A 576,716-nucleotide genomic window follows, 5' to 3' on the forward strand; every position below is an offset into this window, starting at 1 on the left:
ATTCCTGTGATCAAAGCTGAATTTTCAGCACCATTACTCCAGTCTTCAGTGTCACATGATCCTTCAGAAATCATTCTGATATGCTGATTTGCTGCTCAAGAAACATTTCTTATCAATGTTGAAAACAGTTGCTTAATTCTTTTTTCAGGATTCTTTGATGAATAAAAAGTTTAAAAGAACATTTTGCTCTGAAGTCATCTATAAGCTAGTATACAACCTAAATGTTGACAAAAGTGAACTTTTAGAGCATAACATGTCTTCTGGTAAAAAAAAAAAGAGACAAAAATAACTGTTGGCTTATCTTGCACTCAAGAGATACACATTTTTGTCCAATCAAATACTGTCTAGAATGAAAATGTCCCTAGCTAGTTCTGAATAGCATTTGCAAGTAATGAATCAAGATGTGAATGAAAAACTATTGGCCTTAAATACCCACCCTTCAGTGTTCATTAAATCATCTCTCTTTAAGCAGAGAAGCACATTTATCATGCACTAACAGACTGTAGTGAATGGTAAGTCACTCTGGGCTGATTTTGTTGTTCAATGGTGACACGACGGTCTGAACCTCGGATGCATCGTCCTCTGAAGGCCAGGGATCCTTTCCACACATCAGAAGTGGTATTGCATACCTCTGGAACTAGAAAAAAACGTTATCATTTTTAAACAGACCGTACTACTTAAAACTGATAAACAACACTAGCTGTGTGGCATTGTAGAACCTTATTACAACAAAAAAAAATTAAATATCCAAACTTGAAGCCTTTTTTGAAGTCCAATTAATTTTTTATTTTTATTTTCTCATAATAAACATTACAGCATCACCTCTTCTCTCACAGTGTCTGAAACGGTTTGAATAAGGATTCACTCTCTCTAATCTATGGAAGCTTGTTTCCGCCACAGAATGAAAAATAAAAAAGGTAATTGCGACTTTTTATCTCACAATTCTGACTTTTTTTCTCACAATTGCGATTTTACATCTCGCAACTCTGACTTTATTTCTCAGAATTGCGAGATATAAAGTCAGAATTGCGTGATATAAAATCGCAATTGCGTGTTATAAAGTCAGAATTGCGTGATATAAAATCGCAATTGCGTGTTGTAAAGTCAGAATTGCATGAAATAAAGTCAGAATTGCGTGTTATAAAGTCAGAATTGCATGAAATAAAGTCACAATTGCGTGTTATAAAGTCAGAATTGCAAGATATAAAGTCCGAATTGATATAAAGTCGCAATTGCGTGTTATAAAGTCAGAATTGCGTGATATAAAGTCGAAATTGCGTGTTGTAAACTCAAAATTGTGAGATATAAACTATTCTGAGGGGGAAAAAGTTAGTCTTTTTCCCCCCTTAGAATTGGCCTGATAACTCGCAATTGCGAGTTTATATCTCACAATTCTGAGAAAAAAAGTCGCAATTCTGTCTTTTTTTCTCGCAATTGCGACTATTTCTCATAATTGCGACTTTATATCTCGCAATTGCGACTTTATTTCTCAGAATTGCGACTTTATATCTCGCAATTGCGACTTTATTTCTCACAATTCTGACTTCATATCTCGCAATTGTGAGATAAAAAGTCGCAATTATTTATTTTTTATTTTTTTATTCAGTGGCGGAAACAAGCTTCCATACTAAACCCCTCCTTTCTGAAAGCCTATACACTACTCTGATTGGTCAGATGGCCCAGTCTGTTGTGATTGGTCGGCGGAGGCTTCCTCTGGGCTTGTTACACAGTGTTACGAACAGTAACGATGGTTTTACCGTATTAATTCGACCCGGAGTCCTCATTCTTTGGATCATTCTCATTCTTTTGGTTCCTCATTATTTGCTTCTATAGCGCTGAAAACGGCATCATCTTAACATGTCGACAACACAAACTAAACTCTTCCAGTCTCAGCTTCAACTACAATGTTTGAGGGCAGGACAAAGTCGACATTGTATCGCAGGCAGCCAATGAGGGCCGGCATAGACTGATATTATGTAAATTTGTAACAAACTACATAGGCTTGTGCATCGGTTCTTTCTTTTGGGAGACAATAACTCCATTAATGTCTTTTGTGTTAGGCAAATCAGACTGATGAACATGATCGATCTGCATCTGGTTCACTCACCTGTTTGTTCATGTATATGTAGATCATAGGGTTGTATACAGTGCTGCTCTTAGCCATGTATATGGGTACCACCTTCACCAGCACAGGCAACTGGACATCAGGGTTGAAGATAACCATTAGAGCCAGAGTAGCATACGGTAGCCAGCTCACAAGGAACGCCAACACCATCATCACCACCATCCGCGCCACCTTAGCCTCTGCCCTCGCAGCCGCACCTCCACCTACCTTAGCTACCTGTCAAACAAACAGGACCAAACACACAAATGAAATACTTGAATAAAAGTACAGATACCCTAATAAAATATCACTCCAGTAAAAGTTTGTCACTTTAATTTTACTGAGAGTTAAAGTACAAAAACACTTGTTTTTTGAATGTACTTAAAGTCAGCATGAAAATAAAGTTGTGATGTATATCTGAGTAAAAAGGGTTCTTGAACAAAAAAGAATATTAGGCGGGGCTTGATTTGGTCCATGAGGAATTAATTGTATGGTTGTCGTTTGCTATTGCTGTGATGTCATGTGAGTGACAGGTTGCCCTTGTGCCGGTAAACAGCATCAGAGAAGAGAAAAGATGTCACTGCAAGAGGGGAAAATAAAGATTACAAGAACATGAATTTTAAAAAAAATTGTCAGTTTTGATTTCATGGTAACTTTAAGTACTAAAATGTAAAGGTACTGATCGAAGAACCATGTTTATTATTTATTCTAGCCACCACTAGTCAATAAGAAAGATTAGTGCAGACATTTAATATGTATTAATCTGCAAATAAGGAAACATTAAAAAAATACCAAAACTTATTATAGCCTACAATATCAAAACATTAAACTTCGATATACTAAAATATCAATTCAAGTTACTGATAATTCAAGTATGCAAACAAGTGAAAGAAATATACCATGATGAAAATGATGGAAAAATACAATATGTACAGACGTCACATGGAGCAAAATGTCATAAAGTATGTCATAATTTCATTATTCTCATCATTTTTTATGTCTTAATTATAATTTACTAAACATAAATTATGACTTAATTAATGATTTACATTTTTTCTTATGTGACGGGTAGGCTTCCATAAACAAACTTGATGTTATTATGAAATGTATAGTGCAAACAACAAACTTAACATCACCGGCTCAGTGAAGATAACATAAAAAAAGCAAAAATGTCAAAAGGACAAAGTTATACTTGTCTTAGCGTGTAGAGCAGCCATGAATATGACACCACAATGATGACAAATGGCACAGCGAAGCAGAGTGAGAAGTAACAGATGATGTAAGACATGTTTTTGAAATCTCGACTCTGCCAGTCGGGTCCACATGAGGTGCCGACTCCCTCCAGCTGGTAGCTTCCCCAGCCAAAGAGAGGAGGAGTATTCCAGATGAGAGACCAGAGCCAGGATAACGCCAGCCCCCCGGCAGCGTGCTTGCTCTGGAATGTGATGGTACCCAGAGGCTTGCACACTACAAACAGCCGTTCCACAGCTATCAGGGCCACTGTGCACAGCGCTGTTATACCTGTGCAGTCAACACAGGAACAAGACGGCATTAGAGTTGAGATAAAGTTCACATTTTAAAGGTTAACATCTGTGGCTGTCGGCTGATCATGCTCAGTGTTGGGTGTAATTAATGACTAAGTAATCTAATTACTGTAATTTAATTACTTTTCCCTTGAAAAGTAAAGTAAGGGATTACTCTTCATTTTTCTGTAATTGAATTACAGTGAATTCTGATGTAATTGTATTAAATACTGTATAGACTAACAATATAAAACAATAGTAACATTTTATGTTAAAATGTTTTTTCTGAATGTAAACACTTTGTAAACTCCCTTTACACACTTTGGTCAGTTCAAGGATTATTTATGCAATTGTATTGTTTATTTGAAAGAATCAAAAGTGCAGTTCTGTGTCTGTCCTTGTATTGTTCAACTCGAGGTTGATCTGGGATTTAGAAAGTAATTAGTAATAAGTAATCCAATACTCTTTAGAGAGAGTAATTAGTACATTAATCTAATCACACTGTTGATGATTAGTATAATTCATTACTTTTTTACAATAACTTACCCAACACTGATCATGCTCATGATGTTTACACAATATTTTGAGAAATAGAGCAGCTTCATTCAAATAGATAGAGGCCAAAATTCACTAATATGAGCAAATTCCCAAAATTCAAATGCGCAAAAATATAAGCCTAATAATAGAGATCCTTGCTTTCTCAACACTAAATATAAAATATTTGACAGAATAATAATATTTGGGTTTTGAGGCTAAATCAGGACATATCTAATTGAATTTGAATAAAGTCATATTTTCACTCTAAAAATGCTGGGTTGTTTCAACCCAAATTTGGGTAAAATATGGACAAACCCAAATGTTGGGTTAAAAATGTAATTTAACATTTTAACCCAACTTCAACTTTCACTTTCAACTGTACATTTTTTAATTAGATTTTTAACCCAACATTTGGGTTTGTCCATATTTGACCTAACTTTGGGTTGAAACAACCCAGCATTTTTTTGTGTTCTTTTAATGTTGCTTTTTCAGTGTCTGGAAGCCCATCAGGGGTGCAGTTTACATTATACAGTTTAAAATAATTATTTAGTGTTTGAATGAACTCAACAGACTTACCAAATAATGCGACACAAAATCCCTCCAATACACAACCGACCCGTCCCATGATGTAGTAGCCCACAGCGTTGGTCACCACATATGGCACACTTCCTGTTAGTGTGATGCCCAGGTCGGCCACAGCGAGGTTGACCAGGGCAAAATTCAGTGGCTGTCGCAGCTGTTTGTGCCGGAGGGTGACGACTATCACTGTAGCGTTCAACACGACAGATGTGATGGAGAACACGGCCATGAGGAGGGACAGCGTGAGGAATCCGGCCCACGGCAGGGGCACCTTTGCACCAGAGCCATCATGGATAGATGAGCCATTCAGGAATTCTGGGAAAGAGTCCATCTCCCCAAGTCTGATAAAAATACAGACAAAAAGTAGTTTTTCAGTCAGTTTCAAGCTATATTCTTCTCTGCTGGTTCATTCACGTACATCAGACATGCACCATTGCATCACACGTCTTCTGTCTGCACCTTCAAGTCGGCGACACACACACACAAAAAAAGTTCTTATTCAGATTAGGTGCTGTAAGAAGAAAAATCCCAAAGATCCTTAAGACACAATAAGTCCTCCTGGGTGTGTGATCCCTGATCCAGCTCTTCCCTTGATTACAGTAGGAGTGTCACAAAAAAATACTACATTTTCTGTTTTTCCTTTTAGAATAACGAAAATGCAAAGATTCAGAATCACAGCTTTGTGGCTGTTTGCTATATACAGTGTATATTTAAAATATAGGCGTTAAATTAAACAAAATATATTTATAGTATATGCAGAGTATAGAATGAACAGCTATACTCGAGGTGTCGTTCCAGTATCTACCAGCAGGGGCAAACAGCGTCATGTTATTAAAGGGTTAAAATTTCTCCCCAAAATAGAATTTTTTTCATTAATTGTTCACCCTCATGTGTTCCAAACCCGTAAGACCTTCGTTCATCTTCGAAACACAAATTAAGATATTTTTGATGAAATCCGAGAGCTTTCTGATCCCTCCATACACTGTAAAAAATAAAATGCCATTTTTACGGTAAAATACCGGCAGCTGTGGTTGCCAGAACTTTACCGTCAAAAATATGGTACAGACGTTATTGGTTTTACAGACTTAACTTAAAATTTACAGTAATAAACCGTATTTCATTATCTGATATAATGTTAATTTTCCAACCTATTTCTGTATTAATATCTGTTTTGTACCATTGTAATACACTGACAACCAACAATCATCACAGCAGTGATGAAAGTCACATGATCAATCAAAGCTCATCACAAGCAACTCTTCCACGAGAAAGTTAGTGCTAATATATAGAAGCTGCACAGTGTCATTCACACAAACACTAAACAGCATCATGGTAACACATGAAATTTTAAAAATGCAATAAACATTAATTTAACAACATTAAATGTAACATAAAACTCTAATGTATATAACTGATAAGAACTAAGAGAACTAAGAAGAAACATAGTTATTTCAACAAAAATACATCAAATGTGAAGTGTCACGCAAGGAATTGTGGTAATGTAAATTTACGTTTTTTCACTGTAAATTATACAATGAGTTGTTCTTTTTCACTTTCAAAAACTGTCAATTTAACGGTATTTTACAGTAAAATTACATTAAATGTACCGTTAGATCTATCACAGTTATTTACCGTATATAGTAAGGAAACTTTCTATTAACCAATTAACGGTTTTTCACTGTAGCATTTTTACGTCTTTTACCGTTAAAATCACGATCATTTTTTACAGTAGACATCAACGTCATTGCAACTTTCAAGGCCCAGAAAGGTAGTAAAGACATCGCTATAATATGTGACTACAGTGGTTCAAATGTAATGTTATGAAGCGACGAGAATACTTTTTGTGCGCAAAACAAACCCTAAAATAACGACTTTATTCAACAATTTCTTCTCTTCTGCATGTGTCAGGTCTCCTCTATTCGAGTAGTAACCGCAGTGCAGCGCTTCAGCGTTCTACGCCAATGCCGGCTAATTATTGGCTGACGCTGAGCACCACTACACATGCGTGTGATGCTGATGCAGGAGCTGGCCAATAATAAGCGTTGACGTAGAACCCGGAAGTGCTGTACTGTGTTTTTGGGTGAATTATCCCTTTAATATGTGCAGTTTTGTAGGCTACTTTTCTGGACTGAAATTATGAAGTGAACTGCTCAAAATATGCTAAAGGTTAATGTTTGCATTGAATTTGAGATATTAAAACAGTAAAGTGTTGAAATGAATGGCAAAAGTCGTCTAATTTACAAGAATTCACCATGTGTCAATGCGTTGAGGCCTTATCAGTTTTTTTGTTTTGCTTTTGCTCCTAGGCATCTCTATCCATGTATACAGTGTTGTATATTCTGTGATAAGCTGAGAAGTGTGATTCCCAGCACCTTCAGTGCCAGATGTCACATTTACCCAGTACTATATTTGACCTGCTAAGAGTTTTAACTTCCATTAAGACGAGACAGAGATTACTGTGTGTTTGGTGCCGTGCATTAAAATAGACAAGAGTGAACTCCAGCACAGACTAACCGGATTTGCTTCAAGAGTTGTTAAAACTATTGCTTCTGTCCCTGAAAGACCTACAACTTCTTAATCTTATTGTTTTTGTCGTTCTGATTAAAGAAGGACCCTGTAAGACTTATATCTCTGGATGTGCATTTTAATATACATGAAGGCAGGGTAGGCGATTTGTTCCAGAATTCCTTTTTTGTAAAAGTTTATGAATGTCATTTAGAGTTTTGCGCGGTGTAACAGCATTGCAGTAGTACAGTATGGCTTGTGTTCTTCAGCTTCAGTCGCCGCTGTTTAGCCGAGTCTGTGATGTATGATGCATTTACCAGCTAATCATGACTGCACAGAGACGCAGGCCGTGTGAAGACATCCATCAGAACCCTTACCACACACACACGCAAATGCACCTCATCGTTTATGTGCTCATGATAATTAGAGGAAGAAAAAAACAGATGAGAGAATAGCAATTAACTCCTGGATGCCATTGTTAAGCATCAGACTGGAGAGGTCAGTGCTATAGTAGTGGCTGGTCATAAATCTAACTCACTTACTTTCTTTGACGACTATCTGCTCTTTTATGGCATCTTTTGATGAGGAGCCGTCATAATACATCTAGCTGAATCTGTATATCAATGAGCGTATTGATGTTTTTATTAAATGTGTATATAAATGAAAACAGCAAAATACAGAATTATATTGTCAGTAAATGAAAATACTCAAATGCATTTTGAGGACAGAAATAGGCTAATTCTCCTAATGGAACTAGTTGTTTGAAACCAAAAACTATTATTTATAGAACTGGACTCAAATCACAGTTACGGAGATATAGCAGCTTGTGACAACTTGCCTGGGTGAAATACACAAAATAGTTAAAAACCGCAATATGCAAATCATACAGTGCTGTTATGTAAATTAGTATTCTATGTGAATATGAAATATGAATATAAAAAACTCTAATATGATACTGATTCACGTAATCTCTATCACCGCTTGACACCAGAGCAAAAGCATCCCCAAAACGGAGGAATGCGCGTTGCCGAGGGGAAGTTTCGCATCAGCTTCTCTCGTGAGCGCGCTCGCGTGGGGGAAACCGCACTGGATCTCCTTCCCTAGATTTACACGAGCCTCACTTACTGTCTTGATGACTTTCTGCTCGCTTCTCGTCTCCCTAAACTTCTGCCTTTAGTACATGCACTGACCCGAAAGTGTCGTTCATCATATATCAGCAGCGCCAGTAGTGAGAGCGCGCGAGTTCATTTGGTCTTAATCAGCTATAAGAGAAAGGCTCGTGCACAAGAATAAGCATTTAAATATCTATTTAGTTCTCTATGCCATCAATGCAGGGATAAAAAGCAAAGGATCGATGTCAAAGAGCACGAGCAGGAGGTCTTGGGGTGTGTGACAGCTGGGCGGAGAGACTGAAGCTCCGGAGGCAGCTCGCGCGCTGAGGCGGGCAGATGTGCTGCTGAATTGGCGCGCGGTGCTGTTTTTGTATCCGGGGGAGAGAGACCGAGGGGAGGGGGAGTTCTAAAGGCTGCCCGAGCCGCCGGTTCTTTTGCAGCGTAAGAAATTTTGGAGGAAGGATGCAGCAGGACCGGAGAATTCCTCGGAAGCACGCGCACTGCCTCCTCTTGTGTGTGATGAGCGCGTTCTGGACGGCGCCGGGGGTGCGGGGGTCCCAACCGGAGATCCCCTTATCAGTGTGAGTAGAAGAGCATGCATGCACACGCCAGAACAATTGCATTTAATTTATATGCATGTATATAGAAACCAAGAGAGGTTAAAACTATCCTGTGTGAGGGCTTTAGTGGTGTTTCAAGAAAGGGTCAAGAAATTTCTATAAGATGCTTTTAGAATACATACACCTAGTATTGTTCATGAATGCATGCAAAATATAGAGAAGTAAATCCATATGTAAATTCGCAGAGAGCCATCATTTCGGTATTTCAAAGAGTCTGAATTTAAGACTTAATTTGTAAGCCGTAATAATGACATTTAATCTATAATAAGAGCACATACTAGAGGTTTAAACTATGCTTTGTGATGGTTATTGTGAGGGTCTAGTTATCTCTAGAGTCCAAATATGAGACTTTAATTGGAAAGAAGCCCTAATAATTGCTGTTATATGATGTAAAAAAAAAAACTGTAAAGTGTGCAGAAATGTGCTTCATGTTATAACAGCTAAGTCAACTGATTTTATTTAAACCCCAAATAATTTACAGTAATATGATATTATCAAGCTCGCAACATTACATTACACCAATGAAAGCCATTTAGAAGAGTCAGATCAGGTAAATACTATAGCTCCTTAAGATAGTGTAGAGTGAAATACAGTATGCGAAGCTTTTATGACATAGAAACTTTTTTGACATACAGAAAATGAGAAACATAATGGAGAACAATGTGAATTTAACAAACATATGCTCCCGTATGGCCACATATAATACATTATAATGATTACAAACAGTTCTTGCATTAACTTTTGTTAACTTTTATTTCTAATCTATCATTGCTAATACTGTAATTGTGGCGTAATGTGTTGTAAGTGATTACATGGGTTCTTCTTTCCCCAACAGGGTGAAACTCTGGGCTTCAGCGTTTGGTGGTGAAATAAAATCAATAGCTTCAAAATACTCAGGATCTCAGCTCTTACAGAAGGTATTTCCCCTTCTCTCTCTCTCTCTCTCTCTCTCTCTCTCTCTCTCTCTCTCTCTCTCTCTCTCTCTCTCTCTCTCTCACACACACACACACACACACACTTGCATTGACACACACACCTCTTCTTGAATATGAATACAGATGGGTTTGCCTTACAACATCCAGGTGTATAATCTGAGACGTGTGTGTGTGTGTGTGTGTGTGTGTGTGTGTGTGTGAGAGAGAGAGAGAGAGAGAGAGAGAGAGAGAGAGAGAGAGAGAGAGAGAGAGAGAGAGAGAGAGAGAGAGAGAGAGAGAGAGAGAGAGAGAGAGAGAGAGAGAGAGAGAGAGAGAGAGAGAGAGAGAGAGAGAGAGAGAGAGAGAGAGTTTTTGGATAAGGCTCATTACACTGAGTTTCTTTCCCCCCGATCTGTCTTTCGCATCTAAACACCTGTGTAGGACTAGTTGGACAAATAGAATAACTGAATAAATGTGTCTCTTTATAAATGAAAACGGAGCATCTGATGATGTGCTAAACACTTTAGCCACACGGTGGCAGCTGATATTATGAACTGTGCTTTTTGGTCACAGGGTTAACATTTTTTTTTAATTCAAGCATATGGAGACAAATGTATGTTTTAAAAATGATTAAATAAATCATGATGTTCTTCAAAAAATATACAAAGTAGTAAAATCAAGGGAAATTAGACAGGGCAATAAAGCATACATTTGACGGCCCTCGTCTAATTTTTTTATTTATTATTTATCTATTTCCTCATTCATATCCGTTCATGTTGTGTACATTATGTAGTCTTTTTGGTGTGACGTAGATGGTTTATATTTACATATAAACAATTCAATATTGATAACTATATCAAAAGAGGAAAAAAGGCTCAGACGCATTACAATATTAATATTTTATTATTAAAGTTCACATCTATGTGACTGCCGATATTTTGCGGATGAAGGTCTCCACCTGGTTTCTTTGTTCCAGTATACCGCGTGTTATAGCCAATCCTGCTGTTTGAACGCACTATGCGGTGGCGTTGTATACTACAGAACACACTTCATTTCCTCTCGGATCCTATTGAAGGAAAAACAGTGATGGATGTTTTGAGATAACCCCGTCTCTCTCTCTCTCTGAAGTATTAATAAGTCTCTCAGTGTTGGTGTGAGATAAGAGCCCAGCTCTCACCATCAGTGCACATATTATCGTTGTAATTACCTCCTCACAGAATGTGTACGTGATTCTTTAACTGAACTAGCCCGGGTCTGTTTATAAAATAGCGGAAATGAAACAGAAATTGAAACTGAGGCTTTGAGATTTACAGCTGAGAATGATGGGAGTTTTCATGTATGTTAGTGAGGTAGATAAATCTGTCTTTGTGAAGGATACATGTGTCCACAAACACTGATTGTTTAACTAAAACTGAGATTCAGGGTCTATCTTTAGCTATTGGGCCCTTACTTGCAGAAAAATCTATAGTGTAGTCAGAGCCATTACCGGTGTTGTATTTATCCACTGATCCGAGACCAATGTGGCTGATTTACCTTGTGTAATTGTTAACAGAATAATTCACCCAAAAAGGACAATTCTGTCTGTTTACACACCTTCATGTTGTTCCAAAACATTTTTTTTTCCTGTTCAGTTCATAGTAACCATGTCTGCCAAGCTCCAAAACGTACAGCATAAACTAGTCCATGACCCATACGCTAAACTCTGAGTCTTCTAAAGTCGGACAGTAGCTTAGTGTGAGAAACAGACTAAAATATTAAGGGATACTCCAAAAATTAAAATCATATACTTACCCTTCCAAACTGTATGACTTTGTTTCTTCTCTGGAACATAAAAAGATATTTTGAAAAATGTCCCAAATGATGCACTATGCACTTATACTATACATCATGTACTCAACCTGAGTCCGATAGCCCCTCCCCCTTTGCAATGTAAGGAAAGCTGGGACAATAATTGAGTGCATGAAGTGTCCAACATTCAACACTTCATTTTTTTACATCAATGCAAACACACTACTCACACTATTCACAAAACTGCATCGAATAGTGCACATGTACGTGAATTGGGACACACCTTTAGTGTTTTTTGTTCATAGAATGGACTCAATGGAAGTCAATGGACTCGAGTGCTACTGTTGTTCGATTACCAACGTTCTTCAAAATATCTTTTTTTTGTGTTTTGCAGAAGAAATAAAGTCATACTGGTTTGGAACAACATGAGGTTGAATAAATGATGACAATATTCATGTTTGGGTTATTATTTACTGAAAAATCTAATTTCCCATTGTGCATATTTAAACAAGCACACCATATTTATTACAAAAAACACAAAAACCAATGAAACTTCATGACAATGACGCCAAATATGGCCTTGTGCATCAATATTTTTGATACATCAAGATATTTTTTTATATCTGAAGGCGAATGCAAATGAAATTTCAGAGCTTCAGAGTGGAAGATTATGATCGACTTAAATTTCCATTTGTTATTTGCTATAAAATTGTATGATCCAGAAAGCTGAAATATAGTGCATTAATCATATTGCCAACTTGTGTGGTGCTTTTTGTCCATTTAGGACAGATGTGGTCACTATGAAATATTAATGCACCAATGTATTGGCAGCTGATATTTATCGGCCGATTTTTGATCAATGTAAAAACATCGGCATACAATAGTTAATTAACTGCGGTGAACAAAATGAAATCTGTACAAAATATAGTTTGTCAGCATATAGTTTGATAGCAATAATAACCTTTGAAGGTTGTCAAGTTTTCGTATTTGTATTTTATTTAGGTTTTTTTACATCTTACTCTGTGCCTCTCTTATAATGTTGGCCTGTTGAGTGTTAAATGGATCCAATCCATGTTCAAAGAAAATAATTTGACGATGCAGCAATAAACTAGCTAGTAGCTATACCTTAAAGCAGCACTAAGTAGGAATTCCGTTTTTGTCAAACAGCGACCCCTAGAGTCGCTGTGGAGTACTTGTACTGTCGTGAATAGCACTCACGCAGAGATGGCTCTGCACTCACGGCCGGATCCCCTCCCCCTGTACACCGGTACCTGTTCAGTAGGATGGACGCTGTAACGAGTTTAAATAAGGTGTGGCCCCTTTAAGAGCTGTGCGCCCTGTTTAACTGTCGGCAGTCTGTATTGTATGTGCGCCTCGAACACCACATGTATACGGCGCCGGGTTGTTTCTGTTTGATGCTCATTTTATCAGATCTGTTTTTTGCCGTAAAGCAATTCGTTACATCGCGAGACCTGATATCACGCGACACTTCCTGATGCTGCGGCCCGCCGGCTCAAAGTTGCAAGTGTGATTTTTCCGCTCACATGTGATAGGGGGGTGCGAAACGACCACCATTCAACCCGAAAAGAGTAATATAACCATTCCAATGACTCCGAAGCTGATCGGTTGAGGTAAAAAACCTGCATAGTTCACCTTTAATACATGCGTTTTTGAACTTTGCTAATTTAAAACTATCAATTTTAATGACAAAATTATGCAAGTAACAAATATTGGTAGGCTATCTAAATTGGCCAATAGTTATTTGTTAAAAATGTTGTATATCGGCCCAAAAAGATTTTGGTACATCCCTACTATGAACTGTATTAAAAAGAAATGAGGGAAGATTGTTTATTATCTATCCTTCAGTTATCAATGAAAAAAAAACGACATAATAAAATACAACAAATGGGTTTGGAATGAAATAAGGGTGAGTAAAAAATGACACATTTTTGCGTGAACTATCGCTTTAAGGTGAGAGTTAAGATGGAAATCTATTCCTGATTCAGCCAAAAGCATCAATAATGAACATGTTCCATCATCCCACCCAGAATGATCTTCATCATCAGCCTAAACGCGCACACACACACACACACACACAGTAAAATGTCCCAGCCAGTTGTGTTCTCTCTTCATTGCCATTTCTGCGTATGTTTGCACTTTTTCCCATCATCCTGCTCAGTGGGCGTGACCGATGGGTGGGGCTCAGGGCCAATAAACTGCCTGTCTGAAGAGCTGGAAGCAGAAAGGGAGGGATGAGGCAGCAGGCCGGTTCATTAAGGAGGATCGTTAAGAGTGATCATTAAGCTTGTTATGCAAAATTACCTGATTTTTACACAAGGGGGTGGGGGGGGGGGGTATGGTGGGAGGGGTAGCCATTCAAATGTCACCCTTTGTTGCTTTCAATCGCAGAAATTTCCACCTCGCCCCAACAAAATAACAGATTGTACAAATACTTTACCATTAGGCATCTTTACATTGAATAATTTTGTAGCATCTTGAGAATATGATGGCAAAAACCTGTTTTGTCCAGGAGCATCTGGTAGTTTGGGACACCCCCTGGGACTATTTCTCTACTGTGTTTTGAATCAGTGGGGTGATCATCACTATTGACAAACGCAGCATTAATGGCTTTGATTATGGCTTTTTTTGGGGCTGGGGAGGGTGCCGGGACAGAGGGTGAGGGGTGGGGAGGCAGGACAGGCGTGAAATGAACTGTTCCGCCTCAATAACTCTCCATGGTCTCTCTCTTAAAGGGGTAATTTGCCGCGTGGTGCTACGATCTGTGTGTGTGGAGGGGGGTGTTGGTGTTAGAAACATGTTGGGGGTCTGATATGAGCCAGAGTGTGTGTTTTCATGCTATTTGATGTCCTGTTGTCTTGTAAAAAAAAAAAAAAAAAAGTGTTTTGCTTACAGAAAACATATTTTTTATCACAAGACATTTTGTAAGTTACAAGGACTGTGGAACTAGTGATGTGTTTGTGTGTGTGTGTGTGTGTGTGTGTGGTCCTGGTAAATCCTACGTTATATGGACAAAACGTCCTCACAAAGATGGCAATATCCGAAATCCTTGTCTTTGTGGGGACCTTTTTTTTTTTTACCCCATTAGGAAAACAGCTTATAATTTTGTCTATGGAAGGTCCCTATAAACCATGGGAACCCAACGTGTGTGTGTGTGTGTGTGTGTGTGTGTGTGTGTGTGTGTGTGTGTGTGTGTGTGTGTGTGTGTATCCTGTTGACTTTACAAAACTGAGACAGACATGTATGCATACTGTTTACATGATGTAATGTATGTCCTGTTTTTGGATTCACATTCTGTTTTGCTTTTTTAGATTCAGGGAAATGTTCTATGTGTTTTCATGTGATTTATGTCCTGTTGTGCTTAAAAAAACGGAGAAAGACATGCATTCATATTTTTCTCATACTGGAAACGGGAGACTTCTTGTCCTGTCACATTTTTTATCCACACATTTTTTCATGAAATGCATGTCCATGTCTCACTTAACACTAACCAAAATGCTTTTTTATGTTTAAAGGAGTGTGTTGAACACTTATTGGGATTTGAGATGTGCAAGAGTGTTTTGATGCAATTTATATAATGTTGCCTTAAAAAACTGGAAACGAATTTTTATAAGCCTTTTTTGAAGTTAAGATTTTAATGTGTGTGTGTGTGTGTTGATGCCATTTATGTCCATTTGTCTTCAAGAAATCAGAAAGGCTGTGGGGCACACGGTTTGGTATTTGAGTGTATTTTTTTTATTTTTTTTTATTAAATCTGTCCATGTTTCACTAAACATGAACTTATTTTAATCAGAAAGGCTTTTTTTTATAGTGGAGTGGTGTAAGCCTGCAGGCGTCGATGCCTGAGTGTGTTTGAATAGTCTAATATCACAATGCCCATTGAGTGCTGTTGCTTCAGGTGTCGCTTGTATTGCAGACTCAGCGTTGTCTGAAGTGTAGTTCATTATCCAGACTCGCCCAGGCTTGACAACTTATTATCTTTCTACTGAATTCTGACTCCATTTCAATTACCCTCCAACAATGCGTGGCCCTTTCGACAAGCCACGCCCACCCTCCTCAAATCAGCCCACTCACAACGCTCTTCCTCCACCAATAATAGACACTGCAGCAGCAGTTCCACCAATTACAGGGACAAGATTGAGCTCGTTATCTGGAGAGGATTGGTCTTATCGGCCAATCAGAGAGGCCGCTGTCAGAGAGGGGCGCATGACGACACGCTTATCTGAAGACTTGTGGCACTAACTCAAATGGGAATGACAGCTGTATTAACAAAGAGACAATGCAAAGCGTAGGTCATAGAGACTTGTAAAGGCCTCTTCTTACTGTCCCCTGTCTCTCCATCACTGTCTCTCGTCATTTAAAAAAGCTGCCACACATATTAGCCTCCCTCGCTCAGATTTGCATATGCAAATGCCCCTATCTATACCATCACAGAACATTTTACTTGTCATGCTGGACATTGATCACTTAAACTCATGTTTTAAGGTATCAAACTATCCATTAGACTTAAAGAAAAGATGATTGGGTTACCCACATCTAATTTACTTTGTACACATTTTTACCACTAAAAGCTCTTGAGCTAAACATGTTGTTTTAGTTAAGTTTATATTTTTCTATCTGTTTTATGTCTGGTGGAGTTTTATGTCTGAATTTGCTGATTTTTTATATGGAGATTTTCTTTAGATATATTAATAAACAAAGACCTTCTAATAAGATTTCCATTGAGATTGTTTGATAATTGAAATGTGAACACACACATATTGGGGTTTCATGTTTTATGAGAATATTCCATAGACAAATAGATTTTTATACTGTACAACCTGTAAATTCTATAACCCTAAACCTACCCATCACAGAAAAATTTCTGCATTTTTACATTTTCAAAAAACATCATTCTGTTTGATTAATAAACTGTTTTTCTCATGGAGACCAAAAAATGTCCCCACAAGGTCAAAACATTACTGGTAATACTAACTTTGTGGGGACATTTGGTCACCACAACCTAGGGTTTACCAGGATCACACACACACACACACACACACACACACACACACACACACACACACACACACACACACACACACACACACACACACACACACACACACACACACACAGCAAAGAAAGAATAAAGGGATCTGCTGTATTAAAGTGTGCAAATATGAATGCAGTTAAATAAAATGTATTTTATTTTATTTTATTTGCGATCTGATGTACTTTTTTTGTTATAGCCTATGTTAATGTGCTTTTTAAAGAGTTGAATACATTTATTTTTGTATTAATAAATTGCTGTTAATACATGCAACATAGTTTCACTATTGCCAGAAAAGCTGCATTCAACATGAATATTTTAGGTATTTGATTCGATTGAATTACAGAAAACAACTGGTGCTTTAGTTTTATTTAAAAGTATTTTTAATGCTGCTCACAATATATTTTTTTTTATTAACATGTCATTCAGATTCAGCCTTGACCACACTGACACAACAAGTAGTACAATGTCTGTCGTGTATTCATTGCGTAACAAGACCCATTTATTTCTCTTTAGAAATACAAGGAACATGAGAAATCGGTGCGAATAGAAGAGATCGACGGCGCAAAAGTGGTGAAAAATGTGGCGCAGAATATGGAGGAAATATTTCGGAAAAAAGCTGAGGCTACACGAGTAAGTAATTAAGAGGAAGAGAATTTCAAATGTTCTGCATGCGTTTTTTTTTTATGAACAGCCTTCAATAACATCGTCTATAGTTTTTCGTTGTTGTTAATATAGATTGGAATTATTATTAGGCTATCTATTGCCTTTTTAAAATTATTTTACGATTTGCGCATGAATTCTTATTGTTTCAGCATTTTCCATCAATCATTTTATTGTCTTGGATGCAGCAGCCGCAACAGCTTTAATTATTGCTAACGTATAGAAAGCATCTCGGTTGAAGCTTCTCTTCTATACAGAAGAACATATAGATTTTCAACCGGCTCGTGCCGTTATTCTTCAGAGGCACACACACACGGTCCAGGGTTTAATTGCCTGTGTGTGTGGAGGAGATAGGCTTATCTAACTCCTGCAGATACACACAGTCACTTTATGATGCAATGGAGTCGGTTTGCCATGAAAGGTAAAACCCATGAAATACACCTCATGCAATTGTAGCTACTGCATACCGATTTTATAAAATGCATGCGCGTATTTAGGCTACGGAATAAATTTACACGTTCGCCGGATTTGAAGTGAGTTTGATACAATTTATACCACAAAAATCCAAGTGTGTTGCAGCACATTTTATTCTATTGGAAAATAATTCTACAAATAGCCAACAAATGAAAAAAAAATATATATTTAAATGTTTTATCCAGAATGATGTTAGGCCTATTTTTAAATGATTTTCTACTGATAATGTTCGTGTTTATTCATTTTAAATTATTTTAAAACGTTTTTTTTTGTTAGGCTATATAGGCCTACTTGTGATATGTTAAATCTAACGTTATAATAAAATGACAAATGATTAGGCTACTCACGCGAACGCGACTTTTGTTCACGAGCAAGCATATTGTGAGATGAAATCTGGGCGCTGACAAACTTATTTTACTGAAATAGCCTATTGTTTGAAAGCTGTAAAAAGTTCCAACTTAACCTCTGGGGTTAGTAACTAGGTGAGTCAGAACAATAAACTGTCTTTCGGGGTTGTCTTAAAGGAATTTGTAGGCTAATAGGTAAGTTAACTAGGCTATTTTTCGGCGTGTAATCTTTTGGGGTTCAGCAGCTAACAACTAACGTTACCGTCAAATTGACGGTAAACAAAATGTTTTTTTTTTTTTTTAGGATATAACGTTAGGCCTATCTGTGATGTAAATCTCGGCTGAAGTTATAAATGCCAATTTGTCATGTTAGTTAACTTACCGTAATCGTTTGTAGACCTATATTTGCTGTGGTTGTTCCTCCTCAGGTAAACGCGCTATTCAGTTCTCTAGCGCCACCTGTTTGGCAACAGGTGAAAATCCGCGGTCTATCTAACTGTTTTTTTGTTGTTGTTTTTTTTACCTCTCTACCTCTTTAGCTTTTGTGGTTAATAAAACGTTTAAAACACGTGCTACTTGCGTGTAAAAGAATAAACGCCCCCTCCGGCCTTATGTTTTGACGGTCATAATTCGTATCCTGTTTGTAGGCCTATAAAACATTTAGAACATGTTATTTTTTTATTTTATTTTTTTTCAGTGACATAGCCTTATAGTATTATATTTTACAGAGCATGTATTTATAAAATTGGCACAAAGCCTCTTTTTTTTGGTTCTGTTGCTATAATTTCCACCAAATGCGACAAGTATTAATTATTTTTCCTAAAGCGTGTTGTGGATTGGAAGCAATTATACCGCCATGTAACTAAAAAAAAAATGCATGCCAGCATTTTTCAATGACGACAAAACATAAACTGTCCTTCGCGCTCACACACACACACACACACATACACGTGTTTGCCGCAAGGGAACAAGTCACCATGTGAAATGCAACCTGTTTGCAAGCAGCAGGTAAACTAAACATTATATTATTGCTTTAAAGAGGTCACCTTATGCAATTATTTTCATAAATAAATCATTATGACTATTTAACTTGAATAAATCTGTCTTTATGACGGGGCTAATTGTCAAGTTTTACATCTGTGAATCATGTTTCTCAGGGTCAGTTTGTTATTGAAAGTCAACCCCCACCCCCCTCCATATGAACCAAAGGCATTCTAAAAGTACATTAACTTATGATCTGATAAGCATTATAAAATGTAATACATTTGTTAATGATGTTATGAAATTATCAAATGAAGTTATAAAATGCCTTTACATGTAGCTAGAGGCTATTTTCACAAATGTCTGCATCTTTGAAATCTAGCTCATGTTGCTCATCAAGAACAAGTGTGTGTATTTTGCCATCAGTCATCTCTTCTAAGTTTCTGCTGTTCTCTGTGTCATGTCACTCATATGTAGAGGCTTGTAGAAGCTGCGGAGGAAGCTCATCTTCAGCATGAGGAGAACCCTGACCTACAGGTGAGAGAGTTTGTACACTTGTATGGTTTTGCTGTATTACATGGGAAGATTTCAGAACCATGAACAGTTCTTAAAAAAACCAATCACTCTAATGCTCTTATACATTTTGTTTAACACAAAATTGCATATTAATTTTTAAAATGCTCCTATTTTCATGAATATTTCATAGATTCTATTGTGTTCTTTAGAATAGAATCTTAAGGGATATTTTAATAAAGCCCCTGCTCTCCTTGCCATAATCTTGTAGCCCTGCTTTATGCAAATATCCTGTACATGACCTCCAGCTTAGTTCTTGAAGTGAATTATATTTATATATATATTTATGTGCCGGAAAGCCCTCCCCTCGCTCCGGCCTCCGCACTCCGACTAAGATAAATGACTCCACGTTGGCTGCGCTATTCAGGGACAAATGGAAAATTCACTGAAGCAAAATACGTTTAAAATAATGGTATCCCCCCTCAGTAATGAATTCGTGCATTCACTCTCTTGTAAGTAGAAATACATTTCCAGTAATTCATAAACTGTGTCTTTTTTTTTATTCACACAACTAATTGTAGTGAAAGAGTCGGTTTTGTACCCTCTATATTTCTGTATATTGTTTTTTATAACAAAAACCTTTTGGTTGAATTGAAGGATGTTTATTTTAGAGCTACACACTCTTTATTCTAACACATTAATCCATTTTATACTCTCATTAACTCACTCGGTTTAATTTGTGTTTTTTTTGTGGTGTATATAACAATGTAAATTGATTAGTAATTGTAAGAATAATCTATTAAAAGAATACATTTTTAGTGCATTTTTTTTTTCAGGAAATAAATATAATTATAAAAAGAGCAATGCAATTAATTACAAATGAATATATATATATGATTTATTAAAATAATACATTTTTCTGAGTGTTTTATTGGTTATATTGATGTCGATCGAAGACATCAGGACATAAAAAATGTAATGGAGATTTACTACAGGAATAAATGTAAAAATAAAAAGAGTGATAAATTGCAAATAAAAATGCACCAAAATAAAAAAAAAGTCATGAAAATAATGTTAAGTTATTTAAGCGTTTTAATCTAATTATTTTAGTGCCTCAGTGTGAGTATATAAAAACTCAGCTTTCAATAAATGGTCTGGCCGAGAGTGAACGTTTATAAAGGTCTGGATGAAACGGTTCTGACCGTGTCTCTTTGAATGAGGAGTTCTGATTCACTCACTGGGACCCACTGGGACCGGGACTCGTTGGGGTGTGCAGCACCTGCTCCTGCTGTTTGTTGATAACCCTCAAAAGCTTGTCGCAGTGCTGTCAGAAACGCTGAGTGTGGAGCGTTTCTCCTCTGCCTCGCTACGCTCCTCTCGACTCTGCTCCCCCTCCGCCCCTCCTGGGGTGTATCACCGGAGCGCCCAGCCGTGGTATGAGCTGTCATTGCTGAGCTCTGAAGTGATGCCCCCCCCCCAAACAGGAACTGAACCCAAGTGCACACACACATACACAAACTGCTTAATAGTAAACACAAAGGTGTTATCAAGTACCCTCACCTAACAGATAGATAGCCTCTTTTCACAGAATGACCTCTGGTCCAGTAAAGTGAGAGGTAGTTTAATCACGCATGCCCTCTGGACACAAACTAAATGTTCTTTGCCCGATATCCTTTATAGTTCGTCTGGGATGCAAGCGTGAAATGTTGTATCTATAGAGTGTGTGTGTGTGCGTGCAGTTCGTAAACTAACATTTATACCCCCGGTTTCACAGACAAGGCTTAAGCCTAGTCCCAGACTAAAATGCATGTTTGAGCTGTCTTAACTGAAAGCAACTCGCACTGACATATCTTAATATATGTCTCTGCCATTGTTTTGTCTCAAGATGCACAGCAGTAATGTTTTTTTTTTCATAGGCACGTTTATAAAAGCTATTTAAATGCCCTAATTGAATTAAGGCCTAATCCTGGCTTAGTCTAAGCCCTGTCTGTGAAACTGGGCCTTAATGGTTTAGTCTAAATGGTTAAGCATACCTGACTGTTTTCATGTAGGAAAGAGAAATCAGGAATGTTTAATGTCTCCATTAAACAGAGACTTTTGCTGAACATTCTGTAGTTTTATGTCTGAGTGAAAGACCCTGTTAATCTCACATGTACACTCACACTCCTCTAGAGTTTCAGATCTCAGATCTCGCAAAGTCTGCATCTAAAAACTCAGAAATTATTATTAACTTTTCTGGAAAAACATCTGAGGCAAAGTTGATACTTAAATTAAACATAACTGAGTTCTCAGTTAAGTGTTTGATCAATCTTATAGGTTGTTTAAAAAATTATAATTTGACTTACTATTGTTCAAAAGTCTTTTATGCTCACCATTTATTTGATCTAAAATGCAGTAAAAACAGCAATATTGTGAAACATTACTAAAATTTTAACTAATTGTTTAGTGTTTTAATGAATTTTAAAATGTAATTTATTACTGTAATGGCAAAGCTGAATTTTACTCCAGTCTTTAGTGTCACATGATCCTTCAGAAATCATCCTAATATGCTGATTTGGTGCTGAAGAAACATTTCTTATTATTATCAATGTTGAAAACAAATTTTTTCAGTATACTTTGATGAATAGAAAGTTCAAGAGAACAGCATTTATTTGAAATTGAAATCTTTGGTAACATTATAAATGTCTTTCCTGACATTTTTTTTTTATCAGTTTATTGTGTCCTTGATGAATGAAAGTTCTTTAAAAAAATCTTACTGACTGCAAACTTTTGAACGTTCAAGTGCTGTTACACCAATGAATATCGGTAATACTGCAGTATTATCAACTAAAATAAAATAGTTACTTTTTCATTCACATTTTCTTTATTCAAGCCTGACACCTCTATATAGAATTGTTTTGCTCATTTTTCTTCCTGCAGTATGAGTATTTCAACGCAGTGCTGATAAACGAGGTGGATGAAGATGGGAACAGCGTGGAGCTGGGAGGAGAGTTCCTCCTGGAACCCAACGATCATTTTAGTAACCTATCCGTCAACCTCAGCCTCAGCGTGGTGCAGGTGCCAACCAACATGTACAATAAAGGTAATGCAACCTGTTTTTACCTGGGCATACAGGATACGGGTTATGATTCAACCAACATGACCCACTGATTGGTTGATGGCAGTACAAGAACACGCACAGTCCCAAAACTGTTTACTATCCTGAGCAGCAGGATGGGAAAATGTCATTCCATTTGATTCTTTTAAGAGTTATTAAGACTTGAAAACATCTGCTATAATAGAATGAAATATTGTTGATTTATACTGTATGTTGCTTGCAAAAAATGAGTTTTGTCAGCACAAGTGGCTATTTCTTTAATGCTTTGTGCTACAAAATGCTGCAGTTCAGCCATCTACCAGCAGGAGCAAAGTGCTTAAAGGGTAACTAAACCCCTGGTCAGAGCCTGACTCCACCCACTGGCAATATTTGAAAAATGCTGGAAAAGTGGGCGGAGCCCAGCGGAGATAGAGGGGACGAACGGATACTGTATCCTGATCGTTTTCAATACTCGCAATTCCAACTCCTGACTCGCTACAGTGGTTTTGACGAAACAAAATGGTTTTTATACTGCCATGGGCGTGGTAGCTCGTACCAAGGGCGTGGTAAGCTGAAACCTGCTTACGTCAGCTCTCACCGCTACCGTCACGAACTACCGCAAACATCCAATAGGAAAATTCAAGTGCAGTAGTCACCGTTCAACCTGAAGAGGGCAGCCAGCACTCAGACGTTTTTACACCATATATTGTAGAATTAAAACACTTTATACCCAAATGTCAAAAAAGTTACTCGAATCAATGAACAGCATTAATAAAGCCCCAGTTACAGATCATTAACTAAAAAAAGTTGGTTTAGTGTTTAGTTGCCCTTTAAAAGTACTCTATGTAACTTTTTGTCTTACACTGATTCACTATATTAAGCCTATTATAAGTGTTTTTATTTTGATGGTTTTCACAGGAAATCATGTCTCGTCATATCCATAAATAGAGAAAAGTTGCTCCGGCTACTTTGATGTGTTTTGGAGTGGCATAGGTTAGTTTTCACAATGAGCAAGAAAGGTTGACTTTGAGCACACTTAAGGGTGTATTCACACCAGGAAAGTCCGATAGTTCACTTGCTTTGGTCCGGACCAAATAATTTTTTATTTTTTTTTGGTACGGTTCGCTTTCACACTGCTCTTTTTGCAAGTGAACCAAAATTTGTAAACAAAACCACACGTGTGCTAAGGTCGTCCATTCATTGGACAAGGATTCTCAAGTAGGGAAATCAGGAAGTGCAAAAAAGGCTCAGCATGGAGATATTTCGCACTGCAATATTTGTTATTTTACTAATTTTGTGTTATTCTGTACAAACGCAATATGAAGAAACTGTGCAGAAGACGGGTAAGGTATAAAGTTTTCATTCATAGAGAGGGGCTATGTTCACACATTCAAATAATGAGATTCTTATTGTATATACTGCTAACAAGTGCTGTCAATGTTAACGCTTGCGATTAAGTTGGTCCAGTTTAACGCAGCATCATCCTTGTATTGTAACTATCGTTACATTATATGAACTGCAAAAGCTTTTTTTGCATCTATGCGTGATTAGACTGAAGAGAACGCTCTGTATGTGAATGTCCTGATGCACACACTCATTCATTCATTCCATTCCAATGACTCGCACAGAAAGACGCGCAACAGTATCGTGTGGCCAGACAGCGCGCTGGAATGGAATTCTCTTTCGCACTTGAACAACAATAACACAAACCATTATGCCAAAATCTCCGACTACGGAAGCCTGTTAACTCAAAGGCGCAGTGCTTTCTTGCAATTGGGTCGGTTCATGTTCACACCGTAAACGAACCGTACCAGAGTTCGTTTGGAACCGTACCGAGACCACCTCTTCAGCTGGGTCTCGGTTCGGTTGTTTGGTCCGCACCCGAGTTCGATTGCTGTATTCACACCTGCCCAAAAGGTCCGCACCACGGGGGGAAACGAACTAGAGTTCGATTCAATCGAACCAAACAAGGCAGGTGTGAATACACCCTAAGTTTCAAAATCACCCGTTTTAATAAAATGCCGAACAGAGTCTGCTGGCAAAAACAGAACCCAACAGAGCTCGTAATAAAATGATGGCTTGGCTTTTCGGTGATGTTGAGAACTGAGACATTTGAAATGTTTTTATGGTGTATTTATTACTCAACAGGTGAGTAAGGTATTTTATTGAACAGATAAATCGCCATATGTAGCTCTCTGAGTTTATTGTAAAGCATTATTATCTATTGTGAAGGGTCATTTCATTATGGTTGTTGTGCTGGAATTTATTTTCAAGGAGGTACCGTATCTATTAATGATCCTTTCCGTATCCATTAATGATCCTAGTAGTGAATATTTTATGAGCAGTTGGATAACCATGTTCACCCGCACAGTCACGCAGAGCTGAAACAATGTTCTTCTGCAAAATGCATGCAGTTTTGTTTTTTAACTGCTAGCTAGAGGGTCAAAAGTTTCATAGTGTACCTTTAAAGTTGCGATGTAATGGATGTAGTGGCAGATATGTTCCTCCTTATTTTGACATACATGCGAGGGAAACAGATTAACAGAAATTAAAAATATGTAGGGTGGGAACTTCTATCCATCAGTTTTTGATTAGATGGAGGCAGATCTGAATGTGACCTTCAGTCGATTGTAAGAAAGTGGCAAGGTTAAGCAGACTAAATGATTGGAGAAGTCCGTCATACGTAACCAATTTTTGGATCAAATATTATGAGGTCAAAACTAATAAAAAATAAATAAACATATGCTAAACATAAGTGTGGAATCGATAAATGTTTTTATGTTTTTGAAAGAAGTATTTTCTGCTCATCAAGGCTGCATTTATTTGATGAAAAATGAACATTTCAGTAATATTGTGAAATGTTATTAAAATGTAAAATAACTGTTTTCTATTTGAATAGATTTTAAATGTAATTTACTTCTGTGACGCAAAGCTGAATTTTCAGCATCATGACTCCAGTCTTCAAGTGTCACATGATCAGAAATATGCTGATTTGCTTCTTAGTTATTATGAATTATTATTGGTGGTCAATAATGGTTTTTACTATTATCAATGCTGAAAACAGTTCACTGTTACTTTTAAATTCTAATAATATTTTACAATATTACTGTTTTTACTATATTTTTGATCAAATAAATACAAACGTTCCTTCTTTCAAGAACAATAAAAGGCTTTTACCGGTAGCAAAAAAATTAATTTTCATTTCATGCCAACTAAGTCAGTCATTTAAGGGCATACATGTAGTCATTCATGATTTGTTTTTGCAGATTAACAAAGAAACAGACAGAGCAACTTCATTAACAGTTTAAAAGCTTTGAATGCGCCACTGATAAACAGCTCTCGGTGTCCTGACATTGCGGAGTGAAAAATAGAGAGAGGTAAGTTAGTATGTCATAGAGCAGTGATAATAGCCAACCACCTCAGGTCATTCTGAAGTTACTGATCCAAGAACAAACCCCTCGGTGTCACTGCAGCACTACGGGTCAATAACTACCTGGGGACGGCGCAATGAACAAAGCCAAGGGCTCAATGCCCCAGCGAAGAACGCACTGAGAACAGAGTAATCACTCTTAAAGTAGCTGTTCTCTTTGTGATCTGTGGATGCTGCAGTGGGCGCTCACGCGCGGTGGATGCACCGCGTCCCTTTGTGTGCGCCCGTAATGGCCTTTCAATGGCTTCGCTTTGTTTGCTTGAGGACAAAGGCAAGAGGTTTTTTATGGAGTCAGGTTGGACTCGGAGCAGAAGGAGGGGTGGAACTGGGATGAGGTGATTTAACTGCACCACTTTGGGCTTTTACGACTAACGAAATTAGGGTTAAAGTTCAAATCAGAACTGTTTTTTGCCTATGATTGCAAATTATGCTTCAAATAAACTTCAAACTCATTTTCTCTATCTTTATCCTTTTAGACCCTGACATTGTTAACGGAGTCTATTGGTCAGAAGCCTTGAACAAAGTTTTCGTGGATAACTTCAGAAGAGACCCGACCCTTATTTGGCAGTACTTTGGAAGCGCTAAAGGTTTTTTCCGACAATACCCAGGTGCGTAATGTTGCATTATGTCAGCGCAGAAATTGATGAAGATCAAACTGGCTGATTTCACTAATGTTTTAATTTTACAGACCATCAGAGAGGACATAGAGAAAATGCGTTCCATTAATCAAAGCCTGTGGCGGACTAAATCACATCTTACATCTTATAGCATTATGCCAAATTTACATAAATTAGCTATTTGTGCTAAACAGATGTGGTTAAAGAGTCAAAGAGATATACATTTGATTTCTAACTAAAGAGTCTGCAAACTATAAAATGATAAATGTGAAACATGATTTTAATATAAACGGTTCTGAGACACTAGGATGTGTGTGAGGGGGAAAAACACCATATACCAAATACAATATCAACAATATCCATATACAATACAATGTCAAATTCTTTCATGTCAGCCTGTGAATTAAATTATTTACACTATGTGTATTTTCAGGTGTGAAATGGCATCCTGATGAACATGGTGTCATTGCTTTTGACTGCAGGAACAGAAAATGGTATCTACTTTTTTCTGCTTTAAATAATTCTTGAAATGTCTCTTTTGTGCTTTGTATTTGTTTTGTGGTGCTGAGCATGATCAGTAAGGTTTGGTTTGGTTTTCAAGAATAGATTCCAGTATAACCTAACTTTTTAGATTATTTTTAAATAATTTATGCGTGAATTCATGCATTAACATTTCTGTCTGATGCTTGTTGTCTCAGGTATATCCAGGCGGCCACCTCTCCTAAAGATGTTGTGATTCTGGTGGATGTCAGTGGCAGTATGAAGGGTTTAAGATTGACTATAGCCAGACAGACGGTCGCTTCCATACTGGACACGCTCGGGGACGATGACTTCTTCAACATTATTGCTGTGAGTCGAACAGAGAAAGTGTCCTCTCTTGTGTAAGGCTTGGGAAAGCGTAGTCTTCTCCGAGCTTTATCCTTCTTCTCCAAAGGCATGATGTGTTTTTATGAATATAGATATCATTCCGATATCATGCTGCTCCAGGATAATGCAGCTGGTCTAGGATCAGTTTCTAAACCTTAAAAAAGGTAAAAATTGATTCTAGATGAGTGGCTGCGAGAAACTTCAGTAAAGCCTTTAAGGTTTAAAAAAAAAAATCAATATATTACTGTTTTTACTGTATTTCTGATCAAATAAATGCAGCCTTGGTAAGCAGAAGAGACTTCTTTCAAATTTAAAAAAAAAAAACCTGACTCAAAAATCAAACTTTTATAAAGTAATTAATGTAATGAATCATGTTAGCATTAAAATTAAAATATTTTTTAGACTGTGATGTTTTTTTGCAGTATGTTCATACACTTTCATAACAAAAATGCAATGATATTTTGATTTAATATCCATGAGTGGAATAATTAGTACCCTTTAGGATATCAATTAATTTGAAAGCTTTGTTTAATTAATGCCCACTGTGTCTAATATATCTTGTGTTTCCAGTACAACCAAGAGATCCGTTATGTGGAGTCCTGTCTAAACGGCACTCTCGTTCAAGCTGACAGTACTAATAAGGATGTATGTCTTTCTTTTATTAAACAATGGCACACACTTGCTGGCTGTAATTACTTAATTTTCAGTGAAATTAGGACTCCTAAACCATATCTGAAAGCCATTTCTCTTGTTCTTATTCATCAGCACTTTAAAGAGCATCTGGACAAGTTATTCGCCAAAGGAATCGGACTCCTGGGCAATGCACTGAGTGAGGCTTTCACTATCTTAAATGAGGTGGGTGAAGATTACCAAAACCCTGAGATTCCAGAGGTCCGGTATCATGACAACCCTTCGTTCTGCTCCTACACAAGTGTGTGTGTGTGTGTGTGTGTGTGTGTGTGTGTTTGCGTGCGTGAGCCTGCATTTTGTCTCGCTGTTCCGGCCCCTTCTCGAGACACCTCTATCTCTCCCTGTGATTAATTGTGGTAATTGGCAGCGCTGATTAATAAGCTGATGAAAGAGAAGGCAATTGCAGACGAGATAGCACTCAAAGTCGGTCCAGTTGCACCCTTTATCTCTCTTTTCTCAGACCACTAGTCTTGCGGAAAGAGCAGAGAGGGGAGAAACAGAGAGACAGAAAGGAGGAACAGGGTTGTATCTGTATTTGTCACATTCATTAGAGCCAGTCCATTAATATGGTAATCGTAGAACCCAGAGTCCGGCCCCTTTAAACGACCACATGCTGTGTTTGTGCCTGATTTGTTGAAAGTAAAATAAAAAAAATAAAAATAATAGATTCAGCAGTCTTTGAATTTTGGAATGACATCATGCACTGCACCGCAGTAAAGTTCGCTTGGTGTAAAGACTACATTAGAGAAGACAAAGCCTGATTATCACCCATAATGCAGGTTGTATAAGGAGCAAAATGTCTCCATCTAAGAGATATTATGTAGTATTCTGCTTAGTTCCTCAGTCAAGTCACCTTGATTTGTACAGCGCTTTATACAATACATTTTGTTTCAAAGCAGCTTTACAATGTTAAACGGGTAAATAATGATCAATGATGCAAACAGAATTTAATTCTGCTGTAAAGCAGCTCTAGAACGATAATTAGTTTAATCGATCAGCTGAAACTCCAAAAGTCCGAAAATTTAGGAATTAAAATCCCTTTTTAATCTGGAAATAAACTCAAATCATGCTGGAGAAATAATAATAAATGTTATAATAAATAATAATAAATGTAATTGGTAATAATAATAAATGTTTCTTGTGATCACATGTCACGGAAGACTGGAGTAATACGTTTTATATAACAAAACATTACAATAGAAAACAGCTATTTTAAATAGTGTAATAAAATAATGTAATTAAAAAAAATGCTTTTGGACCTGACTGCATGCATGCATGTGACTAAGACTGATATTATGTTTATTTTTATGTCTCGCTTACTGCAAAGATTTGATCAAAACATGCAATGCTTCCCTAATAAGGTTGATGCATTGTAGCCTTTACAGTGATCACAAAAATACTGTATACAAACAATATAATCATAGCATAATTAAACAATAAAGTATGAGAGGCTGTGCTATTTTGTGTCCACAGTTAAACTGCTGTTACTATTATGCTGAAAAAGGTAGTTAACTATTTATATGTAGTAGCTATTTACTCTTGAGATCGACCAATCAGCATCCAGGACCGGAACCATTTTATCATACAGCATAAACACAGTATGATCTACAAAGCATTATACATGAGCAATCTGTCAGAGCCTGGTAATGTAGATGCAGAAACCACTCTGAAGACAATTTCCTGTTTGCTTCTCTTGTTTTTTGTTTTTTTCTCCCCACTATTAAATTTTGGTTTTATATGTGAATCTTATTAAGGCAAATTGATCGTGTTTATTCTGAATTCTCATTCTCAAAGTGAAAAGTGTCTCTCTCTCTCATGTCTCTTTATCTCTCCCTCTCACTGTGCAGATTAATCAGACCGGCCGTGGAAGTTCATGTAGTCAGGCGATCATGCTGATAACGGATGGAGCCACTGAAATGTATGATGATGTTTTTGCCAAATATAACTGGCCTGAGCGAAAGGTAAGATAAAGGATTATTAAAAAGGAGGGTTTTAATGCATAGCAACTCCATTTTTCAGTTTAAAAGCATCAAACAAGCATAAAAGCATGAATATTTAATTTATAATTAAATCCTAAATAAGATGCATTATCAAATTTCTTTAAAGTATATTGGTTCTTTTCCTGCCTAAGTACAGTGTGTTTTCCCTTACTTTTATAGATTTAGTTATGATTGCTTTTTTCACCCCAGCACAAGTGTAAAATTCCCTTTTGAGAGCGTTTTGACATTTTGAGGAATTGTGTTTGGCTGCGGTGGTTGTCTGAAAAAGTGTGTTAATGTATATTGAATTGCTGACAGCACCAGCTTATTTGACACACTCTTCAAACATGGGGGAATGTGTTGAATAAACAAAATTTGAAGGGTTTGCACATGTACCTGCCCTTTAGCGGTGCTGAATCAGTCGCCCGATTGACCCTGCGAACCAGTGTTTGCCGACTGCGGCACGATTTGCACTACCAGACGTGTACATAAACATTCGGCATTCAGGTGAACATGTTAAGCGTACATTCCTGGCCTGGATTGGTTGCGTGTGTAAGTCTGCATCTCATGTCCTAATCGGCAGGAGGAGAAATGCGTTTTTACAATCTGCAGAAGGTGTGTGTGTGTGTGTGTGTGTGTGTGTGTGTGTGCGTGTGCGTGTAAGGGTGTGCATGTGAGTGTGTGCGCGTATGTGTGCTCGTGTGTGTGAGTGTGTGTGTGTGAGTGTGAGTGTGTGCGTGTGAGGGTGTGCATGTGAGTGTGTGCGCGTGTGTGTGTGTGTGAATTGTCGCTGGCCCACTGCGGTGTAACCGCTCAGTATTGGTTGGAGTCAAAAACCATTTATACATGGGAGACAGGAGCAATGTACTGAGAAATAGAGGGATGGAGGGTAAAAGAAGGGAGGGAGAGGGAGAAAAAATTAGTGAGCGAGGAAGGAACATCGAGAGGAATGGTTGAGTTTGCACATCTGTATTTTGAAACCAGTCTCATGTGCAAAAATTAATAAATAAAATAAATGTATATAAACATTAAACGATGTGCATTTTGGTCAATCTGTCTTCTTAATTTAAATAGATCAATCTATTTATTTTATCACCATCAGATGTGTAAAGTTGTTGCTTTTGGCTGTTTTTTTTAGCATCTTGCAGCAAGGGCATCTTGAAATATGCTTATAAAAGAGTTTTCAAGGAAACTACTAACATGAAAACATGTCAACTAAAACTATTAAAAATCGTTGTTGATAGCTGAAATAAAGCTAAAATGAAAAATAAATAAATATTAGATGAAACACTGAATGAAAAAAATAATAATAATCAAAAACTGAATGTAATGGAAATGAGAAATGTTGCCTAAAACTGAAATAAAAAAATAAAAAAAATAAAAATGACAAAAGCACATAATAAAATTGCTAAAACTGAAAATATAAAAATAAATTCTAATTCAAAATATTTATAAAGACTATAATAGCATATAAATAATACTACAATAACACTGGTTGTAAGGCACTTGCAATTCAAACAGTGTGAAATGTTTTTAAGTTTTTAAAATCGTACAGTAATGTTTTCATGATTGATCATCGCTGTCACTCTGAGTACTCATGCACATCTCTGGTGGAAACTTAAAACTAAATCTTAAAATATATGGTGAACAATTTTCCTGTCTGATTTGTCACACCAGTTGTGTAATTAAGTAAATGCGCCAAGGCGGTTGTTTTCCAACGAGTAATCAAGTAATCAGATTTTACCCTGACATTGGGAAATTGCATTGTGGGAAACAAGGAGATTCTTTGATTTAAATTCAGAGATCTGCTGCATGTGTGTTTTCAGTGTGGAGAAACAAAGAGAGACTGGAATGAAAAGAAACAGACACCAATGTGATTGCATTAGTATTTGTACATAAAATGTTGAATCTGTAGCTTGCCAAGCTTAAAGCTACTCATGTGTAAAGTTTACATTCTAGGAGCTGTCCATCTGCTATTTTGTGTGTATCAGTAGTATTTAATAATACAAAAAAAGTACAAAAATGTTTACTAATCACATACAAATACTGAAACATTTATTGCACAAATAAAACTCTTTTCTTTTTCTCCATAGGTTCGTATATTTCCCTACCTGATTGGCCGGGAATCTGCGTTTGCTGATAACCTGAAATGGATGGCGTGTGCCAATAAAGGTTTGTGATTTTTTGGGGGGGATGACGAGCTGAATTTGATTTACATTCCATTTTAAGTTTTGCTAATTAGTTAATTAATTATCCTGGCTGGGTTTTCCTGGAGCTTCCATTCAGCTTCCGTTCAGCTTCCGAGCGCAATGAGGAGTTAGCGTGCCAGCGCTGTGGGTTTATTGGTTTGAAGGCAGGAGGAAATCACGCGGGTGTTGAGTGCTTGATGGGAGTGCGACAGCAACTGGCTCAACTCGCGGAGCTGACATGCAGAGGTCAAGGGTCAACTGAGCCTAAATCACTCTTCCTGTCAGCTCGGCTCCCGTGGCTGCACAGCGTTGATCACTCCCATGTGCCCGTGCCACGGATGACTGGCCGCGGGATGAGGAGAGCTTTCACACACACACACCATACTGAGAATTTCTCGCTCTGCACCTGGAGCCTCTGCAGTAGCACATGCACATTTTCAACACAGCTAAACGGATGGAAAGGCATCTGATGATCAGCTTGCATCTTGTAAATCATTACTCCTTATTAATTTAATAAAGTATGTATGATTATGTTCTGTTTCTATTATAATTTCTAAATATTCAAGGCTATATATTTAAATAAATAGTGTAATGTATTATAGGACTAACATCATTGTTATTCAAAAGCCCAGAATTTTTATGGGAAAGCTAATGAAATTCTGTATATATATATATATATATATATATATATATATATATATATATATATATATATATATAATGGGCATTAGAATGACTTCTGAATAGGAACAACATATTATAACATTGTATTTTAAATCATTATGAATACATGTACCTTTAAAAAGAATGTATTACAGTTAGAAAATCTGTAAAAATGCACTACATTTACAGGCTTTATAGAAAGTGATTCCAAAATGCATTTAGACAAAATATACATGTATACGTTTTTGAAACAAGTCTCTGTTGCTCACCAAGGCTTCATTTATTTGATAAAAAATATTGTGACATTTTATTACAATTTATTTTAAGTTTCCTAATGTAATATATTTTTAAATGTAATTTATTCCTGTGACGGAAAATCAAATATTTAATATATATATATATATATATATATATATATTAAAATCTGCTGTGGATTGTGTGTTGTGCAGGTTATTTCAGTCAGATCTCCACTCTGGCTGATGTTCAGGAAAACGTGATGCGGTATTTGCATGTGATGAGCAGACCTAAGGTTATCGACCATGAACATGACACAGTGTGGACTGAAGCCTATGTGGACAGCGCAGTAAGTATAATTAATCACAGTGTTGGTGTACAGCAACTGTATCCCTTACAAAAATGTACAATGTGAACTACAGCTTCTGCAAAAATAAAACTTCAAATACAATAAAGACTCTGAGGAAATGTCACATTGTTGTAGGAACATCCCATATTATTATTTATTTAAAAAACAACTCTAGTAACTATGGAATTTTGGCAGGAACAAAAGTCACTATGGTACATTTTTGTAAAGGGTTTGCTGTCTAAAAAATCTAATATTTTCTCTACTAAATGTATGTGTTTTCTACAATCATTCTCCCTCATAAAATGCAACTCAGTTGCTCATTAGTAGCTCCGTTAACTCCCTGAAGGTCTCATCAAGACACTCTTCCATTCAGTGAGCACTACGAGAACGAGATCAGGTCACACACCGTGCAGTGTGTCTCTTGTATGTGTGTAGACGTGAGCACATGTCAATGACACGTATTATTTTTCTCCCTGTGTCCCTATAGCTCGCGCAGGCGCACAAGGTAACAGTCGTAACCGGTGTCTCTGTGGCTCTGTTCCGAAACCTAGCGAGCTCCCTACGGAGGCAGCATTTTAAGGGCGCGCACAACATGAAGTACCTAAATATTTCATATTAATATCTAAATTGTACGTATTAATACCTAAAGTTACATATTAATATCTAAATGTATATTAGTTCCTAAATGGTACATATTAATATCTAAAGGTACATATTAGTACCTAAACTGTACATATTAGTACCTAAATGTACTTCATTAGTATGTAAAGTATCTGTATTAGTACCTAAATGTAAATATAAAGACCTAAATGGTAAATATTAGTTCCTAAATTGTACATATTAGTACTTTTTGAAAGAGTTCCATCCCAGTGACAGCTTTTGTATATATATACAGTATATATATATATGTGTGTGTGCGTGTTATTCATTCAATACTGAAAAGCATCACTAAAATAGTTCAAACTGTTTAAAATGGGACTGTTTTATCCAATATTAATTTTATGCAATATTGTTTTATATTTATGCTTATTAGAGTTTGTGCTTGCGCTTTTTAGCACTATTTGTTTGACATATGGCGTAGAATGTTCCAAATCGGTCACTCAGTTAGAATGCTGCCTATGTAGACTGTAGTCAGCAAGGCAGCTGACTAGGTTTTGGAACAGAGCCTGTTTGTGTCCATTCTGTCACTGGTGTCTTGCAGCATTTCCTCATTGTAATTTGCTTTCAGTATTCCGTTTCTGGAATCTGAAACGTTTATTAGTTCTTGAACATGGATGTGGTACAGGGGAACGCAGCGTCAGAGAGCGTAAGATAAAAGCGAGTGAGGGCGAGATGTGGTCAGAGATAGGGTTTGGCTTCACTCGAGAACCGCAACATCGACCGCTGTGCCATTCCATTTCTGATAAGAGACTCACACACATACACACACGCACACACACACACACACACACACACACACAAGTGCAAGTGTTCGTACCCACCCGATGTCTTTGACACCCTCCTCTGTCACACACACAGGCATTGGCGTAGGGTGTTGGCAATTGTTCTCCGGAGTGTGTGTTGCTGTATCTTGGCCACTGAGACACCCCATTCATCATTTTGTGGATCATTGGCTTTTATCTCCTAAAGCCGTAATAAAACTGACATTGGAGTAGAGGGGGTGAGAGAGGCAGAGACTGGGAGAAAGAGAGAAGGGAAGAGGGGGGAAGGAGAGGAAGGGGGAAGCACAAGGTTAATTCACAGATTTCAATTTGGCTCCTGCAGGATACACCTTCAGTGTTCTGCACGGCGCCAACCAGACTGAACAAATGTTGGACAAAACTCAAACTGAGGGGATTTTTTTTTTTTAGCTCCCGAATGTGAGACAGAATAAGAGACTTTAAAGACCTCTTCAGTGGGACTGAGGGAGATTTTTGTTGTTTTAGAAACAAACCTGCCAGTGGAACAAGACCAATGATGATTAAAGTTACATTCTGGAAACACTATTTAAAGGAATAGTTCACCCAAAAAGGAAATTGTTCACTTAAAAAAATGTCATCATTTACCCTCTGAATTCATTCCAAGCCCATATGAATTTCTTTATTTTGTTGTAGTTGAACTGAAAAGGAATTATTTTACAGAATGTCCTCACATATCTTTTCCTTACAATGAAAGTGAAAGGGGACTGGGGCTGTCGAGCACCAAAAAAACAAAATCACTATAAAAGTGGTCCATACAACTTTATTCCAAGTCTTCTGTCATGTGATAGCTTTTTATATAAATGTGTATATAATTTACTTTTCTGTTCCAAAGTTTGGGGTCAGTAAGATTTGGAAAAAAAAAAAAAATATATATATATATATATATATATATATATATAAATTCATCATACTTTTATTCAGCAAGGATTAATTAAATTGATCAAAAGTAACAGTAAAGACTTTAAATTGTAATAATTATTCACAATATTACTGTTTTTATTGTATTTTTAATCAAATGAATGCAGCCTTAGTGAGCACAAGACACTTCCTTCATCTTACCAACCCTAAACTTTTGAACAGAAGTCTAAATATAATTTTTGAAATATTTTCATTGTTATTCACTGGGAATCTTTCGCTTCTGACATATCTCTCAAAACTCATTTGCACTCGCATCATATTTAAATAAGTCACATCAAAACATGTCACACCAGGTTTGATGTCATGGATTTGATTGGTTACAAGACACATGAGACCCAAAGACGAGATTGACATTTCACGTCAACCATGTCAAACCCGACGAGATGTTTTGACGCACATTTGAATGTACACAAACAGAAATGAGATTTAAGACATATGACAGAAGAAAATATTTTCGGTGAAAAAGTATTAAAATTTCAGATGTCAGAAGACTTTTAATATAGCCGTATAGACCACTTTTATGATCCCTTAATAATGCTGTTTTTTGCAATTTTTGGAGCTCAAAAGTTCAAGTCCCCATTCGCTTTCATTAGTTTCATCGTATTTCATTGTTCCCCTTACAGTCATACAGGTTTGGAATGACATGAGGGTGAGAAAATGAATTTATTATTTATTTATTTATTTTTTACTGGAAAACAAAACAAAGATGCCAACTAAGAATGGGATATTTACAGTTTTTCTTTCTTTTTCTTTTTCTTTTCTGTCTGTTTTCCTCTTTCACAAACAACTGCCTTCACGTATCCTCTCAAGGGCCACTGTAAAACATGCATAATGGACACACACACATAAGGGTGAGGTGGGGGAATAGCAGACCTAGTTTCAGCCAGCTCATGCGTTAAATCATGTCAGCCCTCATCGTGCCCGCAGCTGAGCTTACAGTTCAGCTACAGAGATGAACCATCTTCACCAGATCACCCTTCACTTGTCTACACCTCGCACGGCCATTTATCAAAACGTTGGTTTGAATATTTCATGTCGCAGCAACTTCCTTGATCTGAAGGCCGGTAGGACAGCACAATGTGAGCTTATGAACCGGCTGTGGCGATCAATGTCCATTCAAAATCTTTATTGGATGCATTTTTCTCAGATGTTTATGTAATTTAAATCTGAAAGTCTTCTGTTGGTCTGTCAGCAGCTTGGGGAGACCAAAGGTCCAAACCCGATAACCACAGTGGCCATGCCTGTGTTTAGCACCAAGAATGAAACGGTAGGGAGAATGTCTGTGTGTTTATGTGTGATATCTGTTGATCTAGCACATATTTTGAGTTTCAATATATACATATATATGTATGTAGTATGTGTGTATAAAATATAAATATAATAATATATATACACACATATAATATAAACAAGCTTTTATGTTAGATGCGATTAATCACGATTAATCGATTTGACAGCACTAAAAATTAATATTTTTTCATACATATCTATTTGTTTAATCAAACTCGTCGGAACACAATTAATATTATGCTGTAACATTGATGGTGTGTTTCACTTATAGTTCATATTCATTGAGCTTTGACATAATTAATATCCACCATACAACAGCTTCAAATGGTTTATTTTTTTCTTTACTTTAAACACACTTTACAAACGAATACCTATTAATATCAATGAGAAGTGAACAAATGCATACGAAAATGTGTGTGAAAATAAAATTGTCTCTCTGCAGAAAAACCAAGGCATCCTGCTAGGCGTTGTGGGCACTGACATCCCCATTCAAGAGTTAATGAAAACCATCCCAAAACACAAGGTAGGATGTTACCACCAACAAATAGCCATGCATTCCAAAATCAATTTTAATCTGTTCAATTTCACACTCTCTATATCTTAAAGTGGGCTGAAGTGTGATAATGCTATCATTTTTTAAATCTTATCTTCTTTTCTCCAGCTAGGAATACATGGATACGCATTTGCCATTACCAATAACGGATATATCCTGACACATCCAGACCTGAGGCCCCTGGTAAGGACTAATATGTTGTTCTGGGCCCATAAACAGCCTTATATTAGAACTATATTAGGAATATGATGCAATTACATCCATGCCCAAAAAAAAAAAGCTGGCTCAGGTAAAATCTACCCACACATGCAGTGTGTGCTTGTGAGAGCGCTGGTGGGACGCTGAAGTGCATCATGGGAGATGTAGTTTTTGTAATCCCAACCCTTTTCCTCTGATATATTGCATGCAGGAATAAAAGCCCATTCATGTGCCTGCCAGGGCTGATCAGAGCACTGAGGTAACTCACCCTTCGCAGGGACACCCCTCACCCCGCTCTCAGTCACCATGCGTGACTGTGCGTCTCTGTGTGTCGTGAACGTGTTGGTGTTCTCGTCGTAGTGTGGCTCCAGTGCTGCTGTGTATCAGTTTGTGTTTGCGTAGCGGTGGTGTGCATCAGTCAAGGCTTCTGAGTGTGTGTATTTACAGACCACACTGACTCTGTGTTGCTGAACAGGGACAGTGTTTACTGTTGTTGAATGTGGTAAATGCTAAAATGAGTATTATTAGTGAGTAACATTGGTTATGACGGTTTACTATGAACTGGACTGGATTCAAGTAACATTCTTATGAATTTTTTTTGCCATTTTTAGGCTCTGTTCCAAACCCTAGTTAGCTAACAATCTAGGCAACATTTTAAAGATTAAAGGCAACCTCTCACCTTGGGAGCAAATTTATGCTGGATTTTAATATTAATATTGGACATTATATAAGTGATGTATAGTTCATGCGAATCCCAGGTTGCATCCCAGGGATTTTTTACATAAATGTAAAATAAAGTATAGAAAATAGCTAGTATTGTTATTGTTAGCTTATACTAAAACTGTTAAAACAAAGTTTGAAAAATTAATAAACTGTTGAAAATAAAGATTAAATTCAACTAAATGTAAATATTTTATTTCAATAAGTTGCAAGGCAAAATTTCACATTTTTGTTTCATTAAAAAATATCAAATAAGTTAAGTACTAAAATTAGTAAAATGAAAACTGAAATAAATAAATAAACTATTTTTAAAAATGCTAAACTAATAAAAAATATAGCTGCGAGCAGCAATTAAGGGGCCAAGCACAAAAAAAGACATGATGAGTCATGCACGCATTGCTGGGAGCATCAGAAACACTGCAACAATGAGTAATTAAAGACATTTTTAGATTATTTTAGGCAAAACTGCTGAAAAATCGTAAACACAATCACTAGACTCATGGAGATACAGCCTCGCATCCTTTTTGACGTGTTCTTTGTCAAATTCATATGCGAGTTATTTGAGAACGGTTTGGTTTTTTGAAAAGCTTTTAATAACTTTTTGCCAGCATTGTCTGATAATGATGTGAGCTAATTTTGGTGAAAATCAAACAAACCACGAGTTCAAACGTAGGTTTTTCAGAAAATTTACATTTTCTTAATGTTTCTAGCCCTTATTTTTCAAAAGTTCTTAGCAAACATTAGTGTAAATTTGGACAGTTGGTGGCTCTAACTCAGAGATTGAGTAAGAGATTACAAAATTACTGTGGTAATGTTTAGATTGTCATTTATCTGTGTTCCAAATTTCACAACTTTTTACCATCCGGTTCTATGGGCTGCCAGAGACTCAAGAGCGAAAGAATAATAATAATAATCAGAAAACTAACAGATACAATAAGTACCTTCACACCTAACAAAATTAATCAAACTTAAACCAAAATTAAAATAAAACTGAAAATATAAAAATTAAAGCTTATTCAAAATATAAATAATACAACAATAACACTACATCCTAAAGTGAAGCATTCTGGAACTCTGGCCCTGCTTGTCTTAAAACAAGTTGGCAACTCAGTATAGGGATTGGAACAGTGCCATTGACTGACTAAAACCAATCTGAGCAAAAAAGATTAGACAGATTATTTTGACACAGATCTCTATAAGCCTAAAATTGGCTGGTCTGATAGTGTGTAAACAAAACTCATTTCCTTACACCACAGTTTCTCGATCCTCCTCCTGGACTCCCTCAGCACTGCACATGTTGGATGTTTCCCTTATGTAAAGGTGCTATAAGCTATTTTTTGGAATACCACACATAAAATGTCCCGACTACTGTCAGATATCACTAAAATAGCACCAGACTCCGACTCTAAATGAAAGAGTCAAGGAAGAGATCCATGCTTTTCCAATCAGAAAACCAGTCAATCAGAAATGTTTTGTGCCTGTCTAAATTTACTATGTCTGGGATTGCTTTGATCCTTTTAGAGAGATGCTGTGTTATTGAAGATTACAAAATGGTGAAACTGAGCAAATTGTTTACAGCACCTTTACCACACTTCATCATCTGATTAGACACCATAAATGCGCAGTGCTAGTGGGAAAGTCATGGAGTAGGAGTGAAAAACACTAGACTAATGGCCTCTTTCACCATGTACTGTACGTTTCTGTCTCCATTATGTTACTAATCATGTCATCCAGTTCCTAACTGTAACTGCACTGCCGTCCTCTAAAGCACTTCTTGTCCTCTGTGTGTCTCTTCCTGCAGTACCAGGAGGGCCAGAAGAGGAAGAAACCCAGTTACAGCAGCGTAGACCTGTCCGAGGTGGAATGGGAGGACACAGAGGATGTTGTATGGATTAGTTTCTGTGTTCTTACACAATGAGTGCAGACAATGCAATACACTGACTTACACAAGGCCCGTTCTTCACACCAAGAGCAATAACTATAACGATAACTATATTAGCGTCCACACCAGCGGACGACATCTTTCTATTTATTTTAAACATGCGCTGCAGTTTTGTCATCTGCTGCTTTAAATGCTCGATCTCTTTAAAGCAGGATCGATTCTGATTGGCTGTCACTGTTTTTATCATTCATCAGCTGGAAAAAAAGGTTCTGAAAGCGATTCCAATGATATTGTTTCTCTGTGTCGTTATTGTTATAGTTGTGGTGTGGATATTCTGCTATTCTTTTATATTTAGACTGATTTTTAGACCTATATCTTTATCTTTATCATTATTGTTATCATTCTTGGTGTGAATGGGACTTTAGACCAGCAACATACATTATACAAATACTCAGATGCAAATGCTTTGCAGTTACTCAGAGCTGTTATACATTAGGTTCACGTACTTGCATGAAGTGTTTTGCATCTTAGAAGTGTTGACATACAGTATTAAAATGAATAAGTGCTGCTTCAATGCTTCATAAATGTGTTTATTTGTAGTTGCGCACAGCAATGGTGAACAGGCGAACTGGCACTTTTTCAATGGAAGTAAAAAGAACAGTGGACAAAGGGGTAACGTTTTATAATTGCATGCTCAATCTTTTACTATTCCAGATTAATGATATATGATGTTAGTGTCATATAATTAAAAAAACATTAGTTTAATAGCAAAATATCAAAAATACTCCTCTCATGAGTGCTTACATAACTTCATAATCTTACCTTTAAATTTGTCCCCCACCAGAAACGTGTTTTGACGATGCACAATGATTATTACTACACTGATATTAAAGGAACTCCATTTAGGTAGGTCATGTCTCGTATATATGTAAATGTTTCTCAAATGTTTGCTTATAAAAGTATTACATTTGAACAAATGTTGATTGAAAGGACGTTACATTGTGATGATAAAAATATGACTTTTGAAATTGTGTTTTCTGCGTTTTGTAGTGTAGGTGTGGCGCTCTCGAGAGGGCACGGGAAATACTTCTTCAAGGGAAATGTTTCACTAGAAGCTGGTGAGGATTTGTTCTATTAGCAATACTTTATTTTTATGGTTAAAATGCTTGAATATATATTCTTGTCATAGCTTTGGATCACATATATTTTTATTTGTTTTCTTTCTATTAATTATTTAATTACTTTTTAGTCCTATTAAAGGTCTGATATATTGAGTTTGTTTCACCATTGTTATACAGTATGTTGATTTTTCATTTTGTGGGAATTTGAAATATGTAACCCAGAGAAATGTTAAAAATCCATAATTATGAACAATTCAAATACTTTAGACTTTTATTGGTGTATTTATACAGTATTGCTCAGTGTTATTTTCCTTTCATTGAGATACTATTTTAGTTTTCATTAATATTTTGAATTAGTTTTATTTGTATCTTTCCAGTTTTCCTTTTAATTTTAATTCAAAGTTTTAGTTATTTTGTTGTATGTTTTTTTTTTACATTTTTATTAGTTTTTTAAATTAGTGTAGTGTTTGTTAATTCTTATTTCAGTTTTAGTTATTTTAGTACATTAAGTTAGACTAAATTAAAATAATAAATATTGCCTTGGCAACTAGCTGAAATAAAATAAATTAATTTTTTTATATATTTCATTTTATTTAAAGTATTGATTTTTTTTAAGGTTTTGGTTTTAGTTTTAACTAACTATAATAACCCTGATTTGCTGAATCATTTATTCCTTTTATATAATGTCTTATGAACCCTTTATATTATCTATATAACCCTTTATACACACAACCAGAATAAATCTCTCAGAATTTATTTAAGAGTCCAGTGAATAATAAATAATTTTTTCATACCTCTTTCTCTGATTTATCTATAAGTATCCAGGAGTGTTCCTGATACCGCCAGTTCATCTGTAATCCTCTATAATATAATATATTTTTTTTTAGGTCTACATGATCTGGAGCAACCAGATGTTGCCCTTGCTGATGAATGGTAAAGACTTTTATTGACACTCAATGTATAACACTCTATTACTGTTATTAATCACACAAGTATCAAATATTGTGCGTTTTTACGTTTTTGTTTCAGGACGTACTGTAATACAGATGAGCATCACGATCATCGTCACCTGACTCAAGTTCAGGCCATCAAACTGTACATGACCAGCCGTAAACCACACCTCAAATGTGAGCATCATTAATAGACGATTCCTAACGTCAACATGAAATCAAAATTGACCCCGTTTACTTTCTTAATACATGTTCCTGGTCTTATTGTGATCGATTCATCAGTGCATGTTGTTCTAAGGAGACATGTTTGTCTTCATAATCTTTCATCAAGTGGTTCTGCTTCTGAAATGATTTTACTTTCAGCTCAGTTTTCAGTTAAATGAGCTCAATTGATTGGTTTTTCAGTATGAACTTCTGTGGAATCGTCATACTGCAGTATATGCAGTAGCAGATTCTCCTGCAACGTTTTTGCCACATTGTCCTTCTTCTAGATCTTACACCTTGCTTACAAAATTTTATGAATTAACAAAAAAAGCTTACAAAATTATTATGGAGTGTGTAAATGTCCTCTCTTGTGTTGTAGGTGACAGAGAGCTGATTCAGCAGGTTCTGTTTGATGCTGTGGTAACCGCTCCCTTAGAAGCATACTGGACTGGACTGGCCCTCAATAAGTCTGAGTGAGTTTGGACTTTTACCCTTTACTCGTTCTATTTACTAAATGAATTTTAAAAGAGCCATATTTCATACGTTAAGTTTATTAGACCAACCATGTTCCACCCTCTGTTTGTCTCTTGAATCTAAAAAGGCTGTTTTTGTAGTTTATACTGTAGTTTTTGGTAAATTGTGTTGGTTGACTGGGTAGGAAAGCTTTGTTCATGTTAGAGGCAGTCTTGTCTAAAACTGTTTTATGTTTGTTTTTATCAACAGGAATTCTGATAAAGGGGTTGAGATCGCTTTCCTCGGCACCCGCACTGGTCTTTCCAGAACCAACCTGTTTGTGGTTCCCGAACAGCTGACCAATCAGTGAGTCAATCAGTGAACGCCTAATGACTGATTCTAAACTCAACACACTAGCCTATTAAAAAGCCTCAATAAGTGTAAATGACGAATGGTGAAGTAAAATATCCTCTATGGTTGAACGTGTTTTCAGAGATTTCCTCACCGCTGAAGACAGAGAGGGTGTCTTTAATGCAGATCACTTCCCTCTGTGGTATAAAAGAGCCGCAGAGCAGGTGCCCGGCACATTTGTGTACTCCATTCCCTTCAGTTCAGGTATGATGCTCAAGTACATAACACACATACAAAGTTTTCATGTCATGCAACATACGGATTTAAGGATGGCGTCATGCAGGAAAAAAGCAGTTGATGAGTATTAACATTTTTTCGAATTTAGCTAACATTAATTTCATTATAATTCTTTTATAATGGTTTTGTCCATTGCATAGTCATGTTTTCAAGAAAATTAAGAAAAATAATCCATAAAAAATTATGTGTGGTTGTATATATATATATATATGGTATTGTTCTGAATATAAGACAATGTTTTTTTCTTGGAAATACATCTGAAAAACTGGGGTCATCTTATATTCAGGGTCTAGACTTTCATGTGTCAATAATACAACCGCAACAATTGGTAGCGCCAAATACGTGTAAAATGAGTGTGCCCCCCAGGACTGAAGTGACCCACCCCTATAAACTATTGGTAGTTTACAGTTCCAGGGGACCATATGATGGCGAGTGACCGTCCAGAACAGAGCGGTTAAAAAGTCGGGCAAGTGAACCAGTAACTGAGGAGAGGTTATGATGCAAACTTTAAGCTCATGGAGATAAACACAGCAGAGTCATCTAACAACTCTCAAGCAGCCAAGAAATACGGCGTGTCAGAGTGTAGTGTTAGAAGATGGCGAGCCCAAAAAGACAGTCTTAAAAATGCTAACAGTCAAAGAAAAGCTTGCCACGGTCCTAAAAGCGACCATTTTTTTGAAGACATTGACAGCAAAGGCTGTCACTTTACGTTCGAAAACCGATTGCACAATCGATCGGACCAACCAACACAAGTATCGAAAACGAAAATAAGGAATCGATTTTAACGGCCTTCTCTCAGAGTGCGTCCAGCTCGTCACGACACGCCCGCAGCGAACGCGCGTCACACAGCAACTGCAGGCTCTGACAAACACACATACAAACTATACTATACTTCTGCATAATGTGTCTCTTTTTACAACAAAAATGTGAATTCTATGTGTATTCAGACAGTCTCATGCATACAGATACAGATTCGGCCAACAATCGCCTATGTAGGGCAAAATTTGTTTGACATTTCTAATCGTAAACACAGCCATGTTGAAGCCTGCAGTAATGTTTTTCATTGATGTTATGGCAGTCCACTCTGCTTATTGTTTTTCGAGAATGTTGCACTCCTGTTTGTCATTGTGCACGAAACTTCATGCCAATAAATCATCAGAAATATTGCTGACTTGTGCGCGTCTCAAGCGCCCTCTTTACGTTCTTCCTAATGCCTGTTAACTGCTGTCTTTTTAGCGCTATGTGATCGGAAACAACACTCATATCCCTGAATCAGATAGGTAATGCCGATCAAACACCTGTGTTTTTGACATGCCAACAACTGTCACTGTACATGAAAAAGGTGAGAAATCAGTCATTGTGAAATCTTCTGGACATGAGAAGAGCCTCGTGACTGTCATGTTAGCGGGTCTCGCTGACGGGACCAAACTTCCCCCTGTACGTGATTTTAAAATGTAAGATGGTACCCAAGGAGACAATACCAGCTGGTAATACCAATGGTATTATCGTTCGTGCTCAGGAGAAGAGCTGGATGAAGACTGCGCTTGTGGTGAACTGGCTTAAGGTGGTGTGGGGCAAAATAAGAGAAAGTTGCTAGTTTTAGATGCTTTCTGTGGACACGTGACTGCGCCTGTCAAAACTGCGGGCAATGAACTGTGGCGGGGGGGTGACAAGTTAGCTACAGGTGTTGGATGTAGTGGTAAACAAGCCATTCAAAGATAAACTGTGCAAGAGATAAACAGAGTGGCTGCTGTCTGGCAATCACACACTCACACCATCTGGAAAGATTCAGAAGCCTGTGGTGAGTCTGCTCTGTGATGGGATCCTCCAGGCATGGGCTGCAGTGCCCCCGGAGAGCATCATCAACGGCTTCAAAACATGCTGTATCTCAAATTCTTTGGAAGGGTTCGAGGATGCCCTTCTGTGGGAGGAGCTGGTGGAGCCAGAGCAGAAGATTAATGATAGTGAGAGTGAACCCTGTGAGGCAGAGGACCTCTGTGAGGAATACACTAATGACACATGAATGACATGATGATCTGAGAGGCCAAGTTAGGCCAGTCATCTTATATTTGGAACAATGCGGTATATATACATTTAACATTTATGTAATTGTTAAATATATTATTTTTAACATTTAAATATGTTTACTAAGTATATTTATTTAGATTTAAATATTAAATATGGTACATAATACTCACCCATTGCTTCACCGCACATATTTAGCAGATCATACAGCTAATTAGTTTTGTAAAGATCATCATTTAACTCTAACATATTTCAGGTGGATCTTCAAAATGACAGTTTAATGGCAAAACTGCCATGATTATGTCCGTTTAATGAAAGCTGGATACTGTTGATGTAATAGCGCATCAGTGCGGTTTGTTACTCTAGCTGCACTGTACTGCTTTCCTCACGCAGACTGTCTGCTTATCTCTCTTTCCTTCGCCTGTAATTAATGTGCCCTACTTTTATGTTCACGCAATGTGTGTGTGTGACAGATCAGGATCATTACATCCCACTCAACAGCTCTTGGGCCCCTTATCACACAGACAACGCTGATCTTCCAACTCTCTCTGATCAAACACTCTCTCTCAATTGCCTGTGCCACTGTAAATGAGCTCTGTTTTATCATCTAACTGAGTTTTTGTTTCAATCCATGCTGCTTTTGATCTGAATATGCAAAGGAAGGAGTTGCTCTTAATAGATTTATGCATATAAATATTTATGTAAATAAATGCTGCACTCTAGTGGTTATGACATGTCTTTCAGAGCAATGGATAGAGCTTCAGGATCCAGATTTTATATCGGATATCCCAGCACATTTTTTTGTGTAAACATACAAAAAAATGTCCAAACAAAACATTCAACATTGGAATTTTATTATGAACCAGTATTGTAATCAGTCTGTGTCATATTTTCCTGTACTTTCTGTAGTTTTGTTAGTATTTTGAATATTGGGGAGGTCATTTGACCTGTCTATGTTGGGATCAGTCTAATTTAACTAGTTTTTACCAAGTGACAGATGAATTTGCACCTAATAGAAAATTTTGATTGGACACGTAACCTTTGACGTCAGCAATAATAGATATGTGTGGCGAGCAGGACGAGGTCGAGGGCCGTGGGAGGATGGCGCAAGGCAGGTGTCGCTCGTTAGTAATCACCCCACCGGCCCTCGACCTCGTCCTGCTCGCCACAATATGGAAACAAGTTTTTAAGCCTGATTTTTTTGTTTTCATAATTACATATGATTATATGGTTAGTTGCATTTTATTATTTGTATTTAGCATTGCTTTTCCCCTTAAAAAAGACCTGCAAGCCATGTTTGAGCAGTTAAGAACCATTTCTTTAGTGGATTCTTCCAGATTTCATGATCATTGATGATGCTGCTGTAAATACTATAAGTGTTAATTTGTTATATTTCTTTTGAAGGGGGTGAAAATAAGAGTGTGGTTTTGGCAAGCACTGCTATCCAACTACTCGATGACAGAAAGTCTCCTATAGTGGCAGGTAAATGTTTTCATATTTCAAAGCAATATGATTATATTATAATATATTGTTTTTTAAATGTATTGTTGGCTAAAATGCAACTGACTTACACCGAGCACTGCTAAACATCATAATATTAAATGTGTTTTTATGACACCCAAAGCTGTGGGAATTCAAATGAAGCTGGAATTCTTTCAGAGGAAATTTTGGACGGCCAGTCGGCAGGTAAGCACAGAAATGTATGCTCATGAAAATATAAAAATATATATTTATCACACCAGACCTTCTACTGATGTGTTTAACGTGTATAATTACCTGCTGCATAACAGCTCTGTTTATGAGAAAAAATGTACAAGACCATGCTAGATAACTCTAAAGCAAGTATCTGTATATAAATAGCATTAATGTATATATTTGCTTCATGTCTTTGCCATTGCATTTGTTCACGCAGTGTAATGCTCTGGATGGCAAATGTACCATCAGCTGTGATAATGAGGTAAATGTGACTCTTTCTCTCCCTTTGGCCATATTTTCAATGATGGCACTCATAAAATGGCCTGTATTCTCTACATACTCATTATACAATAGGCATTTCTGGAACATGACAGACTTACTAGATCAGTCTGCACTTATGATATATGACACATGACAATGCCTTATAGCGTTTCTCATTTTAAATTCTATGTCTTTTAGTAATGGCTTTGGTATAAAAAGCTATGAAATGCATATTATTTTACTGTCTCGTTGCATTTGGCCTGAAAATACATTTCAAAATGTAACTGAAAATACGCTACGAAAAGTTCAGTGGAGGTTTATCAGAATTTTCTACCTTTCTCATATTAGGACATTAAATGCTATCTCATAGACAACAATGGCTTCATCCTGGTCTCTGAAGACACTTCTCAGGTATTGCATATGGACAATTGTATCACAAGAGCTGTACATAAAACCATTCAGTATCAATATTGTTATGCAATGGAGACTAACTGTCCATAATGTTTCCCACAGACAAACCTCTTCTTTGGAGCAGTGGAGGGAGCTGTCATGAACAAACTGCTTCTGATGGGCTCATTTAAAAAGTGAGAGATGACAACACAAATAGTACACAAATATGCACTGTTCATATTTTAACCTTGGTTTACTAATTAATCTGTTAAATTAATTAACCTGCATAGACAGGCTTCAAGTTTTTTTTCACTGTACATCTATAAACACTCTTATTTGCATATTTATGAGGTTAATTCGACTGGTTGGACAAGTACAACATGCAACGAGTATGCAACCTGTTTTAATTAACTATAAACAATATTCATATTTATGATCTCTTCATCAATCCAGAACACTTAAAAAAGTCTTTTTGTTGTTAAAATATCTAAACATCCTTAAACAAGATAAATTGAGTCAGTTGTTTTTTAGAGAATATGTCCTGATTTTCTCTCTAAATTGAGTTATATTTAGATCAAAAAGCAAGCTTATAGAGTTCTATGATGTTTTACTTCATGAATATTTAATGAGGCCTGCATTGTTTAGCGTAAGATTGTCTGACCTCATTCTTTAAAATTTATACTTTTAGCACTGAAATGTGGCGCAAACTCAGGGTCGAAAGTGGCATTAAAACAGTCTTGATTTTGTTTTTGAGCTCTACTAGAATAGGGTTTCATGCTTGATTGTTAAAAAAAAAATTGTTTTCATATTTGGCATTGTTGCAGCACCTCTCTTCCCAGTTTGCCTGTAATACTCTGTTTAGCTCCTGTCTCTATGAAGCCCCTCCTTCTGAAAAGCACTGTGTGCTCTGATTGGTCAGCTGGACTAGCGTGCTGGGATTGGTCAAACGCTTCGAGCATATTTCAGAAATGTCACAACACTTACCATAACTCAACTTTACCAGGCCTCGCTCCCATTATATTTGCATACATGTATGCCTTTGGCGGGAATTATTTAAATGAGGAATATTGTGTACATTCCTGAAAGAAAACTGTTCAGGGTGTTTCAGGGAGTTAAGAAACAGTGCCTTTTTCAGACCTTTTTTCATGCTCAAACAGCATTACACACTAAAGCATAATAGGTCCTTTTTTAAACATTCCTTAACCCTGGGTGGCTTTAACCTGGGATTAAATAAGAAATAAACTCAGGGTTGAGTTTAGTAGTAAATCTGCTTCTGCTTTTGTTCCTGCTAGGATTAATTTGTATGACTATCAGGCTCTCTGTAAAGAGTTCGCAGGCAGCAGTGACAGTGCACGCACTTTACTGGATGTGAGTACGCTATCATCTGTGCTGTAGTGTTTGACTTCAGTGCCTCTGGATTCTATTTCCTGTCTCCACTGACATGCTGCGCTCTTCCTTTCAGCCCTTCACCACTGTGAAATGGCTCTTGACAGAACTTGTCATGTGAGATAAAAGCCTTTTGCTTTATAATTATTATTGTCAGCTTGGGTTCTTCAGTCTGTGTTTCTGAATGAGAATGTGTCTTTATCACAGATTTCTGCTGGAGTTTAACCTGTATAGCTGGTGGAACTGGGACTCGACAGTCAAAGGTATCAGTCCATATATGACATGTTAATGGGTTTACATGCTCCTGTGAGCATGCCCTTGTTATATTCTATTTCATCCTCATGATATATAATAGATATTACATTTTAATCTAATAAAGGACTAAAAAGATTATAAATCTCAATTAGGTCGATGACATATTAATCACACATAGCAGAAAATGTAGTTTATATAAACTGTCATGTTGGCTATCATGACCATAATGCAAACCAAAAACAATATAATATATATTAATAATGATATATTGTTTCAGCTGGGGAAGGTAGGAGGTAACGCTGATAGTGCGCTGCAGGACTAACTTACAGCAAAAAATGAACCAGACTATTTAAATGTTGAGCAAGCAATTTCATTGGCTGCAGGATCAGCAGAGGCCAATCAGCTTGTGCCATGTGTTAATGATGTGTTTGCTTGCAGATTGCATGTAAAGGATCTCTAGAGTTTCATGACTGAACTATATATATACATACACAATTGAGTGTGTTTTAAGAGCATGATAATATACACTGAGATGTGCATTAAAGTAGATGGTTGGGTTGAACTGAGTGTGATGAGTATTTTTTCATCTGTGCAGCCCAGAGAGCTCAGAGGACAATGATGGTGCCATGTGACACAGAATACCCAGCCTTTGTCTCTGAGCGCACCATCAAAGAGACCACAGGGAACATTGACTGTAATGGCTGTATTCGGTGAGAACATCTGTCTATGAGTGTGCATGCTTATTTAAAATGCACAACATAATTGAGTGGAAAGTTGCATTTTTTAAAACACAAATGACTTTGAAATGATTCTGATGTGAGTTGAAGTTGCAACACTAATGCATTTGAATGTTCTGATGACACATTGTGTTGTCTTTAAAGTGATATGGATTTAAAAAGGCTACTATGCTAGCATTTGCTTTGTGAAAATGCACTTTTATATTTAACTAGCACCACTCACTTTTTGGGTTAAAGGGTTTTCAGCCAAGCCACAGCTGAAGTGCCATAAAACCACACCTGCTAGCACTTTATAATAACTTTAAATGATACTATATGCATTTATATTATATATAACTCTCACAGTCACCTTCATTCTTCTAATTAAAAAGCGTCTGGTTAGAACTGTGTGCATGTGGCAAATGTCTGCCACATATAACTGACTGACTGTGGTTATTTTGCCCTCGATGGGTGCAGCCCACCTACATCTGAGAGTTGACAACATTAAACAGAGCTGCGCTTCACCTTCTCATATCTTTATTTTCAACTTATAGTGCTGTGTGTTGCTAAATGTCATGCAGACAATAATGATTGTTATCGGAGATGAGCTGAAATCCACAGTATTATGGAATTATCACATGCTTATTTATAAAGAATATCACAAAAGATGTATTTTATAGATAAGATATTATTTGGATAAAAAATATACAGATTTAATAAATATCGTATATTTAGAGTTAATACTGTATATTTAGAGATTTTTAATTGAATCATTTTGTTAAAGTTGGCATGAAACAGAAGTTGCAATAGTCTTTTCTTCCCTATTGTGAATCGTATATCCCAGGGAAAATGCTTCTCGAACAGCAAAAAAATGTAGGATGGGACTTGATTTCATGGTGATTTTAACAATATAGTCATGTTTTAGTTTTTTTTTTTAAGTGTACTTTTTAATTTTGATGTGCAGAAATGTTTTGTACATTTATATGTGGTTTCCAGACTTAATCAAAATAGGACAGACTTGATTTGTCATCAGGTAAATAAGAAATACTTTTAGAGTTACTGTGACCTCACTTCTTATTTTCTGTGTTTTCCCACTCAGGACGTTTGTGATTCAGCAGATTCCCAGCAGTAACCTGTTCATGGTGGTTGTTGAGAATAAATGTGACTGTGGTTCCGCCCCTCCAGTTACCATGCAGCCCATTGAGATCATTTATATCCTTTCATAAACTAAAAAAAACTGCTTGTTTAGAATGTGGAGGTTTAACATGAGTATTTGTATAAATATCAGCCTTGACCTCTGAGCACATAATGAGTCTCTGAAGTGCGACAGACTGAAGTTTCAAAAGGATCGCAGACGGCCAAAGTCATGTCATCCATTTCATCCAGAGGTACGGAGAGAGGGTTTTTGTTTGTGTGTATTATATATAATTACCATATCATAGACGCACTTCATCATCACCATCATTTATTTTAAATATAATAAATAAAAGTAGCCCTAGTAGGTCTGCCCCTTAATAGTAGACCAAACGTTAGAATTTAACTGATGGGATGGTCGCAGAAAAACAAATCTCCACAGGAAGTGGTGAAGACAGATCATTAACATGGCTGGTCCATGTGCTAATTATCTCAGGCAGAAAATCTTAAGTGTGGGATCATTTCTTGAGGGTAATGTATGACCCCAAAAAGGTGATGTGCAAACTCTGCAGGCAAACTTTCGCCTATCATTCATCGACCTCAAACATGGCGTATCATTTGAAAGATATAAGTAGTAGCCTAACGTTAGTAGTAGCCTAAGTATTAGCCTAACGTTGGCCGTTAACATACTGTATATAAATGTATGTCTAAATTTATAGTATTCATAAAACAGTAGGCGAAAAATACATGGAGGACCAAATACTTCTTGCGAGATTCTGAAGTGCGCCTCCAATGGACACTTTAATATCCCATGAGGCCACAGGAGAGCATTTGTGAATGGCAGTCAACTGACGCTGAAGATCACATGACACTGATAACATGGCAGATGTATGATTTCTCTTTTTGCGCATTGTCGAGTCAGTGTCGTCAACTTCATATTTGCAGTCAACACTGACTCAGAAAACACTAGTTATTATTATAAAAGTGCAACTAGTCGACTAATGGCTTAAATGATCGACTACCATTCGACTAGGAAATGTTGTAATAGCAACGTTTCAATTGTGTTTATGTTGGTAGAACCCCATTCAATCTACATGTAAAATGCTCATCCATATCACGAGAGAAAGTACACTCAAAAAATGTTTGTGGGCCATTCACTCTTTAATTTTACACCTCTTGCCACTGGCAATTTACACAATAGTATTTCAACACCCCGGGTTGCCAGTTGACAGACAACACAGCGTATCACAGCCATGGACGCCATGTAAATGGTTATCCATTAAAAAAGCTATATGACCTGAGGCATATTAAACCAGGAATAAATATGAGAGATGGAGACGTCTTAAAGCGCAGAAAGACTTTTTCCACTTTCTGTTGTCAATTGCTCAATCTAGCAACCCGTGTGAGTGTGGAGTCTGGGGAGGAGGGATGGGGGAAACAACTCTCCCGAATATTTAAAATTTGAACTGAAGGTCCCATTTCAACCGCTAGCTGTCAATATTACATAGTGCACAAGACTCTACCATAGAGTTTTTCTCTATGGACTTGCTAACCCTAACTATATATTTTCTCAACAGGAGAACGCCATGGAATGTGGATCAGCAAATTCTTTGAGTTTTCCAATGGTGGCTATTTTATTCCCAGTTTTGTCATTCCTGGTCAGCAGGTGACCTCTGACCCCTGCCTTGACCCATTAGGCTTACTATACACTCCAATCAGAGCCTTGCTTCCGCCAAACATGAAGTCTCAGTCCACAGAGACAAAATCATCTTTGTGATGTCTGGATTACTGAAGATAGATGATATTTATTACCGTCAAAGACAGTGTTAGAATGTGCTGAGTGTTTTATTCTTACATATGGATCAGTGAACATACCTGGATATGAGTGGCCGTCACAGCTAACCGCAGTCCATGTAGCTGTTCTTCAAGGTTCTTTCATACTCCTCGACTTTAGGCTTAATCTGCTGTTAAGCACAGACAAAACTGAGCAGAAATGTTATTTATATAATTATTATTTGCCTGCTTCTCTGATTTATTCGGCATTTAATTTGAAGTCTTAAGATGCATGACGTAACAAAATAGGAATATTTCACAGTGCTGTTTGTAAGAATAGCATACATTGTCATCCAAAGATGAGATGTGGATTCTTCACAAACTTTATAAGTTTTGCCTGCCTAAAAAAAGTACTTGGAAAATAACTTTTAATTGCCTAAGCCCTTTACATCAAAGGAAAGCCATGTAATGTAAATAAAAACATATTTTCCATCAGTTTTCTATCATTTATTTAGATTCTCTGAATGCACTATTTGTAATCTTTGGGTTATAATAAGAGATCTCTCATTTCTCTTAGGGGACCAGCAACTTGAATTTTAGCACTAGTCATGAAAGCAATAAAATCGGACAACATTGATATCATAGCTTTTTCAGAAAACTTACATTTATGGTAAATGGTTGCCAGAAATTCAGTGTAAATAATATTGTGAGAGTGTTTGTGGTGTTTACAGTATGGCATATTGGTGCCTGTATTTTGTAAAATGTATAACTGTATATTCAATTAATGATATAGTGTTAGTATACCAATTGACTTGAATTCCAAAATCTGATTTTATTTTGTAATGATAAATGTGATAATCAGATGGTAAATCAGAAAGTCACATGATGAATCAGAGTGGCCTGTACATACAATTCAGCCAATACTTATGTTTAAACAGTGCACAGGGTCATACACACAAATACACTAAAACAATGCAAACACAAAACATCATAATGTACGTTATTCAAACCAAACATAATAAACAAATCTATATAAAATATAATTGTAAGTGATGTCACACAGGGACTTCAGGGAATGTCCTTTTACTGTTTTTCACCATAAACATATACACAATTCATGATAATATGCAACAATTCATTGTTTCTACTAAAATCTACCAAAATCCATAAATATGACAGTATTTTACAGTTAAAAGGGTCAAGATGACATGAGTAATACATTTTTACTTGATCTTTTGACATAAACGGTCTTTGTGTCATGAAAACATCCTGCAAGTGTCATGGCTTAAAACATCCTCAGTATAAACAAAACATTTATTTAATTAAGCTCCAAAAATGGTTCATTTGAATATTGTGGCATCTGGAGTCACACTGGCAAATATATTTGCATATGACCGCCTCTAGTGAAAGACATCAACGACGCCCACTCATTTGCTTATCGACTGACACCTGTCTTCACCAGACACAAGCGTTGTGTCGTGCCAAAAGCAAATAGACGGCATTTATAATAACTGACGCTGTCTACACTGGATACAATATACAGAATACAAATACCTGTTCAATTTAAGATGTACTCCATGCATTTAAGTCAACAGGACAAATGAATAGTAAAAGAACGTTCGCTTAGATGCGTTCTATTTAAACAGAGTTTGCGTCTCTTTACAGACTTTAAAAGGACACCTTCCACAGGAACGAGTGGATGGTTTATTTTCAGACTGATCTCATGAAATGGCGTATGTATGACACGCCAATTCGTATTTTCATTTTTGGCGTGCTATCAACACGCATAATCGCTTTTCAGCGTGTTTATCAACGCCTTTGACTTAACGTTATATTACTGTATTATGTATATATAAATATATGACCTACCCCAACCCCGTCCCTAAACCTACCCGTCACTGGGGTTAATACCATTTATGAGTCTTCTCCTACCATCCTAGGAAAAGAAATATCGCTCCACAGATGTAGATATAGATTTTGCTTCGTTTCGCTCGGACATTTAACGGCGTACACATACACGCGGAATCACTCGGACATTTAATGGCGTAGACATACACGCAAAAGATTTCGGCGTGGACATACACGCGGATAGCTCAAAATGCGTATAGATAACACGCCACTTGAATTGAAAGTGGCGTGTATGTTTACGCAAAGTCATGATGTCATGTTGTTATTTTTATTATCGTCCTGGATCACGTCTGAGAATTATGTTTGTTTAGAGCATTTTACTGCATTTTTTAAACGAAGGCGCAGTATCTGTTTATGGTGGTTTTATATGGATAATGTTTTCATTCGCATATTCGTTACTGAAGCTGCAGTTAATACTTTTTTTCTATGGAATGACTTTAGCTAAACATAATGGTGACAGTTTACTGACAAGCCTTAAAGGAGCCACCCATTAAAAACAGATCATTTCAGACAGAGGGATGGTTCAAAATAAATTGTATTCATATTATAATATATTTAATATTTTAAGTTCAATATTACAAGTGGTTCCACACCAAACACTGAATAATGAAAGTAAACACTTTCTGCAAGTAAAGATACTTTATAATGGATATACTGTACATAATGAAACAACAGATTCATCAGTGATTCACCAAACTGTAGACATGATCATTGGCGTTTGAATGAACTGGTTCGTCAGGAATCGTGCAGTACAGGTGGTAAGCATTCTTAAGGAATAAAACACAAAGATAGAAAAGACAATAAAAATCTTGGCATTCAGTTCATGATGGACAACTCTGTTTTTTATGTGGTTTCGGTGTGTGTAGGTGTGTTTACACATACGTCATATTCCTCTGTATTTCCCTCTTTCTTTACCAAAACACCTGTAATGCAATGCAGAAGAGTCGAATCACTTTAAAGAACATGCTGACCTTCATGAACAAGCTCTTTGTCATAAAGCTTTAATGTATTTTAAGCTCTGACATTTTGCACAGCAGAATCATCTCTTCTCTGACTCATTCTTTGCAACACTTTGTTCTTTGTTGTGTTGAATTTAATATTTGTCCCTCTTCCTCCGTATGATTGTGGGATCTGGTGTGCTGTCCTGATGGGACTCTGGGTGTTCGAGGTCTTTGGAAGAACAGCATGATGAAGAGGGTCAAATAGAGTCAATAGAAAACCATCCAAAACAAGAGGACAAATGTCAAATGGCTTCTCCTAAAGCTTTATACGTGGTGTGTGAAGATACATCGGGATTTGACGTCAGTGACACCAAACACAATCAATGCATGTCTTGATACCAAACATGATGCACCAAGATGGAATTAATGCATTTACAAAATAGCTGTGAGAGCTATACAGCTTATTGTATAGACAGTGTAAACATTCTGCAAAAATAGTTTTGAACAGCAAGAAAGTGAGTAAATGACTTTCATTTTGTCATGACCTGTTTCTTTAAGAGAAGATATGGCTTATAATACTGATCTGCTGAAGACTTGAAAGAGGAAACAGTACCGGTTTCAGAAGCTGTGGTCACGTTTTTAACTAAGCAGGTTTATTTTTCTTTCTTGGTTACTAATCCTTATGTTATCTGAGATCATTTACTGAGAATGATGTTCTCTCACCTACAGAGATGGGCTGAGATGTGGCTGGTACAGAAGTGATCAGAGAATATGTCTCTGCAGGTCCAGAACAACTCTAAAAAAACAATGAATAATTAAAGTCATGTCCCTTTCAGCTATTCTTAATCATCATGGTATTATAAATATTTATTACCTTGTGATTTTAATGATTGTAAATGCAGTTAATGCACAGATACTCACCATACCAATTCCTTGATCTGATGTTATTGATCTAATTTTTTTCCTAAGAATCAAATATTGATCTTTATGGCATCTTTTCATACATGCATATATCAGATAAGGTGCTAAACATTTACACTCATAGTTCTTATAGATTACAAAAAATATACAACATGACATTGTATCACAGACTACTGAAAAAGATTGCATGCAACGCAGAAGTAGTCTGCATTAAATAGTCATATCACTTTAAAGGGTAACTAAACCCTAAAACAACTTTTTTTTAGTTAATGATCTGTAAGACTGGGGCTTTATTAATGCTGTTCATTGATTCAAGTAATTTTTTTGACATTTGGGTATTAAATGTTTTAATTCTACAATATATGGTGTAAAAACGTCTGAGTGCTGCCCTCTTCAGGTTGAACGGTGGCTACTGCAGTTGAATTTTCCTATTGGAAGTTGTGGTGCCCTGTGACGTAAGAGGGTACCAGCCATAGACTGTAAAAAAATATGGACGTAGTGTCTGTGACGTCACCCGTAGGTTTCTGAAGAGCGTTTTTGAAGCCTAAAGTGGGCGGGGCCGGCCGTCACCATCTTGGCAGCGCGTCCCCTCTCGTCACTCCCGGATAAAATAAAATCATAGACAGTAAAAGAAATGGACACAGCGACCCCATAGACTTCAACGGAGAAAAGTGAAGTCAATTAGAAGCACTCACTTCCTGATGGCTGAGCGCACTGCTAAGGCTCACACTGAGCTTGACGACGTAGATGTGACGTGAGCAACCTGTCTGACAGTTGTAAGTAGTCTAGTAGCTGTACCAAGAGGAATCTGAATATTATATGTTCATAAGCTAGCAGCAGGAGCAACTTTATGACTCTGTATGGGCTTCCTTGACTTTATGCCTCCACGTCCCCCCGATTGCACGCAAGCTTCTCCTCCTGTTTACACGGTAATTTCTCTTCTATGCGACAGAGAGTCGCGTGTTATGGCGCAATCGTTAGCCTATTTTTACAAAAACTGCTTTTACGGGGCCATAACGTATAAGATACAAGGTAATGGAGCCTTTTATACATTGTCGTGTTTCTTTAGAAATAAACAATGGACAAATGGAGTCTTTAAACGCCTCAGATGTAAAGTTAATCGCTGTCAAAGTGACGCAAAAATGAATGGGAGTCAACGGAATGCTAACAGCAGGTGAAGGCTTGTTAGCCAATGGCGGCCCCCAGGGTAGCTTCAGTTTACGGCTGATGGATTACCCCCTTGAATAAAATGGGCAAAGAGGCGGGACGTGGGTGGAGCTGAGGTGCTAATGCTATATGCTACTGGCCTCGCGCTAAAGTGACAGCTGATTGAAGAAGTAAAGCCAATAATTAAAGTTCATGTTTTTGCCCTTCGAAATACTATAATAGTTAAAAGACGTAACTAAAAGTGAGACTATGTGTATCGTGATGCATTATTATTCTGTTAGTTAAACTTCTTAACCCGCATCGGCCCGCGAGCGGGCCGTCGAGGGCGTGGCTATACTTTTATTACCTTTTTTAAGCTTTGTTTTATAACAAATATTCATCTGACTATCATAAACTATGCATCATTTGAAAGCTAAAACACTCAAGAACCATGTTCTAGACTTGTTTTTGCAATCAATACACCAGAGAGGAAAGGGTTAAATAAAATGCAAAAGGACTGCTCATTTGAAAATGAGCAAAATGAACCGCTATACTCATCTTTCATCTCGTATGGTTCAGATCAGTTCGGAAGAATCCAAGAAACAACAGCATACATTTCAATGTAAGGGTCCACTCTTCAAAATGCATCCCACTTTTTAATCCAAAACAACGAAAAATAGGGGAAAAAAATGAAATATCCTCCTTTGTTTTCATGAGCGTTTTCGAGATAGAGTTCGCATCATGTTCATTTTCAAAGAAATATCGATTCTAATCCATATTCCAACACTCAAAAGCCATCTCACCCCCGCAGTTTAGACTCTTCCGGATCGAATGATACATCCTACTTCTCTCTCCTTCAATCACAGGCTCTGTTACAGACCAAAACAGTAAGAGAGTCCCTGACAGGCTGAGCGCGCTGTCCATCGCGCAGCTGGGCTTTCGACTGGATAAAAGCCAGGATAATGCTATCCAATGTCTTTTGAGCTACGTTTTGATTGATGGGAGTATTATGGGCCTTTCACACAGGACGCGGAAAGCGCTGCGCTGCGCTATGAAACCCATTCATTTCAATGGCTTGCGCCGCGCGAAGACGTTTTGTTGCTGCGTCGAGCAAAGCGCAAGCACAGCGGTGCGCACCATTGACTTGCTCGCGCGCACGCCGCGGTCAAAGTTCAAAATAGTTTAACTTTTGCCGCTGCGCTCTGTGACGATTATCAGCGCGGCCAATAGAAACGGGACATCCAAACAAACACGGAAATCAAAATGGATGAACGGCTAGTACTGTGTGTATCGGAATTTCCTGAGCTCTATGATACAAGTTTGACATCGGCAGAAAAGCGGTGTCATGGAGACATATCTCCATTCAAGTTGGCATGTCAGGTGTGTTTTAATATATATATAATTTGTTCTTTTGTGTCAGCTTTAATGTTTGAATAAATGTTTTATTCTAAAAAAGAACTGAGCTCATGATTCGTGTGTTGATTTCGATGTTATATGTGTGTGTGTGTGTGTGTGTGTATATATATATAATAAATAGAACTCCCGCTTAAAAGGTTTTTGAAAACTCCGCCTACTTTGCTCTGGCATAGCGCAGCGCAAATCGCGTTGTATCTGAAGGGCAACGCTGAACCCAGCGGCCAGCGCAGCGCAGCGCAGCCCATTCCGCGTCCTGTGTGAAAGCCCCTTTAGCCAACTAAAATCGATTGCAGTGATAGACAGTTCATGCAAGCACATTCGTCAAATTCAACTGCGCAAAGTTTTCATTCACATGTGCGCTTTCGCCACGCGCGCAGCACGCACACACATAGTTAGCCGACCAGAATGTAAACAGACACATAAACGCGATGTTTTGACACATGGAGCTTGCATAAATGCACGGATTTACTCTAAAGCTTATATCTGAGCATCTGTATCATGGATCGTCGACTACAGAAGAGATTTGAAGGTTTTTTTGCAGAAAATGACGAAGAGCAACAGGAAGTAATATGATATTCATTATAAGTATCAGTTTATTGCAATTTATTTGAGTAAAAACCACGTTTGTAATTACAAATGTTCTAAAACATTTATGTTTTTCTTTTTATATATTTTATACATTAGTTGGAAAATGAACACTTCTGCAATGTCTATACATGTAGTGAGAAATCACTGTTTTTGCTATTAGAATTGTTCAAAATAAAGATAATTTTGGTAAAATGTTCAAATGTTGTGCTGAAATCGTTTTTTTCTTGTGTGGTTTGAAGGGCATAACAGTTCTGAATTGTTGTTGCAGACCTATAGTGTTTACTCCCTATGTAAAGTGTTTGGGTGCCAGGTGTCCATTTGGAGTCTCCAAATTGCATTTTGGAAAGGACGCCTATACTTTTCTTGAATAAAAGCTTACAGAAACTACATTTTTGGGAGTATCATCCTCAAATTTGAATCTAAACATGGTCAGACATTCAATTTTATCTTTATGGTGTTTTCAGGCCCTTAACATAAAAGTCTGATCATTTTTTCCCTAAGTGAAGTTAATTAAAAGAAATCGTGAGTCACATTCATGTAAATTTTACCTTGTTTTACTCTGTTCCTATGCTACTTTGAGTTATAATGACTCTTGGGTAACAAAGTTTCAAGTGTCTAGTTTAAAAAAAGATCAGAGTTATGAATGTGGACCATAGGGTTTAAGAGCTACAGACATTTGTATTTGGGTATGTCATTTTCAGAAAATTCTCAAAAAATGGGGCGCTGGTTAAGAGGTTAAAAATGTATTATCATGCAGTAACTCACAATATTGCTCTGAGCTTGTGCGTGTGACAGTGATTCATGCGCATACATGTCAGTCAGCATGGCATCGCACGTCAAGTTCGTAAAAAGCTTTATTCAGTCCATTTTAAAATCTGATTTTGGCCGCCTCTCAATTTCTCAAATGGGTTAAACCACAGATATTACCTCAGAAGTTCAAGACAAGTAAATGCACTAGAAATCCACGCTCATTCAAGAGTGTGCATCTACTGCATGGACGGAGAGAAAGCACTGTCACTTGCAGGATTTCATCTGACGGTACTTTTTATTTAAAGGGATACTCCACAGTTTTTCAATATTAAACTGTTATTCCCTTTAACTAAGACGAGTTGATACATACCTCTCGTCTCAGTGCGTGCACTCAATCGCTCTGGCGCGCGAGACACTTTGATAGCACAGTTCATTCAATATGGGCCAAGCAGAGAAGCGAGTAAACACCTCCACGTTTTCCCTATTTAAATACAGTTACACGAGTAGTGTAACTCGACCAAGAATGGTGACACAAAATAAAGCGTTTAAAGTGGATAACTATATTGTATGGCGGAATACCACAGCAAGTGCTTGGGAGCACTTCGACTCGGCGCAGTAATATCATCACTCGTGAAAAATCCTCTCCCTCTCCGGAGTGATGATATTACTGCACCGAGTCCATTAGCCGAGTCGAAGTGCTCCCCCCCCCTCCCCCCCTCCGTTGGGCTCTGCCCACTTTTCTAGCATTTTTCAAATATTGTCAGTGGGTGGAGTCAGGCTCTGACCAGGGGTTTAGTTACCCTTTAAATAACAAATGTTTTAACCTTCATGAACAAGCTCTGTCATAATTCAAACTACTGAATTGAATGCATGAAACAACTTACTGTCGTCTTCTTTTTTTACCTATAAACAATGGGCATTATTTGTTCAGTTTTCGTTTGCATGATAAATTCTATATTGAACAACATATAACCCAGTACATACAGAACAAACAAAGAACACGTTTGAAATCTTTACTTACATGCAAACCAGCATGGGTAGATGAGTCCAGAAAAAATGACACCAACACCAGTGGAAACCAGAACTATAACCAAGAAGCCTGTGTCAAAACAAAACCAACACTTTAATAAATATTTCTGTGCATATGGTAAAGTTTAATTTGGTTGTTTTATATGTCAGTCTTCCTGACAATTGAAGTGACAAAAAAGATTGAGAAAATTGTTTTTTGTTGTGTGCATCTAAATGTTTTACAGAGATTTGAAAGAGAACATGCCTAGTTCACACTACACAACTTTACACGTCGGCAGATCGCTGTGCTGTTTAGTCTATTTGGAAATGGACGCCGAAACAAAATTGGCGGTGAAAAAAAAAAGTTGTTTGTCCAATGATCTGTTTAGAACCCCGAAAAAAAAGAATATGGGTGAAAAGATGAATTAGCACACGCGGGCAGCAGGGATTGTCTGTGCTACAGATTGAGTTGCAGGTGAGTAAAACAAGTGAAAAAGCAGCTGCCTGCTCGTGTTGTAGTTTGGCAACGGTTACAAAATACAAAAGTCTTGTGAATGTGATAAGCTGATCATTCATTGGCTGTTGCTCGTCGCGACACGTGACACCAACAGCTCCAGATTAGGTAATAGTAAAGCCCGTCTACGGAAAGCCTTGGCACTTCCTATTAGCCCCATTGTGTGTCATCTTGGTTGCAGTTCCATTAGAATTCCACTGGAGGTGATCGCGGGCGAGTGCAGAATGAATGGGAGTCTATGGGGCTAGACGGCTAAATGTATCTCTTTCTCCTGCTTGTCGTTGAATCAACATAGATTTTATTGTTGATTCCACAAGTTCAATATAGATTATAGACCAAAAGTCGAATAAATGAGTACTTATGTCCTTTCGATTTCTTACAGGTTAGGCCGTTGTTGGCCGGAACACGCTAGCATTCTGCTATTATGTGACGTCATCACATTTTTGAACGGATTTTTAGAACAGATAAGTGATCTTAAAAATGCAGTTTTCAGCTGAGTGTATTATCTTAGTCTCCCCTTTTGAATGCAACTTTCAGATTACTTGACAAAAAATTACATCCTGAGAAAAGTGGATTTCTGGGGGTGAAACTCCATAGACTCCCATTCATTCCCCCGCATGGACAGAGACGTGTTACTGCAGCCAGTCCAGAACCCGGAAGTAACCAGAGAGTGCCAGTTCTCTCCTATTAGACATTCTCTGGTAATAGGCTCTATGCACGAACGCTGCTGACGTATTTCCGGTAGAATCTCAGCCAGTAGGTGTGTTCGACTTCATGCAGCTCTGCGCAGACCGATCGGCGGCTGACTTGAAACAGTGCATGCCGGTTAGAAATTTTGTCCGACTTGATGCAGCGCCGACGCCACATGACTGTGACGTATGCAATCGAAGTACCGCGAGAGCGTTTCGAGAGTAGCCGGAGGACTCAGCCAGCGCAGCTTCTCAAGAGCAGCTGCACAAGCTCTGATGACGACAGCTGTTCCACGATTCGCCGGATTCACCGCATGACAACGATCACGTGCGTTTCGTGTTTATTCTCACACCTTTAGTTCTACTAAAGCTCACAAATCAGTTTTTTATAACAGTAAACAGTCTTTCCATGTAGTCGCGATGTTATATTGTCATTATTGTGTCATTTATCAAAATAAAACTGATTAAAAAACGTTTACTCCACTTCATTGATATAGGCTGATTTTGAACTTTATTCTTGTTCAAACAGATGCTGTATGAAGGATTAAAGTATTGAATGAAAATGTGTCTAAAATATCTGTGTATGTGGCAAATATTGCATTTATTTCACTTCAGCTGTGGTAAAGTATGCAAACACTACGTGAGCGGTCACTACGGGAACCAGAAAGTGTCCGACTTCACGTCTCCGTTTGCAGCTCCTCCCCGCCTGCACGCGGCAACTCTCGCCGATCGGTTACATCCAGCCGTAGCCGATGTCGAACACACCTAGTGTCTTTACCTCCACATAGCACGTTCTATAGCGAAGTGTACTATAGGCCAAACTTTAATAAAATTCATTTTCTCAGAAACGAGACAACAATTTTAGAAACTGATTCGCTAGTCGGATTTCGCATGATATGAGAGATTACTCACCCTCAAAGTTGTCGATGTAGCTCGAATTATGTTATTTAATGCCCTTAAAGTCCCCGTGAACCGGAAGTTGCAAACGACTTTTCTCCAGTGTTGTGACGTATTTCCGAGAGAAACGGAATACTAAATGAGGCAAAATAGTGGGCGTGGCTTTTTTCCAACTAGCACCTGACTGGATCTAGAAAAGTAGGTGTTTTCATTCAGCCTGTCTACTGTCAGTTGGAGGGGCGTGGTTATGGATGTTAAGCAGACACCCAAACCGTAAAGCCTACGTCATCGGGCAAGGTCCTGCAATGCAGAGGGGAGGGGCATTTTCAAAATTTGATTAAAGATTACGAAGCCAAAATTTTTATTTTTTTGGATTGACTTGCATGGATGAATTGTTCACCACAAAACGATCAATTTAGGCAAACAAAGTAAGTATGGTCAATTTTGATTTCATGGGGACTTTAAAATAGCTACTTGCTACGGATGTGGAAAAACGCAGAAAGTAGGCCTACCCGATCTGATTTTTTTATGACGGACGAAAGTTTCGGAGGCAGTGTGTAAACAAACGTGATCGACACAAAGTGAGTCATATATTTTTTTTTATCTGACTATGAATCCAACATACTGTATAGTGATTTTACAAGTGAGGAAGAGTGGATGAACTTACACGTGGTTTTCTTTTTTGTGCTGGTTGGCAGGTTTGACTTGGAAAGTAAGTCTACAAATATAACAATCACTTTTGAGAAGGGAATCATTTTCACTTTAATTCAGAATAACCAGAAAAAGTGTTATCAGTAGCCAGCTTATCAGCAGCAAATATACCAATTATCACATCATTCAAGGTGTAATAAGAATAATTTATTTTGATTTTACAAACTAAATTACTTACAGGTTTTCATGGTTGTTGTAAAATGTGCAGTGGTAGCTGATGTTGAAACTGTAAAGACAGTTTACCAGTATTAAAGCAAACGTCAAGACAGTATTGTTGTTTACAGAGCCTTATATACAAAAATACCTTTTTTCTTACTAATATGTACAGGTTTACAGGTACAGGTTTCAATGAGGACATTACTGAACCAAATGAGATGAGTTGATTAGTTGTATATAAACCATACTGTCAACACTCCCGTTTTCCCCGGGAGTCTCCCGTATTTCACACCCATCTCCCGCCCCCCTCCCGTTTTGTTATTTCTCCTGTGAAACTCACGGTATTTGACCGGAGTAAAGATAGTTTGCGGTTTGATATTCTGATTTATTTTAGCTGTGGTCCCGCAGTGCGGTGTCGTAGACATGCAAATAATATCTCATTTCGTTATTCGTGATTTGTGAATTCGTGTTAAGGGTTACTCCTGTCCGAAATCAGTGTTTTTTTTTCTGAATTTTAATTTTAAATTGGGTATAGCTCCAAAAGTAGGTCACTTAGAAACCTGAACCCAGTGTCATCTTGACATTCTAGATTTGTGAATTTTTTCACAGCAAAGCTTTTGTCTGTAAACAGTTCGCTAAGTCCGCTAGACCGGAATGTGGAAAATTGGCGTTTTTCATGTTTAACAATGTATAATACCAAATTATATAAAAAAAAACACACACCGCTGGTTTACAAACACACTTGTTTTAGATTAGGCTTGATTTGTGAAAACTTTCACAAGTCAGTTTGGGTCAGTTAACCCTTCCCTGAGTGGTTAACTTGGTCATTCTGATTTGTGAAAACTTTCACAAGTCAGTTTGGGTCAGTTAACCCTTCCCTGAGTGGTTAACTTGGTCATTCTGATTTGTGAAAACTTTCACAAGTCAGTTTGGGTCAGTTAACCCTTCCCTGAGTGGTTAACTTTGTCTTTCTGATTTGTGAAAACTTTCACAAGTCAGTTTGGGTCAGTTAACCCTTCCCTGAGTGGTTAACTTGGTCTTTCTGATTTGTGAAAACTTTCACAGGGCAGTTTGTTATATTTTTTAAATCTGACTTTTAAATCCAACATATTAATTCTACAGTCACTTTTACCATTGAGGAAGAGTGTATGAACTTACACATGGTTTCCTCTGATGTGCTGGATGGCAAGTTTGACTGGAGGTCTAATTAATAATATAAAAATAATTTATTGCAAGATGAATCAGTTATAATCCAGAATAACAACAAAAAGTGTTATCAGTAACTTAACCTACCAGCTGTGTTGATGTAACACATCAATACATTTTTAAACATTATCAATATATAAATCTCAAGACTCACTCTGGATTGTTACTGTCACTGGATCGGAGTGAGGAGATGGTGTTTGAACTTGTGACTTCTTCACAATGTAGAAGCAGGTTATTCTCACAGATGAACTCTGACCTTCTGACCAAATACTGATCTGAGATCCAGTGAGTGAGAGCTGACATGATGAGCTCAGTTCTGAGAAACTTTCTCTTCCATTTATGTTAAAGACACACATCTCCATCTTTAGATCTTCAGTATTCTCACAGCTCAGCTGAACGGTGTCTGTTTCCTTAATAACTGATGCAGATGTTGTTAAGTTGGCCTGAGGAAGACCTAATGAGCAAAAACGGGGAAAAAAATAATGTATTCATCTAGAAATAGAAGCAGGTGACTCTTCTGAAAAAAAAGAAAAGAAGTGCAGTTAGGGCGTAGGGCCTATCCGAATTCACTTTTGCTAGTTTAATGACGGAAAATGGTCTAAAAGGGTTGTCCCTATTCTCTTAATGAGTAATGGGTGTGTTTTGGGCTTTACGTGCAATAAACCAATCAGAGTCTCATCTCCCATTCCCTTTAAATGCCAGTTGCGCTTGCGACCAGGCAGATTTGCAGTTCACATGATGGAATTTGATATGGAAAGAAAGAATGCGTCTCCAGAGCGAAAAAGGTATGCTCGTGCGCGAGGTTAAAGCGTGCAAGCAGACCATCTACGGGACAAGCCGGATTCCACCATCTTATGTGCACAATAATAATCTTTTACATTATAATCCTTTTATTTGTAATATTTGCATGTTTGTGTGCTGCTGCGCATCCATGTGTGTGTAATAAGCAGAGTGTACGTGCGTTGTGGACCCACCTATAGGCGCACATTACTAACGCGCTCTTAAAAAAAATTTCCACCATTGACTTTAGACCAGGTTTTTGTTGGTCTGTTTCAGTTGCCTCAAAATAGCAATGTGCCAACAATGCGCCTGCCCTGAACACACATCGTTTTCAGATCAGCAGCCCATGGGCGCACATGCATTTGCTATTTAAACAACAGGACGTGAAAATGATAACTGCGTCAGGCGGAAACTAGCAGAAAACACTTGTGTCGCTCCATTGTGCCGGGTGTATGATAGGGCCCTCTGTATTGTAAAAAGAGCTATATAAATAAATGTGACTTGACTTGACTTGACTTAACCAGATCAGAGCATATTTCTGAAAGATATTAAATTGAGATACTTCTACTTCAATACAAGTGTATTCATTTGTGTATTGATAAAAAAAAGTTCAAGAAGTGCTGCAGAACAGGAATGGCCCAATAAAAATGTGCAAAGAAACTTTTAAAATATTAAATAATTTGCTTGCCGTTTCTCCTCTCACCTTCATATTAGATGTGCAGAAACAAGCTTCTTTCTATAGATGTGTCGGACATTGTCTAGCTCTCTGACATGATCAGCTGAAGCGACTCTTCCTTCCTGCCTAAATATATCAGATAGTTCTCTTGCTGAAGTCACACTGGTAAAGCGTTTGTCTGAGAAGAACCTACAATTTCAAGGTTATTTTATTTATATAGCACATATACAACAGCCACTGACCAAAGTGCTTTAGAGAACAACCATATAAATAATAAGAAAATAATACCTGCATAACACATAAAACACAAATAAAAGCAGCAAAGCTAAGAGCAACCTTAAAACACGAGTAGCAAAACATTATCAGACTCAAATATAGTAAAACCAACCTGAGAAAAGAGATCAATATGCTAAAGAAAACAGGTTGGACCACTTTACCAAGTATATATAAATGTATTGCAATTATAGCATACAGTTAGTGTTGGCAGTATGGTTCTGTTCTGGGCAAAAACTCCTACGCCTGTCCATGCTGCTATGCCTGGACAGAGCGGGGAGAGCAAGTCAAACAAACCCCCCTGGGGTACAGAACAGAACCAGTAAATGCATGCATATTGAAATACTCAATTACATGAGTTGTAAAAATACAAATACATGATAAAGCTTGCAATGTATGACTGTACAGGAAAAACAAAAACAAAACTGTTCGTGGGAGGAGTTGGGGTTGGAGGAGGGAGTTTAATGCAAGCAGCGATGCTATGGAGGAAATGCTAAAGAAATGGGAGTTTATATGTGCCGCTGTGATAGATGTCGACATTGATTGGAACACGTCATGAACAGCTGGCTATCAGCTGATGCGAACTTGGCTGACGTGGCCTGCCTGAACTAACGCATGCTTGATTTTTAACAGATTTGGCAGACAGGGTAGGGGCCGTTCTAATCTCTAGAGGCAAGGTGTTCCTTTTTCTTTTATTGATCAAACTTTCATGTTCTAATGACCCACATAAATCCTATTGGCTTAAGAACTATACATTTGTCTCTGATTAAAAGTGCTCATATGTTAAAAAATGTTTACAGTAAAAAGTCCTCACCTCTGATGGTGTGTGTGTCACTGCGCGGTGATCTGATCTCAGGTTCAGTGTTGATGTAATAATCACAGCTCAGATTTCTGCTGTTCACTGATCGTGTGAAGAGTTCATTTTGAGTTAAATAAAACATACAATGATTCTCTCCAGACGGACTCTTCTGAATCTGAGAGATGCGTGTGTGCAGAAGAACATCCTCAGTATAGAGACTACAGGGGAAATAAGCTCTGACTGAAAGTGGTATTTCACAGGTTATGTTGATCTGGAAATCATCAACATTAACACTGATGTTGGGTTTCTGAAGTGAACCTAAAGTGAAATAATCCAGAGTTATTAAAAACATTGCAATAACAGTTTGTAAGGCAAAAGAACAGCAGTGAAATCTCTTACCTAGAACCGTCACTGTAGCAGCAGGAGAATGAGGTGATGGTTTATTAATCCCGTTCTCAGTTATTATGTAGAAGCAGTAAATGTCGACTGATGCAGGTGATTTTACATCTGCCCATCTGAGCACTTCAGCACCAGTGAGCTCGAGTTTACATGATGGACTGACTTTATTATTCTCCTGTTCACGGTTTCTGTAGAAATGACACTGTTTCACTGTAACATCTGCTGGCGTCTCACAGATCATCTTCACTGAGCTGGACTCTCTTAGCACATCTGGAAAAACTTTTACAGCAGGAGATTCTGAAATAACAAAAACAGATCAATCCCTACATTACATCTTACTGACCACTTTTCCATGCATACTTTTCCAATCATGGTCCATGTTTTGGTTAAACTTTTAAACAAATTTAAACTCATAAATCAAGGATCGGTGTTAGGCCCTCTGCTATTCTCAATATATATGCTGCCACTTGGTAATATTATAAGAAAACATGGAATTAATTTCCACTGCTATGCTGATGACACTCAATTATATATTTCATCACGACCAGATGAATACACTAACTTATCTAAATTGACAGAATGTCTTAAAGATATAAAATGCTGGATGACGTGTAATTTCCTGCTACTAAATCCAGATAAAACTGAGGTATTACTTATTGGTCCAAAAAACTACCCACAAAATCTCCTACAATACAACTTTAATTTAGAAGGATGTCCTGTTACCTTATCGACTACAGTAAAAGACCTGGGTGTTATACTAGACCGCAACTTGTCTTTCGAAAATCATATTTCGTATGTTACAAGAACAGCCTTTTTCCACCTTAGAAACATTGCTAAATTACGTAACATGCTATCTGTTTCTGATGCAGAAAAGTTAGTTCATGCATTCATGACCTCGAGACTAGATTACTGTAATGCTTTATTAGCTGGTTGTCCTGCATCTTCAATAAACAAGCTACAGTTAGTCCAAAATGCAGCCGCTAGAGTTCTTACTAGGTCAAGAAAATATGATCATATAACACCGATTCTATCATCTCTGCACTGGTTACCTATTAAGTTCCGTATCAATTACAAAGTACTACTACTGACCTATAAAGCCCTAAATGGTTTAGCTCCTGTGTATTTAATGGACCTTCTATCGCCCTACAATCCATCGCGTTCTTTAAGATCCCGAAATTCGAGGCTTCTGGTCATTCCTAGGATATCTAAGTCCACTAAAGGAGGGAGGGCGTTCTCACATTTAGCTCCTAAACTCTGGAATAGCCTTCCTGATACTGTTCGTGGCTCAGACTCGCTCTCCCAGTTCAAAACTAGATTAAAGACGCATCTCTTCAGCCAAGCATTCACATAATGCTTACCTTTTATAACACTGTTGAATCAGATCGACTGCATTAATATTATGAACAGCAGCTACGCTAATTATTTCCCATCTGCTTTTCTGCTGTTATCTCGGGACGCTAGTCCCGAGGTAAATAGCGTTCGTCAGCTCCAGTTTTGTATCCAGCCTCTCACGGAGACTTCAGATGCTCCAACACCTGCGATGAGACGACTCGACGCCTGTGAAGAGACGACTCAACGCCGGCGATATGTTATGCCCTAAATTAATACATGATGATTAACTAACTATATTCTTCCATGTACATTTCTGAAATGCACTTTCTGTAAAGCTGCTTTGAAACAATATGTATTGTGAAAAGCGCTATACAAATAAATTTGAATTGAATTGAATTGAATAAATGTCTTTGCAGCAGCACCCAAATTAATGGAACATTTGGGGCAAGAGGTTAACTGATTTTAAGTTAATAATTTCATCCCTTAAGAGACGAGTGAGATTTGTTGACTGGGGGGGGGGGACGGGGTCTCGCTCGCGCAAGGTCTCTCGCGTCTCTCGCTCGCTCTACGCGGTTTGGAGCACAATCTCTGTCACGCATGCACGCTCGCTCTAGATAACGGGAGATTTTTAGCGAATTTGCGGTATAACTAGTCGATCACGAGTGGCTCAACAGGTAGATATATAGATAAACTCATCTTCCAGGCATTTGACCGCCCGGGTTGACACTTCAGCGTGAGAAATCGGGAGTGTGGCGTGTGAGCGTGTGAAACCAATCTAATGCGGGTGTCTCACGGCCAATGCGTGAGAGTTGGCAGCTATGGATTTATTTTGTTCTCACGGTGTAAAATGCCCACAGAGTTATAGAATAGGAAAAGCCGCGCACTGCACGTTTACAGGATTCATTACGTTTGTGAAGGTAGAAAATGGGTGGTTTCTAATTGTGTTTTTGAGACTGTCTTCTTTGGTTCACTGCAGTTTTAAGGACAAAATACTGTTGGCTGGTGAATTTGCACATGGTTTGTCTTAAAATTATAAACCCCAGATAGACATAAACAACATTAAAAACGTCATTTTCACCAAAGGGGGTCTTTAATCATATTTGTCACTTTTTCATGCTCTTCAAAAATGTCATTCCCCTGATTCTAGCTTTTTATCACCATATATACAGTAGTACCAAAGAATAACTTTTATATAAACGTGCAGATGTAAATGAATTCTCTTGTGCAGTGGATATTCCAAATATGGTTTTTACGTGACTCAAAATTCCAATTAATGAATTAATGAGGTTACTGCAATCAGTTAAATAAATTTTCTTGGCTAAAGTAAAACTTCCTAAAAGCAGAGGTTCATGTGTCTGCTGTGTTCTACTAAAACATAAACATACTGATCACACATGCTGAAATATTTTAGAAAAACGTTGTTTCACTACAAATGTGGACATTCAGTGTTAAATTAACATTAATTTTTGGGAATATTGGGGCGCGGCACGGCTGCTGACCCTGTGCTTCTCCGTTCGTTTGTTTGTTGTTGGTGAATTTTCGGCGTTAATCGTGTTGTAAACTTTTGTTTTGTTCACGTCCTTGAGTTAAGCAACATGGAAATGGATTACTTGCGCGCAGTGGTGATCTTTTTTATCCTATATGCTGTCGTTAGAGAGAACTTTGCCCTAGCCGGGAACAATGAAGGAAGTGAACGAACGTCGCCACTGATTACATACTCGAGGGATTTTCTTCTTGCCCTACGGAATAAAGCTGTGTCTGTGGACTTAAATCACGTATCATCAACCCCTCATGGAAAAGCCCAAGGTAGGAAAAGGAAAAAAAGAGGCTCGAGGGGGGGCGTTCGTAACAGGTTGAGAAGGCGAGGAAACAGACACCCGCTTCCCATCATAACTCTGTCAAACGGCAGATCATTAAATAATAAACTGGATGAGATCACAACACGTCTCCGGTTTGATGAGGATTTTCGGAGGAGTAATTTGCTCTGCTTCACAGAGACATGGCTTCACGAGGACAGCACTTGCATTGATATGGAGGGATTTACAGTTATAAGAGCAGATCGTGATAAGGTGTCATCTCAAAAATCCATCGGGGGAGGACTCTGTATGTTTATTGACAGCGCTTGGGCTTCACAATTCAAAGTACTCAAGAGAGTGTGCACTAGAGACTATGAGCTGCTGTCTGTATCTATCAGGCCGTTTTACCTTCCGCGGGAGTTTGGGCAAATCACCATTATTCTTGTTTATGTCCCAGGGCCTAATAACAAAGAAGCTGATTGGCAAGTCACAAAGGCAGCTTGGGGATATGTATGATAGGGCGGTACTCAGGAAGGCCAGACAGATATCAGCAGACACCCTACACCCACTCAACTCAGAGTTTGAGTTGCTCCCATCTGGCCGTAGATTCAGGGTCCCAAGGGCGAGCCGGAACATTTATAAGAGATCCTTTATTCCCCATGCCATACAGGAACTTAATTTAAACTGAAAGCGTCTTTGTGTTTTATATAACTTCTAATCGGCTGCGCTGCTTTCCATTTTCTGTTGTTGTATGTTGACGGTGGTAGTGTCATTCTTTTAAACTGTGTGTATTTTGTCATTTTAACTGTTGTGTCACTGATGCATATATGTTTGGAGAAGTCGAAGACAAATTTCCACCAAGGTGGACAATAAAGTCTAATAATAATAATAATAATAATTAAATGACAAAGATCACTTACTGTAAGTCTGAACCTCCATAAGAAGCTGAAAAGCAATGAAGATGAACAACTCCATTACAGCGAGAGTGAGAAAAGAAACGAGACTCACACAGGTGAATTAGGAAGTAACACATTAGACCACAACCATTTAATGCTTGTGCAGTCAGAACTATAAAGATGAACGTGTAAGACCACATGTTCAGCTGTATTCACGCAGTATTGGAGGGCAGTTCTGGGCCACAGGCATTAGAACAGCGGAAGGAAACAGTGTTCTGTTGGCGCTCGTGCACACTGCGTAGTCTTCAAACGATTCAATCTATCGTGTAAAGGGACCGTTCACCCAAAAATGTCAATTCTGTCATCCTTTACTCAACCTCATGTTGTTCCAAACCTGTATGAATTTCTTTCTTCTGTTGAACACAAAATAAGATATTCTGAAGATTGTCAGTAACCAGACAGTTGACAGTAGCCATTGACTTCCATTTTTTTTCCATTCTATGGAAGTCAATTGGGAACGTTTGGTTGTTTTGTGCACGAGGCTTTAGTTTTGCCACCACAAGAAGCGCAAGTAATCCCCGTCATTTTCTTGGACATGGAACTGGTGGAACATTTTTTCGATGTCACTTATTACAGCTATAGGATATCTTCTGAACCTCACAAGGACACCTGTGATATTGTTTATCATGTCTGGTCCTGATAACAAAAAATGTTCATTAATACTTGTACCTTTCAATTTCTTGGAACAATCAAAAACGACCCATAGCTTGTCTGGCTTTTTTTGGATGGTAGATGCTATGATGAGGTATGTACCACTTTTCACCATCAGTTCCATCATCATTCACTGTTTCTACATCACCTCTCTCAATGACGTCGTTCATGCACAGTAAGTAATGTAGTCTGTCTTGTATTTCGCGTTTCTACAGAACTTCTTGTTCAAATGATTGAGTCTGACTTTGGCAAGCTCTCTGTTGTCAGGTAAGAATTGTCGTTGTTTGAACGGAAGAGGCATTTCATAATGTCCTTGAGCATTTTTCTTTATGCCTTCTTTGAGATTGTCTAGAAACGTGATATCATCTTGAGAGATTGTCTTGTCATCTGCTGTGACATTCTTAAAGTCTGACTCAAGTACACGGATTGCCTCCACAGGTGTCAAAGCTGGTATCTCCTTTGTGGCTATTCTGTGGCAAAAACTGACTTCTGTTGACTCATTGATGCCTGGTGTAGAGCAGCCCACAATACTCTATCCTAAATGTGTTAGAATAGCATAAGATTCAGCATCTTTACCTAGAATGGCTTGCCTGTGAGCTAGCACTCTGGTGCCTTTAAGATATTTGTGTGCTGAGCCACTCACATTTTTTGAATAATAGATTTCATCAGCTGCTGAGATGCCCTCTCTATAAGAGACAGAAATGTGGCTTTCCAGTCCACAAACTAAATTGGGTCTGCTGAACGTGGGCTCAGGTATGGGTGACCTGTTGATGGCTATGCTGTCCTGAACTGCTTGAGCAAGGTGAGACTCACTGAGAGGTGTTGACTGGACAACATTGTATTGCTGATGTGTTGTAGGGGAGATTTCGTTTCTCTGACTTTCATGTTCATTCTGTTGACTGACTATTTGTCTCTTCTTTTATTTCTTCATATGATTTTACTAGAGCGACCTCTAAATCAGTGGTTCTCAAACCTATCACTATGTGATAATGAGCTGATGAGTTGAATCATGTGTGTTTGATTAGGGAGACAAAGAAAACGTGCAGTGTTGGGGGTCCTCCAGGACAGGTTTGAGAACCACTGCTCTAAATCACTGGTTCCTGGAGGGCCACAGCTACACATTTTGGCTCCAGACCTAATTAAACCATAGACAGTATAAGAAGTGGACAGAGCCATCTCATTGGAACTCAGTTGAGACAGTTGAAGCCCATTTTTAGCGATTTTTCAGCACTTCCGTTCCTGACGCGCAGACTCAAACCGACTCAAACTAAGCTTGATGACGTGAGCAACCTGGCTGACAGACGTTAATCTTCTAGTAGCTGTGCGTGAAAATTGCCAACGTTAATCTTGCAGAGACGGGGAACTTGAGCAAAGAGTTCTTTGGCGTGAGTGAGCAGGAGTAAGAATTCCGTTGCTTTTATGGACTCATTATCTATGGGCTTCTCCCTTGACGGGGCGTCCCCCCGATTGCCTGCGAGCTTCTCCTCCTGTCTGTACGGTAATTTCTGTACAGCGCGACAGAGAGTCGAGTGGTAATGACGCAATCGTTAGCCTATTTTTACTAAAACTGTTTCTACGGGGCCAAAATGTAACATAGAAGGTAATGGAGCCCATTATACATTGTCGTGTTTCTTTAGAAATAAATAATGGACAAATGGAGTCTTTAAACGCCTCAGATGTAAAGTTATTCGCTGTCAAAGTGACGCCAAAATGAATGGGAGTCAATGGAAATGCTAACGCAAGTGAAGTTCTGCTACAACATGGCGGCACCCGGCCGGCTTCAACTTCCGGTCGATGGATTACCCCCTTGAATTAAACACACCTGATCCAGCTAATCAAGGTTTTCAGGATTACTAGAAGCATCCAACAAGATTAGTTGGAGTTAAACTCTGTAGAGCTATATATAAATCATTCAATGGGTTATATATTGGAGATATGCTTACTGAATATAAACCTAACAGATTACTCAGATCATTAGGATTTACTGAATGAGCACTGTGCCACTGTTCGTCCGACTGTTTTGCTTTACTGCTTTTTATTCTTTTTATATACTTTTTTATAATCTCTGGAAGAGATTTTGAAGGAGAGCGGGAGAGTCTTCACTCCGATGAGGCGAATGAAGGAGTAAGTTAATTATACTGCTGAGAGTATAAGTCGCTGAGAGCGTCGTTAAGGGTAACGCCAGCAGACGGGGCCCCCGCTGGGCATTACTGGTGTAGCACCACCCCAGCAGAGTACGTCCCTGGGCTAGAGGTCCAGTGGCACCGTAAACCGGCTCAATCTCTTCCATCTCAGATAGGGGATCCCCGAATTTAGTGAATCAGGCAGTTAGGGATACTAACAAAAAATAGGGTTGTTTGCCAGGGATGCATCAGGAACGATTCCGAGAGAAAAATAAAAGAAGTTGTGACCCAAATTGGCGTGGACCAGTATTACTTTATTTTATTTTTTATTCTAAACTGTTTTAATTATTCTTATTTGTTTTGATTATTTTAATTTCTTCTATGTAAAGCACTTTGAATTACCATTGTGTATGAAATGTGCTATATAAATAAACTTGCCTTGCCTTGCCTAGAGCTGTGACACTCCAGGAACTGAGTTTGAAAGCACCACTCTAGATCCTTTTTTTATATCTGCAGCCGTTCTAATTCAAACCTTTGAGTTTCAAGCTCTTTTCTGAGTTCTTTTTTTTTTCTTTTCTTGTCTTTCCATTTGCATAATCTTGTATGCAGCCTCTTTTGCTGCATCTGCTTGTAGAGAAGATCCAGAATGGCTGCTGAGCTTAACTATGAGCTAAAAATTCATAGTCGGCCCTTTCCTTTCTGCATCAAACTCGCCATCTACTGTTGACAACCTTTTCAGCACAAATTTGACGATGTCATTGGTCACAGCTTCACATGCATGAATTTTACGCCTTGCTTAAACCAGCGGTGGGTGTGATATGTTCCCTTATTTCTATATTAGATCCACAGATTCTGCCTTGGCTTTGCTGATCAATATATTTATTTAATAGCTATACAGCAGCCAACATATTGTATCATTATTTCTGTACATATTAAAAAAAAATCTGCAACAAGAGGTGCAACAAGTGAAGAAAAGCATAAAAGAGATGTTTCCACCTGGCAGGAGCTGTAGATTCTGTGGCTGTTTTCAGAGTTTCACCAGTAGAGGTCGCCACTGAATCGGCAAAGAGAATTCAATAACGTCACAGAGTCCATTTAGTTTGGAAATACCACCTTAATTATAGCAGGCTACTGGTATCAATACTACAGCATATCGTAAAACGTTGTACATATCAGAAACGCTTTACTTTATTAATGTTTCACAAATACTTTGCAGTTCAAAAGTTTGGGAACGACAGGACTTTTTAATGTTTTTAGAAGTCTCTTATTATGCTCACCAAGGTTACAATTATCTGATTAAAAATAGAACAACAACAACAAAACGGTAATATTGTGAAATATTACAATTTAATATAACTGTTTTCTATTTGAATATAGCTACTTTAAAATTAAATGTATTCCTGTGATCAAAGCTGAATTTTCAGCATCATTAGCAGTCTTCAGTGACAAAATCATCTTTGTGATGTCTGGATTAGGATGATAGATGATATTTATAACAGTCAACAACAGTTTTAGAATGTGTTTTGCCTTATCTCTTTACATCAAAGTAAAGCCATCTTATGTAAATAAAATCACTTTAACTAATACTGTGAGAGTATTTGTTTACAGTATGGCATATTGGTGCTTATATTTTGTAAAATGTATAATATTCAATTAATGGTATACCAATTTACTTGAATTACCAAAATCAGCTTTTATTTTGTAATGATAAATGTAGGCCTACTGATAACAACAATGATATTACAGGTGGTAAAACAGAAAGTCACATGATGAATCAGAGTGACCTGTCCATAAAATACAGCCAATACTCATGTTTAAACGGTGCACAGGGTCATACACACAAATACACTAAAACAATGCAATAAACATTAACTAAATAACTTAAAATGTAACACAAAACATCTTAAATGTACATTATTCATAGCAAAAATTAATAAGCAAATCTATATAAAATAAAAGCCAGGCCTAATCGTAAGAGATGTCACTCAGGGACTTGTCCTTTTACTGTTTTTCACCATAAATACATATAATTCATGATAATCTATGATAATTCATTGTTTTTACTTCCAAGACCCATATATTTGACAGTATTTTACAGTTAAAGGGTCAAGATGACATGACAAGATTATATCAAATTTGATTTTTGTTTCATAGCCTAAAACGTCCTCAGTATAAACAAAGCATTTATTAATTTAATTATGATATTGTGTGATCTGGCGTCACATGGGCGAATATATTTGCATTATGACTGCAAGACATCAACGAATCGGTTTACATCATCGGACCATAGGCCCCGCCCAGGGCCGGATTAAGAGTTCAGAGGCCCCTGGGCACAATGTCTTGTAGGGCCCCCCTTAGGCAAGCCAAATGTATATTTTGTCCATTTTAATATTGCATTTACAGTTTTACTGACTTAAAAGGAACTTTGTTGTACTATGCTAGATTAAAGTTCATAAATGGTCGTTCTTTCCCATGGGAATTTGTAAAACTATGTTGGGTGGACCTCTGTGCCTCTAGGGGGGTTCGGGGGCATGCTCCCCCTCAAGAAAATTTTGTACATTTTAAGGTTAAATGCATCAATCTCGTGCTCTTTGAGAGATCAAAATTAGCTTCAACCCATGAACTGCTCATTGAACATAGAAAAAGCATTGATTTGTACCAGGACAATAAAGAGGGCTCAAACATCTTTTTAGTTATGATATATAGAGTCTTAAGTCTACATTACATCATCACTGGTGTTTTAGGATGCCAAACAATTATTATAATAATGTAATACTGATTTATATAATTATTCCTATGACGTAAAATCCATATAGCCTATAAAATGTACTATATAAATGAAAATGAATATTTCAAAAGTATATTTTAGGCTACATTACACTATAATACAGGAAAATTAAAATACTTTTGTCCTAATTTCTTCACTTGCAAGAAATAAACCCTTGAGCTTTTATTTAGGAGAAAACACCAGATAACCATGCTGATCGCATGAGCAAAGAGCGCACTTTTCTTTTAATCACGCAGCACAAACAGGATGTCTATTCTTAAAGTCTTATGCTGTTTTATAAAGGCACAAAGCCATATCATGGTTTCGATTTTAGTTCGTTGGCAAAATATAACGCTTGAGACCTTTATGTTAGGTTATAGATTTTACATCTCATATGTGTTGGGAAAAGGGAGAGAGAGTTCGGCAAAAGGCGGATTCGAACTCGGGTCGAGCACATCAAAAGCTGCATTCAAGCACTCCACGCGTTACGACCTAAGCCACTGCAGCTATTCCGTGACGGGCGTCTTTTTGGTAAAAACACAGGCACTTAGTGCAAATATACGCACCGTTCTCTAAAATACATTTTATCAGACCGGCCCTTGCAGCCTCGAAACACTACCGGCCCACCGGGGAAACTCCCGACTCTCCCGATTGCCACTCCGCCCAGGGCCCCTTAGATGTCGTGGGCCCCTGGGCAAGTGCCCAGTTGCCCTAATGGTTAATCCGGCCCTGGCCCCGCCCACAGCTGGCGCTTAAAGGCCAATTTATACTTCTGCGTCGGGTGCGCGCAGTAGGTACGGCGTAGCATACGCACAGACGCCTACCATACGCCGTACCCTTCGCCGTAACCTGACGCGCACCTCCTCAAAAATGTAACTACACGTCGCGACGACGCAGACCGCAAGATCTGTGATTGGTCGGCTTGGTAGCATCGCGTTTCCTCCTATGCATTTCCGGCGTGTTCTTCTGCACCGCCCGCCATTTTTAAATTCTAAGTACAGCGAAACTGTTAAAAAAACTAAAAATTTACCTTTTCCACCTCGATAAGCTCCAACTCCAACATGATCTGCTCTCTTTCAGTCGCCATTGCTTGTAGTAACCTAAACTCAAAACAGCCGCGAGGAATCTTCTTCTTCTTGCCGCGAGGAATCTAAACACAGTGGAACATTAAAACCCTCCGCCGCCAACTAGCGTTTCGGCGCTGTACTGCAGAGCAACGCAGACCTAAACGCAGAAGTATAAATGCTCATGACGGCGTTGCCTACGTGCGTACACTCGACGCAGAAGTATAAATTGGCCTTTACTCTCTCGGCTGACACCTGTCTTCACGAGACACAAACGTCGCGACTCGCGTCGTGTCAAAAGCAAATGGAAGCCATTTATAATAGCTCACGCTGTCTACAGTAGATAGATACAATATACAGATAGCCTACCCTTTAAATTTAGGATGTAGCCTACTCCATGCGCTACTGACAAGGACGAGTAAAAGAACATTGCTTAGAATGTTTAAACAGCATTTTCGTTTCTGTACAGACTTCAGAAGGACACCTTCCACAGGAACAAGTGGATGGTTTATTTTTATTGGCTACCTGGATCGGGTCGAAGAATTATGTTTGTTCAGAGCATTTTACTGCGTTTTTTTAAAGGAAGGCACCGTGTGGAGAGTTAGCACTAAAACTTTTGTTGAAATATGAACTTTCAACTGTAGCCTATTGGATGCATAGATTGATGACACCGGATTGGATCTGACAGCAGCTACAACCCAAACTGTAAGTAAACAATGTCTTGTGTATAACGGTTTTATATGGATATTTTTTTGGCAAAGTTGATACTTTTGTTGATACTTTTTTCTTTTCTTTTAATGCTTAACACAATACACAAATAATAACAGATAACAGAATACAAAAACAACACCAAAAGAATAAAAAATGAAAGGACGTTAGTGGTGACAAGCCTTAAAGGAGCCACCAATTAAAATTAGATCAGACAGGGATGGTTAAAAATAAATTGTAATAATATTTTTAATATTTTAAGTTCAATATTATAAGTGGCTCCACACTAACACTGAATGACGAAAGTAAGCACCATTTGTTTTCTGCAATTAAAGATAACTTGCTTTATAATGGATATAATACTGTAACATTACATAATGAAACAACAGAGGCTCATCAGTGATTCCCCCAACTGTAGACTTGATCTCATCCTGCCTTTGAGTGAACTGGTTCGTCAGGAATTGTGCAGTACAGGTGGTAAACATTCTTAAGGAATAAAACAGAAAAGTAGAAAAGACACACAGGATAAATGTCTTGGCATTCGGTTCATGATGGACGTCTCATTCGATTATGTGGGTTTGTGGTGTGACGTGTTCACACATACCTCATTTTCCGTTGTATTTTCCTCTTTCTGTTGTTTATTGACTAAAACACCTGTAATGCAATGCAGAAGCGTCATATCCCTTGTTGACCTTCATGAACAAGCTCTTTGTCATAAAACTTGAATGTATTTTAAGCTTTGACACTTTGCACATGCAGCAGAATGATCTCTTCTCAGACTCATTCTGTGCAACAGTGTTGTGATGAATTTAATATTTGTCCCACTTCCTCCGTATGAGCTCATTGTGATTGAGTGGGCAAAGTTTCTCAATGCTTACATGTGAGCATCAAAAATGCTGTTTTTGGACTAGTGAGGAAATGTTGAGTTGTGAATTTTTGTATTTTTGTCGCCAAAACCCGGAAATGAAAATCAAATGTTTTTTAAATGGGTTTTTGGTTAAATGCCTGAAATAAGGTCTTTGGTTTACACAAGCCCAAGATTTTTTTCACATTTTATTTATGACATTATATGTCAGTAAACCCCCTTGGATTTTTTTTAACTTTTGAAGATTTTTCTTGTCTTGAAAAAGGGCAGTTGCTAACAAGTGACTAAATGGGACTACAGAGGTTTTTGGGGCACTTTAAGGAGCCGTTTAAACACATTTTGGCTGTTCATTTACATAACATGTTTTGGGGGCCTGAAAAAGCAAACTTTTGAAATGGATTATGGATTAAATGGATTTCAAAGTTCAAGTTTTTGAAAATGATACCGTTACTGTCTATGTGTAAAAATGCTAATTTGTGACAACGGTGACGTCGTTCAGTCTATAGGCGCATACTGTTTCTTTACAAAGTAACCTTTACAACTACTGGCCTGGCAGCATAATACAGCGTTTTTAGATGTTTTCTCGGATCCGTGTGAACGGGGATCTTTTTGACATTGTTGTCATCTCTACACGAAAAACTTTTAGCACATTGTTGTATTGTAGGCTAAATGTACCCTTAAACCGTAAGGGAATATGTTCTTTAAATTAAGACTGAAAGAGTTATAGAAGCTCGACAGCCCTTTAAAAGTGCTGATTTTACTGTATAGGCAGTGTAAAAAAAATAGCTCATTTTGTGTTCCACAGAAGAAAGAAAGACTCTATGGGTTTGAAACAGCAGGAAAGTGAATAAATTATGTTAATTTTGTCATGAAACTGTTCTTTTAAACTGCAGTCCTCAACTTTTTTTGTGTTCAAAATGTACTAAATTTATATAATAAGCGAGTACATCATGAATCAATTTTCCAAACCGTGTTTTTGTCTTATCCTGAATCACTACGGTACACCTATAGTAAGTGTTTGTTACTATTTTAGACTATTTTAGACTGGTATGGGTCTTACCGCTGCGGAGTAGCCCAGGCCTGCGTGACTCTAAACTGAGAAGTAGCTCCAGCTACAATGTTCCTCCACGAGACGCATGCGGTTCTGTTTATTAACCGCTAGAACTGCAGCTTTAAGAAAAGATGTGGCTAATAATGCTGAAGACTTGAAAGAGGAAATGGTTCTAGTTTCTGAGAAGCTGTGGTCACTATATCGTGTTTTTGTTTAACTGATATAATTTACTGAGAATGATGTTCTCTCACCTACAGAGATGGGCTGAGATGTGGCTGGTACAGAAGTGATCAGAGAATATGTCTCTGCAGGTCCAGAACAACTCTAAAAAAAATTAATGAATTATATAGCTGTCCCTTTCAGCCATTCTTACTCATTATGGTATTATAAATATTGATTACCTTGTTATTTTAAAGATTGTAATTGCACAAATACTCACCATACCAATTCCTTGATTGGGTACATCTGATGTTATTGATCTCGTTTTATTGCTAAGAATCAAATATTGATCTTTTCATACATTTATCAGATAAGGTGCTAAACATTTACACTCATAGTTCCTAGGTTACAAAAATATACAACAGGATATTGTATCACAGACTACTGAGAATGTTTTCATGCAATGCAGAAGTAGTCTGCATTAAACAGTCATATCACTTTATATAAAAAGAATATTTAACCTTCATGAACAAGCTCTTTGTCATAATTCAGACTACTGAGTTGAATGCATGAAACAACTTACCGATGTCTTCTTTTGTTACCTACAAAACAATGAATGAGCATTATATGTTCCGTTTTAGCTTGCATGATAAATTCTATATTGAACAACATATAACCCAGTACATACAGAACAAACAAAGAACACGTTTGAAATCTTTACTTACATGCAAACCAGCATGGGTAGATGAGTCCAGAACAAATGACACCAACACCAGTGGAAACCAGAACTATAATCAATAAGCCTGTGTCAAAACAAAACCAACACTTTGATACATTATGTATGTGCATTATGGTAAAGTTTAATTTGGTTGTTTTATATATGTCAGTCTTCCTGACAATTGAAGTGATACGCAAAAGATTGAGAAAATGTATATAGATTTAATTTTTGTTGTGTGCATGTAAATGTTTTACAGAGATTAGAAAGAGAACATCTAATTCATGCAACAGTTAAATCAAATAAATTAAAATGGAAGCACAACAGGAAAAGGAAAAAACATTGTTTTGTGGATGCTGTGGTGTGATTGGACGGTCAGTTTGATCTGTTGAAGTGTGAACATTAGGAGCATCTGCATCAGAAAAGACCTCAAATGAAATCACATTTGACCAAAGCATGATGATTATACACAGCAGTGTTAAGGCCAATTCACACCGCACAGAAAGACGGCGACCAATGCCAACAATCACCAGATTAAAGACTTCACTTCTCAGACATTTCACTATACGACAAACACTCAACATGTTAAATCGGCAAAAACAAGAGCTGACCAATGGCAGAGGCGACAGGCGCCAACAGGAGTAACACACTGATCCAACAAAACCCAACAAAGTGTCTGTTGCCATTTTTTGGGCGTTTGTCAGTGCAGTGTGAATGGGCCTTTACAGTGTTTAATGAAGTCACAAAAAACTTCTTTTTTTTAAATGTAGTTCTACTGATATTCAGTAAAGTTACCAGTTCTGGTGGATGTTGGGGTTTCAGTAGTGGAAATAGCAGCTATTACTGCTGTAAATACATTACAAAAGAATTAGTTAGTATATGAGTTATAATAAACACACTATGAAAGAATTTCAATTTTTGGTACGTATTTTAATTTAACACTAAACTTTACTTGCCTGTTTTTGTCTCCATTGGTGAAGCTCTTTGAGTGGACGTTGCTGTTAAAACTTCAGTGAGAACATTATAGGGTGTATTTAAAATGATTTTTTTAACAAAGACTGCCATAAATCTTTAAAGTTATAGCTGTAACTATGATAAACAAACAATTGGAATGTGGAAGACCAATCCAAAATGAACTCAAATGTTTTCGAATGAAATTATGATGCTACAGAAGAGAGCGTTCAGCTCATAAGCAATACAGTCTCATCTTGAGTCATGTGACTTCCCATTAGCTTACTAATTTGGCATCTAAGTACTAGGTAACTTATGACATTCTTCTGTTAACCGGCAGAGTCAATGCGAGCCACAAAATGTAGATGCATTAGCCTATTGAACTTTAATGTTTGGCGAATGCAATTTATAAACAGTAAAACATTAAGAAAAGCAGTGTAATCATAGTTAAGTTGAGACCTTTCATGCTGCTCAACGTTTGGAAACTTTACATGTGTAGAGTTGAGCCTTGGTTGAGTAAATGGATCCCACATATATATTTTTTAATTCAACATAGGCCTAGTGATTTTACCAATGAGGAAGAGTGGATGAACTTACGTGTGGTTTTCTTTGTTTTGCTCTTTGGCAGTTTTGACTTGGAAACTAAGTATACAAATATAAAAATAAATTACAAATTGCAAGGAGAATCACCTTTGAATCACGTTTTCAATTTTAATTCAGAATAACCAGAAAAGGTGTTATCAGTAACTTACCAGCTGTACTGGACGTTTCAGAAGTGGACATTAAAGGTAAAGCTGTAAAAAAAAATAAACATTGTAAAATGTGCAGTGAGGCCATCCTTAAAAATATTTTGGTTTGCAGTAACAGCAAAAAAAAAAAAAAGGGTCGGTAGGTAGGTCTATATTTTTTTTCTTCAAAATTCAATGAAAAAAAAAAAGGACAATTTTGGTCATGGTGATTACGTCGGTATGAATTTAAACAAATTTGCATATCGTGACGCCACTGACAGTGTCTTCAACCCATGCCTTTGGGCGCACCATTGCGAATCTGATTCTGATACAGGTTATAGACAACAAACAATTTGAAATCTTTGTCAAAAAACATGTTTATTGCATTAATTCCAGCTGCATTCATTTGGGGAAAAAGAGTGGATTTTCAGAGGGAAACAAATAAATGAATGACTAATCTCTCCAGCGCCGCGCCGACCAATAAAACAGCGCATTTGGCACTATTCGTTTAAATTGGACCCATAAACATCTGCTATTATTAACGGAAATCAGTGAGGTCAAATGGCTAGGCGCATATTATGGAATGTTCGATTTTCTTTAGTGTAATTTAGTACATTTCGGTATGGGATGTGCTGTTTTATTGGTCAGCGCGGCGCTGGTGAGATTAGGTCGCGCAAGCAAACACTTCCTCCCTGCGCTGTCGAGTCTGTCGCGCTCGCGCGTCTCGGTCCATTGAGCCACGCAGATTAGCTACATGTCCGCGCTGCGCGAACTCTGTAACACCCCGCCGTTTCGTCCCACTTTGGGTGTGCTTTGCTTCCCATACTTATGTGTGTTTGTCAGAGCCTGCCGTTGCTGTGTGTTGCGCGTTCGCGGCGGCCATATCGTGACGAGCTGCTGGACGCGCTCCGAGAAAAGGCCGTTAACATCTATTGCCTATTTGACGATTAAGAATTTCGAATAATGAGCGACTAAATGTAGGCTCATACAGACGTATTTCACAAGCAGCCGCGCCGCAGCCATCATCACCGAGCGCGAACCATTGACAGTGAATGAAATGAATCGAACGCACAGACCATAGTGTGACATGCGTAAACCAATGGTGTAAACATAATCATCATAGATGACGCCACGGGTTTTTATTTAAAAGAAAGAACGTAGCCTGCTTACTATAATATAATTAATATTTTATTGCATTTGTATTAGTTGTTTGAAGAGTAAAAAAAAATCGATCGGTCTTAATGCAAATTTACAACCGGCAAGTCGGTCGGACTAAAAGGGAAAAAAAATAAAAAATTGGGTCGGTCCTAAATTGACAGGGTCGGTCGGGTTACGGCAAACAAGAATATTTTTAAGGATGGCCTGATATATAATAAAATGTTCAACCGCAACAGAAAATAATGAGCCTGAAAGAACTATTGCCACATCATTAAAGGTGGAATAAGAATGTCTTTTTGATTTTACAAACTCAATTACTCACAGGTTTTCATGGTTGTTGTAACATGTGCAGCTGGTGTTGAAACTGTAAAGGCAGTTTACAGTATTACAGGGAGCAATTGCAATATTTAAAGGTGCAATGTGTAAAAATTTTGAGTATATATTAACAGAAATGCAATATGACATCCATAACTATGTGTTCAGTGGTGTATAAAGAACTTGCTTAATAAACCGTAATGTTTTTATTACCTTAGAATGAGGCATTTATATCTCCATAACCGCGGGACCCCCTTCTATAAAGGTCGACATAATGTGACGTCATGTTTCTACCGTAGCCGACAGCGAACAAACAGCGTTACAGAGCGCGTTTCGTCACTACATTGAAAGAGAAGCCGCAGAAAGCTAGAAGCTAGCCATAGACACAGTGAGTAGTGACTTTTCCCTTGTCAGTGGTGTAATCCAACTAAAATATGTAGTTGGATTGTTTCATGTAACTTAGTTCTTCTCCCTCGCTGTGTTATAGCTTTGCTATGTGGGGATAAATGTGCTGGTTACGTTCGTGAGACAGCGTAAGTGATGAATATAACTATGGATCTGTGAGACCGAAGGATGACTGTCACTACGGTCTAATAGGATGATAACCTTCGTTCCGCCTTCTCTCGAGACCTTATGTAAACAAAGTCATGCCCATGACCCCGTAAGCGGAACGTCGCGCACTATAAAAGGCGAGTTAAACTTCCGGCTCGTTCTCTTACCTTGAACGCCCTAGTGTTCCGAGCGACAAGGATAGTGACGGTCATCCTTCGGTCTCACAGATCCATAGTTATATTCATAACTTACGATCTGTTTCGACCTCACTCTGACCGTCACTACGGTCTAATAGGATGACTCATGTCAACAGGGTCGCGAGGAACTACAGACTCTGAACTATTCAACCCTCGCTGGGCTACAGACATCAAAACTGCAGTGCTGACAGGCGTTGTGCTAGTTACGTCAACTCTGTAAAATTTAGCAAATGTACATGGTGTAGACCATGATGCTGCAGCTCAAATCTCCCCCACTGAAACCCCTTTTAGTGCAGCCCAAGAAGTAGCTACACTTCTAGTTGAGTCGGCCCGTATTCCCATTGGAACTGGCAACCCACTTCCTGTATAAGCCTGGGAAATAACCTCAACCAACCAATGTGACAAACGTTGCTTAGAAAGTGGCCACCCTAGTCTGGCCTTCCCATAGCAAACAAAAAGCTGAGAATGAGACTTCCTCAAGGTCTGAGTAAAATTAACATAAGTGCGTAAAGCCCTTACTGGACAAAGGGTGAGCAAATTCTGCTGATCTGCCTGTGAAGGGGGTTGAAATTGAACTACCTCCAGAACTTGATTCCTGAACTGAGAATTAAGTACTTTTGGTAAAAAGGCAGGGTTGGGCCAGAGCGTCACCCCTGTGCCATCCGGCCTCCAACGTAAACAATCCTCACTAACAGATAGCGCACATAATTCTCCTACCCTTTTAGCAGAGCATATAGCCAAGAGAAAAGCTGTCTTGAGAGACAAAGATTTAAAATCTGCATCTGCCATAGGCTCATACGGATGCTTAGTGAGAGAGTCTAGTACAAAAGGCAAATCCCAATTGGGTACCCGGAAAGTGCGATTTGGACATAAGCGACCAGCTCCCTTCAGGAACTGACCTACCAAGGGATGTCAGCCTAATGGCTGGCCATCCACTCCCCGATGAGATGCTGAAATAGATGAAGCATAAACCCTGATTGTACTGGCTGCTTTGCCCTGATCCAGTTGAGCCTGCAGGAATCTAAGGACAAGTGGCACAGAGCAGGTTATTGGATCAACATTCAAGCCTAAACACCACTCTGAAAAAATTCTCCACTTTATGGCGTAATTAGCCCGAGTAGATGGAGCTCTGGCATTATTCAGTGTCTCGCGTACCGTTTCATCTAGCTGTTGAGGGACGGACTCTGCAGAGGCCATACCCACAATCGTAGTGCCATTGGGTTTGGATGCCAAATCTGCCCGTCTATTTGGGATAGGAGATCTGCCCGTGATGGAAGTTGCCACGGAGGACCCTGAACCAGCTGAACTAGGTCCGGGAACCATGGTCTTCGCGGCCAGCGTGGAGCAACTAGCAGAACTGTGCAATGACCCTCCCTGATCCTCTGGAGGACCTGGGAAATCAGAGGAAAGGGGGGAAAAGCATATAATAAGCCTCTCGGCCACTCTTGTGACAGAGCATCCAGGTCTAAACTGCCCTCTTGTACCGTGAGGAAGTACCACCCCAGGCAATGGGTTGTCTCCCTGGAAGCAAAGAGATCGACACAAGCTGTCCCGTATTGGGTCCAAATTTGGGCTATTACCTCCGTGTGCAACCGCCATTCCCCTGGGAGAGGCCCTGTTCTGGACAAAATGTCGGCTGCTCTGTTTGTCACACCCGGGATGTGGATTGCTCTCAGTGAGGACAGCCAAGGCCATGTCCACGTCAGCAGGTTCATTGCCACCTGGAGACAGCGTGGTGATTTCGTCCCTCCTTGGTGATTTATGTGGTAAACTGCTGAGGTACTGTCCGTTCTCACTAGCACATGCTTGTGGTGAAAAAATGGTAACAGACCCTTGAGAGCAAGATGAACAGCCCTCAGTTCGAGCACATTTATGTGCTCTGATGACCAAGGGGGATCCCATTTGCCCCTTACTGATCTGCCTTCCCAAACAGCTCCCCAAACTGTCAGTGATGCGTCTGTTGTTATCACTGATCTTCTGTGAGGAAGATTGCCCAGTGGAGTTCCCCTGCGGAGAAAGTCCTTGTCCCTCCAATGGAGTAAGGCCCGCATGCAGGCCTTTGTCACCAACAGCCTCGTTCTTCTGTCCTTTTTTGGATGAAGGCTCGATGAAGAATTGAACCATCTCTGTATCGGCCGTGTCCTCAGTAGGCCTAAGGGAATCACCATTGATGCTGCCGCCATCAGTCCTACCAGCTTCTAAACCCTGTGGGCTGTCACAAGCTTCCCCTTCTGGAAGTGACTCAACGCCTTCTCCAGGCTGTCTATTCTCTGGGGAGTGAGACATGCTTCCATTGTTATGGAGTTGAAATATAGCCCCAGGAATTTCACCTGCTGTTGAGGTTGGAGACTGCTCTTCTTTCAGTTCACCGTGAACCCCAGGGACTGAATGTGAGCTAGTACCTCCTCTGTGTTCCTGATCACCTGCTCTTGAGAGGGAGTACAAATTAACCAATCGTCCAGATATGGCAGGATTTTGATAACGCGCAGCTGAAGGGGAGCTAGGGTGGCTGAGACCACCCGAGTAAAAACTCTCGGTGCCAAAGACAGGCCGAACGGTAGAACCTGGAACTGAAAGGCCTGGCCTTGAAAAGCAAAGTGGAGAAAAGGCCTGTGCTCTGGACAAATTGGAACATGGAAATATGCGTCCTTTAAATCCAGGGACGTGAACCATTCCCCTGCACGTATGGATTGCATTACCATCTTTGTATGGATCATTTTGAATGGAAGAATTTTTAAGTACTGGTTGAGGTGCCTGAGATCTAGAATGGGACGATGACCACCATCTTTTTTTGGAATTATGAAATAGGTTGAATAAAACCCAGTTTGCTGTGCGTTGAAGGGCACCTTTGTGATTGCTCCTTTTTGTAAAAGAGCCTGCACCTCTTCCCTCAATACGGGCTCCAATAGTGGGTCCTTGACAATAGTCATTCTGACCCTTGAAAACGTGGGGGGGGGGGGGGCGCCGTCGAAACTGTAGCCGATACCCGTGAGTTATTGTGGATAAAACCCACTGGTCTGAGATCACTCTCTCCCAACTGGCCCGTGAAAGTTGAGAGGAACAGTCGACGGTCAGCCCCTGACCCCTATGCAGGTCCGCCATCACGTCCTGCACCCTTTCGTGAACCTCTCTGTTGGGCTCCCCCACGGGACTGAAATATCCTCTGGGGATAAGTGGCAGGATTTTGTCTTTGGGCACGAAAGCTCTGCCCTTGAACACTAACAAGATTGCCACTCGTGTGTCTAGACCAGGCAGGTTGCTGCGGCCTTTGTGTTTCTCGAGCCCTTGGTCTGAAGACTGGAGCTGGTTTATGACAAGCCCGCTGGACAGCTTCTCTTGTTGCAATGGAGCGCTCCGCCTTATCCAGCACCTCCTGAGAATTTGAATTAAAAACGTGACCGGGAATTACTGGCAAATTCATAAGTTCGCTTCGTATGGTCTCTGGCAAAGAGGTTTGTGCCAGCTATATCTGTCAACGACATAAAACAGCCGAAGACATAGCGTCCCCCACATCACGGGTCAATTGTGAGTGGGCTGCCAGAGCAGAATCAACAAGGTTCCTAGAATCCTGGTCATCCGCACTTACTGTTTTCCGTAAGGCTGCTAAGAGGATAGCCAAAGCATTGCCTGTACGAGCTGCACGTGCAGTGGCATTAAAGGATCTTGAGATCAGACGGTCAGTCTTCGCACACTCCTTCTTGGGACAGCGAGGGTTAGCAGATGCATAAGCTGGTCCCAGAGTTGTCCATGATGCCATTTCTTGCTCTACTGGTGGCATGTCCCCCAGTCCAGTTTCTTTTGGGTAACGGGCATTGGCCAACCGTCTGCAGCCTGCATTGAATTGAGGCTTCTGTGATGGTTTCTTCCATGTTGTCCTCAACATTGAGGTATAATCATCTGCCACTGGAATGCAAGATGGAGAATTAGTCTGAGGTATGCCTTCCCAGACACCCCCGACAGGAGCTGGGTCAGGCACAGAAGGCTGCAAACAAATAATTTTTGCTGCACTAAATACTCTAGCAACCAGAGTATTTGCTGGAAAATCATCCCTCCCTGTTGATTCGCCATCCACTTCGGCAGAATCTGAATGGGGTCCCTCTCCTTGGCTCCCTCCTTCTGCCTGCTGCGCATTATCAACTAGCGAGTGGGGAGCACGAAGAGACAATACATCAGCATCTTCTGTGTCAGTGTCAGGATTACCCTGCTGTGCAGGTGGAGGAACGCCTTCCTGACCAGGAGGTAGTGATGGTGAAAAATGAGTGACGGGCTTCAACTCTGTCCATCCTCTTTGCTAAACTTTGAATAGCAGCCAGGATCTGTAGTTGAGTGTCTGTGTTGCCACCCTCCGCTGGTGGAGCAGGAGTTGGGGGTTTAGCCACTTCCACCACCTTCTCATGGCTTGATCTGTGTGGTTCATGGCCATCGTGTGAGTGTTTGCGAGAACGCTTATGACTATGCCTGTCCGATGAGCGTTCCCTCTCCCTACCACGCTTAGGTACAGAACTGTGTACTCTATTAGCGCGGTGAAGTCGTTCCCCTCTGGGCAGGTCACAAGCCGCACTGCTGGGATTATCCACATCCTCTCTTAAATGAGCCATCCCCAGGCATAAAGGGCATTCCCTATGCCCATCACGAGGGTCCATTGGTGACTGGCAATATCGGCAGCAATGAGAGGCCATGCCACACACAATCCCACTGACTGCGCACAGTAGAGAAGGATATATCAAGCCCACTCAAAGCAAAAAAGGCCTGCACTAGTACGCAAACGTATTAAGCAGGCCTATATCAAACCCCAACAGCTGCGAACAGTGATATAGGGCTCCAAAGGCAACAATACTCACCAAAATTTTGTAATGAAGTATATTCACCAGTTTATTGATGGATACTCTGAAAAAAAAAAACAGAAATAACCCATAATATTGAATGGCTAGTATGTTTAGAACTAGTCTCAGGATATCTGAATAGTACAATAAAATAATTCTCAATTCATAAGCACAAGGCTATAGCATGAATTGAGTGTTTGCATTGAAATATTGAATGGCTAGTATGTATAAACTAGCCTCAAATATCAATAATAAACTAATCACAATTCAAGCACATACAGCAAGAAATAAGTGATTGCACAGATAATACAAAAATTATACAAAATAAAACACCACAATTCACAGGGGCACAAGGCACCTGCACCACTTGGGTGATGAATTGAACGGTGAATAATAATATTAATTCGGTTTCCTACCTGTACCGGGTCTCTATAGGCGAGAAAGGTAAAGAGAACGAGCCGGAAGTTTAACTCGCCTTTTATAGTGCGTGACGTTCCGCTTCCAGGGTCATGGGCATGACTTTGTTTACATAAGGTCTCGAGAGAAGGCGGAACGAAGGTTATCATCCTACTAGACCGTAGTGACGGTCAGAGTGAGGTCGAAACAGATCTGATTAGTAGGCTACTCTTGTCATTGACCGTAAAACAGTAACAGGAATCACCAACCCGTCAAACGCGGTCGACAAGTCGATCTTGGAAGCATTTTAAGTCAATCGAGTTTCCAAAATCAGAGAAAAAAAGCCTATTGTGTGTAGTAAATGGTGTCTAGGGGATGCGGAGGCGCGCGCGCTGTTACAATCACGTCACCCTCGCTGTATTATGGGTTTGCTATGTGGGGAGAAATGTGCTGGTTACGTTCGTGAGACAATCAGTTGATTACTATTATTATATTATGTATTAAGACCCTCCTCACCTGACTATGGCTTTGTAAACTTTATCCATGATGTGGTTTATAATGGACTGTGGTACAGAAACTTGGTTTACTCTGGCTATTCTCTGCTGTCTCAGACGACGATATGTTTGTCCCGTTTTAGCCACCGTAGCTTCTTCAAAAGGGAGGGGTGAGCAGTGGGCTGAGCCCTTAGTGCAAACTCGTAACCGAACCGCTAGATGTCGCTAAAAATCACACACTGCACCTTTAAAGGGCACCTATTATTAGGGATGCACCGAATCCAGGATTCGGATTCGGATTCGGCCGAATATTGGGCTTTTTAACGAGGTTCGGTTTCTGCCGAACCTCAGAATTTTTTTCCACCGAACCGAACCCTAGGCTTGCACTACGCGCGCTACGTCGATTAAGTCACCGATCAGTGAATGACATCAAAGTACCGCGTGAACGAATAGAGAGCAGACGGCTCCTTATGCTTTTGAATTGCTCTCGCGGTACTTTGATGTCATAAACTGATCTGTCTGTGCAGCGCCGGTTTAAGTCAAACAAGCCTGTAGTGTAACGCGTTGTGTCAGGAAGAAAAATATGGATAGCTCACAGCTAAAGTTATTGCAGAGGCCAGACAGACTCACGGAGGCGATTGGCATCTCACAACTCACACTTTATTCCACAATCAAACTTGTGTAACTGTCTGTCACACGTTCTACCGTCCACAGCGTTACTTAACAAAATAAGATAAAAATGAGCATCAAACAGAAATAACCCGCATACATGGGCATGTGTTCGAGGCGCACGGCACATACAATACGGACTGCAGACAGTTTAACAGGGAGCGCGCAGTTCTTAAAGGGGCCACACCTTATTTCCACTCGTTACAGTAGGTGGACCGTTCGAATGCAGTAGGCTGTGAGAAAGTGAAAATAGAACTCGTGAGCAGAAAAAGTGTTGTTTGGCAGTACTTTCAGTCAAAAGAAGGCAATTCAAGTCGAGCTACATGTTCAATTTGCAATGCCGATTTGTCTCATGGTGGCAAGGACTCTAAACAATAGGCTACACAATATCGCCGCTGTTTAAATGCATAATGTTGCTTATTCTTTTCTTTTCTTTTTTTTTACAGTTATAAAAGTAAAAGTAGTGTTTATTATTTACAGTAATAAAATAAAATGAAAAATCCACTTTGTTTACTTCATTAATGTGTTTACTGTGTTAATGGACTGAGGATGAGAGTAGGATTCGGTATTCGGTTTCGGATTCGGCAGAATCTTAACCAGTGGATTCGGTATTCGGCCGAACCCCACAAATCTGGATTCGGTGCATCCCTACCTATTATGGAATTTTGAAAATGTCCTTTCATGTAGTGTGTAACATAGATCTAAGTGAACAAAAACATCCTGCAAAGTTTTATATATAAAAGTTCACCGTAAAAAAAGTTATTGTCTCTCAAAAGTAAGAGTCGACTCTGAGTCGCTGATATGAATCGATAGACGAACGATGCTTTTTCTCTATCTAGATGACGTCAACTTGACAAGTTATTTGAATAAGATACGCCCACTCATTGCGCGCGCAGCCGCAGACACCAGTGAAACTTGAAAACATCATGTCGACAACAAGACGCTGTGTTCTGAAGTGCGAATCAAAAGCGAACTTTTTTTCACTGCCCAGGGACGAGCATGAGAAGAATCAGTGGCTAGAGTTTATATTACAACTATACCACACAAGTATAGCCGACCCTTGTGCTGTGTTCTTTTATTTTAATGAAGATTGCTTTATAAACATAAATGCTTTCAAGTGTGGATTCGCGAGCCGGTTGATACTGAAGGAAGGTTCAGTACCTGTTTTATTTGGATCAGCTTCCTCCTCAGAATCACAACCTTTAAGTATTATTAATAATTGTTGCTTGTATGTGTTTTGTAGCATGCTCAATAAGTATTTGTGTGTGTTGTGTAAGTTACACTCAGCGCAGCTTCTAGATTTAGGTCTCCAAAGTCAATTTTTTTTAAATATGTGAAATATTTGTTGTTATTGGAGTTGTCATAAAGAATAGAGTGTCTTGTAGTACTGCAGTGCTTTATCAATATGTTTATGCGTTGGGCTAACGCAAACAATAACTGATTGGGTCATCTGACCAATCACCGCAGATTAGCGTCACGCAAAGGAGGGGTTTGGAAAAATGAGTCGTTGAATGAATCATTTGGGAGTCGTGAGCAAATCAGGTAAAAATAAATGCATATTATAAGACAACAAAAGTGTTTTTTTGTCGTTGCATGCATGTAAAACTGTTGTTGGGGACTCCCAAACCAATATTAGGAACATTTTAAATGCCATAATAGGTGCCCTTTAACTTTAAAGCAAATGTCAATACAGTCTGTTGTCAAAGGTACAGAGCCTTCAAATACAACTTTTCCCCACATTATGCCGTATGATGTAATTCCGGCCTGTACTGGTTTATATCCAATAAGGATAATACAGAACCAAAGAACCAGCACTATAACATTTAAGAATGAGACAATGAGTTACTTTGTACAGTTGTATATAAACTGACACTAATTTTGTTTTCAATAATCCTGCTGTACAGAGAAACATTACAAGAGTGAACAGCCCATATCATAGATTCATAAAGTAAATCTCAGTGGATAGATGTATGTAAAGGACTTTGTGTTTGTTTTTTTGACAGAAATAACTTTTTAAACAGATTTTCAATACATAAATATCTCAAGACTCACTCTGGATTGTTACTGTCACTGGATCAGAGTTAGATGGTGTTTGAACATGTGACTTATTCTCAGTGTAGAAGCAGGTTATTCTCACAGATGAACTCTGACCTTCTGACCAAATACTGATCTGAGATCCAGTGAGTGAGAGCTGACATGATGAGCTCGGTTTTTAGTTACTTTCTCTTCCATTTATGTCAAAGACACATCTGTTACATGTTAAATCGGCAAAAACAAGAGCTGACCAATGGCAGAGGCGACAGGTGCCAACAGGAGTAACACACTGATCCAACAAAACCCAACAAAGTGTCTGTTGCCATTTTTTGGGCGTTTGTCAGTGCAGTGTAAATGGGCATTTACAGTGTTTAATGAAGTCACAAAAAACTTCATATTCAGTAAAGTTACCAGTTCTGGTGGATGTTGGGGTTTCAGTAGTGGAAATAGCAGCTATTACTGCTGTAAATACATTGCAAAATAATTAGGTAGTATATGAGTTATAATAAACACACTATGAAAGAATTTCAATTTTTGGTACGTATTTTAATTTAACACTAAACTTTACTTGCCTGTTTTTGTGTCCATTGGTGAAGCTCTTTGAGTGGACGTTGCTGTTAAAACTGCAGTGAGAACATTATAGGGTGTATTTAAAATGATTTTTTTTTAACAAAGACTGGCATAAATCTTTAAATTAAGTTATAGCTGTAACTATGATAAACAAACAATTGGAATGTGGAAGACCAATCCAAAATGAACTCAAATGTTTTCGAATGAAATTATGATGCTACAGAAGAGAGTGTTCAGCTCATAAGCAATACAGTCTCTATCACGATCCACACTCAAGGAAACAGAAGATCCAATAATGCAGTATAATTTATTAGGGAAATCCGTTACTCACACAACAGTCCAGGCAGGGGTCAAAATCCATATAAGCAATCCGAAACACAATGAACAAAGAACAGACAAAACTCGAGCATGAACAGACCTCAGAACGTGGTGTGATGAAAGACAAGGACTCCGTAACAAACACTAAAACAGACAGGGTATAAATACACAGAACTAACAACCATGATGGGGAACAGCTGGGTACAATGAACAGTGATGAGTGCAGACAAGGATTGTGGGAAATGCAGTTCTGAAAGTGACTGACACCTGGTGAACAGAGGACCTCTAGTGGACACCAGGGAACATAAACCAACACTGTGACATAACCCCCCCTCTACGGAGCGGCTACCAGACGCTCCACGACAACAAAAAAAACACAGAAAACACAACACAAGAGGTTCAGGAGGGAGGTGGAACGGTGGAGGATCAGGGGGAGGGAAGGTGGGCCAGGTCCATGAAGGGAGACAGGAACAAGGGGTGAGGGTTTAACCGGGGACCAGGGCAAAACAAAAAGTCTATCGGGCATCCAGAAGGAAACAGAAAGTCCATCGGGCGGCCAGGTCGGTGAAGACCCCTCGGGCGGCCAGGGCGGTGAAGACCCCTCGGGCGGCCCCGGCTCGGGAACAGGCGACACTGGCTCCGGCTCGGGAACAGGCGACACTGGCTCCGGCTCGGGAACAGGCGACACTGGCTCCGGCTCGGGAACAGGCGACACTGGCTCCGGCTCGGGAACAGGCGACACTGGCTCCGGCTCGGGAACAGGCGACACTGGCTCCGGCTCGGGAACAGGCGACACTGGCTCCGGCTCGGGAACAGGCGACACTGGCTCCGGCTCGGGAACAGGCGACACTGGCTCCGGCTCGGGAACAGGCGACACTGGCTCCGGCTCGGGAACAGGCGACACTGGCTCCGGCTCGGGAACAGGCGACACTGGCTCCGGCTCGGGAACAGGCGACACTGGCTCCGGCTCGGGAACAGGCGACACTGGCTCCGGCTCGGGAACAGGCGACACTGGCTCCGGCTCGGGAACAGGCGACACTGGCTCCGGCTCAGCGGCGGCCATCTTGTCCGGAGACACAGGCTCGGCGGCGGCCGGCAGGGGGACGGCCTCCTGGACGACATCGGGCTGTTCGGGCACGACCTCCGTGACGATAGTCCGGCGGAACGAGACTCTGGCCTGGGGAATTGATACCCACTGAGATCCGTGAAATTACCAGGCTATCGGCTGTTCGGACAGATGACAGCAACTGATCGGCCAGCTTGGACACCAGTCCACTCCACCCTCGGACGTGTCCAAAGGAGGCAGCCGTGCTGGCTGATGGTGCGGTCCGCGGAGGGTCTCGCTTTGCGGCCGACGGAGACACTGGCTCGATGGTGCCCATCCTCTCCGGAGACACAGGTGCCGGGTCCGCCCTCCCGTCAGGAAACGCTGATGTGGACTCAGTCATCCTGTCAGAAAAACCAAACCGGTCTAACATAATCCTCCGGCTACGTCTCTGCAGATAATTAGTGAACCCCCAGAAGTCCAGAGTCTCCAGCCCCATCATCTCACATCGAGGTAATGGGTTATCAAGGCAATTATTAAAAAGGTCTTTTAGTGCCGCCTCATTGTAACCCATACCTCTTGAGAGAGTCCAAAAGAATTGAGCTAGTCCACCCACCGACTGTCCCTGTTGGCGTAAAGCCATTAAATTACTGAGTCGTCCCCTCCTTTCTTCCTTGGTGGTAGGGGGACGGATTCGGAAACCCGTACTGCTGGATCCTTGCATGACGGAGTCCTTCTGTCACGATCCACACTCAAGGAAACAGAAGATCCAATAATGCAGTATAATTTATTAGGGAAATCCGTTACTCACACAACAGTCCAGGCAGGGGTCAAAATCCATATAAGCAATCCAAAACACAATGAACAGACAAAACTCGAGCATGAACAGACAAAACTCGAGCATGAACAGACCTCAGAACGTGGTGTGATGAAAGACAAGGACTCCGTAACAAACACCAAAACAGACAGGGTATAAATACACAGAACTAACAACCATGATGGGGAACAGCTAGGTACAATGAACAGTGATGAGTGCAGACAAGGATTGTGGGAAATGCAGTTCTGAAATCGACTGACACCTGGTGAACAGAGGACCTCTAGTGGACACCAGGGAACATAAACCAACACTGTGACAGTCTCATCTTGAGTCATGTGACTTCCCATTAGCTTACTAATTTGGCATCTAAGTAGGTAACTTATGACATTCTTCTGTTAACCGGCAGAGTCAATGCGAGCCACAAAATTTAGATGCATTAGCCTATTGAACTTTAATGTTTGTCGAATGCAATTCATAAACAGTAAAACATTAAGAAAAGCAGACCTTTCTGCTCAACGTTTGGAAACTTTACATGTGTAGAGTTGAGCCTTGGTTGAGTAAATGGATCCCACATATATATTTTTTAATTCAACTTAGGCCTAGTGATTTTACCAATGAGGAAGAGTGGATGAACTTATGTGTGGTTTTCTTTGTTTTGCTCTTTGGCAGTTTTGACTTGGAAACTAAGTATACAAATATAAAAATAAATTACAAATTGCAAGGAGAATCACCTTTGTATGACGTTTTCAATTTTAATTCAGAATAACCAGAAAATGTGTTATCAGTAACTTACCAGCTGTACTGGACGTTTCAGAAGTGGACATTAAAGGTAAAGCTGTAAAAAAAATAAACATTGTAAAATTTGCAGTGATATATAATCAAATGTTCAACCGCAACAGAAAATAATGAGCCTGAAAGAACAATTGCCACATCATTAAAGGTGGAATAAGAATGATGTCTTTTTGATTTTACAAACTCAATTACTCACAGGTTTTCATGGTGGTTGTAAAATGTGCAGCTGGTGTTGAAACTGTAAAGACAGTTTACAGTATTACGGGGAGCAATTGCAATATTTAACTTTAAAGCAAATGTCAATACAGTCTGTTGTCAAAGGTACAGAGCCTTCAAATACAACTTTTCCCCACATTATGCCGTATGATGTAATTCCGGCCTGTACTGGTTTATATCCAATAAGGATAATACAGAACCAAAGAACCAGCACTATAACATTTAAGAATGAAACAATGAGTTACTTTGTACAGTTGTATATAAACTGACACTAATTTTGTTTTCAATAATCCTGCTGTACAGAGAAACATTACAAGAGTGAACAGCCCATATCATAGATTCATAAAGTAAATCTCAGTGGATAGATGTATGTAAAGGACTTTGTGTTTTTTTTTTGACAGAAATAACTTTTTAAACAGATTTTCAATATATAAATAAAATATCTCAAGACTCACTCTGGATTGTTATTGTCACTGGATCGGAGTGAGGAGATGGTGTTTGAACTTGTGACTTCTTCTCAGTGTAGAAGCAGGTTATTCTCACAGATGAACTCTGACCTTCTGACCAAATACTGATCTGAGATCCAGTGAGTGAGAGCTGACATGATGAGCTCAGTTTTGAGTTAGTTTCTCTTTCATTTATGTTAAAGTAACACATCTCCATCTTCAGATCTTTAGTATTCTCACAGCTCAGCTGAACTGTGTCTGTTTCCATTATAACTGAAGCAGATGCTGTTAACCTGGCCTGAGGAAGATCTAATGAAGAAGAAAGGAAAATTTAAATGTATTCATCTCTCAGGTAAGGTTAGAAGTAGGTGACTCTTCTGAAAGATGCAAAAACTGAAAGAAAAAAACAGTGTCCTTAACTTTCATCATGTTAGTCTTTTGTCATTTTAAACTATTAAAACTATTCAAATGCAGTTCTCTAATGAAATCATCCTTCAGGAAGTTCATCATTTTGGAGGGAAAACTACAGCACCAACATCAGCATTAGCATTTGACTTATTTTCTGTGATGGTTTCTGGTAGTAGTTGGTTTGACAAAATACAAAAATGGGTAATATTTTATTTTGATGGTTCCTTTTGCATGATAATATCAACACTTCAAAAGTTGTTTTAAACTGACTGTCAATCACTCACTGTGCAATGGTTCTTTATTTGCACGTGTAATCATAATCCAGTCATAATGTCAAAATGTCATATGATGAGCTTAACCAGAGCATATTTCTGAAAGATACTTAAATTGAAATTCTACTGACTTCAACACAAGTGTATTAATAAAAAGAGTTCAAGAAGTGCTGCAGAACAGGAATAGCCCAATAAGAACATGTAAAGAAACTTTTAAAATATTCAATAAATTGCTTGCCGTTTTTCCTCTCACCCTCATATTAGATGTGCAGAAACAAGCTTCTTTCTATAGATGTGTCAGACATTGTCTAGCTCTCTGACATGATCAGCTGAAGCGACTCTTCCTTCCTGCCTAAATATATCAGATAGTTCACTTGCTAAGGTCACACTGGTTAAGCGTTTGTCTGAGAAGAACCTACAAGTTTTTCAGTGTAAGAAGATTTCACAGATCACTGTCTACTGACTCACTGTCTCACCGCATTCCACAACTGCTAGAATCAGCTTCAATATGTTGTTTCTGACTTCATAGACACCGATCAATACATTTAGTGTATTTGACCTTGCAGTGTTGTATTATACAGCCTGTTGAAAGGGTCGTTATCATTATCAATAGTATCCGTCAAGAAGTGCCCTAGATGTATGCACAGTATCATTCAACTTTTCTCGTTTTTATCAAGGGGGTGGACATGGACATGGGTCATAAAGGGATGGACATGGTCAGAAACAATGCTCAGGTAGGCCGTGGCATTTAAACGATGCCCAATTGGCACTAAGGGGCCTAAAGTGTGCCAAGAAAACATCCCCCACACCATTACACCACCACCACCAGCCTGCACAGTGGTAACAAGGCATGATGGATCCATGTTCTCATTCTGTTTACGCCAAATTCTGACTCCATCTGAATGTCTCAACAGAAATCGAGACTCATCAGACCAGTCAACATTTATCCAGTCTTCAACTGTCCAATTTTGGTGAGCTCTTGCAAATTGTAGCCTCTTTTTCCTATTTGTAGTGGAGATGAGTGGTACCCGGTGGGGTCTTCTGCTATTGTAGCCCATCCGCCTCAAGGTTGTGCGTGTTGTGGCTTCACAAATGCTTTGCTGCATACCTCGGTTGTAACGAGTGGTTATTTCAGTCAGTTGCTCTTCTATCAGCTTGAATCAGTCGGCCCATTCTCCTCTGACCTCTAGCATCAACAAGGCATTTTCGCCCACAGGACTGCCGCATACTGGATGTTTTTCCCTTTTCACACCATTCTTTGTAAACCCTAGAAATGGTTGTGCTTGAAAATCCCAGTAACTGAGCAGATTGTGAAATACTCAGACCGGCCCGTCTGGCACCAACAACCATGCCACGCTCAAAATTGCTTAAATCACCTTTTTTTCCCATTCTGACATTCAGTTTGGAGTTCAGGAGATTGTCTTGACCAGGACCACACCCCTAAATGCATTGAAGCAACTGCCATGTGATTGGTTGATTAGATAATTGCATTAATGAGAAATTGAACATGTGTTACTAATAATCCTTTAGGTGAGTGTATGTTAAAAATGTTTACAGTAAAAAGTCCTCACCTCTGAAGGTGTGTGTGTCACTGCGCGGTGATCTGATCTCAGGTTCAGTGTTGATGATGTAATAATCACAGCTCAGATGTCTGCTGTTCACTGATCGTGTCAAGAGCTCACTGTTTTTTAAATAAAACATACAAAGATGATATTCTCCAAACTGACTCTTCTGAGAGATGTGTGTGTGCAGAAGAACATCCTCAGTGTAGAGACTACAGATGAAATCAGCTCTGACTGAAAGTGGTATTTCACAGGCTATGTTGATCTGGACATCATCGTCACTAACACTGATGAAGGGTTTCTGAAGCGAACCTGTTTAAGTCAAATAATTCATAATTAATGGAAAAAAAACATTGCACAAAAAAAAAAAACAGCAGTGAAATCTCTTACCTAGAACCGTCACTGTAGCAGCAGGAGAATAAGATGATGGTTTATTAATCCCGTGCTCAGTTATTATGTAGAAGCAATAAATGTCGACTGATGCAGGTGATTTTACATCTGCCCATCTGAGCACTTCAACACCAGTGAGCTCGAGTTCACATGATGGTCTGACTTTTATATTCTCCTGTTCACTGTTTCTGTAGAAATGACACTGTTTCACTGTAACATCTGCTGGCGTCTCACAGATCATCTTCACTGATCTGGACTCTCTTAGCACATCTGGAGATACTCTTACAGCAGGAGATTCTGAAATAACAAAAACAGATCAATCACTACATTACATCTTACTGACCACTTTACGATGCATACTTTTCTAATCATGGTCCATGTTTTGGTGAAACTTTTAAACATATTTAAATTCATAAATGTCCTTTCAGCAGCACCCAACTACACAATGAATGGAAAATGTAGGCCAGCCAATGAAGGTATTTGTTTACTAATTTAAAGTCATACAGTCAATAATCGTATCCCTTAAAACTAATCAAAATGACATAATTTCTTCAAACCCTTAAAATGTAACTTTACACCCTTGCTTAATTTAATTTTCGCATATTTTTTTTGCCCTGCCTTCACTCAATCACACCAGCTCAGACTACCCGATCCACTCTGTCAACTTAAACGCGACACAATGGCAAGTGGAAATATTGGTTTAATTCAGACATGTTTGAAACAGAAACTTCAGAAGATTCAGAAGAAGAAGAATTTACAGGGTTGTCTACAAGATAATAAATCAGAATGGTAATGCGTTTTATTTATCGCTCTCTACAATGTTGGACACATAACAGTAGGCTAATTGAAATCCCTAGTAAAAAAAAAAACCTCTTCCAAAATGTATTTAAAATAGATTTATTCATACTAAGTATACTACAAATTCATTAACATATTTACTGACATATCGCTTGAGACTTACTGAAATAAATATTGTGATTAAACTTTATTTGGAGTGTTTTTTTTAACAACGCACATTTCTTAATATTAAGCCTAAAATGTGTTTTAATATCATTATTAGTAAGGCAAGTACTATCTCTGTATAATATCAGTTTTTAGATGCAAGATATTTAAAGTGTACCTAAAGTACATTTGCAATAGTTCCATTTTAGCACAATCAAATATAAGTATCTTTATTTGAACCTCAGTTCTATTTCAGGATAACTAAAGTGCATTAAGTACAGAATTAGTTGCACCAATTTAGCAGACTTTAACTATACCAATTTAGTATATAAAAAGTTGAATTGCAGGATATGCAGCGTATTATATAAATATGTAAATGTATTTGTACTTGGCATGAAATAAGTGTATTTCAAATAAATTTTTATATATATATTTTTTCACTAGATATGATTAGCCTTTGGTTAATCATAAACGTTATTGAACAGCTAATAATGTGATGCTAAATTTGTGCTCACTGTGTTAAAATGCCAACAGAGTGTGATAGAAATGATAAAGCCCCGCACTGCACATTGACATGATTCATTACGTTTTTGACGGTAGGAAACGGGTGGTTTCTAACCGCGTATTTGAGGCTGTCTTTGAAACTGCAGTTTTAAGGAGGAAATACTCAGCAATGGTGTTGACTGATGAATTTCCACATGGTTTGGCTTTGGGTATTAAAAACACCACAGACATGAACAACATTATAAAAACTTGATTTTCATCAAAGGGGGTCTTTAAGTCCTTTTAAGTCCATTTTAATTTCTTTTAATGTTTGGCACAAAAAAAAGAGGAAAAGAAAGTCTCTTTCTCATGCACTTCAAAAATGCATTTGATTCTGATAGCTTTTATCAGCATATATACAGTAGCTCCCAGAACTTTTATATGTGCAGATGTAAATGAATTTTCTTGTACACCAAATAAAGTGTTTCCGTGACTCCTAATTCTAATCAATGGATTAATTAGGTTATTGCAATCATTTTCATGAATTTTAATGACATAGCTAAAGTAAAACTGCTTCAAGGTTGGTTTATGTGTCTCTGTTCTACTAAAACACAAACGTACTGATCACACATGCTTAAATTCTGTATTTTAGACCAATGTTTTTTCAGTACAAATGTGGACATACAGTGTTGAATTAATATTAAACGACAAAGATCACTTACTGTAAGACTGAACCTCCATAAGAAGCTGAAAAGCAATGAAGATGAACAACTCCATTACAGCGAGAGTGAGAAAAGAGACGAGACTCACACAATAGTTGAATTAGGAAGTAACACATCAGACCACAGGAAACCATATAATGCAGTCAGTGCTATGAAGATGAACGTACATCATGAGATTCACTGTAACAGAGGGCAGTTCTGGGCCACAGGCATTGGCATATTTACATGTGGGCCACGATGTCCCCACCACTTTTTGCCAGCGTCAATATTGTCCCCACCACTTTTTGAAACATCTCGCTGCATGGATGTACCTAATACAAAATAAACATTTCCAGTTGATAGCAAACCTGTATGAATTTCTTTCTTCTGCTGAACACAAAAGAAGATATTTTGGGGGGTATATGAATCGAATAGCTGTACAATAGCCAACATATTCTATCATTATTTCTGTACATATATATTTTTTTCTCTTTAAAGGTACAACAAGTGAAGAAAAATGGTTCATCCATGTTTTGAGGAGCATGAAAGAGATGTTTGCACCTGGCAGGAGCTGTAGATTCTGTGGCTGTTTTCAGAGTTTCACCAGTAGAGGTCGCCACTGAATCAGCAAAGAGAATTCAACAATGTCCATTAAGTTTGGAAATATCACTTTAATTAGCAGGCTTCTGTTGGTATTAATATTGCAGCGTACAAATATCAGAAACGCTCCACATGAATGTTGGAGGAGGAGGGATTGGAGGAGCTACTCCACGCAATGTTTCTGTGACTGTGAATATGACAAGTGCAATTTACTGCAAATGACATCTAGCTCCCCCTCTCTGGACGTAATATGGGTGGAGCTTGCCCCAGTTATGTTTAGGGGTAGGGGTGTGGGTAGGGTTAGGGTTAGGCTGGACGTCCATTGTCTCTGCAGTGAATCCCAAGCACTTTTTGTGTATTGGGCTAGAGAGTCTTGCCAGAGAAAGTCTTCTGCTTGGTCACAGAGGTCATAATGCATTTCACGCCAAACACTAAATGATGAAAACAAAAACCTATTTGTCAGCAAGTAAAGTAGATAGTTTATTTATAATGAATGTACATAATGAAACAAGACTTGAGACTCATCAGTGCATCTTCACCAAACTGTAGACTTGATCTCCTGCGTTTGAGTGAACTGGTTTGTCAGGGATCGTGCAGTACAGGTGGTAAACATTCTTAAGGACGACAACAGAAAGATTGACAAGACAGACAAAATAAATGTTTGTAATCTGTTCATGATGGACTTCTCATTTGTGTATGTGGGTTTGTGGTGTGACTGTTCACATATTACCTCATTTTCCTCTGTATTGCCCTCTCTCTGTTGAGTATTGACCAAAACTTCTGTAAAGCAGAAGCGTCATTTCACTTTAGATAACATGTTTTGACCACCATGAACAAGCTCTCTGTTATAAAACTTGAATGTATTTTTGCACAGCAGAATCATCTCTTCTCTCACAATGCTTATATGTGAGCGTCAACAATGCTGTTTTTGGACTAGTGAGGAAGTTTTGAGTTGTGAAACCACAGTGTGTTTTTATAGTAAATACGAGAACAATTTGATTCATTCTTGAAATGACCACTTTAATGAAAGAAACATTTTATTACATGAGGGCTGGTAAATTGAATTCTCAGATTAGATTGAAAGATCACCATACCAATTCCTTGATTGGGCTCATCTGATCTTATTAATCTTATTTTATTGCTATAAGAATCAAATTATTGATCTTTGTGGCATCTTTTCATACATGCATGGATAATAATAATATGTTTATTTTATATAGCAATTTATCTTGCAAATTCAAGGTCGCTTTACAGTATGATACAAATAAAACATGACAGAAGACAAAGAAACAAAATGGATAAACTGAATAGGTAACAGTTAAACTGAAAAAGATAAACATGACAATATTATATATAATCCGATATATCCTCAATATATCAGAAAATGTGATAAACATTTGCACACACAGCTCCTAGACTACAAAAAACTATATTAGCATATCAATGATACTAAAATAACACTGCCTCCAATACATATCACAGACTATGAAATTGAGTGCATGAAATAAAACGTACTGTTTTCTTCGTTCTTTACCTAGAAAACGTCCTCGGGTTAGGACTGTAACCCTTGTTCCCTCAGAAAGGGAACGAGAACTGCGTCGAATGACACTTTGGGGGAACGCCCCTCAGCGTAGCGCCTCTGAAGCATGAATGAAACTGAGCCGATCTCCGATTGGTGCAACGTCATGACGTAATGTGTGACGACACATAGGCGGAACTATAAAGGGACGCCGGCAAAACAAAATGTCAGCCTCTGTGATGAGGCAAGCGCTCCCAGGCAGGGGAAGGCGTGGCCAAGGGATGCAGTTCTTGTTCCCTTCTCAGGGAACAAGGGTTACAGTCGTAACCCGAGGAACGAGTACCCACTACGCCACAACGCGCCCTGCCTGCCCTAGTGTGAAGCTGCTCACAGGCACACTTAGGACGAGAGCACAAGAGAGCCGGGTGTTGACGGAATGTCCAGACTATAAAACCTAATAAAGGTATGAGGGGTGGCCCATCCTGCTGCATCGCAGACCTCCTGGATGGGAGCCCCCGCGAGAAGGGCTCTAGAGGACGCCATGCCTCTGTTGGAATGAGCCCTCACGGCCAAAGGTGAAGGCATACCGCGCACCTGGTGGGCCGTGGAAATCGCTTGGACAATCCAGTTGCTGATGGTCTGTTTTGAAGCAGGAAGCCCCTTCCTGGGCGACCCGAAACACACCAGCAACTGGTCCGACTTCCACCATGAAGAGGACCTCTGAATGTAAATACTTAGTGCTCTGACAGGGCAGAGCATGTGAAGTCTCTCTTCATCCGCCGTCACGTGAGGTGGAGGATGAAAAGCCTGCAGAACCGTAGGCCGTGCCGCACTGGACGGCACCTTAGGCAGATAGCCGGGCCTAGGGTGAAGAATGGCCTTAATGTTGCCTGGAGCAAACTCCAGGCACTCGTTAGATATGGAGAGCGCCTGGAGATCTCCTACCCTCATCAGAGAAGTAATGGCCAACAGAAAAGCGACCTTCAGCGACAGGTTCTTGGCCTCAGCCGACTCCAGCGGTTCGAAGGGGGCCTCAGCCAACCCTTCAAGAACCACTGCCAGGTCCCATGTGGGAACCCTCGTACGAGCTGCAGGTCTCATCCTCCATGCCCCACGGAGGAAACGTACGACCAACTGGTGTCTCCCCAGAGGCCCATCACTCAGAGGAGCGTGGAAAGCCGCAATGGCAGCCACGTACACCTTGAGTGTGGACGGGGTAAGACCAGTGGAGAAGCGATCTTGGAGGAACTCCAGCACTGAAGCCACTGGGGAGTTAACTGGGTCCACCTCACGCTCCCTACACCAAACGGTGAAGACGTTCCACTTTAAGCTGTACAATTTCCTCGTGGAGGGAGCTCTAGAGCTGAGTATGTTCTCCACTACTCCAGCTGATAGGCCGGCCTCTAGGTACTGTGCCCCCTCAGGGGCCAGACCCACAGTTTCCATAACTCGGGCCGAGGGTGAAATATTGAGCCCTCTGCCTGTGTCAGCAGGTCCCTCCTGATGGGAATCTCCCATGGAGGGCCGTCCAGGAGCAAGATTATATCGGAGAACCACACTCGGGCCGGCCACAACGGGGCTACCAGTAGTAGACTGATCCCGTCGTGACGGACCCTCTCTAGAACTCCCGGGAGCAGAGCGATCGGGGGAAATGCGTACAGACGTAGCCTCGGCCACGTCTGCACCATGGCATCCAACCCCAGCGGGGCTGGATGGGAGAGGGAATACCACAGTGGACAGTGGGTCATCTCTCGAGACGCGAACAGGTCCACTTCCACTGGGCTGAACCTCTGAGATATTGACTCCACCACCTCCGGGTGGAGTCTCCATTCCCCGGGCCTCAGCCCCTGTCTCGACAGGATGTCTGCTCCCTGATTTTGACTCCCCGGGATGTATGTTGCTCTTAGAGACAACAGTTTTCCATGGGACCACAGGAGGATCTGATGCGCCAGTCTGCATAGAGGGCGAGACCTCAGACCCCCCTGATGGTTTATATAGGCCACTACCGACATGTTGTCTGACCTCACAAGGACATGATGACCTTTGAGGTCCGGCAGGAAGCTCCTCAGAGCTCGGAACACCGCCAACATCTCCAGGCAGTTTATGTGCCAGGAGGCATGATGGTCCTGCCATAGGCCTGTCATAAAGCGGCCGTCCATGACCGCGCCCCAGCCCGTGAGGGAGGCGTCTGTCGAAACGGTTCTCCGGCGACATGATGCTCCCAACACTGGACCTTGGGACAGAAACCAAGCTTCCTTCCACATAGATAGGGAACGAAGGCATCTGCGCGTAACCCTGATCATGCGGAACGGGTTTCCCCTCGGGGAGAACCCCTTGGTTTTTAACCACCACTGAAGGGCCCTCATGTGCAGCAGGCCGAATGGAATAATATTGGACGCTGCTGCCATGAGCCCCAACACTCTCTGGAAGTGCTTTACGGTGATGGCTTGGCCTAGCTTTATCCCGGACACTGTGGTCAGGATGGACTCGATCCGTGCAGGAGACAATTGTGCCCGCATCGTGACCGAGTCCCACACCACTCCCAGGAACGTGGTTCTCTGGGCTGGTGTCAACACGCTCTTTTTCGTGTTGAGTCTCAACCCCAGGCTCTGGATGTGGGCGAGGACGACATCTCGATGCCGAACCGCCAGCTCCTGTGACTGTGCTAAAATCAGCCAGTCGTCGATATAATTGAGCACCCTGATGTCCTGAAGCCTCAGCGGTGCCAGAGCTGCATCCATACATTTGGTAAATGTGCGAGGGGAGAGAGCTAGGCCGAACGGAAGAACCCGATATTGGTACGCTTCGCCCCCGAAAGCGAACCTCAGGAACTTCCTTTGAGATGGAAGGATGGATATGTAGAAGTATGCGTCCTTTAGATCTATCGTGACAAACCAATCCTCGGACTGAATTTGACTCACGATAATGGGAATAGTGAACATCTTGAACCTGAATCTCATCAGAGAACGGTTCAGGTGCCTGAGATCTATTATTGGACGCAACCCCCCATCCTTCTTGGGAACTATGAAGTAGCGGCTGTAAAACCCGGACCCCCTGTCCGGTGGAGGAATACGATCTATAGCCTCCTTTGCCAGCAGGGAGTTTACTTCCTGTTCCAATACCCGACCCTGCACTGGGTCGACTACAGTCCAGACCACCCCGTTGAATCTGGGTGAGCGGGAACTGAACTGCAGCCTGTACCCATTTTGAATGGTGCGCAGGGCCCAAGGAGAAATATTCGTCAGATTTTTCCATGCCTCGAAATATTTTACCAAGGGAACCAGGCTCTCGAGCCTGGTTTCGGGTAGTAATCAGGATTCGTTCTCGGCCCCCTGAAGCGGATTCCCGGCAGGGCTGAACCGACAACGATTCTCGATGGGCGGACGCGAATGCTGCCTGACCGCAAGCCTGTGGGGCGGACAGTGCAGCCTGCGTTCGCTGGATACCGATGTGTCCCGAAGCGTGTTTAACGGCGCGAGAGCAACATCGATTTCCTGCGGGCTCCATGAAGGAGACGACCTCGGTCGTTCCACCACGGGTGGGGCCGCCCGCAGAGATCCTAGACCAGCTAGGACCTCTTTGACGAAGCCTTTTTAGCCTGCAGGACGGCCTTCAGGTCGCCCTGCTTCTGCTGAGGCTTCGCCTGAGAGCGCTGTCTATGCCCCCAGGCTCCTTGAGGGGGGGCTCTAGACGCAACACTCTGTTTTTGAGCCTGTCTATAGGCGGAGGAGCTGGTTGATGGCTGTGGCAGCGGCTGCCCACTGGGGGCAGACTTCTTGGACACTGAGCGGCGAGGGAGATATTGTTTGAAGGCCACTGATTGTCTTTTCGCCTCCTGAAACCTGTCGACGACGGTATTAACGGCGTCGCCGAACAGGCCAGAAGGCGAAATCGGGGCATCAAGGAGGAAAGCCCTGTCTTTCTCCTTGATGCCCGTAAGATTTAACCATAAATGTCTCTCCGAGACCACCATTGCCGCCATGGAGCGACCGACAGAGCGGGCCGTCTCCTTGGTGACTCGGAGAGACAAATCAGCGACCTTCCTCAACTCCGCAATGTCTTCCGGAGTTGGGCCCTCGCCCTCATCAATGTCTTTAAGAAGGTCGGCCTGGTACGCTTGGAGCATAGCCGTGGTGTGAAGACTCGCACCAGCCCGACCCGCAGCCATATAAGCCCTCCCCACTAGCGATGATGTGTCTCTACACGGCTTAGTGGGCAGCACCGGGGCTTTAAGGGATGATGCCGATTCAGGGGATAAATAATTCGCTAAAGGCTGTTCAACCCGCGGCATCATCCCATAACCGTTCTCTCGTGCCCCCATGATGTTACTATAATTCAGGACAGGGGGATTGGAAACACGAGAAGAATGAGGTTTTTTCCACGATTTACACAACTCGTTATGCAAATCGGGAAAAAACGGCAAGCCCCGGTGATGAGGTTGTTCCCTGTGCTGCAGGAAGCGCTCATCCAGTTTACTCTTAGATTGCGCTTCCTGCCTCTCTTGTGGCCAGCTGATATTTAAATGAGCCACTGCACCGGAAACAACCTCCACCAGCTCCTCATACGCGGGGACACGGGGGCGGCGAGTCGTCCCCGAAATCCCCGCCCTCGATGCTGAGCACGTCCACCTCGTCACAGGCAGACAGCTCAAGCATCGGATCCTCGACTCGCGCAGAAGAAGCCGCGAGGCGGGCTTCTGCGCGAGGCTCGAGGACATCAGAACTGCCCGATGAATCCCGAGAAGGTGCCTCAGCAGCCTCGGGATCCCCGGACAGATCCATTTGCGAGCCCCATGAAGAGCGTCGCCGCGCCGCCTCAGCGGACGCGGGTCCTGCACCATGGGGCTCGCGAGGCTGGCCATCTTCGTCAAAGATAGCCAGCCGGGAACGCAGCACACGGATTGTCATTTTCTCACAATCCTCGCAAGCAGCCCCCTCGAGAGCTGCCTGCGCGTGCTGCATTCCCAAACAATGTGTGCACAGTCGGTGTGTGTCCCCGCCCGTGATGTAGCGAGGGCAAGGATGCACATACTTCCTGAAGCTCACACTCGCCATTTCACTTTCACTCAGTTTGACAGACAACAATAAATAAGACACACAGTCACAGATAGCGCTTGCTGAAGAACAGAAAGCTGACATTTTGTTTTGCCGGCGTCCCTTTATAGTTCCGCCTATGTGTCGTCACACATTACGTCTTGACGTTGCACCGATCGGAGATCGGCTCAGTTTCATTCATGCTTCAGAGGCGCTACGCTGAGGGGCGTTCCCCCAAAGTGTCATTCGACGCAGTTGGAGTTCCCTCGAAAGGGAACAATGAGCTCCTGCATTATGTTCAGTTTTTACTCCTGTACAGCATTTTGGTCAAAATTCACCTGATAAATGATCTCACATGATAATTTCTATTGAACAGCGTTGAGTGTGTACAATTATAAACTTGACTTACTTGCAAACCGACATAGACAGATGAATCCAGTCAAAATGACACCAACACCAGTGGAAACCAGCACTATAAACCATGTGCCTGTGTCAAACAAAACCCTTTTATTTATTGACCACTTTTATATTGAAGTGTTCAATATAAATAATTTGAACACTTTAATACATGTTTATGTGCATTATGATGATTAATATAAGTGCTTTAGATACATCAGTCCACCTGACAACTGAAGTGATACATGTAGATTTGTTTTACATTTGTTGTGTGCATGGAAAGAAGTAAATGTTCTATAGAGATCTGAAAATTGAAATATGGAAAAGGATTTATAATAAAACCTGTGTATTTTGGTGCCAGTGGATCTTTAGGATCAGCTGTTGAAATGTGAACACTAGAAACCTCTGCAACAGAAAGAACTCAAATGACATGTGAACATGCACTCGAATATGCATATTAAGTCACTGTAAAAATAATAATTTTTCTTAAATGGCGTTCTACAGATATTTATAAAAGTTACCAGCTCTGGTGGATGCTGGGGTTTCAGTGGAAATGGCAGCCATTGTTGCTGAAATTAAAATGGTAAAATAATGAACTACATGAATTACAATAGACACTATGAAAGAATTTTTTATTGTTAGGTACACTAAACTTTACTCACGTGTTTCTGTGTTCGTTTGTGAAGTTTTTTGAGTGGATGTTGCTGTTGAAACTGCAGTGAGAACATCTTAAATTGTATATAAAATAAAAATTGTCTTTAGCATAAATCTTAATGTTGTACTGAACTAATCATTGTAGTAATAACCATGATAGCAGATCTTCTCTTTGTGTGTGTTTGTGTGCAAATTAAAATACACTAAAGTAACCTAACATATTGTGTGAGACTTGCAATGTTCATCCATGACTTCATTTTGAGCAGACATAATTTTGGAGCAAAGTTTTTTCCATTTGCTTGAAACTGCAGAGACAAATTACCAGTGTTATAGGGCAAGCTTTAAAGCAAAGTTTGTTTGTTGAATATACGGGTCCTTCAAATACAATGAAGAAGCAGGTGACTCTTCCTAAAGTTGCTAAAACTTTGTTAACTTTAATCCTGTTAGTCCTTTTGTAATGTGTAATTTTGGAGGGAAAACAACTCCATAAACATGTATTAGCAGTAATTGATTTTACGATTTCTGTGATGTTTTCTGGTATTGATTCAACAAAATACAACACAAATACAAAATACAAATAAATCTGTATGATAACATTAATGCTTCAGCGGTTAGCTGAGTCTCATGTAAACTGTAAATCACTCACTGAGCAATTGCTCTTTATTTTGAAGAACAGCAGTGAAATCTCTTGCCTAGAACGGTCACTGTGGCAGCAGGAGAATGAGATGATGTTTAACTTTTACTATTGTCCTCCTCATAGAAGCAGTAAATGTCGACTGATGCAGGTGATTTTACATCTACCCATCTGAGCACTTCAACACCAGTGAGCTCGAGTTTACAACTCCAACTGGCTTTTATATTCTTCTCTTCTCTGATGTAGAAATAACACAGATTTACTGGTACACCTGCTGGCGTCTCACACATTATCTCCACTGATCTGGACTCTCTTCGGACATACTTTAGGAGATACATTTAAAGGAGATTCTGAAACAACCCAAAACATATAAATTAATCATTATATCTTCTTCTTGACCGCATTTACATGCATCATTTTCCAACTACGGTCCATGTTTTGGTTTAACCTTTAAATAAATAATGCCTAGTTTCAAAGACACGGCTTAAACCCCAGACTAAAATGCATGTTTGAGCTGTTTTAACTGAAAGCAACTTTGTTGAGACAAAACCATTGTTTTGTCTCAAGATGCACACCAGTAATGTTTTTTTTCTAAGGCACGTTTATAAAAGATACTTAAATGTCGTTATGTAATTAAAGCCTACTCCTGGCTTAATCTAAACCGGTGGCCGAGAGAGCTCAACGCGCTCAACGTTTTCTCAAAAGAAAACGCATGCAAATAGAAGAAAACACATGCAAATAGAAAACAACGCGTGCAAATAGAAAAAAACACATGCAAATAAAATAAAACGCATGCAAATAGAAAAAACGCATGCAAATTAAGAAAACATCTTCATCAGTTTCACAACACCTGTGCTCCAAATACTCACAACACCACCAAATACATAAACGCGCTGCAAATAACACAGAGCACAACGGAAATGTTTCCAGGGGAACCAAATAAGTGACGAACCCGGCTGGGACGTGCTGGCATAGATATCCATAAATCTATGCGTGCTGGTGCTTACAGCTTAAAATTATACTTTATTTATTTGTTTATTTATTTATTTGTTTGTGCAAAACATACAGAGATTACATTTTTTATGACATATAACTTGTATACAATGTACAAAATGTATTACCAATATGTTCAATGTCATCAGAATACAAATGAGAAAAGAACAATGAGCTGGAAACTAAAATAAATAAATAAAAAAGATAAAGAAGAAAAACATGAAGGAAAGACATTTATCTATAAGTTACATCAGTTACACTGTACAAATTGTTTCATGTTATTACATTTTCATAAAGAAAGTTTCGTAAGAAATGTTAGGTAATGTAGGGTCCAAAATTTTAAAGTTGAGACAGATATATAACGCATATTTTAAAAGCTTTTTTTGTATGTTATGTTAACAGCATCATATTTCTGTCGTAAGACCAGCTGATGGACACCGTGCTGCGTTGTCATGGGAACATCCCACGTTGTCTTTAGTTGCTCCCTTCATCAAGTGCGTTCCACACGGCTGCCTAACAGCCCACTAGAGCCTTGCTCACTCCAAAAGGGCTCTGCAATCTGCCCTTCGAAGGGAGTATGGCATAGGGAACCTCACGAGCAATAAGCACGTCTCAGCCGGGTTCGTCACTTATTTGGTTCCCCTGGAAACATTTCCGTTGTGGTCTGTGTTATTTGCAGCGTGTTTTCTGTATTTGGTTGTGTTGTGAACTTTTGCAGCGCGTTTCCTTATTTGGAGCACACGTGTGTTGTGAAACTGATGAAGATGTTTTTTTTTATTTGCTGGTGTTTTTTTTTTTAATTTGCAGCGTGTTTTTCTATTTGCATGTGTTTTTTTCTATTTGCATGCGTTTTTTTCTATTTGCATGTGTTTGCTTCAGTTGCAGCGCGTTGAGCTGTCTCGGCCACCGTAAAACCCTGTCTGTGGAACCAAGCCTCATTAATGTCTTTACAACAGCTTTTCCTAAAATGTATATTTTCGATAGCTGCACTTTTCTCAATTTCTGGTAACACCCAGAATTACTTTCATATGAACATCTGCAGATGTAAATAAACATTACAGTGGATTTTCCAAATAACTCATTTCCAAATAACTCATAACACATGAACATGTCCAATTAATATATATTCTTATTTTTAGTCACCCAAATATTAGCTTAACCCTCTGGGGTCTGAGGTGTTTTCGGGGTCCTTGAGATGTTTTGGTATGCTCTGACATTTCTGCTTTTTTCAGTTGCTTATAAACATATTAATGGCACAGGTGAAATTATACTCTATATAGCACACACAGGGCTACCATAATATGTGAGCAACATGTATGTACATGTTTTTATTTTTGAGAGAATATTGTTTATGCGTGGTTATTGAAAAAACTAAAAAATAAAGTTTCTAATATAAGGCCACATATAACATACCACAAGACTTTTGACTAGTGGATGTTGTCGCCTAGAGTTTTTGCTTCAAATTGATCTGAAAATCATTCTGCCTAATCATTCACATAAAACAATAGATTGTTTTAAATTGTGAAAAACATTTTTTTGTTTGCAAAGGCAATATGCGGATGGGCGGAACGGCCCAACCCCCTCATGAATAATTAGGCAGTTCTCACCTGAGCAGACTGCATACTAATGAGCCTTTCATTCAGGGGTGTCACACAAGAAAGAATGCAAGGACAATATATATATATAAATAAATAAATATTTATACACACACACACATATATATATATATATATATATATACAGGGATGTAGTGGAGGCTAAACGCACGTAAACGCCGTTTACGCACCTCCCAATATTCGGAAATAGCGTTTACCCACCTCCAAAGTGCGTTTATCCACCTCTAAATTGCGTTTATCCTCCTCTAAATAGCTATAAATTAAGCTTATGTCGTTTTAGTTTTATATTGTTCATTACTAGTTTCATAGGTTGTTAAACCTAAGACGAACTCTTTCATATTGCGCTGCATTACTGTCAGTGTTGTTGACTATTACTGACGGTAAGGTTGCGCTGTTGACGCTCGCGCAGCCTCTCGAGGAGAAATCTACACAAATGAGCGCACACACACACTCAGTTAACAATATACTGCCTATAAAAAATCTAAATGTGGAGTTTTTATATTTTTTACATATGTTAAGCAACCTCAATTATTTTTCCTGAACACCATCACGATTGAAAATGTGACATTGATTTCCTACAACAGTTCAATAAACAGTTAAAATTAAGTCACTTACATTTTAGATGCAATATTGGCTGTTTTTGTTCTATTTCAGCAGCGAAAATAGTTCCAAACAAAAATCACAGCAGAACCACGGCGCATCTCACAGGAACACTCGACCTGTTTTCATTACTGAATGATTCAGCATTTTGAAGGAATCGATTGAGTCAAAGATTCAATGACCCATTCGTAAACATCTGTCTCATTCTTGAATGAATCAACCGTTTGAACAAATCGTTTGAATGAATGAATCAATGACTCGCTCATTAAGACGGTCGCCTGCCGCCACCTACTGGCGGTTTCGTGTTATGTTTAAAAGTAGATCATTCTGTCCAACGCATCTTATTTGTAAATTTAAATCAATTTCATAACATTATTTTATGCAATTGGAATTTTTCAGTGTAAATGATTTAATTTGATCAGCCCTATAGTGTCTTATTAATCGAAATAATTGAATTTATTGATCAAATTTAGGAATTTAAAATGAAAGATGAAGCATAAATTTAATAAGATTGGGGGAGGGGATGCCCTTTAAAGGTGCAGATATTATAATATGCCGATTTAAATATCAAAGGTGATTGAACACTGATGAGAATATATTGTTTCAGAATAAAAAAAAAATATAAAAAAAATCCGGACGAGAAACTTTTTTACTCGGACAAGTGAATGACAGATTAAGCGTATGAAAAGGCTTAATGTCGAGCCCTCCCTATATAGCAATGTCATCAGGATACACATACACCGGTAGGCAGTGGCCCACCTTACCGGGTGACCACGTCGTGGTCCACCAGAATTTATAGTTTACCCACCTCTTTTTTTACCACTACACCTCTGTATATATATATATATATATACAAACAATCAAAATATAAATGAAAGCCAAAAGCACATTTTTAGTCACACCTTTTAGCCATCCACATACCATTTTTAGCCATCCACCGCGGTAAAAATAAACCAGTCGCAGTCTGTAGCCTAAGGATGAAATACTACAAGTTATGGAATTTCCAAATAAGCCTACAACAAACATTTATAGCCTACTCCGTAATTGTTGGTCATACAGATAAGATACAATCTTTTAAAACTTTAAAAGGCTAAAGTATTGGCCTACACTCACAGGCTAAAGACAAAACGTTTTCTCGCTCATGTGAGAAACAGACGTTTGGGTATTTCTCAGTGAGAAAATTCATAGCCGAGCGGTAGAACTTACGGTTCATGATCAAGGTGACATGGGTTCAAATCCCGCAACAAACATGGTCTGCTCTAAATTTTATATTTATTTAGATTTGTCTAGCTCTAAAACTCTGTTACACCATACAGTTTTTTTTGCTTATATTTATAAAATACAAATATCATGCATTTCCATTTTACACTAAGGAACAAAAAATAGTATCCAACAGAACGACTTTGCATCTGTATAATAGGCTACCAATCGTAATTTCAAAAGCAGTTCTGTAAAAAAATTAATTATATATAGCCTATATATATATATATTATTATTTTTATTTTTTTTCAGGGCTGCCAACTCTCATGCATTGAGCGTAAGAGTAGGCCTACTCACGCAATTGACCCAAATCTCACACTCTCACGCCACACCCCCGATTTCTCACACTGAAGTGTCAACCCGGTCGGTCAAATTCCTAAAAGATATAGTTTATCTATAGATCTACCTGTTGAGCCACTCGTGATCGACTAGTTATACCGCAAATTAGTTAAAATATCCCGTAATCTAGAGCGAGCGTGCATGCGAGACAGATATTGTGCTCCAAACCATGCACGCGCATGGCAGAGAGGTCTGTTCCCTACAACCTAGAGTTTTTAAAAACATGGTTTTAAGTAAAGTGTGATTTGCCAGGGGGACTGGGATTTCCTTCTGGTCTAAACATCCCTGCTTCTGCTGAATTATTTTAATCCCCCCCCCGTAATTTTTTGGTCATACAGATAAGAGTAGAGTAGCTTACATCGTTCAAAACTGTAAACTTGTATTCATATATGCTAACGACAAAAACAGTATATCTGTCGTCTCTGTCTCCGGAAACTGCGCGTCACAAAAATGAACCGAAAGCCACTTCAGCTCAGTCACGATAAGAAATCGGCTATGTCTAAAGCATTTAAATGTGTAAATATTTAGGCTAATAAATGTTATCTGATTGTGTAGGCTAATCCATATGAAAACGAGAGGTACAGAGGATCTACTCAAACATGTAGGCTAATGTAAGCGCTTCCCAATGAGAAAATGACAAGACAAGGGTGAAAATCTCGCTCTAATTAAATGTAGGCTAAATCGCCCTGAATTAAAATGTAAAAACAGATCAAATTATGTATTTGTCGAAATGTTGCAATATTGTTTCATTTAAGTTCATAATTATTCTATAAATGTTATTTAATTTAGCAGCATTACCACGAAGCACCGTGTTTCGATATTTATTTGAATAATACAAATAAAATAAAAACTTAATACACAAATTGCATGCCTGGTTGTAAGGATCCAAAGATCCATGTAGACTTTAATATTGAGTTGAATATTTTGTTCATGACAACAAATTAACATGCGTTTTTTCAGATTATATTTAGTTTTGCTTGGAAAAAGCTGGCCCAAACCAGTTTTATTTCATCAATTATTGAAATAATGAAATATTTAGTAATAAACTTTTATGACAGAAATATCACTAGGCTACATGTAACTTAAATCACTTAATTCCTTCATTATCAACACTGTCTAGAATAGCGATTTAAGTGTGAATTGCGACTTCTCTTTGTGTTAAGTCAGCCTCAGACTCCGATAGCCTGTGGGGGGGTTGGAGGGACAGTTGCTGGACAAAGGTGTTAATGTTCCTCTTTCATATGGAGAGTGTCGGATAGCCAGCCTGATGAGCAGGCAAAATTATTGTAAGGATAAATCTGTGTCCAAATGTAGGCCCCATATCTTATTAAATTATAAATATTGTAGTTTATTTATTGTAGCCTATTTAAAGTTTTTTTCACACAAAATTTCAATTGAAGTTATTGTAAGGTGAATTCAACAAGGCATGCTGTCTTTGAAGCAACAATTAAAGGCTAAATATTTTTTTCGTGATTTGTATGGCTGACACGCAGCGACATATACAGTATTATCAGCTGTATGATGTGTTTTTACCCTGAAATGTTTAATTTCGAGAGAGACCCGGCGCGCGCAGCGAGGGAGACTAAATAAACTTGTTAAAAAGAGATCCAGCGCGAGAGAGGCAAAGAAAAACGCATGTTTTTAATTTAATTATGTTTCTTTGGACAATTTTCGTTTTGTACTGTTTTAATTGTTTAATTTAGCTGTAATTTCTTTGGCAATACAAATTTAAAATGTCGCAAGAATAAGATTCTTAAACATTTTAACAGGGTTGCATCGGGTTTAGAGTTTATTTTTTATTTTTTTTTATTTTTTATTTTTTTTTAAACAGGGTTGCATGGGGTTTAGAGTTTATTTCTTTTTTTTCAAAAAAAAAAAAAAAAAAAAAAAAAACTCTAAACCCGATGCAACCCTGTTTTAAATTTAAAAATGTAAACCTTGAAATGTTTGAACTTGGTTTCAAACTTAAGTAATTTTATTGTTCTTTTACATTACACAATAATTTAGCAGACTAAAGACGAGCTTCTTCATTTTAATTTTCTGATGCAATCGGCTGACAATCTTCCTTCATCAGTTTTTGTCGTTTGTGCAGCGGCTGCGGTTCTACAGGAATGTAGCAAATTTATGTTGTAATGATAATCAAACAAAACTCTTGACTTTAAATAAGTAAACAGATATAATCAGTTACCTATTTAAGCATCAAGGTGGGAAAATATAAAAGCTGTAGGACAACATCGGTGTTACGACCTGTGTCTGTGTAGCTAATTATTTTCTTTATTGCTCTGTTCCTTTTCTCTCTCTCTTGTTTTTTTGTTTGTTTTTTTCTGATTTCTAATAGGTTGCCCAATGATTGGGGTGAACGAACGCCATTGGTTGTCCAGTCAGGGCGTGGTCTTTATAAGGACACTGCTGGCACTCGTCTGGAGCTCATTCTTGGTTCGGTCGCACGTGGGTTGAGAGCTCCGGAATCCCTCCTCCGGCCGATGATCAAATTGTGTATTAGAAACTTTGATTAGTTCAAGTGAACGTGCATTTTGTGATAATCTCTGAACCGTTCTCCTAATGTCTAAACCATCTTAACAGTGTGGAGCGTAGGGGTGTCCTGCCTTGTTTATTTTGTAATTGTTTGATCTCTGTTTTTGGGCAGGGAGTTAGGTAAGATAAATGTATTTTCTTTTGTTATTTGAGTAAGTTATTAATTTCCCCTTTTACTTTTTATATTCGTTTTGTTTGTTATTTTGGCCTTTTGGACACCCTGAAGATTTGCTCTTTATTTCACTTGTTATTCTTTAATAAATTTCTTACTTTTGCTTTAATTTTGTGCATGAGTTTTTTTGATTATCGACCGGAGTGATTCGTTGCTGGGGTTCCATACCACAACCCAATAGTTATTTATTACGCCTCTTTAGTGATTTATATTCCCCTAGAGTCGGGGCGTAATAATTGGGGGCTCGTCCGGGATTTTCTATTTTTGATTTGGAAATTTGCCCGATCCAAATTGAGAAGTTTGAAACCTTGCTGGTGAGTACACATTTTATATTTTTGATTGGCAGTTTGTTCATGCGTGTTGGGGTAGTGGTAGGTTGATAAATGGAATTTAGTCTTGAGGCGTTTAAACAGGCTCCCTCGTGTGAAGTTTTGGAGTCCTGTCGGAAAGTTGATTTAGTCTTAATTGCTGATTGCTATGATATTGCGATTTTAAGAACTGCTAAAAAGAAGCAACTGCGAAACGTAATTCAAGCTGCGTTAATTAAGCAGGGTATTTTGCAGTCTAGTTCTAACGTTGAGTTAGGTGATGAAGATAGCGTTGATGTTGCGAGTTCCGATCCCGTTTTGCGCTCACTTAGTGGTGTAAACTCGGGGGATTTAAAACTGGCTATTCAGTTAAAGGGATACTCCACCAGTTTTTCTTATTAAACTATGTTATTCCCTTAACTAAGACGAGTTGATACATACCTCTCTCGTCTCAGTGCGTGCACTATATCGCTCTGTATTGCCGCAAAACTATGTTAGCACTTAGCTTAGCCCATGCATTAAATATGGGCCAAGCAGAGAAGCGACCAAACACTTCCACGTTTTCCCTATGTAAACACAGTTACTCGAGTAGTGTAACTTGACCTGGGCTGGTGACACAAAATAAACCGTTGCGCTTTTCTAAGCGTTTAAAATTGATGACTATATTGTATGGCGGAATACCATAACAAGTGCTTTTGAGCACTTCGACTTGGCGCAATAATATCTTCACTCGTGAAAAGTCCTCTTACCGGCTCCCGCTTCCTCTCCCCCTCCCTCTGACATTTCCGTCAATACAACCAACGTGACATGCGCCGGTAGTAGTAGTTCGAGTGGAGTTGACGAAGTAACAGGTTGTTGGAAGCTAGTTAGCATTCTAAACAGCACAGGCTCTCAATTTCGGTCGGCATCTGTTCGCAACAGTCACACTTGCACCACCAATTGCTGTTTGCCCGTGCTCTTTCGCCAGCTCCGGTCTGTTCTGGATCATATCTTTCTTGCCTCTCACGGTCCATAAGAGCTAATTCCTCCTCCGTGTACTCGGGTTCAAACAGATATGGCTCTGGGTCTTCTACAAAGAAGTCATAATCATCTACAAAGTCCGCCATTGCAAATGATATGCAGTTTGCTAATAGCACAGGTAGTAAAAGTCACGTTGGTTGTATTGACGGAAATGTCAGAGGGAGGGGGAGAGGAAGCGGGAGCCGGTAAGAGGACTTTTCACGAGTGAAGATATTATTGCGCCAAGTCGAAGTGCTCAAAAGCACTTGTTATGGTATTCCGCCATACAATATAGTCATCAATTTTAAACGCTTAGAAAAGCGCAACGGTTTATTTTGTGTCACCAGCCCAGGTCAAGTTACACTACTCGAGTAACTGTGTTTACATTGGGAAAACGTGGAAGTGTTTGGTCGCTTCTCTGCTTGGCCCATATTTAATGCATGGGCTAAGCTAAGTGCTAACATAGTTTTGCGGCAATACAGAGCGATATAGTGCACGCACTGAGACGAGAGAGGTATGTATCAACTCGTCTTAGTTAAGGGAATAACATAGTTTAATAAGAAAAACTGGTGGAGTATCCCTTTAAAGCAATTAGATCTCGAAATAAAACGTCAAGAGCACACTACTCAATTGTTACGTTTTAGGCAGTGTGAACTGGAAACGCAGACTGATGATCGTCGTTTCAGTTCAGTTAAGACTAAATTTGACGCACCCTCCACTAGTGTTGATTATCACTTGCCCTCTGTGCCTTCGCCTGTGGCGTCTGATCAGCTTGCTGATTTCGATGTTAGTCGTCATCTAACCCTGGTGCCTGCATTTAGGGATAATGAGGTAGATTCCTATTTTGGCGCATTTGAGCGTATAGCTGCTGCGTTGCGCTGGCCGAGAGAAGTTTGGTCTCTTTTGATACAGTGTAAGTTAACTGGGAAAGCCCAGGAGGTTTGCTCCACCTTGTCTGTGGGTGACAGTTTGGACTATGATAAACTGAAAAGTGCGGTACTAAGGGCGTACGAATTAGTGCCAGAGGCGTATAGGCAGAAGTTTCGTGCACATGTTAAAACTGCCTCTCAAACTTATGTAGAATATGCGCGGGAGAAGACTGTGCTTTTTGATAGATGGTGTCACTCCAGCAAGGTCGTTGATTTTGAGAATCTCCGTGAGTTAATGTTGATTGAAGATTTTAAAAATTCGTTGCCAGACCGAGTTGTCGTTTATTTGAACGAAAAGAGAGTTGGTACTCTTGCTGAGGCTGCTGTCTGTGCAGATGAGTTTACCTTGACTCACAAGAATGCGTTTGCTGTGCGTCGTGAATTCTATTCTCCGTCTTTGGATAAAAATGCTAAACCTCCGAAAATGGGTTCAACTAAGCCAGCAATACCCGTTGAAGCCCGTGAATGTTTTTACTGTCACGGACTTGGGCATTTGATTGCGAATTGTCCTTCGTTGAAAAGTAAAAATAAAGGGAAAACAGCCAAAAGTGTTGGTTTCGTTAAGAAAATTTGCAGTCAACGTTCGAATATTGATGCCGCGTATGATCCTTTTGTGTGTCAGGGGATGATTTCCCTTGGCGAATCCGAACGTGATTTGGTTCCTGTGACTATGTTGCGGGATACAGGGGCCAATCAGTCGTTTGTATTGGCTAGTGTGTTGCCATTTTCGGAGAAGAGTTATTGTGGGTCTGATGTTCTTATTCAAGGGATTGAGTTGGGGGTGTTGAAAGTACCGCTACATCATGTGTACATTCAATCCGGTTTAGTAACAGGCTGTGTAAAATTGGCAGTGAGGCATAAGTTACCTGTGAGTGGCGTGGCTTTAATTGTAGGTAACGATCTCGCTGCAGGGAAAGTACTTCCATTTCCCGAGGTCGTTGAAAATCCCGTGTTTGACTCTGTTGCTTCCGGTGAGTTGGCATCAGAGTTTCCTTCAGTGTTTGCTGCGTGTGTAGTGACGCGGGCTCAAGCGCGTAAGTTTGGCGATTCGATTGATATTTCGAATACCTTTTTGGCAGCTGAGGAGCAAGTTCAAAGCGAAGTTTGCAAGGGACAACCTGAGCTGTCTGATCCTGAGTCGCTGTCCGCGACTAGTGGTGCTGAACTAGAACCGGCTGATCTGTTATCCATTGATAAAGACGCGATTTCTGCTGAACAGAGAAAAGACACTACTCTGTCGCGTTGCAGGAAGGTAGCGTTCAAATTAAATGAGATTGAGAATACATCAATAGGTTACTTTTGGGATAATGAGGTGTTAAAGAGAAAGTGGACTCCGACCGGCTCTGATGGGTTAGGTTGGGATACGGTTTTTCAACTGGTTGTGCCTAAGTGTTTTCGAAAACAGGTTCTTAGCGTGGCTCATGATGATGTAGCAGGACACCTGGGTATTAGAAAAACCTATAATCGCATTTTGCGTTATTTTTTCTGGCCTGGCATTAAATCTGATGTGGCGCAGTACTGTCGCTCGTGCCATGTGTGTCAGGTCGTAGGAAAACCTAACCAGATTATACATCCTGCTCCACTTAAACCTATCCCTGTCATGGGAGAACCTTTTTCACGAGTAATCTTGGATTGTGTTGGACCGTTACCGCGAACAAGATCTGGACATGTCTACCTGCTTACGCTTATGTGTGCGACAACTCGCTATCCGGAGGCAGTACCGTTGCGTTCATTAAAAACGAAGGCTGTGGTGAAAGCCCTAATCACGTTTTTTTCTACCTTCGGCTTTCCACAGGTGATCCAAACGGATCAGGGAACCAATTTTATGTCACGATTATTTAAACAGGTACTGTCCCAACTGAAAATTAAGCACATTACATCTAGTGCTTATCATCCAGAGTCTCAAGGTGTTCTCGAAAGGTTCCACCAAACCTTGAAGTCTATGCTGGGTAAATATTGTGCTGAGTCAGGGAAAGACTGGGACGAGGGGTTGCCTCTTCTTATGTTTGCTGTCCGTGAGAGTGTTCAAGAGTCGCTGGGTCCAGCAGAATTGGTTTTTGGACACACAGTAAGGGGCCCACTGAGGATGTTGAGAGAGAACTGGCTGGCTGAGTAGAGATTGGACTGTAATCTGCTGGATTATGTCAGTTCCTTTAGAGAGCGATTGCATAATGCTTGTAAATTAGCACAGATTGCACTGGAAAGAACGCAAGTGAAAATGAAAACACGTTTTGATAAGAGTGCTGTTTTTCGTTCGTTCTCTGAGGGGGACAAGGTCTTGGTTTTATTGCCAATTCAGGGTGCTGCATTGCAGGCTAGATTCTCTGGACCATATTTCATTGATAAGAAGCTGAATGAAACGAATTATGTTGTTCGGACTCCTGATCGGCAAAGAAAAACTCGCGTGTGTCATGTAAACATGCTGAAGCTGTATGTGAGTCGTGGGGAAGATATGGAGTTAAAAAGCTCTTTTATCACTCCAGTAACTTCGATCGTGGTTGCTTCTGACAGTGATATTGATGAAGATGGGCTGAATCTGCAGAGTACCCTGGTGTTGGGTGGGAGATTGAATAATTCCACGATTTTGGAGAATTTAGACCTTCATCTGACACATTTATCTGACTCACAGCGTACTGACATAGTAAAGTTGATAAATTCGTCCTTGGGGTTGTTTTCAGATGTTCCTACCTGCACTCAAGTACTGAAGCATGATATTGATGTGGGTGATCATTCACCGATTAAGCAACGTGCTTATAAAGTGAACCCTGCTAAACGTAAAGTAATGGAGGCCGAGGTAAAATATCTAGTGGCGAATGGATTCGCAGTTCCGAGTTTCAGCGCCTGGAGTTCACCTTGTTTGTTAGTTCCGAAATCGGACGGAACACAACGGTTCTGTACGGATTATACAAGAGTAAATGCCGTGGCAAAACCAGATTCGTTTACCCTCCCGCTCATGGAGGATTGCATTGATAAAGTCGGCTCGGCGCGCTTTGTCACGAAACTTGATATGCTAAAGGGGTACTGGCAAGTTCCCTTGACGGAGCGCGCGGCCGAAATATCCGCCTTCGTTACTCCAGATGATTTCCTAAATTATAGGGTGATGGCGTTTGGACTACGTAACGCTCCGGCTACGTTCCAGCGCTTGATGAGTCGAGTGCTGGGCGGTGTTTCCAACTGTAAAGCCTACCTCGATGATATCGTTGTTTATTCGAATACGTGGGATGAGCACTTGACAACCTTGAGCACTGTTTTTATGCGTTTATTGGATGCATCCCTCACTCTTAACTTGGCGAAGTGCGAGTTTGGCAAAGCGACAATTACCTACCTAGGGAAACAGGTGGGGCAAGGGCAGGTTCGACCTGTTGCTCTGAAAGTGCAAGCTATTGCAGACTTTGCAGTGCCTCAAACGAAACGTGACATCAGGAGATTCCTAGGAATGTCTGGTTATTACCGGGGATTTTGTAAAAATTTCTCAGATGTTGTGTTGCCTCTAACAAATATGCTTTGTGTGTCACAAATCTTTGAGTGGACTACTAAATGCCAGACTGCATTTGATTCTGTTAAAACCCTGTTTTAATGGCTCCAAACTATTCATGTGCATTTCAGTTGGATGTCGATGGAAGTGCCACGGGTGGTGGTGCTGTCCTTCTGTAGGATGATGAAAATGGGATTGAACACCCTGTTGGGTACTTTTCAAAGAAATTCCTGAAACATCAGTTAAACTACAGTACTATTGAGAAGGAGGCGTTAGCCTTTTTAATGGCTTTACAACACTTTGAGGTGTATATTGGCTCTAGTTCTCTTCCGGTGGTTGTATATACAGACCACAACCCATTAGTTTTTTTGTCTAGGATGAAAAACTCAAATCAACGAATCATGCGCTGGTCTCTCTTTGTCCAAGATTTTAATCTGGAAATTTGCTTTAAGAAAGGCAAGGATAATGTGTTGGCCGATGCCCTATCACGGTTGTTTAACTCTGAGTAAATCTATATTCTATGTAGATTCTTTGTATGTGAGGGTGTTACGACCTGTGTCTGTGTAGCTAATTATTTTCTTTATTGCTCTGTTCCTTTTCTCTCTCTCTTGTTTTTTTGTTTGTTTTTTCTGATTTCTAATAGGTTGCCCAATGATTGGGGTGAACGAACGCCATTGGTTGTCCAGTCAGGGCGTGGTCTTTATAAGGACGCTGCTGGCACACGTCTGGGAGCTCATTCTTGGTTCGGTCGCACGTGGGTTGAGAGCTCCGGAATCCCTCCTCCGGCCGATGATCAAATTGTGTATTAGAAACTTTGATTAGTTCAAGTGAACGTGCATTTTGTGATAATCTCTGAACCGTTCTCCTAATGTCTAAACCATCTTAACAGTGTGGAGCGTAGGGGTGTCCTGCCTTGTTTATTTTGTAATTGTTTGATCTCTGTTTTTGGGCAGGGAGTTAGGTAAGATAAATGTATTTTCTTTTGTTATTTGAGTAAGTTATTAATTTCCCCTTTTACTTTTTATATTCGTTTTGTTTGTTATTTTGGCCTTTTGGACACCCTGAAGATTTGCTCTTTATTTCACTTGTTATTCTTTAATAAATTTCTTACTTTTGCTTTAATTTTGTGCATGAGTTTTTTTGATTATCGACCGGAGTGATTCGTTGCTGGGGTTCCATACCACAACCCAATAGTTATTTATTACGCCTCTTTAGTGATTTATATTCCCTAGAGTCGGGGCGTAATAATCGGTTAACAACATGTAGGCCTATGCTACATTGAGATTCGATCTCGGGTTTATTGAAGCTCCTCGAAGTTCGTGAAGTTGCGTTGATCACTGAGCTACCGTCTGTAGGCTACGCTGTTAAAGTTGTAAAGCCTCATTGATGTAGCCTAAATGTTTTTATTGCAATGTTTTATGTTGAAATGTTTTCATTATTTATTCAATTACATTTCAGTAGCCTAATTTCAGTATTGTGATTATGAATTATTTTAACTACGTTTCACTTGTTGAATTCATCTGATCTGCTACCAGCTTTCAATCGCTCTGAATCAGCCGTGGCGCGGTAGCAGATTACGCATTAGAGAGAATAAACCGGAATAAACAAACACTTTTCAGAGCCTATGATTATAGCGCCTCTTAGCGGTAAAAGGCAGCAAATACACCACACATTTTACCGCCGCGGTGGAATGGCTGATGTGGGCATTGTCATGGCTTGCCTCGACATTTGCGTTTGAATAGCGCGCGTCCTCCGTGGGCGTGTCAGATTAACGCGTAATGAAGTGTAATGAGCTGGGGAAAAAATACTGACAGCACTCTCTTTTCATACAGATTGCATAAACTGAGAATATTTGTTTTTTTATATAAATTACTTCATTTAAAAGAAGAGAATTCAAGCTTCATAAAGAAAAATCTCTCGTGCCTGAGTGACAAGTAATCGCGGAGTTACAGTTAAGCCCCGTTCACACTACACGCGACTTTGTCGCTGCAAGTCGCCAGGCGCTGGCGATGAGGTCGCTAGTGGGCGTTCCCACCACTGGTTGACTAGTATGACATCCAAAAGACAGCGAATCAGCTTTCTTGCCATCCATCACTGCAGGCCCAGGGGCTGAGGAGAAGGATCACGTGCGCTCCACTCCTATTGGTTGTCCCTCGCGAAAATCGCTCTTTATTTGCATAAAGTAAAACATTTCTCAACTTTGTCCGTCGCTAGACACGCCCCATCTAGTCGCCAACGGTCGCTGTCGAGCGTGTCGCCGGAAGTCGCCCGCTAACCATTGAAATGAATGGTATGGCGTCGCTTGGTCGCGTGTAGTGTGAACGGGGCTTTAATCTTAGGACGCGTTTCAGAATGGACTTCACTGACAGAGAGAACGCAGAACTCGCATCATGTTTGTTTTTCTTTATTTGGTGAAAAGCACAACACTTTGTTTTTATTGTGAGTATCCACAAAAAAAAAATAGAAACTTAACAGGATCTAATGATGTATAACACTTAAATGTAAGATCAAAATCAACCGAGTATTTTGAGTCTCTTTTGCACTGATAAGAAAAAAAGCGAGCAGATCACGCCGGCGTGATTGCCGAACCCAGAGAGTTTTAATTGGGTAATTGCAATCAGTTTAATCAATTTTAATAAAATTTTAATTTCCAAAGAAAAACAAATATGCCTTAAAGCAGAGAGTGTGTCATGTTGTTTGTCTACTGAAACACAAACATACTGATCACACATGCTGAAATATTTTTGAAAAATTAAACTTTTTTTAATTGCAAATGTGGACATTTAATCAACATTAAATATCAGGGATCATTTACTGTAAGACTGAACCTCCATAAACAGCTGAAGAGCAATACATATGATCAACTCCATTACAGCGAGAGTGAGAAAAGAGACGAGACTCACACAATAGGTGAAATAGGAAGTAACACAGACCACAGGAAACCATTTAATGCTTGTGCAGTCAGAACTATGAAAATGATCATACATTATGAGAACACATGTACAGCAGATTTGGGTCACAGGTAACATAGGCTCACAGACTACAGGCACATGATGTCTGTCACGCTCTGTTTTACTTTGGTTTTCATAAACTTTTTGTTTGTTTCTCTTATTAACCTGTTTCCTGTGTTCCTTTGTTCCCGCCAGTCTTTAGTTGCGTGGATATTCATTTAATTAGCACACCTGTTTGAGTTCACACCCTGTATTTAAACCCTCCAGTTTCCTCAGTTCATTATCTGGTATTTGTGCATTGCACGCTGTTTGTGGATTGCCTGAGTTTTGTGTAACACAGGTTAAATAAAAGTAATTATTTAATTTATACACAATTTAGTGATATCCTGTTCCCTTAATAAAAGTCGATAAGAGATGTAAAAGTTAAGAATATAAAATAAATAAATTTGCGAATTCATTTTAGATAAAAGCTTAGTGATCAACCAATGAGAGCTCTTTGTCATTTGCGCCATTGGCGTCAACCAGCATGCGCGATGACAGAAGAGACGAGCTTGATTGAGAAGAGCAGACGCAATCTGATCGTCTGATCCGTTTTTATAAATCTTTGATTGAAAATCTTTGAAATAATACGAGAAACCTTGAGAATTAATTAGTTTGATTCATTCTGAATAAGAAGCCGACTGAATTGAGGAATACATTCTACTTGGTGAGTTAGTATCAAATAATTAATGATAAAAAGACTGTATTACCTCATAATAAGATAGAATTACTGCTACTAAACCGTAAATTAGTTGCTGTGGACTGGTTTTTTCTCGTAAAGATTGTATTTTGATCCGAGTAGTCATAAATGTCTAAAGTGAACCGCGTGCTCATTATACATTGCAGTTCGACGCCATTTTCTGATCGCGCACTGTAGATCTCGCGTCTGTAGTTGAGGTGCGCTGTGTGAGAGCAAACGAAAAAGATCGATCACAAAGGTAAATAATTAATCAATCAATTCTGTGAAAAAAGATATTTGTATGTTACTGGTTATGTGATTACTTCAGTTTGAGCGGTTATAGTGAACCGCGGGGTTATTATTTGTTCATTTCAGAGTTCACATCGCCATTGTTGGCCACGTGTCTGTATAAGAAAAAGAGCTATTGATTCAGAGGTAAACGAATGTGATTATATTATTTCATGAAGAAATGGTGATTGTAACTGTGTATTAGATATTATTCTGTATCTTTAATGTGGAACTTATTTTGAAATGTACTAAATGAATGTTCTGGTCTGTGATCAGGCCAGGTTTTTTCTCTCTCCTTTGTTTTTTCTTTTCATTTCTTTTCTTCTTGATTTCGTGGAGACATGATGACTGCACAACCTTCTGTGACATCCTGTAACGTAGACGGACACTTTGCACAGTAAAACGTCCAGTAAGATATCAATCTGCAGAAAGATAAACCTGATTGGCTCGTCTGTCTCTGGGGACATGCCTTCCACATGTTCCAAAGTTTGATTGACACATTTTGGACTAATCATTTTGGAGAAATCTTAAAAAAACTGCCGGGAGACGCAGTGTCCGGATTACCGTGAGAACTCGCGGTGTTCCGGACGGCTGAAAATTTCTACTCACTGTGTTTCGGACAGTTAAGGACGAGTCATTTCTAATGTAAAACACATACGTTTTTACCAACTATAAGTTGGTAAAGTAATCATATTAATCTTCATAACTTTGTTGTACAAGTGTCTATACACTCTTTTAATCGACGATTGCTCATGTGAGCATTATATTCTAACGTTAACGTTATATTTAAGAGTTTTAAATATTAAAAAAATTTAAATCCCTTAAAAAAAGTACAAATATTCGCAAATTGTAACTCATAATTATTTTAAAAGACCATAAGAATGTTTTTTTTTTTTGTCATTTTCTGGTGGGTGAACATGTTTTAAGAGCCGTTTTCTACGGAGGTATTCTCCCCTCTTCCTTTTGTCCTGCCAGAAAACCTTCCCCCCGCAATTTTCTGAACAGTCATTGGTGTACGTTAGAAACTCACGTTGATTTCTTTGAAACGACTGGCTCTGGAAACATAGAATTGGTCGGAATCGAAAGAGGAGGAGGCAAAGATGACACGGATATATATATATATATATGCCGTGACCTGAAAGTTTTTATTTATAGAATTTGCGAGAAAAGGTCAAGTGTCCGGAATACCGTGATGTCCGGAATACAGTGAGTCTACGTTAGATTCTGTGTTTGATGGCGAGCCAACCAAGTTTAGAGAAAGGCAGAAGACATCACTTCGTGGAGAGGAGGCCGATATCCTTTCCTTGAGTTTCCAGTGCTACTCATTGAAGCACGACAAATTTGACATTTAAGAACTATTTTCTTTTTGAAGGTTTATGGTCAACCACAACCCAGATTTGAGAGACATTGGAACTTTTACGAGAGATACTCGAAGGTCTTGAGAGAGAGATTATTCTCTCTTTTGTTGTGTCCTATTTGTTTATTCTCTGTTTACTACTTATGTGGGTATATATTTGAGAACACCGACAAGAGTGCACTCGTGGTGGATATTTCCATTATCTGTTTTATTGTCTATTGTATGTGATCTTGTAATTTACTTTATTTTATTAACTTTCTATCTTTTTTCCCTGCGAAGGAAAAAATCAATTATATTTCCATTTCTAAATCAATCTTGTGTCTGTCTGTTACTACTCATGATAACCCGCTGTCTCCTTAGCGATCCCTGATTCTTCTGACGGAATTCAAATTTTATCTGTATTATAACAGTAATATAAAAAAGTCTACTAAATTACTGCAGACGAGTGCTACATTTGCTTTAGTTAATAAAAAAGCTGTTATCCTTCTTAATTCTTCATCTTCCGACTAAAATGTTACACAAAGTTAAGCAGTTCAGTTGAATTTGTGCTGAATTTTCTGCTGAATTATCAAGGTCACTCTGATACTAAAATCTGTTTTGTACGTTGAACATACTGACAATACCGTAATAACAGTAGGAGTAAAGAGAAAGTCACATAAATTAAAGTTCATCACAAGTAGCTTTTCCATAAGCTGATGTAAATACTAATGTAGAAGGTGAACACAGTGTCAGGCACACATGACACTAAATTTATGCAATAAACATTAAACAACATAAGATTTAACATAAAACCCTTATGTACTTCACTAATAACAAAAAACTAAGAAGAAACATAATTGTTAAAATAAAAAAACATCAAATGTGAAGCATCACAATTAATTATAAGATGATCTTCTCCCAAAATCTAAATGTGGGAAAAAACCTCCAAGATGCCTTGGCCTGCTGATCAGTATGAATTCAGTGGCTATATTCTGAACTATCATTCTTTCTGTACATAATTGTTGTCTGTAAATTTGCAAGAAGTGAAGAAATGAAACTGTTCATCCATGTTTTGAGGAGCATAAAAGAGATGCTGTTTCCACATGGCAGGAGCTGTAGATCACCTCTGTGAGAACGTCATCAGAACCTGCACGACACAGACTTTATTATATGTTTCTACATCGTGGAGCTCAGCTTATGAATATGTAAACTTACTGTCAAAGGGGCAGAGACAGATGAATCCCATGAGTCCAGACAGAAATAAACCAATACCAGTGAAAACCAGCACTACTAAAAGCCATGAGCCTGTCAAAAGAAAGAATAAGGCTTTAATCCATGTTTATATCTTTATCAGATTTATGTGCAGATTTGTTATTAAACTCATTTTAAAGTAACATGCCACATCATATGATCATGAAAGGAGGAAATGTCAATGTTTTAGTTTTTACAGATATTTAGATGATCAGTTTTGTATTGTGTTGTGAGTGAATGAACCTTCAGAGTGAATGTGATCAGTATGAGGAACAGCTGCAACAGAAAAGATCTCAGATCAAATCATATTACAATAATAAAAAACTAAACTAGTTCAGAACTACTGAATCATGATTACAGACATCAGTGTTTCTAGATGATGATTCACTGCCAGGAAAATGATTCTTCATATTTAACAAAGATTCAATATTCTCTTATCAACAAAGCAAAAACACATTACGTGTTTCTGGCTCTCTGGTGGTTTCAGGCAGAGCAGAAGCTGGTATGAACACAGCTGATAAAAACAGTGTCAGAGTGGGATGAGATATTAAAACAATAGCCTAAAATCAGTTGTCAGGGACAGTGATCAATAATACAGTTTAGCTGTAATTTTACTGTATAACAATATTTGACTGCTAAATCCTGCAACTGACTAATAGTAATATGAAAGCTGTGCAATAAACTAAAAATATTAGGCAATTTAAAGTGAAATGAGCAAAATGCCTCTGTGTGCTTGTCAAGTGTTTTATTTTCAAATAAAATAAAATAAAATTCTGGCTGTCAAAGTTTCACCAGTAGAGGTCACTGTTGAAGATCCAAAGAGAATTTTTCTTAGACGGCATTTTACTGATAATTTAGTAAAGTTACCAGTTCTGGTGGATGTTGGGGTTTCAGTAGTGGAAATAGCAGCTATTACTGCTGTAAATACATTGCAAAAGAATTAGCTATATGAGTTATAATAAACACACTATGAAAGAATTGTAATGTTTGGTACGTGTTTTTTTTTTTTAACACTAAACTTTACTTGCCTGTTTTTGTCTCCATTGGTGAAGCTCTTTGAGTGGACGTTGCTGTTAAGACTGCAGTGAGAACATTATAGGGTGTATTTAAAATGATTTTTTAAACAAAGACTGGCATAAACCTTTAAATTAAGTTATAGCTGTAACTATGATAAACAAACAATTGGAATGTGGAAGACCAATCCAAAATGAACTCAAATGTTTTCGAATGAAATTATGATGCTACAGAAGAGAGCGTTCAGCTCATAAGCAATACAGTCTCATCTTGAGTCATGTGACTTCCCATTAGCTTACTAATTTGGCATCTAAGTACTAGGTAACTTATGACATTCTTCTGTTAACCGGCAGAGTCAATGCGAGCCACAAAATGTAGATGCCTATTGAACTATATATTTTTTTTAATTCAACATAGGCCAAGTGATTTTACCAATGAGGAAGAGTGGATGAACTTACGTGTGGTTTTCTTTGTTTTGCTCTTTGGCAGTTTTGACTTGGAAACTAAGTCTACAAATATAAAAATAAATAACAAATTGCAAGGAGAATCACGTTTTCAATTTTAATTCAGAATAACCAAAAAAGGTGTTATCAGTAACTTACCAGCTGTACTGGACGTTTCAGAAGTGGACATTAAAGGTAAAGCTGTAAAATTTGCAGTGATATATAATAAAATGTTCAACCGCAACAGAAAATAATGAGACTGAAAGAACAATTGCCACATCATTAAAGGTGGAATAAGAATGATGTCTTTTTGATTTTACAAACTCAATTACTCACAGGTTTTCATGGTTGTTGTAACATGTGCAGCTGGTGTTGAAACTGTCAAGACAGTTTACAGTATTACAGGGAGCAATTGCGATATTTAACTTTAAAGCAAATGTCAATACAGTCTGTTGTTAAAGGTACAGAGCCTTCAAATACAACTTTTCCCCACATTATGCCGTATGATGTAATTCTGGCCTTATAGCCAATAAGGATATTACAGAACCAAAGAACCAGCACTGTAACATTTAAGAATGAAACAATGAGTTACTTTGTACAGTTGTATATTATAAACTAACACTCATTTTGGTTTCAATAATCCTGCTGTACAGAGAAACATTACAAGAGTGAACAGCCCATATCATAGATTCATAAAGTAAATCTCAGTGGATAGATGCAAGTAAAGGACTTTGTGTTTGTTTTTTTGACAGAAATAACTTTTAAACAGATTTTTTAATACATAAATAAAATATCTCAAGACTCACTCTGGATTGTTATTGTCACTGGATCAGAGTTAGATGGTGTTTGAACTTGTGACTTCTTCACAGTGTAGAAGCAGGTTATTCTCACAGATGAACTCTGACCTTCTGACCAAATACTGATCTGAGATCCAGTGAGTGAGAGCTGACATGATGAGCTCGGTTTTGAGTTACTTTCTCTTTCATTTATGTTAAAGTAACACATCTCCATCTTCAGATCTTCAGTATTCTCACAGCTCAGCTGAACTGTGTCTGTTTCCATTATAACTGAAGCAGATGCTGTTAACTTGGCCTGAGGAAGATCTAATGAAGAAGAAAGGAAAATTTAAATGTATTCATCTCTCAGGTAAGGTTAGAAGTAGGTGACTCTTCTGAAAGATGCAAAAACTGAAAGAAAAAAAAACTGTGTCCTTAACTTTCATCATGTTAGTCTTTTGTCATTTTAAACTATTAAACTATTAAAAAGCAGTTCTCTAATGACATCATCCTTCAGGAAGTTCATCATTTTGGAGGGAAAACTACAGCACCAACATCAGCATTAGCATTTGACTTATTTTCTGTGATGGTTTGTGGTAGTAGTTGGTTTGACAAAATACAAAAATCGATAATATTTTTATTTTGATGGTTCCTTTTGCATGATAATATCAACACTTCAAAAGTTGTTTTAAACTGACTGTCAATCACTCACTGTGCAATGGTTCTTTATTTGCACGTGTAATCATAATCCAGTCATAATGTCAAAATGTCATATGATCTTAGAGCATATTTCTGAAATATACTTATATTGAAATTCTTCTGACTTCAACACAAGTTTATTAATTTGTGTATTAATAAAAAGAGTTCAAGAAGTGCTGCAGAACAGGAATGATCCAATAAGAACTTGCAAAGAAACTTTTAAAATATTAAATGATTTGCTTGCCGTTTCTCCTCTCACCCTCATATTAGATGTGCAGAAACAAGCTTCTTTCTATAGATGTGTCGGACATTGTCTAGCTCTCTGACATGATCTCAGCTGAAGCGACTCTTCCTTCCTGCCTAAATATATCAGATAGTTCACTTGCTGAGGTCACACTGGTTAAGCGTTTGTCTGAGAAGAACCTACAAGTTATTCAGTGTAAGAAGATTTCACAGATCACTGTCTACTGACTCACTGTCTCACCGCATTCCACAACTGCTAGAATCAGCTTCAATATGTTGTTTCTGCCTTCATAGACACGATCAATACATTCAGTGTATTTGACCTTGCAGTGTTGTATTATACAGCCTGAAAGGGTCGTTATAATTATCAATAGTATCCGTCAAGAAGTGCCCTAGATGTAATACACAGTCTCATTCAACTTATCTTGTTTTTATTTGTTGTAAATACTGACTTTTTCTTTTATTGATCAAACTTCATGTTCTAACGACCTTCATAAATCCTATTGGCTTAAGAATTATAGAGTTGTCTCTGATTAAAAGTGCTCATATGTTAAAAATGTTTACAGTAAAAAGTCCTCACCTCTGAAGGTGTGTGTGTCACTGCGCGGTGATCTGATCTCAGGTTCAGTGTTGATGATGTAATAATCACAGCTCAGATTTCTGCTGTTCACTGATCGTGTGAAGAGTTCATTATGAGTTAAATAAAACATGCAAAGATGATATCCTCCAGACCAACGCTTCTGAGAGATGTGTGTGTGCAGAAGAACATCCTCAGTGTAGAGACTACAGTTGAAATCAGCTCTGACTGAAAGTGGTATTTCACAGGCTATGTTGATCTGGACATCATCGTCACTAACACTGATGAAGGGTTTCTGAAGTGAACCTGTTTAAGTCAAATAATTCATAATTAATGAAAAAAAAACATTGCACAAAAAAAAACCCAGCAGTGAAATCTCTCACCTAGAACCGTCACTGTAGCAGCAGGAGAATAAGATGATGGTTTATTAATCCCGTGCTCAGTTATTATGTAGAAGCAGTAAATGTCGACTGATGCAGGTGATTTTACATCTGCCCATCTGAGCACTTCAACACCAGTGAGCTCGAGTTCACATGATGGTCTGACTTTTATATTCTCTTGTTCACTGTTTCTGTAGAAATGACACTGTTTCACTGTAACATCTGCTGGCGTCTCACAGATCATCTTCACTGATCTGGTCTCTCTTAGCACATCTGGAGATACTCTTACAACAGGAGATTCTGAAATAACAAAAACAGATCAATCACTTCATTACATCTTCTTACTGACCACTTTACCATGCATACTTTTCTAATCATGGTCCATGTTTTGATGAAACTTTTAAACATATTTAAATTCATAAATGTCCTTGCAGCAGCACCCAACTACACAATGAATGGAAAATGTAGGCCAGCCAATGAAGGTATTTGTTTACTAATTTAAAGTCAAACAGTCAATAATTGTATCCCTTAAAATTCATCTTAGATAATCAAAATGACATCATTTCTTCAAACCCATAAAATGTAACTTTACACCCTTGCTTAATTTAATTTACGCAAATCCATAAATATGGAAAAAAAATTGCCCCGCCTCCACTCAATCACACCAGCTCAGGCCAGAGCCATAGAGAGAAAGAGTTGCGACACGCTTTGATGTCACCGCGACGGCTGTCATGTGGTTCATGTAAGCCCCAATAGTTCCAAAACATACGCGGGCTGTCATGTTCTTCTATGGACAGACAGCAGCGATTGCAATATTAAACGGTAGATATAAAATAAAACACAACCCAAGTACTTTTTAAGCTGTTATTGCATTTTGTCAATGTCAGTTTTGCATTTGGAGAGGCAGGGTGACAACTTAGATAAGTTTTAGGCTATATTTTTGGAGGGAAAAGCTTAGTGTTCATGTTCGCATGGGTAGTAGCACTGGCTTTAGCGGCTCTAACCTAACTTTTCCATGTCATTCATCTGATGATGGACGTCTCATGATATTTATTTTAGCACAACTGGGCTGTATTAGGCTATTGATTCCCGTGATCTTGCTTATAAATTCCGATTCAGCCATTAGCCTACCTTCGTGATCACGCAAAGAGGTCTGCAGTCCGTTCAGAACTCCAACCAAAATAAAATATAAATAATTACGCTGTGCATGTACAAATGAATGATTTAGGAGGTAAATAGACTGCTCCCATAACGTAGAAAGCAACGACTATATACAGCAATGTTCGGTAAATATTCAACCGAAAAATATTCTTCATAAAATTAAACCGGAGAGATAGTTAATGAGTGAATTAACTATGTTCCTAAATACATATAAGCACATGCATAACCCTAACCCATTTAAATAAATGAATTGTGTGTGTGTGTATGTATATAATATTATATATAGGCTATATATATATATATACATATAAAATATTATAAAAAATATTAGATATATACATCAGATTGTTGAACATTCCCCTATATAAATGCTGTAGCTAACGTTAGTGAAGTGTTGGTCACGTAAGCTATCGCTGCAATTAACCTATTATCTTCCAATAAACATTTACTAAAACTGGCTACATAAAATATATCTACAGATTAGATTCACGAGAGGTCGGCTAATGTGTGTAAAGGTAAAAAAATACAGTAATTTCATTCATTTACCAGCGAGTGTACTTCGGAAGCACTGAAAATGAATGGGGTTGAATGGAGAAACTATCAGTGTTTGGAACTATTGGCCGCTCCACGACACGCGTTACTTCCGCATTCCAAAGTTCCTATGGCGGTCTATGGGAGTGTCGCAACTCTTTCTCTCTATGGCTCTGGCTCAGGCTACCCGATCCACTGTCAACTTAAACGCGACACAATGGCAAGTGGAAATATTGGTTTAATTCAGACATATATGTTTGAAACAGAAACTTCAGAAGATTCAGAAGAAGAAGAATTTACAGGGTTGTCTACAAGACAATAAATCAGAATGGTAATGCGTTTTATTTATCGCTCTCTACAATGTTGGACATATAACAGTAGGCTAATTGAAATCCCTAGTAAAATAAAAACTTGTTCCAAAATGTATTTAAAGGGGGGGGTGAAATGCTATTTCATGCATAGTGAGTTTTTTACACTGTTAAAGAGTTGGATTCCCATGCTAAACATGGACAAAGTTTCAAAAATTAAGTAGTACGTTTGATTGAGTATTTCTGTTCTCAAAATACTCCTTCCTGGTTGTCACAAGTTTCGGAAAGTTTTTTTCGAGTATGGGCGCGTATGACGTCAGATGCGCCGGAATATGGACTAGTATGGAGGAGTGATCCAGCTCTCAGATTTCATCAAAAATATCTTAATTCGTGTTCCGAAGATGAACGAAGGTCTTACGGGGTTGGAACAACATGAGGGTGAGCAATTACTGACAGAATTTTCATTTTTGGGTGAACTAACCCTTTAATGTATCTGAGCATGCGATGTATGGTGTGTGTTTGTTTAAATACATTTGTTTAGGTGGCTACTCTAGGTGTCTGTTTGTTTATTGTAAACCCAAATCATGTCTTCATAAACCACGAGTAGACACACACAAATGTTCTAAAACTTAGCGCGCTCGTGATTATTTAGCTCCGCCCACACGGCACGCCTCCACCCGCTCGGCTTTTTCCGGAAAGACTCGGTACAGCCTATCTTTCTTTTATAAATATAATAAAACTAAAGACTTTTTGGAGATATGATGGATGCAATACTACTCTATAGGTACTCAAGATTAACATGAGATTGACTGAAACTGAGTGTTTCACCCCCCCTTTAAAATAGATTTATTCATACTACAAATTGATTAACATATTTCTTTACATATCGCTTGAGACTTACTGATATAAATATTGTGATTAAACTTTATTTGGAGTGTTTTTTTTAACAACACACATTTCTTAATATTAAGCCTAAAATGTGTTTTAATATCATTATTAGTAAGGCAAGTACCATCTGTGTATAATATCAGTTTTTAAAGTGTACCTAAAGTACATTTGCAATATTTCCATTTTAGCACAATCAAATATAAGTATCTTTATTTGAACCTCAGTTCTATTTCAGGATAACTAAAGTGCATTAAGTACAGAATTAGTTTTACCAATTTAGCAGACTTTAAATATACCAATTTAGTATATAAAAAGTTGAATTGCAGGATATGCAGCGTATTATATTAAGTACATAAATATGTATTTGTACTTGGCATAAAATTAGTGTATTTCAAATAAATTTTTATATATATATTTTTTCACTAGAGATGATTAGCCTTTGGTTAATCATAAACGTTATTTAACAGCTAATAATGTGATGCTAAATTTGTGCTCACTGTGTTAAAATGCCAACAGAGCGTGATAGAAATGATAAAGCCCCGCACTGCACATTGACATGATTCATTACGTTTTTGACGGTAGGAAACAGGGTGGTTTCTAAACTCCAGTTTTAAAGGCACACTATGCAGGAATTCCGTTTTTGTCAAACATCGACCCCTAGAGTCGCTGTGGAGTACTTTTAACGTTATTGTCGTAAATACCACTCACACAGAGCGTGACATGGCGTGATGTGTTACATATTATACAATAGTACATTGTGTTTAATTTGTTGTTTAATGAGATCTAATATATGTTGTTAGTGGTGAGAATTTTCACGTGATTAAATACATAGATCCGACTATTATCCTCTTATACTTAAATGGTCCAGTGGCAGAACTTTTGCCAAGCGTGCCAGAGGTTCTTCTAATCCGCACTAAGTAGTATAGTTTTTTTTCCTCATCAAAACCGATTGTTTATTAGTGGTTGTATATCAAGCAGGGACACGTTTTTGTGCATTGGGTTTTGTGATTTCACCGTAACAAATATAGAGTCTCTCCGCAACGGATTGAAGCGCGCGTCTGTGTGAAGTGCGCGTCACAAAAGAACACTGTATCCGCGCCAATGATCGCAGCGGCAACGAGCACTTTGGTCACTTGATTTTAAAAACAACACATTTCAGATCGCCTCTTATTTAAACGAACTAAATGAATGCTACAGTTAACTGGAGATGTTTTATTTGTTTGTATTGGTACATCCGTGCCGCGAGATGTTTCAATGGACATATCACACCCATAAATTACGCCTATGCTCGTGTCTGACTCCTCGCTCAGTCAGTCTGCCGTTTCCTCTTTCTCTGTTTCTCCGACAATGCTTCTTCTTCTTCTTTCAGTTTAATGGCGGATCGCAAACCAGTATTTATAGGTGCATACCGCCACCTACTGTACAGGAGTGTGTAATATCAGGGCTTTACATCAGGTCTTAATAAAAAATAAAAAAAATAAAAAAAAACTTATATATATATATATAAAATTAATAATAATAATACTTATTAAACACACACGACACTTACACATATACACCCATATACTTACATACACATACATGTATACATACATACTCACACAAATATGCAAAAGAAACTAACTCAACTATATCTAACCTATATAATATTATCTAATCCTGTATTTCTTAGAAAACGAAAGAGAGCCTCCCAGCACTCCCTCATCTTCTCATTCCTTCCTAAAATCCCTTCCAAATTCCATCCACGTTCTAATCCGTACATTTTTCCCACGTAAAATGATCCTCTCAGCACTATACTTATTACACCACAAAATAACATGCTCAACATTTTCTGGTACATTACAACTGTCACATTTATCAGAAATGCATTTTGCCATTAAAAACAAAGTTGACTTTAATCCAGTATGTCCAAGTCTTAGTCTTGCAAGAGCCACTTCCTCTTTTCTACACTTTCCTTTATATGTTTTCACTGTGATTGATTTTTGTATATTATAATAGTGTCTTCCTTTGTTATCTGAGTCCCACTTCTTCTGCCACAAATCCCTCACTACCTTATTAATTAATGATTTGGCCTCACCTTTTCCAAATGGAACTTTCATAATTTCATTCTTGTTTAAATTCAACGCTCTCTTAGCAATCTCATCTGCCTTCTCATTTCCCTCTACACCACCTTGAGCAGGAACCCAACAAAACTGTACATCAGTTCCAACTCTTTGTATTCTTAATAATGTTGTAAATATTTCCAACAATAAATCATCTCTAGAGGTTTCTTTTGAGTTTAAACTACTAAGAGCTGCAGCAGAGTCTGAACAAATTACAACTCTCTCCGGCCTCACCTCTTCTATCCATTGTAATCCTAGGATTATAGCAGTAATTTCAGCTGTAAATACTGATACTCCATCATTAATTCTTTTGCAAATTACAACATTAAACTCTGGAATGTCCGACAATGCTTTCCTAGCTTTCTGCTTCTTATATAGGGTGACCATATTTTGATTATCGAAAACCAGGACACTCGGCACAATTTAGTTTTCTTCTTCCTCTTTATCCTGTTTTTCATTCTTAATGGCCCAATGAAAAATAATAAAAAACCAGGACATTTTCATCACTTTATAAAAAACAGCCAGGACAGCACGTGAAAACAGCACATGTCCTTATTATATGCTGGCTCAGCCATGACGATAGTGTGACAAACTCCATTCCTCTCTACCTTGTTCCTGGATGGTGGCGTGTATGTGTGCAGTGCCGTAAAGGAATATGTTACATCGCGAGAGCTGATATCACGCGATACTTCCTGACGCTGAGGCCGACGGCCCCATAGATATCCATAATACGCTAATTTCACGCAGCCGCCATTTTGAAATCGAAACCGAGGCTCCGGTTGGAAGAACCCCGGAAGTACAGATAGACAACAATGCCTTGGACTACCAACCTGAAGCTGCTGCCGCGATTTACACTATTGGATGTTAATATCCAATATAGGATAGGCTATGTATATAGTTCCTTCCTGCTTCTTTTTTTAAGTTCTGAATTATATATAAAAAAAATACTTTTATTTATAAATGAATTTCACTGTATATAGTCTAAAGTATGAAAGAAATTGTAGCAACAATGACTTGCTTTGGGGAAATTATTAACTCAGATGGGGAATATTATTCATAAGCTAATGAATATGTATTATCACGTCCAACAAATTAGATTATCCCAAAATAGGGAATGGGCTAAACCTCACGTATATGAATAATCAACACGATTGCTCGTAGTGATTTTTAATATAGGTCAGTAAAACCAGATCAATTATCAGGGTAAATTTACATGTGTTTCGAATTTAGTTTATCCCTCCAGCGGACTGGAGCCGAAAACTAAATTCTCTCACAACATTACCTGCCTGTAAACAGCGACAATACTTTCCTGTGGCCACCAGGAAGCGTGTTATCGAGTACGGCACTTTCAGATATTTTAGATAGTTAAAGGTTCTCTAAGCGATCCTGGGTTACGTCACTTCTTGTTGACGTTCGAACTATTGTCAAACAAAACGGAGGCTAGCTAGACCCTCCCTCCTCCTCATCCGCACACTAACCCCCCAAACCCCGCCCCCAAACCCTTCTTGTCGGTCATTGGCTGGAACAGTTTGTTATGTTTTGGGGAGCGGGTCGCCGCAGTTTGCTTTTGTTGCTGTTTGTGAAGTCTGGGTTGTCTACAGAGATCGCGTTTCTTTACAGTGTGTTCAGGGGACAGGCAGCCAGCGGTTAGTGAGGAGATGTTTGCTGTATGTGACAAAAAATGTTTTGGCCTAAAAAACGCGTGACATCGCTTAGAGCACCTTTAAACAAAGTAGAGCTGGTAGCTTATTAACTCGACACTTTCAGGGACTTCAAAATTATGGACAATAAGACAGATTCACTTCAAAATGAATATGGAATTTAATAAAACAAACTAAAGATTACATAGGCTACTCGAGTAAATATACATATCAAAGCAAACAATTACACAAAATGATTACAAAACGAAGTATTGGAGAGAGAAAGTTAGAGAGAGAGAGAGAGAGAGTGTGTGTGTGTGTGAGAGAGAGAGAGAGAGAGAGAGAGAGAGAGAGAGAGAGAGAGAGAGAGAGTGTGTGTGTGAGAGAGAGAGAGAGAGAGAGAGTGAGAGAGTGTGTGTGTGTGTGAGAGAGAGAGAGAGAGAGAGAGAGTGAGAGAGAGAGAGAACAGTTCAAAACAGTTCAAAACAGTTCAACACAAGACCCAAAGGCTTCTAACATTAACCTAAACAACCTTAAAGCAGCATTTATCTTTAGATTTGTACTTGCTTTTACGGCCCCTTTGTGTGCAGCTGTGTTACAAAGGCAGTGTGGTTGGAGTGTCTGGAGCGTCTTCCGGTAGGAGGGAGATGTTGCGATCGCGGAATATGATTATTCTTAAATTCGTTTCGTTCGTGAATACACTGAACGAAGTCAAACTCTCAACTGAGATAGAGCAATAGAAAGGAAAACTTCGATAAAAACGAAGAAAATAAAAGAAGAACTCCGGTTGGAGTTCTTATTCAAGAATCGACCTCTCTCTGGCGTAGGAAACTGCACAGAAGAGCCGTGGCGCTCCGGGTTTTGAAGGCGCTCGAGACACGCCTTTCTTACGTGTCTGATCCAATCGTTTGGGAGGAGGCGTGTCGGCAAACCTTGTGGTTCGCGAAGTACACGCCTTCCGGGTCATGTGCATAGCAGATAAAAATTTTGTAACAATACACTTCTAAACTAGGATTAATAAAAATATGCCTCATATTGAATTTTGGGTTAGTGATTCGATCTTATTCGATTTCTCTGATTCCAATCATACCAAGCGCGGCATTCCTGCGGTCTAGTGAGATAAAGCTATCTGATACTTCGTGATTAAACGAATATCAAATTGGTCACATATCATAAAAGCTTACAGTTATACCGATTTGGTCACAAGGAAATCATGAACACAACAGGAAGACATTTTGTACATTTGAAACGTTACTTTTAGTCCGGCATGATTGTCTCTTTGTGTGTGTATGTGTGTGATGGCCCCGATGCAGCCACACATCAGTGAACGGTGATGTCGCACACATATATGCAAACACTCATAACTCAGATTTTCTTGGAAATTATCCTGCACATTCTTAGGTTTTACTCATTCCCTCAATGGTTTCTGTTCATATATTTATTTAGCAATAAGATGCAGACATTGTTTATTTATCATTAAGATTTATTTGAGTTACAGTACACACATTTATTAATATTGCTTTCTTTGAGTTTAAGTTACCGCTGTGTTGCTGAGGAGTGGATGGTTGGAGGGTTCAGATGGTGATCGCGTTCGGATGGTGATCACCAGTTTCGTTTGTGGTCCGTGCGAATTAAGGGCCGGCATACCGCTTCATCTGCTATTTTTAGTTCCACTTGCCGCTACCAACCAGCAGATTGACTGTGGGGGGGAGTCGAAGGGTTTGTGTTGGTATTGTCTTTTCTGATTGCTTGTACTTTTCCTTAGATTTATTATTGGTGTTAAGATATGCACTTAATTTGTAGGATAATTGGAGATCAGTTTAGTTTGTCTTCTCACGTACTCAGTTGTTTGAGTTTAGTTTGTTTTGTTGATCTCTTTTATAGGCCTAAACATTTGATTTGATTATTTGGACTTTGTTTTCCTGTTGAATCCTTTGTATATGATTTCTTTGATTTAGTAAAATATGTTTTTGGGAAATATTTCTATGTCCCTCATTCTTTGACTGCTTGGTCCCTCACAAGTGGTGGCAGCGGTGGGATCAGCCAGTAGGGGGCATAGTTTCCCAATATATATAATTATTATTATTATTTTTTTATTTTATTTTTTTTTCTCTTCCCTGAGATCAAGATACTCTATATGCCATGAACCGGGGAGGAAGGAAAACCGTCTCAAAGCCTGCTCTAGCAGAGCAGAGTGAGGAAGTGTTCCAGGAGTTGGTGGAAGATGGAGCAATGCAGGAAGTAAGAGAGGTGGAGGAGCTGGAGCCTGGAAGCAGAGAACCCACACTGGCAGACTTGACAAGCCTGTTCCGAGCACACATGGCAAAGATGGATGCTCAAGAAAGCCACAGGAGTCAAGAGTATGTCCAGCAGGAGCGTCGCTTTAAAGGTCTTCAACACCAGTTTAGTCTGTTGCAGCTGGAGGTGCAGGCTCGCACAATTCCAACTCCTAATCCTCTGCTGACTGCTGGGGACCCCTTGGAAGTTTCTGATAACGGGGAAGCTGTCTCAGGCCGTCCATTGTCCCAGTCCAGTACCCGTCGGAAGGATCTCTCAGAAACCCGTGATGTAGGTCAGTTTAAAGAGCCAAGACTTGAGAAGTTATCTGAGTCAGATGACATTGAACACTTCCTAATCACTTTTGAGAGAATCGCAGCTGTTTGCCGGTGGCCGAAGGAGGATTGGGCCTTCCATTTAATTCCTCTTTTGACGGGTAAGGCCAGAGCTGCTTACGTGCATATGGAAGTTGAGGATTCTCTTGAGTATGAGGAGGTTAAATCGGCCATCTTAAGGAAATATGACATCAACCAAGAAACGTACAGACAACAGTTTCGTTCGTTGGACGTTGAACCCCTTGAGAGCCCCAAAGAATTATATGTGCGGTTAAAGGAACTTTATGGGAAGTGGATCCAGCCAAAGGGTAGATCAGTGGAAGAAGTTGGTGAAATTTTGATTCTTGAACAATATTTGAGGATGCTTTCTCCTGAGCTCCAGGTTTGGATCCGGGAGCATGATCCCAAGACCGCTGCACATGCAGCAACACTGGCGGATGTGTTCGTGGCTGCACGGAGGAGTCAGTCGTGGGTCTGGAAAGCCAGCAGGGATGATCGCCGACTAACCCTTCCCCAGCAAAGCCAGGGAAATTTTCCCAGTGCCAGTCAGTCTCTTGGAGGACCTGCATTTGCGACTCCTCTGAAGAATCCTCGAAAAGTGCCAATCTGTTATCTGTGTGGTCAGGAGGGCCATACAAAACCAATGTGCCCTAAAAATACAGCCAAAACTACTCACTTATGTTATGTGCCCAGGGGTCGTCAGGGTTCACAAGTAAAAACTGAGTGGGCACCACAGATGGTAACAGTGGAGGTGAATGGAAGGGAATTGCAGGCCCTGGTGGACACTGGGAGTGATCAGACTCTAGTGCATCACAAGTATGTCCCACCTGCCCTACTTAACTTCAGTGAAAGGAAATCTATTCGCTGTGTCCACGGTGATGAAAAACTACTTCCTACCTCCAATGTATATATCAAGGTGAAAGGACAAACTTACCTTTTGGACGTGGGCGTAGCAGATAACTTACCCTTTCCTGTGGTTTTGGGCCACGACCTGCCAGTGCTCTGGGACTTGTTGCAGCCGGTACCCTCATGTAATATGGTTGTCACCCGAGCTAAAGCGATCAAAGGGGAAGAAGAACAGTTGCTTAGGGCCCTCCCTTTCTTTGACCATGCGGTAGACCCTGTTGACTCGGCAAAACCTAGAAAATCTCGTCGACAGAGACGGTTGGGAAAAATTCAATATAATGCCTCTAAGATGCCAGTTGACTCTTTCTCTGATTTTTCCCCAGACTTTAAATTGCCTACTAACATTGCTCAGTTACAACAGGAGGATGCCAGTCTGGTTCCTTATCTGGAGCGGGCAGAGCAAGAGGATGCAGAGAATATTGAAGGTGACCTCACAAGGGAAAGCTATTATCTTCAACAGGGGATACTCTATCGTCGGGTAGGGTTGGCGATACAGCTGGTGGTGCCACAAAGTGTCCGTAAAGTTATTCTGATCCTGGGCCATTCGATTCCCTGGGCTGGCCACCTGGGGAAAGGTAAGACTCTTGCTCGGATTAGAAGACACTTTTACTGGCCTGGCCTGAAAACAGAGGTGACCCAATATTGCAGAAGTTGTCCCGAATGTCAAAAGGTCTCTGCCCGTGGCCCATGTCGGGTGCCTCTTCAACCACTTCCGATCATAGGCACTCCATTTGAAAGACTGGGAATGGATGTAGTCGGACCTGTTGAAAGAAGTCGCTCAGGTAACCGCTTTATGCTTGTTGTAACTGACTACGCTACCCGATATCCAGAAGTGTTCCCCTTGAGGTCCATCAAAGCCAAGTATGTGGCGACCTGTCTGGTGCAATTGTTCTCTAGAGTTGGGTTTCCTTGTGAGATCTTGACTGATCAAGGAACTAACTTTATGTCTACCCTCTTGAAACAGGCATATAAACTACTGGGCATCAAGAGTCTAAGAACAACCCCTTACCATCCTCAGACAGATGGGCTAACCGTAAGGTTTAACCAGACCCTTAAACAGATGCTTCGCAAGTTTGTTTCGGATTCCGGGAAAGACTGGGACCAATGGCTCCCCTATCTTCTGTTTGCCTATAGAGAGGTACCACAATCGTCTACTGGTTTTGCCCCATTTGAACTTCTTTATGGGCATGAGGTGAGAGGTCCTCTTGCTTTGCTTCGAGAAATATGGGAGGGAGACCAGAAAAGGGATGAGCCGATGAATGTGGTGTCCTATGTGGTGCAGATGCGAGAGCGCTTGGCGAGGATGACTGAATTGGCCCAATCTCACCTGGCTGAGGCGCAAACCCGCCAGAAAACCTGGTATGATAAGTCTGCACGTGAGCAAAGTTTTGACCCAGGTCAGAAGGTACTGGTTATGCTGCCCAGTACTGAAAGTAAACTGCTGGCGAGATGGCAAGGCCCATTTGACGTCAGAAGGAAACTTGGGCCAACCACCTATGAAATTTCCATGTCAGGCCAAGACGGTCCGGCAAGAATTCTGCACATTAATCTCCTTAAGCAATGGGTTCCTCGTCCTGATCAGACCGCACAGAGCCTGATGATTAGGCAGGTGGAGGAAGAAGAGGAACTGGATGACCAATACTTACCCCAGCCAGTTGTAGGAGATGTTAGTTTGGATCACTTGTCACCCCAACGGCAACTTGAAGTGAGGGCCCTTTGCTTACCTGAGGTTTTCTCGGAATATCCTGGGTTCACAACTGTAATTGAACACGACATCGAGTTGAAGCCTGATGCGGTTGTGAGAAGAATGAGCTATAGGGTCCCAGAGCGTCTCCAAGAATCACTAAAGGAGGAGGTGGAGTTGATGCTGAGGCTGGGGATCATAGAGCCATCCAAGAGTGAGTGGTGCCATCCGGTGGTCCTTGTTCCAAAAAAAGATGGCACAATAAGATTTTGTATAGATTTCCGTTACCTCAATTCTGTGACAAAATTTGATGCCTACCCCACTCCACGGATAGGTGACCTTACAGATCGCCTGGGTAACTCCAAATTCCTGACTACCATCGACCTTTCAAAGGGTTACTGGCAGATTCCATTGACTCGCCGGTCCAGAGAGCTCACCGCGTTCAAGTCCCCATTGGGTTTATTTCATTTTAAGGTCCTTCCTTTCGGATTGCACGGGGCACCTGCCAGTTTCCAAAGACTCATGGACCAGGTATTACGGGGGTTAACCTTTACAGCTGCTTATTTGGATGACATTGTGATTTACAGCGACATGTGGGAGCAACATCTGCAACACATCCAGGAGGTTATGCAGCGTCTTCAGAGAGCTGGGTTGACCGTTAACCCACACAAATGTGCTGTGGCAAAGACTGAGACTCAATACCTGGGATTTGTCATTGGTGGTGGGGTGATCAGGCCACAGGTGGAAAAAGTCCGGGCCATTGAGATGTGTCCACGGCCACAGACTCGCAAGGAGTTGCGATCATTCCTGGGCATGGCTGGGTTCTATAACAAATTTATCACCAATTTCTCTGGCAGAGCTGCAGCTTTGACTGATATGGTCGGTTCAAAATGTCCAAATCAGGTCAGATGGACGCAAGAAGCGGAAGCAGCATTTCAGGACATCCGAACCGCCTTAAGCAGGAATTCTTCCTTGCATAATCCTGACTTTAACCAGCCTTTCATTCTCCAGACGGATGCTTCGGATAGAGGCCTGGGCGCGGTATTGTTGCAAGGGGCTCCTGATGCTCGGCGGCCCGTTGCGTTCCTCAGTCGCAAACTCTTCCCTAGGGAAGTCCGTTATTCCATCGTGGAGAAGGAATGTTTGGCTGTGAAATGGGCGTTGGACTCCCTGAAATATTACCTCATGGGAAGGGAATTTGTCCTGGAGACGGACCACAAGGCTCTGCAGTGGCTTCAACAAATGAAAGACACCAACAGTCGAATAACCCGTTGGTACCTGGCCATGCAGCCCTTTCGATTCTCTATTCAACATGTCCCTGGCAGAGAGAACTTGACGGCGGACTACCTTTCCCGCTGTGCCAGTGACATTGGTGAAGGGGAGGAGTATGTGATGGCCCCGATGCAGCCACACATCAGTGAACGGTGATGTCGCACACATATATGCAAACACTCATAACTCAGATTTTCTTGGAAATTATCCTGCACATTCTTAGGTTTTACTCATTCCCTCAATGGTTTCTGTTCATATATTTATTTAGCAATAAGATGCAGACATTGTTTATTTATCATTAAGATTTATTTGAGTTACAGTACACACATTTATTAATATTGCTTTCTTTGAGTTTAAGTTACCGCTGTGTTGCTGAGGAGTGGATGGTTGGAGGGTTCGGATGGTGATCGCGTTCGGATGGTGATCACCAGTTTCGTTTGTGGTCCGTGCGAATTAAGGGCCGGCATACCGCTTCATCTGCTATTTTTAGTTCCACTTGCCGCTACCAACCAGCAGATTGACTGTGGGGGGGAGTCGAAGGGTTTGTGTTGGTATTGTCTTTTCTGATTTCTTGTACTTTTCCTTAGATTTATTATTGGTGTTAAGATATGCACTTAATTTGTAGGATAATTATGTAACCGGCCTCGGTATTGATTTTGTTATTGTATTGTGAAGTTTGTTGTTTTTGTCTTCCCTTATGTGTTAATATGGACTAGTCCGTTTGTATAAATGTGTCCCTGCTGTTTAACTTGGAGATCAGTTTAGTTTGTCTTCTCACGTATTCAGTTGTTTGAGTTTAGTTTGTTTTGTTGATCTCTTTTATAGGCCTAAACATTTGATTTGATTATTTGGACTTTGTTTTCCTGTTGAATCCTTTGTATATGATTTCTTTGATTTAGTAAAATATGTTTTGGGGAAATATTTCTATGTCCCTCATTCTTTGACTGCTTGGTCCCTCACAATGTGTATCGAGAGTTCATTGAACGGTGGTCATGCGGTGAACTTGTGACCATCTTCAGTTCCGTGTATGTGTGTGCGTTCTTTGAATTTGATGAGTTTAAGTCTGGATTACAATGGCCAATGGTCTGATTACACAATGTTCCTCTGTATGCAGTGGCGTCATGCCCATTCAAAGTGAGGGGGCACGTGCCCCCTCAGATTTTTCCTCCCTAGGGTGACCAGAAGTCCCGAAAAATTCGGGACAGTCCGAAATTTAAGCTGTTGTCCCGAATCCCGAAACCGGCCTTAATTGTCCCGAAAATTATACTAAAGCAAAATCTTGATATAAAATATTAAAAACTGTCCGTGGAAGTTGAGTCGTCCTGCAGCCAGCCCCTTCCAATTGCAGCAGCCGCAGCCGCAGCCGCGAGGACAGTGAATGTGCAGGCAGCCAGTCTAAACTTTATTTTTTTTACGCGCGTCATTTGCTCTTGACGCGCGAATGGATTCAAAGTGTTCACGCGTAGGCTATAACTAGACGCGGTAGGCGCGAATTTGACGCGCTATCGCGTCTGGTGTGAACGCAGCATTAAAGGAGTGATTGGAGTGGTTTGCACTGTGTGCAAAAAAAAACTTCGTCCGGGCCTTATAATGTCTGATGTCGGGTTAGGCCTACACAAAGCAAATCATCTACAAAATTATTTAGTTTTCCTATTTAATGACCGACAATTTAGTTGTAATAATAATTTTGCCATAAGGCTGATTAGCGTTAGGCTATTGCCTGAAAGGTCTGATTTAGCCTACACACTGTTACAACAGTAACACATTTTTTTTTCACAATGACATTTGAGTTCATAATTTTAATGTTTTTTTTTTTTTTTGGCAGACTAAAGACTAATGACAGACTTTGATCTTTGAATTAAAAAATATGTTTGGTTCAGGTTTGAAATTCATTATCTTTTAATGTAGTCTAATATCATAGTAGGACTACCCCCCAAATCCCTACAGCATAGTTATACAGATCGCTATATTGATTTCCATTACACGAGAGTAGATGTTAAAACTTCATGCTGATTTGTACTCGGCTTTCGCCAAGATAAGCAAAACTAAGACGTAGCTTTACAGTAAATTATGCTTCTCCATCCATTTACGCTTCTTTCCATAAGGTGGTGTGACTCCCCTTCTGTCCGGCGTTAACGGCAGCAGTGTACTTGGCGCGTCAGCGCACGCGACGGCTGCAACTACAGGACCATTACGACAACCGTCTGGATTGAGCCGAGTAGGGGACATCTCTAGGGTCTTCAAGTGGGCACCTTCCGTCCTCAGTGTTTCGTCGACTAGCCCACGACACCTCAAGAGGGCTCGACAGTGACTCTGGCGTCCCAGTTGCATTTGATTTGATTACTTTTTTACATTTCTGTCAAATATTAACCATTTTCAAAAAAAACGGGGTAGTGTTAACCTTATTCAGCACTGAAATCTGTCAAACTTCTTTCAAAGTCCTTCATCACATATTAATATTAAAATAACTTAATTTCAGAGCACCACAAAGTCAGACCTCAGCACCTTTATGTAGGCTACCTTTAATGTAAGATCGTTCTTAGGTCACATACCAATTTAAAATCATAACATAAAAACTGCAATGGTACTGTTTTTAAAATCATGTGTAGTAGGCCTAAGTGTACAGTAAGTGTGTGTGTAAACATGCTTTAATGAAGTAGACTTCAAAAGCTTTTGAATTTGAGCTTACAGTTCTTTCATCAACCTGTCTTTTACATAAACTTACAAAATATATATTTTAACTTAGTCCTCAGAATCAGATAGAGGAGTGTTGCTGCTAGCTCCGTTAAGGTATTTCTGTCCCTCCCAAACTGCATTGAAATGGTATGTTTAGCAGCCAGAATTTAAAAAATTTCTGGGGGAGAAACCCCCTGACCCCTCCTAACATGATCCATATCACCCGTCAGAAAACAATTGCAACGTCTCAGATTGTGCCCCCCCAGAATTTTGGCTTGCATGACGCCCCTGTCTGTATGTATGAGGTATCCTGCAAAGGGGGAGCCACGGGATCTTTAGCTTAATGGTCAATGAGTCACATGCGCAATAGTAGTTCTTTGCTTACTTATCAGAGAAAAACACCGCGTGGGCACATCAGTATCGGTAATTCAATTAAGTCCAAGCACCATTTGCTTCGTGTCGCAGTTCATGAAGATAGAGAAGCTTTGTGGGTGAATCAGTAACTTAATTAACAGTCACATGACATCTGCTTTTTGTCACAGTCTCTGAATTGAAAGAATGCAAAACCAGCAATTTAGGCAAATGGCAGACCTGATCATCTGCCTGTTGCTACAAAATGTATGTAAATTTTTAGAATAACTAATTTCTACATTAAACACAACAATACGCCATCGCATTCGTGACTCTCCTATGATTAAAGGCGACACTTCCGGTTTTCTTCCCACCAGAGCCATTTCAAAATGGCGGCTGCGTGAAATCAGCGTATAAAGGCTAGATGTCTCGTCCGCGCTGCTGGCCAATGGAGGTCGACGTCCGCAACAGGGTTTCCGTTGTCCGGAAATTACCGAACATTGGCCGGGAAAAAAATGAAATGTCCGACAAAATTAAATCTCTCCGGTCAAATTGTCCGATTAAAATTGTGTAATAATCCCGCCCCCCTAACAGAATATGAATTTGAGAATAAGCCTAAAATGTATAAAGCAAAAATACACCGACTTTTGGCTATGTTATAAAGGAACAGGCTCTACCGTTTGAAAGTTATTAAACAACATCGCATGCTGCATTTCAAATAAAGCGCATGCCTAGAACGGCTGTAATATAGACCTAAACAACGAACGATTGAGTGAGACGTTTCAAATATGGCCAGGCCCAGGCAGGCTAGCCTTAAAAGAACACTCCGCCATTTAAAAAAAAATTGGGGTTATTCACGGTCTCCCCTACATTTAGATAGGTGGGCAAATGCATGTTTGGAAGCACAGGCGAAGCACTGGTACTTGGGGGCAGAGATATCACGCAACACCTGAAATAAAGCTTGCCACAAATAACCGGCGAAAGTAATGATTATGCATGAAACATCTGAATTGTTGATAAATCGATAAAGTTGACGATGCAGACTCACCATCTTCGCAGTAGTGAACGCGCCTAGAGAGAGAAATGCACACTTCATAGTGTGCACGTGCCGGCGCCTCCGTGTCCTGCTATATTGTCCACTATATTTGCTTCTTATTTATTAATCCAGGCAAATTTGTTGATGAAACATTGATTAAAATTAAGATACAATTTATACAAAATGACATTTTCAAGCAAAAATAATACTCGAAGATCGCTGGGTTGATTATTATTCGAAAATCGCACCCCTCCACCACATGCACGCACACATGCATTAGGCTACACACCAGAGCATGTGAGCAAAGCGGAGCGGTGTGACGCTTATTATTAAAAAACTTAAACATACGTTTCATATTTATAAAATAATATAATGTTATTATTTTTTTATTTCATCTATGTTGATTATATGAAAAGGGAACCGCATGAGATGAGTAAGATAGGATCATAAGATGACCGGAATATATCGGAAAACATATGGAATGGGTCAGATTTTGACCACTTATTTAGTTTTGTTTTGTAGAAAGCCTTTCTTTAAAGTTTATTTCGTTTTGTATAAGTTGTATCTTCATTTTAATCAATGTTTCATCAACAAATTTGCCTGGATTAATAAATAATACAGTGTAGAGTCTCCGCAATGGCGATAGATTGAAACGTGCAACTCGCGCAGCGCGTCGTCCATGCAATTGATAGCAGCGGACACGAGCGCTCAGCTTGATTTCAAAAACAACTGATTTTAGCGCTAGATCTCTTATTTAATAGCGAACTAAATGAATGATCTGATAGTTAACTGGAGATGTTTTATTTATTTGTATTAGGTACATCGTGCCTCAATGTTTCAAAAAGTGAATGTGTGTGAAACCATAGTAAAAAACAATTGGTGTTGATTGACGCCAATCGGACGTTCATGTTTTTTTCCGTCTATTTGAAAGTTAGGCTAATAATAACATGTTGCATTCTATATGGCCTGATTATGTCATTTTTTAAGTTACATAGCCTGCCTCCAGTTTTCCTTAACTTGACTAATTAAGAGGCGATATTTGACCGGCATATCATCAAAATGTCCGTTAAACGAAACCTCTGCCGGTCACTTTGACCGGCACCATTTTTTTCTAGCAGAAACTCTGGTCCGCACCTGGCGGCCATCTTGTCACAGGCATTGTCTTTTAATGGTGCATGTACTTTTTAAATAACCATAACTTGCTACATTTTCAACGGATTTTTAAACGGTTTGGTTTGTTATAAACGTCAGAGATGTAGTTATGACACTGCATACTTTTGAATAACAAGTGTATAAATAAATAATCATCCAGAATAGTGGTGATTAACATGCGATATAATATCGGCCGATATGGTCAATTTTTTACACATCGGTATCCTTCCGATGTCAAAATAGGGCCGATATGAACAGGCCGATAATCATTCCTGTGTATTTGACGTGTGTGTAGATGTGAGTCTGGGGGCGGGGTTGTTTTTGCAGGAGCGCATACATTACCAGCGGAAGTCCTGTCAGTTTAAACATCAAGCGCAAGAAGAATGGAACTTGCGCGCTGTTTTCTGTCAGCCTTACTAAGGCGTATTTTTGTCACGCCGAAGCCTTATTTGACCGGTGTAGATGAGTGACTGCTGCGGTTGTTTAACTGGCGCGCGCGTCTTGCACTCTCTCCCTCCCTCGCGCATATTAAAGCTCCTGTAGGTAACTTTTGAAAACATGTATTTGCTAAAACTGTCATTATGTCCTGACAGTAGAATAAAGACAGATGATCTGTGTAAAAATCAAGCTCCTCTGGCTCCTCCCAGTGGTCCTATTGCCATTTGCATGAAATACACGCTCCCGGTCAGAAACAACCAATCAGAGCCAGGAGGCATGTCTTAGCACTGTCAATCACGCTCGTGTACGCGCTGATCACACCCCTCTCTTGCACAGCGCGAGCGCCGGAGCGCGAGCCGTCGTTCAAACTCAAGATTGCCGGCGAGCTGCAGCTGTGCTTATGACGGAGAAACAACCTAAACTGCCAATTCTCGAGTGACACCTGCTCATAAAACAAAGAGGTAAAAGGAAAAAGACCGATGACGATAAACAAGCGAAAAAGAAAGAATTACACAGAGCCCATTGACTCGGTGTCAAAACTCTAGCCGCATAACATTTAGATAAAATGTCACGCACTCTGCTAAGCAACAATTGAAACCTGCTAATTCACTGGCTTGTCATGTTGCTGAAATAATGTACTAGCACACCTTATCTAGCATTATATATCGCTAGAATAATTACTTACATACTGTAACGTTAGTTACCGTTATATTAACGTTATCTTACTAGCTATTTATTACTTATAGAAAGAGTGCAACGTGATAAAGTTACATGTAGGCTATTGGAAAATACATAATGATTTGAGGACCAGGTTTGTAGTCAAAGTATGGGCAGGCCATAGTCAATGTAAAGCATATTATTGACGTTTAGTCCCTATTAGTGAATGTGCCATATAACTTTTTATCCGCCGTCATCGGTGGCCCTGTTTCCTAGCCTGCGCGTTCACGACAGGCTCCGCTGTGGAGGACGAGCTGTGGAGGGAGGGCTGTAGCGCAGCAGAGAGCAAGGGGGTGGGACCTGCAAGTTGTGCTTGTTCAAATTTTCAGGCTAAGTCAACGTTTTCTTAAAACTCCCTACTGCAGCTTTAAAGAATTGAGTTGACTGGATATCTTTGAGAATACACGATGGTAAAGGCTCGGAAGACCTTTTTTTTTTTTTTTGAACTGAATTGTGCTAAAATAACGTTGCCTTATCTTCCCTGAAAAGCTTTCCACACATTCAGATGACATAAACCACACTTTCAACAAACAAAACAAAAAATCTATCTAGTGATGAAATGTTTTCTGTGTTGAGACAAATCTTGTGCGATATCCTAAACTGCCTGGATAATAATAACACAACGTGTGCCGTGGTCCGTTAATGACACGTCCGATTCGCGAACTACTGAAGTCTGAACCGGATCACTTTAATGAATGGTTAAAACAACTGATCTGTCCAACACTGAACTCAAGAGACATAAATCGGAAACACTTTACAATAATATTCTATTAATATTAGTTTCTATGTGGATTTACTCCATGACAAAACCACCCCAGTCATTCTAGAATGATTCATTCATTCCAAATAGAGCTATTCAAGTCATCTGGTGAAATTGTTTTTTATATAGCAATATATATTGCAGAAAAATAAAATATCGCAATGTCATTTTTTACCAATATCGTGCGGCCCTAATCCTCGCTATGTGTTTTCTATACAGAGATGTCGACATCTGTAAATATCGGTATCAGCCATAACAGCAATATTAATATCGTTATCGGCCACAATTTTCACATCGGTGCATCACTAATCCAGAATTAACGTTTGTAAGAAACCAAACCGTTTGTAAATCCGTCAAGATTTCAACGAGATAAGAGTATTTGTGTTCGTGCTGATCACTCATCTTACATCAGGTACCACAGAGCCCGCCAGAAAGCTTGCCTGTGACAAGATGGCCGACGATGATGATGATAGAGACTCCGCCATAAGACATCTAGCCTTTATTATGGACATGATGAACAACATTAAAAACTTGATTTTCCTCAAAGGTTTTTTAAAGTCCTTTTAAGTCCATTTTAATTTCTTTTAATGTTTGGCACAAACAAAAAGAAGAAAAGAAAGTCTCTTTCTTATGCACTTCAAAAATGCATTTGATTCTGATAGCTTTTATCAGCATACAGTAGCTCCCAGAATAACGTTTATATGTGCAGATGTATTAATGCATTTTCTTGTACACCAAATAAGGTGTTTACGTGACTCATAATTCTAATTAATGGATTAATTAGGTTATTGCAATCATTTTCATAAATTTTAATGACATAGCTAAAGTAAAACTGCTTCAAGGTTGGTTCATGTGTCTGCTCTGTTCTACTAAAACACAAACGTACTGATCACGCATGCTTAAATTCTGTATTTTAGACAAATGTTTTTTCACTACAAATGTGGACATTCATTGTTGAATTAACATTAAACGACAAAGATCACTTACTGTAAGACTGAACCTCCATAAGAAGCTGAAAAGCAATAAAGATGAATAACTCCATTACAGCGAGAGTGAGAAAAGAGACGAGACTCACACAATAGTTGAATTAGGAAGTAACATATTAGACCACAGGAAACCATATAATGCAGTCAGTGCTATGAAGATGAACGTACATCATGAGACCACATGTTCAGCTGTATTCACTGTAACAGAGGGCACTACAGGCATTGGCGTAATTTACGTGTGGGACATGATGTCCCCACCACTTTTTGAAACATCTCGCTGCATGGATGTACCTAATACAAAATAAACATTTCCAGTTGATTAGCAAACCTGTATGAATTTCTTTCTTCTGCTTTACACAAAAGAAGATATTTGGGGGGGTATATGAATTGAATAGCTATACAATAGCCAACATATTCTATCATTATTTCTGTACATACTGTATATATTTTTTTCTCTTTAGAGGTGCAACAAGTGAAGAAATTAAATGGTTCATCCATGTTTTGAGGAGCATGAAAGAGATGTTTGCACCTGCAGGAGCTGTAGATTCTGTGGCTGTTTTCAGAGTTTCGCCAGTAGAGGTCGCCACTGAATCAGCAAAGAGAATTCAACAATGTCCATTTAGTTTGGAAATATCACTTTAATTAGCAGGCTACTGTTGGTATTAATATTGCAGCGTACAAATATCAGAAACGCTCCTCATGAATGTTGGAGGAGGAGGGGTTGGGGGAGCTATTATACACCACACAATGTTTCTGTGACTGTCTCAGCATGTGAATATGCAAGTGCAATTTACTGCAAATGACATCTAGCTCCCCCTCTCTGGACGTAATATGGGTGGAGCTTGCCCCAGTTATGTTTAGGGGTAGGGGTGTGGGTAGGTTTTAGGCTGGACGTCCATTGTCTCTGCAGTGAATCCCAAGCACTTTTTGTGTATTGGGCTAGAGAGCCTTGCCAGAGAAAGTCTTCTGCTTGGTCACAGAGGTCATAATGCATTTCACGCCAAACACTAAATGATGAAAATAAAAACTTTTGTCAGCAAGTAAAGATAGTTTATTTATAATAAATGTACATAATGAAACACGACTTGAGACTCATCAGTGCATCTTCACCAAACTGTAGACTTGATCTCCTGCGTTTGAGTGAACTGGTTTGTCAGGGATCGTGCAGTACAGGTGGTAAACATTCTTAAGGACGACCACAGAAAGATTGACAAGACAGACAAAATAAATGTTTGTAATCTGTTCATGATGGACTTCTCATTTGTGTATGTGGGTTTGTGGTGTGACTGTTCACATATTACCTCATTTTCCTCTGTATTGTCCTCTTTCTGTTGAGTATTGACCAAAACTTCTGTAGAGCAGAAGCGTCATTTCACTTTAGATAACATGTTTTGACCACCATGAACAAGCTCTCTGTTATAAAACTTGAATGTATTTTTGCACAGCAGAATCATCTCTTCTCTCACAATGCTTATATGCGAGCATCAAAAATGCTGTTTTTGGACTAGTGAGGATGTTTTTATAGTAAAGAACGAGAACAATTTGATTCATTCTTGAAATGACCACTTTAATGAAAGAAACATTTTATTACCTGAGGGCTGGTAAATTGAATTCTCAGACGTAATGGAAGAGTAAGTCGCTGTGGGATCTGGTGTGCTGTCCTGATGGGACTCTGGGTGTTCGAGGTCTTTGGAAGAACAGCATGATGAAGAGGGTCAAACAGAGTCAATAGAAAACCACCCAAAAAAAGAGGACAAATGTGAAATGGCTTCTCCTAAAGATAGAAACTTGTCATTTTAGAAGCTTTTCGGCCCCTCATCACGGCTTCTTTTAATGTATTGGCAGTGCAAACATTCTGCATTTTGTGTTCCACAGAAGAACAAGTTTCGAAACAGCAAGAAAGTGAGTAAATGATTTTCATTTTGGCGTGAGCTGTTCCTATAAGAAAAGATGTGTCTAATAATGCTGATCTGCTGAAGACTTGAAAGAGGAAATGGTACCAGGCAGTTACTGAGAAGCTGTGGTCACTGTGGTGTTTTTAACTTAGCAGGTTTATTTTTCTTGGTGACATCTGTTACTAAGCTTCACGTTGTCTGAGATCATTTACTGAGAATGATGTTCTCTCACCTACAGAGATGGGCTGAGATGTGGCTGGTACAGAAGTGATCAGAGAATATGCCTCTGCAGGTCCAGAACAACTCTAAAAGGCATAAAGAATAAATAAGGTCATGTCCATTTCAGCCATTCTTATTCATTATGTTATTAATATAAATATTTATTACTTTGTGATTTAAAAAAATAATTTCAAAGATACTCACCATACCAAATCTTTGACTGGGCTCATCTGATCTTACTAATCTTATTTTATTGCTATAAGAATCAAATTATTGATCTTTATGGCATATTTTTATGCATGCATGCATAATAATAATAATAATATGTTTATTTTATATAGCAATTTATCTTGCAAATTCAAGGTCGCTTTACATTATGATACAAATAAAACATGACAGTAGACAAAGAAACAAAATGGATAAACTGAATAGGTAACAGTTAAACTGAAAAAGATAAACATGACAATATTATAGATAATCCGATATCATCAATATATCAGATAATGTGATAAACATTTGCACACACAGCTCCTAGACTACAAAAAACTATATTAGCATATCAATGAAACTAAAATAACGCTGTCTGCCTCCAATACATATCACAGACTATGAAATTGAGTGCATGAAATAAAACTTACTGTTTTCTTCGTTCTTTACCTAGAAAACAATGAGCTACTGCATTATGTTCAGTTTTTACTCCTGTACAGCATTTTGGTCAAAATTCACTTGATAAATGATCTCACATGATAATTTCTATTGAACAGCGTGTGTACAATTATAAATTTGACTTACTTGCAAACCGACATAGACAGATGAATCCAGTCAAAATGACAGCAACACCAGTGGAAACCAGCACTATAAACCATGTGCCTGTGTCAAACAAAACCAACACTTTAATACATGTTTATGTGCAGTATGATGATTAATATAAGTGCTTTATATACATCAGTCCACCTGACAACTGAAGTGATACATGTAGATTTGTTTTACATTTGTTGTGTGCTTGGAAAGAAGTAAATGTTCTACAGAGATCTGGAAGAGAATGCCATGGTCAAATCATTTCAAATATGGAAAAGGATTTATAATAAAAACCTGTATATTGTGGTGTGTGTGGATCTTTAGGATCAGCTGTTGGAGTGTGAACACTAGAAACCTCTGCGACAGAAAGAACTCGAATGATACATGATGAATATACACACCAATGTTTCAGTGTTTAATGAAGTCACTGTAAAAAATATTTTTTTCTTAAATGGAATATATTTATATAATATAAATGTAATATACAGATATTTATAAAAATTACCAGTTCTGGTGGATGCTGGGGTTTTAGTGGAAATGGCAGCCATTGTTGCTGAAATTAAAATGGTAAAATAATTAACTATATGAATTACAATAAACACTATGAAAGAATATTTTTATTGTCAGGTACACTAAACTTTACTCACATGTTTCTGTGTTCGTTTGTGAAGTTCTTTGAGTGGATATTGCTGTTGAAACTCCAGTGAGAACATCTTAAGTTGTACATAAAATAAAATGTGTCTTTACAAAGACTGGCATAAATCTTAATGTGGTACTGAACTAATCATTGTAGAAATAACCATGATAGCAGATCTAAAATTATCTTTTAGTTTGTGTGTGTGTGTGTGTGTGTGTGTGTGTATGTGTGGCCTGGTAAACCCTACGTCATGGGGACAAAATGTCCCCACAAGGATGGCAATATCCGAAATCCTTGTTCGTGTGGGGACATTTTTTGGTCCCCATGAGGAAATCAGCTTATAAATCATACTAAGTGATGTTGTTTGAAAATGTAAAAATGCAGAATGTTTCCTGTGATGGGTAGGTTTAGGGATAGGGTTAGTGTAAGGGAATAGAATATACAGTCTGTACAGTATAAAAATCATTATGTCTATGGAAAGTCCCCATAAAACATGAAAACACAACATGTGTGTGTGTGTGTGTGTGTGTGTGTGTGTGTGTGTGTGTGTGTGTGTGTGTGTGTGTGTGTGTGTGTGTGTGTGTGTGTGTGTGTGTGTGTGTGTGTGTGTGTGTGTGTGTGTGTGTGTGTGTGTGTGTGTGTGTGTGTGTGTGTGTGTGTGTGTGTGTGTGTGTGTGTGTGTGTGTGTGTGTGTGTGTGTGTGTGTGTGTGTGTGTGTGTGTGTGTAAAAAATAGATTTTGGAGCAAAACAATTTTAACATTTCCGTGGCAATTTGCCATCTAAATACGTACCATGTTCTGACATATTTCTGTTACCACGTAGAGTAGAGGTTGCCAAGAAAACTGCAGAAAAAAACAGTGCCACAGCGTGTATAGTATTAAAATAGAATGTTTAAAAAAATATTCACATAATTCATTAGCAATTATTAACCATGTTGAAAAAGCAGCACAATCATGAGCCTTGTGTTTGTTGAATTCTCTGTACTTCCCACTTACCTTCAAGCACTTCCTCTTAGAGTTACAGATGTATGAATAAACTTTAAATGAATCCCAGATATATTTTTGAACCTGACATTTGAATCCAACATATTCTACAGTCACTTTAAGGGAAGGGAGATCAACTAATATAACCAAAAAAAAAAAAAAAAACATAGTTTCTGAAATTTGATCTAACCTAACAATGTTATCAGTACTTACCAGTTTTACTGTATGTTGTGGTTTCAGAAGTGGACCTTACAGTTAATGCTGTTGAAAAGACATTGTGAAATTTGCTGTCTTGTACAGTAGTAAATGTTCAACAAGTAATCATATACAAGGAATAAAGTTTTTCGTTCCAAAGACATTTAAGGTGGAGTAATAATAATGCTTTTTTGATTTACAAACTCAGTTACTCACAGGTTGTCATGGCTGTTGTAGTCGGATGTGCAGTGGAGGCTGTTGTTGAAACTGCAGAGACAAATTACCAGCGTTATTGGCAAGCTTTAAAGCCAAATTTGCTTGTTGAAGATACAGGTCCTTCAAATACAATGAAGAAGCAGGTGACTCTTATAAAGTTGCAAAAACTCTCTTAACTTTAATCCTGTTGGTCCTTTTGTAATGTGTAATTTTGGAGGGAAAACAACTCCATAAACATATGTAGCAGCAATTGATTTAATAATTTCTGTGATGTTTTGTTAGCCTGGAAATCCAGACCCAAATCCAAAAGATTAAGGGTCTGGCATTGAGTAATGAAAATCGCCCAACTCGAGGGGCGGCACCAAGTATGCAATTGAAAATCTCACTGCACGCAATTGGATAACACTACGGCCCCTGGCCCGCCTATATCAGATACACCGATGTGATTGGTGCAGCTCGGCTACAAGGGCACAGTTAATGAGCATCATTACTCAATGCCAGAATGACTCGCTGAGCAAATTCAAATTGTGCTCCCGCGAGAACTGTATTTCCTGGGTAAAGTTTTGTGGTATTGATTCAACAAAATACAAACATCTGTATGATAATATTAACGCTTCAACGGTTAGCTGACACTCATGTAAGCTGTCAATCACTCACTGAGCAATTGCTCTTTATTTTAATCCTGTCCCACAATTAATCAATTTAGAATAAATAAGCATGTTTCTGAAAGAAATTTTAATTTAAATATTTCTGACTTCAACATTTATTTATTTATTTAACATTAACATGTATTAATTTTTGTCACAGAGTTCAAAAGTAGCTGTAGAAAAGAATGACCCAATTACCTTCTATAGATTTGTCAGAAATAGTCTGGCTCTCTGACATCTGGACTTGATCACATGATCAGCTTGTGACTTCCTTCCTGCCTAAATATATCAAATTGTTCACTTGCCAAAGTCTCACTGTAGTTAAGCGTCTGTCTGTCATCACAGATTACTGTCTACTGATTCACACTGTCCACAACTGCTGTAGAATCAGCTTTAACATGTTTCTGATTTCATAGTCTGACCCCGACCCACAATGAGTCTCAACACACCTCAGGGATTATAATTAACCATATTCAACTCTTTCTTATATTTAGTGTATTTGTCCTTTCAGTGTTGCATTATACAGCCGGTTGAAAGGGTCTTTATAAATAGTATTTGTCTAGAAGTGTCCTATGTGTAGCATCAGTCACTAATACTGATGGTGGGTTTCTCAAGTCAATCTGTCTAAAGTGAAATAATCCATAGTTACTAAACACATTAAAATCAACACACCTCAGGGATTATAATTAACCATATTCAACTCTTTCTTATATTTAGTGTATTTGTCCTTTCAGTGTTGCATTATACAGCCGGTTGAAAGGGTCTTTATAAATAGTATTTGTCTAGAAGTGTCCTATGTGTAGCATCAGTCACTAATACTGATGGTGGGTTTCTCAAGTCAATCTGTCTAAAGTGAAATAATCCATAGTTACTAAACACATTACAGTAACGTTTTCTAACCCAGAAGAACAGCAGTGAAATCTCTCACCTCGAACCGTCACTGTGGCAGCAGGAGAATGAGGTGATTTATTATTGCCCCACTCATAGAAGCAGTAAATGTCGACTGATGCAGGTGATTTTACATCTGCCCATCTGAGCACTTCAACACCAGTGAGCTCGAGTTCACACTTCCAACTGACTTTTATTTTCTTCTCTTCTCTGTTTGGGTAATAATTACACTGTTTCACTGTAACATTTCCTGGCGGCTCACAGATCATCGTCACTGAGCTGGACTCACTTAGCTCATCTGAAAATACTCTTACAGCAGGAGATTCTGAAACAACCAAAAACAGACAAATCAATCATTACATCTCCTTAATGATCATATTTACATGCATCATTTTCCAACTACGGTCAAATTAATGCCTAGTTTCACAGACAAGGCCTAAACCTAGTCTTAACCTAGACAAAAATGTGTTTGAGCTCTTAACTGAAAGCAACTTGCACTTAAAATATGTCAGTGCCATTGTTTTGTCTCAAGATGCACACCAGTAATGTTTTTTTTTTCTTGCTAAGGTTTATAAAAGCTACTCACTGTGTCATAATTTAACTAAAGCTTATACTCATGGCTTAATCAAACCCCTGTCTCTGAAACCGGCCTTAAACTCATTAATATCTTTACAACAGCCCAAACTATAAAATCTATGGGAAAATTTTTAATTGTTTTCTACTTTTCCTAAAATGTATATTTTCGATAGCTGCACTTTTCTCAATTTCTGGTAACATCCAGAATTACTTTCATACGAACATGTGTGCATGTTAATAAATAGTGGATTTTCCAAATAACTCATTTACATGTCCAATTAATTTAGATATACTTATTACTAGTTACCCAAATATTTGTTTAATCGGGTAATAACAGACAGTTTAATACATTTTAATGGCATTGCTAATGTAAAACAAATATGCCTTAAAGCAGAGAGATTTGTACAGTAGGTTCATGTTGTTGGTCTACTGAAACACAAACATATCACACATGCTGAAATATTTTAGAAAATTTTACTTTTTTAACTATTTTTTTTTTTTTTACATTTAGTATTTAATCGAGATTAAACGATCACTTACTGTAAGTCTGAACCTCCATAAGAAGCTGAACAACTATGAAGATGAACAACTCCATTACAGCGAGAGTGAGAAAAGAGACGAGACTCACACAATAGTTGAATTAGGAAGTAACACATCAGACCGCAACAATGTAATGCTTGTGCAGTCAGTTTTATGAAGATGAACGTACATCATGAGACCACGTTCAACAGATCTGGGGCAAATGTAAAAAAAAATTGTAGGCTCACCAGAGGGAAGTTATTTTGTAAAAGTAACAATGTGCCAAAAATAATGGACTTTAAGGCTTTAAGAAAGACTCATAATATTAAAATTAATAATGTGGATTGTGGAATATATTATTCACTCAGTGGTCACTTTATTAGGTACATGTTTACTCTTTGATGCATGAAAGCAACAGACCGTCACATTCTGCCTTTGTTTTACTTTCGTTTTTATGGACTTTTAGTTTGTTTCTCTTATTAACCTGTTCCCTGTGTTCCTTTGTTCCCACCAGTCTTTAGTTGTTCATCACCCTGTGTATTTAAACCCTTCAGCTTCCTGTTCATTTTCTGGTATTTGTGCATTGCACATTGTTTTGTTTGTGTTATTATATCGGATAGTTTTGCTTTTGTTAATAAGTTATTTTGATTTACCTTGTCTATCTACTTCATCTTTGGACTAAAACGAAAAGTCAAATGGTTCAGTTACTCATTGAATGGACAGTTGTTTAACAGAAAATAACACTGCAAAAAAAAATCCTGTCATTATTACAAAGCTGTGGTTGCGATTATTCTGTAAAAATGCAGTAAAACAACAACAACACACATTTCAAACAGTAAATCTAACAGCTCTTTTCTCCTGAATTAGCAAGGTCACACTGCTATTAAAATCTTGTAATTTTTAATTTTGTACTTTTAACATATACCGACATCCACCATAACACAAGCAGTAAAGAGAAAGTCACATGAATTAAAGTTCATTCCAAGTAGCTTTTCCATAAGCTGAAGTAAATACTAATATATAGAAGGTGAATGCAGTGTCAGGCACATGACACTAAATAAATTACAATAATCATTAAACAACATAAGATGTAACATAAAACCCTGATGTACTTAACTAATAACAAAAAACTAAGAAACATAATTATTAAAATAAAAAAATAAAAAAAACATCAAACGTGAAGCGTCACAGAGATTTATGGCTATTCACTGTAAATTATAAGATGATCTTCTCCCAAAATCTAATGTGGGAAAAAACCTCCAAGATGCCTTGGCCTGCTGATCAGTATATGAATTCAGTGGCTATATTCTGAACTATCATTCTTTCTGTACATAATTGTTGTCTGTAAATTTGCAAGAAGTGAAGAAATGAAACGGTTCATCCATGTTTTGAGGAGCATAAAAGAGATGTTGTTTCCACATGGCAGGAGCTGTAGATCACCTCTGTGAGAACGTCATCAGAACCTGCACAGACACACTTTATTATAAGTTTCTATATCTTATATAGATGGAGCTCAGCTTATGCATATGTAAACTTACTGTCAAAGGGGCAGAGACAGAAGAATCCCATGAGTCCAGACAGAAATAAACCAATACCAGTGAAAACCAGCACTACTAAAAGCCATGAGCCTGTCAAAAGAAAGAATAAGGCTATTTAATCCATGTTTATATCTATATCAGATTTATGTTTTATTAAATTAATTTTAAATTAACATGCCACATCATATGATCATGAAAGGAGGAAATGTCAATGTTTGTTTTAGTTTTTACAGATATTTAGATGATCAGTTTTGTATTGTGTTGTGAGTGAATGAACCTTCAGAGTGAATGTGATCAGTATGAGGAACAGCTGCAACAGAAAAGATCTCAGATCAAATCATATTACAATAAAAAACTGAACTACTGCATCATGATAACAGACATCAGTGTTTCTAGATGATCTCACTGTCAGGAAAATCATTCTTCTTATTTAACATTTAACACAGATTTAATATTCTCTTATTAACAAAGCAAAAATACATTACATGTTTCTGACACTCTGGTGGTTTTCTCTGAAGCCCTCTCTCATCTGCCTCAGAGCAACTAGCATACCACAGTATGATACAATAGCTCATCACACTCTTAATGGAAGAGCGATAGAAATTCACCAGCAGCTTTTCACCCATGTTGTTTTTCCTGAGAAGTCTCAGGAAGTAGTTGATGCTGGATGACCGCCGTAGTATTTGCAGTCCAGGAGAGGTCAGCAGAGATAAAAGTGCCCAGAAATAAAAAATGTTGGACCATCTCAACTCAGTCCTCGTCGATGTTAAGGGGAAACAGATCCACCTTCTGGTTGTTGACTGAACTCCATGATGTTATTTTCTGGACCTCGTCTCTATAAGCTGTCTCATCACCACCTTCGATAAGTCCAATCACTGTTGTGTCGTCTGCAAATTTAACTAATATGGTATTACTGTGGTGGGCTCTGCTGCAGTCATACTGTAGGTGTAGAGGGAGTACAGTAAAGGGCTCAGCACACACCCTTGTGGAGAACCGGTACTACTAAGTGGTGGATGACACGTAAGGGCCCATTTTCACAGTCTGGGAGCGACTGGTGAGGAAATTCTTTATCCAGGAACATTGTAACAGTCTTGTTACCATTGTATTGTTACTATGAATTATAGTACGTTGTACTACTACTACCGTCCTCTGGGGGCTCTAAGCTGCTCTCCTCCTCTAGATTAAATCCAGGTGAAGTAGTAGAGGAAGGGGGATTGTCTGAATAGGAGGAAGCATGGCATTCTACACAGGTAATCAGCAATACTTGTGCTGCGTCCCAATTCGCCTACTTATACTATGCCCTAAAAGTATGTACTCTTTTTGTGAAGAAAAAGTACATACTTTTGAGTGTGTAGCAAAAGAGTAGGCAAGCTTTGGGACATACTACTTCGTCATCTTTAACGGACAGATCTGTTGCGTGCATCCTATCACCGTAAACTGCCCTGTCAATCATCTTGTCACAGTTAAAATCCTCTATTCAATCTAATTTAATTTCCTACCGTTTCGGAGAGAAATGTAGTAGCACGTTCATCTGCCAGTCGTGGGTCTTTCATGCAGAGACTTTCCTCATGTTTGCAATTCAAATGATGCATTTAAAAGTTGAATAAAAGGCTAAACGTATCTTTACAAAAGTTCACAATGCTGCAGATGCAATATAATGTAGACAACATTGAATAAATACATTTTCGTCAGGTTAGATATTGATTATTGATAATCACTCAAACCCCTTTATCTAAACCTCTCAACATAACCGACTGACTTGCGCATCCTCCATATCTGTAGTTTTTTGACACTTTTCACTCGTGTCTGTAGTTCTAATCGAATCCTCGTCCAACGCGCGATAGGTTGTGGGCAATATCAGCCGTTAGAGTGCGCATCGATCTGCACTTCGGATTCTGACCGGATATAGTAGACTATCCGGGTATCTTTGGAACACCTATTTCAATAGAGTGCCGAAGTGATGACGTTCCCTCGATCGAAAAGCTATGCATTTTCCCCATAGACTTTTGGAAAATCGCAAAAAATAAGATCTGTGTTTAACAAAGAGTTGTGACCCTTACACGTTTTGTCTATCAAGATAATCTTTACAAGTTAATCCAATATGTATACATTTTGAAGCCTAAAGTTTTAAAAAAACACAAGCAGACACAATAAAGTTTAAAAAACCACAAGCAGGTTATAACTGTGTGTTCTATGTCATAGATCAAAACGTGAAAATATTTAGAGGCTTTGTTCACCACAGACCTTATTTCAGGCGATTTAGCAAAAACCCATTCAAAAATCCCATAGACTTTAGAGTGAGGGAACCGGGAGTGCTAAAACTCACTTCCGCGTTTTGGCCTACAGAGTGACGTCGTAACTTCGGCACTCTATATACTATGATTTGGGACATACTAATTCTATTTTCGAATACTATTCGGATAGTATCCGAATTGGGACCCAGCATTGGATTGAGAACATTTGTGTTTCAAGCTCAATCTGTGTAAGTGTTTTGTTTATTTTTTTTCTCACAGTTGGTTTAAAAGTTGAAATTTGATTCACATGTTTACCTTATGTTGTACGTGATGGTTAGCAAGCTAACGATCAGTTTTATATCTCATTTTAAAAGGACTCTTTTAGTCTTTTGTGTTAGTAGTTTGAATACTACCAAAACTCTCATTGAAGGGACATCACATAAAATGGATATGGGACTGAGCACTCAGGAATAAAGTGTTTGTGTGGGAGCACATAGTGGATGGTTATCATTTGGACTGTCATTTGTCATTTACGGAACTGTATATCATCATCATCATCATCATCACCGTCTACACAAAGTACGACACATTTTCCAAAGGACACATTTGCACTTCTCAATAGACAATGGTCAGATAAGGTTTTTCTTTTCATCCATTATTCTCATCTGAAACTATGCTGTTTGCTTTTATATCAGGGGGATTCATTCATACGGGTTTATAAGGCTGTTGATTGTTATGGCTGTTTTCTTCATTATCCCTCATCAGTCTATATTGTTGATTGTGTACAAACTGTTTATGTTCTCTTGGCAGATTTTTCTCAATATTTCAATCATGATTGAGGTGCATATATTTAGAGTGGTTGGTGGGTCCCTCCCTTAAAATTATCATTAGCTCTGCCTTTTTAATAGAGGACGACGGGTAAAATGTGGGTGTGGGGAGTCCTAAGTTGACCAGTTTGCTAACTAGAATGTCTGGGACTATAGTATTAAAAGCTGAACTGTAGTCAATGAACAGCATCCTGACGTAAGTCCCCCAGCTCTAGATGGCTCAAAACAGTGTGAAGAGCTAGGGCTATGGGGTCTTCAGTAGACCTGTTCGCTCTGTAGGCAAACTGATGCTGGTCAAAGGTAAGAGGGAGACTGGTTTTAATGTGATGCAAGACCAGTCTCTCGAAGCACTTCATAATCACCGGTGCGAGTGCCACCGGACGGTAAGACTGCCTGAAACAGAAGTTTTGGGAATTGGTATGATGGTGGCTGACTTCAGGCAGGGTGGTATGATGGCTCATATCAGGGACTGATTGAAGATGTTGGTGCAGACCTGTGAACGCTGGTCAGCACATGCTCTGAGTACAGCAGGTACCCCGTCTGGGCCGGTTGCCTTTCTCGGATTCACTGACCTGAGCACCCTTCTCACCTCAAACTCCTGTAAGATGAGTGTGTGCGTGTTAGAGGCGGATACAGGCTGAGGTAGTGACGCTGTGTTCTCCTGGGTTACCTCAAAACGAGCAAAGAAGCAGGTCAGCTCCTCTGCCAGTTGGGTGGAGTAAATATTCACCGCAGTGGTACTGCAGCCCCTGAAGTTTGTGATAGTCTGTATGCCCTGCCACATCAGCCTTGGGTCATTTCCTGAGAGATGATCTTCTATTCTCTTCTTGTAGACCCCCTTTGCTTCTCTGATTCCTCTCTTCAGTTTAGCTCTTGCAATACTGTACAGAGCTCTGTCGCCTGACCTGAAGGCAGTGTTGCGATCTCTGAGGAGTGTGTGGACCTGGCTGGTCAAACAGGGCTTCTGGTTAGGGAAGATCCGTATGCATTTGTCCACAGTGACATTATCAGCACAGAACTTAATGTAGGACAAAACAGTCTCAGTGTATACATCAGTGTGTCCTGATGTTGAAATAAGCCCCACTCAGTGTCTGCAAACCAGTCCTGAAGCTGAAAAAATGCATCCTCAGGCCAAGTTTTAATGGTCACCTTATGCGGCCTAGTCTTCCTCCTGAGAGGGGTATGTAGCGACTGACCGAATCCTGTTTTCCTTTCACTACTGAACAAATATGAACACATATATGTTTAATTCACAAAACCTTGAATCATGTGATACGGTGCCCCAATGTCTGCCAGCAGGTCATTGATTAACTTCATTTATGACGCATTGCGCAATCAAAAAACAGGTCCCCGTTGTTCTCAAATCCTTACACTGCTTGCAATTTGTGTTCAGTCACAAAGAATAAGAACTGATCCATTCAGGGTCTCAAGCTAGTTTCCCCCCCCTCATCAATTATTATGCCTCTTTAGACTGATAAGTGGATTTACACACAAAACTACCCTTTGTCTTGAAGACAACCATTTGCGAACTAAACCCTCACGTGGTACACACCACGAATGGACAGATGCTGACCATAAGGATACCCACACACACACACACCACATACCCGCACACAGACGTCCTTTGTGGGTAACTTAGGATAGAAATGTCCTTAATGTATATAACACAGAATTGTATCTGACCTTCCTGTATGCATGCATATCTAATTAGTTTTGTCTTATTCTATAGATGTAATTTGAGACTGTTCTGTAACTTCGAATCTTAAAGGGGTCATATAATGGTACATGCACTTTTACAAGTTGATTGTACTGAAATGTGTGTTGGCAGTGCCTGTACACAACCATCATAAAATGATACAAATCCATCCAGTGTTTTTGTTTTAATCTCCTTATATGTTTTCCCCTGCCTCAAATTGAGCCGTTCGTTTTTGTGACGTCAATAAAACGGACGCCCCTCCCGCGATTGTTGATTGACAGCTTGTGATTCAACACAGACCCGCCCTCGCTCGTCCTGTCAATCATAGTCTGCGCGGACCGGCGCGGTCATTGTTGATATGCTGGAGCACTGTCTATGAGCAGAATGGCGTCTAAGCGATTGTGGTGTTCTGTTCTTGGGTGCAATAAGGAACCCAGCAGTCATTTTAATGTTCCTAAATCCGAACCGCTGAAGACGCAGTGGCTGAGTTTGTTTTCGAAGGGAATATTCCCCACGAGCAACGCTCTCATGTTTGCCGAATCATTTCTCAGTGGACTGCTTTATAAACGAGGATCAGTGTAAAGCTGGTTTTGCTGAGAAGCTGCACCTGAATAAAGGATCGGAACCTATTCGTCTTCCTGCTGAACCTTCAGAAGAACTAAAGTGAATGTAACGTTTTATTAATCTTTATATTAATATTTATATAATCTTTGCAAATCGCCAGCTGCACGCTTCACGATGAATGCGTCGGTTTACACTCAGGGTACATTACAGCATGTTTTCTATGTACAAACGTTCTCAATATAATTCATAATCCCACGTTTATAATGAACAACGCGTGGTTATTGTGTTATTGTGTTACAAACGGTGTATGCGCAGAACAGAGAGGCGGGGTGAGCAAAGCTCATTATCATTTAAAGTCATATGCACTGAAACGGCGTGCTGAAAACAGAGCTGTTTTTGACCAGGTAAAATAAGTGTTTTCTTACAATACTAATGAGAATTTTTAATTAAAGAATATTACAAACTTTTAATTTAGACCCTAAAGAATCATATTAGCTTGTACAAAAATGGCATTATATGACCCCTTTAAGTATACTTCCAAAGAAAGATTCCCTAACAGGATCACCTTCTTTAACTCTCCCTCTTGCTAGGTCATAAACTTTATGACCCCCAAAAGGAATTCCAAGGGAGTCACAGCTCCCACTTGAATTCTGATAAAGAAAGAGGAATAGACTCTGCAATCTTATATTTTCTATAAGTATAACCACTTAAGAAATGTATAAACATGAATTTGATCTTTCCTAGGTCATGGTAGCCGGTATTATGGCTTTATAGTCGTGTGAGTAAACATTAAATGTGTGTAATTCTGCATATGAATGTAACTTTATGTTTCTTCTACTCTTTCCGGCCATTCTTGGTACCTGTTTGACCGTCTTGTTTTGACTAAACAAGTCAAACATAGGATATTACAGTAAAATGGTATTGTTCTGTGTGTACAATCTTTCTGGGTAGAAATGACAAAATTTCATACCATCATAAATTATCCTGACATGACAAAGAAGAACTTTTCCCGCTCGAGATACTCTAAGATAATTGGTTCACGTACGCGAAGCAGGCGTGAACCCCTCCTCTCCATAAGAGACTGACACAGAAGTTTCTTTCTGAGCACTAGAGAGCTTTTTCCCTGTGAGAGGTTTCCGGTTCCATGGCTTCTTAGGGAGCTTTACACCGTGTTTCTTCTTTTTCTTTAGTCTTTCTTTATTTTCGTCTTCGGACTTTTCTTACGTTCAGTTTCAGTGAAATGAACGTAATCGGCAACTTCAACTTTAAAGAGACTCTCTGAACCTTCAGCGACCGCGCTCGACCGGAAGAGACGAGAAAGCACGCACCCGCTCGTAAGGACACACACGCAAGATTTGGTTCTCCTCGGCAACACAAAGAGAACCATTGTGCAACTCTCACTCTCCTATCCCTTCGACGCTTCATCAGTGCCTGTTTCATTTCTTCTTGCGAGGAAAATGAACACAGCTGAACTCAACCGGCAACTGCACCTCAAAGGACATTCAAACTAATGCGCTTGCCCGCTCTGAAAGACCACGTGAACGCATGACGCAAGGACAGAGACACACACACATGCTTTCGTTCTCAGCCACGAGAAAGAATCATGCAATTATCGTAATTCCTATCGATCTAAATGCTTTAAGATCTGTTTGCCCCATTCAGGGGATTTGATCTTTGCGTGTCTCAAGGTGATGTTTGTGACTTTTGCCACAAGAAGATCTCTCCAGATCTTCTTACTCTCAATCTCTCTCTCCCTCAATCTCTCTCTCTCTCTCTCAATTCAATTCAATTCAATTCAAATTGCTTTATTGGCATGACTGTATATATTACAATATTGCCAAAGCTTGGAATACATAGGAAAATTATAAAGACATCAAAATACTTGAATATTATAACATAAATTAAATTTAAATGTACAAATTAAATTAATTGTACAAGTGAACAGTGTAACAGATTAGAATATCTGTGAACATTTTGATACCACAGTGTTTTAACATACATAAACACACACACATTACTGAAGTCACTGTGGTGGGCAGTAGGGAAACACCCTGAGGTCACACACACACACACACACACACACACACACACACACACACACACACACATTCACCTGCTGTCTCTCAGGCTGTGGCACACACACACGTATCTGGCAGCCAGTGTTGCGGTCTGTCCCTCTCCTAGTAAGATCTTTATCTGTTCTACTTCAGTCATGGCTGTAAAGCCCTGTATTACGTTATTAAGTTTATTGAAGTAGAGGTCTCTGACTGAGCTGTATCTGTGACAGTGAAGGAGGAAGTGTGTCTCTGTCTCGGTCTCTCCTGTCCTACACTGAACACACACCCTTTGCTCTCGGGGTAACCAGCTCTTTCTGTGTCTGCCGGTCTCGATGGCGAGACTGTGTTCACTCAGCCTGTACTTGCTCAGGATCCGTCTCTGCTTTGTGTCTCTCACACTCTGGAGATATTCTTCCATTTCATAATTTGATTTCAGATTTCGATAGAATTGTAATTTACTTTGTGTTTTGGTTTCCTGATCCCAATGTTCCAGATATGTATTTTTAGACTGTTTGATAATTTGGTTTATTCTGATGTGTGTGTGAGGAGCAGAGCTGGTCTGAGACTGGTTAGTGTTAGTAGGGTTAGTCGGGTTAGTAAGTCTCAGGACCAGCTGACTGAGGAGACTCTTTTCGGGGTTCAGTTCTTGGGTTTGCAGTGCTTTAAAATGTAGCGATTCTGTGGGACTTGATTTTAGATGCATCCAGAATTTGAGGGATCTTTTTTGCATATCAATCATCAATGGGAATCGGCCTAATTCTGCCCTACATGCATTATTGGGTGTTTTTCTTTGTAGTTTTAGTATTGTTGTGGCAAAAATTCATCTCAAACAAACATCACTGCGTAAGAGACACTCAGAGTCAAATTATAAAATAGAAGTATTTATTCTTGCAAGAATAGGAGCAGTCTAATACACAGTTGTTACCCTGTGCAGAAGAGTGACACACCCCCAGACAGACTGAACTAGCTTTTATCTTAGTTTCAAGGCCTTCTTCCCCCCAGAGCCTTCCTCCCAGTAGTTTTCCATAGACTAAGCCCCCCTGCACCAAATGGCCTTCCGACATCTAGGTCAGAGGTCCCTGTTCGTCTGCTCTCTGGAGTGTCTCCCCCTTCTGCTTCCCCAGGTACATAAACAGAATCTTCTCTCACTACAAGTGAGAGACACACATGTGACATTCTTTGAATCATCTATATTTTACACATTTAATAGGTTCTCTCTCTTATGATATCTGTTAGGGATCAATGACTATTAAAATTTCCACAACAAATTCCCGCTTTTTATCATTCTGATTACCCATAATCATAACAATAAACAATAAGACAAATTTTAAGTCATATCATCACACTTATACTCTTCATCTCTGATTTTTGCATAAATGATCACTCTCCTTGAACCTGTGAAGAAAAGTTTAGAATGAAGAAGCATAAGGCTGTTTTTGTGGGGGAAAGGCCCCGTAATATTTTAGCTAGCAAGTAAACATTTTTACTACGCCGGGCTAAGCGAGAAATCTCTGTTCCTGCGCTCCTGTAAACAGACCCTCAGTCACGCCAGTAAGGAAAAAGGTAGTTATAACATAGTAAGGAAACAAACAGATAAAAGTATAAAAAAAATCACTCAGTTTCAAACCCTATCTTTGTACGCCATCTCGTAACACGGATGACCGCTGCTTGTAACCTTCTTTAAATCTTTTGCCCTTAATCTTTCTCAGAAAATAAACAAATAGAAGAAAAACAAACAGAACATACATTTAACACATATCTCACTGTAGCTCCCGCTACATGTATCGTCACATAATTTTGTTCATCCTTGGGATAGACTGTCATTTTCACCAATTGAACAGACAGCATGTTTCACCTGTCACTGTAATCATATTCACCCATGAATAACAAAATTATTAGAATAACAATCCTAACTCCTATCATTAAGCCTTTTCCATTAATCTACGCCCATCTCCATATTTCACCTCGGTTTTCCTAACCATATTGTGTTCACTTCTAATTCAATTTAGTAAGCTCTATTTAATGCCATATTTAACAAAATCTAACCAGAGAAGTCTTATAATTTTATCCATTCTTCTAACCAATGCAGTTGTTCAATATTAACTCTAATATTTCCATTACAGACACAATCAATATATTTTCTACATTTACAATAAAATCAATACCTGGTTTGATTCAATCAAACAAAATCATCACAAAAACAGATTCTTCTGTTAAACTTAAACCATCAGTTGTGTTGATCATCTCGTTCGCCCCACGGACGTTCCGTTTCTTTTACCTCTAACTTTTAATTCAAACATGCTGTGGTTCTACTTAATAAGCTTCAACAATTATCCCTATAATTTACATTAATTAATAGATCTTCTCTTCCCAAAAACATTTTCCTTAAATATTTCCTAATGAATAAGTAACCAATCAAATCTTTTGATCTAGTGTATATCAATACTAAGCCCTATTTTGATTTAATCAAATAAAATCCACAAAATAATCACAAAACCACATTCTTAAACCATTAGTTGGTTCACATCCTCCTCCAGGCGTGTTGATCATCTCGTTCGCCCCATGGACTATGGGATGGTTGTGGCCTGTCGGTGTTGTCTAAGGTGAGAGGCTTGGACCCAGGTGTCACACTCTCCAACCATTTTCTGATCCTTATAAGGTTTTCCCTTATATCACGACCGCACCCCCACTGGAGTGAACTGTCACCTGTGAATGGAGACCTTAAGTATTTTGTTAGTGACCGCTTGTCTTGCCGCTCGTCCCCTTTGGTGTGACCTGTGGATTCAACAATCTGAAACATTATCACCGGATAATTTCTTGCTCACTTAATAGCACTCAGTCCTTTTCCCCTGAAAAACACATATCCACTTTGCTTACGTTAACAAGTCAATATTCATACATTTGGAAACACAATCAGTTCAGCTTGATGCAATCCATCCTGACATTCTGTAAAAGGAAAATTTTAAGTTATGCGCTGCGCAGGTGTAGCACCTTTCTTCCACAATAATAACCCAGGCCAGGACAGTTAGCCAAATTCATCCATAATCCATAAATTCATCCTGTCTCCCAATCCTGCATGCTCTCTGTAAAGAGAAACAAATTTCGAGGTTATTGTCAGATAGTAAAGTACGTAGTTTCTTTTGTCTACTGTTCTCCCGTGTCCTTCGATGCCCTGGCGTTTCCTGTTGAAACAATCTTTGTTATTGGTGTGTGCAGCACACTCACAGACATAAATTTTGTTAGGCAGAAAAATGGCTTCTTTCAGGGCTTTTATCTATTATCTTTTAACTCTATCCCAGCTTAAGGCATCTTTGCCAGAAATTACATACGGTTTCAAATAAACATATTATTTATATTTGTCTTTTGCCCACCTCAGGGAATTTAGACATTACAAATTTCCACTCAGATTGAGTCTCTGTCGCACTGGCAGTTTCAGGCACAGCACACATCAGATTTTAGATAAGCGAACTGTTTCATTACAGCCAATAACAAACTTATCTTTTGAAAGCAAAACATCAGCTCTGTTCTTTTCATGGTCAACACTTCAAGCTGTTTGTTTAAGCAGATGCCTTTCAACACATTTTACTTTTAGCAACTGTTAATTCAGTAGCCTACTGCTTCTGCTTATTTGTTCTTACATAATGGTAATTATTCTAGTTCTCAATTACGTTTCACATTTCTCAATCTCAATTTTAGTTGTCAAGTTCTCAATTACCATAACTTAATATCTGACCTCAAAGTTTTCTCTTCTAGGAGTTTATCAGTCTCCAATCAGGATTCACACTAACTTTTACAAGGCTACTCTGCATCTTTTGCAGTTATTATAAATCATCTTTGAGATCTGTCTCTCTATATTACCTGAACCCTTTTAAAAATGCTTAATTAAAACACAATTCTCCTTCTAGTTACCTTTACTATATTTTGCAACTCACATTTGTTGCAGTCATTCATTTTGCATCAACCTGTATTCAATTCACTTATAGAAATTACTATTATAGATCTTTTCTTCAAAAGGATTCACTTTAAGATCAATCTTTTGACCTTTTTTTTTTTTATCTCTTATTTCTCAGACCAAAAAATTGTCACTGTCGTCATTTAAACACTGATCTATTCTCAACCCTACATTATTATCAGAAATGTGTCACGTGTTAAATGGTCCTACTGACCACAGTCAAGACAATCTCTGTCATCTGGTTGGTTCGTGTGTCAGCCTCAACTACAGCATCAGACACCTTGCAGTTTGATCACTGTGAGCTTCCAAAAGGGCTTCAACTTAACACGCCCTTGAAGCAGTGTGTGTCCCATTCAGGAATGTAAACAGACCCACTGATAAGCAGTTCTCTGTATTCCTTTGACCATCCACCAATGGCGGATTCAATCACAATAGCCAAATCATACTCTTCATCATTATTATTGGCAGAACATAATTTCATGAGCAGCACAGAAAATGCTCAAAATATTCTAATTTGTTTTCTGTCTTTACCTTACTGTTGCTGTTATCCCAGCTTATCTTTTACAAAACATCATCTGCAAATCTCTTCAAAGTGAGATCTTCAGAGCAGAGCTGTTTACAGCATTTGCTCTCTTCTGTCTCACTATTTATTTACTTATTTATTTTCCCGGACTGTTCTGTTACTCTTCATAAAGTGTAACAATTTGTACATCATTATTTTCATTACAACTGGTTTGAAGCCTTTTTCTTCCATCACATTATTGTCTCAGTTTTATCTCTACTGTTTCTCCAAAACAGATTATATTACTCAGTCCGTAAATTACACAGACAACCATTATAGCTACTTGCTTCAATACCCTTATTTTCTTAACATTAATAAAATAAAGCAGATATATCATCATTTCAATCATTATTTTATCAAAATCTAGAATTGTTCCCCATTCTGCTTAAAACATTCTTCATATCATGTTAATCCCTGTCAATCATACAATGCCTTATTTTATTCTAAAACTTTTCATATCATTTAAACAGTTAATTTGACTTCCATAAATTCTATCAGACCATTTCTATTTTCATCACATATAGTTTTCTACTATATTTCTCCTTTCTTTTCCCTACATGCCAGTTCCTTCATTATCCTCTCCTTTCTTTTCTCAAACATGCCAGTTCCTTCATTATCTAACCAGTACATGATTGTTTGAACAATCCCCACACACACATATCTCACACACCAACCTTTTTGTTTTTTTTTACTTCCCTCTTCCACCAAGTCTCACTTACAGTTACCTCTATTTCACACAGACAGCCTTATTGCTTCTTGCTACTTCAATCCTTGTCATATAAATTTAAGTTCTATAGACATCTAATGTCATGCATCCATTTACTGGATGAAGAAGTAAAAAAACATTTTTCTCCTGGCAGTTCGACATTTTTATCTTCAAGCCAATAATCCATTATCTGTTCACATTTTTTACACACATGTTGAATGCAGCCACAACAACCTTTTGTCCCGCTGCCCTGTTCCACTGATTCTCGCACACTCTTAGTCTATTTGTGCTCAGTGTTCCCTCCCTGGGAAAATCATGGTATTTTCTCAGTTTTTTCAATATCTAAAACATACATTTTTTCCCCCATACTTTCCTAGTTCTACAGAAAACCGGTGTATCAAATTTCGCAAGCTTGCTTTTGAGACATCCCCATACTGGCTGTTTTCTGTTCTCTGTGGATTTCTCTTCAACGCGCGTTCTCTTGGTCTGAAAGGCGTCCCTCCCAGACCCGATTTTTCTTTTAACCCAAATCGGTCGGGTTGCACTATTAGTGCCCTCCTAATTATGGTTTACCAAAAAATCTTTTCTGGTTCCCCCTAATTAGCCTCAGCACCTAAAAACAATTTGCTCCGTGGTGGAACAACTGATTTTCAGGTTACCTATCTGTTTGAAATCTCTTGGTCTGCTACAGTTCTCACTTAATCCCAGATTATTTATCTGCTTGAAATTTCTTGTTCTGTCACAGACCTCAATTAATCTCAGATAATTTTCTCTCGTATCTGTTTGAAACCTCTTGATCTATATATAGATCTCAATTAATCTCAGATTACGTACCACAGAAACAGCCTTCAGCCAATATGGTTCAATTTCACTCTTCTCCCCAATTAAACTGAATTTAATTAACTTACCCAAAAGAAAATAAATTGAACTGTCTCTTACCAGAGATGCTTCTGTTGCCACCTGCGGGTTCTTTAGGTTCCAGTGGTCGATTCTCCCGGCCCTGATATCGGTCGGCCCCTCTCTCTCAAGTTTACGAGGTAGAGCTGGAACTTACTTAGCCCAGGTGGCCAAACACCGTCCGATCTCAGGTCCAGGAGGCACGTCCAAGGAATATCACTTCTGACACCAAAACTGTTGTGGCAAAAATTCATCTCAAACAAACATCACTGCGTAAGAGACACTCAGAGTCAAATTATAAAATAGAAGTATTTATTCTTGCAAGAATAGGAGCAGTCTAATACACAGTTGTTACCCTGTGCAGAAGAGTGACACACCCCCAGACAGACTGAACTAGCTTTTATCTTAGTTTCAAGGCCTTCTTCCCCCCAGAGCCTTCCTCCCAGTAGTTTTCCATAGACTAAGCCCCCCTGCACCAAATGGCCTTCCGACATCTAGGTCAGAGGTCCCTGTTCGTCTGCTCTCTGGAGTGTCTCCCCCTTCTGCTTCCCCAGGTACATAAACAGAATCTTCTCTCACTACAAGTGAGAGACACACATGTGACATTCTTTGAATCATCTATATTTTACACATTTAATAGGTTCTCTCTCTTATGATATCTGTTAGGGATCAATGACTATTAAAATTTCCACAACAGTATCATTTTGCAGAATTCTGTGTGTAGGGCTTCTGTTGGATGTCTGTCCCATCTAGTGTAGCTCTGATCACTGAGTGGACCCCAAACCTCACTTCCATACAGCGCAATGGGCTGGATTACACTATCAAAGATTTTACACCAGATTGGAATCGGTAATTCAGTGTTTTGGAATTTCTTCTTTATTGCATATAGAGCTCTTCGAGCTTTATCTTTAAGAGCATTCACTGCCATACTGAAACTCCCCGATGCAGTGATGACCAGGCCGAGGTAAGTGTACTGCATCGTGTGCTCTAGGCCGGTGCTGCCTAGACTGAACTGGTATCTGTGTTCCTGACATCTGGGCTTCTTCTGAAAGACCATAATGTTGGTCTTTGTGAGGTTGACTGCCAGGGCCCAGTTCTGGCAGTAGTTGTGCAGCAGGTCCAGGTGCTGCTGTAGTCCCTGTGCAGTGGGTGACAGCAGCACCAGGTCGTCTGCGTACAGCAAGAGCTTGATGCTCCTGTCCTGTAGAGTGAGTCCAGGGCCTGTAGACTGCTCCAACTGCACCGCTAGCTCATTAATGTAGATGTTGAACAGCGTTGAAATCAGGCTACAGCCCTGCCGCACTCCTCTTTTCTGGGTGAAGAATTCTGTATGTTTGTTGCCAATTCGTATTGCACATTTGTTGTTCGAATACATTGATTTTATGATGTCATAGACTTTACCCCCTACACCACTTTGTAAAAGTTTAAAATATAATCCGTTGTGCCAAATAGAATCAAATGCTTTTTTAAAATCGACAAAGCATGCAAATATTTTTCCATTTTTGGTCTGTTTTACGTGTTTATCGATTAGGGTGTGTAGGGTGTAAATGTGGTCGGTAGTTCTGTGATTTGGAACGAAGCCAATCTGACTCGAGCTCAGGACATTGTGTTCGTTAAGGAAGCTTACAATTCTATCGTTTAAAATACTGCTAAATAACTTCCCCAGATTACTGCTCACACAAATGCCTCTGAAATTATTAGGGTCCAATTTATTTCCACTCTTATGGATTGGGGTAATGAGTCCTTGGCTCCAGATGTCAGGAAAACAGCCTGAACTGAGTACGGTGTTGAATAGTTTGAGCAGCGCCGCCTGCAGCTCCGGTGTGCTGTGTTTCAGCATCTTACCTAGAATGCTGTCAGGACCACAAGATTTATTACCTTTTTGGCTTTTGAGTTTGTTTGCCAATTCTTCATGTGTAATTGGGAAGTCAAGTGGATTTTGATTATTTTTAATTGTCTCTTCATAAGTTTGTAGATTTTGTTTGGTCAGATTATAATTATCATTGAGTTGGTTTGATGGGATTTCTTTATATAAGTTTTCAAAATGATTTGTCCAAATTTCTCCGTCTTGTATAGGTAGGTCTTGTGGTTTTGCCGTGCTCAGATTATTCCACATATCCCAGAACTGATTATGATTTATTGAATTTTCTAATTCTTGTATACTTTTGGTCAGATGGTGTTGCTTCTTTGCTCTAATTTTGTCTTTATATATTTTTTGTTTTGAAAAGTATTCAGTTCTTATGTCAGTGTTGTTTGGTTCTTTATGTTTCAGATTTGATAATTTTCTAAGTTGTTTTCTTAATGTTTTGCAGTCTGAGTCAAACCATTTTGCATCTTTTGAAGTATTGTTAGTGTATCTTTTGCCTTTCTTTTTCAATTCACTTTTCTGTGCTGCTTTTTTAAATATGTTATTGATTTCATTTGTAGCCGAATTAACACCATCTTTAGTTGTTTCGAATTTCTTATTAATAAATGTATTTATTAGATTTTTTATTTCTTCAGAACTGAGGGCTTGGACAAACTTGTCTGCGCTGTCCGGAGCCCATCTGTACCTCGGCTGGACCTGATACATTCGACAGGTTTCCAGTCGGTTTTGTTCTGGTGTGTGATGTGTTTTGATATAGATGTTAGTTTGGTTATGGTCAGAAAGCGGAGTTTGCTGTTTGACAGTGAATGCATTGAAGGAGGATGGGTCCATGTCAGTGATGGCATAGTCAACTACACTAGCTCCAAGACCTGAACAACACGTGAACCTCCCTAAAGAGTCCCCTCGGATCCGGCCGTTCAGGATGTACAGGCCTGAGGCCCGGCAGAGCTGCACTAACTCTCTACCGGTTTAATTTACTGTCTGGTCAAGGTTGTTTCTCGGTGGAAGTTTTCTTGTGATACTTGGGGGGTTTTGGCCAAAGACATATTCATTACCCTTTGGATCTATGTCATCGGGTTCAGATCCAGTTCTTGCATTAAAGTCTCCACACAGCAGCACGTTTCCCTGGGCCTGGAAATGGCTGATTTCTGTGTGGATGTTGTTGAGGTATTCCTCCTCATGGTAAGGGGATTCCGCTGGGGGAATGTAGATGGCACAGAGATATGTGTCTCTAGTAGAAATGCCAATTTGGTTTATTTTTAACCAGCAATGAAATTTTCCAACAGAGATAGTTGAAATGTGTTTGGCCAGATGCTCCCTGTACCACACTAGAATTCCTCCCGAGTCTCGTCCACGGTGGACTGTACTTATTTTGACTGAGGGCACAATCACTTCATAGTAGCCTGAGGGACAGTAGGTGAGCGCATCATTCCGACACCAGGTTTCAGTGAGGATTATGATGTCAACATCTTCGATATGTTTTAGAAATTCTGGGTCTGTACTTTTAGAACCAAACGTTGAAGAGTGAAGACCCTGAATATTCCAGCAACTTATTTGAAATGAACGCATTCGAATTCTAAAAGATAAACCTATTTGGTGAGACAGATAGAAGATAATGTGAAGTACATGTGGAAATGTACATGGCAAACAATTTACATTAGTGCAAAATTACATATATATATATATATAAATGCATACATACACATACAGTATATAGTTTTTTTTTTTTTTTTTTTTTTTTTTTTTCAGTAGAGCACTGTGTGTGTTCTTATCTGTTCAGGAGCTGGTTGCACAGTGTGTGCAGCATCTCTCTGATCTGGCTCAGTTCGCTGGCAGGTGTGGAGGTGGAGGTGGAGCGGGAGGCCGGGCTAAAGCTTCAGCGTAGCTCTGTGCTCTCGGGTGGGGGGATTTCTCTGGGTGTGTGTGGGGGGGGTTTGGTTTCTTCTTCCTGACGGGGGCTTGATGGCCGGCAGGTGAACGTGGAGTTGGTGACTGCAGGTTTGCAGGTGTGTAGTGAGCCATAGGTGGGTGTGGACGTGGTGGATGATGTGGGATGCTTGTCCAGCTGATGTCTCTCCTCATCGGGGTCGGGGGGTGTGTCTGGGCATGTAGGGGTGATTCCTCATCGGGGGCGGGGGGGTGTGTCTGGGCATGTAGGGGTGAATGAGCCGGTAGTGTTCTGGAGTCGGTAGCAGATGTCTCGGTGACGACGGGGTGCGGCCCAGGGCTGCATCTTTAAGGGCCCTTGCAAAAGTGCGCACTGCATCTCTGTGCAGGTGGAGCCCATCGTACAGGTGGTGGAGGCCGATGTGGTGGTGGTGGACCAGGTGCACGTTTGGAAGTGTAGAACATCTACGGGAAATTTCAGTGTTGATGTTGTGGATGATGTGTGGTGGTGTGTCATGTCGTGGGAGAAGTGTGGAGATTATAATTCGGGATTCTGGGAACTTTTTGCTGGTGATTTCGGCCATTTTCCTGACAGCATCCGCAGTGTTGTTCCGCAGCGAGTGAAGGTCATTGGTCCCAGTGTGGATTATGACACATGAAGGCTGTCCTGTGAAGTCTCTGATGATCTGGTGGGCGTGGCCAGTTGTGCTGCATCGTTTTGCAGAGACTTTCTGATGTGGGAAGAGTTTCTGTGGGTCCAAGAACTTCCCATTAGAGTCCATGAGGAGGAGAATATCTGGATCAGGTTCTGGAGGGGGGGCAGGGGGGGGGGGGGGGGTTGTGTGTCTGCAGGTGTCTGTGTGTTTGTGGCAGGCTCGCTGTCTGTGTTTGGGTAGTCTGTAGTAGGGGCTGTACTGTAGTGATGTGTGTTGTCTTCTGTGTTTTTCTGTAACTGCTCTCTCATTTCTTGCAGCTGTCTGGAGAAGCTCTCTTCTTTTCTCTCGTTGTCCTCCTTTAGCTTGCGCATCTGTACGCGGAGAGTTTGGTTTTCTCCGTGCAGTTCTCCAAGAGCTCTGTTGAGTTCAGTGATGGAGGAGTTGGTGTCTTTCTTTAGCTGTTTGAGCTCATCTTTGAGCTCTTGGATGTAAATGTCTGTGTTGCGTGTGTCTGAGAGTTTGACTTGAGTGTGTTCTCTAAATTCAGTGAAGTCCAGTTCCAGCAGAGCTAAACTGTCTCTCAGTCGCCGGTCTGATGGTGCAGGTGAAAGAATCGCTGGGCCTTCCTCCTCAGAGTCTGTGCTGTTTGCATGAGGTTCGTCTCTCTCCTCCTCTACTCTGGCCTTCAGCTGGGGGAAGATCTCCTCGAATGAGTTCAAGCTTGCCTCATTGCCTTGCAGAAGGAAGGTGCCTTTAGTGTAGTAGGTTATGGTGAGAATTGGGTTGTCTGTGTCAAGCATTTCATCTTTACAAATGGTTAGTCTTCCACCTCGACCGATTCCTTCTTTAAAAATGTTCTTGAATTCCTCACAGATGGCTGATTTCCATGCTGTTATCAAACTGGTGTAGAAGATAAGGTTGTTCTTGATTCTTCTCCCATTAAGTTGAATGTAGTCCGCATACAGAAGATCAGGGTTGTCTCTGAGAGTTTTCTCTTTGTGTTTTTTTTCTGGCCTGTACACTTCTGCACTTCTCTGGGTAAAGCACCTCCCCCCTGCACTCTGTGTGCGCCAGGGTTGCCATGGTGATCGGGCTGGGCACTGAGCCAAGACTGCAGCTAACTTAGCTTTTAGCTTGTAATAATGAGAGATTTTACTAGAATAATTCAGAATATACAGATTTTGTTTAAGATTTTTGCCAGATAAAGCTCATCTCTCTGTTTAGTAACTTAATATCAGAAGTTTTGTGAAGTTTTTCAGCTGTAGTTCCTTTAAGAAAGCCTTTCACGTTTTGGAGGGGAAACTCCAGTTAGCTGTTAGAGTGGAGACTCAGTAGCCAGATGCTAGTCCACAGGTTCAAGTCTTCTTTCTTGTATTAAAATGTATTTTCTAGTAAAAAAATTGGTCTTTACCCGAGTCCAAGTTGTTCTTCTGTTGTTTTTTCTTGTTTGTTGTCGTTATCTCACTCTCTGTCTCATTCTTTGGTTCATTCTTTTATAATTTTTCAGGAGCTCATCTTTAGAGTGGCTGATCAGTAAACTCTCTCTCTCTCTCTCTCTCTCTCTCTCTCTCTCTCTCTCTCTCCTTCATTTTTATCTTCCTCTCTCATCCAATTTATTTCATGTTTGTAATGTTTTTCGTTTTGTTTGTGGGTGTATACATATATATTCTGTGTGAAATTGTTATTCAATGTATTATTAGTCCAATTATTAAAGCCATTATATTCTTGATTGTTTCTGTCTAAAAAGCTCATATTTCAATGAAATGATTGGTCTAGCTACAAAAGCTTTATTATTGACTACTTTGAGTAGTTTAATTTTATAAACACAGGAAAATTAAAGGCACACTGCGGAACTTTTCGGCCACTAGTGGCGCTCGACCTGTAACTTTCACGTCTAGCGTCCCTAGAGGCCACAAGCTCCGCAGCACTGTCGCAAAAGTCAACAAACAGTCAACCGGTCCGCCTATAGACAGTGGGTCAGCTTCCCGTGTCTTTAGATTATGTGTGCTTGCAGTGTTTGAGGCGGGCAGCCTTGCCGCGCTCGATTCCCTTATAGCAGTCTGCTGAGAGAGAGCGAGCGGGGCGAGCCCCGTGGGGCTTAGTGCTAACATGTCTGTGAGTGAATGTGGGCGCGGGACGGCGGGCCGGGCACATTTAACTTACTGCACTAAAAACACCGTCGGCCTGAGCTGACTGTAAGTTATGTGTGTTGGTTTCGTTTTACAGAAACCGTGGGACATGTTGTCTGTAGTGTTTGTGGGCACTGAGTCGTGGGAACGTTCACTACATTTGACATGAGTCGATTTTATTTGTTCGAGCCCTGCACTGTGGCGGGCTGTGTTTGTGTGTAGAAATGAACAATGGGCTGTGGGCATTTTATTACACTCATAACCCCATCGGCTGTGGCCGGAATACCAGACAATACTACACTGCTTATATGATTTATCTGTGTCACCTTGGAAACGGCATTTGTGTGCAGGCAAGCGTTAGCATCGGTCGGGCACCCATCCTCCTCCTGTAGCTCACGCCAGCGAGCGAACGCTGGACCAATGGTGATCCTCGTCCTGGCTTTTCATTTGTCACTATGCCTTTTTCTTTTTTTTAGTGTCCTCTGACAAAACCTTTGCCTTCTTCCTTGTAGCTGGTTCGGCCATGACGAAAACATACAGACGGCAATCAAACGCGAGTTCAGCACTCACGTCAGAATCTGAGGAAGTTGTGGGTGGTGGGGGAAGTGACGTATGCCGTAAAGCGGTCGAATTTTGTAGTTCTTTTTGTGCTCGGGTTCCTACCCGAAACCCCGAAGTTACATAGTGCTAGGAAAAGCGATACAGACACCTTCAGGCTTCGGCAGACGTGTCATTCAACCTATTGTAAGTCGATGTACCATCTCAATGGGTTTTGGTAATATATTATAAAGGTTGAAAAGTTCCACAGTGTGCCTTTAATGTTCACGGCCAGAAAATTGATATTTCTTGGAGTTTGTTCAATGTATTATTAGTCCAATTATTAAAGCCATTATATTCTTGATTGTTTCTGTCTAAAAAGCTCATATTTCAATGAAATGATTGGTCTAGTTACAAAAGCTTTATTATTGACTACTTTGAGTAGTTTAATTTTATAAACACAGGAAAATTAATGTTCACGGCCAGATAATTGATATTTCTTGGAGTTTATATAAAGGGATAACTTTGTTGAGAAGTTGATAAGTTAATCTTACGGCCGTTTGCTGGACAAACTGATTGTTTGATAACTAGATTAATTCCCTTAAAGTTATCTCATATAATCGATCTGTAATGAAACCATTGATATATGAATGAGGAATTATAATTCGTTGTGATTGATCATTCATATATACAATCGATCTATTTTCAATTTCGATAATTTAACTGTAACATGCAATATATTAATCATATTCATGATTAATTATTAAAATTCCCTATATATATTTTGAGCTAATTAATGCAATACCCAATGTTGCTACAGGTATATGCTGGAGTAAAAAGTGGAGAAAGGTGGTCTGACTGGCCTAGGTGAGGAAGAGGTATAGCTCTATATGCGTGCTTAATGTTAGTGTTTGAGTTTTGCCTGAATAAAATCCTCAGCTATAATATGATATATAGTTAACTATTTATATATTATTTGTGCACTACTGTGTTCATTTTTAGGTATTCATTTTTTTATACTTGAAATATAGGCCTAACATTATAACAATATCAGAAATGCTCTATGAGAATCCTCTACAAGTGTATTGAGACATAAGGTTACTCACTTGTTTTTGTGGCAGTTGTAAAAGTTTGGCCAGTAGAGACTATCGCACATTGGACAAATGAAAGTAGATGTAAAGTAATTCATTTGTTTTTAAGAAAAGTGATTAAGTTTTACTGTTGTATATAAATCAGTTATTTCAACATGTGCATTAAAAAAAACGTACACTGGATTGTTATTGACTAGGACTGCACGATTTGGGGAAAATGTCATATTGCGTTTATTGAGGTCAATATTGCGATATGCGATTGCGATATGCGATTGCGATATAATAAACAACTGGTTTCAATGAGTCAAGTTGCTTGGTTCTAAAGCAAAATGCTACACAGATTAGTGATAATTCTGAAATGTGTATTTCTCAACTCAAACTAGCAACAACAACTAAATGATTGATAACACCTATAATGATCAAAAAGCCATTGATGTCTGGATAAAAATGACCCCTCCCCCCATTTTAAACATTAATTATAGTCATCCAACATTACAGTGATTCCGTCATTAAAATTGAAAGCTATCTTTTTTTTAAAAAAACATTTATTAGGCTTCAAAAAATATAACAGCTTTTAATTTAAGTGAACTTAAAACAATCCTCATATAAACCCATAATAAATGTCATATTTACCTGTGCCCTTCCTATCTAACAGGTAGGACATATACAAAAATTGAATAAAGTTATCAAACAGTCTGCGCTGCATAAAATATAAATTATATATAGACTAATCCTTATTAAACACAAGTTCTTTAGTCAAGAGCAGTGAGTAATTTTCTCTGTTCCCTTTGTTCTTTGATTAACTTTACTGACAACGTTTTATTGGCTGCTTGACCTTTAAGAGCAGCCACTGCTGACAGAGACGCGGATCTCACACGCGCCTCATTCTCTCACAACTCTTTACGTCCATTATAAGACTGCTCTTATGTTATGAAGATACTCGACAAATTACCTTTAACCATGGAGGAAAAGTAGATGAACTTACACATGGTTTCCTTTGTTGTGTTTGTTGGCAGGTTTGTCTTGGAAGGGAGATCAACTAATATAACAAAAAAACATATAGCGATCGTGTCTGAAATTTGATCTAACCAGAAACAATGTTATCAGTACTTACCAGTTTTACTGTATGTTGTGGTTTCAGAAGTGGACCTTACAGTTAATGCTGTTGAAAAGACATTGTGAAATTTGATGTCATGTACAGTAGTAAATGTTCAACAAGTAATCATAAACAAGGAATAATGTTTTTCGTTCCAAAGACATTTAAGGTGGAGTAATAATAATGCTTTTTTTCATTTACAAGCTCAGTTACTCACAGGTTGTCATGGCTGTTGTAGTCGTATGTGCAGAGGCTGTTCTTGAAACTGCAGAGACAAATGACCAGCGTTATAGGCAAGCTTTAAAGCAAAGTTTGCTTGTTGAAGATGCAGGTCCTTCAAATACAATGAAGAAGCAGGTGACTCTTATATAGTTGCAAAAACTCTGTTAACTTTAATCCTGTTAGTCCTTTTGTAATGTGTAATTTTGGAGTGAAAACAACCCCATAAACATATGTAGCAGCAATTGATTTTACGATTTCTGTGATGTTTTGTGGTATTGATTCAACAAAATACAAATATGTATGATAATATTAATACTTTAAAGGTTACCTGACACTCATGTAAGCTGTCAATCACTCACTGAGCAATTGCTCTTTAATTTCATCCATTGTTTAAAAATCACAATCAATTCAGAATAAATAAGCATGTTTCTGAAAGAAATTTTAACTGAAATATTTCTGACTTCAACATTTATTTATTTATTTAACATTGACATGTATTAATTTTTGTCACAGAGTTCAAAAGTAGCTGTAGAAAAGAATGACCCAATTACCTTCTATAGATTTGTCAGAAATAGTCTGGCTCTCTGACATCTGGACTTGATCACATGATCAGCTTGTGACTTCCTTCCTGCCTAAATATATCAAATTGTTCACTTGCCAAAGTCTCACTGTAGTTAAGCGTTTGTCTGTCATCACAGATTACTGTCTACTGATTCACACTGTCCACAACTCCTGTAGAATCAGCTTTAACATGTTTCTGAGTTCATAGTCTGACGCCGACCCACAATGAGTCTCAACACACCTCAGGGATTATAATGAACCATATTCAACTCTTTCTTATATTTAGTGTATTTGTCCTTTCAGTGTTGCATTATACAGCCGGTTGAAAGGGTCTTTATAAATAGTATTTGTCTAGAAGTGTCCTATAGGTGTAGCATCAGTCACTAACACTGATGGTGGGTTTCTCAAGTGAATCTGTTTGAAGTGAAATAATCCATAGTTCCTAAACACATTACAGTAACGGTTTCTAACCCAGAAGAAGAGCAGTGAAATTTCTCACCTCGAACCGTCACTGTAGCAGCAGGAGAATGAGGTGATCGTTTCTCAATTCCATTCTCAGTTATTGTGTAGAAGCAGTAAATGTCGACTGATGCAGGTGATTTTACATCTGCCCATCTGAGCACTTCAACACCAGTGAGCTCGAGATCACAATTCCAATTACTGGCTTTTATATTCTTCTCTTCTCTATTTATGTAGAAATAACACCGATTTACTGTAACATCTGCTGGCATCTCACAGATCATCTTCACTGATCTGGACTCTTTTAGCACATCTGGAGATACATTTACAGCAGGAGCTTCTGAAACAACCCAAAACAGACAAATCAATCATTACATCTCCTTATTGACCATATTTACATGCATCATTCATTTTCCAACTACGGTCCATGTTTTGGTTTAACATTTAAACAAATGAATGCCTGGTTTCACAGACAAGGCTTAAACCTAGTCTTAACCTATAGACAAAAGTTTGAGCTCTTAACTGAAAGCAACTTGCACTTAAAATATGTCGTTTTGTCTCAAGAGTTTTTATTTTTTTTTATTTTTTTTACTAAGGCATGTTTATAAAAGCAACTTACTGTAAATGTCCTAATTTAACTAAAGCTTATACTCATGGCTTAATCAAACCCCTGGCTCTGAAACCGGGCCTTAAACTCATTAATATCTTTACAACAGCCCCAAACTATAAAATCTATGGGAAAAATTTTAATTGTTTTCTACTTTTCCTAAAATGTATATTTTCGATGGCTGTACTTTTCTCAATTTCTGGTAACATCCAGAATTACTTATGAACATGTATGTGCGCATCATGTTAATAAATACTACAGTGGATTTTCCAAATAACTAATTTACATGGAAATGTTCAATTAATATAGATATACTTATTACTAGTTACCCAAATATTAGTTTTATCGGGTAATTCTAGACAGTTTAAAATTTCTAAAAAATTCTAAAATTTAATACATTTTAATGACATTGCTAATGTAAAACAAATATGCCTTAAAGCAGAGAGTGTGTCATGTTGTTGGTCTACTGAAACACAAACGTACTGATCACACATGCTGAAATATTTTACAAATGTTGACATTTAGTATTTAAGTAAGGAATAATTGACGACGGGCCGTTGAATTATGTAAGGAATAATTGACGACGGGCCGTTGAATTATTAGAAAAATAATGCACACCCGAGGTGGTAATGCGGTCACGACGCGAAGCCGAGGAGTGCACCTCGGGTGTGCATTATTTTTCTAATAATTCAACGGCCCGGAGTCAATTATTCCGCTTATACTACAGTTACCACACCTCGAAACATTGTTCAGATGATGTAATTCTAGACGTTTGTCAAGTTTTTGTCATTAAAACGCTCTTGTTAGTAACGGAGGTCTGAGCCACAGACAGCAGACTAATGATGGGGACACACTTACGACTTGCTGAAACATCCGAAGACTGACTGTTTCCATCGACTGCAGCAGGTTCAGGTTCAAACACCGACTGTGAACACCGACTGAACGCGCTGACTTCCTGCTCTGCTACTGTTCGGACGCTCTTGCTTACCGCTCCGCGCTTTGCTCTATCGCTTTTATATTTTTATATTTTATCTCCTTTTATCACCTAATTTTAACTTCAGCTAATCAGCACAGTGCTCAAACGCTTGGATTACTACAAAAAAGCAGAATTCTTTTATTCAACCAGCCTCCCACTGCTTACATTCCGGGGAAGAAAACACAACTGCCTACATTCTAAAGGATAAGAGAAAATGCCTCTTCTGGAATCTACTTGCTGCACTAACTGCCAGAGACTTTTACAAAGGATTGCAGTTCTTGAAACAAAGTTACTTGTGGGACCACCAAACCAGACGGAACACACAACAGAGCTTCATCATGGACGCCCTCAGCATACAGCCGGTGAGTCCCATGAATCTAGTCCTCCTCGACAGGCCATACTGAGTGTAGAGAAACAAGCCGATCGACTTACAAATCGATGGCACAAACAGGGAGCGAGACCCAAAGGCACTCGAGACATCAGATTGTCACGAGCATCACATATTGCCTCGGTAGCATCCTCTACCCCAGATACGGCTCTGACAAGGATTGCAAACACTGGTCTCCTACCACCGCCTATACATCTTGAGAACAGATTTGAAGTATTAATGAATGAGGAATCCCTGAATGTGATCGAACACAGACTGAACCAGCCAGTAGCTAACACTGCTAACTGGCGCTCAAGGTCGAGCAGACAGCGGCACTCAGCTCAGAGCGCAGCCGAGCCCAGGACTCTGATAGTGGGTGACTCCATAATCAGAAACATTATTAGCAGGGACACAACTACGTGCTGCCTTCCACAAGCAACGACTTCTGATGTAAACAGGGAACTTGAGAACATTCTGACGAAACATAAGACTGCAAATCGACTCATCATTCATGTGGGGAAAAATGATATTCATAAAGAGCAGTCAGAATTCCTTAAGAAGGATTTCAATGAACTTTTTGAAACACTTAAAAGACTGAAAGTACAAACATTCATCAGTGGACCACTACCAGCAAGAGGAACAAACAGGTTTTCACGGCTGCTTGGGCTCAACACATGGCTGCAAAAAACCTGCAATATAAAAGGAGTAAACTTCATTGACAACTTCAATCTTTTCTGGAGTCAGAGGCAACTGTTTCAACAGGATGGCCACCACCCAAACAAACTTGGTTCAAGAGTGCTAAAGGACAATATCTACTTCTCCCTCAATCATCCTTCTGCAGTGTGTGCCAATCCACTCAACCTGAATGGCACACACACACCTGGACACAGTATGAATGACCACAGGACTTCATTTCAGCACGTGGATGGACATGCGGTTGACATATCACACAAGGACAATGATAACACCACTCAGCCAAAACAGCCTGTGCTCACGGACACAATCTCAGCTGAGCCCTGCCCACAGAGCTCACCACAGACAGACTGTGACATACTAGAACTGCTCCAAGTTTCAGCTCCCAAGGACGACTTGTTAGAAAACCAGGACAGCATTTTACAGCCTCCAATAACACCAGAGAAACAGCCCCCTCCAGCCTCTACCCTCTCACCAGACACGTTATCCCTATCTCCAGCATCTCCACAGCATCTTCTGTGCTTCTCAGAGAAAATGGAAAAACTGGTGTTTGCTGGAACCAAACTATTTGCAAGCCCCCAGACATCAACCAAAATACGGCAGGCCCCAAAACCACGAAAGCCTGCGGGCCCAGCTCGCTCTCCGCTTGTGAGAGCTCTTCGGCCTCTGCAAAAACGCCAGGGCTCACACCCTCCTCTATCGGCTCGAGGTGAACCAAAAACAACTGATACCAGCTCTCAGTGATATGTGCCGGGTGCCCGCTATGATAACAGTAACTTTCTCAAATGTTTACAGAACAAGCGGGAACCCAGTGTGCCTGTATCTTTCTCTATTGCTGTTCGATTACATGATAGAAAGTCTAAGGCCTTCAAAAGCCGTACAGCAAACCCATCTAATCTGGTGCCTATTACACGCCAAACTAAGACAAAAGTAACAAAAAGTAAGACTGTTAAGTTAGCACTATTAAACATCCGCTCACTTAAAAATAAATCACTTCTAGTCAATGACTTAATAACCACATACAACCTGGATTTTATGCTTCTAAATGAAACTTGGCTAGAAGACAGCTGCAGTTCAACAGTCCTCAATGAAACAGCCCCTCCAAACTTTACTTTTATGAGTGTCTGCAGAGCGGGTAAGAGAGGTGGAGGAGTAGCTGCTCTTTTTAAAGATGTCTATCAATGTAAGCAAACATCATTTGGTAACTACCCCTCTTTTGAATATCTGGGTATTGTATTAAAAGGTGCCCCACGCATTTTACTTATCATTATTTACAGCCCTCCAAAATACTCTCCAGCCTTTGCTGAGGACTTTACAGAACTGTTATCAACAATTTCCTCAGAGTTTGACTGTTTTGCTATTACTGGAGATTTTAACATTCACATAGATAAGATATCGGGTTCTTCCGTTCGGCCTAGCTCTCTCCCCTCGCACATTTACCAAATGTATGGATGCAGCTCTGGCACTGCTGAGGCTTCAGGGCATCAGGGTGCTCAATTATATCGACGACTGGCTGATTTTAGCGCAGTCACAGGAGCTGGCGGTTCGGCATCGAGATGTCGTCCTCGCCCACATCCAGAGCCTGGGGTTGAGACTCAACACGAAAAAGAGCGTGTTGACACCAGCCCAGAGAACTACGTTCCTGGGAGTGGTGTGGGACTCGGTCACGATGCGGGCACAATTGTCTCCCGCGCTGATCGAGTCCATCCTGACCACAGTGTCCAGGATAAGGCTAGGCCAAGCCATCACTGTGAAGCACTTCCAGAGAGTGTTGGGGCTCATGGCAGCAGCGTCCAGTGTCATTCCATTCGGCCTGCTGCACATGAGGGCCCTTCAGTGGTGGTTAAAAACCAAGGGGTTCTCCCCGAGGGGAAACCCGTTCCGCATGATCAGGGTTACGCGCAGATGCCTTCGTTCCCTATCTATGTGGAAGAAAGCTTGGTTTCTGTCCCAAGGGCCAGTGTTGGGAGCGTCATGTCGCCGGAGAACCGTTTCGACAGACGCCTCCCTCACGGGCTGGGGCGCGGTCATGGACGGCCGCTTTACGACAGGCCTATGGCAGGACCATCATGCCTCCTGGCACATAAACTGCCTGGAGATGTTGGCGGTGTTCCGAGCTCTGAGGAGCTTCCTGCCGGACCTCAAAGGTCATCATGTCCTTGTGAGGTCAGACAATATGTCGGTAGTGGCCTATATAAACCATCAGGGGGGTCTGAGGTCTCGCCCTCTATGCAGACTGGCGCATCAGATCCTCCTGTGGTCCCAGGGGAAGTTGTTGTCTCTAAAAGCAACATTCATCCCGGGGAGTCAAAATCAGGGAGCAGACATCCTGTCGAGACAGGGGCTGAGGCCCGGGGAGTGGAGACTCCATCCCGAGGTGGTGGAGTCAATATCTCAGAGGTTCGGCCCAGTGGAAGTGGACTTGTTCGCGTCTCGAGAGACGACCCACTGTCCACTGTGGTTTTCCCTCACCCATCCAGCCCCGCTGGGGTTGGATGCCATGGTGCAGACGTGGCCGAGGCTACGTCTGTACGCATTTCCCCCGATCGCTCTGCTCCCGGGAGTTCTAGAGAGAGTCCGTCGCGACGGGATCAGTCTACTGTTGGTAGCCCCGTTGTGGCCGGCCCGAGTATGGTTCTCCGACATAATTTTGCTCCTGGACGGCCCTCCATGGGAGATTCCCATCAGGAGGGACCTGCTGACACAGGCAGAGGGCTCAATATTTCACCCTCGGCCCGAGTTATGGAAACTGTGGGTCTGGCCCCTGAGGGGGCACAGTACCTAGAGGCCGGCCTATCAGCTGGAGTAGTGGAGACCATACTCAGCTCTAGAGCTCCATCCACGAGGAAATTGTACGGCTTAAAGTGGAACGTCTTCACCGTTTGGTGTAGGGAGCGTGAGGTGGACCCAGTTAACTGCCCAGTGGCTTCAGTGCTGGAGTTCCTCCAAGATCGCTTCTCCACTGGTCTTACCCCGTCCACACTCAAGGTGTACGTGGCTGCCATTGCGGCTTTCCACGCTCCTCTGAGTGATGGGCCTCTGGGGAGACACCAATTGGTCGTACGTTTCCTCCGTGGGGCTTGGAGGATGAGACCTGCGGCTCGTACCAGGGTTCCCACTTGGGACCTGGCAGTGGTTCTCGAAGGGCTGGCCGAGGCCCCCTTCGAGCCGCTGGAGTCGGCTGAGGCCAAGAACCTTTCGTTGAAGGTGGTCTTTTTGTTGGCCATTACTTCTCTGAGGAGGGTAGGAGATCTCCAGGCGCTCTCCATATCTAACGAGTGCCTGGAGTTTGCTCCAGGCAACATTAAGGCCATTCTTCACCCTAGGCCCGGCTATTTGCCTAAGGTGCCGTCCAGTGCGGCACGGCCTACGGTTCTGCAGGCTTTTCATCCTCCACCTCACGTGACGGCGAATGAAGAGAGACTTCACATGCTCTGCCCTGTCAGAGCACTGAGTATTTACATTCAGAGGTCCTCTTCATGGCGGAAGTCGGACCAGTTGCTGGTGTGTTTCGGGTCGCCCAGAAAGGGGCTTCCCGCCTCAAAGCAGACCATCAGCAACTGGATTGTCCAAGCGATTTCCACGGCCTATCAGGTGCGCGGTATGCCTTCACCTTTGGCCGTGAGGGCTCATTCTACCAGAGGCATGGCGTCCTCTAGAGCCCTTCTCGCGGGGGCCCCCATCCAGGAGGTCTGCGATGCAGCAGGATGGGCTACCCCGCATACCTTTATTAGGTTTTATAGTTTGGACATTCCGTCTTCACCCGGCTCTCTTGTGCTCGCGTCCTAAGTGTGCATGTGAGCAGCTTCACACTAGGGCAGGCAGGGCGCGTTGTGGCGTAGTGGGTACTCGTTCCCCCAAAGTGTCATTCGACGCAGTTGGAGTTCCCTCGAAAGGGAACGTCCTCGGGTTACGACTGTAACCCTTGTTCCCTGAGAAGGGAACGAGAACTGCGTCCCTTGGCCACGCCTTCCCCTGCCTGGGAGCGCTTGCTTCATCACAGAAGCTGACATCTTATGTGTGCCGGCTGCTTTTATAGCTTCCGCCTATGTGCCGTCACACATCACGTCATGACGTTGCACCAATCAGAGATCGGCTCAGTTTCATTCATACTTCAGAGGCGCTACGCTGAGGGGCGTTCCCCCAAAGTGTCATTCGACGCAGTTCTCGTTCCCTTCTCAGGGAACAAGGGTTACAGTCGTAACCCGAGGACGTTTTTCCTGAGATGTCTCAGGAAGTGTAGTTGATACTGGATGACCGCCGTAGTATTTGCAGTCCAGGAGAGGTCAGCAGAGATAAAAGTGCCCAGAAATTAAAAATGTTGGACCATCTCAACACAGTCCTCGTCGATGTTAAGGGGAAACAGATCCACCTTCAGTTGTTGACTGAACTCCATGTTATTTTCTGGACCTCGTTCGATAAGTCCAATCACCGTTGTGTCGTCCGCAAATTTAACTATGGTATTACTGTGGTGGGCTCTGCTGCAGTCATACTGTAGGTGTAGAGGGAGTACAGTAAAGGGCTCAGCACACACCCTTGTGGAGAACCGGTACTACTAAGTGGTGGATGTCACGTAAGGGCCCATTTTCACAGTCTGGGAGCGACTGGTGAGGAAATTCTGTATCCAGGAACATTGTAACAGTCTTGTTACCATTGTCTTGTTACTATGAATTATAGTATGTTGTACTACTACTACCGTCCTCTGGGGGCTCTAAGCTGCTCTCCTCCTCTAGATTAAATCCAGGTGAAGTAGTAGAGGAAGGGGGATTGTCTGAATAGGAGGAAGCATGGCATTCTACACAGGTAATCAGCAATACTTGTGCTGCGTCCCAATTTGCTTACTTATACTACGCCCTAAAAGTATGTACTCTTTTTGTGAAGAAAAAGTACATACTTTTGAGTGTGTAGCAAAAGAGTAGGCAAGCTTTGGGACATACTACTTTGTCATCTTTAACGGACAGATCTGTTGCGTGCATCCTATCACCGTAAACTGCCCTGTCAATCATCTTGTCACAGTCACAATCCTCCATTCAATCTAATTTAATTTCCTACCGTTTCGGAGAGAAATGTAGTAGCACGTTCATCTGCCAGTCGTGGGTCTTTCATGCAGAGACTCTCCTCATGTGTTTGCAATTCAAATGATGCATTTAAAGGGATAGTTCGGCCAAATATGATATTTAAACCATGCATTACTCACCCTCAAGCCGTTCGAGATGCATATGTCAATCTTGTTTCAGACGAACACATTTTCAGTTATTTTAGAAAATGTCTTAGACCCTTCAGTGGATATAATGTGAAGCAATGGGGTCCACCTCCTTCAAGTCCCAAAATGTGCATATATCCTTCACAGAAGTAATCCATCCGGCTCCAGGGGGATAAACGAAGGGCTTATGAGGGTAATCCGTGCGGTTTTGTCATAAAAATATACATATTTAAAACTTTATAAATGAAAATATCTGACTTCCGGCAACGATCGACGCACGTTCACGGGTGATGTTTTGCTCTGCTCTCTGGCTGCGCGGGCGCGTTCGTTCTACGTCACGACGCTACGTCCTACCTCGTACGCCGACTTCCATCACCCGTGGACGCGCGTCGATCGTTGCCGGAAGTCAGATATTTTCATTTATAAAGTTTTAAATATGTATATTTTTACGACAAAACCGCACGGATTACCCTCATAAGGCCTTCGTTTAGCGTTGGGAGTGCACGTCTCAAGGATAGTGTCGGGAAATATCGCTCGGGCAGAATAAGCTCTAGTTCACTCTTCCTACGCTAAGGAACCGAGAGTTGTCATCCAGTCTCTTTGCTAGAGAGAGAGAGAGAGAGAGAGAGAGAGAGAGAGAGAGAGAGAGAGAGAGAGAGAGAGAGTTGACAGAGAGAGAGAGAGAGAGAGAGAGAGAGAGAGAGACGAGGAAAACAAACACGCATGCAAATGGAAATTATCGCGGCCGGAAAAATATCGAGCTAATTTTTTTTATCGTGCGATTAATTAATTTATTGACTATCGCGACAGGCCTACTAAATAGTCTGTCACTAAAAAATGCTCACTACAGACTCGAAATCCAGGGGCTGTCGGAGGGCTAGACAGTTAAAGGCAGCTAGCCTTGACTTGAGGGCTGGTTTCCTTGTCAAAGGTAGCCTGTGAAAATGTATCGTAACCCCAGCTGCCTTAGCCCTATGCAATTCATTACTACAGCCAGGGGCAATACAGTATGAACCCCCCCTAGACCTGTTGGTTTCTGTTTCCCCAGCCATGTCAGCTAGCCTCAGACTATTTACATCATAGACATAATAAATACATAATGTATTTATTATGTCTATGATTTACATGCTATGGCTGCTCTGCTGGTGTTGGTTGGCAATGGAGTAGCCTACCATGCCAGTGACGTAGCCGAATGTTAAAATCCAACATGGCGGCGCCCGTGTAACAAAAACAACATTTTCAACGTACAGTTTTATCCCTTTTAACAAATTCTGCCATTTTAATAATTGTACCAATGATAATAAATAAAATAGATCTGTTATATCACCGTTTTTCAAATTTCAGTTCAGTTCATATTTAAAGGTGCAGATATTACAATATGCCGATTTAAATATCAAAGCTGATTGAACACTGATGAAAATATTGTTTCAGAATAAAACAAAATAAATAATAAATAAAAAAAATCCGGACGAGAAACTTTTTTACTCGGACAAGTGGATGACAGATTAAGCGTATGAAAAGGCTTAATGTCGAGCCCTCCCTATATAGCAATGTCATCAGGATATACACATACACCTGTAGGCAGTGGCCCACCTTACCGGGTGACCACGTCGTGGTCCACCAGAATTTATAGTTTACCCACCTCTTTTTTTACCACTACACCTCTGGACATAAGGTTACTCACTTGTTTTTGTGGCAGTTGTAAAAGTTTGGCCAGTAGAGACTATCGCACATTGGACAAATGAAAGTAGATGTAAAGTAATTCATTTGTTTTTAAGAAAAGTGATTAAGTTTTACTGTTGTATATAAATCAGTTATTTCAAAATATGCATTTAAAAAACTTACTCTGGATTGAAATTGTCACTGGATCGGAGTGAGGAGATGGTACGAGAACTTGTGACTTCTTCACAGTGTAGAAGCAGGATATTCTCACAGATGAACTCTGACCTTCTGACCAAATACTGATCTGAGATCCAGTGAGTGAGAGCTGACATGATGAGCTCGGTTCTGAGAAACTTTCTCTTCCATTTATGTTAAAGACACACATCTCCATCTTCAGATCTTCAGTATTCTCACAGCTCAGCTGAACTGTGTCTGTGTCCTCAATAACTGAAGCAGATGCTGTTAACTTGGCCTGAGGAAGATCTAAAAAGAAAAAGACTGAGATATGACCAAAAAGCAATGGGACATTTTGATTGCTTGGTTTCGGTTTTAAAAATAGCTGGGCAGAGAAACCTCATTGATCCAAACAGTCTCATTGGTATTTTCAGGGTTCACAAATGTTTGACTAGTGAATTTCCATGACTTGTCCATGATATTCCCAGTCATTCATGATTGTTAGATTATTGGATAATTACATAAATATTTGGACAGATTTATAAATGACTTTCACATTTGACTTTGAAAGTAAATTTCTCTCTACATTCTCTCTCATAGAAGAATATCCAGTTGATTAAATTTCTTTTTTAGAATCTATATTCTATACATGCATTTTTACTCATCTGCTTTAAATTTTGCAGGCCTGAATATTGCGATTTAAAAATGTATTCATTAATATATTAAATCTAAAAATGTACAGTTTTATCATTATCTAATATTAACCACATTTGGACATAAATTGTTTTGTTTACTAATTTATTTACTATTATAATATAAATATAGCTTGTAATGTATGAAGTCCTCACCTCTGATGGTGTGTGTGACACTGTGCGGTGATCTGATCTCAGGTTCAGTGTTGATGATGTAATAATCACAGCTCAGATTTCTGCTGTTCACTGATCGTGTCAAGAGTTCACTGTGAGTTAAATAAAACATACAATGATTCTCTCCAGACGGACTCTTCTGAATCTGAGAGACTTGTGTGTGCAGAAGAACATCCTCAGTGTAGAGACTACAGATGAAATCAGCTCTGACTGAAAGTGGTATTTCACAGGCTATGTTGATCTGGACATCATCATCACTAACACTGATGAAGGGTTTCTGAAGCGAACCTGTTTAAGTCAAATAATCCATAATTAATAAAAAGAAAACATTGCAATAGCAGTTTCCAAACTAGAACAGCAGTAAAATCTCTCACCTCGAACCGTCACTGTAGCAGCAGGAGAATGAGGTGATGGTTTCTCAATCCCATGCTCAGTTATTATGTAGAAGCAGTAAATGTCGACTGATGCAGGTGATTTTACATCTGCCCATCTGAGCACTTCAACACCAGTGAGCTCGAGTTTACATGATGGACTGACTTTATTATTCTCCTGTTCACTGTTTCTGTAGAAATTACACTGTTTCACTGTAACATCTGCTGGCGTCTCACAGATCATCTTCACTGATCTGGACTCTCTTAGCACATCTGGAGATACTCTTACAGCAGGAGATTCTGAAATAACCCAAAACAGACAAATCAATCATTACATCTCATTGACAATGTTTATTAATATTTACAATTGCAATGTACAATAATATTCCGAAATTATTCACATATTTTCGGTTCAAAAATAAAAAGGACAGCTACTGATTATTGCTGATGTATACAGTAATACTCTAGTAAAACAAAAATATCAGGTAGGTTGCAGTTCACATGTTTGTATGTTCATATTAAAACTTCCCACATATCATATCACACATGCTGAAATATTTTATCCAATAAAACTTTGTTCACTCTAAATGTGGACTTATTTTAAAAGACATTAAACAGCATAAATCACTTACTGTAAGACTGAACCTCCATTAGAAGCTGAAAAGAAATGAAGATGAACAACTCCATTACAGCGAGAGTGAGAAAAGAGACGAGACTGGAAGTAACACATCAGACCACAGGAGTTTATTGTACTGAGCAGTTTGAAGTAGATGAAAGTATATAAAAAATACTATAACTATATAGCCATGTGCAATTTAACATGCATCATAGTGTGTGCATGTTTAATAATGTCCAATGAATACTGACAGTGAGTTATATAGTTAAGTAGAGTAGTCTAATGCTATCCATTCTCTGACTACTAAATCCTAATATTAGTGTTCTGCAAATTATATATAATAGAACTTAGCATTTTTGTAAACCCCCTGAATAGAAAACATGCACAGATCTTATTGTCCTTATTGTAATGTACAGCAGTGACGATCAGTATGAAACAGAAGCTAAAATGTTCATGCATGTTATAGACAAACAATATCTGACATCACTTTGAATCTAAATTAATTGAAAGATTAAGAAAAATATATCAAATTAAAAGATATCAGATCTTCCTGAAGTGATGATACGTTTAAAGGGATATGTAGCAAATTAGCTCAAAATGGAAATATGTATTAATTATAACCAATTATAAATATTTGGATTAGTTTTTAGAATTGACTGTAGCATAATTAGTACAATCATTTAATCAGTTTGTTCAACGAACAGACAGCATAATCAATTCTAGGAAATAAATGATCTTCCTGGCCAAGAAAGAATAACATTTTCTTAATGTATAAAGTACTTGCAGGGTAATAGCATATAGCTAGATCAAGATGTTTAAGTGACTTTGATTTTGTAAGTGGCAAACAGAGACAATAAAGCATGGATATAATGGTTTCAATAAACTAAACTACGGGTAGGCTACACACAAATAAACTAAGCAAAGTTTATATACAGAATAAAAAAGTAAAGAAAAGTAAAGAAAGAGAGAAGAGAAGAAGTGGCAAGATTACAATCAGTTAACCACACGTACGAGAAACTTCAAGAATCAGGCCAGGGTCACCTTAAAAGGGGCACAACAACTTAGAAACGCACCTAAAGGCTGCGAACGGGTGCTTGCATTGACTTTGGTTGCTGAACAAGTCCAGATGGCGTAGATTCTGGAGATTCTTGATGATCTTGCCAGGGGTCACAGGGGCCCCTTTTAAGGTGACCCTGGCCTGATTCTTGAAGTTTCTCGTACGTGTGGTTAACTGATTGTAATCTTGTTTAACCACTCGTCATCAGATAAAATTATGTTCGATTCCTTCTCCCATTTATCTTTCACATATAATGTAGTGATTTTTAGAAGATTGTATACCTGAATATATTCTAATAGTTTCTTGTGAGTCCCACCGCTATATGCATCAATAAACATATGATGATATTCATTTTTAATTTTTTCATTATTTTTAATATTTTTATTATAATGGTTCCTAAACTGTAAATATCTAAAGAAATCTTGTTTTTCTAAAATACAGGAGTCAGTAAGATGTTGGAAGCTCTTTAAACCTGTATTGGATGAGATTGTACAATATGATGTATTGCCTTTCAACATCCATTGTTTAAACCTTGAATCTAGCTGTGCTAACCTGACTCCGCCAGATGGATTTGCTCCGCATATCCATCTGGAAACCTTCCGTTGAAGTAGTTTTGGTAAGGGCGAAAATACTGGTTAGCTGATTGGCCTATGTTGGTGATAGACGGGCCAAATCAACCAATCAGATCAACAAAATATATGACGTACTAACAGAGCGTATCTTTTCCTCTGAGAAAAGCCTCCAGAGCAGTGTTTTGCTCTTCTTTCAGTGAAGAAATACTCTGTAATTCCGATAAAACTTGCTCGATAGCCACGCTGATGCTAGTTTCATCCGCTGAAGCCGACATGTTCTTTAGACTGAACTGACGCGCTTCTCGTTGCGTCACACCTCAACCCGCCTCAAAGCCAACGCTGATTGGACGTTCGTTTGGTGAACTGCTCCCAAATTTTCTTTAACGGAAAGTATCCAGACTGATCTGCGAGTGAAACCTTGAAAGCTCGCGAGATCAGGATGGTCTCACGAGGCTATAGCTGTGCAGGTTTAAAATCATTGTCATAGGCCACCCATCTTAACACCGTGTGTAGCAAATTAGCTCTAAAAAATATGATTAATAAATAATAACTTGTTATAATTGATTATGAGTATTTGGATCAGTTAATAGAATTAACTCAATGTAGTAAAATTAATATTACAATCAATTAACCTGTTTGTGCCGACAGTGCCGTGAACACTCAGTGCTAATTGTTTATTAATTCTAAGAAATGTACATTTCTGGGGCATGGGAAATGTCTTTCTTACAGTACAGTGTACAGTACTGTTCAGAGCCTGTACCTACGGTGAACGAGACAGCTCAACGCGTTGCAACTGAAGCAAACACATGCAAATAGAAAAACACGCGTGCAAATAGAAAAACACGCGTGCAAATAGAAAAAAAAACACCTGCAAAAAAATACATCTTCATCAGTTTCACAACACACGTGTGCTTCAAATCCAGAAACGCGCTGCAAAAGTTCACAACACAACCAAATACAGAAAACGCGCTGCAAATAACACAGACCACAACGGAAATGTTTCCAGGGGAACCAAATAAGTGACGAACCCGGCTGGGACGTGCTTATTGCTCGTGTGCTTCCCTATGCCCTACTCCCTTCGAAGGGTAGATTGCAGAGCCCTTAAAGTGGGACTTTGGAGTGAGCAAGGCTCTAGTGTGCTGTTAGGCAGCCGTGTGGAACGCACTTGATGAAGGTAGCCACGAAAGACAACGTAATTTCCTCATTATTTTCACCTGGGATGTTCCCATGACAACGCAGCACGGTGTCCAACTATGGAATGCCAAAGCTGACTTAATTAAAAATAAATAAATACATAAATAAATATACGAATAAATGTAAAAAAGCAAAAATACATAAATAAATACATAAATAAATATACAAAGAAATGTAAAAAAAAAAAGTACAAATAAATGAGTATTTATACTTTTATTTCCTTATTTATGTATAATTGTATTTTTTCACACATTTTTTTTATATATACATTTATTCATTTATTTATTTCCACTTTTATTTATTTCCACATTCATTTATGTAGGCCTATATATGTTTTTATGTCTACATTTATTTATTTTCACATTTATTTATTTATACATTTATTTATTTCCACAATTATTTATTTCCACATTTATTTATTTCGACATTTCTTTGTCCGTATGCTAACGAGGGGGGCGTGTTTTACCTCAGACATCAGCAATCGAGCTCAGAGTCAGAGTGGCAGTGCTGAAGCTTTGAGGCCACAGTTACACCTTGTGGTGTGTGACCAAACGAAACGCAAGAGGTGTGCGGACAATATCACATTTTAAGTCATGTATATCACCCTAACTGTATGTAGGGTAGGCTATATAGGGTTAACACACATAGCACACATGAACAGAAACTGCACTTCAACGGGTCTGATAGCAGACACTTGGACATGGAAGCGCATGAAAGTATCCACTATTAATAACAATGTAAACGCGGTGGATAGGGCTGATAAGAGCTTGCGTTTACTGTCGATGATGAGACTCGCACACCAGCGCAGAACGCGGAGAGAAACCAGCGCACATTTCACTGACTTCTACGCAAGCATATTGATCAATGAGTTTGAAACGCGACTCAATACACGGTTTACATTCGCGTTTCATAATTTCGTATGCATAACAGGTGACAATTCAAATGCTTAAAACACAACCCATATTTCATAGATGCTGCTCTGAATTTGGAATTGTTCTTAAATCAAACAAAAGGGGCTCATGTAAACGCAGCTAGTGAGCCACGCATCTCAGCCCATGCAGTGGAGGACAGAAGCAAGCATCATCATGCCCATTCAAACAGCACCTGCCGTGCCCATGGTCGTGCTGATATTGCCCCCTATAAATTGATGTTATATCTACCAAACAGGGGCGGAGTGGGACCAAAAAATCTACCGGGAAATTTCGTAGACCACCGGCCCTCGTCGCCGGCAGGGCCGGATTAAGAGCCCCCTGGGCACAATGTCTTGTAGGTCCCCTCTTTGGCAGGCCAAATGTATATTTTGTCCAGGGACATTTTAATATGGCATTTACAGTTTTACTGATTTAAAAGTAACTTTGTTGTACTATGCTGGAGTAAAGTTCATAAATGGTCGTTCTTTCCCATAGGAATTTTTAAAACTATGTTGGGTGGACCTCTGTGCCTCTAGGGGGGTTCGGGGGCATGCTCCCCCGCAAGAATTTTTTTTACATTTTAAGGTTAAATGCATCAATCTCGTGCTCTTTGAGAGATCAAAATTAAGAGCTTCAACCCATGAACTGCTCGTTGAACAAAGAAAAAGCATTGATTTGTACCAGGATAATAAAGAGGGCATCTTTTTAGTTATGAGAGTCTCAGTCTGCATTACATTCAAGGCCGGACTTACCATTGGGCTTGACTGGGCTGCAGCCCATGGGCCCCGCCCAGTAGGGGGCCCCCTCCCTTACCCGTTTTCGTTCGTTTGTTTTGTTCAGTTAAACTTGTATATGCCAGATATCCCGAAATTATTAGCCGTATTTCCACTGTCTGGCCATGTGCAAGCGAGGGCTATAATCAGCCCAAAGTAGTGACTTGAGCGCTTGAAAACAAAATCCAATACACTATAGTGCGCGCGTACGCGCCGAACGCGTCTTTTCGCACTCATGGAGTAGAAAGGCTATAGTTTGAAAGACGGAGGGGAGCACGGAATAAAATACCCGGGCCTTAATATCCCCCGACTGAGAGCTTCGAGGCTATAATCAAACGGCGCAACCTGATATTTATCACAAAGAATAACACGCGTGTTGATCTGCATCTGCTCCATTGCGGTCGGCTACTTTAAACAGCTTCAATTGGGCTTTTAGTCCAAAAGAGCGCACATTTAGAAAAATCTTGATAAATTCTCATGTTCACGTCTCGTTGCTTTAAAGAGAATGATAATTTCTATTTATTTTTTTCACAAAATTATGTGCTCTGGAGAATTTTGAGCGCTCTCTCCACTGCCATCACAATATAGGAATGTGTCATCAAAATGATAAAAAAAAAAAAAAAAAAAAAAAACATTTAGGCCTAACGAGTTCCCGTTTAATATATTTAAAACACGAGCCTATGATATGTGAGTTATCACACCAGCAAGAGCGCTGATTTTCCGAACATCTGCACAATCGCAAATGTGACATCAGTTCAATCAAAGAAAACAGAGCAAACAGCTGAACCGCTGCGCCTCCGAGTAACACGTGTTTTGTTCCTCAAAAAATCTTAATTTTTGATAGAATCAGACAAGTAAATGGTTCAATTAGGCTACCCATTCATACATACAGTCGTTTGCTAGATTAAACGAATTAGGATTTTTGAACGAATCGGTTGAATAAAGGATCCAACTCCCTCATTAAGATGGAGACTTGCCGCCACCTACTGGCGGTGTTAGTTTGATAGTTAAAATGGTTTCATAGTTAATTTTTCTCAATCATTTCATATTTCTACATTAAAATTTTTACATTTAAAACATTAATCTCTTAACATAATTTATGCAATTATAAATCCATACATGCCATGTCTAAACAGAAATGGATCAGACCAGAAATGGTCAATCCAAAAATGGATTTTATTGATACCGACTTCCTTTTATTTGGTCATAATAAGGCATACACCGTGTCTTTGTATTCTGATTGAATTTGTTGACTAAATTTAAGAATCTGACAGATAGCTATGACAATGAATTAAAAAAAATACTGTTTTCTCTTGGCTTTATTATTAGAGTTTTGATCTTATCTCAACCTAGAGAGCACATCCTGCATTCTATTGTATTATAATGACTATTTAAAATTAGCCTACCACTACACTTTGACTATAGGCATGTTGCATATTAATTGTTGTAGGAACCTCAAAGCATATTTAAATTTTTGTGTAATTTGTGCTTCTCCATGATGTTTGTATACCATATAGGGCCCAAACATAAACTCAAGCCCAGGGGCCCCCAGCCCCCTAAGTCCTGCCCTGATTACATTATCAATGATGTTTTAGGATGCCAAACAATTATTATTATAATGTAATAATGATTTATATAATTATTCCTATGACGTAAAATCCATTTAGCCTATAAATGTACTATAGCCTATAAATGAAAATGAATATTTCAAAAGTATATTTTAGCCTACATTACACTATAATATAGGACAATTAAAATATTTTTGTCCTAATTTCTTCATTTGCAAGAAATAAACCCTTGAGCTTTTAGGAGAAAACACCAGATAACCATGCTGATCGCGTGAGCAAAGTAATCACCCAGCACAGACAGGATGCCTTTTCTTAAAGTCTTGTGCTGTTTTATAAAGACACAAAGCCATATCATGGTTTCAATTTTAGTTCGTTGGCAAAATATAACGCTAGAGACCTTAATGTTAGGTTATACATTTTACATCTTTACATATGTGCTGGGAAAAGGGAGAAGAGAGAGTTCGGAAAAAGGCGGATTCGAACTCGGGTCGAGCGCATCAAAAGCTGCTTTCAAGCACTTCACGCCCTACGACCTACGCCACTGTAGCTGTTTCAAAACGAGTGTCTTTTTGCTTTAAAGACAGGCACTTAGTGCAAATATACGCTCTGTTATAGAAAATGTTTAAAAAAATGTTTTCTTCCCCTCGCTTGGGCCCCAAGTGCGCATGGCGAATTTGCAATGAATATATTTTATCAGACCGGCCCTCGCGGCCTCGAAACAATACCGGCCCACCGGGAAAACTCCCGACTCTCCCGATTGCCACTCCGCTACTGCTACCAAACCTTATTAAATAGGTAGGCTATACATCATCATATATGTCAAGTTCTTAATATTAATCGATAAACTACTCAGTTATAATTATAATAAGGCACTATGGCTGTTATCAGTAAAATAAAATTAACAAAAGTCATTAAAAGTCAAAATCTTAATACAGAGGAGAATGCTTTTACACTGCAAATACAATTGCATAAAAGTCGTTATGAGATTAATGTCCTCCATTGGCCAACAGCGCGGACAAGACATCTAGCCTTTATTATATGATATCTATGGTTGTGAGTATTTGGAGCACACCTGTGTTGTGAAACTGATGAAGATGTTTTCTTAATTTGTGGGTGTGTTTTTTTTCTTTGCACGCGTTTTTCCATTTGCATGCGTTTTATTTTATTTGCATGTGTTTTTTTCTATTTGCACGCGTTTTTTTCTATTTGCATGTGTTTTCTTCAGTTGCAGCGCGTTGAGCTCTCTCGCCCACCGTATGTACCCTTACAAAAAACAAGTTTATTCAAGTGTGCCATTAGTAGCCTATACATCTTTTTAACTAAAAATAAGAAAGTATACTTTCAGTCTACATTGTATGTACTTCTTAGAAATATACTTCAAATTGCACTTAAGTATACTTCATAAAATTAACTTGAAGTATACTTCTTTTTCGTAAGGGTAGTCAAAATCTATGATTGATTAGTGACTCCAGATATGAGCTTGAGACACGGACAACTTTACGTGTGACATGAACAAGATTTTATTAACTAGACAAAACATTTAAACTACTAACATACACATACATAGGCCTACAGTTTACTTAGGGAAAGAGAGTTGAAGTAGAATACAGGAATGCAAGAATTTATAGCATTGTATTTTTTTCAGCAGATCAACAGCCTTGAGCAAACCATCAGTTTAGTTCTAACACACCCTTCTTTAAAAGTGGTAAGAATACTAAATGTATCAAATAATGAGACTAAGTTTGGTACTTGCATGTCTCGCCCATTTAAATTAAACTGTCCTGATGCTATTTGTTGAGGCTCCAGTTGATCTTTGCTGGTGTTGTCTTGATGAGAGATAATTAGTTTTATTCCGTATGTTCTCCTCTGGTGAATAATACAATTTTTACAGTCTTTTAAAGTTAAAATTACAATAATTTTTACAGTGACTATAAACCCAACAAGTAGGGCACTATATGCCAATTTTGCTAAATTGATTGCTAACAGTAAAGTTCAATTTTAACCGTAGCATGTTATAATCAATAGTTGATTAAAAAAGTGGAACAACTTTTCTGTTTCTGATACTTCAAATCTATCATTGAATGACACTGAATCTGCATCACTAAAGTCTAGATGACTTGAAGATGCCTTCAGAAACATTTAACATACATTTTACCAATATAACATCATTTTTTTCTCAAAATCAAAATGTTTGAAAAAGCTCCACAGATTCTGCCCTGGCCTGCTGATCAGTATATGAATTCAGTAGCTACATACTGCAAATAAAGGCTACTATCATTCTTTCTGTACAAACAATTTTTCTTTTTATAAAGAGGTGCAAGAAGTAAAGAAATAAAACGGTTCATCCATGTTTTGAGGAGCACACAGAGGAAGTTAACAGAGATGTTGTTTCCACATGGCAGGAGCTGTAGATCACCTCTGTGAGAACGTCATCAGAACCTGCAGATACACTTTATTATCATATGTTTCTATCATGGAGCTCAGTTTATGCATAACTAAACTTGTACATTGTACTTACTGGCAGAGTGGCAGAGACAGATGAATCCCATGAATCCAGACAGAAATAAACCAATACCAGTGAAAACCAGCACTACTAAAAGCCATGAGCCTGTCAAAAGAAAGAATAAGGCTTTAATCCATGTTTAATCTTTATCAGATTTATTATGTTTTATTAAATACATTTTAAATTAACATGCCACATCATATGATCATGAAAGGAGGAAATGTCAATGTTTGTTTTAGTTTTTACAGATATTTAGATGATTAGTTTTGTATTGTGTTGTGAGTGAATGAACCTTCAGAGTGAATGTGATCAGTATGAGGAACAGCTGCAACAGAAAAGATCTCAGATCAAATCATATTACAATAAAAAAACTGATTACTGAATCATGATTACAGACATCAGTGTTTCTAGATGATCTCACTGTCAGGAAAATGATTCTTCTTATTTAACATTTAAAACAGATTTAATATTCTATTATAAACAAAGCAAAAATACACTTACATGTTTCTGTCTCTCTGGTTTCAGGCCGAGCAGAAGCTGGTATGAACACAGCTGATAGAGCTGATAGAAACAGTGTGTCAGAGTGGGATGAGATATGAGAGATATGAAACTATTAGCCTAAAATCAGTTGGCAGAGACAGTGATCAATAATACAGTTTAGCTGTAATTTTACTGTATAGCAATATTTGACTGCTAAATCCTGCAACTGACTAATCGTGGTATTTTAAGAAAGCAATAAACTAAGAAATAATCATTTTCAAATTTAAAGTCATTTAAAGATAAATGAGCAAAATGCCTCATTGTTATGTTTTATATTCAAAATAAACATAACTCACAAGTTTTTTTGGCATTCAAAGTTTCACCAGTAGAGGTCGCTGTTGAAGCTGCAAAGAGAATTAAACGATGTCAAAGGAAGCATTTAGTTTGGAAATAAAACTATATTTGGTTCTGGCATTGATACAGTAAAACATACAAGAATACAATATAAATATATAAAAAACTGAAAAGTGAGCTGTGCAGAATCATTTAATGTGATAAACATTACAGACATGTGTGATCATCATCAGCTAAAGACATAGGTGTCATTTACACTGGGGACGCTGGGGACATGTCCCCACCACTTTTTGAAATGGCTGATTTTGTCCCCACCACTTTTTGAAAGCATTTGGTTAAAATGTTCTGAAAAATCAAGCGAACCAAGAAATGTGGTTTATTTGCACAAAATAAAACATGCAATGCAGTTTAGATACAGAAAGAAACAATGTACATTGTCCAAAAAAGTAACTTAATCAAAATAAACTATTACTGATTCTAAAATGACCCAAAAACATGCATGCGCCGATCAGTAAAGCCTGGTTCACACGGCAGGATAATTAGGCCGATTTTAGCCCCGATTTACCCCTTCCGACAATCTTAAAGGGTCACTTCACCCATTTGCATTAAGGTTTGTATTGTTAGAAACCCAGTCATATATTATAATGATGGTGGAATTTTGCTTGTTTTTTTTTTCTGAGATGGGAGAAAAAAGGATTTAAGTGTTTTACTTCCATCCTATCGTGACGTAAATATCGTCATTTTGCGTCACGATAGGACGGAAGATAAATTTCATTGCATATTAAGAAAACTACAGCCTTTAGCTCATTATTATTCAAGGGCGTGGGACCCACTCACCCCACCGGCCTATTACAGATCAGTGGGTGGGACTAAACCTGAAGAAACTAAACTATTAATCCGCCATCTTGCTTGGAAGACAGCAAGCTAAGCTAACAAGCGCTCAAGGAGTTAGATTTACCATAATGCCTGAATTTACGACACACGATATGGAAGACGAGGATTTTGAAAATCTTTTGCTCGAAACTGATGTTCGTGGCTATTTATACGAGCCACAATATAGCGAAGAGCAGCTGAGGCTGATGGAGGAACAAGAGGCGGCGGCGTCGGGTTCGTTGTTGTGGGAAGAATGAGACGGGAATCGACGAACATTTAAACATTTTAATAGTAAAATAAACAAATACAAAACAAAAGTATAAGCCAGCAGCCCCGCACTGCTGGCCACACACAACAGAAACAAAACACACCATAAAATCAGGCCTGTTCCTCTCTCGATCTGCCCTATCGCTCCTCGTTTTATGCGTCCGCTCCTCGGTGTGAGACGCGAGAGAGACCAGTGCGTCTCACAGGTGTCGTTCATTATCACTCACGCCACCGGCCGCGCGCCGCTCTCACGTCCCTCGTCCTGCTCGCCACAGCCAACTAACTATACATTTTGTGTGAAATGAATTTCTAACTCTGGTGGCAGCTAACGTTAGCCCTGTAGAGTAGACGGAAGAGTGATTTCTCTGATGTTTGCGACTTTGCGCTGTTCTGGATTAGTGGGAGTGGCTTGCGGAGCTGTGCAACGTGGTGCATTCTGGGAGTTGTGGTCTTACACACAAATGCGCCCTAAAGTTATTTTCTGTCTTTTCTCGGTCAAGAGGGCACCAAATTCAATATTTCTTTTACATTTCGACTACATATATGACCCACTTTCAATAAAGATTAATGTTGAAATGGGTGAAGTGCTCCTTTAAGGATGCTCCGATTATCATAAAATAATCTGATTAGATATTCCTGCCATGTGTGGTGTGTTAAGACTCCTCTCGTCTGCTCGGAAGGACGCCGGCACCGCTCAGATCTTTAATCGGGGATGTCCAACATGTTGGATTTTTTTGGCCCCATTTCTCCTTGTGTGTGGTGTCCCCCGGGGACAAACGAGCACGCAGCCTGTGGAGGCTACTTGTCCGGTTGGGCAAGTAAAATTCTCTTTTACTTCTCCCTTCAAAAAATCCACTTGTCCCGGACAAGCGTTAATGTCGAGGCCTGTAGTATGGTGCTTTGGCACTGTTCGGTTGAGCTGGTGTTGCAGGGACTGTTACATGTGCAGTCGACATTGTTGAGGGTTTTAAGGCCTGTTCACTCTGGGACGAATTTCGTGCGCGATATTCGCCGACATTTAACGCCTTGTGACTGAACAAAGGGCGCCAATGTGAGTGTGCACACCGATGCGAAAAACGCCACACATAAAAGCGTCGTTTTTACAAAACGCATCGGGTTCGTTTTTTTAGTTTGACGCGCCGCGTCAAAAACTATCCGACCAATGAGATTGGCGCTTTTGCTCACGTGTCTGGAGCTTCTGAAGTTACAGTAAAACACAACTTGGGGGCGCTCAAACACAAAACGGTCTTGCCGAGCACACAAACGTAACGGCGAAGAAGATATACGCCAAGTAGCGTCTACACTGCCGGGAAGAAATAAGACGAGGAAGATGCAAGGCCAGATGAATGTAGAGCCGCTGGTCTCGTTGGTGTCGGAACATGAAGAACTATATGACAAACGCGACAGCGACTACAACACTCTTGATAAAAGAGAATGTTATTGAGTGATATTGCAGAGCAAATGGGCGCCATCTAATGTCAGGGAATGAATTTGCATGTTCACTCGGCTCACCGTCAGCGAAAATCGCTTGGGTGTGAACACAAAAAAACGCGTTGAAAAACGCTGACGAATAACGCGCGCCGATATTGTTTTTTTTTTTATATTGTTGTATGTTTTTTTTCATCTGATCTTTTGTCCCCACCACTTTTCAACACAAACTGACGCCCCTGGCTAAAGACAATAGGTGTGTTCGACTTGAAGCGGCGCTGCACAGATCGATTGATGTATGACATCATAGTACTGGGAGAGTGATTCGAAAGCATGCGGAGCCGTCTAATCTCTAATCACTCTCAGTCTCACGGTTCTCTGATGTCATTCACCGATCGGTTTGGGCAGCGCCTCTTCATGCCGAACAGCAAACACACCTAAAAAGGAAGGGAAAACCTAACCACGCCCCTAACCCACTGCAATTATCATTATTTAAAAAAAAATATTTTATCAAATTAAAAAAGGTAGGCCTATAAATTATGTGCAGATTTTTAAATACTGCTTGGGACTAAATTGGCCCACTTTTTAGTAGAAGCTATACGTTTAAGTGTACTTTAAGTGTAACAATAGTAAACTTTAAACTTTCCCCTGTGGTGAAAATAAAGTTTTTAATGTTGTTTATATATATGGTCTTTTTAAATGCTTTAAGACAAACCATGTGCAATGCAGAAGTCAACACCATTGCTGAGTATTTTCTCTTTAAAACTGCAGTGAACCAAAGACAGTCTCAAAAAAGCAGTTTGAAATCGCTGGTTTCTGATGTCACAAACTTGTGACCAATCACATCAACGTGTGATCATCAACGAGTGGATCTCTGAGCTGGTGCGAGTGAGTAGAGGCGGGGCTAATTTACATATTCACAGAACCATGTATATACTACCTTTCTAAATACTAAATTTCAAGGAAAAAACATTTAAATATGTAATTTTGGTGATCAAAGTTGAGTTTTAAGGGATGAAATGATTGACTACAGGGGGACTTTAAGTGCACAACTACTTTTCTAATTTGTACTGCATCTGTAGCCTATTAAAAATCAGGTATTAAAAATCCAATAATTTATTTATCCACCCCCGCATTGTGTTCATATTATAATAGTTTTAAATATTAACACTCAGATTAAATTGCATAACTATAAAAAAGTAAACACTGCTGTAAATCTGTGCAATACAACATTCATTACTTCAAACAAAACATTCATACTTCAAAAATTTACAAAAATACCCAGCAGAGAAGTGATATGAACATTTATTGCTTAAATACGCTCTTGAGCACAAAATAATAATATTTGCTATAGATCGACATAACATCTGTTTTACTTTTTTTTTTTTTTTTTACTTTTCAGCACTGCAAGGTTTTTATAGCCTGTATAAAAGGCTATAAAAATTGTATATCCACAAGAAAATATCTCTCCTTTGCAATGCCAGTAATTTCATGCAGTCATGCTCATTGTTCACTAAAAATGCCACTGACTTATCTGCTGAGTAAATTAATAAATACAATATAGCTAACTCTGGAACAGTGTATCATTTACATCAGCAACATATTTCGTGAAATCACCCAGCCCTAAAACTGCTCAATATTAAAGCTCATACAATACGACTTTGTAAAGCTGCTTTGAAACAATTTGAATTGAGCACTATACAAATAAATTTGTCTTCACTTCACTTGATATAGTCCTATATAGCCTATATTAAGTAGGCTATTCGTTCCCCAGATTTAGCAGACATGTATATTACAAGCCGTTCTGCCTGAAGCATTTGTTTGTACAGAAACTTAATCTAACTTCATTCATAAAGTGCTACATGAAGGAATGCGCATGCTCATGCCTCAAGCATCTATTACTCCAATAAGATTTCTGTATTATAAACCAATGAAAATTCAAAAAGAGTAAAGACTTGAAGTACACTATCAGTGGACTAGCCAACACAACAAACAATGTAAGTTTAAAAGATTGTATGTAAAACTATGTGGGGGAAAAAGCTACTCAATCAAAAGAAGGTTAGATTTAGATTAAAAATACTTAATTGTACTTTTAAGTATATCTTGATCAAAAGATTGAGGACAAGTATATGGCAAATACCTTTCTGTCAGTCAAGTATACTTAAGTGCAATATCAAGTATATTTCTGAGAAGTAGGCTACCACATAACCTATATTTCTGAGAAAAATAGACTGAAAGGTCTATACTTAATTGAAGTTCAAAAGATTTAGTTAAATTTTTTACATTGAAGCAATTTAAAGTGAAATGAGCAAAATACCTCTGTAATTGTCAAGTATGTTCTCTTACGAGAGTATCTCTCGTACTGCGTAATAGCTTACGCTAGGGGGAAAACCTCTTTTCCACGAGATATTGAAGCCAAAAATTATCCTTAATTTTTTATTAATGTAAAACGCTTTGCAGCAGCAAGCAGACATAGGCGAAACAGCTGGCGCGCCTATTGGCTGCTCTTGCGGCAAATGCAGCAGCCTATCGAGAGAGACTCTGCGTGACGTAATGACCAATGGGGGCAACTCGCGCCCATATCGTCACGTCCCGCCAGAAAGGGCATGGTCTCACTCTATAAATATGCTCGTTAGGCTGGTACAAGCTGATTTTCATCTCTTCAGCGAAGCACACACATCGCTGGATCCGGAGTGAGAAGCCGCGCCGTCGAAGCAAGCTTTTCAGCGGGACGAGCTCTGGAGTCGCTGGCCTCGCCGCCTTCAACTGCCGTACCTGCTGCGCTTTCCGGCGTTATATATCCTTTTATATCACTTTGTATCCTTACTCTGCTGAGAGTGTTTGCTCGCTTACTTGACGCGACTCACACTTCTCATCACAAAAGAGCTGCGTCTTTTTAAAGATGCCATCCTGTGGCTCGTGCCACGCCCCACTCAGCGACGGGGGCCGTCACGTCATCTGTGTGTCCTGCCTAGGTGAGGATCACGCGGACATCGCGCTCGCTGACGGCGGATGTCCTCATTGCGAGCTTTTGCCTATGGTGACTCTGAGGACTCGCCTGGCATCATTCTCCGAGCCTTCACCACAGCCCGCCGTGGTGCCGCGCCGCAAGAAGCGCCGCGCCCAGCGCGCTCCCGAGCTCTCTCCAGCCCGCCAAAGCTCGCCGGTTCGCCCGCCAGCTTCGCCGGCTTCGCTCGAGTCGCTCACTGACGGACAACGGCCGCCGCCTGCCGCCGCGTCCGTCCACGAGTTCGACAAACCCACCGAGGCGTGTTCTCTTCTGGCATCTGATAGCGAGGATTGGGCGAGCTCCTTGGACCTCCCCTCCGCTAGCGTTTCCCGCCAAACCACTGGTAAGAGAGCCGGCATTGAGACTGAGCTGATGCGTCTGCTCTCTCAGGCCGTGGAAAGCATCGGCCTCGACTGGGAGGCGCCCGCGCAACCGCCGCGCGAGTCGTCAGGGAAACGGGCCAGCATCAAGACCGCGGGCCCTAAGACCGCGGCTAGCTTTCTTTACGTTATAAGAAATCTACCCCGCCCCCCCATGGGCGTGCGTCACCGGCAAATGAGAAAAGAGTGTGTTTTAGTCCCCGCCGAGGCCGGGCTAATCTCCATTTCTCAAACATTTCTCAGCTCCTAGTTTGAGCGGCTGAAAATGTCATTATTGCAGCAATGAGCCTGTTGTATAACACGCACACCTGCATACAAACGCAGACACACACAAAACTGTGATGATACTCTCTTATCTGCTTGTGCTAATGTAGTTCTCCCTGTGGCCCAGTGGCGGAACCCGAAGCCTTCGCGCGAGAGACCCGTGTTCGATCCCGGCTCTCGCAGCAGATAAAAATTTAGTCTCGCCGCGGCCAGACTTCCACCGAAACTTTTCGCTCGTTCAGTTCCAGAAAATGCGACTGTTCCAGTGTATTTTGCAGTAAACAAGCTGGTACCACGGCCCGCTTGCCTGCACATAAAGGCCGTTTCCACGGCGACCCAGAAAAATAATGTAATCATTGTATTTCTGGTTTTCCGGCCACAGCCGATGGTGTTATAAGTGTAATAAAATGCTCACAGCCCAGTGTTCATTTCTACACACAAACACAGCCCGCCACGGTACAGGGCTCGCACAAATGAAATCGACGCATGTCAATTGTGCATTAAATGTTGTGAATGTGCCCACAACCCAGTGCCCACAAACACTACCACGGTTTCTGTAAAACGAAACCAACACAAGTCTTCCTAGCCTCCTAGGAAATCGACGGTGTTTCAGTATCGCCGTGGCCAGACTTCCACTGAAATTTTCGCTCGTTCAGTTCCTGAAAATGTGACTGTTCCAGTGTATTTTGCAGTAAGCAAGCCAGTACCATGCCCGCTTGCCTGCACACAAATGCTGTTCCCACGGCGACCCAGATAAATCACATAAACGGTGTATTTTCTGGTATTCCGGCCACAGCCGATGGTGTTATGAGTGTATTGAAAATGCCCACAACCCAGGGCTGATTTCTACACACAAACACAGCCTGCAAAAATGCAGGGCTCGCACAAACAAAATCGCCTCATGTCGATTGTGCACTAAATGTAGTGAATGTGCCTACGTCTCAGTGCCCACAAACACTACACACCACATGTCCCACGGGTTCTGTAAAAACGAAACCAACACGCATTCAGTCAGCTCAGGCCGACGGTGTTTTTCAGTGCAGTAAATGTGCCCGCTGTCCTGCGCCCACATTCACTCACAGACATGTTAAGCCCCACGGGGCTCGCCCCGCTCTCTCTCCCTCAGCAAACTGCTATAAGGGTTTTGAGCGCGGCCAGGCTGCCCGCCGCGATCGGCGCGCCCCCCGCCTCACACACTGTAAACACAGTGTCTGCGTTACAGCACGCCGGAGCTCCCTTCCCGTCACTATGTCTCAGCCAGAGCCCAGATCTCATTCTACCCCTAGCTATTCACGCGAAAGTGTGGGCACAGCTTCCTGGGGTATCAGAATGGGTGCTGAACACTATAAAAAGAGGCTATTCGCTACAGTTCGCTCGACATCCCCGCCGTTATACGGCGCGCGTCGAGACGACGGTGAAAAACGAAGTATCTCATCTACTTCGAGCCGAGAGAGCGAAACTACTGAGCAAAGGTGCTATAGAACCTTTATCTCAAGCTCAGAGCAAAGGGGGCCTACACAGCAGATATTTTCTGGTACCGAAAAAAGATGGAGGTCTCAGACCCATTTTAGATCTGCGACAGCTGAACAGAGCGCTTGTGAACGCCAGTTCAGAATGCTTACGACCAGGAAAATCCTCGCGCAAGTGCGCCACGGGGACTGGTTTACGTCAATAGATCTGAAAGACGCCTATTTCCAAATACAAATAGCGTCCCATCACAGACGATTCTTGAGATTCGCTTTCGAGGGCCAGGCATATCAATACACAGTCCTGCCGTTCGGCCTGTCCCTAGCACCTCGTACATTCACAAAGTGCATGGACGCGGCGCTCGCACCCCTGAGACTTCAGGGCATGCGAGTCCTGAACTACTTGGACGATTGGCTGATTCTAGCTCGATCACGATCGGAGCTCATAGAACACAGGGCCGCATTACTCGAGTACCTCGAGGAGCTGGGCCTCACAGTCAATTGGGCGAGGAGCTCACTGTCTCCCAGTCAGAAAATGTCCTTTCTGGGAACAGTGTTAGACTCGCTATCCATGACGGCGCGCCTGTCACCAGAGCGCGGACTAAATATTCAGCGTGTCGCGAAATCCTTCCGCCACGGCTCGATAGTTCCGCTTAAAAGGTTTCAGAAAATGCTGGGGCTGATGGCCTCAGCAGCCTCTGTACTCCAGTTGGGCTTGCTTCGCGTGCCCCCACTGCAGATGTGGCTGAAAGCGCGGGTTCCACCCAGGGCATGGACAGCGGGTCTGTTTCGCCTCAGGGTCGACCTACAGTTTGTTTCAGCTCTGGAAAATAACCGACTGGTATCAGTCAGGTGTGAGTCTGGGGACCGCTTCGAGTGTGGAGGTGGTGTCTACGGACGCCTCCACCTCGGGGTGGGGAGCGCTGCTCGAGGGCAGACCGCTAGCTGGCCTGTGGTCAGAACGGGAAAAGCTCCTTCACATAAACTGCTTGGAGATGATAGCAGTCGACAAAGCACTACGGCGTTTTAGTCCCCAGGTAACAGGCCACCACGTCTTGGTCCGGTCGGACAACATGTCAGTGGTGGCATACATAAATTGCCAGGGCGGCGTCAGGTCACGAAACCTTCACAGGCTGACGGAACGCCTCCTGGTCTGGGCTCAGCACAACCTGCTCTCACTGAGAGCAGCGCACGTGCCTGGTCACCTGAATGTGGGACCAGACAGACTGTCCAGGAACAATGTTCCAGCAGGGGAGTGGTCGCTAGACACGCAGACGGTCCAGCTGCTGTGGAAAACGTTCGGCAGAGCACAGGTGGACCTATTCGCGTCCCACGAAAACGCTCATTGCCCGAAGTTTTTCTCGAAAAGCAAGGACGCGCTGGCTCATGTTTGGCCCCGCTGCCCCCTATATGCTTTTCCTCCTGTCTCGCTCCTGCCTCAGGTGTTGGAATGAATCAGGGAAAATGGATGCCCAGTGCTGCTCGTAGCTCCGCTCTGGACAAACCAGACGTGGTTCCCTGCCCTGATGCAGCTGACCAGCACTGCCCCATGGCCTGTACCATTGAGGAGAGACCTCCTCTCTCAGGCGGAGGGCTCGATTTGGCACCCTCGCCCGGAGCTGTGGTCCTTGCACGCATGGGCCATCAACGGGTACCCTCTAGCCTCCCAGAAGGAGTGTTAAACACGATCGCGCAGGCTAGAGCTCCGTCTACCCTCGAAATGGTCTGATTTCTCTGCATGGTGTCAAGCCCAGAGCTTTTCACCTGTGGAATGCGGGGTTTCGGAAGTGCTTTCCTTCCTTCAAGAGCTACTGGATAAGGGCAGGACCCCATCCACGCTCAAAGTATATGTGGCGGCCATAGCAACGTTTGCAAAACCGGTGTCCGGCCAGTCGCTGGGGAAGAACGACTTAGTCGTGCGTTTCCTTAGGGGAGCTCGGAGGCTAAACCCTCCCAGGCCCCCTTCAGTCCCGACGCGGGACCTTTCCACGGTCCTGGAGGCCATGAAAGGCGCCCCGTTCGAGCCAATCCAGCTGGTGGACATGAAACACCTGTCGTTCAAAACAGTGTTTCTCATGGCTCTCGCTTTAGTGAAGCGCATAGGGGACTTGCAGGCGCTTTCAGTAAGCGCGTCATGTATGGAGTTTGGGCCTAATGACTCGAAGGTCATTCTCAAACCTAAGCACGGGTATGTGCCGAAATCCCTCAATACACCGTTTAGGGCCCAGGTAATTTCCCTGTCCGCCCTTCCGATTCTCAATGAGGACGAGAGTCTCCTTTGCCCCGTCAGGGCATTAAGAGCTTATGTGTCGCGCACGTCTGTTTTCAGACAGACTGAGCAGCTTTTCGTTTTGTTTGGCGGGCGCTCCAAGGGACTTGCCGCCTCAAAACAGAGCCTATCCAGATGGATAGTGGATGCCATTGCGCTCGCTTACACTGCAAAGGGCCTGCAGTGCCCCTTGGGTGTCAGAGCGCACTCCACGAGAGGCGTGGCCTCTTCGTGGGCATGGTCTAGCGGGGTTTCCTTGCAAGATATCTGTACGGCCGCGGGCTGGGCCTCGCCGTCTACATTTATAAAATACTATAACCTGGAGGTACCCGCCTTACAAGCTAAGCTTTTGGCGGTCTAAAATTCAGTGCTATCTGCCCCGCTGAGCGGCCCAGATACTGAGTTTACTGCAGCCCCATGAGTGTTGACACACGTACGGCCACCCAGATCAGGCTGAAAGCTTTCACCCTGGCTGCGCGTTTTATTGTCATATGATAGCCCCGCTGGGTGCTATTTTATAAGGAATGACGCTTCCAGCCTCTCTTCCTCCACTCTATGTGAGTTTATGGTGATTATGCACTATATGAGCCCTGGGCTTCGGCCCCTGGGACTTTGGTGTTGGATCCCTGTACGCACGGCGTGTTGCATTGTGTTCCCCTAGCGTAAGCTATTACGCAGTACGAGAGATACTCTCGTAAGAGAACGTACTCGGTTACTAACGTAACCTCGGTTCTCTCTAGAGAGGGAACGAGTACTGCGCATCTTGCCGTGCTTGGAATACGCTCTGGTTCGCTTCGGCGATGAAAACCAGCTTGTATCAGCCTAACGAGCATTTTATAGAGTGAGACCATGCCCTTTCTGGCGGGACGTGACGATATGGGCGCGAGTTGCCCCCATTGGTCATTACGTCACGCAGAGTCTCTCTCGATAGGCTGCTGCATTTGCCGCAAGAGCAGCCAATAGGCGCGCGAGCTGTATCGCCTGTGTCTGCTTGCTGCTGCAAAGCGTTTTACATTAAAAAAAATTAAGGATAATTTTTGGCTTCAATATCTCGTGGAAAAGAGGTTTTCCCCCTAGCATAAGCTATTACGCACTCGTTCCCTCTCTAGAGAGAACCGAGGTTACGTTAGTAACCGAGTACGTTTTATTTTCAAAATAAACATAACTCACAAGTTGTTTTGGCTGTCAAAGTTTCACCAGTAGAAGTCGCTGTTGAAGCTGCAAAGAGAATTCAAATTATGCATTTAGTTTGGAAATAAAACTCTAGTTGAAGTAGTACTGGTATTATAGTATGACATAAAATATAACATATTAGAAATGCTCTATGAGAATCCTCTACATGTGTATTGCTCACTTGTTGTTGTGGGAGTTTGATCCGTAGTTTGACCAGTAGAGACTATCACACATTGGACAAATAAAAGTAGATGTAAAGTAATTCATTTGTTTTTAAGAAAAGTGATTACATTTTACTGTTGTATATAAATCAGTTATTTCAAAATATGCATTTAAAAAACTTACTCTGGATTGATATTGTCACTGGATCGGAGTGAGGAGATGGTACGAGAACTTGTGACTTCTTCACAGTGTAGAAGCAGGTTATTCTCACAGATGAACTCTGACCTTCTGACCAAATATTGATCTGAGATCCAGTGAGTGAGAGCTGACATGATGAGCTCAGTTTTGAGAAACTTTCTCTTCCATGTATGTTAAAGACACACATCTCCATCTTTAGATCTTCAGTATTCTCACAGCTCAGCTGAACTGTGTCTGTGTCCTCAATAACTGAAGCAGATGCTGTTAACTTGGCCTGAGGAAGACCTAATGAATAAAAAAGAAAAAGACTGAGAAATGACCAAAAAGCAATGGGACATTTTGAATGCTTGGTTTCTGTTTTTAAAAATGGCTGGCAGAGAAACCTCATTGTGTCACAGTGTCTGGTTGTGTTTCCCTGGGTTGTCACTAGAGGTCCTCGTTCTCACGGTGTCTTTCACATTTGACTTCAATTCCCAGCATTCTGTCTGTCACTCATCAGTTAATTGCACTCAGCTGTTTCCCATCACCTTGTTAGAACTGTGTGTATATATACCCTGGCTGTTTCTGTGTTAGTTGTCGAGTCCTTGTTAGATGTCCTCACACTTCCTGGTTGGTTTATTGCCTGTTCCTGTATTTTGTTAATCTTGTTGGATTGCTTACATGGTATTTGACCCTTGCCTGGACTGGATTACGTTTTATGGATTACCCCAAATAAATATATCTAACTGCATTTGGATCTGCTGTCTCTCTCTCGTGTGTGTCGTGACAGAAGGACTCGACCACTACTAGATACAGCAGTACGGGTACGATCCGGTCGGTATGTGGATCGTGCTATTTAGAGCGTTTAGCTCGGATCCTGGAGACGCCCTTCAGACTTTTAGTGTCTGCTGTTCCAGAGCCGGAGCCAGTGTCTGCTGTTCCAGAGCCGGAGCCAGTGTCTGCTGTTCCAGAGCCGGAGCCAGTGTCTGCTGTTCCAGAGCCGGAGCCAGTGTCTGCTGTTCCAGAGCCGGAGCCAGTGTCGTCTGTTCCAGAGCCGGAGCCAGTGTCGTCTGTTCCAGAGCCGGAGCCAGTTTCTGCTGTTCCAGAGCCGGAGCCAGTGTCGTCTGTTCCAGAGCCGGAGCCAGTTTCTGCTGTTCCAGAGCCGGAGCCAGATTCTGCTGTTCCAGAGCCGGAGCCAGATTCTGCTGTTCCAGAGCCGGAGCCAGTGTCGTCTGTTCCAGAGCCGGAGCCAGTGTCGTCTGTTCCAGAGCCGGAGCCAGTGTCGTCTGTTCCAGAGCCGGAGCCAGTGTCGTCTGTTCCAGTGTCCACAGACAAAATGGCCGCCGGGCCGGTGTCTGTTCCTTAGCCGGTGTCTGCTGTTCCTGAGCGGGTGTCTGCTGTTCCTGAGCGGGTGTCTGCTGTTCCTGAGCGGGTGTCTGCTGTTCCTGAGCGGGTGTCTGCTGTTCCTGAGCGGGTGTCTGCTGTTCCTGAGCGGGTGTCTGCTGTTCCTGAGCGGGTGTCTGCTGTTCCTGAGCGGGTGTCTGCTGTTCCTGAGCGGGTGTCTGCTGTTCCTGAGCGGGTGTCTGCTGTTCCTGAGCGGGTGTCTGCTGTTCCTGAGCGGGTGTCTGCTGTTCCTGAGCGGGTGTCTGCTGTTCCTGAGCGGGTGTCTGCTGTTCCTGAGCGGGTGTCTGCTGTTCCTGAGCGGGTGTCTGCTGTTCCTGAGCGGGTGTCTGTTCCTGTTCCTGAGCGGGTGTCTGTTCCTGTTCCTGAGCCGGTGTCTGTTGTTGTTTCTGAGCCGGTGTCTGTTCCTAAGCCTCTGCCCTGGCCACCCTAGGTGACGTCGCCGCCCTGGCCGCCTGCACGACCTGCTTCCCCCTGCCTGCCCAAAGGGTCTTCACCGCCCTGGCCGCCCGAAGGGTCTTCACCGCCCTGGCCGCCCGAAGGGTCTTCACCGTCCTGGCCGCCCGAAGGGTCTTCACCGCCCTGGCCACCCGAAGGGTCATCACCGCCCTGGCTGCTTGCACGACCTGCGTTCCCCTGGTCGCCCGAAGGGTCTTCACCGCCCTCTGGCTGCCCGAAGGGTCTTCACCGCCCTGGCCGCCCGAAGGGTCTTCACCGCCCTGGCCGCCCGAAGGGTCTTCACCGCCCTGGCCGCCCGAAGGGTCTTCACCGCCCTGGCTGCTTGCACGACCTGCATTCCCCTGGTTGCCAGAAGGGTCTTCACCGCCCTGGCCGCCCGATAGACTGTCTTCTCCGCCCTGGCCACCCGATGGACTGTCTTCTCCGCCCTGGCCAGCCGATGGACTCTCGGTTTTGCCCTGGCTGTCGGTTAAGCCGTCACCCCTTGTTCCTGTTTCCCTTCATGGACCTGGCCCACCATCCCTACCCCTGATCCTCCACCGTTCCACCTCCCTCCTGAACTCTTGTGTTGTAGTTACGTTATGGAGCGTCTGGTAGCCGCTCCGTAGAGAGGGGGTACTGTCACAGTGTCTGGTTGTGTTTCCCTGGGTTGTCACTAGAGGTCCTCGTTCTCACGGTGTCTTTCACATTTGACTTCAATTCCCAGCATTCTGTCTGTCACTCATCAGTTCATTGCACTCAGCTGTTTCCCATCACCTTGTTAGATCTGTGTGTATATATACCCTGGCTGTTTCTGTGTTAGTTGTCGAGTCCTTGTTAGATGTCCTCACACTTCCTGGTTGGTTTCTTGCCTGTTCCTGTATTTTGTTAATCTTGTTGGATTGCTTACATGGTATTTGACCCTTGCCTGGACTGGATTACGCTTTACGGATTACCTCAAATAAATATATCTAACTGCATTTGGATCTGCTGTCTCTCTCTCGTGTGTGTGTCGTGACACATTGATCCAAACAGTCTCATTGGTATTTTCAGGATTCACAAATGTTTGACTAGTGAATTTCCATGACTTGTCCATGTTCTTCCCAGTCATTCATGATTGTTAGATTATTGGATAATTACATAAATATTTGGACAGATTTATAAATGACTTTCACATTTGACTTTGAAAGTAAGTTCCACTATACACAAGCTCTTGAATTTCCAGTTGATTAAAAAAAAAATTGAATCTATATTCGATACATATTACATACATTTTTACTCGTCTGCATGGCTTTTTGCAGGCCTGAATTTTGTGATTTAAAAATGTATTTATAAATGTATATTAAATAAAAAAATGTATTTACAGTTTTATCATTGTCTAATGTTAACCACATTTGGACATGTTTTACATCTACATTTTACAAATACAGTGACAAAATTAAATAGTTTTGTTTACTAATTTATTTACTATTATAATATAAATATAGCTTGTAATGTATGAAGTCCTCACCTCTGATGGTGTGTGTGTCACTGCGTGGTGATCTGATCTCAGGTTCAGTGTTGATGTAATAATCACAGCTCAGATTTCTGCTGTTCACTGATCGTGTGAAGAGTTCATTATGAGTTAAATAAAACATACAATGATTCTCTCCAGACAGACTCTTCTGAATCTGAGAGACTTGTGTGTGCAGAAGAACATCCTCAGTGTAGAGACTACAGGTGAAATCAGCTCTGACTGAAAGTGGTATTTCACAGTTGACCAGGACTCCACTGTCACTAACACTGATGAAGGGTTTCTGAAGTGAACCTGTTTAAGTCAATTAATCCATAATTAATAAAAAGAAAATATTGCAATAGCAGTTTCCAGACTAGAACAGCAGTGAAATCTCTCACCTAGAACCGTCACTGTAGCAGCAGGAGAATGAGGTGATGTTTTCTCAGTCCCGTTCTCAGTTATTATGTAGAAGCAGTAAATGTCGACTGATGCAGGTGATTTTACATCTGCCCATCTGAGCACTTCAACACCAGTGAGCTCGAGTTTACATGATGGACTGACTTTATTATTCTCCTGTTCACTGTTTCTGTAGAAATAACACTGTTTCACTGTAACATCTGCTGGCGTCTCACAGATCATCTTCACTGATCTGGACTCTCTTAGCACATCTGGAGATACTTTTACAGCAGGAGATTCTGAAACAACCAAAAACGGACAAGTCAATCATTACATCTCATTGACAATGTTTATTAATATTTACAATGTACAATAATATTCCAAAATTAATCACATATTTTCAGTACAAAAATGTGAAAAAGACAGCTGCTGATTATTGCTGATGTATAATTATCTAGTAAAACAAATATATCAGGTATGTTGCAGTTGCAGTTCACATGTTTGTATGTTCATATTAAAACGTCACACACATCACACGTCCTGACATATTTTATCCAATACATTTTTGTTCACTCTAAATGTGGACTTATTTTAAAAAACATTAAACTGCAGAGATCCCTTACTGTAAGTCTGAACCTCCATAAGAAGCTGAAAAGCAATGAAGATGAACAACTCCATTATAGCGCGAGTGAGAAAAAAGACGAGACTCACACAATAGGTGAATTAGGAAGCAACACATTAGACCACAGGAAACCATATAATGCACTTAGCAGTTTGAAGTAGAGGAAAGTATAGATAAAAATACTACACTTAGAGCCATGTGCAATGTAACATGTATCATAGCATAATCATTTCTCATATAATAGTTTTATGGTACTGTAACACTTTACAATAAGGTTCATTAGTTAACATGAACTAAGAATGAACAATACTTCTCTTAGTTAATATTAATTTCAAAATGTACTAATACATTATAAAAATCAAAGATTGTATTTGTTAACATTATAATGCACTGTGAACTAATATGAACACACAATGAACAGCTGTAACTGACATTAACAAAGATTAACTAATATAGTAACAAATGTAATGCTCATTGTTAGTTCAAATAAAACCATTAAACCTTTCGGCAAATTGACAAGTGACCTGACCTCTGACCTTGGCAGAATCATTTGACGTGACGAAGATCAAAACATCATCTACCTTTGGTTTGCTAACCCCATTCAAAATAAACAGCAAACATATACAGGAAAAATATAATATCCAAAGTTGTTTTAAATAAAATCTGTGACAGTGCACAAAGTATAACAAAATGATCTACAAGTAGAGATGCAAGTTATAATTTACATTTTATAATTAAAAAATACAATGAACTACTTTTTATCAACTTAGGCCTATGTAAATCCTGCATATTAAACAAGATAGTTGAGCTACAGGAACCAGTAGATGCAGACGTGGTCACAGGTACAGTTTTATCTCCAAGCTAATTATGACACACAAACTGATCCTCTCTCTCATTTTGTAGAGTTGCAAAGCCAGATTGCATCTAGTGAATCAGTTTGTTCCGATGGTTCTTGTAAATCAACAGTCTAAAAACATTCACAACCTAATTGTGATGTTAGTTATTATACAGTTAACTGTGCAATTATTAACATTATGTGTTCACACATGGCAGCTTTTGTTCGATTAAAATGTGCGATTGCTCTGTTAGAACAGTTCTGTGCATCCGAACCCTGGTGCGCATCAAACAAGTGGACTGAGACACCTCACAAATGGGTCTCCAAAGAAGAACTTTTAATATCCATGGAACCTTTGCATTGCACAAAAGGTTGTTTATAGTGGAAAATGATTCTTTAGATTATTAAAAGGTTTTCATTGGAAACCCATTTTTTCAGGGTTCTCCGTCCACTTGTTTGGTGCGCACCCACCAGGATTGGATGGCTTTATGTATACTTAATGTTATGGAGGACATGTATTAGAGCAGGGGTTCCCAACCACGTTCCTCGAGCCACCCAAAACTGCACATTGTCTGACACACAGATTTCAGGTTTTTGAGTCTCCGAGCAGATGACCTGAATCAGGTGTGTTTGATCGAGGAGACATGGAAAACATGCAGTGTTGGGGCGCTCCAGGAACGTAGTTGGGAACCCCTGAACTAGAGTATTACATGCTTGTTCAATTTAATCAAGGGTGTACTCAATAAAATAAAAAAGTAAACAAAATCAATTTTGTAACTCTTTATTTTAGAGGGCTACTTTACTTATTTTACAGATATTAATGACTTAGGCCTATTTTCATTGTCAATCTTAGATTTTTTTCATCGTTCCATTTGTCATCATTTAAAAATAGAAATAGAGAAAAATATCTTTATGTTCAGAGGGGGTGTACTCATTCATATGTGTGTGTGTGTACACATTTACAATCTCTTTAAATGACAGTTTATTTAATTATAATGATAAAATAAAAGAGAAATTAAATTAGCAGAGAATGATCTGGCATCTGTGCCAGACTGTATAATATATGAGTGTCTACAGAATCATCCGGGATGGTGCAGTACACATGGTATAATTTTTCCTATAGAGAACAAAGAAAATAAATATATGAAAATGAGAAGTATATATGGTAAAAGTTAGAAGAAACAGGTCTCTATACTCACCTCATGTTCTTCCGAATGTTTCTCATTGTCTTCAATATCATCTTCATCTGCCACATTACAAATACAATACCTTCATTTCAACCATTCTGAAATTTGTAACTTTTAACTTCTGTACTGTATGAAAATTATAAAACATACTTTGCACAAAAGAAATACTTATAATATGCAGCACATCATCATTTGTATATAGGATCATTTGTATTTACCTGGGCTCTGGGAAACAGCTGCTACCGTATTCATAGGACTAAACATAATAAAAGTACACATTTATTTTAATGTTCTAAACAAATAAGCACCTATATAAAGTACACTAGATATTTCTTACCTCTTCTTTCTTGGTTTTTGTCCTGGTAAAATATACCATACCGATGCATTAATGTGTTGTCATAGCAATTTTGTGATTATTAAAACCTGTTTATTAGTGCACTGCACTTACATATTTTCTTATAAATTAGGTATCATTCAAAAGCATAAACAGTCAAAATTCATCCTGTCAACCCCGTTTTGATGTTGGACATTGTGTTACCATGGAAATGATAAATTAAATCTAAATTAAAGGGTTGTGGCCACTGATCTATATAATGACATCAATATATAGATCAGTGTGTAAAAGCTGGCTTCTCCCCCTGGGCGTTGTAATGTTCCAAATTTACTGCACTATTTTATAATCAAATCCATTTCTAATCTTTACAAAACACATTTTGTGAGAAGAGTGATTGGTGACCGAAATGTATTCATGATTTGCGACAGGAGAATATATATATAAAAAAGTGGCATCCTGTGGCTATTTTTGGTATAGCGCCTAAACGACAGGAACCTCAATTTTTGAGATATCAACTTCAAATTTGGAGCACAACTTTATTAGACATATGGCTTTGATTTTTACTTTTTTTTTTTTTTTGAGCAATTTTAGACCAAATGATAAAAAAAAAAAAACATATTTAAAGGCAGGGTAGGTAAGTTTGAGAAACTAGCAGAAAACTGCTGGATTTTTAAAGTATCCAACAGAGAAACTCCCACCCAATCCCTTCTGGGCTCCTTCCAAAGCCACGCCCCCAAAACACATGAACGCGTGATGCCGACCGCTCAGCTGGAGGACGCGTTTACCAGCGCCGAGTGAAGAGGAGCGCAGTGCATGGAGTGACATCACCTTTTTTTGCCTTGTTTGCCTGCGCTGACTGTATATGCAGGTACAGGTGGTACTGGGAATTTTGATCCTAGCTTCCGGCAGGTACGTGCCTCTCCTCTTTCAAAATGAGCGAGTCAACCGGGCGCGCGCATGTGGGCCGCTCCTGTAGCAGCAGGGGTGGTTGCCATAGTAGCGAGGGAGAGACAGTCGCCCAGCCAATCATTGCATTCGTTCCGAAATAAATGCCCTGAGAGGACTACAGACACTCGATTTTTATACTCTCCTTATCAGAGTACTTACATTTTAGACATGTACTGGTATATAAAGACAGTTTAAATTTGGAGTTTTAGAAACAAACTGCCTACCCTGCCTTTAATATAAAATAAAATAAAAACTGATTAGTACCAGTATACTTGCTTTACAGTGAATCTAAATTTCTTTTGCAATAATCCGCTGAGTGTTTTCTTTAAAAAGAAGTTCAGAAAGAATTCATGAATTACACCAATTTAAGTGCATTTTCACATCAATACTCAAAACGGGGTGACAGGCTAACATGTTTTAAAGCTGTTACAAATAAATGTCAGTTTACTGTTAGTTAACTTACTGATGCAGAAGAGACATAAGCCCATGAGTCCGGTCAGGAAAATCCCCCCGCTGGTGGCCGCCAGTGCCATGATCAGCCATGTTTCTTTGTGTCAAAAGAAAGATCGGTTGATCACCATGTGCAACATTTTCAGTTGCAGTGATTAATCGATTGTTAATACGTACTTGTTTTTGGTATCCTCGGATGGCCATCGGTTTCACCAGGATGTGAAGCTTTGACAGCTAAATGGTGAAAAAAGGAAGATAGACAAAAACAGCATCTGTCAGCGAGATTTTAGTCCTAACCCTTACCCTATTTCTAAACCTTAACCCTACCCATAACGTATCCCTAAAATCAGAGGGAAGAATGGTGAATAACACTGTTGTGGAAGCATTGAACTTAACATAAACTGTAAACTTGTCCCTCAAATCTGATTGGCTGATTGGAATGTTGTTCCAAGGTCTTCAAATGTTGATGCAGAAATTATATTCACCGAAGCATGTATTCATTTAGCCTTATTTTGTGTATAGCCTAATCTTGGAAAAGGGTTCAATGGGGTTATATGGTTCTCTTTAAAATATAATTGTTTTTTTTTGTTTTTTTTTGTGTTTTTTTCAGCGATGCCAGAAGAACCATTTTGGATTCCCCAAAACAACTTGTTTGAAAAACATTTTAAGAAAGTTCTTCCACTATAAAGATAATTTTAAGTTTGAAAAGAGAATTTTAATTTTAAGAGAGTATGGCAAAAGGTCTATATAAGGAAAAAGGTCTTAAATAATTGCATAATACTTTCATGTTTAATGGGTTATTGGGATATTTTTCTACTGATAAAGTGTTGACAAGCTGCTTAATTCCTAAATTTTATTTAAAATAAAAGGTCCCGCTTTAATTTTTAAGGTTTAATAATTTGGTATGATGCACTTTTTGTGTACATAGCCTATGTTTTTACATTGTACTTTATTATTATTATTCTATTTTTAAAAATATCTGCATGTAATTAATGTCTGTAATTACATATATAATTACACTGTAGAGCCTTACCTTACACCCATCCTTAAACCCATACCACAAACCTGTCCCTAACCTTACCTGTATCCCACCTCAATATCAGCAAAAGTGTTTCACAATTCAATATGAAAACAAAAGCACATAGTAGCCTACTTACTTTTTAATGTAAGTACATTAAGGACACCTAATATAAAGTTCGACCAAAGTGTCTATAAAGCGCCTGACAGAACACTTTTAGTTTCTAACCGAATAGTGAATACAAATTCTGAAGAAAATATTATAATTCCATAGCTTTTATATTTATGTTTAAACGCTATAATGGTGTCTTTATAATCAGGTCTGTGGTTGAATCTAGTAGATTCTACACACTGTTCCTCAATTTTTGAGGCAATACAGAAAGAAACGTAGTGTTTCAGATCCTCATGAACACAGAGGTGGTGTAGGGAAAAAAACATCTCATCAGATCAGATCAGAACTCCACCACGTGTGTCCCGAAAGCTAGATTTGACCTTACCGTTTTGTCATAATCCCTTTAAATGCTATCAGTGTTACTGCAAAACATAGATATTTTTCGTACATTTTCATAAAATTATATTTTAAAGGAGCTCACCAGCCGTAGGGTTTATTGTGGTCTCGTACCAAGTAGTGTATTCTGTAGTCAGGGTTTCTGAAATATTAAAAATGTACTATTCAAAGTTAATGGTAAAAAAATTAATTATAATCACAATATCGGTTTATAGACTCAATAGAGTCACATTTAGTCTATACTTGTTGTTGTTTCACTTGTAGAGAATGTTGGTGTTGAATCTGCAGAAAACAATAAGCAAGGTTAATCATCAAAATAGTCAGCACAAAAATGATTATAAATTGATTTCGAATGAACTTACATACGGTTGATGCTTTTGTTGTGCTTGGTGACTGATTTTGCACAGGAAGAAAAACTATAGCGACAAAAACATACATTAAGAAAAATGTAAAATGGTTGAATTAAATGTAAATGTGTAGATTCATATACATTAAAAGACATACCTGTCAAGTTGAATTTGTCACTATATGGTGAATGTGTGGATGATGCAGGTTCTGGAGAATAACTGCAGCTCATCACTTTACTCTTTACTAACTTTAGATTATTAAATAACAAATATTCGGCGAGTGTAGAAATACACTGTGTTCCTCCAGATGGTTTTTGAGATTTTAGAATTTGCCGATTTTCATCTCCAATGTAAATAATACAAACATAACCAGCGTTATGTGATCCTGGTATATGACAGTTAATTCTAAATGCACCATTTTGATAGTCATGGGTTACTGTAATGCCAGGCTTCTCTTCTGAAAAACAACATCAGAGATGAGAACATTAGTGTGGAAGAACCAAAGGATTATGACAATACTAGAAGAGAACAACACTGTTCATAGAGGATGCTAAACAGTTGTGACACATTAATGTACTAAATGAAACATCTTACTCGGATTAAAAACTGTATTATTGTGAGAGTTATCAGCATCTGTCGGTCTGTCATATCTCAGCTGCGTTGTGTTTGAGTCTTTCTGCACTGACGCTGGAGACGCTGTCAGCCAAACCTGATCAGAGAGTCCTGTAGGAGAAACACAGGAAACCTTTAGATAACAGTACATCAAATATAAGTTACAGCTGCTGAACACAAGGGTCCCATCACCTCTTGCAAGAAAGCAAGCTATTTATTGGTCGAAATAAAATAGTAAAATATGTAACAAGATGCCCATTGACAACACTGAACTAAAGTGAGGTCTAACCATAATAGAGAAGTGATTCTCAACCAGGGGCCCACTGGGGGCCTCCGCAAACTTTACACGAGATGACTTGAAATGATTTAATTATATGAAAAAATAAATCTAACGTAATTCAAATACTAAAAATACAAATAAATCAAGATGTATTTATTGAACAACACACCAAGTCAGAATCTTTAATCTTATGGAATCACAAAATTATAGTTAATTATATTTAATATCAATACACTCAGTTTCTGTTATTAAAAAAATTGAAAACATTTTGCAAGGTATTTCTGACAACATGCACCTAATTCATGCATGAAACTAAGAAAACTAATTCTTCAACTTGCAAAGTGAATCATTCACCTAAAAATAAACCTGTGAGTGACTGTGAAGTGTTTATAGCATAGGCCTAGCTCTGTGTGATGATGATGATGATGATGATGATGATGATGATGATGATGATGATGATGATGATGATGATGATTATAAAAACAATCATTTATATTTATATCGTTACTTTTTCTTTTGCTCGCAACATAAACACAGAACAAATAACTAAAAACACCAGAGGAACATGCAGCACACGGTACTTAGACATCAGTATTTATACTTACACAAGTATGCATTTTAAAATGAAATATACTGAAATATAATTGTTTTCCTCTCATCTCACTTTATTCCATCATCAGGACAGCTCTACATATTTTAACAGTAATTGTCGCATTTCTTGCAGTTCTTATTTTAGCTGACAATGTTTATTGTAAATGTAGGTTATGCCTAAATTAAATCAAAAACAATATGCATAGTATACTAAAACAAAGGAGAGCAGAAAAATAATATGAGAAAAAAACTTGATTTCTTTTTTTTAAATGATCACTTACTTTGAGGTTGAATCTCCAGCAAGAGTGTAAAGATGAGGAGGATGAGAAGAACCATGTCAGCGTCACATGAAAGACTGATAAACTGACACACAGACGTCCTATACACACGAGGAAGTAGGAAGTAAGAAAAACGATAAACCAAATGACACGATACGACACAGGCATAAATGAGAACACAAACAAACAAAAAATTCTGATGCTGAGGGGAAAGTCAGAATGTGATGCATTTTAAAGTCTCAATGTATTTTCTCACAACAGTTTGTGTTTATCTGAAGTGATAGGTCTTTCAAAGCCACAGAACAGCATGTGTGGTTGAAGAAAAGCGTAGAGGGTTGAGTATCTACAAAAAGCAGATATCTGCTGCCTGATATATTTCACTTTTAGAACAGCGCTGTTTTAGTCATTGTAGGGCTGAGCGGATATGTGTAGAACTCTTCACCTAGTACTTCAGAAATCCTTTTATATCCTTTTATAATCCTGTATATGCTCCCAATGAGCCAAATAATGAGAAAGAACCAAATCTCTTACCACAGCTATGCAGACGACACACAGATCTACTTATCCCTATCGCCTAACGATTACAGCCCCATTGACTCCCTGTACCAATGCATTGAGGAAGTAAACAATTGGATGTGCCAAAACTTTCTTCAGTTAAACAAAGACAAAACTGAAGTCATTGCGTTTGGCAACAAAGATGAAGTTCTCAAGGTGAATGCATACCTTGACGCTAGGGGTCTAACAACTAAAAATCAAGTGAGGAATCTGGGTGTGTCTCTAGAGTCAGACCTTAGTTTCAGTAGTCATATCAAATCAATAACTAAATCAGCATACTATCATCTGAAAAATATTGCAAGAATTAGATGCTTTGTTTCCAGTCAAGACTTAGAGAAACTTGTGCATGCTTTCATCACCAGCAGGGTGGATTATTGTAATGGACTCCTCACTGGCCTTCCCAAAAAGACCATAAGACAGTTGCAGCTCATACAGAACGCTGCTGCCAGGATTCTGAGCAGAACCAGAAAATATGAACATATCACACCAGTCCTCAGGTCTCTACACTGGCTCCCAGTTACATTTAGGATTGATTTTAAAGTATTATTACTGGTATATAAATCATTTAATGGCCTAGGACCTAAATACATTGCAGATATGCTCACTGAATATAAACCCAACAGATCACTCAGATCATTAGGATCACATCAGCTAGAAATACCAAGGGTTCGCTCTAAGCATGGTGAGTCTGCTTTTAGCTACTATGCCAGCCGCCGCTGGAACCAGCTTCCAGAGGAGATCAGATGTGCTCCTACAGTAGTCACATTCAAATCCAGACTCAAGACACTTCTGTTTAGCTATGCATTTACTGAATGAGCACTGTGCCACTGTGTCCGACTGTTTGTACTGTATTTTATTTTATTTTTTATTCTAAACTGCTTTAATTATTCTTATTTCTTTTGATTATTTTAATCTCTTTATTCTTAACTGTTTTAATTATTCCTATTTCTTTTGATTTTTTTTTTTATGTAAAGCACTTTGAATTGCCATTGTGTATGAAATGTGCTATATAAATAAACTTGCCTTGCCTTGCCTTTTAAAGGCATATGTGAATTAAATGTGGCACAATGGCCTTCATCATCACAGTATGCTAATGCATATCTAGAGCAAGGGGATTTCATCAGTATGCTGATTGAGGACTGTTTGTACACTTAATAAACTTAATAAATAACTTTGCATGTTTTAAAGACTTTGAGAATCTTTCCATTTACCACTGATGAAGTTGAACGCTTAATTATATATTTTGTTGTCTAAACATTCAGGATAAATTCTACGTTTTCCTATCAGTTCTAGAAAGACTTTACCTTTAAGGAATAAGAGGTTAAAAAAAAAACTTCAGATTAATTATATTGGAGTCATGAAAATATTTGAATTAGACGCCATCCTTCAACTGCCTTTTGTTCCGATTATTGTCTCACAGTCCTGTATGTCGGCAGTAAGATGTTAATTGTATAGCTGCTTTTTTTATTTAAACAAAATAAACTGGAAAAAAATGAAGGTATCATGAAAACATAAGGGGACTCGTTTTATACCTTGTGGTTGAGAGGTGAATTGTATGGGCCTTTAATCATCAACCTTACCATTTGCAGGACCTGTTAGGCAGTTGTTGTGGCCTAATGATATTCCCTGTTGTGGCCTAATGATATTCCCAGTTGTGGCCTAATGGTTAGAGAGTGGGACTTGTAACCCAAAGGTCGTGGGTTTGAGTCTATCCTCCACTACCCACAACTGAGGTGCCGTTGACCAAGGCACCTAACCCCCAATCGCTCCCTGTGTGTGTGCACTTGGATGGGTGAAATGCAGAGCATATATTCAGAGTATGGGTCACCTATACGCTGATTTCACGCAGCCGCCATTTTGAAATCGAAAGCGAGGTTTCCGGTGGGAAGAACCCCGGAAGTACAGATAAACAACAATGCCTTGGACTACCAACCTGAAGCTGCTGGCGCGATTTACACTATTGGATGTTAATATCCAATATGTATATAGTTCGTTCCTGCTTCTTTTTTTTACGTTCTGAATTATATATAAAAAATAATTGTATTTATAAATGAATTTCACTGTATATAGTCTAAAGTATGAAAGAAATGTATGTACATTTTTAGAATAACTAATTTCTACATTAAACACAACAATACGCCATCGCATCCACAACTATGATTAAAGGCGACACTTCCGGTTTTCTTCCCACCGGAGCCATTTCAAAATGGCGGCTGCGTGAAATCAGCGTATAGGCTTCTTGGCTACATGTCACTTTCACGTTAAACGATGGCTGTGATGGGTAATTAATTAGACTTGACAAACTCCAAATGAAAGTGTAGATCATAAGACCACACTTACATCCATTTGCACTGTGACATAGGGCAGATCGGGGCACATGTCTCCCATTTGGACTTTTATGTTTAGTTTGCCCTGTTCTGTTCCTTTTTCCTGTTTCAAGTTTTGTAGTCCTTTTGTGGTTCCCCTCATTTCTCCCTGATCCTTCCTTGTTACAATAACCGTTTTTGTACCCAGAGGTTCAAAATGGCATTCTGGCATACTCATACTAAGTTCTGCCTTATAAAGATACAGTATGTAAAGAGTAAGATTTGTTTTTTTTTTTAATTTAGCATAAATAACTGTACTAATAATAGATGTGTAATGAGAAACAAACACACCTGAACAAGCATTGTCAGTCTGTCATATCATATCATATCATACAGAAAACCTTTAGATAACAGTACATCAAATATAAGTTACAGCTGCTGAACACAAGGGTCCCATCACCTGCAAGAAATCAAGCTATTTATTGGTCAAAGTAAAATACTATGTTATAAAAGCTCATATTTTAGAACAAGATGCCCATTCACAGCAAAAGTGAACAAAAGCAACTTGCTCTGACCATAACAGAGAAGTGGTTCTCCACCAGGGGCCCTCCGGGGCCTCAGCAAACTTCCAAGGAAGCCACAGGATGAAAACCACTGTAATGATGAGATGTAGTGATGAGAACAAATGGAGACTTAAAGTTCAGGGGAAACCCAGAATCGTTGTCGGGATAATTCCGGTTCACGTGGCTACGCGGAAGCGATAAAAAATTCTGTATTATAAAATTTTCAAGGCCTTTTTTTTTAAAAACCTATTTCATGGTTTGCGTTCTACACACAGAAATATTGTTCTGATGCTAAACGGAAGGTCAGAATATGATGCATCTTAAAGTCTCATTATCATTTTCTTTTAAGTGTTGATGTCTTTCAAATCCACAGGACAGCAGTGTGATTGAGCAGAGAGGGAGCAAAGACAACTACAAGCACAGCTCTGTCACTCATTGATTTAAAAACTGTATAATAAAGAAAATAGAACACAAAGAGAACAATTTTAATATGTTATGAAGTCTATTGTTATTGTGAGCCCGTTCAAAAGAACCTGGGCCTAAGACTTTTCCTTACCTGTGATGCTCTTAATTGATTACTATTGCATTATGGGACCTTGTGTTTAATGAGAAGACTGCCATCATGTCTGGTACATCTCTAAGTCCCCGTGTTAGGCAGCAGAGGTCCCCTCTGACTCATATCCACAGTGATCAGATGCCTGTCTCACAGTCCTGTATGTCTGTACTTCTTTAGGTTACCCTTGTTGGGTTTGGTTTTCATGAGACGTCTTAAAAAAAACTATCGTTAACAAGGTTTGTGGTTGGTAAGATTATTTTTCGAAATTTCTTATGCTCACCATGGCTGTATTTATTTATGGTAATCAAAAATACAGTAATATTGTGAAATTGTATTACAACTTAAAATGTACTGTTTTCTATTTGAATATATGTATAAAAAAAATAAAAAAGACTCCTGTGATGGTAAAGATGAATTTTCAGTCTTCAGTGTTAAATTATCCTTCAGAAATCTGCTAATATGCTGATGCTTTTCAAGAAACATTTCTTTTTATTATCAATGTTGGAAACAGTTGTGCTGATTAATATTTTTTGAGCAAACGGTGGAAACGTATGAGCTATTACTTTATTAATTACTTAACCAACAGCAAACAATAGAACAATACAACTTTTTGTACAAATTTGTATAATTTTTTTTTGTATTTTAAATCCCATGTGATCCTATGAACAGAAAACTTGTTTATATGATTATTCAGCAATTAAAAGGAGACTAATTTATCTGACAAATAATTTTTATGAGACCATTTGAACAAAACAAATGTGGATATTTTAGATATTACTTTGAAGAACAGAAAAAAGGACAAAAACGCAAAAATATCTCACTCTTAGAACAAAGGTTCGTGACTCAATCCTATAGAACCGGCAAAAAGGTCTTACATGATTGCATAAAACTTTCATGTTTAACGGTTTGTTTAATTCATAAAATTGAATCAAAATCAAAAGGGAATTCAAACAAAACTGGGAAGCCCTAAAAAGTTCTATATATGAAACTCTTTAAGATTCTATAAACATTTTCTTTTAAGAGTAAAAGTAAAAATTAGGTGCTAAAATTATGAACATTATGTGAAAATATTCATAGAGTCAAGCAAAAGAACAAAAAGTGAGTGTATTTGTCATGTATAATAATTATGCAATTATTATTGCGTAAAGGGATGCATATTCATGCAGTATTTTTTGATTGATAGAAGTTTGTGACCTATGACAGTTTTGAAAGGCTAACAGGTTGTATTGTTTAGAAAGCAGAAGTTTAAAATGCATTTGCTATGGAGTATTAAATCCTGTTTAAAATTAAGACGGATCAATTGTGCCCTGAGTTAAAATAGTGGGCAGAGTTGGATTCTCAGAGGACCGTCAGCAGACTGTAAACATCATTGCTGTCACTGGCGACGGACGGTTGAGTGAGGATGGTGACATACAAATGATTCAGTTCAACCTGGAGGAAAAGTGAGTCTTAAAATGAGGATAAATAATTGCATACACATGTGCATCTGATTTACTCACCTCGGTTTGCTTTGATTCTTCACTGTTTCCTGCTTAACAAAACACATCAGATATCAAATAATGACCATGATAGTGTATAATTAAAATGGTGAGATGCAACATTTTTATTATTATTATTTGGTAGCACTTTATTTCAATAGTCCACTTTAGACATTCTAGCTATAACTACATGTCAACTAACTCTCATTAGAGTCTGTCTGCTTAATATCTACCGCAAGTAACTTTGCAAGTACATGTCAACTTATTCAACTAAAAGTCTAATACTCTAATGAAAGTTAGTTCACATGGTTGCAAAGTTACTTATAGTTAGTAGAACTTGAATGTCTAAAGTGGACCATCGAAATAAAGTGTAACCTAATATTTGTGTCAATTGTAGCAAAAAAATATTTGGGAGCTTGACAAGCATTCATGTTGAACACATTTTATATCAGAACAAGTGCAGATCAGAAGGTGTTATTGTACAATAAAGTAAGCATCATGAATATTATCCAGTTGAAATAGTTTGGAAATGTTCATGATTCTGGTTGGAGCTTATATTTATTAAGCAAATAATATGAAAACACAGTGCCAGCTAAAGCAAAGGCTAGCAAATCACTATAACCGGTTTGCTATGATTTATGTAAGTAGCCTATAATGAATCAAAATGCTATTTACATCAAATAATACGCAAAATACAATATATAATATGGAGGTGATTCATTTTACTCTTTACCTGGTGGTTGAGAGGTGGATTCTACGGAGTGGATGGTTGAGTATAATGCGGTATCTTCCTCACCAGACTAAATAACAAAGATTGATCTATTAAATAATGTCAAATATTAAAATGATCCCATAAATGGTTGTTAATGATAGTAACACTTACTGAGTCTGAACCGGCGATTGGTAAAGAAACTCCTACAAAACAGATGAAGATTTCAGCAAACCTTGACATTAAACTGTATTTGACTTTTATTTGGATTATGGCTTACGTTTTGAGGAGAAAAGTAAAAACTTACCCTGCTTTTTACCTTTTTTTTCAATCCAAATCCTAGTAAATTTTACAAATATATTTTGTGCACCCTTACTTTCTTATAATTTCACAAATGATTTCATACATGCACAAAATAAACTCAGAAACATCTCTACCTCTCGTCCTTTGGCCTTCCTGCGATGAAGGAAACATCAAATCAAAGTGTCTACTTGACTAACTTTTTCATAATATCTATAAGCCACATTAAAGACATGGCAAACTTTTTTTTACACTTACGTGTACATCCGTATAAACAGATGCCCATGAGTCCAGTCAGTACAATTCCTCCAGCAGTTGCAACCACAGCAATAGAGAAAAACATTTCTGTGTCAGACAAAAATATAAAAGATTAGCAAGTAATACACTGTTGCATTACTGTATTAAGCGTAAAAAAAAATTATGCTGCCATTGGGTTTCTAATGAATGTGCTTCTTCATGGAAAAATTAGTAAAGTTACTTACTTTTATTTGAGTACTTTTTGTTTTCAAGGCCTTCAACCATCAAGAAGAAATTTATAAAGGAGAAATTGACCATTAGCATATGTGTATTGTATTCAATGTTTATATAACATAGTCAACCCTATACATATCAAAATGGACATTTGAGCTATTTCCCAGTAATTTTCCCATAGTATTTAGTAATTTCCCAGCCAACAAGGAACGTTCTTATAGAACTTTGACTATAACGTTCTGGCAAGGTTCTCTCAAAGAACTTATGATCAAACATTTGTCCAGTAACGTTAATAGAATGTTTGTTCAAATTTATCTGGTCTTTAATAATGTTCTCAAAACATTAGCACAAAAAATACATCACTTATAAATTACATCATTCATGGAGCATTTTTTCCCCCTGAAATGTTTTAGTTGGATGGTCTTCTAATGTTTTTTAGATATTACTAGTTGTTTCAGAATGTTGTTTCAAACAATGCTTGAAGATTCAATGGAATTCCTTAATGTTCGCAAAACCATGAAAAAACATACAGAAAACGGGATCCAAGATCCGGTTACCTGACGCAGGTTCTGTAGTTTCAGCAAGTGTAGTCGATTCCAGGGATGCTGAAGATTTGTAAATAAATCAATCAAATGTGTTTTGGTTACTGTAATATTACACATTAAAAGAGAAGACCTGAGGACTTACCATTTGCGGGATCTGTTAAACTGCTGTCATGGGTAGTTAGACTGGACATATCTGTAGTAACAAGACAAATGTAGATGAGTAGAATTAAAGCCAACCAATCAAAATCTTTGATAAATAATTATGAGAAAGAAAGAAGCACCTACTGGTTATCGGATCTGTTGTGATTTCAGCACTGGTTGTTACAACCAATGCTATTGAAACCACAGAACAAGTTAAACATTATTAAGACGAAAAAGAGTTATGTCGGTTTTAAGGATTGTACAATCAAGGCAACTCACATGTTGTGTCCGTTGTCGATGCGGTCGACAAATTTGCTGAAATTAATGTTTATATATGAAATCGCAATGATCAGTTTAGAAAGTGTTAGAATAAGAAAGACTTTAAAAAGCCTTTAAAAACATTATTTTAGCATTTAGTCTATTGTAGGTGTATGAATATGAATTATTACAAGTTAAATCAGCTATTAAATTCAATAAAAAATTCCACCTTCAGAGGTTCCACTGGAGATCAATGTTGGGCTGTCATGGACTGTGATCGGTGACAAAGACGTGGCAGCTAAACCTTATGAGATTAAACAAACAACAAATTTAAGGCAACCAGGTAAGTAACTTACTTTGTTTAAAATATATATATTGTTATAAATATTGTTAGTGTATTCACTCTTGAATATGATTAAGACAAGTAAAGGTTTATATAAAAATGTAAAGTCAACTGTAGAGTTCAAAAAAATATATACTTCATAAAAAATTGTGCAAGGGGGAAAATTAACGGAAATCGGTATTAATATATGTATTCTTACAGGGAACAATAAGTCTATATGCCATTGTACTCCTAAAAGGTCAGATAATTATCTGTTAGCAGATATATATATTCAATTTTACAGTCTTTCTCTTCCATCTTGACTGTCAAGGGTGTATACATGTTTTTGTACAATGCAAATACAAGGTTCACGACAATGACTTCAACTAAAGCCTATTGGCTGTTTAAAAAAGGGGGAGGTGACAACTTCCTCTATGCCCCACCCAACTTCCTGTTTCAGTTGGAAATACGTCAACACAGGAATCAAAAGGGTTTAATGGGGTTTTTAACTGGAGTAAAGCAACTGAAATGCTCCTTAAGTGTTTTCTTTTGGGACCCGAATACGAATTATTACAAGTTAAATCAGAAAAGCTGGAAATTCAATTAAAAATTCCACCTTCAGAGTTTCCATTGGAGATCAGTGTAGTTGGGCTGTCCTCTGTGATCGGTGACAAAGATGACATGGCAGCCAAACCTTATGAGATAAAAAAACATCTGCTTGGAAAAAAAATAAACTACATTATCTATCTTTCTATTAAAAATAGACTGTGATTAAACAGCTTACCTCTGACCTTTACTGAGACTTTGTCAGAATGAGGTGAGGTTGCGTTTTCTCCTAAGCCATACACAGTATAGTAGCAGGATATGTTGACATGTGAACTCTCTGGATCTTGTGACCACGTGATCAGTTCGATGCTGGTAAGGGTGATGTTACACAATGCACTTGGTTTTATATAGTTCTCCTGGCCTGCAGGATAGAACATGCATTCAGAGACATGCTGACTCTCATGACCTCCACAGAACATCTGCACCTTTTCTCCATAGGTGGCAAATGTTGGAAATATTGTCAGGTTGGCCTGCGGCAAACCTATAAAAAAAAGATGAGATACGTAAATTCACCTTTGCAATAAAATATCACAATTAATTATTAATTCAAACTTCTTTAAATTCATTTTAAATTTAAATAATTAATTTAAAAAAAACATATAAATTGTCTGTGCATGTGTCAATACCATTAATTTAATATACATGTCCAATATATAACTGGACAGGCCAGTTTTTATTAAACTACACTGTAAAAAATATTATTTTCATGATTTCTTGTCACAACTTTTTATCATTTGTCAAATCAACTTAGGTCATTAATGTGGTTCAGATAACATAATATTTTGAGTTTCTATTTGTTAAACTAATCTCCATTGAATTAACAAAATTTTTTAATTTCAATGAACTCAAAAATGTATGTTTTTTTGTTTGTTTTTACAATGTATTGACTCTTGAATATGATTAAGACAAGTATGCAATGTATGCAAAGTCAAGTGTAGAGTTAAAAAATGTATATACTTCATAATACAAATTGTGCAAGGGGGAAAATGAACGGAAATCATGCATTCACAGCTTACAGGGAACATTCTCAGAATTTTTATTTAGACATTCGTAACGTGTTTTAAATGTTAAACTTTATGCTATGTTATTTGTTTCAGAAAGTACAAAGAACTTTCAAAAGTAACATTCTCATAATATTTGCAAAATGATAAAATGAAATTTCAAAATAATGAGAAAAAAAACGGTTTCGAACATTTAAAAATACTGAACATTTTGAATATTTAGAGAATATTTTCATAACTTAAAAGGAACATTAGCAAACATGATCATATTTTTGTTAGCTGGGTTAATATCATTGTAAAGCATGAGAGATCACTTACCCTGTGATTTAACCTGCAGTAAAAGCTGAAAGGTAATTAAGATGAACAGGGCCATTTCACTATGACACTGTGAACAAACTTTCCTTTAAAAGTGAACAAAGACGCTACTCAGAAAGTGTCTGAGAGGGAAGTAGGAAATGATACTTACCTCAAAATGGGTGAAATGTCTGTTCAACCTGACATTTCTGTAAAAGAATTCTGCGCTTTATAAAATTATATTTAACCAATGCATTAGTCTCAGAATGACATCAAAATGGACAAAAGGATCACAGAAGTAAGAAAATAGTAAAAATCAAACTGCAAAAACAGTTATTTCAAATGGGTGATGATGAAGACATTAAAAAAGGAAGTTTACAAGGTCACTTTCACTTTATAAGTGTTTGTTATCACCGTTGTTCTACAGAAGTGGAAAACCAGAAGTACAATGGTACTTAAAGTTAGATTATGAATCATGCTAAGATTTAATGTTACCTTTGACAATGTCAAATTAGTCTATTCTAGTAGAACTTTGAATCATCAGGCCTAGTCTAAATTAAAAAGCAAGTTTTGCATTCAAAGTCTGATAATATGAAATGCTGCTGGGGGGGGGGGGGGGGGGGGGGGCATTCCAAAATGATTTTTATATTTCAGAAACACTTTTTTTGTTGTTGTTGCACATAAGGGAGACTTTAGTGAGCGTGTGTTGAACAATGTTGAGGAAAGTAATGCGTTACAATATTGTGTTAGTCCCTAAAAAAGTAACTAATTATGTTATTTGGTTACTTTTTATGGAAATTCAAATATGAATGTGTAAATTTATAAAGCAATGTGTTACTTTACTCGTTTCATCAAAAGTAATCTGATTATGCATGTTAGTTGTTATCCCAACACTGGTGCTGAATAAGAATCATTGTATAAAACCTGTGCAGACATGGTCTACACAGCTCAAAATGTCTACCGTGATGTCAGCAAGGGATGCTTTTGTCCCTTTAAAATAAAAAAATAAAAAATGTCATCAATAAAACCCTGCAAATATTGGCCACCAGCATATTTAGCATTCTGTTTTAGCTGATATTTACACATCCCATCATTCATTTTATTGACACGTTGACCAAACAAGACCAAACAATTTAGGCGTGTTGTGCGAGTGGGTCACCGATGACGTTTGCACCTGCTTGTGTCAGAGAGATACCACAGGAACAATGCAGGGCCGTTAATTTAAAGCGTTTACAGACGCTCTTTAATGGGGTCAGTGTAACAACAACACACACCCATCGCTGTGGCCTTCAAGGCCTGAAAAGAATCCACTGCCTGGCTTCAGAGAACAAAATGGAGGTCACCTTAATGTCAGATATTAAACATCTAGGGCCTGTTTGAACAGGGGGTTTGGTGATTATATAAATCGGTCAAACGGAGAAAAGGAAATTCTTCTTTGAGCAAAGAGGATCTGCTCTGAAAGGTTGCTAGGAGTAACAAAAGTAACAGACGCAGTTTGAAATGGAAGCGCTTGCCAAACTTTCCCTCTCTTTTGTAAACAGTCACAAGGAGAATCTGAAACACTTGGTCGCATTAAAATTGCTTTTTAATGATTGAAACGGTCTATTTACAGTTTTAATGGCATCTAAACTCTCCATCAGCCTTTAGAGACTTAACATACAGACAACATAATATTTAGAACTAAAATATTAGAACGTGACAATTGAATATGCATGAAATAATAGCTTCTAATTTATAAAATGTTTGTTTTTAATTTGGCGATAACATTTGAAATGTATAAATATTCAGGGTGATCAATATTCAAACCAGCATGGATGATGACCTTTGAACCTTTCTCATAATTCCATATGTCATTGTATTTTATGTTAATATGAACACAAATGAAATGTCCTATTATCTTCTATAGCAGTGGACAAATGCATAACTCTCTCAAAACACTTTATTTTTTAAAAAGATTGGGAATGATTATATTGTTGTTTTGGGGGAATTGAGATTATATTTTCCTTGGGATGAAATCATTTGTGCATCAGATTGTTAAAAAATTGCTACTTTGTAGTTCCTCCAATAATATTTACTAGTCACATTTTATTTTTGTAAACTGTAATTATGTACTAGTTCTGGCTAAAAAGTTTTTTTTGAATGTACTTTACAGCAGCTATCTTGCACATCACATTCGCAAACACCTTTTGTGTCAGTGAAAATGCAAGATTTGGTCTAAAAAAAACAGTTCAGAAAAAGGTATTAGGCTTTTTTTTTTGGCATAACCTTGAATCTACAGTCTTCATATGTGATCCAATAGTTTTATAAGTCACTACTGCACATGTTCAGGAAACAGATTGGTCCAAAAAAAGTAACTTATTCAAATTATTTTCATCTGCAGGAGAGGATAGTGACCAATAACTCCGGGAAAAAAATGCAGCTATAATAATGCTCTCTGTAGATTAATGTGCATTTTATTGGAAAATTTTAATAATAGATTTTTTTTCCAGTCATTTGAAGCTGGATTGCCCTAGTGTTAGCTGTATCCCACTGAAGTAATATAGAGTGGAATTATTTTCTTTTTCACTTTGCGAAACCGACTACTAACTAGAAATTTAATTTCATGTTGTTTTTCACAGATCTAGTATGAATTACGTATTTTTTGAAAACAAAAAATATCAGTGGGACAAAAAATCCAGCACCCGGCAATTCTTCATTAATAAAAACAGTAAAAACTGACAAAGCAGCACTTCTACTGTTATACCACTACTGCCCTCTGTATCTCCATTATGAGTCTTTTATGGAGCTAGGCTACATCAGATGAGTGTATTTACACAGCCACCGTGGTGGTAGAAGACACGGGTGTTGCGGCTCCTTCCGGTGTAACCTTAGCCAATCGGTGGTCCTTGTTTTGCGAGCAGCTCCGCCCACAGAGCTGGCAGGACGCGCAGCAGGGGTTGCAGCAGGGCAAGAATCGAAACACACTCACTCGCCACAGGAACCAGCCGGGAGCCCAACAGCACCAGCACATGAGAACCCCTCCTGCCGTCACACCCAGAACCACATACAGCGCCAGCAGAGACATGGAAGCCTGGGAATCTGGAGAAGAAAGGATTTCATTATTGGACTAGGAACTACAATTCCCTGTGAGATTTCAACGAATTCAGTACAAACACTCGCACTCACTACATATTCTTGAAACTGCCATCTATGGCATCAATTATTAAACAGACAATAACTTTTAAAATAAAGCAATAAACCATGATACGGTGTGTATTATACAGATGAAACTCAAAAATTAGAATATCGCGCAAAAGTTCATTTATTTCAGTAATTCAACTTAAAAGGTGAAACTAATATATTATATAGACTCATTACATGCAAAGTGAGATATTTCAAGCCTTTATTTGTTATATTTGTGATGATTATGGCTTACAGCTATGAAAACCTTTTCACAATATTCTAATTTTGACTTTGGGATTTTCATAAGCTGTAAGCCATAATCATCAAATTTATAACAAATAAAGGCTTGAAATATCTCATTTTGCATGTAATGAGTCTATATAATATATTAGTTTCACCTATTAAGTTGAATTACTGAAATAAGTGAACTTATTTCACGATATTCTAATTTTTCGAGTTTCACCTGTCCTGACTTTAACACGATTAAGTCAGCAGCAATAGCAATATTATAAAAGAAAATCGTTTCATTTGTTTAATAATAGTTATTAGAATATATAATTGTTCCACCAAGGAATATAGTTCATTAGCCTAGCCTTATAATGATATTAAAAAATACATAAATAAAAATAAAATAATATATACGTATCTGCATTTTATGCCTTATCCAATCAGACCAAGCCTACAGTTAAATAATTATATTGAGTTAACTGAAATATTCAAACCCAAAATTAACTCATTTAATTATTTTTTTAAATATTTGCGTATCATTTTACTTGCCTATCAACACTCTTAACAGTGTTATTTTATTAGTTATATACTATTACAGTACTTATTACATATTATATATAATTAATATTTATATATTTTTAATTTTAGTTTTGTTAATGTTAGTATTTCATCAAAAGTGCATTGTTTGAACACCTGTGGATCGGATGTGGAGGTAAATGACATGTTCAAATGCACAAATGTGAGTAGTGGCTACTTAGCAGACTAGTGCTCTTGAAAAGTTACAACGAGCAGTTGATTTACAGCTCACTGTTTGCAATGAACATTTATGTGCTCCTCAATTAGCTTTGTGTCCTTAGCCTTTCAGAGTTCACCATGGCAATAAAACTAAATTTATGGACACTCAAAAAGAGCCACAGTTCTGAGGAGTAGTCATTATATTTGAGTTATTGTGCATCAAATCATCTTCTTCACCCACAGATGTTTCATCTATCTTACTAAACAAATTTTTAAGGTCTAAAAATGCACTTAAAACAGGATGGTGGATATTGTACGTTAAACCTACACCCATGTAAACCTGATTTATTGAACATTGCTGCAGCTCAAACATACAGTTTGGTTTTGTCAGTTTGGCCTTCTACAATTAACCATACAGCATTCTGGGAAGCCTGTAAAACAAGTTTGTAGAGTTTAATTTTAAACAGTTCTACAAGACGGTCAAGAAACAACTGACTTATCTTAAAGGAAAAGATCATTCAGACATTAAAATGCTGTCATTTATGCACATTTATGCACAATGCCATTACAAAATTGTATAAATGTCTTTCTTTCTAACACAACAGAAGATGTTGCACTTCTACATGTAGGAAAAAAAGACATTTAAGGTGTCATTTGCTGAAAATCCTCCTTTCACCATATAATTTTCAGTTCAAATACACTGCACTAAGACGTGTCTCAGCAGCAGATTTGATGCTTTAATATTTTTATGTTAAATCTGGAGTGATGCATCTTTATGTCACATTTGAATCGATTGCAAGTGAGATTTGAGGACCAATTTCAACAAATTATAACTTAAATTTCAACTTTTGATCACACAAAGCTATCATATGAATTCAGAGGACTTACGTAGACTCAATATAGACGTATTGATTCGTTTTATGGTGCTTTGTGACACTTTTTGAGCTTGATTGAAAAGAGCCTTGGTTGGCATTATTGTGAGAGAATTTTTGTCCGTTTCTGTTTGATTGCATGTTTTTTTTATTGCTTTTCAGAACCACTGGAGAGCTTACCAGTCACAGAATCCAGACCAGGAATTGCGTTTGGAGTGGCACAGTTCTTTAAAGTGGACACTGTCAGAGTAGGCAAGACGTTCAGCATCTGTGCTGGTTGGGTAACATGGTGCTGCGGGGGCTTGGGTGTAGATAGAGGACCTGAAACACACAAAAACAAGAACAAAACCTATCAGGAACAAATCTCAAATCTTTAAATTCTTAAAATAAACTCTTTACTGACCATTGCAATCAGGATAATCGATTAAGTCACTGCCATCGCCACAGTTGTCAATGCCTTTATCATCTGCACAAACCAGACTCATGGGAATACACTTCCCGTTCCGACAGTTGAAGTAAGGTTGCCCGCTGCACTCTGATTGGTTAAAACCTGGAAAGACCAACAATAAGATGAGCAGCCGGTTTCTATAGACTTCAAGAAAAAAGTTAAACCGACTAAGAAGTAGTGATGGGCCTTTTCGAAACTTTGCTTCGTGAAGCTTCAAAACCTTTTGTTTCGAACCAGTGATTCAGAGTGAATATATATTTAGCAAAGTCACGTGATTTCAGTAAACAAGGCTTTGTTACATCATAACTGTTTCAAAACGTTTCAAAATTTAAATTGTTCACCGCTACGGGCAGATCTCTGTGAAATCATTGCAGAGTCTATTTGGTTTTAAATCTGGAAATTACACATTTGTATAATTCTTTCTGAGCTGATTAACCAAGCTCTCCATAAAATCAAACAAAACAAGCCCTACAATGTAATAAGATAACATATCATACAGACATTTAATATTTAATCAATGGTAAGATTTGTTAACTGCATTTAATTGATTACACATTCAATCAAATATTTGTAATTGGTTTGTAAAAGGTGTTTTTATGCACTGGTCTGACCAGCAGTCGTTACCAGTGTGGCGTTTTAAGCCCTTTGGAAAAGCTAATCATTTTGCCAATCAATTGGTTCAAATTATTCAAAGCTTTGTTTTTCCCATCACTACTGAAAAGTGGATGTAAACACATTCTAACCCAGCCTGAATGAAGTGAAGTCTCCAACAAAGTCCACCCTTGGCTGAGTTCCTCGCGTCACAAGACGTAGAGTTAGAAATCTGCCCGTTGACAACACTGGTCGAGGAGGGCTCTTCCCACAGAGTGGCGGGCCAATTGGGGGTGCGGACTTATCCCGCCCATCGTAGAACTGGATGTAAGAGCCAGCATGGCAGGGGTCTTCTGGCCCCTCCCTGGTAGTTGGCTCCAAGCTCATGTCAGGCCGCGTCGGGCCAGATGAAGAGGACCCCCTGGGTGATTCCGGGAAGAGGGGTGGGGGGCTGTGCGGTGACACTCTTAGCAGGCTGTAGACCAGGAAGAAGCGGAAGTAGAACTGCACCTTGTCCCGGGGAGTGGCGGACTGCATGGTGAGGTGGCAGTCCGTTCCCATGGAGACAAAGTAGTACCTCCGGGACTCCTGGTGGGACTTTACGATCATACCGTCCCCCTGTATCGTCTGTCCACAGAAGTCCACCACATTCACTGTTGGGAATATTTACATTCAGGGTCTTTGAGAAACTGAGATGTGCATGGGGCTCCAAAACAAATTTTGTTTCAGTTAATTGTTACCCATGTCAGCTTTATTTGGATGAATTCAGGTTGATTGGGACACTTTTTCCCAGTCATCTCAATGGCAAAAAGTGTCCTAATTAACCTGAATTCACCCTATATGGCGTTTAATATAAAATACAAATTGTTTCATAGCAGCTTAACAGTACTAAACAGGAAAATAACAGAATCAATGATGCAAATTCTGCTGTAAAGCAGCTCTAAAAAAAGACAATAGTGTCATTATTCAGTTCAGTTTAATAACTGTGTAAAGTTCATCAATTATGAAACACATTCAATTTAGCTATAAGCAGCTCTACAGAAGGCAACAGAGTCACGAACAACATTCCAGTTTGAAAATGTTATCTATATCCCTCAACCCTAAACCTAACCCTGCCCCTAAGTTATCCCTAAAATCAGAAGGGAAACGATAGGTCAATAACACTGATGTAGAAGCACCAAACCCTGGTTGTAGGCCTAAACTGGACATAATAAACTTGTCCCTCAAATCTGATTGGTTGATTGGAATGTTGTTCCAGGATCAACAAAGATGTTGATCCAGGAGCATGTTGCACTTGGTGAAATCGGGCTCTGAAGTCAGTTCAGTGTTAATGTTGCAAAGTGTTCCCATCCGATAGTGTCGGTGCAGTCAAATCAATAATGTTCCTGAATATTAAATCAAATGCCTTTTAATCCCTAACTAAGCAGGCGACAGTAGCAAGGAACCCAAACCCCATGTTGTGTAGAATGAAATAAAGAACACAGGGATGGAAGGGAAACAGAACAAATCCAGTTCTAATCTAGAAAGACCACAAGCATGAACTGGCTTTGCATCCCCCCATCTGAGGTACGATACGAACCAAATAATAGGAAGATTTACAACCTCTCCTTGGTTTATTAGCTTTGTTACCAAGGGCAACAAGTGGATCCGTGATGTCTCACTGCCAGGAATGTCCAGAGAAACCTTCAATTGGTGGAAAAGGACCAATACCTCAAAATATTCCGTAACCATGTATCCTAAACTGAGTTTCCACAAAAATGAGCAGCAGCAGAACAGTAAGTTCCCTATAAAAGTTTTAATTGGCCAGACCAAAGCGCTCTGAGCTCCAATCACACCCGAGTTCCCATTGTAATTCCCAACTCTAGAAAAACAGCAGAGAGCGTGCCAACTCTGTGGGTAATGACACAGATGCCACGGGCTATTCACAGGACCAGATGAGGAGGTGTTATATTAATGTTTGGTGTCAGATCAAATAAATCATCCCTATGTATTGTCTTATAATGAAAGTCAATAGATTATTTTTAAAAATTAAATTAAAAAGTTATGGCAATATAATATATAGTATTTTATTTTAATTCAATTTTAAAGTAGGCTATTTTAATATTTTTATTCTCTCTACTTTAATACAGTAAAGGATTTTGGAATGACATAGATGAGTAAACTTAAAAAAAAGATTAAAAAATACGGTAACACTTCTACAGCATTTATTAATCTTAGTTAATGTTAATTTCAACATCCATTTAACTAATACATTAATAAACTCAACTGTTGTATGTTAACATTTGTTAATGCACTAGCTGTGAACTAACATGAACATTAACATTTTTATTAACTAATATTAACAAAGATTAATCAATGTAACAAATGTATTGCTCATTGTTAGTTAATGTTAGTTTTAATGTGTACAAATGAGACTTTTATGTTTAAAGTGTTACCAAAAATACAAATCGTTATATTGTTTCAAATATTTAATTTTAAAAGTTTGAACTGCAAAAACTTATTGAATGAAAATAAAACAGCGAGGTAAACGATTAAAAGTATTTTTTAATCTACTTTCATTTAACTTCATTAGATTACAGTTGTGGTAAGACAAATTAGGCTACATGGGACAAGCCAAATGTCTGTGAAAGCCATTGCAACTCCAGCTAGTTCTATTGCCAACACACACAAATGAATTAAGAATACGAGAAGAACCCCAAATGCAGCAAGTGTCTCAGACGAGGTAATAACGGGATAAATCTTGAGAAGTGAACACCCATCACCCTACCTGTCTCAATGGAGAGACTCTGGCGTGTCATTAAGCTGAACAGAACAAACCATCCTGACAGGTGCTGAATGCATCGCACTGCGGCCATCTCGGGTGTCCAAGCAAAGACACTGGCTCCTCCAATGTTAAACGCAATTGTTCTGTCGCATTTGTATCGCGCAAAGTCTACTCTTGCGAAAACCAAACATTCCCCTAATTTATAAAGCCGACATATAGCCTGTGAAACACCCCCAGAAGTGTCTTGCTTTTAAAGCGGGAATATTTGTCTACGGCGTCTCAGATGCGTCGAGCTTAATCCTTGTTCATCATCCCGGCTTTTGTGTCTTTGAAGCCTCTTTGTCAAATTTATGCGTCTGAACTATATCCATGACAACAGGTCCAATGTCACGGATCTAAAGGAGGAGCCGTGCAGTACCCCCTCAAAGTTGCCCCCACACAAGCACCATCTAGTGCTGAAGAAGACAGGGGTGAACATCTGTCACACTGATTACATTTGGACATACACAGTTGCAAAAGTGTTTGTAGAGCACTAAAAGGGAACTGTTGGAGTTTTATAAATACAGGTGTACTTTTATACTACTAAAGTATATAGCCTAGTCAAAATATTCACTCTGCATTGTTCTCAATTGACATTACAACTATTAACACAAATGGAAGTAAGTAAATATGCCAGCTCTCAATGAAAGCAACATGGGATGTTTTTTATAAAAGTATAAAAGGAGTTTATTTATTCTGTAGGACTCAAAATTCCTCTTCAACAGTAGGCCTATATGTTATAAACACACACACACACACACACACACACACACAACATCCAGACATTATTCCACAATTTGGCATAAATACCTTCTCTCTACACTACATTTATGATGACTTTCTTGTGACAGAAACCACTATGGCCTATCTCCTCTTAAACCTTTTGGGTCTTTAACAGAGTGGAATAGAGCTTCTTGTTAAAAGTTTCATTGGACTTTTCCCCCCTTTGAGTGTGTGAATATATATATTTTTTTACAGTCTATGGTGTGAATGTGTCTCATGATCTACCATGGGAATCTATACAGGCACAATTCCCACAAGACAAAGCAAAAACACACACATGCAAAAAAAAAAAAAAAAATTATTTATATATATCATATATTTATTTTTCTTACCCAGTTTCTGCTAAACAATTTGATTTAGTTAAAAATGACATCTATTTATCTTTTCACAACAATCATTATAGAAAGGACATGCACATAAACCTGTTTGGTGGCCTATAGTGCAATATGTGGAGCACTTCAGCATTATGTCGTCAAGGCGAATGAGGCATTTATGGACTTTTAAATGTCACCTGGCTCATAAACAGCATATTATTCAAAGCTTTAAATATTTAGTTTTGAATTACAACAATTTAATGTGCTGTATGTATCTGAGCAACGATAAAGTTGAAGAAAACATGTGCAACACCCAAACATTGAGCGAGCTGTGCGCGCCAACGGATTTACGTCAGACGCCGCAAGTACGTCACGCGTAAGTACGTACGTCTCATAGAAGTTTGAAACTGACGAAGGGACAAAAATATTTATATAAAAGCTGACGCAAGGGCGCTAAATACAAACTTACAATCAATAAAGTGTGATTTAAAATTCCTATATTTATGAAAGCATCTTCACAGTCAAGAATCTCCTGCTAAATTTACGCCAGGTGCATTTATTTAATGAAAATAAGTCAGAGCTAGCTGCTAGCATGCTAACTGCGCAGCTTTAGCCGCCTCGATGAAAACATTCAATATTATTGTGTTTGCTAAAGATTTATAAAATCAACACAGTTGTGTCGAGCCCGTAAAACGCCGTATTTATTTTTGACGGTATGTTTTATTCTAAACTGTGAATTATGTTGATGGGATAGTCTAAAATGTGTGTGCTAATTTGGACTCAGTGGTGTTTCTTGGATATTATTGTCTGTACTTGCCAATTATTTGCTTGTTTTCATAAATGAGCTGTCATTAGAGTGTTTATCTGATGTATGGGGTAAAATCAAAAGTGTTGTGCATGCTGGACCAATGATGCAAGGCCTGTGCATCACAGATGTGTGTAACTGTCAAGTGAGTGTGGTGTGATTTTTGATGTTTGTGTTTCTTTTTTATGTATATGTTTTTGGCAGTGTATTTTGTACATCATTTCCATATAACTCTGTAAAAGTTTGTACGCAAAAGGTTGTATTTTTTCTGTCTGCAAGGGCGTCTGTACATGTCTGTTCAGCTCTATGTTGTGATTTTTGTGTGCTGAATTTGTATGTCAGTTTCACAGTTTGTATTTCTTTGTGCAGAATGGCTCCTCGGTTGCAGCTGGAAAAAGCTGCGTGGCGGTGGGCAGAGACAGTCAAACCAGAGGACATCACACATGAACATATCGAGTTAGCTTATAGGATTGCAGTGCTGGCTTGCAAAAGAGGGGCATGCAGGTAATATGGTGGTGATAATGTTCTGTTTACTTTCTCTCTGTTTATTTATTTCAGAATGGCATTTAAAAGGGACAGTTGTAATGGAACAACTGTGAAAAGGAGTTTTTATTTCTGCACGTTGTTGTAATTACATCACTTTCCCACCTTGAACATTTTTCCTGTCACACAGGAGGAACTGTAAAGGGAATCCTAATTGTCTTGTCGGTATTGGGGAACAATCATGGTTAGGAGAAATTGATGAAAATACCTTCCACAACATCGATGACCCAAACTCAGAAAGACGAGATAAGGTATGCAAAATGACTGATTATTTCAATGACTGAAAATGAATTGAAAAATTAACAATAAATTATAGGGTTGTCAAATACGCTCAGGGCAAGTTTATTAACACTGATATGTCAACATCATCAACATTTATGTGATTGCTTTCTCTTCCAGAACACATTTGTGGGCCTGACGAATCTTGGCGCCACGTGTTACGTGAACACTTTCCTCCAGGTGTGGTTCCACAATCTGGAGCTCCGCAGAGCCTTATATCGATTTCAAAATTCACGAGCTGAAGGACACAACACGGATTCAGGTGAGCTTGAGGTTCTTTCTTTTAAAGGCATGATCCTTTTACTCCTTTACTTCTCATTAGGCAATCACGATGCCATTGTAGCATTGCAAGTATTGTACAGTTATTGCAGTGCAATTGCCATTTAGTAAATTGTTTTTAGTAATTGTACGGAGATTCACTCTGTAGCTACTTTGGAGCTAAGCATCAAGAGTACGATGCTGAAAGCATGACTTTTAGCATTAAATATGCATTAGAAGCATATTTATTGAAATGGACTTTTCTTATTTTGTGCACATTATTCTGCATACCAACAGATTATGAGCCACGGACGATATGCGAACATCTCCAGTATCTGTTTGCATTGCTACAGAACAGCAACAGACGGTATATCGACCCCTCAGGGCTGGTGAAGGCTCTTGGGCTCGATACAGGGCAACAGCAGGTGAGCAAGCATAAGATGGAGCATGTTGGAGTGTCCTGTGGCTCATGTGAAATCTCAAAAGCTACTTTTATTTTGTTTTTAGGATGCTCAGGAATTCTCTAAACTCTTCCTATCACTTCTTGAAGACACACTTTCAAAGCAGAAGGACCCTAATCTCCAAAATGTCATCCAACAGCAGTTCTGTGGGCAGTTCTCTTATGTTACTGTGTAAGTTATTCTTGTATTATCCATGTAACTGTAATTTTAGATTCTTGTCACTTGATATGTTTATAGTCACATATATAGTCACTTTGAGAGTGATGTGTACAATGTATGACATGTACAAGTCAATTATGTTATAATATTGTAATTAATTAGAGCTTGTTTTTGTGTTATGTCAGATGCAACAAATGTGGACGTGAGTCTCCTCTACCATCACGATTTTATGAACTGGAGTTGAACATTCAAGGACATAAAAACCTCACGGAGTGCGTTACAGAGTTTTTGAAGGTGACTGCTCACATTTCTTGTGCCTGACAGCTCCATATGTCTATGTAGATATTATATATTATATTATACTGTATTAAGGGTCTCAATGTGTGGTTTCTCACACTGTTTAGGAGGAGAAGCTGGAAGGTGATAATCGTTACTATTGCGAGAGCTGTCAGAGTAAACAGAACGCCACCCGTCGGATCAAGCTCCAGAGTCTTCCCCGCACACTCAACTTTCAACTCATGCGATTTGTTTTTGATAGGTGAGTATTGTAATATGTCATTATCAGATCTGTTACCTGATGTTTTATAGCCATTTTTAGTCATTTGTTTCTCATCTTTCTCTGCTTTTATAGGCAAAGTGGTCATAAGAAGAAACTTAACACCTTCATTAGTTTTCCAGAAGTTCTTGATATGGGGCCGTTTTTGGAAGGAAAAGGTATACTGTGCATTAATGTGCATTTAAGATGTACACTACAGTTCAAAAGTTTGAGCTCAGTAAGATTGTTTGTTTTTGAATGCTCACCGAGGCTGTATTTATTTGATCAAAAATACAGTAAAAAAGTAATATTGTGAAATAAGTTAAAACAACTGTTTGCTATTTTAATATATTAGAAAATGAAATTTACTCCTCTGATGCAAAGCTGAATTTTCAGCATCATTACTCTAGTCTTCAGTGCCACATGATCCTTCAGAAATCATTCTAATAATCTGATTTGGTGCTCAAGTAACATTTCTTATTATTATCAATGTTCAGAACAGTTCAGCTGCGTAATATTTTTGTGGAAACTGTGATAATTTTTTCCCCAGGATTATTTGATTAAATCTTTACTGTCACTTTTGATCATGAATGCATCCTTGCCGAATACAAGTATTAATTTCTTTAAAAACAATAAAAATCTTGACCGCAAACTCTGAATGATCACTATGTCATCTCAGAATCAGAGATAAGGAATAGGAATTTTATTCAATCAACATTACTTGATTCTTTTTTCTCCCTCCACCTCTAAATTCAGAAGAGAAATGCACGTATGAACTCAGCGCCGTGTTGATTCATCGTGGTGTGAGCGCATACTCTGGTCACTACATTGCTCACGTTAGAGATGCCCACACAAATGACTGGTACAAATTCAATGATGAGGAGATCGAGAAAATGGAGGGAAAGAAACTTCAGCTGGGCGTTGAAGAAGACATTGGTAACAACACATTTTGATTTTAGTTTGAATGAGGTCTTTTTTTGTGTAGCTACTTGTGTTTACAGTCCTGAAAAATAAGCATAATTTTTCTTATCCTTTACATTCCAGCCGAGACGGGCAAGTCTCAAACCCGAAAGCCAAAATGTAGCAAAGGCTATCACTGTTCGAGAAACGCATACATGTTAGTGTACCAACAGCAGACTGAAGAGATTGACCAAACAGAAACTAACGTTGAAGTACCAGGTAAAATGAACTCTAATAAAACTGTATGAACATTATGGATTAAACAGTCACATTTTTTTTTTTGTGCCCGTGTAATTTTACACAACTGTCATTGTCATCAAGAGAAAACAACATTGCATAATATTATTTTTTAAGTGTTATCTATTTACTGCATTTTTAAAGTAGAAGTGTTCAAGCCTCTATTTAAGATGAATTTGTTTGGTTTTCAGCTTTTCTCCATAAGCTAGTTGAACAGGACAACAAGAAGTTTGAGGAGTGGTGCAATGAGATGGCAGACATGCGAAAACAAAGCGTTGACAAAGGCAAAGCCAAACATGAGGAGGTGAAGGAGCTCTACGAATTGTTACCCGCGGAAGACGGTCCGTAAAAATGCCCCGTGCATCAGTTTCTCTGACAATATAAACTGTTAAATATCCCATTTGTAAATCTTGATTTTGGTGTTAAATTTACACTACCGTTCAAAAGTTTGGGGTCGGTAAGATTTTTTTTATGGTTTTGAAATAAGTCTCTTGTGCTCATCAAGTCTTCATTTGTTTGATCAAAAATACAGTAATATTGTGAAATATCGTTACAATTTAAAGGACCTGTTTTCTATTTGAGAATGTATTTTAAAATGTCATTTATTCCTGATCAAAGCTGAATTTTCTGCATCATTACTCCAGTCTCCAGTGTCACATGATTCTTCAGAAGTAGAAATCTTTAGTAACAATGTAAAGTCTTGACTGTCACCTGATCAATTCAATGCATCCTTGCAACAATCATATGAACCCCAAACTTTTGAACAGTAAATGTTTCATTATACTTCTGCGTCAACTCCACGGTGTAGCTACGCTGTCACTCCTATGGCGTCGTGGCTGTTTTATGGTTCTGCGTCAGGTCGCGTTGCATCGCGGTGCATTTCAACGCCAGAACGCTAGGGTGGTGTGTGCTTTGCGAATCTCTTTGCTAGTTTTTTTTGGTTCCGTGCGCCGGTTCCGCTTTCGTTTCCATTACCCTTCAAATTGCGCGAATTGAAATTGCGAATTGAAAATACGCATTTCGCAAAAACTCCCGTTTATCGCAAAAAAAGATTTTACACTCGCATGAGGAGGTTTTTCAGGCAATTTGAAAAAGGAATATTTTGAATATTTGAATATAATATTTGGAAACAGGTTTTGCGCATTTACAGTCACCTGCCTTAGAAGACGCGGTGTGTTTGGGGTCCGTGTCCGCAAATAATAATAATAATCATTATTATAACATTTATTAGGCTACATATGTAGAAGACGCTTTTATCCAAAAAAGGAACAAAGCAATTCGTCACATCTCATTCAAAATACAGGTTGGACAATAATAATAGGCAGGGCTAAGATTATCACAAATAAACACAAGCTTTTGACGCATATCCAAGTGTGTGTGCGGAGTGCGGAGCGCGCACTGGATGGCAGGGAGGCTCGGGCGCGAACACTTGCGTTTACCTATCAACGGTGGAAACTACTTAAAATACTCAATCATTTCTGGTCATACAGAAAATAATAATACATTATTCGCAACTTCTTTTATTTGCGTAAACTCACAATAACAACAAAACGTTTTGCTTTTGTAAAATAAAATAAAACAATCAGGCGCGCTTTCATGGTCTCCGTGAACTGAAGCGCGAGAACTGAAACAAAAATAGCCTATGTAGGCTATTGAAATGTCCACTTTAAAACGAACAAATTCGAATCGAAAGCTAATACCTTCTGATTATGTAATCCGTATGAAAGGTGCATTTCTCTCTAAAGGTGCATCCGGAGATGGAGATATGTTTTTAGCCGACATTGATTTAGAAAACAATAGTTTATTAATAAACAATTAAAATGCCTCGTTATTTTTTCAGAAACATTTATTATAACCTATATCTCACCTATAAATCACCTTTCTGTAGGCTCTGTGGTTATGGCTCTTCTCATTCAGCACTCCGGGAAAAATATTATTTCCAGGTTCTAATTTGGCCTTAGAAAACCAGTAAAATCTACATTTTTTCTATATTAATTTGTGAAAATTTTAAATGTTTAATAAAGGGGCAAAAAAATCATAAACAATTAGGCCTATCTGAAAATTCGTTGATATATTTTTTTTTTTCAGCATTTGGTGTACAGTTCAAATTTAAATTTTGGTGTTCAACTTTGCGTTTCAAAAATACAACAACCGTTCATTTTTCGTTTTGCAATTACGGGTTAAATAAGGTAAAACGAATGGATTCATACAATTCATAAAAGAAACAATAATTACAGGAATAGCCTACTGGACTCTAAACCTCAAAGAAATGCCACAATCAAGACCTCGGAGCTGAAATGAGGGAGAACTCCGTGTCTTTCCCTGCCATTAATTAATGCCATTAATGCGTCTCCTTCCATTAATAATAATAATGTCTAGTGCGGTGGCTACCAACGTCCGTTGCCATGATTTTTGGAATGATTATGGAAAAAAAGACGTTTAGTCGCATAACATCGGTCATTTGGCAATAGTTTTTTTATCGACATTTAGAAAAAAAGGCAAAAGTTTTGCGCAAATCTGTAATGGAAACGCGCGTAATGGCGAGCGAAAGAGAGAGAATGTTGTTGCAGCTGGAACTAATCGACGTTGAACAACAAATTATTTTATTACAGATGTTTAATCGCAGAAGTGATTTAATCGTTCCTCAACGTGATACATAGTTGAAACAAACTGCGCACTTTAAAAATGGCGGTATAGCGGGAGGGGGAAACCGGAAAAGCTACACTCCCGAAATGATGTATAATCTGACCAATCACAGCCCTTGCGCTCTGCGTCGCCTCGACGCGTAGTTACAATTTTTTGGAGGTGCACGTCGAGCTACGGCGGAGGGGTCGGAGAGGGGTTCGCGGCGACGCAGAGGGCTCTGCGGGGGTACGCCGTCGATTCGACGCAGAAGCATAAAACAGGCTTGAGGCTTTTGTTTTTGTATGATGGCATCTTTTTTTCAATAAGGAATCAAAGTCTGGGCTCCCTTTGTGTTTTTAGGCCAGTCGTATGAGTTTGTGCCTCTGGAGTGGCTGAAGAAATGGCTTGATGACTCCACGGCCACCAAGGAAATTGACAACAGCCAATTCCTTTGCTCCCATGGCAAACTGCACCCAGACAAGATTGACGAGGCCAAAAGAATATCCTTGAAGGCTGCCAATCTCCTCTTCGACCGCTACGGAGGAGGACCCAGACTAGACTGTAAGGGTTTCTTTTGTCAAACCACTCCTTAATCGTTCATTACTGTTTTGTTCAATATATATATTCATCCTGGATGGCGTTTAGGGTCATACCTCTGCAGAGACTGTGTCACTCAGCGATGTAGGGTAATCAGACTGAAAAACCAGCTAAATGAAGATTACAAAGAGGTCACAAATTTTGCCAAAGCCTCTTTGAAAAGGTACGTAAAACTGAATCAGCTGCTTCTTTAGCCGGTATCTCCAGCAGATGCTGCGACTGCAGTTCATTAGATGTCTGATGAAGCTGATCTGGTGTTTATATTGGGTGTATTTAGTAATGAATCGGGGTTCTGGATCGGTAAGGCTTCTCTAAGGAGCTGGAGACAATTGGCATTAGACCAGCTAGAGGAGGATGAGGAGGAAACCAAACACAACAACGGCAAAATGAACGGAGAGAAAAGCAGCAGCCCAGGTACCGAAGCTTACAGATAGTCTTTTGCTTTAAGTCTCGTCTTTTAGTTGTTTATTATCTTTTTGTCTCTTTGTTAGCTGATGAAGTTAAAGGAGATAGTGACGAAAGGGACGGTGAAGAGATGAAGAACTTTAATGAAGACATTCTCTGTTATCATGGTTTGTTTTCTCTGGATAAAACTGAAAACTAAATGTTTTTTTTTATTAAATGGTGCATCTAACCAATTTAATGATAGCAAATAAGATGCTGTCATTTTACATGAATTTAAGAGTTTAAATGACTATTTACTCCATTAATTTAAATATTTTAAACTATTATTCATTAGCAAGGTTAGTTTTTGCAATGATACTCCGTAATTGTGCTTTTTCTTTCTCCCGCAGGTGGTTTGAGTATACTAGAGAATGACAGACGGCTGGTCTCTGCAGAAGTGTGGAATAAACTACGGATGTATTTCCCCAAAGCACCAGAGTTCGCGCAACATCACGAGCCCTGTCAGCAGTGCATGGTAACAAATTGATCAATTAGCACAGCTGTCATGGTTAAAAGGTGTAGTGGACACTCGAAAACCTTGTGATCTGCCTACTATTATTTGGGAAAAGTCTTAGAAGGTTTTAAGATATGCTGTTTCTTTCAGAGGCTGGATAGGGAAGGGAAAGAGAACGAGGCTTTGAACAGAATGATGGCAAATGAACAGAAGAGCTCCCTGCTCAACCTCTTCCAGGAGAAAAATCGGCCCACGCTGCAAAAATGGCCACAGGTAACGTCATTTTCCACAAATAAGGGATTCTGTTTCAGTTTTTCCACCGATGTTTTGAATAACTAAAACGTCTTCTTGAAGAGAGGGTGAATACATCAGTATTTCATTCTTATTTTCAGCTCACTGACTTTGGTTTGAATTGTTTTTTAGGACACAGATGTTTTGTACATTGTACCCCTTTACTTTGTAGAAGAATGGAGGAAATTTATCAGGTAATGGAAAAAAAACCTTTTTCTGTAATTTCTAAAATGATTTAGCAGTTTTGATTTGTCTAAATTATTGTAATGTCTCCTGTTATACCTGATCATACCACAGGAGGCCAGCAAAGAGTAACCCAGTGTCCAATGTGGGGAACAGTATCCTGCTCTGCCCTCATGGTGGCTTCATGTTCACCTATGACTCCATGCTGCAAGGAGACGCCCAACAGTGAGTTGCTCAGTCCTGACCTCTCACATGTCCTGGAGGGGGAAATAATCAGCTTTAATTACTGGTATCACATTCACATGTCATTAAACAAAACTGCAGAAATAGTTTTAATTTGCATTAAAATTTTCTACTTATATACAATACAAAATTGAAAAATATTTTTTATTTATTTTATATGAAATATTATATGGACACGTTATTCGTCAGTACCCATATTAGGAGCAACTCTGAGTTAAGTCTGAGTGTTTGTCAATGCACAGTATAGCTCTTCTCTGGCCTGCTGAATGGGACGTGATCTACAAAATGTTTCTGGTGGACCATGTCATCTCCATATATCAGATTCATGATAAAACGCAAGAAAATGGCATTGTGCAATACCAAACTCATCCAGGTGAGCTAAATGATAGTAGTTTCTCCGAGGTCCCTCAAACAGACGTTGTATTTCATGTGAGAATGTGTTTTGTGCTCTCAGATTTGTGTCGAGAATGCAGAGAGGGCTTCATATTCCAGCAGCAGAGGGACATGAGGGAGTACGCGCAGGCCACTGTGTATGTTCGCAAAGTCATTGACAATAAAATGGTGAGTCTTTGCATGATCACGTGTCCTCAGTTAAACCCTAAACATTACAATTGTACTACCAGGAATAACTTGTGTGCCATTTGGTTTCTCTTTTATAGATGATTAAGGAATCTGCCCCTGAGTTCAGTGTGAGTGGGTCAGATGTTGAGGATGAAAGAGAAGAGCCAAAGATAGATGGAGAGAAAGATCCTGACTTCAGTCAGGTACTTTTGATCTATCTGTCTGTCCATCTCTCTAATTGTCCATCTAGCCATCATCTATCTAGGGCTGTCGGTAAACTTGACAAACTTGTCCGAGTAGCACCAGCGGTGGTCTGCCAAAACATTTTTTTTACGTGAATATTACCACAGGACTGAAGCACAAAGCTTTGTTTACAAAATAAAAATCCATCGCAGCCATGGAAACATTTGGATTCATGCCGAATGAGAGAGGTAGGCTATACGTGAGCCCAATTTAAGCTTTATTGGCTTTTTTATTCTTTTTTGCAATCTGGTCACCTGATTTTCCGTGAATTTAATAATAGTCCTACTCCATTTTATTCCACTGGACATGGAATCTCTTATTATCAAATATGTCATCTATTTATCTGTCTGACTTTTTATTCGTCTGTCTGTTTGTCTGTCTATCCATCAATCTGACTTTGTGTGTCTGTCTGTCCGTCTGACTGTTTATCCAACTATCCAAATATCTGTCCGTCTGTCTGACTATCCATCTGTCTACCTGATTATCTATCTATCTATCTATCCATGGCTCAAGCTCCCTTCTTTACATCAGTCTGAGGGCGGAGCCAAACGGCAGAAGCTAAACGACACCGTCTCTCTCTCTACACCCGCTGTTGCCTCTGCTTCCAAGTCGGGCATCAGGAGGAGCACAAGGCACAGGAAACTCCGTGGGGAGAAAGCCCTCATCGTCTCTGCCAACCAGACGCTCAAAGAGCTTAAGATCCAGGTCTGTTTAGTACAGCGAAAATTAAGTATTTAGATTTCATATGATGCCGCTTGTTGTCTTATTTGAAATAATTGCATCCACAGATCATGCATGCATTCTCTGTGGCTCCATTCGACCAAAACCTTTCCATAGACGGACGCTGTTTAACAGATGACTCCGCCACACTAGGAAGTCTTGGAGTCATCCCAGAGAGCATAATTTGCCTTAAGGTACAGCTCTCAACTCTGTTTTGATGGGAACAGATACATTGGTTGTGTTTCAAAACATAATGAGCTGCAACAGCCTTTTTGGGCGTTCATTATTATTATTTTTTTAACTCTTATGCTCACCAAGGCTGCATTTATTGATCAAAAATACAATAAAAACAGTAATATTGTACATTTCTAAAATAAATAAGTAAGCTGCTTGAATTTTACCCTCTACAGGCTGATGAACCCATTGCTGATTATGCTGCAATGGATGATGTTTATCAAGGTAAGTGCTGTTTACGTCAGCTTAAATTCTAATACCAGTATGTCTCATTTTCAAACACATATATCTGCATTTTTTTTATGCTGAGTATTTTATTTTATTTTATTTTTTTGTAGTCTGTATGCCTGAAGAAGGATTTAAAGGTATGCATATACTATTGTGATAATTTCTGACATACATTTTTAATCTTTAAAATCTTTGTGAAAGAATCAGGAACATGACGTTGTCAATCATGTTCTACTGTATTTGTTTCCTTTTGTTCAGGCACTGGACTATTAGGACACTGATGGAGGCCTCAGATGTGGAACGATGCTGACAATGGCTGAGCAAGGATAAAGCTTGAATTACACAGATCTTTTGTTTTGTTTTGTTTTTTAATTTGTTTTTGAATGTTGCAACAACTTCAAAAGTGTCTTTTTGCTTTAAAACATCGTGCTGGCTTTTAATATTGAAAGATGTTGATGCATTCTGCAAGGTTTTGTGGTCGTGCTTACCATGACTGTGAAAAATACGGGTCAAGATTTCCTCAAAGGACGTTCCATTTCAAGGAAAATCTGAATTCCTCCTTGTTTTATTGCAATGTCATGTTCAGAGATTATGTTCTGATCATATTTTGTGTGTAAAAAAGTAAGTCTCTGTAAATCCTTTGTTGAAAAGAAGCTTGTGATGGCACTGCAATAGAGCTCGTACATATTTAAGAATGCATGAGCAACTTGAATATTAAAAAAAAAAACGTATTTAGTCTTTGTTTTGTTAATGTAAATAACCTCATCAAAATACAGCAGTGAAGAAAAGTCTAGAAAGATGAGCATAAATAGGAGACATTTCCGAATGTGGAAATATTACAGCATTGCTAAATAGTTTAGACATGTTCTGCTACTAGCAGGCATTTGTGTGAACTTTTCTGTATGTTCTTTCATATGGGCAATAAATATTCTTTTTACATCTTCATATGTGCACATATTCATGTTACTGTTGTGTTTCTGGTCCCGTCAGTCAACATCTTGAGACCCAGCAAAAATGTTTATCACACTGACTGATACAATTAAACATTTATATTTTGTATCCATACGACTGTAACTATGAAATAACAGTGCATACATTTAACCTGCATTGAAAAACTTGACAGAACTCTCAAATTCCAATCGTAATATTATAATATTTATATAAAATATTTATATTAAATATTTCTCAGCTGTTATGAAAGATGTAATGCTAACTTCCTGATTCATTACACAATTTTAATTAACATATTGAAATAAATATGTGATCCCATTTTGCACATAGTGGCTAATGTTTATATTAATGTATTTTAGGGGCTTGTATAAATTTTACCCTGTTTACCTGCAGTAAGATTAAAAAAGGTAACCATATGGTTTGAAAACTTGCAGACATTTTTTAGGTGTTTATTTTAAATGAATTTGAAAATCAATCTTATACAACTGACAAAATTACAGTACAAATACATTTATATCATGTAAATACGTTTCCCAATAAAATTTTCTGGATTGAGATAATTGAGTCATTTTATTTGAATTAAGATACTTTTGCAGATGACAACCCAAGAGGTTAATTAAACATTAATAAAAATGTGTTGGACTTATTTACAACTATTAAACCTTCTATCTGCGTAGAGATGCACGACAAAATAGGAAATACACAGCTCAATGTCAATAAAGGGAATTTTCATAGAATGAATAGGTATTTATATCAAATTAAACATGTTGTTCGTGGATTTACATAAATTCAGCAAAGCTTTGTGGGTGGGTGTACGTGACTAGGTAATTGATTTCTGTAGAGGAGTATTTTTGTTTCTTAATTATCCTTAAAACCAGCTGTTCATTATACGCATGCGTGTAAAAGGTACCGCAAGGCAAGTCGTGACGCGCATGCGCAGTGTGTTATTTAATGGCTCGCAAATCTTTTCGCGCATGCGCAGTGTTACACTGTTTTGGCCCGAATCTTTATTGCGAAGCGAAATGTTGTCCTTCGAAGGAGTTTAAATAAAGAGCCGGATCTTTTGAATTTAAAGGTAAAGGGGAAGTGTTTAGCTGTGGTGTGTTGTGTGAGGCACAATCATTTGCCTCTAATATTGTGCAATTTCTACCTTTACTGCTTTTATTTTCTATATTAGCATTAGATAGCATGTCAGCTTAGCCGAACACTGAAATGTCCCTCATTGCACGTGTTTATGGCGTTACATTTAGCTTATGTAGTTAAATATTTGTTTTTTCCCCTATTTTGTTCTTGCTATGAAGATAAAAATCCTCCAATTACTGTCTTCTAAATTGTTATATACTGTGTACATTTGTTTCCTTAATTTACACTTTGAATAAACCATAGGGAAAAACAGGCTAAAATGTCTCCCCTTCAGTTATAAAGACACACCTCATGTACTGTGTTTGTTTACATTTTATATATCTAAATAATTGTGTGCTTTAAGATAATTTATGACTTACAAGATATTATGAAACATAGTTACTGTGCACGATTAGGTCTTTGTCAAGGCACTCTTGTACTTTATTTAGGAACAGGAAAGGAATATTTCACTCAACAATAATGTTTGGGTTATCTTTAAACACATTGTGAAGAAACAAAATACATTTGAGCTGATATTTTTTGTCCACCAGAGCAATAAGGGGTTCCCCTTTTATGTCTCACGGCAAACAGAATTTTACACAATATATAAAAATATAAATCAATTCTTAAATCAATATACTCAGAAGGAATATGACAAAGGATACTGTTTTTGTTGTTCTGAAAAAAATGAAGTGAGTTTTTGCTAAAAACAAGAAAAAAACGTGTCAAACTTAATTTGAAGGGGACCAATAAGCTGACAAATAATCAGATTTAAGCATAAACTTTTTCCAGTACAATTATCTTAACATTATTACAACAAGATACATTTACCTGAGAAGCAAAATTAATGAAAAATGTATCCTCAAAACAAGAAAATAAAAACTTTCAGTGGGGCAAGAAAAATACATTTAATTCAAAGGGAAAACAATATTATTTTTCTTAGCCTACGTCCAGATTTTTTCTCTCTTGTTTTAAGCATAAACTGGGTTAATTTTGATCATTTTCTTGTTCTTCTTATCCACCTCTACAGGTCCAAGATGGAGCTCCCAAACTACAGTCGACAGCTCATGCAGCAACTGCATGCTTTACGAAAGGAGAAGCAGTTCTGCGACTGCTCTATCCTGGTGGGCGAGACCCCCCACCCCGCTCACAAGCTAGTGCTGGCGGCCTCCAGTATGTTATTTAAGTCTGTTCTGGAAGGTTCTGACAGCATCTCTATCGACACAGATTTACTGTCCTCTCAAGAGTTTTCCTCTCTTCTGGACATGGTGTACACTGGTAAACTGCCTCCCGGCAAGCACAACTTCACCCGACTCATAGCCGCCGCTGACAGCCTGCAGATGTTTGATGTGGCTGTTGGTTGTAAGAACATTCTCACCGACCTCATGAAGCAGACTTCGATGGAAACTAAGACAGAGTCGATGGACTCTCAAGTAATGAAACTTGACTGTCTTAAGGAGCAATCTGAATCAGAACAGCTTAAAAGGGACAAGAAGAGTTTGCAAGGTAAAAGATTGACTGATTAAGGGATTGAGATCACTTCATTTTGTATGAATTGTGTTTATTTCTATGTTCAGAGGACAATGCAGTTGAGCTGATCTCTCAAAATCAAGCTGGTGTCACAAAGATCCTACAGTGTGGACAGTCATATGTTAAGGTTCTTGAGATCTGGGATACAATCTCCACAGAGGAGCACAAGGTAAGATAGGAGTAAAAAAGTGTATGTAATAATTATGATTTTTTTTTTTTTTTTTTGAAAGAAATTCTACTCACCAAAGCTGAATTTGTTTGATCAAAATACAGTTAAATAAAATTATATTGTAAAATAATATTATTTGCATATTAATGCAATTGTTGCATTTTAATTGTTATTTTAATATATTTTAGAATTATATTTATTCCTATGATGGAAAGTATATTAAGAATATTAGGCAGCACAACTGTTTTCAACATTGATAATTGAGTGTTTCTTGAGCAGCAAATCAGCATTTTATAATGATTTCTGAAGGATCATGTGACACTGACGACTGGAGTAATGATGCTGAAAATTCAGCGTTTTATATCAGAGGAATAAATTACATTTAAAATATATTACAATAGAAAACAGTTCTTTTAAATTGAAATCATTTCTCAAAATATTACTGTTTTTACTGTATTTTGATCAAATAAATGCAGCCTTGGTGAGCATAAGACTTCTTTCAAAAACATTAAACTATCTTTTGGCGCCAGTTTATGTAACTGATAATTCATTCTTAAGATATGTTGATGTATTAAAGAAGCATTTAGCAAGCAAGCAAGCAAGCAACTTTATTTATATAGCACATTTTTTAAACAACAGACGTTGCCCCAAAGTGCTTTACAGAATAATAGCATAAAAGTCATACAACAAAACAGACATACTTTATTCAAAAGCTAAAGAAAATAAATAAGTTTTTAAATAAGACTTAAAAGTTGTTATCGATGGAGCTGACCTCACATGGAATGGGAGACTATTCCAAAGTTTGGGACCTACCACGGAAAAAGCACGATCTCCTTTTGATTTTAAATTACAACGAGGTACCTTTAAAAGTCGTTGATCGGAGGACCTTAGAACTCTAAAAGGAGAGTAAGGAATTATAAGATCACTGATGTACTGGGGGGCAAGGCCTGACAATGCCTTGTAAACAAACAAGAGAATTTTAAAATCAATCCTAAATTTGACCGGTAGCCAATGTAGGGATTGCAGTACCGGAGTAATATGTTCTCTCTTTCGCACCCCCGTTAAAAGCCTTGCCGCTGCATTCTGCACTAACTGTAGGCGGACAAGAAGAGTCTGGGGGAGACCGATATATAAAGAATTGCAGTAGTCAAGCTTAGATTTAGGACTCAGTTTCATAATTCAAATGTAATATTGCATTCAGATCTGCCCTCTGATCTTCTGCAGGTCATACTGGAGAGCTTCAGAGGAGATCCATCAGCAGATGAGGTTTACCAGCGGTTGCTAAATCATGTGAAAGTTGAGAGAGTTCTGTCAGCTCAAACAGTCCTTACTTTGTTTGAACAGCTAAAATGTTTAAACCCTGAACCAGGATCAGTTCTGGAGGAGCAGGGAAATCAGAGCGGCCCCAAGCCAAAAGGTAAACTGACCTGGGTGAAAGAACCCATGAGTGTTGAATCATGGGTTGCTCGACTTCGAGTGATTGTACAACTTGTCCTGTGATCTGTTTATCCACAGATCCTGCAGCAGATGTTCGGGAGCCTGCTGGGCTTTTAGAGCGTGTCTCAGAACTAACTCGTCACCTCTCCAGTGTCAACAACCTCTCAGAGCTTTTGACCAATGCAGTGAACAGATGTTCCAGGGATATGGAAAAAGAGGTACATTTGTCCCTTACAGTTTGTTATAGTACTCCTTAATTATAGTGTAATTTGTTATATATAGTATATCAGTACTACATTTAAAAGTTTCAGGTTTGTAATGGTTTTTTTATGTGTTTTTTTTAAAATAAGTCCCTTAAGGCTGCATTTATTTAATTAAAAATACAGTAAAAACTGTAATATTGTGAAATATTATTACAATTTAAAATAACTGTTTTCTATTTTAATATACTTTAAAATATAATTTATTTCTGTGGTGCCAAGCTGAATTTTCAGCATCATTACTCCAGTCTTCAGTGTCACATGATCCTTCAGAAATCATTCTAATATGCTGATTTACTGCTCAAGAAACATTTCTTATTATTATCAATGTTAAAAACAGTTGTGCTGCTTAATATGTTTGATGATTCTTTAATGAATAGCATTTATTTGAAATTGAATTTTTTTGTAACAATGTAAATTCTTTACTGTCACTGTTGATCAATTGAATGCATCTTTTCTGAATATAATTAAAACTTTAATGGTACTTTCTGACCCCAAACTTTTGATTGGTAGTGCATGTGTCTGTTCTTCTTAAGGCAGTGCTGCAGTGCTGTTCTGCTCCATCATCAGTGGAGGTGGCGGAAAGGTTGTTATGTAAACTCAGAGAGAAGACCATGAGTGAAGAAACGTTTCTGATGCTGCTCAATGAGGTGAAGGAAAGCTCCTCAGATCTGCTTCAGCTTCTGGAGGCCCTGAAAGACGCAACGGGTATGCACAGCAAAAACCTCTGATACGTTTCATCATACAGCATATTCCTTTAGCTAACACTTCTGATGACTGCTACTTTCTCAGGTAACACAGCTGAAGACAGCAGTGGGATGGATTTTTTGAGAATATATCAGAACAGACTCATCGAGCTGAATCTGGACCTCCAGCTCATCGAACAGAGCCTTAAATTGGGTCCTGACATGCCTGCAAACGAGAGAGAGGTACCTGTGTTGCATTACAAAATGAAGAAATGGATTCAATGCAAGGAACCATTTTAATAGAATTTTGTCCTATCAAGTGTATTGAAGCCTTGCTCGGAGGAAAAGGAGATGGCGAAGTGGTTGAAAGGCTGATATCTGCAGCATTGGACGGGTCACTGCAGGCGGTGACTGTTTGGAGGCTGTTCCTGTGGACAGAGACACACAGTCCAGAGCTGGGGCTCCTCATGCAGGAGGTCAAGGAGAAACGAGACGCACGAAAACTTCTCCAAACCAGTGAGTGTCAAACAGCTTTTACGTCAACACACTGCTTTTGGTCACTACAACTGCCATTCTCTGAATGTGTGCGAATTCAGAAAAATCCTTTATTACGTAAATTAAACCAGTCGCTCTGTGTACCAAAATTATATTTCAATGCTTTATTTTTTAGTTAAAGACATAGATGTGCTCTTCCAGCACAAATCACTCATTCTGGAAACAATCAGCGACATTACCCTGCTCGAACAGGGTGTGGACGCAGCGGATCATGGAACAGAGCGATTCGCTGAGGTAAGAAATAGAGGATAATATATTAAAATTATGAAATTATGCTCTGCGTCCTAATTGGCTAATCGTACTGACCCCAAACGTTTGAACAATAGGTGTGTATATTGTAAGTATAATTCACTGACAAAGTACATATTTTGAGTGTGTAGTACAGTAAGACCTTGCTTTCATTGCTGTACATTCAATTTTATACAACAGAAAGTTGAAAAGAGTCAAACTCCATACACAAGGGGTTGTGGGTAATATTAGTTCAAAAATCCACTCAGGCACCTTTGGTTTACTGTTTTCAGTGTACTATACATTAGAATACACTAGTTGCATACTTTGTATTTCCAAGAGATTTTTTTTTTTTTTTTTGCAAATATACAACATATAAAATAAAATATAAGATTACAAAACATTATTTTTGTGTCCTAGTTTCTCCAGAGCTGTCGGAGAGCCGATGGTGAGCTGGAGTCAGTACAGCAGACTGTCGAGAGAGTCTTGAGTCGTGACTCAGAGTTTGCCAGTTCACTGTGCCAGCTGCTGTCTGCCAACCAGCAGAACTTCCCTCAGCTGACCACTCTCATGAAGCACCTCAAACATACTGGTGAAGGACTTTACAGAACATAGATATTCCTCTCCATGTGATGATATGATAGTTTTGCACACATTTTAAAAGCATCTGATGAAAAATCGTAACAAAACTTTACGTTTTATCTATGTTGAAACAGGGCCTCTGTCAGATTCTGACTGTCCTGTCAAATCTGAGGTTGAGCAAGAAGTATCAACTGCAGACTCTGAGGATGATGATGATGGGGAAGACTCCAAAACAAAAGGCAGAAGGAAGGCTGTGCCTGTGTCTTACCGCTGCGAGTGGTGCAATAAGACGTTTGACTTTAAGTGTCGTCTGATAAAGCATAAGAAAGGCTGTGCCCTCACACCGGGGAAGGAGCAGCGCTGCTCAGAGTGTTCAATGCCGTTTCCAACGCTCAAGAGCCTTCACCAGCACTGCATGGAATCCCACGGCGGCCCGCCGGCTAAGAAGAAGAAAACAGAACAAGTACCATGTGACATGTGCGACAAGACCTTCAAACACTCTTCAGGTGGGGGATGATCGTTCTCAAGACTTTGAAATGCTGGTTGTTAAAGGGGTCATATAATGCCATTTTTGTACAAGCTAATATGATTCATTAGGGTCTAAATTAAAAGTTTGTAATATACTTTAATTAAAAATTCTCATTAGTATTGTAAGAAAACACTTATTTTACCTGGTCAAAAACAGCTCTGTTTTCAGCACGCCGTTTCAGTGCATATGACTTTAAATGCTAATGAGCTTTGCTCACCCCGCCTTTCTGTGCTGTGCGTACACCGTTTGTAACACAATAACACAATAACCATAACGCGTTGTTCATTATAAACGTGGGATTATGAATTATATTGAGAACGTTGTACATAGATAACATGCCGTAATGTACCCTGAGTGTAAACCTTCGACATCGTGAAGCGTGCAAGCGATTTGCAAGATTAATATAAATATTAATAGGCTATAAAGGTTAATAAAACGTTACACTCACTTCCGTTCTTCTGGAGGTTCAGCAGGAACACAAATTTGGTACCGATCCTTTTTTCATGAGCAGCTTCTTAGCAAAACCAGCTTTATACTGACCCTCCTTATAAAGCAGTCTGGTGAGAAATGATTCGCGCAAACATGAAAGCATTGACGTTGCTCGTGGGGAATATTCACTTCGAAAACAAACTCTGCCACTGTGTCTTCAGCGGTTCGGATTTAGGAACATTAAAATGACTGCTGTGTTCGTTATTACACCCAAGAGCAGAACACCACAATCGCTTAGACGCCATTCTGCTCATAGACAGTGCTCCAGCATATCAACAATGACCGCGCCGGTCCGCGCAGACTATGATTGACAGCTCTCACGAGCGAGGGCGGGTCTGTGTTGAAACGCTGCTGTCAATCAACAATCGTGGGAGAGGCGTCCGACCGTGTGACGTCACAGGGTCGAACGGCTTGATTTGAGGCAGGGGAAAACATATAAGGAGATTAAAACAAAAACCACTGGATGGATTTTTATCATTTTATGATGGTTGTGTACAGACACTGCCAACACACATTTCAGTACAATCAACTTGTAAAAGTGCATGTACCATTATATGACCCCTTTAAAGGGATAGTTCACCCGAAAATGGAAATTTTGTCATGACTTACTCAACCTCATGTTGTTCCAAAACTGTATGAGTTTCTTTCTTCTGTTGAACACAAAAGAAGATATTTTGAAGAATGTTGGTAACCAGACAGTTGACGGCACCCATTGACTTCCATAGTAGGATAAAAATATATAAGTATTTTATAGTATAAGTATAAGTAAATAAGTATTTTACACCAACATTCTTCAAAATATCTTCTTTTGTATTCAACAAAAGAAAGAAACTAATACAGGTTTGGAACAACATAGGGGTGAGTGAATGATGACAAAAGTTTATTTTTTTTGTGAACTATCCCTTTAATGCATGAGCTCCAGACAGTGCATTCATTAGCACATTCGTTTTTGCTATAGTATATCAAAATTGGCTTCAATTATCATGATTCAGTTTCACTGGTTTGAAATGTTGTGAAAATGTTATGAAAACACTACATCTCCATTTCCAAAAATACAATTAAAAAAAAGATTTTTTTGAATACATTTATGGATATACAATGGACCTTAAATCACTCTTACATCAGCACTGTTTTATGATTTCATTACTTATACTTTTCAGGTCTTTTGTATCATAAACGCACGGAACATTTTGAGGAGAGGCCGTACGCATGCGAGGAGTGCGGGGCGAAGTTTGCTGCCACCTCGTCCCTGAAGAACCACATGCGTCTACACACGGGAGAAAAACCCTTCCACTGCAAACACTGTGACATGAGCTTTTCTGTGGCCGCCGCTTTGTCCTACCACTCCAAGAAGAAGCATGCCGAGGGTGGGATGGTTTAAATAGTTTATTATTATTATTATTTCAGGCTTTTATGTGAAAACCAGTGGCAACATTCTGCAAATTCTGCATTTGCAGGTAAAATGTACTGCTGTCAGTACTGCTCAGCCTCATTCGCACAGTCCATCGAACTGACGCGTCACGTACGCACGCACACGGGAGACAAACCGTATGTCTGCAGGGAATGCGGGAAAGGATTCAAACAAGCCAACGGCCTATCCGTCCATCTACAGAACTTTCACAGTAAGCACATCCACGAGTCACGTGATTTATTTCACTCTCTAATAAACACAGGCTAAACTACTTCTCTGTCCCGTTAGACATTACAGAACCTCACGACTGCCAGAAGTGCCGGGTGAGTTTCTCTTCGCTGGACGAGCTCCGACAGCACATCCAGGAGGTGCATCCGAAAGAGCTGCACCAGTGTCCCGAGTGCAGCAAGATCTTCAACAGCGAAGCCAATCTGGAGAAACACATGAACATTCATGACGGCAACAAACCCTACAGCTGCAAGATGTGCAAAAAGTCTTATCAGGCAAGAACAGTCAACTTGATTTATTGAATGATAAAGGATTATTTCTATCTAATAGAAAATTGTGTCAACAATTATATAAATATATACAAGCATGTGTGTGTATTTATATATATAAAATAATTATACACAATGCACCCACATATATTATGTAAAAAAAACTTTTATTTTGGATGTGATTAATCACGATTAATCATTTGACAGCCCTAATTATAATATAATTAAATTTAATATAATATAATATAATAATGCTGTTAAGAAAATTGGGGGGGTATACAGTAAAAACAGTAATATTGTGAAATATTTTTACAATTTAAAATGACTGTTTTCTATTTTGATATATTTAAAAATGCAATTTATTCCTGTGATGCAAAGCTGAATTTACAGCATCATTACTCCAGTCTGATTTGCTGCTCAAGAAACATTTTTTCCGGTATTATTTGATGAATATAATATTATTTTATTAATAATCTTAATATTTTTATTAAAATGATCATTATTTTAATTATTCATTTGAACACACACACACATAAATACATTTATTAATGAGGACAGTACAAGCACATTAATCAAACATTGTTACCATTTAGTTTCTATGTCTTCGTTTCAGACTCTCTCCGGTCTGTGGTACCACAATCGCACTGCCCACCCTGAGAGTGTCTCTGCTCAGGGCAACAAATCCATCAAATCTCTCCTGCAGTGTGACAAGTGTGACAAGACATTTAGCAACCGAAACAGTCTGTTAAAACACCAGATAACCAATCACACAGGTAAAGAATGACCACTAAGATAGTATTAACTAACCATTGATATTGATACTGTTACTGTTCAATGTACTAGTATTGATTGTGTGTGTGTGTGTGTTGTTCAGAAGTGCGCGTGTGGAAGTGTGTGAACTGTGACAGCACTCTGACGAGCGAGCAGGGGCTGCAGCAGCACGTCTGCAGTGGACAGTCGAGTCAGACCAGCTCTGTGTTCAGCTGTATGATCTGCTCTCTCCACTTCCCCTCAGAGGCAGACTTCCAGCAGCACTTCCTGTCCAAACACCTGCAGCTCATGCAAGAGGAAGCACAGACACAGGCCTCCAGTTCTCATACGGTGACGCCCCAAACCTCCCACTATCATGACAGAAATTAGAAAATGTTAGAAGTGAAATTTAATTGAATCTGCAGTGCAATTAAAGTTTAAAGAATCATCATTTACTATTTTATAGCAATTTCCTTTGACATCCACTTGTAATATTAGTCAAGGTTTCACAACCAAATGCCCAAAATATTGTGTCCATTTAACTTAAAGATATTTGCAATGGTTAAGGCAAGACACAACAGGTGAACAGGGTCAAATTTTTAATGAATAAATATCACCACATTTGATTAATCGCAGTACATATTGTTTTTGTAGTTTTAAGATTAATGCTTTGGTATTTTTGCAGAACATCTATAGTACATCAAAACTTTTATATCAAGATCATACTGTTTTCCATGAAATGTCCGAAATACTAAATGATATTTGCAATGGTTAAGGCATTGGTTTTACCAAACTTGTTTTATATTTAAAATATTTTATATTTACAAATGCACATTATTTATTATCTAATTAAATTTGCACTAATAAGCAGAAATCTGAACATTGGATTATTGCACTTAAGGTTTTTAAAGAGAGCATCTCTTTTTATCACTGAAAATACTGTCAGCAGCCAGAAGAAGAAAAAAAGTTCTCTGTAAAAATCTTAAGAAATAGATAGGAATATAATATACCTGGAAAGTCTGCTGTATATTAAGTGCCACTGAAATTGAGATTTCTGGCTCAGTGCATGAGAAAAAAATTATTTCGAAAAATGGCCTTTGAATTGTAATTTAAATCTACAGATGCACATATATAAAGAAGAGTGATTAAATAAACACTTAAATGTGTTATTAAAAGGAAGCAAAATAGCCCAAAATCTCAAAATTGACCAGTCCCTGAAAAATCAGGTTTTGTCTGTAGTCTTGCCTTAAATCATATTTCACTACACAGTTCTTCCTTGTCAACAAAAGAGGCTTTACTGAGGTTTTCTTGACTCTTTCCAGGTGATTCAGTGTGAGGAGACAGCCGGTCAAGAGGTGGAGCAGGTGATTAGCCTCGACCAATCCCGGATTGAGGGGTCACCGCAGGTGTTCGTCGCTCTGGGGGATCAACAGGAAACTCCCAGCGGCTCTGGAATCGTGGCCGTGAGCATGGAAGATCTACTGAACGGCACAGTCACGCTCATCTGTGAAGAGGGTCAATGAAGCACATGGGTTTATGATCATGCTCATGTTCCTTTTTACACTGGATTACACCGGGGACTGAAGGCTTTAGCCTTAATGGGAATTTTTTGTGCGATTCTTAATGTGATTCTCTGGATCACTTGATATGTTTTCCTCTCCTGGAAGAGGCTACGCGTACACAAGCATTCAAAATCCATGTTAAAAATAGCTCAAGATGACATCTGTGTCTCCAGTACAGTGTGAATCTTTTTGATTGCTGTGCATTATGAACTACATTGCTTTTGAGGTCTTTATTTATTTGTTTGAATATGTTCTGACAAGCACAAACTTATTTTAAAAGCCAAAACAAATTGGTTTTCCAACACAGTATCTATCTACCTCCAATCAAGCATCATGTTCAGAGATGATTTTTGTGTTTGGTACATGAGACTTTGGACCGTTTCAAAATGCTTAACTATCCTTTTACAGAGTGTCTATTTACATCAAGTACAAATAGCCCGTCTTCTTTTCCTGCTAAAAAATAACTTGTAAAAAATATTTTGTGACTAAGCTGATTGCTGATTATTTAAAATTTTATTTCTACATCTGTGTAGAAATCTGATGAATGCGATTTTAAATAAATCATGGGAAAGTTTGTCTATTTACTATGTATAAGTATAAATAGCTAATTAGTTTTTATTACAATAAGTATGACATCAGCAGATAAAACATGCGACAAGTCTGTTTGTAAATGATGCTTATGTTTATTTTATAGAAATTGAGTAGAAACAATCATTCACTGTTCATAAGAAAGATCACACCAACCCTCAAATACATTTCATACAGTATAGAGTAAAATACTATATTATACTATAATATATATATATATATATTTGTAATTAAGCCAGTAATTCATAGACAACCCTGAGTCATTGTTTTCTACATTCATAGGGCCATAGTTTAAAATCTTATAACCTGACCACACTGTGCAGTTTCATAAAAAATTCTAACAGAATGCACTGTCAAATCAATACAGTAACCATTCTGGATTAAACTGAATCCATAACACTGCAGTTATACTAGTCTAGTGTTTGTTAGAATGCACACATAAATAATACAGGAATATACACACACAAGAGACCAACAAATAATCTCTAGTTATGTGCCACATAATGCAAAGAAATACACTGACACTGACTTTACAAATAAAGCTTAGAACTAAGCATCAATTTGCTCACTTTACTGTCTATGCACAATATAACGGTATCAGCTCTTCTCCTTTTTTAACGCTGTTATTTGGTCAATATTGGATACAGATAATACTTGGGCTTATATTAAGACTGAAGCTTACATAGTTTTCTTCAAATAACACACAAAACATATTTATTATCGGCCATAATAAAAATAAATATTGGGAAGAACAGTAAAATATTCTCGTTGCATTCCTAGTCCAGACAACGAAAAAAAAATGTCAAAATGACTTTCATTTTATGTCATATTGTTCAGGAAAGTGTCATACAGACAATTAAAGGCACACAACTAATGCTACCGCAACATGAACAAACTGAACTACAGCTCTCTAAAACAACAATGTAAAACTCGGAAGGATGGTTAAAAATAAGAGACGAACATGACAATAATATGTGACCCTGGACCACAGAACCAGTCACATGGGTCAGTTTTTTAAAAATTGAGATTTATACATCACATGAAAGCTGAATAAATAAGATTTCCATTGATGTATGGTTTGTTAGGATAGGACAATATTTGGCCGAGATACAACTATTTGAACATCTAGAATCTGAGGGTGCAAAAAAATAAAAACATTGAGAAAATCACCGTTAAAGTTGTCCATTTATGTTTGCGATTGTGCTGCATTCACTCACACAAATAAATGTTTTATATATTTACAGTAGGAAATGTACAAAATATATTCAAGGAACATGATCTTAAAATCCTAATGATTTTTGGCATAAAAGCATACAATGTATTGTTGGCTATTGCCACAAATATACGCGCGTGCTACTTGTGACTGGTTTTGTGATCCAGGGAAACACATACACCTATAATATGTACACGTTTACTGTATACAATAAGCATATTCTTGCAATGCAAATGCCATTTTGTTCATTTTCCCATTTCCTTATTCACCAGTGCATAGTAAAAAACAGTTGCTTGTATTAGGTTACAAAAAAATAGATATAATTACTCATTTACAATGTTCAAGCATGTCCTTAAGAACAAAATATCAGTAGTCAGCATACCATTATAATTGAACTAACATTATGTAAATATTGAAAACTATATTTGCGGTGCATAGTCCTTGGGTTTACAAGAGTAAATAGGCATTTACACGCAGAATCGCGTGATTATAAACAGAAAATTTACTTCATTAAATTAACTAGTTCTCTAACCACCTTTAATTGCTAACTTTCATTCTTTTTAACTTTCTACCCTATGATCACCCCTCTCACCAAAAGTGCTCTTCAAGGACACAAAAATGCTATTTGTACTTTTCACTCCCTTTACTTATTTAATACAAAAGTGGTTTTGGACTTTATATTGCCACCTACTGGTTTGGATGAATATTTATAGTTTTCCTATGTTATGTAGACTTAAACAGCCTTTTCTCGGCTGTTCGTATGACTGCAGGCCCTATCTCAACTGCTTAGAAGGCTTTAGTTTTCAACTAGTAATCTTCTTTTTGGGCAGGAAGGCACTAGTGATTTGGTTCATCACCACTAAGGCGGGAAAAAGTGGGAGGAGTAGGAAGATATACCAGATAGGGCCTGTCACCGAGGCCTGAAACCAGTCTGTAAACATGGCTGACATGACCGTGACGGTGGCCAGCAGGTAGGCCACCAGACCACAGGTGGCGTGATACAGTCTCCACCGAGGAAACGAGTAAGTGCTGATGAGTTTGGGGAACAGGAGAAAGACGCCACACATGGCCTGCAGGACAGTAGCAGCCATCGTAGTGACTCCCAGCAGGCTGTGCCAGGAGGTGAAGTGCGAATGCTCCTTTATGTTCTTACTGGCCACCATGAAGCCGAATCCTGTAGCGCCACACACCAGCAGCAGGGCCTGAAAGAACCAGTGCAGGCGGACCTTCCACTTACGGGATTTGAAGCAGAACGGGTTTCCCTCAGCGGAGAAAAGCAGGATCCCTTCAGTCATACACAGGCAAAACTAAGACGGGAGAGAAAACAGGACATATCAAGTAAAACACCAATTGTCCTGCTTTTTTTTGGAAGAGTTCAATATCAATTTTTTTCAAACAAGTCTCTTATGCTCCCCAAGGCTGTATTTGTTTGATCAAAAATACAGTAAAAACAGTAATAATGTAAAATATTATTTCAATTTAAAATAACTGTTTTCTATGTATTGTAAAATGTATTTTATTCCTGTGATCAAAGCTGAATTTTCTGCATCATTACTCCAGTCTTCAGTGTCACATGATCCTTCGGAAATCATTTTAATATGCTGATGTGCTGCTCAAGAAACATTTCTTATTACTATTAATGTTGAAAACACTTGTGCTGCTTAATATAGTTTTGTGGAAACGGTGATCGATTTTTTCAGGATGCTTTAATGAATATAAAGTTCAAAAGAACAGGATTTATTTGACAAATTTTTTTTTTTTCAACAATGTTCAAAACAATTTTCACAGGTTGAATATTGAGTGTTTAAGCTTTCGATTGATACCTAATTCATGACGATTACTAAAATATATGATAAAGTTAAAGTGTGGTGAGTGAACGGTAGTGTATATGATGACTTACTAACTGTTCTGTCTAGAGAGAAAATAACAGACTATTACTGTACTGTACATGAGTCTGATTCTGAGAATGACCTCTGTTATTAGAAGTGCATGTGTTGTATTTGTCATCAAGGTCAGTGTAATCAGACTCTCATGGCAAAGCAGCTGAGGCTAATTCCATTGTCTTTGTGTTTCACCACACTCTATTCATTATTAACAAAAGACATATTTTATTCATTCCCTGAGAGGCTGAAAGTCAATGAAACACACTGCATTATTAAAAACTGCAGGAGTGACTATAAAAAAAGAAATCGGACTTTTATCAACCTATGGCTAAAAACATAATGAATTGTATAATATCTTGTGTAATTGAATACATAATAACGTACCCCAAGTGACATGCAGACGGGATGCCAAGAGAAAAGACCTGAAACCATCAACACAGCATGATATTTAGAAACACAAATATTAATTTTTATTTTATCAATACCTAACCATACCAATGCTCAACATCTTTAGTTCATGTTTCTACTATAATTACCATAGTACAAAAAAAAAATCATTTATACAATGCTATTTACATGGTACTCCAATTTGGTACATCAAAAAACAACACAAAACATGGAATCACCATGATACATCTTTAAAACCATGGCAAAATGTCCAAAAACATCCTAATAATATCAATATACGTGAATGATTAATTGTATTCACGCTCTAATATATTTCTAATAATACCATAAAAATGCAACAGTGCACTTACAGTACAAACTACTATGGTAACCAAGGTACTTTGTTGTGGAAATGGAATGGCACTTTCATTCATTTTTATACTCATACTTATAATTCGAGTATGTTGTAATCAAAATGACTTTTTAGTCAGGAATACGTGCTACATATTTTTTTTAAATAAAGTTTTGCGAATACTTTTTAACACCATAAAGTATTACCATACATAGTACTAGTATATTATTGGTTATGAATTTCTTTCTTCTTCTGAACACTAAAGAAGATATTTATAAGAATATGGGTAACCAAACAGTTGATGGGCCTCATGACTTCCATAGTATGAATTTTTTTGTATATGGAAGTCAATTGGGTCCCGTCCACTGTTTGGTTACCCATATTCTTCTAAATATCTTCTTTTCAGAAAAAGTAAGAAATTCATACAGGTTTGGAACAACTTATGGGTGAGTATATGATGACAGAAGTTTAATTTTTAGGTGAACTATCCCTTTAAGTACCATGTAAATGCCACTTGAATTTCAGTATTATGGCATTAGTGCATTACCATGTCATATGGTATTGCCACAGACTGACAACATGTAGGTAACGCTATATGTATCAAATATGTACATGCAGTTGTAAATGCAAAAGAAGTGAAATAACTCACTTGTTCCTGGTCTGGACAGTATGGAAATGATAATGATCAGGCCGAGGGAAATGATGTGCGCAGCGACCACAGACACTCTGCGCAGCCACACATAGAGCCAGAAGTCCCGCATCCCGAGTCCCTCTCCAACCGCGCTGTACTCCACACGCGACGACGAGCGCGTCTCGAGCGGCATTCCTCAGCAACTCACCTCAATACTTACATTTAAGCCCAAGTTAACGTTACACAACAGAAAATGTGTCTCTTAAGTGTCATCCCCACTGAGCTTCACCAAACCAGATTTATCCAGGGCTTCTAGAACCGAAATGCATAACATTACAACTCCGTTTAAAAAAAAGATAAGCTGTTATTCCTGTTTAGTGGTTGGTGTGACAGTCAGTGATACTTAAAAAACGCATTTCCTGGATAGGGATCGTACTACGGTAGTGTTGTCTCTTAATATTCAGGAGCCATGCAGTTGTGATCAAAGAGTATATACCTAGATGCCTCATTTGCGGCCGTTACAATGAGCCGCAACATGTACGCTGTCCGCCATATTGGAGCGGTCCGTAAACATTTCGAAAGCAATTTGAGGAAAGTCTGCAAGGGTAGTAACGCATGTATGAATATCTATAAATGAAACAAACTTCATCAGATGATTTTGCTAAACTAACACACAATACAACAAGACAAAGGCGTCAGCTCACACGACATTAAAAAGTTAGCATAGTAAAAGTAAAAACAGTTACCAAAGTGCCATAGTAAAACATGGAATATTGAGTTAATACATATAAAAACACAAACCAACTCATTCTCAACTATGAAAAGTTATCCAATTTCTTCGGGAATTTAAATCTCAGAGGTTTCACAACCAGAAGCTGCGCAATGTTGTGTGGCAGCATCGATTCTAAGTTGCTTATTGAGAGTGACGATACGTTGACCGTTGCATGATGGCGGGCCCGCTGACGTGTCGTGAAGGTCGAATGTTGATCTACGTATACATATCTATGGTTGCGATTGGAAGGTTACCGGGCAACGAGCATGATCACATTAATATTCATGAACAAGCGTTCGCCATAGGACTATAGCCGAGGAACGTCGGCATAGCCTTTTTAATATTCAAAATAAACATCATACGTAACATTAACCTACTTAATATTTAAGAGCTAAGATTTTGCCAGAGTAATGGATGCGCAAGACATTTAAAAGTGAGAAAAACAAAGCAGAAAGACATCTAGAGGCGAACCAGTGACCAGTTTGTAATTTTTGTACACTTGGCAGAAAAGGTGTGGTGTTCTTAAATACAGGGTTCCACAATCCACACCACTGACCAATGGATTTCCATTATTTTTCCAGCATTTCATGGATATGGATTTTTTTTAAAACAGATTTATGGAGATTACGTTTAAAAAGAGCACATTCGTGACGATTAAGTTTTAGGGCCATAAAAAAACAAAACAAAACAAAAAAACAGACCATGAATGAAGTAAACACAAAAAAACAATGGGCAATTGGGCAGTCATGGCCTAATGGTAACAGAGTTGGACTGGTGACCCAAAGGTTGCTGGTTCGATTCCAGTACCGGCAGGAATATGACTGAGGTGTCCTTGAGCAAGGCACCTAACCCCCAATCGCTCCCCGGGCGCCACTCAAGGCTGCCCGCTGCTCCGGGTGTGTGTATCCACGTTTGCAGTGTGTGTGTTCACTACTCACTACTCTGCTCCTAATGTGTGTGCACTTACTTGGATGGGTTAAATGCAGAGGTCAAATTCCAAGTATGGGTTACCATACTTGGCCAACACGTGTCACTTTCACTTTTTCACTTTCACTTTCAAAAAAACATGCTTAATACATTTAGTTCAGTGGTGTTAAAAATACTTTTTATAAAATAAATAAATATAATTTATATATACACACGCACCTCTTTCTCTCTCACACACATACAATTTAATTAGTTTACTTTTAAAACAAAACATTGAGTGAAATACAGACAGTGCTGAGTATAAAGAATATTTTAATCCATTTTATAAACAACATTTAAGTAGCAGCATTATTCAGTAGATTCTGAGGTATTTTCTGAATTCACAGAGAAATTCACTCCCCCATCTTGTTTCATACACGTCCACATACATTCACACACACACACAGACAGACAGACATTCATGGTAGCTAAACATGCACGCGCACACACACACACACACACACACACACAATTCAAACAGTCAGTCAACCATCCAGAGTCCTGCGTCCATAGTTCTATATGGTAGAGTTCGTAGGGCTCGCTCTTTTAGTGGCTTGTAAGGCTGGCACTCTCAGTGGTGCAATTTTGGCTGCAGAAAAAGGCAATAGAAAACAATTAATATGATAATAAACCATATTATACCCAAGCCCCTCATAAAGGGAACATTGCATATGAAAGTAAGACTGTCAAATTTAAAGTCTCTTTTGCTCACCAAGGCTGCATTAAATTAAAATGACAGTAAAAACACATTTAAAAACCTCTTTATACTTGAATATTGTAAAATGTACAAAATTTACATCTGCACAATTTGGCATGTTTCATTTCGTTATCACACAAAACAATTGACTCAAGGCACAACTGGATAATACGCTTACAATTTACTCCTGTGAATTTTCAGCATCATTACTCCAGTCTTCAGTGTCACATGATCCTTCAGAAATCATTCTAATATCCTGATTTGCTGCTCAAACATTTCTTATCAATGTTGAATATAGTTGTGCTTTATGTTTTTTATGGAAACCATAATACATTTTTAATATTCCTTTGATGAATAAAAAGTAATAAAAAAAAACAGCATTTATTTGAAAAACATTTTTAATGTCACTTTATCAATGCATTCTTGCAAGAGAAATCTACAGATTTCAACACTTACAACACTTTTATTGATAAGGAATTAGGAAAACTTTAGAATTTGTACATGATGTTGAAATGAAATAACAGGAAAAGGAATTAACTGAATTGCGCCCTAACCCTACAAGTTTGATTAAATTCAAACTTAATTAAATTCCTATAAAGTCGGGAACGAACAGTCCCTCAACTCTATGTTGGACTGTTTGAATGAGCTTAAACTTTGGCTGTCTAAAAATGTTCTTCAACTTAATGAAAAAAAGTCTGAAATTACAATATTTGGTCCACCAAAATTCAAAGAGAAGATAGCCAGTAGTCTTGCTCTATTAGAAATGACGGTGAAAGACAGTGTGAGAAATCTTGGTGTAATAACCGACTCATCCCTAAGCTTTGATAAACAGATAAATTCTGTTGTAAAGAATATTTTTTATCAGCTTAGATTGATTTCTAAGATTACACATTACTCCAGTATTATGCTCCCTTCATTGGCTACCGGTTCAGTACAGGATTGAGTATAAGATTTTATTAATGGTTTTTAAAGCATTGCATAACATCTCCCCAAACTTCATTGTTGACCTTTTAGATTCTTACACATCAGGCAGGACATTAAGATCAACAAACCAATCCTTGCTGGCGGTCCCCTATTCTAAAAAGAAGTCAAAGGGTGACAGAGCTTTTTCAGTTGTGGCTCCCAAGTTGTGGAACAGTCTTCCCCTTCATATCCGATTAGCTCAAACAATAGAAATCTTTAAGTCTCAGTTAAAAACTTGGCTTTTAGTTAAGGGTTGTGTACATTGTAGTTATAACTTATTTTTAGTTAGTTTTATTTCTCTCTACACTGATCTCATATACTTTTGGGTGAGGGGTATGTCTAAGAGTGTGTAGTCTGCAGATAACATGCGTTCTCTGCTAGGCTTGATAAATGTTTTCATAGATGCATGTTTTTACCGTAAACTGAAGCACTTTGGGCAACAACGTTGCAATTAAATGTGCTATATAAATAAAAGTTGAAGTTAAAACATCAATATATAAAGCTTAAAAAGGAAAAGAAAAAAACGAAATTAAAGAGTTTGTTCACAGAGATTCATCCATAAAGAGATCATAAAACTGATCCATATGAATTGAGCAGTTTAGTCCAAATTTTCTGAAGATACTCGATCGCTTTATATGATGAACAAATTGAATTTTAGCTTTTATTCACAAACTTTGATCAGCGAACTTAAACGGAAGCTCAACCGAACCTGCTTGACGCCTGAGATCAAACCTCATTGGTTCTTTCAGAAGCTCAAACGTGCTGCGTAACACGAGAATGAACCTCATTGGTTCTTGCTGAAGCTCAAACGTGCTGCGTAATATGAGAATGAACCTCATTGGTTCTTGCAGAAGCTCAAACATGCTGCGTAACACGAGAATGAACCTCATTGGTTCTTGCAGAAGCTCAAACGTGCTGCGTAACACGAGAATGAACCTCATTGGTTCTTGCTGAAGCTCAAACGTGCTGCGTAACACGAGAATGAACCTCATTGGTTCTTGCAGAAGCTCAAACATGCTGCGTAACATGAGAATGAACCTCATTGGTTCTTGCAGAAGCTCAAACGTGCTGCGTAACACGAGAATGAACCTCATTGGTTCTTGCTGAAGCTCAAACATGCTGCGTAATATGAGAATGAACCTCATTGGTTCTTGCTGAAGCTCAAACATGCTGCGTAATATGAGAATGAACCTCATTGGTTCTTGCTGAAGCTCAAACATGCTGCGTAATATGAGAATGAACCTCATTGGTTCTTGCTGAAGCTCAAACGTGCTGCGTAATATGAGAATGAACCTCATTGGTTCTTGCTGAAGCTCAAACGTGCTGCGTAACACGAGAATGAACCTCATTGGTTCTTGCTGAAGCTCAAACGTGCTGCGTAACACGAGAATGAACCTCATTGGTTCTTGCTGAAGCTCAAACGTGCTGCGCAACACGAGAATGAACCTCATTGGTTCTTGCTGAAGCTCAAACGTGCTGCGTAACACGAGAATGAACCTCATTGGTTCTTGCTGAAGCTCAAACGTGCTGCGTAACACGAGAATGAACCTCATTGGTTCTTGCTGAAGCTCAAACGTGCTGCGTAACACGAGAATGAACCTCATTGGTCCTTGCTGAAGCTCAAACGTGCTGCGCAACACGAGAATGAACCTCATTGGTTCTTGCTGAAGCTCAAACGTGCTGCGCAACACGAGAATGAACCTCATTGGTTCTTGCTGAAGCTCAAACGTGCTGCGTAACACGAGAATGAACCTCATTGGTTCTTGCTGAAGCTCAAACGTGCTGCGTAACACAAGAATGAACCTCATTGGTTCTTGCTGAAGCTCAAACGTGCTGCGTAACACGAGAATGAACCTCATTGGTTTTCGCACGTCAAGCGAATATTCTTGAGCTTCCGTTTATCATAACTGATGAGTGTTGATAAATATGTGAATAAAAGCCTAAACTCAATTTGTTCATCATATAAAGCGATCGAGTCGCTTCAGAAAATTTGGACTAAACCGCTCAATTAATATGGATTTGTTTTACGATCTCTTTATGAACTTTTTGAAGTGTCAAAGTGGTAGTTACATAGCTGTCAATGGAGGGATTTCATTTAAAAGTTCTTCATTTGTGTTTCGAAGATGAACAAAAGTCTTATGGGTTTGGAACGACATGAGGGTCAATAAATGACCATTTTCATTTTTAAAATGGAATGAACCCTTGTGAACCCTTTAAATCTGGGCCTACTTATGCTTATAAAAGGGTTTTAATGAAATTTACCAATAGATTTGTACATCTCAAGAGTTACAGTGGAAATGGAGATTAAAAACGAACGAAACTAAACATTTGCTCACCTTTTGTGTGCTGAGTTTCTTTTCCCCTCCTATGGAGAGTCCCGCCCCTTTGCTTTCTTTCCAGGGGTAGAAGCCGGAATGAGGGGAGGTGGGCAGCCGGTGGGGTTTGGAGGGCGGAGACGAGCCGCTGCTCTTGCGCTTCTTCCCCAAACCCTTGTGATCAAAGCTGGCCACCCTGCCGTGCAGTCCTGAGTCCACTCCTCGGCTGTGCGGGGCAGCGTCCGGCGCCGAATGGTGGGCCGGGGGGTGAGTCCTCTTAAAGGCCCACGATGAGGGCGCGTGGGGATCCGAGGGCGTGAGCTGGGGACGCGGCTTGCTTCCCGGCGAAAGCGAGCCGTTAGTTTGTCCGTGAGAGGCTGACGGTGGCGTTTTGCTGATGAGGGGCCGCCCCTTGTTCGGGGACATGCAATTCTTGTCCGGGCTGATGGCGTCCGACTCTTGGAAAGAGGCTTTCCGTTTGCGCAGTGCAGAGGAGTCCGTCGTGGACGTCCGATCTGTTTCCCTGAGACGCAGCTGATGTTTGCTGGGGCGGCCGACCGGATTCTTGGGCCGACCGGGGCCCGATTGAGCAGGAGTTCGAACGAGTTTAGAAGGGGAGGCTGTGGACTGACCACCCCCCGAGTTCTCGGATTGACCGAAAGCCTTGCTGGTGGATGAACTCTGTGGGTTTGGCTCCTTGCCTGGTCCGTGGGAAGAGTAGAAGGAAGTCTTGAGAGAAGTCGGGTTGTGACTTCCTGCTTTCTGTTTGGAATGCTGGGAAATGGAGGAAGGAGAGGCAGGAACAGCTGCAGGCTTGGCTGGGGGACTCTGGGAATGAGGATCTGATGCTTGAGGTATTTTTCTGTGAGTAGGAGAGGAATCAGGGGGGAAATCAGAAGAACATTGACTTTCGCACGCAGTACAGAGAGTAAAGACAGCTACGTGTGAAAGAAATCGGTTTCGTTAGGGTCTGAAGAGCTTTAACTAATGGAGATTAACCTAAGAGCCACCTTGAAGAAATACCATGAAGCTTGTGGATCTTGGAACAGGCTCAAAGCACATAATCTGTGTCAAGAAGTCCCGCTCACATTTTACCCAAAAATCAAATGACAAAAACAAAATTTACATTATGTATTTTCATTCAAATTAAAGCGATAATTCACCCTAAAATTAAAATTAAGCTATCATTTACTCACCCTGGTGTAGTTTAAATGCATCTATGCCCATCTCTTTTTTTCAGACCACAAAAGGATTTGTTTTTAAAAATGTCCCACTCCTGCTCGTCCATGTAATGGAAGTGAATAGCGACCAGCATAAAGCTTTTTTTAAAAGATGCAAAAGCATGACAGAATGAAACCATTATATGGATGAGCGCGAGCGGGACATTTAAAAAAAACAGAAAATCCTTTTGGGGTCTGAAAAAAGAATACGTGATTCTCATTGCTGTTATAAAATGATTGAAATCAGCATTAAAAAGGCAGTACAAAACTATGCAATTTGACAAAATTAGAAAAAAGCTTTGTTCACAATACATAATATAATTTCTTATTATTTCCTTTTGATATCAAGGTGAAGTATTACTTTGACATGTTTGTGATGCGTTTTATGAGATTTTGGATATTGCCACAGCAGCAGTACCTGCTTTTGAGCCGTTTGTTAACATGACCACACTGTTTGCATCTATGACACAATCGTACTGTTATGATAGGGCATATATAAGTCAGGAGGTTCTTACTTCCACAGATGTGCGCTGAGGTGGTTCTCCACCATGACACTCATGGCAGACCGTAGATGGTGCAATCGTCGATCGAACGTGAAGACACCGTGACCCAGAGAATGACTCCCAAATGAACAAAGCTATGGGGGGAAAGTCAAGGATTAACACTCTTAAAAATCTTTCTTTCAAATATATAGACTGTATAAAGAGTTAGTATTTAAAGACCACAGACAATGAGTCAAATTCACTAATAATCCTTGAGCATTGACAAGCATGTAATTCTCAAAACCAGTTCAAACACCGTTCAAACATGCAGACCTTTCATTAGCCAGCTGTACATCTGCATTATTCAGAGAAACCTCGCAGCTGAAGCTATAATACAGTGAAAGCTGCGTATGATGAAAAATATTTAAGACAAAATTAAATTGCATTATTTAATCATTAATTAATATATTATAATAATAGTCTTAAGACGAAATATAACTTTCATATGACACGATTATAAGGCCACACAGAGAAAGTACTTTTGCGTTGTGTGGTTTCTGTTGTTCCCACATTTTTTCATAAATGTACGATAGATTTTAGTATGAAAGTTTTTGGTGAATCCTGATTTGTTTGTACGCAGATTTCACACACACACACAAATTTGTGCGTATGCATGCTTAGCAAAATGAGACCCAATGTACTGTAATGTCTGAAGTAAGCCGCTAGATTTTTGTGCTCATAAAAACAGTCACAATACTAGGATACTCTGTGGTTGGTCGCCGAGCATTGCTATGCAGTTACTAAGGGTTTATACAAATCTCTAAGCCTAATAATGATAATAGTGATTATAATAATTATAATAGTGATGCATACCTTAACTACATCTACAGCTCTTAATGCCTGGCTATTACATAATTATAATAATCCTAGATGACACGGTGTAAGTGTTTGTTTGTACCGCGGCTGGTTTGGGATGCCACGGAGTTGAATGCCAGTCTGCGGGGTCATCGTTCCCTTCTCCTTCGCTCTCATCACCTGAGATGTTGGCCTGGGTGAGAGGAGAGTGTGGTCGTGTGCTGCCATCCTCCAGATGGGGTTTATCCTCCTCCACGCTTTCAGACAATGTCGGTGTTCTGCCACACAAACAGTCAGATGTCTTTAAAGACTCCAGCTAACTACAGGTAACTATTCACGAAACATGTACTTTAACAGTTCACTTACAGATTGCCTTCACATAAGAACAGCTTATGTGTTCAGCTATATATTTATAATATTATAGAGAGATATGATTTAAATCTGTGTTTCTAACCTAAATGCAGGGCTGTTGGTCAGAGGTCTCCGGCAGAGAGGCGGTGCAGGTGCATCTCTGGGAGGTTCTGGGCTTACAGTCGGAGCAGCTGAACTCTCCGGGGCCTGAGATACACGATCCCGAGCCTTCGAACTCATCTTCAGCTCCGCCACCAGCTGGTCAAAGTTTTTACTTCTGCCTTGCACCTTCCTGCGCTGATGAATGGAATGAATCTGGAGGAAAGATGATGATGATGGTTTTTTTTGGACTGAAACCCTGCAACACACTTTCATTCATAAAACATATGCTAACTGGTTTGAACTGATGAGAGCGCAATCGCTTTCAACAGGAATTGTGGTTTGGGCTTTTGTGGAATATTAAGCACTAGAAAGCCTTTAAGGGATTGTGTAGTTTGAATAAATAATTTAGAAGAAGCATTCACCCTGATGACTGCACAATGCGTTATTCTAAATGTATGGCCAAAAAACATTTAATATAACGTGTAGCACTATGCCCTAGATTTTGAAAAACAATTTAGCTGTAAAGCAAGACACGTTGTTCCTTAATATGGGTACCCGAGTAAACATGCCTGATATAAATCAATTCAACATCACTTTGCAATATTCAGTTTTCACCCTCAATGATTTTAATACACTTTTTATTAGGCCGTTTAATGTGCTTTTTCTTACTCCTGTAGTAGATAGCTTCACAATCTCTCATCTCATAACTCATGAATATTAAATCGTTAATCTTTTATCACCCAAATACTTTAGTCATTCATCACTCAAAAATTATTATGCAAGTTCCTGTGAAATATTTATCATGATACAATGATTTAGTAAAAGACAACATGAAAGGAAAACAGAGGTTCATGAATTGTTATATTTGTATTTTAGCTGCACTGACTAGTCTACACACAGACAATTTCTGTTGATTTAACAAAAACCTGAAGCCGTGCTACACAAATGAAGAGGCTTTTCCTGTAATCCCTTCCCCATTTCCTGTTAGTCACGTCGGCTGAACTTCCTGTCTGTCTACACACCGAAAGCAGTGTCCAGTAAAGGGCTTCAACACTCTGATGGCAAGATACGTTTCCACTATTACTACTACAGGACAGTAAAAAGCAACCATTCTGCTTCTGCCTGAATAAAGAGCACTACGAAGAAGAAACATTGCACACTAAAAACAGGTTATGGTTAGATGGTCAACTCACATTGCAGGTCAGAAGTCGAGTACAAACTTTCTTTCTCTCGGGGTCCAACACACCACAGTGCTTGTCGAGGTCACATTCTTTTTCTGCAGAAAATGTTGAAAAGTTCTGGTCAAATTCATGATTTTATGACCAGGTGGTCTATATTGCATGGATGGTACTTAAATTCAGAAGCCAAGAGAGCCATATATATACATACATATATATATATATATATTAGTATAAAATAACTATGATTATTATTATACTATAAATATAATAATTTAGTAAAACACTTTGAATTCTATGGTTTCACATAATAAAATCTGGTCTTTAGCAGGTCTTAAAATTAGGTAAAACAACCTCAGATGAACATCACATTACACTGTCATTATTTATTTAACAAAACTAAAGCCAAAATGAGAAGTTATGTGTGACCAAGTACACCCTATGATTTAATTGCTTGTAGAACCAGCTTTAGCAGCAATAACTCAAAGTAATCATTTTCTATATGACTATCTCTCACACATTGTTGTGGAGGAGTTTTGGCCCGCTCTCCTTTACGTTGCTTCAGTTCATTGAGGTTTGTGGGGCATTTGTTTGTGCACAGGTCCTGGTCAGGCACAGCTCTCTTAAAGGAACACTCTGACTTTTTGGGACTTTAGCCTATTCACCTTATCCCCCAGAGTTAGATAAGTCCATACATACCCGTTTCATCTCCGTGCGTGCTATAAGTCTGTTTGACGCACCCACCGCTAGCCTAGCTTAGCACAAAGACTGGATGTAAATGGTTGCAGCTAGCATACTAATCCAAATAAGTGACAAAATAACGCAAACATTTTCCTATTTACATGTTGTGATTTGTATAGTCAAAGAGTGTACAAAAAACAAAGTCACATGAGACACAGACATATTTTAACCGTATAAATACTGGGAACTATATTCTCTGAAGGCAAAGCACTGCTACTTGGGCGGAGTGATAACCGCAGCACCTGAGACGCGCCGTGGTGAGGAGCAGAGAGCGCGTCTCAGGTGCTGCGGTTATCACTCCGCCCAAGTAGCAGTGCTTCGCCTTCAGAGAATATAGTTCCCAGTATTTATGCTAGCTGCAACCATTTACATCCCGTCTTTGTGCTAAGCTAGGCTAGCGGTGGGTGCGTCAAACAGACTTATAGCACGCACGGAGATGAAAAAGGTATGTATGGACTTATCTAACTCTGGGGGATAAGGTGAATAGGCTAAAGTCCCAAAAAGTCGGAGTGTTCCTTTAAGGTCCCGTCAAAGCATTTCATTTCAAGTCTGGACTTTGACTAGGCCAGTGCAACACCTTGATTATTTTCTTTTTCAGCCATTCCCTATTTGCTAGTGTGCTTGGGATCAGTGACCCAATTTTAGCTGTCGGACAGATGGCCTTATTTTTGACTCTAGAATACTTTGGTATACAGAGAAGTTCATGTTCGACTCAAAGACTGCAAGATGCCCATGGGGTCCTGTGGCTGCAAAACAAGCCCAAATCATCACCGCTCCACCACAGTGCTTGACCGTTGGGTTTGAGGTGTTTGTGCTGATATGCTGTGTTCGATTTTCTTCAAATGTGGCGCTGTGCATTATGGACAAACATCTCCACTTTGGTCTCGTCTGTCCAAAGGACATTGTTCCAGAAGTCTTGTGGTTTGTTCAAACCTAAGCTGTGCTGCCATGTTCTTCTCAGAGAGAAGAGGCTTTCTCCTGGCAACCCTTCCAAACAAGCTGTAGCCTACTTGTCCAGTATTTTTCTAATTGTATTGTCACTGTAACATGTAAACTGAGGCGTGTAGAGTCTGAGGTGTAGCTCTTGTCTTGGGTTTATGATTTCTGGGAGCATTGCACGGTCTGACCCTGGGGTGAATTTGCTGGGACGTCCACTCATGGGAAGATTGGCAACTGTCTTGAATGTTTTCCACTTGTGAATTATCTTCCTCACTGTAGAATGATGGACTTCAAATAGTTTGGAAATGGCTGTATAACCCTTCCTAGATTGATGGCAGCAACAATTGCTTCTCTAAGATCATTGCTGGCATCTTTCCACCTTGGCATTGTGTTAACACACACCTGAAGGCTCCAGACCAGAAAACTGCCAAAACTCCTGCTTTCATAGAGTTGATCACACGTGCTGATGATCAGTTAATCGAAGGCATTTGATTAGAAGTGCCTGACTGCTACTCACTCTCTTAATTCCTATGGAAGCAGAAAGGCTGTACTTAGTTTGTCAGTACTTCTCCATTTTGGACTAGTTTTTGTTAAATTCATAACACGGTGTACAGTGTTGATGTTCATGCGAGTTTGTATTTACCTAACTTATATGTATAGGACCTCAAGGACCTTTCTGTGGCTAAACCCTGGTTTTATGCTTAGATTTACTCTAGGTACTGCCTAATTACATGACTTTGGGGGCTAATTATACATATACATTAATAATTAGACATGCATCCTTTGTACACCCAAAGTAGTCAGCAGGATTCACATGGAAAAACCGTGAAAATTTGGATGCAAACAAAGCCAAGTGATGATTATTAAATGCAAAGAGAAGCAAGTGCGTAGCCACCTTTAGTGTTTGAACTTCCTTTTTTGCGGTAGCTCTGTATATTTCTAATATTTATAAGTGGATTTACTTATTGTAAAGTTAACGAAAGTTATCATGAGATTTTTAATGTTCGAAGCGGATGCCATAAATGTCAGTCGACTGAGAAGATTTTAAAATAAGATGTTCATTCACAAATCCGTAAGATCTTACCTTCATACTGTGGAAATATAGACCGGAAGACAGAACAACGAGCACAGCGCTGAAAAGGGGCGGAGCTACAAAAGGTCTTCTACAATATATCAGTCTAATTCCAGTCAGGACTTACTGAGAGCCATCTTGTACGTCCTCGGCCCACGGAGGTGTCCGGAGGCGACAGGGATCGAGGCAGCCTCGCCTCTCTGGGATTGAGGCCTCTCAGTTGAGGAAGGCCGATTGGGCGATGGGCCTCCATGTGGCCATGGGGGGTCTCTGAGAGTAGGAGGAGGGGAGCTCCGCGTGGATTCGATGGGAGGCGGCTGCTTAAAAACAGCTGATTCTGAATGACTCGAGTTTGAAGGTGAGTGCCTGGGGAAAAGATAGTCATTTATGAATTATACAGGTTGTCTATGTTGCTAATAACCACAAATGATCAAATTCTTACACTTCAGACACTCTTTTAAAGAGATATTGACCCAAAAATGAAAATTCGGTCATCACTTACTCACATGTTTTTCCAAATCCATAAGTCTTTCATTCAACTTTAGAACACAACGATTTCTGTTCCATCAATAGAAGTCTATTCACACAAAACTCTGACGCATCAAAACGAGAACGTGAAATAAATCCATATGAATCTAGCATGTTTAATCCAACTGAAGAGACTCGCTTTATATGATGAACAGATTTAATTTAGGCTTTTATTCACATATAAAAATTGTTCAGCGAACGTACATATTGCATTCAAATTTGGTAAACGGAAGCTCAAGCATGCTCACTTGAAGAGCAAGAACCAATGAGGTTCATTCTCACGTGTCACTCCAGCACATTTGAGCTTCCGCAAGAACCAATGAGGTTTTTTCTTGCGCGTCAAGAAAGCATGGTTGAGCTTTTGTTTATGTTCGCTGATCAATGTTAATATGTGAATATAAGCCTAAATTAAAACTGTTCATCGTATAAAGTGATCGTGTCACTTCAGAAAACTTGGATTCAACGGTTTTTTTTTTTACAATCTATTTATAAGCGTTTTGAACATCAGAGTTTTGGGTCAATAGACTTTCAAAAGATAGACAGACATGATGAGATTTCAATAAAAATATCTTCATTTTGTGTTCCGAAGATGAACAAAAGTATTACAGGTTTGGAACGACAAATTATGACACTTTTCATTTTTGGGTGACCTATCCCAAAAACATAAAATAACAAGATCAGATTGGTTAATCTTACCAAACTCCATCTTTCGGAGGTTTTGAGTGTCTAAATTGAGGCGGAGTAGAGGGAGATTGTGGAGACGCCCGCGGGGGACCGACATTCTGGTTCCTGCCACTCCAGGATGAGGTTCCGTGGGAGGGAGGGGTGTGTCCGTGGCGAGGTCTTTGCTGCTGAGGTGGAGGTGGGGTGGAGCGGAGGTGTGCATAGAGCTTACCCAGAGGGCCATGTCTCCTCTCGCAATGCTTTTCGAATGCCTGAGGCTTCACCACCTGACTGCAGTGGCTACACACCACCAGGAAGAAGTCATCGTGCCCAGGATAATGACCGAAGATGGACATATCTGCAGAAGCACAAAACAATAGGGACAAATTAGCTATGATCGAAAGCTCATACTACAGAAAATGTTTCTAAATGCACACATTTTTCCAGAGAGAAGGACTCAAGTTAACTAAACATGCTAGGCAGCTCATACTACTGACCGTCCAATATTATGAAATTGTGTTTAAGCTATTTGTTCAAAATAAACTAAATTTGATCATCTTAAGGTTATCAGCATTAGTCAAAAGCAATGTCTGCTTGCACAATTAAGTTAAAACTCACTTAAAACTGAAACCAGAATAAATATATATTCATCAACTAGGCTGTCAGTAATTTTCTTAATTGTTGACCAAAAAATAAATCCAGCAATTTTTAGTCTCACCTGACAAATAATGTGCATATTGACATAGCTACCACATTGGTATTGTTTTAAAGAAAACAAATATATTTAGGTTGACCACTACTTTCTTAGTCATAATTGAAAAACTCCAATGGTCTTTATTAGAAAAATGTTAATTATAAGGGGTTTTTACTACTAGGATGAAATTACAGTATGTTAGAATGGGTTTACAGGTCAGTCAATGTGGGAATTTCAATGGTTTGTGCCAAAATGTAAAGAGACGGGTGGTTGATGGATTATATAATGCTGATAGGTTGAATTTAGGTAAATTGCACTGTTTAAACTGGGTAATTTACCTGAGTTCATCTTCTAACATTGTAATAATAGCTGTTGAATTTAAACTATTGATAGGCTATTGAATGAAAAAATATGACACTTACTTGAATTTCACAAAAGAACATGTTTATTATACATTTATAAGGCTGTTTATAGATGTTGGACCTGAGAGGAAGAACCACCACATTATTTGTTAATGTTGATAATCTCAAAACAGCCAAATACCGGCCAATTATTCAGCTTATATATCAGTCCATCACTAAATGGGGTCATTTAATGATAATATCGCTGTCTCCTGATTAAATCAAAGTAAAGTATATAACGCCTACCCTCTTTCCTCAGCGTCATGGTATCCATCGTTTTTTTGCCATTCTTGCTGTACTCATCTCCATCGGACCCTATGAAAAGTGATTGGAGGAAGTGTAGAGAGAGAGTACATAAAAAACATGACCTTTATTGAAGCATTATCCATCAATGCTTTACCAACACATATGCGGCTCTTATACATCCAACCTTCAAATCCAACAATCCAAAAGGCCGGAAACATGGTAAACATTGAGAAGGACGTGTCCCCTCCAATATTCAGATCTATGATGGGTTCTTCTAAGGTGGACTATATTTGGTCCAGAATAGATGGTTACAGTCTTGAATGCACTATATGGAGTCAACTGTGAGAAAAAGGGACATGTATTGAATTACGCATACTATGGTGCTTAATGGGAGTAATAATATGGGATCAAGCCAATAGTTTAGGTTTTATTCCCCAAGATTTTCAATGTGAAATGCAATCTGTGCCATGAACTGGTCATCTATGAAGCACAAGCTCTTCTGTGGGTGGGGCCAAAATAAAAACTACCTGCAAATGAAGCCTGCACTATTAACTGATTTGATAATGTGCCCGTTGACAAAACGAGATTCGTGGTTTCAAACTGATTGCGTTTGTTACATTTGAAGTTCCAGACAAAACGAACACGGAACACGTTCTATTATGACGACACTGGTCAGAGAGAGAGCGCAAGCGCGTAACCCGGCCGGCACTAGGACCCGGCAGGTTCTTTGTTTGGGTAACATGGTATGGGATGCCGTGCCTTTTCCACGAAAAATAAAGCACATCCGTGAGACTTTTTTGTGGTTGATGGATAAATACCGGCAACGAAGTGCTCACTCACCCTCCGATGCTGTCAGGTTGGCTCTTTCCGTCCAGACGCTCCAGCTTTGGCCCACGAAATCATCGAGACAAGGCACCCGCCGTTCCAGAGCAGCCATTACTTTAAATGCGCGTTCACGCACCGCCATCATCACTGCGCGGCAAGGCGCTGACGTCACATTGCGCGCTCCCGCGGGCGCAGAGGGAACCTGCGTGTGCGCGCACTTGTTCTGTGAAATGTAGAATTTTCTTTTATCTGGTTTTTATTTATAAATTTTCTTTGCATTATTGCTTGTTTTATTTGTGTTTTGATGTATTTTTGCTATTTTTACTGTACAAAGATTCAAACCCATTTGACATTAAACTGAGTAGAAATATTTCACATTCTTAATAAAATACGAAATTATTTATATATTTTTATAAGAATCGTGATGATTAACCACATAAAAAAAAAAAAAAAAAAAAAAAAAAAAATTCTGAATGGTTCAAAAATTCAGAGAAATATATCTGTCTCGATTTTTTCATTTACTTAATCGCTGGTGTTCTAGTTAGAAAGCATGGAGAACATCAGCAATCCACACGTTTATCATTCACGTGTGTTGTGAATTTGCCTATTTTTTTTATTATCTTCATCCCCCCCAAAACTTGTGAGTGTGATTTAGTTTGATGAATTTATTGCGTTTACAACACTACCACCTAGTGCAGCCTTTTGGAAATAAAACACGAACCAATATTTACATCTCTCCTCTTTTAATACTAACGAAAATCAGCCTTTGTGGAGATTTTCCTTCTGAACTTAGCATAGAGATACAAAACACAACAACAAAAATGTAGGCCTATATTTTTCCAAAAGTCACAACCAAAATTGAGGATTGCTTCAGGACAAAAGTTAGACAGTATGTGACATGAGGAAATTCTCTTGAGATTTTAAGATGGCACTTTGAACTTTTTTCCCCCTTTAATCACAGCTATAATAATTTATATTAATAATTTTATGTTTAAGTCTTCTTTTTCTAGCTATGTTGACATACCAGGTAATTGGATTAAATCCTTTAGATGTGCCAGTGAATATTAATTTGAAAGTTAATCATACGATTAAAACAACTACTTATATAATATAATAATAAAAAATAAAAAAAAATTACCAATTTAAAATTAAACAAATACCAACCAATTTTCAACAGAACATAAGCTACACACAGACAAATCACAGCTATTGAACAATTACTCTGTATTTTAGGTTTAAACTGAATGCAATCCCCATAAATGTATCTTTCTGTAAAAAAAGAAAAGAAAAAAAAAGATGGTAAAACATGCCACAGATGCACAAAATTAAATGTTCTTTTTTGCAAATAAAAACATCAACCCACGTGATACAAATGCTTAATTTTCAGTGTCAAGTCAAACAGCCAAATACAAATAATGACAACATTACTACTCTGAACAGTAGAAAAACAATCAAACAAGTGATTTCTTCTGTTGAACGATGACTAGTTAAATAGTTAACATATCTTTCCTGATAGCAAATGAAATATGGCCTTTGGCGTAGTAACTATTATTGCCAAATACCACTTCAAAAAGAGTCAACTCAGAGAATTCACACAAGGATGTAAAATAAAGGTTATAGACTAAATATCAGAGGCTTTATGACTGAAACCAAGATGATTTTTTTGTCAGTTTATCCTTTTCTGACAAAAGTAAGGTGACTTAGTTAGTTGTCAAAGGTGTTTTGGGTGTGCATAAACATCCTATCGTGAAAGTAAATGAAAAGGCACTTAAACCAATAAATAGTTTTTAAAAACTACAGGGAAAGTCAAGCTTTAAATGTCTAGAGCTAGATATTAGAGTGCTAATGTTTTTAGTGCTCACATACGAGCTTTCAAATGCAATGTCTGTTCATTGTAGCGGATATTTCGAGTTATTGAGATGCAGGTCATCTTTATACCAAATTAGACAAATTAATAATAAAAAAGAAAAACATCAATAACCTAGAACACAAGTTAGCTTGTAAGTTGTAATAGAAATGCTACTGATCTAATAAAATTTGGTTTCTTTTTTTGCTTTGCTTCAGACGACCTGCTTGACAGGATTATCATCTGACAGGGCCATCAAACAGACACTAAAATAAAAATAAAAATCATAAAGAAATGATGAATTCAGCTTATAGCGTTTATAATGTAGTGAACTGCAATGCATGGAGCTAGAAACAAAGCTTTAGCATGAACAAACGATGATGTGGTCTGCTTGATGAACGGATGGACAGGAGAGGAAGGAGGCCGTCTTGTCGTATTAGGAGGTGGAAACTCCTTCCTCTACGTTGGGTGGCGGATTGGCCGGCTTATGATACGGAGTCTCCTTGTAGATGAACCAGCAGTTCCCTGCCCACAATATCAGGTTTAGGAATCCAAAAAGCTAGAAGACACAGAAAAGAGAAAGACACATTTAGTGCTTCAACTACTCATTTCGGCTTAGAAGTTAATTACTAGAAGGACAATGTCATCACAATGAACCACACTTTTCTCCTACAGGTCTTTGAGATTATTTCTAAATCGTGGTGTAAGTAATTTAGCTAACTTTAACCTAACAACCAGGGGCCTATACCATGAAGCCGGTTTAGGCGGCTAGCCAGGTATGTTTCAGTTTAGTTTGCGCCAACCTTGCGTTTTAGGCACAATGAAAGAGGTTTGTCTTTTAACAACTTACGCTGCATGTCTGATGTAATAGTCACTCCCCCTGTTTCTACTGATTTTTAAAGACAATTTCAAAAGTGAATCCCATGCTTCATTGTTCCACAGCATGTGATTGGCTGTTCAATACTGATGTCACATCTAAACTCAAGATCAAAGCCTGAGTTGACAGAGAAAGTTGATGATCAGCATCATGGTACCAACAAAGCCGGATTGGATTGGTTTGGTTTCATCAACTCGAAACTCGAACCCATCATGGTACAGGCTTTTCATATTGCAATAGTAAAATGAAACTTAACCCTGTAAAGCCTGAAATTTGAAATAATAGTCAAATATTTTTTTTGACAAATATATATATATATATATATATATATATATATATATATATCATTTGCGTTTTTTGTTGAGTATCATATTTGATACATCAGGCTTTTATGGCTCATATAGCATGATATAGTAGCATATGTTGCTCATATTTGAGAAGGAATAAAACACCTCAATTTTATACAGATGTCCAAACTGAACAAAAATATGCAGTTTGGTGCAGAAACTGATATTTATATGGCCAAAAAGTAAAAGGTTTTCATGGAAATCAATGGCATCTTTATAACAGTATAGCGACTACTTGCATAAAAAGCATTAGTAAGATGATATCAGTTGTCAGTTTATCTCCCAATAAAATATCTTAGTAAAAGAGATTGTAATCTCAATGTGATTTTATTCCCTGGTAAAATAAAGGTTAAAAAAAAAAAATCTTAGTAAGATGCTTAGTTTTATGATCAAAGCTCTGTAGTTTTTATTGTGGGTTTTAACATATAGTCCAATGCAATAGAATGATGATTGAGCGATCTACAAATAAATGTTCCTCAAAAGTTTGATGAGTCATATTGAATACGCACATATTTTTCTAAATGATGATGAATGGATAATCAAGTAAACCGAAGTTGCTTCAACTTATTCTTTGTAAGTTTCATTTACAAAAAATTATTAAAGATTTCATAGAAAAAATAGGACGTTTTTAGAATTATACTAAAAGGCATACTTCCTAAAAAGTATCAACTATGAATCAGGCGATAGAAGGCATGTAGTAGATTGTGTACAACAGGTTTTTCAGCAAAGTTTTGATCATGTTCATAATTTGGAGGCCTGAGTGTCAAATGTGATACAGTAAGCTTTACAGGGTTAAACATTTCTCCATAATTGATCAAATATACAGTCATATCACATTGAGTAAAACTGTCTGTCATGGTCAGTTTATAGGTGTGTGCAAAACCAAGTAGTAGTAAAAATAGATCTGTCTCAAATCAGAGCAATGTTAGGTAATGTGAGGTACATGTTGGGCCAGGTTTAGATCAACTCTAATAAAATATTGCCCAAAGAAATGTTCAAGGTATTAACTAGGCTTAATTTGAAGAAGAAAAATGAGATCAGAACTAACAGGTCGTCCTTACCACAGAGGCATTGAGACGGCCCATAGAGGGGTGGCTCTTCATTGTGCATGTATCAGGCAGACAGTTATGGATTAGCCTTTCAGGATCTGTAGCAAACTTGACATCTGTTAAGCCTTTTCCCCAGGCTGAGGAGCACACCAGCCACAAGAACGCAAAGATCCCAGTCACAATCAGATCCTGGAGAGGAAACAGATTAAAGTTTGGGATAGCAATCCTTGTTCGTGGGAATTGTAGGAGAAAATGGTATAAGTTGCTGTCAAAAGGACAAAACACACAAAAGTAGTCCAACAGTTAAAAGAAAATCGCAAGAGAAGATGTGAAGAACAGAAACAAATATTTGGACAGTTAACAGAAGTGTCAGTGTCAGTTCCAAAAAGTACAGCCGTTACAATGAATACTTGTTTTCTATTAAAATTTTATAAGTGAATTTTGAGTAAATACTGTAAGATCAATGTACAGAAAATTCCTAAAAAGTGCCCCTATTATGTTTTTCCAGATATTACCTTTCATGCAGTGTGTAATATAGCAGTTTGTGAATGTAAAAGGTCTGCAAAGTTTTAAAGATGAAAGTGCATGATAAATGGAGTTATTGCTTCCCAAAAAAAAGAAAAATCGATTCTGAACCGCCTTATACGAGACGTCTAATTCCAGTCTTACTTCCTGCATGAACATTTGTAGGTTGGTACCAAATTTGCATAATGGTTTTCATTGGCTGCCAGCAAATAACATCCACTTTGACCCGCCCAGGATTTGTACAGATACTGTAAAATTAAATTCCAGGACTTTCAAGGACTTTTCAAGCACTACTTTTTAGGGTTTTTTTTTAAGGACTACAATCAGATATCGCACTTATCAAACAATATTTTGTACGATTTTTTAAACTCAAATTACAGAAATAAGGTTTCCAAATTACAACTTAGAACGCATTTAATAATATATATTAAATACAAAGTTTATAATGGCTATTATTGTTCAATAAATAATATTTTATATTATATTGTTGGCGTACTTCATACCGAGAAAGGTCTAATGGGTTATTAACAGACGGACTGCAGTGTTAATTTCGCATGAAAAGATGTTATTTGTGTTTAAAAAAAAATAAAAAATTCATATATATTGTATTTAAATAAGTCACGCACTTTTCAAGTACCTCTTCGTAAATATGGCTGTTTTCAAGGGTTTTCCAGAACTTAAATTTCAAAAATTCGGAAGTACTTTAAGCACCTTGTACAAACCCTGCCCGCCCTCAAACACTGTAAATGTAGCTGAGACTGGAAGAGTTTGGTTTGTGTTGTCTCCATGTCGAGAAGATGCTGTTTTCTGAGCTTTAAAAGCAAATCCACTTTGCTGCACTTCCAAAGGATGAGGACTCAAATTGATATGGTAAAACCAACATCATTGTTACTGTTGCTATCACTGTGTATCCACTGAGGAAGATCCAGAGCTGAAAGTCAGATGTGGTAATGAGGCGTTTGGTTTCCGACACGTGCTGTAAGCGGTAGACCAATCACAACAGACTGGGCCATCTGACCAATCAGAGCAGATTAGGTTCTCGGAAAGGAGGGGTTTAGGGGCTGTTTACACGACACCATTTTCAACTAAAAATGTCAAACTTTTTATGCGTTTTAGCTGTTCATTTACACGACAATAGCATTTTGGGGGCCTGAAAACGCAAACTTTTGAAACAAGTTTTCAAAGTGCACCATTATTTTCTCTGTGTAAACTACAAAAATGTGAATTTGTGAAAATGGTGATGTCGTGTGCATGCATTTTTCGTGTTCAGTCTATAGGTGCGTAGTGTTTCTTTACAAAGTGACATCGCCAACTACTGGCCTGGCATGCAAAACACAGCGTTTTTAGTCGTTCTCCTGGATCCGTGTGAATGGGGATTGTTTTGACTTGTCTATACGCGAAAAACTTTTTCTGTTTTTAGTACATCGTTGTCATGTAAATGAATCCTTTATTAATCCTTTAACTAGACACTGTGAGAAAAGAAGTGAAAAAGAAAATTAAAGTGTTTTTGTCCTTGGAAGCATGTACAACTATTGTAGAAGTCCTCCAAAAATAAATTTGGAACCTTTAGCCTAATAGGGGCACTTTAAATAAAATAAATATCACATTTGCAACAAATAAATTGCATCATACAGAAATTATATTGGCTGCCCTACCATAAGACGTCTACTGAAAAATGCATATTGGTCGGCCATAAATGAATAAACTGTAAATCAAATCAATTAAAAAAATCATCACTAAACATATTTTAATATTATATTAAATCTTCTGTATCACAAAAATCATTTTGTTCCAAACAAGGAGTCACAAACTCTTAATGTCTTGCTATTGATTCATGACAAGTACATACAAAAAAATATCATGCAAATGACAATTGCACAAAGATAATAATTCACACACTCACAATCACTCAATGCTTTAAATAAAAAAAAAAATGAATTGACTGATGACTCACAATGGTGGGGCCACGGTTAGACTCCCTGTAAACATGCTGGTAGCCCAAGTACAGGATGAGGGTGAAAGTACAATACAGGAAGCCCAAGACTCCCACAGCGACGAAGAACTCAGCCGAGGAGGAGAAATCTCCCTGCAGGTAGGTCGCGTTCGTTGTCTTATTGCAATAAGCAATGTCATAGTGCTGACTTGGGAGCCTGATGAGTAGGAGTCACACGTTTAACATGTTTTGTATGTTAAGCAAAATACTAGAGATGCACTGATGTATCTGCCCGTAATCGGTATCAGCTGATAAAAGCATTTAAGCATTAAAAAAAAAAGAGAGGAGCTGAATTACTGTTAATTATGCTTGAATCAATTCGCATTAAGACAAGCGTTTATGAACCGAGTTGCATAGAAACATTTCAGTTTTTATTTGAGTGTAATTATTATATCTGAAAATAAATGCCAGTTGAATATAATAGCTCTGTTGTTAATTTTAACCTCTAATATTGTATTAATGTATCAAATGAGAGGGTTCCCTGTATAGTTTACAGCATTTTTGGGAGAGATTTGTTTCCTTGAGAAATCAAACTATGGTATTGGTAGATATCATTCTAGATAATATGCCATTGGTATCAGCAGAGAAATTTAGTATCGGTGCATCTCTACAAATTGTAAATGGCTTACTCGTTGCGTGACTTACAGCTGAACAGCATTTTAACAAAGAAAAAGAGATACCTTTATTTTGAAATAATTTGTAAAAGAAATGTGGTTGTTTTACCTAAAAGGATATCCAAAATGAGCAGAAATATCTTCGTGTTTACCACAGTTATGAGTTACCACCGTGGATCCGACATAACCACCAGTGGTGGCAAAGGCACAAATGGTGAAAATCTGAAAACACAATAATCATGATAATAAGACATCTGTGTAGCAGAAGTCTGAAAATGCTCTGTTATGAGTAAACTAGTAAAATAAACATTTATTTTCAGCAATTTCATGTAAGCATTTCATGTTTGATCATTATAAATATTTAGTTGAATTCTATTTTGACCACTAGAATAGGATCTGGATTAAAAAATGTGTTGTGCCTGAATTGTATTAGTGACGGTTTTTACTTTAGCATGTATACAGAAAATAAGACTTCAAAAACATTCATTTAAACCAGCTGTCAGTGAAATGAGAGTGAAATGGATTGAGTATCTGATCCGTCAATGCTTTTCCCTTGCTGACTCACAAATATCCTGGCACGTGGTTCGCTGCTTTCCTTTTACAAACGCTCCACTTCCACACAGGAAGTGGCTTTCGCAGACATTTGTGAGAATAACTACAGTAGCACAGCTCTGATTTATAGATTCTGCAGGTTTTTTTCAGGGCTCAGTCTTTCCCCCTTTTTCTAAGGTGTTTTGCTTTAAAAAAAAATTTTTTTAAAGTGACAGGATTCATAGCAATCATTAAAAAAGATAAACTTTTAAGAGCCATGCTGTAAAACAGAAGATCACTGTGGATTTCGAATTAAGCATATTGTGAAGAAGAACTAATGGGAAAATGCTTAAAGCGATAGTTTACTAACCCTCATATTTTTTCCAACCATGACTTTTTCGTGGGTAAAATGAGAGACTTTAATTTCAGGTGAACTATCCCTTTAAGACAGCTCTACTCGCAGCTTGAGAGTCAGTCAGTGGAAACGAAACACAAATATTCAAACCAAGTTAAAGTTTTACATTTTAATAAGCATTCCAAGGACTGTTCGATCACTGAAGTGTCTCTGTGGAACCCCGTTTAAGCAACATTGAAGGATCTTCTAAGAAACAGTTGCTATTATACAGGAAAAACAATAGTGGGATGCAGAATTTCTGTCCCAGAAGTCCTTTGTGAGAAATTTTGTGGGAGGGAATGGGGATCAACTTTTTTAATTTAAGCTGAGGTGCTAAAATTACTTAAACTGAAATATTATAAAGCTGAAGAGATTAAAAAAAAACACAAACTAATAAATATGACAAAATTACTAACACAAATTAAAATGAAAACTGAAAAATCTAAATAAAAGCTCATTAAATGCATACTGTATCATTTATGTAAAAAAAATATATATATAAATAATAATGTTAGGGATCTGCTAAAATGAATTGGTCACAGTGCAAAATATTACAATGGTCCTAAAAATAGACCTAATTGTCTTTAAGAAAATTATATTTTATGTGAATTAGTATATTTTATATGATTTCTTAAAATTAAAATATTTTCTATAATTACTCTAAATATGAAAAATATAAATAGAATTCCATTTTACACTGAGATTTTTGAAATATGACACTTCTTGACAGCTTTTACATAATTCACAGAAAATAGTACTCTGTATATTAATAAATATATATATTTTTTTCTCTAATATGTTTGAAGTGATAAATTAATCAAGATAAATTTGAACAGACTTAAACAGTCTATTTTCCGGCAGAGTGTAGATTGTTTTCTTCTTTCACTAAACCAGATATCTGATCCTCTGAGACACGCTGGTCTGGATTGCCCCCCAAAATGATTCTATAAATAGCATGATTTCTGCTGCCATGAAAATCACTCTGCATTCTGAAGAGTGGGTGTGTGATCTTCACCCCGCCAAGACTCTGGCTTCATTCCTGGTCAGCGTGTGTGTGGTGCAGGTGCTTGGCACAGAGAAGCACAGCGAGCCAACTAAGGGTGCCTGACACCAAACAGAACCGCATGGTGGGCCGAGATGCCACGTTCACGCTGGAATGCACACCTACACACAGCGAGAGACTATTAAAGAGCGTCTTTGTGTAAATTAACCGTCCCTGCCAGCACTGTCAACCTGATCAGAGGTTTACCTGTAAGCGACCAAAACTTCCTCTCCATTGTTGTATTATTACTGGAAGACTGGGTTGTGGTTGTTAAAAGCAAAAACATCACTGCGGACACATGCTGATTTTGTAGGGAGTGGCTGACATTCTTGCTTTACGTAAATAATCTGTCAAACCGCCTGTTTCCTTAGATTTTTTGCAATTCAGGACATTCTCAAAAAAAAAAAAAAATGCTTATGAATGCATATTACCCTCCTCCACATCCAAGCACTTATACACAGCTAACCAGACCTGTTACACCTTAAAGAACCACCTATTTATTTCCTAGTTCCTACTTCCAGTTCAGCTTGTCTAGATCTCCACATGTAATCTCTAATCTAATGAGATAACAGCTTCATTTACACCTTATGCAAGTCAAATTATATTGCTCTGTGGGTTTTCGTTTTCTGGGATTACTTCAAATGAGCTTGTGATGAAATGTGTCCCCCCTTGTAAACAGCACCTGGATTAAGTTGCTGAAATTCCATTACCTCCATTATACAAAGGATCCAAAACAACACACTATAGTGTTAAATTGCACCTTTTCTTTTCTTTACCACCTTGCACGTTTGGAATTATACTGATTTGCGAAGCCAAAGCAAAACTGTGTGCAAAGTGCAAATGTTTACAAAGGGTCTGGCAAAAGCGAAAGAGATGTAAAACCTGCCAGGTGAGAGAAGAAAAAAAAGATATCGCCAAGAAACAAAGGCCTGACAACATTTAAAGTCACCAAGAAATCAAAATGGACAATTCTTGTTTTTTCATGGAATATTGCAGTCGTGGCCTAATGGTTAGAGAGTCGGACTGGTAACCCGAAGGTTACTGAGGTGTCCTTGAGCAAGGCATCTAACTGGGTGCTACAGCAAAAATGGCTGCTTACTGCTCTGGGTTAGTGTGTCTACGGTTTACAGTGCGTGTGTGTGTGTGTGTGTGTGTGTGTGTGTGTGTTCACTACTCACTGCTCCTAATGTGTGTGCGCACTTACATGGATGGGTTAAGTGCAGAGGACAAATTCCGAGTATACCTTGCCTTCACGTCACTTCACATCACAATTATAAATGATTTATCTGTGCACAACACATAACTATTTTTTAAATGCATGTGCCCGTCTTAAACAGTTCGCGGCTCGAGTCAGCACAGATTTACAAGTTCCTCAATCAAAACTCACTTTCGGACGTGCCTGACACTCACACAGTCTCAAAATAAGCCAATATCCAGGAGTATATGATCCTATGATGCCGGTTTTTGCCAGCTCCAGCGTTCCATTGAAAGGGATACTCCACTTTTTTTGGAAATAGGCTCATTTTACAACTCCCCCAGAGTTAAACTGTTGAGTTTTACCGTTTTTGAATCCATTCAGCCGATCTCCGGTTCTGGCGGTACCACTTTTAGCATACATCATTGAAGTGGACGAGACCATTAGGATTTCTAAAAAAAAAAATTACCAAAGAGTTTCGATATTTTTCCTATTTAAAACTTGACTCTTCTGTAGTACTATACTCTCATTCCTGCGTAATAATCAAGCAACTTTACTGCTGTACCATGAGAGCAGCAGGCGTAATGATATGACGCAGCACCTGAAAATAGTCTTTTGCTGAAAAGCATAAAGTGTAACAAAAAGATCGGATTGAGTCAACAGCAGTATTCTGATAGCAGTTCAAGAGTCAGTTAATGGTTACAACATTTCATGAGCCATCAGTACGCTGAACCGAGGAAACAGTTCACAGTAGACAAAGAACCGATGAGCTGCTGATGCAAGCAAGCTGAGCAGTTGACTTGAGGCAGGAGCTGAAATTAAAGAGTTTTTTAATGGTTTATGCAAAAAGGTAAGTTGATTAAGACTAATTAATTCACTAGTATAGATGTAAAGCATCTGTGTTTCACATCATTATTGGGTGCTTTATAATAATAGCATTGCGTATATGTGACATTATTGTGCGATTATGTAAACTAACTTTTTTTTAACCGGTTCATTGAAACTAACTTTGCGGAAAATAATTGGACTTCCCATCACTATTCTCTTCTCTGATGACGCGTTTACTGGGGCGAGGGCGGGGCAACCTGTCACTCACATGAGATGGACCAATAGCAAACCACAACCGTCCAACCAATATCCCAATGGACACAATCATGGACAAAATTGTTGGAGAAGCTGTTTAACGCTGATATATAAATAGGGAAGGAAAGACTTGTAACTTCCGCTTCATGCCAACTTTAAAGGATCAATGCACCTGCATGGCCTGGACAATTAGGGAATATGTGTTAAACTACATGCTATTTCAGCAAAAGCAGCTGAGATTCTTTTCTGAACATACAACATCACTTCTAAAAATGATCTTGGCTGGTATCAGATATTTACGTCTGTGTTTACGCAAGTATAGTGTCACATATCAACACTGAATTTTGTGGCAGTTAGCTTCTACTTCCGGACTTCTAAACTATATCAGACCAACTGGATTGAATTTCAGTCTAGTTTACAACTAAACTGAGGACAAACAAAAATATATTTAGCTCGCAAGCCATGCAAAAGTAGCTGAGATGACCCTCTGAAGAAAGCTTCTACATTCTAGAATCTATTACACTTTTTTCTAGATCATCGAAACTTAATTGTATAGCACGTAAATCAGATCAGACTGAATCAAAAAGTTAATTTCATATCCAGCCTGATTTCTTAGTAGGTTAATGACCTCCGGAGAGTGAGTCGAGGCCTAGTTACCCACATCAGTCGGAGAACCCTGCAGGTAGGTGTGTTTTATAGCCTTTATAGCCTAGATTTTCCATTGTTTGAAGTGGTATATGTAGTATTAGTCTAAAGTCCACCATAGGATCCTCTTATGCGCATGTGGCAAACATGACTATCTGGGTTGCTCCTACAGTTGGCAATGTAAACACCATTTAATTCTCAAGAGACAGTGTGCAAGGCAGGACATGTGTAAATTTGCATGCATTTGTATGCTTGAGAAGATTTATACAGCACAATCCCTATCAGATGAGACATGTAAAGATGTGTATATGTATAGATGACCGTAATAATGGAAAATATACCAGTTTTGATGCAGTTGTCATTAAATTGACATGGGTGTTGCCCCTTATTGACAAAACAGTACCATATGTGACTGAAACGAACTTGTATCATCGTTTAAACTAAAGGTGCGTGGATATGATCGCATAATACAGTGTTAGACATCTGCAAGAGTGTATCAATTGTAATACTGACCGTCCCATCAAAAATATAACTACAATGTGACATTTGGATCTGCTGAATGATCGCAGTAACTCACCCATTCCAGGATTCGGATAAATCCCAGTGGCTCTTTCACAGGTCCCAAATCCAGACTAAACCCCGACATGACTTTCTGTAAGTGGAGAAAATAAAGAAATCCTTCAATCGATCTCCTGAGCGGAAAACACCACCAAACGGCTGTTAGTGTTGGTTTATTACCTGTAAGATTTCCATGTTTTTGGGCGTGTTTTTATATCGTTGCTAATAGAAAAGATTTCGATTCCAGGATAGTTTCTGATTTCGTTATTAACAGAAAAAGAGTACACACGACAATGACGTTCAAGGTTTTCGCTAGCGGGAAAAATAGAGGACTTGTGTCGACCAACTTGTCAAACTTTCTACAGTGAAACACGTGATTTCAACTTTCTCTTAAAGTGACATACACGCGTAAATGCACTGCAGTGTTGCCAGATCCCTCCAGAAATAGAGAAACATGTACAAAAGATTGAGCTTTTATTGGTGGTTATGAATAAACTGCTTTTATAAAATAGCACAAATTAAGAATAAAAAATATTAAGAACACGAATCTTTATTAAAAGATGATTTCATTTGGCATTTTATTAAGTGGCATTTGCATGACCTTTGTTATTGGATTCGATGTTCTTTAAATAATTGCCTAAAAAACAGACACATATTATCATCTAAAATGTTGGCTCTTAAATATCTTATATGATGGATATTGTGATGAACGAATATAATGTTATAATTATGGGGAAGATTACCCATTTTATCCTAAGAAATCGCAAATATTTTCCATTTAAAAGGTACCAGCATTAGTAACAATATTGTATTTGGTATTGGACTGAAAAAAATACAGGTACATGAGAAAAAAAGCAGCAAATCCCAAAAGTTTAATAAAGCTCAAATACATTTTGCAATAAAAGCTAGTTATTTTTCTAAAATAAGTATAAATGTTTATATACATATATAAAATGCAGAAGAAAATATCTCTGATGCACATCCATGCATGCACACACAAAAGGCCGAATTTTGATTATAGGTAGGCTACGTTTTATTTACAGTTTCATGTACAATTTTGTGGCATTTAAAAATTATTGGAAAAATGTATATCATCCCTTAAATGGCTTGCAATAGACATTAATTAACCCCCTTAAGTTTAATTTCACTTATGTTATAATTAGATTTTAAACATTTTGGTGTCTTTTATTTGTAAAAAATTATTTTGTTACGAGATATATAGGCCATATTCATATCGTCGTCATATGGCACAAAAAAGTATTACGCCCACTCATAGCCAGTGTGCTAAAGGGTAGGAACCTAAGTTGTCCTGAACGTTTTTGTCGGGCGATTATGTATAAACACTTCCTGCACTGTTGAAACTAGCAAACTCACCCTCCACTGCAGAAGGTAAGAAATTCATGTATTGTTGTGCTCTACTGCAGTAAGTCGCAACTCAACAGACAAAAGCATTTAAAACAACAAAGCATATTGTATAAAGTTGTTTTAACGGCCCGTGTGTTGTTTATTTAGTAACGTTAGTAAGTTAAATCGGTTAGCTAACGGCAGATGCTCATGTGTATGGGTTCTCTCATGGTTTAATCAAAATAAAGAACGAAATGTATACAAATCTTATGGGAAAACTGCTCATTGAGCTCAATGAGGGTTTTTAAAAGTGCATAGATGAAAATAAATACGCTGAGAGTATTTTAAAGCGCTCATCTATGAATGACTTGGTTGAAACGAAACATGCCTTGTCATTGAGTGAATGGTGGTTCGACCAATCAAATAGATAGTTGACTCTTAGTCCCGCCTTTCATCTCAAAATCATCCAATCAGTGGAAGAGGTGCCGGTCTCTGATTGGTTATTTATGCTCTCCAATGCCAACATCGCGCCGCTTACATAGCAAGCTGTTGTTTTGTGCTAATTTACTTTGATTATCTAGGTCTGTTTTAACCATTTCGTATTCATTTGTATAGATTTGCATTTCAAAATGTTCCTAACAAGATCAGAATATGACAGGTAAGCTGAAGAATGACCTTTATTTATACTTTATGCTTTCACTGCTATGAACGTCTTTTCATACTTGTGGTGTGTGTGTGTGTGTGTGTGTGTGTGTAAATCATATATGATATTTATATATGATATTTATACACACTTCTTTTCAAAGCATGTAAGTTAATGTCACCATCTTGTCTCGAAACTTTCACTTTCAGTTTTGTTTTGCCAATATAATAAATGCATCCACTCTATCTATGGTTTATTACAGTGTATAAAAGCTATTATTAATACAGATTTGAATATGCTTACTGTGTCGTATTGACTTTTTTTTCCATCCTCAGAGGAGTTAACACTTTCTCACCTGAGGGAAGGCTTTTTCAAGTAGAATATGCTATTGAAGCCATCAAGGTAAATCTTTTCTGTATATTCAATAATATATTGAGTTTTACTAACACTGTCTACTAAAATAATAAGATTATATAATATGTAATATGATGTGTAGCACTTCTTATTACCAGGATATTGTGTCTTTCTCAGCTTTTCTCTTGTTGTAAGAAGTGAATGTCGGTGCTGATTTGCTTTGCTTTGTGCTGTCTTTCCAGTTGGGGTCCACAGCCATTGGCATTCAGACATCAGAGGGAGTGTGTCTCGCTGTGGAGAAGAGAATAACCTCTCCTCTGATGGAGCCCAGCAGCATTGAAAAGATTGTAGAGATTGACACTCATATTGGTTAGACAAACCTTTATTATATTACATGTTCTCTGTGAGGATAAGGGTAATACAGCTAGTTGTGAATGATAATGTTCATTTATTAATACAGGCTGTGCCATGAGTGGCTTAATAGCTGATGCTAAAACGCTTATCGACAAAGCAAGAGTGGAAACACAGGTCAGTGAAAGTGTCTTCATAATCCGTATTGTCACCAAAGCCAAAGAGTCTCATTCAGTAATAATTGTGTATAGGTGGCAGGAAAAGTTTTCACTCCAAATGCAAAAGATTATATTGTAAGCATTCTAGTGTTTCTGCAGAACCATTGGTTTACCTACAATGAGACGATGACGGTGGAGAGCGTAACGCAGGCCGTGTCTAACCTCGCTCTGCAGTTTGGAGAGGAGGACGCTGACCCTGGCGCTATGGTAAGAGCCATTGGGCTTCAATTTTATGGCACTTGTTTTCAGTTCACTGAGAACGGTAGTCTCTAGTTGTGGTTTGAATACAAATGTTCCTCTTTTTTCAACTTTAGAGCCGTCCCTTTGGTGTCGCTCTGCTTTTTGGTGGTGTGGATGAGAAAGGACCTCAGCTGTAAGTATACTTCTTTTGTTTTTAGTATTTAGCTAGGTAAATGTGCAGCATTTTGTTGCAGTAGATATTTAAAACAATTATGAATTTCGCTGATTTGTTTTATTTTGAATGTTTTACCCTGCTTGATGTACGAGTAAGATGAAGAATGACCGTTATCTATACTTTATCTAGAAATCAGAATCTATACATTAGGGGTGGAACGGTTTATGAAATAAATCTGAACCTTTCAATTCACTTGTCATGGTTCGGGTCCGGCCACGCACAGCGTAACGTGTTTTTTATCATTTGGCACGAAGGCGAATGTTAGGAGTGTCGGGTGCTGCAGTGCAGCAGGTCAACTGCAGAAATGGCAAGCCGCTCAGAGTTTTTAGAGGAGGCAGCGACAGTATCGTTTCAGTCTACTGTGTGGGATCGTTTTGGATTAAGTGCTAGATATGACTACGACGGCGGTAAGAAAGTGGTGGAAAAACTGCCACAGTTTGCAAGCACTGTGCAACACGTGTTGCTTATGCTAATGGTACACTTCCAATATGTTAGCTCATCTGCGGAGACATCACCCCAGTGTGTCAACTGACAGCGAAAGAGAAAGTCGTGTAGGAAGGAACAACTTCTACCACCCGAAGCATTTAAATATCACCATAAAAATCTACAGCTTGAAGTTATTTTTCTTCTTTTAAAGACCCACTCCGATGAAAATAATGTTTTTCTAGGTGTTAACATGTTCTTGTGGCATTTTTCTGATGTTAGAGGACATATCTTGAGAAAAATCAGTTCAAAGTTGTATTTCTGAGTATTTCTACATTCAAATGGCTGTGAATCAGTAGCAGACGCTAAAATGCCGGCTAAAATAGACTGGAGTTGTGACGTAGTAACTCCACTGGGCGTCTCCACACGCGACGTCTTGGAGTGAAATAATGATCGGTGATCGGTGATAACTTTGATTAACTTCGGATAATAATAATTAACGTGTATATAATACTGTTGCCCCACCGGTATTGGGGATGTAAGCTAGCGGGAGAGACAGAGCTCTCAGCAACGGGGAGGGGGAGGGTCGTCTCCGTGCCAACGGCTCCGCCCACAACGCAGAGGCGAATTGCTAATGAGCTACTGCCGCTCTGCTGAAGCGAAGTCCCAGAAAACGGCACAGGTTTTGTGATTTTGGCTAAAAATGGCATAATCATAATTTAAAGACCACTGGGAATGTTTAAAAATAGCTAAAAATATGATCGAGTGGGACTTTAAAGATTAATTTTTTTAGAGCCACCATAAAGTTACTGTAACAACACTGTAATAAATGTAGGCACTGACAGTGACAAGAAAGCCTATTCTTTAAATTTGTCAATAAGTGTTTTTGTTCACAGCTACAATTTGTTTAAGGCCAACAGTTGTAAACTTTTTTGCAAATAAATGAAAAGCCTGTTGAAATTAACAACATCTCCCCTCTTGCTGTATCTAATAGCCGATTTAATTTATGATTGTCTATTCCTAAGATCAAGCTGCCTCATTCTTTCAGTTTTTTGATTACATGACCTTGAGAACTTATTTTTTAAATACTGCAAATGGTAGATTATAAGGCTATATATTTTATGCTCATGTATGGTATTTCTAAAGTGTTAAAAAAGAAAAAAAACATTAACAACGTATACTGAATCTAACCGGAAACCGTGACCACAGAGCCGTGATACAACCGAGGATTTTGTGACCCGTTCCACCCCTACTATGCATAGGAAATAGGGATACATGATAAATTGGAATAAAATGAAATTGCAATATGGCTTAGTGCGGTTATCAAATCGCCAAGGCTTTGATTTAATTAAGTATATGTGCTGCATATTTCAGAGTGAATCCTGGCAGTGTTCTTTGTTCAGATTTATTTTTAAAAAAATGTTCGCCAAATTGTGCAGTTCAACTAAGCACAGCAAACCGGGAGTTTTATTTATTTTATGTTTATCATAAACAAAATTTCGATATTTTTTCTTGCATCGTGCACTTCTACAAGAAATCAGTATAAAAATAATATAATTATTATAATTACAATATTTATATTTGATGTTTAAAATTTTACCCAGTTTAATGATGCATGATTAATCAGAATAAAATGGAAATTGCAATATCGCTTAGTGCGATTATCAATTATTATTGTCAAGGCTGTGATTGATTTAAATAATAAATATATGCGCTGCATGTTTCGGAGTGAATTGCTGCACTTTTATAATAATAAAGAACATTTTAATTTGCAATCACAAAAGCGTAATTAGAATTGTGTAGGTCTAGAAGAAATCACTATCAAAAACATTATAATTATTATTCAATTATTCCATTAAAAATTCCAAATTTTCCAAGATTCAAAAAGTTCAGAGAAGTTATTTTTCTTTATTAGGCACTCGTACAGACTTGTTTGGTTTGTATAGTATGTATGTAAATCACACTGATCTTTTTTTCTCTTTTTTTTCAGATACCACATGGATCCTTCTGGGACTTTTGTCCAGTGTGATGCCAGGGCTATTGGCTCAGCATCTGAAGGTGCTCAGAGCTCTCTGCAGGAGGTTTACCACAAGGTTTGTTTACCCACTCTCTCCTCTTCATCTCCATTTACTTTTTAGGGTTTTATGGTGAAATAGTAATCTGATGGCTCAGTTTTAATGCTCAAGTTGAATGCACAGCTCAACATCCCTTGAGCCTGCACAAACTTTCAAAAGTAGCATTATTTTTGTATCTGAACATCTTAGTGATTTGTCTGAAGTCTAATTTGATATTGAGTAAATATTGAATAAAAAAAAACCAAATCGCGCAAGCCAAGCAACCATTTTTGCTTCATAAGTTGTGTAATTTAATTCTAAAGGCAAATATAGGCAATTTGGGATCAACTAACTTGTAACATATATTATATTATATAGTTATGTTCTTTTATATAATGGAAAATCATCTCCATGTGTATATAACAACATTCTAAGCTCTAACTTAGCCATCTGATCCCTAATGCCACAGCCAGGTTATATCAAGATGATATTCTCACAGAGAAAAGTGTTTCCTACAGCAGCAAATTGAGCCACGTGCTCAGGAAATCAGAGTCCCTTTTTAAATCCACCCCACCCATCTTCCCATTCCAGTATGTCATGCCTCTACTAGTGTAACTTTAGTCACAAGACTCACCCATGTGACCCTGCAATCTAATAAGCAGCGGCCAGTGTCCAAAAGACTTCTTCATAAATCGAATTGCTTTGGGGAAAAAATAATCACACTATACTTGTCGCTTCTGTTCCCCAGTAAACATTCATAAAATATCTCTTTATTTTTTTCAGTCCATGACGTTAAAGGATGCCATCAAGTCTTCTCTCACTATTCTGAAACAAGTGATGGAGGAGAAACTCAATGCCACTAACATTGAGGTAATGCACAAGCACTTCACCTCACATGGTGTCGGTCATGTGAAATATCATTTAATTTAAAAGTATTTGAAGGTCTGACAATTTCCTTTTCTCTGCCTGCAGCTTGCCACAGTAGAGCCCGGCAAGACCTTTCACATGTACACAAAAGAAGAGCTTGAGGATGTCATCAAGGATATCTAGAGCTGTGCTAAGCCCGACTGATGTTCAATACAACAAAAAATTCTGTGTGAATCAACACACAGCAATTGCATACGTAATACTCTGGCTGCATCCTACGGTTTGCCTGTTCAGACAGGAATTGAGTTTTTACTTTTTTTCTTCTTATGTCAATCCCAAAATTTCTATAGTTCTGTACAAGCACAGGACAGCAGATCTTGTAGTTGAATTAAATGGGGGGTTCTTTTTGTTACCAATCACTGCGATAATAAACTTGTTGAAAAACTGAGGAGTTTGGTTTCTTCTTTTATGAGTCATTTATTGGCTAATAACGAAAAAAAAGGAAATATCAGTTTGTACAGCAGTTTGATTGCATGCAAAAGTCTAAAGAAGGATAATAATGTTTTTATTATTATATACTTTTGGTGTGTGTGAATATAATGCTCATTTTTATCATTTAATATAATACCATGCATTTGAAGTGGTATATACAATTGTTTTTTGTGAAACTCAATTGTTATTGTTAAATTTGTTTCTATAAAATAAATCTATATAAAAAAATGAATTACTCTTTGTACAGTTAACATGGTCAATGTCACAAATTTGTTCATTTTATCAGTGGCCTTAATCATTTTCCAAAAGTTCTTTGTTAAAAAAATGTAGAAACAATAATTTGTTTATTTGTTAATATAGTACAGTAACATTCTATAAATTACATTTATTCGATACAAGTTACAATAATACAGTAATTATATAGTACTATATAGTAATAATAAAAGTAATTATTTAATAAAAATGTGTTAGCCAGTTTCTGTAATATCAAATATGTTTAGTAGTCTTTACCATAATATCAATGCAATAAAAATGTAATGACATTCAAATAAAACTTTTCACAGCACACCAAGACAGGCAAATAAGTCAAACACATGGTAGTTTTGTTGTCATTTTAAATCGGAAGGAAGACAGTCTGGTGCCACACAATTTGTAAGATAGGTTGGTCAGCAGAAGGCGTGGTTAACCCAGTTCTGCTTGTCTCTTAATATTCATGAACCATGCCTCCGCCATTGGTCAATTGTCGAGTAATGTCGATATTTTCTTATTAATATTAACGTTAAGCCTTTGCGTTTGGAATGTTAACGCGTGCAAACCATTGGGTGCAAACCTATGGCCATTGAAAGGGTTACCAGTAAACGTCAGCGCGTCTGAATTAATATTCATGAGAATGGGCGTGTCGAACGGACAGCCCATCCTAATCTTGAACAATCCGTGAGTTAGTTTAGCAGTGCGAACAGCGGCTTCACTACAGACATGAGTCAGAGTGTAAACACTTCACGTTCTCTTCTATTACCAATAAACCGGCTATTCATGGAAATTTAGACGGAAGAATTTTGTGCACATTAAACGGAAACCATGAGCACCGTGTTCTGCTGTGTTTTGGTTGTGTTAGTCTCAGTGGCTCTTTGCATGGACTTTGAAGAGAGACCCAGACGCTTTAGCAGTGAGCAACTCATGTTTCAAAAGAGTCACAAATCACGAAATTTGCTCAGTTTGGGAGATTTACATCAGCCGGATCATGTCAGGATGAAAAGGAGTGAAGAATCCGCACAAAATCAATGTGAATCAATGCACGGCTTTGATTCTACGTTAAAAAACAACACTCATACGGTAGGTCAAAACATCTCTTACTCTTTATACTCTCATCACAGCTCAGAAATTCAAAATAGGCATAATCTAATATATATTATATACTAGTATAGATTGAAAAGCTTTGTGCATATAATTTGAATGTAAAATGTTCTTTGGAATTCCCCCCACCCCCTGTTTTGACTAGTTAACACTTGTTTAAGGTAGTATCTTTTTTTCTTTTTTGAGAGTAAAATTGAGTTTTTTCCTCCTATTTTGGAAGCTCTTTCTAAATTTCTAGGAACCATAAATCACAAAAGTGAGATCATACTACTGGCCTCTTGTCTGAGATTACCTAACATTGTACCTACATCACCTTTCTCAGCAACTGAATGTTATTTTTTCAGTCGTTTTTCAAAAGCTTTCACGTCTCTACTGGAATTACTTTAATATTTAAGAAGTGTTTAGAAGTCTATGAAAACAAGCTCTCAAATAAAATGATGTTTGTGAATTTTCCAGATGGTTGATAAAAACATCCCTCAGCATGTAGTATCACCTTATAATTCGATGGGCCATTGTTTGATGTTCCTTTAAAACATTCCACAGATTTCATCTTTATGCCAAGAGAACAAATGCATTCACTTCTTGATGTGCTTCTAATGTCTCTGCGATCTGTTTCTCCTGTATTTATGTACAGAAGGGTCAGGTGACTCTGCTTAACTAGATCTAGTCAGAGTTCATTCATTACAGTGGCCCATGACTGATTACTAACCCTTAAGAAGTCAGAAAACAAGCTGCCTCCCTATATATCTCTCTTATCTAACTCTCTCCCACGAGCTCATCAATTACGTTTTACCAGCAGTTGGCGTGACCTCTCGCCGGGCAGGCTTTATCGGTAAACGATGAGCTACATATATGCCAATCTATATCTTCTATATCAGTCCTGTTCTGTGGGAAGCATCCTTTATTTATCCAAATACAGAGCACATTGACAAATTTCAGGGAAAGCTAAGGCAATAGGTCATGAGTTTAGCCTAAGTGCTGATAGAGAAAGACTGTTGTTGTTAAGAAAGAATACAGAGCCAGTTTAAAAAAAAACTAAATTTATGGCCAGTATTTTTGGCTCTCATCCTCTCACATTCCGTCCAGCATAAATGAGTGTTGAAGTGAAATGCTTCCTCCAAGAAAGGAATGTTTCTGAAACGGGAAAAGGCTTGAGGCATGACAACAGTGGGAAAAGTATTTCAAGGCAACGTCTCTCTAAAGCATCTCCTTGTTAAATTCAGTTTCAGACCTTTTAACACCTGTTTGGATAGTTTTGAACATCAACTTGCATGCATACATGCACTGTAGTGTTCCTGCCAACAGTACATGCCTATTTTGACCCCTTCATTATGATTCAAATATTTATATATGGCCACTCTTGAGGTGGGGATTTAATAACATGTACATCCAAACCGCTCAACAGTGCTATTTTAACAACATAACATTTATAAAACTTGGTTTGATTCAAATGCTTGCTAGACTTTTGAATCCCACTATTTATATTAGAAGAACACAAAAATGAAAATAATGTTTTGGTAATTCAATTTGAATTATTTGGGTAAATTGGTATGCAGTTCAGGTTGTCATGTTCTCATGTGATAAATAAAACTGAAGTTCTTCGGTAATGAGTCGCCTCTCGATATTTCAGCTGAACAAATTTTCCATATTTCTACTGTAGCATCATTTTTGGTCAATTGGTAATACGTCTACACAGTGTTGACGTGTTTTCTTGTTTTAGCTTATCTAAATTGTGTGCACAAAATAATAGATGCTGAAACTGTCAAAACGTGTCATTGGAAAATATTCGCCTGACGAAATATCGACCGCCGACCATATCATTGAAAATTGATTCAGCTTAATATTTATGGTTGCTGAAATTTTGATGCAAGTTTACTTTTTATAAGTCTCTATATTATTCTGGTCTCTAGATATGGCTTTTTCCCCCTGTTTCTATGTTTCTGCATAGAAAAGTAATAGCAGGCTTCTTTGCAAAAAGCTGCACGATTTAAGGTGTCATTCATGGCGCGCAGCAGGATAAGTTATGTGCTTAAGTTTTATACTTGCCATGGAAATGTTTTGTAAATTCCAACTTATTGTGTCCAATGACATCCAACAAAATTTCAACACTGCAATGAACACTAGCTATTTACCCAGTGATTTACTGATAGTTTATAGATAAAATATAATTAGCTATCAGTGAAGCATCGAGTTTATGATCTAAAAAGCAATCATTTGGAGGCTTGCAGTGCTAAGTTTGAAGCATAATATTCCAGATCTGTTCCAGTCCAAAATGTGCAACCATGGTGTTGCGCAAGAGCCTGTGGTCAGTCGACGTGAAAACTGGCTGCTGACCGATGGAATTTATGACCTGCCAGAGCAATTAGAAATTTTACGAGCTCACAATAAAGTCTTTTTAACAACTGCCTGTAGTTTCTTCTAATGAAGTCTGCGTGAACTTATAACGGTACACGTGTTCAAACAGCTTTGTGGGTGAAGTTTGCGTTTGAATGATTTGAGATGCTCTTTTGGAGGCTGGAAGACTTTTTAAGACTCCGCTCTGGATGTTTAAATCCAAGTTGTGCCAGTAGGGAGTTATTTATGTGAGTCCAATGAAAACACAAACACTGCTTCATCTAACGAACTGCTGACCTCTTACCCATTTCAGCGTGCCGTTCCAGTTAGGAAAACATGGTTAAAGATCTCGATTCCAGGATTTTTTTGTGCATGCTTTTGAATCACGTGTTAGCATTCGCCCACCTGTCTAAATAGCACTTATTTTGAGACTGACTTGAGACGTGTCTCATATTAAACCCAAATTATTATTTTTATTTTTTTACTGTCTAGAAATGAAGTCATGTTTGTTGTTGGTCCTCAGACTGTGAAGCCATTTGGACCAAGTCTAAAGCTTCTTTTGGCTGGACATGGGGTTCAAAGACTGTTTACCAGTTCAACACAAGGGAAAGACGTCCAGGTTTTTCCCTTTCCTGGTCCTGGGGAGAATGTACAGAGAAAACATTTTCTGTCCTCTCTGAAATGCTCGGGGTTGGTGAGATGCCAGAAAAGCAGCCCGAACAATGTTCCTCGTGGTTCTAACATGTCCACTGGAGAGGACGTGTTGAGCTGAGACTAGAGCTGGAAAAGAGTAGGAGTGTATACTGAAGTATACATTTCTCCCATTGTACAGTATATTGCAGATATTTATTTTGTAAAAGCCTATCTGCCGTGTCTGAATGTTATTCTTTTGGAGGATTTCAAGGGCCCCATGGCCCCACGCTCAGGTGGCCTCTCCAAGCCTTAACACAGCAGACATGCTTTAATATTATTCGGCTCTCCTCCCCGCAGGATGGATTTTCTCTGCAAATATCCCCATCGGTTGATTGTATCACTCAACTTTGTGAAAACAGACCTTAGTAATCCACCATTGACCTGTGACCATTTTGCAAGCCTTTTAATGGTGGTAGGGATTCAAGGAGTCTGATTCCTGGCCAGGATTACCACACAACCATTTAGGATTGTGTACCATACCATTGCCTTAGACCAGACACATACTCACATACACACAAACACAAATGCTAATTCTTGCAAGTGTGCAATATGAATTATTGTGTTACTGTGGCAGTTACTAAGGAATTCTAATATACCTAAACAAGCTCACAGTTAGCACTGTGTTCTCAATTTTTTTCTTTCTGGTAACACCCCTTTTAAAACACAACTTTTGCATCCCTGCATATCTTGTACATCATTGGAGTACTGTTAGGCCCTGTTTACACCTGATATTAAGATGCGTTTTGGTTGATCGGAATATGATCACAAGTGGAGGATGCTAAATACAGGTGTAAACGGGGTCTAAAATGTTTTGACATTTACATTTATTCAATTAGCAGATGCTTTTATCCAAAGCGACATACAAAAGAGAACAATAGAAGCAGTTTAACTATACAATAGAACAACAATATGAAAGTGTTATGACCCTTCCCAGTTTAATCTACCCCATTTACACCTGTATTAAGCGTCCTCCACTTGTGATCTGATTCCTGATAGTCACTAGACTAGACCAATAACATTGGTCTAGTGGCTATCAGAGCAGAAATGAAAGCTGGTGTTTTTCCGTCGTCTCTGGGCACGTTTATATGGAAATTGCGCAAGCATTGTCCATTAGATTGAAATATCTGGGGGAAAAAAACATACATTTACCCGCCCATAGACCCTCCCATTGAAGAAATCAGGACAGAAGTGGTTGAAAAGAAACGGATTAAAACACCAGGTGTAAACGGGTATGTGTCTGCCTCATCTACTTGTGATCTGATTGTCCAAAACACAATCCGTGATTCTATGATACACTAACCAACAATCTATGAAGCATTTCATCACCAAAGTGTGGACTCACAAGTTGAACCATAATTGTATTTGACTGAATTCAGGACAGAGCCATAGAGTTTGTTTAGGGCCTTACTTTGAGTCGTGTTCTTTGGTCTTCTCCAAACTGAAGGATCGTTGTATGCTCACAATGTCTGGAGGGACACTCCCCATTTAAGAAGGCTTGTTGGCGTGGTGCAGGGCCATTCTTGGCAAGCCTGTTTTGTTGGCCAGTACTTGGGATGTCAGCATGTTTCTTTCCTTCTGGTTTAAATATGGCAAGGAATGGAGAGGCAACCACTGTATGCATTATTCAAAGACACATTATTGAGAAGGAACACTGGTCCTGGAGTTTAAGCAGGTGTTTTAAGACATCTTGTTCTTGCTGTTCTAGAACACATGTACCATTCAGGGTCTGTTTTGAGGTGGGTTGCATCAGAAGGACGTTGGCCGGGTTGGGAACATGGAAACTTTTGTTCACACTTTGGATTGTGAGAGTGCATATTTCCATTAGGCCTGAACGCTAGCGAGTTTCAAAAATGCTTTGGTTCTTTTGCTTCCCTGGACCTTGTACGGCTGCTTTTTTAAGAGAAAAGAAAATATGTAAAAATTGTAAGATGATGTCATCAGTGAGGAGAAGTGAGAAACGGATTATTGACATGATCATTGATCTCCAGGGGCTTGGGTGGAATTGCAGAAATGCAGAGAGGATGTGATCCGTAGAAAGGAGTGCGGCGTAAAGGGCCTCCTTAGTCAAAAATGTCCATATGGACCGTAAAATAGTACATGATATACTCAAAATGGATCTGAATGTGTGTGGATGGGGTTTCGTCATTATACCAGGAGTTTTTACTTTATCCAGTTATGGTTTGTCAGTGGTTTTGTGCCAAAACGTAATGCATAGGCAGCATTTTAAGACATCATAGACCAATTTTACACTTTACCTTTTTAAAATTACACATCAATTGCACTCAGTTTTGACTCCATTCCATGGTTGATTGGCCTTATGATGGTTTGTAACTTTAAGGTTATTTTATTGTATATTTTATTTTATTTTTACTTCGTCTGGTGTCTGTCCTGTTTGATGTTTTATAACAAATTTTATTTTATTTTTCTATATTTTACTTTTGTATTTTAATTTACACCGGTTTACTATTTTATTTTATGTTTTGGATTATTTTATTTTTTATTTTATTTCATCTGGTTGTACCTGTCCTGTTTAATGGTTTTTAACAGGTTTTAGTGTATTATTACATTTATTTCACTTTTATTGCATTTTATTTTATTTTTATTATTGCAGCACTTTTGCATAAATAAATTGCATTTTTATTTTCATTATCTTGATACTCATATTGAAACTATTGAAATAAAAATGTTAATGCTTAATGTTTAGCATATTTTGCATGTAACCCTGTTACCACATTATTTTATCCCATTTAAAAAAAAAAAAAAAAAAAAAACACCCAGGAATGTTTGGCTCCAAAACCTAGTGACCTGCCTATATAGGCACCATTTTAACACACCGTGAATACTCCTGACACAAAGTCTGTTCCAAATGTTAACAACATTACTTTGTCAAATTCTATGAAATAATAAAAAAAATCTATTTCTAAAAAGTAATCCCAGAATGCATTGCTAAAGCCAAACCCTATCGAAATCAATTGAATCGAGTTTCGTGCATTTCACATAAAGATTTGTGGAATTGCTGTCAATCCAGAGCATCCAAATCGGTCCCTTATGAGGTTCCATATCGGAGGCAAATGCCTATGTAGCAAGGAGCCAGGCAGCTCACTAGCTTTTGGAACAGAGCCTGTGTATGTGTGCTTGGATTTTCTTTATTCGTTTCCCTCCTTTTCTCTCCCACAATCTCTTTGACATCAGTTGCTCTCTTGTTCTCAGTGTGTGAGGCAGATGAAAATGTGGGGCACTCACTCTGTTCCTCACGCATGCACACACACACACACATACACACACACCATCTGGGTCTTGCATTCCAGTGAGTGAAACTGAAAGGGAGGTTACACACTCGACTGACAGCGGGCCTGTCCTCTTAAATGTGCACACACACACACACACATTCCCTAGCAGTGTGGGTCGGCTGACAGCGGCACAGCCATCTGTCGAATCAGCAGTGTTTTCTGTGTGCATGTCGCTACATGGTTCCGCTTCCCTGTGGACAGATAAATCCCAGCACTTGTGTTTTTCTTCCAAGAATCACCTGGACTTTTCGAATTAATCACCGGAAATATGTTTGCTTAGTTGTCTTTTATTAGACATTGCCATTTATTAGGCATTACTAACATAAATGTAATACAATTTTATTTTGTTATTTATTTATCTGATTGGTGATCGGTTTAACTTAGATTAGTGTCTCAGTTGTTTGTTTATGTAGTGATATAGCCTAGAGAACCGCTTTTCAGATTTTTCTCTCAATGAAAAGACACTACGACTCTCATGTATCCCGTTTATGTTTTAAAAGAAACATCAACAGATATAACTCTAATTATTTCTCTCTAAATTATCTGAACAATGAATCTACATGAATTTTTATAGCTCTTTACTTTTACTTTACGCAACAATTGTAACAAATGTCTTTTTGTGTCTGATTTTGTCTCCAAATAAATATTTAGTAGCTTGTAAAACTGTCAAATCAAAACATTAATACATTTGCAAATAAAATGTGCTTATAAAATGTTGTTTGTTCACTTTGTCATATTTAATACAGCAATACAATTTCCACTTCCACGCACTTTTTTGCTCATATTAGCTTTTTTGTTTTATTTGTGTGACCACTTTCTGCTCTGTACTGGATGTGTCTTTATTTTTAGCTATGTAAAGCTGTGGTTTGGACGGAGTGTGGTTTTTAGTCGTTATTTTTGTTTTAATTTAGAGAGAGAGAGAGAGAGAGAGAGAGAGACCCAAATGTTGTGATCCTAATGAAAATGACCTGTTTTGTTTCATTTTAGATTGAATTTAGTTTAAGTTATGATGAATATTATCACAGAGAAAAAGTTCATGTCAGCGGTACAGGGATTATTAGTATCATCAATCTACAATGTTTATTTGAATTCGTACTTCATTTATGTCTCTACGTCTCTTTTCCAGTATAACTTCAACGACCTGAGTGGCTCGGTGTCTCTGGCCTGGGTTGGAGACGATACAGGGGTGAGTTGAATTTTGACTAATTATCTACATAAGAATACAGTATCATGAAAAATATCTAGTTTTAAATTTAAATGCATCGTTACTATAAAATATGGGATTTTTGTCTGTCCACATCAACTGTATCCTACAATGAAAGGTGAATTTAATGAATTGATATTGATATTGAATTGATATCCGATGATGTTTCTTGTAATTAGGTCAATCTGTGGCCTAACTAAAGTCATTTACTATCCTCGTAATAAACCCACCACAACATAGCAGCCGTGTTTTTAATGCACCACTAACAACAAAATGTGTGAACAGCATCACACCATTTGACAAAAAAAATTTCAAATTGGGCTTGAGAAACGGCCACCATAATATTACTGACTTGCTGATGTCCTATACAAATTTAATCTGTTCATTCTCTTTGGGATTTGAACCAACAACCTTTGATTTATCCCAATCCTTCTAATCCACTATGTTACTGCCACTATGTTTACTAACCAGTAGCCGATCAAAAAATTTTGCAATTGTCAGTTTAACCCAAGATTTTAATGCACTAAGCTGTTCTGTGGTCGGCTCCATGATCTGAATCGCAGGAATGTGGCTCCTACAATCGCACATCAATGTGAAACTAGAACGAGTGAAATACAGCTTCAGCGGCTGAAAGACTCTTCAGAGCCTGGCTTGACAAGACCTCAAACTGTCATTTAGGGCCAACAACACTGGAGGCGGAATCCGTCTCTTATAGAACTGAACCAAAGTGCAGCTGTAAAACATGTAAAAGCTGCAATTACTCCTCCAGCACAGCCTTCACCCAACAACAACACTCCAATACTTTTCTGTTAACTGTCTGCAAACATTTTCAAAGAGTGGCGTCTTTTGAGACACCTTTTCTACTTTTGAGGTGTCATAGTTAGCACCATACTGGTAATTGCTTATTGCACCTTTAACAAATATTGTTCTAATTGTCCAGCTTTTTTCAGGCACATAAAGAAGTTCCCACAAGTCTTTCTTTTGTAAGAAGAACATAAATAGAAATGGACCCTATTTACTTTTTTTAAATATGGGTTTTCATGAAGGGTTCGTTCTGTGTTTTCAATAACTTTGTTTATCTTTTCATTGTAGAAAGCATATGATTGGACAAAAATCTGTGTGTAGTGCAGGATGAGTCATTTAATATTTTTGGTCCAATTTTCCTGAAGAGACTTAAAGACTACCTAATTACTTTCTATTAAGTTAAATGAAACATAAAAATTATATATATACAGGTCCTTCTCAAAAAATTAGCATATTGTGATAAAGTTCATTATTTTCCATAATGTAATGATAAAAATTAAACTTTCATATATTTTAGATTCATTGCACACCAACTGAAATATTTCAGGTCTTTTATTGTTTTAATACTGATGATTTTGGCATACAGCTCATGAAAACCCAAAATTCCTGTCTAAAAAAATTAGCATATTTCATCCAACCAATAAAAGAAGTGTTTTTAATACCAAAAAAAAAGTAAACCTTCAAATAATTATGTTCAGTTATGCACTCAATAGTCAATACTTGGTCGGGAATCCTTTTGCAGAAATGACTGCTTCAATGCGGCGTGGCATGGAGGCAATCAGCCTGTGGCACTGCTGAGGTGTTATGGAGGCCCAGGATGCTTCGATAGCGGCCTTAAGCTCATCCAGAGTGTTGGGTCTTGCGTCTCTCAACTTTCTCTTCACAATATCCCACAGATTCTCTATGGGGTTCAGGTCAGGAGAGTTGGCAGGCCAATTGAGCACAGTAATACCATGGTCAGTAAACCATTTACCAGTGGTTTTGGCACTGTGAGCAGGTGCCAAGTCGTGCTGAAAAATGAAATCTTCATCTCCATAAAGCTTTTCAGCAGATGTAAGCATGAAGTGCTCCAAAATCTCCTGATAGCTAGCTGCATTGACCCTGCCCTTGATAAAACACAGTGCACCAACACCAGCAGCTGACATGGCACCCCAGACCATCACTGACTGTGGGTACTTGACACTGGACTTCAGGCATTTTGGCATTTCCTTCTCCCCAGTCTTCCTCCAGACTCTGGCACCTTGATTTCCGAATGACATGCAAAACTGAGCAACAGTCCAGTGCTGCTTCTCTGTAGCCCAGGTCAGGCGCTTCTGCCGCTGTTTCTGGTTCAAAAGTGGCTTGACCTGGGGAATGCCGCACCTGTAGCCCATTTCCTGCACACGCCTGTGCACGGTGGCTCTGGATGTTTCTACTCCAGACTCAGTCCACTGCTTCCGCAGGTCCCCCAAGGTCTGGAATTGGTCCTTCTCCACAATCTTCCTCAGGGTCCGGTCACCTCTTCTCGTTGTGCAGCGTTTTTTGCCACACTTTTTCCTTCCCACAGACTTCCCACTGAGGTGCCTTGATACAGCACTCTGGGAACAGCCTATTTGTTCAGAAATTTCTTTCTGTCTTACCCTCTTGTTTGAGGGTGTCAATGATGGCCTTCTGGACAACAGTCAGGTCGGCAGTCTTACCCATGATTGCGGTTTTGAGTAATGAAACAGGCTGGGAGTTTTTAAAAGCCTCAGGAATCTTTTGCAGGTGTTTAGAGTTAATTAGTTGATTCAGATGATTAGGTTAATAGCTCGTTTAGAGACCCTTTTCATGATATGCTAATTTTTTGAGACAGGAATTTTGGGTTTTCATGAGCTGTATGCCAAAATCATCAGTATTAAAACAATAAAAGACCTGAAATATTTCAGTTGGTGTGCAATGAATCTAAAATATATGAAAGTTTAATTTTTATCATTACATTATGGAAAATAATGAACTTTATCACAATATGCTAATTTTTTGAGAAGGACCTGTATGTATATATATATACACTCACCGGCCACTTTATTAGGTACACCTGTCCAACTGCTCGTTAACACTTAATTTCTAAGCAGCCAATCACATGGCGGCAACTCAGTGCATTTAGGCATGTAGACATGGTCAAGACAATCTCCTGCAGTTCAAACCGAGCATCAGTATGGGGAAGAAAGTTGATTTGAGTGACTTTGAACGTGGCATGATTGTTGGTGCCAGAAGGGCTGGTCTGAGTATTTCAGAAACTGCTAATCTACTGGGATTTTCACGCACAACCATCTCTAGGGTTTACAGAGAATGGTCCGAAAAAGAAAAAACATCCAGTGAGCGGCAGTTCTGTGGGCGGAAATGCCTTGTTGATGCCAGAGGTCAGAGGAGAATGGCCAGACTGGTTCGAGCTGATAGAAGGGCAACAGTGACTGAAATAACCACTCGTTACAACCGAGGTATGCAGCAAAGCATTTGTGAAGCCACAACACGCACAACCTTGAGGCGGATGGGCTACAACAGCAGAAGACTCCACCGGGTACCACTCATCTCCACTACAAATAGGGAAAAGAGGCTACAATTTGCAAGAGCTCACCAAAATTGAACAGTTGAAGACTGGAAAAATGTTGCCTGGTCTGATGAGTCTCGATTTCTGTTGAGACATTCAGATGTTAGAGTCAGAATTTGGCGTAAACAGAATGAGAACATGGAACCATCATGCCTTGTTACCACTGTGCAGGCTGGTGGTGGTGGTGTAATGGTGTGGGGGATGTTTTCCTGGCACACTTTAGGCCCCTTAGTGCCAATTGGGCATCGTTTAAATGCCACGGCCTACCTGAGCATTGTTTCTGACCATGTCCATCCCTTTATGGCCACCATGTACCCATCCTCTGATGGCTACTTCCACCATGTCACAAAGCTCTAATCATTTCAAATTGGTTTCTTGAACATGACAATGAGTTCACTGTACTAAAATGGCCTCCACAGTCACCAGATCTCAACCCAATAGAGCATCTTTGGGATGTGGTGGAACGGGAGATTCGCATCATGGATGTGCAGCCGACAAATCTGCGGCAACTGTGTGATGCCATCATGTCAATATGGACCAAACTCCCTGAGGAATGCTTCCAGCACCTTGTTGAATCTATGCCACGAAGAATTGAGGCAGTTCTGAAGGCAAAAGGGGGTCCAACCCGTTACTAGCATGGGGTACCTAATAAAGTGGCCGGTGAGTGTATATATATATATATATATATATATATATATATATATATATATATATATATATATATTAAAAAAGACAAGTAATTTAAGAGGCAGAGTAATTTATAATATTAGAATGAAAAATTAAAAAGAAAAAAAAAACACTTTTGATGAACCATTTATATTAAATAAATATCAAAAGCACATTTTTGTGACTTTTAGTTCATGACTTAGTTTTCAGGGTGTATATATATATATATATATATATATACATATATAAAGCCAACAGGCATGAACTAAAAGTCACAAAACTTTGCTTTTGATGGGTTATTTAATATAAACGGTTCATAATTTTTTTTGTCTTTTTAATCTTTCATTGAAATATTATAAAGTACTCTGCCTCTGAAATTACTTTCCTTTTTAGCTAATATCACCTAGACTGTATGGACTATTAGTGAATGTTAATGATTGATTTATTCTCTGGAAATGTGTCACATTATGAAAGTAAAATGGATTGCAAATACCATTTCATGTTGACTTAAGGATTAGAGACAGGAGTTAAATGAGAACAAGGCACCGACCAATCAGAATCTTCTCTGCAAGCAGCAAGTGCCTGGTCTTGAGTGATAGCTGGATGAATTAAGTGTGAAGGGTGAGATTGTGGCTGTTCTCAAGTCCAGGCATGTGTCCCGCAGTATCCCGGCCGAGTTTAGATCATGCTTCACTGCACTGCGAGTCTTTCACATCCACATCCTATAGCATTCACTGTGTCCCTCTTCTGTGCAGGTGCTACTGGTGCTCACCACGTTCCAGGTTCCTCTTTTTATCATGCGGTTTGGTCAGTCCAGACTGTACAGAAGGTAAGGGTGCCTTTTAGGACAGTGTCCAAGCTCTTGCTAGAAGAATTGAGTTTTTAAGTCAAGACACAATAGGTGAATAGGGTAATATATATATATATATATATATATATATATATATATATACAGTGCCCTCCTCAATTATTGGCACCCCTGTTTAAGATGTGGTCGAGGACTTCTAAAAATTCTCCTTTTTTTTAAACAACATATAGAACCCAAATGCAAAAAAAGAGAAAAATCCAAACTTTTATTCAAGTATATTACTTTGGTGGTAAAAAAAAAAAATCACACATTTAGAAAAAAAAAAAACTTGAAATCATGTGTCGGCACCCCTGATGTTAATAGTTTGTACAACCCCCTTTTGCCAACAAGACAGCACTTAATCTCCTCCTATAACATTTCACAAGATTGGAGAACACAGAGAGAGGGATCTTTGACCATTCTTCTTTGCACAATCTTTCTAGATCATCCAGTGTCCTGGGTCCTCTCTTATGCACTCTCCTCTTTAGCTCGCCCCACAGGTTTTCGATTGGGTTGAGGTCTGGGGACTGAGATGGCCATGGGTTGACCTTGACCTTGAGTTTGTGACTGCTGAACCATTTTTATGTAGATTTTGCCACATGTTTTGGATCATTATCCTGCTGAAAGATCCAATGACGACCCATCTTCAGCTTTCTGGCAGAGCCCATCAGGTTTTTATTTAAAATGTCCTGGTAGTTCAAAGCTTTCATAATGCCATGCACCCTAACAAGGTTCCCAGGGCCTTTGGAAGAGAAACAGGCCCACAGCATCACAGATCCTCCACCATACTTCACGGTGGGCATGAGGTGCTTTTCGGCATACTCATCTTTTGTTTTACGACAGACCCACTTAGAGTGTTTGTTGCCAAAAAGCTCAATCTTAGTCTCATCTGACCAAAGCACACGATCCCAGTTGAAGTCCCAGTGACGCTTAGCAAACTCCAGACATTTACGTTTGTGAGTGTTAGTGAGAAAAGGCTTTTTCCTTCCATGCCTCCCAAACAGCTTGTTGGCATGTCTGATGGTTGTTTTGGAGACTTTGTGACCCCAAGATGCCACTCTTTGATGCAATTCTGTGACAGTGAGCTTAGGACTTTTTTTTACTTCTCTTACCATCCTCCTCACTGTGCGTTGTGGCAACGTAGGGCTGCAACTAACGATTATTTTGATAATCGATTAATCGGACGATTATTTTTTTCGATTAATCGATTAATCTGATAAAAAAATTCAATTTGCTTTTTTTGTTTATTGACTAAATAAAACCCGGTTACACTTTATTTTAAGGTGTCCTTGTTACAGTGTAATTATATATTTAAGTACAGAGTAATATTAAGGAACTACATGTACTAACTATAGGAATAGGGTATGATTAGGATTTGGTTGAGGGTTATTTGCATTTAATTATGCATAATTTACTGTTATTACTACAGTAAGTACATGTAACATATGTAACAAGGACACCGTAAAATAAAGTGTTACCTAAAACCCTAAATTAGGATATTTATGTGTAAAAGTGTACTTTAAAAAGTGCAAAAGCCACACATTGAGTTTTAGTATTATCAATATTTGCATTGTTTTTAATGATAATTGCTGATGGCAAGTTGACAACCATGATTAATGTAAAAAAAAAAACATTTATATCCAACATATTGTTTTAACACAATTTTTGTTACAACAAATTTACACAGACATGTTGTTCAGATGTGAAGATATAAACTAAAAACATCTAAAATATATAATTCATTTAATTTTTCTTTAAAATTAATTGAATTATAAGGATACATTGATAAAATAAATATAGAAAGACTGAAAACAAGCGTGTGAACGTAGAGCTGCAGTAGATCGCGTTTGAAAAACAATTAAAACTTAATAGACAAATGCTATAAATAGAGAACGGAATGGAAGTACGCAGCAAGTTAACAGGCTTGATTAAAAAGACAGGAAAAATGATGCAGTAGTGCACAAGCATTCGCTGAAAACCACTGAGTACAGTGACTAAAACAATCTTTTACTGCTGCTGTTATTAACTGCCTTTATATTTAGTGCTTTGCTTTGTAAAGACCGTTTTAATTTAACCTATTTCTGCGGTAGCACTATTTTAATCCATCACTTATGTTGCGAGCGAACTGATTGCGCAACCTGATGCTCGAGACAAAATACAGACATCCCAAGTCTCCCGGAAGTTCTGGGAGTCACCCGCACATTGATAGCGGCTTATGCGGCTCCCTGATGCCCGCAAATTAGTTCAAACTCCCGGGATTTGAGCGCGCATCCGAGACAGAAGAGACTGTGCTCCAAACCGTGTAGCGCGCGCGTGCGGCAGAGCAGCGGAGGGAGAGAGGCCTTGCGTGTATGCGTATGTGCCTCATGAAGCGCGTGTAAGACAGAGAGCATCCTGATTGGCCTGTTTCAACCAATCACCAGTAAACCCTCCCCGTGACGTAAGCAGACCAACTAATCGATAATGACATTCGTTGACAACGATTTTCATAATCGATTATTATCTATTTTATCGATTAGTTGTTGCAGCCCTAGTGGCAAGATAAACTTGGGACCTCTTCCAGCCTTGTTTGTCACTGTTCCAGTTGTTTTAAACTTCTTAATGATTCCTCTGACTGTAGATACAGGCAAGTTAAGGCGAGTGGCTATTTTCTTGTAGCCATTGCCTGACTTATGAAGGTCGACACACATCTGCCTTACTTAAATGGTGTGTTCTCCTGTCTTTGCCATGTTGACAAATGGGTAAGAGAATTAGGCCTCTGTGTCACGTCATATTTATACCCAGGGAAACAGGAAGTCATGAATTACTAATTAAAAGTTCCTAGATACCCTGACCAACTTTAGCAACTACAGAAAAATATATTTAAAAAAAAAAAACAATTCAATTTTTCAGCGGAATTGTAAGGGGTGCCAATAATTGTGGGACACGTGATTTCAAGTTTTTTTTTTTTTTTTAATGTGTGATTTTTTTTTTTTACCACCAGAGTAATAGCCTATACTTGAATAAAAGTTTGCATTTTTCTCTTTTTTTGCATTTGGGTTCTATGTTGTTTTTAAAAAAAGGAGAATTTTTAGAAGTCCTCGACCACATCTTAAACAGGGGTGCCAATAATTGTGGAGGGCACTGTATATTCACCATACTTCCCTAATTGATTGATTACTTTAGGTATTGCAAAAAAAAAAAACATTACACGTTTTTCACTAGTCTGAAACGGCACGTTATGAAAGGTCAAATAGCCCAAAATCTAAAGATTTGTCTTTGTGTCTCAAAATTATCTTGCCTTAACGGGATTAATAGAGTGCAAATAATTCCAGTGTTGAGTTTGCTCAATATAAATGTTGGTACACAACACATTTGGTTGTTTTTTTGTTTAGCTATATCACATGATCCATAACTCCCTCTTATCTCTTCTGGGTCAGTGAAGACTATGGAAAGACATTCCAGGACATCACCGACCTCATTAACAACACCTTCATACAGACAGAGTTTGGCATCGCAATCGGTCCTGAAAATTCTGGGAAGGTGAATATTTACTTCTCTGCTGTAACATTGAACTGTTCTGAAAGGAATATTACTGGTTATTTTCAATGTAATGTCCATAGACACTGTGGTGTGCTGTGAAATCTTGACATGTGTACAAGCAAACAAGTTCATACAGGTGGAAAGTTGTGCCACCTCAAAAGGATGAGGTTTAGTAACAAACATACGCTACCATTCAAAAGTTTTGGGTCTTTAAAAAAAATAAATGTTTTAATGAAATGCTTTTTTAAATGCTTTTATTCAGCAACAATTGCAGTAAAGATATTTACAATGTAAAAAAAAAAAAAGAATTATATTTCAAATAAATGCTGTTCTTTTAAACTTTTTATTCATCAATGTACCACAGTTTCCACATAAATATTAAACATTACAACTACAATTTTCAACATTGATAATAGTATGAAATATTTCTTGAGGACCAAATCAACATATTTGAATGATTTCTGAAGGATCATGTGACACTGAAGACTGCAGTAATTCAGCTTTTCCATCACAGGAATAAATTGCATTTTAAAATATATTTAAATAGAAAACAGCTATTTTGAATTATAATAATATTTCACATTTATGCTGTTTTTACCGTGTTTTTGGTTTTAAATGTTTCTCTTTTCATTATAAGTGTATTTATTGAGCTAATTTACAAATACATTGAAATGGTCATCTCTGATAGACATGTACGATTAAAACGTTAACATTAATTACTGAACAGGGTCATGATCTGTCCCACAGGTGATCCTCACAGGCGATCTAACCGAGGGGAGAGTCACCAAAATCTTCCGTTCAGTTGATTTCGGCAACAGCTTTGTGACCTCTGAGCTTCCCTTCCATCCATTAATGCAGATCACATACAACCCCAGAGACAGCAACATACTCATGGTCTACAGCATCAGTGTAAGACCTCTGATTAGACATTTCCTTTCGGTTTTGTGCAAAAGAACACGTACTAACGCTGTTTTCTTCTTGATTCAGTATGACTTATGGCTGTCCGAGGACTTCGGGGGCAGTTGGAGGAAGATCCATGAGACTGTTTGTCTTGTGAAATGGTATGACTGTAAACAAGAAGAACATAAATTAATCAGTAACAATAGTCCATTGTCCCAATGTCTGGGCCATATTGCAGCTCATTCTGGCCCACCATTTGAAGGACCAAAGTTTGCTTCTATGTGATATTTAGTGCCAGGTCAATATGAAATTTGATATAACTCTGGGTGATAATGTTTGGTTTGTTTAGCTGCTACCAGGTGTCTCAAAATAAACTCCAAGATTATATATCTCCAAGATTTAATGTCACGAACCCTGCAGCCTGAGTACTTGTAAATACAACTTTGCTTCCATTTGATGAAAAGCTGTGCATCGATCCTGACTGCCATAAATAGTAGCTAAACAGTCATGTTAGAGCACACAGCTTTGAGAGAGATTTTTGTTCTCCATTATGATTGGTCATTGTGTGTCCAAGTGCTGGAAAGGTTCTGATGTAACAATTTGATGTGGTTTCGCTGCCTAGAGCTAATATAGATTTAATTGTTTTAATAACAGTTCTTTTCTCTTGATTGTCAAGGCCAAGGGAAGCAAAATCTATTGCGATTACATTTTTGTAATGTGTGCATTGGTTTGAGGTTAGGATTCTCACACAAAAACATATTTCATTCTGTCTGTTTATCTTTGTATCAGATTAGAGCTTTTTTCATGGAACATATGGTCCAGAATTATTTACTTTTTCAGTCAAAAACAAAATCCCTTAGGCAGAATGTTTGAGGTTTTGTTTTCATTACCCAAAGCACCATAAAATGCATTATAAAGCAATTTTCATTTTGCATGAACTATTCCTTTGAGGTTTACAATCCTAACCCTCATAAATATGGTCCTGGTCTCAATGGATTTTTTTACACTGAAGAAACTGAGGCCTTTGGTTAGATTTGAAGTAGCAGTGCTTTATAGGAATACCCTTAGCTTTTGCTTGCAGTAGTGAATTCGGCATGGATGGATGGAAATTTCTGATTGGAACTGTTTGCTTATTTCAGGGGAATTGATGACACCATTTTCTTAACTACAAATCCCAATGGATCCTGCAGTGAGTGACTTTGTTATGGCCCCATCATTTGAATAATGCTGCAAATGGATAGATGCTTCCCGCTTATTGTTTCTCTTTAAGTCATATTTTTGAATCTCTCTCTCTCTCTCTCTCTCTCTCTCTCTCTCTCTCTCTCTCTCTCTCTCTCTCTCTCTCTCTCTCTCTCTCTCTCTCTCTCTCTCTCTCTCTCTCTCTCTCTCTCTCTTTCTCTCTCTCTCTCTCTCTCTCTCTCTCTCTCTCTCTCTCTCTCTCTCTTAGGTGACCGGGGAACCTTGGAATTGAGAAAATCATTAGACTATGGCAGGACATTTAAAACTATTGGAAGCAGGATTTATTCCTTCGGCTTGGGTGGACGCTTTGTTTTTGCCTCAGTCATGACTGACTCGGTGAGCTCTCTTAAAATCTTAAAGGGGTCATATAATGCCATTTTTGTACAAGCTAGTATGATTCTTTAGGGTCTAAATTAAAAGTTTGTAATATACTTTAATTAAAAATTATCATTAGTATTGTAAGAAAACACTTATTTTACCTGGTCAAAAACAGCTCTGTTTTCAGCACGCTGTTTCAGTGCATATGACTTTAAATGATAATGAGCTTTGCTGACTCCGCCTCTCTGTTCTGTGTGTGTGTACACCGTTTGTAACACAATAACCATAACGCGTTGTTCAGTATAAACGTGGGATTATGAATTATATTGAGAACATCATACATAGAAAACATGCCGTAATGTACCCTGAGTGTAAACCTTAGACGCATTCATTGTGAAGTGTGCAGCTAGCGATTTGCAAAGATTAATATAAATATTAATATAAAGTTTAATAAAACGTTACACTCACTTCCGTTCTTCTGGAGATTCAGCAGGAACACGAATAGCTGGTACCGATCCTTTTTTCATGAGCAGCTTCTTAGCAAATCCAGCTTTATACTGATCCTCGTTTATAAAGCAGTCTGGTGAGAAATGATTCGCGCAAACATGAACGCATTGACGTTGCTCGTGGGGAATATTCCCTTCGAAAACAAACTCAGCCACTGCGTCTTCAGCGGTTCGGATTTAGGAACATTAAAATGACTGCTGTGTTCCTTATTACACCCAAGAACAGAACACCACAGTCGCTTAGACGCCATTCTGCTCATAGACAGCTCCAGCATATCAACAATGACCGCGCCGGTCCGCGCAGACTATGATTGACAGCTGGCTCACGAGCGAGGGCGGGTCTGTGTTGAAACGATGCTGTCAATCAACAATCGTGGGAGGGGCGTGCGAGCTTGTGACGTCACAAAATCGAACGCCTCAATTTGAGGCAGGGGAAAACATACCCCTTTAAATAAGTGATGTCATGTATAATTCTGTTACAGAATCTTGTGTGCTGCCCACTTAGATAACATTTTTAGATATCAAAAATGCTTCCTTTTGATCAAAATCACCACATATACACTACAGTTCAAAGGTTTGGGTCTGGTAAGATCTTATGTTTCTAAAGGAAGTCTCTTATGCTCACCAAGGCGGCATTTATTTGATCAAAAATACAGTAAAATCAGTAATATTGTGAAATAATATTACAATTTAATATACCTGTTTTCTATTTTAATATATTTTGAAATGTCTATGTAGGCAGTATATAGCAAGGCATCTGATTCGATTTTTGACCAGAGCTGTTGTGTGTTGTGTGAGGTTGAAATCACGTACAGATGTAAAAAAAAAAAAACATCTTTTCTTTTGCAGGGTTCCACACGCATGATTCATGTCTCAGTAGATCAGGGGGAGACGTGGGACATGGCTCAACTTCCCACCGTTGGCCACGAACAGTTCTACTCCATTCTAGCCGCAAACAATGATATGGTCTTCATGCACGTAGATGAACCTGGAGGTGAAGCAAATTATTATTGTTCAGCAAAATAAACCTCTTAAATAATAATGTTGCTATGCAATATCAATTTATGGAACATGTTCCTTAGACTTGAAGTTTGGATTGTGTTATTTAAGTATTGTTTATATGCTATTATAGTATTTATTAATATTTTGAATTAGATTTTATTTTTATATTTTCAACACTGGTTTAGATTTTGAATTTGTTTTGAAGTACAACCTTAAAAATGCTAAAATATTTAAAAAAGAGATTACCAATATTACATTAATTTTCAGTGCTGCGTGCATAATTTCATATATTCCAGTTATCAGCATTGCAAATCTAGTAAAGTTTTTCATATTTTCATGTAAAAAAAAGTTAATACACATTTATAGCACTAAATGACAAAAAAGGAATTAACGGTGTTTCTAATACAACGGCTGAGGGAGTGACGGTTAAATTTCACATCTTTCTCTCCTCTACTTGCTGTAATCGATGTCTCTATATTTTTTTGCTCTTTTGGAAAGTCCTATTCGAGCAAATGCAAATACTAAAATGATATTTGCTGTCATCTCCCATTCACCACTATAAAAGTTTACCCATGACAACTTTTTTGAGAACCCTGGAAATCTAAAAAGGGTCCATTATTTGAATGTGTGATTTTGTAACCATGCCATCAGAACTACTAACAATTGTTTTTTTACTCCATCAGACTCAGGTGTTGGTACCATATATGTATCTGATGACCGAGGTACAGTGTTTTCCAAGTCTCTGGAACGCCATTTGTATACCACTACGGGCGGAGACACTGACTTCACCAACATCACCTCTCTGAGGGGCGTATATTTGACCAGTGTGCTCGCAGTGGGTAAGGCTGTGACTGTAACCATAAATCATTTATTTATATAAATCTCATATTTGCTGATGTGTATTTTTCTTCTTCAGATGGCTCTGTACAGACAGTGATCACATTCAATCAAGGTGGAGGGTGGCGACCTCTGCAGAAGCCCTGGAACGGAGTGTGTGACTCCACAACCGAGCACCCAGACAAAGTGAGAGGCACACATGAACAGCACAACCACAATCAGATCTTTAGACACAGATTAGACATAAATCATGGAGAACATGTAGAGTGGTCAAGTAGAGCCAGTAAACTGGTTTCTGGTTTGCAGTATTATTAAGCAATCATAATTATGTCCTTGAGCCAGACAGTTACTCCAGGGACATTTGCATTGTAATATGTTCATCATGTCGCTGTTAAAGTCACCAAAAAAGTCTTGGTCATGTGCCGATAAATGCAGACTGGCGTATTGCATTTGTTTTGTGTTAACATTAAGGACAAAAGCACGTAACTAGCAAAAATTTGGTCTGTCTGACTATAAAAGGATAGATTAACAAGATAACACATGTCCAGCGTTAGTTGCATCAGTCATTATTATTGTTGTTAAGGTCAAGACCTTAAATAGTGCATTTCTAAGAGCTTTCTCTGAGCTGAAACACACTTGGAATTGTGAAACCGCAATAATTTAAGCTTGTTTAAAGTTGCCTCTTCTAATGATTTTAACTTAATATTCAAATCATGCAAAACTTTGGTTCGAGAATAAGCATTCAAATTGCAGTGTGTGTGATTTCGTGTTAATATCATATGTCATATCATATGTCTCTGTCTTCTGCAGTGTAGTCTGCATATTCACGCATCCTACAGCATCTCTATGAAACTGAACGTGCCCTTGCAGCCCCTCTCAGAGCCCAATGCAGTGGGACTCATCCTGGCACATGGTGAATACTGCCCACATTCACCAACACATGTCTTTCCACAAGGCAGAGCTATCACTGACTCACATTCAGTCTAAACCTTTTGTATAACCATTTTCACCAGCCTCAGCTAATAAGAGTTTAATTTTATTTTATTTTGCTTTGGCCACTGGCTTGTACAACAACAACAAAAAAACACTGTGATTCTAGTACACCTAATCACCCAAACCCCATCATGTTTAATTTCTCCAATCGCAGAACTAAAGTAAATAAGTAATAATTAATTATACATGTATTTTATTATTATTTTACTGTTTTAACTTGGTCATTTTAAAGGACCATTACACTGTCACGCTGCATTTCTCTGACTCGCGTCTCCTTTCCATCTGTTCTTTCATCAGGGAGTGTGGGAGGCGCAGTTTCTGTGCTTTCTCCAGACGTGTACGTGTCGGATGACGGGGGTTACACATGGTTTCAGGCATTAAAAGGCCCCCATCACTACGCCATACTGGATTCAGGAGGACTCCTGGTAGCGGTGGAGCACAACCCCTCACACCCCATATCACAGATCAAGTGAGCTTTCTGTATGTTTATAGTGATTTGATCTCAGTATGTGAGATAAATGATTCAAAGGGAATATTATAACAAATTAAACACTGGTGATGCCCTGTTTATTTAAGTGGTTTTGTCTGGAAAATTGTTTATAATGTAATTGATTAAAATCAAATAAATGCAGCCTTGGTGAGCAGAAGAGACTTCTTTCAAAAATATTCATAAAAACCTTACCAATCCCAAACTTTTGAACGGCAGTGTTTTATTATTCTTTTCATTTTTTTCACTAGATTTTCCACTGATGAAGGTCAGTGTTGGCATGTGTATAATTTCACAAGTGACCCAATATACTTCACTGGCTTGGCATCAGAACCCGGTGCCCGCTCCATGAACGTCAGCCTGTGGGGCTACAGAGAAACCGTCCGGACTCAGTACTGGGTTTCAGTCACTGTCGACTTCAGGCTGTTGCTCTCTAGAGACTGTGAGTTGCCTAATATTTCTAAAAAGCATTTTATAAACTACTATACAAATATACAGAATCCCATCTTTTACCAGTATGATGCATACTTCTGTTAGCATTCAGAAGATCTTAAAATGTTATGTTCTTAAAACCAAATACTCCCTGCAGGCCAGGATAATGACTACATTGAGTGGCTCGCTCACTCCAGCAATAATAGCGACCCCACTGACGGATGCATACTGGGATACAAGGAAAGGTTCTTACGTTTGAGAAAGGACTCGGTCTGTTGGAACGGCCGGGATTACATGGTGACCAAGGAGCCCACAACATGTTCCTGCACCCTAACTGACTTTCAGTGGTACAAACACATACAAACTTATCAAATACACTCAAAGTACAATGTGAGTCATTTACACTATTCATGACTTACATTCAGTCTGTGATTCCAATCCTTGTTGTTCTTTTCCTGCAGTGACTTTGGGTTCTACCATGCGGAAAACAGCTCTGTGTGTGTGGAGCAGCCTGACCTTATTGGCCATTCATTGGAGTTCTGCCTGCACGGGCGCAAAGAGCAGCTTCAGACCAGCGGGTAACAAATCACCCTCTATTTCCAAATTCACTGGAATTGTATTGAAGTGTTCAGCGGGTGTAAGCTTTTGCTAATGTGCGAGCCTGATTGACTGAACTGATTCGCATTTTCATTTTTGCATATCAGTGAATGTTTTTTGTCAAAGCAGTGTAAGTAAAAACATATCCCAAGTGTTTACTATCTTTGACTGTAGTTATCGGAAAATTCCCGGGGACCACTGTGAAGGAGGAATAATTCCAGAACGAAAAGAGATCGATCTGAGTAAGAAGTGCGTCAGTAACTTGCTGAGGTCAGAGCTACCGGTAGGTTTTTATTTTATTAACAGAATGCGCATTATACCTACATGTACATATGCAAGTATATGTAGTTTGAAAGAAGTCTCGAATTAGTTTATTAACAAGTACTCTACTCAACAAGTAGTTTGTTGAGGGCTGGGGTTTTTTAGGGAAGGACTACATGTCTGCGCACATATATTCAAACGCGCATACCTATAGAATGAACTCTTAATACGCATGTGCACGCCATCAGCGTTCTCACAGGTTCGCGTTTTTAAAGTTTGCGTAGAGAGAACTTAAGAGTTTTCTGTTAAAACGGTGTCGTGTTAGCGGCCCCTAAGTTAATAAGTAGTGATCGTTGTGACGGAAGTGAATCAATCAAAACTAACTTTAACTGGAAAATAACTTTATTCTAGAGCTGTCATAAAGCCAAAACAATCTGTTACTTTAATTTCCTATCATCACTGTAAAGCAGCTTTGGAACAATCTACAATGTTAAAAACGCTATATAAATGAAGATGACTTGACTTGACTCAAATTTGTTTGCATTTGTTTGATCAGAAATATAGTAAAAACATATTTGTGTGTTTTTTAAAAATAATTGTTTCTTTATTTTAATGTTATTATTATTATTATGTAATTTATTCCTGTGGTGCAAAGATGAATTTTCATTACTTCAATCTTCAGTGTCACATCATCCTTTTGAAATAATTTTAATATGCTGATTTGCTGCTCAAGAAACATTTATTATTATCAATGTTGAAAACAGTTGTGATGCTTAATATTTTTGTGTGAAGCTGTGTGATTCTTCTTGATTTCTTCCAATATTGTAGTGAAATAGAATATAATTAAATAGAAAAAAATGTGTGTGTGTGTATATATATATATATATATAAATAAACAATGAAACTGAATTTTGTTAAGCTTGTTTGAAAAATATTTTCCCATTTCTCAATACTTTCCCATTATGCATTTCTCAGACAGAGGAACATTCATTCAATTCAGCTCCTATAATCGCTGTGGTCATCGCTGTTCTAATTATCAGTGCCGTTGCTGGGGTTATTTTCATCAAAAAATATGTCTGTGGAGGAAGGTTTGTGCCCCCATTTCCCTAAACATCACACACAGCAGAACATTTTTTTTTTTTACTTTTTAAATTCTTAATTTTAAGTCAATTTTAATTTATATTATATTATATTTATATTATTATTAAATGAATGTTGTATCGTGCAGTACATATGAGCAAAGTCTTTAATATTTGGTTCATATATGCAGTATCTGTGTCACAGCCCCTTTTTGATGTCTTCGGTAGGTTCCTGGTGCACAGGTATTCTGTATTACAGCAGCACGCTGAAGCTAACGGTATCGATGGTGTGGACGACCTGGACACACTGGAGGTTGGCAAGACGCACTATCATGATGATTCAGATGAGGTACATACTTCACCTTGCTGCTAAAGACACAATATTTCATTTCAACAAAGTCATTGAATTAATCCTGTCATTCTATTTTTGACATCTGCAGGACCTTCTAGAGTGACAGACACATGGATCATCACAAAACTGTATCAAATTAAGAGAAAAACCACAATGCCTACCCTTCCCATGACCCTCCATGTGTGTGTATCTGCGTTCCAGCACCTATCGGATAATGACACACATTCTGCCTAATCAATTTGTTTTTGGCTAGTTGGGGACAAATATTCAGCGTTCAGAGCAGCAAGATTTGACTACAAGGACAGGAACAGAGAAAACATGCATTTTCCCAAAAGCTTCTCCCAATGGAGCTTTCTGATCCATTGCTGAAAGAGAAAGGATTTGATGTGATTATGTTGCCATATATTTCAAATTTTGACACATTTGAGTTGACACACATACAACAGACTTATGTAAGTGCTTATTGTTTCATTGCTGGTTTCCTGCATCAGGTATTTAACTTCACCAAAGGATTTTCAGCTTTGTTCTTTATTTTGTGTATTTGAAGTCTCCTTGAAGAAGTCTGTTTTTTTTTTATCCAGTGTAAAAATAGAAGTATCTTCGGAAAATAGCCTGCTCTCTATTTCCAGAGTTATTATGTGAGCAAATTCAGATGAAAGTGTTTAAAGGTGATATTTAGACCATAGATGAACATCGAGACTTGTTTTTTAGACTTCATTATACTAACACCCTGGAGATTACAGTTTGGATCTTTGAGAAACTAGTTTAGCCAAACTTTAGTCATTCTATAAATCAAATCTCACTTTGCCATCTATCTGGTTCCCTGCCATTGCTGTGTGCTTAGATATACTTTGCACATTGCATATCTTCTATGCACGAATAATTATAAATTCTTTCGTTTTAGTGTTACCAATGCTATTCTCTGTTTGGTACAGTGTCATCTGATGCAAGAAAAGATTTGAGAAACGGCACATTGCGTGGTTTTTAATCATCTTAATATATACATACTTAATACAAGTGTCATAGAGAAACAATAAGTGCATTAAACATAATAGTCTGATTACTTGTTGCTAATTCAGAAATAGTTATATATTCAATAACCAGACAAAATCTATGACATAAAAAAAAAAATCAGAACAGTAACTCATCCTTCATTGGGAGTTCGACAATATTAACTGCATCTAATTAGCAGCCTAATCAAATATGAAAATGTATATTTTTGGACTTTATTGACTGTCAACTCATAAATAAGCTAATTTGTAGTCAGTAAGCTGATTAAGTTTTTTTTTTTGCACAGGTAATAAAAAATAGATACCTCAGGGGTTGTAGATGACAGTGGACCACGCATTTCATTGATGGGTTTGCATGTCCTCAAGTTTGAGATGAATATGGCTTTTCTTAAGTCAAAGTGTAAAATGCTGTACCATTAAATGTGACTGCCAAGAACAATAAAAATACATCTTTTTTGAAGTCCACTCTTATTGACTTGAACCAAATGGGTTAATTGACCCTGATGCACCAAGGTGAACTGAATTCACAAAGACTTTAAAATGTTTTGTGTCTTTTTTATTAAAACAGCTTTTTTTTTCTTGTACAAGGGTACATAAACATCCTTAAAGTTGGATATTGTACAGCCTGTGACTAATGTTTCCTACTTTGCATTGTACTGAGAAACATACATGGTCAATAAACAGCAGTTGGCTAATGTCATTCAGCACAGCATTTGTATTTTCATTTGTGTAAATAGAACGAAAATTGCATATATTTCATGTGCAGAATAAAATCTGATTGTAAACAGATGTGCATTTTTTTATTTTCTTCTAAGTTTAAAAAATAAGAACATCACATGAAAAATATTTAACATTAACAAAACACTACAATTCCGTGATATTTTTCCTATTTATTTTATGTAAGTATTTATTAAAACAACCTAAAGACTTGAAACAGAATGATTATTGAGAAATGCGTAACATTAGCATATGAAAGTTTGCTACAGTGTAAATAGCTAGGTTGAGTGTAATAGCGTTTTATAATGTCAGAGAGGAAAAGCAAAATGAAATCATGTATGAAAAAAACCCGTCATGTTGGACTAAAGTTGATCAGGTTAGCTAGCTTTTTTCTAATGGATCATTCAATCAATTTAGAAATGTATTCAAATGATAATCTAATAAAATAAATATCAATATAGTCGTGAATTCACTTATTTTTTGTATTCATTCATTTCTTTATTTAACACTTGTTTTTATGTAGGCTAATTTTATGTTTATTTTACATACTAGCTGTATTCTTACATATTTGTATTTATTTTATGTATTCATTTGTCATTTCTAAATGACAGTTCTTTCGCACAGCTCTTCAACTGTCAGATATGCAGGGGTTGAGAGTGGGCGTGGTCTTCGTCTTGTAGGAGGGGCGTTTGAGCTTCATCGCGGTTTTTTGCCTTGTGCGCCATTTTGGCTCCTGAGCGAGACGCGTCGTGTGATTGGGCTCCAGGCGCCGCTATCGGAGCCAATCAGAGGTGCATCGGGCAGCGGCGAGGACGGTGAGTGAGCGCGGCTGCTGGGAGGGGACGGGACTCGGTCGGTTAGCTGGGGATTGGTGTGTGACGGACCAACCAAATGACTAAAATCATTATAAACAGGAATAGTGTGGATTGTGTATGTCAAGGTCCACTCAGTGGACGGCATGCACGTGTATGTCTCTAATTATGTGGTTAAAACGATAAACAATTTCGAGATATGGTTGAATTTTGTTGTTTTTCCGTTAAGCAACGCTGGCGTCTCATATAGGCCCAGTTTTAGGCCAGTCTTTGTTGTATATTTTCCTGACTTTCGCAGGGTCTAAAATGTCTATTGGAGCCAGTATGTTGATGTATTGGTTTTAATCAACCAAAAGAGGGTTATAAGTCTTAGTAGTTGTTTGTCTTTAAAAATTGGTTTGCTAAAAAAAAACACGCTAGTGCATGAGAACACGGAGATCGATGTGCTAACGCATCCCCAGCAATGTTAGAGAAAGATTTAGTATTTTTATTAACACCATACACACGGCCATATTGAGTAGTTTTATTTAAAATGTGCTGTTTAAAGGAGAAAGAGTTTCGTTTGTGAGAAACATGCATGTTGCAACACAACAAAAGCGTCAGTGATGATACAAAGACCCGACGGGTGAAACTGAAGAATAGCAGATACATTTAATGGTAATATAGAAACTAACACCGAAACCCAAACACTGTGTTTTTCTTTGTACTTTTAGTAATAGAAAACAATGTTCTCGTCGTTTCCTATATTTTATTTATATGCTGTAGTAAATCTACAAGCAAGGTCAACAACAATATGCTTGTAATGTCATTCAGCATAGCATTTATATTTCAATCATGTAAATAGGATAATATTTGCATATATTTCATGTGCAGAATAAAATCTGATTATATATTTGCTTCTCAGTTTAAAAAGTATGAAGACATTAATATCAAATTGAAAAATATGACAAATGTTTTTCATTAAGAGAAAACTGTCCCATTCCTTACAGTTTTTTAAGCATCCATAAACTTCAGGACACAAAGCAAAACGAAATGATATTGAGAGATAAATATCACACTAATAATCACAACAACAAAGGTTATTACAGAAAATTATAATATCTAGGTTTTCTTGTTTTTTTTTTATGCATGTTTCATGCTTCTCAGGGAGAGGGAGTTAGAATAACCATAAAAGTGATTTTATCTTAAAGATTTTTTTTTTTAAATGTACTTAGTGTGTTTGTACCATGATACAGTTGTGGTATGACTTTGATATACACCTTGATGTTATTGGTGTACCATTTATATTTATATGGTACTCCAAAGTACTTAAAAGAAAACCATTGTGCTACAAGTCTAAAATTAAAATATTTTCAGTAATCTGCAGTTAAATACGTCCAGTAAACTATACCTGCATATAAATGTAGGATCTGCTCACTAATATCATAAACAGAGATAATAATTTAAAGAGCTGACTAAAATGATGTATGTTGTAAACCAGCAATGTAGTTAAGCATTATCTTTTAAGCTTCTTTCATTAGATGCATGTGCTGTTGCATAAGAGATCAGATTAATGCAACAACATGTTGTTGCTTTTTTTTCAGACTTAAGTTCTATTTTGATCTCATCTCTCATAACCCGCAGAAGTCAGACGGCAAACATGGAGCAGTACACCACCACCACGACAGCTAGTGGAGAGCAGATAGTGGTGCAGACCAACAGTGGACAGATCCAACAACAGGTAATGTGTGAAACTTACAGACAGTATCTGATAATGATGTACTCTATGGAAGTCTGTACTTCGAAATGCATCAAAAAGACTAGTGTAGCAATAATGCATATCAGTGTGGTATAAAACCATAGAAGGAAAGTTTTTGTGTGTGTTTTTACTAATATGCGAGTCACGTTAGTCAGTATGTAGTATGGTGACAGTCCCTTATCTCTGGCCCAGGGCACAGTGACTGCGGTGCAGTTGCAGACTGAGCCTCAGGTAGGCCAGACTGCAACCCAGCAGGTTCTTCAGGTAGTGGTTGGCTTTCTGAGCCCCTCTGCTGTCTCCAAATCCCCATGCATGCCATTTCAACTCGCATTGCCTCTGATCTGAGTCTGAGATCAGTTTGCCAGTATTGCATTGTAATAATGATGAATGCAATGTTAAGGTATCAGATATCTGTGACCTGTGTGCTTTTTGCATCTGTCTCAGTTTAAGTTTATCACTCACTATGATTTACAAGAATTTCAGTGCCCAAAGAACACCCACATGCATGAGTTTTTAGCATGCTTTGTTTTGCAAACTGCATTATAAAATGTACAGAGCAGCTGAACCACCAACGTTTTGCATTTCGGACATTCACATGCACTGCATTTTCTTGCATGCATCTGTGTTTTGCATTGCCTCAATGTATATCATAATGAAACCGCTTTTACAAACTGAAATATTTCATATTCGTATGCCTGTAATGTATGGAAGCCCATTGGTGCCACATAAGAAAAAAAATCCATGCTCTGGTAAGTCATAATTATGACATAAAAAGTCGTAATTATGATACACAACATATTTATGAGATGAGTAGTCAAAATTAGAACTTAAAAAGTAAAAATTATGTCATTATGACATAAAAAATTATGACATACTTAAGTCATAATTATGAGATTAAGAATTATGACTTAAAAACGTAAAAATTATTACAAAAGACAAGTCATCATTAATTTATGAGATAAAGTCAGTTATGACTTGAAAAGTGGAAATTATGACACTAAATCTAAATTTAAAAAATAAATTACCGGTATGATTTCAAAAGTTGAAATTATAAGATTAAAAAGGCAAAATTATGATTTAAAACGTAAAAATTATTAAAACATTTTTTTAATTATGACTTTTAAGTCATCATTTTTACTCTTTTTTTCCCTTATGAGTCAGAAATGGGCTTCCATAGGTAAATTATCTTAAAGGTGACATAAAACAAATGATTTATTTGGCATGCATCCTCTTCTAAGGTCCAAGGGCAGCCTCTTATGGTACAAGTCAGTGGGGGTCAGCTCATCACTTCCTCTGGGCAGCCCATAATGGTACAGGCCATGACAGGAGGACAAGGTCAAACCATCATGCAAGTACCAGTATCTGGTACACAGGGGCTGCAGCAGGTGGGTGGAGCTCATTTTACATGCAGTTTCTGGTTAAAAATGTACCATTTTTACCAACTTATTCAATTTCTCGAGTTATTTTAATACTTAACTAATATATAGCAGTGGTTCTCAACCAGTTAAATTGATTTAAAATAAGACGAAACAACAGAACATTTTAATTCAACTTTTGTCTTTGAAGAACCCGGATTCCCACAGTCTTGGAAAACCTGGATAAACGGGGAAGCCTTATTTTAACAGTGTGATTTCTAGACTTGGAAATACATGTAAATTAATCAAATTGTATAACTCTATGGGCATTTTTTTTTAAATAATTAATATACATTTATGATAAGCTCTAAAATATATACTTGTGAGTAAAGAATTTTAAAAAATCTTATCCAGTAAATAAGCAACAACTGGAAAAGTCATGCAGTCTAAGGCCCCGTCCACACTACTGCGTTTTCGTTTAAAAACGGAGACCTTTTGCTACGTTTGCACCTCCCGTCCACACTAAAACGGCAAAAACGGAGACCCAAAACGGGGAAGTTTAGAAACGCTGCCGACCCGTTTTTCGTTTTGAATCTCCGGAGGGCGTTTTAGTGTAGACGGGTCAAAACGGAGGACTTTAGAAACGTTGACGTAGAGGCTCACGCTCGGCTCTATGATTGGGTGTCATCAGTCATGGCGTATATCTTTGCTAGCCGCTGTTGTACAAGTAAATTCTGCATTTTACAACGCTATAACTGCCTACATGCGCCGGAGTCAAGCTATTATTCGAGTGATCTGTGACAATTCCCATGTGCAGCGGCGGCGTTGACCGTACGGAGCGTCGGTTTGTGGTTAACCCAGAGCATGGTGGGATAATTTTATCAATGAAGTTGTGTTTACACCGGGACGCGCATGCCCAGTGTTGGTGAATGGTCACGTGATCCACGTTTTCAGTCGTTTTAATGTGGACGGAGATCAATTCTAATACGCAGCTAAAACGCTGGTGTGGACGGAGATCGTATTCGTTTTAATTATCCGTTTCTAAACTAAAACGCAGTAGTGTGGATGGGGCCTAAGTCAAAAAGGTTGAGAGCCACAGCAGTATAGTGTTCCTTCAAGATATTGGGGATGTAATTGAAATTAAATGACTAAATTTGCCACAGATTCAGTTGGTACAACCCAGTCAGATCCAGCTTCCTGGTGGTCAGACTTTACAGCTACAGGGTCAGCAGGGACAGACACAACAAATCATCATTCAACAGCCACAAACGGCAGTCACTGCAGGACAGAACCAGGTATCCTACGATATATTCCAGGTTTGCTAACTTCATTTTGACACATATTTCAACAAACATAAAGGAGCACCTGCTAGAAGTATCTCTTGCAGTAAAAGACGCAAGTTCATGGTAAATAAACACTCATCCTTTGTATGTTCTCAGGGTCAGCAGCAGATCACTGTACAAGGTCAACAGGTGGCTCAAACCGCTGAAGGACAGACCATCGTTTACCAGCCTGTTAATGCGGATGGGACCATCCTGCAGCAGGGTAACACTGCTACTCCACTGCAAAACACTAACCCATAAACAACATGCACTTTTAAGCAGTTAAGAGTTAGGTTAAGCTAGTCATACTTTCAATAGACACTTCATACGATATGCATTTTTTTATTTTTCCATCCAGGAATGTTCACCATTCCAGCTTCATCTTTAGCAGGAGCTCAGTTAGTCTCAGCTGGATCCAACACAAACACCACTAACACCGGCCAGGGCACAGTGACGGTCACTCTTCCCATGGCGGGAAACATGGTCAATGCTGGAGGAATGGTCATGGTGAGTATTTCTGGGCACTTTTATTTATAACCGAAAGGGACTTCTTGCTATTACACAGATGATCTATTTAGGCCATATTTCCTAACATTTGTGTGCGTGTTTATAATCGAATCAGATGGTCCCAGGGGGTGGCGGGTCGGTTCCCACCATGCAGCGCATTCCTCTTCCTGGAGCAGAGATGCTGGAGGAGGAACCTCTGTACGTCAACGCTAAACAGTATCACCGGATTCTCAAAAGGAGACAAGCCCGTGCCAAACTAGAGGCTGAGGGCAAAATACCCAAAGAGAGAAGAGTATGTATAATTTTACTGCAATAACTAATGCTTTATCTGCAGTGATAAATATAATATATATGACATATTTAATTTAATTTCCATTCTGAAATGTGATTGACGGCATGTATGCGAATAATCCTGTACCTTGACCACCTCTTCAATATGTTTTCCCTTCCAGAAATACCTGCATGAGTCCCGTCATCGTCACGCCATGGCCAGGAAGCGTGGAGACGGTGGACGCTTCTTTTCTCCAAAGGAAAAAGAAGAAATGGCCATGCAGGCTCTTAAGGTGAGCGAGGGGCTTGAGCTCAGCTCTCATTGGCCAGCCACCTCTGCCCCGCCTCTGGGGTGACCTATCCAATCCCAGCCCGTGTCCCACACGAAAGACTGAACTCGCTGTATACACCTAATTTAACTTAGATCATCCATACGCTGCGGCTCTGTGCCTGAGCTACCTCATGCGTCTGTGACATATTCATGTCCGAACTGTCTCTGTCTGTGAGTTTATTGGCATTTCCAACTAGGTAAACTGAACATGCATACTAAGATCTTAGTATATATGTTCTAGTATATAGTTTGAGCAAATATAATGTACAGCTTATTCCCATGTTTGTAACTGCTGTGCTTCCTTGCAGCTTTTTAATTCCTTTAATAATTGTTAATTATTTAGCTGCGCATGTTAGTGTGCAGCCTAAAGATATTATGTTTGAGCTCTGCTAATTGGAAACGGCTTCTTTCAAAAAAGCATCAGCTGTAAACATGGAGGGATTAGCACATTTTACCCTGTCAATGTTAAAGGTTTCTTGTCTTAAATGTCTAACTGCTACTTTAAAGGGAAATCTTCAGCCTTGACATCTTTGTGTCTGCATTTCTGCCGTTTGTCCTTCCATGCTGTAAAAACTCACTGGATGCTAAGATGCATTAAGCTGTGTTTATTTGTCCTTTTTACCATCTTACTGGTATGAATAGTCATTCAAAATGATCTGTTTTCATGTGTGATGTATGGCTTGGCTTGCACCTTTCAATGCTCTTCTGTCTTTGCCCAAAGCTGTGGCTTTGTTATTGCTTTTGCCATTTTATGTTTCTTACAGCGGGCTGTATGTGGGCTCTTGTTTGCATTTACATTACTGTTATGTTTGTTACTTGATGATATATAAGATGCTCTTTTTATGCAAATAAACCATTGTTCTTGATTTCTACTTTGTTAGTAATATCTTGCGGGGTTTTTTTACATGCTGATAGACTTTTCCCCATGTCAAATATTCAATTTCTATTGTGCAAAGGGTTGCATATAAACAAATTCTTCAATATAAAATGTAATATAATTTTAGGCTCATTAGTTGATGAATAAATCTCAGATGGTTTGAAATGTATTTTAGAGTTGAGTCGATCACTAATATTTTGTACACTCACCTAAGGATTATTAGGAACACCATACTACTAATACTGTGTTTGACCCCCTTTCGCCTTCAGAACTGCCTTAATTCTACGTGGCATTGATTCAACAAGGTGCTGAAAGCATTCTTTAGAAATGTTGGCCCATATTGATAGGATAGCATCTTGCAGTTGATGGAGATTTGTGGGATGCACATCCAGGGCACGAAGCTCCCGTTCCACCACATCCCAAAGATGCTCTATTGGGTTGAGATCTGGTGACTGTGGGTGCCATTTTAACACAGTGAACTCATTGTCATGTTCAAGAAACCAATTTGAAATGATTCGAGCTTTGTGACATGGTGCATTATCCTGCTGGAAGTAGCCATCAGAGGATGGGTACATGGTGGCCATAAAGGGATGGACATGGTCAGAAACAATGCTCAGGTAGGCCGTGGCATTTGAACGATGCCCAATTGGCACTAAGGGGCCTAAAGTGTGCCAAGAAAACATCCCCCACACCATTACACCACCACCACCAGCCTGCACAGTGGTAACAAGGCATGATGGATCCATGTTCTCATTCTGTTTACACCAAATTCTGACTCTACCATCTGAATGTCTCAACAGAAATCGAGACTCATCAGACCAGGCAACATTGTTCAAATCTTCAACTGTCCAATTTTGGTGAGCTCTTGCAAATTGTAGCCTCTTTTTCCTATTTGTAGTGGAGATGAGTGGTACCCGGTGGAGTCTTCTGCTGTTGTAGCCCATCCGCCACAAGGTTGTGAGTGTTGTGGCTTCACAAATGCTTTGCTGCATACCTCGGTTGTAACGAGTGGTTATTTCAGTCAAAGTTGCTCTTCTATCAGCTTGAATCAGTCGGCCCATTCTCCTCTGACCTCTAGCATCAACAAGGCATTTTCGCCCACAGGACTGCCGCATACTGGATGTTTTTCCCTTTTCACACCATTCTTTGTAAACCCTAGAAATGGTTGTGCAGTGAAAATCCCAGTAACTGAGCAGATTGTGAAATACTCAGACCGGCCCGTCTGGTACCAACAACCATGCCACGCTCAAAATGGCTTAAATCACCTTTCTTTCCCATTCTGACATTCAGTTTGGAGTTCAGGAGATTGTCTTGACCAGGACCACACCCCTAAATGCATTGAAGCAACTGCCATGTGATTGGTTGATTAGATAATTGCATTAATGAGAAATTGAACAGGTGTTCCTAATAATCCTTTAGGTGACTGTATATCAGACAATTTGATCACTAGCAGAAAATTCTCATGGTTCAAACAGGTAAGAGTTCACTCAACACCAGTCAGCCCCTAATAGCACATCATATTGATGAAATTTTCATCATCTTCCTTTCTCCTCACAGAACTCTGAGCTGGATCAAGCTGAAGAGGACACAGTGGGCCAGATGATTCAAGTGGCATAAACTACCCTTTCCTCCACGGTTTAGTCAGTCCTTTATACTCGACAAAAAAAGGAGACCCTCTTCATTCCAACACATGTTTTTTTACTTCCCTGAAGCCCTGTTTATAGTATGCTTCATTTCTGTTCTCATATAGACTGAGGATTTTTTTTAGTTTTCCAATACTGCCAGGTAGAACATGAAGATATTGGGAATTTTTAGTTTTTAAACCATCTCACAAGGCTAAAAGATGTACAATGTGTGCTGTTCATGAGGAAAGACTTTTTTCATTTTAGGGTCAAATGTATTCATGATTTGTATAGGCATTTCATTCCACTCCATTTCTTTATTTAATCAAAAACTAACATGATCTGACATAAGAATCACAAAAATGTGAATTGCAGTTTAGTTTTGTTCTATGGGATGTGCCACTGGTTGCTTTTAAGTATACTGGATCAGACTGTGAAATGTTACGATTTTCTATGCACTTGCGCTTTTTAGTTGATCCGCCGACCGTTTGTACATCCACCCGCACTGAAACATCTCCCTTGAAAACCTTCAGTTATCTATTTGTATTTTCTACTTATGTCTTCCTTGTTTGAAAATAAAGGTTGACATTCTGTACATGGTTGCAAAAACTGCTTTTTAAACTTAAATGCAACATTTTAGACATCCAATGAAACACTGACATGTCAGACAATTTTTAGCATCTACACATTCTCTTGGTATGTGTCAAGCCATGTTTGTGTTTTCCTTTTCCAAGTAACAGACACCCGTTTGATTGCCTTTATTTATAGATCCATGATGCATCTGTACCCTGAGCTCTACTCTACTGTCTATGGCTCTACTGGACTCATCTTATTGGAGTTAAAGGGATAGTTCACTCAAAAAATAAAAAATCTGTCATCCTTTATTCTTTTAAGTTCCACAGAAGAAAAGCAGTCATTCAGGTTTAGAATGATATTAAGATGAGTACATTTACATTTTTTGGGTGAACTATTTCTTTAAGACCTCGAGAGAATTTTTAAATGTCATTTTGAACTGAAGAGCATTTTAAAATGGGAAGTGCATGGATCGGATCTCCCCAACACTAGGGTTTGCTAGAATGGAGCTAATCAGATTAAAATGACTATGGCAGATTGTTTACTCTTAAAGCTGAGTGCGTTATATAACTGAATCATCCCTTACTGTTATTTTGGAGCCCTGATATTAGCATATGAATAGTGAGCCATTTAATTGGATAGTTGAGAACAATTGGTTATATTTTCAAGTGAAAGGGCTTTTGCCTTGAGAATACTTCAAAGAACACACAATGTGTCCTCAATGAAATGCAAAACAGGTCATCAGAATACAAAATAGATGTTAATAGTCGTATGTTTAACCATAATCATAAACCAAAACGCAGGATTTCTCAACCCGCACCAGCTGCAAACATGTTTTATGGCACCTTTGGTAGGAAATTAAGAAATGACTTAATAAAACGAAAACATTGATGAAGTCTGTATAAAACACACAGGGTTAGTTAATCAGAAAATGAATATTCTGTCATCATTTTACTCACTCTCATGTCGTTCCCTACCAGTATGACTTTATTTCTTTCATGGAACATATAAGGTAATAAAAATGAAAAAAAGCTCCACAGAAGAAAGACAATCATGTGGAGTTTTAACAACATGACAGTGAATAAATGACAGAATTTTCATTATTGGGTGATCTGTCCCTTTAAAAAAAAAAACATTAATACATAAGCAACCTTCATGTATTTCCAAATATCTTTTTCTTCTCAGTCTTTGGCAGTGAGTTAACATTCATCCCGCTTAGCATTTGGGCATGGTCCCCCTTGACATGCACCAGGAGCCAGATGGCCACACATCTGGCCAAAAGTTCAATGTGAATTCCCATTTGAATTGATTCAACCGATTCCAGTGAATGTTTCTCATTCCTGTGACAGAACAACATTAATCCCTCTGCAGCACTTGGCTACGCTTTGGAAGAAGGGTAGGATGATTATGTCTAAAATGCTGCTCCATAAAGTTTGCAACCACCCGGTGTTTATCAAGACAACCTGCACACATGGCGTAAAGAACCTGAAACAGAGTAAAAAGTGAAAGCTTAGGATTTCTTTCTCTTAATTGAAAATAAATAAGTAGCCTAATAAAAATATATTCTTACACCTGGAAAAAAAAAAATCAGTTCTTTATAAAATTTGTGTTTAGTATGTTTCATATCTATACGCAGGAAATTATGTTGGAGATTTTAGCATGAAAGACCAATTGCAATCATAATATTTAAATAAAAATATATATAAAGTTGCCTTTCCATAATATTCAGTGTTCCATGATGTGCATTCCTGTGCTGGCAACGGCAAGGTCAGGGGATTGATTCGCAATATAAGTCGCTTCGGTTAAAAGTACAAATGTAATCTGCTCGTATACCAGATGTGAACGAAGCTGAGGACGGCCAAAAGAATCCCAGCAATGAGGGACACTGGAACAGCCAGCAGAGCCGTGATGATACGGTAAAACCAGACCCTGGACACTTCGAAAATAGCATGACTCCAGATCCACACCCGATCCCCACTGCGCACCGACACCGGCTCTGCTATCACATCCTCAAAACTAACCTGTCAGAAGAGAAAATTCAGTAAAGTAGCATCTTTTGTTCGCCATCATCTACCTTAAATTGAAAATGTCACCTGACAGCCATCTTGGAAAATGCACCGGTTTATTTAGTCCGTAAAAACACTAACTTATATTCAAATAGACAGCCCTACATTTGACACAAACAGGGAAAGAAGCTGGCTAAACTAATATTGGCTATGCTAACCTTTTACCAACATACATTAATTCACCAATGAACCTGCCAACAGTAGTAGTCATAAATCATGATTTAGATTTGATTTTAGACATGAATCTACATGTCATATCTATTCATACATTAAATGTATGAATAGCCTATAATTAGCTAAGTTACATGAACAGGGAAAGACAAAGCTGGCTAAGCTAACAATGCTAACCTTTCACTAAAACACATCACCAATGAATCTGACAACTGTAGTCAAAAATCATGATTTATTTTGATTTAGCATTTTAGACATGATTCTACATTTAAATATAAGAATTCAGCTTCTACATGAATAGGGATAGACAAGGTTGGATAAGTGGCTACGCTAATTTTCACTAACATCACCAATAGGCCTATAGGCTACCTGACAACAATGGTAAAAAATAATAAATGTAGCCTTCTTTTTTCCTTTATTACGGGACTTTATTACTACCACTGTCTATGATCACTACAGCTCCGAGGCGAGGGTAGCCTAGGCTATATTTATTTCTGTCTTCTCCTATTTCTGTTTGTGGTACTACACAGTATTTGGTGTGCATTTCAACCTCTTTAAGTATTTTAAATTGAATACTGCAATCTGCAATTTAGTATTAGCAATGGTTCATAACATAAACAATACAGTAGCTCTAAAGCTAAAAGTAGGTGTACATTTGTCTGGTCAGCTAATTCAAGAAGCGGTTGCTATTATTGTCTACATCATTGAAGATATTCACACATGTTCTTCTAATCCATCTCCTGCTACCAGCTGTGGTTGTCTACAATGTCAAGACAATGTTCTTTCCTTTGGATCCAGAGTAGACTCAATCTAATTTAACCAAATCTAAATGTCATTAAATACAAAGGTTTTAGGAATATGATTGATCATCAGTCATATATTAAGTCATGTGTCCTGAAAAGAAGCAACTTGATATCTTGTCTTTTTTTGTTGAAAATTCATCAATATTAAGCAAGAAAAATATCCGTCTATGGGGTTAAAAAAATCCCTTTTAAATTAATGTATTTTTTAAGTTTTAAGCATAATTTTTTTTTTTTTCAGAGAACAAGACTTAATATCCTGTCATTTTCTGAAAAAAAATCAATGCATAAATTAAAAGATGATGCATAAAAGAAGAAAATATTGTTTCCCCTTTGATTTCAGTTTTGTGTTTGTTTTCATTTACAGATTGTCAGTCTTTAAATCATGTTGCTTCTCAAGTAAATGTGTCTTGATTTAAGAATGTTTATATGTTTGTACTGGAAAACAAGATAATTTAATGGCTTGGAGATTTTGAGACTAAAGTCTAAACACTCCCTAGTATAAATAGTAGTTTGTCATGGTGTCACCAAGCACTATTATGTTCCTGGTCCTTGAAGGTCCAAAGCTCCACAACAGTCACTGTCACCATCAAAAGTGATGTTCTATAGACTCTATAGTGCTAAAATAAAGAGTCGGACATGAAGTGATTACCTTAAGACACTCGTTTATCTGTCTTGGGTCCCGTTCATTGATCAGAGGCCTGGTGTCACTCTGTGTAGAGATCACATCTTCTTCTTCCTCTTCCTCCAGGACGGTTTCCAGCTGCGTCTTCCACGTCTGTTGTCCCTCGTCGTCCTCTCCATCCCCTGCATCCCTCAGGTCGATCTCAGTTTCCCTTGCGTCCGTACTCTGCATCATGGTGCCCGTCATCAATATGAAGGTCGTAAGGTCATAAAGCGGGGCATCAACAGCATCAAAACCTGCATAAACAGTTTCACACACTCTCACACATATACACTGTGAATGGAGAGCCGAAGTGCTGTCTTGAAGCTGAAACAGGGATATGGGATATATTAGGAAAGTGACCGTGCCCTAGCAGGCATTCCCAAACAGGCCCCAATGGGAAGATGCCAGCCCCCACTGATACATCTGCTATAAATACCCCATTAGTGACTGGTCAAATGCAGGCCACTGGTTATAAGCTGAGAAGAGCTCTTAAAAGAACCTGCGGGTCAAGAACGGAATGACATTTATAAACGGAAGCATTGATTTTCAGCACTGATTGGGATTTAGTAAGATCAGTGTGGAGTATTGCGCTTGTAAATTTGGTCCAATGATTATAATATTAAACACTTTGGACATTATTAGTGAATGAGTATGTGACTTTTTTGTCTTTTAGCATGTTTGATTGTTTTGAGGCCATCCATATACTAAAAGTTTGCAAAGTAAACTTTTAGCAGATATGTATCTGAAAAGGCTTCCTCTTCCTGGAAAACGCAGCCAAAATAATTAATATTAATAATGTTATTTTATTATATAACAAATTATACACAAAATTTAAAACTCAGAATTTAGAAGTTAGTATTTGGGAAAGGACCAGGGTTATTACATTTTTGTCACTTGAAATTAATATTTTTTTTAACTGAAATATTGAAAAGTTATTTTATTTCAGCTACCAAAGCAACGTTTCTCGTTTTCATTTAGTTTAAATTGATGTACTAAAATAACTTTTTTTAAATGACAAAAACGCACAACATAATTACTAAAATATTACCTAAAATTCAAATGAAGTGGAAACGGTTTTAAAATGAAAACTAATTCAAAGTATTAATAAACTTAATGGTATCACAAAATAACACTGGACAGAACTAGCAATATCCAATAGCAAAACTGCTTTTTGCCATTTAAAGGGATAGTTCACTTTGAAATAAATTTTTATATGTTTTAGCTTACCTCAAGGGCATCCAAGATGTGTCTTTGTTTCCGCAGAAGTTTAAATTTTGATATTTTTAGGTCAAACCGTTCTTGTCTGTCAGTCATATAATGCAGGTCTATGGTCACCACCTCAAAGAGCATGCACAGAGAAGTCCAAATTAAACATGATTTAATGACTCGTAAATGTAAGTACACATTGATGGCCTAAGACACGAAACGAGCGGTTTGTGTAAGAAAACGAACAGTATTTATATCGTTTTTACCTCTTGTAACGCATGCACAGACCGAGGCGCCCGCGCCCTCAGATCACTTGGACGTGGCTGTGGTTACACAAGAGGTAAAAACTATATAAATACTGTTTGTTTTCTCACACAAACCGCTCGTTTCTTGTCTTAGGCCATCAATGTGTACTTACATTTACGAGTAATTAAATCATGTTTAATTTGGACTTCTCTGTGCATGCTCTTTGAGGTGGTGACCAAAGACCTGCATTATAAGTCATATAATGCAGGTCTTTGGTCACCACCAAAGACAAGACAAGAACGGTTTGACCTAAAAATATCAAAATTTTAACTTCTGTGGAAACAAAGACACCTACATCTTGGATGCCCTTGAGGTAAGCTAAAACATATCAAAAATTTATTTCAAAGTGAACTATCCCTTTAATGTTTACACAAACACACACGCACGTGCCCAATAGCGACCGCCTCTGTTTGCTTTTGGGAAATTCCTGCAGATTTCACAATATGCTTTTAGGAAAATGCGTTTCACTGCTAAAGCCATTAGCAGATCATTGGTTTCTATTTATAACCCAACAGCTGATCTCATAGCAAATTCTAAATGCATAACAATAAATCCTGAAAATGTTCACTCTCGCGTTAATTCATACTGTTTACATGTTCTTGATTTTGTATACATTTGTATTGCCTTTGAGAAAACAGAAATATTTTTGTAGCTAACTCGATTTTTACATTTTATGAAGAAATGTGAGCGATGTTGCCTTTGCAAAACTAGCCGCTATGATAGGGTGTTGTAAGTGGTTGCCAGGGTGTTGCTATGTGGTTGCTATGGTGTTCTGGTTGGTTATACTCGGTGCTGCTTAAGGTTCGGAGTTCAAAGGTTCATTCTTCAGTGATATTTTTCATCTGTTTCATCATCTGTTTTTGTATGTACTTGGTCAGATGTCCTTGTGGTGTTTCATTATGGAAAGCTCTCATATTAATCACCTTCATTGGTCAATCTCATGCCCAGTTTGTAACATTTTGTCCAGTTCACCTTTGCTCAGTTTGGATTGTGCGGTTGGATCATCGCTTTTTAAAAACATTTTTTTTGGCAGCCGCCCTGTTTTAGTTTGCTTTATCCGTTAAGTCTAATCTGCATTCAAATCTCCCATTAGAATTAAAAACATGTCCCTAAAAATGATGGAGCTATAATTACATGAAACATGCTTTCAGATGATATACTGAGAGCTGAACTGATCTAAACTACACAGAATTCAGCTAAAACCGTCTGTTTAAATAGTTGCCACATGAATACTGTGAAACTGGCAGATTTAGTATGTTCTAACCCTACGTATTTGGCATAGCCTAAGTCACAGGATTTTCAAACGCAGGAGAACAAGAATATCAGAGAATGAGTAAAAATATACAAATGCTTTTTAAATTTTTTTTTATGATTTTGAAAGAAGTCTCTTCTGCTCACTAAGGCTGCATTTATTTGATTAAAAAAATAGTAAAAAGTAAAACTGTAATATTGTGATATATTTTTACAGTTTAAAATAGCTGTTTTCCTTGATTATATAGCTATTTTAAAATGTAATTTATTCTTCTGATGCAAAGCTGAATTTTCAGCATCATTACTCTAGTCTTCAGCGTCACATGATCCTTCAGAAATCATTCTAATAATCTGATTTGCTGCTCAAGAAACATTTCTTATTATTATCAATGTTAAAAACAGTTGTGCTGCTTCCTATTTTTGTGGAAACTGATACACTTTTGAATGATTCTTAGATGAATAGAAAGTTCAAAAGAACAGCATTTATTGTAAATAGATTTTTTTTTAACACACTAAATGTCTTTACTGTCATTCTGATCAATTTAATGCATCTTTGCAGAAAAAGTAGTTTCAGTACAAAAAAATCTTACTGACCCCACCTTTTAAATGATAAATAATGTTAGTTACTGATAATGATGTGGCTTATACTTGTTGACTCTGTGGAGTAAACTATTAGCCTGCATGAAGATGTACATCTGAATAAACAATGGCAAGAAACCAGCTCTATACAGTACCATCCTCCCATAAAAACATGGATACAGCTCTTATCCATCTCCATGACAACAAAAGACAGTAATGGTCACATTGTTTTGTATAAATAAAGAAAGTGCAAATAAATACACTGTATGATGTAATGGGTGGCTCCATATAGTACACCATTCAAAATAAGGATAAAAAGACGGTCCACATAAATCAGCACAATGAGCTGTAAACGAAACACAACTCAACATATGCTACTGAATCAGCATCTGTCAAGCTTTCTGTGACTATAGTGTCTTTATTATACAACCAAACTATCTGGCTTTCTTACTTCATCCCATGCATGTGTGTGATATCTACAATGGAAAAGAAATACAGCAGATAGCCAAGTGCATTTTAAATAATAGAAATAAATATGTATAAATTGATTCAAAACACTTTTTATAAGTTATTTTTGTCATTTATGTTACTCAAAAAGGTGTTCTTTGTAATGCTCAAAAAGCTGAAGTGTTTAGAAAATTTTGAATATGTTAATAAACCTTAGTCAGGAGGACTGATGCCATATTTTAAATAAATATTAAATATATAAGTATCTTTCCAAATGAAAACAAGGCTGAGAGGTCATTTTTACAACAAATGTTGTAGGCCTATATGTGAATTAAATATGGCATCTACCCTGACTATGTTTAATTTAAAGGTTATGCTTGATGACATTTAAAAGATTAGCGAACAAATCGGTCATTTCAGTTCATAATGCCATTCAAACCCTAATCATCTCTGTGTTTGTAAACATGAAGGCGGAGTCACCACTAGGAAGAATTGTGATTGGATCAGAGCCATTGGGTCTCAATGGCTGTCGATTGGATTAAAGGCATTTGTTGTTCATTGTATCACAATTCCTCTTTCCATCTCAGATATTTAAAATCTCTTAAAAGGCCCCATGAAATCAAAATTATTATTTTTTAGCTTTTAGTACCTATATGTTAGCCTTAAGGTTATAAATAAGCTGTCGTGTTCCAAAACAATGACAAAATCCGCATTTAGGAGATATAAGCATTCGAAACTTAAAGTCCCTCACTTCCGCTAAAATGGATCATGGATTTTTATGCATCGCGGACTTCAGCTTCTCATCACATCTTCTGTCCAATCAAATGCTCTCTAGAATCTAAAGCGTCCCGCCCCCTTTGCTATAAATACCACTAGGCCAAAGCGACCATTGACACGTCACGGAGAAATATAGGTTGTTCAGTTGCTCAAACGCTCAAGTTATATTCTGTTTTCCTACTGTACGATGGCTAAGAATGAAATGGCTAGAATTTTTACAAACATCTACTATTGAATCCAACGTTTCCATGGTGCTGTCACGTACCTCTGCAGTCTGTGAGGTAAACTAAACGCTATTGGCCATTTGAAAAGGGGGAGGAGCCATTCAATAGCTTCCTGTTTCAGTGGAAATTACGTCAATGCATCATACAAAGCTGCGCGTTTCAAGGCACTTCAGTGGCCCTTTAAAATGATAATTAAGATGTTTGGTATACCATTTAAGACTTTTTATGACTTTACATTTCCCAAACCTGTTGAAATGTGCTCCTAAATACATTTTACTATGTTAAGCACTGTTGATCCCTGGGATGGATGAATCGTTCACAATAAGATCAATAACATGCATTTAGAAAATAGACAGGGAGAATTTTCATTTCATGCTGTCTTTAAAGAAAAGTTAAAAAGCGCAAAAAAACCACCCATCATTTGTAAAGTAATAAAAATGCATCACAGAAATGATTATGAATTGGAATGTTTTTGAGTAACTCCTCAATGTCCTCTAATATTTTAGGTAATTTCTTCTGGTATTTGCCCCGGTATCCTAAAACTAGTCTGGTCCAGCGTGCTCCTCGGTGTAGCCATGTGGTAGCTGCATCTGACCCCGTCCCTGTCGCCGCTCCTGTGCAAAAAGTGGAAAAAGTCTTCGTGGCCTGAGCGTTCGTGGCCCGACACCGAGGGCCGCACTGGCCTGCCGACCGATCGGCAACACAAGAGCATCTTACACAACTCCTCCCTGATCTGACGGTTCAGCAGCCCGTAAAAAAACGGGTTTACCGCGAACGTGGAATACGCCAGCCAGGTGACGGGTCCCTCGGCTTCTTCTGAGGTACTGTGAGAGAATCCCAGGGACAGATGCAGGTGGAAGGCAAAGTAAGGCAGCCAGCAGAGCAGGAACTGACCCACGATGATGGCTAAAGTAAGTGCCGCTTTCCCGCCAACCAGTGTTCTCTTCTTCCTGCGAGGGGCCGGATTTCTCCGGATGCTCGTGCCGGTGGTGATGATTGTAGTCTGGCTGTTGACGGAATCAGACCGACGCTTCGGATGAGCGGTCGCCATCGTCCAGCTCGGGATCGGCCCCCTTTCCCGGGCAGCCGTGTGGGCGACTTTATAGACGTGCCCGTAGACGGCAATAATAATGGCGGCTGGCACGCAAAAGCAAACCGTGCAGAACAAAATAGCAAATACTCGACGGTGTCCGCTGTGGCTCCAATGGAGAGAGCAGTGGGTTGCGGCGATGGAGCTTCTACTTCCATAACTGGGCCATCCGAAGACGGTAGCAAGTCCCAGCAAAGTAGACGCCACCCAGACGAGTCCCATCACAGCTGCGGACAACCAAGGGGTCATTTTAGCCTCGTACCTCATGGGGTGCACGATGTAGAAGTAGCGTTCGATACTAATCACAGTAACCGTAAAGATAGAGGCAGATATGAGAAAGGCATTGAGGAATATGTACAGTCTGCATTCGAGTACGGAGAAGATGACGCCGGCGAAGAAGGGCGAGCCGCAGACGATGCCGAGAGGCATGAGGAGGGCGGCGCACAGCAAATCCACGATGCAGAGGTGACACACCAAACTGAACTTGCGGAGGTGGGGGACTTTCACTACTACTGCGAGTACACCGCTGTTGGCCAAGAGTGCCACTGCATTAAGAGTCACCATGACTACGAGCCCCGACGTGTCTCGTAAACGAGATTGTGGGTTAGACATGCTCCCTAACTGCATGCTGGGAGCCAGATGCATAGGGTGGCCATGACTCAATGTCTCATTAAGTTCAGTTTGGTTAAGCTCTGCTGCCGGAGGTAATCCAGACGCCTCCATTGTTTACAGTGTAGCGCACCCAACACAACGCAGAAACACAGGCTTCTCCATCTTCCACCGGTCAGCAATGGGGACTCATTGGCTGGAGGTCAAAGGTCAGCGCTGTTGAAAGAATAATATAAAACACAAAATCAGTATAACTACATTTGAACACGTCGTCGAGTTTATCAATTTAAATGCGCATTAAATGATTTTAGATGTTTGTTTTTTTACTTGTTTTTAAAAAAACTGTATAGTTCCCTTTGGAAATCACGTGCTTTTTCATTTTTTATTAAATAATTCATATCCAGATTAAATAGTGTATTATTATAAAATAACTAAATTATTATTATTATTTAATTTTCTTACTCTGTATTCACATTTGGGATCTTTTATTGCTATTTTTTATTGCTTGTTGTTCACTTTTGATTATAGGTTAAATGTACGGTTGTCTCTTTTTGTGCCATTGGCTAACTAAATAAAATGTAATAATAAAATAAAATAAACAGAAAAACTGTAAAAAATAAAACTACAAAGTGCATAATATATACACATATGCAGTAAAACACAAATAAAATAAATAGAAAATTAGTTACATAATTAAGTATTATAAATGCTTTTGACTGTGTGTAACACCCGAACAATGCTGGTTTTTTTATATGCTGGTTGACCAGTTTTAAAATGAAGTAAAAAGTTCTTGACTAAAGTCAAAAGCAAGCTATGATACATTTTGTATTTTTTCAAGCTTGATCTTTCAAAAAACTTACAACACCTCTACATATGTTTTTGCTTATGTTTAGGGCCTAAAAATACTATGGCAGTACCATGTTACAGTGATGTGTCAGATGTAGGCCTACTATATAACAGTACTATATTTATATACTGTACCATGGTATACTTCAACTCTGTCAAAGAATACCATGGTATTACCGTTATGGTGTCCAAAATGGCATAATTTACAGAAACAGTTGATAGCATACTAGTACTTTTAGGAACATATCTAAATCAGCAGGTTATTAGCATATCATGTCCAGTGCATTATCGTGATTCTTTTTTTGGACCCGTGGCTCAACATTGAGAAAGCGAGAGAGGCTTGATCAGTTGGAATAATTCATGGTGCTCGTGGTGCTCTAACCTTTTGAAGCGGAGCATAATGAGCTCACTTGTTTGGCTGCAGCTGCTGGGGTTTCTCTTTCTCTGGCATTAGCATTAGCATTAGCATGAGCTCACTGTCACCTGCACATCACTACAATGTGCTCACGCCACAGACTTCACTGTGCACATAATCACTCTCACACTGCCTCAGACATCATCTCACTGATGTCACTTACTTTACTGTCACTGTAATGCCTAGACAACTCCTCATCACAGACTCTTAAGATGACGTGCCCAAAAAGTCGAAACATTTTTATATATGTCATCTATATATGATTAGTAAGATAAAAAAAAGAATACTTTTCTTCAGCAAGGACGCTTTAAATTGATCAAAAGTGACAGTAAAGACTTTAACATTGTTACAATTTTCAACATTTATAATGATACGAAACGTTTCTTGAGCAGCAAATCAGCATATTAGAATGATTTCTGAAGGATCATGTGACACTGAAGACTGGAGTAATGATGCTGAAAATTCAGCTTTGCATCACAGGAATGAATTGCATTTTAAAATGTATTAAAATAGAAAGCAGTTATTTTAAAATGCAATCATATTTCATTTGTATGTGTTTGTGATCAAATAAATGCAGCTTTGGTGAAACTTTTAACGCTTAATGTCTCCATTAAGCATGAAAGATGACAGTAATTTTTCTATTTTGTTTTATTTTTTACAGTATCAGTACTTCTGTTGACCAGCCAAGCTTTATTATGATCTCTTCCAGTCATTTCATGCCAATAATCATAAAGCATCTCTAATCTTTTATAGTCACAGCTCATCAGCACATGTCCATAAGGGCTAGAAAATGAATGCAGAGTAATTTGAAAATGAAATGCATGAAAAGCACAGCGGCTGGATTACATCACCATTACGGCTGCACAGAACGTACCCGCGTGTTTTAAGTTAATCAGTTTGTTTATCTTGATGGATTGTTAATGCCTTGTCCTGGCACTACCCCCATTTTCAAAGCGAAAAATAACTTCAGAGGAAGTTTCTGGGTGAAAAGTGGATGATTTGGTTTTTTTTTTTTAGAAATCAACAAATTACACTTCTACAGTCCCCCTCCCCCTTATTCAGACAAACCAGTGACTTACATTTTTAATCCTGGGATGTTTTCTCGGCCAGTAATCTCTCTCTGCTCAGCAGAGATTGTCTGGTCATAATAAACAGATGTGCAATGTGCAGGGTTTGGGTTATGAAAGAGATGCCCTGCATTTATTATGTAGTTTAACACAAACACACAACCACACCTCAACATGAACATGCACTGAAACTTCTTCTAAATGTGAGGTTGCATTATACAAAAATAAATCAGAAAGAATAACTAAGCACTTGGATTCTGTGCTCTACATTGTTTATGGTTTTAAATAACCAGAAAAACATACTTTAATTTTTTTTTAATTATCATTAAGCATTTCTGTAGTTGTCCAGCATATATGATCAATTATGCCAAATTTGTTGTTTACTGAGAATACATGGATTATTTCAACCTTTAACACTTGGGACTATAAATTATGAGACGGCATTTTTATAGTAATAAGCTGAATGTTTAAAACAAACAGTAAAGCATGACAATAAAACAATCTCACCTGAAGTCCATCAACTAAGTCTGGTCAATCATCATTAAATGTCCCAAAATCCTGGATCTGTCAGTCGGTCATGAGGAGTGTGTCGAGTTCATCCAGCACTTACTCTGTCTGTGGTGTGCAGAGCTTGATGGAGTTGTGTTTGGCTCCGCGCTCTTTGCACTTTAGACAAGCGGAAGACATTACAGAGGCAGATGTACATGATGTGAGGGTCAGTCCATTAGGAGACTCTACTGCATCATCTGTGGACAGAGTCAGTGTGTCAGTTCCCCTCACTGAGGAGCCCGAGAGCTGCAGGTGCATTCAACAAGAGAGAGAGAGAGAGTGTGTGTGAGAGAGAGTGTGTGTGAGAGAAAGGCAGAGAGAGAGAGAGAGAGAAACATATGTAACACAAACATATGTAATACAAATACAAGTAAATTGAATAGAATATAAGTTACATCATTTAATAAATAATAACAATAACAATAAAGTTGTTAATATTGATAAAATATATGTGAAATGTATTATTATTATTATGTGTGTATATGTTTGTATATATGCGTGCATTTAATTGTATTTATAATGTATTATTATTAATAGTATACTTATGTTTTTATTGCATATGTTTGCATATATGTGTATATTTAATTTGATGTATTTATATTAATATTATTAGTAATATACTTAGTTATGCATTTTAGTGTGTATATATATATATGTGTGTATTTTATTTATAATACATTATTAGTAGTAGTTATGCTTTTTATCGCATATTTTTGTGTGTATATAATTTTATGTATTATCATTATTATACATGTGTTTTTAATGTATATATTTGTGTATATTATTTTATGAATGATCTATTGCTATAAGTAGTCATGCGTTTTTATTGCATGTTTATATATATGTGTGTGTGTGTGTGTTTGTGTGTGTATATATATATTATTTTATGTATTATTATTATTATTATACATGTGTTTTAATGTATATATTTGGATATTTGTGTGTATTTAATTTAATTTATTTATAATATTATTATTTGTATTAGTAGTAGTTATGCATTTTATTGCATATGTTTATATATGTTTGTGTTTATTATTTTGTGTATTATTATTATACAAGTTTTAATGTATATATTTGAATATATGTGTGTATAATATTTTATATATATATTATTATTACTATTATTATACATGTTTTATTTGCATATGTGTGTGTATTTAATTTTATTTATTTATAATATATTATTATTATTAGTAGTGGTAGTAGTAGTAGTATTTATGTGTTTTTATTGCATACGTTTGTTTGCATAATGTGTCTGTATTTTATTTATTTATGATATATTATTAGTAGTAGTAGCAGGTATTCGTTTTTATTGCATATGTTTGTATATATGTGTGTATATTATTTTATGAATTATTATTATTATCCCGTATAGACAGTTTCTGTCACACAGGTATGCAGTTATATATCACACAGCAGCTCATTTGAAGCGGTCGCTGTAATGTAATGTATCGTCTCTCCATTAGGCCGCGCTGTAGCGCAAACACACACACGTAAACCACCCGAGAAGAAGAATTACGGGAAGCGTGTGTTTGTGACCATGTGAGTGGCATGCTAGCTTCGGAAAATAAACGCAGTCAATCCTGAATTACGTTATTTAAACAAGTAGTTTTAAGCGTCATCATGTCATCTTTCTTTATAAAGAAAAGGGTAATCTCTGCGGCTGTCAACAAAGGAGATTTAAAAAGAAAGGTACGTTTATGTTTAGATGAGTGCAATGAGAAATTAGTTTGTTTTTATCTTTTCAGCTTTCATAATGTTATTTTAAGCTTTTTTTCTTTGATATTGTAAACAAAATATTAACATATATGTATATCAATGTTAGAGTAATGCAGATGATGGTAAAGGGAGATCAAAAAAGTTCAATAAACGAGCGGATGAAGAAATATCGAGTGACTCAGAAAATGAAAGGTAAGGTAACTGACTTACTGCAATGTGTTGTGGTGGATGAACGCTGATGTCTTGTAGTTTTTCTTAAATAAATTAAAATCGCATGTGGCATTTCTTCTGCAGAGCTGAACCAAGCAGAAAACAACCGGACAATGAAGACGACGAGATCGAGGAGACGCCGCAAGAGAAGAAACTTCGCCTGGCCAAACTTTACCTAGATCAGCTGAGAGAGGAAGGTGTGTATCATCATCATCCACACCCACACGAGTCTCAAACATTCCCACTGTTTTCTCAACCCGTGTTCTCTGTGCTGTGTTTGACAGAGGATAAGAAAGCTGAGGAGGAATCATTTGAAGCGGATCTCATAGCTGGAAGACTGCAGGATGATCTGGTAAATCCACTGGCTTTCTTCACAAACTTATCGTGTGATGTCACACTTTTTGCTCATTTATTTAGGAAATCCTTAGCATATACCTTTAAAATGTTGCATCAGATATTTTTGACAGCATTACTTGTCAATTAAATTTCTAACTTAAAGGGATAGTTCACCCCAAAATGAAAATTCTGTCATTATTTACTTACCCGCATGTCGTTCCAAACCCGTAAGACTTTCGTTCATCCTCTGAACACAAATGAAGATCTTTTTGATGAAATCTGAGAGCTTTCTGCCCCTCCATTCACAGCAACGCAACAATTTCAAGGCCCATAAAGGTAGTGAAGACATCATAAAAGCAACCCATGTGACTCCAGCGGTTTAATCAGTTTTATGAAGCGACTCAAGTGCTTTACCACTTTATTTACAAAATATAAATCTCCAGTGCACGTTAATGACAGAATGAAACATTTTTGGTGAACTAACCCTTTAAAATTGTTTTTAAAATCTATTGATTTTTTACTAAAACTGTTATTTTGGAGGACGTTATATATGGCTACACTGAGTGGATTGTGCATAAAATGATTGCCAATGTAACATTTGAGTGTAATAATTATTCCTGTTCTCCTCTAATCACTTGTTTTTATTCCTCTTCCACAGCTTGAACAGAAAGGCAAACTACAAAGACTGATAGCCAAAGACGTGAGTGATGTTTTTCATAAGCCGCTGTGCAGATGCTATATCTTTAATTATTTGCCACTGTTACTTCCTCTGTGTGACATCACCCTGACGTCTCCTCTAGCTCATAGCTCCAGACCCAGAAGAGGTCAGGTTGTTGAGAGGACACAAACTATCTGTCACATGTCTCGTCATCACCCCAGATGAGAAATACATCTTCTCTGCGAGCAAAGACTGCTCGATCATCAAATGTGAGTCTGACGGGTCAACTGTGCTCCGCTTTAACGTTCTACATTTCCGACTGACTGAGTTGAGGTTAATGCTTGTGTTGTAGAGTGTGTTCTTCTGAATGAGTGCTGTATATGATCTTCAGGGGAGGCGGAGAGTGGAAAGAAGATGCACAGGATTGCAGGAGGACGGAAGGGAACAGAGGAGCGTCACGTGGGACACACCGCTCACGTCCTGTGTATGGCCATATCATCTGACGGGAAATACCTGGTGAGAGGAGATGTGCTAGTGTTGGTCTGCTGGGATTCACTGCTCATATTATTTATCAGTTTTCTTTTCATTCAGTTTTGCAAGTAATTTGAGCCTTAGAATTACACTGGCTTTTTTTTTGTTGCCATGCACTAATATTTTCATCCCCAAGATAACAATTTATTGAAATTCAGTAGTATTTTTGATAAGTTCTCTTAATGTTTTAGACTTAGAGGAATTTGTATCTGTGTATATGTATACACTACCGGTCAAAAGTTTGGAGTCAGTATGTTTTTAAAGAAAATAATATTTTTATTCAGCAAGGATGCATTAAATGGATCAAAAGTGGAAACGCATTTATATTGTTACAAAAGATTTGCTGTTCTTTTGAACTTTCTATCCATCAAAGAATCCTTTAAAAAAAACTTTTCATTCCACAGAAATATTAAGGAGCACAATTGTTTTCAACATTGATTATGAGAAGAAATGTTTTTTGAGCAGCAAATCAGCATATTAGAATGAAGATTGAGTAATGATTCTGAAAATACAGCTTTCCATCACAGGAAAAAAAAAACATTTTAAAATGTATTCAAATAGAAAACGGTTAATTTAAATTGTAAAAATATTTCACAATATTACTGTTTTTACTGTATTTTTAATCAAATAAATGTAGCCTTGGTGAGCAGAAGAGACTTGGATCAAAAACATTACTGACCCCAAACTTTTGAATGTTAAACCTATATCTATCTGTCTGTCATGTATGAATTTAATCATTTTATATTTGTGGATTGCATTTTTTAAGAGTAATTAGAATAATAATAATATTAATTTTTTTTTTTTTTTTTATCAGTTAGTTTTTGTCAATTAATTGAAACAAAGTTGGATTGCAATTTAATATATATATATATATATATATATATATATATATATATATATATATATATATATATATATATATATATTCTTTTATTTTCTAGGCTAGTGGGGACATGAATAAACTCATCATGATCTGGGATCCGGTGACATGTAAACATGTGTACAAGTTTCTAGGACACAGAGGCGCTGTATCAGTGAGTACAAGATCTCTTAAGGACACATGCGTTCTCTGACCTGAGTTTGTTTTTAATGAATCATTATGACTAGATCAGTGTCCAATCCACTGTCCTGTAGAGTTTAGCTTTACCACAGTTCATACACACACCTGAACCTTCTAATCGAGGTCTTCAGACACACTAGACTCTTCCAGGCAAGTGTGTTGCTGAACTCTGCAGGACGTCGGCCCTCCAGGAGCAGGATTGGACACACATTCAAAGCTTCTATTTCATTTACTTACTGTTTGTACTCCTTTGACTGAATTTAACGAAACGCTTCTGCTTCCTCCACAGGGTTTAGCCTTTAGACGAGGGACTCATACCCTCTACAGCGCATCACATGACCGCTCAATAAAAGTGTGGAGTGTGGACGAGAACGCTTATGTAGAAACCCTGTAGGTATATCCCAGCTGTTATGAGTATTATAATAAGAAAGAGAACTGTACTTTGCCCGTCACTCAGAAGGTTCATTTGTGTTTATTCGTCAGGTTCGGCCACCAGGACATGATCACTGGGTTGGACTGTTTGAGCAGAGAGAGATGTGTGACCGCAGGAGGACGGGACAGAACAGTCCGAGTGTGGAAAATCGCAGAAGAATCACAGCTAGTGTTTCATGGACACGAGTGAGTTTGCAGTTGTGACTATGACCTCAACTTCCCCGATTAAAGCAGTAGAGCAGAGTTTGGGCTTAGCCACATCCACAGTTATGATTTCATTCATTTTGCCATATCTAAGGATTAATTATTTTCACCTTCCTGCATGTAATGATGTTCTGTCCATGTCCTCTCTCTGTCTGAAGGGGCTCCATTGATTGTGTCCAGCTTATTAATGAAGAACACATGGTCACTGGTGGAGATGATGGGTAAGACTTTGGCTATGTCTGAAATCGCCCCCTATTCCCTCATTCATTATTCCCTGCGTTAGTCCACTAATATAATCCACTTGAAGGCGTGAATGAAAACGAGCGAGTGAACTGTTGGAACACTGAGTGTGCCGGAAAGGTTGTCGCATAGTTTGTGCTTGCTGTTTAATAATCGTGCTAAACTTAGCAAACTGGCAGCTCCAGTAGTAAGATGAAAAGATTTATCTTGAACTCTGCCATCTATAAACCTTAATTAAACAATTTAATAACCAATTAAAAATGTATACCGGTATGATATTACACTGTAACCACATTGGATTGGAAAATGGATGGATGATTCAGCGAGCTTCTGGCGAGATGTAGGAATTCATTCAGGACGTGACTCTCACAGAGCATTATGGGCATCTCTAGCCGTTGAGTGGACATCGGTTGTACGCTTGTTATTGTGGTGCATTGTGGGATTGAATGAGTGCACTCAATAACGTCCACTATGGTTTCAGACACCACTACAAATGGCTGTCCCCTTAAATAGCGCCCTATTGAAGGGTATAGGGGGCGATTTCAGTATCACATTATTACATTATGCTACACTATCATTGATCTTCTCAATTGCATTTACTCAAGTTTTTACCAGTGTTATTGTTAACTAAAACTATTAACAATCGTTTTTGGTCATTGTAATCGAGATGATATAATACTTAATATTAAAAAACTTAAATGAAAATTTAAAATGTTGCCTTGCAACTAACTGAAACAAGTTTAGGTGCTATAATTACTAAAACTGAAAAGATAAAATAAAGCTAAATTTAAGACAAAATATAACAAATCTAATAAAAAGGAAAAAAGCATATAACAAAATGACTAAAACTTAACCTCAAAAACTAATTCAAATTATGAATACAGTATATACTATAATAGTATATAAATAATACTTAAGCAACACTGATTTTTATGCTCTATGGAAGCAGATAATTTATCCTGAGACGATAAATATCTATAGAACGAATTGACACATTGTGAAATTTGTTATATTACTGAAATATTAACTCAAATCTCTGGAGGTATTTCAGTAAATATTTTAGCTCAAAGGATTTCGCTTTTGAAATCCATGCTTTAATGCATAAGTGATGACATGTCACCCTTCTGTGGTTTTGTCCAGCTCTATTTCTATTTGGACGGTTAATAAGAAGAAGCCGGTGAGCACAGTGAAGAAAGCCCACGGTAGCCATGGCAACACGGGTCTGGAGCAGCCATACTGGGTGTCGTCTGTGGCGGCGCTGCACAACTCCGACACAGTGGCATCAGGTGCCTCGGGTGCACACACACACACACACACACTCTCACAGGCAACAAACCCAGTGCACTTAAATCTACAGCCGCCCACAAACTCGCATTTGCTTTTTTGTCTCACAAACACATGATTACCCTCAAGTACAAATATTACCATCATAATCTGTCCTTGTTCCACTTTGACCTCGTCCACAAAGCACTCCGCCTTCTGTATTTCCATACGAGACTGCTCTCCAAACACCTGATTATCATCAACATCATTGTTGTCCCTCCCCAGGCTCCCATAATTCAGCGGTGCAGCTGTGGAAGTGTGGGCAGGGATTCAGAGGCCTGGAGCCGCTCTTCAGCATCCCTGTGGTGAGCAGAACAGATCCATACAGCTCTAATAGAGGGCTTGCGGTCCGTCTGCTATTGAATCACGTCCTTTTGTGTGTGTGTGTGTGTGGATGAAGTGGCATACTTCATCTGGAGAGGATGAATAATGAACCAGTTCATAATACCACTATTTTTCAACTGCACAGTGGCCACACATGATGTCTCTTACAGTAACCCGCAGTATAATGATTGCTAATCATTTCTCTTTTAGACTGGATTTGTGAACAGTCTGAAGTTCTCAAACTCTGGGAAGTTTCTTGTGGCGGGAGTTGGACAGGAGCACAGGTGAAGTGTTTTTAAGCGTAGCTGATTGACACCAATGATTGTTTTTCATGTAGTGCCATTTGCAAAATTGACCAATCATTTTGTCAGTCATTCATTGGTGCACATTTTCTGTTTTCAGACATTCTGTAGTAAATTAAAATTAAGCAATTTTGTATGCATTTTATCAGTGGTATAATTGTATGGGATATATCAACTCTACGGTTGCGTCCGAAATCACATACTCTCTTGGCTAGGTAATTATTTTGAATAAAAAGTGCGTTCTATATAGTTTGAATGTAATCTGTACGTACTACATTTGCTGTGCTCTCATCATGTTGCCATTCACAAATCCTTTCCCGTGGCCTCATGGGATAGTAAAGTGTTCATCCTCGTATGCACACTGTAGAATCTCACATGAAGTGGGTCATTCGGACATGCTGCTTTTATTACACACTGTTTTTCACCTAGTATATAGTAGGGAAGTGTGCAATTTCGGATGCAACCTATCAGCTATGGTCTCAAGTTTTAGTAACTACCAATATCATATTGATTGTATTAGTCAACCCATATCCTGCACATAATAGATGATTTTGTTTACTGTAGGAGGTTTATTTAGCTATTACTAGTGATCTTGATAAAAAGTTGAGTTCAGCTACTAGTCACTAAAGGTTACTCAAAGGTAGATGATAACGTTTTATTAATGTATTAATAATATAATACATTCATATTTGTATTCATTTATTTTTTACTTGTTACATTTATTTGAACACAATCTTGCCTGACTTTATGCAGTAACAGTGAACTACCACTAGATGGCAGTAATGTGAAGTGAATTGGTCCTTTGTGTGTAGCATTTACACATTGTTGACATTCTTTAGCTCAGTGTGTCCTGTTTTGTTCGGTCTTTTTCAGGTTGGGCCGATGGTGGAGAATAAAGGAAGCTAAGAACGGACTGTATATCATTCCTCTGAAAAGACAAGCGAAAGAGCAAGAAGTGGTCCAGTAATGGGGCCTGATCTAGGATTTGAATTTGGTATCGGAGAACTTTTGGTTGCCTTTTTGTTTTCTTTAAATGTCAGAAGATGGTGTAAAAGAGAAGCTTTTGATTAAATTTCTATTGTGTTTATCTGTTTCGCTACTTATGTCTACAGATCTATATACAAGCACAAATTTGTTATTAGTGGTAGAGTCTACATGTTAAACTCAAATGAAATAAGGCATTTATTGATTGGTAGAGGAGTGGTGTGAACCAAATGAAGACTTTAGTGATTTATTGTATAATTTAAAAAAAAAGAATTTATTTACATATATTACAAGTATAACACTGACTGGTTCACCAAAATTCACATTAAAACATCTGTATTGTTACCTACTTTTTTCTCTCAAAACTGACAACTAAGAATTTAATGCAAGTTCAAAAAAGGTAAATACATAATACAGTTAGTTTTTCCATCTTGCAATGACACCTAAACTAATCAATGAGGACCGAACGCGAGACTTTATACCACAACACTAAAAAGACAAACTCATCTCCAAATGAAATTGGACTATTTTACCACCAAACTAAAACGAGAAATTGGTTACGGTCTCCCATTTACTGAGAATACAGCATCTAAAATCACATACCCTGGGGTACATAAAAAAAAATCATAATACATTTTGTGCAAGTCTCATTGGTGATCAAAGTCCTGTGGTTGTAGTAATCACGAGACTGAAACATTCGTTTATCACGCCTTTCCCCAACGACGAATCTTTGAAGTCCACCGAAATAGTTATAAAGACTGAGAAATCAAAGTCTACTGTTAACATTACTTAAGACTAGTCAACATCTTTTGTAGTGTACATAAATAAAGGGCACATACTGCCAAGTCTAGTTGCAGCGTCATGTTTTCTTCAAAACAACTTCCATTCCCTTGTCAAGTGGCTTTAAATTTAGTAGACTAGCTCATTGGCACATGGATTTATAATCACATTTACAATGGTCCTTGTCCTTTCAAGCTCTTGATCATAAAGAATAGCTTTGTGTAACTAAAAGACAAAAACATGCTTGGTCAAGATAGAGGTGACCACGGGATCATTTGGGACACCATCAAGAATGATGCATAGGTGTCTAGGATAAGATCATGATATGAACTGAGATTGAGTCCAAATATTTGATTAGAGTATCAAATAAAGAGCACAAGTCTACAAAATTGCATTCAACTCCTGATTTTGATGATGTGATATAAAATTGGCCCCATCTTGCTTCAATACATCTTCACAACGATGATGTTGTAGAGTCCACCACTTCTCGCCCGTTACACACAGTTGGTACTATAGTAGAGGCTGAAGCTGTAGAAAAAGATAATCGCAATAAAGGAAATGATCAATAGCCATTAGCTGAAGCTTTAGGAGTGAATGTGGTTACCTTGTGAGTAGGTGGAGCTCGGTGCGGTGACTGCCGTGGAGAATCTGTTTTCTTTGGCCCTCAGAGTGGTCACATTCTTCTGCGGCTGGAAAAGGATGATGTGGATCTTGGGGGCGAAGAGGCAGCCGAGCACCACAGAGCCGCTCAGACTTACGGAGATGCACATGGTAGTGGTCTGCACCTGTACAGGGATCAACCGGATTTAACATGTTCAGATAAGTATCATTCAACCTGGCTCACAACAGTTGGTTACCATACACATTGAATGTCATGAACACCAGCCTTGGTCAGATTTCAGTGCAAAATTAAAAGGAAAGAATATTTAGCATGAACAAATGAAGACTAAAAATAGGCTTTATTTTCTTTAAGCAAAATACAATTTCCTAATTCTTGAATTTGAGGTTAAAAAGGACCAGTTGTTGATAAGCTTTGTAAAGTCATGATATAAGATAATACCCTAGCACTTTGATATTTACCATGGTACCAAGTGATTATTAAATGCATGTACCATTGTATTTACATTGGTACTTCAAAGAATATAATGGAGACATGTCCAAATGGTATTATCATAATATCATGTCCAAATAACATGAGGTAATACCAGATTAAAGGTGCTGTATGTAATATTTTTGGCTGAACTAACACATACAAATAACAAATTTTTGCAGATATTTAGGAAGCATGTTAAGTTTACATACTTGTTTCTCTAAAAAAACAAAACAATGCTAGAGCCAGTTATTCACCTTTGAAATGTGAGTTCCGGGTTGGAATGTCTGACTGCATCCGAAATCGCATACTTCCCTACTATATAGTAGGCGAAAAAAAGTCAGTCCGAATTCACAGTACTCATAAAAGAGGAGGCGAGAAGTACCCGGATGACCTACTACTTCCGACGAGATTCTAAAGTGTGCATATAATGGACACTTTACTATCCCATGAGGCCACAGGAGAGGATTTATGAATGACAGTGAAGCGACGTAACTGATGCTGGTAGGTCACATGACAATGACAACATGGCGAATGTAGTACGTCCAGATTACATTCATACTATATAGAACAGAGATGGGCAACGTCGGTCCTGGAGGGCCACTGTCCTACAGAGTTTAGCTCCAACCCTGAAAAAATCACCTGCCTGTAACTTTCTAGTAATCCTGAAGACCTTGATTAGCTTGTTCAGGTGTGTTTGATTATGCCGAGTTCAGACTGCACGATTTTCAAAATAATCGGGTCACTGTTGTTTTCACACTGCATGACTATCTGGGGTAACATTCAGTTGCTGCTGTGTTCACACTGCACGATGGATCGGCGACAGGAGGTTTCACACTGCATGACTTTACAAAAGAAAGAATCGCCGACAACTTCTGCCTGGTCCGCAAACTACGTTTCACAACCAAACAAACGCGAGAAGTGAAATAAGGAAGATCACGCGTGCGCGAGACCGGAGTTCTCGCGCGACACTGAATTTGTTATTAAAAATAATAGCCTACAAATTGTCTGCGCACTGATTTGTAGCGAAAAAAAAAAAAAAAAAAAAAAAAAGTTTATGAAGCTCTCTCATTGGCTGTCGGTCATCGCCGATGTAGTTTTCAGTCAGAACACATTCACACAGCAGGATTGTGAATCGCCGACAGGTCCAGATATTTAGCATGCCAAATATCTCACGAGTGTCGGCGATTCTCTCAGATCGCGTCTTTGCTCATTCACACTGCGTGATTGTCACTCGCGTGAACGAGCACCGATTTGCCTGTGATTTTGGGCATTTGTCGGCGATTTCTCTAAACCTGTCGGCGAGCCAAAATCGGGGCTAAAATCGTGCAGTCTGAACTCGGCATTAGGGTTGAAGCTAAACTCTGTAGGACCATGGCCCTCCAGGACTGAAGTTGCCCATCCCTGATATAGAACATACTTTTTTTAGTGGTCATGAAGTTATTACTTATTCAAAATAAGCACCTACTCAAGAGTATGCGATTTCGGATGCAGCCTCTGTTTTTGTTTTGGTCTGTGAAATCCCACCCACTGCCAATTTACCTAATAGTAATTCGACACTGGTGTGTTGAGTCAAGTTGGAGTTAAACTCTGCAGGACAGTGGCCCTCCAGTAGCAGGATTGGAAACCCCTGATGTATGACATCAAAGTACAGCGGGAGTGATACCTTTCGAATCACTCTCGTGGTACTTTGATGTCATACACTATTGGTCTGTGCAGCCTACTTCAAGTTTAACACCTAAAGTCTTCAAGATCGCTTGAAAATCATAGGCAGGTGTGTTGAAGCAGGTTGGAAATAAACTTTACAAACTTTATTCAGACTGAGAACCTCCCAAGCCCAAAAAAATCAACTATTATAGTGGTGAAATAAATCTTTACCCTGACACTTAATCTTTAGGTATTGCCTCTTCTCTTCTTCCTCCAAAGGTTAACTGGCTGATACTACATAGCACTCCAGCACTGATATTGACAGCACCAAAATTATATAATTGTCTGGTATAATAACTGGTATAATTCTCTGTGGATATAGTGTGTTTGTGTTGTAAAACGATTTGCTGCTGCAGTGCAGGGATTGCCACTCTCAGCCAGGGGGCATTCTTGATGATCGTGTCTACAATGAAACTAACAGAGCTCTGACATCTCTCACCCCACAGCGATGAGAGTCTCCTGATAACATGCGACAGGCAGTCCTCATCCCTGCTACCATATCGACCAGACATTCACATCACTGTATGTTTGAGCTGGCACACTGAGTTTGTCTGGTTATGAGAGCCAGAGGCCAGCTCTAAAAGTAATCTCCTGTTTGGTGTCATGACTTGCAGAAAACCTCAAGACTGAAGTGAGTCTTGAGTTATGAGTTTTTAGCATATCTTTCGACTGCTTCTGTCTTCTGAAAAAAGCAAAATCTCAAGGATGTTTTGCCGTATGGTAATAGGGTATTCACTGCATAATCTAATAAACTCAAATGTATTATTACTTTTCATGTTTTGTTTTTGTTACATTTCAGCAGATATCTGTTTGGGTCAATGTATGGAGGTTCCTGAAGTGTCTCCTCTTTAGCATAAGTATCAAAGACAATCTTGCATAGCCACCATTAGCATAAATTCTGGTTCATTTTGCAGCTTGTTCTGGCTAGGAACTGTAGATGTGTACATTGATCATTGCTTTTTTTGTCTTTATGTGCCTTTAAGGAGCATGTCTATGTGAAATAAATCAGTGGTTCCTACCCCTAGTCATGGAGTATCTCCAACACAGCACATTGTCTCCCTAATGCAGTGTTCTTCAATTCTGCTTTTGGAGGTCAACTGTCCTGCAGAGTTTCGCTCCTACTGTAATCAAACACATCTGAATCACCTTATCAAGCTCTCCGGGATTAATTTCCAGACGGGGGTGTTGGGGCAATTTAGAACTAAGGAGCAGGACTAGACACCCCTACCATAATCAACACATGATTCAACTTATCAGTTCATAAATAGAGACTCCAAAACCTGGGTGCATTATATAAGGGAGACATCCAAAAAGTCGGTTGGGAACAACTGAAGTAGATGATATCACTACAATAGACTGGGACGTACCTTCAAACTTGTTTCTAACTATGTATCCTACTTACTCTGTAGTCACTGGCAGTGACATAGAAGATGGGCTGGAAGGCCAGCCAGATGATGCAGGTGGTGTACATGGTGAAGCCGATGAACTTGGCCTCGTTGAAGTTCTCTGGACATTTCCTGGTCTTGAAGGCATAGAAGGTGCAGAGGATGATGAGGATGCAGTTGTAGGTGAGGGACACCAGCATGCTTGAGTCCAGGCTGTTGCATTTCAGAGTCACCACATCTCTTCGATCTGGACCCACCTCTTTCCTCACACCCGGTGCCTCTACCAGCAGCCAGACAAGAGCGACCAACAGCTGGGCAGAGATCAGTATGGCACAGATTGCTACCTGAGAGCCAGGGCTGATGAAGCGTGGACGTTGGGCACTGTCTCTTGCCCCACCAAAGATGCGAGCAATCCTGTTGGTCTTCGTCAGCAAAGCCGAGTAGCAAACTGCAAAGGAGGAGCCAAGGCCAAGACGACGCAGGGTGCACACAAATGAAGAAGGTTTGGCAATGTAAATGAAGGTCATGGCATAGCAAAGGAGTACACCAAATAGCAGGATGTATGAAAGTTCTCGACCGCTAGCTTTCACCACCGGAGTGTCATTGTTCCGTAAGAAAACCACAGCCACAGCAAGCGTACACAGCATCCCCAGACAGGCAATGGTGACGGGTCCTACTGCCCATGCGTCCGACCAGTGGATGTACTCCTCCGGAAGCTCATAGCACCCTGTGAGGTTAGCAAGGGGCCATTCTCCAAATCCACAGTCCACACAGGTAAATTCATCTAGGAGGTATTGGTGGGGTTGGCATGGGATGCAAATCCAACAACACACGTCCCCAGGTTGCATGCTTTTAGCTTCATTGGGTTGGCATGGGTCACTGCACTGAGATGTAGGAATTGCTCCACCTGCCCAAGGCACCAGACTGGTATTGAGCACTAAGCTCTGTGCCCAGTAGCCTACCTTCCGGTAGAAAAACTTGTTTTCCTCTTTGTGGTAGTGGAAGATGTTGTAGCGACCCAGGCAGTCACCTAATGAGGTGAACCGCACCACGTTCTCAGTGTCAGCAGGCCTAAAAGGGGCTGAAAAGGTTTAACAACATTACAGTACCTTTATTAAAGTCTGAATCCTGAAGCCATAGACTACATGCAACATTAATTCATTTTAAATTTAATGTGCAATTCATCTCAATTCAGAAACTAATCTTAGTGATGTAATGTAAGCTAATCTCTCAAATTTATTACTCAACATTTAAACTGAAAGATTGAATCTGTTGAAACCACATCCGATAAATCAGTATATAGTCCATGGTCTGTCAAACTGATTATCCTGTCTGAGATTGCATTATCTTGGAGACCAGTTGGGAGCTCTCTGATAATTTGATAAAGGATGTGTGGCAAGTATGAAGTTTCGGTGCATCAAGACTTATTGGTTAGATCAAATTTTAGATTTAAGAGCTGCTTCATAGATTGGGAGGAAATGTTCTATTGCAAAAAATAGGACTAAATGAAATAGAACTTGAAAGATCTCAACTGGTCGCTACTCACCATCAAACTTAGTCTTGAGAATAAACTCCCGGTAGAACCTCTTTCCATTGCCTGGCTTCATGGCGTCGCACACCTTTGTGGTATTGGGGCACACAGCTTGCCGCATGTTGTGCAGGGCATAGGCCATGGCATAGACTGCATTCACCACAAACATGATCTTTGATTCTGGCTTAAACGACCCATCCCTCAGGCTATTACTGGCGCAGCCGTGTTCATATAGACGACAGCCAAACCTATGATCCCAGAATTCCCTAAACCATGGGTTCCGTGTGTTATATTCCGGTGTTAGCTTGGTGAAATAGTCTTCAAACTCCCTAATAGAGTATGAGGCAAGCTCAATGGTGAAAGCCCCGTTAGCGGCCTTCTCGCTCCCATGGACTACGCTCTCCTGCGCTCCCCAGCCGTCGCTGGCCACCCAAATGAAGGTAGCGTTCATCCTGGCTGCGGCAGAGAGCAGTTCCCTTGCATCTTCACTTCTGGTGAAGAGAATCACCACTTTGGCATTGGCTTTTTGCTGAAGTGAACGAATAACATTCTCATAATTTCCTCTGTTTACTGAACGGCTCACTTTCACTGAAGTTGCAATGCAGATTTGGCGTACTCTGGCTTCTTGTTGAAACGCATCGATACCCGTCTCACCGTAGTCACCCTCTGAAGCTACAGTGGAAACGTAGGTCCAGTTGAAGTACCGTATGATATCAGCTATGGCTTTAGCCTGATAGAAGTCTGGTGGGACAGTTCGGGCGAAATAATCATAACGGGATTTGTCGCTGAGCTTGGCACTAGTGGAAGCATAACTTATCTGTGGGATCTGGAAGAGTCTAAGAAGGTTTGCCACCTGCAAATAAATAAAAATAATTGATTATTAGGCAGTAATACTTTTTTATAATATAATTGCATGCAACCATTTTACCACAATTTGCATATACCTAAGATTTCCACAAGACGTAGCAAATTTAGCTTAAGCTGCTGTTTTATTAAAGGAATTAGGCACATTATCTACATTATTTTAACATCCATTAATTATGCAAATTGTAGAAAGGTTAATCTTTTTTTAATTTCTGTTTACTGCCATCTTTCTGTGGGTGGCAGTAGCACAAAGGTAATTGCCTCAGACAAATAGCGCTGGGTTTCCTGAATATGGGGTAATCTATAATGAGCCTAATTTACATAGAATGCCTTTTTGCTCTGAAAAGAATGAAAGTCGCCTGTTTAAAATTAATGTTAATATGGTGCAATGCTATTTCAGTGCATTTATCAGGTTACGAGGGACTGTGGGCAGTTCTGGAATAAGATGCAGGTTTTTCCACTAAAAAACATAGCGCAAAGTGCCCTTTATGTCACTGAAAATGTTTGTTTTTGCTGTTCAGTATCTACCATAAATTAAAAACCCCAGTTTCCCAATGAGTCAGTGACCCACAGATGCTCTTTGCAAACCTGGTAAGCGCGAAATGTCCCATAACATTCTTTTGAATGTGGGAGGGAGAAAGATACAGCTTTTACCTCTGTCCTGTTTTACTATCTCCCTCATCTGAGCCTCATCATTTCAGGCCATAGTTTCATGGAACTCAGACAGAGCTAATTCTGATCACGTAAGATAACTGTGCTAGCGGATAAAATGGTAATTTTAGATATGGTGTAAGTTTTCCTCAGGCCATGACACCTTCAAAATCTGATTTGAGAGATATTTTTCATTTACACTAAGAGTGTTGACAGAGGAAAGAGAAAATGGGCTATTTTTGTTACTTGAGAATATTGAAAAAATGTAGTTGAAAGTCACAGACCATAAAATCTTTGAATTCTATTGTACTGTTAATGAACTAGCTATTATCACAAGAGGATGACAGGACATACAAGCCTGACTGTTTTAACGCCAATAAGATGGATAGCATGATTTAAAAAAATCACTCAAAATTTAACAAAATTATTTGGTTGTAGCTGTTGGGTTCAGCTCTCAGCTGACACACATTAGAGCTGATGGGTGGTGAACTTACATGTCACTTTCTGACAAGCACACTTACATAGCTCAGTTTATTCAAGCCTGAGGGAGAGCAGATTGTCTGCAAAGAGGTGAAATTGAGAAAATTGGATTCATTTAGACAAGTGCAATCCTCCACAGAGAAAGAACACTAGTTTGGCATCTCACCTCTGCTAAATTTGACAATTGTCAGGCTAAATCGTAATCAAAAGTATAAGAAAATCAGTGATCAGAAAATCAGTGAAAAGTGGAATTAAAATACTTAAATACTTACATTGAATTAGCCCTGTTTTTTTTTCCTGGCATTTAAATTTTCCCAAAAAAGGAATTGGCACACCCCCCCCCCCACCCATTAGAAAAGTAGAAGAAAAATCAGGATTTAAATGAGCTGTGTTGTTAGTATGTGTGAGCTGTCTGGAAATCAAACGCGGTCGTCAACACCTCTTAAGCGTCACACTGCTTCTCAGCTTTAGAAGCTCGAGCAGATGTTGATATTCCAGTTGCGTATCAACACGTTCATTTTTTTTTTCAGTAAACAGAAACGGCCAGAATGCCGCTGAAGCATTTGACAGGGACCACCTGAGCTGACTCTAGTGTGATACTGTTGCCCTACCCAGACAGCGGAACATGGAGATATAGCAACACTGCATTTCCCATTCTAAGAGGAGGTGTTTTGCTGCAAATCACAATAGCATAAAGTTAAGTTCCAGTGAGGCTCTAAAAAGCAGCAATACGTGACATTGTCATTGGCACTGAAAGTGCACTTATGTGCACCTGAAAGTGCGATTTCAGTCAGACTAAAACAAAAATTGTCATTGAAGGAAGGATCCCAAGACATATCAGGCCAGTGTATCATATAGAGATGAGCTTCTTTCTGCTTGAGCCAGTTAGCAACTCTATTTTAAGGTACAGGCCAGGCAGTGTCATAGAAAACCTGGATATATAAAGGAATTTCTAGACCTGGAAAGATCAAGGAGAGGGGGATTCAAAAAGAAGCTGAGAACCACTGACCTAGCAACACATTAGCAACCACCCCGAACACCCTAGCAATTATCTAGTTATGGCCTGGCAACAAAACACCTTAGTAACTGCATAGCAACCCCCTGGTTGTGGTTGCAAATAACTCTCACAATTTCATCAGAAAATTCAATCCATAATTCAGTTATTCCTGACTTGTAACTCTTAGTTATAACATGAAACAGATGATAATCCAATCTTTGTGCAATTCTCATCTTATTTAAAAAAGTTTTTCAAAGGCTGGTCAAAAACAAAGGTTCATCTGTTCTAGCAGTTAGAGACGGTTGTGAAAGAATGAATAAGTGTCTGACCCTGTCCTGAATGTGAGCTGCACACCCAAATGAAAGGCTAAACAGGGTCAAGTGATGCTCTGTGACAGCAAAACCCCTTTTCAAGCTTTCCCAGCCTCCTAACATAACAACACCATCTGTTTTTTCCCAGGACACTTCTTCAGCAAGTGCTACAGAGCCAAGCGGTGTCTTCACTCTCTGGTAAGAGCTAGAGAATTGCAAATGACTAAACATGACAAACAAATAAACAAGGTATGCATAGTGGTTTGAAATGTTGGAGTGCTAATTATAATTTAGTTCTAATTCTCTTTAATTACGTGGGAAATGCAAATGACTTGGCATTTATATGGCATTCATTATGAGTGTTATTTGTCTGTTGTTTTGGCATCCCAAGAACACCACATGCAGTTACAACCTATTAACATTTTCAGTGTCTCAGACCACAGTGGAGATCTCCATATGAGTGACCTTGAGACACACACACCCACTCCGTTGTTACATACAGAAACACTAACGAACAGTGACTCCAGGCAAACAACTTCTTCACCTTAAGACTTGCAAGCATGAAATAGTCAGACAATACTTGCTCTTAATTCCACACAGCACCTGAGGATATTTTGTCACATTTTTTATGCATGTCATTATTATTTATAATTGTGTGCTAACACACACACACACACACACACAATTTGGTGCTAGAGAAACATGATAATATATTCCGTCACGTTGTGCGGGAGAGAAAATGTGCTGGCGATGAAAGGAGCATGGTGGCTATTGATTGGTTGGCATTATCAAATGCATTCCTCAATCACTCTCCAAATGTCTCGCATATACAAAATCTCAACAAACAGTTTTCTGCCTTTTTAATGAGTGCAATCTGACACGAAAACATTCGATTCAGATTTACTAGTAAGTTAACTAGTAAAAAAAAGATTTACTCACCCTTATAAGTGTTTTTAACCTGATTTTCTTACCGTTTATTAATGATGATGGGGACCGGATCTTTCTGGTCTTTCCGGCTTCAAAAAGGATGCAAAAGCACCATAAATGTGGCCCATTTGACTCATGGGATATTTTACAAGTCATTCTAAAGTCAAATGCCAACAACACTCATTCCATCTATTCATTTCATTAGCTACAATTAATCAACGATACCAACAGGCACTTGTAGACTCGTTTAAAGGCTGATGTGGCTTCACCATCACTGTCTCACTCCTACAACTCCAAAGACTGAGCTCTTAGACAAAATGCTACTATAAATATCCAAAGTATTTGGTGTTTTCTTCGCAACTGAACGTCTGTATATGTTATGTGCTTGTATATATGTTGATTTGAGGTGTAAATTTAATACACATGGCTCATTGAAACGTGGAAGTCTCTGGTCCCTTAATTCTTTATGCAGCACCAAAAGTGTTTTAAAAGCAGGTGTTACAAACTCATTAAAGCATGCGTGGGAGTTTTCATTGCATTTACACCATTTTGACCAGCAGGTGCCAATTGTTCCGGAGTTTTAGAAAAGATTTTGTTCCTCGCATCACTACAAATCATATGACATGATGGAATATAGCAGATAAGGCATATGGACTACTTTCATGACACATTTATGGTGCCTTTTTTTGTTGTTGCTTATTTTGCTTTGGGTTGAGTTGTGTCACAGACAAAAAAAAATCAAATGAATTTGAAATGGCATGAAGGTGATTAATTTTTTTTTAATATATTTCTTTTAATATCTAAATAATGAAAGAAAATACAAGCCACATTTTCCATGATGTAATGATGTGCATTAGGAATATGAATTTAACCATGAGATAATTAAGCTATCAAGAGTGATGTGCGTTGTGAGTTGTTAAACCATGACGATTTTGTTTATTCCCTCTCTAGGGACCTGTCACTCACGAAATTAGCGGGATAGTCTGCCAATCTCATCGCCACCACCCACTCCAGCACTCGATATAGCTCTGCCTCCCGCCACCATTACCCACACACACACACACACACACACACACATAAAGCTTTGTACCTTCAACTGATGAATGGTAATATGTCAGCCCTGATTCCCTCTCACAATCCAGATGGCAATGGGTGAAAAACAGGTGTGAGAAAACCAGCGAGGACATGTGCTACCCTGTGTGTTATCTCCTTTATATTCATGTTCAGTCGTGTCATGCTTCTTTGGGTTCCCTGCCAAGAGCGTCTCTCATTTACCACTGGGCTGAACGAGCTCCAGCCTGCCTGAAGACCCCTCGAAGCTCTTTCACCCCAGTGCTGGACAGGTGGCATGGGCTTTGGCAGGCTTGTCATGGCCTTGTTGGCCAGCACAGTTGGAAGAGCTCCTCTGAGACTGAGACCTTCAATTGCTGTCGCTGGCTGTGACATCCTTCCCACAAGAGTGAAAAACTGAAATGTTTGTGTATTTCTCTGCACAATATATCGTGTACATAAATGCATCAGTTTCTTGGTATATTATAAAGCATAGTTAAAATATTTTGTTATATATTTGTTGACTGACAAATAGATCTACTTGTGTCAATATTGACATGGATTTCAGGTTTCTCTGAAAAAAAAAAGCTAGTTTAACTTCTGTTGTGCTTGTAAAAAATTTATTAGCTTTATTTTTATTTCAGTTTTAGTTTAATAAATTCTACGGAAGCCCTGAACCGCAACGTAAAAAAAAAAAATATCTGTAAAAATAAAAAATCTAAAATTACGAAAATAAAGTTGAAATATTTCGAGAATAAAGTCGAAATATTTCGAGAATAAAGTCGAAATATTTCGAGAATAAAGTCGAAATATTTCAAGATTAAAGTCGAAATATTTCGAGATTAAAGTCAAAATATTCCGAGATTAAAGTCAAAATATTTCGAGATTAAAGTCAAAATATTTCGAGATTAAAGTCGAAATATTTCGAGATTAAAGTCGAAATATTTCGAGATTAAAGTCGAAATATTTCGAGATTAAAGTCGAAATATTTCGAGAATAAAGTCGTAAAATTTTGAGAATAAAGTCAAAATTACGAGAATACATTCTTCCGTAGAAGTTTTTGTGTGTGTGTGTGTGTGTGTAAAGAAATGCGTTTGTGAAGTCAAACTGCCTCGGACATGGATCTATTTGGGTTTTCAACAAAAAGAAATTCTACAGGTGCTAATCTACCAACATGGCATTACCATTTGTTTTATGACGTTACAAAATATACAGTATACTGCGCCGAAATAGACTTTACAGGCGAAAACACTTCTCAGACTGGATGGAATTATCCTTTATCTGAGGAAATCACGGGATCTGGCCAAATGATTGGATACAGAATTATGCACTTAAAATGTATCCAGAAAGGATTTAGGGTGAAGAGGGAGACAGAACTGTTAAGTGTTCTCGACCCAGATGGCGTTGCCTATAGACGAGCACGAAGACACGTAGGCTTTGAGTCAACGTTTGGACCAGGATTAAAGTTTGGACCAGGATTGTGGTGCCACTCCGCCGGAGTCTTTGTGCTCGTCTATGCAATGCCCTGGTAATGCCATGTCGGTAGATTAGCACAGTACAATTTCCTTTGTTGAAAGCCCAGATAAAAGTAAAAAGCTACTATTATATTTAGATCCATGTCAGAAGCAGTTCGACTTTACGAGCGCATTTCTAAAAAAAAAAAAAAAAGGACTTCTGCGGAAGACTGTATTCTCGTAATTTTGACTTTATTCTCGAAATATTTCGACTTTAATCTCGAAATGGCAGATTTTTTTTTTTTTTCGTTGTGGTTCAGGGCTTCTGTTAGTTGCCATTGCAAAAATTCTAATAATTGTTTGTTTTTAAGTTAAATTCTTTCATCTATATTTACATTTTATTTTACTTTAGCTTTATTTCAATAATTAAAGACAATTCATTTCAGTTTTAGTTAACAATAACAATGCTTACTGGAATGATGTTTTAAAGGTGCACTTCACCGCTGGCAAAATGGGCTTTCAATAAAACTTGGCTGTCTATACAGTAAAGAGGCGATTTTTTTTTTTAAATCCAGAGAAAACAGAGAAAAAAAGGCTATTCTTCCCTTTTTCCAAAAAGGTAGGAAAACTTCAACACCCATAATGCACTGGTCATGTTGCTGTCCAAGGCCGCTCCCACTAGTCTGCTATGGATACGCTTACCGTCAGATACAGTTTTGCTTTAGAAGGAAATACTTCTAAGCAAACTTTTAGTAATGATGTAGACTTGTATTGTTCTCGGGTGCACGAATTCAAAGAGTAAATATTCAGCGGAAGTGAGTTACTTTAGGTTTCCAGTGAAGGATCCAGCACGTTGTAGGCAGCGGCTAAAGGCTGCAAGAATCATAAATACGGAGAGAACGGCGTGACGGAAAAACTGAAAAAACCTCTGTGTTTGTAGTCAACATTTCAAACTGGATGATGAACAGTGTTTTAGGCCAAACGAAGAGGAAAAACTGAAAGAAACTGCTGTTCTGTGTCCGTGGGCGAGGATACAAAAATGCGGAAGTATAATCTGTAGTTTTCGTAAAAGCCCTGCGTCATCAGGCTGAATTTTGCTGACAAATAAATGTGAATTTCTTAGCAATACGGAGAACGAGTAAACATTGTTAATTTACTCGTACTATCGGCAACGTAACATTTAAGTTCTGAACATTCAGTATGTTCTCATATTATGTTGAACTCTTTTACCAATAACTCTTTATCAGGTCAAATTGAATTTTTCATTAAATGACCCCCAACATTTGGCATCCATCTTACTAGTGCTGAAGTTGAGCTTAGATCAGGACCATCTGTCTCCAATGTGTGTACCGTGGTTAGCAATGTAAATTCCAGCACAGCTGATGTAACAATTAAGTCACGATTCCAACCATGTATAACGAGCGTAGGGCAATTAGCACTCAGTTGTCTCATGCTAATCACAGCCTAAAGGCAGAGAACCGTAATTAACAAGCTGTAGATTCACAGTCTCTGGGCGCTTCGCTCAGGAGGAGGTCAGTCTGTACAGAGGAAGCTATTGTGCTGACAGAGATATGGGCGGATGTATATGTTGCTTGGGTTTGATAGGGAGGAGTTGAGTGTAATGTAACAAACAGAGACGTGGTCAGAAGTACTTCCTCGGTATGTTATGCTTACTGCTATGATAACACTTTCTGATCGTATTTTATAACCCTATCTATGTGTGAGAATGCAAATAAACATTTGGAAAGTTGAGAAACTATATTAATGATAGTCTGAGATTATTCGGACAACAAACTGAACAAACTGTTTTTGCAGGGGCGTAGCAAGCACTTTTCAAAGTTCAGTGAACTCAAATTGTTTTGAAAGAGTCATGCCACTGTGGAAAAAGAAAATTGCAGGCGGTTGCTTAAAACAAGATTTTAAGACCAATCAGAAGCCTTTGTTTACTTTGGTAGTGGATCGAACACATGCACAATAAGTAATCTGCCATTGCTATATGTCTACTTGCCTTTTAACTACTGAGGGATTGTTACATCATCTAATTAATATTCATGAGCCAAGTAATTTAAATAATATCATTGTTTTTGCGATAAGATTTGAATGTGCTTAATTTTCATGAACCTACAATGGTCCTAAAAACAGGTTTCAGTTCTTTTTGCTAAATATAATTTCTTTTTTGAGTTTTTAGGGTGAAAATTGACTGGAACTGTTCTTGATGGGTTTCATGCGATTCACCTGCTACTTCCTGCAATGTTTTTTTTATTTTTTATTGTTAGCTAAAACTAAAACCATAAAAAAAAACATTTTCTATTATTTGAAATAAAAAAAACATTACCTGAAATAAAATAAAATATAATAAACATTTGATTTCAGCTACCTTGGCAACATATCTTATTTTCATTTAGTTTAAGTTGAAGTAGCCTACCAAAATAACTAAACATTTATTAATAAATAAATAAAGAAATTACAATGAAAAACTAAAGCTTAATAAATGTATACAGACATATATATTTTTAAAATACTATAGGTAAAAGTAAAATATAAAAATAAAATGTAATTCAAAAATATTAACAAAAACTATAATAGTATATCAATGATACTAAATTAACCTTTAATAATCCATTAAAAATCATAATTATCTCTTAAAAAACTGAATTAATTGGCTCATTTGCAAAGTTTGGCTCACATACTACAAACTATGCATTTATTGGTAACACTTTACACTAAGGTTCATTAGTTAACATTAGTTAATGTATTAACTAGCATGAACTAACAATGAGCAATACATTTGTTACAATATTTATTAATCTTTGTTAATGTTAGCTGTTCATTGTTTGTTCGTGTTAGTTCATGGTGGATTAACTGATGTCTGCAACCTTTAATTTTGATAATGTATTAGTAAATGTTGCAATTAATATTAACTAAGATGAATTAATGCTGTAGAAGTATTGTTCATTCTTTATGTTAACTAATGAACCTTATTGTAAAGCATTACCCATTTAATTTGTTATGTATCTCTTCCAGGTCATAAAGGACCCGAATGCATTATGAAGGTGGTCAAGATTTTTTTTTTTTTTTGCTGGTTCAAGGTGGCCTGCCAGGTTTATTGATCAAGAGTCAAAACCTACTGACTGATCTTGTAATCTAGATTTCTTTTTTAAGAAAGATGTTCCAAAGTGGGTTGCATAGTGTTTAGATTGATGTACGTTCTACCTTACCTGTATAGAAACATCACTATATGATCCTCCAATCACTCCAGAAATGGCCAGAGGCAATTCATCCGGCACAGGATTCGACCCATCGGGACAGATGAAGCCTGGCTGATGCACTTTTGTGAGAGAAGCCCTCACGAACTCCAGCGACTGCTCTAGTGCATATGTGTCTTTAGAGCAGGTGTCCAGTATATGGGCTCCCAGCTTCAAGCCGGGCAGGATTCGGCTGTCCTGGTTAATTTCGTCGAGCGCCAGCAACATGGCCTCCAGCCTCTGGATCCCGCGCTCTTCGTTTATCTTACCGCAATCCTCCATCCCTTCGCCCTTCTCGTGCACAGGGAACAGCCCTCCGATCACCAGGTCTCCATCTATGATGATCTCCCGCTTTGATCCGGCCAGGGGTGGGGTGTACCTGGGGCTGGTTTGGGCCAGAGGAATTAACAGGAACAGGAAGATGTGCGTAACCCGAGCCATGTCAGGGTTTATGAGAGGTGAAGAAGAACCCTTATAACTACCCTGTGTGGTTTACTTGGCTGAAATATTTACTAAGTCTGTCGCTGATTGTAGACACATCTCGATATCTTCTCAGCACCTGAAAAATAGATATGAATATCATTGACTTTCCAACTTATAATGCAAAATAAACAACACTGAAAATGGAAAACGTTGTTTTTACATGATTAACACTTCTGATAACAGAAATGCACAGTGTCACATATTACATAAGAAATGTAATTTTCATAAGGTTTTGTGGTTGCAAAGAGGAGGCGGGCATTTCTAGATAGTTATTCATCCTGATTGAACTCAACGTTTCAGAGGTGAGGCTCTGTTTTCTAGCTTCATTAATTCAGACACATCAATAACTCCCGGTGACTACGTAATTTTCTCAAGGTGTCAAAGGTGATGGATATCATCTTTTAGGTTATGAAAAATTACAACCTGAGGGAAGAGGATGAAAAGATGAAACGATAAATAATTTCAGCTGTTAGGAAAGTCTTTCGCAACTATATATCACACAGACTGTTAGAACTTTCATCTCTATTTAGAGATGCCAGGATTTCTCCATTACATGTCTACACAGTTGCAAAGGTTGTGTTTTTCTTACATTACACATTTTCCAGATGTTTTTAAGGCTAAAAAGGCTAGTTCTCCTGTTTTGTTTGTTTTATTGATGTTTGTTTGCCATTACCTATACTCATTGAACTTATTTTAATCCTCAAAAAGAGAAGAGAGATGTAAATATCAAATGATCTTTTATCTCGTATGTGTGCTAAAAAGGGGTGTTAAAATTCAACACTTGATTAACAAGTTTGCTTGTCTCAAAAAATGTTTCCTCAACATCCAACAAAACCCACCATCATGGTCCAGTTCTGTGTGTTGCTTACTAGTCCTGGGGCCTCCTTTATAAAACGTGCGTCCAAACAGATTTGATCTTAGAGTGTGCGTATATGCTAAAATCCTATGTTCGTATTTATAACATCTTCGAAGTGGAAAGTGCTTAGCGCCATGCCAGGGTCTAAGCAGACGTACGCACTTTTCCCTGTGGCCGAGTGTCGTGGTAGTGCAGGTTTTTGGAAATCTAAGCCATTCTTGTCGCTCGCCATTCTTAGGTAGAGGATTCGAACGTTGACTGGTGCTCTGTTATATCATATGTTAATGACATTAATTAGGCTTCATTTACAAGGCAGAGATTTGAAACCATACAGCTGTGCACAATTTCAAGATCATTTGCGATTTATAGATTTCACTTCTGGAAGAGAGGCGTACGCACGGTTTTGCGCGTAAATTCATTTTCTGAATCACGCGTACACACATTTGAGAAATGACGTAAGATCAAATGTTTCCATGCAACATTTTAAAAATGAGGCCAGAGGTCTTGATATGACTCAGGTTCATCATTCCATATACAGTATATCTATGGGATTTTTTTTTTTTTTTTACGTTTCATCATTCGTCAGGTAAAAAAAATGTGAGTCAGATTGCTTTGAAGAGTAACAGCAAGCACACCTCTCTTCAACAAGTGACACAATTTGAGGTGTCATTTCCGTCTGTAGCACAAATGGTTCAGGATCAGTTACGGGCCAAATTTTAATTGTTAAGGTTAATGGTTTTGAAAAATTATGAGCAAAAGTAATGCTGATGCTTGTCTTAGTCAGAATCTAATTATAAAGTCTAACATATGTTTCTCTGATTGTGATTTTTGTAAACGAGTCACTAGTAAGTTCTATTGCAAGATATAAAGTATCGGTTGCATTGCAAATCCGTTATAAACAATACAGTATGTGTAAACTGGACACACTGTACCATTTTATGGTCTTCAATATGCTGATGAATATGGTTATTTGAATGTGAGGGAGATGTTCCTCTGAGCCTCTGGACACAGGGCAGCTTCACCTCTAACTTTTCAAAAACACCATATGAGATTTAATTTACGATAAATCATGTATATTCATGGCGTTTCCCCTCCCTGCTGGCGTAATGAGGCAACATCTTGTTTATTAGGGTTCTGTTCCTTAACTTCTGTTACCATGGAAACAAGAAAAAGTGGGTGGGTTGGGGCGGCAAGGCGGTGTGATAAAGATATATACATATATTCTAATTAATATGAGATCTGTTATCATAGGTGCATTAAATCGAGAGATTATAGCAAGTCAATAGTTAATTCTTTGTAACGTCGGGAACAATCGTGACCTCAATCTTTTCAAGTGTGTCCAGGAAAAAAAAAATACAATTGGTCAAACAATATGAGGTTAGATCAGAAAAATAATGTCTCTTTAATGTATCTCTAAAAAGTATCTCTCTAGATGGTATCTTCTATTTTCTAAAACAACATGCCTTTGATTGACACAAGGGTCAATCGTTTATTGTTGCACTGATCAGGTACAAAATAGGGCTTGAAATGCTTTTTAAAAAATTAAAACGTTTTTTTTTTTTTTTACAAATACATTTTAAACAAATGGTCAATGAAAAGAGATGCTTAATCTTCAAAACATTTTGATTGTCAATCTCAGGATGTCAAGCTAACTATTATATAGCTTTTTATTTTCTATTCATTTTCAGTGAGGTCCGTAGTTTATCTACATACAGTTTTAAACCCTGATTTGTGTGATTTTGTTCATTTCTATGAAGACAAAAATAAATAAATAAATATGCGAGCATAGATACTATGCCAGAATCATAACGAGGCTACACATTTAGCCTTCATTAATCTGTGATTCATAGGAGCTGCCTGGTTTAGGACCAAATATTGGTTTGTATTGATTGACAAATATATTTGAAGAATAATTATGTTTGATCTTTTTTTTTTTAATATGCAATGAATACATTTGGTGACAGGGTTAACTGATGGCATTGTAAACTTTATTGAAAAGTCATTAGTTATCAATTTGATACCTCAATTTTAGGTGTGTTCTTTAAGTATAAAAAGAGTACTGGCGTCTCTCGGTCCCCAAACAAAACATGAAGGGTTATAGCTATAGGTCTAGGGTTTCTAAATTTCACCAACAGCAGCAGCAGTTGACCAAAACTACAAAAACACTTAAATAACATTAAAAACTAATCATGGCTTTTTCCTCTTCTCTGGAACAGACGGAAGCAACAGGCACCCTCGGTTCGCTGGACAAGAGAAAAGAGTCAAGGTAATGGACCAGTCCATGGTAATAAACTGAGGTCTGGACATTAGTGCAGTAGTAAAACAACAGTAGTCTCACTTGAATAATGCACATTCACAAATGTCAAAGTATTTTTTAAATTTTAATGTCAACAGCAGCTTTGACACTGAGGGGAAGACTGTTCACTGAAGAGTTATTGAGAGGAGGATCATTACTGTGCTCTTGAATAAGGCACTTCAAACAAGGTTGAACCAGGGGCAATCAGTGCACTATAAATCACAATGGAAGGAAAGCATGAGCAAAATGACAAGGAATCAAGATATCGTAGTGAGAAATCTTAAAAAGAAAAACACTATACTGTAAAAAAAAAGTTGCTGCTTCAAATTTTTAAGTACAATCAACTTGGATGTTAAAGCCATTTCAACTGAACTTTAAAAAATGTGTTGATTCTTGTATAACTTTATTATTATTTTTAATAAAAACATGTTGTCATAACTTATTGATTATATATTTTTTTACAGTGTAAATATAGCCTATATATTCATATATATACATATATTCACACTGTAAAAAAAAACATATATATATATAATAGTGAGAAATCCTAAAAAAAACTTTCGCAGATTTAAGTGTCCAACAAATCTGAAGACTCAGATGTGACGATGATATCAAGCTAGTTTAATATAATCAAATTAATGATCACATCAGTATATAAATCTTTATGAGAACCTACATTGTTCTTAATGACACGTAATAAAATTAATTAAATAATGCTCATATCTGATGGGTGAATAAACCTTTTCCATCAGGTTGCGGCGTGATAATTATGATTAATGGGCTTAATTTCATTGAATTTTTTTTCCAGTGTAATCTGATTGAAGAGCAGACCACATGGATCCCATCTCTAACCCCGGGCTATTTTGGTCATTGAAATCTAGATAAAACTCCAAGTAACCAAGGGAAGCCACAATGAATATATGCAGTGAGAATGTGTATGAATGCTTGAATTCAGAGCTTGTGGGTGCATTAGTTCTCTTGATCCTCTTGTTTTGGCAGAATTGATGTGTATACTGATACACCAGATGGGATTTTACCAGTCTGGGCTCACCATCAGGCTTAACTGCTGATAAGTATAAAGTATAAATAATTTAATACCTGACATATATCAGTAAAAAATCATATTAGGCTACATTTCTAAAATATTATTGTTCCCACACAGGGCCCTTAAATATATGGTCCTATTTCTTTTTTTATAAAACAGACTTTGTTTTCATTGATCATTTCTGGAGCACAGCCAGACCAGTTGAATGGCTCGGTTGCCAAGGACGAAAGCATTCACAGACATGGAGCAAATTAACTATGAGATGTTTATCTCAGCACGTCCAATCAGCTTTGCTCTATGGGTTGCTATGGATGCTTTACACTATTCAGATCCAAAGTGTCAGCGGGTGAACAGAACAAGAGTGTTAAGTTTTGCAAGAAGTTTCCAACTCAACAGGAAAATGGCATGTTAATGGCCAGATTGTGCTCCAAGGTCAAATTATGCTATTCATATGGCCAAGCGTGATGTCCGGCCAGAGACACCAGTTATATATGAATATATTTATTTGTTATGGCTTGATCTGGCATCAACTAAACCCAAATTAGAGAATTCATAAAACTGAGTGATTGCAATTGCGTTTTTATTTTTTTATTATTTTTTTTACGGTTGTATGATAATTATAATGTTTTGGCTTCAATGACTTTAAACAGTTTGAATGTTTGCTTGACATAATGCACTTAATTAAAGAAACCAAGCATAATAATGCTTCAACAAGTCTGAAAAGCCTGAAAATATTTCTGCCCAGTGTGGGCAACATCTGTCTGAAATATTAAATACAAATACTGGGTTACAGAACACATTTGATAATTCTTGAACAAATTTGAAATAGGTTGGCATCTTACTTATTTGTAGACATTTATAGTATAAAATAAACAATTATTTCTCTACTAAATATGCAATATTATATCTCGAAGCCAAAATATGACAAAAGAAGAAAAGCAATCAATTGCAAACCTAAAATATTTTTTTTGCATTATATGACAGTTTGCATAAAGCATAATGTTCCCATTCAGTGGTGTACTGATCCATCCACATTTCTTTGTAATGCGTTTCTGTCATGGTAAAGTTGATTAGAGAGTTGAGCGTGTCAGGATGTCAATCATTTTCTTTTGTGTTCAAATATCAAGTGCACTTATTCAACAAAGGAGCAACACCTCAATGCCATTCAAACGCAAGCCTGTCCTGTTTGTATTCGATCACACGACAGGTTTGTGCTCAAGAAATGCCAAAGCATCCGTGCACGCGCGCGATAAGGCAATTCTCCGGCACTTTGACATGCTATCATTATTGCTGCATGTAATTAATTGTTCCCTATAATAAATACTTCATATGTGGTGGTATTCACAGCCAGTCTGATATTTCCATCATGCAAATGATTCTAAAATTGACCAAAGTGTGCGCAAATGCATCCAAATGTTGCGCGAGAATAAAATGCATGCTTGCTTACCAGTGAAGAATTGATCTGGCAGAAATTCAACACCTTGTGCAACTTGTTTCAAGAATGCAAAGTTGATTTTGCTTTGGAATTGGTGAGAAATCAGCCTCCATTCATGATGTTCCCACAGGTGCAGGTGTTTGATTTGTTTGGATCTGTCCTCGGTGCTGAAACAAAGACCCGATGAAGCGCAGAAGGTGATGATGATGAGGAGGAAGATCTTACCTGTGCACAGCGTAATTCACTCGGAATGATGAATGCCTTCTCATTGAAAGCAACGTGCACCACAAACACCTTCTTCAGACCAGCTAAGTCCACTTAATGGGCAGTTCGGGGCTTTCTCCTCACTCTCAGGGTTTTGTGAGAGCGCAAGAATTCAGTCCACACACCTGCCATCGTGAGAGGTTTAATAAACTCAAACTAAATCTCCACGGATACATTGGTTCGGTCACGATTTTCCAAACGTCTTTTACTGAAACTTGAGAGAGGATTTTTATTGAACAATATTGCCCAGATAGCCTATATTAAGTGGCGCCTCAATAACAAATGTTTGGTCGCCCTATACGATTTGATCTTTTAATTTCAAATAATGGATGTTAGTGTTCAGGGTTCGAGCTTCATGCATTCGTGAGGTTCGGGTGAAACACCAAGCCTCCGTCTAGGCTACCTCTCTCTCTCGCTCTCTCTCTCTCTCTCTCTCTCTCTCTCTCTCTCTCTCTCTCTCTCTCTCTCTCTCTCTCTCTCTCTCTCTCTCTCTCTGGCTGCTATCTGTGTGAAGATAGGTGGAGTCACAACAGTGCTTTTCTCGCTTAAAAATCGTTTAACTAAGACCCATTTTAATAATGGGTATACGTTATTTTGTGTTCATAGCCTACTTGGCAAGTAGCCTAATTGGTACACTTTCACACGGTAGCCATTTGACGTTTAGCCTGGCTACATACTATGAAGGTAAATTTGGTGCAATACTTCTGAACGCCTGTGACAGTGGAATTTGTAGTTGTAGAGAATAGCCACACATTTGTATCAGTAAATTTGAAGTCACAGAGAGAAATGTTTTAAGAGTTGCAAACTTGTAGACTTTTTTTTATCTTCCACAAACACAACACAACAGTTACACCTTCTCAAATTCTTCATTGCAGGCGCACAAATCCTATTCTACAAATCACAAATTAAGAAACTTGTACGCTCACATTTTTGCTACAGTTGCTGCAGTGAATATGGTGCAAAACGCATTTAAACACCTGCATCAAAACATGTGAAGTCACGGAGAAATTTTGCTCATCTGCAAATCAGTATGTGAATTCATCCAATGAGAGTTGCACACTTGTAGAATATTTTCTCACAAATATCTTGTATATTTTTCTAGCACAAACACAAGTACATAACTACAGCTGCTTGAATCTGCTGCGACGAATCTCAAACACTGTTTTTCGCTTTCAAGTGACAAGTTTCGCGCGCTCTCCCTTTTGCACCATATATCTCGTTAAATGTGGAGCAAAACTGACTTGTGCATCTGTAGAGGCAGTGGGCGGAGCCTACATTAATATTCATGAATTTCCCGGGCATGCGCGTGCAACTGCTCATTCTAGTTCACTCAGAGGTTCACTCCTCGTTTCTCAGCAGGTTTAATGGGTTATTTTAAAAAAGGTAAATATAGTTTCAGCGCGAAATTAAAATAAAATTGTGCATCATTTCATAAAGTTCATCATGTTTTTATTAGTTTGCACGTTTTTTTGCCTGAATGATTGCAGGCATTCACTTCGTGTAGGCCTATAAAGTAGTACAGCAAACTTCAACTCGTCATATAAATTGCACTTTGCGAGGCTTTAAAACTGTGTCTTTTACTAATTGTTATCATTTGATGATTGTAATAAATTAAATAAACCCTCATAAATGTATCTTTGGGCTAACACTTTTTTGTACAAATATATCCTGGTGTGATTGTTCTTAAATGTTTGTTCATTTAAATAAGCCAAATAATTTAAGACCACACAGAAGCATGAATGTGTTGCTTTAATACTTAAGTACAATTTGGATTAAACAAAATTGTATGGACAAAAGTGGATAAATTACATTTGGTACAACTAGGTTGCTGTAAAGGAGGGAAAAAACGTAACATTCTTTTACGGAATATAATAAGCAACCAATTGATGTTCTAAAATAATTATATTTACAAATATACATACTGGCAAAATAATGTAACACTATTTTTTTAATGTTTTGGTTGCAAGGTGTGCTTGTGCTGGCTTTTATATAATAATATATACACTACTGTTCAAAAGTTTGGTATTAAGGTTCTAGGTACCAAGACTAGATTTATCTGAAAAACAGTAATATTGTGAAATATTATAAATATGTGAAAGTTTTCTATTTTAATGTTTTTAAAAAATGTATTGTGATGGCAGAGCTCATTACTCTAGTTTTCAGTGTCACACGAGCCTTCAGAAATCATTCTAATACTGATTTGCTGCTCAAGAAACATTTCTGATTATGATCAGGTGGTGCTGCTTAATGAAGTGTGGAAATCATTATGGAGCATATATTTCCAGGATTGTTTATGAATAGCAAGTACAAAAGAACAAAATTTATTTAAAATTATAATTTTTTGCTAACATTATAAGTGTCTTTGCTGTCATTTGTGATCAATTTAAGGCATCCTTGACCTTGCCTGCTATAAAAGTATAAACTTTTTTAAATCATAGTGATTCCAAACTTTTGTCATGCAAATCTTAAGTGATGAAAATGATGAGAATGTTTTAACATCAATCCAAAAAAGTTTAAAGGTTTCATTTTTCAAGACTTCAAGTCAGAAGTGCCTCTAGCCTAATCAAGAACATGCATGTTTATAGAACTTTATGACTTTAAAAACATGTTGTTGAATGTGTTTGTTGTGCAACAAAATCATGCATTTGTATTAATGATCATCATTGTGTATCATCCAGGCACACAGTGCAACACATAAGGTCAAAGAAATAACATGACAAAGAGAAACATCAATGTAGGGTGCAAAATGTTTATTTGGACACTGATATGGTTGTGGAGTTATTTCCCAGAGATTATTGCCAGAGATGACACAGTTGTAAAGCTTCATAAGGTAAGGTATCAGAAGAGCTTAGCAATAAATAAATAAATTAAATGGTAATGGTTAATGTATTTAGGAATATTCTATATCTGCTCTTCTGTTGGAAATAAGTGTTGCTGTAATCATTCAGGTGTTCTGGAATTTTTGGTTTTACAGTAAAAGTGGAACCTGAGAATATTTATTAGTAAATGTATATTTTGTTTGTAAAAAATGTTAATATTTTTTATTGCAGTGACATTCATAAATGGTTACAAAAGACAGTTTTAAAGCATTGCAATGTACAAAGGAAAAGCACAACGAAATGAACGAGTTGAAGTTTGCTGTACTACTTTATAGGCCTACACGAAGTGAATGCCTGCAATCATTCAGTCATTAACGAATGCAAAAAAACGTGCAAACTAATAAAAACATGATGACCTTTATGAAATGATGCACAATTTTATTTTAATTTCGCACTGAAACTATATTTACCTTTTTTGAAATAACCCATTAAACCTGCTGAGAAACGAGGAGTGAACCTCTGAGTGAACTAGAATGAGCAGTTGCACGCGCATGCCCGGGAAATTCATGAATATTAATGTAGGCTCCGCCCACTGCCTCTACAGATGCACAAGTCAGTTTTGCTCCACATTTAACGAGATATATGGTGCAAAAGGGAGAGCGCGCGAAACTTGTCACTTGAAAGCGAAAAACAGTGTTTGAGATTCGTCGCAGCAGATTCAAGCAGCTGTAGTTATGTACTTGTGTTTGTGCTAGAAAAATATACAAGATATTTGTGAGAAAATATTCTACAAGTGTGCAACTCTCATTGGATGAATTCACATACTGATTTGCAGATGAGCAAAATTTCTCCGTGACTTCACATGTTTTGATGCAGGTGTTTAAATGCGTTTTGCACCATATTCACTGCAGCAACTGTAGCAAAAATGTGAGCGTACAAGTTTCTTAATTTGTGATTTGTAGAATAGGATTTGTGCGCCTGCAATGAAGAATTTGAGAAGGTGTAACTGTTGTGTTGTGTTTGTGGAAGATAAAAAAAAGTCTACAAGTTTGCAACTCTTAAAACATTTCTCTCTGTGACTTCAAATTTACTGATACAAATGTGTGGCTATTCTCTACAACTACAAATTCCACTGTCACAGGCGTTCAGAAGTATTGCACCAAATATACCTTCATAATATTCCTCCTGTAATAAAACTCTTTAAAACAACAAGTAGGCTACACTCCCAACGAGAACGCGAGCTGTTTTAATCGGAGTCATGTATAAATATATATAGCCTAACTTATGAATCAAGTAAATCCTCACTGTTGTTTTCAGTCTTCTGCATTATAATACAAAAAATAAAATACATAAAATAAATAGAAGTAAAACGCATTTTATCGAAACATTTTTATATTTCGCCTCAGACGTTAAAACTAAAAAGCGCATGACAGTTTCTGGCTTACGCGCATGAATATTTAATGAGGCAAGCACTGCGGCAGTTTATGATTGGTTGTCTGCTAGCACGCAGCAAATGTCGCAACCAAGGCCTGTTCTTTTTTTTTTTTTTTTTTTTTTTTTTTTTTTTTTTTTTTTTTTATTGAATATCAAGATTTACAAACAAACATGGCTGCATAACTTCCTTTTTTACAGAATAGGATATAAGAAAAATATAGCCAGAGGGAGCAGCACTTAATACAACACGAATGTAATGTAGACAATTACAAAATAGGACATTGGTAAGGAAAATAAAACATAAAAACAAAAAATAAAAATAAAAAATAAATAATAATAATAAATAAATAAATAATAAGTATGTAGATAAAACATCCATGACATAAGGGGTAAATTCAGACTTTTTCATCCATTTATCTCAGTTGGGAAGTGTTTTAGGGTATCATATATTTTTTGAGCTTTAGGACCTTTCAGAGTTTTTAAGGATTTTATATACAGTTTAAATTCATTTAAAAAAACAACAAATTTGGGAGATGATTTCACAATTCTACACTTGTGAATGAAGAATTTAGCTAGACATACAATTGTATTAATACACAACTCAACATCCTTGCTTTGCAGAATCAAACCAAATGTAATGTCGTCTCTGGATATAAAGGTTGGGAATGAAGATATCTGCTGCTTAATCCATTTATGTACATCACACCAAAATATCTGTATTACATTACATGAGAAAAACACATGGTCCGTAGTTTCAACACCCTTTTCACAGAATGTACAAGTGTTATCATCTATACCAAAGCGAAGTCTCAGTAATTCTTTAGAGGGATAAATGTTGTTCATTACTTTAAAGTGAGTTTCTTTCACTTTGGGGGGTATAGGGAGTGTTAGATACATTGTTCTTAGTTTAGTAATTGAATCTTTATCAAATTTTTGAATGATGTTATTTTTATTTTGCCTTTCAGGGTAAAGGTATTCAGTAAAACAATTTCTAATAAAGTGGTTAGTACATTTTTTATCTAGAATACAGATCCCTTGAATTGATAGTGAGGCCAATTGTGGTTGTATTGGATAATATGCCAAAGTGTTTCTTATTAGAAAGACAAATTGTTGGGGTAGCGCTCTGTGTAATTTAGTGAAGTCTGATTTTAAGGGTTGGAAATTATGTTTGATGGCAAATTGTTCATAATTTAAGAAATGACCATTGATATCCATTAAGTCAGCTATGGACCATATATTTCTCCCATACCAATCTTCAAAAAACAGAGATCTGTTGCGGTGCAGAACATATCTGTTGTTCCATAGTACAGACGTGTGGGGTGAGAAGTTGTGTACGTACAACATTTTCCAATACAAGAGTATTTGTCTGTGAAACTCTGATAAGGATATAGGTAATTTGTCAACATTAAAGTCCGCTCTAAGCAGAAAATCTAAACCTCCTATTTTCTTGAATAAAGTATTTGGAATACAATACCAAAAGGCGTTGCCGTGTTTGATCCAAGATTTTAACCAATTTATTTTTAAGGTTCCATTAAGGCAGTCAAAATCAATAACTTTTAGTCCTCCATCCTTTGTGTCTTTAACCATATTGCTTTTTTTCATATAATGTGGTCTGTTTCTCCAAACGAAGTTTAGGTTGATTTGGTTGATAGATTTAATTAATTTGTTTGGAATGGCATTGGAATATGCTGGGTAAATACATCTCGATAAACATTCCATCTTAGTTAGGTAAATTCGTCCTAGAATTGATAGGTCCCTCTGTAACCATATATTTAGTCGTGACTTACATTCTTTAATTTTACTTTCTACATTCAGAAGTTGGCTTTGTTTTTGGTCCTTGGTTAGATAAATCCCCAGGTATTTAATTTCGGATTTAATAGGAATATTACAGATGTCTTTCAGTAAAGTGTCATGTATTGCCATCAATTCACACTTTTTTAAATTTAAAGTTAGGCCTGAGGCTTTGGAAAATTTTTCAATTTTGGCAATAGTTGTTGAAATTTGGTATCTATCTTTTAAGAATATTGTTGTGTCGTCTGCTAGTTGGCTGATTATTATGTCTGTGCCAAGTACATTAAGTTTTTTAATATCATGACAGTTTTTAATATAAATTGCTAGCATTTCTGTGGCTAAAATAAATAGGTATGGTGAGATGGGGCATCCTTGAGGAATACCCACATTAATCTTGAAGCTTGGGGTGGTACCACTAGGTAATAGGACACAGCTATTAATATCTTTATATAATCCACCAACCAACTCTCTGAATTTGACTCCAAATCCAAAGTGTTCTAGTACCGAAAGAATAAATGGGTGCTCCACAGAGTCAAATGCTTTATAGAAGTCTAGAAAGAGAAGGAAACCATCATCCTCTATTTGGCTTCTATACTCAATTACGTCCATTACCAGTCTTATATTGTTATGGATTGACCTCCCTTTTAAGAACCCTGACTGTGAGTCTGCAATAAGGTTTGATATTCCTGTTCGAAGACGATAAGTGAAGATGTAAGTTAGGAGTTTGTAATCTGAATTTCTAAGTGTAATGGGTCTTCTGTTATCTATAATTCTGGGATCTTTCCCAGGTTTTGGAATTGAGATGATAACACCATGTCTCATTGTTGGTGGAAGCACGCAAGTTTCAAAAATTTCAGTAAAGACTTGTAGCAGCATGTCTCTTAAATCTACATAAAAATGTCTGTAAAAGTCACCTGTGATACCATCAGAACCGGGAGCTTTGTTAAGAGAGAGCCGACCAATTACTGCATCCAGTTCCGTAATTGTTATTTGGTTATCGCATGTTTGTTTGAAGCTATCCTCTACTATGGGAATATGTTGTGCTATTTCCTGAAAAAAGTTTTTACAGTCCACATTAGAAAATTTAGAGCTATAAAGCTGGCTATAAAAATTCCAGATTTCTGAAGAGATCAATTTTTCATCTGTGACTTCATTATCATCAACTATCAAGGATCTGATGCAATTTTTCCCCTGTCTTCTTTTTTCCAGACCACAGAAATATGCTGAATTTTTTTCTCCCTCCTCAATCCACTTAGCCCTTGATCTAATGAAGGCTCCTAGGGCCTTACGATTGTAAATTTCATCCAATTTAGGTTGGAGATTTAGTATCTTCTGTCTATCGTCATCCGTTTGGTTTGGCCTATTGCAATAAAAATTTAACTGATTAATAATGTCTACTTCTTGTTTTTCATTATCTTTTTTAATTATTTTACTGAATGAGATAGTAAATTGGCGTATTTTATATTTTAGGAATTCCCACTTTTTGGTAGCAGTTGTTAGCTCCTCAGAATTGGCAATTTCTTTAATTAACAGTTTGATTTTCTGGCAGTAGTCATTATTTTTGAGCAGGCTAGAATTGAACTTCCAATATGTGTGTGAGTAAACATTGTTATCATTGGGTTTGATCTGTAGTAAAATAACACAATGATCCGTTAGTGGTGCAGCAGAAATATTAGAGCTAATATTATAAAGCAGTAAATTATTCGTAATTAACCAGTGGTCAATTCTGGATTTAAAATTGTGACTTGAGCTAAACCAGGAGTATTGAGAAATTCCTGGGTTAAAGTGTCTCCAAGTATCAACCAAATTATGTTTATCGCAAAAGTTTGTAAATATGGTGTTTGGGTGACTAGCAGAGTATCTGCGAGGATATTTATCAAAAAATTCATCATGAACTAGGTTCAGATCACCTCCAATTATGATGTTATCAGTTGAGTGAGTTAATTTAAGATTATCTAAATGTAAGCCAATTTGTTCCAGTAGGTTTCGGTTTTCTCTTCTAATGTTATAACCATAAAGGTTGACTAAGATGCAATTCAGACCATCAACGTTTATAATAAGAATCAGCCAGTGACCAAACTCATCTGCCTTATGGGACACAATATGACCTTTGAAATTATTTAGGAGGATGGCGACACCTGCTGACCGTGAAGTACCGTGGCTAAAGTAAGCTTCATCTCCCCATTGTTTACTCCAGAAACTAATATCATCGACATTAGAATGCGTTTCTTGCAAAAAAATTATATTAGACTTCTTCCCCTTGCAAAATAAAAAAATACTTTTCCTCTTTGTCATGTCTCTTAAACCCCTTGCATTAACAGACATTAAAGAAATGGTACTCTTTAAACTGAACATAGGTAGAACAAAATAAAAAAATAAACAATTAACAGCAATGGATTATAGAACTTAAACAACCGTAGAAATTCCTATTTAGGAATGTGTAATAGTAGCAAAACCTTGAGAACGCGTTATCATTCAAACTCACTTGTTATCAGGATTCCAAACCCTGGAACGTTGTGTCTATGGCAAGACTCTTTGTCCATTAATGAAAGCGTGGGGACCCCGAAACACTGTCTTTAGACCAGCCTTCCTCGCTTGTTCGACTTTCGGCCACACAGCCATCCGTGCCTCTCTATCTTCTTTGGTGAGGTCCTCTGCGAATCGGATATTGAGATCCTTGCAAACGGGGTGAAGTTTGGTGATCCGCCAGAGTTCGTCCCTGAAGAGGCGACCTGTGAACTGCATGATGATCTGGCGAGGGCGATTGGTGTTACTCGGCCCCAGCCGGTGTACTGAATCCAGGATGAAATCCATCTTATCCCTCCAGTGTGGCATAATCTTTCCGATGATATCAGAGATGATTAGTCGAGTGTTTTCGTCTTTTTCCTCCTTTAAACCATTTACTCGCAGGTTCCATCTTCTTTTATAACGCTCTAACTCTGCCGCTCTTTTTTCAACTTCTGATGCTCGTTTTTCAAGAACTGTGTTCATCTCTTTGAGTTGTTTCACCTCGACGTGCAGTTTCTGGGACTGCTCCTTACAAACTTTGATCTCTGCAGAGTTAAACTCTACCGCTTTTGCGATGTTGGTTATGGTCAGCGTGTTCTGCTTTAGATCCTCTTTGAAGTCTTGCATCATGTTTTGAAGAGTGCCGATAGCAGCCAGGATTGCAGCGTTAGATGCGTCATCTGCATGAGCGCCAGTAGCCACGACGTCGTCTGGTTTTGGCTTTTTTGGAGGTGCTGGTGGTTTGGAAGGCGATGTTAGGGTATTTTTGGTACCTTTAATATTCGTTTCCATACTTTCTGGACCACAGTAGTCGTGTGCTTGGAGAGCTTTCAGTTTAGCATTAGCTTTAGAGCTAGCCATGTTGTGGTTCGCAATATCGTTCTCCCGTAGGTGCATACGGTTTCTGAATTATTAGGATAAGTTCCCTACAGAGCTACGTTTGAAAAATCAGGGTTTTAGTGAGTTATAAGGTCATTCCGTTGATTTTAAAGGTTTTGCTACTCTGAGCTACTCACAGAGCGTCTGCTCTCTCCGCCATCTTGTGTAACCCCCAAGGCCTGTTCACACCGGGACGAATTTCGCGCGCGTTATTCGCCGACGTTTAACGCCTCGTGACTAAACAAAGGGCGCCAATGTGAGTGTTCACACCAACGCGTAAAACGCCACGCGTAAAAGCGTCATTTTTTTAAAAACGCCTCGGGTTCGTTTTTTTGGTTTGACGCGCCGCGTCAAAAACTATCCGACCAATGAGATTGGCGCTTTTGCTCACGTGTCTGGAGCTTCTGAAGTTACAGTAAAACACAACTTGGGGGCGCTCAAACACAAAACGGTCTTGCCGAGCACACATACGTAATGGCGAAGAAGATATACAGCGTCTACACTCTGCCGGGAAGAAATAAGACGAGGAAGATGTAAGGCTAGATGAGTAGAGCTGCTGGTCTTGTTGGTGTCTTTATAAAGAGACACCAACGACAATAAAGAACCATATAACAAACGCGACAAACTTGCTCTCTTCTTCTGAGTGACAAGCGAGTGTCAGAAGCGTAGTTGCGCAGCGCCACTTTGTGGACCGGGGTATTTCTGTTTTACATTAAGCGCCATCTAATGTCAGGGAATGAATTTGCGTGTTCACTCGGCTCATCGTCAGCGAAAATCGCTTGGGTGTGAACACAAAAAACGCGTTGAAAAACGCTGACGAATAACGCGAGCCGATATTCGTCCCGGTGTGTACAGGCCTTAACTCCGCTACATTCGTCTGAAACACTACAAGAGATTAAAAAAATATCAGAAAAACCAGAGAAGAAAGGTCGACATTGCAACTGCTTCCCTCAGAAACTGAAACCAAACAACGCGAGTTTCTGCAAATTTTCGAGGAGCGTGCGTAGCTATTTAATGACGCAAGCGCAGAGGCCATTTATAATCGGATGTAAATAATATGTTAACGTTGTTACACTGCAAATAACTCTCTTTCAAGTGGCGTGGATGACAGAAGCGGGATAAATGTATTCAATTTGCAGAAATAATATTATGAAATTAATATGCAGCCATATTAATAGAAACATAAAATGATAATATCAAAAAACATTTTTTTTTTATTAAAAACAACGAAAATAAAAGAAATGACCACCTGCAAACAAATGATGCTGATCTTTTTATTTGGAACATTTTTATTTTATTTTAACCATGATGTGAAAGAAAGCGTCCAAAACAGAATATCTACTGCTTTAGAGTAGGCCTATCTTGTTTTTGATGAAATGCTTTGCTTGAAAAGTGCTTCTGCTTGTATTTTTTTTTTTTTTTTTTTATATTTCTGCAAAAAAAAAAAACCAAAAAAAAAAAACCTGTAGGCCTATTTAACATTTTTTTTAACAACATGAGAAGCAGAGAATTATAGCCTTACAAGCTCTACAAGCAAAGAAGCCTAATTACATTTAGGCTACATTTAAGCCAAAGCAAAGGAAATGCTGCCCACTTGCAGGTTCTGATTCGCAGGGTGGATTCTAACTAACTATTAAGAAAGAGCTTTTAATGATGTGGCCATTCATCTGTGCAAGACAGCATAAAATAAGGTATAATTACAGAACGAAACTTAATGTACTGATGGCTCTCTGAGAAAAGTTCATACTGTATGCATCAGCAGAAGTCAGTGCTTAAGATCCAAGTTCCAGAACACTGTGTTAAGACCCCTCAAGCGCTGTCCAAGTTCTGTTCTCCCAGATTCTCAACCAATTAAAGCGGAATCAGGAGGGGGTTGGTCGCTGATGGAGAGACACACACACACCGACGCGAGCACAAAGCTTGCTTTGTCTTATACCCACAAATAATTTGGATATTTTCAGAGGACGGTGGAGAGAAATGCACATGCCCACAGTGGTGATTAGAGCAGCAAACACTTGCAATAGATTATATAATAACCACCTCTAACACAAAGGGACCAATTTTGCCTTGAAACAGAGGTCTGTTGAATATCATAATGCCAGAGAGATCCAGAGAAACCAGACTGAGTTTTGGGGAGTGCAAGGACGCGTAGAAATTATCAGAAATTGCTCCAAACTTTTCCACCCATATGGAAATACAGTAGTGTGAATCTGTCACATTTTTAGATCAATCTGAAAGCTGTGGTCAACCCTCTGGAAAAACTGTTTCGAGGTTTGTATGATGCAACAGCATGTAAAACTGTCCATTGATATGCTAAATAACAAGCTTGTGAAGTATTCATGCAAAAATAACATCTATTTGTTATATTCAGAGGTAAAGCAAGCATGAAAGTGAAGTTTATAAATAGGTCAGCCATAATAATTGCCAATATTCTAAAATGCTCCAGAAACTAATAGCTGATTCTGTGTTTGGGTCAGTTAACTTGTCTGAGTCAAAGTTCTCAATCAACCAGTCACAGGCGAGAGAATCGAGGTACAAATAACTAGTCTAGATTTGGCTAAACTTAGTTCATTGCTTTAAATCTTTGAAGGATATTTAGAGTTTAGTTTGATGCACATAGTAGCTTGTAAACTAAATTTTCGGCTTTGTTTTCTATCTGTGAAATAAACATATTACTTTCAGAATGACCAAAATTCTGTCTATTCTTTCCCTAACATACTGCATTTTTAAAGTCCCCCTTTAGTCAATAATTGTATCCCTTAAAACTCATCTTTGATCACCAAAAATTTAAACGGTTATTCCTTGAATTTTTCTTTCATCATGCCATAAAATAGCTTGAATGTTACTCTACACCCTTGCCTCATTTAGTATAGGCTATAGTTCTATGAATATACAAATTATCCCCGCCTCCACTCACTCACACTAGCTCAGAGATCCACTCGTTGATCATCACACGTTGACGCGATCGGTTACAAGGTAGTTTGTGACGTCAGAGACACCAGAGATTTCAAACTGCGTTTTTGAGACTTTGTCTTTGGTTCACTGCAGTTTTAAGGAGAAAACTTTAAAGTCGCCATGAAAGGGAAGTGGTTATAGTCTTTTCTTCCCTATTGTGATGTATATCCGAGTCAAACGGCTTCTCAAACAAGAACCCCATCCCCCCCCCCCCCAACAGACACACCATGCTGTGTGCTTTCAAAACTTCTTTAGATGTCTCAAAAGGCAGTGTTGTGATGTATTATTTTCCATCAGTGCCTATAGTATCAGCGACAATGTGGATGCATTTACGACGACACTTTGAAGTTTACTGCGAACATGCACTTCAATCTAGACACGACATAAATCGATCAGACCAGACAATTGTTTTGATTTTAAAGAAAACAAAAAGCGGTACCAGACATAATACAGAAAGGGATTTATATTTTGTGTCTGTCGGGAGGGCAATAAAGAAACAAGACATCAAAGTTCTAAAGTTTATTAGAACTGGTTGATTTTTAGTTATCAGTCACTGTGGAAAATAACCAAGTCTGTTTCTCAGGGCCTAAAACTAAATTCTATTCAAAATTATTTTTGTTTAGGCTAATAGAAATAAAATACACACTCAATATACAAATAAAATATACACAAAAAATTCGTACAAATATGGTACAATGTACTGTATTAATTTAATTAACATGTTTTACCTGTATTTTGAATTTGATTGCTTTGTGTTTTAGGGGTAAACGTAAATGTCTGAAATTACTGGATAATGTCCGGCTAATAAGCTGGCAGTACTTTTTCTGTTATTTTATTTTTTTACTGTGTAGGCTATACAATACACAATGACATATAGCTAAAAACAGATGAAAATAAAATAAGAAATAAAATAAGTTTAAACTGAAATAAAAGTTCAAGTTGACATACTAAAATTACAAAAAATTTAAGATTTAAAGATAAATAGAAATATCCACAAAAATACAACTAAAAATGACAAAAGCACATAAAATGACCAAAACTAAAATTAAAAGAAAAATGTTAAAAATATATATATAAAGGTTTATGAAGAAAGAAGAACCAGTTCTGTCTGTTAAAAACATTTATTAAGTTGCTCAACAACTAGCAGAACAAATCATTAAGAATTTAAATCAGAGACATTTATGAAATATTATAAACTTTTATCTCAACTAACAATATATCAAGTTTGTCCTGAAGTGTGTGAACTCGCACAACCTGAAACTCAATGGAAACATTTTCTAGGATAACATTCAAGATATCAACAGAGGACCACAGTTGGTTCTATAATAAAACTTTTTTTTTTTTTTACAAGAAATTCAAAAAGTGGTGAATGACACCTGGAAATGTATCAATATTCATCATATAGAAAATACCACTGTAATAGCTGAAAAAAAAATATACTACACTGATCAAGTGTAATTTGTAAACTCACTGGAAAATCAAGTATATGCAAATACCATTTATATGATATAATATGATCAAATAATGATGTGCTCTAAACACATTTAATTGCAAACCACAAATAAACTAGGGTTTTAAATCTGCTGCAATCGTCTCCCGAGCGAGGAAATGTTATCTGTCAGTTTCTGCTGCAAATAAAGATTTGGTTCGTCTATGAACATATGGCTTTGATGAATGAATATTCAAGTCACAGAACTCTTCAGTTTTGAGTTTCTTTAGGCGCAAATTAGTAATTACTGAAGGAAGAAGACAGAATGTGAGGATAGAGAAGAACACATTACACTCAAATAATTGAAAGCTGAACATTACATGAATAATCACTAACATCAATGTCAGTTTATCTTCAGTCATTCGAAACTTACGATCAATAACAAACAAACAAACAAACAAACAACAGATTCACTAATGAAATACTAGTGAGGACGCACTAAATAAAATGATGAAGATGATTCAAGACATTCAGGTTACCTGGCTCAATATGTTTGTCTCAGACACAATTTTGTACCTGCCGATTCCCTTCGCAGTAGAAAACAATCAACTAAACTACTTTCTTGTCTATTTATTAATAGAAGCATGTTTTCCCACACACACACACCGTAACACTTTAAGGGATTAGTTCACCCAAAAATGAAAATTTTCTCACCCTCGTGTTGTTCCAAACCTGTATGAGTTTCTTGGTTCTGTTGAACACAAAAGAAGATATTTTGAAGAATGTCGGTAAACAAAAGGTTGATGGACCCCATTGACTTCCATAGTCTATTTTTTCCATCAACTGTTTGGTTACCATTTTCTTCAAAATATCTTCTTTTGTGTTCAGCAGAAGAAAGAAACTCATGCAGGTTTGAAACAACTCGAGGGTGAGTAAATGATGACAGAATTTTCATTTGTGGGTGAACTAATCCTTTAAAGGGATAGCTCACCCAAAAATGAAAATAAATGTCATTATTTCCTCAACCTCATTCTTTTTTGTGTAGTTGACAAAAGTAGGATTTCTTTAAGAAGAATTTCAACAGTTCATAGTTGAGCCATAAAAAGGATACAAATAAAATCCCCGTAAAAAGTGATCCATATGACTCTGTGCACTATATTCCAAGTCTTTGGAGCCACACTATAGTTTTCTATGAGAAAAAGACCAAAATAAAACAAATATTTACTGATAAAAAAAAAACATAATTTTTACCAAAACAGCATTTATTGTCGTACTTTTGCAGAGGGCAAGATTATCTTATTCCTCACACAATCAAATTTTATTTATTGCTATTGTTAACTAAAACTATAAAAATGTTTTATTACAAAATAACTCACACTTAAACTAAAATTAAGAAATACACAAATTATTTTTTTTTTAAATAAAACATTAAAAATATTAATAAATACTATGATAATAAATAACACTGCTTGGAAGCAAGTCATATGGACCACTTTTATGGTGCTTTTTAGAGTTTGAAAGCTGTTAAGAGTACGTAAAGATTCTACAAAAAGTAATTTGGCTTTTGAAACAAGAACAACGGCAGAACTGTCATCTTTGGGTGAACTATCCCTTTAAACCAACTATATTCATATTTACAAAATTTCTCTTTCCATTGGCTCTCTCACTCTTCCTCAACCATCATCTCTCTGTCTTGGCCCTGCAGGTTGTCTTTGCCACTTCCTGTGAGGGCTGGAGGTGTGTGGTCACACCTGTCCGAGTCCAGATCCAGCTCCTCGAAGGAAGAGACGCTGGAGGTGTCGCTTCTCTCCACGCGCTCAAAGTCCCAGTGACGGTCTCGGTCTCCGTGCGAGTGTGTCCTGGTGGTGGACGGGGCAGGTGAGGTGTCCCGGCTGTCGCAGGGGGGCAGGCGGCTCACAGAACTGCACTCGCTGTGGGAATCGGCACCTGTGTGTTTACACGCACACACCAAACACAAGAGGTGATTCATTTCGCCATAGTCTCACAGAAAGCAAGCAGCACCTCAGCAAATGAAAGCATCTCCTGTAAGGCTAGCATACAAAAGCTTGTATAACGTCTTCGTTTCCTTGTGTTTAATAGCGATTTCAGGTTGTTTCTGCACTTGCGCTACTTGCTAATTAGCAGTTGTGACTGTGCTTGTGGAAAGGAGATGAGGAGTGTTTGGAGAACTGCATGTGTTGGCATTGGAGTGTGTGAACAAACACCTTTGCAGATAACTAGGTTTCTAAACTAGCTGCTATATAGATGTTGAGGTCTTTTAGTTGTTTTTAGCATAAATTACTAGGCGGTTGTTTACTGAACAATTTCAAAATAGCTCAGCATCCCTCAGTCAATGCAAGCACGTCTATGCATTCTCTTTTTTAACCTGTTTTATCATCTACTAGGAGTTAATTGTATATCTCATGTTAAGAAAAGTAATAGCACTTGCCGCGATACGTTTGTGGTATAATTTATGTGGCTGAACTCATCTGACCACTTACCAACCATTCAGAACACCCTAGCAACTGCATGACAAGATGCAAAAACACCCTGAATATCTAGATTTTCATCATTTTTTTCCTGCATAAAAAATAAATTTGAAACATGGATGAATACTAAAAATCAGGCCAATACTGATAATCCGATAATTATAATGATCATAACCAATTATTGGCTGATATTAAAATTCTATACTATTTTGTGTAATAAATAAAGAATAACATACCTACAACTAAAGCATTTTTAAATGCTACATCAGTGTTGTTTTTGTTAACTAAAACTACTAACTTCGTTAAATATAATAAAACCAAAATAAAATTTAAATATTACTTTTAAAATTACATGGAAATTAGATAGGTTGCCTTTACAACTATCCGAAATAAAAATAAAAAAACATATTAAAGCTACATAGAAATATAAAAAAAACTACTAAAAAAAGCATGTAGCAAAATTACTAACATTTACTTAGCTAAAATTAAAATGAAGACTGCAAATATAAAATGAAGACTGCAAATATAAAAATAAAGGCTAATTTACAATACTATACTAAAATAACACTGGGCCTCTTTATTCTTAATCCTGCATGAAAAATTGCTTTGAAACATAGGAATGTGCAAATATTAAACCTCAATGAAATACTGATGATCATTGTGGCCAATAACCGAATAAATGACTGATATTAAAGATCGTTACTATTTTTGTGAAGAAAAAACCCCCAAAAAACAAAAAAAAAAACAGTTACTCTTTATTCCGATAGTCCACTTTGGATATTCACAGAAGTAACTTTGTAACAACAAATGTAAAAATTGGGGAAATGATCATGCACAATTAAAAATCCAATATAAAAAAATATGGATAAATGAAAAAATATGAATCATCAGCCGATTAATCAATATGCTACAGATATGTTGTGCCTTCCTATTGAGAGATAAAGCAAAATGTTTTGCAGCTATTCAATTAATCTTCTGCATCAGGAGTTTTAGACACACACACACACACTCAGTAACTGACAGTATGAGAGAGGAGAGACTAACAGATTTAGAGAGGTGAGTGTGTGCGCGCTCATGCTGTGTGTGAAGGAGACCCCGCACGCTCACACTCAGTGTGTCGGAGTGACAAACGTGTCAGGACCGCCTGCGTCTCAGCTTTTTTTCTGCTTATGTCAGTGCTTCTAAGATGAAGGGATGTTTTGTGTGTCTATTAGATGACCGTTCACTAAGTGTTGTTTATCTGCCTCCTGCTCTTTCCTGTCAATGTGGCATTTTGGTAGGGACGGACAGATTAGATGAAAGGGGGGATAGCGAGGGATGACAGGGAACCGAGTCTGTGAAAGAGAGAGAGAGGAATAAAGATAAAGAGATTGATAGTGCTGGAGAGAGAAAACAAAGTGTCCTTCAAATGCCATCAGCGTAGTGGAGGCCGCCGGAAAACTGTGACATTTTATAAATTTTGCTTCAATAACTCACAAACTACTACAAATGTGCCTACCATCTTTTGGTATTTGTTTATGTGCATTTATATGTGCCAACAGTTATAGTACTAAAAAAATTACATTTAGAATCACTTGAATTTAAAGTGCCCCTATTTAAGCAAGGTTCCTGATTTTGTTTTAGAGGTCTCCTATATAGTTTACTTGCCTGGTAAAACCCCCCACTAATTTCCCCATACAATATATTGCACATCACCTAATTTCTCAAAGAGTCTGAAAATGCTTCGTTCGGAGATTCTGTCTCTCGGTGAGCCTACTCTGCTCTGATTGGTCAAACGGCCTAGACTGTTGTGATTGGTCTACCGCTTACAGCGCGTGTCGGAAATGAAACGTGTCCATTTTTCATGTCAATTCGAGCCCGAGTAATAGCCTATGCATTTAAAGCATACATTACAAATTTGAAATATAAAAGATTCTTATTATTTAATCAAAACTGTTCTTGACGTATCGGCTAATAAGTTTAAGTTATTTCATTTCACGAAATAATGTTGATTTTATCAACAAAAAAAAAAAAATCTTTTAAAGGCCTGTTCTTTCAATTTAGTGTTACAACTTTTTATTTTATAACTAGTGATACAGTTGCCCTGACCTCACAAAATCTGCCATCAGAGACCAGAGCTAAAAATCTGGTATTCATGTTAACTGACAACCAATAAATAAAAGGTATTCATTTGGATTCAAAGAACAATTGGAAATGAAACCTAATTTGTATACATCAAAATAGTTTAATTGCAAATTTCTCACAAAGTAATGCAGTCTTTTCTCAACCTTAATGAGTGCATGCTATTGCCGATCAGTCTTTTGTGATTAAAGAAATGTATACAATTCCCCTTGGTTTTGGTTTCCCATATCAAATGTGAGAGCACTTCACAGCCCCTGCCATTTAAAGCACATTTCAGTGCAATATGCCACTTTGACAAAACTCATTTTGCAGCCGTTTCGTGAACAGCATCTTTCACCAGGGAACAGATGCTGAAAGCTTAAATCTGAGCAGCAAGGTCAGCGTCACACCACTTCAGCAAAACACAGCGATTTCTTCAGCATGACAACTAAAACATCACTTGACAACATCATTTGCGATATCTGCTTAAAAATGCGTAGCTGACACAGCGCTGAAACATGACATTAAGTAATTTGTTTTAGTGAATTATTGCAATTTAACTAAATCTTCAAAAAGAGATGACAGTGCAGATTAATAATTAAACGGTCAGTTATTTCTGACTTTACAACTGCAGTAAAACATCCCTGGCAATTTCAAAACACGGCGCAGACATCTGCTCGGAGACAACCAGAAGTACTTCAAAATCAAGGAATAGAAAATCTGTTTTCTTCTGTTCACATCTGTTCTCTGCACTTTGTGTCACTACAGGCACACTGCTGTCAGACTCCTGCTCATTAAAAGTTGAAAACTTCTGTAATTTGTTCAGAATACATTTGTGTGCACTAATAAATCATAAGAACGTGTTTATTTTGCTACTAGGAAGACAGTTAGTCTGACAAAACTGACAGATATACAAGTGTAAAAGCCAGGGTTCCTACATATTTTCCATTTCAAAATTTACTACAGTCCTCTGTAAATATTCTTATTTCCTGTTTTTTTTTCATTGGTTTTCTCAAAGTGATAAGCGCTTACATGATGAGAAGAAACCTAAAAAGCTTTATAACCTGCACACTGTATATTCACCTCCGACACATCAGTTTGATACTGTTATTTGATGCTGAATGACTACCAAACAGCAAAGTACAGTCTGATGATTGTTTGCTCCTTTATCTGTTGCTGGTTTGAGTGGCACACACACACATATTCAACTAGTGAAGTTCAAAAGAGACTTATGGTAAAAGACAAAGTGCTTCGCGCAATGAAAATGTGCGCCTTGGATTTATTAAATTGTGTTCGACAATCACTAAAGGATTACTAAACTTTTGCCATGAAAACAACGCCAAGGTCATGGGTTTGAATCCCAGAAAATGCATGAATTTAAAAAATGTGTAGCTTGAATGCCATGCAAGTTACTTTTGATAAAAACGTCTGCCGAATGCATACATGTAAATATTACAAATACAGTCATCATGAAATTTTTATTTTTCTACTGCGGAAGACAAAAAAAAAAAAAAAAAGAATGACTGAATTACTATATACTGTTTTTGTCCAAACAATAAAGTAAATGGGATCAGAAATCACATTGGACCTCTTTGACTTCCACAGAATTAGAAAAAAAGACAAAAACAAACTGATGACTATTTTTTATTTTTGGATCAACTATCACTAACTTATTCCTAAAACACTTATGTTGCTGTTATTATAAGCCAATATTGAAAATATATTGGTAACACTTTACACAGTTTCATTTGTCAACATTCGTTAAAGCATTAACATAAACTAACAATGCACAATATATTTGAACATTTATTAACCTTTGTTAATGCTAGTTAATAAAAATGTTCATGCTGTGCATTAACTAATGTTGACAGATACAACTTTTGATCTTAAAAATGGATTAGTAAATGTTGAGATTAACATGAATTAAGATTAATAAATAATGTAGAACTATTGTTCATTGTTACTTCATGTTAACTAATGTAGTTAACTAATGTTAATAAATTGAACCTCATTGTAGAGTGTTACCAATATATTCAGCAATATTTATTACGTTTCAACGTTTTCTGATTCAGATGATTTCGTGTTAGATTCTAAAGTTATAAGCCAATAGCAACTAACTTTGTGCTAGTCTTGAGGGTCTGTGTGTCCCGCTGGAAGATCAAACGTGCACTTGAACAGGACAGTAGGAATGAGACATGCTGTAAAACATATTACATTTAGCAGCACATTTAGACCCAACAAACCAGCAGGCTTCATATTTGTCCTTTAATCTTCCGTCTTCTCTGCTTTAATCTTCTTCCTCTATCATATATTATAGTTATCATTATGTGTTTGTTTCAAGGTAACAGACTAACAGGTGTAACAGGCATCACTAGGACAGGACAGCTGGTGTGGACAACACACCCCTCACAAACAGCTCATGTGTGTTTCATATTTGCTCGGCGGTACCTCTGGGCTTTGGTCTGACCAGGGCAATACGCCATTCACACACACACACACACACACACACACAGATTGTGTCTCATTATCACTAGAGCAGGTGTAGGTGAGTTCAGCCAATATGACACAACCACATCAAAACTCCATAAGATGGTAGTTAATGCCTATTAAAACACTTTCATGTGAAATGAAACTGATACACTGGGCACACTAAATGTGAACTTGTTAAATGGACAATAGGCTACTATTACGCCACGTTCACTCCGCAAGTCCTAATGCTCAATTCAGATTTTTTGCTCAGATCCGATTTTTTGATTGGCTGTTCACATTACCTTTTAAAATGTGACCTATATCTGATTGCAGTGTGAACTGTTTGAGGTTTCAAACTAACCGGCATGCGCAAAAGAACAATAACAATGACATCAGACGCAGCACGCGGTTGCACTAAAGTTCGGGAGGTTATGGAGGAAGTAAGCATATTCGCATTTATTTCATAATGTTTGTGAATGGAAACTTTTGCGGGTTTATGGTTGCAAATTCACTACAGAGATCTGTGTGGATGCGTAGACGAAGCCAGGAGTGGTGGGAATATGACGTGAATAGTTTCACTGAGACGCTGTTCTTCCATTTCATTGTGCAATTTTTTCAAAAACGGAGCGGTTACGGTAGGTCCTTCTAGCTTGAATTGAAGTATCTCCCCATATACTACTTAGATCTAACACCTCACTCTCATTGACTCGCTTCATCGCTGTTCTCCATATCTAGTCAAGTTTTTAATGTTAGGCTACTGTCTGTGTCTGTTGTGTCTAGGGCTTCGCCGGCGCATAATTGTGACAAATGTCGACGTAGATTGACGTAAGTCGCATCAAATCCGCCTTGATTGTTCACACTGCGGCCGCATTGAAAAAAATCAGCTCTGGGTCTGATTCAGGACCACATATGTATGGCCCCGTTCACACTGCAGGCAAAAGTGGCCCAAATTTGATTTTTTTGGCGTCAAGTGACCAGGTCAGACTTCTTCAGAGGTAGTGTGAACACTCAAATCTAGCTCAGATCTGATTTTTTCAAATCAGATTTAGACCATATACATATGCGGTGTGAACGGGGGGCCTATGTGGTCTAAATCTGATTTGAAAAAAATCAGATCTGGGCTAGATTTGAGTGTTCACACTACCTCTGAAGAAGTCTGACCTGGTCACTTGACCCCCAAAAAATCAGATTTGGGCCACTTTTGCCTGCAGTGTAAACGGGGCCTTAGTGCTCAATAAACGGTGTTAAAAATCTTTGATGGGAGCCAACAAGTTTGTACTAACGTCATTGTCAAACTAAAGAAACTATGTTTGGTAGCTTACATGTCTCTTCCACGTCTTAATGGGCAGTTCTTAGCCAAAATAATTATGTAGATAATCAAAAGTATGCCTTTGCTAAACTTTTATTTCCTTTAATTGGTGTACTGTGAGTTGCTTTAGATAAGAAAGCATCAATAGGAAAGCCATAATTAGTATACCTGTGATGTCCGTCCTCCTGTCCTCTTCAGACTCTTTTCCCAGTAACCATCTTTGGGCCTCTCTAACTTCAGGAACATAGAAATCACCCTGCCGAGCCAGCGGACTCATATAGTGGATCATCCCTCCTCGGTAGATCTCCAGAAATGGATGCGCACATAATTTCCTTTCCTAAGAGACACACAGACAGAAAGATAAAAGAAAAAAATTTGAATAAAAGTTCTTTCAATCCAGCCACATATAAAAAATAAAAAAAACTCCAAAAGAGAATGATCCCAGCACTTTTCCAAGCTGAAATACACAAGTTTAGGATTTTTCTTTTATGTTTAAGAAATAAATACTTCTATTCAGCAAGGATAAACTTCAAAAGTGACAGTAAAGACATTTATAATGCACTAAAGGCTTCTATGTTAAATAAATGCTGTTCTTTTGAACTTTCTTAATGAGTATCATAGTTTACACAAAAATATTAATCAGCACAACTGTTGGAAAAAATGTTTATTAAGCAGCAAATTAGAATATTAGAAGGATTTCTGAAGGATCATGTGACACTGAAGACTGGTGAAAATTGTAATGATGCTGAAAAATCAGCTTTGGCATTACAGACATAAATATCCATCCATATCAACAGTCAGCCTTATCATAATTTGAACTCTTAACGTGCATTTAATCATTCATTTCCGTTTATGCTGGGATTTATTGTGTGATAATGGCTGGCTAGCTGTATATTATCAAAAATCAAGAGAAAGATTGGAAGAGGGAGGAGAGAGAGAGAGAGAGAGAGAGAGAGAGAGAGAGAGAGAGAGAGAGAGAGAGAGAGAGAGAGAGAGAGAGAGAGAGAGAGAGAGAGAGAGAGAGAGAGAGAGAGAGAGAGAGAGAGAGACAGAGAGAGAGAGAGAGAGAGAGACAGAGAGAGAGAGAGAGAGAGAGAGAGAGAGAGAGAGAGAGAGAGATTCAACAGAACTGTATTTGTTCACTTACTCATCCACAACAAATACACAATTATACATTAACATTTTCATAAAATAAAAACAGTATAATATTCACATGACAGCAATAACAGAAAAAATAATATATACTAAAACACAGAGATCATTCCAATGTTGGTGTAAAGATTAGGTTGTCTTCAAATAGTGTACAAAGAGTCTCATTATAACACCACTGGTCCAGAAAAAACTCACAATTATTCATAGCTTTATAAAATTTATAATCAATCAAAATTCTGGCCTTCACAAATTCTTTAAACATTAATAGTGCTTCTTGTCCTGTTTTACTTTCAATCTTGTTCTTTCTGCTGAGAGAGAGAGAGCAAATAAAAGGAAGAGTTGAAAAGCTAAGAGCAGGTCATCCACAGACACTGTCCAGCCACTAACGCTTCCTCTTACCCCTTCCTATTCTCAGTTTTCACCCTTATTACTCACTGATTTTAACACTTATCCTGAACACACACAAACACACTTCTCATCAAAGCTAGCAAAGCTTGCTTCATTTCAATCAAATTTAAGGAGCCCCCAACAGAGTTGTTAAACCTCCTATTGAGACAAATCTGTCTTGTGATCTTTTCATTAAAATCTTACGAGCACTAAATCACACTAATTGAAACAGGCATTTTTAAACCAGGAATATACCCCAAAAAAATAAAAAATAAGAGGCTCACTTTGGGATGCTGAGTAGGGTGAATTCAGGTTGATTGGGACACTTTTTCCACACTCATTTCAATGGCAAAAAGTATCCCAATAAACCTGAATTCACCCTATGGATATCAGCATCTACCAAATACATGCATGTAAAATACATTTGTCGAAGGCATCCTAAATGCATCATTTTGATAATTGTATTCTTTCCAAACCCTAAAAAACCCATTGCTGATATGTCCAAACTATAGCCAGCATGTGTTGCTTTCCCTTCAGGCAGGGTGTAGTTAACAGTAGTCAAATGTTACATCAATATTCATTAAGCTGATGAATATTTTAAAGTGAAGTGTTGAATATGTAAATCAGAAACGGTTTGAAGTCCAAAAATATAAGATGATTGATCACCAGATTGGACAGGGATTATATTTAGATAAATTAGTTTGTAGAAATCACAAACAAAAGTCGGATAACTGCTCCCCCCCCCAAAAAAAGAGACTGAGGCAAAATTAGCAGCTGACAGTAAAGGATGTGTGTTTAGTTGTCTACATGTACTCAGAGAGTATGGGACATCAGGGACGTCTCTGTTCTCCCACCATCTGTTTCTCACAGACAAAGGCTTTCAACACCTGTATGACAGTCAGGCTGTTATGTCTAATTTAATTCTGATAGGTTTAAGTCTATATATGACCAAAATTCTCTTTTAAAATTATACATATAAAAACACATATTCATTTTTACCTGAATAACTCCTCATTGCCTTGCTTTTAGCATTAGCATACATTCTGCTCCTACAATTTAAATCACAAACAAATTCAAAGTCTGAAAAAGCAAAAGGCCTGATCTGAACCCTCGATCTCCCCGCCACGGCGCTATTCTACATCTGACAGATGATTGACGTGTGCTGCCACGAACAAAGCTGGAGGACTGGGGCCGTAAACAGGGACAGGAGACAGAAGGGACTAGAAGCTGGGGGATTACGTAACGCTATTAATATCCCAATATCATAAACAATGTATCCACGCAATAGTGTTTGAGATCCAGTCCCTCAAGACCTGAAAAAGGAAAATGCACAGATGAGCAAGTTTAAAAAATGTCTGTTGAGTTATTGATTCAAACTCTTAGGTAACAAAATTGGGCCGATTGTTTGTGCAAGGATCTACACTTATTAGGTCAGCTAATTTATCATAATTAGAAGTTTTGGCTTTTTTTTAAAAGTCTGTCAAGTACAACTTTAAATGCTGATGCATAATCCATAAGTGTATTGTCTTGGTCTCCCTAGTGAGATTTTCTAATTGGTTTATGGCTGAACTATTGATTCTAGATAATTAACCAGCTCACAGTCTCATGTGACACTCTGCAATCAAAATAAAGCTGAAGGGCAAGAAGTTTCATATCCACCATCATCATATAATCAATAGTCTTTCCCTCAAAGAATCAGCTATTGTTCCAATGTTTTACATTTACCTACTAATGCAGACCTACAGAGTTATCCTCCCCTTTCATAGAGGTCTGGGTTTGTATTTCATATTTTTCTCCAAAGAGTTTTCCAAAACTCCTCAATAAGGAGTTGAGCCAAACCAATCAACCTAAATATATAAATTCAAAGCCAAAAAAACTGTCAGAAAAAGACAAAGGTTTAAGACTTCAAAAGATTTACCTCACAGCTCTTTATGGCATTAGTAGCTCTTTCATTCCGTTATAATACTTTTATCAAAATCTGAACTTTAATAAAAAATATATTACACTTTTTTGGAGAACTTGAATGGCAGTTTAACTTTCGGAAACCTACTGCTGAGCTCTATTGCCGTCAACCCTGTAGAAGCTACTTCAGCACAAAGCAAATGTGATTTAAAGGAATAGTTCATCCCAAAAAGAAAATTCAGTCATTATTTTAATCACCTCATTCCAAACCAAATTACTTTCTTTCTTTTGCGGAGGACAAAAGGTCGATTTTTAAACAATACTAGGCTAATATTTGAAAGAATGACTCTTTTCTGTATACCTCAAGTGAATGAGAGAACCGAGTCTGTCAAGCTCTAAAATGACAAAATAGAAGAAACCCCCCCCCCCCCGCTGCATAAAAGAGCCATTAAATTATCATAAAAGTAGTCCATTTAACTACTAAGTCATTAAAATTTTGGTCATTAGCTAGTGGTAAATCTGTATATGACTAAAATTCAACTGTGTTGACTGACATTTCAAGGTGAGATATCCATGTATAAAAACAATGTAGATAACAAAATTAATGATGCAGGAGAATGTAGAAAAAAATAGAGAAGCAAAAAGGCTCCATTGCAAACTCTGAGAAGAAAAGAAAACAGATGGAGAGGAAAAGAAGAGGGATGCTGCGGTAAGCCAGAGACGAAGATGAAAAGCTGTCAAAATTTCTCATCCAAATTCAAGAGGAAAGGTTCCATCTCACACTGCTCTTCTTCTCTGTATATCCTTTTAATTAACGTTCCCTCATATAGATTCAGTCTCGCTAGACTCACAGAAATAGAGAGAGAAAAACAGGGCATGGAAATGCCTTCCGCTTTTCTTTTTCTCGACAGTAGCAGAGGATAAGCATGGATTGCCTTTCTACACTATGAAAAGGATCTTGGAACTCTGAGATCTGTTTCCAGGCTTTCATTCATTCAAAGAATCACAGAAATACTGATCTGGATGGAGTAATGTGATAGTACTTTGATACACACCGAAAGAGACATGATTTATATGACAGACTTAGACATTATCAAATGAGTAATAATATCTCCACTGCTTCCCATATAGAAAGTAAAAAAGATTGAATGGAGATTAAATCCTGTTGTTTTTCTGAGAAACAGAACCTAGCAATCTCAAATGTTACCAACATCTGTAATCAAAAGTCAAAGATCTCAAAAAGAACTAAAAATGTCTCATCAAATACTTCCATTAAATTCCAATTAAATCTTTTTTTTTAAACTATAAATGTCTTTACTGTCACTTTTGATCAACTGACTGCATCGTTGCTGTAGAAAAGTAACAATTTCTTTTTTTTTTTACTTACTGACCCCAAAAGTTTGAATGGTATTGTAAATTAGTCTCTTGAGCTAAAAAGAGAAACCTCACAACAATAAATGTTCTCTCTTGTCGAACTTGATTGTGCAACCAGATTACCATTTTCACAGATCACACATTTACCCTGCAGCAAAAAAAAAAAAAAAAAAAAAAAAAAAAAGAGATTATTAACTAAATAACAAAATGCCATATTGCCCCTTCAAGGAGAAAGACTCTTTTATAGTGATGGACCACTGCCATAAAATATCCCCACTATCTTCAGTGTCTCCAGGGATGGCATATCTCAGGAGAGAATAAAGATAAGACGCGGAGAGAGACTCCATGCTATTTACGAAAAGACATGAGTGACAAGGAGAAAAGGCCCCTGCAGTGACTGCTGGAGAAGCCCATCAAATATTTGGCTTGGTGATTGAGTAGCTTTAAGATTGTCTGGGACGTCCCTCCATTGCAATTCAAACTGGCCCTGCATTTCGAAAGGTGTTGTTTTTCTTCTGCAAAAGAAACATCAATAGTGTGTACAGGGTATGTTAAAACCAGTTATTAAAAATTGTTGTGATATTTTATATATATATATCCTTATTTATTTTTTATTTCTTACAAGGGAACAAACATTGATAACAAAAAGATACCAAAATCTCACTTAAACACAAACAGAAAGTAAAAAAGGAAACAGAAGGTCCATCTGGCTACCACCAACAGAGAATGCCTGTGAGAAATAAAACATTATTGATGTATTTATATAGCTTTATTTCTCTCACACGCCACAGGTTTTCATGTGAGAACGGATGAGTGTTTTCTTTTTTTTGGTAAGTTCCTTGCCTGGGGATAAACATCTGAGGGAACGTCAGTTTGGAAAGGAAAATCCTTTCCAAAAATACACAGCATGCTTTCAGAAAAATAAACAAAAGCGTTTAGGATAAATTTAGGACTAAAGAAGACCTCATGGCCCAATGTACAAATGTACTGTTTCTAAACAGTTTTGCTGTCACTAGTATCTCGCACACACATACAACGCCATGCTTTGTCTTGGGTAACCGCAGTGCATTCATTGTGGGCTGAAAGTGCTACAAAGAGATGAATGTGCCAAGAAGAGCACCAAACCACACATCTATGAAAAAGGTCAGCACATTTCTGAAGTGCTGATTCTGGAACAGTTCATGTCTTTGTTATTAAAATCAATTATGTAGTTAGGTGATCCCCTGATCTTCCATACTTCATAGATTTGTTGCCGTTTGAGATGAATAGCCTAATCATGTCTAAACTGCTTTGCAGAACTAATATCTTTCCTCTGTGAAGGAGATTCCCAGTGGTGGTATCATCTTAAGCAAAAATGTCAAAGATCAGTCAGAAAGAAATCTATCAGATATACAGTTATCAGTGGTGCTCGATAAGGCTTAAAGGGATAGTTCACCCAAAAATGAAAATACTGTCATTAGTTACTCACCCTAATGTTGTTCTAAACCCGTAAGACTTTCGTTCATCTTCGGAACAGAAACCAAGAATCCCTTTGAAGAAATCTGAGTTAGTTCTGTACTCTCCATTGACAGCAACGCAACTACCACTAAAGCATCAAAAAGTTTATAAACAGACTGTAAAACTAATCCATATGAATTAAATGGTTTAGTCCAAATTTTAAGAAGAGACTCAATCACTTTAGATGCGAACAGATTTAATTTAGGCTTTTATTTACATATAAGCATTGATCAGTGAACATAAACAGAAGCTCAACCAAACCTGCTTGACGCGTGAGAACAAACCTCGTTGGTTCTTGCGGAAGCTCAAATGTGCTGCGTAACACGAGAATGAACCTCATTGGTTCTTGCTGAAGCTCAAACGTGCTGCGTAACACGAGAATGAACCTCATTGGTTCTTGCTGAAGCTCAAACGTGCTGCGTAACACGAGAATGAACCTCATTGGTTCTTGCTGAAGCTCAAACGTGCTGCGTAACACGAGAATGAACCTCATTGGTTCTTGCTGAAGCTCAAACGTGCTGCGTAACACGAGAATGAACCTCATTGGTTCTTGCTGAAGCTCAAACGTGCTGCGTAACACGAGAATTAACCTCATTGGTTCTTGCTGAAGCTCAAACGTGCTGCGTAACACAAGAATGAACCTCATTGGTTCTTGCTGAAGCTCAAACGTGCTGCGTAACACAAGAATGAACCTCATTGGTTCTTGCTGAAGCTCAAACGTGCTGCGTAACACAAGAATGAACCTCATTGGTTCTTGCTGAAGCTCAAACGTGCTGCGTAACACGAGAATGAACCTCATTGGTTCTTGCTGAAGCTCAAACGTGCTGCGTAACACGAGAATGAACCTCATTGGTTCTTGCTGAAGCTCAAACGTGCTGCGTAACACGAGAATGAACCTCATTGGTTCTTGCTGAAGCTCAAACGTGCTGCGTAACACGAGAATGAACCTCATTGGTTCTTGCTGAAGCTCAAACGTGCTGCGTAACACGAGAATTAACCTCATTGGTTCTTGCAGAAGCTCAAACGTGCTGCGTAACACGAGAATTAACCTCATTGGTTCTTGCTGAAGCTCAAACGTGCTGCGTAACACGAGAATGAACCTCATTGGTTCTTGCTGAAGCTCAAACGTGCTGCGTAACACGAGAATGAACCTCATTGGTTCTTGCTGAAGCTCAAACGTGCTGCGTAACACGAGAATGAACCTCATTGGTTCTTGCTGAAGCTCAAACGTGCTGCGTAACACGAGAATGAACCTCATTGGTTCTTGCTGAAGCTCAAACGTGCTGCGTAACACGAGAATTAACCTCATTGGTTCTTGCAGAAGCTCAAACGTGCTGCGTAACACGAGAATGAACCTCATTGGTTCTTGCTGAAGCTCAAACGTGCTGCGTAACACGAGAATGAACCTCATTGGTTCTTGCTGAAGCTCAAACGTGCTGCGTAACACGAGAATGAACCTCATTGGTTCTTGCTGAAGCTCAAACGTGCTGCGTAACACGAGAATTAACCTCATTGGTTCTTGCAGAAGCTCAAACGTGCTGCGTAACACGAGAATGAACCTCATTGGTTCTTGCTGAAGCTCAAACGTGCTGCGTAACACGAGAATGAACCTCATTGGTTCTTGCTGAAGCTCAAACGTGCTGCGTAACATGAGAATGAACCTCATTGGTTCTTGCTGAAGCTCAAACGTGCTGCGTAACACGAGAATGAACCTCATTGGTTCTTGCTGAAGCTCAAACGTGCTGCGTAACACGAGAATGAACCTCATTGGTTCTTGCTGAAGCTCAAACGTGCTGCGTAACACTAGAATGAACCTCATTGGTTCTTGCTGAAGCTCAAACGTGCTGCGTAACACGAGAATGAACCTCATTGGTTCTTGCTGAAGCTCAAACGTGCTGCGTAACACGAGAATGATGGTTCTCACACATCAAGCAAACCTGCTTGAGCTTCCGTTTACCACAACTGATTTGCGCTGATGAATGATTATATGTGAATAAAAGCCTAAATTCAATCTGTTCATCATATAAGGCGATCGTGTCTCTTGTCAATGGAGGAACAGAAAGATCTCAGATTTCTTCAAAAAAGTCCTGAAAATGAACGAGAGTGTTACGGGTTTGAAAAAAAACGAGGGTGAGTATTTAATGACAGAATTTTAATTTTGGGTGAACTATTCCTTTAAACTTAAGGCAGATTTGAACCGTGACCTCCAATCAACTTCCCAAAAAACACTAGTAACCTGGGGCCGGTTGCATAAATTACAACTTAGCCTAGTTTTGACATAAATAGGCACTAAGTTACACACTACTAAATGTTTTTGCGTTGCACCATTAAACTTAGTTGAAGCGTAACTCTATGCATAAACAAAATATTTACGGAAGCCTTCGATCAGGAGTAACAGTTGGAATAAAATAGTAGACTGACTGAACTGCATCAATAAGCTCTTGTTTTACCTGACAGACTTCAATTATTTAGACATATATAACAATGATACACACAGCTTACATTTTAAGAGAGAAAACATTATAATTTCAAATACAGTTTCTGAATGTTATTTACATACAAAAATACCTATTATGTCATTCATGATTAAGTTTTACTGTATTTAATGGTAATTTTTACCATTAGTTACATGAGGTAAAAGAAGTTGGAATGAAGGATAAACTGAAAATCACAGTATTTAAACAACTTTTCCTCAAGTATTTGAAGGTTGCTATTGGATCATTGAGGGTAAACGTCATAGGCTATTATGCGACTATGCATTACTTTACAGAGAGCTTACAGCTAGTTACCTAGCTACGTTCTGCCTGAAGAACAAATGGCACAGCTGAATAAAGTTCAGAGTTAGTTGGAAACTAGCTAGTAGTTACTAAGCCTCTATTTTCAATTTAAGTAAGAATTTATACATTTCTGATGCAACCCTAGTAACCTTTTAGCTGCTGCCCTAAAAAATGCCCTGCCCTGAAACTGAAACACCCTTAAAATGATTTAAAATTTTACAAATATTTAATTTATTTTAAGATGTACCATCTCAGAGGATCCACATTCTGTGCACACACAAACCTCACAGGCTAAACCAATACTCAGTTTCTCCAGACACATCATATCCTAATATTCCTCAATAGACTGCTGCTGTCCAGTGGAACTCTTCTCTTTCGACACCTGCTCTTGTCCTCCTCCTTTAATGACAGTAATCTACAGGATTATGGGGTGGACAACTGTCAGACGTCACTGTAAATACGGGGGACAGACATCAAGTGTGTCTTTACCAGCGGTAGACAACCATCACCATTATCTGCCAATCTCTAAAAATAATATGTTTAAAGGTCTTGGACTCTCTTATCTTGACACTTGTAGAAAAAAAAATCCAAGGTAAGGTTTTCTGCTACAAATGTATCTCATTGTTTTGACAAAACAGGTAGAACATACATTTATTTGGAGAAACATTACATTATGCAATAGTTTAACAGATTAACTAGATTCTACATTTTTAGAAGACAATGCAATGTTTTGTTGGTGGTTGCCAGGAAAGTGCAGTTTCTATGCTGTTCTAAATAGTGTTTAGTGCATTTCTAGGTGTCTACTAGTGTTCTGGGTGGTCAAAAGACTTCCCCCTATCTATGATATTCTAGACCCAAATAAGGCTAAGATTTCTCCTACTATGTAAATGTATAGGATTTTAAGCTAGTTCTGCCCGTTGCATCATTAATCTGGCAAAAAGTATGAGTAAAAAAATAAATAAATCAAGGACAAGGTCCAATCACTTAGAGGTATTCAGGTTAGGGATTAGTTAAATTCCCAAACTTTAAGTATGAGGAATAATACAAGTGATGATTGCTTAACAATTAGGAATTAGGGATGCACAATATATCGGACACCATATCGGTATCGTCTGATACGCCAGCAGCCATATCACCCTGTAGCCCAAGACTGGTGGCCCACTGAAGCTAAGCAGGGTTGAGCCTGGTTAGTACCTGGATGGGAGACCTTCTGAGAAAACCAGGTTGCTGCTGGAAGAGGTGTTAGTGAGGCCAGTAGGGGGTGCTCACCCTGTGGTCTGTGTGGGTCCTAACGCCCCAGTATGGTAATGGGGACACTATACTGTCAAAGAGCACTGTCCTTCGGATGAGACGTTAAACCGAGGCCCTGACTCTCTGTGGTCATAAAAAAAAATCACAGGATGTCTTTCGAAAGAGTAGGGGTGTAACCCCGGCATCCTGGCCAAATTTGCCCAGTGGCCTCTGTCCATCATGGCCTCCTAATCATCCCCATATATATATACCAATTGGCTTCATCACTATGTCTCCTCTCCACCAGTAAGCTGGTGTGTGGTGGGCGTTCTGGCGCAATATGGCTGCCGTTGCATCATCCAGGTGGATGCTGCACATTGGTGGTGGTTGAGGAGATCCCCCCTTGTAAAGCGCTTTGAGTGCCAAGAAAAGCGCTATATAAATGTAATGAATTATATGTTCGGTTTTAATGTTATCGTTATCGGTCCGATTAGAAGATTTGGCTGATATCTTAAAGCCAATAAATAATGGATTCTTTCCTTTAGCTGAGACGCTTCTTATGCGTACTGTTTGCCATGATGGTTTTGAATTGCTTGAAATATGATTCGATTTTTTTTTCTCGTTTGATTTATATTGAAGTTTTGTTTTGTAATCAGGCTTTTGTTAAAACTGATTTGTAACTTTTTTGTAACTGATGTAAAACTTTTGTTTTGTAATCAGGCTCTCGAAAACTATATAAAAATTTGGATTTATCAGCCAATATATCGTTATTGGCTTTCAAATATAAAGAATTAGGCCTATCAGTTATCGATAACGGCGCATCCCTTTTAGGAATATCAGATTTGACGTATCACACAAACAACATGGAATACATTTCTCCCAGTCCTTTCTTTACCACAAGTCGACGCTTTAACATCACAAAGACTCCATTATAAAATGTTGCGCACAAAGCACTGACTTTGATCACAAACAACTTTGTTCGAAGAAACTTGCTTTCTCAGATTAGTGTGGCCTATTTGCGCTGGCTAAATACATTCAATTGGGCTTTCCTTGTAAATCACTGACCCGAGTGATGTGTCAGTGTTCGGTCTTTTGTCAAAGCCATTTCCTTAAGCTAAATGGTTCTGGTCCTCCTCTAAGCTCCTGAGACTCCAAACTCACAGTCCACTGCCCCTAAATTTCATTACAGGTCTGGTCGAAAATCCCCTGGCAGGAAACAAGAAGGAAAGCTGAAATTTGCATGCGTTATCTTGAAGGAGAAGTTCACAGGTTTGGCAGGGTCCCCTTTGTCATTTCTTTAAAAAAAAGGAGGACTTGCGACTACTCTAATAGTGAAAAATGGGCCGTATGACTAAGGAACGATTGAGAAATGTCTGTGTTTCAGACCATCAATAAAGAGACAATTTCTTATTTGCTGGGAAATGGAGAATCACTCTCCATGATGAATGTAACAACCCAGAAGCTCTAAGGGACAACGGAAATAATCCAAGAGAAGGTAAAACACAGGTGTTCATATTTCACATAGGACAAGATAAAAGTACATTTTAGGAAACAGACTGAAAGAAGAGATCTTCCATGGTACCATCATTATGTTGTCCACAATCTTCCCAAAGTGTGCATCAAACTTCTGACATTTTACTGTAAGAGGCTCTAGCACTTTCATCCTTTCCAGGAGATGCTGCACCAGATAGTGGATAGCCAATAATAGGCTACTGAAATCTTTGCTCATTTTTATGAAGGCTACTTCATGAACTATATCACTTTCCCAACCTCCAAAGAGAAACGTTATAAATGAGACAAGAGAATCTAAGCCATGTGAAACTCCATGGTTACCAAGGAAACGTTCGGAAAGATTTCCATGGAGATTAGATCCTTTGATATTCCAAAGAGAAAAGGAATGGGAGAGAGGGAAGCATCCAAAGACACAGATCTGATGAGAAAATCCATCATTAGGGAGGTTTTTTTTTTTATCTGAGAGAGAGAGAAAGACAAGGAATCCCAATCAGTGCATATCATTACTGAGAGATTCCAGTCTCCAACATGGGCTACTCAAACTCACAATAGCCTACATTTCTAATGGGGAAGCCCTCCAATTAACCCCAGCAATTAAATTTCTCTTAACCATAGATGAAAGACAGCTACCTCAAAGTTCCTTTGACTTGGATCTAAAAACCAGTTTTGTTATTTTTCGCACAATAGAAAGGTCAGATTTTGAGAAAAGGAAGGCTAGACATGAAAGATCACGGTGACCTTACCGAGACAAAACAAAGCTGAGAATCTTAAAGTCAACTTTCACAAACCCAAATGTTTTATAAACTTTGACGATACAAGAAACAACTAGAAGGCTTTGAATTAGATGACATCAAAGACATTAATAAAAAAAAAAGAAGAAGAAGGGACATATTGTAATCTTGGAAGTTAATCAGTATGTCTGGAAAATGCCTTTGTTGAAAATAAATAAATCTACCTATTCATCCTTTATAGGGGATTGTTGCACTGCTTACTAATGATTTGTTTACTACCTTTAAACAATTATAGTTCCTCTCTCTATCATCTCTGAGACCTTTGATGAATAGAAAGTTCCAAATAGAAATTATAAATGCCTTTACAGTCACTTTCAATACATTTTATGCATCTTTGCTGTATATATATATATTTTGTAAAAAAAAAAAAAAAAAAAAAAAAAGAGACTGACCCAAAACATTTGAAATGTAAAACAATTTGATTTTAGCTAACTTTCTCGGCAAGATTCCCTCCAAACTGTTACAAACTGACCTGGCCATAGAAGAAGAATAATGCTAATGCAATGCCAAGAAACAGTACATAATTAAGGTCTAATAAGCAACACATAAAAAGTGAAATTTTTATATTTTGTACTAATGTGGAAGGTGGTTGGGAAATGGGAACACAGGGAGCATCCCAAAATCCTCTTAGCTCTTCAAAACGGTTGTACAAGAATCCGGTCAACACTCTAGAGGTGTGACTGATCCAGCCGGGATTTGGCTAAAGGAAACCAGAGGGAGAAAGTGCACGAATGATATACACAGAGGCGGAACAAGCGAAACCAGACTATACAACAAGCCAAGAACACCTAGTTCATTTTCACCTCATGGGTCAGAGTGGTTTCATTTACACCTCGATGACCACCACACACACACACACACACACACACACACAATCCCTCCTACACACACTCCTCCAGCCACAGCTTGACTGCCTCCAGCACGCCATTTTAAGACATATCAGCAAGCTTGTTTCATCTTCTCACCTCACACTGGCACATACCCAAAAACACATTCATCTAGCATTAAATATTTAAGCTAATCAAAAGCTTTGACTCTCTCTATGGCATCTACTTCCGCATTCACTGCAGATGCTACGAACACAAATCCTCTTTAATTCAGGGTTGATCATGTGTCCTGCAATTGCTGATGGGAGATTACTGGTTTTATGCGTCGACTCGCTAAGGTCCTGAATTATAACACTTCTTTCAGCTTGACTGAAACATCCACACCCCTCGAGGGAAGCGGAACAAAAAATCTACCTTGTAATTTAATGCATGATGATAACAACAACATCAAGCATCTTGAATCTTCAAAAACAAAAAAATAATCAATTTTCAGCCCCACAACCATGCAAATATCATCCTGTCCCCTCCCTTCGTGTAGTAATTTCGGATTCATCTTATCTTAATTCTCAGCCACTTTCGCACAGAGGGCTGATCAATCATATTCAAATGTGACATTTACTTCCCGCAAATGTTCCTGGACTCCCCCAGGCTCTGGGACAAAAGTCATGTTTGAACTGCTGGAACGGAACAGGCCAGGCAGAGGGACGTGTTGGCGTCTCTCTTGTGGCCTGACCAGACACCCGCCGCTCGCCAATGTCTCATATCGCACAGTCCCGGCAAGTATGTGCGTGCGCACACACACACACACACTGCAGCTCTCTTCCTAACTCTGCCAGGAACTTTTTTTTTTTACATAAGATTTCTCAACTTTTCCTAGATTTTTAATTACATCTGACATATGTGAATGTCACAGATTTGGAGAGAATTATCTTATTCCCTTTATTAGACACTTCCACTTCAAAGCTAGAGAGTAGGCTATGGATGCCAGGCGAACCTAGCCCCGCCATAGGCTATACTATCAAAATGTCAATAATATATGCAATAGCTGTAGACAATACACTATTGTTCAAAAGTTTGGGGTCAGTTAGTTTAAAAAAAATTTTTATTAAAATATTTTATTCAGCAAGGATGCATTAAATTGATTAAAAGTGTCAGTAAAGACATTTGCAGTGTTGCATAAGATTTCAGGAGAAACATCCAAGACAAAGTTAAAACTAAAACATATCCCTGAAGTCCCTATGTCTCATGAGCAATCTCTGTGCAATATAATGTTAAAATACAATGTTAAAATGTTAACAACCAATGCCAATTAGCAATTTGAAAGCACACACACACACGGTTCACTATCTTTGTGAGGACTCTACGTAGACTTAATGGTTTTTATACTGTACAAACTGTACATTATGTCCCCTTATACTAACCCTACCCATCGCACAAAACTTTCAGCATTTTTACATTTAAAAAAAAAAACTCATTCTGTATGATTTATAAGCTTGTGTACCCATGGGGACCTCAATTTAGGTCCCCACAGTGACACGAGTTCCCGTGAGTATGCGTGGATTCAGGTTTAAGTCCCCACCGGGATAGAAACACATGTACACACACAAAAACCAATAAATAAATTGTACCATGGTATTTGAAATACAAACCTAAATACCATGGTATATTAATATGGTAATCATTGAGTGCCATGGTACAACCACAGTAGTTTTCTGTAAGGGTAAAAAAGCCAATCTGCCTGATTTAAATATCCAGTGTTCTAGAGTAATGAGTGTTAATGATTCAGCAAGGAATATAAGGTGACAGAGGGAGTAAACTAATGAATATTTCATGACACGGGGGGAACAGCGAAGCCACGGGTGGTGACAGCTGGGGGAAAAAAAGAATAGAAAACAAACAAACGATTCAAAGCACAAATTAGAAATAAGTGTCGCTGTCTGCACCTGGAAGCAAACTATAAAAATACACTACTCTCGTGATGTGTGTGTGTGTGCTACGTCTTCTCAGTCACATTAGACAGTCTAGTCATGGGTCACAATCAGCTTTGGCTTGTGGTCAGGAAGGCCATATGGCTGAGTGGGCAGTGGAGCGTCTAGAGGGAAACACACAAACACTGGCAGCGGTAAAGGCCAGCAATGTCAATACACACAGTATTCATACACACCTACTATCCAGTCAACCTTTCAGGTTTTCCATGTATCCGTCTGTGCCCTTTACCAGCAATGATCTTGGCTTAGGCCTGCAGGGTGCCCAAAAATGCCCTCAAGTCCAACAGCTGTGCAGCAGTCTCTGCGGATGCTGAGGGCACCTCTAACAATCTTGTGAACAGCATCCTTACAACTCAACAGACACTTTCAGTCAGAATAAGCATGATTATTGAATAACTACTAAACAACTTAATAATCATAAAGCCTTTCTGTAAATTTATATTAGTATGATTTATATTAGTATGAAATCTGATTCTGATTTCAGTACCTTTAATAGGAAAATTTTAAATAAGACAATAACATTTTTGATTTTAAGATTTATTTATTAAAATAAATAAATGCATAGTTAAATAAATTCTTTATAAATAAATAAACAAATGTATTAGATAGATAGAATTAAAAAAAAATGAATAGGTGAATAAATAAATGTACATTTATTTTATATAATATTTTTTATTTTAGTAACTTTCTTCAGTAAAAACAACAGTTTTGACTGGTAAATTTAAATAGGTGAAAAATTAAAATGTTTGATTTTAAGCTTTTATTTATTAAAATAAATAAACATATAAATACATAAATTAAATAAATAAATTCGTTATAAATAAATGAATAATCTATTTATATTTATTTAATTTAAATAAGTGAAAATTTAAAATGTTTGATTTTAAGGTTTTATTTATTAAAATAAATAAATATATAAATACATAGATTATTCATTTATTTATAACGAATTTATTTATTTATATTTATTTAATTTAAATAATCTATTTGTTTATTTAAGATTATATAAATTATTCATCAAGGAAGATCTGTTCAGACTGAAACACCTTCAAAGCTGTTCCATGATTGATTGATTGATTGGTTAATGGTTTTTAAATCTATACAGTGTAAAAATAACTTACAGATTATGGTCATTTTAATTTAGTGGTAGAACTCAATTTTGTTTAAGTACAGTGGCTTTAAGGCTTTCAATTATGCTGCTGACCAGATGTGTTTAGGGGCATTATTAGAAACACATTAAGGGCACATCCTTCAACAAGATCAAACGGGTAATTCACCGCTGCCAAGACTGGCTTTTATTAAAACTTTGCCGTCTATGCAGTACAAAGGAAATTTTAAAAAGTGCTACAGGACTAGAGAAAACAGAGAAAAAGGGCTATGATGCTCCCTTTTACCAAAAAGGTTTAGGAAAACTTCAACGCACATAATGCATTGGGATACAAAAATGCGGAAGTATGGTAGTTTTCTCTAAAGCACTGGAGCTCTCAAATACTTTTGCTGACAAATAAACAGGTAACACAGAAAAAGAGTACACATTTTCATTTAAATATACTACTGACATTGTGACAATTCTGGTTGCAAATCAGTGAAGTTAGCCTTTAAAAGTTCTATTTCTTGCTCCCGCATTATAAACTAAAAAAAGTGTGCAACAAATACAGTTGCTTCATTTATTTAGGGGGTAAATTCAGAGAAGAGCAGGCTAGACAAGTAGCTTGTGTAAATTCATCACACGTTCTGCTAATATGACACCCCTTCACCTGAAATACCAAACAGCTAATTAAGAAACCAGGCAACTGAGACAGTGAAAACACAGCGTGACACCCGGTTGTCAATTCTATCCGAACTAGATGCCAATAAAACACCCTGGAAGGGAATTTAATCTTAATTAAACTTTTCCTTATACATGCTCACATTTTGTGGACCTTTGTGTGGATTGAGGAAAGGCTGCAAAAAATATGTTGCATCTCTCCTGCAGCGTGACAATAGGAGATTATCAAACATGGAGCTTTTTTGTAAGCAAACAGTGGGAAGGTTTGGTTCATGTTGTCATCCTACTCTAATAATCTTTAGAGGATGCTTTTGAGCTGAAATGTCACCGTGGCATTTGGAAGAGCATTTCTCCTGGTCCAAGAAGTTCATGGTTGTTTGATTGTGGACTCTCGGCTTAATGCTGAAGGATGGAGAGGGACACAGAGATAGAGAGGCGGACACAGCTAGATAGACATAAATGTGTGGTACAATGCGAAAAGTATCAAAATTCTGATCAGAGCAAAAGTATTTGACATTCCAGGTGCTGATGTACCGACTATCAGACATTGCAATACATATTCCAGATGACAAGGCAGACAGTTGCGCACACGATCAAGAATATTGAGTAGTTTGAGGTGCGAGTTCATGACAAGCTGACAACAATCAAGCAGGAAACAGCAAACTTACATGCAACACCTTGTTTATGGAGGTTTTCAATGCAAGTTTTTTTTTTTTACACTTTTAAAAAGAGTACTTATGGAAATAATATACTTTAAAATAATTCGAAATGCAAACTGAATGTAATTTTCCAGACACTTAATTGCTATTAAGTGAAATTTTATTATAATTTAAATGTATATTAAATGCAATTTGGTGAACTTTAGGTTCATTTAAGTACATCTTGATATGTAATTTCATTTCATTTTGAAATATGGTTAAAGTGTACTGACAAGCATTTATAATAAACTAAAATGTACTTAAACGCAATTTCTGTTGAAGCTTGTGTGTTGTGTATTTAAAGGTGACGTAGTTACATTGTACTTACTCGAATAATACTGATTAATAGTTACGGTTAGGGTAAGTTACTTGCAATTATGCATACTTTACTTTTATTACTATAGTAAGTACATGTGGCCATGTGTAACTACGTCACCATAAAATAAAGTGTTATATATTTGTAATGATGGAGTTGCAATTTAATACATTTAAAATATATTAACTTTAGTTAAATGTAAAATTGAATAACATACTACAGTTAAATTTACAATCAACTCACATGTGCTTTAGCATGTTAATCAACACAAAGTAAAACTTTATATTAAGGTAAAACTTGACATTATTACAAAGTGCACTTACTTAAACATAGTCACAAGAGTGTACTCTCTTTCAATACAATTAAGCTCACTTCTTTTTCACAAGAGCACCCACATGTTGTTCCAAACCTGTATGACTTTCTTTCTTCTGTAGAACACATATATTTTGAAAGTAACAGATCCCAAACAACATTGTATAGAAAAATCCGCATCTCCTTTGTGTTCCACAGGGAATAGAAATTAATTTGGAATGACAATGCGTGTAAATGATCAATTTTAATTTCTAGGCAAACTAACCAATCAATTTTTATTCCAAGTTGACTTTAATGTGCACCGTCAAAAATACGGTATCAACGTTTTTGGTTTTACAGACTTAACTTCAATGTTACAGTAATAAACCGTAATTCATTATCTGATATAATGATAATTTACCAACTTATTGAAGTATTAATATCTGTTTTGTACCATTGCAATACACTGACAACCAACAACCATCACAACAGTGATGAGAGTCACATGATAAATCAAAGCTCATCACAAGCAACTCTTCCACGAGAAAGTTAAAACTATTATATTGAAGCTGCACAGTGTTATTCACACAAACATTAAACACCATCATGGTAACACACATGAAATTTTAAAAATGCTATAAACATTAATTTAACAACATTAAATGTAACATAAAACCCTAATGTACATAACTTATTAGAAAATAACTAAGAAAACTAAGAAGAAACATAGTTATTTCAACAAAAATAAATCAAATGTGAAGTGTCATGCAGGGAATTGTGGGAATGTCAATTTACGGTTTTTCACTGTAAATTATAAAATGAGTTGTTCTTTTCACTTTCAAAAACTGTAAATTTAACAGTATTTTACAGTAAAATTACATTAAATGTACCGTTAGATCTATCACAGTTATTTACCGTATATAGTAAGGAAACTTTCTGTTAACCAATTAACAGTTTTTCACTGTAGCATTTTTACAGTCTTTTACCGTTAAAATTACGATCATTTTTTACAGTGTGATGTCGTATGTTATAAAATACTCAATTGAAATATTCTGACAGTTCAGGAGTTAGCCTTAAATCATTTGAGGTACTTTTAGACCCCATTTACACCTGGTATTAAAATGAAATCTGTATCCAGATAAGTTATCCGGATAATAAGTGTTCTGATCTTACCGATTCCATTTACACCTGGCCACATAAATGTGCTTTTGCAAAACGGATATAAATCCGAACTTCAACTCCCGCGCTATATGCAGATTTAAAGGGGTCATATAATGGTGCATGCACTTTTTCAAGTTGATTGTACTGAAATGTGTGTTGGCAGTGCCTGTACACGACCATCATATAATGATAAAAATCCATCCAGTGTTTTTGTTTTTATCTCCTTATATGTTTTCCCCTGTCTCAAATCGAGCCGTTCGACCGTGTGACGTCACACGCTCGGAAGCCCCTCCCGCGATTGTTGATTGACAGGAGCGTTTCAACACAGACCCGCCCTCGCTCATGAGGGAGCTGTCAATCATAGTCTGCGCGGACCGGAGCGGTCATTGTTGATATGCTGGAGCACTGTCTATGAGCAGAATGGCGTCTAAGCGATTGTGGTGTTCTGTTCTTGGGTGTAATAACGAACACAGTCATTTTGATGTTCCTAAATCCGAACCGCTGAAGACGCAGTGGCTGAGTTTGTTTTCGAAGGGAATATTCCCCACGAGCAACGTCAATGCTCTCATGTTTGCGCGAATCATTTCTCACCAGACTGCTTTATAAACGAGGGTCATAAAGCTGGTTTTGCTAAGAAGCTGATAAAGGATCAGTACCAGCTATTCGTGTTCCTGCTGAACCTCTAGAACAACTGAAGTGAGTGTAACGTTTTATTAACCTTTATATTTATATCTTTGCAAATCGCTTGCACGCTTCACGATGAATGACTGAGTCTAAGGTTTACACTCAGGGTACATTACCGCATGTTTTCTATGTACGACGTTCTCAATATAATTCATAATCCCACGTGCCACGTTTATAATGAACAAGGCGTTATGGTTATTGTGTAACAAACGTGTACGCACAGAACAGAGAGGCGGAGTCAGCAAAGCTCATGATCATTTAAAGGCATATGCACTAAAACGGCGTGCTGAAAACAGAGCTGTTTTTGACCAGGTAAAATAACTGTTTTCTTACAATACTAATGAGAATTTTTAATTAAAGTATATTAAAAACTTTTAATTTAGACCCTAAAGAATCATATTAGCTTGTACAAAAATGGCATTATATGACCCCTTTAATGGATTGCACGCCACCGAAAGCAACAGATGTGAGCTGCATTTTATTGATCATCAGCTCATTTCAAAATCAAAGACAGTAATAAGAGAGAGTGGCAACAGCCCTGGTAAGATAATTTCGTTTCTTTACTTGAACATGGTTGTGTGTTAAGCGTCTGTGACTTACTTTCACTTTTATTTGCGATGTTTGCTGATGAATACGCTCAGCTGCTCATCTGCGGTAATGCGTGTTGCAGTAGCGTCGTCATATCTGACATGAAATATAGCCTATATAACACTCTCACACGTTTATTTTTTTAGCATTTTTGGGAGGAGTAAAATATACATATGTGGTTTCAACAACCAGATTGCGTTTACACCTAGTAAAGATCCGAAGTTCCGAACACAATGCGAGCCAGACTACCTCCAGATGTGGTCAGGCAGATCCGATCACAACGTATTTACACCTTGCATTTTTATTATCCGGATAACTTATCTGGATACAGATCGCATTTTAATACCAGGTGTAAATGGGGTCTTAGAACTACTTCACATAGTTCAGATGTAACTTTGGCTGAAGTTGCAACAGTTGTTCTAGTTAGTCAAATGTCACCTGTGCACTGGATTTCCCAAATAGTGCCACAGATTCTTGAATTGGACTGTCTGTCAGCCACTATTCATCCAGTTCAGATAATGAACTTTCGCCCAAGAGTCAGTTTATCTAGGTTATCTTGCAAAAGTTTCCTGGATATTTCACCATTCGTTTTTCCTTCTGTTTTAACAAGACACCTAGTCCCAGATAATGAAAAGCCACCCCACAGCATGATGCTAACTCCGCCATATTTCACAGTAAGTAGTGTTTTCTGAGGTGTTAGATTTGCGCCACACTCATTTTTTGGCAAAAGAAGTTTGGCTAATCCAACCATGTTTTTTTCCCCCACATTGCAACTGGGTCACTATTATGCTACTTGATCATTTACATTTTAACACAGTGCCTATAGTGGAACATCTAATAATAATAATTTATGCATTCGTTTGACTTTTTTTCTGTTCTTTAGTCTTTATTTTCACAGTTCGCAACTTGAATAATGAAGCCTTAATTAGGAGGGTTCAATCTTGAATATGTGCTCGTTACTTTAAAGATTCCCATTATAATCGGGAATATAACTGGAACGAGCCAATTTAACAGCAAGCGTATCCTCATTATGGCTTCGGCAACACTAAGACAAAACAACATAGTTCAGCGATTTATTATTACTAAGAACATTTTGAACATAAACAATGACATATTCAAATAATTAATTATGATTTTCAGTGCGTATGACTAAAGCTTTCCCAGAAAACAAAACATCAACTAATGAGTGAATTATAATTACCAAAATACTGAACTGCAGTGGAGAGATAATATTGTCAAAAAGTACTAAACAATTGCCCTTAATACCATGTGTTTTAGATTTGATCTGGATCAATGAACTACCGTTGTGTCTCGAGAAGAAATCAATTAGCAGGACTGAGGTTAGGAAAAGACCAAGTCATAATGAGCATGTAGTGTTATCTCAGCACAGGTAACCTAAACCTCCTGGATCAATACAGACCAGCAGGAGAGCAGGGAAGCAAGCAGCAGCAGAGTCTTAAAAAGATGCTGTTTCTCCTGTGTACTCACGTAAGAGAAAATGAAAGGCTGAGACTGACCAAATATTGATCCCATTCATTCAATCATGATGTCCAGACAGACACTTTCTGCCATCTCTTGCCCTTCCTGCCTTAGATGAGGACTATTGAAGTTCTGCGTGACGTGTGTGTGTTATACGATTGATGTGAAAGCTTGTTCTCTATGCTGTCAGGATGTCTGACGGTTGTGTGATGATTCCCGGAAGTGTTAAACTCAGGTCAGCGTATCAGAAACGGTTGTTAATGGGTTGTCTGCATCAAATGACAAAATGAGCTTGAATTGACATGGAACAAGTCACGCATGTCTAGTGAGGACGCGTGTGGTGAGGTTTTTTTGGAAACATTTTTGAAGATAATATAACATATTTAAAGTAAAACAATTCCTTGGGTCCATCCTCCAACGCAAAATTTATAGGATTTTTTAAACTTGGCAAAAATGTATACATTTACTCAAAAAAAATGATTTTCTATTGAGCAAATTAAACAATTTGTCATGATTTATTATCATCATCATTGTTATTATGCTGTAAATAATCAGACAATTTACATTTGCAAACATTTTTCAGTTTACTAAATCCATTTGCATTGGTATGAATAATTTTAATTGCCCATAATTGTACAGAAATACAGATCCTGAACATTAATTTTTCCATTTTTTAATTTAAACTAAAAAAAATAATTTGAATGTTAAAATATAGTTATGCATTTAAATCTTTGAAAAAAATTCTCCGACATTTTTAATTGTATCTATAGTACGCATAACATGAAATCATACAACACTGCAACAAATATGTTCAATAAGGTTTCATTTAATTGCATGGAACAGTTCAGACAGTTAGTCTTATAGGTTTGTTTAAATCCATAAACTCTAAGCTTAAGAACAGTAATAATGATGCTTGCCTTAGCAAGTAACTGTGACCAAAAAGCATGCACGATTCTGTTAAATCAAGGGTGAAGAATGATATATTCTGGTCACGCGATACCAAAATCTTACTTTATTGTGCACATTATAAAACACAAAGAAAGCAGAACAAGGTTCCCACTTGAACGACCTCTCCAGAAATGGGTCTGGTTGCCATAGGGATTCCCTTATACTGTCCCAGTCAGAATTAGAAGCGTCTCTGTGCAATCTGCCCACGAACAAGAGAGGACCAACCTTCCGTCTCACATCACCAACTGCCTTCAAATTACTCATTCTTACTGTACGCAAAGTTCAATCATCTGCAGCCCACACAAGCTACGGACAGACGGCCTCTGCCATGGATTATTCATGATGAGAAATATTTGCCTTTTGTTGAAGTAAAAAGAGAGGGCTGTTTAAAATGGAAATTCGCTTCTAAAAGATATATTTAAAAGTGACTGTGATGCATCAAGAGAGCAGAACGAATGTTGGCTCTAGAAAAAACTCTGTTTGGCAGGCTCCTAGGTGTCGATTAGGGTCGGGTCTCTCGTGATTTGATGCCTATGCAATGTATGGTGATATACTGTGTAAATTGGGTTATGTAACGAAAACAAAGGCACGTTGGATCTGAATCTCGGGTTTTATTCAAAAGAGTTGTGGCTGTCTGCGATGCTTGATGAGATCAAAAAGAACGTTTTTTCCTCCTTACTTGCTGAACACGACAGCATATTGTAGAAGACTTTGATAGAGAAACAGACCATGCAACAAGCAGCTAAGTGCATTACTGTTTGTTTTTATATTTTTTAGCTGCAAACATGCTGCCAGAGTGCTTTAGCTAAGGACTTTAATCAGGAAAGATGATTTTTATTTTATTTACTTATACACTTTCAGAAAAAGCGGTCAGGAGGAGACCAGAAGAAATTCCCCCCTTCCATATATAAAGTGTGTTTTGAGTGCCAAGAGAAGCGCTATATAAATGTAACAAATTATTATTATATACTACTGTACAAAAGTTTGGGGTCAACACTAATAATATGACAAATACTAATACTAAATCAATATTTTTATTCAGCAAGGATTCATTACAGTGATCATAAGTGTCAGTAAAGACATTTATAATGCTACAAAAGTTTTTTTTATTTCAAATAAATGCCGCTTTCTTTGAGGTTTCTATTCATTAAATAATCCTGAATAAAAATGCATCACAGTTTCTACAAAAATATTAAGCAGCACAACTGTTTTCAACATTGATAATAATATCTGAAGGATCATGTGACACTGAAGACTGGAGTAATGGCTGCTGAAATATAAAGCTGAATTTCAGCAGCCATTACTCCAGTGTTACATCCCAAGAAAAAAAAAATACTTTTTTAAAAAAACATTAAAATGCTTTTTTTTTTTTTTTTTTTAAACTTAAATTGTGATATTGCAAAAAAAAAAAGAAAAAAGAAAAAGAAAAATGCAGCATAAAAGACTTGCCAACCCCAAACTTTTGAATAGTAGAGTATACTTTGCACATCCCTAATATAGAAATGATTTAACTCTAATCTGTAGCCCACCTTTCTGGAAAAATCCATATCTCAATTCTCACATTCTCAATTCTGAGACATCACGCACAAGCCAAATCCTCCATAATCCCACAGCTAACTTCTTGGTGCACTCATTCAAGACAAACAACATTGTATAAGGAAGCGCACGTTAATAATTGATAATTCAGACATGTAATACAATCTTAAATACAATCTCAGTTTTTCTTGAAAGTCTATCACACTGCATCAATAGATCTTCTTGAGGCAACTACAAATTAAGTGCTTCACATTAAAGACCACAAACATCTACTAGAATAATGCTAAAGATGTTTTAAATAATCTGAAGCTTGGTCTTAGCCCATACTTACTAAAACAATTTCCAAACAGATGGAATAATTTAATATAATGATGATCCCTAGTGGTTGAGATAATGGATTTCAGCATTTAACTCCAATTGGTCTACACAAATGTTCTTCAGACTTTCTTAAGCCTATAACTGCAAGTTGATGGTATCAAGATTTCTATAAGCGACAGAAAGTAAACATGCATGAAAAAGGCAAGGGGAAGGACTCAAACAGGAGGAGATAAGCAATCTAGCAGCTGAGCAGACAGATCTAAAGGCTGAAGGAGCATGAGTCTGTTGGCTGCGTTCACACTGAGGCTGCATCAGGGCAGATGGTGGGGAGAGTTGAGGATGCGCGCACACACACACACGCTCACACACACACACGCACACGCGCGCACACAGTATGGAGAAAATGTGATGGCCATCAAAATTGCCTCTGAAAACACTTAGAACACCTTGACAACACCTTAGCAACGAGCCAGTGATTAGGCAAGCACAACACACATTTTTTTCAAATTGAAAAAATAAATAATTGTTTAGTTTACAAAATCTGGCGTTTAGGGGTATCGGGAAATGACTCAAACTTGTATTGCCCATTTGAGCACCACATTCATTTAGAGTTCATTTCGGGAGTTCGAAACAGCTCTCCAAAGCCAAATTTCGGGAAAGGTTTGCTCCGACTTGCAAACACTTTCAAACTACCATTGGTCCATTGCGATTACATAATAGGATTGTGTGCTCTGAAGCTCCGCCTTCCTTGACGTGGTAATCTTCTCTGGTTCATTTGTTCTGTTCAGTCCGTCGAAGTCAGAGCGAATAAAAAAGTCAGAGATGCTTTATCTGTAATTCTAAACGAAAGCGACACAGAGACTATTTTTTCATGTTTAATACTGTACAGCTGCTTGCTTTACAGCAATTCATTCTATAAGGTGCAATATAAATAAGCGTGAAGTGACGACTCAAACTGGAGCTGGTGCAAACACATGCACATCGGTTTGATCGGATGCTTTCTTAACTTCTGTTTTCTCACCGTTGTCATTTTTGTTGTGTGTTTATTTTGTTATTGAGAAGAAAGCGTGCAGCACATATTTACATATTCATCTAAATATGCTGCTCTCAGCAGCGTGGTTGCAGTTGGGATATTTGCTAACAGTATATCGCTGCAAAGGTATTTCAAACATCTTTTTACCCCTAATCAAAGAACGATAAAGAACTTTTGAGTGTGCATCTTTAATCTGAGATCAGCTTTCCCTTCAACAGCAAACCTTTCTGTTAGGGGTGCACGATTCAGAAAATGTCACGATTCGATTCGATACCGATTTTTTGTCTCAAGATTCGATTCAAAATCGATTTTCGATTCAAAAACGATTCTCGATTCAAAAAACGATTCACAGTATATAAATGTAGTTTACTTTTTCCATGTGATTGATTGCAGTAGACACAATTTAAAAGAAAAAAAACCACAACAAATTAAATGTAGTTTGATATTACTTTATATGTTTTCATACAAAAATAAAAACTTTTGCAACTAATAAGTGCAAAGTGCCAAGCTTTGGCCAGCTTTCAAATACATTTAATTCAAGTTTAAAATAAAACTTAAATAAAAAGCTTTTACATTTAGCTTTAAAGTGCTGTAGTCAGATCAAACAATGTGGTTTAAAGACTACTTCAGCTACCAGCTGACTGTTGAAATGTGAACTCGACTGGGCACATTGAACTTCCTAAAAATATATACTAATGTCATAGAACCCTTGCAGAATTATTTTAAAAAGCCACCGCTACTGGTAACATCTATGGTTAGATTGATTTGTTTAGATCCAGTGAAGTCGATCATAGGCGTAATTTGCGGGTATCTCCAGTTAACTAGCAGAGCATTCATTTAGTTCGCTATTAAATAAGAGATCTGTTGTTTTTGAAATCAAGCTGCGCGCTCGTGTCCGCTGCTATCAGTGTCATGGATACAGTGTTCTCTGTGGCTCGCGCAGTCTTCACTCGGACACGCGCTTCAATCTATCGCCGTTGTGGAGACTCCGGTGCAATCACAAAATAAAATGCACACAAACGTGATGAACATATTGGGTTTTGATGAGAGAGAGAGAAAAAACTATACGAGTGCGGTTTAGAACCCGTAACCTCTGACACGCTTGGCAAAAGATCTACAGAACTCAAACATAAGATCTGCGGATCGATGCATTTATTTACGGGTTGAGCAGAGAGGCTGCAGTTTGACCAGCGTGCGGCAAGAACTTGCAATGTAACTGTTTATCAGACCGGCCCTCGCGGCCTCGAAACACTACCGGACCACCGGTAAAAGTCCCGACTCACCCGATTCCCACTCCGCCCGTGCATGCCATTAAAAAAATATATATGAATCGATTTTTGGAATTCTATGAATCGATTCTGATTCGGTAAAGATTGAATCGCGATTCAAATGTGAATCGATTTTTTTGCACACCCCTACTTTCTGTCCTTATGCACCATCTCTCCATTTACCTCCTACCCAATTCGCAGTCCTGCAACTCTCATTTGTTGCTGTCTTTGCCCTCATCCCCTGCAATTCTCTCTTTTTGTCCTTAATTGCTATGATTAAATCTACTGCTTAATAATTACTGTCTCCATCCCTCTAGATAGTCCAAAAACACTAACAAACTCGGCGTTCATTCCCTCACAACCTCTATGCGGCAATACACCACTCATGTCGAAGTTACTGCACAAACACAGCATTCAAGTGAAGTTGTAAAGCTTTGAATTTTAGAGAGCAGGCATTTGGTGAATGATGAAGAAGAGGAATTTACCTTGATGTAGTAGTTCAGCTGTGGATAGACCCTCTGTACCCCCAGGAAAATAGAGAGAGGGGTTCGGTGAGGGAAGGAGGCCGTGACGACATGTGTAACCTCTGGGAAAGAGAAAACCCGAAAACCGTGCTTCTCGTACAGCTGCTGCTGGCCCTCATTGGGCCTGTCCTCACCTTCACTCAGAATACTGCCCACAGCATAGCGACACTTCTGTGCTGGAACCTACAACACACATTTCGTAAAGTAGAACCAGTGTGAATATTGAAATCTTGTGAAAGGTTTTTATTTCATCAATGAAGACAATAATGAAAAAGAAAATAGAAGCACTGCAAGATGTACAGTAAATAATACAATATTGCAGAAGAAGAAACTATTTCAAATAATCTTGTCATAGTCAAGCATTTAAAATTAAATGCATTGTTAGCAGGATATAGCCCACTCATACAAGATTAAAAAAAGAAAAGAAATTAATACATTTATTCACCAAGGATGCATGAAATTGATCAAAATTGACAGTAAATGTAGGGTTAAGAAAAAAATATTGAGAAGCACAACTGTTTTCAACATTGATAATAAGAAGGAATGTTTCTGGATCACCAAATCAGCATATTATGATTTCTGAAGGATCATGTGACGCTGAAGACTGGAGTAATGATGCTGAAAATTCAGCTTTGCATCATAGGAATAAATTACATTTTCAAATATATTCAAATAGAAAACAGTTATTTTAAATTATAATAATATTTCACAATTTTTACTGTATTTTTGATCAAATAAATGCATCCTTGGTGAGCTTAAGAAACCTTTTCAAATAACATTAGCAATAAAGCAGGCTTATATCAAAGACAATAAACACTTCTCTTGCCAACAAACACTGATCTTCCCAAACAGCATATCCACAAAAAAACTTTCCCAACCCCATTAAAACCCATCAACTGCCTGCAGTAATCAGCAAAAAGAGCCATACACCTCTCACAAGGCTTATCTTATGCAACAAATAAGCAGGAAAAACTCTTGCTTGCGCAGTTGTGTTCAAAGACAACGGGGAACGTGTCCATGATTCAGTGAGTCACAGAGGAAAAGCTAGCTTAATGAGAATAAACAAAGCCACGGCTGAAAAAGCATATAAATACGGGATTAGATGGAGTTGCATGAGCAGGTGGCATTGTGTGGCGAAAAAACAACAACGAAGCTATAGTTTGATAAGATGGTGCATAGTGTTTGGCAGCTTCGAGACCAGTGTGGACGGATGCACAACAGTCACTTTTCATGCACGCCTCTTGCTTTTACCAACTGAAGGCATATACGCTTGCAAATGAGGGCACCGGGGAAATTTGAGATGGATTGTTTGACCCAGGTTCAGGTCCCTCGAGGATTCGGAGGGAAGAGGGCTAGCTCACTGAAGACAGACTGTGACAGATGAAGGTCTGTTTAGAAAAGAGGCTGCAACAGTTCCCAGAACATCCCTCTTTTCATTTGGAGGAAAGTGTTCATTCCTCTTGTAGTCTTCTGGGTCACTTCCGGCCTCCTGCCGAGCCTTCCAGGAATAAATTGCACTGCCAGTCAGATAAAACATCAGTCAGAAAAGCAGATAACCAGATCAATTAAACTGGTTTTAGTTTTCTTTTATGTGTGCAATCGTTCTACAGCCCAACTCTTCGTAATTCTTTAAGTAGTCTACTCACAGCAGGAGCGTTCTGCGGCCCAGGTCTGCGGGAGGTCTTGTTTCCTGGTGCGCTCCCAGCAGGTGTTGCTCACGGGGAGTGTGTTTTAACAGACTGGCCTGTCACTAAGCCTCCATTTACTCAAAGGCTTTGACACAGATTGTGACTAAGTCTCTCCCAACACGGCATTAGATTATAAATAAATGAGACCACAACAACAAAAACTCTGAATTGCCAGAGACCATGTTCTGTCAACAGTTTTGTCAAAGTTTCTTTTTTTAAATGATGTCAAATATTGCAGGGGAGCAGAAACAACGATTCATTAGTGCATGTTATTCCAAAACATAAAAAAAAAACAATCTTAGGGCTGTCAAATAGATTAGTTGCGGTTAATCGCATCTAACATAAAAGTTTGTGTTTATATAATGTGTGTAGATTTATATGAATGAATGAATGAGGCATTTATATAGCGCTTTCATATGTACTACTGTACACCCAAAACGCTTTACAATCATATCAGGGGGTCTCTCCTCAACCAGCACCAGTGTGCAGCATCCACTTGGATGATGCGACGGCAGCCACAGTACAACGGCGCCAGTGCGCTCACCACACACCAGCTATAGTTGGAGAGGAGAGAGAGTGATAGAGCCAATTCAGTGGATGGGGATTATTAGGAGGCCATGATTGGCAGAGGCCAATGGGTGGAATGTGGACAGGACACCGGGGTTACACCCCTACTCTTTACGAGAAGTGCCATGGGATTTTTAATGACCACAGAGAGTCAGGGCCTCTGTTTAACGTCTCATCCGAAGGACGGTATGTCTGTGTGTGTGTGTTTGTGTTTACACACACACATATATGTATGGATACAGTGTATATAGTATACACATACACACACAAATATATAACATATATAAACACAAACTTTTGTTACCTGCGATTAATCGCGATTAATTGATTTGACAGCACTAAATTTTTTTATAATTTAATCCCGACGGCCCTACATTATTTTTCATTGAGTATCTTGTTTCGTTCCTTTGAAGGCAAAATGGTGATGGGCTTGTGGAGTCAAACCAGCAACCAAATGACTTTTAGGCTTCACTGAGCCTTAACCACTACATCATATACCACACATTACAATAAACTACCAATCAAAATACCAGTAAGTCATACTACAAAAATCACACGTTCCTGCCGACAACTGGAAAAGCTCATACAGACTAATTGGATTTAGAGTTGCAATGTGGGTACAGGAAGGAGGGTTAACCGTAGGGTGGCATGTTTAGTCCCGACTGAGGTAAACATCTGAAAAGAAAGCTTGTAGACATTGAAATATGGCGAGAAAAGATAATTCAAGACACTGAACTGACAGGACGACAGAAGTACTGATGAGCATATGTAACTGTCAGCGTAGCGGTTCTGTTTTACTTTTGTCGTTTTACTTGTCAAGCAGCAGTCAAATCCATTTCAGGCAAATGTGCGAAATGTCACTGAGGTTATACGGCGTTGCAGCAGTCCTCTGGGAAAATGACTCCAAAATACCTCGGAAAGGCAGACTCATTTATTCATCACTTCAGACGCACTTTAAAAAGCCCTCGCTGTCACTGCCGCTATCCGCATCTTCACAGTGGACTGCCTTTTCATGTTCCTGCCATCCTCAGACAGCCAGGATGCTGTGAAAATACTAATAGTTTTGATGGCGAGAGCCAGTTGGAATTCTGTTACAAGACGTCTGTTGACAACAGGATGCTTAAGTTCCTTACTGAAAATGGCAGTCTGTTGACATTATCTTTTCTGTCACTAGTCAGATTTAATCAGGAGTGATGAATCGTTAAGATGATCACAATAAGCTATCAAGCTCATCAAATAATTCACAGTTGTCAATAACAGAAAGCGCTCAGTTAGGGCCCTTCTTTGACATGAGTTAAAGGCATCTCGGCATCTTTCTGTTACAAGCCAGAATATAAAATTAGCTTTCAATCAAGTTAACTTCCTGGTGTCACAGACAGAACACCGGTTTATTTGCAAGCTACAAAGCATGAAGTATGTACCTCACGGGTGATTTTAAAATACAAACTTTTCAGTAACAGTAAGGCACACTGTCAGAAAAATGTGTAAAACAATGGTACCTTTAGCTTGCCATTGGGAATGTACCCTCAAAGACACACTTTGTACCTTACCTACTCCTAAAGGGTGCAAATTAATACCTAATGGTACTCTTGAAGGGATAGTTCACCTACAAATTGAGTAATCTATCATGTCGTTCTAAAAACATCATGATCTCACTGGATTCTTTTTGTCCATAATGAAAAGCAATGGTGTCCAATGTTGTTTAAAACCACAATTACTTTCAAAATATCTTCTTTTTTTTTGTTCCACAGAGGGACTAAAGTCATACAGGTAGTGAACCAGTGTTATTTTAGTATTATTTATATACTATCATATTAATAATTTTAATTATTTATTTTCAAATTTTCAGTTTTCATTTCCATTTTCCATTTGTCAACTTAAATTTATTTATTCAATTAGTTGACAAGGCAACATTTAATTTTCGTTTTTTGAAAAATGTTTTTAATATAATAATGTTATAATGACATGAAGGTGAGCAAATGATGACAGAATTTTTTTGGGGGGGCTGAACTAACCCTTTAAGCTGCTCATATGCACTCTTAAGTGGTACATAAGGTAAAAAGACTCCTCCTAAATGTAACATTTTTGGACAATTTCTCTGACATGTCATAACATTTTGCCTTGATATTACAGACCCCTTAGTTAGTCCATTCACATCACAGAACCATCGTAAATCCCTCCACTTGTGCTATGGAATGAGCAATACTAGCACCAGCATACACGCATACTTCAAAAATCCAGCAGAAATATAGGCCTACTCAAATTACAACAACACCTACTCTAATAAAAGCCTTCGACACAAGCATCTGGTGCACCTATTTTTTCTTCTCATCTTTTTGACTGACTCTCAAAAAGCAGACGTGAAGAACAGAGAAAGAGCAAACCCTAAAACTCTCCGTCACTTAGGGACTGGAATGCCTTTCATGGCCCTTCACAAAATCTGGCATGTGAAGAAGTCTCCCCGGCTCTTCTTATCCATGGCAACCATCTTCAGACCCACGGGCTTCCACTTCCACCGCATTGTTTGGCCTGATGAGAGGAAGTTCCCAAAAGCTCTCTTCTTTCTATCAGCAGCCTTTAGGAGCTTTTGACCCCCGGGGTTTATTAGCACCCCAGGCTCCTCTCTCAACGAGTTGAGATCATTATGCCAATTAGCTGAACTGGATCAGAACTTGGCCATGGCTGTATGCGTAGAGCTTTGGACAGTTGCTAAATGGGGACTTGGGTAAAGAAAAAAACAGTCTGTCAGTGACAATGAGGCTTTGAAAGTAAGGCCGAGCTGTCACTCAAGAGTCCGACTCCATTCCAGTAGGGCTTTCTGGTGGGAGGTTGAGTACACATTAACGCTATGAAAACGGATTTGACCGGTTGAGAAGGAGGTGGGCAGGAGGTGTGAGAAATGTGATGCAAGTTCTGCATCAAGAAGGTCTTGTGCACAAACAGGAAAACCAAGAGAAATTCTTTGCCAAACGAGCCAAGAAATAATTCCAGCAACACCGTCAACCTACACACACTGAGCAGGATGGTGGGTTTCTGCACTGAAACGATGGTTATTTACTGAACCTCCATTTGCAACGGCTCCAGTTGAGTTTTTTTTTTTTTGCAAGATAAATGCATACATAAATAGATAAATATAAATACATTCCCAAATCCCAAATAAGACACACTGCTGCAAACTTTGTGAGACAACTTGAAAAGTGATCATTTAACCCAGAGGGTCACTGGAGCCACTGAAGGTCAGATGAAAAGTCACAGAAGCCGTGGTGTGAGCTCATTTATATTCCCTAAAAGTGTAAGGGCATTAAGGTCAAGTGAAGTAGGTAGGTATAGGGCAGCAACTCTGACACATTTTACCTTTTCTGCTTTCCTCTTTATGACATTCTGAGGTAAAGGTCCCTGCTCTGAGCTTTTCCTCTTAATTCAAACCATACACCCTAGACCGCTTCGATCGGCTACTTCTGCATGTCTACATCCACATTCTCTACTATTTGTACCGAACGGAATCTGAACACAAACAACCGAAGACTGACGACAAACAACTTCAGAATTTAGCTACGTGAATAAACCAACACAGTCTCAGGAAAGTGCGTATTTATACCACGAATGTCATTTCTCGTGCCATTTATACGCCACAAATGTTTGTTTTTTTGCGTGCATATGCTACGCACTGAAAACCCCTTGGGTAGGTTTAGGGGGGAGGGGGTGGGGAGTGCGTGCGTGCGTATTACACGCCATAAAGTGCGTATCATACCTATGGTATCATATGCACGGGAAAACTGCGTATCATATAGACGCAAAAACTATTTTTGGCGTATAAATGGCACGAGAAATAACATTCGTTGTATAGATCCGCACTCATAATAGACGCAACATAAGCTAAACTCATCTCCTGAATAAACTGTTCTGACTTGTATTCAGCATTGAAACACCATTGGGAGTTGGAACTACTGTATATTTACAACTTTTGAGGTGATTTTTTTTCTTGGAACAAGAAAGAATTTTGAATTAATGTGGTCTTTCCCAAGCAATTAAAAAGAATGGCAAACTTTTAAGCTTGACCTGGAACTTTCAATCTTTAAAAGAAGAAATGGCAGATTCATGAATAAATCATTCATTTGAGTCAGATCTTGACAATGAATCAGCTGATTTGATTGATAAAACTGGTCTGGGATTCGTTCACGAGTCAAACTGATCTGGTGGGGTCAGTTTATAATCAGAGCGTCCTAATTCCTTGTACTTGCATGGAAAAGAGAGAATACATTAGCCTATTAAAAATGTAGTTTTTGTGAAATAAAGCCTCACAGGTTTGGAACTGCATGAAGGTAAATAATTAATGAAAAAGGGTTTTTTCTATTCCTTTAATGTTACCACTTTTTTCTTTGGTATAAGAATATCTCTGCTTCAAATAAATGTAAAATGTAATCAGTCAAAACAGGTTTTATAATGTAATAGCCATGACTAATTCTCTGGCTTTAGTAACTAATGATGCATTTAAATTTAACACAGCGAGATACAAATTAAAAATGTGTGTACAGCAGGCTAATTAGGAAATGTAATGCCATTCATCATGATTATATATGATAAAAAGAATGATACGCGATAAGAGCAACACAATAACAGGTAAACTAATTATATCAGAATATCAGAACATACATTACAAACATATTCCACCCCCCACATGGCCAACTGCGTAATAAACATTAGAGCACAACATGACTATATATCAACACCTCCATCTAGTGGTGTATGAGGACCAACATCTCCAAATGGTCAGAAATTATACCTTTCTATAACCAATGCACATTAAAATAGCTATAAATTAATACAACTGAATAGAACAAATAACAGAACAGAAACTTAGTGTGCATAAATTCTCTAATAAAAAGCTCTCTTGTGAGACCTTTGTAAGAGACTAGACTACTTGAAGGGAAATGTTATGGATTACACGGTCAAACAAACAAACTAAACAGCAAATTTAAATGCAATGGATTCACTAAACTAATTGAACTAATTTACTTTCATGAGGGAATTAAAGGTTAATGCATGTGTAATGTATTGGATGTGCTGAGGCTGAGCTCTGCATACTGAGTGTTCAGTAAACAGGAAACAGCCAGGGTTGCTCTGAAGCCACAACTCAGACTATAATTGTGTTATTTACACATGACGTTATATATTAGTCAAATATAATGAGAATGATGATGGCTGTGGGAACTAGAAGTTGATTCTATATATATCAACTTCTAATTCCCCCAGCCATCATCATTCTCATTATATTTCATATATTACATTGTGTGTGTGTGTGTGTGTGTGTGTGTGTGTGTGTGTGTGTGTGTGTGTGTGTGTGTGTGTGTGTGTGTGTGTGTGTGTGTGTGTGTGTGTGTGTGTGTGTGTGTGTGTGTGTACTTGTACAACTATCTTTGTGAGGACCAGTTTGAGTTTTAGACCATTGGAGTGAGGACAAAGAGAGTAAAGTGAGGACATTTTGTCCTCACTTTCTGAGACCCCTTTAAAGGCCTGTTTGAGGGTCAAGACTTGGTTTTAGGGATAAGGTTATAATTAGGTTAAGGGTAGGTTTAGGGTAAGGGTTCGGGTTAAGCACTTAGTTGTGATGAGTAAGGTTAGGGTAAGCGGCTAGAGATTGCATTGTGTCAATGAATGTCCTCATAAAGATAGATGTACAAGAGTGTGTGTGTGTGTGTGTGTGTGTGTGTGTTCGTACAGTACCGGTCAAAAGTTTAGAAACATCACTATTTTTAATGTTTTGAAAGAAGTCTCTCATTCTCATCAAGGCTACATTTATTTGATCAGAAATACAGAAAAAAAACTGTAATATTGTGAAATATTATTACAATTTAAAATAATGGTTTTCTATTTTAACATACTTGATCCTTCACATGATCCTTCAGAAATCATTCTAATGCTGATTTATTATCAATGTTGTGCTGCTTAATTTTTTTTATAACCTGTGATAATTTTTTTTATGATTCTTTGATGAAAAAAAAGAAGAAAAAAAGAACAGCATTTATTTAAAATATATTTTTTGTAACAATATACACTACCGTTCAAATGTTTGGGGTCAATAATATATTTTCGTTCTCTTTTGAAAGAAATTAATACTTTAATTCAGCAAGGATGTGATAACAAGTGATAGTAACAATTTATTTTGTTAGAAAACATTACTATTTTAAATAAATGCTGTTCTTTTTAACTTTTTATTCATCAATTAATCCTGAAAAAAGTATCACAGGTTCCAAAAAAATATTAAGCAGCACAACTGTTTTCAACATAGACAATAACTGAGTATCAAATCAACATATTAGAATGATTTCTGAAGGATCATGTGACACTGAAGACTGGAGAAATGATGCTGAAAATTCAGCTTTGCATAACAGAAATAAATTATATTTTAAAGTATATTAAAATAGAAAACTTGTAATAATATTTCAAAAAATTAATGTTTTTTTCGGTATTTTTTATCAAACAAATGCAGACTTGACGAGCATAAGAGACTACTTTTAAAAACATTAAACATAGTAATGTTTCCAAGTTTTTGACTAGTACTGTACACACACACACACACACACACACACACACACATATGTATACATATGTAATGCACATTTATAAATGGAAAAAAAGTGAATCTTTTTAACATCTCTTGAATCAGTTACAGGCTGTAATCACTGAAATAGTACCATTAATAATTCCAGATATAATACAATACTGCTAATGCAGGAATATAATAGTGTCTTAAAATAAAGGGTCCCCATCAAGGTACACTATAGGCCTCATTCATTCTACAGTCTACTCACCTTCTTTGGATCATCATAGAAGATCCCAATGCACGACAGCTTGGGTCCAATGCTGCGGCTCTCTTTGAACAGGGACCCACAGTTTTTATAAGGTCCCACTTTGTATTTATAGGCTATAGTGATGCTCCTGATAGGGGGTAAACCAGTCCTGATATGGATTTCAGAGGTCAGTCCCGAGTACAAAATGTAACATACAGCTATGAGAAAAAGAACTAGAGAGATGAAGCCTATGACACTCGAAATCTGCCATTCCCACATGTCAGCTGAACGCTGTATTGTGAGGTTAAAGTGTGAATAATAACCGAGAGCTGCTTTTAACGAGTATAACAGACTCTCAGGTTCATTCATTCAGCAAACCATCCGTACTATGTGGGTTTTACTAAGCGACTGCATTGGTTAAAAGTGAAATGGACTCAGATTAAAGGATTTATGACTAGAAATCAAAACTTAGTTGAAGATGGCATACAAGCCACTCAAAAGCGCAGATTCACTTCCTTAAACCATAAACACAGAGAAGTCGCGCTCGAGCTTCCTGGACGCAACCATCTTTGTTATACGGGTGGGAGATATTTACTACCGCCTAAATGGAAGAAAGTCTCATGTCTATTTTCTAAACATTTATAACACATTTTTTGTATCTGTCATTCACAATTTAATACAGAAAGGTGTTCTAAATGGTTCAATGGTTTCACTCTCATATTTATACCGATGGGATGATGATTTGGTTTGAACTGGCTTTTATTTAATTAACCTTTGGGCTGTCCTTTGTTTATATTATGCTTTTTTATGTTTCTCGTTTTTAAAAATGCACAGAAGAGAATAAACACGGACTTGTGATGCTCCATTCGCGAACGAATCGTTATTTATAGTAGGATTATTTTAATGAACCGATCGAATCGGTTCACAAAACCGGACTATACTAAATTATTGGTTCACTCGGGCTGAATCACTCTCAACGGTCTCGAGACTCACCGGCTTATTGAACCGAACCTTCTCACAAGTTCGATTCTTAAAGGAACCGAGATCTGATTAGTCATTGTTTGACAGAAGGTGGCAGTGTTTCGCGACTGGGTTTCACTTACCTCTTGAAAGCTACGAGACAGCTTTCATTTCCTTGAATTGCACATACGCTGTTCCCTCCCTATGGTTCCCTCCCCTTAGACTCAAGGTTCAACTCAAGGTTCGTTGATAAAACAAGCAGCATTTTACACTTCAAACTAAAGAGTAAACAGCATGGCAGGGACCGTGAAGAAGCTTTGTGATCTGTCCGCCAAACTTTTGTCAGGGGAGCTCCTGAATTTTTCGTCTCTCAAAGGTAAAGTTGTGCTCATTGAAAATGTGGCGTCGCTTTGAGGCACAACGGTCAGGGATTACACCCAGATGAACGAGCTCCACAGCCGCTATGCTGACCAGGGGCTGGTGATTCTGGGCGCTCCCTGCAACCAGTTCGGACATCAGGTGACACTTCGAACAGTTTTGGGTCATTCATCGGTTGTTTAGGCTAACGTTAACGTTACTCATTTTTGAATGCACTCTGTGATGAGTTGAAAGAGAAATGCTATTTATTAAACGTTATATATACATTTTATTTTATATATATATTAGTTAAAATATTATTATTTTAAAATAGAATTTAATTATCGATACACTACACTGATTATGTGTAGTAAATATTTGTAATAAATACTTTCAAATAAATTATATATATATATATATTAGTTTATTACAGGTTTTTAATATCTTAAAAAAAAATATATATATATATATATATATAATTTTGTTCTAGGATGTCTGTACATCTGGAAAGCTTTCAGCGGTTTGCTTTGATATTGCTTTGATAAAAAAAATATTATGTGCTGACCTCTATATCGCTATCAGTGAAGCTTTGTTTTGATGACAATGACAATGGACAACCTGCATTGTTAACTGATTTCATGCTAATATGCCATTATCTGCTTTATTGCATAACATATGGTGCAATTTTTATTGCTTAACAGGAGAACTGCAAGAATGATGAAATCCTGCTGTCTCTGAAGTACGTCCGGCCGGGAAATGGCTTCGAGCCCAAATTTCAGCTTTTGGAGAAGATGGAAGTGAACGGTGAGAACGCCCACCCTCTATTTGTGTTCCTGAAGGGGAAGCTCCCTCATCCCAGTGATGACGCTGTGTCCCTGATGGGTGATCCCAAATCGATCCTCTGGAGTCCCGTGAGCAGGAATGACATCTCCTGGAACTTTGAGAAGTTTCTCATCGGCCCGGACGGGGAACCGTTCAAGCGCTACAGCAGAAGGTTCCTCACCAGCGACATCGAAGCAGATATCAAAGAGCTTCTCAAGAGGACCAAGTAAACCTGGAAGGCGGCCTCCTCGTGTTTGGCCACGCAAGATAGACCGTCCATTCCATATCTCATGTAGCCATTGCTTCTTAAATAAGATTGTTGTTTGATATATGCCGACTGTGCAGACATGATTAAAGTGCGACTGTTTTTTCGACTGTTTACTTAATGAAGATGCTTCCTAAACCTTTCTGAGGGAAGTTTCTGATGTAACTGTAAATGTTTATTATAATAGTTGTATTTTATCCATGAACTGCACAGCTTGGGTTTTATCTTTCAACTTTTAACTCAAAATAAAAAAATAAAATAAAAATCCCATTGTTCCTTAATTCACTGAAACAATAAAAAAAAAAAAAAAACGGAAGCAGTTCATATGACAAACCTCAGCCTTACATTTTCACTTCCACATTTTTCTTTCATTTTGAGTCATGCACAAGATAATATTCCCCTCGGTGCTTTTTTTAAAAAGTTCAGTGCTATGAGTGTTATAATGCCCAATTAATTCTCTACCTAAATAAAATTGGGTTTAATGATGATCAGCATAAAACTGAATCCAGTTTAGATTGCCTAATGTCAGCATTACCAAGCATAAACACTGAAAATAACTACACACAGTGCAATGCTGAAATATTGTCATATCATGCTTATGTGGAATCTAGACATTCACCTAATCAGAATGATACAATATTTTCTTTATTATTTCAATTTTGATACAAGTATATACAGTGTGAAAAAAGGACACCCTATTAACTCTGGTTTTATGTATCAGGACATAAAAAATCATCTGGTCCTTGGCAGGTCTTAAAATGAGGTAAATGCAACCTCAAATGAACAACATATGACATCATGTCATTATTTATTTAACAAAAACTAGTCCAAAATGGGGAAGACAAACTGAGTACAGCCTTTCTGCTTCCATAGGAATTAAGAGAGTGAGTAGCAGTCAGGCACTTCTAATCAAATGCCTTTGATTAACTGATCATCAGCACGTGTGATCAACTCTATAAAAGCAGGAGTTTTGGCAGTTTTCTGGTCTGGAGCCTTCAGGTGTGTGTTAACACAATGCCGAGGTGGAAAGATGCCAGCAATGATCTTAGAGAAGCAATTGTTGCTGCCATCAATCTAGGAAACAAGCAAGCACACTAAGCAAATAGAGAATGGTGTTGCAATGGCCTCAACCCGAAGTCCAGACCTCGACCCGACTGAAATGCTGTGGCGGGACCTTGAGAGAACTGTGCATAAACAAATGTCCGCAAACCTCAATGAAATGAAGCAACGTTGTAAAAAAGAGCGGGCAAAAATTCCTCCAGAACAATATGAGAGACTGAAAAATCATACAGAAAACGAAAGATTAACAATAAAAGAAGAAAAAAAACTGTATAGATCAATGCGTCCTTTAGAATGGAATCATTAGTAATGTTTTTTTGAGATATTGATTCTAGTGCAGAAATAAATTAATCTAAACACGGAGTAATTGAGGATGACAATCTGTGCTATACAAACATATACATTATGAAATGCATAAAACTTTCTGACCACCAGAAAAGGTTTTTCTTTAGAAAATGACCCAATTCCATCTGAACAGAAAAAGTATAACATAAATATGCTTAAGGACATCAAACTATGGTGATAACTGTAAGTCCAGCTCCAAAGAACTGTCATCACAGTCAGCAGTGAAGTCACTGTCCCGCTCAATCTCAAGAATCGTGTCCAGCAAGAAGGAATATTCCTCATTACTATCGTGAACCCAGCGGTCGGTACTCTCCTCTTCCATACCACTGTTTGCTCCTTCTCTTTGGTGTAAAGAGGATTCTGGGTTTTTACTCTGCAAGGATCTACTGCAGACGCGGTTCAGCTCATTTTCAAACTCCAGCTTGGCCACAAGATCCTCCAAGGTCTGTATGTCTGAAAATACAGGATGATATTATTCATAAGAGTTGTGTGTCACACCTGACATGATTTTGATGATGATAAAAAGGACCCTTGGTGACATCACTGACCGAGGAGCCCATGCAGATCTCGCAGTACTGAACGTGTGCAGCACAGAAAGTCTTCCTTCCTATTGATAGAAAACGGCCTATAATTATACATGATAATCGGGACAACTGCAGCATTTATCACTGATAAACAGTATACACACCTAAAACACATGCAGTCTGGTCTCTCTGTGCAGTGGTCAAATACACATGTGTCATCATTCTGTGATATTCTAACCAGGCTTTGAGAAGAGACACTGTTTGGAGACGACGACGAGCCGCATGGAACCTCGTCTGCTGCCTGATCCAAAGCTGCCGCAAGGCCTCGTCTGCATTTTCTTAATTTAGTTGACATTCCTTTATTGATTTAAAACAATTAAGCACAATATGTTACACATTACATTAAGCTCACAGAAAAGCACCTCGAAAACTACTATATTGGCAAGTACCAATAGTGCTTATTAGTGAGCTGTAGATCTGCACAATACAGGTCAAAGGGCAAAAATACTTTATAAAACAGTGACATATATTAATAGCCTAAGCTAAGAGATTAGTTATTAGCATTGGACATGATATCATGATAATACCATGTTTTTAGACATGAAATTCAAAGGCTATGAACATAATAATCTATCACTGCCTGGTAAAAACAAAAACAAAACATTGCTCAATACGGTTGCTCAAAACTGAACATCAGTCGAAAATGTTACTATACATAATATATAATTACATTGGTGATTCTAATAGATATTTACCTGCTCTGAATAGGATGTTTTTGCAGATAAACTTCGTTATGAATATTAAATGTTGAATCGCCCGAGGACTTGAATGTCTGTTAATAACGTGCAGCAGAATGTTATTATTTATGTGTATTTTTTTGTATTCCGTTTATTTTTCCGTTTATTCCGTTCGTACAAGCTGACTGCATTCTAAAGTTTCAAGAATATCACGCATTAATACTGAGTTCAAGAGATTTTAGTCAAGCCATTAACACAATTCTATATAAAAAATCCATTTAAATATATAGGCCTAATTGTGAAATGTAGATTATTTATTTTTCCTAGTATATCTTTATATAGGTTAGTATATGCTAATATATTATATTAACTAGTTATTTTATTATTATAGGCTAGGTCTATTATCTTCTAATATATACATATCATCTATTTACTTTCATTTTCAATGTCTGTAATGTATTTACTCGATTATTTTCTTCTTCTTTTGTATTTTATTGAAGCAATTGTCGTATAATAACAAAATTCAAGTGCAACAAATCGCTTGTTTGTGTTTGATTTCATATGATCCCTCCGTTCTTTTCCTCGTAATCTCCAGAATGAACTGTGATTCGCTGTTTGTCCATGACGGGGCGCTGCTGCTTCCTCTCTCACACACAGACAGCGGCTAACGCTAACGCTAACTAGCTCACGATGGCCGGACAGGAGGATCCAGTGCAAAGGGAAATTCACCAAGACTGGGCGAACCGTGAATATATCGAAGTGATCACCAGCAGCATTAAGAAGATAGCCGATTTCCTCAATTCCTTCGGTAAAATGGAGAATCTTTGTCGTGTCGTTTAATGTTGCTTAATTTATTACGCCTTTTCTTCACGCTAGCATGCTAATCGGGAGAAGTGGGTCATTCGACTGCTTTATGTGTAGAAAATATGGCGGTTAATTCAATTGTTTTGTTTTTAATGTCGTTTAGGAACAAATAATATCGTAATTGTTGTGTATGTTGTTGGAAGACGTGGTTTATTAGAAATACAAATAGTGTAATGACCAGGAAAAACATGTAGGGCGTTGGGTTGGTCTGATGTTGGTCTTGTCGTCCATGTTTCAAATTTGCAACTTTATTAAACGTTGCCTTTCAATGATGATTTAGCTCATTGATATACAGAAATATAATGGCCATATAGACATCTAAAAACTTCATAATCTTATGGTAAACGGACAGGTTAGCTAATGCAGAGACATTTGTTTGTTTTGATAAACCATCCCCAGTTTCAGTGCCAGTACAGTATGTGCAATATCAATAATATGAATAACTAATTTAACAAATAAGTTATTTATATTACAAATATATTCTTATTTATGTTATCATACAGTATGTATGTATGTATATATATATAATAATAAGCCTACTATTTTGTAATTTATAATAAACCATCTGGTGCTGTCAAAAATGAAATGATTTTACTATATTTTAGTTTGAATTTTTTATTTATTTAATATTTTGTATCATTGGTGGATTTTATGGTACTAAACTATATTTATGCAGTAGTTATGGTCCATTTATTCCCTTTTTGAGCATGGCCCTGAAAATTTCTTTTTCATAAATCTTGAATGCTTTGGATCAGATTTTAGTTTCTGGCACACTTGGCACATTTGAAAAACTTGAAAAAAGTTATACAATTTTACTTTATTATAACGAAAATTGTACAAAAATTAAAAAACATTTTTTTAATTGAAATATATATTTTCCAAAGCACGTTTTACTCCAAAACGGTGGGAAATTTAAAGCCATTAATCAAAACATCTGTTCCAAATTTGAGGTTGATATATATAAAAAATGAGCTTTCAGTAAGAATTTGTTTGGGTGGAGTATCAAACGTTTCTAATAGATGAAATTTGTCTCCCATTCATTTCCAACAATACAATACAAGTGTGACTATTTTTGACCATTTAACCTTTTCGTATCATGTCCATGATTTTTTGTGTGTTCACAACTTCACAGAGCAAGTGCCAAAACCTTTCCCAAGTTTCATACTATTCCTATGAAGTAAAACATTCTAAAAACAAAATGTAAAATGTTTAGTTCAAAAATGACCAAACAGCACCAAAGGGTTAATAATAACAATTGAAAACTTTTGTAATTTTTAATGTTTTGTGTCAGAGGAAATTATTGCTATTCTATGTTTCATAATACTGAAATGTGTCTCTTTTTGTCTTCAGATATGTCCTGCAGGTCCCGTTTAGCCACTTTGAATGAGAAGCTTACTGCTTTGGAGAGGAGGATTGAGTACATTGAAGCCAGAGTATGTTTTTATGATTTTATAAAGTCAAAAACAAGAGTTTGCAAGACCCTCTTGTTTTAAGTTTTTTTTAAATATACCCCTGATTTGTTTTCTGTTTCGTCTCTTAAGGTCACAAAAGGGGAAACCTTGACTTAGACATCGCCTTGGTTCGACGTCGAGGTCAAGATGATGCCTAAGAACACTCACCTCCTGTCTTTATTTTTCATTTTAATTATTCAAACTACATTTTTATTAGTTGGCTGTTGTAGATCAGTTCTTTTCTGTATGGGACCATTGTGATGATGTCTATGCTATAAACAGATGTTTGTTCTTCCTCATTTCATGCTGAGGTTATACTGTATCTGGTCCTCCATTTTTTTTTGGATCTGTCAGGCAACCTGTTACTGTCTCTGTGGTGCTTGTTCATGCAAACAACCCAATGTTGTATGTATGTTTGTTGTTCTGACTTGCTGTTAAACAACTGTTTATCTTTGACACCACGCAAAATATAATAACGGTCATGCAAATATAGATTGAAATCCCCATGGATAAACAGACATCATGCCTTTTTTTATTACTTTTTTTAATTCACCCTCCTTTGTTTTACCAGAGTCTATTCTGATCTTGTTAAATTACAAAAGTATGTTTAAAATACATTGCTGCCTGCTGTACATTTATCATGCAACAAACATCATGAGAAATGCCAGTTAGAGGTGGAAGTGGATGGAAAGCACTAAAGTGCCAATCAGACTGTTTTAAAGTGTTTAGTGCTTCTCTCCAGTTACACAATTTTATGTCTCAGTGTTTTTGTGGTTAAACATTAAATAAAAAAAGTTAAATGGACATGCTTGTGTATATTTCAATAATTAGTAACATAGATATCAATATTCTAGCAATTAAAATGTACATATTAAACATTAATACACACATATATATGACTGATTTAATATCACAATTAGCAGTCGCAACATAAGAAAATGCGAATACGTTTTAAAATATACATATATGGGTTACAGCTGCTTTCAACAGCATCTCACTCTGAAATGCAAAACATAACATAATAATTCTATCTATTTGTCTATATCTGTAAGATTCTGATTGCATATACAATTTGTTACCGTAAACCCCCCACAATTTTATATAAATTCACCTCAATGTAACGTCTGCATGAACGTAATAATTGATATACCAATAACATCCTAAAAACTCAACGTACGATAGGACTTTTATATTGCATAAACTCCGAGCTTTTATGCGTGTCTAGTAGCATTTCCGTTTCCGTTTCTCATATGGTCGTAAATTGAAAATCAAGCCCGAAGTTGATAATGTTCTCTTTCACATCAGAGTCAGACATAAATGTTAAAAAAACACACAATGCGATCATACAGCCGGGATCTGAGTTGCGGAATCGAGAATGTTCCTGTTTTGATTGAGAACAGCGTCCCCAAAGAAGCTTTTTCCAGCTTTCAGGTGATTTATGTTTTTTTTTTACTGTCCTTACAGTGTGTTCTTTATAGATATATTGACATTTTCATAATTTTGCAGTCTAACAGTGGTTTCAAACAGCACGTAAGTTGATTTTAATGACGATATTGACTAGAGACGTACACGGCATGAATAGTTCTGTCACACCGCCACCAGATGCCAGCACTTTCACACTGATTTCCAGCTCACTGTAAGTCTTAAAGGGATAGTTCACCCAAAAATGTAAATGTTGTCATTACTTACTCACCTTCAAGTTGTTCAAAAACCTGTATGAGTTTCTTTCTTCTGTTGAACACAAAATATATTTTGAAGAATGTTGGTAATCAGACCGTTGACGGCACCCATTGACTTCTGTAGTAAAAAAATAAAAATACTATGTAAGTTAATGGGAGCAACTGTCTGGTTTACCAGCATTTTTCATCATACATTTTTGTGTTCAACAGAAGAATGAAACTCATACAGGTTTGGAACAACATGAGGGTGAGTAAATGATTACAAAACTTTCAATTTTGTGTGAACTAGCCCTTTAATCTGAGTCAATCCTTTAGTATGTGCCAGAGAATGTACAAGGACCAGGCTGTGACCTTGACCCTAGTGCGGTGACCCTCCCCGGCTGCTCATGTCGAACCCGGTCCTGCCTGCCCGACAGCTGCCCCTGCTTGAGGTTCGGCCAGACGTACGACAGCGAGGGATGTCTGAACCAACAGCAAGAGGACGCTGGCTACAGCAGGCCTGTTTTCGAATGCAATGCCTTATGTGCCTGTGGCGACTCCTGCCAGAACCGCGTCGTTCAAAACGGAGTCGATGTTGGTCTGGGTGTTTTCAGCTCCGAGGACAGGGGTTTGGGGGTGGAGGCTCTCGACCGCCTCCCTCGTGGCCGATTCGTATGCGAGTACGCCGGGGAAATAATCGGGAGACATGAGGCCCGTCGCCGGCAGCTCTCCCAGACTCCTCTAGACATGAACTACATCATCGCTGTTCAAGAGCACAGCGGAGGGGACGGCGCCACCCAGACGTTCGTGGACCCCGTCGCTGTAGGGAATGTGGGGAGGTTCATCAACCACTCCTGCCAGCCCAACCTGCTCATGGTGCCGGTTCGAGTGCACTCGCTGCTGCCCAGACTCGCTCTGTTTGCCAATCGAGATATAGAAAGGTATGAGGAGCTGACTTTTGACTATGCAGGAGGACAGACCAGCAGCACAGACACACTGACATGGGACAACACGCCAAGCGGGACTCACACAGGGCCTGATGGTCACAAAATACCACAGAAAAAAGTCTGTCGTTGTGGGGCTTCAAACTGCTCAGGATTTTTACCATTAGATTTGTCAGTTCTCCATTAAAAACAGTCTTTAAACTAAGCTTAGAATGCGTTCTAATGACTTGGGATTAGAAATGTATGGTTTAGAGCAGGAGTTCTCAACTCTGGCCCTCAAGGTTGTTTCGCTCCAACCTTGATCAAACTCTCCTAGTAATCCAGAAGACCTTGTTTAGCTTGTTCAGGTGTTTGACTGGAACTAAACTTTAAAGTGGATCTCAAAGGCCAGAGTTGAAAAGCCCTGATTTAGAAGTTAATTTAAAGTTTAAAACTTGTAGTTATATTCAAATAGTATTATTATTTTTCATTTTGTGAAAGTGTTGAAATTGGGGGCAAATGTTTTCTGTGCTTATTAACATATGCATGAAAAAAGACTGACGTGTACTTGATTGTTAGAAAGACCTGTTTAGGTGTACATTTAGCAATAATAATGAAATTCTGAGACACTTTATAAGAAGTTTCAGTTAGTTTGCATTCGTTTAAGACACTTAATGACGAAAACATATTTTTACAGCACCTATTAATCTAAGTTCATGTTAATGTACAATTATTACAGTATAATTTACAGTATAAAGTTAATGTTTTTGTTTTTTTACACATACATTAACCTAGATTAAATGCTGTAAAAATGTGTTAGTTCTTGATCAGTGTCATTATTGTTAAAAATTAGAAACATTGCCATGGCAACTAACCAAATATGCAAGTTTAAGTTCTAAAATTTCTAAAAAACAACAACTAATAACAATGAAAAATGCACAAATCACTAAACTGTAACTGAAAAAGTAAAAAATAAAAGCTAAAACATAACACTGCTCATGATATCTAATGCACTGACTAATGTTAACAAATGGAATGTTGAATGTCCTAAACTCTATCACTTTATCATAGCAACATCGTGTGTTTTGTCTCCTTTAAGAGCAGTCTGGGTTTCTCATGGTATCCTTTAGGGTAATGAGCAATTAAAAAGGGCCCATGGGTGTTTTAATATAGTAACTGCTGTCACACACACACACCACGGGTGGGAGTGACCCACTTCACTCTGACGCCAGCCTTAAATCTGCCCCCTCTCCTCTCCATCTGCCCCATTTCCACTCCAGCCTCGCTTCCATCACCACCGCAATATTAATATCCACATCTGGGTTAATTAGCACAGAGACCAAAAACCAGAGCAAATCGCAAGGCATTCTGGGTAGAAGCAGATAGGTTCCATCTTTATCAGTGACACTCTACTCATCAAGTACGTTTGATTACATCGCCACTGGTAGAAATTTAAGTCAATGTTTCTGAAAACAAGCAAGTCGTGTTTTATTTTTTCATAAATATGTTATTATAAAAAAGGGAAAGAGACTTAAATATTAATATTAATACAAATAAATATTTTTATTAATAATGAATACATTGCAAAATTTTATAAACTCTCTCTCTCTCTATATATATATATGTATATATATATTAGTAACAATATACAATACTGTTCAAAAATTTGGTGTCAGACTTTTTTTTCTTTCTTTAAAAAAAAGAGAAATTAATACTTTTAATCAGCAAGGATGTATTAAATTGATAGAATTTATAATAATAGTAAAGTAAAATAATAATGGTATAGTAAAATTATAATAATAGTAAAAATTTGTAAAGATTTATTTGTTAGAAAATATTTATATTTTGATTAAATGCTGCTCTTTTTAACTTTTTAAAACCTAAAAAGTATCACAGGTTTAAAAAAATATTAAGCAGCACAACTGTTTCCAACATTGATAATAACTTCGTATCAAATCATCATATTAGAATGATTTCTAAAGGATCATGTGACACTGACGACTCGAGTGGCTATTGAAATAATAAAATAATAAACAAAATATATATATATATTGCAAATTATTATCATCTATTATTAACATTTAAGTCCCTTTCTCAGTGTATGATGACCTAAACATGCAAAACATTTTCTCAAGGATGTTAGCCAGTGTTTGTGATTATGGGTATCAAATATTAAACTTGTATTGATGGACTTCTTCTCTGATTAATGAGGAACACACACTGTGTCTAGCGGTTATAGCCCTGTATTTATTAGTAGTGATTGTGTTTCCTTGCACTTCGATCCACTGATAATGTGAGGATTGTGGCAAACTCTCCTAATCCTGTTTTTGTCTCATGAGTCACTGGGTTTGGTGAGTGAGCCGACATTCCTGGGTCTCTATGGCAACGGGATGTGTGATATCGACTGATGCTGCGTGTAGGCTGTAGTGTTTAGCAACCATTGGTGAAGAGTGAAATCTGTAATTCTCTGCTCCGTTAGCAAGTGTCAGCTTTGCCTCTTGAGGTTGTATACCAAGTGTTTGACTAACAAGGGAGGACATGTCATGATGAGGTCATATTTTCACCTCCGAGAGAGAGAGAGAGGGAGAGAGAGCTGCACTGACTGCAACCTCTGCACCATTGAAAGGGACACCAGTTTCAGGGCACTTCCCTTAACCTCTGACCTCTGTGCTTATTTAATCTGTTTGTCAGATAAAAGAACAATTGGAAAAAAAGAGAAAAAAATAAATTACAAAAATTGAGTAGCTAAATAAAAAAAATTTTATTATATCTTTATTTTTTTTTTATTATTATTTTGTATTATTTCAGAGCATATTATAATGTATTCATATTTGCTATTTATAAATAAAGATTCAAAGTCATTTATTAGCATTTAATTTTTTTTCTTTTCATTTGATTCATATTAATCAGTTAACTATTAGCAATACTCATAATGTATAAAATACAATAATTATGTTTGATAATAAACAAAATAACAAAATTGAAAATAACATATTTCATAAAATATTAAATAAAATACAAGTAATACAAAAGTATAAAGACTTTATGTATATATATATATATATATATATATATATATATATATATACATATATACATAGGCTATATATATATATATTATTCCCCCCAAATGTTTATGTTAGATGCGAGTAATAGTAATATATATATATATAGCCTATGTATATATATATATATATATATATATATATCATGATTACTCGCATCTAACAAAAAATTATAAAATATATATAATTTATATATATATATATATATATAATGATGAATTAAATTAATAATTCATTGATTAGATTGACACTATATATATATATATATATATATATATATATATTTCTATTGATGAATTAATAATTATTCATTGATTGATTGACAAAATGAATTAATATTTAAAGTTTTGATAGAGAGTTTAAAAATGGAATATATTGTGGTATAGGCAACTAAAATCTAATTTTATCCAAAAAAGATGCATTTCTATTTATTGGCTGGCCTTTTTTTTCTTTGGCTTGAGATCCTCTGGAGAAACTAGGGCAGTGTTTTTCCCTTCAGACTCGGCTAATGTCCACGCTGCTGTTGTTCAGTGCAGCCGAGTTTAAAACAGTGTTGACTTATATTTTTATATAGAACATTATCAAGAGAGTTTCACTGCAACATGAGGGAAAAAGAGAAATATTCCAGTGGCCTAAATAAGGATGTGACTTTATCCACTGATGTGATTTATGAGTATAAAATGAGCTATGTTCATAACATGGGCAACACTGAGGCATCCTGGTGAAAAATCTTTGGGATTTAAAATGTACAATATGACTATAATTTTCATATAAATTGGCACAAAAAATACATTTAGGCAACTTCCAATAACTTATAAAGAGTAGCTATATCTTTTGATGTGTGAAAAATCAATAAAAATTCTTTCCAGCGTCAGTTCTCATGGGCAAAATGATGCATCCTCCACATGATGCAAGAAACACTTACAGTGTCTTCTATATCTATAAGCTCTTTATAGTTTTATCAAAAGTCATCGCTTCACTATTATCAATTTTATTCCCATCTTAAATGCCTTTTGTGCTTGCAGAGTGAGGCAAGATATGCAATACAGTCTGAATGAAACAATCTGTGCTTCTTCCGCTGTTCCTCCACTGTTTAACGTTCTGTAATTCTTGGTTTGCAGAAGCGCAGTGAGCTTCTCTCATCAGTCACGCTTGTCCTCCACGCTGCCATTAGAGACAGGCAAATTACACAGTGCTTAATAGTGACTTAATGAAGCTGGGCTTGGAGAACTCAAACTTGCTAATCGGTCATTATTACTCAGAGACCCTCGGAGATCCTGCCATCCGGAATGGAGAAAGAAAGTGACATTAAACTCAGCTGGTTATATTGTGTAAGAGCTCACAGCGCAAGATCGCAGGCCTGTTTTGATGAGGAGAAAACCAGCAAATACATTAATAGTGATGAGAATTATTTATTTCAAAAGGTTTCCATTGGATCTCTCTCTCTCTCTCTCTCTCTCTCTCTCTCTCTCTCTCTCTCTCTCTCTCTCTCTCTCTCTCTCTCTCTCTCTCTCTCTCTCTCTCTCTCTCTCTCTCTCTCTCTGCACTGCATCCTCAGATATCATATCTCGGAAGAGTAGTGATGAGAATTATTTATTTCTAAAGGTTTCCATTGGATCTCGATCTCTCTCTCTCTCTCTCTCTCTCTCTCTCTGCACTGCATCCTCAGATATCATATCTCAGAAGAGTAGTGATGAGAATTATTTATTTCTAAAGGTTTCCATTGGATCTCGATCTCTCTCTCTCCTCTCTCTCTGCACTGCATCCTCAGATATCATATCTCAGAAGAGTAGTGATGAGAATTATTTATTTCTAAAGGTTTCCATTGGATCTCTCTCTCTCCCTCTTTCTCTCTCCCTCTTTCTTTCTCTCTCCCTCTCTCTCTCTCTCTCTCTCTCTCTCTCTCTCTCTCTCTCTCTCTCTCTCTCTCTCTCTCTCTCTCTCTCTCTCTCTCTCTCTCTCTCTCTCTCTCTCTCTCTCTCTCTCTCTGCACTGCATCCTCAGATATCATATCTCGGAAGAGTAGTGATGAGAATTATTTATTTCTAAAGGTTTCCATTGGATCTCTCTCTCTCCCTCTTTCTCTCTCCCTCTTTCTTTCTCTCTCCCTCTCTCTCTCTCTCTCTCTCTCTCTCTCTCTCTCTCTCTCTCTCTCTCTCTCTCTCTCTCTCTCTCTCTCTCTCTCTCTCTGCACTGCATCCTCAGATATCATATCTCGGAAGAGTAGTGATGAGAATTATTTATTTCTAAAGGTTTCCATTGGATCTCGATCTCTCTCTCTCTCTCTCTCTCTCTCTCTCTCTCTCTCTCTGCACTGCATCCTCAGATATCATATCTCAGAAGAGTAGTGATGAGAATTATTTATTTCTAAAGGTTTCCATTGGATCTCTCTCTCTCCCTCTTTCTCTCTCCCTCTTTCTTTCTCTCTCCCTCTCTCTCTCTCTCTCTCTCTCTCTCTCTCTCTCTCTCTCTCTCTCTCTCTCTCTCTCTCTCTCTCTCTCTCTCTCTCTCTCTCTCTCTCTCTCTCTCTCTCTCTCTCTCAAGAGTCTGTCTCCACTGCATCCTCAGATATCATATCTCAAATGAGTACAAATGATTCATTTCCATAGTTACCACATAAGAGTGTGCAGAGATTAGATTATGATAAGGCGGATGTCCATCTCTAGGATCACATTGTTCGTCAAGCATATGTTTATTCATTTTGTAGCATGTGAACTGATAAATTGTGGTAGTCTATTTCTTATTGGTTGCAAGTGAATTTTCATGTATACAGTAATTTGTCTTATTCTAACCAGAGCCACACAAAATAATGTGGCTCATCAATGAAAATACAGCCTCGCAGAGCAATACGCCACAAGACCCACTTAGAGTAATGCTGTAGCTCTTTTAATAAGACCTTTTCCTCTGAGAAAACCAAAGCCATTATCACGGTATAATTGTCTTTTATTTTTAGTGAGGAAGAACTTTGTCCTGTAGGGTAGAACAGGTTCGTTTGCATCTGTCATCTACAGTAAGTGGTCATGTCACGTCAATACGTCTGGCTGAAATGATAAGCCCCAGATGGTGTTGATCAAATCAGAGGTGGTTCCAACATTAGACATTTCTTCACCCAGTGGTTTCAGTGTGATGATGATGAAGATGTGAGGTGACGAAGCCTGTACAGAAACTAAAAGTCTTTGGCAAAAACACGAGTTTCTCAGCTTTTTGTTCAAAATGTTGTTTTTTAAAATGAAACTTCCCCACATTCAAATCATGTCAAGTTAGAATAAAATGCGTTTTCAGATACAACAAAATATTCTGGGGGCCATGAAAGTTTTGTGAAAATGATAAAAAATGCTGGCGGTGCCTGGTAACTTTTTTATTTTTTTATTTAAATGCCGGTGCATGGAGAAACAGCTGTTTAATATTTGTGGAAACTGATAGGCTAATTTATTTCAGGATTCTTTAATTAATTGAAAGCAAAAAAAAAAAAGTACTGTATATAGCCCTACTGTCACTTGGATCATCCTTGCTGGATAAAATATTTAATTTCTTTAAAAGAAAAATCTGACTGATCCCAAATTTTTAACAGCAGTGAATTTCTGATTTATTTACTCTCTCTCTCTTAGCAGCAGATCTGCTGCCTGAGACACAAATGCAGACCAAGCTGTCTATTTAAATCAACTGAATTTTCTTTTCTTTTTTTTAGGATTCAGTTCAAACACTGAGCAACAGTGGCTATTCAGAGGAATATGATTCCCTTTAATGGTAAAGATACCGTGTAGTTGAGGTAATTGTCAACCTTTAATGTGATGGAAATAGACTGTGGTCTTGAATAAGACTAAACCGGGACAAAGATTCTATAAAATCTCATACTATATATCTCAAATATATAAAAAAGGAATGTGTTTTAGTCCACTTTTCACCATCTGATCAATTCCCAGTGGAAAACAATCACATCCCCACTATAATTTCCTTAGTCATTTGAAAGTGTATCACATTAGTTCACGAATTACATTTCATGTTGATCCTGACCAAGAAACCTAATAATGAGATCCAGGCCAGAGCCATGATTACATGTTTCGAGGCTTTAGATTAAGACCACTTTATACGCTTTCCTCCATTTTTTTCCAAAAGAAACAGATTTAAGCTGCATAACAATATCATTTTCAAATAAATCATATAGCTACTGTTTGTTAGTCAATAGGGTCAGTTTAAAAGGCAGCCTCGATGTTTGTCGTCCTCTAAGCTAATGTGCGGCTCATTATGAGCCGTAATCGCATCATCCACGACAAACAATGGCCGTTTCCTCCTCATTGGCTGATTAATTTATTTTTGCCTTGCAGCCAGCACTTAATTTACAGATCGTAAACTGGTCCAGGCTGTTCCTCCATGTTCTTTACAGAAATGGTTGTTGATAAAAGCCTAAATTCAGTCTGTTTATCATATAAAGCTATTGAGTCTCTTCAGAAAATTTGCACTAAACCACTCAATTTATTTTTACAATATCTTTATGAACTTTTTGAAGCGTCAAAGTGTCAGTTGTGTAGCTGTCAATGGAGGGACAGAAAGCTCTGATTTCATTTAAAAGATCTTCATTTGTGTTCGAAGATGAACGAAAGTCTCACTGGTTTGGAACGACGTGAGGGTTAATAAATTATGATTTTTGGGTGAACTGTCCCTTTAAATGGACACGTTGAAGATTCGTGCTTCTCTGATTTGAATTTTCCCTGAGAAAAAGACTCCAGTAATCTCCAAAGAGATCTCAAAAATGTCTCAAAAGCAGCTTTTCCACTGTCGGTAAGGAACGGTTTTAGTTATTTTCACCTGAGCCTGTTTCGGCACGGCCCAATTTCAAACCATTCAACAACAGCCATTCAGTAATTAAATTAATTTTTTTTACTAACCCCGAATTCTGACCAGCAGTGAATTTCTGATTCATTTAGCCTACTCTTATACACGTTCTCTCTAGCTGGAGATCCTCCGAGACCACAGGACCCTCAGGGCCCGAATGAAGACTAAGCTGTCCGTTCAAATCAACTAAAATGTTTCAGGATTCAGTTCAAACATGAGCAACAGTGGCTATTCAGAGGAATATCATTCTCTTTAAAGGTAATAATATCGACTAGTAGTCAGTGGCGTAGGCAGAAATTGTATTTTGGGTGGGCCAGTGAAAATGTGACTGGGCCTATAGTTTTTCCTAGAAAAAAATGACTTCAATAATAATTAACATTAATAGACAAACTGAAAAAAACAGTTACACCTTTATATTCGGCAAATCATCATGTTCAACCAACAGAGCTCAATAAAGGCTGGACAAACCAGTATAGACAATAACCTGTCTATTTTATTCAGGCTATTCAGCAGTGCAAATACAGTTCACCCGAAAATAAAGTAAGCTAAAATAATAATATCACAGTTAGATCGGCAGATAAACCCGCGTCAGGCTGACGGGGAGAGAGGGGAGCAAGAAGCGGCCGGCGCCAGCACCTGACTAGCCTTCTGCTGGGGTAATGAGTCGGAAGAACTGGGCTGGGTGGACTCGGAAGATGAAGGCAGTGGTGTGTCTTCGTCCTCAACTCTTGCTTTTTTTCAAATAGCACATTAAAGAAAGTTGTTTAGCCATTATTGTGGCAACGACGCCGCTGAGAGTTTTCCAGTCAGAACCCCCAGCAACCATAGCAACCAATAACGTTCCGGAGAGAGGGTTTCTACATCTTGCTTCACCAGTTAAATTTTATTCGGAAAACAAATTAAACACACACAGCAGTCAACAATAAATCATGTATATATTAATATATTTTCATAAATACATCTGAATAATAAAAATAAACTAAACATGTATTTTTATCAAACTTGCCTGGGCGGGCCAGTGAGTAATGTGGGCGGGCCAGTGCCGCCCTGGCCCAATACTGGCTACGCCCCTGCTAGTAGTTGAGGTAATTGTCAACCTTTAGTATGATGGAAATAGACGTGGTCTTGACTGAGACGTTGGTCTGAAAGTTTAATCATCAAATCTATATGTGATCTTTAACACTAAATGACATCTGTCACATTTGATAGTGTCTCTCCACAGACGATTGTTGTTTTTCTCGGGTTAACTGTCGCATCCATCAACAGATCAAAGGAACGGGTCGGGTCGCGTGGCAGCTTTTGGTTCGAGCAGGTGTAGCTGCATATATTTACATCTCAAAGGCTCGCTCAATGCTCTCTTCCACTCCACACACACACACACACACACACACACACGTGGAGAATAAGGTGAAAGCCCAACGCAAGACGCACAACTTTGTATGATAACAATGGCCTGAGCCCATCCACACTCATGGCCCCTCTTACTCATCCTGCAGTTCAGAACACAGCACATGATGAATGACAAGCACTACAGCCTCTATTGTGTCTGTGTGTGTGTTGTCGGGAGTAAACATCACTCTCAGGGTGTGAGTGCACACTGGGTTGCTAGGTGATCTACCTTTCTGTGAGGGATATAGCTGTGCTGGGCAAGCAGGACGCCAATTTTGGGGATGCTGCTCTGGTGAAGTGCTGATTAATAATCAGATCATATCATTCAAAGGCTAGCGGTCGGTAAGATTTTTTTTTTTAATGTTAATTTATTTGATCAAAAATACAGTAATATTGTGAAATTATAATTTTACAATTTAGGAATAACTTCTATTTGAATATATTTTAAAATGTCATTTACTACTGTGAATTTTCAGCATCATTACTCCAGTCTTCAGTGTCACATGATCCTTCAGAAATCATCCTAATATGCTGATTTGCTGCTCAAGAAACATTTCTTATTATTATCAATGTTGAAAACAGTTGTGCTGATTCATATTTTTGAGGAAACCGTGATTGTTTCTTAGGATTCTTTGAATAGAAAGTAGTGTAAATGTAAAAATATAAATGCAAGGGAATGTTTGTATATAAATTCCAGCAGGGCAGAATACTTTATATTATGATTTAAGAGCAAGATTATTGTTGCATGATTTATACTTTATCATATCTGACATGGTTTTTCCAAACAACATTTTTAAAATATTGCTGTCTGTGGGGTGAGATAAACTCATTTGCAGAAAGTTAAACTTTTCTCAACTTTATTCCCCACATTGTGTTACAGTTTCTGTTGCTGAAAATTGCCAACGCTCATTGAAACTGAATGACTTCTGGTGACTTTATTTGCTGAAAATTGTTGTCAGTCTGTTATGTTTCAAAATATCATGCATAATGAATGAGAACAAATAAAAATAAACTTGGAGAAAACCAATTTAATATTTAATGGCTACAAACAATGATTTTTTTTTGTATAAATACAATAGAAAAAAATGTTTTACATTTTTTATTTATTAATTTCCTTCTTTCTGTTCTTTCAGCACGCACAGCATTGTGGGATATCAGACAGTGGAAGACATTATACTGCCATTATATATAAAAAAAAAAATCATATGAAGGCATCTTTTTAGACGTGTGATACAGCACTGCCTGTTCAGGTTTTGGATACAGCCTTGTGATCCGCTGATGCTTTGCATTAGCAAACACTGATACCTGTAACAACCCAACCGCTTTAATGCACACTTGACCCATCAGTATTAATGAAGCAATTAAAACACGCTGCAGTGATCTATAGCAACCTGTTTTGAAGTGAGTTTGGTGTATCTCATGAACAACCCAGAGCATATTTAAAATAGAGGCGTCTATCAAGGGAACACTGTTAAAATCCAGTGCCAAAGCACATCAAAAATGTGCTCCAGTTTGACTGATGAACATTAGGAATGTTTTTAGTAGGCCAAATGCAAAAAAAGAAAAAAAGTAGATCACCAACTTGATTTGTGGGTCAGACTTTTTAATAAGTGCCCAGAATCGAAGGACGGGAAGTAGTCCACGCCACCTGATCCAAACCTGTTTTGTTGGATTCTTAAGGGTAAGTAGGCTATGCATAGTATTCGTCAATACTCATCCAATTGTTCTGTTTCTTGAATGCATTTTTCTAGACTTTATAAACTCAGATTTCAGTACATTACCACCACAGAATGCCATAACTTATCACATTAAAGACAATGCAAATGCAATAATGAGGTATTATACACTTTAAAACATTGTTAAACAAAGTACAGCTCCTTCTGTTTTTGACAGTCAGACCTCATAAGCTCCTCTCCCATTCCCTTTAAAGACACACTGTTGGCCAATAGAAAAAGAAACAACATATGCCTGTGTTTGACATATAGATTTATCATTATAAGTGTATTTAAAGAGTGTTAAGAGTGTAATTGAGTAGCTGTATCTATCTATCTATCTATCTATCTATCTATCTATCTATCTATCTATCTATCTATCTATCTATCTATCTATCTATCTATCTATCTATCTATCTATCTATCTATCTATCTATCTATCTATCTATCTATCTATCTATCTATCTATCTATCTATCTATCTATCTATCTATCTATCTATCAGGACTCCATTACCCATCAGCTCTCACTCCTGATGCGTTCAGTTAGGGGGCGGGGCTTCAGAGCTCATGTGGAGGTGGTGAGAAAGCGGGCAAGTGCGGACAAAATCCAACTGGCAGCTAGACGCCGCGATTTTCAATTGGGAGACTTTCGCATATCATGGAATTAAACGAGGAATCCCGACCGGAGCAGTTTAGCCGCTGACCACATCGCCAGTGTTGCATTCCTGAGACGGTCTCCTTCTGAAGAAGGTAAAGTTCGGCTGAACTCATGCTGTTACTGAACTGCGAAGAGACACATCAGGCAGGCAGTGGATGTGTGACTGATGCATCCATCAGTGAGTGCAGAACGGAAGTTTGACAGGTTGCGTTGTATCAATAAAGGCGTTCGATGCGCTGACTGATGTTGTCGCGGTAATAATGTAGCTAACAATGATTCAGTGTAACAGTGTCAAGTGCTGCTGAAGGAGGCAGGTGGACCGCAGACATCATCGAGACTGTGGATACAGGCATTTAAAAGACATTCAGCCGTCGGGTTTTATAGTATTAGTGTTCATAGTGTCTTTCTGGATTGGAGTTTACGCAGTGAAGTGGTTTGTTTTGTAACGGATAGATGCATTATTCAGTTCGAGGCTGCTGAATTCTGATTGGCTGTTTATTATCACCTGTCAAATTAAGCGTTTAGTTTTGATCCCAGCGTACAGACAACGTCAAGGTGGATGTCTCAACTGTACAAGTCTGTGTAAAACTTTGGGGGGTTTTTTCACACGGGGAAACTGTGGTTTGTATAGTCAGATAAGTTCGGCCTCCACATTTAAAACCTCAGACTGTAAAATATTCGACTCATGTGTTTCAGGGACAGCCCACATACATCTGTCATTCCTGTTTGCTTTAACAGGCCAAATATAATCTTCAAATTGTTAATTTGGAACTTGTATAAAGTTCTAAAAGATCCCCAAATACCATGCTTTAAACTTGACAGGAAAGTTAAATCTTTTTAAGGACTATGTATATGCCATGAACAGCTGGAACAAATATAATAAGGTGGTTTGCTGTTAATTTAGGCAATTGTTGTTATAGTAGGCCTACAATGCATTATTATTGTTCCTGTACAGATGCCAATGCAGTACCTATCAACTTTCAGTCACTAAGTAAGGGATAATGTACAGTCAGGCAGTCATTATCACAAAATACACCCCAACAGGGTCCTTTATCACTTATTGTATCACTTGATTGTCCCGCTACATATCAGGTAAGTAAATAAATGGATATGAATTATTGATCAGAGTATTATTTTATTATCTTCCAGAAGTTGCTCAAACAGTAGAGCATTGGCGCTTGCAACGCCAAGGTCATGGGTTTGATTCCCAGGGAAAGCAAGAACTGATAAGAATGTAAATGTGTACCTTGAAACGCTTTGGATAAAAGCGTCTGCCAAATGGATAGATAGAACATGAGCACAGTTATATGGAAAAAAAAAAGTGTTTCCAGGATGCGGGCAGTTATACAGCGTTGGCTTGGGCTACAGTAATTTTTTAGAAACATTTGACCACTGAATATCATGATTGACCATTCAGAATTCCAGAAAGCTGTGTAATAAAATAAAGTAAACATCTGCATTTTTCCCGTGGGTAATATTTGAAATTCAAACAGAGCTTGAGGTTATGAGGAAGTGGTTTATCATTGGATATTTCACAGGTAGAGCATGTTTACTGTTAAGATAATAATTGGTCTTTATAATCAGCCAAAGAAAACAAAGTTCAGTTATTTTCCAATAGTGCATAAACTTTCAGTTAAGATAAAGGCAGATATCATCTCAACAGTGTCAATACTGTATTTGTTTGTAGTACTCTGATCGGCTATATATGTTGAGCATGTGCAGTCTGTTTCTTATTGATACTCTCTGGTCTCATCTGCCATTCCTTGAACCATATCATTCATCTCCAGCTGTCCAGCTGACTGTAGCATTGACTCAATGTATGATCACAGAGGAGATGTGTGCGCTTTTAGTTATACATATTGCTAATAATTTCAATGCTTCTACCACAAAAAAAAAAAAATATAGGCTATATATGATAACTATTAGATTTTAATATATTTAATTAAAAATGCCATGTTACAATTTCATATTTTTATTTTATTTATTTATAACAATTATTTATAATTTATCATGTTTTTTTGTGCTAAATATTAGATTAATTCAGAAGTTTTCTTTAAATAAAAATGTTACTACAAATAATTTATTTGTTATTTGTATGACAACTATAATAAGGCTCTTTATATTTCATATGACACAAGTTGGCAGGCTTGTAATCTTCTTCAGTGCATCATTTTAATTGATCATATTTCAGTCAGCAACTCGATCTTTAAAGCTTAGCAAACGTATAAGACACGCTCTCTTGCTGACCCTGTAACATTTGATCCCTCAAAAGGTCACACTTAACCACTAGCTGTCCTTGAATAATACAGACATTATAGCGAACCAAGATGCTGCATTCAATTTCAGCCCTTTAGAAAGGTACGAACAATACTCTGCAAAAAATGTGTACATAATTAAGTGTCTTTTCAGCATGTAGGCACAGCTGTATTTTTTTAAAGCATTTCTCATTATCCACCCATACTGTACAGCAGAAGGACCTTGAATTCCATGCTTGTGCTGTCTAAAACTAGGCCATCTCAAGATGGCAAATTCTCATTTTCTCGAATCCATCCCCATGGCCCTCATGCTATTATTGTCTCCCTATCTCCATGTCTGATAATAACCTACATATGATGTTTAAATAAGATGAATAAAAGACATTTGCTGATTTTATTGGACCTTAATCTGTTTCATATCTTGTCCGCAGGCACACCGCAAAGTGGAGCAAAATGTCTGACAAAATGTCCAGTTTCCTCCACATCGGGGACATCTGCTCCCTGTATGCGGAGGGGTCCACCAATGGATTTATCAGCACTTTAGGGTAAGATAACAAACCTCATGTCGTCACCCTCTGTTTGGACATCAGCGTTTAAATAAGAGGAAGTTCATGAAAATACAGGAGCACAAGAGGAAGAAGAAAGTGAGGGTAAACCACTCAAAAACGAGAAGTAACAAGAATGTCTTGTGGTTGTTCTTGTGCGGTTGGATTTCTGGTGCATTTTCCTTATGATATGATGAATGGCAGTTGCTAGGGCATTACTAGGTGGTTGCTAGGATGTTGGTCCAAGACAAAAAAAAGTCTCTATTCTGGTTCTTAAAAGTCAGATCGCATGGATTAATTCTGAAACTTTGCATAAAATTTGATTGGAAAATATGGAAAGCCTTAAAGTCATGATGAAACGGTAGTAGCGACAGATATTTTCTTATGTATTGTGATAAACATCCAAGCATAACAGATTATTGACAAAGAAAAAAAATGTAGGGTGGAGACTTGGTTCAGTTTTAGTTTTATGGACCCACTGGGTGAACGTGATTTCACCAAGTACCACATGTTCCTGGATCAACATCTTTGTTGATCCTGGATCAACTTTCCAATCAACTGTTCAGATTCGATTTGTGTGTCCCATTCTGCTCTTTCATTTTCCGGCTGTTTCTATGGCAATGCCGGTGCGTTGGTAGGTAAACGCCAATAACAACAACAACAACAACTACAACATGGAGTGGTTTGTAATACAGATGTTGTCTTATTTATAACATGACGATGTAGCCGCCGCGCTGGACTACTGCGTCTTATGATGTAGCGGCAGAAACGTGGCAGGCTGGTATGAGCGGCTTTATTACGTACTGTCTTCTCCGCCAGTTTCAAAATATGTTATATTGTCTTTTGGCCAGCAGCCATATCACCCTGTAGCCCAAGACTGGTTGCCCACTAAAGCTAAGCAGGGCTGAGCCTGGTTAGTACCTGGATGGGAGACCTTCTGAGAAAACCAGGTTGCTGCTGGAAGAGGTGTTAGTGAGGCCAGCAGGGGGTGCTCACCCTGTGGTCTGTGTGGGTCCTAACGCCCCAGTATAGTAATGGGGACACTATACTGTCAATTGAGCACCGTCCTTCGGATGAGACGTTAAACCGAGGTCCTGACTCTCTGTGGTCACAAAAAATCCCGAAAGAGTAGGGGTGTAACCCCGGCATCCTGGCCAAATTTGCCCAGTGGCCTCTGTCCATCATGGCCTCCTAATCATCCCCATGTATATATATACCAATTGGCTTCATCACTCTGTCTCCTCTCCACCAGTAAGCTGGTGTGTGGTGGGCGTTCTGGCGCAATATGGCTGCCGTCGCATCATCCAGGTGGATGCTGCACATTGGTGGTGGTTGAGGAGATTCCCCCTTCTATGTGAAGCGCTTTGAGTGTCCAGAAAAGCGCTATATAAATGTGATGAATTATTAATTATTAAGAAATACGATCAAAGCATTCAGACTGAAACGGATTTTCATGTGATTTTTTTGTCGTTTACACCGGCTAAATCTTATCAAATTTAAATCAAATATGCACAAAAATTGGATTTGGACTGACGGTCTGAGTGTAGCCTTAAAGGGGTCATATAATGCCATTTTTGTACAAGCTAATATGATTCTTTAGGGTCTAAATTAAAAGTTTGTAATATACTTTAATTCAAAATTCTCATTAGTATTGTAAGAAAACAGTTATTTTACCTGGTCAAAAACAGCTCTGTTTTCAGCACGCCGTTTCAGTGCATATGCCTTTAAATGATCATGAGCTTTGCTCACTCCGCCCCTCTGTTCTGTGCGTACACGTTTGTAACACAATAACCATAACGCGTTGTTCATTATAAACGTGGGATTATGAATTATATTGAGAACGTCGTACACAGAAAACATGCCGTAATGTACCCTGAGTGTAAACCTTAGACTCATTCATCGTGAAGCGTGCAAGCGATTTGCAAAGATATAAATATTAATATAAAGGTTAATAAAACGTTACACTCACTTCAGTTGTTCTAGAGGTTCAGTAGGAACACGAATAGCTGGTACCGATCCTTTATTCAGGAGTAGCTTCTTAGCAAAACCAGCTTTATACTGACCCTCGTTTATAAAGCAGTCTGGTGAGAAATGATTCGCGCAAACATGAAAGCATTGACGTTGCTCGTGGGGAATATTCCCTTCGAAAACAAACTCAGCCACTGCGTCTTCAGCGGTTCGGATTTGGGAACATTAAAATGACTGCTGTGTTCGTTATTACACCCAAGAACAGAACACCACAATCGCTTAGACGCCATTCTGCTCATAGACAGTGCTCCAGCATATCAACAATGACCGCGCCGGTCCGCGCAGACTATGATTGACAGCTCCCTCATGAGCGAGGGCGGGTCTGTGTTGAAACCCGGCTGTCAATCAACAATCGCGGGAGGGACGTCCGTCCGTGTGACGTCACACGGTCGAACGGCTCGATTTGAGGCAGGGGAAAACATATAAGGAGATTAAAACAAAATCACTGGATGGATTTTTATCATTTTATGATGGTTGTGTACAGGCACTGCCAACACACATTTCAGTACAATCAACTTGTAAAAGTGCATGTACCATTATATGACCCCTTTAATGATTGTAGAGGTCCTGCATACATCACCAGAGAGAAGTCTGATGATTCACCCGAAGATCGAGTTATATTTAAAGATTATGGGGTCAAAAAAAAACAAAAAAACGGTAGCACTTTACAACTAATTCTCATTATAATGTTTTATTTTAATAAAGTATATAAAATTAATAAAGAAATTTCCTTTCGTGTCGGCTTTAAAAGTTTAATCCGATTTATTTTGCTATGCTAATTATGTACAGTTTAGGTGCAGTCACATTTCGAAATGTTGGCGAAATTTTGCTGTCAAAACATAAATAAAAATGCACACTAGCGAGTAGCGACTGACGTAAGAGGCTGCGGTCTTTAGCATCCTTGTTTGTGTGCCTGCCTCCCACGCCGGTTCAAATCACGCTCGGAGCGGGTCGAGTAGGACATTTGGTGCCGTGACCCGGGTGGGAGTAAGGTTTAGGGGGGTGAGTGTAACGTAGGCCAGAAAGACCTGTGTGTGTAAAACTCACACCCCTGGCCTCAAGAGGCATGCTAGCGACTGACGCTAGAGGCTGCTGTCTTTGTTAGCGCGGCCGCCTCCCATGGCGGAGACGGTGGTTGGAATCCCGCTTGGAGCGGGTCGAGTTGGACCGGTTACACCGGTTACATGACGCACAGCTCACACAAAAGTCACTTTCAAACCAAGCAGCTTTCTGTCGGGCAAATTTTCTCCCTTGTGCAACACTCACAATCGTGCAGATTCTTATTGAAAGTTTTGGATTTCGTCCTTGAAATGTTAGTGTACTCTATATGATCAATTGCATTTGAACATTTCTATATAGCTTTTTATTTCCCCACTGTCTACGCCCTATCAGAAAAGACATGTGGACCATTTTGGACAGCAACCCACCAGTTACACAAAGTAGATTAATAAAGTGATATTAATACAGGACAAAACGTTGCTAAAAATGACAGTAGTTGCGGCCTCCTTCGTTGCCTTTTCTGTATTCTGCTCCAGCGTTCCTCGCCGAAATGAAACCAAGTCTCAACGCTGCCCTCTTCATGTCCTTCCCCCTGGAAATGAGATTGTCTTAGTTTAATCACACCCTGCCACCTCCTGGCAATCAGCCCCCTTTGCCAGCCTGCGTGATGTCATCACACACATCGTCACCCATCCATGGCAACAAAAGCAAGCGTGCGGCTTGAAGAACAGAACATTGACATCGTTGTTTGTCAAGATGCCGTTGTGCTGTTGTTGTGCCTTGTAATCACTTTCTCTGCCTTTCTACCGTGCGCACATCCTCGTGAGCCACGGCTATTTTTAGCCACTCTGGCGTATGTATTGTGTAGTGTTTGTCTCAGTGCCACAGAGAGACCTTAGCAGGGTTGGGATAATGAGCCACCTGGTTGCAGCTGGGCATAGGGAACCAAAAAAGACACAACGCCAATGTGATGAGAACTGACTGTCCTGGTGCACGCGTGTGACTGGGTCAGTCATGTTCATCCGGACAGAAGCCACCTGTCCATTAGTCCCTGGAGAGTGTGAAATTCACCTGCCAGGTCACATTTATGGTGAACGGATGAAAGCTGGATGCAAATTACGTACGGACTTGTTGCTGGTTCATTTGAATAACTTTGACAATATCCAGTGTTTTGAAGCCTCTGAAGACTTCTTGTACAGAAACTATTGTGCATTATATTGTGTTTTAAAATCCTAGTAGGCTACCTACCTAGACAGCATAGGTGTAGGCATAGGCCAATTGTACCTAAAATGTCCCACAATTAGTTAAAACACACCTGTGATAATCAACAATACCGTGTGGTTTTAATTGTGACATTTGAATGCATTTATGATGCCAGAAATGGCCGCATAGGCAATTCGTACATAGATCATATCTATGTTCATACCCATATATAAACATTTTTGATTCGTACCTTTCAGGCCTACAAATGATGTGTAGGTTTATTTCAGATGTTTAATGCGCATTTGAAGGCCAGAAATACTGTGTAAGTTCGGTTTGTTTATTCTAACGTGTATGATGCCCACAAATTGTTGTTCAGGCTTGCAGCTCAGTAGGTTTTGAAATGCAGCCAATAATAAGGGTATGACCAGACCCTTGCTCACAGTTACTGTCCGAGATTTTCACTTTAAAATATTGAGATGGAGCCATTGAGGTTACCAGAGACAGTCTATATAACTGCAGATGATGATTATTTTTCATCTTTTTGGCATTTTGCACATTCCCATTCCCATTCATCCTCTTATGTGCCCCAAAACTTACTGGTTAATTTTTTTTCTCAGCCCAAACCAAAACTGGAATGGTTCTGACCACACCATATCACGTCATTTTTTTTAATAATTCGAGAGAAGTTGACAACCATAACATTTCAGTTCTGTTCATAGGCTCAGCTGACTCACTTTGGTAATAATTCAGTTGCCACTGTGTTTCACAACCGAACAGAAATGTATTTTGCTGCTGTGTGAACGTAGTCAATAAGAGTTCGATTTCCAGTGACTCATTCTGGCTAATAGAGATATAGAAAAAGTATAATGAGAGGCAAATTTTGGTGTCATTACATTATCACTGAATGATTTAATCTGCATAAAATGACATTTGCTTTTAACACGGTGGCTCACGCATTTAAGCAGATAAACCTTTCAGGAAACACAGACCTCTTGATTTGCTAATCGTTTCTCTGCTAAAACTCTAATACTTCACATATTTTGAGAAATTTAATTCAAGACAAAACAACCCTACACAATATTTTATTTCTAACTGATTTACCTTGAGCAATGGGGTGTTTTAGTGCGATTAGATAAAACATATATAAACTGATATGTTTATAGTGATAATTGTTTTGTTTGCATTGACTTATGATTTTTTGAGCCAGTCATTTTATTATTATTATTTTTTGTATATATTTATAAACTAGAGACAGGGGCATTCTCATTCTGTAGAATTTTTATTGCACAAAAATGTGCATAAACTCCTGTGTAAAAAGTCTTAATATTTCCCCCCATTTTTTGAAGAGAAAGATTGAATATTTATAAATGTTTGAATGTGCTAAAATTAAATTGATAACTTTTATAGGTATGCTAGCCTATAGATGCTAACAAAAAATGTAATTTTGATAGCAAATTTCTTTAAATATTGTGTCTTATTTGATCATGCCATCAGCTACTAATAGCACTGTAGTACTATAGCTCCGAAATCACTTTTCCCCACAATTTGTGCACAAAACGCGATATAGCTGTATAAAATAGCTGTATAAAAATAGAGATACTCGATATGCTTGCTCCAGAGAAGTTCTCTGACTCCTGTCTCTCATCTCTGCAGTCTGGTGGACGACCGCTGTGTGGTGCAACCAGAATCTGGGGACCTGAACAACCCTCCTAAGAAGTTTCGAGGTAAGGCCACATTTATGTCTCCTTAACTGCGGACTCTGGGGTGTTTTACTGAAGTATTTTAGATATCTCTGCGGATGATGGTTTTTTTTATGCTTATTTAACCCCTTAACTGTGTAATTTTGGCGCTTTTTTATTGGCTTTTTTCCGATCACCTATTTTACCAATCATAAATTTGGTATCGTTCGAAAGCTTGAACTCAAAATTCATCTTGTGAAATCCGGTTTGAAATCGGACATTGCGTTACCATGTTGGGCTCCTAGAGCATTAAAGAGATAGTTTACCCAAAAATGGAAATTGTCATTTACTCAGCTCAAGCATGTTCGCTTGATGTGCGAAAACCATTGAGGTTCATTCTCGTGTTTGAGCACGTTTGAACCACGCAAGAACCAATGAGCTTTGTTCTCACGTGCCAAGCAGGTTCGGTTGAGCTTCAGCAAGAACCAATGAGGTTCATTCTCGTGTTACGCAGCACGTTTGAGCTTCAGCAAGAACCAATGAGGTTCATTCTCATGTTACGCAGCACGTTTGAGCTTCAGCAAGAACCAATGAGGTTCATTCTCGTGTTACGCAGCACGTTTGAGCTTCAGCAAGAACCAATGAGGTTCATTCTCGTGTTACGCACCACGTTTGAGCTTCCAATAGGAGACTAGATCGGAATCCCTGATGCCGTAAGCATATGTTGCCTGTCAAACACTTTTAAAATGTGCTATATGTAAAGGCTGTTTTCTGTTTGTGTTTTCACTTGAATGATGTCTCACCCAATTTTGGCAAAATAGAAAGGTCAGAGACAGTGTTATATTCAATGTAGTGCAAGTGAGAATGATGCAGCAAAATGTGATGCATTTGTCTTTTGAGAGAAAGTTAATGCAAGTGTGCTCCTTATGCAGAGTTTAGTTCCTGCTGTAACACACCTGTCTGGCTGTCTCCCATTTTTTGGTAAACTTGAAGACATTGATTAGCTGGCCCAGTTGTGGTTGATGGAACTGGAGCTAAACTCAATAGGAATGGAGCTCTTCAGGAGAAGGATTGAGCTGTGACTTTACTTTTTGTGTGGTGGAAAAGGAACTGATTTCTCTCCTTAAAGATGAAACCTGTCAGAAGTTAGCTAACCTTGTCCTCCAGGCATGCTGGGAGAAACCTCTGAGCCCCTTCTGCTGGTATTTTGCTCTTATGACAGCCTGTCAACTTGTAGCTTGATATGTTAGGGATGCTTAGATCAGAATTGTCGGTTTTCGATCAGCAACAGATTGATTCCACGCAAAAGTGAAATGTGTATCATGTGAAGGTCTTCAATTAAAAAGAAAAACTGAAGAGTTGTTATGGGGCAATGACAGCACTTAAAAAGTTTTTTTTTTTAGTTAACCTAAAAACGCATTTAATGTTGTAATATCTACAAATGCTTTTATTCCAGTCATAAAAGTTATGTAATCTTAGCAAATTAGTTAGCATAATTAGTTAGATTACATAACTTTGCTATGTAATTATACTAAGCAAATTAGGTTGCTATAACTGACAGACTAGGTTACACCAAAAGTCTTTTTTATTTGTTAGGTCAAGTTGAAGTAGAATTTGGAGGTAACAATTTCAGGTTCAGGTTAATTTCAGGTTAGTGAAAATTGAAATTGACATCTATTTTTTAAATGCATCTTATTGTGAACAATAATTTTTTTGTGATCAACTATACATGTACACATCAATTTGGTTGTGCAAAAATATAACAGTAACATACATGCATATGTTTGTAAATAATACAGGACATAAACTATGTTTATTTATTATATATGTATTTTTACATATGTGTGTGTTTGTGGATTTATTCACACAATGAAAACTAGGATAGAATAGTAACTAATCATTAGGTAAATGCAAAGTTAGAGTTAATCTCTTACAGGCATAAAATGCGTTTTATATATGCACTTTAAATATGATGATAGCAACTATTTGTAACAATCAACCTATATATAGTCTAATTTTCCCATCTCTACTACAGTATGCAAAAGAGAGCTGTGAGGCAGTGACTGTCACTGAAATGGTATTAGATAAAACAAGCATGTAAATATGGTCTGAAATGTGTCAACTGGTAAATGAACTGTCATTACCAGCTGTTTAAGGCTTCAGTGGTGCTTTGCATGTGAAGTGTTCAAGTCTCTGCCTTGACACTGCTGCTCATTTCTGTCTGTTTCATAAAATATTCTTTGCCCAGTCTGAGGGGTTTCTTTCTGTAGTGAATTGTTAATGTTTTGACGTGCTTCACACCGTTGTATTACCTTTTAAGTCCAACTGAGTTGCTTGAATGCACATACCGTATGTAGAACTTTTTTCTGCACAATCCTTACATTTTTGAGGGCCGTTTATTTCTCTCATAATTGCAATAAAACCTGGAATTTGGCTTCAAGTCAGTGATTCTTTCTGTCCAAGTCTGTCCTGCTACAGCATGAAGCTGCTGAAGCTGTAGCGTCCTCCTCTTCAGAGAAGCTTTCTGCTTATTTGCCTTGAGGAATTGGAGACAGTGTTCAAATATACTGCACTTCTGTATGATTCCCCCCCCCCCCCGAAGCCCACTTTGAATATTAGTCCAGGCTTCTTGTACCGAAAGAAGTTGTATTTAGTTTGACATTTTCCATCCTTTCTTTGTGCTGCATAACACGAGAATGTCGAACCTCATTGGTTCTTGCTGAAGCTCAAACGTGCTGCGTAACACGAGAATGAACCTCATTGGTTCTTGCTGAAGCTCAAACGTGCTGCGTAACACGAGAATGAACCTCATTGGTTCTTGCTGAAGCTCAAACGTGCTGCGTTACACGAGAATGAACCTCATTGGTTCTTGCTGAAGCTCAAACGTGCTGCGTTACACGAGAATGAACCTCATTGGTTCTTGCTGAAGCTCAAACGTGCTGCGTAACACGAGAATGAACCTCATTGGTTCTTGCTGAAGCTCAAACGTGCTGCGTAACACGAGAATGAACCTCATTGGTTCTTGCTGAAGCTCAAACGTGCTGCGTTACACGAGAATGAACCTCATTGGTTCTTGCTGAAGCTCAAACGTGCTGCGTTACACGAGAATGAACCTCATTGGTTTTTGCATGTCGAGCGAACATGCTTGAGCTTCCGTTTACAATAACTGATGAGTAAGTTGATGAATGTTTATATTTGAATAAATAAAAGCCTAAATTCAATCTGTTCATCATATAAAGCGATCGCTTCTTTTCACAAAATTTGCACTAAACCGTTCCATTCATATTGGTTAGTTTTACGATCTCTTTATGAACTTTTTGAAGAGTCAAATTTGTAGTTGCATAGGCTGTCAATGGAGGGACAGAAAGCTCTCAGATTTCATCAAAAATATCTTCATTTGTGTTCTGAAGATGAATGAAAGTCTTACGGGTTTTCTTTCAAAACTAAATTACTGACCTTAAGCTTTTTTGAAGTTCACTTTGGCAAGCTGTTCCGAACTCCCCAAACAAACTTTGTTTTGCCCTAATTTTGAAGTATATCGGAGCATTTAGTGTTCTTGTGCTTTGTTGAATGGGCTGTCAATCGCTCCCGACACTGCTCTCTGTGGTTGCTCATGAGGATGAGTGGATGTGGCAGATGGATGGGTCTTTGTCAGCTTGTTTTGTATGCCTGTATGTGTTGGCGTTTGCTCAGGAGTTTATCGTGTGTATCTTAGCATGTCCATGTGTGGCTGTCAGTTTGATTAGTACACTTTGATTTAAGTACGACAGACGTTGATGGACAGATATTGTGTTTTTATAGGAACTGATGGATGAAGCTGAGAGTCAGACACCTCTATTGTTAGCCAGATGATTCTCCCTGTCTGGTGTAATATATCCTCAAACGCCTCATGGAAGGGCAGAATACTTTTAATGTTGGTCAACTGAAATTGACCAACTAAAAATTGCACTTTTTTCAGTAATCATCAATATTCAGTAGTCGTAAACTTGATACTGTATATATAATCCAAATTCCATATTGTCTTTAGTGATGTAAGTATGCAAAACAGATTAGTCATTGGGTTGCAACTAGTCAAAATTAAAGGTAGAGTAGGCAATTTCGGAGAGGCTAGCAATAGCGAGCTAGCTTTGAAAGCATTAAATCCCACCCTCCCTTCAGAGTGTCTACAAAGCCACGCCTCCTTCAAAACACATGAACACGTACAGCAGAGTCTGCAAAGTGTCAGGAGAGACGGCGTTAAATGACCTTGTGTCTCAAAGTACGTAACATTACAATAAAAATGAACATAAACAACTTACAGAGCTCCTACTTGTACCGCCTGATTTCGGTGTGGAAAGTGTTGACATAGAAACGCATAAGTCTGAGGACGTGAACAGATCTGGGTAGAACGTCACGGGTTGCCATCTTGTAATTATGGTTACGACATGACGTGAACGCAGCATAAACTTGTTGTTTTGGTTCAGGACGAACTGTAAAAGGCGCCTGCTGTTTCTCTGTGACTGTCTGTCTACAGAACAGCAGGTGCGCGTAAACAGGGAGGTATGGAAATGGATATGTTGACAGGCAGGTAGAACATCGAATTGGACGAACATTTTTTTGATCGTGAGACTTCAGCAGAATATATGTGTAGATGTTTTAATGTTTAGACCACTTCTGTTATTGATTGCTATCAGGATGTGAAGAGAGTTTCAACCAGTATAACAAAAAGTGTTTATTAAAAAAACGGCCTACCCTACGTTTAAAGCACCACCACAAAAACAAAACAAAACGCTGGACTGATGATGATGTAATACTGAAAATATTTTGTCTTTGGTATTGGTATGCACTTTGTCATTTTTATGGCCTCTGAATAAACATTTTTGAAGACCTTTTCTTGAAGGACATTGTGTGCGGGCCTCTGTGCTTCTTCAACCTAAATTAAACTAGAAATATATATAAACTAAGCAAAAAAAGAAACGTCCCTTTTTTGGTACACTGTATTTTAACGATAATTACAAAAAATCTAAATAAGCTTTACATAACTTTATTGGAAAGGGTTTAAAGTCCCCGTGAACCGGCAGTTGCAAATGACTTTTCTCCAGTGTTGTGACGTATTTCCGAGAGAAACGGAATACTAAATGAGGCAAAATAGTGGGCGTGGCTTTTTTCCAACTAGCACCTGATTGGATCTAGAAAAGTAGGTGTTTTCATTCAGCCTGTCTACTGTCAGTTGGAGGGGTGTGGTTACGGATGTTAAGCAGACACCCAAACCGTCAAACCTACGTCATCAGGGAAGGTCCTCCAATGCAGAGGGGAGGGGAAATTTCAGATTTTGTTTAGATTCAAGATTATGAAGCCAAAAAATTTTTTTGTGTGGATTGACTTGCATGGATGAATTGTTCACCACAAAACGATCAATTTAGGCAAACAAAGTAAGTATGGTCAATTTTGAATTCATGGGGACTTTAAACAATGTTTTTCATGCGCATTCAATGAACCATAAACAGTTATTGCACATACACCCGTGTAACAGTCCGTAAGACAGTCCGTATAGATTTGCCTGTTCTTGCTGTGTGATGTTACTCTACTCTTATCAATATCCCTGATCACCTGTGTGAAACTGCCATAGTCCTGGTTCAGGAGGCATGAGGACTTCAGATGTGAACAGAGAAATAAACTGCAATGTCCGTAGTGAAAGAGCTACAGGGAGACCGGAAAGACGATGATTGTCCTTGCAGTGCCAAACCATGTGTGACCATGTGTCCCCCAGACATGTTCGAGAACTTGCAAGTGCAATGTTGAAAGAGTAGAGTAACATCACACAGCAAGAACAGGCAAATCTGAAAGATGTGATGCACTGTAGAACTTAAAGCAGCTGGTGGAAACACCACATGACTGCTACTATTGATATTGACCCCAGCTCTGTTCAGGGACTCATTATTCCAATTTCTGTTTGTCAAATGTCTCTGTGAAATTTGTTCAGTTTATGTCTGTTGTTGATTAGTAGTATTCACTTAGTATTTCCTTACCAGTTTGCTTACACTCTTCTTTGTGACACTGGCAGCTATAACCAGTCGTGCTTCTTCGTACACTGTAACATAAAGATGGCCTCCTCCTTCAGCTATTCTCCACCCAGCTCCTGTTTCAGGCTTTTGTCATCTATCATCTACACATCTCCGGTCTGCCCTCTTCTGATACTGAGCTTTTCTGGAATGATTTCAGTCTGCCAAAACTCAGCCTCCAAATCCTCACATATGCCCATTCTTTTATAAAGATCATTTCATAACCTGACAGATGTTGGATGGAAGAACATTCTTCAATTCATTCATGGCCTAGAGTTCAGAAAGTGACTGGCTCTAGTAAAGTAGAATTTATTAATGGGCTAGTTCACCCACATTTACTCACTCATGTCATTCCAAACCTGTAAGATATTTTTTATATATCTTAAAGTATATTGGTTATATATTAATTGTTCATTTAAGTTTATTCTCTGGTATATATACTGTATATATATATATGGCCACAATCCAACACATTATATTGAAATATTTAAAGGGATAGTTCACTTTGAAATACATTTTTGGTATGTTTTAGCTTACCTCAAGGGCGTCCAACATGCAGGTGTCTTTGTTTCCGCAGTAGGTTCAATTTTGATATTTTTAAGTCAAACCGTTCTTGTCTGTCAGTTAGGGCTGGGCGATAAAACGATAACGATATGTATCGCGATAGACACGTGATCGATATCAATAAAAAATGTGTTCGATAAAACGTTCGATAATTTTTTTTTTTTCTTCGTCGGAAGAAACCACAGGTTGCGAAGCAAGTTTGCATTAAAGGCACTCGCTCTCTGGTAACCTAGCAACGTAAGGAGTGACAAGCTCAGGCAATCATGTAACGTGTCAGTCTGGTTGCGCCATCAAAAAAAAAGAAAAAAGTTTGGTTGCGCCATCGTTGTCTCGTGCAGCTGGGTTCCTCATCAGTAACCGGCGATTGATAAGCAGAAAATGAGTGCCTTTCATCTGCATGCCATGCAGGCTAGAATTGCGAAACATTATTAGATAATTCGCTCTATTCGCGTTTGATGTGAACACAGCATAAGGAACAGGCTGCGATGTCAAGATTGCAATGCTGGTGTGTGTGTGTGTGTGTGTGTGTGTCCGACTCCGCGCGCGCGAGAGAGAGAGACACGCGGGCGCAATCGAACAGTGGAGACATAAAAACATACTCCGTCATTTTGTTAATACAGGACAAAGTGTTTACAATATTTGTGTAGGCCTATACTCGCAATAAAACACAACATTGTCCTTTTGTCACACTGTATTTCTTGTCAAACTGTAGCCTACAACTGTACACACCGTTTTAAAAGCAAAACATATTTATCCAACCCTTTTTAAAACAGTCTGTGTGTTCCATCTTTTGGACATTCATCATATCGCATTGGTTTTCATTTCTTGCCCTCAAAACAGAGCACTAATCTGTTATTTTTAAGTTACACATTGATTAAAAAAGAAAATTAAATTTGTTGGTAGTATTATTTTATATGGAAATCAATTATCTATAATTCTGATGAGAATAAAGTTAGGGTTAATTAAAATTAAGGAAAACAAATATATTGATCTGAAATATTGCAAATTAATTTTAAATTCATTCAGGTACAATTACCAAACATATCTCATATCTATCTTTTTATTAGTTTAATTAATAAACCAATTATATAAAACTATTATCAGTGCACTATAAATAAACTGGTTCTATGCCTTTATTAATAAAACTTATTTAAAAAATACAAGGCTTAAGACATTTAAAAAAATGCCTTCTACATTTCTGTTTTGCTTTTCACTCCATTGTACCGAAATCGTACCGAACCGTGATGTCTAAAAAAAAAAATCAAGCAGGGTGCACGTACGATCACAAACCCCAACCACCCACGTCCCGCCGCGCCACTGTCACCTTTTTTACTCTGAGGAGATTGCAGGTCTGATTGTGAATTTAGACTTATGTTTACATTTTAATTATTTGAGTTTTCCATGGTTGTGTTGACATTTCTGTCTTGGGATTGTAATCAGAGGAAGGTTAAGTTTAAAATAAAAATGTTTAAATGTAATATATTTTTTCTCCTGGTCCTTATTTTAAATGGGTCATAAAAAAATCAATAATTATCGATATCGACCGATATGAAACACTGATATCGTGATACAGTTTTCAGCCATATCGCCCAGCCCTACTGTCAGTCATATAATGCAGGTCTTTGGTCACCACCTCAAAGAGCATGCACAGAGAAGTCCAAATTAAACATGATTTAATGACTCGTAAATGTAAGTACACATTGATGGCCTAAGACACGAAACGAGCAGTTTGTGTGAGAAAACGAACAGTATTTATATCGTTTTTACCTCATGTAACCACAGCCACGTCCAAGTGATCTGAGGGCGCGGGCGCTTCGGTCTGCGCAAGCGCCGGAAGTGATCTCTCTGAAAAAATTCAACGTTGTCTGTTGATATATCGAAATCGTCTTCCATTGCGATTTCCTGTATATCTAAATATGTTTAGATCTTCACAGTGAAAGGTAACACTTCCGGAATCTCTGTGTAAACAATGAGTGACGTACACGTGCGAGAGATCACTTCCGGCACTTGCGCAGACCGAAGCGCCCGCGCCCTCAGATCACTTGGACATGGCTGTGGTTACATGAGGTAAAAACGATATAAATACTGTTCGTTTTCTCACACAAACCGCTCGTTTCGTGTCTTAGGCCATCAATGTGTACTTACATTTACGAGTCATTAAATCATGTTTAATTTGGACTTCTCTGTGCATGCTCTTTGAGGTGGTGACCATGATTTAATGGTCACCACCTTAGATTTAAATTCTCCTTTGTACCCTCTGCGATCTCTCTGCTTAACTCCGTAAAGAATAGGTAATGTCTGCACATAAGACATACTTGAACTTAAATGTTAAATGTTGTGGTGTTATTTTTATTTTTTATCTGTCTGATCCTGTATTTGAATTGATGTTTGATGTTGTCATGTACTGCATGTTAATTTATTTGGCTACTGCAGCAAAACTAATCGCCCCTCGGGGACAAATAAAGGTCTTGAACTTGAACTTGAACTTGAACATAGACCTGCATTATATGACTGACAGACAAGAATGGTTTGACCTAAAAATATCAAAATTGAAACTACTGCGGAAACAAAGACACCTACATCTTGGATGCCCTTGAGGTAAGCTAAAACATACCACAAATTAATTTCAAAGTGAACTATCCCTTTAATTATACATATATATTTTAACCTTTTAGGACATGAGCCAAACACATTTATGGCTGCATAGGTGAAACATTCTGCAGTGCCATTGATGGAAATTAGACTTAATTGAATGGATCTATGCAAATACAAAGTGTCTTGATGAGTTTGTGATATAGCAAGGCCATGTTTGCTCTGACCATGACTTGAGCTCTTCTGAACTGTTAGCTGTGGACGCAGCAGATGGCTGTCACATTATTACTGATACCATATGCAAATATTAGGAAAAGTACCCATTTCATTACTGGCTTTGAATAACATTAGCTGCACCGAACGCAGGCAGATATGCACATAAAGTCTTACAGTAACCAGCTGCGGGTGTTGTTGTTATAGTCATAATCTTGCGGTGAAGCGTTAGCGTTTGTTGAATAGAACATTTTCTGCCGAACTAAAGTGACAGTTCAAACGCTGTTCACAGGGAAGCATTGTTTCCTTCTAACCTTACTGCTTTTTTCAGTAGTGTGAAAGTGGCTCAGCTGTTTTCACAAGTGCAGTTTATAGAGTTGTGTTTAGAGTGTTATAGAGATGGTCTGACCAAATGCTACATCATAAGTTCATATAAAAAATTAAAAAAATAAAAATAAAATTTTGGCAGTCATTTTGTAAAAAAAATAAAAAAAAATGTTTTATTGATTTTATTCACTTGTTTTCTTCGGGAAAAATGTGGAACTTTAAATTAAAAAAAGACTGTATATATTAATAATCAAATATATATTTAGATTATATAATTTATAAAATGTGTTTTCAAATAACTTTAATTGGTTAGCTATTTGAAATCAGTGTCTCGTGTAGTGTAGAATAGATAGATAACTACTTTTTCTACATGGCTCTGTCATGTTTATATTCCAGGCTGGATTTTTTTGTTGTTGTTATTGAATGTCTAAATGACAGTATTTTGGACTTGGTCTTGAAATAGATTCAGAGGCTGGAACAATGGAGCTCTTGTGTTATGATGATAGAGATATAGTCATGGTCTCCAAAAAAATCCCTAGCCAAGGATGGACAATGTGTAAATGTCCTTGAGGTAAATGTTCTTCTTAGGGTTGAATACATAAATGTTTATTTTTAATTTGTGCTAAATGCAAGGGCTGGTTTCTCAACACAGCTGCCACACACCACTGAACACACATCTGCTGATGCACTTCCTGTTTGATTAATGAGACACAGCCTATAGACAATGACCTCAGCCTAAATGTCAAATACAATTTGTTTCATGTAAATTCTCTGTTATTCCAGTGGTGTTGAGTATTTCTCATTCAATGCATTTTTATTTTATGGATACTTTTGCTATAATTTTTGATGTATGTAAATTTAAAACTACACATAATAATAATTGATTTATATATATAATATTTTTGTATTATTTAAGCAGACATTTTATTCATTTAAAAATCCACATTGTCTTATCAGGAAAAATGTAGAACTATAAATGTTTAAGTACGTAAAAAAATAAATAAAATAAATATTATGTAAAAAAATAAAAAAATATTTTATTTAGTTAATTTATTATAATGTATTTAATAATTTATTCTACTGTATTCTATTATGTATAGTATTGTAAATATTGCTATTATATATATTTTTAATATATTATATATTTTTTATGATAAAAGTATTGTGGCATTTCGTGAACTGTATTTTATTAGATTATGATACTGCTATTATGAGCAAGGCTGTAATGGGGGGAAACACTTGAGCTTTTTCTGAGCTGTGGCAGAACACTAGTGGCTGGGCTTTGTTCACTGTACTTCTGCTTTGAGAGAGTGTCACCACTAAATCTTTAGATCCCTCATGGTATTAATAGCTTGCTTAAGCTGTTTAAAAGGCCTGCTTTCCGATAGCCTTAGTGTGTCATTCAGAAGTTTGCCCTTCCTTTCTGATCCTGGGACAAGGCCACAAACGTAGTCCCAGGGTCCTGTGATGAGCAGTGGCATACTAGTGTATTGGCCTCAGTCAAGAAAGACCCATTCATGTCCTGTGAATTTTTACCAATGACCACAGTCAGGGCAACAAGGGCAACAATAGTGATCCCTGACTGGTGTCTCTGAGAGCTTTGCTAACCCATTCATATCTAACAGATCAGTCGAAACAGATTCTTAATAGACCGAATCGGTCATCGGACTCCAACAGATCTATTTTCTTCAAAAGAAAAGTGTCTTCAGTTAAAGGTCAGCTACAGTGTGTTAAACCGTTTCCCCAAAGGTGTTTTTTGAAAATGTATCCTCTTAATTGTTCATCAGACGCCAGACAGGGTGTTGTATCTCAGACCCGTTTTGATTACTACAGAAAAAAAGTGAGCGTGAACATGAAAAGTTGTTTTTGTTGGCACTGGAACAGACATGAGACGTTTGATGTTAAAAAAAAGTGTCTGTTGAATTGCTTTAAGGGATAGTTCAGCCGAAACTGAAAAATGTAAAAAAAAAATATTAAAAGTTAATTGTTCATGCTCCTTTTTTTGTTACATTGAGATTACCTTTATGGTCATCTAATGCTCACTTAAAATTAAGTGTTGTTTTAAAAAAAAATCTTCAAAATTCAGTGATCCCTATTGCCTATATTCACTCGCAACATTTAACATGGTCGATTCTTAATTTTTTCATTTTCCCCCCCATTTTAATTAGACAAAATAGTATAGCATTTTAAAATCAGCCATTTATGTGTTATCTATCTGCCATTTCATACAAATATTATTCATCTTATTGGTTGGCTATAAGCCCTAATGTTAATGTTTCTGGACAAAATACCATACATTTAGTGTCGCTATTGTAAAACCATGGTAAATGGAGTGGTGGTACTGTAGCATCACGCTTAGAGGTTACTGTTATAATTGTGCATTTCTTTGTGTCCATAATTGTTTGATAGCCTAGTGTTTGTTTTGGTGTGGTATGACTCTCTCTCTCTGTCGATTAGCATGCTAACTCCCTCTCATCTCTTAGTTTGACCTAGCGTTGCCCCTCAGCACCATCATTCTTCCATCATTCCTTCCATTCCTCTTCTCACCGTCATCCTCTGTCCCACTTTCTCCTCACATCCTCCTCTCCTAACTTTCAACCTCCAGTCCTTCAGTGTTTCTTCTTATCCCCCCCCCCCCCCCCCCTCATTCCCTGGCTGCTAATCCCTGAGCGCTAGCGTTAGTGTTGGCCGCATTTCTCAGTCGCTCTGCGGACATAGTGCTATTTTTACCCGTCACACTTAATCATGTCCTCTTGCGTGTCTTCCCTCCCATCCTGTTGCCCTTTCCTTCTTACACGCTGTCAGGTAGCCTGGCTCTCAGTGCAGTCCTATCCCATATCATGATAACGTTGTAACTGCTTCTCAAGGAACGTAGCCATGGTTAGCATAATAGCATCTCATTCTCAAAGTTTATATGTGTGACAAGAAGAGCTTTCTCTACACTGAGGAAGGCTGTAATGTGGGAAACACCAACTGGTTAGCAAGGAGCATAACCCGCTGGTTTAGTCATGCTGTAGTACCTCACAAAAATATACCATGGTAACCACCATAGTTTCTGCCAGATTACCATAGTTACAACAGCTTTTGTTACTGCTGTGTAAACATGATTTGAGGGATCATTCATGTCTATTCAAATAAAAACTCTGTATCAGTTATTAATTCAATTGCAACTTGTTTACATTACATCAGTTCCAACTCGTATCCTATCAATTGTATTTTACTGGACAGTATGGTTGGGGTGTGTTTAATTCGAGTCGCCTTTTGGAGTTAAACTGGCAATGTGACCCAACTAATGTGAGACAAGCTTGAGTCCTCTTGTGTCCTCCTTTGGAAAATAAATGAATTGTTCTAGTCAGCTGTGCCTGCAGTCACAGGTACCCTCATCATTTAATTGAATAATAAAGAGTACAATTAAATGGGCCACAATGTCTCAAATTAACCTGATTATCCTTTCTAAAACTGGCTAAATACACCTTGGTGAATCAGTACTGATGGATATATTGCAGTTTTGTTTCATGTTTGAAAGGTCAGTTAGTCCAGTGAAACTTAAGCGGTTTCCAGGGGAATTTGAAAAGATTTTCATTTTCTGTATAATAAATAATAGATTGCATTTTACTTTTTAAATTAAAGAAATAGTTCACCAAAAAAGGGAAATTATCCCATAATTTACTCACCCTAGGTGTATATGACTTTCTTCTTTCATCCGAACACAATAGGAGTTCTATTAAATAATATCCCGGCTCTTCCCAGCTTTGTGATGGCATTGTATAGAGCAAGAGTTTTTAAAGAGTTTTTAAATAGAACCAGGCTTTTTAATCTCCGAAAAGCCATCCACCCATCATGAAAATAATCTATGCAGCTTCAGGGGGCTAATAAATGCCTTCTGAAGTGAAGCGATGCGCTTTTTTAAGAAAAATATCCATATTTATAATTTAATTATCTAGAATAACTGGCTTCCGACAATGGCCGTTCTTGCGTTCACGAGAGAGTCGTGTTCCAGCGGAAGGCTGACCTCTGACCTGACGTAATACGTAGCTCCTCTTCTCTTATATTGAAATCCTTATTCAGTTTTAGACTTTCGTGACCGGCGCTTTGTTTAGTTCTATCCCCTTTGATTACGCATTCTTCAATTTTCACCTAAGCTTATGCTACACCTACGTCATGCGTCATATGTTGGGTCAGAGGTCGGCTTTGCTGCGAAAGATGGTGTTACCGGTGTTACACAGTGTTTAGCCGCAGCAATGGTTACATCACTTGCCCAATGAGGCACCGCCTCCTATTGGCTTTTTCATTTTTTTTTATAGTAATAAAAAATAATTTAGTCCAGTTTGAGAACAGTAACGACAGTTAAAAACTGAACGTGTCTGATCAATTCAGCTTGAGCCGAACAAGAGTCACCGCACAGATCAACAGCAGGAGTCAGATTTCATTGAGAGTGAGGAGCTGACTGACAAGACGATGGCAGAAGATTTGGTTTTAAAGCAAATTGTAAAAGTGCCTATTTGGCAATATTTTTGTTTATTTTTGTTTATTTGACTGATTTACTGGTATGTACGCACAGTATAAAAGCTCGTACACTAGGTGAAAATGCTTGTGTGAACTTTTCATAAGGTGTTTTTGTGTGTGTTTTTTTCTGTTTTCCCTTCCAGACTGTCTGTTCAGGTTGTGTCCAATGAACAGGTACTCAGCCCAGAAACAGTTCTGGAAAGCAGCAAAACCTGGTGGAAACAGCACCACAGACACCGTGCTACTCACCAAACTACATGTGAGTTAATGCGTTACACATTTTGGTTTTGTGCTTCATGGTTTTATGTCCACATGGTTTTCTGGATCTGGGCGTTTATGCTACTTGGGTATATAAGATATAAAATCTTTCATTCAATTGGACTTAAATGAAGTCTATTTTGATATTAAATATGATCATTACATATATTGTTGATTAAATGTTGTTTATAAACTTGTCTAGAGCTTCACTTTCATTTATGTTTGTTGTCTTTTTAATCTGCATTTTCACCTCTGTTTTTCAGCATGCTGCTGATCTAGAGAAGAAACAGAATGAATCGGAAAACCGGAAGCTGCTGGGATCGGTGATACAGTATGGAAACGTTATTCAGGTAGGTCAGCCAGCTGGCATACGGGAGGCAGAGGGATCCCACTGTGCCACTGAGGACTTGGCAGGACAGAAATCCATTGTTCAGTGTCATTGAGTTTGCATTCAGAATTGCTCTTCATAATTCATTTTATTATAAGACAGTGTCATGTGACCTCAGCATGCGACCTTAATTATGTTCATGTGTATAGCTAAAGGGGTTTCATTGGTATACCAGCTTTTTGTAAATAATGTTGTTTGCACTATTAATATCAGAAGTTTGTGTGTTCTCCGTTTCACAGCTGTTGCATTTAAAAAGCAATAAGTACCTTACTGTGAATAAACGACTGCCTGCTTTGCTGGAGAAGAACGCCATGCGCGTGACGCTGGACTCGGCTGGAAACGAAGGCTCCTGGTTCTACATACAGCCCTTTTACAAACTCCGCTCCATAGGAGACAGTGTGAGTGGAAACATACAGTTTAAACTGTTAACTGGGCTCAGATTTTGCGCAATTGTGCTGTCCTCTATCCATAGTGCCATATTTACCATTTTAGTTTGGAAATAATTCTAGTTGGCAAATTTGCACAGCCTTGTACTCTTAACATGCACAAAATGTCTCCCATTCAAACGTTTGGGGTTAGTAAGATTTTTGAAAAAGTCTTACTTGATCATATATACAGCAAAAACTGTAATATTGTGAAAATTTTTCTATTTTAATACAATTTAAAATGTAATTTCTTCCTTTGATGCAAAGCTGAATTTTCAGCATCATTACTCATTACTCATCATTAATCACATGTTCCTTCAGAAATCATTCTAATATGCTGATTTGCTGCTCAATAAACATTTATTGATGTTATCATCGATGTTGAAAAAAGTTGTGCTGCTTCATATTTTTGTGGAAACCATGATACTTTTTTTCCAGGATTCTTTGATTACTAGCACATTCAAAAGAATAGCATTTATTTGTAACATTTATACATTTATTTACTGTCTCTTTTTATCAGTTTAATGCATCCTTGCTGAATAGAAGTATTACTTTTTTTATTTAATTTTTTATAAAATTCTTAAAAATCTTACTGACCCCAAATTATTGAACATGAGTGTATATATCGTAATCTCTGAGGGGCAATAGGCAGTTTCTGCGGAGATGAGGAGCGATGAGAAATACCGTCCTGCAAATTGGGCCAAATCAAATAAATTCAGAACCTCGCACTTGTTTTCAAGCGAGGAATTCCTTGGTGCGAGGCTGAATTTGGAACTAAATAAATGGACCTGTGATGTCAAATGGACTCTGCTATTCACCAGGGGGTCTAAATGGCCTGAACTGTAGTTACAACCTTTAAGTCTTCGGAAACGTTGTGATCTAAACAGAACCAGGCATGAAACATTCTCCATTTGCTCCATTAGATGTAGTTGCATTGGGGGCCATGGGGTGTCATCCGCTCCTGATCTCTGGGGGAAAGAGTGTTTTTTACATTAGGTCCCAATGACCATTATATGATGTCAAAGCTCACAGCATTGAATTCCCCTGCTAATGCCATTAAAAATGGCCTCTGTGGGAGAGAGCGCCGCTGACACTGAGCCCCCATAATGGAAAACCACGGCAATACTTTGAAACTGAACTTAGCCTGGTCTTGTTGGATATAAATATGTGCAAAACTGAGGCACGACAAGAGATAACCTAAATGTATGGTGTTCTTGAGCTATACATTCAAAAGCAGTTAGTGAAATGAACTAGTTGAGCTTAAATTCAGAATTGGGATAGCCTTTTCTTCCCTATTGTGAGGTATATCAGAGTGAAACAGCTTCTCGAATGAGAACAAATGTAGGGCGGGACTTGATTTTGTCCATTGGGAATTGATTGGATGGCTGTGGGTTGTTATTGGTGGATCTCATGTGAGTGACAGGTTGCCCCGCCCTCGCGCTAGTAAACCCGTCATCAGAGAAAAGAAGAGATGAGCTGCAAGAGGGAGGGGAAGTTATTTTGATTAAAAATTATGAGGGAGCTTGAATTAAAAAAATAATGATGTGCACAGAAAAATCATTTATAATAAATACTCCAACATTCCATAAAAAAAGAATTGTCTATTAAATAGTATATTGTCTATTTAACATTTTCACCTTTATTTTGAGCCTGGTTATTGGATTGCTGTATAACACATAAATATCTTCTGTGTAGATGCATTATTGAATCTTGTATGTGTCACTCAGACTTAAGTTGTGCAGTTTTATGGGAGTAATTTAGTTTGACTGGTAGAAAAACACAAAAAAGATAAAAAATAGTACAATTTTAATATATGTATTATTTAATTTAATATATAATGTGAATTAATAAACAGTCATAATAAATAATCATTATATCGTATCCTTGCTTTTTATATATTTGATCTAATTCTTATTTATTATACTTTAGATTTTTTTGTTAAGTGTACGCTGTGTGCACAGAGTCGTCTTGTTTATGCTTGTGTGTGTGTGACCGATACAATTTGAATTTATTTGCTTTGTTTACTTATTTAATTAGTTATTTACTTATTTTCCTAGCTGTACTTCTGATGGTAAATTTTCCCACAAAAGTATATGTCGTTTACATGACAGTCACTTTCATGTAAGTCACATAAAAAAATGGCGAGGGACACCCTGTCATTCTTAGTTTTGCACGTGCAACAACCTTTCACAATTACTTCAAAATACCTTTTAATTGAGTTAAATTTTTTCTCTTTTAGGTTGTGATTGGGGATAAAGTGGTTTTGAATCCTGTAAACGCAGGACAGCCTCTGCACGCCAGCACCCATCAGCTAGTGGACAATCCTGGCTGCAACGAGGTTTGCCTGCTTTTTTTGTTCAGTTTTATCTTTTTGTGCTGATGTGCATTACACCATGTAGCAATATCTATGCAATAATTGGTTTAAATGGAAACATACTGTCTGTAAATTGGCTCTAAATTAGCTTTAGCTGCATAAAAATGGAATTACTGTCCATGCAAATAGAACACCCTGAACCCAGTGTTAGTGTGACGGCTTTAATGCTACGATAACCCTGATTTAAGAACCACTTTCTCTGCCAGAATATCTCTGTATTGTAAATGATTGTTTTTAGTAAGTGCTAATGTTCAAAAAATACCATAGTTTATTTTGAGACTCTTTCTCCTGCGTTCTTCTCAGGTCAACTCGGTGAACTGCAACACTAGCTGGAAGATTGTTTTATTTATGAAATGGAGTGACAACAAAGAAATCATTCTTAAAGGGGTAAACGCATCAAATATAGTTCTTGGAGTTGTTGTTGAAGGATCATCTAGGCAGTTTTCAGAACGGGATGGTGCTAATTCCTTCTTTCTGTTTGCTAAGGGTGACGTGGTTCGGCTGTTTCATGCCGAGCAGGAAAAGTTTCTCACTTGCGATGAACACAGGAAGAAGCAACATGTGTTCTTACGAACCACTGGCCGCCAGTCCGCCACCTCTGCCACCAGCAGCAAAGCATTGTGGGAAGTGGAGGTGAGTTGCATGTTTTTGTATGTTCATGTTTAATGGAGGTATGGGTGTTGCACATCATAGAATACAATTTTACCATCCGTTAGTTTTAATCGTAGAAGAAAACTAGTTAATTGTAAGCTTTTTTTTCTTTTTTTTTAGCTATTTTCATCTTCCGGGTTTAAATTAGTCTTTGGCTGAATCTAAAAATCGCCCCCTAAACCCTCATTCACTATTCCCTGTGTTAGTCCACTAATACTGTTCACTTGAAGGAATAAATGAAAACGAGTGAATTCGGACCGCCGTTGAGCGTACATCGGTTGTACACTCATTATTGCGGTGCATTGTGGGATTAAAGGAGTGCACTCAATAACGTCCACTATCGTTTCGGACACCACTACAAATGACTGTCCCCTCAAATAGCGCCCTGTTTGAGGGTATAGGGGGCGATTTCGGATTCAGCCTTTGTGTCAACATTACAGGATGTGACGTTTCCTTACACCTACAGTACATCGATGACTCATCGTGTCTCATAATTATTCATGAGACCGCATGTCCTTATCCTATAAGAAGGCGCCTCACTTAAATATTCACGATTATGTATTGATTTCCTATGACAGATGCATAGAATATTTGAGAGATGCATTAATGTCTCAAACATGAGTGATTGTTTCTGTTTTGTAAAAGTTCTCTTCCATAAATCCAGAGTCTTCGACACTAATGTGAATCATCCACACTGTGAGTGCAACCGGTCCTTATGGCCCTGTGATATGACCGATCAAACGACTTTTAGAAGTACAGAAAAATAAGCCTCTGAAAGATGCAACATATATATATATATATATATATATATACACTCACCTAAAGGATTATTAGGAACACCTGTTCAATTTCTCATTAATGCAATTATCTAATCAACCAATCACATGGCAGTTGCTTCAATGCATTTAAGGGGTGTGGTCCTGGTCAAGACAATCTCCTGAACTCCAAACTGAATGTCAGAATGGGAAAGAAAGGTGATTTAAGCAATTCTGAGCGTGGCATGGTTGTTGGTGCCGGACGGGCCGGTCTGAGTATTTCACAATCTGCTCAGTTACTGGGATTTTCACGCACAACCATTTCTAGGGTTTACAAAGAATGGTGTGAAAAGGGAAAAACATCCAGTATGCGGCAGTCCTGTGGGCGAAAATGCCTTGTTGATGCTAGAGGTCAGAGGAGAATGGGCCGACTGATTCAAGCTGATAGAAGAGCAACTTTGACTGAAATAACCACTCGTTACAACCGAGGTATGCAGCAAAGCATTTGTGAAGCCACAACACGCACTACCTTGAGGCGGATGGGCTACAACAGCAGAAGACCCCACCGGGTACCACTCATCTCCACTACAAATAGGAAAAAGAGGCTACAATTTGCAAGAGCTCACCAAAATTGGACAGTTGAAGACTGGAAAAATGTTGCCTGGTCTGATGAGTCTCGATTTATGTTGAGACATTCAGATGGTAGAGTCAGAATTTGGCATAAACAGAATGAGAACATGGATCCATCATGCCTTGTTACCACTGTGCAGGCTGGTGGTGGTGGTGTAATGGTGTGGGGGATGTTTTCTTGGCACACTTTAGGCCCCTTAGTGCCAATTGGGTATCGTTTAAATGCCACGGCCTACCTGAGCATTGTTTCTGACCATGTCCATCCCTTTATGGCCACCATGTACCCATCCTCTGATGGCTACTCCCAGCAGGATAATGCACCATGTCACAAAGCTCGAATCATTTCAAATTGGTTTCTTGAACATGACAATGAGTTCACTGTACTAAAATGGCCCCCACAGTCACCAGATCTCAACCCAATAGAGCATCTTTGGGATGTGGTGGAACGGGAGCTTCGTGCCCTGGATGTGCATCCCACAAATCTCCATCAACTGCAAGATGCTATCCTATCAATATGGGCCAACATTTCTAAAGAATGCTTCCAGCACCTTGTTGAATCAATACCACGTAGAATTAAGGCAGTTCTGAAGGCGAAAGGGGGTCAAACACAGTATTAGTATGGTGTTCCTAATAAACCTTTAGGTGAGTGTATATATGAACATACATACAAATCCTGTGACAGCTATAATATATTCAATGCAGAGTACAAATGCGGACGACTGTGCATTTATTTGTGCATTAAATTATAGCCGTCACAGGATTTGTATGTATATTTGTGTAATTTAGGGTGAGCTTAAAAAACATGGATACTATATTTGTTGGTTTCATGGCCTTTTAAATGTCTCTTTAAATGCTGGTTTTGATGCGGCTTTCCTATTGACATTTCTCCCGATCTCATATTTCAGGTGGTTCAGCATGACCCGTGTCGTGGCGGCGCTGGTTACTGGAATAGTCTTTTCAGGTTTAAACACTTGGCCACAGGATCCTACTTGGCTGCAGAGGTGAGTGAGGTGTGTTCTGCTAGCTCGGGATCATCTCTCAGCTGTTCCCAGATCAGCACTAACATCTCTCTCTGGGTAGGGAACCTTACTAACTTCCTCTAGATATTCTCTGCCTGAAATCTGCAGTCTGTAAAATTTTCAACATCTCTCTGGATGTTTCTGTCATAGGCTCAAACCTCATTTGAGCTCATTTTTTGCTCAATTGGACGCCAAATTGGTTGAATCTTACATAGTGCAGGTTTAACCGCATCTAGGGTACTGTTCTTTGAACATGGTTGGGTAGACAGATATGTTTAAGGATATTTGGACATAAACCTGAGATTTATACTGGAATATCTAGCCTATAACAATCAAAAAGTCAAGTATTTTACTCTTTTTACATCAGCAGCCCTTTTTATTTAAAAAAATTACAGGATATGCAACAAAAAATCATCTTTAAATGTCAGATTTGCATTTAAAGGGATAGTTCACCAAAAATGAAAATTCTGTGAGTAATTACTCGCCCTCATGTTGTTCCAACCCCGTGAGACTTTCGTTCATCTTCGGAACACAAATTAAGATATTTTTGATGAAATCTGAGAGCTGGCTCACTCCTTCATGGTAATTTCATCTGCCGGCCCAGAAAAGTTAGTAAAGACATTTTTGCTATTACTAATTTATTCAGTTTTTTTTTTTCAGTTAGTGGTTTTACTTCTTCAGCTTAAACTAAATGAAAATTAGAAATGTTGCTTTAGCAACTAACTGAATTTTCTAACTGAGTTTTTCCATTTAATATTTAAGTGTTATTTTATTTCATCTTTATTTAAATGAGCAAAATTGTTTTTAATTGTTTAGTTAATGATAATAACCCTGTTACTAAGATTTATTTCTTTAGAATAACAACAGTTGGACCAGGAATGTGCCTTATGTAAAAATTTTAAATCATGTGGACATTCGAACCTTCGAAGAAAGGAAAATCTTGTTCCGAAACATATCCTGCTAACCAAGTAAACCCGTTCAAAGATCAGGACTTTCTTTATTAAGTGGTGCTTAATAAATCAATTCATATCCTGATCAGTTACCTGTCAAATAGAATGATCTGATTTCTCATTTTGAGGATATTTTTGATGATTTTGATCTGTTCACAGGTTAATCCTGACTATGTGGAAGAGTCACAGGAATCACGTTCATCTGTAAGCGCTTTTAACTGTGTTAAATAGTTGTCATTCTTGTGTACTGTGTGTTTGCATACAGTGGGCTGGAAGCTTAACTAAACTGTTGGCTGTTATTTCCTGCTTCAGGTGGCGGATTTTTCACCTTTTAACTTCCAGGTACTATTAGTTATTCAAAATGCTTTTAACTGGATTGGTGTCTAGCACCTGATGACCAAGCTTATACCTTCATCTTCATGTCAAATGCCAAACTCAAAGAATGCCCCTGTCCCACTCCCTGCCTCTTTAGTTCTGTTTCCCATGATCCTCTTTGCTTTGCTGTTGTGAATTGTCTGTGTGTTTTTTGTAACTTTGTTTGATTTTGTTGCTCATTTTATCTTTAAAATGGGGGTCTGTACAAGATCGATCAACAGCATTTGTGGGCAAAATGCAGTTACAATCAGTGTTATTTTAATATTATCTATATAAAGTAATATTTTGAATTAGCTTCTTTAAAAAAAAAAAATTAAATTCTAATTTTAGTTTAAGTTTTAGTAATTTTTTAATGTGCTTTCGTTATTTTTAATAGTTTTTTTGTGATATTTCAAAATAGTTGAAATTAGTAATTAAAAATGTAAAATGTCTACCAACCTTTTCTGTGCAAAATTATATCAAGTATTATAACTATCATGATCATATAAAACAAACTTTTGCATGGATACAGAAAGGAGACCGTTTACATACAGAGAAATGTCCAAAACTTTTGCATTGGTGATCACCTCGCACAGTAGTCCCACCACAAAAATTACAACTTTGACAGCCTTTCAGCTCAAATAATTAATATTTTGAAGGGAAAAAAATTATGTAAATGCTTTAAAAAAATACAAGCATCACAAAATCACAAAATCAGGGACAGGTCAAATTATTGTTTTTTATATATATTTTTCTTTTTTCTCCAGTTAAATCATTAAATCTCAGGTCAATGAATCTTGATTTAAAAATCTTTAGAAAACTGCACTGGAAAACGAAACAAATAATCCTGAGGAATAATCACTTTTATTGAAGTGTGATTAGAAGATACAGTAAAAGTTATGCCCATATAGTTGTTAAAAACAGGGTGAATCAAGATTTTTTTTTTGTAAAAATGAATAAAAAATGAATGGATATGTGAAGGAAGTTCTATTTTCAAACTCTAAAGTGCTGCTAATACAACTAATTGTGTTTCTCCCTAAACGTTTCATGTAGCGAACATGCTGACGTATTGTATTCCCTTCAATATATTTCATACATTTTCTTTAATTAGTCTTAAAAAGGTCTTGAAACCCCAGAAAAGATAATTTCTTTTTTAATTGATTTTATTTGACAGTTGGTGTTCAATCATTTCTAGAATGTCTTCTTAAACCAGCCACATGGTGACGCTATAGGTACAGGTAAACCAGTTTGAGCAGTGTGAACACAGCACCTGTAGGTGGCAGTATAACACCATGGCTTGATATATAGCATCAGTCCCTCCAGTTGCTTGTGTGCATGTACTTATTAATAAGCTCTGCACACAAATCTCAAGTTAATAATTATTTTTGTCGATAACGGACCCTTAGGTCAAGTTTATAAAATCTTAATGAGTTTCTTTGTAGGTAACTAAGAATCAACAACGGTAACCTTTATTATTGACTACTAAATACTTGTTTTGATGGAACCCACATGTGACTGATGATCAAGAGATTTCACATTCTTCTTCATGTTGTTGTAAGTGTATGTGCATGAGGGCTTTGAGAAATTTCAGGTCACATGCAGAGTTGTAAACATGCAACGGATCAAAGATTGTTTTGTTGGCTAATGGCATCACTTAAGATCAGTTTTTATCTCAGTTACATAATCAATAAATCAGCCAAGGTGATGTGTCTCTATGGTTACAGTGTCTCCTCTCTCCACTAGCTGGACTCTGAACATGATGCCCTGCGAGCACGTCTGCGCACACCCAACGAGAAGGTCATGTACAGCCTCGTGTCCGTCCCCGATGGCAATGACATCTCCTCCATATTTGAGCTGGATCCCACCACCCTCAGAGGAGGAGACTCCCTCGTACCCAGGTACACTCAACCAAAGTCTAAAGTCAGGGTATAACCTGGTACAGGTTTAAATGTTACAGTTCAAAACTATTGGTCATTGACTGATAAAATGATATAAAAACCCGTTTGAACCGCTTTAAGAGATTGTTCACCCAAGAAGGAAAATTCGGTCATCATTTATTTACCCTCAAGTTCCGAACCTGTATGAGTTTCTTTGTTCTGCAGAACACAAAAGATATTTTGAATAATATGGGTAACAAAACAGTTTATGGGCCCCATTGACTTCCATAGTATGGAAAAAAAAATACTATAGAAGTCAATGGGGACTTTCGACTAACATTCTTCAAAATATCTTCTTTATGTTCAGCACTAGAAAGAAATTCATACAGGGTTTAACCCTCTGGGGTCGGCAATCACGCCGGCGTGATCTGCTCGCTTTTTTTCTTATCAGTGCAAAAGAGACTCAAAATACTCAGTTGATTTTGATCTTACATTTAAGTGTTATACATCATTAGATCCTGTTAAGTTTCGATTTTTTTTGTGGATACTCACAATAAAAACAAAGTGTTGTGCTTTTCACCAAATAAAGAAAAACAAACATGATGCGAGTTCTGCGTTCTCTCTGTCAGTGAAGTCCATTCTGAAACGCGTCCTAAGATTAACTGTAACTCCGCGAATACTTGTCATACAGGCACGAGAGATTTTTCTTTATGAAGCTTGAATTCTCTTCTTTTAAATGATGTAATTTATATAAAAAACAAATATTCTCAGTTTATGCAATCTGTGTGAAAAGAGAGTGGTGTCAGTATTTTTTTCCCAGCTCATTACACTTCATTACGCGTTAATCTGACACGCCCACGGAGGACGCGCGCTATTCAAACGCAAATGTCGAGGCAAGCCATGACAATGCCCACATCAGCCGTTCCACCGCGGCGGTAAAATGTGTGGTGTATTTGCTGCCTTTTACCGCTAAGAGGCGCTACAATCATAGACTCTGAAAAGTGTTCGTTTATTCCGGTTTATTCTCTCTAATGCGTAATCTGCTGCCGCACCGCGGCTGATTCAGAGCAAATGAAAGCTGGTAGCAGATCAGATGAATTCAACAAGTGAAACGTAGTTAAAATAATTCATAATCACAATACTGAAATTAGGCTACTGAAATGTAATTGAATAAATAATGAAAACATTTCAACATAAAACAGTGCAATAAAAACATTTAGGCTACATCAATGAGGCTTTACAGCTTTAACAGCGTACAGACGATAGCTCAGTGATCAACGCAACAACACGAGCTTCGAGGAGCTTCAATCGACCCGAGATCGAATCTCAATGTAGCATAGGCCTACATGTTGTTAACCGATGTTGGCCTACAGCGTTTATATTTTACCACCTTGATGCTTAAATAGGTAACTGTTTATAACTGTTTACTTATTTAAAGTCAAGAGTTTTGTTTAATTATCATTACAACATAAATTTGCTACATTCCTGTAGAACCGCAGCCGCTGCACAAACGACAAAAACTGAAGGAAGATTGTCAGCCGATTGCATCAGAAAATGAAAATGAAGAAGCTCGTCTTTAGTCTGCTAAATTATTGTGTAATGTAAAAGAACACTAAAATTACTTATGTTTGAAACCAAGTTCGAACATTTCAAGGTTTAAATAAAGTGTCGGGACAGTTTTTTTTTTAAATTTAAAACAGGGTTGCATCGGTTTAGAGTTTATTTCTTTTGCGATGCAAAATAAGAAACACTAGGCTAATCTTATTCTTGCGACATTTTAAATTTGTATTGCCAAAGAAATTACAGCTAAATTAAACAATTAAAACAGTACAAAACGAAAATTGTCCAAAGAAACATATTTAAATTAAAAACATGCATTTTTCTTTGCCTCTCTCGCGCTGGATCTCTTTTTAACAAGTTTATTTAGTCTCCCTCGCTCTGATAATACTACTGTATATGTCGCTGCGTGTCAGCCATACAAATCACGAAAAAATTATTTAGCCTTTAATTGTTGCTTCAAAGACACAGCATGCCTTGTTGAATTCACCGTACAATAACTTCAATTGAAATTTTGTGTGAAAAAAAAACTTTAAATAGGCTACAATAAATAAACTACAATATTTATAATTTAATAAAATATGGGGCCTACATTTGGACACAGATTTATCCTTACAATAATTTTGCCTGCTCATCAGGCTGGCTATCCGACACTCTCCATATGAAAGAGGAACATTAACACCTTTGTCCAGCAACTGTCCCTCCAACCCCCCCACAGGCTATCGGAGTCTGAGGCTGACTTAACACAAAGAGAAGTCGCAATTCACACTTAAATCGCTATTCTAGACAGTGTTGATAATGAAGGAATTAAATGGAATTACATGTAGCCTAGTGATATTTCTGTCATAAAAGTTTATTACTAAATATTTCATTATTTCAATAATTGATGAAATAAAACTGGTTTGGGGCAGCTTTTTCCAAGCAAAACTAAATATAATCTGAAAAAAACGCTTGTTAATTTGTTGTCATGAACAAAATGTTCAACTCAATATTAAAGTCTACAGGGATCTTTGGATCCTTACAACCAGGCATGGAATTTGTGAATTAAGTTTTTATTTTATTTTGTATTATTCAAATAAATATCGAAACACGGTGCTTCGTGGTAATGCTGCTAAATTAAATAACATTTATAGAATAATTATGAACTTATATGAAACAATATCGCAACATTTCGACAAATACATTATTTGATCTGTTTTTACATTTTAATTCAGGGCGATTTAGCCTACATTTAATTAGAGCGAGATTTTCACCCTTGTCTTGTCATTTTCTCATTGGGAAGCGCTTACATTACATGTTTGAGTAGATCCTCTGTACCTCTAGTTTTCATATGGATTAGCCTATAATCAGATAACATTTATTAGCCTAAATATTTAGACATTTAACTCTCTGGGGTCGGCGGTCTCGCCGGCGATACCAGCTCACTTTTTTCCTTATCAGTGCAAAAGAGACTCAAATTACTCTGTTAATTTTGATCTTACATATAAGTGTTGTACATCATTAGATCCTGTTAAGTTTCTATTTTTTTTGTGGATACTCACAATAAAAACAAAGTGTTGTGCTTTTCACCAAATAAAGAAAAACAAACATGATGCGAGTTTTGCGTTCTCTCTGTCAGTGAAGTCCATTCTGAAACGCGTCCTAAGATTAACTGTAACTCCGCGATTACTTGTCACACAGGCACGAGAGATTTTTCTTTATGAAGCTTGAATTCTCTTCTTTTAAATGAAGTAATTTATATAAAAAACAAATATTCTCAGTTTATGCAATCTGTATGAAAAGAGAGTGCTGTCAGTATTTTTTCCCCCAGCTCATTACACTTCATTACGCGTTAATCTGACACGCCCACGGACGACGCGCGCTATTCAAACGCAAATGTCGAGGCAAGCCATGACAACGCCCACATCAGCTGTTCCACCGCGGCGGTAAAATGTGTGGTGTATTTGCTGCCTTTTACCGCTAAGAGGCGCTACAATCATAGACTCTGAAAAGTGTTCGTTTATTCCGGTTTATTCTCTCTAATGCGTAATCTGCTGCCGCACCGCGCTGATTCAGAGCGATTGAAAGCTGGTAGCAGAAGAATTCAACAAGTGAAACGTAGTTAAAATAATTCATAATCACAATACTGAAATTAGGCTACTGAAATGTAATTGAATAAATAATGAAAACATTTCAACATAAAACATTGCAATAAAAACATTTAGGCTACATGAACGAGGCTTTACAACTTTAACAGCGTACAGACGATAGCTCAGTGATCAACGCAACGACACGAGCTTCGAGGAGCTTCAACAGACCCGAGATCGAATCTCAATGTAGCATAGATGTTGTTAACCGATGTTGTCCTACGTTTATATTTTCCCACCTTGATGCTTAAATAGGTAACTGTTTATATCTGTTTACTTATTTAAAGTCAAGAGTTTTGTTTGATTATCATTACAACATAAATTTGCTACATTCCTGTAGAACCGCAGCCGCTGCACAAACGACAAAAACTGATGAAGATTGTCAGCCGATCAGAAAATGAAAATGAAGAAGCTCGTCTTTAGTCTGCTAAATTATTGTGTAATGTAAAAGAACACTAAAATTACTTAAGTTTGAAACCAAGTTCGAACATTTCAAGGTTTAAATTGTTTAATTTAAAACAGGGTTGCATCTTGTTTAGAGTTTATTTCTTTTGCGATGCAAAATAAGAAACACTAGGCTAATCTTATTCTTGCGACATTTTAAATTTGTATTGCCAAAGAAATTACAGCTAAATTAAACAATTAAAACAGTAGGCCTACAAAACGAAAATTGTCCAAAGAAACATAATTAAATTAAAAACATGCGTTTCTCTTTGCCTCTCTCGCGCTGGATCTCTTTTTAACAAGTTTATTTAGTCTCCCTCGCTGCGCGCGCGGGTCTCTCTCTCGAAATTAATCATTTCAGGGTAAAAACACATCATACAGCTGATAATACTGTATATGTCGCTGCGTGTCAGCCATACAAATCACGAAAAAATTATTTAACCTTTAATTGTTGCTTCAAAGACACAGCATGCCTTGTTGAATTCACCTTACAATAACTTCAATTGAAATTTTGTGTGAAAAAAAAACTTTAAATAGGCTACAATAAATAAACTACAATATTTATAATTTAATAAGATATGGGGCCTACATTTGGACACAGATTTATCCTTACAATAATTTTGCCTGCTCATCAGGCTGGCTATCCGACACTCTCCATATGAAAGAGGAACATTAACACCTTTGTCCAGCAACTGTCCCTCCAACCCCCCCACAGGCTATCGGAGTCTGAGGCTGACTTAACACAAAGAGAAGTCGCAATTCACACTTAAATCGCCATTCTAGACAGTGTTGATAATGAAGGAATTAAATGATTTAAGTTACATGTAGCCTAGTGATATTTCTGTCATAAAAGTTTATTACTAAATATTTCATTATTTCAATAATTGATGAAATAAAACTGGTTTGGGGCAGCTTTTTCCAAGCAAAACTAAATATAATCTGAAAAAACGCTTGTGAATTTGTTGTCACTTAATATTAAAGTCTACAGGGATCTTTGGATCCTTACAACCAGGCATGCAATTTGTGAATTAAGTTTTTATTTTATTTTGTATTATTCAAATAAATATCGAAACACGGTGCTTCGTGGTAATGCTGCTAAATTAAATAACATTTATAGAATAATTATGAACTTAAATGAAACAATATCGCAACATTTCGACAAATACATTATTATGTTTTTACATTTTAATTCAGGGCGATTTAGCCTACATTTAATTAGAGCGAGATTTTCACCCATGTCTTGTCATTTTCTCATTGGGAAGCGCATGTTTGAGTAGATCCTCTGTACCTCTCGTTTTCATATGGATTAGCCTACATAATCAGATAACATTTATTAGCCTAAATATTTAGACATTTAAAGGCTTTAGACATAGCCGATTTCTTATCGTGACTGAGCTGAAGTGGCTTTCGGTTCATTTTTGTGACGCGCAGTTCCCGGAGACAGAGAGGACAGATATACTGTTTTTGTCGTTAGCCTAATATGAATACAAGTTTACAGTTTTGAACGATGTAAGCTACTCTACTCTTATCTGTATGACCAAAAAATTACGGAGTCGCCTATTAAGTTATTTTAGCTGTAATAATGAGATAAATAAATTAATCTAAATGAACGCGCCGCCGCGTTTGTCGAACACTAACTCACGATGCCAGAATAAAACCCGACTTTAGAAAAATGCATAGGGTCACTCGGCGTGGTGTGCCAAAACACTTAATTATAAACTTCAATATTTCATTCAAAATAATCTCAACACGCTTTGTGAAATTTTGAAAAAAGCCGTGCATGCATTAAGGCCACTGGAACTAATGAACAACTGAAACGCTGGTTTTGATTTTATTGTTTTTCGTTTAAACGTGCCTGTTGCATATCTCTATTTTATATATTTGATATTGGTGAAGTAGCCTATAGCATTGATTAGCTGTGGAGGGAGGGGTGTGGGGATTAAAATAATTCAGCAGAAGCAGGGATGTTTAGACCAGAAGGAAATCCCAGTCCCCCCTGGCAAATCACACTTTACTTAAAACCATGTTTTTAAAAACTCTAGGTTGTAGGGAACAGACCTCTCTGCCATGCGCGCGCACGGTTTGGAGCACAATATCTGTCTCGCATGCACGCTCGCTCTAAATAGATTACGGGATATTTTAACTAATTTACGGTATAACTAGTCGATCACGAGTGGCTCAACAGGTAGATCTATAGATAAACTATATCTTTCAGGAATTTGACCGACCGGGTTGACACTTCAGCGTGAGAAATCGGGGGGGTGGCGTGAGAGCCTGGAATAAAAAAATAAAAAAATATATATAGCCTATATAAAACAAAACTGTATGGTGTAACAGAGTTTTAGAGCTAGACAAATCTCTCTGCAATAATAAATATAAAATATACAGCAGACCATGTTTGTGCGGGATTTGAACCTGTGTCATCTTGATGATGAACCATCAGTTCTACCGCTCGGCTATGAATTTTGTTACTGAGAAATAACCAAACGTTTGATTCTCACATGAGCGAGAAAACGTTTTGTCTTTAGCCTGTGAGTGTAGGCCTACTTTAACCTTTTACAGTTTTAAAAGATTATATCTTATCTGTATGACCAACAATTTGTTGTAGGCTTATTTGGAAATTACCATAACTTGTAGTATTTCATCCTTAGGCTACTGTTAATAGACATTAGCCCCACTTACGTTTTGCTAAATGTCCCTTTGCGCCACCTGGCGGTCATTTCGCGTACGACTTTGAAATGCGACTGGTTTATTTTTACCGCGGTGGATGGCTAAAAATGGTATGTGGATGGCTAAAATGTGTGACTAAAAATGTGCTTTTGGCTTTCATTTTATATTTTGATTGTTTGTATATATATATATATATATATATGTATATGTATATATATATATATATATATATATATATATATGTATATATATATATATATATATATATATATATATATATATATATATATATATATATATATATATATATATATATATATATATATATATATATATAATGAGCCTTTCATTCAGGGGTGTCACACAAGAAAGAATGCAAGGACAATATATATATATATATAAATAAATAAATATTTATATACACACACACACACACACACACACACACACACATATATATATATATATATATATATATGTGTGTGTGTGTGTGTGTGTGTGTGTGTGTGTATATAAATATTTATTTATTTATATATATATATTGTCCTTGCATTCTTTCTTGTGTGACACCCCTGAATGAAAGGCTCATTAGTATGCAGTCTGCTCAGGTGAGAACTGCCTAATTATTCATGAGGGGGTTGGGCCGATCCGCCCATCCGCATATTGCCTTTGCAAACAAAAAAATGTTTTTCACAATTTAAAACAATCTATTGTTTTATGTGAATGATTAGCCAGAATGATTTTCAGATCAATTTGAAGCAAATACTCTAGGCGACAACATCCACTAGTCAAAAGTCTTGTGGACAGATATTTAGTATGTTATTTGTGGCCATATATTAGAAAATTTATTTTTTAGTTTTTTCAATAACCACGCATAAACAATATTCTCTCAAAAATACAAACATGTACATACATGTTGCTCACATATAATGGTAGCCCTGTGTGTGCTATATAGAGTGTAATTTCACCTGTGCCATTAATATGTTTATAAGCAACTGAAAAATGCACAAATGTCAGAGCATGCCAAAACATCTCAAGGACCCCGAAAACACCTCAGACCCCAGAGGGTTAAAGGCTTTAGACATAGCCGATTTCTTATCGTGACTGAGCTGAAGTGGCTTTCGGTTCATTTTTGTGACGCGCAGTTCCCGGAGACAGAGACGACAGATATACTGTTTTTGTCGTTAGCCTAATATGAATACAAGTTTACAGTTTTGAACGATGTAAGCTACTCTACTCTTATCTGTATGACCAAAAAATTACGGAGTCGCATACTAAGTTATTTTAGCTGTAATAATGAGAAAAATAAATTAATCTAAATGAACGCGCCGCCGCGTTTGTCGAACACTAACTCACCATGCCAGAATAAAACCCGACTTTAGAAAAATGCATAGGGCCACTCGGCGTGGTGTGCCAAAACACTTAATTATAAACTTCAATATTTCATTCAAAATAATCTCAACACGCTTTCTGAAATTTGAAAAGCCGTGCATGCATTAAGGCCACTGGAACTAATGAACAACTGAAACGCTGGTTTTGATTTTATTGTTTGTCGTTTAAACGTGCCTGTTGCATATCTCTATTTTATATATTTGATATTGGTGAAGTAGCCTATAGCATTGATTAGCTGTGGAGTGAGGGGTGTGGGGATTAAAATAATTCAGCAGAAGCAGGGATGTTTAGACCAGAAGGAAATCCCTGTCCCCCCTGGCAAATCACACTTTACTTAAAACCATGTTTTTAAAAACTCTAGGTTGTAGGGAACAGACCTCTCTGCCATGCGCGCGCACGGTTTGGAGCACAATATCTGTCTCGCATGCACGCTCGCTCTAGATAGATTACGGGATATTTTAACTAATTTGCGGTATAATAACTAGTCGATCACGAGTGGCTCAACAGGTATAGATAAACTATATCTTTCAGGAATTTGACCGACCGGGTTGACACTTCAGCGTGAGAAATCGGGGGTGTGGCATGAGACCCTGGAATAAAAAAAATAATATATATATAGCCTATATATATAGGCTATATATAATTTATTTTTTTACAGAACTGCTTTTGAAATTACGATTGGTAGCCTATTATTATACAGATGCAAAGTCGTTCTGTTAGATACTATTTTGTTCCTTAGTGTAAAATGGAAATGCATGATAATTGTATTTTTATAAATATAAGCAAAAAAAAAAAACTGTATGGTGTAACAGAGTTTTAGAGCTAGACAAATCTCTCTGCAATAATAAATATAAAATTTACAGCAGACCATGTTTGTGCGGGATTTGAACCCGTGTCATCTTGATGATGAACCGTAAGTTCTACTGCTCGGCTATGAATTTTCTCACTGAGAAATACCCAAACGTCTGTTTCTGACATGAGCGAGAAAACGTTTTGTCTTTAGCCTGTGAGAGTGTAGGCCTACTTTAGCCTTTTAAAGTTTTAAAAGATTATATCTTATCTGTATGACCAACAATTTGTTGTAGGCTTATTTGGAAATTACCATAACTTGTAGTAGTTCATCCTTAGGCTACTGTTAATAGACATTAGCCCCACTTACGTTTTGCTAAATGTCCCTTTGCGCCACCTGGCGGTCATTTCGCGAACGACTTTGCAATGCGACTGGTTTATATGGCTAAAAATGGTATGTGGATGGCTAAAAGGTGTGACTATAAATGTGCTTTTGGCTTTCATTTATATTTTGATTGTTTGTATATATATATATATATATATATATATATATATGTGTGTGTGTGTGTGTATAAACATTTATTTATTTATATACACTACCGTTCAAAAGTTTGGGGTCGGTACGATTTTAAATACTTTTAAAAGAATTCTCTTCTGCTAACCATGGCTGCGCTTATTTGATTAAAAATACAACAAAAATCAGTTATAGTATTAAATATTATCTCCAGTGTAAATCATCTGTTTTCTGTGTGAATATATAGTAAAGTGTAATTTATTCCTGTGATCAAAGCTGAATTTTCAGCATCACCAGTGTCAGTGTCTTCAGTGTCAAATGATCCTTCACAAATCAGTATAATATGAGGATTTGATGCTCAAGAAACATTTATTATTATTATCAATGTTGAAACAGTTGTTGGTCTGTCAGTTGTACAGTTTTTTTTGTTTGTTTTAGGATTCTTTGATGAATAGGAAGTTCAAAAGACTTTTGTAACATTATAAATGTCTTTACTGTCACTTTCGATCAAATTAATTATTCCTTGATAAATAAAAGTATTGATTTCTTTCCTCCAAAAAATAAAAATAAAATTCTCACTGACCCCAAACTTTTGAACGGTAGTGTATATATATTGTCCTTGCATTCTTTCTTGTGTGACACCCCTGAATGAAAGGCTCATTAGTATGCAGACTGCTCAGGTGAGAACTGCCTAATTATTCATGAGGGGGTTGGGCCGTTCCGCCCATCCGCATATTGCCTTTGCAAAAAAAAAAAATGTTTTTCACAATTTAAAACAATCTATTGTTTTATGTGAATGATTAGGCAGAATGATTTTCAGATCAATTTTTTTTTTTTTTTTTTTTTTTTTTTTTTAAATATTTTTATTGAGAAACATGGCACAATGAAAGATACAATGGTAGAAATGTCACGTAGAAAATAAAGCCATATTTAGCTGTTTTTTTTTTTTTTTTTTTTTTTTTTTAACACAGTAAGAAAACAAACAGGTATACAAGACAAACACATTATAAAATTTGAAACACTCAGATTATCACAAATATGCACAAACAAAAAATAAATCAAATAAAACCAATAAATAATAAGTAACAATAAAAAAAAAAAGGGGGGGGGGGTTGGACAATCAATCAGGGGGTAGTGAAGAGAGAGATGTAAAAAAGGATAAAAAGGGCTGCCATTTACTGTAAAACTTGTTGGAAACACCTCTCAGAGAATATTTAATCTTTTCTAATTTCAGAAAAAACATAACATCCCTTAGCCATTGAGCGGTGGAAGGGGCTTTTGTAGATTTCCAGTGTAGAAGGAGCTGTCGTCTCGCCAATAGAGATGTGAAAGCAAGGATATCTAATTGTTTCGATGTGAATCTTTTGTAATCCTCTGGGCATCCGAATATGGCAATATGAGGAGAAATAGTTACGTTCATCTTAAATATTTCAGAAATAATATCAAAGTACCTCTGCCAGAAGGAAAAAACTAGCGGGCAAGAAAAAAACATATGGGTCAGATTGCAGGGAGAGGTATGGCATTTGTCACAGCTGTCGGTGACAGCGGGAAAAATTTGTGATAGGCGTGCCTTGGAGAAATGGATCCTATACAAAACTTTGAACTGTATCAAAGTTAAACGGGCACAGGTTGAGCTGGAATGAATTTTGCTAAGGGCAACATCCCACCAAGTGTCGTGCAATTCCAACCCAAGTTCACCCTCCCAGGCAGCCCTAACTTTAGTGGTGGATGAGGTGTCATGATTCAGGAGTTTGTTATAAATTTCTGAAATGAAAGACTTCTGAGGGGGGTCTGGAGAGAGAAACTCTTCCCACAATTGGAGTGGGGGGGCTGAAGGAAAGGTTGGGAACAAGGATTTGGCGCAGTGTCTGATTTGGAAATAACGGAAGAGGTGAGATGGGGGGAGTTGAAATTCACTTGACAAATCTGCAAAGCTACAGAAAGTACCATCTTTATAGAAATCTTTAAAAGTTTTCAGGCCTTTGTCATACCACGTAGAAAATGTGGGATCAGACAGTGCAGGTTGAAACAAATGGTTTTTTAGCAAAGGAGCTGAAGTAGATGGGGAAGTGCATTTAAGAAACCTTTTAAGTTGGAACCATATTTTAAGAGTGGAATTTACCACTGGGTTATCTGTAAAGCCAGAGATGTTGGTAGAGATAGAGGAGGTAAGCAAAGCAGACAAAGAGGATGAGCTGCATGAATGTAACTCTAACTGGCACCATGGGGGAAGCGCAGATTTGGACCAAAATGAAATTTTATGAACATGTGTCGCCCAGTAGTATAACTGGATATTAGGGAGGGAAAGTCCGGCATTTAGTTTACATCTCTGAAGGATTGATTTACTTATTCTGGATGTCTTTCCACACCATAAAAAGCAAGATATATCCTGATCAAGCGTTTTAAAAAAGCACTTAGGTAAGAATAGGGGGAGACATTGGAATAAAAACAAAAACTTAGGTAAGATGTTCATTTTAACTGTGTTGATCCTACCTATAAGCGACAGAGGCAAGCCCCTCCATCTTTGAAAATCAGACTTAATTTTAGACATTAAAGGGGAGAAATTGGCAGAAAAAAGGGAGGTAAGCTTTCTGGTTACATTTACTCCTAAATACTTAAAACCTAAGGGGCTCAATTTGAAGGGGATATCGGACTGACTAAGATGACACGCCAGAGCATTAACAGGATAGCATTCGCTTTTGGATACATTAACTTTGTAACCTGAAAATGAGCCACATTTCTGAATAAAGGACAAAATTACTGGTATAGAGCGGCCGGGGTCGGAAACATATAACAACAAATCGTCCGCGTAAAGGGAAAGTTTAAATTCCATTCCAAAACGTGATATACCAGAAAAAATGGAAGAGGATCTCAGATATATAGACAGAGGTTCTATGGCCAGCGCAAAGAGTAAAGGCGATAAAGGGCAACCCTGTCTGGTGCCTCGAGATAAAGGAAAAAAAGCAGATTGAATGCCATTGGTGGAGATACTAGCTAGTGGGGATGTATAGAGAAGACGTATCCATGAAATGAATGCATCACCCAACCCAAATTTATTTAGTACTGCAAGTAGGAAATCCCATTCGACCCTGTCGAATGCTTTTTCCGCATCAACTGAGATGACCACCTCAGGGGTTATAGTGGAATTTTTTGAGTATATTATATTTAAAAGGGTGCGGACGTTGTAAAATAACTGACGCCCCTTTATAAAGCCAGTTTGCTCTTCTGAAATCATGGCCGGGAGAAGTTTTTCCAAACGGCTGGCCAGAGCCTTAGCAAGGATTTTAGCGTCCACGTTTAGTAAAGACAGGGGTCTATAGGAACCACAGAGGTTGGGATCCTTGTCCTTCTTTAACAGCAGACTTATGGAGGCTTGCCTTAAAGTAAGAGGGAGAGAGCCAGCCTGTAGAGATTCCTCGTATACAGAAAGCAATATCGGGGCCAATCTGGATTGAAATTTTTTAAAAAATTCGACTGGGAATCCGTCAGGGCCAGGAGCTTTGTAATTTTGCATGTTTTTTATAGCAGCGTTGATTTCATCAACTGTTAGCGGCAGATCAAGATCATTGGCAACATGTGAGCTAACAGTAGGAAAGTCTAGGCTATCTAAAAAAGCACCCATTTCAGAGACATCAGACGAGCACTCTGACTTATACAGAGAGGAATAGAATGAGCAGAATACAGAGTTAATGATATTAGGGTCAGTATGCAGTGTGCCCGAGGGATCCTTGATTTGAAGAATCATACGTGAGGCAGCCTGGCGACGCAGCTGGTGGGCTAGGAGTCGGCTTGCCTTATTGCCATGCTCATAATATGTGGAACGCGAGCGCAAAAGAAGGCGCTCTGCCTCCGTTGTCGTAATGAGGTCAAGTTCAGTTTGTAAATTAACACGATCTTTGAGCAAGCTAGGGGAGGGGCAAGCGGCTAATTGTTGATCTAACTTGTCGAGATTTGTTGAAAGCTCTTGAAGTTTGGCTGTCCGAGTTTTATTTAAATGCGCAGAGTAGGAAATTATTTGACCCCGTAAATATGCTTTGAGTGATTCCCATAGTAGTGAACAAGAAATAGGATCAGCATCATTTTGATTGATCATGATAAAATCATCAATCGAAGATGCAATAAAAGAGTTAAATTTATCATCGGATAAGAGCAGAGTGTTTAGCCGCCATGGTGCGGAGTATCGGTGTTGCGAAGAGAGCTGAATATCCAAAGAGAGCGGGGCGTGATCAGAAATAACTATAGGATGATATTTAGTCGTTGACACCTTGGATATAAGTTTGGCATCAATGAAAAAATAATCAATTCGAGAGAAGGATTTATGCATATGCGAAAAAAATGAATACTCCTTAACGGCAGGGTTGTAGAATCTCCAGGGATCAATGCAACCATTCTTAGTCATGAAGTCAGAAAGCGTTCTGGACATTAACGAAGGGGTCATGCTTTTGGAAGAGGAGCGGTCTAGCCTAGGATCAATAACGCAGTTCATGTCCCCTCCGACGATAAGGAGGTTGTCATGTAGAGAGGGAAGACGTTCGAATACTTTGTTCATAAAATCTGGGTCATCAAAATTTGGGGCATAAATATTAACTAGTAACACAGGAACTTGTAACAGTGTACCTGAGACGATTAAATATCTGCCATTTTCGTCAGCAATCAATTTAGACGTTAAAAATTGAACTGATTTACCAATTAGAATAGCAACCCCTCTGGCTTTAGAGTTAAAATTGGAATGAAACACCTCGGAGACCCACGGGCATTTTAGCCTAACCTGGTCTGTGGTGCGCATGTGGGTTTCTTGTAGAAACACTATGTCCGCGTTTAGCCTTTTCAAGTGAGTAAATACCCTAGTTCTTTTAATGGGACTTCCCAAACCTTTGATGTTCCAACTCACAAGTCTAATATGTGAACCTCTAAGAGTGGGTCCTGAATATCCCAGTAATAGCAGCCATTTATGGAGTATCATAGATGAATGTAAAACACCGCCCCGAAGAAGAGAAAAAAAAAAAAAAAGAAAAAAAAAACACGCACGCCATGCACACACATAAACTGGATGGCCAAACAGGCCGAACGCTAACCACATCCCTCCCACCCTCCCCCAAGCACTTACAACGACCCCATCCCCAAACGATGGAGAACCCAGTGCTAACTCCAATAGGAGTAAAATCCCTAAGGACAAGGCTACCGGCTTTAGCCTAATAATAACGGTTAAGCTTAAGGCGGGCCGGGCTCCTGCAACTTACAACAATAGAGAAAAAGGCACAGATTAACATATCAGCTGTAACATAGAACTTAGTGCGTTAAGTAAAAAGATCATAATTGTCCATTCTACTTCCACGGTGGTAGTACTGCCTGAAAAGATGTCAGATTTCTTACTTGATTAATGTCTTAATGTATGCACTGGCATCATCCGGTGATACGAACTCCCTCTCGGTACCATCATAAGTGACACGGAGGCGAGCCGGGTAGAGAAGGCCATATCGTATCCCCGGTATCTCACGGAGCTGGCGGCGGATGTCATTGAAGGCGGCACGAGCACGGGAAGTCTTCGCGGTATGGTCCGGAAAGATATGTATCGTCATGTCGCCGACCTTTATTCTTTGTTGTGCTCTAGCTCGCCGCAGAATGTCTGCACAGTCTGTATGATAATGCAGTCGGGCGATTATGGGGCGAGGACGTTCCCCGGGTTTGGGCTTGGCCTGCAGGGTACGGTGAGCGCGGTCCAAAATGGGCTCCTTATCCAGCTGAAAGGCCTCTTTAAGCAGAGTAGAAACAGCCGACAAAATGGAAGGGTTGGTTGAGTCTTCAGGCACGCCAATGATCCGTATGTTGTTGCGACGCGATCTGGCCTCGAGATCTTCACATTTATTGTCCACTCTTAGCAGCTCAGCAGATAGGTGTTCCACTTTAGACTGTAGCGAAGTAATGTTATCACTGCAGGTGGAAAGCGAAGTTTCCATTTCAACTACAGTGCTCTCCATGGCGTTCACTTTAGCCTGGATGTTTGTAATAGTACAAGTCAATTCGGATTTAACTGCCTGTAGCTCCGTCTTGATAGACGTAAGGTTTTCGCTTAGGGCAGACTGGAGCTCAGTTTTGAAAATAGCCGCCATCTCCTTGCGAAGTGAAGAGAGCAGTTCCTCCCTGAAATCGGGTGGAATAGCAGGCATTGCAGCACCGTCGCGGGGGGAGGAGGAATCACTACCAGGCGAGGATGTGACTTGCGCAGCAGGCCGCTGAGGAGCCGCGGATGTAGCACTGCCAGTTTTGGGTTTAGCAGGCATTTTGGTCGGCAATAGTCAAATAAGAAGCGTTAAATATAACTAACACTAAGAAAAATATCACGAAAATGCGCCAGTGAACTTAATTTTACAGCTAATTGCAGGAGCTCCGAAAGTTGCGTCCTACTCCATAGGTCGTTAAGCCGGACTCCTCAGATCAATTTGAAGCAAAAACTCTAGGCGATAACATCCACTAGTAAAAAGTCTTGTGGACAAATATTTAGTATGTTATTTGTGGCCTTATATTAGAAACTTTATTTTTTAGTTTTTTCAATAACCACGCATAAACAATATTCTCTCAAAAATACAAACATGTACATACATGTTGCTCATATATTATGGTAGCCCTGTGTGTGCTATATAGAGTGTAATTTCACCTGTGCCATTAATATGTTTATAAGCAACTGAAAAAAGCACAAATGTCAGAGCATGCCAAAACATCTCAAGGACCCCGAAAACACCTCAGACCCCAGAGGGTTAAACAAGTTGAGGGTGAGTAAATGATGACAGAATTTTCATTTTTGGGTGAACTATCCCCTTAAATCTACATTTTTAACCATAGCTTTACAGACGAATAGAAATGACCTGTTGCTTAAAGAAAATGATGGTAGTTTTTAGTCCATTATAATTACTTTGGTTGACTTTTGACTATTTTTCATGACAGTTAAGCATATTTTACCTCCAAATTCTCACCCGTATGCAAAAATAGTCGTCTTTTTGAGTAAATAATGATGTATTATTTATATATTAAATTATATTGGTTTTAATTTGATTGATTTAAATAAACATATGTTTACAGTTTAAAGTGTAATGTTTAACTGAGGAGGTAAATATTACTACAGGCCTAAATGGTATTGAGAGTAGTTAGAATTGCAAAAAAAAAAAAAACCTTACAGTATAACAGAGAATTTCAGGGGAAATGAATTACAATAATTGAACAATGCAAAAAATAAGTGTCTTTTTTATGCTAAATGTAATGTAATTTTTAGGAGGAAGGGTGACCCGTAAATGTTCCTGTTTCTGATGCATTCACACCATACACGCTAGATTCATTTCTCTTATATTTCCCTCTTATTCTGTTGCCAGAAAAAGTTATGAGGAGTGAAATAAGATCAGACTCAAGATTTTAGCAATGGCAGACAGTGGCTGATTGTTCTGTTGTTTTCAGGCCTGCAGGATATTTCAATTACGTCGTAAACAACTCTAAATGAACATAAAGAGAAGATAAACTAGTGTATCTGATGGATATGACTATATGAGTCACGGGAAAGATGTAGTTACAGACGCATCTCCCTGGTACTGAAAGTCGATCTTATCTCATGATGTCTTGCATCTCTTGATTGTTTTTAACTAGAAGGTCTCTCAATGAATCATGCGTGACAGAACAGGAGAGAGATGGAAAACTGCACACATTAGATCACATGTGTACTCACACACCCATCAGACCCTTTGTCCTCACACCACAAAACAGGAGAGTGCACGTGTCACATTGTGTGTGTGTGTGTGTGTGTGTTGCCTCATTCAGATACCTGCAAATTCTGACTTTTCTTTCTGAAAATAGCCAGGAAAGTCCCGACAGGGTGCGGAGGCAGGAAACCAGGGTGACCGTGCACTTTGCCAGCGTGATATCTTTCCATGTTGTTGAAACATGTTGTTAAAACAGAAGCCAGATGTTGCGTAACCACCCACCCCCATATTCCCTTATTTATATGAGCAATCACTTGGAAAGTGTTTTTATAAAGTAATCTTCCTTAATGCGCAAAAGCAGAACATATTAGGGGGAATTCTGTTTTAGGATTAAATGAGTGAATCACATGAGAACATAATATGCATATATGTGTGTGTGTGTGTTTGTGTTTATGGAGATAACCTGGACATGTTCTCGTATGTATATATATATATATATATATATATATATATATATATATATATATATATATATATATATATATATATATATATATATATATATATATATATATATATATATATATATATATATATATATATATGTATGCATGTGTGAGAGTTTTATTTTAGCGTTTAACATGTTTTCCATTGTGGCATTATTTTTATTATTATGTTATTATTATTTTCATGACAATTAAGTTTCTTTAATTCTCAATTAAATTCTCATTGTTTATAATTCTCATCATTCTCATCAAATTGTATTTATACATAATTTTAGTATTTTGTTGATTTAGAACACACACACACACACACACACACACACACACACACACACACACACACACACACACAGTGCTTAGCATAAGTGAACACACCCATGCTAAAGGTGACTAAAAATCATCTTTTGGAAATTGATCTTAATGCCTTAATTAAAGAAATGAGGAAAAATCCAACCTTTATGGACATCAATTTTCTTTGTGAATGAATAATGTATTGTAAATAGATTTAATGCTCTAACTTAAAATACAGGGGGCATAAGTAGGACATTTAACCCCTATGTTAAAGGTATATGAATATACTATATATATATATATATATATATATATATATATATATATATATATATATACATTCGTTCTTTCATTCATTCATTTATAAATTAATTTTAAATACATTACAATTTAAATATATTTTTTTATTGTTGAATTGCAGACTTTTTTGCATTATATAAAAAATACAAATCAAATAAATTAAGTGTCCTAAAAACAAGTTTCTTATTATCTTCTGATGATTTTTGTGGTGACCTGGACATTTTCCTAACAGGTTTCATGAGATGGTTCACCCATCTTTTGTTTCTATTTGAATACAGTCTGATTTGTGTGAGCATGAGCTAATGATGTCAGAATGATGGATGTGTGTTTGTGCATCTTGAATCAATAGCTTCATCTTTGTATTTTGAGCCTACGGGCCTTGAACATATCCAACGATTATACAGCCCTCTCAATCACATGCTTTGAATAGATTTCATGCAACACTACTGACAGGAACAGCCAAATGTGTAATAAGCTGAACTGTGGCAATATCTAATACGTCTGAGTGCTGTGAGTGTGTGCGACAGAGATCATCTTTAAGTTTTATCTTAGGAAAAGAGGATTTCCAAAGTCATGACTATAAGTGTGGCCTGAAAATTACCTCGTTCTCACACACCAGCGGCCCCTCTCAGGACATAGTAGATGTGACTAATTAGTCTAAGGGAGCACAGAGGGCACACACACACACATAAACACACACACATAAACACACACATAAACACAAAGGTAAGCCTGTTAGTCACATAGGCGATTATGCAAGCGTGCCAGGAATACAGCCGTGTCTGATGTCCACTTGTAGCGCATCTAAAACGTGTTTGTGTGTGTGTGACAGAGTAGGCGTGGGTGATATGGCAAAAATGTCACATAACAGTTTTTTTTTCAGGCAGGGTCACGATCCACAATTTCATCAGTTTTTGTTTTCGTGTTGGTTTTTAAGATTAGAATAGCCAAACTAATTTTCCTATTTTAAAAATGCAGCAATACAAGGTAACAACATATAAAAGAAAAAAGAATGACAGATCATTTAGGCCAAAGTAAATCTTATTTCACTTTATTTTATTCTTTTACTGTTCTCCAATCTCCCTCTCTTTTACAATCTCCCTTCGAAGGCAGATTGTGGAGACATTTGAATTGTTTACGGTCTAAAATCGTGACATCACACACCCCTATGACAGAGTGTGTTTGTGTGAAGTATTAGGTCCAGTTTTACTTCCTGGTGTGTATAATAGAACTATGAACTCTGAGTCTTTGGTCACAGTCCAGCCTCAGTTGAATGAGGACCAAATCAGATCCTCACGAAAGGACTGTCCTTCACACGTGACACAGAACTCAATCATAATTTTACTCATTTTTATTTATTTTTTTGAGTGAAAAAATAGGCTCTGGAATGAAAGAAAAAACAAAAACAAATTCCTTTTAGAAATGGAAAATCTAAGATTTTTAATGATAGTGATTCTTAGACTTCTTAATTCTTTAAGCATTTTCCCTTATACATACTCTGTACTTTTCAACAGTTTGGGGTCCGTAAGATTTAAAAAAGAAAAATCTCTTATGGTCACTCAGGCTGTATTTATTTGATGCAGTAAAAACAGTAATATTGTGAATTATATATTTACTTTTTTTCTACTTCAATATATTTAAAAAATTGTATTTATTATTGTGATGGCAAATCTGAAAAATACCGTCTTCAGTGTCACATGATACTTCAGAAATTATTCTAATATGCTGATTTGATGCTCAAGAAACATTTCTTATTATCAATGTCGAAAACTGTTGTGCTGCTTAATATTTTGGTGGAAAATGTGATACATTTTTTTTACCCAGGATTCCTTAAAGAATAGAATGATCAAAAGAAAAGCATGTATTTGAAATAGAAATCTTTTATAGCATAATAATTGGCTTTGTTGTCACTTGATACATTTAATGCAACTTTGCTGAATAAGAGTATTCATAAAAAAATGACCATATTTTAAAGTTTACACTCACACATACACAAAAATGATGCCAAATCATGGGTAGAGTATTTCTTTCCGCCACTAATAATGTTCTTTTTTTTTACCATAAAGTAAAAAAAATATCATCCTCACCCTCAAAAAATATTCATGCAATTTGAGACCAAACTCCACTGCACATTATCTTAACTAGCATTCTTTAAAAAAAAAAAAAATTGTTTTAACTTTTGATGATGCCAGGATGCTTTACACATGCTGCTCACTTTAGAAGCATCCCCCGTTCAGACCAGTGTAAAAAAGCCACATTTAAAATATCATATAAACGTAAAAAAAAAGATTTGGCTCCAGTGTGAACATTTTTGCTTGCAGTGTGTGAACATTGCCAAAGTGTGAGAGAGTAATGTGAACGGGTGCATGCTTGTGGCGATGGAGTAAAACAAGAGTGAATTAACTATCCGGCCTGACAGGTACTGAATTTCCTCGTAGGGGTGTGTGTGTGTTTAAACACCACACACACTAAGAACAATAGAGGCTTTGATAGCCAGTAGGTCTGTGTGTTTGTGTGTGTAACTGCTGTAGCTCCCCCGCAGGCACTGTTGGAGTCAACGGCATGAACTCAGGGCAGGTTCATGTTTGGATTGCGCAATAGAACCACAACAACTTAAAAGTCTGCAAATGCACGAGTCTTAAAGCTAATTACTTTAACTTTTCATGTCAGAAGCACCTGAACACATATGACGCAATTCGACACAAAATAGCTGAATTAGATCTGAGTTAATAAACATCATGTTCCATAGAGTTGTACGTGGGTCAGTGAGTTTGTGGCACAGATGTTTCTTTGACATCCTCAATAGAGCCAGTGTCTGGCCTCAGACAGTTATATGCTCTTATGCCTCTGCTACAGACACAATTCACCAATGATGTCTTCGGTACGACATTTACGTATAGACTGTATGATGATGACACCTACTGAATTGTAGGCTACAATGTAAGTTAGTATAGAAGAATAAAATGTCATCAGCATGCGCTACTGGTAAACAAATAGAGCAAGATGAATCGCACTTTGGCAATTGTGGTTTTTATGTGCGCTAATAAAAAGAGAATATGGGTGCAGTCATGACTTATGGCTAGGGAAAAGAGGCCAACTTGGCATGGCAATTTTGCAAAGTTTTTAGTTTTAGCACCATGTCGCGTTGATCTACACGCTATTTCATGTTGCGTTTTTATTGGCTAGTCAGTGGACGTAGGTCGTAGCAGCAAAAGAGATGATCATGTTCAATTTCTGACAATGGCTTTGGTCGCAAGACCGTGACTGGCCGTCTATGAACCTCTCTCACTGTACGACGTATGACCACCGCCTAGAAGCCAGGACCACAGAAATCGCCACGATTGGTCATCTTTCGTCTGGGACAGCCCAACATTTTACAGTGTGTGTACCGGGCATTAAATGTAGGATTCAACACCACATGAGTTTAGGGGGGTCACAGTGACTTGAAAGGTTTCCCACATATATGTCCTGAACCTAACCTAGTGACTTTTAAAGGTGTTCACATGACTTGAACAAGGGTTAAGGGAGGTTATCAAATACCTTTCAGATTACCTTTATGAATAAATCACTAAATAAATAAATATAGATGTATAAATATTAAATTAAATTTAACGTATATTATTAATTATATATATATTGTTCAAGAGGAGGAAATGAGCCCAGGAAAGCTCATTAGCTTAATTTGACCATGTGAGCAGAAGTCATAATATGTGTGTTCTCTGATATTTGTTTTAGTAAGCAGATCATATATTTTGATATCTATGTGTATTATTGTTATCAAGTCTTTTACCAATTGTTTCGTCCTCAGGAACTCGTATGTGAGACTGAGGCACTTGTGCACCAATACATGGGTCCACAGCACCAACAACCCCATCGACAAAGAGGAGGAGAAGCCAGTAATGTTACGGGTGGGTGTTGAACAAATAATCAGTTTGTGTGAATTATTGTTTTAGCAACGGTTAAAATGATTATATATGCCACAGTGAAACATTTTAATAAAGTCTACGTAAAATCGGAAGTTATAGAAGGTTTAACAAATTATTTTAATAGATGTCGTTTTCAACTTAATGTTGCTAATAATAATAATAATATTATTATATTTTTAACAAATAATAAATGTTTTTTTTAAATATAATTAAAATGCCATAGTGAAATATTTTGATAGTCTGTATAACAAATTATTTTAATAGCTGTCATCTTTAACTTAATGTTGCTAATAATAATGATGATAATAATAAATATTAATGAAATATAATAAAAATGCCATGGTGAAATATTTTAGTAGTCTATGTAGAATGTAAAACAGGCTTACAAAAAAAAAAGTTGATTGTCTTCAACTTAATGTTGCTTATAATAATAATAATAATACTTATTATTATTATTATTATTATTAATAAGAACTATTATTTAAAATGTTTTAAATATAATAAATATGTTATGGTGAAATATTTTTATAGTATCTAGGTGAAACAGTAAGTGGTTCCTACACAGTGGTTCCATAATGCAATTTGATCTGAGTTATGGAAGTAAGTTCAAGTTCAAGTTCATTTATTTGTATAGCACATTTAAACAGCCGCTTAGACAGACCAAAGTGCTTTACAGAACACACAAATAAGAAAAGTAAAAACAGCGAAAACAACCCCTAAAACACATAAAAAGCAGCAGAGCTACGAAAAGCCTTAACAGAGATTCAAATATAAAATCGTAGAAATAAAGAAAGAAGAAAAAAAAGAGATCAATAAGCTAAAGAAAACAGGTGGGTTTTTACCAAAGACTTAAAGATAGAAAGGGTGGGGGCCGTTCGGATCTCTAGAGGCAGGGTGTTCCACAGACGAGGCCCTGCCACTGCAAAGGCACGCTCCCCTCTACGCTTAAGTCTGACACGAGGGACAACCAGCAGAGCCTGGTCGTGTGACCTTAGGCTTCTGGACGGAGTATAGGGATGAATGAGTTCGGATAGATAGGCTGGAGCTAAGTTGTGTAAAGATTTAAAAACAAATAGGAGGATTTTAAAATCTATTCTCTGCCGGACTGGCAGCCAGTGTAATGATTTAAGAATCGGAGAGATATGGTCGTATTTGCGACAGTTAAGGATAAGTCTGGCCGCAGCATTTTGGACCAACTGAAGACGGGCAATTTGAGAAACTGATATCCCACAGTAAAGTGAGTTGCAATAGTCTAGCCGACACATGATGAAGGCATGAACCGCCATTTCCAAAGTTATCGGAGTAAGAAAGCCTTTGATTTTAGATAATAAGCGAAGTTGGTAGAAACCGGAGCTGATAACAGATGATATGTGTTTGTCAAATTTTAAAGACTGGTCAACAAGAACACCTAAGTTCCGCACTCCTGTAGATTTAAAGGGAGATAAACTCCCCAAGTCTGGGCTTTTCACTCGGGCCTTTCACTCGGGCTAAAGACAATGACCTCGGTCTTATCATCATTTAGAGAGAGGAAATTTTGAGCCAGCCATGCCTTCACCTCCTCTAGGCATAGTAGAAGAGAGTTTAACGCTGCAGGGTTATTTCTTTTAAATGGAATGTAAATTTGGGTGTCGTCTGCATAAAGATGAAATGATACACTGTTTCCTTAAGATAGCGCCCAGCGGTAGCATGTATAGAGAAAATAGAGAGGGAGCCAAAATGGAGCCCTGTGGAAGACCACAGGTTAGAGGTGCCATGGAGCTGGAGAAATTACCCATCTTAACTAAAAACTTTCTGTCAGAAAGGTACGACTGAAACCATGACAGGACAGAAGCCTTTAGTCCCACCTCAGTCTCAAGTCTAGCCAACAGAGTAGGGTGGTCAACAGTGTCAAAAGCTGCCGAAAGGTCTAAGAGAACTAAAACCACAGAATCACCCGAATCAGTGGAGATAAAAATATCATTTAGCACTCGCAGAAGGGCGGACTCAGTGCTGTGGGCAGTCCTGAACCCAGATTGAAAAGCCTCATAGATACAGTTATTTGAAAGAAAGTGCTGAAGTTGATTAAACACAATTTTCTCCAATAACTTGGAAATAAAAGGCAAAACAGAGATGGGTCTGTAATTTTGTAAAATAGAAGGATCCAGTGAAGGCTTCTTGAGCAAAGGAGTGACCGTAGCCACTTTAAGATTAGTTGGAACAGAGCCCGTATTGAGACACTTGTTAAAAAGAGATACCAAACCTGGACCCACAGAGTCGATGATTAACTTTAGAAATTTCGGCTGAATGATATCATTTGGACAAAAAGAAGGTTTAAGCTTGGTGCACACATCCTTTAGTGTCTGGAGGTTGATAGGATCAAAAACCTCCCAAACACAAGTAGTAGGTGACACGAATGAGGGGAGAGTTAAGTTAGGGCAAACACTAAGTCTTAATTTAGTGATTTTGTTCACAAAAAATCTCTGGAAATCTTCACGTAGAGCATCAGAGGCAACAGATAGTTTAGAAGAAGGATTTATAACAGACTGAATGACTGAAAACAAGACCTTTGGGTTGGAGTGGTTGGATTCAATTAAGTTAGAGAAATATGCAGCTTTAGCTGACTTAGCTGCCTTCTGGTATGCTGTAAGAGCGTCTTTGAACAAATGGAAGGAGACAATCTGCCTGTCTCGCTTCCATTTGCGTTCGGCCGCTCTACAAATTTGTCTATGATGACGAGAGTCAGAGTTTTGCCACAGATTAGATTTTGGTTTGGATATGTGAGGCTTGAAAGGAGCAGTCACGTTAGCTACCTTAAGCCAGGCAGAATTTAAAAGGCTGAAGTGTTGATCCGCATCCAGGTCAGATAGTGGTTGGTCCAAGTCCAAGTGTGAACATAGATCAGCAAAGCACAGGTCAAAGTTAGTGCTGAACTGAGGAGAGTAGACCCGCGACATAACAGGTGCAATAGTGGGTTGAGAGAGCTCCGGGAGAGACAGTGAGAATAGAATAGGCTTGTGATCGGAGAGCAGATAATCAGAAAATACAATATCAGAGACATCGATCCCGTAGGATAACACAAGGTCCAATGTATGGCCCTGAATGTGCGTAGAGTTTTTGACCCACTGCAGTAGATTAAAAGCATCTATTAAGTCAAGAAACTCCTGCGATAAGGAATTTGAATGACAACAGACGTGAATATTAAAATCTCCCACCAAAAGGAAGCGATCATAGTTTGTGGCAATACTGCCAATGAACTCAGTAAAATGCTGTATAAAATCATTAGTGGAGTGTGGAGGACGATATATCACCCCTAAGCAGATGGGACCATTCCAGTCAAGGTGGAGAAGCTGAGATTCAAAGCTGGGGAAAGCCGTGACAGTGACTAGCCGGCAGCGTGAGGAGAAAGAATTGTTTAAGACAGTTATAATTCCACCCCCACGACCACTCGGACGAGGAGAGTTAAAAAAAGAACAGTTTACTGGAACCAGTTCTGAGAAAGGAGTTAAATCACAGACCTTTATCCAGGACTCTGTGATGAACATAAAATCCAGATTGTGTGAGGAGTAGAAGTCGTTGGAAAAAAGAAGTATGGAAAAAAGAAAACGGTATGAAAAACTATTTGTGTTTCCAGACTATTTCCCAGTATTCAGTTTTCTAAGTTATTATATTAATTCTAAAAAAATAATGTATCATGCAAGCAGAGCCATGGCAACATTTTTGTGACCGTTTTGTGATTATCGAACCCCACTGAATGAATTTAAGGCACGTATTTTCATTACGCAAAATATTTTTTCTTTTCCGTAAGCGAGTCTGTTTTGAACCACTAAATGAATGTGTGTGTGTGTGCCACTCAAACCAGCAACAGATAAAGGAGCAAACAATCGTCTGAATCAGACCGTTCTTTGCTGTTTGGTGGTCAGTATTACACTGATGGGTCAGGAATGAATATGTGTATGTTTTAGGTATGCACATTACATGTTGTCACTTGCACATTACAAACCAATGGGAAAAAAGGGAAAATAAAAATATTTATAGGTGACTATACTATATTCGAACATAATGCTGAAAACAATGCTGTATGGACCATTTGCTTTAAATATGGTCTAAAATTTGAGTCAGGAATTTTAGAATGAAAAATGTGTAGAACTGCATTATAATAGATGTCATCTTCAACATAACATTGCTCATGATATTAGTGTTGAACTCAATTAGTTTGTTTTCCCTTTCAGATTGGCACATCACCTGTCAAAGAAGATAAAGAGGCCTTCGCCATTGTGCCAGTCCCTCCAGCTGAGGTGAGGGACCTAGACTTTGCCAACGATGCCAGTAAAGTGTTGGCATCCATCGCTGGCAAGCTGGAGAAGGGCACGATCACCCAGAATGAAAGAAGGTACAACCCCTGACACTTTCTGGAATAGGAATGTGTTTGGGAAGTGCTTTAGTGACTAAATGCTTTGCTGCGACCTCGGTTAACACTTCATGTTGTTTCAGTGTAGCAATTGATTACGGTGTATAAGAATATACAACATTTTCAACAGATGTTGTCCTTGAATAGCCACTGATAAGAGTTTAACCTGACATTTATAATTACCATGATATTCTTTTCTCTCCGCATTCTGTAGGTTTGTCACTAAGCTTCTAGAGGACCTTGTGTTTTTTGTGGTGGACATTCCCAACAATGGACAGGATGTGTTGGAGATCATGGTCAATAAACCCAACCGTGAACGGCAGAAACTCATGAGAGAGCAGAATATCTTGAAACAAGTAGGATTTTCTTCAATACCTACATTTTTAGGTTTAGAATAACATTAGAGGGAGAAAATAATGTCAGAATGTTCAGTTTTTTAACTAAATATCCCACAGAAACTGGTTATGATGGATTTTAGAACATCTGCAATCATCTTGATTTAAATGTCAAGGCTCAAAAAAGTATTTTGCAAACTTAAACCTCTTAACAATTTTGGTCAGGTTGGTTGTTTCCTGAGACTGTGTTTAGATGCTATCAGGAGTAGTATTCATTCCAGTCTCCATTCTCCCTCCATCTATAGATCTTCAAGCTTCTCCAGGCCCCGTTCACAGACAGTGGTGATGGTCCCATGTTGCGTCTGGAGGAGCTGGGTGACCAGAGACATGCCCCCTTCAGGCACATCTGCAGACTGTGCTACCGTGTGCTGCGACATTCACAGCAGGACTACAGGAAGAACCAGGTGGGTCTGCAGGAACACCAGCCTAAATTGGAAGTTCAACCTTCGACCTGATAGACCTCATAAAATTGTGTTTGTTTTAAATTGTATTATTGTTTTAGACATGTGCCGGTATTCGGTAATGCGATAAATCGCGGTAATGAATATGCACGATATTGTTATCGCGGGGACTTCGAAATACCGTGAAAAATAATAGATCCGAATTTAGATTTTTAGAACGCGCATCAGCTTATTTTCCATCAACCGCAAAACAATGCGTAGGCTATATGCTGGCTATATGTCCCCAGGAGCACCTCATTGCAGTACACGATATCCAGGGGGCGGAGTTGGATCCAGATCTAAGGGGTGGAGATGTGTAGGATTAGGGGTGGGGTTAGGGATCAGGGTATATGTAAGGTGGGAGGAGTTGGATCTGGATCCAACTCCTCCCCCTGGATTTCGTGTTCTGCAGTGAGGACACATGCCCAGTGCACTATGAGTGTTGAAGATTTTCTACCTGTTTGGCAAAAAGGAAGACAAAAGCCTTTTTCTCTGTTTTCATTTGTCAGGTAGCACCAATTTAAATATACATAAACTTTTTTTTTTTTACTTTCTACTCTAGGCAGCCAAGTTTTATTAAAAGTCCATTTTGCCAGAAGTGAAGCACGCCTTTAAATTCGGCTTGCCTTCTTTTTGATTTGATCAGATATATTCATGAACTTCAAGATGTTATCTGTTACTGCAGGCATGATTGTGACTTCCTGTGGTTTACACATCTCTGATGAATGCTTTTTAAGCTCTTGAAACATTTCTAGAAACTATATGTAATGCCACTTTACCTTACCTTTGCTGTATTTCTCAAATATATCCAGATTTTTTACTTTAGAAAGAGACTGAATGCACTGAATAGACATTGTTAACCTCAAAAAATGTGATTGACAGCAGTTATATTTTAGAATCATTGATATACTATAATAGCTTTTGTGTTAATATTTTGAATTGGATTTTACTTTTATATTACATTTTAGTTAAAGTTTTAGTAATTGTTTTATTCGTTTTTTTTTTAATACTGTATGTCTATATGGTTTTTTATTCAGTTTCAGTTTAGTTTATTTAATTTAGAACTTCAACTTTAAATGAAAATGAGAAATGTTGCCTTGGAAACCAGCTTAAAATATTTTTAATTTCAGTTAGTGTTTTTTTTTTTCAAGTAATGAGTTTTATGATTTTAGTTTCAGTTAATAAGTTATCTCTCATTGACAGCTCAAATATTTTGTCATTTAGCTGACACTTTTAATCAAAGCAAACAGGACATGTGCCCCAAAACAATCCTTGTGGGGCTTTAACCTATAGACTATATCGTCCCCTAAAAGTTTTTATGGATTCATCCCTCATCCTCATGTGAATTTGTATTGAAAGTAAAACCGACTCCAAAAGAGAATGGGTGACCGGTCTGGTTTATGGTGTATGAAAGAACAGAATGAGTCACTTTGTCCCCTTGTGCCCTCTGTCTAGGAATACATCGCCAAGCAGTTCCGCTTCATGCAGAAACAGATCGGCTACGACGTGTTGGCTGAGGATACGATAACGGCCCTCCTCCACAACAACCGCAAACTCTTGGAGAAGCACATCACGGCGGCAGAAATTGACACATTTGTCAGCCTTGTGAGGAAAAATCGTGAACCAAGGTGGGAGAGAGTGTGCTGCAAAGACAAAAGCGCTTTTCTATCTAAAAGTTTGAGAGCAGCACTTTTTTGTTCTAATATACCAAATAAGTAACCAGATAGATAGATAGAAGTCTGGAATGTTTCAATGGGTAACACTGTATTTCTATGGTCCACTTTAGACATTCTACTATCTATAAGAAACACATGTCAATTTACTCTCATTTGTATTAGTAGACGGTCTACTAACACTTTATTGTGATGCTCACCCAACAGACATTTTACTGACTATAAGTAACTTTGCAAGCACATGTCAACTTAACCCTAACCCTAACCTAACAGTCTACTACAGTCTATTAATGCTCTAATGAAAGTTTGTTGATATGTAGTTGCAGTTGTAGTTGTGCTTGTCATGTTTAGGTTTCTGGACTACCTGTCCGATCTGTGTGTGTCCATGAACAAGTCCATCCCAGTAACTCAGGAGCTGATCTGCAACGCAGTGCTGAACCCCGCCAATGCTGACATCCTTATAGAGACCAAGTGAGACATTTTTGAAAACTATGAACCAAGTAAAAGAGAATGTAACCCAGACTGCATTTAATACAGGTTCACTTGCACTTGCAATATTGCTATGTGTAGCGAATTATTTAGTTATTATCTTTATTTAATATAATGTTAATATACACTACCATTCATTAGTCTGTCGTTGGCAAGGTTTTTTTATGGTTTTTTTATTTATTAAAGAAGTCTCTTATGCTCACCAATGCTGCATTTATTTGATCATATTTACAAATATATCTTAAGATGTAATTAATTCCTGTGATGAAAAGCTGAATTTTCAGCATCATATTTCTAACATGCAGTCAAATGTGACACTCAACAAACCTAGCCAGTTCGGATATTTCATGTGTTCTAGCTCAAGCACACCTGGTGCAACTAATGAAGCCCTTAGTTTTGCAGATTTGTGCTGTTGTGAGGGATTCTATTCAGGGGATTGAATAATTTTGAGACTGCGGAAGTCATTATTAAAAGTTGTATTTTCAGGTGAATATATATGAAGGTAAAAGACGGACCCTGAACTTTTTTAATGTTATTTATTTATTTACGTGTGTTGGGTCACACTTCATAAGTACTAAGCAATGCTTTGAAAATGCTGCACAGGATAATTCGATTTGCAAGTGACCTACTTTAAATCAATTAAATGCAGTGATGAACATTATCTGTGTCTTTCTGTATGGCTAAGGACATGTAATAGGTTCCAAATGATTAAAAAATATGTGTTTCAAAGAAAAAAAAACATGATGTAAATGTGACGCTTTGTACATGTGCGAAATGTTCCAAATTATTTGTACCTTTTTGACATCCTAGGTCATAATTAAGAGTTGTTTGTTGCTAGCTCCATTTAAAAGTCTTTATTTCTCTCCTCAGGCTGGTGCTGTCTCGGTTTGAGGTCGAGTCTGGAGAGGGTCCCGTGGAAACAGAGGAGGATGAGGAGGAGGTGTGGCTGTTTTGGAAGGACAGCGGGAAGGAGATCAGGAGTAAGAGCGTCAGAGAGCTGGCACAGGATGCCAAAGAAGGACAGAAAGAGGACCTGGAGGTCATTAGCTACTACAGGTCAGCCAAGAGGAAATAAACTAAGGGTCAATGTTAATCAGGACAAAACCCAAAAAACTGACATTATTGATTCAATGTTTTCAAGGACAAAAAATGGTATAAAACCAAATCAAAACATCAGTTCTCTTTTAGTAACTTGCTCTCCTGGTTCATTTCTTCCTCAGATACCAGCTGAACCTGTTTGCACGGATGTGTTTGGACCGCCAGTACTTGGCCATTGAGAAGATATCAGGCCAGCTGGATGTGGACCTGATCCTGCGCTGCATGTCGGATGAAGACCTGCCCTATGACCTTCGTGCCTCCTTCTGCCGACTGATGCTTCACATGCACGTGGACCGTGACCCGCAGGAACAGGTCATGCCAGTGAAATACGCCAGGCTGTGGTCCGAGATCCCGTCCAAAATCGCTATCGATGAGTATGTTGTACAATGTTGTATACACACTTCCATTATTAGGTTTCTGTTATTGTTTTTTGTCTCAACCAGGCAAAAGGGGTTTATTTAATGTTGTCTTTTTGTTTTAGTTATGATAATGATGGAACCAGTAGAGACGAGATAAAGGAACGCTTTGCGCTCACGATGGATTTTGTGGAGAACTACCTCAGAGATGTGGTCTGTCAAAACATTCCTTTCTCTGATAAAGAGAAAAACAAACTCACTTTTGAGGTAAGCAACATGTGCAAGCGTGAGAAACGTGGGTCGTTTTGGATGTGGCTAACACTTCTGTGTCTTTTTTTTTTTTACTAAGGTTGTGAATTTAGCAAGAAACCTCATTTACTTTGGCTTTTACAACTTCAGCGACTTGTTGCGTTTGACCAAGATCCTGTTGTCCATTTTGGACTGCGTTCACCTCAGCACTATCTATCCTATCAACAAAATGGAAAAAGGAGACGAGTCCAAAAGTAAATCTCGATTTAGGATCTTGTTCTCATATTATAACAGTTTGAGTCTATAGATCAGAAAGCTCAACATCCTTTGGTTCTGCTATTGGTATTCAAACAATCACCAAGACATCAAATGTAAAAGGAGACATGTTTAATCAGAAGTTTTAACACTTTGCTGGTTATGTTTTTCTCAGGTAGCAATGTAATGAAATCCATCCATGGCGTTGGGGAGCTGATGACCCAGGTGGTCCTAAGAGGGGGTGGATTCTTACCCATAACCCCCACAACACCCCCAGATGGTGATGTGGTTAAGACCCAGACAGAACCAGAGAAAGAAGACATCCTGGTGATGGACACCAAACTAAAGGTCATAGAGATCCTACAGGTAATTAAAAACACATCATGAAAAGGGCTATATGTAGAATTCAGAAACCCTTGTTATTAGCGACACCGGTGGCCGTTAAGTGAACTGCAGCTGGCAGTTCATTGCCCGTGCTCGCACTCGTGCACATGTAACGTACAAGAGACTGAACGTGATTCAAGGCCCGGATATACTCACGGCGGAGTTCTTTTTTTTTGCTCATAAGTAAAAAGGTAGAAAAACCTTTGCCGCGTTATACTGTTAACAAACATCCAGGCGCCATCCACGCTGCTGAAAGTTTAGATGAATATGTAAATATGTGCTGCATATGTGCTTTCCTCTCAATAACTAAATAAACACAGAGTAAAATTGACAGCGGTAAGAAAGCAGTTGTTAAGAGCATCTGATTATAGCGATGTGGATATGTTTGCACAAGCTCTGCAATTCACCAGCATCATGTCGACAGATGAGATAATTAAAATTACACTGTAATTACGATTTGATTATAAAGTATATTTGAGACTATAGACTGTATATATCTGGATAATAAAATAAAAATAATTGATTGAGCTCAAAAATATAGTTTAGCTTTTGTTTTTTTGTTTTATTTTGTTTTTTGATTTAGTATATATATTAGGGCTGTCAGTTAAACGCATTATTAACGGCGTTAACGCAAACCCATTTTAACGCGATTAATTTTTTTATCGCGCGATTAACGGTCTTTTTGGCCTAGCAAACTTTGTAGTTTTTTTCACATGCTTTTGCAACCTGACGTGGCATGCGCAGCGCTGCGCTATGAAACCCATTCATTTCAATGACTTGTGCCGCACGAGGACGTTTTGTTGCTTCATCAACCAAAGCGCAAGAGCAGCGGGGCGCACACCGCGGTCAAAATTCAAAATAGTTCAACTTTTGCCGTTGTGACGATTACCAGCGCGGACAATAAACGTTTTGGCATCCAAAAAGTTTTGAAAACTGGCATTGCGCCGCGCATTCTGCGTCCTGTCTGAAAGCACCGGATATAGCTAGACCTGAAACACACTTGTTGCGAGCCGGCCAAATAGTAGGTTAACGTTACGTTTTGAGTGGATGACGAGTGCGAGACGCCGAAATGGATGCCAATAAGATTCTGAATTGAAAGTTTACTTTTAAAAAGTTGCCAAATGGTTCCATCCCATTGACTGACAAGACCAAAGTGATCTGTGTGTTTTGTCGTTGTGAACTGAGGTATCGTCATCGCAGCACGTCCAGTCTGAAATACAACTTGATGGCCAAGCACACACACACACACACACACACACACACACACACACACACACACACACACACACACACACACACACACACACACACACACACACACACACACACACACACACACACACACACACACAAGTGTTACATTGTGTGAGAGATTATTTGCTCCAAGTGAGAATGTTAGTGTGAAATTGAACACAGTATTGTCAATGTTGTTTTCAATAAAAAACATTTGCACAAAGCAAGCCGATCCACTTTTCCATGTTGATAAGAGCATTAAAATTAGAAAAAAATAATGGGACAAAAAGAAATCAAGAGACATTTAGAATAGATAAAAATGTGCGATTAATTGCGATTAATCGCGAGTTAACTATGACATTAATGCGATTAATCGCGATTAAATATTTTAATCGTTTGACAGCACTAATATATATGTATATGTGTGTATATTTTATTATTTCTTTTTTTAATTCATTTTATTTTGCAGCCTTTTTGCCTAAAATATATTATTATACGTATTATTAAATATAAGTATTCTTTTTTATTTTGTTTTATTTTATTATTATTTTATTTTAGCCCTTTGAAAATATACAATATATCCATTATATCCAATCCGAGGAATCACGTAGCTTCACAATAGTTACTGCAAGAAATACCTTGTGTTTTTTGTTGTTCAGTTTATTCTGAATGTACGACTGGACTACAGGATCTCCTGCTTGTTGTGCATCTTCAAACGAGAGTTTGACGAGAGCAACATGCAAACGGATGCAATGCCAGCTGCAAATGCAGACGGGCCCAACAGTATCCCAGGTACACAGTATTCCCTAATCACTATCACCTGTGAGTTACTCAAAAGATTGTGAGAGTGTTTCTGTTTGTTTCACAGCTCTGGACTTCGAGAACATTGAAGAGCAAGCAGAAGGAATCTTTGGTGGAAGGTAAGGATTCATTTCTTGAACGAGAAGCTGCAAAAGTCTTTGTAAGAGTACGCAAGTATGAAACTATTTTTCTGAACTCAGCGAGGAGAACACGCCGCTGGATCTTGATGATCATGGTGGCAGGACATTTTTGAGGGTTCTGCTGCACCTTACCATGCATGACTATCCACCGCTTGTGTCTGGAGCGCTACATCTGCTCTTCAGGCACTTCAGTCAGAGACAAGAAGTGCTCATGGCTTTCAAACAGGTATTTAACACAAAGATGCAAGTTAATAGTTTTGTAAGTCATTTTTTCATGCAACTTCACGCAGTGCTTTTTCCCCCCCTGTAGGTTCAGCTTCTAGTGACCAGTCAGGATGTAGACAACTACAAGCAGATCAAATCAGACCTTGACCAGCTGCGATCTAATGTGGAAAAGTCTGAGCTCTGGGTGTACAAGCGACAGGGTGATGATGGCATGGATGCAGGGGACGGACTCCCAGCAGAGTCTGACCACAAAAAGAAGGTGGTAACATTTATTATTTAAAGCAGAGGTCTTACTCTGAGGCCGTCTTCTTTACATATTGACCCTTATTTACACACTTGCTTCATTTAGCCTTTGTATGTTTTCTGCTTTTTATGCAGAGGGACTCTGGTTCGGACAAAAAAAAGACTGACGGAAGTGGCAGTGACAATTACAAGGACGTGAAGGAGGTAAAGTGTTGTTCACGTGCTCATGCACAGTAAGCTTTATAAGGTAGCAGTCTGTTGATGTAGCCAAGCACCATAAACACTGGCAAAGCTAATTATGTAGCCTCCTTAACTAAAGTAGATCCAATTAACCAGTGCTGGAGGAATTAGCACCACATGTAACAGCTTTTGAAAAAAGTGTTCGTTCACTTCATTTTCTCTTCTTTAGCTCATCATCTGTCTGTCTTTCTCTCTCTAGATCCTCCTGCGTCTTAGCAAGCTGTGTGTGCAGGAAGGACCGTCTGGGAAGAAGAGTAAGAAACAGCAGCAGAGGCTGTTGAGGAACATGGGAGCTCATTCAGTGGTGCTTGAGCTGCTGCAGATCCCTTATGAGAAGGTGCAGTATATGAGTGTGTTCTAGTGTACTCGAGTCCAATGAGTGTGGCACTCACAGAATGATTTTCATGACATTTGGTTCTGTTCATGCATCTCAAATGTGCATTCTTCAGCCGATGCGGATGCCGGGAAAAACATACTGAAAGCCATTCCACTACACTGCTACTGAATCTAAAAAAACACTTCTGAATTAGTCAGAGCTGTTATTATCTGAAATAAACTGAAATTAATCAGACTCGGTAATGGAATGACAAGTTATTACATTATAAATTACTGTGAAGGCATTCTATTCTAGTCATGTTTTATTTAATTACAATAAATTATTGACTTTTTTGTCTCTTATTTACTTTAAAATTATAAACAGATACACATTTTCCCTACTACAAAAAAAGAAAAAGTGTGTTAATGAGCAGTGATGTTTATTTTTGCAGGGCGAAGACGTCCGAATGCAAGAGATCATGAAACTGGCTCACGAGTTTCTTCAGAACTTCTGCGCAGGAAACCAGCAGAACCAGGCCCTGCTCCACAAACACATCAACCTGTTCCTCAATCCTGGGGTGAGCTCTTCATCTCAGACTCAGACACACATCAGGGAAGCTATTGTGCTTCCTCACTCTGGATGAGTGTTAACTGCGGGCTGGTGAGAATGATGGAGGTTCTCAGTTTCCATATTGCTACATCTCAAACAAATTTTAGAGCGACATGACGATGATTCATAGTTCATCATGACTAATTATGGTCATATTTGTGCTGGATTTGACTGTGACGATGTGTTAATTGCACTGTTGTTAGGCTCATGAAATGAAAATTTCAGACTAAACACTCCTTTTTGTGATGTTGGATGTCAAACTCCTTATTGTGAATTGATGTTCTTTACATTTTGTTCACACAGTGCTTTCTGCCATTTTTCACTGCAAAATTAGTAATTGGACAGAGGTTTGTCAACTTGAATAGCAGATTTGATAAATAAAAACCATTACAGTGAAGTATATATTTCAAATATGAGCCAAAACATTATGACCACCTGCCTAATATGCCTTTGGTCCTATGCATGCTGCCAAAAACAGCACCGACCCGCTGAGGCGTGGACTCTACAAGACCATAGACAGTAAAAGAAATGGACAGAGCCATCTCATTGGAACTCAGTTGAGACAGTTGAAGCCCATTTTTAGCGATTTCTGAGCACTTCCGTTCCTGACGCGCAGACTCAAACCGACTCAAACTAAGCTTGATGACGTGAGCAACCTGTCTGACAGACGTTAATCTTCTAGTAGCTGTGCCAAGAGGAATCTGAATCATTCCCTTCCGAAACTTGCAGAGCCGGAGATCGTGAGTATTAGCTGTCCATGAGCTCGCAGCAGGAGCAGCTTTACAACTCTCTATGGGCTTCTCCCTTGACTTTATGCCTCGACGTCCCCCCGATTGCGCGCGAGTTTCTACTTCTGTCTATACGGTAATTTCTGTACAGCGCGACAGAGAGTCGAGTGGTTATGACGCAATCGTTAGCCTATTTTTACTAAATCTGTTTCTACGGGGCCATAACGTAACATAGAAGGTAATGGAGCCTTTTATACATTGTCGTGTTTCTTAAGAAATAAATAATGGACAAATGGAGTCTTTAAACGCCTCAGATGTAAAGTTATTCGCTGTCAAAGTGACGCCAAAATGAATGGGAGTCAATGGAAATGCTAACGCAAGTGAAGTTCTGCTACAAGATGGCGGCACCCGGCCGATTACCCCCTTGTACAAGACCTCTGATGGTGTCCTGTGGTATCTGAAAGTGAAAGTGACACGTGAAGTCCAAGTATGGTACTGTAAACCCATACTCAGAATTTGTCCTCTGCATTTAACCCATCCAAGTGCACACACATAAGAAGTAGTGAGTAGTGAACACACATACTGCAAACCGTGGACACACACACCTGGAGCAGTGGGCAACCATTTTTACTGTGGTGCCCGGGGAGCGATTGGGGGTTAGGTGCCTTGCTCAAGGACACCTCAGTTATTTCCTGCCGGTATTGAGAATCGAACCAGCAACCTTCAGGTTACCAGTTCTCTAACCATTAGGCCAAGGTGTTAGCAGCAGATCCTTCAAGTCCTGTAGGTTGTGAGGTGGAGCCGCCGTGGATCGAACTTGTCGGGTCTCACAGTTGCTCAATTGGATTGAGATCTGTGGAATTTGGAGGCCAGGGCAACCCCTTTAATTCTTCATGATATTCCTCTAACCATTCCTGAACAATCTGTGCAGTCTGGCAGGGTGCTTTATCCTGCTGGAAAAGGACTCTTCCACCAGGGAACACCATTGTCATGAAGGGGTGTACCTGTTTTGCAACAATGTTTAGGTTGGTGGCACGTCTCAAACTTTGTCCACATGAATGGCCGGATCCAGGGTTTCCCAGCAGAACATTGCCTAGAGCACCACACTCCCTTCACTGGCTTGCTTTTTTTTTAATTGTCTATATGAATGACCTTAACAGTTTATTGCCTAATATACAATGGTTGGATTGGGGAAGATATGGGTGGTTTTGGTGTGATGGAGAGCTTTTGTCTTTGTTCTGTTAGCATGTATGTATGTAAAGTATGTTTTTCTTGAGGTCCCCTCGAAAACGAGATGTCACATCTCAAGGGGTTTTCCTCTTAACAATAAACTTTCAAACTCATTGGACCAGGCGACCTTCTTCCACTGCTCCAAGGTTCAGTTCCGATGCTCGCGTGCCCATTGTAGGTGCTTTGGACGATAGACAGGGGTCGTCATAGGCACTCTGATTGGTCTGCGGATACACAGGCCAATACACAGCAGTGCGATGCACTGTGTGTTGATACATTCCTCCCATAACATCAATAAAATTTGATGTTGGCTTCTGTTGCCTCGGACCAGACGTGATAGCCTTCATTGTCAAAGTGGGCGGCCAACACCCTGTCCATAAAAAACATAATCTTTGAAAATGGGGTGTTTCAGCACCACACACACACACTACTTTTTGCTCAATTCGAATGAAAGTCCTTTTTTCTGGGGTTCTTGAACAAGCAGCGTGTCGCCACAGTGTTTGTTTTTAAATGATTTCATCTGCATATATCTGATTTTATCTTCTGTAGATCCTGGAGGCCATCACGATGCAGCACATATTCATGAACAACTTTCAGCTGTGCAGTGAGATGAACGAGCGGGTCGTGCAGCACTTCGTCCACTGCATCGAGAGCCACGGCAGGCACGTGCAGTACCTGAAGTTCCTGCAGACCATCGTCAAGGCAGAGAACAAGTTCATCAAGAAATGCCAGGATATTGTAATGGCCGAGGTGGGCGGCTGATATGCTGAAATGATTTCAGTTTTTGCTAATTATTCATGTGATTTAACGTTAAATCGCTCTTTTTTTCCTGCAGTTGGTGAACTCTGGGGAGGATGTCTTGGTGTTTTATAATGACCGGGCCTCCTTTCAGACTCTGGTCCAGATGATGCGTTCGGAGCGTGAACGAATGGATGAAAATAGCCCGCTCATGTACCACATCCACCTGGTGGAGCTGCTGGCCGTCTGCACGGAGGGCAAAAACGTCTACACCGAGATCAAGTGCAACTCCTTGCTGCCGTTGGATGATATTGTCCGTGTGGTCACGCACAAAGACTGCATCCCTGAGGTTGGTGGTCTACAGCTTAATGCCACATAGTTTGAATGTTGTTCCTCAACATTTTATTGTGGTAGCATCTGTTTACCTTCCCCTAAATGGCACATAAAAACAAATCAAACCGTGAACGGTCGCTTTACATGTTGGTCAGATGGACTCTTCTTGTCTAAGTGGGTGATTATTGGCCAGAATAAGCTGCAGTGTGTACCAGAACTCCAAAGTTTGGCTAAACAAGACCAGATTGGCACTGGCCGAGTTTTCAAAGTCCAACACAGTAATCAAAAGCTGTTTTTAATCTATTTGACTAACGCAAACTGGGAGATATATTGAGTTAATCAACCACAAGAAATGTTGTGATTCCAGAAGTTAAAAGAAGTTTAAACATATAATTGTGTCACACACATATAACAAACTTTCTTTTAGCATTTCGTTTCAGTTAGAATATTTTAATACATAAAACAAACAAACAATTAATTATTTTTTTAATGAATTTTATTTAATGCATTGTTTCTCATGAATTTTTTGTTAATGTCCCTAAAAATGGCCTTTGTTAGGGGTAAAATGGACATCAAATATGAACCACACAGTCATTTCTCAGAAAATGCATTAACCAAAAACTGCATGTGAAAGTGAAAGCATGATTTAATTTGGTACAGTTCTTTTTTTTTATTCTAAGTAATTCATAAAATATATTTTCGGAGACATGCAAACTAAGTTATATTTAAATGAACATAAATGCATACATAAACATATTAGTGATTTGTGATTGCCACTAATTTAAAAGAAAATCACATATTTTGTAAATGTTTTATATTAACACTACCATTTAAAAGTCTGGAATCAGTATGTTTTTTTAAGTGTCTTATGCTCACCACAAATTCATTTTAAGTCATTCGGTGGCCCCTTTTGAAGTTTGCTAAGGCCCCATAGTGGACCCCGGAACCCTGCTTTAAAACCACTGGCCTGAATGATCTCATCTCTCCAGGTCAAGCAGCCCCATTGATATCCTTTGTTGCAAAATTAAGTTGCGTATATACTCTTTGTCCTTTCTTAGGTAAAAATTGCATATATAAACTTCCTGAACCACTGCTACGTGGACACGGAGGTCGAAATGAAGGAGATCTACACCAGCAACCACATGTGGAAGCTCTTTGAGAACTTTCTGGTCGACATATGCAGGGTAATGGAAGCCGCTTTGGGGATTTTTCTCAACCCCAAAGAATCGTTTTGGTGTAAAGTACCAAAAAGTACCAATCTCTTGCTACTTTTAAGTCCAATAGGAGTGATTCATTATATGTGGTTTTACTTTTATGATTGCTAAACATCTACAGTTAACCTGACTCCTTTTTTGGTGCATAAAAAAGGAGTGAATCAGTGCATGTTCTGACTGTGCTTACTGAAGCAAATGACTCAAGCCCACAATAATTTTGTCTATTCTTTATGGTTGTTTTGCATTCAGGTCTGCAACAATACGAGCGACCGCAAACATGCTGACACCACGTTAGAAAGCTACGTGACTGAAACCGTGATGAGTATTGTGACGACATTTTTCAGCTCGCCTTTCTCCGACCAGAGCACTAGTTTACAGGTAATGACCCCAATACAACAGTATATACTCCTCATATATGTGCAAATGTTTAGTATATGATTCTAGTTTCAGTTCAATTTTGGCTTACCACCATTTGCATCTTATCTACAGCGGTTTGATTTCTTTGAAGTAAATAAACTGTTATCTTTCATAAATGGAAAATAACCCCTCCAGATAATATCTTACCCCTCTTCACTCCTTCCTGGCTTAGGTGGCACGTCATATATATGTGAGTATCTGTAACGCCCCATCTCTAAACTAGCCCTAACCACCGGTGCCCTTTGTGAGACCCATAGGATTTGTAGAAATTCAGGCGGTTTCGTCACACCCGTGGCTTTCTAAAGAATCGGCCTCACCACTGGCGACTGACGCACTGGCCAGAGCTTTCCAAGAACTCTCTTCCCTCATGGTCTTGCACATCACCACACGCAGACTTCCCACATCTCCATTTCGTAACGTGAGAAACTAGGGCCGATCCTGCCTTTGCATTTGTCTGTACTGAACCGACCAGGCAAATTATTTCTAACTATATAACTAAAATAAAATAAATTTTAAATAAAATAAATGTTAACTGAAATAAAATAAAATATGAAAAAGCAAAAACTAAATATAAAAAATTGTAAAACCTGTATAGACATTTAAAAAAACGAATACAAATGTAAAAAAACCCCCTGTAAAATCAAAAAATGAAAATGGAAAATATAAAAATAAAAACTAATTCAAAATATTAATAAAAACTATAAAAGTATCTCAAAAATAACATTGTACCATACCATTATTTTCAAAGCAGTCTTTCTTGGTTTTAGACAACGTGATGACGGCAATTCTCTATTTGTTTACCGTAAAATTGAGAATAATGTAATATTGTCACAAATTATCTCTGCCTTTATCAACACATTTCCACCCCAGTTTTTACTTGTTACTCGTATATACAAACTAAATGATATGTTCTGTAATTTAAATAGCATTTCTACATCATAGTAGTATTTATTTACTATAAAATTGAGAATAGTGTAATATCACAAAATGTCTTTATGCAAGACTCATCCTATTTTGACCTGTAAACAAACAGTGAAATCAACAGTAAAGACTTGAATATATCATTTATTTTGTATATACAAGTAACAAGTAATAACTGGGGTGGAAATGTGTTGATTCTCATGAATTTTTAATATTAGATGTGATTGCCACTGATTTAAAAGTATCATCATTTCTAGATATAGTAAATAAATATATTTTATATTTACACTTTAAACTACCATCAAAACTTCAGGATCGGTAAGATTTTTTTTTTTTTTTTTGAAAGAAGCCTCTTATGCTCACCAAGGCAGTAAAAACAGAAATGTTGTGAAATATATTATTATTGTTTAAAATACTTTAAATGCTTAAAATGCTATTTATTTCTGAATTTTCTGCATCATTACACCAGTCTTCAGTGTCACATGATTCTTTCAAAAATCATTCTAACATGCTGATTTGATGCTCAAGAAACATTTCTGATTATAATCACTGTTGGAAACCGTTGTGCTGCTTCATATTTTTGCAAAAGCTGTGATACATTTTTGAAGTTTAAAAGAGCAGCATTTATTTGAAATATGAGTCTTTTCTAACATTATAAATGTCAGGGTTAGTTTGACCAATCCAGATCCAGACAGATTTGTAGTCTGCCGTTGTAAAGTAGGAAGTACCTCCTAATACCATGTCATGTGTTAGACCCTAAACCCCATTCAATCTTTCCTGGAAGTGTTGCTTCATGAGAGCATCCATCTCTAATCTCTTCCATCTCTCTTTGTTGTGGCAGGCCTCCATTTTAGGCAAAATAACTGAGGTACCACTTTGTAATGACTTCACAGTGGTTGCATATGGAATGTGGTGACGTAGTTTTGGTTAGTCTCTTGTCTAGTAGGTCTTTTTGAGTGGAAACTAGATCACACTGACGTGTTTTTTTGTTTTAAATTCACGATTAACCCCTCGGGTATACTAAACTAGTTGTCTAGAGAGCGTTTGTACCAGTCTCACAAATGTAGCATGGTAAACTTGTCATCCTTCCTCTTAGCTTTACACTTTTTCATGTGAGTGGTGTTGGGTTCTCACTTGTTGTGTTGGTGGTAAGACGTGTTGGTAAATAGTTTCTGTCACTAGAGGTGTTAATGCATCATAAATTGTTAACCTTTTAACCTTTATCTACAATAAAAAAAATGAGAAATATGCTCAAATGAAGGGGTTTTTTTAGTTTTTTGTAGGTTGTCTTAAAAAAATATGCCGGGTACAATGCAAGTTAAGATCTATCGATAGCATCTGTAACATGCTGAGGATGACCACAGAAACCAGTCCCTCAGTGCGTTCGCATGTGCAGTAATGCTACTAACTAAGCAACTCACTAACTTTGTCTTTGTGAAATTGTATTCATTTTTTCAACTCCTTTTTTGACCGTAGACCGACAGTAAACAAACAGCAGCCGCCTTTTACAGTTCTTCCTGGCCAAAACAATGAGCATTTGCTGCGTTAACGTCATGTCATAACCGTAATTACAAGATGACAACCCGTGACGTTCTACCCAGAGCTGTTCATATACTGTACTTAGACTCAGATTTTTTAAATGAACCTGCTGCAGTCAAGTTAGTACAAGTAAGAGCTCTATAAGCTGTTTACGTTCATTATTATTGTAATGTTACGTGCTTTGAGACACGAGGTCATTTAACATTGTTTCTCATGACGCTTTGCAGACTCTGCTGTACGCGTTCATGTGTTTTGAAGGAGGCGTGGCTTTGTAGACACTCTGAAGGGAGGGTGGGATCTAATGCTTTCAAAGCTAGCTCGCTATTGCTAGCTTCTCTGAAATTGCCTACCCTACTTTTAATTTCTTTGAATGGTAGTGGATATCTGGAAACCAGATATCAGAAATGGGTCACCGTAATTAACATTTAACCAAAAGTTCAAATATAGCTCAAATATACACATCTTTTATGGAATGATTCATTCCTTTAACCAACATATGAGCTTCATATTTCTGCTTTAAAACCCTTTAGAATGCCTTGACCCATTGACATTGGAGTCAAAAAATTATTGTCCAATGCTGTCGATAGAGCTTTTGTATTGAACCTGAAACATTCATATAAATGGACCGCTTTATTTCAACATATTAAGAACCAAAAAGTTTCTGTAGAGATGTTTTGTTCACTTTAAAACCTGAACATCTGTCAGAGAAGTTTCCTCTCTCAAGTTCACCATTATTAATAATTTGTTATTTCTTTTCCCCAGTCATTTTACAATCTCTCTTTCTCCTTTCCTCTCGTGTTGTGTTTTCTTTCTTCTTCTCCAGACCCGGCAGCCTGTGTTTGTGCAGCTCCTGCAGGGGGTTTTCAGAGTTTACCACTGTAACTGGCTGGTTCCTGCTCAGAAAGCCTCAGTGGAGAGCTGCATTAAGGTTCTGTCTGATGTGGGTAAGTATTTGACCATGACCATTCCACTTTTCCATAAATTCACAGCCTCATACAGCTTTAAAGGATAACACCATTCCCATCTATCTTTACATTCATCCTCTGTTGTGTTTCAAATAAAAACCTGACTGAAGCATAAAACTGCGGTCACACTAGATTTTGAGCACATAATATTTCTACAGATACCACAATGGTTGTGATATGAAGTGTCACTTTGCGGCGTCTTTTTTTATAAACCAAAATTCAACATATAACAAATAATAATAAATCTAAAAAGTAAAAATATAAAATCGGTCTTTAGCATTCGTATGCGTATGAATGGTAGTCAATGGAACAAAAGGTGTAGTGTGACTGTCCTTTAAGGAAATCATTTCACCATTCATGAAGTGTGCATGTAATAGTTGTATTTTCAACTGTCTCATTTAGCCAAGAGCAGAGCAATCGCCATCCCAGTGGATTTGGACAGCCAGGTGAACAACCTGTTTGTGAAGTCCAACAATGTGGTACAGAAGACCATCCTCAATTGGAGAATGTCGGCTCGCAACGCATCCAGAAGGGACTCGACGCTCACGACTTCTAAAGATTACAGGAACATCATCGAGAGGCTGCAGGTAATGCGGGATCTCAGCCAATGAGGAAGTTGATGTAATGTTTTTGTGTATTAAATATCGTGTCAAAATTGCTTTCATTGAGACAAACTTAAAAATAGCATCATTGTTGCAAATCATTGTTTGGTCATACACTTGTTTGGTTGGTGAATCAGGCATACAACTACCACACCTATTATAATCCAGATGCATTGCAAAATGGAATTTGAGGAGGTGGAGAAACGGGAAACTCGTTCCAGGAATTCACGTGCATTGTTATGGGGAAGTTGAGTCAGGATGAGGTGTGGGTCCTGGGAAATTTAGTCTGGTTGTGATAGCGGTTGGTTTTTGGCTCTGATCCAAGTTTCCAGCACATACACATATGCTACATGTATTTGGATCGTTTTATGAAACAGGTGCCTTGTACAGTTTGATAAGATGATTTCTGTAAGATTGTAAACATTCTATCAGAAAAATACTGTGAAAATAAATTGAATTGCGAAGCAATAGATAAATAAGCAAATAAATAAAATTATACCTTGAGAAATGAACAATCATTCTTGCCAGAAACAGGATTGACAGTTTAATTCTGTAAATCTGTATAAAAAAATAAAATATAAAAAAATTTGTGTGAAAATGTATGTGCAGTTTTATGCTGCTTTTATGCTCGATGTTATAACTAGGTACTACTTTAAAAAGATAATTTAAGAATTGAATCATTAAATTATGATATTTTATATATAATTATACTACTTCATACATTATATTTTATATTATAATTTTGTTTTTATATCCACTTTTTCCTTTATTATTAAAAAATTGCAACATAAATGATAAATGATTCAAAATGAGTGGACTTATAAGTGCAGTTTTTTTATTTATGGAATGGTTTATTTTTATTGTACAGTATTTTCAAAATATGTAGTGTTTTTTATACAGTTTAAAATATAATGGTGATAAACTTAAAGATTTGAAGTAGTGTCTTCAGGCTACAGGTATGCATTTTTAATAACAGGCTAAATATGTCAACTAAAATTCTGAAATGTATATGAAAATGTTAGCTTTTATTTCCAATTATTTTCAAAAAGTAATTAAACGTAATGATTTCAAAATGTGCATATTTGATAATACAGCAGTAATTTGGAAGTGCATGGGTAAGGAAAGGCCAAAAACAACTTCCTCATGACATTGACCCGTTTCAGCACATCTATACAGCAACTTGCTGATAAGTTTCCAGTGGTATCTAGAAGCCCTTGCTGTCATGTTTAACAGAGGAAGAACATTTGTTTTCTTTTGCAAGGTGCAACATAAGTGTGAGTGTTGAAATGCAGAAGAAAGGCACTTTGTCATCAGAAGGTTGTGTGGTGGTTAGAAACATGCATTTCCTTTTGTTTTAAAATACTGCTTTCATACTCCTCTCAGAAGACTGATGAAGGGGATAGAGGTCAGTGGAAGGGTGTCATCCAGCCGGGGGAGGGAAGGGGGGGTGAGTGAGCGAGCGAGCGAGTTGCGGTAAACCATGGCTTCATCACGTCTGTCTCCACCCCTGTGCAGCTGTGGAGTGAGTTGGCGAGTATTCAGACACGTTTGCACAGCTCACGTCTGCGCTATGTGCCTCAGGGCTGCTGGATTCAGCCTCGGTGCTTTGTCCAAAAATCTGTTTTTTTACCACACCTGTTAGTGCCATACGAGAAGATATACAGGACATCATTTCACAATATTACTGCATTTAAACATATTTTTGATCAAATAAATGCAACCTTGGTGATGAGCAAGTTTTTTGTTTCAAAAATATATATTTTTTAAATCGTATCGACCCCAAACTTTTAAATGGTAGTGTATCGTACAGGGGCGGCACTAGGATTTTCATTTTTTTTTTAAATATAAAAAAATGTAACACTTTAGTTTAGGATCTAAAGATCACTATTAACCATTTTCATTACGATGCAAAGGCACGGTTTTATAATAACTGTGGTCCCAAATGTGAGGTAGGGCAAATAGGGAGGTTCGGGGTCTCCCCGAGAAAATTTTGGTTTCTCTGATCTACATATGTGCATTTTAAGATGTTCTGAAGGCCAAAAAACTTGGATAGTGGGCAGCTGATTATTTTTCTCTCCTCATCAGCATCACACTCTTTTTCTCTTTGTTTTTATCTTGCCCAGCTGAGCTTTGACTGATATAGGCTTTTCATTTTTGTCTGTCAGTGAAGAAAGTAAACATAGGGTCAACTGATAGGTTGATTTTGCCTATGAATCATTTTCTCAGACGCGTTTATTTACTGAAAGCTACTAAAGGTAATTAAGTTTATGAAATGCATTCACAATATGTAGGCTACACATTTATCATTGATCTTATGCCTAATACAGGGCCGTAGACAGGGCTTTATAATCACAGAGGTCCTAAATTTGAGGTTGGTAGGGGGTTCAAATTTTTTATTTGTCTGATATGTGCATTTCAAGATGTTTGAAGACCAAAAAAAGGATAAGAAATAGCTTTAAAACCATGTCAGTGGGCAGATTATTTGTCAATACCTGCTCTCTTCTCATCTCCATCACTCTTACTTTTTTTCTCAGTCTCTTCATCTCTTTCTCTTCCCCTCCTAAAGCTGAGCTTTTTTAATTTACTAAAGGCTACAATTGGTATTATATTCTCAATATGTACACATTCATTATTAATCTTGTGCCTAACATGATGAAAACGGCTTCGTTAATGTTTCTTGTAAACTAATTATTACATTACACGAGTCACGTTACATAGGCCTATTTTCAGTTCAAAATGGCGAAATTAGACAAAACTATATTAGTTTGCCTGATTATTTTTTGTCATTCGTTTAACATTTATGACCTAAAAAAGTAAAATATGAAATGTTAAGTTTAGCTACTTACATCTTATCTCGCACTTGACCGTACGTGTCGAGTCGCACTGTTAAAATTTGCGCTCAGCAGCATCTGTGAACATAAAGCCATGCCTACTTTGATTTGATTGGTCATCTCAAATATTCTGACATCGACGAGCAGTGACAGACCAATGAGGCTCAGATGAACACACACATGAACACACACACACACACCCTGTCCTCTGTTTCTGACGTGCTCTCTGCTCGACGCCGCTGCGGATTGAAGATGAAGAACGCGCTGAATCTGATTATAACAAGACTGAAGCGAACACGAATTTGTGTAGCCTACATTAATCCCACATACTCAAAAAGGGCCTAGCGACGCCCCTGGTATCGTATATGAAATAAGCCAGTTTCTGTCTCAGAAAAGTATATATGACACAAAAATATGTGTTGCCACATGAAGTTATGGCGCATAAAAAAACCTTTCTGAGGTTTTAGTTACTAATATAAAGTTATCAGACGCTTTATCTACTCATCAATGTCAGTTTTTATTCCCATTTGGTGCTTAGCAAGTGTCACCTAACATCATTTCACACCAAGGACGATAGCCATAAAGATATAGTTTAAAACAATAGTTCTAAATGTAAAATAATAGCAGAGTACACACCACATCTTTAACGATAACGGCACAGAGAAACGATATCTTTGGTATCACTTTCAGAAATTTTGTTTTCTCAGCTGATGATGAATGATAAACACATTGACAGCCAATCAGAATCCATCCTGCTTTAAAGAGATCACGCCCTTAAAGCGGGAGATGACAAAACTGCAGGGCGCGCTTTTAATAAATAGAACAATATCGTCAGCTGGTTTGGAGGCTAATATAGTCATCACTATAGTTACTTTAATCATCCTTGGTGTGAACGGGCCTTTACACACCCAGTGATCCACTGTATAATATTATACTGTCACTGTGAAGGGCTTTAGTTGCGCATGATTAAAATAATTGAATTTGTGACTGTGTTTGTCAGGACATAGTGTCTGCTCTGGAGGATCGTCTGCGGCCCCTGGTTCAAGCTGAGCTCTCGGTGTTGGTGGATGTGCTTCACCGTCCCGAGCTGCTCTTCCCTGAGAACACTGATGCCCGGCGGAAGTGCGAGAGCGGAGGCTTCATCTCCAAGTGCGTTTCCTTTTCCCATTAAACCATAAACTACTGCCTTTTTATGTAATGAGCCAGTGATTTCTGTGAATCAGGTTAATTGGGGGACATAAAACATACAGGAAGGATGATTTGAAACACCTTTTCCCCTAATATTTTGTTTCATGATGTTGGAATCACGAATATAATTCAGTTACACGGACCTATAGTGAGATTGACCTTAGCATGTTGCGAAGATAACATCACAATGATCTAATAACCATATAAAATACATAGCACACGCAAATATTGAATAGAAGTCAAATTATTAATACCTTGTTACTATTATAAACTATCAATACCTTAAGTTTGGAATGAAATATGTGCATTTTATTGGTGACATTTACCAGTGGAGAGACTGGAGTAATGGCGGCTGGATATTCAGCTTTGCCATCACAGGTATACATTACATTTAAAATGTATTTAAACAGAAAAAAAAGTTATTTTAAATCACATTTACTTTATTACTGTTTTTACTGTATTTTTCATCAAATAAATGCAGCCTTGTTGAGCATAAAAGACATAAACATAAAAAATCGTGTGATTTCCTTCTCTAAATTGGGCAAAAACAAGTTATATTAGAGCTAGCGCATTCATATTCCTATAATTAAACCTCAAGCCTCTGCGTATGAGAAATAAATCATTGTTTCTTCCACACATGGGCCGCATTATGCAGTCACACAGTAGTGCTTACCGTCCTTCACCTGTCGTCAGTGTGTGTCCTCGTGCTGTGAGATACTCCTCTTTCTGCGAGAGCTACAAATGGGATTACCTGTGTGTTTGTGCGGCCATCTGTGTTTGTTTGCATGTGACGGCTCCTGTCGGAGTAATCCTGAGCTGTAGGATTATCTGATTCATGGAATGGAGTTACATTACAATGTAAAGTCTGACAAAATGGCAGTCTATCAACAGCTCAGATCAATTTGGTTTCACTTGATTTTTTTTTTGCCTCAGTTCAAGTCATAGTTATTTAGTGTGATTAAGGTTGGTGTTGACATTGTGAAGTTTAGTCACTTAGCAGGTGGTTTTATCTAAAGCTGTTTAAATAATATGCATTACAAGGAGAATCTTGATGCTTAGTGATAAATGTGATCTTTAGCAGATCTCCATTTCTAATATTTTACCAGCACTACATTTTTTTTTTTTTTTTTTTATTATTATATATATATATTTTTAAGGGTGGTATATCATGCATCCCTACAATGAAAGCATATACAGTAGATCCTGAATCGTGCCTCGAGGATGTTATCATTATTAATACAAACTTTGTGTTTTTCCTCTTTCAGACTGATAAAACACACTAAACAGCTTTTAGAGGAAAACGAGGAGCGTTTGTGTATAAAAGTTCTGCAGACGCTTCGAGAAATGATGACTAAAGACCGCGGCTATGGGGATAAGGTAACACACACACACACTGTAGTTGCATTAAAATATATCCTTCCACTTACACAAACCTTCTTCTACAGAACTATTATCCATCTTGATACAAATGTCAAGAATCCCTTGGCGTGTGCTCCTGTATATTTGTCCATATTACCCATAAAAATCCCCAAACAGGCCTCACAGGTCTTCCCACAGTACTGCCAAAAATCAAGTTCAAAGGCCATGTTACACATCTGACATGCTGTTTTTACTAGCCTATATACTTATATATATGTAATCGCACACAAACACACACATGCATCTGTTCATGTCCTTCTAACACTTTATAAAACATGCTGATTTGATTAATGTGGGTTTCATCCAAATATAAAAACCTCTGTCCATTTCTAGTATTTTGCTAACACTAAATTAATTAACACCCAATTAACCTCACTACCATATTTGAACATATTTTCCTATAATGGTAATTTTGGCTAAATCAAACATCTACTTTAAAGACCCCATGAGAGATTTATGGTTTTAATTTCATGTCTGGACTAGGAATGCTCATGATTAACTGGTTAACCATTAACCAACAGTAAGAATTTAAAGTTAAACGGTTTATAAATCAATTTTTCAAGATATTTTAAAACGTTTGCTGCATGGTTATTTAATTTTAATTTTTTAATTTTTTAATATTTTAATTTTTTTATTATTATTATTATTATTATTATTATTATTATTATTTATTTTATTTATTTTTATGCCAAAGAAAAAAGCCCTGCACTCACTATCAAGTGAATTCATGTGGTCTTTAACTGTAAATGGCAAGATTTGGTCAAATCTACATCATACTGTACGTTTTTGTAATTAGCAACTAATGCTTTCAAGGCTAATGCTAATAAATAAAAATCATAATAATCTTGTTATGTCACTAACGAACATTGTCCTCTGAGCGTTCTCTGATTCCTTCCTACTAACTTTGCTGTATGCTCTTCTCTTCCAGCTAATTGCCTTTGATGATGAGCTGGATGTGGCTGAGGTTGTTTTCTTTGTTTTTTTTTATTTTTGGGTTTATTATTTGCTATGTTTAGTAGGGCTTCCCGCTCACGCGCCGGTGTAGTCGTCCTACTTAGTGCTTGTTCTCTTTTCCTTTGAGCTTTTTTTGCACGTTTGTCAACGTGACTTCACCACAATACGGCCGTTTTGTAGTCTGTCCATGTGTTGAGGTTGCGTGCAGTTAACCTCACCTGATAGTTTCAGTGTGTGTTTGTGTGCATGTCTTTACCCATGGCCTTGTTTTAGATAGTGTGCTGGTGAAACTGTGTGTGAGTGTATCAGACCACCACTTTTGTTCACACTTCCTCTGTGTAGCGTTAATTCAAGTTTACGTTCCTGTTACATTCGCTTCTGAGACACAACAGGAGCTGGTTAACAGGCACGTCACGATATATCATTTTTATCACCACTGTGTTTTACACATTTAGCTCACACATCATTGCAGTGTCCGAGTTCTTGGTATAATAACACGTTTACTGGTATTAATCCGGCCAAAAACACATTAAACTAACGAACTAGTGAAACTAAAATGTAGCCAATCCAGGTAACTAGTGAAATTATGGCTCATGAAGCTGATTTTTATGTTTTTTTTTTTTATATATATATTTTTTTATATTTGGAAGCTAAATAGATATAGGCTATAATGAATCTAAATAGAATCAAGTGTAAATGATTTTATAATTATATTTGCATTTCTAGAAGTAAATAGTAAATGCTTGCATTGTAAGTTTTTGTTAAGTTTAGGTTTAATGCTTTGGTTCTGAATAAATAAAATGCTTGGCAGACACATATTTTCGGTCAACTGTTCTCAAAAATAAACGCATAAATAATAAACAGCATGGCATTTACACACCACATTGTAGAAAGTGCAAATGGATCACTACCGTGCATACTGTATGCATAAATGCTTTTTTAAAGGGTAAGAATTGAAGCCGCAATACCGAAAATTTGATTTCTGAATTGGATCCATCCATCTGAAATTCTTATTATATGAACAGACATACATAGATATATACATCAGCATGTTGCAGTAAATGTTTCTTAACCTTTGTTACCAATCCAAATTTAGTATGCAAATAACTGCAAGAAAGCAAACCAATCATAATCCAGTATGCAAAGACATCACTGTTTTTTTAATATTCTAACAATGTCAAAATCAGTGGGCGATTTTCAAACGTTAATCTCCAATTTCTAACAGTAAGTATAGTTTATGCATAACGCTGGTCTTTGTGGTTTCTTTCCATTGACTTCTTTTTATCTGAGCGGTGATATCTGAATTTAAAGTGAGCATCTGCATGTTTGAGTTGAAGTCAGGAGTTTCTACTGTATTTATAGTCACTGCTCTCCTATCAGTTCCAGGGATGAAATGCGACCCAGTCTCCTCATAACAGGAAGGCGTGTGTGTGAGCGTTCTTGAACATTCATGCAGTTGTGTGGAATGGGTGAACAAGAAAAAGAACACCAATCATGGCATTATTATGATGTGTATATGTGTGTCTGGTTGAGTCTCATAACTATATAAGAGCCCCTTTATTAATTGTATAGCAGGAGACGTATAGAAGGTCAGTAAAGGGTGTTTATGGGTGTTTTTAGTTCCTACTTAAGGAAAACAGTAAAACGTCAAATAGTAAGCTTGAGATACTTCTCTATATATTCTCACTAGTAAAAGATAAGGCTGAAGTGCTGCTGACTAAGGCATATTGGAAAGTTAAGAGTTTTTGATACAAGTTATTGACAGCATTTGTCGGGTCATGCTGAATGCCAAAGAAAATGATATTTATATATCCCTCTTTTTTTTTAAATCACAGCTACAGTATTGTAAATACATGGTAATCTTTATATATGTATATCTTACCATTTCAAAATTTTGGGGTTAGTAAGATGATTTTTTATTTATTTATACTTTTATTCAGCATTGAAACATTAATCAAAAGTGACAGTAAAAACATTTATTTTAAATAGAAATCTTTTGTAACTTTATAAATGTTGTTCTTTTAAACTTTCTATTTAAAGGATCCTGAGACAATCATGGTTTACATCAAAGCAGCACAACTGTTTTCAACAGTGATTATAATAAGAAATGTTTCTTGAGCATCAAATCAGTATATTAGAATCATTTCTGAAGGATCATATGACACTGAAGAGTGGAGTTATTATGCTGGAAATTCTGCTTTTTATTATCAGAGGAATAAATTACATTTTAAAATATATTCAAATAGAAATAAAGTTAAAAATCTTACTGACCCCAAACGTTTGAAGGGTAGTGTATAATCATTCAGAAATCTAGATTGGTCAACTTTTTTTTATTTTTTTATGTTGGATGTATGTATAATGTAAAAAACACACACACACACACACACACATATATATATATATATATATATATATATATATATATATGCACACAAAGGTACAATCTCAATTGTCTGTGGAAACACCTGTTGTGTGAGTCTGAGCCGTCTTACACACGTGTTCCTGCACATGTATTGACAGACCATCCTTGGCCCGTACTCACATAACATACAACTCCTCTCTCTCTTTATCTTTATCTTACATAAGCAAACGTGCCTCCCATCACAGTGTGTAAGGCTCTGGGATACGGCATGGCTGTGCGTGTGTATGTGTGTGTGTGTGTGCGTGTGCGTGTGTGCGCGTGTGTGCATGCTCGTGTGAGAGAGAGTGTGTGTGTGTGTGTGTGCGTGTGAGTGTGAGAGAGAGTGTGTGTGTGTGCGTGTGAGTGTGAGAGAGAGTGTGTGTGTGAGAAGTAAGAGGGATGAGGAGGATAATATGCTTTAGGTTGATGATGCGTCTGTGCAGCTGAGCAGGGAAGCTTATGTAATGTAGATGGAGAAAACAGTGTGTGTGTGTGTGTGTCCTTCACCTGGACTATGAAGGACTGGTCATCCATAAATCTTTCTTTCTTTCTTTCTTTCTTTCTTTCTTTCTTTCTTTCTTCACCTCTCCCTCTCTCTCTCTCTCTCATTCAGTAGAATCAGTAAGCTCAAGTAGTGTATGTGTGTGTGTGTGTGTGTGTCAGTCGGTGTCTGTTGTCCTCATGTGTCCTCTGTAGTCTGTGGCTCCTCCTCTGCACTCCTCCATCCGTCCATCAGGGGGAGCTGTGGACACATCCGTCCCCGCGCGCGACGCTGTCCCAGTTTCCTCTCCTTTGTGCAGCACGATTCCTGGACTCCCGCCAGCTCTCAACCAGAGGTTACATAAGACCTGCCCTTCTTTTTTTTTCTCCCTCGTTTTTTTCCTGGAATCCAGGCTCTTTACTGGTGTGTGACCTTCTGCAGTAATTGCCAATAAAAGTGAGACGGGCCGTTTACCAAGAGACACTGGCAGTGCCATAGACCATCCGGTGGGCATACAACATCCTAAACCCTGCATCACCCCTGTGTTCTTCAGAAACATCCACGGTTTAGTTTCCGTCTTATTAGATTGAAATGCATAAATGAGGTCGCCAAGCCAGATGTCTTCAGTCTTTAGGCCAAAGCTTTGAGATCACACATTCAGGATGTTGAGATCATGTCATAAAGTGTGTCTGCAAACCCATCCGCATACTGATGGTGTCTGAAACGAGCCCTCGAAGCTTCTCGCCATTGACATGCACCGCAAAGAATAAAGCTGTGACATCAGTGAATGTGCGAGCTGTCTCGTCCTCACACTTGTGACACACAAACTTGTGACTTGCACTGGAAGAAAAAGTAGCCAGAAGCTCTTTCAAAAGTCTCTGTTAAATCCAATTTGATTTTGTTACCAGATGGATGAAAGGATGTGCAAATGGATGGATGTGCTGTATTGATTCCTTGCGGGGAAATTCACAAGAAAGTGTTTTTATAGCATGTGATGAAAGCGTGCTTTTATGGTGGCTAGAGTGGGACATTTCGCATTCACACCTTGTGTTTTGCAGCAGCAGTATTTTCCAGCTGAAAAATGATGTCGCAGAAAGGGAGATTCCTTACTGGTTGCAGTATTACTCACACAAACATGCGCGTGCGTCACATTTGTTGCTGATTTAGAACCCCCCTCTTTCCCTTTTTGTTAATGTGCTCAAAATTTCCTATTTGCATCCTTTTAGATCAAACACATTTTTGTGAAAGCAAACGGCATTTTGTGTGTTATCGGAATGATTATTTGTTGTCGATAGTCTGGTGCTCACCGTCGTGTCCGTTTGTCTCTGACGTGTCAAACAAGGAACTGTTTGCATGCCGTGCATGTTGCCTGCTTTGCTCATTCCTTTTTGCTCTTGCACGACTTTAACTTTTGATTCTTTTTTTTTCTGTCAAACTAATGCAAAATAAGGATTGTGGAAATACTTACATTCACAAATCCAGGTGGATTAAATGTTGTAACAGGACCAAACAAGTTGCACATACCGTTTTGAAAATCAGCCACACACACACACACAACCCCCCCCCCCCCCCACTTCCAACTTGGTAACACTTAACAGAGTAATGTTTTTATTTCTGCCAAGTCACGCCTTGAGAGCGCATTACATAACTGCATAAGATTCAGTCTGGATACCTTGAACTTTTTAAGCCTTTTATCGGTTTGAATGTGTTTGTGTGCACATTTAGCTCGTGCAAATTCAGTCTTCCCGCTGAGATGACCCCTTTTGATAAGAATCCGGCACGTAGGCTGACCAGCTGAGGTCAAACAACCCTGCGCTGGCATAGATGAATGTGCAGCCTTCGCAAACTGCAGACGCTTAGCGTAGAAAAGTGAATTCTCTCGGGCTGGTTGAATCTGATGCACGGCGTGTTGATGACTTTTTAGCCTGTCAAAGGCGTTGACACGTTCTATCAATGACAGAGGCTAATATGCATTAACTAACTCATGACTTTTTATCTCCATTAGCTTGCACCCCCACCAGAACCAGAGGTCCTAGCAGAGGTGTGTCCAACACATATTCGCCCCCTGAATATGGGTTGTTGCAGACAGTAGTTGAACGTCTCATACCATGTCCTTGCTTCATTGCATTGCAATAGCCTCGCTCTCTGTATTCGCCCCCCCCGCCAGCCTTGGTCCGGGGTGTGGGAATATGGGTTGTTGCTGACAGTAGTTGATCGTCTCATACCATGTCCTTGCCTCATTGTATTGCAATAGCCTCTCTCTCTCTCTCTCTCTCTCTCTCTCTCTCTCTCTCTCTCTCTCTCTCTCTCTCTCTCTCTCTCTCTCTCTCTCTCTCTCTCTCTCTCTCTCTCTCTCTCTCTCTCTCTCTCTCTCTCTCTCTCTCTCTCTCTCTCTCTCTCTCTCTCTCTCTCTTCTTTGAGTCATCTCTGCCCATGCGAATGGGAAAACAAAGACCCACGCTGACACACACAACATATTTTCCTCCCAGTCTGGAGATAAGCTGACCTCTTTTTGGTCTTGCTGATTAGAGAGAAACAGTTGGGTTTTGGACGTAAAAATCCCATTCATTTTCTCCGCTGAGAAATGACCTGATAACACATGCACTTTTCAAGACAAGCGTACCATGAGCTCTGAGATAAAGCAATGATATGTGCTTCTTTAACTTCATTTCAAATTACAAAAAGAGACGACGAGCACATGAACCGTTGTGCCGTGCTGCTTATATTTATTAATCGGTAAAAACGCCCCTTCCCGCTCCCAAAACAAGGACTGGTGGGAGGTTGTCCTGCTCCACTTCACAGGCGATGAGTGGAAAGAGAATTTTAGAATGACACGACAGTCATTTATGACATTTCATTCAACAACAACAGCAGCTCGTTCCACGCTTCATACGTCATTATTTTTCTTTTAAAGGTGCACTATGCAGGAATTCCGTTTTTGTCAAACAGCGACCCCTAGAGTCGCTGTGGAGTACTTGTACTGTCGTGAATAGCACTCACGCAGAGATGGCTCTGCACTCACGGCCGGATCCCCTCCCCCTGTACACCGGTACCTGTTCAGTAGGATGGACGCTGTAACGAGTTTAAATAAGGTGTGGCCCCTTTAAGAGCTGCGCGCCCTGTTTAACTGTCGACAGTCTGTATTGTATGTGCGCCTCGAACACCACATGTATACGGCGCCGGGTTATTTCTGTTTGATGCTTATTTTATCAGAATTTTATCAGATCTTTTGCCGTAAAGCAATTCGTTACATCGCGAGACCTGATATCACGCGACACTTCCTGATGCTGCGGCCCGCCGGCTCTCAAGTTGCAAGTGTGTTTTTTCCGCTCGCATGCGATAGGGGGGTGCGAAACGACCACCATTCAACCCGAAAAGAGTAATATAACCATTCCAATGACTCCGAAGCTGTTGGTTGAGGTAAAAAACCTGCATAGTTCACCTTTAAATGCCTGTGGAGAAACTGAATGACGAAAAAACCCTTGTGAAACCAAGGGTGCTAAAAAGTGGGTGGTGATTGTTGCTCACAGCCAACAGTTTACATGCACCTGCATATGTCTGAGTATATGACAGACAGGGGGAAAGAGGGTCGAAAAGCAAACCAAGTGCTTTAGCAAGGCAGCTGGGGGCATGAGCCGTAGTGATAGTACACAGGCTCCATTATGTAATCTGGATAAAAAATAAAAAAATCAACTTTTTTCTCTCTCTTTCCTCTCTCTTTCCTTTCACTCGTGGCTTGCGTTTCTAGCTTTGGCACCCAGTGTGGTGCTTATGTAATCAACATGGTTTCATTCCCGCTATTGCTGTTGTAGAAGCAGAACTCTAGTCCGACATAAAACAGATGGCCTGTAGAATAGGTTAGCAACAAACATCCTGTTGAGCTTTATTCATTAAAGAACAGGGAATTGAAAAACAAACATTATGAAATATGTATTATGTTTTTAGTTATCCTGTTCTACCCCATTCCTACTTCCTTTCAGGGAATTTTTTTATGGATGAACTAAAGCTGATAGTGTTACTTTGCTCTGCATGATGTTCCCCAGCGCCACACACACACACACATACACACACATACCATGCCTCTTATTTAACTGCATGATGTAATCTGCCCCACTTTTCTTGCATGTCGAATAGTGACTAATGTTCTCAGTCTTGACCCCCTTCTTTTTTTATGCTTCTCATTTTTCTTCCCTCCTTTTTGCTTTCTGCTAACTCGCATCACTCAGGAGTTTGATCCAAACCAGCCCCAGAAGCAACTGGAGGATCAGAGAAGGGTAGGTAAAGAAATGGGGCACGTGACGCACACCCTGGCCACCGCTTGAGCCGCCCGTTCACTATCTTTCCCTTCACACCCTACTGTCTGCTCCAAACGGGTGGAGGTTTCACCCAAAAACCGGGATGAATATTTGCTCTATAGGTTTGATGGTGGCAATGGATGCGTTTATAGGTGATAAACATCTTGATGTTGTATCTTGATGTTGTATTTGTGTGTGTGTCTGTGTTTCCACCCACTCTGATTCGGGGTGTTTCGAGCGAGCTGTCGGGTTACGGTTATCTGTGTAATCACTGAATTAGGATTAGTCTTAATTGGTGTGGTGTCGTGTATCCGAGGTCTCTGGTATTATAAGGTCAGATGCGACTAAGAAAAGGGATCTGGTGTTATCAGATTCTGTCTTCCTTTCTGACCTCTTTCTGACTGTACCAATCAAACGTAACGGGACGCGATGGGGATTGGTCTTGAGGACGAGCTGAGAGGCATCCCACAAACAAAAACAATTAGATAACACTTTAATTGAAGCCTGTTTATGTAACACATTATTGAGATTTTCGTTATGAAATGTATTATATAATACAACTTTAGACACAGTTATAAAACTTACTCTTTAACCTATTCATGGTTACACCTGTCAAGTGCTTTATTATGACTTATGGTCTTTAAAGGTGTTACGTGAATATTAATAGCAATCATAATGAAGCAGTATAATCCAAGTGTATTGGAAGTAATTTTGCATTTGTTATACAATACCGTTCAAAAGTTTGCAGTCAGTAAGAATTTAAAAATGGTTTGAAAGTAGTCTCTTATGCATGTAAAATATAAAATAGCTGTTTTCTATTTGAATGTACTTTAAAATGTATTTATTCCTGTGATGGAAATCGTGAATTTGGTGCTCAAGTAACGCTTCTGATTATTATCAATGCTGAAAACAGTTTAATTGTTTTGTGGAAAAATATACAAGTTTTTTTTAGGTTTCTTTGCAGAGTTAAAAAGTTCAAAAGAACAGCATTTATTAGAAATTTCTTTAAAATGAATTTCTTTAAAAAAAAAAATATATATATATATATATATATATATATATATACTCACCGGCCACTTTATTAGGTACACCTGTCCAACTGCTCGTTAACACTTAATTTCTAAGCAGCCAATCACATGGCGGCAACTCAGTGCATTTAGGCATGTAGACATGGTCAAGACAATCTCCTGCAGTTCAAACCGAGCATCAGTATGGGGAAGAAAGGTGATTTGAGTGACTTTGAACGTGGCATGATTGTTGGTGCCAGAAGGGCTGGTCTGAGTATTTCAGAAACTGCTAATCTACTGGGATTTTCACGCACAACCATCTCTAGGGTTTACAGAGAATGGTCCGAAAAAGAAAAAACATCCAGTGAGCGGCAGTTCTGTGGGCGGAAATGCCTTGTTGATGCCAGAGGTCAGAGGAGAATGGCCAGACTGGTTCGAGCTGATAGAAGGGCAACAGTGACTGAAATAACCACTCGTTACAACCGAGGTATGCAGCAAAGCATTTGTGAAGCCACAACACGCACAACCTTGAGGCGGATGGGCTACAACAGCAGAAGACTCCACCGGGTACCACTCATCTCCACTACAAATAGGAAAAAGAGGCTACAATTTGCAAGAGCTCACCAAAATTGAACAGTTGAAGACTGGAAAAATGTTGCCTGGTCTGATGAGTCTCGATTTCTGTTGAGACATTCAGATGTTAGAGTCAGAATTTGGCGTAAACAGAATGAGAACATGGAACCATCATGCCTTGTTACCACTGTGCAGGCTGGTGGTGGTGGTGTAATGGTGTGGGGGATGTTTTCCTGGCACACTTTAGGCCCCTTAGTGCCAATTGGGCATCGTTTAAATGCCACGGCCTACCTGAGCATTGTTTCTGACCATGTCCATCCCTTTATGGCCACCATGTACCCATCCTCTGATGGCTACTTCCACCATGTCACAAAGCTTTAATCATTTCAAATTGGTTTCTTGAACATGACAATGAGTTCACTGTACTAAAATGGCCTCCACAGTCACCAGATCTCAACCCAATAGAGCATCTTTGGGATGTGGTGGAACGGGAGATTCGCATCATGGATGTGCAGCCGACAAATCTGCGGCAACTGTGTGATGCCATCATGTCAATATGGACCAAACTCCCTGAGGAATGCTTCCAGCACCTTGTTGAATCTATGCCACGAAGAATTGAGGCAGTTCTGAAGGCAAAAGGGGGTCCAACCCGTTACTAGCATGGGGTACCTAATAAAGTGGCCGGTGAGTGTATATATATATATATATTTACAATTTAATTTTATAATATAATTAAATATTTACTGCTGACCCCACACTTTTGAATGGTATATACAGGCTTCAAGTTAAGTGTTGGAAGACTGATATTAATATTAGATCTAGATCTTCATCAGGATTTTTGATGAAGAGCTAGATATCAAAATGTG

General features: G+C 38.3%; 27 protein-coding genes and 3 long non-coding RNA genes across 79 annotated transcripts in view; 11 read left to right on the forward strand and 19 right to left on the reverse strand.

The window, feature by feature from the left end:
* Nucleotides 1–438: 438 nt before the first annotated feature.
* parapinopsinb (parapinopsin b) lies at nucleotides 439–5,265 on the reverse strand. The gene is made up of 4 exons (XM_056248507.1): nucleotides 4,741–5,265; nucleotides 3,297–3,625; nucleotides 2,108–2,341; nucleotides 439–637 (listed from the first exon to the last, which is right to left on the reverse strand). The coding sequence occupies exons 1-4, from the start codon at nucleotides 5,072–5,074 to the stop codon at nucleotides 518–520; spliced, it is 1,017 nt and encodes a 338-aa protein (XP_056104482.1). The 5' UTR covers nucleotides 5,075–5,265; the 3' UTR covers nucleotides 439–517.
* Nucleotides 5,266–8,092: 2,827 nt separating this feature from the next.
* cacna2d3 (calcium channel, voltage dependent, alpha2/delta subunit 3) lies at nucleotides 8,093–54,331 on the forward strand. 4 transcript variants are annotated; one of them, XM_056248533.1, is made up of 38 exons: nucleotides 8,093–8,941; nucleotides 9,816–9,897; nucleotides 17,249–17,365; nucleotides 19,675–19,734; nucleotides 22,630–22,792; nucleotides 26,693–26,824; nucleotides 27,267–27,327; nucleotides 27,532–27,682; nucleotides 28,271–28,345; nucleotides 28,466–28,555; nucleotides 30,238–30,351; nucleotides 32,463–32,541; nucleotides 33,671–33,804; nucleotides 34,292–34,309; nucleotides 37,375–37,449; nucleotides 37,915–37,995; nucleotides 38,134–38,208; nucleotides 40,745–40,828; nucleotides 41,426–41,497; nucleotides 41,670–41,731; nucleotides 41,876–41,943; nucleotides 42,834–42,879; nucleotides 42,976–43,073; nucleotides 43,480–43,573; nucleotides 43,824–43,919; nucleotides 44,047–44,168; nucleotides 47,631–47,708; nucleotides 47,851–47,912; nucleotides 48,139–48,183; nucleotides 48,531–48,593; nucleotides 48,696–48,766; nucleotides 49,865–49,940; nucleotides 50,035–50,075; nucleotides 50,166–50,221; nucleotides 50,809–50,923; nucleotides 52,029–52,141; nucleotides 52,235–52,317; nucleotides 53,641–54,331. In XM_056248533.1, exons 1-38 carry the CDS (start codon nucleotides 8,823–8,825, stop codon nucleotides 53,731–53,733), a joined length of 3,264 nt encoding a protein of 1,087 aa, XP_056104508.1. In that variant the 5' UTR covers nucleotides 8,093–8,822; the 3' UTR covers nucleotides 53,734–54,331. The 4 variants fall into 4 exon arrangements, with proteins under 4 accessions (XP_056104508.1, XP_056104509.1, XP_056104510.1 ...); XM_056248534.1 differs by having other exon boundaries at nucleotides 8,094–8,941; nucleotides 37,378–37,449; XM_056248535.1 differs by lacking the exon at nucleotides 34,292–34,309 and having other exon boundaries at nucleotides 8,094–8,941.
* A 12,499-nt stretch (nucleotides 54,332–66,830) lies between these two features.
* LOC130083470 (uncharacterized) lies at nucleotides 66,831–73,741 on the reverse strand. The gene is made up of 4 exons (XM_056248498.1): nucleotides 73,663–73,741; nucleotides 69,615–69,911; nucleotides 69,360–69,533; nucleotides 66,831–67,141 (listed from the first exon to the last, which is right to left on the reverse strand). The coding sequence occupies exons 1-4, from the start codon at nucleotides 73,715–73,717 to the stop codon at nucleotides 66,831–66,833; spliced, it is 837 nt and encodes a 278-aa protein (XP_056104473.1). The 5' UTR covers nucleotides 73,718–73,741.
* A 7,597-nt stretch (nucleotides 73,742–81,338) lies between these two features.
* Nucleotides 81,339–84,721, reverse strand: LOC130083501 (uncharacterized). 2 transcript variants are annotated; one of them, XR_008806845.1, is made up of 7 exons: nucleotides 84,597–84,721; nucleotides 83,812–83,889; nucleotides 83,670–83,688; nucleotides 83,367–83,418; nucleotides 83,179–83,251; nucleotides 81,616–81,665; nucleotides 81,339–81,497 (listed from the first exon to the last, which is right to left on the reverse strand). XR_008806845.1 is itself a non-coding variant. In XM_056248540.1 (6 exons), the coding sequence occupies exons 1-6, from the start codon at nucleotides 83,933–83,935 to the stop codon at nucleotides 81,438–81,440; spliced, it is 378 nt and encodes a 125-aa protein (XP_056104515.1). In that variant the 5' UTR covers nucleotides 83,936–84,587; the 3' UTR covers nucleotides 81,339–81,437. The 2 variants fall into 2 exon arrangements, 1 of the variants encoding a protein (XP_056104515.1); XM_056248540.1 differs by lacking the exon at nucleotides 84,597–84,721 and having other exon boundaries at nucleotides 83,812–84,587.
* A 15,599-nt stretch (nucleotides 84,722–100,320) lies between these two features.
* Nucleotides 100,321–105,235, reverse strand: LOC130083471 (uncharacterized). Its single transcript, XM_056248499.1, has 4 exons — nucleotides 105,102–105,235; nucleotides 102,955–103,251; nucleotides 102,574–102,876; nucleotides 100,321–100,631 (listed from the first exon to the last, which is right to left on the reverse strand). The coding sequence occupies exons 1-4, from the start codon at nucleotides 105,154–105,156 to the stop codon at nucleotides 100,321–100,323; spliced, it is 966 nt and encodes a 321-aa protein (XP_056104474.1). The 5' UTR covers nucleotides 105,157–105,235.
* Nucleotides 105,236–133,276: 28,041 nt separating this feature from the next.
* LOC130083499 (uncharacterized) lies at nucleotides 133,277–229,146 on the reverse strand. Of its 3 annotated transcripts, none has more exons than XM_056248537.1 (8): nucleotides 228,920–229,146; nucleotides 228,299–228,595; nucleotides 163,983–164,033; nucleotides 163,785–163,832; nucleotides 163,380–163,430; nucleotides 162,245–162,307; nucleotides 161,945–162,022; nucleotides 161,738–161,809 (listed from the first exon to the last, which is right to left on the reverse strand). In XM_056248537.1, exons 1-8 carry the CDS (start codon nucleotides 228,972–228,974, stop codon nucleotides 161,787–161,789), a joined length of 666 nt encoding a protein of 221 aa, XP_056104512.1. In that variant the 5' UTR covers nucleotides 228,975–229,146; the 3' UTR covers nucleotides 161,738–161,786. The 3 variants fall into 3 exon arrangements, with proteins under 3 accessions (XP_056104513.1, XP_056104512.1, XP_056104514.1); XM_056248539.1 differs by lacking the exons at nucleotides 228,299–228,595; nucleotides 228,920–229,146 and adding exons at nucleotides 192,191–192,490; nucleotides 203,702–203,772 and having other exon boundaries at nucleotides 161,945–162,007; XM_056248538.1 differs by lacking the exons at nucleotides 161,738–161,809; nucleotides 161,945–162,022; nucleotides 162,245–162,307; ... (1 more) ...; nucleotides 228,299–228,595; nucleotides 228,920–229,146 and adding exons at nucleotides 133,277–133,582; nucleotides 133,651–133,740; nucleotides 133,930–133,962; nucleotides 192,191–192,490; nucleotides 203,702–203,772.
* Nucleotides 160,067–160,496, reverse strand: LOC130083502 (uncharacterized). Its single transcript, XR_008806846.1, has 2 exons — nucleotides 160,340–160,496; nucleotides 160,067–160,223 (listed from the first exon to the last, which is right to left on the reverse strand). It is a non-coding gene; the product is annotated as an uncharacterized LOC130083502 (long non-coding RNA).
* Nucleotides 212,283–224,275, reverse strand: LOC130083503 (uncharacterized). The gene is made up of 4 exons (XR_008806847.1): nucleotides 224,225–224,275; nucleotides 213,100–213,147; nucleotides 212,556–212,588; nucleotides 212,283–212,368 (listed from the first exon to the last, which is right to left on the reverse strand). It is a non-coding gene; the product is annotated as an uncharacterized LOC130083503 (long non-coding RNA).
* Nucleotides 229,147–230,718: 1,572 nt separating the features above from the next.
* LOC130083480 (uncharacterized) lies at nucleotides 230,719–231,050 on the reverse strand. The gene is made up of 2 exons (XR_008806839.1): nucleotides 230,953–231,050; nucleotides 230,719–230,870 (listed from the first exon to the last, which is right to left on the reverse strand). It is a non-coding gene; the product is annotated as an uncharacterized LOC130083480 (long non-coding RNA).
* A 3,366-nt stretch (nucleotides 231,051–234,416) lies between these two features.
* On the reverse strand, nucleotides 234,417–236,454 carry LOC130083481 (uncharacterized). The gene is made up of 5 exons (XM_056248508.1): nucleotides 236,309–236,454; nucleotides 235,139–235,267; nucleotides 234,702–235,001; nucleotides 234,560–234,613; nucleotides 234,417–234,479 (listed from the first exon to the last, which is right to left on the reverse strand). Exons 1-5 carry the CDS (start codon nucleotides 236,361–236,363, stop codon nucleotides 234,430–234,432), a joined length of 588 nt encoding a protein of 195 aa, XP_056104483.1. The 5' UTR covers nucleotides 236,364–236,454; the 3' UTR covers nucleotides 234,417–234,429.
* A 7,275-nt stretch (nucleotides 236,455–243,729) lies between these two features.
* On the reverse strand, nucleotides 243,730–246,836 carry LOC130083472 (uncharacterized). The gene is made up of 7 exons (XM_056248500.1): nucleotides 246,435–246,836; nucleotides 245,294–245,596; nucleotides 245,126–245,203; nucleotides 244,209–244,244; nucleotides 244,074–244,121; nucleotides 243,931–243,981; nucleotides 243,730–243,848 (listed from the first exon to the last, which is right to left on the reverse strand). The coding sequence occupies exons 1-7, from the start codon at nucleotides 246,487–246,489 to the stop codon at nucleotides 243,730–243,732; spliced, it is 690 nt and encodes a 229-aa protein (XP_056104475.1). The 5' UTR covers nucleotides 246,490–246,836.
* Nucleotides 246,837–249,083: 2,247 nt separating this feature from the next.
* On the reverse strand, nucleotides 249,084–255,580 carry ldlrad2 (low density lipoprotein receptor class A domain containing 2). The gene is made up of 5 exons (XM_056248509.1): nucleotides 255,214–255,580; nucleotides 252,599–253,099; nucleotides 251,811–251,957; nucleotides 251,588–251,728; nucleotides 249,084–249,488 (listed from the first exon to the last, which is right to left on the reverse strand). Exons 1-5 carry the CDS (start codon nucleotides 255,299–255,301, stop codon nucleotides 249,220–249,222), a joined length of 1,146 nt encoding a protein of 381 aa, XP_056104484.1. The 5' UTR covers nucleotides 255,302–255,580; the 3' UTR covers nucleotides 249,084–249,219.
* Nucleotides 255,581–256,710: 1,130 nt separating this feature from the next.
* Nucleotides 256,711–268,349, forward strand: usp48 (ubiquitin specific peptidase 48). Of its 6 annotated transcripts, none has more exons than XM_056248544.1 (28): nucleotides 256,711–256,726; nucleotides 257,521–257,655; nucleotides 257,825–257,945; nucleotides 258,094–258,235; nucleotides 258,529–258,656; nucleotides 258,739–258,863; nucleotides 259,037–259,145; nucleotides 259,256–259,389; nucleotides 259,483–259,565; nucleotides 260,143–260,322; nucleotides 260,431–260,565; nucleotides 260,775–260,924; nucleotides 263,569–263,769; nucleotides 263,854–263,968; nucleotides 264,083–264,219; nucleotides 264,297–264,377; nucleotides 264,600–264,724; nucleotides 264,854–264,976; nucleotides 265,127–265,188; nucleotides 265,292–265,402; nucleotides 265,663–265,793; nucleotides 265,875–265,981; nucleotides 266,080–266,184; nucleotides 266,738–266,929; nucleotides 267,013–267,138; nucleotides 267,355–267,403; nucleotides 267,517–267,543; nucleotides 267,665–268,349. In XM_056248544.1, exons 2-28 carry the CDS (start codon nucleotides 257,522–257,524, stop codon nucleotides 267,685–267,687), a joined length of 3,156 nt encoding a protein of 1,051 aa, XP_056104519.1. In that variant the 5' UTR covers nucleotides 256,711–256,726; nucleotide 257,521; the 3' UTR covers nucleotides 267,688–268,349. The 6 variants fall into 6 exon arrangements, 5 of the variants coding, with proteins under 5 accessions (XP_056104519.1, XP_056104516.1, XP_056104517.1 ...); XM_056248541.1 differs by lacking the exon at nucleotides 256,711–256,726 and adding an exon at nucleotides 256,733–257,296; XM_056248542.1 differs by lacking the exon at nucleotides 256,711–256,726 and adding an exon at nucleotides 256,733–257,296 and having other exon boundaries at nucleotides 266,756–266,929.
* Nucleotides 268,350–269,297: 948 nt separating this feature from the next.
* zbtb40 (zinc finger and BTB domain containing 40) lies at nucleotides 269,298–280,323 on the forward strand. Its single transcript, XM_056248547.1, has 17 exons — nucleotides 269,298–269,432; nucleotides 270,510–270,985; nucleotides 271,057–271,178; nucleotides 272,403–272,595; nucleotides 272,694–272,833; nucleotides 273,412–273,583; nucleotides 273,668–273,804; nucleotides 273,882–274,077; nucleotides 274,232–274,350; nucleotides 274,765–274,936; nucleotides 275,061–275,432; nucleotides 277,105–277,311; nucleotides 277,402–277,566; nucleotides 277,644–277,858; nucleotides 278,466–278,625; nucleotides 278,727–278,953; nucleotides 279,925–280,323. Exons 2-17 carry the CDS (start codon nucleotides 270,517–270,519, stop codon nucleotides 280,123–280,125), a joined length of 3,267 nt encoding a protein of 1,088 aa, XP_056104522.1. The 5' UTR covers nucleotides 269,298–269,432; nucleotides 270,510–270,516; the 3' UTR covers nucleotides 280,126–280,323.
* A 2,439-nt stretch (nucleotides 280,324–282,762) lies between these two features.
* On the reverse strand, nucleotides 282,763–285,621 carry LOC130083506 (probable transmembrane reductase CYB561D1). Its single transcript, XM_056248546.1, has 3 exons — nucleotides 285,237–285,621; nucleotides 284,233–284,270; nucleotides 282,763–283,272 (listed from the first exon to the last, which is right to left on the reverse strand). The coding sequence occupies exons 1-3, from the start codon at nucleotides 285,409–285,411 to the stop codon at nucleotides 282,769–282,771; spliced, it is 717 nt and encodes a 238-aa protein (XP_056104521.1). The 5' UTR covers nucleotides 285,412–285,621; the 3' UTR covers nucleotides 282,763–282,768.
* A 1,591-nt stretch (nucleotides 285,622–287,212) lies between these two features.
* Nucleotides 287,213–301,389, reverse strand: atxn7l2a (ataxin 7-like 2a). 2 transcript variants are annotated; one of them, XM_056248549.1, is made up of 10 exons: nucleotides 301,244–301,389; nucleotides 300,404–300,472; nucleotides 299,096–299,420; nucleotides 297,999–298,237; nucleotides 295,135–295,217; nucleotides 293,943–294,154; nucleotides 293,592–293,766; nucleotides 292,667–292,788; nucleotides 290,953–291,793; nucleotides 287,213–287,545 (listed from the first exon to the last, which is right to left on the reverse strand). In XM_056248549.1, exons 1-10 carry the CDS (start codon nucleotides 301,371–301,373, stop codon nucleotides 287,528–287,530), a joined length of 2,214 nt encoding a protein of 737 aa, XP_056104524.1. In that variant the 5' UTR covers nucleotides 301,374–301,389; the 3' UTR covers nucleotides 287,213–287,527. The 2 variants fall into 2 exon arrangements, with proteins under 2 accessions (XP_056104524.1, XP_056104523.1); XM_056248548.1 differs by having other exon boundaries at nucleotides 300,588–301,365.
* A 1,987-nt stretch (nucleotides 301,390–303,376) lies between these two features.
* sypl2a (synaptophysin-like 2a) lies at nucleotides 303,377–314,249 on the reverse strand. Of its 2 annotated transcripts, none has more exons than XM_056248550.1 (6): nucleotides 314,108–314,249; nucleotides 313,947–314,021; nucleotides 308,589–308,701; nucleotides 307,827–308,022; nucleotides 305,360–305,536; nucleotides 303,377–303,633 (listed from the first exon to the last, which is right to left on the reverse strand). In XM_056248550.1, exons 1-6 carry the CDS (start codon nucleotides 314,120–314,122, stop codon nucleotides 303,511–303,513), a joined length of 699 nt encoding a protein of 232 aa, XP_056104525.1. In that variant the 5' UTR covers nucleotides 314,123–314,249; the 3' UTR covers nucleotides 303,377–303,510. The 2 variants fall into 2 exon arrangements, with proteins under 2 accessions (XP_056104525.1, XP_056104526.1); XM_056248551.1 differs by having other exon boundaries at nucleotides 313,947–314,027; nucleotides 314,115–314,191.
* A 957-nt stretch (nucleotides 314,250–315,206) lies between these two features.
* psma5 (proteasome 20S subunit alpha 5) lies at nucleotides 315,207–321,102 on the forward strand. The gene is made up of 10 exons (XM_056248552.1): nucleotides 315,207–315,316; nucleotides 315,887–315,929; nucleotides 316,250–316,316; nucleotides 316,511–316,637; nucleotides 316,729–316,796; nucleotides 316,937–317,044; nucleotides 317,152–317,210; nucleotides 319,666–319,768; nucleotides 320,513–320,599; nucleotides 320,702–321,102. The coding sequence occupies exons 2-10, from the start codon at nucleotides 315,901–315,903 to the stop codon at nucleotides 320,777–320,779; spliced, it is 726 nt and encodes a 241-aa protein (XP_056104527.1). The 5' UTR covers nucleotides 315,207–315,316; nucleotides 315,887–315,900; the 3' UTR covers nucleotides 320,780–321,102.
* A 913-nt stretch (nucleotides 321,103–322,015) lies between these two features.
* On the forward strand, nucleotides 322,016–347,700 carry sort1a (sortilin 1a). Of its 2 annotated transcripts, none has more exons than XM_056248554.1 (20): nucleotides 322,016–322,420; nucleotides 329,885–329,944; nucleotides 334,757–334,830; nucleotides 338,268–338,370; nucleotides 339,118–339,279; nucleotides 339,358–339,431; nucleotides 340,410–340,459; nucleotides 340,718–340,845; nucleotides 342,183–342,327; nucleotides 343,019–343,174; nucleotides 343,252–343,358; nucleotides 343,983–344,085; nucleotides 344,463–344,634; nucleotides 344,904–345,094; nucleotides 345,242–345,431; nucleotides 345,546–345,662; nucleotides 345,856–345,968; nucleotides 346,922–347,030; nucleotides 347,250–347,370; nucleotides 347,462–347,700. In XM_056248554.1, exons 1-20 carry the CDS (start codon nucleotides 322,166–322,168, stop codon nucleotides 347,474–347,476), a joined length of 2,445 nt encoding a protein of 814 aa, XP_056104529.1. In that variant the 5' UTR covers nucleotides 322,016–322,165; the 3' UTR covers nucleotides 347,477–347,700. The 2 variants fall into 2 exon arrangements, with proteins under 2 accessions (XP_056104529.1, XP_056104528.1); XM_056248553.1 differs by having other exon boundaries at nucleotides 345,856–345,964; nucleotides 346,918–347,030.
* A 2,130-nt stretch (nucleotides 347,701–349,830) lies between these two features.
* Nucleotides 349,831–358,529, forward strand: nfya (nuclear transcription factor Y, alpha). Of its 16 annotated transcripts, none has more exons than XM_056248561.1 (10): nucleotides 349,831–349,915; nucleotides 351,496–351,632; nucleotides 351,843–351,917; nucleotides 352,889–353,035; nucleotides 354,169–354,321; nucleotides 354,445–354,550; nucleotides 354,686–354,834; nucleotides 354,950–355,126; nucleotides 355,287–355,397; nucleotides 357,870–358,529. In XM_056248561.1, exons 2-10 carry the CDS (start codon nucleotides 351,552–351,554, stop codon nucleotides 357,927–357,929), a joined length of 1,059 nt encoding a protein of 352 aa, XP_056104536.1. In that variant the 5' UTR covers nucleotides 349,831–349,915; nucleotides 351,496–351,551; the 3' UTR covers nucleotides 357,930–358,529. The 16 variants fall into 16 exon arrangements, with proteins under 16 accessions (XP_056104536.1, XP_056104539.1, XP_056104545.1 ...); XM_056248564.1 differs by having other exon boundaries at nucleotides 354,169–354,300; XM_056248570.1 differs by lacking the exon at nucleotides 351,843–351,917 and having other exon boundaries at nucleotides 354,169–354,300.
* A 620-nt stretch (nucleotides 358,530–359,149) lies between these two features.
* Nucleotides 359,150–362,554, reverse strand: cav4a (caveolin 4a). The gene is made up of 3 exons (XM_056248604.1): nucleotides 362,197–362,554; nucleotides 360,341–360,528; nucleotides 359,150–359,992 (listed from the first exon to the last, which is right to left on the reverse strand). The coding sequence occupies exons 1-3, from the start codon at nucleotides 362,413–362,415 to the stop codon at nucleotides 359,842–359,844; spliced, it is 558 nt and encodes a 185-aa protein (XP_056104579.1). The 5' UTR covers nucleotides 362,416–362,554; the 3' UTR covers nucleotides 359,150–359,841.
* A 4,738-nt stretch (nucleotides 362,555–367,292) lies between these two features.
* si:ch211-213o11.11 (probable G-protein coupled receptor) lies at nucleotides 367,293–371,744 on the reverse strand. The gene is made up of 2 exons (XM_056248598.1): nucleotides 371,536–371,744; nucleotides 367,293–368,916 (listed from the first exon to the last, which is right to left on the reverse strand). Exon 2 carries the CDS (start codon nucleotides 368,812–368,814, stop codon nucleotides 367,504–367,506), a length of 1,311 nt encoding a protein of 436 aa, XP_056104573.1. The 5' UTR covers nucleotides 368,815–368,916; nucleotides 371,536–371,744; the 3' UTR covers nucleotides 367,293–367,503.
* A 1,332-nt stretch (nucleotides 371,745–373,076) lies between these two features.
* On the forward strand, nucleotides 373,077–381,422 carry rrp9 (ribosomal RNA processing 9, U3 small nucleolar RNA binding protein). Of its 3 annotated transcripts, XM_056248596.1 has the most exons (16): nucleotides 373,077–373,269; nucleotides 373,403–373,488; nucleotides 373,591–373,703; nucleotides 373,791–373,858; nucleotides 374,501–374,542; nucleotides 374,643–374,769; nucleotides 374,892–375,016; nucleotides 375,973–376,065; nucleotides 376,381–376,481; nucleotides 376,575–376,709; nucleotides 376,886–376,948; nucleotides 378,108–378,262; nucleotides 378,516–378,595; nucleotides 378,825–378,898; nucleotides 379,790–379,910; nucleotides 381,296–381,422. In XM_056248596.1, exons 1-15 carry the CDS (start codon nucleotides 373,201–373,203, stop codon nucleotides 379,881–379,883), a joined length of 1,425 nt encoding a protein of 474 aa, XP_056104571.1. In that variant the 5' UTR covers nucleotides 373,077–373,200; the 3' UTR covers nucleotides 379,884–379,910; nucleotides 381,296–381,422. The 3 variants fall into 3 exon arrangements, with proteins under 3 accessions (XP_056104571.1, XP_056104570.1, XP_056104572.1); XM_056248595.1 differs by lacking the exon at nucleotides 381,296–381,422 and having other exon boundaries at nucleotides 379,790–380,003; XM_056248597.1 differs by lacking the exon at nucleotides 381,296–381,422 and having other exon boundaries at nucleotides 378,108–378,253; nucleotides 379,790–380,003.
* On the reverse strand, nucleotides 380,782–403,044 carry grm2b (glutamate receptor, metabotropic 2b). 2 transcript variants are annotated; one of them, XM_056248590.1, is made up of 7 exons: nucleotides 402,713–403,044; nucleotides 402,500–402,654; nucleotides 396,346–396,931; nucleotides 386,409–387,246; nucleotides 384,880–385,943; nucleotides 381,285–381,465; nucleotides 380,782–381,208 (listed from the first exon to the last, which is right to left on the reverse strand). In XM_056248590.1, the coding sequence occupies exons 3-7, from the start codon at nucleotides 396,811–396,813 to the stop codon at nucleotides 381,135–381,137; spliced, it is 2,625 nt and encodes an 874-aa protein (XP_056104565.1). In that variant the 5' UTR covers nucleotides 396,814–396,931; nucleotides 402,500–402,654; nucleotides 402,713–403,044; the 3' UTR covers nucleotides 380,782–381,134. The 2 variants fall into 2 exon arrangements, with proteins under 2 accessions (XP_056104565.1, XP_056104566.1); XM_056248591.1 differs by lacking the exon at nucleotides 402,500–402,654.
* Nucleotides 403,045–418,214: 15,170 nt separating this feature from the next.
* Nucleotides 418,215–462,544, reverse strand: LOC130083526 (testis-expressed protein 264 homolog). The gene is made up of 4 exons (XM_056248600.1): nucleotides 462,050–462,544; nucleotides 452,944–453,165; nucleotides 425,102–425,270; nucleotides 418,215–418,513 (listed from the first exon to the last, which is right to left on the reverse strand). The coding sequence occupies exons 1-4, from the start codon at nucleotides 462,395–462,397 to the stop codon at nucleotides 418,230–418,232; spliced, it is 1,023 nt and encodes a 340-aa protein (XP_056104575.1). The 5' UTR covers nucleotides 462,398–462,544; the 3' UTR covers nucleotides 418,215–418,229.
* Nucleotides 462,545–463,203: 659 nt separating this feature from the next.
* Nucleotides 463,204–464,697, forward strand: gpx1a (glutathione peroxidase 1a). Its single transcript, XM_056248602.1, has 2 exons — nucleotides 463,204–463,507; nucleotides 464,047–464,697. Exons 1-2 carry the CDS (start codon nucleotides 463,283–463,285, stop codon nucleotides 464,395–464,397), a joined length of 576 nt encoding a protein of 191 aa, XP_056104577.1. The 5' UTR covers nucleotides 463,204–463,282; the 3' UTR covers nucleotides 464,398–464,697.
* Nucleotides 464,698–465,949: 1,252 nt separating this feature from the next.
* Nucleotides 465,950–466,565, reverse strand: LOC130083532 (uncharacterized protein C3orf62 homolog). Its single transcript, XM_056248605.1, has 2 exons — nucleotides 466,385–466,565; nucleotides 465,950–466,289 (listed from the first exon to the last, which is right to left on the reverse strand). Exons 1-2 carry the CDS (start codon nucleotides 466,533–466,535, stop codon nucleotides 466,006–466,008), a joined length of 435 nt encoding a protein of 144 aa, XP_056104580.1. The 5' UTR covers nucleotides 466,536–466,565; the 3' UTR covers nucleotides 465,950–466,005.
* A 1,174-nt stretch (nucleotides 466,566–467,739) lies between these two features.
* brk1 (BRICK1 subunit of SCAR/WAVE actin nucleating complex) lies at nucleotides 467,740–470,216 on the forward strand. Its single transcript, XM_056248606.1, has 3 exons — nucleotides 467,740–467,905; nucleotides 469,312–469,394; nucleotides 469,503–470,216. Exons 1-3 carry the CDS (start codon nucleotides 467,788–467,790, stop codon nucleotides 469,527–469,529), a joined length of 228 nt encoding a protein of 75 aa, XP_056104581.1. The 5' UTR covers nucleotides 467,740–467,787; the 3' UTR covers nucleotides 469,530–470,216.
* A 431-nt stretch (nucleotides 470,217–470,647) lies between these two features.
* On the forward strand, nucleotides 470,648–472,426 carry setmar (SET domain and mariner transposase fusion gene). The gene is made up of 2 exons (XM_056248601.1): nucleotides 470,648–470,843; nucleotides 471,407–472,426. The coding sequence occupies exons 1-2, from the start codon at nucleotides 470,730–470,732 to the stop codon at nucleotides 472,199–472,201; spliced, it is 909 nt and encodes a 302-aa protein (XP_056104576.1). The 5' UTR covers nucleotides 470,648–470,729; the 3' UTR covers nucleotides 472,202–472,426.
* Nucleotides 472,427–483,553: 11,127 nt separating this feature from the next.
* Nucleotides 483,554–576,716, forward strand: part of itpr1b (inositol 1,4,5-trisphosphate receptor, type 1b) — a 154,960-nt gene continuing 61,797 nt past the window's right edge. For 2 of the 18 annotated variants that reach the window (XM_056248571.1, XM_056248575.1), the window contains exons 1-42: nucleotides 483,554–483,743; nucleotides 486,338–486,451; nucleotides 492,335–492,405; nucleotides 506,747–506,862; nucleotides 507,125–507,211; nucleotides 507,489–507,647; nucleotides 509,914–510,012; nucleotides 510,352–510,435; nucleotides 510,535–510,681; nucleotides 512,990–513,160; nucleotides 514,213–514,257; nucleotides 514,366–514,395; nucleotides 516,151–516,305; nucleotides 538,364–538,463; nucleotides 542,690–542,850; nucleotides 543,083–543,224; nucleotides 543,509–543,667; nucleotides 545,159–545,331; nucleotides 545,728–545,847; nucleotides 546,736–546,921; nucleotides 547,086–547,337; nucleotides 547,445–547,586; nucleotides 547,669–547,822; nucleotides 547,999–548,189; nucleotides 550,100–550,232; nucleotides 550,309–550,360; nucleotides 550,442–550,607; nucleotides 550,692–550,865; nucleotides 550,985–551,053; nucleotides 551,289–551,426; nucleotides 551,857–551,982; nucleotides 554,522–554,722; nucleotides 554,808–555,059; nucleotides 556,102–556,227; nucleotides 556,507–556,635; nucleotides 559,958–560,078; nucleotides 560,502–560,686; nucleotides 564,533–564,681; nucleotides 565,986–566,097; nucleotides 567,068–567,103; nucleotides 571,981–572,016; nucleotides 574,202–574,249. In XM_056248571.1, coding sequence (XP_056104546.1) covers nucleotides 486,360–486,451; nucleotides 492,335–492,405; nucleotides 506,747–506,862; nucleotides 507,125–507,211; nucleotides 507,489–507,647; nucleotides 509,914–510,012; nucleotides 510,352–510,435; nucleotides 510,535–510,681; nucleotides 512,990–513,160; nucleotides 514,213–514,257; nucleotides 514,366–514,395; nucleotides 516,151–516,305; nucleotides 538,364–538,463; nucleotides 542,690–542,850; nucleotides 543,083–543,224; nucleotides 543,509–543,667; nucleotides 545,159–545,331; nucleotides 545,728–545,847; nucleotides 546,736–546,921; nucleotides 547,086–547,337; nucleotides 547,445–547,586; nucleotides 547,669–547,822; nucleotides 547,999–548,189; nucleotides 550,100–550,232; nucleotides 550,309–550,360; nucleotides 550,442–550,607; nucleotides 550,692–550,865; nucleotides 550,985–551,053; nucleotides 551,289–551,426; nucleotides 551,857–551,982; nucleotides 554,522–554,722; nucleotides 554,808–555,059; nucleotides 556,102–556,227; nucleotides 556,507–556,635; nucleotides 559,958–560,078; nucleotides 560,502–560,686; nucleotides 564,533–564,681; nucleotides 565,986–566,097; nucleotides 567,068–567,103; nucleotides 571,981–572,016; nucleotides 574,202–574,249 — 5,289 coding nt within the window. In that variant the 5' untranslated portion in view covers nucleotides 483,554–483,743; nucleotides 486,338–486,359. The remainder of the gene's footprint in view (nucleotides 483,744–486,337; nucleotides 486,452–492,334; nucleotides 492,406–506,746; nucleotides 506,863–507,124; nucleotides 507,212–507,488; nucleotides 507,648–509,913; nucleotides 510,013–510,351; nucleotides 510,436–510,534; nucleotides 510,682–512,989; nucleotides 513,161–514,212; nucleotides 514,258–514,365; nucleotides 514,396–516,150; nucleotides 516,306–538,363; nucleotides 538,464–542,689; nucleotides 542,851–543,082; nucleotides 543,225–543,508; nucleotides 543,668–545,158; nucleotides 545,332–545,727; nucleotides 545,848–546,735; nucleotides 546,922–547,085; nucleotides 547,338–547,444; nucleotides 547,587–547,668; nucleotides 547,823–547,998; nucleotides 548,190–550,099; nucleotides 550,233–550,308; nucleotides 550,361–550,441; nucleotides 550,608–550,691; nucleotides 550,866–550,984; nucleotides 551,054–551,288; nucleotides 551,427–551,856; nucleotides 551,983–554,521; nucleotides 554,723–554,807; nucleotides 555,060–556,101; nucleotides 556,228–556,506; nucleotides 556,636–559,957; nucleotides 560,079–560,501; nucleotides 560,687–564,532; nucleotides 564,682–565,985; nucleotides 566,098–567,067; nucleotides 567,104–571,980; nucleotides 572,017–574,201; nucleotides 574,250–576,716) is intronic. The other 16 variants (XM_056248573.1, XM_056248579.1, XM_056248581.1 and 13 more) reach the window with 12 other exon arrangements.

This window comes from Rhinichthys klamathensis, unplaced genomic scaffold (assembly GCF_029890125.1).
Source record: "Rhinichthys klamathensis goyatoka isolate OS25496 unplaced genomic scaffold, OSU_Roscu_1.1 h1tg000056l_1, whole genome shotgun sequence".
NCBI classification, from domain to species: Eukaryota; Metazoa; Chordata; class Actinopteri; order Cypriniformes; family Leuciscidae; genus Rhinichthys; species Rhinichthys klamathensis.

Excerpts from the sequence above, each read along its gene's own strand:
- parapinopsinb (XM_056248507.1), bottom strand. The coding sequence starts at position 5,074 with ATGGACTCTTTCCCAGAATTCCTGAATGGCTCATCTATCCATGATGGC. Across the intron at positions 2,342-3,296 it reads TGCTCTACACGCTAAGACAA|GTAGCTAAGGTAGGTGGAGG; the intron begins GTATAACTTTGT and ends TTTGTTTGACAG. Across the intron at positions 638-2,107 it reads ACATATACATGAACAAACAG|TTCCAGAGGTATGCAATACC; the intron begins GTGAGTGAACCA and ends GTTTTTTTCTAG.
- cacna2d3 (XM_056248533.1), top strand. The coding sequence starts at position 8,823 with ATGCAGCAGGACCGGAGAATTCCTCGGAAGCACGCGCACTGCCTCCTC. Across the intron at positions 27,328-27,531 it reads GACTGCAGGAACAGAAAATG|GTATATCCAGGCGGCCACCT; the intron begins GTATCTACTTTT and ends TTGTTGTCTCAG. Across the intron at positions 37,450-37,914 it reads TTAGCACCAAGAATGAAACG|AAAAACCAAGGCATCCTGCT; the intron begins GTAGGGAGAATG and ends GTCTCTCTGCAG.
- LOC130083470 (XM_056248498.1), bottom strand. The coding sequence starts at position 73,717 with ATGGAGTTGTTCATCTTCATTGCTTTTCAGCTTCTTATGGAGGTTCAG. Across the intron at positions 69,912-73,662 it reads TATGGAGGTTCAGACTTACA|AATCTCCTGCTGTAAAAGTT; the intron begins GTAAGTGATCTT and ends TTGTTATTTCAG. Across the intron at positions 69,534-69,614 it reads TGCTACAGTGACGGTTCTAG|GTTCACTTCAGAAACCCAAC; the intron begins GTAAGAGATTTC and ends ATTTCACTTTAG.
- LOC130083501 (XM_056248540.1), bottom strand. The coding sequence starts at position 83,935 with ATGCACATACATAATGTATCAAAGTGTTGGTTTTGTTTTGACACAGGC. Across the intron at positions 83,252-83,366 it reads CCAATCAAGGAATTGGTATG|AGTTGTTCTGGACCTGCAGA; the intron begins GTGAGTATTTGT and ends AATTTTTTTTAG. Across the intron at positions 81,666-83,178 it reads ATCTCAGCCCATCTCTGTAG|GTGTTTTAGTCAATAAACAA; the intron begins GTGAGAGAACAT and ends ATTGCATTACAG.
- LOC130083471 (XM_056248499.1), bottom strand. The coding sequence starts at position 105,156 with ATGGAGTTGTTCATCTTCATTGCTTTTCAGCTTCTTATGGAGGTTCAG. Across the intron at positions 103,252-105,101 it reads TATGGAGGTTCAGTCTTACA|AATCTCCTGCTGTAAGAGTA; the intron begins GTAAGTGATCTT and ends TTGTTATTTCAG. Across the intron at positions 102,877-102,954 it reads TGCTACAGTGACGGTTCTAG|GTTCGCTTCAGAAACCCTTC; the intron begins GTAAGAGATTTC and ends TGACTTAAACAG.
- LOC130083499 (XM_056248537.1), bottom strand. The coding sequence starts at position 228,974 with ATGGAGTTGTTCATCTTCATTGCTTTTCAGCTTCTTATGGAGGTTCAG. Across the intron at positions 228,596-228,919 it reads TATGGAGGTTCAGACTTACA|AATCTCCTGCTGTAAAAGTA; the intron begins GTAAGGGATCTC and ends TGGTTGTTTCAG. Across the intron at positions 161,810-161,944 it reads CTGTCTATGTCGGTTTGCAA|GTAAAGAACGAAGAAAACAG; the intron begins GTAAGTCAAATT and ends ATTGTTTTCTAG.
- LOC130083481 (XM_056248508.1), bottom strand. The coding sequence starts at position 236,363 with ATGGTTCTTCTCATCCTCCTCATCTTTACACTCTTGCTGGAGATTCAA. Across the intron at positions 234,614-234,701 it reads TGACAAATTCAACTTGACAG|TTTTTCTTCCTGTGCAAAAT; the intron begins GTATGTCTTTTA and ends TTGTCGCTATAG. Across the intron at positions 234,480-234,559 it reads AACAAAAGCATCAACCGTAT|ATTCAACACCAACATTCTCT; the intron begins GTAAGTTCATTC and ends TGTTTTCTGCAG.
- LOC130083472 (XM_056248500.1), bottom strand. The coding sequence starts at position 246,489 with ATGGCCCTGTTCATCTTAATTACCTTTCAGCTTTTACTGCAGGTTAAA. Across the intron at positions 245,597-246,434 it reads ACTGCAGGTTAAATCACAGG|GTTTGCCGCAGGCCAACCTG; the intron begins GTAAGTGATCTC and ends TTTTTTTTATAG. Across the intron at positions 244,245-245,125 it reads CTCCAATGGAAACTCTGAAG|CAAATTTGTCGACCGCATCG; the intron begins GTGGAATTTTTA and ends CATTAATTTCAG.
- ldlrad2 (XM_056248509.1), bottom strand. The coding sequence starts at position 255,301 with ATGGCCGCAGTGCGATGCATTCAGCACCTGTCAGGATGGTTTGTTCTG. Across the intron at positions 251,729-251,810 it reads CGATTATCCTGATTGCAATG|GTCCTCTATCTACACCCAAG; the intron begins GTCAGTAAAGAG and ends TGTGTGTTTCAG. Across the intron at positions 249,489-251,587 it reads TGGTCTGGATTCTGTGACTG|ATTCCCAGGCTTCCATGTCT; the intron begins GTAAGCTCTCCA and ends TTTCTTCTCCAG.
- usp48 (XM_056248541.1), top strand. Across the intron at positions 265,189-265,291 it reads GAATGGAGGAAATTTATCAG|GAGGCCAGCAAAGAGTAACC; the intron begins GTAATGGAAAAA and ends ATCATACCACAG. Across the intron at positions 265,794-265,874 it reads GCAATACCAAACTCATCCAG|ATTTGTGTCGAGAATGCAGA; the intron begins GTGAGCTAAATG and ends TTGTGCTCTCAG.
- zbtb40 (XM_056248547.1), top strand. The coding sequence starts at position 270,517 with ATGGAGCTCCCAAACTACAGTCGACAGCTCATGCAGCAACTGCATGCT. Across the intron at positions 271,179-272,402 it reads TCTCCACAGAGGAGCACAAG|GTCATACTGGAGAGCTTCAG; the intron begins GTAAGATAGGAG and ends GATCTTCTGCAG. Across the intron at positions 275,433-277,104 it reads GACCTTCAAACACTCTTCAG|GTCTTTTGTATCATAAACGC; the intron begins GTGGGGGATGAT and ends TATACTTTTCAG.
- LOC130083506 (XM_056248546.1), bottom strand. The coding sequence starts at position 285,411 with ATGCCGCTCGAGACGCGCTCGTCGTCGCGTGTGGAGTACAGCGCGGTT. Across the intron at positions 284,271-285,236 it reads ACTGTCCAGACCAGGAACAA|GTCTTTTCTCTTGGCATCCC; the intron begins GTGAGTTATTTC and ends TGATGGTTTCAG. Across the intron at positions 283,273-284,232 it reads CCGTCTGCATGTCACTTGGG|TTTTGCCTGTGTATGACTGA; the intron begins GTACGTTATTAT and ends CTCCCGTCTTAG.
- atxn7l2a (XM_056248549.1), bottom strand. The coding sequence starts at position 301,373 with ATGATGGCGGTGCGTGAACGCGCATTTAAAGTAATGGCTGCTCTGGAA. Across the intron at positions 300,473-301,243 it reads CAACCTGACAGCATCGGAGG|GGTCCGATGGAGATGAGTAC; the intron begins GTGAGTGAGCAC and ends CACTTTTCATAG. Across the intron at positions 291,794-292,666 it reads CTCAGCGCACATCTGTGGAA|AAAAATACCTCAAGCATCAG; the intron begins GTAAGAACCTCC and ends TCCTACTCACAG.
- sypl2a (XM_056248550.1), bottom strand. Across the intron at positions 305,537-307,826 it reads CTAACCGTGGCCCCACCATT|GATCTGATTGTGACTGGGAT; the intron begins GTGAGTCATCAG and ends TTTCCTCTCCAG. Across the intron at positions 303,634-305,359 it reads GCCGTCTCAATGCCTCTGTG|CTTTTTGGATTCCTAAACCT; the intron begins GTAAGGACGACC and ends TGTGTCTTCTAG.
- psma5 (XM_056248552.1), top strand. The coding sequence starts at position 315,901 with ATGTTCCTAACAAGATCAGAATATGACAG. Across the intron at positions 316,638-316,728 it reads AGAGATTGACACTCATATTG|GCTGTGCCATGAGTGGCTTA; the intron begins GTTAGACAAACC and ends TTATTAATACAG. Across the intron at positions 320,600-320,701 it reads TCAATGCCACTAACATTGAG|CTTGCCACAGTAGAGCCCGG; the intron begins GTAATGCACAAG and ends CTCTGCCTGCAG.
- sort1a (XM_056248554.1), top strand. The coding sequence starts at position 322,166 with ATGAGCACCGTGTTCTGCTGTGTTTTGGTTGTGTTAGTCTCAGTGGCT. Across the intron at positions 338,371-339,117 it reads GTCCTGAAAATTCTGGGAAG|GTGATCCTCACAGGCGATCT; the intron begins GTGAATATTTAC and ends TCTGTCCCACAG. Across the intron at positions 344,635-344,903 it reads CACCCCATATCACAGATCAA|ATTTTCCACTGATGAAGGTC; the intron begins GTGAGCTTTCTG and ends TTTTTTCACTAG.
- nfya (XM_056248555.1), top strand. The coding sequence starts at position 351,552 with ATGGAGCAGTACACCACCACCACGACAGCTAGTGGAGAGCAGATAGTG. Across the intron at positions 353,036-354,168 it reads GTACACAGGGGCTGCAGCAG|ATTCAGTTGGTACAACCCAG; the intron begins GTGGGTGGAGCT and ends AATTTGCCACAG. Across the intron at positions 354,322-354,444 it reads TATCCTACGATATATTCCAG|GGTCAGCAGCAGATCACTGT; the intron begins GTTTGCTAACTT and ends GTATGTTCTCAG.
- cav4a (XM_056248604.1), bottom strand. The coding sequence starts at position 362,415 with ATGACGGGCACCATGATGCAGAGTACGGACGCAAGGGAAACTGAGATC. Across the intron at positions 360,529-362,196 it reads AGATAAACGAGTGTCTTAAG|GTTAGTTTTGAGGATGTGAT; the intron begins GTAATCACTTCA and ends CTCTTCTGACAG. Across the intron at positions 359,993-360,340 it reads CTCAGCTTCGTTCACATCTG|GTTCTTTACGCCATGTGTGC; the intron begins GTATACGAGCAG and ends ACTCTGTTTCAG.
- si:ch211-213o11.11 (XM_056248598.1), bottom strand. The coding sequence starts at position 368,814 with ATGGAGGCGTCTGGATTACCTCCGGCAGCAGAGCTTAACCAAACTGAA.
- rrp9 (XM_056248596.1), top strand. The coding sequence starts at position 373,201 with ATGTCATCTTTCTTTATAAAGAAAAGGGTAATCTCTGCGGCTGTCAAC. Across the intron at positions 373,489-373,590 it reads AGTGACTCAGAAAATGAAAG|AGCTGAACCAAGCAGAAAAC; the intron begins GTAAGGTAACTG and ends TTTCTTCTGCAG. Across the intron at positions 374,770-374,891 it reads AGACTGCTCGATCATCAAAT|GGGAGGCGGAGAGTGGAAAG; the intron begins GTGAGTCTGACG and ends TATGATCTTCAG.
- grm2b (XM_056248591.1), bottom strand. The coding sequence starts at position 396,813 with ATGGCTCGGGTTACGCACATCTTCCTGTTCCTGTTAATTCCTCTGGCC. Across the intron at positions 387,247-396,345 it reads ATAGTGATGTTTCTATACAG|GTGGCAAACCTTCTTAGACT; the intron begins GTAAGGTAGAAC and ends ATTTATTTGCAG. Across the intron at positions 381,209-381,284 it reads GAGCTCCACCTACTCACAAG|CTTCAGCCTCTACTATAGTA; the intron begins GTAACCACATTC and ends CTTTTTCTACAG.
- LOC130083526 (XM_056248600.1), bottom strand. The coding sequence starts at position 462,397 with ATGAATGAACCTGAGAGTCTGTTATACTCGTTAAAAGCAGCTCTCGGT. Across the intron at positions 453,166-462,049 it reads TCTATGATGATCCAAAGAAG|GTTCCAGCACAGAAGTGTCG; the intron begins GTGAGTAGACTG and ends TGTGTGTTGTAG. Across the intron at positions 418,514-425,101 it reads CAGGAGGACGGACATCACAG|GTGCCGATTCCCACAGCGAG; the intron begins GTATACTAATTA and ends GTAAACACACAG.
- LOC130083532 (XM_056248605.1), bottom strand. The coding sequence starts at position 466,535 with ATGTGTTTTAGGTGTGTATACTGTTTATCAGTGATAAATGCTGCAGTT. Across the intron at positions 466,290-466,384 it reads AGATCTGCATGGGCTCCTCG|ACATACAGACCTTGGAGGAT; the intron begins GTCAGTGATGTC and ends CTGTATTTTCAG.
- brk1 (XM_056248606.1), top strand. The coding sequence starts at position 467,788 with ATGGCCGGACAGGAGGATCCAGTGCAAAGGGAAATTCACCAAGACTGG. Across the intron at positions 467,906-469,311 it reads CGATTTCCTCAATTCCTTCG|ATATGTCCTGCAGGTCCCGT; the intron begins GTAAAATGGAGA and ends TTTTGTCTTCAG. Across the intron at positions 469,395-469,502 it reads TTGAGTACATTGAAGCCAGA|GTCACAAAAGGGGAAACCTT; the intron begins GTATGTTTTTAT and ends TCGTCTCTTAAG.
- setmar (XM_056248601.1), top strand. The coding sequence starts at position 470,730 with ATGTTAAAAAAACACACAATGCGATCATACAGCCGGGATCTGAGTTGC. Across the intron at positions 470,844-471,406 it reads AAGCTTTTTCCAGCTTTCAG|TATGTGCCAGAGAATGTACA; the intron begins GTGATTTATGTT and ends TCAATCCTTTAG.